At 40.0% G+C, this 576,716-nt stretch overlaps 3 protein-coding genes, 1 long non-coding RNA gene and 1 other non-coding gene across 12 annotated transcripts in view; 3 read left to right on the forward strand and 2 right to left on the reverse strand.

Annotated features, from left to right (window-relative positions):
• Positions 1-50,762: 50,762 nt before the first annotated feature.
• C6H8orf48 (chromosome 6 C8orf48 homolog) lies at positions 50,763-52,223 on the reverse strand. The gene has a single exon (XM_066235209.1). The coding sequence runs from the start codon at positions 52,039-52,041 to the stop codon at positions 51,247-51,249; it is 795 nt and encodes a 264-aa protein (XP_066091306.1). The 5' UTR covers positions 52,042-52,223; the 3' UTR covers positions 50,763-51,246.
• Positions 52,224-93,920: 41,697 nt separating this feature from the next.
• Positions 93,921-462,654, forward strand: DLC1 (DLC1 Rho GTPase activating protein). 4 transcript variants are annotated; one of them, XM_066236537.1, is made up of 18 exons: positions 93,921-94,203; positions 107,665-108,806; positions 178,493-178,642; positions 185,355-185,495; positions 258,456-258,489; positions 433,732-433,803; positions 437,679-437,760; positions 444,225-444,288; positions 447,070-448,502; positions 449,186-449,362; positions 452,037-452,196; positions 452,319-452,517; positions 454,410-454,623; positions 456,175-456,289; positions 456,946-457,164; positions 457,974-458,191; positions 458,935-459,108; positions 460,093-462,654. In XM_066236537.1, the coding sequence occupies exons 2-18, from the start codon at positions 107,787-107,789 to the stop codon at positions 460,211-460,213; spliced, it is 4,593 nt and encodes a 1,530-aa protein (XP_066092634.1). In that variant the 5' UTR covers positions 93,921-94,203; positions 107,665-107,786; the 3' UTR covers positions 460,214-462,654. The 4 variants fall into 4 exon arrangements, with proteins under 4 accessions (XP_066092634.1, XP_066092636.1, XP_066092637.1 ...); XM_066236539.1 differs by lacking the exons at positions 93,921-94,203; positions 107,665-108,806; positions 178,493-178,642; positions 185,355-185,495; positions 258,456-258,489 and adding an exon at positions 285,145-285,491; XM_066236540.1 differs by lacking the exons at positions 93,921-94,203; positions 107,665-108,806; positions 178,493-178,642; positions 185,355-185,495; positions 258,456-258,489 and adding an exon at positions 418,243-418,599.
• LOC136309808 (small nucleolar RNA SNORA5) lies at positions 437,162-437,294 on the forward strand. The gene has a single exon (XR_010726448.1). It is a non-coding gene; the product is annotated as a small nucleolar RNA SNORA5 (small nucleolar RNA).
• Positions 462,655-522,120: 59,466 nt separating the features above from the next.
• TRMT9B (tRNA methyltransferase 9B (putative)) lies at positions 522,121-570,209 on the reverse strand. 5 transcript variants are annotated; one of them, XM_066236543.1, is made up of 6 exons: positions 569,391-569,889; positions 569,065-569,216; positions 544,018-544,212; positions 536,348-536,502; positions 530,786-530,959; positions 522,121-527,685 (listed from the first exon to the last, which is right to left on the reverse strand). In XM_066236543.1, the coding sequence occupies exons 4-6, from the start codon at positions 536,499-536,501 to the stop codon at positions 526,655-526,657; spliced, it is 1,359 nt and encodes a 452-aa protein (XP_066092640.1). In that variant the 5' UTR covers position 536,502; positions 544,018-544,212; positions 569,065-569,216; positions 569,391-569,889; the 3' UTR covers positions 522,121-526,654. The 5 variants fall into 5 exon arrangements, with proteins under 5 accessions (XP_066092640.1, XP_066092641.1, XP_066092639.1 ...); XM_066236544.1 differs by lacking the exons at positions 569,065-569,216; positions 569,391-569,889 and adding an exon at positions 569,928-570,209 and having other exon boundaries at positions 544,018-544,110; XM_066236542.1 differs by having other exon boundaries at positions 544,018-544,110; positions 569,065-569,889.
• The window catches only part of LOC136308809 (uncharacterized), a 30,654-nt gene continuing 23,381 nt past the window's right edge, over positions 569,444-576,716 (forward strand). Inside the window, exons 1-3 of the long non-coding RNA XR_010726178.1 lie at positions 569,444-569,526; positions 571,145-571,255; positions 572,460-572,686. This is a non-coding gene — a long non-coding RNA (uncharacterized lncRNA). The remainder of the gene's footprint in view (positions 569,527-571,144; positions 571,256-572,459; positions 572,687-576,716) is intronic.

Here is a 576,716-nt window from a genome sequence, read left to right on the forward strand (position 1 = left end):
GTTAAAATTTCTCTCCATTTTCCAAAGAAAACATCAGACCCAAACAATTATACAGTAAGTTACTAAGTGTTCAAACAAGTAATTTAATATTATACAAACTCTTTCAAAGAAGAGAAAGGAAATAGGCTTTAACTCAATTTATGATAGAAAAGCTTTAGTGAGTATAAAAAATTTAGAGCATAACTTCATTCAAGAGAATAGATACAAGGATCTTAAAACAGCAACAACATATAAGCACTGTACAAAATAATCATAGAAAATCTTATATTAAATCAATTGAATTTATCACAGGAATATGAGTGGGTAAGCATTAGAAAAATCATAAAAAACTTGCATATAAGAAAAGACTTCAAAAATAAGATGTAAACTAAATCATAAACTGATAGGTGATACTTGTACACATATAAAAGATAAACTATTTATAACTAGTGTAAATAAAATCAACAAATCGATATGGACAAGTAAATAAACAAGGATAAAAATGTAACAAGCATACTGTTAAACTTAAAAAATAATTTTCAGGAGACATTATGCATGATGTTGCTGATATGTCTCAAACACTTGAAAAATAGCACATGTAACAATAAAGCAAATGTAGGAATGATGAACACTAATATCTAGATTCTAGACAGTAGTTACTTGGGGAAAAGTTAAATGGGAAAAGTGGCAGAGTGTTCAGTGGGGATGTGGAAGTCCTGGGTTCGGTTCCCAGTCAGAGCACACAGGAGAGGCAGCCATTTGCTTCTCTCCCCCTCCCCCTTCCCCTTCTTTATCTCTTTCTCTCTGACTCTCTCTCTTCCACTTCTGCAGCCATGGCTCAAATGACTTGAATGCATTGGCCCCAGATGCTAAGGACGGCTCCATGGAGCCTCTGCCTCAGGTGCTGAAAATAGCTCGGCTAGTCTTAATTGTGTCATTAACTAGTTAGATAGCATTGATTAAGTTATTCCCTGCGTCTGGGCCTCAGTTACCAATCAATCAATTGATCAATTTATCAATGGATACATACATACTAGTATACTTTCCAGACTGTTTTATGGTTCATTTTATAACCTGCATCCTTTGAGGAAAAAAAAAGTTATGAAATCATTCTGACATATAAAAAGGCATAAATAATAATATCATCAACAACCACATACTCAACAACAATGTTATAAATACAGTTGAAACCTCCTGTATACCTTCCTCAATACATTTCCCAACTTTCATCACAGTTGTTTCTATTTGAATTTAGCTTTTATCATTCCTAAGTATTTCTTTGTCCTTTACCATATATGTATCCTAAACCAGATCTAGTATACTCTTTAAGATTATTAAATTTTCTATGAATCATAGAGAACTGGTAAATTTCTAGACACCTTGCTGTTTCTCTCTCAACATATCCTAGAATATATATTAAATTAATTCTTGTTGATTTGTTTCTCAATGTTGCTCCTATTACTTTTGGTGGTCATACTGTAATTTGTACATTCATTGTCTTATTGATTGTATTTTATCTTTGGTTATTTGTTACAACTCACAATACTACTATGATCATTGTTGTCAGTCTCCTTAATCTGTGGGATATACCTTTAGAAATGGAACTGTTGACATTTCAAATCTACCAAATAATAACAAACTGCTCTCCAGCATGACTAAAACTGTACTTCTTCATCAGTAGAAAGAAGTCCTGTTGCTGCTCCATATCCTCACTAGCACTTGTTATTGTTGGACTACTTAGATTTTCCCAGTATGAGGTCTGAGAAATGGTATTTCTTTGTGACTTTCATTTGCATTTCCCTGATTTCTAGTGAGGTTGAGCATTTTTTTATGTGTTTTTTGGCCATTCGTGTTTCCTCTTCTGTGAATTGCCTTTTCATATCTCTTTCTATTTTTCTACTTGGCTGTTTTCTTTTTCATTTTGATTTGTAGCTTGAAAATTTTATTTTGAATGCTAATCTTTGTTAATTTTTTGCATTCCATGTAACTTCCCCCTGAACTCCCTCCATCCTTTTACTTTCTGTGTCTCTTGCTATGCAGACATGTTTAGTTCTACCAGTCAAATTTATTAATCATTTTTTAAAAATGTTTGCTATGTTTTGCTTAAGAAATTATTCTCCTGATCCCAAAATTCTACAAATTTTTTTTATCACAAATGATTTAAAAGTTTTCTTTTCTTTTCTTTCTTCTTTTTCTTACTTAGATTGTCAAATTTGTCATCTATGAAGTTTATGTAAGTATGTGAGTCAATTATATTCGGTTGGCTAATTTGTCTATTTTTGTCTCATATGTCTATATAGCCAGAAAAATGCACCCATTAAGTTTTCTTTTCTTAAAATTGTCTTACCTCTTTTGGGCTCTGATTTTCGTATGCATTTTTAGAATCATCCTATCAGATATCAATCAAACCCTCTCAAGATTTTTATTAGAACTGTATTATCTTTGGACATAAAGTTGGTAAAAAAAAATGACACTGTTATATTGATTTTTCTTCTCTATAAGCATGGAATATGTTTTTATTAATTTTAAGTTATTCATAGATATTTTCTAAAATATCTTTTAGTAGAACCGTATTCTTTTTCCCAGGTAGTATCTCTGATCTTATGATTAATTTATATTCCTAGGCATTTTATATATTTTATTGTTAATATAAATCATATATTTTAAAGTTTGTATTTTCAAAATATTTTTTCTGGGGTGCAGTGAATTAAATTATTTTAAAGATTGTATACCTAGCAAATTGAATACACACATAAATACATATCATAATTATATTTTATTTTTGAATTTCTAGTATTTATTTGTGCATCCTTTTTCTTTTTCTTTAAAAAATATCTTCAAAATTTGATTACCTTACTAGTCTTTTTAAAGACTCACTTTTGGCTTTGTGGATCCTCTACATTGTATTTTTCTCTTTATTAAACTTATATTTATTTATTAGTATATTTTTTCTACCATCTTCAAGGCTATTTTGTTCTTATAACTTTTTGGTTTGAATTTTTGTGTTCCTAAATCATGATAGTCTTCATTTCAAATATTTGCATTTATAAAAATGTATTTTGCTAAATATTACAAGACATGTCATGTAATTTTATTATTATTTAAATCATAAATATATTCTATAAATAAACATGTTTACAAAATAATTTTTTACTAGTAAATAGTTTAAGAAAATATGCCTTTCCTTTTTCTAGATATGGTCATTAGATAACCATGTTAATTATGTAATTTAAATTTTCAAAAATTTTTATTGTTAGTTTATTAATTATTGAGAGATATTATAATTTTCCTCATAAAGAATAATTCTTAAAATTTTACTTACAAGTCTGATAAGTTTCTTTTGTCTTTTTTTAATTTTTATTTATTTATTCATTTTAGAGAGGAGAGAGAGTTAGAATGAGAGAGAGAGAGAAAAAGGGGGGAGGAGCAGGAAGCATCAACTCCCATATATGCCTTGACCAGGCAAGCCCAGGGTTTTGAACCGGTGACCTCAGTGTTCCAGGTCAACGCTTTATCCACTGCACCACCACAGGTCAGGCACAAGACTGATAAGTTTTGGTCATAATATTATTATACGATTGCTAGACTCTATAGAGTTGTCACATTCCTTAGTGAGGTTGAACTTTATCATTACGCAATAACCCTTTTAATACTCATTTCTCATTGTTCCATTAAAGACTTCTTCCTTTTTTTTTTTTTTTTTTTTTTTTTTTTTTTGCATTTTTCTGAAGCTAGAAACAGGGAGAGACAGTCAGACAGACTCCCGCATGCGCCCGACCGGGATCGACCCGGCACGCCCACCAGGGGCGACGCTCTGTCCACCAGGGGGCGATGCTCTGCCCATCCTGGGCGTCGCCATGTTGCGACCAGAGCCACTCTAGCGCCTGGGGCAGAGGCCACAGAGCCATCCCCAGCGCCCGGGCCATCTTTGCTCCAATGGAGCCCTGGCTGCGGGAGGGGAAGAGAGAGACAGAGAGGAAGGCGCGGCGGAGGGGTGGAGAAGCAAATGGGCGCTTCTCCTATGTGCCCTGGCCGGAAATCGAACCCGGGTCCTCCGCACGCTAGGCCGATGCTCTACCGCTGAGCCAACCGGCCAGGGCCTAAAGACTTCTTCTTTACCTAGTACAGCCCCTTCACTTTTCATTTGTTAGTATTTGTGTAGGTTATCATTATCCTTCCACCGTCAACCTTTCTTCTTTCTATACTTTTAGATGTTCCCTAAGTTTGTAGATAGAGCTGATGTGTTGAATCTAATAATCTTTTTCATAATTGAAAATTTAAGTTTATTTGTGTTTTTGGAGATTGTTTAAAAATTTTGCATTTATATCTACTGTCTCATGTTTAGCTTAATATTTTCTATGTTCTCCTTTACCTTTCTTGACATATATTTTGTTAATTGGGCTTTTTAGTTTAGTTTTTGTTCTTTTATTCATTTAGAAATCATATGTCCTCTCTCTGCTAACCCATGCCTCCTAATTTAGCCTTTGAAGCTTCACTCCCTGTATTTGTAGCTTATACAGATTTATTTTACTTTTTTATGTGCATATGTGTATAAACTCAGCTATGCATTTGCCTTTGATAATTTTTATTTTATCCACCATATTTAGAGAATTTTTTGTCACTGGGAGTGTTTATCTTCCTTACCAATCCGAAATGTTAACAGAAATTAAAATATCCACCCTTTCCCGTTAACAGCTCCTTCAAACTCATCACTTAAATAATATGGAAGATAGTCTCTAGCTAAAAATAATGGAATTTTTTTTTTTGTATTTTTCTGAAGCTGGAAACGGGGAGAGACAGTCAGACAGACTCCCGCATGCGCCCGACCAGGATCCACCCGGCACACCCACCAGGGGCAACGCCCTGCCCACCAGGGGGCGATGCTCTGCCCCTCCAGGGCGTCACTCTGCCGCGGCCAGAGCCACTCCAAAGCCTGGGGCAGAGGCCAAGGAGCCATCCCCAGCGCCCAGGCCATCTTTGCTCCAATGGAGCCTTGGCTGCGGGAGGGGAAGAGAGAGACAGAGAGGAAGGGGGGGGGGGTGGAGAAGCAAATGGGCACTTCTCTTATGTGCCCTGGCCGGGAATCGAACCGGGGTCCCCCGCATGCCAGGCCAACGCTCTACCGCTGAGCCAACCGGCCAGGACGGGAAATTTTTAATAATTACTAAAGGACAGAAGAAACTCACTTTTTTCTTATTTCTATACTAATATCAATAATCAAAGTTTGTGTAAAGTAGCAGTTTCCTAAACAATGTTCTACTCAATTTCTGCCAATGATATTGTCACAATACCTTCTTATAGACCATGATTCTCAACAGTCAACAATGGAATGTCTGATATTACTTTTAAACGTTTCCCATCTCTTATTTATGCAACATGGAGAGAAAGAAATAGTGATTGTATACATTGCTCTGAAAAATCAGCTTTAGAAACTGTCATTAGATTTCAGAGGACAAATAGATGGTATTTTCTCAACTTTGCCAACACCTACCACATGTCAGCCTCCCACTGCCATTCTAATAGTTCAAAATCAGTGTTTGGAAGATTGGTGATAGGAAAAGACGCTGTGAAATGGCCACCAAAATCTCAGGTAGATGTTGCTTGGAGGAGCGCCATCTAACTCATCCATAAGTTATTTGAACAAAAACAAACACATTCATACTAATCCACTACAATTTGACAGTTGTTTAAAATAACCAGTGGCCTCGCCTCGCTTATATAGTGACACACGTTTTCAAAAGGCAACTTGTATCTTTAGCCTCCAAAACTTGTCATTGCTGGTTCTTTTTATCATAAATATCTCTTCATAATAGATATAATAGTGGAGATGTGTTTTCAGTGAAATATTTTATATTATTTCAGCTTTTAAATTTTTATTATTTTGGAAAAATTTCTTCAATCTAAACATTTAACTATGAGCATGTACGTTTTTGAAGAAAGCTATGTTTAGAATTAGAAGTATTTTTTTAGTTTATTTGGATATTGAAGAAAGTAAGTTTATTTGCATTAATTTGCACTGAGTTATCAATAGAATAAATTATTTTCAATCTGGTGGTAAGTAGAGCCAATTTCACTATTTTAAGTGGTACTTAAAATGCATCTTAAGTCTTCAATCATTTATTATCTTGAGGCATTAAATTAAAATGTGCTAGTTCCATTTTTGTGTGTGAATGCTTAAAAATATAAGGGAAAGCTATGTAAAAAATGAGGTTTAAAATATCTAGTCCAATAATTGTAATTTTACTTTGTAATAGATAAAAATTAATTTCACCTTTAAATAAATGCATGAAAACTTTCCTACCAATCTAATTATATTCTAATTATTCTAGAATTAGAATTTAATGTGAATGAAAAAATTTTTAAATAATGACTTAGTCCATTCAGCTCCTGATGCAAACCTTCCTGTGGAAGTATTTGATGATCTAAAAAGGAATCAGAGAGCTTTCCTCTAGTCCTTGATGAGTAAGGGTACAGCTTACCCCACTATTTCTCAGAATGAAAGTTTACCTCTCTGCCAAGGTCATGGATAGAAGCCCTATTTCCTAACAAATTTAAACTCTGTGTTACAATATTAAGATGCAACATCCATAGCACTTAATTCAATGATACTTTGTAAGGATGAAACTTGTGCCAGTTTCTTAGAAATGCTGCTTTTAATAGCAAATGAGCCTACAGTTTAGTTGGCCTATTAATACGCCAGATTGCTAACCCCATCTAAGTGATTGTTTGCATGTATTAATAAGTGTTTGACAATGAAAAACCATACATTTTCCAGATAGAACATGCACACCTTTAAAAACATGTAAGTTCATAGGTTTTTGTTATGAAATAGATATAATATATCCACAAATTATAAAAATAAGTTACAAATACATATAGAGCATAATATAGTTAGTACCATATGTAAATACATTTATCTTATATTTACATGTTGTGTTTATGTTATTAATAATACAACAAATATTTATACATAACAACTAATACATATTTACATATATAATAATGTTACTATTATTTATTAGGGAGCTGGTATTTGCCAAGAATTATGAAGTGCTTTATAGGCATAATCTCACTTAATGTTCACAACATCCTGAAAGTTGAGTTCTCATTTTATATGAGTAAACTGAGTCTCTAAAAAGATAAATAAATTGCCCAAGGTAACAGGATTAGTTAATGGCAGAACAAAAAATTAAATACTGCTTCCAAAGCTGGTGCATTTTCCACAAAAAAACACGCTATCTAGTTTCCCAAAGTATTTGATAAATCTTTATGGTAAAATTTCATGTTTTTTATTTTGTTTACACAGAATTTAAGTACTTTTTATAAATGTACTATCCCAAATAGCAAGAAAATAAAACATTAGTGTTATTGTTATTTTTGTTCTAGAAACTGGTGGCTCAAGTTTTCTGGGAGATTATATATTAAAGAACTGCAAGAAAAAAAATAATAAACCTGACTCTTAGCAGAAAGAATCCTAAGCAGGGAGTCCCAGGTGGTGCAATGTCAACATTGGCTACGAGCAATCCAATCAAGTTTTGCTTTTTCCCTGATCACATTATCAAAGACAGAGTCCTTTATTTTAGATATGGAAGTGGTCACCACCTGAGCCCCAGGGGATGAACCGTGAGTACTGTTAGCCAATTCTAGGAATTCTTTCCCCTTGAGAAGTGGTTGGACTCAGTCAATTCTCATGGATGGAGCTTCCAGAAAATCTTTGCTTTTCTAATATGGATGTCATTTCTTGACATGTTAAGTTCTGTTAAGGGTGTGCAGATGGACAGAATTCTAAGAAAGATGCTCAGAAAGTGGGGAGAACTCCTTAAATCTGCTTGATAAAATTGTTTAATCTTTCTCAGCTCAGTTTTGAGATAAATAGATAAAACATGGTAATATACAGTTATGCTAAATGTATAGATACCATATACATGTAGGCATATTTAAAGAACTTCAAAATGTATGTTTATATGTTTACTTTTTTTTATTTGTTTAATAATTTAAACAAAAACAATCAGTAAAATTAGTCAAGATTTTTCTGTGCCCATGCTAGAATATTAAGATTAAAAGCAAAATATTACATTCACTCTTCTAGCTTGGGGCTTTCTAAATATAGTATGTCCCTTTAAGGTCTCAATAAATGAAATTTCATGCATATTTTCATGCATAATGCCTCCTTTCTTTGTGCTTACATTTAGGTCAATGCAGATGTCTTTTGTCCTCATCCTCCAATACCCAACCTGGCCCTCTCTACCTTGGGGCAAGGTTGGGGTGCTGACAAGCAGGAAGGGAGGGAAGAGTAACTGGATGATAAGGAACAAAGAACAAAAGGGATACTTACAACATAGGGTATAGGAATTGGGGTAAAGGAATATGCTTTTCATATGAAGATAACTCTTTAAATCCATTTTAAAAAAAATATCATTAATCCTGTGGTTTAGTCCAGAAGGGGCAAAGAAGATAATTAGCATAATAGGCTTTATTTTTTTTTAACCTCTTGACACAGGGACCTTCTAACAAACCTAGCCTCTAGCAGAAAGGGTTCTGATGTTCTTTCTCATGAAGAAGAGGTAAAGACACAATAAAATGCCTACAATTCTGAAACATATTAGAATAAAGATTCTGTGAAATGGGAATTGTCATTTCTAATTTCTCAGCACTCAGAGAAAAGGGTTTGTCAGAGATAAAATGAGGCCTCTGCCGGGTGACGACATCACGGCGGTCTGCTCTGGGACACTGTCTCTGTTATGAAGTACTGCGTCTGTCCTATCCACTGCACAAGGCATCCGAAGTTACAACAACAGCTGCTAGCCAACCATGCAAAACGGTTTTCATTTTCAAGAAAAAAAGGATCACTTTATAAATTCAATTTTCTCTAACATAAAACCCTGTCTACCTACAAAATGGAGTAAGATAATTTAATTAACATCTAACTATACCTTGGTCACTAATGGACCCAGTGTTCTTTAACCAGTGTTAAATTCAGAAAACGCTGCTGCCAGATTAAATCTCCCTAAAGGCGCAGTAAGAAAATATATGTATCTAATCCACTTACATCAGGAGAAATGACCTAGGGCAGTAATGATATTTCCTATTAAGGTAATCTGGAAAGTAGATGGAAACCAGTTAGACAGTAATTTAATATAATAACAACATAGAGCTCAGAAAAGAACAAATTTATTCCTTTACTAAAGAAGAGTTCAATGATATCGTTTATTGGATCTAAGAAAATAATTTTCAAAGCCTGGAATATAGTTATCTTACAAACATCACTTCAAAAGTCATTGAGAAGTACTTTTTCAAACCAATGTAAAGGACAGAACTCTTCTATAGTGACTATAAAAGTTGACAGAAAGCTATCACCTTCACTTTCATTGTCACAGTAAAAAAAAAAAAAAGACTAAATAGGTTAGCAAATTTTACTAAGAATCAAAATGTCTGTACAACGTAATAAGTAAACATTAGATTCCAAGATAGAAAATCTTAAAATAGACGTTTTACATATTTACAATACATATTTATATTTATTTTGTCTTATCAGAAAACATGTGTCATCCTAATAAAATTGATATTTCAAAAACAACTCATGCATCCATTTATAAAAAGGTCTGTGTATGTGTGTGTTGAATGTTCAAAGGTCCTTCTGGATCTCTTCTCTGTGCAGGAGGGTTCTAAGCTGAAGTGCTATTTCTCTGTGTCCCTGTTCTATTTCTACATTTGTGGCTCAACACGAGGAAGAAATGACTAGCAAGCACTGACAGCAACATGGACGGGGAGGACACTTGTCAGAGCACTGGTTAAGTTCTAGTTAAAGAAGTATTATAACATTACTTACAAATACTCAGAGTTGACCCCCAAAGCCTCAGTTACTCCTATGCTGCGACCTCATCGTGAGGCAAGTGTAATGTCCTTTCAAACACTTATATATATATATAAATACATGGCGTCCCCCTGGTGATGGAAGGACACTTGACTTGGAGTGGTGAACACAAAATGCAGTGTACAGATGATGTGTTGCGGAACTGTGCACCCGAAACCTGTATAATTTTGTTAACCAGTGTCACCTCAAAAAATTCAATAAGAAGGAAAGAAAAATAAAACCACCATAAAAGAAAAATTAAAGCAAGGTAGGAAGGGCGTGATGAAGTGTCTATCTCTTGGTAGTTAAGGAAAATTCCACAGTTAAACTAACACTGGAATTGAGACGTGAATGCAGAGAAATCCATCTGGGAAGAGTATTCAGAAAGAGTAATCGGTAGGTGCAAGTCCCTGAGGCAGGAGCGCCACTGAGCCCTCTGAGGGATGGCAGAAAGGCCAACCTGCCTAGGAGCAGGCGGTGAGGAGGGCAGTGGAGCAGAAGGAGTGGTGAGTAAGGCCAGAGAGCTGTGATGACGGGCCAGGCTTTTGTGGGGCATCATAAAGTAATTTATTTTATTCTGAATTTGGGAGAATTTTCAAATTACCTAGTATACAGCCTGATGTAACTGGGGGATCAGGAAAGTGACATGATCTGACTGGTGTTTCAGAAGGATCAGGCAGGCTGCTTCACAGAGGACAGGTTGAAGGCATCAGTAGAGAAAGAGGAAGCTAGCTAGAAAGGTTACCTGATAGTCAGCTATGCTAGGGTAAAGGCGGTCAAAGTGGTGAAAAGTTGTTAGATTCTAGACACAGACAAAAGAAATGGACAGAATTGTCAGAACAAGTTGGGAGAACGGTGCAAAAAAGAAAAATATTTCTGGAAAATGCAACTCGCAGACATAATCAAACAAGGCTATCTTATTTTGTAAAACAATATGAGATGTATGAATTTGTATACAATTTTGTGAAAATATTATGCATAAGAAATCATAATATAAGCAGATATCTAACAGGTAGCACTTTCCTGAGTTGAGTAAGATGGGATCCAAAAATAGCGAGCCTCCTTCCTCCTCATAGAAATTTCAATGAGACCACATGTATCCATCCCACGTGCTGTTTCAGAGGGCCTCCTGTGTCATCAGGTGAGAGATAACACTGCTTGCAGTTAAGCCTGTTTATAATTTTCACCCCAACAGGTAAAAATGAGAAGAAAGAAAAACTTCAAAGAAGTGAAAGATCAATCTTACTTTCATATAATCCTCGTTACAAAATACTCCTCAAACCATAAACTTCAGTGAAATATATCTCATTTCCTTCTACTGATGCATGAATACACCCACAGCAGATTGTACATACAATACGAAGGGTCAACAAATGGAGAATGGTTTCATTGTCCGCAATAGCATTCCCTGATTGAAAACAGTCCCTTGGGAATTCATTACTGAAGACAAGTCCCACCCCTTGAAACTGCAATTGCCCTCACCCCTTTAAGCTGCAATCTCCCTCACTCAGGATTATTCAGGACAGTGGCGGTGAATTCATTCTTTCTACTCAGCTTTAGACCAACGCAGGTGATTAGGTAAAACACTTACTCTTCCTTTTGTATTTAATATCATCTATAACAATATATATGTATTATTATGTGAGAGGTTTGCATGCTAACTTGTTTCTGAAAATAGTCATTTTCTGCATGAAATAAAACTCTATATGTAGATAAAATTACTATGATTAAATGTACATTAAAAACTTGAGATGCTTATGGTTATTTTCTGACATTGAAATTATAGTCAATTAAATTGTGTAATGCTTTCTCATAGAAATATGAATTTTTCACAAAAATTGCTAATTGCAATGCTATGTCATATAATTATTTGGAAAGATGATTCCAGCTAAATAGTTCAAAGTTAAAAATGATTATTCAGTTAAAAGCAGATATTATGTGGGATTTGCATTTTCATTTTTGTTTCCATCTCCATTTTGTTATTAAATAATTTCAGTATAGAAATCACAAGATTTTCATTGTTTTTTGGAATAATTTTTATGTATGTGTATAGTTATTTTTATCAGAAAAGATGTTATAGTGTTCTTTTTATCATAAAATTTTTAATAGCATTTGATCAAAATTTGTTAAATAAATCATCTACCTCCTCTGACAATTAACTAATGTACCAAATAGATCCAAGCAAACTCAAAGAAGAGTATTATCAAGATTATATTGTCTAAAAGCATAGCTTTTTAAGAAATTTAGAGCTGCTTAATCAACAGTGTTATAAATGAAATGATCAGTGGCCTTGAGGTTGAGATTTAATTGAATGAATAGACAGCATGCTTCTCCTTACAACAACCTATAACATTAATGGATAAGCTCATTTTTTTCTTCCCTAAAGTAATTGCACAGTCACATTAATTTAAAATCACTTGCATTTATTCGTTTGTTTTCAAACAAGGCAAAGGTCTTGAACACTTACTGGGGAAATTTAAATTGTCAGTATGAAGTAGAGTGTAGGACTTCTCAGTATAAGTAATTAAAATTTACATTGCACCTTTTTTATGTTATGTTGAATATTTTAACTATTATAGTTTGTAAAAAAAAGGTAATATTACTAAAAACTAATCTTATAAAACCTTAAAATAATTGTATTATTTCTCTGTTGATTCAATGACTTCTGTTTTGATATCATGTAAGAAATTCTGACCAAATATTAAAAAAAATAAGTTCTTCTCATTAATCAAACTGTCTAGATTAGTAAATTGTATACATTAACCACTATTTTAATATTGCCAAGACTCATAAGCCAATGAATGATGTTAGAAACATTACAGAGAAATAAGAGACAGTGAAACTCAACATCCTAATGCCTAAATGAGAAAAACCAAGACCATTTCCATTAGTGTCTCTATGCACAAGAATAAAGTATCACAAATTAAGTATTAGTTGTCATATTTCTTAGTGTTTCTCATTACAATTTGCAGAGTAAGATCATTTTTTTTAAATTCTATTAAGCAAAACTGCTCATTCTTTGAACAATTTAATTTAGACATTATCTTAATTTAATTATCTTAAAAATTAGCATGTTCACTTTCTGTTATATTAATAGCAATGTTAATTTCTGGTATCTTAAAATAAGTCTATCACCTAACAGAAAGACCTATGCCTTAAAATTCAATGACAAAATATAAGTTGTATTCTGGGAAATTTCAAAAGTTCATTTTACTGTACTTTATTTTTGTTGTTTATTCAGTAGCCTGAAAATGCCTTTATTTTATCATAATTTTTAAAAATCTATGAGGAATTTTAAACATATATACAAACTGCAGTGTAATGAACTTCTAGGTACACAGGACCAACCATTAACAACGCATATGGCCATGCCTGTTTCATGCATAGCCCTTTTAATTTGTCTCAGTTTCCATGTTATTTTGAAGTAAATCTTAGAGAGCCTATTATTTCATCTGTAGATATTTCAGTATGCTTCTCTAAAAAATAAGCTTCCTTCCTTAATATACTGTAATGCCATGGACCACAGTTTAAACAATAAATGTCCTTAATATCATCAAATAAACGGTAAATGTGTAACTATCCTGCAGTCTCCTAAAGGTCATTTTTTAACATTTACTATTTAAATCATAATCTACGTAAAGCAACTGTTCAGGTTTTTTTGTTTTGTTTTAACCTATCAATTCTCCTTCTATCTCTCCTTTTTTTGGTTCCTTTCACTGGGTTGAAAAAACAAACAAAAACCTGAATTTGTGTTTTGTAGAATATCCCAGCCTGGCTCTTGCTGACTGTAGCCCCACGGTGTAGTTTAAGATATTTCTCTGCTTTCTGGATTTTTTATGAGTTGGCATCTGGGTCCAGAGGACTGGTCAGGCTCAGGCTCTATTCCTTGCCAGGACCTTCGGACTTGGAGTTGGCCTTTGTTCTTCGTTCAGGAGGCAATTACCTAGTGGCTGTCTACTTTCCCGGCATCAGCAGCCATTGGTGCTCAATGTCATGTATATTTTTTGAAATGTAAAAACAGAGTTGACTTTGAAATATAACGAATACATCAAAAATTTTTGTGAAAGAACCCAAAATGAAATGTGAATATTAATTCTGGGTTACATGGTGAGAAAAATCACCAAGGCAAGTTTTTTTTCTTATATGTGATGCAGTTTCTAGAATGTGAAAAAGATAAAAAGTCTCTGATTTCTTAGAAAATGTACACTCACTTCAGTCCTCCATTCCCCTTTCTCTGTTTTCTTGTGTCTTTGTCCTACGACTCTAGCTCCTGACTGGATACTTAGCCAAGTTAATCCAAGCTGCCAGCTCATATACTACACTTATGTCTAATTATTCTAACAAGTACTTCTTTATGATTATTAACTTCATTATAGCAGTTATGTTTCCAGGAATCAAAAATAGGGCGTAGAACCTAAAAGAATATATTTGCCTCGTTTCTAGCAATCTGAGAAGTATAGCTCACATCCTAAAATGTCAGCATTTCTTTGCAAGTTTTATTATTTATGGGATCAAATTGAAAAAATACTGTAAATAATAATTTCTCAGACAGGAATTTATGTATTGCAGTATCAGATAGCATCTGCTTAGTAGAAGGTGGGAATTTGAGCTCAAGAGTTAGTCAAAAACCCAATTACCATAATGAAAATATGTATGAGGCCAGACCTGGATGGAGCAAGGCTCACTGTTGGTGGATGGCTGAGCATTATATGAGAACTGCTTGATGCTGCCACATCTCTAATAACCTTAAATGGGACGAAGGTATGCTTCAGAGGACTTCATGGACATTTGTAAAACATTGCATGAAAGTAGAGGCCAATTTTTTAAAATGTAGGGGCCCCAAAATAAGTGAATATGTAATTGTTAAGAAGCAATGAACAAGCAAAAAATAAAATACAACTTATATTGGGGAAATATCCATGATGATTTTATAAGTATTACATATAAAATGAGTAAATTCCATTTGGAGCAGTTGTTAAATGATTTTGCACTGCAAATAGGCAAATCAATACAAATAAATGTCCTAATCCATTGAGACTTATAAAGGTATATATACGTGCAATATGAAAATAAAATTAATGAGAAGGAATATCATTTTGGGTGCTGTTTATAGCAATTTCATTAGTTTATACTAAAGTAAATTTACTTTAAATTTTAAAAAAATTATTTCTGACTGGAGTAAAGGTGACTGCCTTTGGATTGTGTTAGTAATAACAGAAAATGAAAAATTTATTTGATGTTAAGCTATTTTATTTAAAGACACTCCAGTTGCAGCTAACTTTCCAGGGTTCAAATCAACTTCATGACTACTATATATTTCTTCTGGTGGAATTCTTGACGACTGGGCCTCATTGAGACATTTTAATTACTTAAGGTCTTAATTTCCCCTAGGAACTCCATAATTCATTTCCTCTTATTTAATATTTTACTAATTAAATTCCATACAACCTTTGTCTTAAGAGAGTTTATAAATTAAATGAAAGGTTATCAGAGAAATAGGTATGTCTCTTTACTGTGCATTTACTTAAATAGAAATCCATAGAGAAATCATTGAAAATGCCATAATTCAGGCCCTTTGTAGTTTGAATTTTTGGCACAACCTTTAAAGGAAAAGAAGCATGTTTTCCACTGCCTTCTAATGACAAGTTTAGAGTTCTTGCGATACTACTTCTAAATCAGGCAAGGCTCATTTAAGAATGGTGGATGCAGTAAGGATGCTAACCCTAAATCAGATTGCCCAGTAGTTCCATACCCCATACAAACTGAAACATACACGGTATGTTTGAGATTTGTTTGTCTTTCTCAGCTCTACTTGTTATTATAAAGACTTTTATAATTCTTCAAAGTTGTCCTGGCTATTCAAGAATCTTTGTATTTCCTAATTGAGAATCAGCTTGTCAATGTCTACCAAACAGTAAGGATTTTTTATTGGGATTAAATGTATTCACAAATTTTGCTAGAACTGGCATTACCATATTGAGTCTTCCAGTCCCTAACTTGGTATGTGTGTTACCACTGTTGAGTTGGTTCTGACTCCTGCCGACCCTCTGAATGAGTGAGGTTCCCATTGTTTTGTCTTCAACGGCTCTGTCCAGCTCCTGTAGACTCAGGCCTAAATCTTCTTTTATGGAGTCAATCCATCTCATATTTGGTGCTTCTCTTTTCCTGCTGCCTTCTATTTTTCTTAGCATTATCATCTTTTTCAAAGAACCTTGCTTTCTTACAATGTGCCTGAAGTAAGACAGCATTAGTTTTGCCTCCAAAACTAATGGAACTTTTAGGTTTAATTTGCTCATCTTTCTGGCTGTCCACAGTGTCTATAGAGCCTCCTCCAACACCATATTTCAAATGAATCAATTTTTTTTTCTGTCGGCCTTCTTCACTCTCCAACTTTCACACTCATGCATAGTATTTGGGAATATGAAGGTATGGACGAACTTAACTTTGGTCTTTAATAACACATCTTAGCTTTTGGTGATCTTTCCCAATTCTTCACTGCTGCCCTTCTGAGTCTCAGCCTTTGCTTGATTTCTTGGCTGCAGTTGTCATTTGAATTGATAACTGAATCAAAGTAAGCAAAATATTTAACCATTTCAATATCTTCATAGTCCATGTTGAAGTTATGTATTTATTCTATAGTCACAATTTTTTGTCTTCTGGTGTTCAAGTAGAGCCCTGCTTTGGGCACTTGGTATATAAGTCCATTTATTTAGGCCTTTGCCAACTCTATCCATAATGTGTTATAATTTTCTGAGTAAATGACTTCTACAATTTCTTTAGTTTATTCTGAGATATTTACTGGTATGTCAGCGTGCTCAGCAAAGGCAGCACCTGAAAGGGCTCTGATTAACAGCGTGCATTAAACACTACTCTTACATATTTTAAAATAACATGAATGGGAAAAACAGTGAAATTTTTGTTGGATTTCACTTTTTTTTTGTTATACCCCTCTGAATTATTTCTTAATCTAATAATACTTAAAAGTTTGAACCAATAATCCAAAAATTCCAGAAAATAAGTGTCTCTACTTGATAAGAAAGTTGAAGGCTACTCTGGTTTATTTAGGCAAAAACAGACCACTACCAATGGCAAAGTAAAATTATTAATCAAGCTCTTGATACCTCTTTTATTGTTTGTGTATAAACTTCTTTAACTCTCAGTAAATTATGCAAGTCTGCATTCCACGCAAATATGGCTAAATATAGTTGTCTCTTGGCTCCCTTAGTCTATATGTGATGTAATTCAAATCCTATATATAGCAATTCACATTAAAATAGATCAGAATGTGTCTACAAATTCCTTGAGGTTTTTTTTACTCAGTCTTTCATTGTAGTTATGAAATGTATTTTGAGTGGGGACCTACAAGAGGGCAAGATGTTGACTTTGAATAAAAATGTATCATTAAATATATATACACTTTATCTATCATAGCATAACTTGTTATAGCCTGGTTAATGCCTACTTATGTTTATACATACTGCAATTACACTGAAGCTTTTAATCTTCAACATACACACACACACACACACACATACACATAATGATACTTATCCTATGTTATATATATAAATAAATGCTGCATATTTTAATTTAATAAAAAAAGAGTAAAATACCTAAATTTATCAATGTGCTCAGAAATATAACCCAATAAATGGGAAGATGTTTCAGGCAAATGTTTTACTAGTTTTAACATGGTATTAAAACTCATTCAAGGGGTCAAAATTAGCTGTCTAAAACAAAAATTGAACGATTAATTATCTTAAGAAATGGGAAAAGCAAGACACTAGCTCTCCTGAGCCTCTAGCCCCCCAGCCCACATAGCCAAACTTCATTGGACTTGCAGCCTCCATAATTATGTGAGCCAAGTACTTATAATAGAACTTGCTCTATTGATAGATACATCTTATTGATTTTATTTTTCTGGTGAACACGAATACAACATGTTGTGGATTTTTTTATTTTTAAATGAATAAGTATTTAAAATATGTCTTAATTTAATTGCTAATATAGTAAATATATATAATCCACATATAAACAAGATCTTCTTGTGGTTCTCAATAGTCTTATAGAGTGTGAAAAGGTCCTAAGACCAAAATGTTTAGAGAACCGCTGGTGAAAACTATATTTGAAATAAAATTGCCTTTATTTTAAATTTTATAGAAAGATAGATGTGAGATAAGTAGGCAGGTGGCCCAGTCCCTTCTTATGTCATTCCTCTAGTTTGAAAATTGTGCAATGCTAAATAAGTATAATAAAAACTTAAAATATGAGCTTGAAATACATCCATCCTTCATCTGAATTTTCTTCCAAATTAAATGTGAATAATATTTTTCATAATGTTAAAATAATATCATTAAATTTGATAGAATTTTTGGTTCCAATGATGCAAGTATAATTACATTACTATATATATGGTCAATGAAAGTCCAAATGGGCATTATAAGGTGAAAAATATAAATTATCCTTGTCCTTGCTGGACTATTTAATAAAAAACAAGATGGAACCATTATTCTAATCTTTCCTTCAAGCACGGGACACTGAAGAAAAGAGTGTATCTATATCATAAGAATTTAAAATTCATTTCTAAAGGTATGCTGCTGGTCAAAGATATGGTGATGGAAGGAAATTTGGTTTTGGCTGGCTGTATACAGATTAAGTATTATAGAATTGTATACTATAAACCTATTTAATTTTTTTAACCAAAGTCACCCCAATAAATTCAATAATAAATGAAAACATGCTTTTGATCTGTACCCCACCCCCACACTGAGTACACAATCATTTAACAAGATACAAAATCATGTGATTCTATAATAATTTAGGTCTCTCACGATTGACATTACTAAGAAATCAGTTGTGACAAGTGTTTGGTAAGAAGCATTTCTTGAGCTTTAACTTCTTAGCACAATTGTAGTTCATGTGAAGTGTTACACGTGATGATTTTTAGTTCCTCGAAGCCAAGGTTTTAGAAGAAACCTGGAGGTCCCTGGGAAAATGTATAAGGGAAATGAGACGTTCCTTTGAAAGTCTCTCATGTAAGAAGCATCTCTGTTCTCCTTTCTGCCTCTTTTCTAAGCTCATATGCTCTCATTCAAAGTACAAGTCCTCCTGAAAATCCAATGCTGCTCCTCTACTAACTCCCTAAGAAGTTAAACCCAGAGGTGACTTTAACAGCGGGAGCACCAGGCACGTGCCCTGGACCTTGACTTCTGGACTTTTGAAGCGCCCTGCAAAACCCCAACTTTACACTTCTTTCTAATGTAACGGGCCCAATATTTTCTTCTGTACCCGGGCCTCAACAACCTTAATCTGCCTCTGGCTAACCCATTATCTTTTCCATGAAAGTATCAAATACATTTAAGAAAAAAAAAACACATTAGAAATCTGGTTATCAAAATGATTAAGATTGGGAAAGTCCTACAGATCCTGAAGCAGAATCAAAACTAAGAGACACTGGAAGTTGAAGGCTATTTTTTCAGGATGTTGTGAGCCACAGCAGTTCAGGGGCTTTGCCAAGAAAGGTTACCCTTCTGTCCCCAAACTGCCTCCAACCTCCTCATCTTACTACATTAAGCAAACAAAGTAATAATGAAATGGAAGGCCACATTGCAGAGGTTCCTAATGCCTTCCCTTCTACCCAGAGAGCTAAGTTTTGTGCTGAAGCTGACATCCAATAACTGACTATAAATATGACAATATTAGAATTAATTTATTCATCACTTAAGTCCCTTCACATGACTTTTATCATTTTCCTATCTAAAGTGAATGTTTTGTTTTAGGTATATCAAAAATTGTTTAATTCAGAGAATTATTAAACTCATCAAATGTACTTCTAGAAGATATAAGCATCTGTATGTATATGTAGGGAATGTATATATAAAATGAAGTCTCTTTTATTTTTAATTTCTCTAGATAATTTTTGCATAATTAATTTAGAAGTGAAAAATTCCAGTGCCATAAAATACAGTGATCTTAGGTTTCCCCACAAGATTTGTTGAAAACATTTTATTTCAGTTGATTTAACATTTGTGAGTCTACAGAAAAAAAAATATTATTCTATTTACAAATCTCAAGGTACTGTGGTAGAATAAGCCACAGGGAATTTTTAGCATTCTATTTACAACACATATTTTCACAATTAGTAATCTTTTTCTATTTGAGAGTATGTTTATGTTTAAATATATTATCTCTTATCATTACCAGCATATCTTTGACCCAGATTTATTTAACTCAACAATAGTCAAAGCTTATTTTTTTCTTAATTTCTTATTTGATGATTGTAAAATATCTTTGAGCCCTGGCCCGCTGGCTCAGCAGTAGAGCGTCAGCCTAGCGTGCGGAGGACCCGGGTTTGATTCCGGCCAGGGCACACAGGAGAAGCGCCCATTTGCTTCTCCACCCCTCCGCTGCGCTTTCCTCTCTGTCTCTCTCTTCCCCTCCCGCAGCCAAGGCTCCATTGGAGCAAACATGGCCCAGGCGCTGGGGATGGCTCTGTGGCCTCTCCCCCAGGCGCTAGAGTGTCTCTGGTCGCAACATGGCGACGCCCAGGATGGGCAGAGCATCGCCCCCTGGTGGGCAGAGCGTCACCCCATGGTGGGCGTGCCGGGTGGATCCCGGTCGGGCGCATGCGGGAGTCTATCTGACTGTCTCTCCCTGTTTCCAGCTTCAGAAAAATGAATATATATATATATATATATATATATATATATATATATATATATCTTTGAAGACTTAAATATAAAATTTTAAATTTGCTATTAGTTTGATTCATGGACAATATGTTCAAAATGCCAAAAGTAGGATATGTTGCTGAATTTCTCTCTATCAAAATTCCAAACGCAAAACTGGCTTTTGAGAAACTGAACGACATGTTAATTCTGTTTACCTAATTCTTACTTTTATTATTTCGAGAAACTATATTCAATGATGTTGGTTTGATACTTAAAACATTTTCATGAAAATGAATACATTTATAGTAGAACAGTCAGAAGAATTGTCACCTGACATCTAGAACACTACTTTCATCCAAAAAGTAACATTCTTCTATTTTTATTAGCAAAAAAAAAATTAAGTAACTAAAAGTGCCTTTGATTTAGGAAAAGGGGAAGGAAGCATCTCTATCATTACTTTTTAGTGATCTTAATGCTTGTGACTATGCAGAACAGTAATGACTACAATTTCACCAATGACCTTTAGTCATTCCATTCAGATTCTCTGGATGTCTGAAGAGAAAAATAGTGTCTGTGATGCAGACAATTCCATTTTTTTCACAACAAATATATGTAAGTCACAATAAGACAAATAAAATATTGAGAGTCACCTTCAAGACTGATTGAAAGGGATGGTCAAATAAATTGTTAATGTAAACATGCTTTGTATGGAATTTTAAAATAAAATAAAATTAACATAAAATGAGGTCCCAAATTGTTTGTAAACTTTCTGCGACAACCTTTATATTACAGGCATCTTCCTTGATAGTGATTAGAGTATTGTTTTGAAAAGACCATAATATGAGAGGTAAAGATACCGAGTATAGAATAAAAGGGAATGTAGAACACAATTCCAGTGAAGGCTGTCTAGACTATGGAGAAGACTTACACAGAAAACGGAAAAACCGATGTGAGGCAGACAGGTGAAATTCCATCAGAAGGCAGGCGAGGAGGTGAAAGTAATGAAGGACAGTCTGCTGCACTGCAAGGAAACAACCAAGAGATTAGATAGTTCCTTAAAAATAAATAAATAGAAACAATTGTCAAAGAATCAGGCCCTGGCCGGTTGGCTCAGTGGTAGAGCGTCGGCCTGGTGTGCGGGAGACCCAGGTTCGATTCCCGGCCAGGGCACATAGGAGAAGCGCCCATTTGCTTCTCCACCCCCACCCCTTCCTTCCTCTCTGTCTCTCTCTTCCCCTCCCGCAGACAAGGCTCCATTGGAGCAAAGATGGCCCCCGGCGCTGGGGATGGCTCCTTGGCCTCTGCCCCAGGCGCTAGAGTGGCTCTGGTCGCGGCAGAGCGACGCCCTGGAGGGGCAGAGCATCGCCCCCTGGTGGGCAGAGCGTCGCCCCTGGTGGGCGTGCCAGGTGGATCCTGGTCAGGCGCATGCAGGAGTCTGTCTGACTGTCTCTCCCTGTTTCCAGCTTCAGAAAAATACAAAAATAAAAAAATAAATAAAAAAGAATCAACAATGACAGAAAGCTCCTCTACAATGAATGCAGAGCTAAGTAGACCTCAGGGAAGGACCTTACAAGGTCGTAGGCAAAATCAATACAAGAGGCCTATTCTTCATTGGATCGTGAGGTTTATTGTTTGTTTAAATCAGCCATTTGGGCCTGACCAGGGGGTGGCGCAGTGGATAGAGCCTTGGACTGGGATGCTGAGGACCCAGGTTCAAGACCCAAAGGTCGCCAGCTTGAGCAAGGCTCATCTGGTTTGAGCAAAGCTTGAACCCAAGGTCGCTGGCTTGAGCAAGGGGTTACTCAGTCTGCTGAAGTCCCACGGTCAAGGCACATAAGAGAAAGCAATCAATGAACAACTAAGGTGTTACAAAGAAAAACTGGTAATTGATGCTTCTCATCTCTCTCCATTCCTGTCTGTCTGTCCCTATCTATCCTTTTCTCTGACTCTCTGTCTCTGTAAAAAAATAAAATACAAAAAAAATCTGTTTAAAAAAAATCAGCCAGTTGTATTTTCCGGCTTCATGTTTATTTTAAGTCAAGTTTCATTATTATCTTGTGGCAAGTGGGTCTTTGCATGAGTATTTTCTGTCAATTTCTTTATCTGTGCTTGGTCACATATTTCAATTTTTCCCTTGATGTACAACTAGGTTACCATTATGAGCACCTCCACAGAGATGAAGTTCTTTGGCCAAGGATGTGCACAACTGATTTCCTAATCAGTTTTTACTGTATTGCTTCTGAGTGTAACTAATAACAATAGGATTTTTAAAATAAGTTTTCAAATTAGGTTAATGCCATAGTAACCCACAATAAGTTGGCAATCCTGTATCTGTCAGGAGGTGCTCACTGATCTCTTTCACATTTGTCCATCTCCTGCACTCCGGCTGATCAGGCAGAACTCTCTAGAACTGGCAGGTTGGTGAACAGTGCACTTAAATCTTCTACCTACAAGGGACGCCTACCACTCCCACACAACATTTCATTGGTCAGTGCAAATCAGAGAGTCACTCAGTTTCAGGGGAGCAAAGAATTACAACTTACCATGTGCCCAGAAGAAGAACTGGAAATATTTGACTGACTAAACTAGCGGCTGCTATAAGTTATCAGCTGAACTGAAGCAATTTAATCCTCTGATGCTTCTAAAGTTGGTGTGCTAACAAAAAAACAAATTAGTTAATTTAAATATAAATAAATAAACTAAAGAGATTCAGGCATTTGGAATTAAAGACATATTCTGTCTCCAAAACACTTCTTCTTGGCCTGCTATTAACAAAATTGATGATGGCTCTTATTAAAAGCACAGCCAACTGGAGCACAGTTTGGGTAAGATTCGATAAGGAACACTACAGTGTAAATTTGGAAGAAATTTAAACAGCTTTGCTATTTCAGACCATAATATATTATTCATCCACTGAAGCTAAATCTCTTAACTAGAAATGAAAGAGAAATAGCACTCAGCTTGGAATATTTAGGAGAATGAAAGGGGGTGAGTATGAGGGTGTGACCCTGTTTCAGAAGCATGACTCAATAAAATTTCTGGAATTAATTATAAACAACACATTCAACTAGAATAGTTGGGAAACTAGCATGACCAAACCTGATTAACAGAGATTAATTATTGCCTGGCCACTAAAAACAAAACAAAAGAAATAAAAAAATACCCTAATGCTCACAGAAAAGAAGCAGGTGGCTCAGGTAGTAGAGTCTTCTGCCAAGAGCACTGCTCCCAATGCCCATCCCAAGGGTAGTACTCAGGATACTGAAGGAGAGAAATACCCTCAGTAGGAAGAACCTTGACAGCAGAATTGGCTAACCAAGATCTACTCCATAGTTTCAACAAATGTCTGCTCAGTTATCAAAATGCATTCCAGACAAATTAACAAGCTAGAGTAATTTATAAAAATATGTACTTATTAAGGTTGAAGAAAATATATTGGTCAATGTTTATTAGACTTTTGATGTACAAGAACCCTTAAAGTAAAAAGTAATGATAATAAAATTTAATTAAAATAAAAAGGCATGAGTTATAGAGTATATTAAACTATCAGTAGGTTTGGCTACAAAAACAGAGGGAACTATTAAAATATAAATTAAACAAAAGACAAAATTGGAGGGAATTCAAACATTATAATAAGGTTCTGTGTCATTGATGTGTGAAAGATTTACAGTTTAATAAAATGTCATAAATATCCCAACAGAAAAAAGAAAAGGTGTGGAGGCAGACTACTTGAATTAAAAGTCACTGTACAGTCAATAAATATAAGACCTCTAGCCCTACCTTAGCTACTTTTTTTGTCATTCTACTGGCTGGGTCTCCCTGCTCTGTTTGGCCTCTTTTGGGTTACCCAGGGGCCTTATCCAGGACTTTTCTTTCATCAGCAGGTGCTTCTGAGTTGACCTCACCCAGTTGACTTTAATCCCTAATCTGTCACTGAATTATATTTAGTCTATACTCTCAAACTTTAGATATTTATATCATACTGAAGGTTTTAAATCATTACAATAATATTCAAAGGCACACTAAACTTTACAAATCAAACAGAACCCTGGGTTCCTCTCCCCATTCCATCAATCCAGTCCTTCCTCAGTCTTTCCCACCTCAATGTACTTCACCACCATCCATTCCAGGTTGTCCAAGAAACAACCATGAGTTCACTTTACAATTTCATACCTTACATACCCATATATTCTATCAGTTATACCTCCAAAATATATCCCAAAACTTTCAGGTCTTTCTAATTGCACTGATAGCAAACAGATCTAAGCCACTATCACCTATGGTTTAGATTCCAGCAAGAATCCCTCTGTGGCTCTCCCTCTTTGCAATAAAACAGTAAGAGTGCTCATTTAAGCCTGAGAAGGCGGTGGCACAATGGATAGAATGTTGGACTGGGATGCGGAGGACCAAGGTTTGAGACCCTGAGGTCATCAGCTTGAACGCGGGCTCATCTGGCTTGAGCAAAAAGCTCACCAGCTTGGACCCAAGGTCACTGGCTCAAGCAAACCCCACATGAGGGGGCTGTTGTTTTTTTTCTCTCATTTCATGTCATATAAATTATTTTTATTTTATTTTTTTAATTCAGTGAGAGGAGGGGAGGCAGAAAGACAGACTCCTGCATGCACCTGAACGCGATCCATCCAGCAAGCTCACTAGGGTGTGATGTTCTGCCCATCTAGGGCACTGCTTCATTGCTAGGCAACCAAGCTCTTCCTTGAGGCAGAGGCCATGGAGCCACTCTCGGTACCTGGAGCCAACTCACTCCAATTGAGCCATGGCTGCAGAAGAGGAAGAGAGAGAAAGAATGGAGAGAGAGGGTGAGGGGGAGAAGCAGATGGTCACTTCTCCTGTGTGCCCTGACTAGGAATTGAACCTGGGACATCACATGCCAGACCCATGCTCTACAACTGAGCCAACCAGCCAAGGCTTCTTTCATTTAAATTTAATTTCATCCATTATGTTCAGCCACACTGACCTCTGAATTCTTTGAAGGCACCTATTTTATTGCTGTCTGGGAGTTACAATGAAGAAAAAATTGGTGATGTTTGTAAATGGCACTGAAAAGTATAAACCTTTTTGATTTTATAATTTCTTTTCTGGGAATATCTGCTTTGAAAGAAAGTGTAAACAGATTTACATATATATGTAAGTGCTAAATGTAGTATTTTATTAGATTGATAGAATGAAAGCAAATTAAATATTCTATAGATGGTGAAGAAGTAAATAAATTTTAGCACTTTTAAATTCTGCAGTTGTGAATGAAACTATTTAAAATTAATGCAATATTAAAGGAAAAAAAAACTAATATAAATAAGTCATTGAGCAGTGCTCCTTGTTGGAAATAGAGAATCAACGTCAGTAATTTAATCAGAAAAATTAAATACTAAAGAATGTTTTGGAGCTCTTGGAGTCTTAGAAGGCTAGAAAGCAAAATTCTAAAGCGAAACAGTCAAACTCATTGCCCAAGTATATCATTTGGGCTGTTCTAGTAAAAATGTCAGGGTCATTTTTCCTTGGTACCCAAGGTGCTCAGAACTGAATACCCACCATTGCTGTGTCCAAAGTACAGTAACTTTGAGAACTATGCTTACCAGAATATTGATTACTGCACATGTGGATGCCTCTTTGTTTCTAAGTACAAATCCCATGCTGGGATACTACTTGTAAGAACTCTACTGTAGCTGCAAAGAGACAGGAAACATGAACTTTATAACTTCTACCTTGGAAAGGCAGGACTTATAATGTGGGAAATTATTAGGCTGTAGAAAATATATATTCAAAGATATTGAGAGCCCACAAATGAAAAATATCCTAACACTGTATATACAGGATTGATATCAATATAGAAAATATATATATATACACATAGAAAAAATGAGAGGGAAAATAAGATAAAATCATATATATATAATACATATATAATATGTATATGTATGCATATATATTTTTAATTTGAAGAACAATTTAGATTTTCTTATCCAAAAAAGTTTTTTCCATACACTTAAAAATAATACATGTTCCTTGTTGAAATTTTGAAGAAAACATAGATGATGTTGAGGGGAATACAAAGGAGGGGGTGATGCATTTGGGGTGACACTGGAATCTATGTAAACACTATAAAATTAAAATCAATAATAAAAATTAAAAAAAACAGGGTTGGAAGATGGCAGCAGAGTAGGAAGACACACAGATGCCCAGCTCTCAACACCAAACTGGAATACAAATCAATTTAGGAAAAATCAGCATGAAAAACTAACACTGAACTGCAAGAACAGCTCTTAAAAACCAAGGAGCAAAGAGAAAGCCACAATAAACCTGGTAAGGAGTGCCTGAATCTCCTCTGCTTACAGGAACGGCGGGGGGGGGGGGGGGTGAGGCTGAGAGCCCAGAGAGGATTTCACAGAGGAAAAAGAGCAGAAACTACTGCTCACAGCCACTTACCTGGCGACCAGGGAGCAAGGTGGGTTGAAAAGACCAGCTTATCTCCCAAGTGGAAAGGACAAGGAGAGGGACAGACTGTGAGGGGCTAAGGTATGCAAGAAATGAAATAAAAAAGCTGACTCATTCATGCTGGAGGCGGCCATAGCTGGGGGAGGGACTGAACATTTCACAAAACAGAGCTGAAGTGCTTCCGGATCAGAGATCTCCGGACATCTATCCAGCTCCAATCAGCGCAACAAGACACAGCTGAAAACAAGAAGTGGGGAGGAGGGGCAGTAACTCAGGTCTCCATGGAGATCTGAGATACACCTCCCCCTACTGAAGCTGAGAAAAAACCCTGCCCCCAGTGAGATTAGTTGGTGGAACAGACCTTCAGCGTCTCAGGTTACACCCACAGCATTCCTGGTTACAGTTTCAAGGAAGCCCCCTGCTGAGATCAGTTAACAAGACTATCACCTGTTAAGAAAACAAACAATTCAAGACTTCAAAGCTGCCCAAATCTGAAAGTGGATTACAAATAATAGCTGATACCAATCCAAGAAGACCTAGAAATAACACAACTGAAAACAGGAGGCAGAAAACACCAAGCCTAGACTCAAGCAACTCTACAAATAAAACACCATTATGAGAAGACAAAGGAGTGCAACCCAAATGAAACCACAAGAGACACCCTTGAGAGATGAGCTGAGTGATATGGAAATAATCAAACTTCCAGATGCGGAGTTCAAAATAATGATTGTAAGGATGCTTAGGGATCTTAGAACAACAATGGAGGGGCAGTTTGAAAACCTAAATAAAGAAATAGCAAGTATAAAAAAGGATATTGAAATATTAAAAAAGAATCAGTCAGAGATGACAAATACAATATCAGAAATGAAGACCACAATGGAAGGAATTAAAAACAGGATGGATACAGCAGAGGATCGAATCAGCGAGTTGGAGGACAACTGGAACGAAGGCATGAAAGCAGAGAAGAAAAGAGAAAAGAGACTCAAAAAGTCAGAGGAAACACTTAGAGAGCTCTGTGACAACATGAAGAGAAATAACATCCACATCATAGGGGTTCCTGAAGAAGAAGAAAAAGAACAAGGGATAGAGACTTTGTTCAATCATATCATAACTGAAAACTTCCCTAAATTAATGCAAGAGAAACTCTTACAAGTCCAAGAAGCACAGAGAACTCCATTAAAGAGAAACCCAAAGAAACCTACACCAAGACACATCATAATTAAAATACCAAAGCTAAGCGATAAAGAGAAAATATTAAAAGCTGCAAGAGAAAAAAAAGTTATCACCTACAAAGGAGCCCCCATAAGGATGACATCAGACTTCTCAACAGAAACACTTGAGGCCAGAAGGGAATGGCAAGAAATATTCAAAGTAATGCAGAACAAGAACCTACAACCAAGACTACTTTATCCAGCAAGGCTATCGTTTAAAATCAAAGGAGAAATAAAAAGCTTCCCAGACAAAAAACAACTCAAGGAATTCATTACAACCAAACCAATGCTGCAAGAAATGTTAAGGGGCCTGTTGTAAACAGATCAAAGTTGGAAAAGAATATAGCAAAAAAAGGAATACACCTTTAAAGAAGAAAATGGCAATAAACAACTACATATCAATAATAACCTTAAATGGAAATGGATTAAATGATCCAATCAAAAGACATAGGGTACCTGCGTGGATAAGAAAATAGGACCCATACATATGCTGTCTACAAGAGACACACCTTAGAACAAAAGACACACATAGATTGAAGGTAAAAGGATGGAAAAAAACATTTCATGCAAACGGAAATGAAAAAAAAGCTGGCGTAGCAATACTTATATCAGACAAATTGGACTTTAAAACAAAGGATATAGTAAGAGATAAAGAAGGCCACAACATAATGATAAAAGGAGTAATCCAACAGGAAGATATAACTATTATAAATATCTATACACCTAATAAAGGAGCACCCAAATATATAAAACAGACTTTGATGGATTTAAAGGGCGAGATCAACAGCAATACTATAATAGTAGGGGATTTCAATACCCCACTAACATCACTAGATAGATCCTCAAGAAAGAAAATTAACAAAGAAACAGCAGACTTATTGGAAACAATAGATCAACTCGATTTAATAGATATCTTCAGATCCTTTCACCCTAAAGCAGCAGAATATACATTCTTTTCAAGCGCTCATGGTACATTCTCTAGGATAGACCACATGTTAGGACACAAAAGTGCTCTCAACAAATTTAAGAAGACTGAAATCATATCAAGCACCTTCTCCGATCACAATGGCATGAAACTAGAAATGAATCACAGCAGAAAAGCTCAAAAATTCTCAAACACATGGAAACTAAATAGCAGGGTGCTAAATAATGAATGGATTAAGAATGAGATCAAAGAAGAAATAAAAAAATTCCTAGAAACAAATGACAATGAGCATACAACAACTCAAAATTTATGGGACACAGCGAAAGCAGTGCTGAGAGGGAAGTTCATAGCACTACAGGCACACTTTCAGAAGCTAGAAAAAGCTCAAATAAACAACTTAACCCTGCATCTAAAAGAATTAGAAAAAGAACAGCAAGTAAAGCCCAAATGTAGTAGAAGAAAGGAAATAATAAAGATCAGAGCAGAAATAAATGACATAGAGGCTAAAGAAACAATACAGAGGATCAATGAAACTAGGAGCTGGTTCTTTGAAAAGGTAAACAAGATTGATGAACCTTTAAGTAGACTCACCAAGAAAAAGAGAGAGAGGACTCAAATAAATAAAATTAGAAATGAGAGAGGAGAAATAACAACTGACACAACAGAAATACAAAATATTGTAAGAAAATACTATGAAGAACTGTATGCCAAAAAACTAGACAACCTAGATGAAATGGAAAAATTCCTTGAAACATACAATCTTCCAAAAATCAATCTGGAAGAATCAGAAAACCTAAACAGACTGATTACACCAAATGAGATCGAAACAGTTATCAAAAAACTCCCAACAAAGAAAAGTCCGGGGCCCGATGGCTTCACAACGGAATTCTACCAAATATTCAAAGAAGAACTAACTCCTATCCTTCTCAAACTATTTCAAAAAATTCAAGAGGAAGGAAGACTCCCAAGCTCCTTTTATGAGGCAAGCATAATTCTGATTCCAAAACCAGGCAAAGACAACACAAAGAAAGAAAATTATAGGCCAATATCTCTGATGAATATAGATGCTAAAATCCTCAACAAAATATTAGCAAACCGGATCCAACAATATATGGAAAAAATCATACACCATGATCAAGTGGGATTTATTCTGGGGAGGCAAGGCTGGTACAATATTCGTAAATCAATCAATGTGATTCATCACATAAACAAAAAGAAGGAGAAAAACCATATGATAATTTCAATAGATGCAGAAAAAGCATTTGATAAAATCCAGCACCCATTCATGATCAAAACTCTCAGCAAAGTGGGAATACAGGGAACATACCTCAACATGATAAAAGCCATCTATGACAAACCCACAGCCAACATCATACTCAATGGGAAAAAATTAAAAGCAATACCCTTAAGATCAGGAACAAGGCAGGGGTGCCCCCTTTCACCACTCTTATTTAACATATTCCTGGAAGTCCTAGCCACAGCAATCAGACAAGAAGAAGAAATAAAAGGCATTCAAGTTGGAAAAGAAGAAGTAAAACTATCATTATTTGCAGATGATATGATATTGTATATAGAAAACCCTAAAGTCTCAGTCAAAAAACTACTGGACCTGATAAATAAATTCAGCAAAGTGGCAGGATATAAAATCAATACTCAGAAATCAGAAGCATTTTTATACACCAACAATGAACAGTCAGAAAGAGAAATTAAGGAAACAATCCCCTTCACAATTACAACCAAAAAAATAAAGTACCTAGGAGTAAACTTAACCAAGGAGACTAAAGACTTGTACTCGGAAAATTACAAAGCATTGATAAAAGAAATCAAGGAAGATACAAACAAGTGGAAGCATATACCGTGCTCATGGTTAGGAAGAATAAACATCATTAAAATGTCTATATTACCCAAAGCAATCTATAAATTCAATGCAATACCAATTAAAATACCAATGTCATACTTCAAAGATATAGAACACATATTCCAAAAATTTATATGGAACCAAAAGAGGACACGAATAGCCTCAGCAATCTTAAAAAAGAAGAATAAAGTGGGAGGTATCACACTTCCTGATATCAAGTTATACTACAAGGCCATTGTACTCAAAACAGCCTGGTACTGGCATAAGAACAGGCATATAGATCAATGGAACAGAACAGAGAACCCAGAAATAACCCACAGTTCTATGGACAACTGATATTTGAAAAGGAGGTAAGGAAATACAATGGAGTAAAGACAGCCTCTTTAACAAATGGTGTTGGGAAAACTGGACAGCTACCTGCAAAAAAATGAAACTAGATCACCAGCTTACACCACTCACAAAAATAAACTCAAAATGGATAAAAGACTTAAATGTAGGCCTTGAAACCATAAGCATTTTAGAAGAAAACATAGGCAGTAAGCTCTCCGACATCTCTCAGAGCAATATATTTGCTGATTTATCTCCACGGGGAAGTGAAATAAAAGACAGGATAAACAAATGGGACTATATCAAACTAAAAAGCTTTTGCACAGCTAAAGACAACAAGAACAGAATAAAAAGACAAACTACACAATGGGAGAACATATTTGACAATACATCTGATAAGGGGTTAATAACCAAAATCTATAAAGAACTTGTAAAACTCAACACCAGGAAGACAAACAACCCAATCAAAAAATGGGCAAAAGAGATGAATAGACACTTCTCCAAAGAGGACATACAGATGGCCAATAGGCATATGAAAAAATGCTCAACATCACTAATCATTAGAGAAATGCAAATTAAAACCCCAATGAGATATCACCTCACACCAGTCAGAATGGCGCTTATCAACAAAACAACACAGAATAAGTGCTGGCGAGGATGTGGAGAAAAGGGAACCCTCCTGCACTGCTGGTGGGAATGCAGACTGGTGCAGCCACTGTGGAAAACAGTATGGAGATTCCTCAAAAATCTGAAAATCGAACTGCCTTTTGACCCAGCTATCCCACTTTTAGGAATATACCCCAAGGACACCATAGAACGGCTCGAAAAGGAGAAATGCACCCGCATGTTTGTGGCAGCATTGTTCACAATAGCGAAGATCTGGAAACAGCCCAAGTGTCCGTCAGAGGACGAGTGGATTAAAAAGCTTTGGTACATATATACTATGGAATACTACTCAGCCATAAGAAATGATGACATCGGATCATTTACAATAACATGGATGGACCTTGACAACATTATACGGAGTGAAATTAGTAAATCAGAAAAAAAAAAAACTAAGATGAATCCATACATAGAAGGGACATAAAAATGAGACTCAGAGACATGAACAAGAATGTGATGGCAACAGGGGTGGGAGGTTGGGGGAGGAGGGAGGGGGTGAAGAAGGAGAGAGAGGTTAGGGGAGGGGAGGGGCACAAAGAAAACCAGATAGAAGGTGACAGAAGACAATTTAACTTTGGGGGAGGGGTATACAGCACAATCAAATGTCAAAATAATCTAGAGATATTTTCTCTCAACATATGTACCCTGATTTATCAATGTCACTGCATTAAATTTAATTTAAAAAAATTGGAAAAAAATTAAAAAAACAGAATATTAATCTTTTTACATACAAATAATAACTCTTAATATATTTAGTATAGCTTCTCAGTTTTTTCAAATCACTGCATTTATACATATATTTTTAAGATTTCGTTTAAAGTGTATTTAATTCTTTTATCTTTATTTTTAATTTACTTTTATTTTATTAATATTTTAAAATATAAATATTTAAATTAAATATTTAATTAACTAATATAAATATTATTTAAATATTTTAAAAATATTCAAATATTTTTAAAATTAGAAAAATAAAAAATAAAAATATTTATACAATATTTGATTTTTTAAAAGATAACTGATCCCAGAGGTATATAAAATGTTCCTTACATCATTCCATAAAGCACTAGGCAGAGGCCCTGGCCAGTTGGCTCGGCAGTAGAACATTCGCCCCATGTGTGGAAGTCCCAGGTTTGATTTTTGGTCAGGGCATACAGGAGAAGCATCCATCTGCTTCTTCTCCTTTTCCCCCTCGCTTTCCTCTCTATCTCTTTCTTCCCCTCCTTCAACCAAGGCTCCATATGAGCAAAGTTGGCCCAGGCACTGAGAATGGCTCCATGGCCTCCGCCTCGGGCACTACAATGGCTTCCTCCACAATGGAGTGGCACCCCAGATGGGCAGCCGGGTGGATTCTGGTCAGGCACATGTGGGAGTCTGACTGCCTCCCCTTTCTAACTTTGAGGAAAAAAAAGACTGGGCAGAAATAAAAACAAACAGAAAAAAATTATAAAATAAAAAATATGAAAATAGTTAATCAACTTGAAAAATATTCTCAATATCAATGAAATGAAATAAGTGCAAATTAAAAATGACTGTTCATAATTCAATAGTTGAACTTCTGAGCAACACAAAATCAAATCGACACAAGTCAGCATTCACCTGAACATTACTTTCAAAGAGCACATGCAATCTATCCAACAAAGCTCCTGTCTCAAAGCTGTTAGAAAGATGTGCTAAAATTTCCCGGAAGAAAATGGAGATCATTGCTCCTGACTGCTGTAAACATAAATGTTTCAGTAGATCTCCCCAAGCAGTCAGAAAATAATTTGGTTTTGGTTTTTCAATTAGCTTGTTCTGTAATTATACGTAATGCAAACATTGCCATTTTGTTGTGACTAAAGAAATATGCATAAACATGTCTGGGCTAAGAATGGTTAAGTTTTATAAACCAACAACAGCCTGTTGTTTAGACAGTTGAAGGATAGCCTAATGAAGAATATGGATCATGTGGTTAAAATACAAAGAAAATCTTGGCAAAGACTAGCTTTGGTATTTGACTTCTCACTGTGCACTAGCAACCCATAATTGTTATCAGATTCTGTTTTATGTTGAGTGGATATGATCCAGAACTGTGAAAAATATCTTCTCTTATAGGAATGTGAGGGCAATCTGACTCCATCTGTCACCCGGTCGACTGCCCTTGGGTATTCTAGCTTGTTAGACAGGTGACCCTCTTCCTTCTCACTTATCTCAGAACTATGTGCTTGGTCGCAAAACAGAAGAACTTTCTTAAATGGAGAGCAGAAGAGTAGCAATGACCTCTCCCAGTCCCCATACTTCTCCTAGTCCAATAAATATAACTGAATCATGAATACTAAGTCTGTATCTTTAGTCTTTGTGAAAACAGCTGCTGAGATAGTTAAGTAGCCATAATTTCTAAATCATCTGATATTGAGCCAAAAGTTCAAGGTAAATGGTACCAAGATTTTTATTTAAATTTTTGTTTAATACGGCGTCTGTCATTTTTATGGAATATACTTTAATTTTATTGCTTGGTCCTTCAATAAAATTGGGGGTTTTAAATATACTATATCCCAGGCTATATTTCTCTGTAGTGTAGTGAATTTATATTTAATGGTCTTATGTTGGATAAACATAGCAATTATAATTTTCTACCACTTCCAAAAGTTTTAGTGTTTGCCTCTGTTTTCTTTCCCTGACTCTCAACTACTGTGGAATAAATATATTCACCTAGATGTCATACACCAAGTTCAAAATAATTATTTCTTTCTCAATTCTGCTAAAATTCTCTTTCCTGGATTCTCTCTCTCAGGTAATCCACCCAGTTGCTTAATGTAAGTGTCATGTTTGAGAACCCTTTTCTCTCCTTTAATCAATTGGTCACCAAGGTTTATTCATTCTATTATCCCGAATCTTTTTCCATTTTTTTTTAATCTATTTTCTCTGTGGAAACCTAATTTCAGACCCTCAAAACTCAGTCTAGACTAGGACAATGCATCCTTGCAAAATGTAATTGTACTTAAAATAACTAGAATTTGAGAGACAAACACCTTTAAAACCTGAGCTCTTAAGCCCTGATGTAAACAGAAGTAGGACCTTTATAATAAAGGATTACAAATTTTAGTCAAGGATTTTGAATTTTAGTCTACACACAATAGAAGTGATGTTACCAAAACAATTTTAAAAGATTAACTTGGAATTATTGCATAAGATATATTGATATAAAAGCATACCGCAGTGAGGACAAGAAAGAGTAAGTTATAATAATTAGAGCATGACGTGATAAGGGTCTAGATATAACCGTTTTCCTGGAGAAAATTAAGGAAAGGGTGAATCAGGAAGTAAAGTACTGAAAAACTTGAGAGATGGGTAGCACTTTATATTAGTTGTCTAATTATTCTATTCAAAGATCGATATATAATAAGACTTCATTTTTACTTCCTAGATTTATAGAACCTACTGATTAAATAGCCAGCATTGTAGATAACAACATTGCCCAATTACAATTATAAATTAAATGTCACAGCAACCATCAAAAGCCAACTATTTGTGATGTTTAAAGGTTTGGTTTTATGTTTGAAAAACATACCAATGCTTTGGATTCTCTAAAGCTCTTCAAACATGTCTCTTCCACATTTATCATTTTGTTCAGCAGAATTTTGTTTGGAAAATGTCTGTGATAGCCAAAAACAAAGTTCCAGATGGAGGAGGTGAAAATAGACATACGTTCCAGCTGTTTTTAATCACTCTTTTCTTGGCTGTGGTTAAAATGAAAACACACCCTTTAAGAGACAGAATCGTCCCTCTTCAAACGTGTGGGGTTCATATAGTGGCCACTTATAGAATTCTGTCTCTTCTATTGAGAGTTGCACCTGTGCATGTACATGTGTGTTGGGTATGTGTGCATGCATCCATGAGTGTGTGTGCATAACCAAGTTTCCCAAGTAGTACTTCTTCTATAGTTCTGAATGGCTTCCTACATGTATTTTCAACTTCCTGCTAGACATCAATTACATAAAGTCTTAAATTTTAAAAATTCACTCAGGTATTATTTTACTGAGGTACCTGACGTAGGTGGATCTTACTTAGTTTGGGCAGATTTATAGCACCTTCAAGTCCTCAAACCTAGGTAAAGAACACTTCTTATAGAATGCCACCTTAACAAATCTCACTTGACCCCCATCTACTGGCATCTCAAATTCAAAATGCCCCAGTGGTGATGGAACTGTTTTATATCTCAAATGCATCAGTATCCATGTCCTGTTGTGATTGTAAAATGGATTTGCAGGATGTTACACTGAAAGAAATTGTGTATTACAGGGACCCCCTGTATTATTTCTTACAAATGCATTCATAAATCTACAACTATTTCAAAATAACAAGCTGAACTTTAAAAAAAAAAACGATTAATTCGATTATTATGCTCTTGGCAAGAGGACAAACTTACTGTTTCTTTCATATCTGCTGGCGACACAGGCCCACACCTGACGGGACATAGGTGTCACCTTCTGGTCTTCCCTACCTCACCATCTACCTTGCCCTCTTCCTCTTTCCGCTGCTGATGCCATGTTTCAGAGCCTGATTATATGTTCCCTTAATTAATGAAACAGCCTACAAATTGATCATCTTGCCTTAAGCTTTGTCATGTTAAAACAGTCATTTGAAATGTACCTGTATGTTACACTTTCTTGTGAAACTTTAAAAATACTACTGTCGGACTTCCACCCACGAAGCAGTGAAATCACTATACACCTATATGAAGGCCTGGACATTTATATATGTTGAAAGCTTCTCAGATCATTCTAATGTACAGCCATGATCGAAAATCATTACCTTGAATATCTGCCTTCAACTAAGAGTCCAGAATGATTTAACTAAAACGCAGTTCTGGGAATTTCATTCTGCTATGGTTTAAATTGAGTTCTCCTGAAAATCTATATGCTGACATCCTAACCTATATGCAGTACTTCAAAAGGTGACTTTGTTTGAAGATAGGGTCTTTTAAACGGTAATCATGTTAAAAAGAGGTCATGTGGGTGGGCCCTGACTCAGTCTGACTGGAGTCCTGAAATGAGAAAATTTGGACACAGACCTGCACACACAGAGAATGCCATGGGAATACAAAGGTAAAGATTCAGGTGAGGCTTCTATAAGCCAAGGAACTTCAAAGACAGCCGGCAAACCACCAGAAACTAAGCAAGAGCCCAGAACACATCCTCTCCCACAGCCCTCAGGAGGCACCAACCCTGCCAACACCTCGGTGTTTTACTTCTAGTCTTCGAACTGTTGTTAAATCCATCTAATTAGTACTTTGTTATGGCAGCCCTAGCAAAATACACACCTTACATGTTACAAAGTAAAACTTAAGCTTATCTTATTCAGGTGGTTATCCTATGGTTTGTCCTCTGCCTATCTCTCTATTTTAATTTCTTCATTCTTTTTACTCCAGATGGTATATCCTAGTGGATAAATTTCCTTTAAAATGCCAAGAACTCCGGCTATATTCAAAATATATTTGTCACTGTAATGACTGCATTGAATTCGACACACTTGTTTATATTTTTGTGTTCTAAAGAGACCCTAAGTCCCTTGAAGACAGTACTATGTCTCATTCTGTACAAAATAATAAGTTCTCAATAATATTTTTTACTGAATTAATGAATAAAAATTCTAATGAAGAGTATTGCATTAGTTTGGGTCTGTTAAAAAAGCAGAGACTGATATGGGATTAGGGGTACAAGAGATTTACCAGGAGAGGAAGCAAGAGAAGATGAGGAGAGCCTTCAGACAGCAAAGCAGTTTAGAAACCTTTGGAAGGAGTAAGAAGGAAGTAGGACCTAGTAGGAAAAGCCTTTGTCTGTGCACACTTCCAACACAGCTTCTGGCAAACCAATGTCAAGTCCTTGAGCCAGAGTGCCCCTTGGGCACCTTCATCTCATCCACAGCTGACTTGAACGTGCCTGCCTCTGCCCCTCTGCTAAACTAAGGTAAAGACACAAGACACGACGTCAGTTCTCTCTTTGGGGGTCCTCGCTCCCATGGGGCATGACTTCTACCTTGTGCGGGACAGATCTTCACTCCATGCTATGCCGACCGGGATCCACCCGGCACGCCCACCAGGGGGCGACGCTCTGCTCACCAGGGGGCGATGCTCTGACCCTCTGGGGCTTCGCTCTGCCGCGACCAGAGCCACTTTAGCGCCTGGGGCAGAGGTCAAGGTGCCATCCCCAGCGCCTGGGACATCTTTGCTCCAATGGAGCCTCGGCTGCGGGAGGGGAAGAGAGAGACAGAGAGGAAGGAGAGGGGGAGGGGTGGAGAAGCAGATGGTCACTTCTCCTGTGTGCCCTGGCCGGGAATTGAACCTGGGACTTCTGCATGCCAGGCCGATGCTCTACCACTGAGCCAGCCGGCCAGGGCCTGCCATGTGTTTTTATTGTCTCAAATTATGGGGGAAAAATCCAAGAAATTAACATAAGGTCCCCATTTCAAGAAGATTCTAGTGGGGCACAAAAAAAAGATGAGAGATAATTTAAAATTTAGACAACAAATAAGTTGATTGAAAACCCATTGAAGAAAATAATCATGGACACCAAGTAGAAAGTAACTGGTGGGAAAGAAATGTTAGTTTATATAGGTTAATCCAGAAGGCTACTGAGTTAATAATATTTGAAGGACTTTGAAAAATGAGAAGTCAGAGAATAGCAATGGAACGTGTCCGGAAAGGGGGTGGCGTGGACAAGTCGGCGGCTTTGAGAAATGAAATTCTCTTACTGCCAGGAGCAGAGCCGGCAATAGAGTGAGAGGAGGGAGGTTGTTGGCAGGTGCCACCTCGGTTTCGTCACCCCATTGTTTTGTCCCCACCCCCTACCCCTACCTAGCCTCCCCACACTTCAGAAGTTCCTGAGCTATCTGGGCACAGGTAATGATAAAAGACATCTGTTTCAAGATGTGAAGGCAGCAATGAGATGTTCCTGTGCTCTTTGCGAAGGAGGCTTAGATTTTACCCCAGGATCTCCCAGAAGCAAACTTGTGCCGGAGCCTCAGAGTCTGTAGGTGAAGGATACGGCACGGCCATCACAAATTTGATCCGTTCACCTTTTCAGTGATGCTTTCCCAAAGAATCAGAACAGCCAGTGGGTCAGCAGCAGGTGAATCGGTGCCCCTGCCTCCTGCTGAGCCCACCCGGTACTCTCTCACCTGGCTCAGCAGCTTACTCCTGCCCAGGGCCAGGGTCCGCAGCAAGACCCACAGACCACCAGCTTTAGGACCGCCGTCTGGCTCAGGCAGCTCGTGAGAAGAACGTGCCTCAGAGGGGCCAGACCACACCTGGCAGGTTGGATCAGATCAGCAGATCACACCAACTCTGCTCCTGGCCCCCCAGATTTTCCTTGATTTCTCAAAGCAACAGAACTCCCCTGCCTCACCCCCTTTTTTGACACATTCAGTTGTTATTCTCTAACTTCTCGTTATTCAAAGCTCATCCCAAATTCATCAACTCAGAGATCTTCTGGACCACCCAACATATATTAATGGGCCCTTCCCAAGCACAGGACCCAGCCCAGCAGATGCAATAGAACATTAGCAACACCAGAAACATGCCACATGTGTGGATCTGCTGTTCTTGTGATACCAGGCCCTCGGACACTTCCATGCCCCACAGAACCCAGAGGCAGAAGTGCAACAAAGACAGCTGCTGTTCAGCCAACTCAGATGAGTTAACAGCTCTCACAGATCCAGAAAGTCACATGATCACTGGCTAGGGTCCCACCCAGCGATCATCCCAATCAGCTCTCACAAGGATAAGCTCATGAGGTGACTCTACTGTGGACCTGTGGTAACAAAGTCAAGGACACCCTCTGCAATTTTTGTAAATTTTACTTTACCATGCACACAACTCAGGCACTGAGAACAGTCTCCCTCCCCAAAGGTACCAAAACTTAACTCGAAGCTACTGACTCTAACCAAAGGATGCAATATTTATTACTTTCTTGTTTTGCTTAAAGAATAATATTTTGCAGCCCTACCTAGGTAGCTCAGTCGGTTAAGAGTGTCCTGAGACAAGAAGGTTGTGGGTTTGACCTCTGGTCAGTGCACACAAGGGAAGCAACCAAAGAATGCACAACTGAGTGGAACAACAAATGAATGCTTCCCTTCCCCCTCCTCTCTCTCTCTCCTTTCCTCTCTCTGTCTATAAATTTAAAAAAATAAATAAAAATTAACCCCTGGCCAGACAGATTGGTTGGTTGGAGCATCGTCCTGAAGCGTGGAGGTGTGGTTCAATTTCTTGGTCAGGGCACATAGAGGAGCAGCTTGATGTTTCTGTCTCTCTCCCTACCTTCCTCTCTCTCTTAATAATAATAATAATAATAATAAATAAATAATTTGCTAAAGAATTAATAAGGTTAGCTGTGTTAACAATACAGCAAAAGAGAATTATTTTATATGGTATTTATAGTGTTGTCTTGTAGAGAGTAGTTTAGAAAGGTTTGTTTTGTTTTGTTCTGTTCTTGTCTCACCGCCTCACCAATTTCCTATAGAAGAAAATCTCTCAAAGGATGTGCATTACCTTGTCATGGCTTTTTAAGAAGCTGCTGCCCTTGAGAGCTCTGTGTTATTACCTCCAAGATTAGAGAAGTACTTTTGTCTTTAAGAGGTGAATCTGTTCTCCAAAGAGTGGGTGGGGTTTTTTCCCCTAACATCTCCTCTCTCTCTTCCTCTTTCTCTGCTCTCTTTCTCTCTCTCTCTCTCTCTCTCTCTCTCTCTCACACACACACACACACACACACACACACACAGTTTTAATTTTATTTTCTTAATGCATTAAAATTTTTTTCCTGGCGTGTTCTCTAAATTGCATGAAATACAGGCTGGGCAAAAGTAGGTTTCCAGTTGTGAGTATGTGAAACACAATGTATCCTTGTATTATTATTATTTACTAGTTATTATATTGTGAATAACTTGTAAACCTACTTTTGCTACATCTTGTACAATAAATCTCCTTTTAGATAGGAAGAAAATAAGAAAACAAAGAGGATAAGGAAGAAGAGAGTGAGCTCAGAAAAAGGGCTAGGTATTTCCCTGACATAATACAAAGACCTATGACCCCAGTTAAATTCCTGAAAATTAGTTGGTAAACTGGGAATTTCTACATCTCTAACATTGTCAAGAATAATCATTGACTCTCTCTAAACCCCAATGTCCAAGTGAGCCCAATATATTTTAGGATTTGGAGGGATCTGGAAGCAACACATTCATCATTTACAAATTTTATTCAAGTATATATGTATTATTATTCACATATTGGCCTATCTTGAATTAGCTCACCCCATAACAGAGGGCTCTAGCATCTGTCCAAATTTTCATACAATAGTACCTCTCATTAGTGTCCCCTCTCCCTGCCCCCAGAAAATCATTCCACTGTAGCAGCTTCAACAACCTTCTCTCATACCTCTTGAAGTCCCTGAACCACCCATGATGATTATAAGTTGCTGGATTTCTGGTTTGGGAAACTGGACTCCTCAGTCCATGCTATGTACCATTAGGGTGGCAGTTGATGACTGCATACAGCGCTCTCCTGGAAGTGAGGTCCCCACAAGTCCTAGCCAGTGAAGCTCCATACCTTTCCGCAGGGCACAAGGCTGCACTCTAAGGACCGCCTTCCTAAGTCAGAAATGTCACCCACGGGATAGAACTAAATCTGGGCCCGCTGCAGTATCCCACCCACTGAAGAGGGTGGCTTTTTCTCTTCTAACCATTTTTGTCAATGACAAGGTGCTAGATGAGGCCACTCCTCTCAGCTTTTGGCTACCTGGGGAGTCCCTTTGGGCTCAAATGAGTGAAAGGCAATAAGAGGGTACACTTTATGAACAGCATCAAAACCACCCCTGATGGAGTCTCTTAGAGAGCTGTTGCTTTTCATTCCTTCATTTAGGCATCTTTATAAAGAAAGGGTTGGCAAAATTAGCTGAATTTTGGGCAGTCATCTTACCCTGGCCAACCACTGGCTCCATCCTTGCATTTGTACAGATTCTTGGCCCATTGCCAGTGGACCTACCCACAGTCCAGCTCTGTCAATGTTAGGAACAATTACTTATCCAAGGTTTATCAAGAGCAAAATGACTACGAGAGTCTCTTATCTCACAAATTCCCAAAATATAGATCAAGATTACATATTAATGCCAAAATACAAGCCTCATTTTAACCACTTTGGAGTTGCAGACATTAAGAATGACTGTTGGGTAAGCAAGTGTTTTTAGGTTTGCTCACTTGTATTGGGGCAGCGCCATGTGTGTATAGACTATGGAAGGTTGTGGGTGCTTGCCCTCAGGGTGGCAGATTGCAAGTTGTGAATTGTCTTCCTGTTTCATAGGGGCCATTGTTTGCTATGGTTGCCAGAGAAAGGGTTTTTCCCCAGCCTGTTTTTCTGGGGAGTACAGAGAGAGAGAGAAAGCTGAGGGGATTGGGAGCCCTGAGATTTCAGCCTGGCCTATTTGGCTGGAGGTTGCTGAGGTTGGTGGGGGTCTGGGATTTCAGGTAAATCCAGAGGAGAAAGGGAAGCAATCTTCCCTGCCTGTTTGCTCATCCACCATTAAGAAACTCTAATAAATGAAATGGTCCAACATTTTTTGGCTCCATAGTTCCTTTACCACAGGGGTTGGGAACCTATGGCTCATGAGCCAGATGTGGCTCTTTTGATGGCTGTATCTGGCTCGCAGACAAATCTTTAATAAAAAAATAATAACATTAAAAATATAAAACATTCTCGTGTATTACAATTTATTCATTTCCTACCACTCATGTTCATGGTTGCGGGTGGCTAGAGCCAATCACAGTTATCCTCCGGGACAACACCAAATTTTTATTGGATAATGCATAACATACACAGGTCATTGTATGGCTCTCACAGAATTACATTTTAAAATATGTGGTGTTCATGACTCTCTCAGCCAAAAAGGTTCCCCACCCCTGCTTTACCATTTGCCCAAATCTAATGGCAACCTGAACCCACATGGCCATGGTGACAACCCCTGGCCATACAATGACCATTTCACTTTTAAAAATACACAAAGTTAGGCTGTTGAATAAGGTGTTCAATGGAATTTTTATCACCTTCACTAGTCAGGCTACAGGCTTCATAGAGTACTATTATGCCCTACTTAGGCAAGTTAAAATATAGTCAAGTGAAACATGGCATAGTTACATCATCAGTCAGATATCAGGGGTAAATTATAACAAAGAGTCTGATTCCATCTTTGATGTTTGACAATCAAAAATTTTGAAGCCTTACCCTTCTGCCCCAGGTTCAGGCTGGTTGATGAGAAAACCTGATACCTCCTTCTTTGGTACTGGCAGGAATTTCAAACTATGTAAGGAGTTCTAGCCCATAGGTAAGGAACCTCATCTCAGTTCCACTCGCATTTACAGTGAAAACCAGGCCAGGCTGCTTTTCTCTCTCAAGTAATTTGCAGATCTGCTTGAGAGCCTGTCTTATGTCCCCAGAAGCCCTCTTTATGTGAGTGATAAATGTTTTCATACCCACTCAGATATACCGTGTGGTCATTATTCTTGATTTTCAAAGTTTGGGTGTGATGACCACAACCTACTTTCTACTCACTTCAATTTGTACATCAACAAACAGTGGGATCATCAAAACTGGGCCTTAGGGTTATTTGAGCCACCCTCATAGAATTTTGCAATTTTCAGTGTAATTTGAGTATACTGCAAATGGGAAATTTTCTGAATTCTCTATTGCAAAAGGTATTAACAACTAAGAATAGATGTTAGCCCATCTTTTCCTTTTCTGTTTCTCAAATTAAAGACTTGTGTATATATTTTTTATTTTTCAATTCCAGAAAAAAAATTGAGGGAGAACCCACACCCAAGTAGAGCCACAACTCCTATTTCTTTGCAACCTGGTTAGCTATGTTACTGCAGAAACAACTAAATTACTATATTAGGCTTCATCATGAATTAAACTAACATGTTTAAAGTTGGTGGTATTCTGAGCTGGGTGTCCCAAACATTCCTAAACAGTTCTGAGGCTGGAATTTGAATGACTCAGACGCTCAGGATAGGGCTTTCTTTCCTCTCAATCTGGTACATCCCTTTTTTCTTTTCAAGGATTTTGTTATCCTCGTGTTTGTTAAAGGCATAGATTTGTTTCTTGGTGCAGAATTTTCTTATTTGTTTTCAATAAAAAATTCTAGATGATAAAACAAATTGAAGAGATGCATATTTATATAATCTATATATTATAATTTTATAAATTAAATATTTGTATAATTCTGTATCAAGTTGCCAGATGCATTCTAGTGTATTGGAGAAATATGTGGTTTCCTAGCTTCTGAACTGATGGGCTTTCCTTTCCTTCTGTACTGGAATCTTTTGGTTGCAACTATAAAAATTTTGGAAAAAGAATATTTATTCTTTTTAAATTTTCAAGCATCAAGAAGGTTCACACCATTTCAAAAATACAAAGAAGTCATAAATTATCTTTAAAATTAACAATGCAGATAAAAATATTTCCATCTAAAAACATGGATTCCAGGGGAATATTTCTCTATTAACTATTTTAAATGATACTGTACTGACTGAGTGCCTATTTTCTGGAAAGATGTCTTATCAAAAAGTTTTTCACTAATTCCTATTAAGAAAAATTGCATATATACTTGAAAAAAAGGGAATCCCGACCACAAAGAGAGAGAAAAATGACAGAAAACAGCTATAACAAGGCAAAACATTGACAGAAAAGAATATCCTGCAGGTTGTTTTCTTCTTTTGGTTCAAAAGACATTAAATCACATTGTTTAGAATGAATTTACATTTCATCCATTAAATTTTTGTTGAGCACCATGGTGTGTGAGGCATTGTGCTAAGCAGTATAAATACATAAGAGAGATATTCTGTCTTTCTGTTGCTCACAATAAAGTAAGAAAGAAAGCATATTAAATTAAATAAGACACAAATTATAACATGAATTTATGTTAGTGCCTGAGGAACATACAAGGCAACACAGCCCTTAAGTCTGATTAGTCAGTATATGAGAGTTATGAGATGAATGCAAAGAAGGTAAGGTTTTAGGCTGGGTTAAAGAGTACAGCAAACCACAGGATCACTCAACTGATGACAACAAAACAAAAACCAACAAACGAAACACCTTTGACAAAACCCAACACCCATTTATGGTGAAAATGTTCAATAAACTAAGAATAGAGGGGGATGTTTTTTATATAAAAAATGTTGTATATGATAAATCACAACTAGCATCATACTCAAACGTGAAAGACTGAAAGGTCTTCCCCTGAGATCAGAAATGAGATAAAAATGCCAGTTCTTAATACTTCTAATCATCATAGTACTGAAAGTTGCAGCCAGAGAAATTAGGTAAAGGGAAAACAAAAGTATACAAATTAGAAGAAAAAAAGTAAAATTATATGTTTGCAGGTGACCTAGTCTGATAGCTAGTAAATCTAATGAAATCAATTAAAAAAAAACTGTTAGAGCAAATAAATAAATACAGCAAAGTTACAGGAAACAAAATTGACAGGCAAAAATCAGTGGTATTTCTATGTACTAAACAACGAACACCTAAAGAGAAATTAGATTGGGGGAAATGCATTTATAATAAAAAACAAAGTGATAAATTAGGAGTAAATTCAACAAAGGAGGCACACAACTTATACAGTAAAAAATATAAAATACTGTTGAAAGAAATTATAGAACACCTAAATGAATGAAAAGATAATCCTTGTGTGTTGATTGAAAGACTTGATATTGTTACGATTACAATATTATGCAAAGTAATACACAGATTCAGTGCAATTGCTATTGAAATTACCATGGCATTTTTACAAAAATAAAAAATTCATGAAAATATTCATATGAAATCTCAAGGGATCCTGAATAGCCAAAACAATCCTGAAAGAAAAAGAATACAGATAACTTTAACACTTACTATTTCAGAACTAACTACAAACATCAGAAACAGTGTGGTGCTGGCATAAGGATAAGGATGTCGATTAGTGAAACAGAAAAAAACCCTCACATTTGTGGTGAACTGAGTTTTGACAAGGGGGCCAAGATCATTCAATGGGGAAAGTACAGTCTCCATAAATGATACTAGAAAAACTGGATGTCTACCTGCAAAAGAATGAAACTTTATCTAATACCATAAGCAAAATATTAATTCATAATGGATTAAAGACCTCAACACAAGATCTAAAACTATGAAACTCATAGAAGGAAGCATAGGGACAAATCTACCTTAATTTGGCAACAGTTCTTAAACATAACAACAAAAGCATAAACAACAAAAAAAAGTAGATAACTTTGACTTCATTAAAATTAACTATGGCCCTGGCCGGTTGGCTCAGTGGTAGAACGTCGGCCTGGTGTACAGAAGTCCCGGGTTTGATTCCCGGCCAGGGCACACAGGAGAAGTGCCTATCTGCTTCTCACCCCTCCCTCTCTCCTTCCTCACTGTCTCTCTATTCCCCTCCCGCAGCCGAGGCTTCACTGGAGCAAAGATGGCCCAGGCGCTGGGGATGGCTCCTCGGCCTCTGCCCCAGGCGCTAGAGTGGCTCTGGTCACAACAGAGTGACACCCCAGAGGGGCAGAGCATCGCCCCCTGGTGGGCAGATCGTCGCCCCCTGATGGGCATGCCGGGTGGATCCCGGTCGGGCACATGCAGGAGTCTGTCTGACTGTCTCTCCCCGTTTCCGGCTTCAGAAAAATACAGAAAAATAAATAAATAAATAAATAAATAAATAAATAAATAAATAAATAAAAATTAACTATGCGCTAAAGCAGGGGTCCCCAAATTTTTTCACAGGAAGCCAGTTCACTGTGCCTCAGACCATTGGAGGGCCGGACTATAAAAAAAACTATGAACAAATCCTTATGCACACTGCACATATCTTATTTTAAAGTAAAAAGACAAAACTGAAATAAATACAATATTTAAAATAAAGAACAAGTAAATATAAATCAACAAACTGACCAGTATTTCAATGGGAACTATGCTCCTCTCACTGACCACCAATGGAAGAGGTGCCCCTTCCAGAAGTGCGGTGGGGGCCGGATAAATGGCCTCAGGGGGCCGCATGCGGCCCGCGGGCCGTAGTTTGGGGACCCCTGCACTAAAGGATCCTATCAAGCCTGATGAGGCAGTGGCGCAATGGATAGAGCATCAAACTGGGACACAGATGACTCAGGTTCGAAACCTCAAGGTCATTGGCTTGAGCACAGGGTCGCCTTCTTAAACATGGAATCATAGACATGACCCTATGTTGGCTGGCTTGAGCCCAAAGGTTGCTGGCTTAAGCAAGGGGTCACTCGCTCTGCTGTAGTTCCCCCATCAAGGCACATATGAGAAAGTGATCAATGAATAACTACGGTGCCCCAACAAAGAATTGATGCTTCTCATCACTCTCCCTGCTCTCCCTTCCTGTCTGTCCCTATCTATCCCTCTCTCTGTCTCTCTCTCTCTGTCTCTCTCTCTGTCAAAAAAAAAAAAAGAACCCTATCAAGAAACTGAAAGCTACTCTCTCTCTCTTTCTCCCTCTCTTTCCCCCTCCTGCAGCCATGGCTCTATCAAGTTGGCCCCAGGGGCTGAGGATAGCTCCATGGCCTCTGCCTCGGGCACTAAGAATAGTTCAGAGCAACGAAGCAATGCCCCAAATGGGCAGAGCATTGCCCCCTAATGGACTTGCTGGGTGGATCCTGGTTGGGCCATGTGTGGGAGTCTGTCTTTCTGCCTCCCCTCCTCTCACTGAATAAAAAATAAAAACAAGAAAGAAACTGAAAAGACAACTCACAGAATGGGAGAAAATATTTGCAACTCCTATATCTGATAAAGGTTTCATATCCAGAATATATTTAAAAAAAAAACAACTCCTACAACTCAATGAAATAGACAGCCCAATTTTAAAAATGGGTAAAGGACTTGAATAAACATTTCTACAAATAAGGTAAACAAATGGCCAATATCATTCATCATCTGGAAAATGTGAATCAAAAGCAAAATGAGATACCACTTCATATGTACTGGAATAGTTATATTTTTTTTCAAAAATGAAAAATTGGCAAGGATCAGGAGAAACTGCAATTCTTCTACATCACTGCAAATGTAAAATGCTTGAGCTGCTATAGAAAGAAGTGTGTGTGTGTGTGTGTGTGTGTGTGTGAGTGTTGTTGTTGAAAGAGAGAGAGAGAGAGAGAGAGGAAGAGACAGGAACATTGAGCCGCTCCTGTATGTGCCCTGACCAGGAAATTGAACTGGCAACCTTCATGCTCTCAGATGATGTTCCAACCAACCGAGCTCTCTGGCCAGGGCTTGATTTATTTTTTTTCTTATAGACAGAGAGAGGAAGGAAGAGGTAAAGGGGAAAGGAAGCATTCATTTGTTGTTCCACTCAATAGTGCATTCATTGGTAGCTTCCCGAAATATTTTTGTGAACTTCTTTTTAAGATTTTATTTACTGATTTTAGAGAGAGGATATGTGGAGAGAAAGGTGGTGGGGGAAGAGCAGGAAGCATCAATTCACAGTTGTTGCTTCTTGAATGTGTGGTGACCCAGCAAGCCTGGGATTTCGAAACGGCAACCTCAGCACTCCAAGCTGACGCTTTCTTCACTGCAGCGCCACAGGTCAGGCCATAAAGAATTATCTTCCGAATTTGTATTTGCATAAAGAAATACTGCAAAATATATTGAGAAACTATTGTAAGTGACTTCTTATAAGCATCATGTACACTAATCAAGTTGTACTAGTTACAGTACAGAAATACTCTGTCCTGGTATAAGTGGCCACTCACCAAATCCATGAATATTCTCTACCTCTGCTCTGATCCCAGGATAACTGACTTCCCCATGATCTAACAAGTGAAGTGTTAACCCTGGCAGAGCCAGGGGTGTGTCAGGCTACCTTAGAATGAAGATGGTAACGGGGTGCAAGGGCAACTTTATATGCTAACCTTTAATATCCTTATGATTTTTAAGCCATGTAAATAGATTGCCAATTTTATTGTAAAATTTCAAACTAAATAAAAAGGAGGGGGTGGGACAGGTGGAGAATGAGGAGGGGGAAGAGACATACAGCAGCTGGAAAAAGCAGTATTTTAGCAAAACAAATGTGTACTTATAAACTATAATGAGCAGGGAATTGCAAGTCATGTAGAAAGGCTGAAAAAAATAAAGGTGGGAGAATAAATGACGAGGTTATATAGGTAAATTTGGGCCAGATAGTAAAGAACCTCTCTGTGGTCTTACCAATTTAAACTATCCCTATGGCACTGAAAATCATTTAATTTTTTTGATCAAGAAAATTAATTAAACAGATTTGTGTATTAGAAAAATAATTCTGACAACTATATGATGAATGCACTGAAGAGAGAAACCAGGAGTGGGAGGGCTGAGAGGTTGAAGGAGATGACAATGAGATGGAAATAAGAAGTCACGCTCAGAAGATACTGAAGGAGAAAGATCTAATGGTCTTGCCAAAACATAGGAGTTTCAGTTTAAAAATAAAAAAAGAGGGACAAAAGATGATTTTATGTTTTCTAGCCTGGTTGACTAAATGAGTGGATTATGACCTTTAATGGAGCAATTATAAATGGGAAATTATTCAGAATTTTGATTATGTGAAATGTGAATATAATGAGATGCCAAAGATAAAGATGACATAATGTGTATTTCAAATAAGAAGTTATTATGCAAATGGTAATGATTTGATTCCCATGTTATTTAGGAATGACTTAATAAGTGGAAATATGCTAAATTTTATAGGAGAAAGTATTTTTATACATAAATGAAGATCTAAAATCAGAGTTGTATTGAAATATGTTAAAGACTATTTTGTGCTGATTTACAAATTTCCTTTTTACAAATGTCTTTCTTTACAAATTTATTTTCAATAGTGATATCTTAAGTGTTGAACTTGTAGAAAAATGATCTCTAGCTAATGTCACCAATTATTGGATTTATATTCTTATAGAAAATAAATATAATTTTTCAGAATGCCAGTTAACATTTCCCCTAATAAATGTATTTTCAAAACAACATGGTATTTTCAGGGGATGATATTGTTTCATCAGAGTGGAAATTTTTATGACCAAAATGTTTTAGATATTTATTCAAATATTCTTCCAATATTTGAATATTTATGACCAAAATGTTTTAGATATTTATTCAAATATTCTTCACTCAATTATACATATACCTTTAGCTTCCCCACTCTTTTCCTCCACAGCTGAACTTCAAGAAGAAGTCCATATTAATATTCTTCATTTCCTCACATTTATGGCTCAACCCATTTGCCTCTTTGGCCTATTTCTATACATGAAGTGGCAGTCGCTCAGGTCAACAGAGCTCAACACGTGACTAAATTATCTGATTGGAACAAACTCTTTGTTGCATTTGCATGCTCAGAAACCCATCCTTCTTGAAATGTTCTCTTTCTTTGCTGACACTACACATTCCTGGTTTTCTTTACCCTTTTATGATGATTTATTTTAAACTTTTGTTGGTTTATTCTCTATCCAGCCATTAATTATTGGATTTCTCAGGACTTGGTCATATTTCCTGTTCACTTCTCACTCAACCCTCTTTCAGAAGAGCTTACCACATCTATGGCTCCAACTCTAACTGTATGCTAATGATCTGTGGCCCTTTCCCTTTATTTCAAATCTCTAGACCAGATCTTTTCTCCAGACTGCAAGCACAGATAACCAAATGTTTCTCACCTCTCAAAGTGCGTGAATGTCTCAAATATACCTCAAACCAATTATGTCCAAATAATTACACTCATCACTTTCATCAAATATGATTCTAATCACACTCATCACTTTCATCAAGCATGATTCTCATCCAATGTTCCTATATATAATGTAATGAAATTTATTCATACAAGTACACAAGTTAAACACTTAGTAACACTTTTAACATTTACCTTTCATTAAATCCCCATATGCATTTCTTCACCAAGATCATTTATTACCTCCAGCACCTCTTATATTTCTGTACTTCGAACTGTACCATCAAAATCCTAGTCCAAACTACCAGCATCTCTGTTTGTTGTAAAAAAAACCTTGTAACTATTCTAACTTCAATGCTTTCTTCTATAATCTAAAAAATTATTGGATCAAAAGGTTTTAGTACTCAAATCTGTGAAGGAAGCACAGTCAAGTTTTAAATTGGTTTCCAAAGTGCCTATAGAAATGACAATTATTCAAATGCACAACAAAAACATCTACCCACATTACACATTATCATTGATAAACAGCATGATCTGTTTGGTCAGAGTCAGTGATTTGAGAAATGGTAAAGCCAAAGGTGAATGACCAGCACTATTTCCAATCTACATCTTCTGCTCCTTATCTGACCTTTCAAACCCAGAGTATCTCTCCTGACTTTGCTCCTTCAGTCTTTTCCAGATTATTCTGGGGTCATCTGAAAGCCTTGGGAGGCCCTGATGTGCTTCTCTAACACGGGTAAGAAAGCCTGTAGTATGAAGACGTTCATCTATTTTCTCTTGGAGTAAACGTGACTCCAGTAAAGTCCTCTTTTGTTTCAAGAAGGCCGACTGAGCCAATTCTGCTCTTTTTCTGGTGCAATCGGGACACCTAGAAGAAACATGTTGCTTAACTCTTGCCGCCTGTCTCAGTGTTGCTGACATGTTTTTTAAACAGATTCTGTTCCAAAGCTCATCAGGGACAGTACAATCTGGGGCAACTGCCTCTGAAGCTTCTGCATCCAATCTACGCTGCAGCTTTTTCTGTCTGCTGCTCGTTTTCTCCTCAGAATTTGCTTTATGACGGATCAGGTTTATTTTAAAGGTGCAGAAAGACTGCAGGGCCTTCAACTGTTCATCAGACGCCCCAGTGGTTTCTGTCTTCAGTTTAATGTCTGGTTGGTACCGTCCACAGTTAGTTTCTTTGCCCTTGAGGTAGTTGATCCATTTCCAACTAAACCTCTTTTCCGAAAGGTCAGAATGTTTATCTTGACAGTCCAAGCGAGCAGTCGGCTTTCCATTCTCAGGTTTGCTCCCCAAGTTCTGGGGCCAGGGCTGAAGTCCTCCAGAGGAGCTGGGTGAACCGGAACTCCGCACCTCATCACGGAAGGGCTCCACCGTCTCATCAGAACGGTCAGCCATGGCCCTGATGTCAGCTTGCTTCACTGAATCCTCCAGCTTCTAGGCAGATGGCCATCACATTGCGTCAGACTCGGCTCCTCACCTGCCTTGGTCAAAACTGGCTCAGGAACCAGTCAGGCCTGAGCCATCAAAGGAATAGTCCCTCCGGGTGCCGCCAGCCCAGCCCGGCTCCGCTTCCGCCTGTCGCCTTTGGCAACGCGGCACGGTCATGCGCACTGGGTCTCCGCGCGGCGCTCCGCCCCTGCCCCGCCCTCCCCGGCGCGGGCTCCGCCTGCATAGTTCGTGCTCGGGTCCCGGTAGGCTGTCTGCGATTGCTCTGCGGTTGCTCTGCTCTTTTTGGTACTATTTTAAGTACAAAATCTAGTAATCCGCGAGAAAGGTTGCGAACAGCTTCTCTGCAGGTGTCAAACAAGAGTACGTGTGTGAGGCCAACAAGGATAGGCAGCTGACTAATCCCAGAAAGAGTGCCCCACCTAAGTGATTCAGATCCAAAACAAATCAAAACCTGAAACCCCGGCGTGCCAGAAAGCGCAAACAGAAATGTAGAACCAGTCTGCCCGTCAAATAGCCAAATCACCTATTTATATAGACCATATCTTAAGATAAAAATCAAAAACACTGAGCCCATCCTAGAAGACTTCTGCATGACAGGGCTCCTCCCATTTTTTCAGCCTCATCGTGCACAACTTTCTGGGTTTCAGCACTCGTAGGAATTACGCTGTTCCCAAGTCATAGTTTCTCGGTCCTTGGTGCAGTAGGGCCTTTCCGATTGGCATAGCGACCCCCTGTTCCCTCTTTATAGGGTTAATTACTGCTGCTCCTTCAAGCCCCTTTCCTTTGTCAAGGACTGCATACCCACTCCAGCTACCAACCACTTGACAACTTTTCTTTCACAGTTTACAACTTAGGATTTGTCATAGTATTTTGATTATTATCAAATCGCGCCACTAGATTAAAAACACCATGAGAGCAGAAACCATTTCAGTGATGCCGGGAACTCAGCAGGTACTTGACACACAGAAGTCAATCTCTGCTGAGTGAATGAGCTGAATTACTGTGGAAGCAGAAATAAGTATTACCTCTCACAGTTTCTGTGGATTTTGTGTTACCAACTGAAGGAACTTCAAGCTATTCTTTTTCCTGACCCTCTCGCCCCCCACTTCAGCTCTTATTTATGGTATATCCTTTCACAACAACTCTTTTAAAAACACAATAGAGTTTTATGAACAACTGTTCTGAAACTTTATAAAATACTATTTATGCAGACTGGCTTTTTCTGGGTCTTAACAAATATCTGCGTATTGGTATTTCAGATTATTATTTCAGAATTTCAAGAGAATGGGCTTCCTTGCTCAGTTCTGCGTGTGTGTGTGTGTGTGTGTGTGTGTTGTTATACAAGTCTAGCCAAATATATTTAATGTTACTTCAAAAATATTCACTTTGGCAAAGACTCAAAAGTTTGTTATGTTCAAAAAACATCTCTCTTATATAAGCCAGATTCATAATAAAGAAAAAAGATTCCAACTTCATTTATTCAAATTAAATTATATATCATCATAAATATTGGTCTTTAAAAACAGGTAGCAAATAATTTGTGGATAGTTCCAGTGATTTCCAGCATCTCAAAAGCTCAAGATTTTCTATTTTAATTTTTATTTTAAAACTTTCCTTACTCCCTAAATATTTACACCTAATTCATAAGACACATTATCTCCAAAAACACTGAGCAAGAGAGCTATGCTCTAAATAAAGTATATTCACATTTTCTAATATGCTAAATATTTTTAAGAATAACTTTTCCTCTGAAGCAGATACATTTTGGGGGAATATCCTGTAATTACCCAATTTCTTTGCAATAACTAGCACGATCCAGTAAACTGTTTAACACTCCAACATGTATTATCTAAGGAAGTAACATAGCTCAACAGTACTACCATTACCAAATACAGTTCACAAAGACAGAGGTCAAAGTTTGGTTTTAAACATGGAGACTCTTACTCTGTATAAATCTTACACTGTCAACTTTCATCACTATCACAGAATATAGTTTAAAGGCAACTCTACTTAAAATCCACACTCCTTTATCTCTTTTCTATATATGAAACAAAAGTAATATTTGCCTCTGATCTTCCTTCTATGTGAGAATTTTCAGAGATGTAAATGTGAAAAGATAATCTCAGACCATTAAATAAGCACTACTAACAAGATATCCATATTCCACAGTGTTAAGATTGTTAAGCAATCTGTGAACAAGTAAAATGCCTTACACTATTTTTTCAAATTAGATGTTTCAAGTGAGAGAAAAAACAAAACAAAACAAGAATGCATAAAGAGAAAAGGAGTGGAGAGTTGCAACTTTCATATCTTATCTAAGATCTTTTTATACTACACCACTATAAACAAATCACTCCAACTTGCTATACTGAAAACAGATTTAATCAATATTTGCAGAAAAAAGAACATAATATGACATTTTAAACATTGTATTTGCATCATTTTTATCTGTAAAAGAAAGATCATGGGATTGACAGACAAGAAATACTTATAGCTTCCCCAGAAAATTCATAACAACATTTTAGCATCTCAATACTTTTGTCTTTTAATTACTTACTCTTTATTTAGCAACTGTCTGTGAACCTTAGTGGAATCTTTTTATGCAAAACTAAAACTAATTATCTAAAAATAAAATTAAAACCAAATTATTCAATCAATACTCAAATAAACAAAGAAAATGCTACATTTTTATTTCTTGTTATAAATGTAATCTTCTTTACAAGATCTCACCCATTTTGATAGCTGTGGAAAACCATTAACTTGATAATTAGTGACATCCCAGACATTCTCTTTTAAGTCAGTCTCATTTTGGCAAACATTAGTCAATGCTAACCCTAACACCTTAAGGAACTATTTCTTCCTTTCTAAGATGGTGCCTACTTAGAGGGAAAACCTTTACTATCTTCGGAGCATTTAGTGTTTGGGGCCCTAACTTTGTGGTTATCCTTTTGCTGGTCTTCACAGCATAGTGCAGGTGGTTCTTGGGCTTGTGCTGTTTTCTACCAAGGCACAATTAGTTAGGGTCCTTCCAGGGTCCTGACAAAGTCCAAGGCTAGTGGAATTTGTCAAAACCTCTCCTGGCTATCTTGACATCCACTTGTCTTGACACCCACTGGTACTTTGCCTCCCTCCTGGAAGTTGGCTCTGTTTCTTTCAAAACCATGCTGGGAAATGGCAGAGGAGAAGGGGAGTCTGCTCTGACAGTCACCGTATGGCCCAGAGCCCTGCCACTCCATCTTCCAGCAGGCTTCCTCGGACAAGCTGTCCCTCCAGAAATTTCAAGCATCTTGACATCTTAGCAGCTGATGGGAAAGTCAGAGTCCTTTATAGACCACGTTGTGGCAGAGACCGTGTGGGATGTGAGTAGGAGGGGATAGGAAGAAACAGACAAGTCAGGTGTCCCTATGGAACCACACTATAGCACTACTTTTATTGTCCTGAAGTCATCATTTCTTTCCTCATAGTTCTTAATGGGGAGCAGGGCAAAACTCTTCTTCCAGCAATTTCTCAACAATCGGACAAACGTGCTTTGTGGCTATAAGGCTTACTTCCAGAGAAAGGGCACCAAAACAAATCAAGAACTCCTGTCTGATTCCATTTTTCATCTCTTTCTTAAAAGGGAGGAGGGCACACTTTCTGCTTCTGCCTGTCAGGGAAGCACTTCTCCCAGGTACTATAGCATCCTCCTCAGCAAGGTGGCATTTGGCCTGTATCCCTTCCTGGAGCCATTTCACTGTGCAGGGTACCAAGATAAAATCTAGTTTATGAATAAAGAAAATTATGTTTACAGAGCCTTCAAAAATATTCTACCCTTTACATAAACTTCACAGCACCGTACTCGGTTCTATAGATCAAGCAGAATGAAATATTAAGAGGCTTCCTTTCTTAAGAGGCTAAGTCAGCGTATCAGAGATCTCACTGTGAGAAAGAAATCATTTTAGTGGAGTAAAGAATCTTAAATCACTCTTGATAAAAAAAAATGATTTCAACTTACAGTGCTGTAGTTGTTCTTTATTTTTCTTAAAATTATTTTATATCTCAAATACCTCAAACTTGGCCCTGGCCGGTTGGCTCAGTGGTGGAGCGTCGGCCTGGCGTGCGGGGGTCCCGAGTTCGATTCCCGGCCAGGGCACACAGGAGAAGCGCCCATCTGCTTCTCCACCCCTCCCCCTCTCCTTCCTCTCTGTCTCTCTCTTCCCCTCCCGCAGCTGAGGCTCCATTGGAGCAAGGATGGCCCGGGCGCTGGGGATGGCTCCTTGGCCTCTGCCCCAGGCGCTAGAGTGGCTCTGGTCGCAACAGAGCGACGCCCCGGAGGGGCAGAGCATCATTGCCCTCTGGTGGGCGTGCCGGGTGGATCCCTGTCGGGAGTCTGTCTGACTGTCTCTCCCCGTTTCCAGCTTCAGAAAAATTAAAAAAAAAAATACCTCAAACTTTTCCATCTTTTTTCCTTCTGTTTTTTAAAATTGATTAATTGCTGTATGAAGACCTTTTACTTTAATGGTTATTATTTTGCAAAGGTAATATATGCTTATTGTAGGAACTTAAGGTAAAGATAAATCACAAATATTAATTTTTAAGTAAAACTTACCTCCTAAAGATAATCACTATACATAATTATCAAACACTTTAATACTTTGCCTTCATTGAATTATGTGGTTATTAACTACTTTCTTCATTAGTGATATAAACATTTTTTTATTCAATTTATAAAAAAATTTTCAACATAATTTTAAAAGCTATATTGCATTATTTGATTTAACTAATAAAATTACTTAAACACAAAGTGTTTCCCTTTTTTGGTTCCTAAAAATTATTGGAATAGCATTTCTCTGATTAAGTCTTTATGCACATAGTTATTTGTTTAGGATAAGTTCTAGAAATTATAATTGGTAAGTCAAAATGCATGTACAGTTTTCAAAGACGAGATCGGGTGCGTTCAGGGTGGTATGGCCGTAGACAGCTTGTACAGTTTTAAGGCTTTTGATATATCTATCCATCTTCCTCACTTTAACCTGCTTCTGCATATTAAAAACATAATATTATTTTATGCATAAGTACTCCCATTTATATCGTTAGTAGGTAAGACCTTCTAAAAAGCAAAACCAATTATGATTATTATATCTAAAAGATAATAATTCCTTAGTGTCATCTAACAATTATTCTGTAGTCGAATTTTTCTGATTTTCTCAAAAAATGCCTTTTAACAGGGTACAGTCTTTGAATCAAGGACCATGCAGTCCATTTGGCTATTATGATGCTCAAAGCTCTTTCACTCCATAACACTCTCAAAGTACAAACAATTTTAAAATTAAAAAAAAAGGAGTAGGCAGAGAAGATTAGCTTTCCTTGTAATCACCATTATATTCCCACCAGAAAATTCATTATGTAAAACTTTTGATTTAGTCTTCTAAGTTTCTTTTTAGAAATGTGAATCTATGTGCATCTGTATCCCCTTTCTTACAAGGAAGTGTTTAGCGCGCTCCACATATTGCTTCACACTCTTTTGCTCTTTTCTTCTTAAATATATATATATATATATATATATATATATATATATATATATATATCTTGGATATTACTTCACATCAGCATATAGACATAGTCCTTATTATAAGAAATCAAAATTTTTCCTTGGATTTGTGAAATCTCCAGGAAAGTTCCTAGGAGTGATATTAGTGAATTGAAAGATAAAAGCATATGTAATTTCTTTACAAATTTCCAAAGTTCCCTCTATAAGGGGTATACATTGGCATTTCTGCTACAAATGTATCAGAGTGCCTATTCCCAAGAGCCTGATCAATAGATTATGGACTCAAATTTATGGATTTTTATGAATCTAATGAAAGAGAAGTGGAATTTCAGTGGAATTTTACAACTATTTTTTTTATTGAGACTGGACACCATTTCATAGGTACAAGGGTCGTTTACTTTTCTTCTTATGTGGACTGTCTAGTCATTTCTTTACCCATATTTTCATAAGATTGTTGTTTTATTTTTCTTAACTCTTAAAAATGCTTAAAAGCACTTTAATATTGAAATTTTATCCATTTGTCCATGACATAAATTGCAAATGATCTTTCCAGTTTGTCTTTTTATTTGCTAATGCTGTTTGCCAGGCAAAAGATAGATTTTTTTATTTCATATAGTAAGTCTATCGATCTTTTTTCTTACTGTTCTTGGTTTCTCAGTCACTTTTAGAAAATTTTTCTTTACTCCTGGGTTATAAATAAACTTTCCATGTTTTTTGTTGGTTTGTGTGTGTGTGTGTGTGTGTGTGTGTGTGTGTGTGTGTGTGACAGAGACAGAGAGACAGGAGGGAAGAATCAGTTCTTTGTTGTGGCTCCTTAGTTGTTCATTGATTGCTTTCTCGTATGTGCCTTGACCTGGAGGCTACAGCAGACCGAGTGACCCCTTGCTCAAGCCAGTGACTTTGGGCTCAAGCTGGTGAGCCTTGCTCAAACCAGATGAGCCCACGCTCAACCTCGGGGTTTCAAACCTGGGTCCTCCACATCCAGTCCAATGCTCTCTCCACTGCGTCCCTGCCTCCTTAGTCTTATCCATGTTTTCTTATAGTATTTGTGATAAGTTTTATTCCCTTGCTTTAAAACGTTGATCTTTGTATGGTTTCTTCTCTGCTATGGTATGAAAATGAGTCTGATTTTGTATCTTTCATTCTGGTTTTCTAGTGATCATAACAATACTTACATACAAAATGTTTTTTGTTACCCTACTATCTTTAGATGTGCCTTATTATTTCCCCCTTCGATTGGGGTGGGGGAAGGGAGAGGAAGAGGGAGTAAGGAAGAGAAAAAGAGAAGCATCAGCTTGTTCCATTCAGTTGTGTACTCATTAATTGCTTCCTATACAAACCTCGACGGGAATTGAACCCCTAAACTCAGTGCAATGGAATGACACTTTATTCACTGGGCCACCTGGCCAAGGCCTAGATGCTGCCTTTATCATAAATTCTTATATGTGCATAGGGTGTTTTTTCCCTGTAATTTCAACTCTAATATCTGCAGTATATTGGTCTGTTTTCTGTTCATGTATCAATCCTATACTGTTTTAATACATTCTATAATATGTTTTAACATCTCATAGGGCCAGACGCCTCTCTTTTATTTTCAGGAATTGTTTGATGTTCTTCTTTTTCCAAATAAATTTTATAACCACCTTGTCTTGCTGAAAGATAAAAGTAAAGAACATAATGGTACATTATTGAAATGCACTAAATATATAAACATTGCGAATTCTTTTAAATTGGGTCTTCAGATCCAGAAATATGTGGTATGTTTTTCCGAGTATTCAAGTATACTTTGGCATCTTTTACATAGGTTTCTTTATTTAGGTTTTGTCTATTTCTTGAGTTTATGAATTTTATTTTGTTTTACTTTATACACTTGTATTTTAGTGCTTGTAAACAAAGTTGTTTATTCTCCTGTATCATTTAACTGAGTATTATTTGTATACTGGAATGCTATAGATTGAAGTATCTTTATTTTATAGTGTCTTACTTTCATAAAGCTTGAATTGCTTAGAGTAACTTTATCTTTGTCTTGGATTTGTAAAACATACATAAAACTTCTCGTTCAGAAGTATTTTCAACTTAGAAAAACAAAAACTCAGAATGATCTGCATGATACAAAAGTGTCCTATAAAAGGCTAGTATTGCAAATCTCTGGTAGGGAGATAAATACATAGATAAAATGTTGAAGAAATATATAAATTAACATATAACAAATTCTCCAATTGTAGATTTTAAATAAATTTTCTATTATGTTCTTTCAATATTGCCAGAGCACTGTTCATTTTATCTGGATTTGTGTTTTAAAAACTTAAGTTTAAATAAAATTAAGTAAATCCTGCAGAAATAGTGCTTTTTATTTTTAAATAATTTCTAATAATGTGACATTTACCTAAATTTTTTCTAAATAATTACAAGCAAATAAACTTAACAGAAGTGTTATAATATAAGCTAGCAACACAGATTGAGCCTAGGCATTCCAAATGTCATAATTTTAATCCACATATTTCTTCAAATTAAAAAAAAATGAGCATAATCTCAGCTATCTTTTTTAAAAGAAATCACCAGAAATGTGGATCATTCTTTATTTCTTGTACAATATGTTAATTTGCTACAGTTACTAGAATAAAGTACCACAAACTGAATGGCCTAAACAAATAAAATAATCATTTTAAATTGATTACCTCTATACAGACAATATCCAAAAACAGTCACATTTTGAGAAAATGGGGTTTAGAACTTCAGCATAAGAATTTGTGAAGGGGTTATAATTGGTTTTCCAAAAAACAGATTAAAGCTTAGACAGTTTGCCTCCAAGATAAACTTAGTATAAAACTGCTCATGATTGGCAGAAGGACAAAACTAATGTTGTTTAACACAGGGACTTAAGAAAAGACAGACTGCTTTATAGGTGTACCTAGAGCTACATTCTTGTAAGGTTGACATTATTTGCATGGTAATTAAGAAGTACCTTTGTTTTAAATAGAGGCTCATAGGGGCCTTGGGAGTGTGATATATTCTCAGATTCTGTCACAAACTTGACTGGCCAACCTGTTAAGTGATTACTTGCATCTACTGTTTTAAGAAGGTATTGTTCTTATTGGAAAATAAGTAAAGTTCTGAATTTACATTTTAAAACATTTCTTTTAAGATATTTTGTTTGGTGTTGCTCAGGACTTTTAATGTTTTTAGGCATTGAGTAATGATTTCCCACTGCTCCATCTGAGTAACTGGTAAAATTCCAAACAAGTGTAGGTCATAAATTATTCAGTTATTTTAGAAATAATACCTCCAGTATATTAAGGGCATCAATGGTAATATTCTTCAACATATAAAATTAACTGTGAATTTGTATTATATGATCTCTTTTGCTATTTTTCTTGAAAATTATATCAAAACAACACGATACCTAAGTTTTTTTTAGCATTGCGCCAATAGATAACTGCTTTATGTACTTTCCCTTCATTGTACTTCAAATTCAGAACCAACATTCTCAGCATCTTTATGCAATTTTATGCAGTTAAGACCCTGAGCCCACAGGCAATGCAATTTAAGACTGACCTTGACATTTAGGAAATTAATATAAATCAGATCCTAAATATAATGTATTTCTCTTCAAAGGCAGAGGAAGCATGAAGTGAATTCAGAAAAGTTGCCATTAATTTGAATTTGTGTTATATAGTTTTGTGTTCTCCTTGAGGGACAGAAGTAGTTCTGGATAATAGGAAAAAAAAAAAAGACTGGAATTCACAGTGGTTTCCTGAAAATTACTACATAGAACTATTTTTTCTTCTATCCAATATCTCTGCAGAAGCATTTTACTGTAATTTTCCTACTTACAAAGTAAGCTTTCACTGTAAAATGAATATTCATATGATTGCATAGGGTTGAATGACATAGAAATTGCACATAATCTCATTTGAGACCAATCTTTCTGTAGAACTATTCTATTGAAGTGTTCAATGTAATCATAAAAATATCACTATGCTCTGAAGAGACATTTAATGTAGTAAATTGAGCTCACAGGCTCAACTTATTTTATCTTCTTATTTTAGATAGGCATTTTCCAAAAACAAACTCTATCACTGAAGAATGTAAGACTGTTTCTTTAGAGCCTTCCATGCTTAACTTGAAAGCTGTCAACCCAGGAGGCTGAAACAGAGCGAGATTATGAAACCTGAGTGAATAGCTCATTCTTTGCTCCCATGCCCTTGCCGCATGCTGCCCCGTGGTACAAGCCTGAGAGGTATGCACTATGATAGCTAATGAAGCACTTCCTTTATGTCGCACTGACCAGAACTCTTATTTGAAGCCTGTATATTATGCCACTGAAATCTCACAATGTCAGTCTTTGTTCTGGCTAGCAGTGGCTGTTTCTTGTCTTTTCTGTGGCTGAATTTCAGGCATCAAACTTGTGCGACCCTTTACTAATAATAAGTGTGGCTGTCATTAAACTAATTTCTGCTGTGTGTGAAGTTGTTTTTGCATGTTTGTTTTCTCTGGTTTTGTTTTTGTCTGTTCCCTTGGTATTACAGCATCCTCAAAGCCAAGATGTTATCATTTTGAACCACTCGGAGATAAAAGCTTGGAGGTGAAAGCCACTGAGCCTCTCCTGCAAGTCCCTCCTTTATGTCAAGTCTAGTGATGACAATTAACATTCTAGAAATTAAAATAAGAATAACATTCATCCCGAATAAAGAGAAAAGTATCAAATAAATTAAAATTAATTGCCTAATCCTATATATAACTGAGAAGTATTAAAAGTGGTCCACTTGTTATTTTTTAACATGTTATCCCCATACTGTGTTATCTGATTAGGAATCTTCCTTCCCTCAATTACTATTATATAGGTATGTCCCAAGGCAAGTTTTGATAAAGTGACCTAAAGAATAATCAAAAGTGATTGCCAACGCTTTCTACAAAACTGTGTTTCAGTTAACTTAAGTATAAACAAGAAGAGTTAAAAGGTTTTTCAGAGCCTATAAATTTCAAAATGAGAATATTATGAACTCTCTTTTTAAACCTGAGTTGCACCAGTTTCTTCATCTTTTTTTCTTAAAATATAAAAAGGAAAACAGCATCTATCACGTGGGTGGTGTTAATTATTAAATGAGATAACGTAGACAAGAGCTTATTACCCAATCCAGGGTAGGTGCTATGGACACCATCATTATTACAATTCTACACTAGATTGAACTGGGAATCTAAAGACTGAGATCCTTCTAATACTGGCTCCTCCATTATGAATTGTCTCTCTCTTTTTCTTTCCTTTATTTATTTATTTTTTTTTACAGAGACAGAGAGTCAGAGAGAGGGATAGATAGGGACAGACAGACAGGAACGGAGAGAGATGAGGAGCATCAAACATCAGTTTTTCGTTGTGACACCTTAGTTGTTCATTGATTGCTCTCTCATATGTGCCTTGACTGTGGGCCTTCAGTAAACCAAGTAACCCCTTGCTCGAGCCAACGACCTTGGGTCCAAGCTGGTGAGCTTTGCTCAAACCAGATCAGCCTGTGCTCAAGCTGGCGACCTCGGGGTCTCGAACCTGGATCCTCCGCATTCCAGTCCGACATTCTACCCACTGCGCCACCGCCTGGTCAGGCAAATTGTCTCATTTTTAATAAGCATTTTACTTTTTTGATTCTTAAGTTTTACATTTGTATCTTACCTACCCAGGATGATTGTCTAAAGCAGTTGTTAACTTAAATATGTAAAAATACTTTGAACAACAAATCACTGCAGACATACAATTACTTCCTCAAGTGAAAGAAAAAAAGTAATTCAAACACATAATTCCATAGGCCCTATTAGCTCCACATTTCTACCACCTTGATATATTTTTTTTCTGATCTTCTGTTCTTCCAATCGTAGCAAGATTTTTAAACTTTTCAGGTCAACATAATATAAATGCCAGAAAAACAAATCTCACAATGCCAGCCTTTGCTCTAGCTAGCAGAGGTCAAGTTCTGTCTTTTCCTTTGTTAAAGCACATGTGTCAAACTTGTTAAACTCATCTAGTACAAATGCATGTCTTTACAAAAAATTTATTTTGTTTTTATCTTTTCTTTATAGTTTTAGATTAATATTTTTTTTTATCAGCCCTGGCTGGTGACTCAATGTATAGCATGTCCTCCTATGAGCCAAGGTCATGGGTCAGGGCACATAAAAGAAGCAACCAATGAGTACACAACTCAGTGGAACAACTAAGTGGAGCAGTGAGTTGATGCCTCTTTCCGTCTTTCTCTCTCCTACCCGGTAACTCTCTTTCTCTCTCAGGTCAATGCAAAAAAATTTTCTTAATGTTTTTTATCAAATTTTTTAACATTTGATTAAAGAAAATACCTTTAATGAATAAGCCATAATCTGAATTAGCGACAGATTTTTATTTCCTCTTAGAACATATGTAATGTCATTATAACAGACTTGTATTATAATCAAAACAATAATAACATGAATACATTTTGTCAGACCTGCAGTTTTTTCAGTTAATTGCTAAATTACTTCTTGCTAGCACCTACATATTAAGATATTTTTAGAGCATTCTTTAAAAAACTATTGAATTCTAACAAATAAATAATTATAAAATATATATCTATCCCACATCCCCATTTTTCATTCAAAACTTGTGTTGTTCAGAATTGTCTTCAAGAGCAAAATTTCAATTTTGGAATAAAAATTCCAAGTGACATTGTCATGCTATTTTGTCAATAGTTTTGGCAATTTGTAGCTGAGTTCCAAATTCTTCTCTTGAGTAGGTAGTATTTTTGCCATTTATTTGGCATGCACACCCTTCCCATCTCCAAGCATAAAAAATATCTCTCACAATCAGCTCTACAATGGCCCGGTGACTCAGAAACATCATGTTCTCAGGCACACAGTGCAAAAAAAGGAATCCAGAAGGAATGCCCAGCTACATACTTCCGCTTATATTGTATTCCATTGCCCATAAAAAACACATATTTTTTAAGTAAGAAATTTGATTTTCTATACTTTTTCTCACTGCTACTAAGTATCATATTTCAAGGTATTAAACCATTGCCAGTCTAGAATTATTATATATTAAAAGTAATCACACAATAACAAGAGATCGGGTAATTGGACTATGGTCAAGAAGTTTGGTTCTGAGGTTGAAAACTCATGAGACAGAGAGCAGAAACCCACAAATGAGTCAAGGCATCTGAGTCCAGGGAGTCAGCCGTAGGCCCTTCCTCTCCCCACCGCATACTTCCAATCAATCACAAAATCCTGTTGACACTTCTCTCAACTGCTATTTCTCCTCAGTCCCTGCTCAAAGCTCCTGGTGTAGGACACCATTATTTTTCACTGGGTCTAATGCACCTGTCTTCAAGTTGGCCTCACAGCCTCTAGATTCCTCCCACATCCTTCACTTCCTTTCTTTCTTCTTTCCAGTTCTATTCCTTTCTAAATAATGAGCCACACACTGCAAGCAGAATGAGGCTCGGCTCAGACTGCGCCCCTCCCTCCCCCGCTTCGTGTGTCTTACTGTCTCATCATTTTATGTACTCTGAAACCATTAGCTGATGTGCACTGGGAAAAACAAAAACAAAACAGTGAAACAGTTGCTAATACAGTTACTAAAGGTTTTGTGTAAAAATACTTGAGGAAGAAGGAGAGAGGAAATCGGTTAAGCAGCTGACAGTTCCCCCGGGAATGCCATAACAGTCAGCATTCCGCAGCGGCGTTTCCCGGCCTCCTGCCCGTTCTCCCAGCTGATCAGTACGCATCCTTCAGGTCTCAGCTCATCCATCACTTCTTCAGACAAGCCTTTCCCTCAGACCCCGAGGACTCATGCTTTCCATTTGTACCCAGAATACGCATGGAGTAATTACCACGCCATAAATAAATTCACAACTGTGTAATTAGTTGTTTACTGTCTGCCACAACTGTAAGCCTTACCAGGGCTGGGAAAAGTCTGTTGTCTCCGCCTTTAGATTCTGTGTCGCAGAATCTCAGCCTTTTGATACATTTTGGAAACCGTAAATGAATTAAATAATTGATTTTATAGCCTGGCGACAGTTTTGGCCCGTTAGTGGCAACGCTGATAGCGTCCTCCTCAGAAGTAGGTACATGCTTTCCTTACTTTTGTTTTGCATGCAATGGTAATTCAAGTTCCTGAAGTAACTGACCACCCAGGCCTTGGTCATTAAAAACCACACTTGCCAGGTGTCCAGCCTATGTTTGCATTTGGGGTTCTGATCCCTGGCACATGGCCTGGCCTGAGCAGCAATAACAATAGGTACAGCTCAGTAACCTGTCCCCCAAACCCCACAAGTGGAAACTACAGGAAGAACACATCTCAAGGGATCTTCAGAAGAAGTAATATACTAGGAAGACACCTGGCCTGGATCCCTATAGTGGTTCTCAAATTCTGCTCCACTTTAAAACCACACCCCATGCCAATTAAATAAGACTCTTTAGGAGTTGGATCCAAACATCGACATTTTCTTTTCTTTCCTTTTCTTTTTTGTTCTTTTAGAGAGAAAGATGGAAGGAGGGATGAAGAGACAGGAAGGAAGAAAGATGAGAAGCATCAATTCTTCATTGTGGCACCTTAGTTGTTCATCGATTGCATTCTCCTATGTACTTTGATGGGGGTGTAATCTAGCCAAGCCAGTGACCTTGGGCTCAAAACAGCGACCATGGGGTCACGTCTATGATCCCATGCTCAAGCTAGCAACCCTGTGCTCAAGCTGGTGAGTCTGCACTCAAGCCAGATGAACCCACCCACAAACTGGTGACCTCAGGGTTTCGAACCTGGGTCCTCCATGTCCTAGGCCAATGCTCTAGCCACTACGCTATCGCCTAATGTTTGGTCAGGCCAAAGATTAACATTTTCTACAACTATCGAGGGATTCCAGTGTGCAGCCAAGTGTGAGATCCCACACCACTGGACCTCGTCAGCAGTGCTTTACCATCAGAAGAATGGGCATCCCCTAGGAGAGTCTCACAAGGGCCAAATCCCAGAACTCCTAAACCACCAGCATTGGGATTTACTTATGAAAACAAATCCCTGGGTGATTCCTGTGCATGCTGAGGTTTTAAAAACATGTCCTAGCTATTTTTCTGTAAAATAACCAGTTACACGACTGCCTTCTGCCACTGCCTTTGTCCTCTATCCTTCTGTTATCTGTCTTCTCCCTCACCTCTGCGCTAGCCACCCTGAACTGCAGTGTCCCGACATGCTACTTGCTTTCTTTCTCAGTATACCGCTTTTTTTAACATTATAAAATATTTTAAACATTCAGAAAGTTTAGAAACTCAAACCATTAATATGAAACAAAATTAACTCTCACCATAATTGAATTCTACAAGTAGTAAAACTATCAATGGCACATTAACATCTAATGCTATCAAAATGTAAATGTTAATATTCTGTTGGTATGGGGAACTATTCCATTAATGAAACGAATCTTGTGTAAGCTCAAGTAACAAGCTTTCAGTTTAATTTCCCATTTCTCATTCTGTGTTTAATTGATGGTGGTCTGCTAGATTCCTTGAAAAAATACAGCTTTTCCATGAAAGTAAATCACTTCCTCCAATGTACCAAACAAAAAGGACTACCGTGAAAGGGGATGTAGGAAAGCAAAGAACAAATCTCTTCTGTGACCAACCCACAGATTGATTCTTAGGCAAATCAATTTTAAGAAACAGATATGGAACTAGAGTCCTTTAAAACTGTGCCCCCTGCTTGACAAGGCACTGGTGCAGTGGATAAAGTGTCAGACTGGGATGCAGAGGACCCAGGTTCAAGACCCCAAGGTTGCCAGCTTGAGCGGGGGTTCATCTGGTTTGAGCAAAGCTCACTAGCTTGGACCCAAGGTCACTGGCTTGAGCAAGGGGTTACTCCATCTGCTGAAGGCCCGCGGTCAAGGCACATATGAGAAAGCAATCAATGAACAACTAAGGTGTTGCAACGCACAATGAAAAACTAATTTTTGATGCTTCTCATCTCTCTCCGTTCCTGTCTGTCTGTCCCTATCTATCTCTCGCTCTGACTCTGTAAAAATAAATAAATAAATAAAAGATAAAAAACTATCTGTGCCTCTATATGGGGGGAGGGAGCAGTTAATAATAATAATAACTACATAGTTGTACAAGAATAAACTCTGTTTTGTGTAGTCACATCTGTAAACCTACTTTTGTTCAGGTTTAGGAAATCTTTACATGCTCCCTGATATATGTGGATATAAATTGAAAATCATTGTTTAGAAAAATGAGTACTTGATTAAAAATCTAAATGCTAAATTCTTCACCTTGGCTCACTATAAGTGACTTTGACTCTGTAAATCATTTAACCCACTGAATCTCAATTCTGTCTTTACAAAGTAAGGGAGTTAGGCTAAAGCTATATTTTTCAAAGTGTTCTTGGAAATGTATATGTATGGTCAAAGAAGTTTGGAAAATGCTATAAACTGTCTTTTTATGGAAAACACAACACACACTGGTAGAGTAAATTCACTGAGAATTCTTGCAGGAAAAAATGCATTTAACTTCATCTAGCACATTGATTTCTATACTCTTTGACCATAAAACTTTTTTTTTTCAATGTTCTAGAATTCACTTCAACACTCTGGACAGGAGAGATGAGTTGTCTGTGAGTCTTTCTGGCTTGACAGCTTCATGAGTAAACATGACACATGTAGCCAGATTCATGTCATAATTGCAGTCACCAAGCTTATTAAATGATTTATCTATTCCGTAGGGCTTAAGCTTACTTTAAGTTAGCTGAAGCTGCTTTACAAATAACTAAAAGAATGTACACAATGATGATTTGCTTAAGGATTCTGATTTCACTTCTATTTCTGCAGAGTACTTCCACAGAAAACCGTATATGCTTCCATGTGTATTTTGTCACCACTGGATAGGAAAGAGGATTATCCTCGTCTTTGATTTTAAAATTAAATTTCCCTTGATCATCTCAAGCAGATCATGCAAAACCTCAGGCTAGGTTGGTGTCTCTCTACTGAAGGTCAGGATAATCACCTGGTTCTCAGACCAGACTCTGGAGACTCAGATCACTTGTCTCTAATCTCAGTACCTACTAGGCACATAGTAGGCACAAAAAATGTTTCCTAAATGAATATAAATATTTTTGTCTACTCACTACAAACCAGAGAGTTATTTTTTAAATCAATGGGATGAATAAAAATATAAGATAACACATTGCTAAACTGACTACTTAAGCTTCCAGCATTTCCATGTAATCTTTGAAAATCTAAATGTATCACATCCTTGAATTGCCTTTATCTTCTTTGGCAGTAGGATTGTCAGAGTTCTTTTGGAGATTAGTTTAATATGACCTTCCATTCCTGAAACCACACAGGCCTATTTCAATCAACCTGTTCTTTTCCAGATGTTTTTTCTACCACATCCTTTAACATGGTTTAAAATGTTAATTCCTTTGCTGTTTAATGTATCATCCTTTCTTAGACTAGTTGTGTCACAAACATGAATTACGTTGTGTGTGTTAGCTACATGGCAATGTTTCCATGTGATTTCACTGGGATACCTTATAGAAATGTGGAAGCACAGAGAATGGAGATGTAATTGTAGGGTTAAAGTGGTTAAATTTGCTTACCTCACCTACTGCTTTACAGAGAGTTTTTGAAACAATTTTCAACTCAGATGGAAGTGCCTTCTAATATAGGTTTTTATATTTTTTAGGATAATGAGCTCCTAAAAAAACAACTTTTTAAAAACTATTGAATTTCTTGTAATACAATGATTTTACCTGCTTTTCAGTGATTTGTCCTATTACTCATAGACCTATCACCTAAGAATGGTTATTGAACATAACTGGCTTTAGAAGGCTTAAAGTAATTTTTACTTAAGATGTTTATTTCTTTCCATTGTTTTTACTGGTAATTTTTGCCATCCTGAGAGTACAAAAATGTCTTTTTTTTATAGGTGGAGACTTGTTTTTTTCATGTTTAGTATAGTTGGTCAATTATAACTAAATTTAATGGAAGAAAAAGTTTTGAAAAATAATATAATTTTATTTTATTTATTTATTTTTAGAGAGATAGAGTCAGAAGGGTGGGAAGAGAAGGAAGCATCAACTCCCCTATGTGCCTTGACCCAGCAAGCCCAGGGTTTCGAACCACTGACCTCAGCATTCCAGGTTGACACTTTATCCACTGTGCCATCACAAGTCAGGCTAATAAAAATTTTTTATATTTTATAAATTTGAGTGGAAAAATATAAAAGAGAGAACTCTTTCATTGAAATTCAGTAATTATAAGTGTTTACTCATTCAATACCTTACAACATTTTTCTGGAACCCAAAAAGTATTTTGTTAAAAAAAAAAAAAGATTTTCTTTTTCAAAAAAATATATGATGTGCTTCTGATGACTCAACTAAAAAATCAGTCAATAATAGCAAACCAAACAAACTAGATTATGTTGTTTATCATATGTTGTCATATGACTATGTTATATTTCTGTGCTGTCAAGAGGTGGTAAGTAATCTCTTAAGTTATGACACCAACTAAAACAAAACATTGTTAAATGCATATGAGAGCTGAACAGGATAAGACACAGCTTCTTAAAACCCCCTTCCAGTTTTTACATCAAAACTGTTTTTTCAGAAGTGATAATACAGTGTGTCTGTTAAGTCATGGTGCACTTTTGACCGGTCACAGGAAAGCAACAAAAGACAATAGAAATGTGAAATCTGCACCAAATAAAAGGAAAACCCTCCCGGTTTCTGTAGGATGATGTGGCAGCATGTGCGCATGCGCAGATGATGACATAACACCGTGTATACAGCGGAGCAGCCCATGGCCATGCCAGTCAAGATGTGGACGGTACAGAGGAAAGTTTAGTGTGTTCTGTGGCTTGCTAAATTCGAATCCATGACCAAAGTGCAAAGTGAATGTCGGCATGTTTATAGCGAAGCGCCACCACATAGGAATAACATTACTAGGTCGGATAAGCAGTTGAAGAAAACCGGCATTTTGGTGGAGAAACCCCGTTCTGGTAAGCCATCAGTCAGTGACGAGTCTGTAGAGGCTATATGGGATAGCTACCTAAGGAGCCCTAAAAAATCTGTGCGTTAGCCCACATTGAACTGCATTGGATAGGTATGAAACTGGGAGAGTTTTCCTTTTATTTGGTGTAGATTTCACGTTTCTATCGTCTTTTGTTGCTTTCCTGTGACCAGTCAAAAGTGCACCATGACTTTATGGACACACTGTATTTATGCATCTTTTAACAATTATTTTATTGTTCTTTAAGCAAATGTTTGACACTATTTGTTAAGTACCTATTATATGCCAGATTATGACAATAAAAAGAATTAACTCAAGTTCATCTGAAATATTTTTTCTTAAAGAAGATATAAACAAAGAACATTAACTTAAAAAAGAAACACCTTGGAAGTCGATGTAAGGCAATTCAATATTTCTATTGGAACTAGAGTAAAAGGATGGGGGAAGAGTGAACTCATTAAACTTAACAATTCTCTACCTTTTCATATGAATAATCCCTTGGGACATTCACAGGCATTAGTGAATGCCTAAAATGTCCCTTCTTTTACTTTTCCAAATATTTATTTTACATATATATACATGCATAGTGTCTAGAGCAGGAGTCCCCAAACTTTTTATACAGGGGGCCAGTTCACTGTCCCTCAGACCATTGGAGGGCCAGACTATAAAAAAAAAAACAACTATGAACAAATCCCTATGCACACTGCACATATCTTAAAGTAAAAAAACAAAACGGGAACAAATACAATATTTAAAATAAAGAGCAAGTAAATTTAAATCAACAAACTGACCAGTATTTCAATGGGAACTATGCTCCTCTCACTGACCACCAATGAAAGAGATGCCCCTTCTGGAAGTGCGGTGGGGTCGGATAAATGGCCTCAGGGGGTCGCATGCGGCCTGCGGGCTGTAGTTTGGGGACCCCTGACCTAGAACATAGTAAAAGTTCAATATGTTTGTTGTGTTTTTGTTATTAGTTCTTCATGTTCAATTTAACAAACCTCTCCTTACCTTTGCTTCAGCCCCCACCGCACTAGACTGGCTAAGTCTATTATATGTTTTCATATTCTTCTGTATTCCTATACGGGCCATTTTTCATACTCACAACTTGACTTATATTTATCTTTCTGTGTATATCTCATTCATTTTTGTAAACCAAGCATCCAGTATTGAACTGAACTAACAAGTAAGTTTCAGAGGGAAAAATAAAAGGTGAGATTTGGGGTCTGGAATAGAGAGGTAGGTATGAAGATGATAAATAACATTAAAAAATATAAAATAAATATTTGGAAAAGTAAGAGAAGGGGCATTTCACATAGGGTTGAGGACTTCAACTTTTATTTCTAAAGTCATAGCAATAGTAATATTTGATTAATAATAACTATTAAAAATCTCCAGAAGGTTATAAAAATCTTTTCAGTTGTTTATAGTAAGTTCTGAATTGAAAATACTATTATTCCTCAATTAAATTGTTTTTGATACAAGGTAATTAATGCCTACATTGTATCATCAGCTTTCTGTCAGATAATGTGAAATTTTCTTCATCATTTAATTGAACTAATCATATGCAATAAAAGTAGTTGATTCATCAAAAGATTTTAAGGAATTTTATGTCATAGATATTTAATGATTATCATTAAGATAAAATAATGTTTTTATGTATAACTTAATTCAAGAAGAAAGAACTTCTCTAGGTTTCTTTACTCTAAGATACATAGAGTGTCCATTTCAGGAAATGTAGGATTGTTTTAACAATTCGCAGCAGTCTAGAAACTCTTGCCAACTTATGACAGAACCCATGATTGATGAATAAAATATGGAAGATGGAAAGAAGCCTAAACCTGGGATATAATATTCCAAAGTGATTAGGGCCAATTACTAAGATGTTGACCCCACTGGAAGCATGACCAATCTTAATGTTGGCTTTCATTATCAAAAGGCAGTATATACTGAGTGGCTCCTACAATAGAAAACCCAGGAGAACAGAGGGCTCTGGTATTTCCTTAGTTTTCATGATCTTCAGTGCAGAAGCAGAATGACATGTTGGTGATTCATGGATGAACCAGCCATATTCTGTAAATGAAGCATCTGGAAGGTGATTTCAAGTTGCACCTTAAACACAGTCTTGTAAAATGCTGCAGCTAAATACGGCTTTTTGAAAAGTTCCTCAGATGATTCCACTGTAAAGAGTGAAACTCAGTCCTTGTTATGGCTTTTAAAAACGTTCCAAATATTTCATCATATTAAAATAGTTTGTTTTTAAAGATGAATATTCATAAACATTTTACATTACAACTGATTTAAAAAAACAAATTCTCAAATTCTCGGTCTATTTTTAATGCTTGGGCATTAAATTGCAGAATAATTTCAGACCACGAAATTCCGCGGGTAAGTAGAATTTATGGTGGTCTGTGATTATTGCTGAAACAAAGATTAATGACCAATATGAGAAAACCATTACATCTGACAAGCTGACTGTAGGCCCTATAAATAGCATATCCTTTACAAGATTTCCAAAACTATTTTTGACTTTATAATAGACAAGATTTCCAAGATACCATAAAAAATTGTTTTCTTAATCCCCTCTCCTATTTTCTTCAACATACTTTGGAAGCCAGTGCACACACTTAATGACTATATGTGTATTGTTTTCCTTGGCTGGTATCCTAATGTGCCTTTTAAAGAATGAATCAACTTTAAGTTACTAAAATGATTAATTTTTAATGTTTCAAAGAGTGTGTGGCATTTTATTCACCCTAAAGTATAGACATGTTGGATTCTAAATTGCTTAATTACTATTCATAATAGAATTATAAGTTTAAAGATTTTTTCTTTAGTTTAAAGATTTTTTTTAACCTCATAGACAAACAAAAGAATCAGGCAAATAGAAAGTCTTTTTTATTTAAATATGATATCATTCATCTTAGCATAAATGGTTCAGCCAGATGTAGAATTTTAAGCTCCAGATTCCAAATCCAATGCCTTGTCATCATTAGTATTATCATGTAGCTAAATGCTCTCTATCTATGGTACAGCTAGAACTGACAGAGTATATTAAACAGATAGAGTCCACAGACACAATTTACAATAGACTGAGGTTTTTAGAGCAGAAAATATGAAGGGTAAACCCACAAGGGTAAACCTTGTCTGAAAACTGTACAATGATCCAACCCTGAGAATGCAGGAAGCCACTCTGGGCCCCTTTTGTCCAGGAAAGAAAGAGGACCACTCGCAGGCAAACGTGGCTTACAGTGAGACCTAAGCTTCTCGCCATAACACTCATGAAGCTGAAGTTTCTCAGATTCTTCCTTTCTTTACAGACATCTCCTTATCATCGTTCAATCTGATTTTAAAAGGATGTTATATGTTTTGTTCATATTATAAATGGGCGCTTAATAAAATATCAGTTCTTCTGAGAACTAATTTATATTGTTTCTAAGTGTTGCAGTTTACATTTAGTCCAATATGCATTCATTCATAGTTAATTTAAAAACGTTATCAAGTACCTACTATATGTCATGCACTGTCCTGGCACTGGGGATACAACAGTTAACAAAACAGAAGCTTAACATCCCAGCCAGTGGACCAGACTGCAGTGCTGCACAGCCCCACAGAGAGAAAGGGGTGCTATTCACTTGAAGTCCATGTCAGTAGCGCCCCCTGAAGTTGACATTATACAGACTGTGTGGTCCTTCCGTGCTGAATGCTCCTGGATATTCCAAATTTTTCATTTAAGCAGTATTACTGAACTAATTGCTGTTGAAGAGTATTGTCCAAGTGAATTTCCTAAAAGAAATAAAGCTTACTATAAAAAAGTGCCAAAATATTTTTAACTATTTTAATGGACAGATTTTGAAAATGGATTGTACATTTCCATGCCTTGTTAAACAGAATATACTGATCAGACTGAACTTAGTCCTAATGACTCCATTTCATCATCTTGAACGTAGGCTATTAGACTGCTCTGAAACTCAGTGATTATTCTCGGGGACAAGAATCCATGTAATCACTGAGCAGTCCCAGCTGCTACACTTTTCAGGTCTTTTGTCTGCGTTTTGTAATCACTTCCTTCATGCTGTCGGCTCTCAGATCCTCCCATCTCTGCACCTATTCCTGCATTTCATTTTCTCATGCTCAAGTACTGTGTTTAATCTATGTAGAGATTAACCACATAATCAAACCTGCTCTAAACAATTAAACTCTATATATCACATATATATATATTTATCTATCTATACAGTATATATATTAATTTGAGTATTATACCATTAGAAAATACATAAAAATCACTAATGATAATTGTTTACTTTGGTTACTTTGAGACCTTAGTTTATCTTCTGAACCGTAAATTGATTGGTTTGAACTTAAGTGACCAACGTGCTATGATTGTTCATATTTGCACACATGTGTTATATTCATGTGTGAAAAAAAGAGAAACAATGACAGAGGAGAGTGAAACTGATTAATTTGTATATGTGTATATACAATTTATGCATTTATTATACATGAGTTTCAAGTGATATAAAATAAATTAAATATTTGTTTTTATAACTCTAAATTTATCTGGTAATGACTGCATTTGCTGTTGGTCTAAATCAATGGTAGTCAACCTGGTCCCTACCGCCCACTAGTGGGCATTCCAGCTTTCATGGTGGGCAGTAGCAGAGCAACCAAAGAATAAATAAAAAGATAGATTTAACTATAGTAAGTTGTTTTATAAAGATTTATTCTGCCAAACTTAGCAAAAATATGACATAAAGTACTTGGTAAGTAATTATTATTATATGCTTTAACTTGCTGTAACTCTGCTTTATAAATTTTCTAAAGTAAAGTTACTTCTCTACTTTATAGATCACCATTACTGTGGAACCAGTGGGTGGTTAGAAAATTTTACTACTAACAGAGGTACAAAAGTGGGCATTAGGTATAAAAAGGTTGACTACCCCTGGTCTAAATTATCTATTTCTGAAGTTAAGAAAATTTACAAAACAATCACAATTCTATAAGGTACTGTTTTAGAAAAGACTCTAAAGTTGTATTTTCTCTAAATCTAAACATTCAAAAATTGCTTTCTTCTTTTGTTCAATTTCTTAATTGCTTATATTGAAAAATAAATGGTCACTAAATACCAATTATATAGAAGGTACAGTAATCACTGGAACAATCAAAACGAGCCTTTTCTTCCCCTTTGATTTATAACTCTATTGCCAAGTAAAGTTTATCCACATGCAAAACTAGTGGATAAATAAACCCATATAATTTATGGTATTAACAGAAAAAAAATTACATAAATTAGAGAATTTATGTAATTATAATAAATACAGAAACATTTGGCAATTATATAATATATTGAATAAAGCTGTCTTTATTATTAGACAATATAATGATGTTGGTAGAAAATTCTATGAAATCCCTTTAAACAGCTATTAGAATTAATAAGTGATTTAATTATTTTTCAAATATCAATATACAAAAACCAACTGTGTTTTTATACATTGGCAACAAACAAAACTATAAACAACAACATGAAAATATAAAATACTTAAATTAAACCAAAACTACAAGATTTGTAAACTAAACTAAAAACTAAAACACTGTTGAATGTTTTAAAAGACCTAAATAAATCTAAAGATAGTCCAAGTTTATTGATTTGGAGATCGATAGTGTTAAGTGTATTTTTCTAAAATTAATCTATAGATTCAACTAAATTCCAAAAGACTTTCTTCTGAATAAATTAATAAAGTACTTCTAAAATTTATATAAAAATTCAAAGGACCTAGAATTATTAAAACAAGTTTTAAAAAGACTTATTATAAAATTACAATAGTAAAGGTAATAGGGTATTGTTGAAAAAATAGACTTATTGACCAATGGAAAAGAATAGGGAACTTAAGAAGAGACCCGTACATACACTGTCAATTCAATGTCAACAAAAATGCAAAATCAATTCAGTATTTCAAGGACTACGTTTTAACAATCTTTTATTACTATATGTATATCTGTATGCAAAACAAATATATATTGTGCCTTACCTTACACTATTATATTTATATAATAATAATTATCTCTAAATAGATTGTAGACCTAAATATAAGAACTAAAGTTGTAAAACTTCTAAAAGGAAACATTGAAAACGATTTTTGTGAATTTAAATAAATATTTATTAGGTAAAATGAAAAAATCCCAAGCCAAATAAGAAAAAAAGTCAAACTTCATCATAATTAAAAACACACTTATCCCATCAAAAAACACTCAAAAGATACTCTCAAGAAAATAAAAGGAAAACCATAGACTGGGAGAAAATATAAATATTTGCAAAACATATATCGATTAAGGACTTATATTTAAAATATACTACAGATCTTACAACTCAATATTAAGAAAATACAAAATCCAAGGATAAAGTAGGCAAAAGATTGAATAACACTTTACCAAAAAATATACAGGGTGGGGAAAAATAGATTTACAGTATTTGTATGGAAAATAATACAATCATTAATAAATAATACAAAAATAAACTCTCATACTCACAACTCTAAACCTTCTTTTGCCAAACCCTGTACATAAGTGTCAAATAAGTACATGTAAAGACTCTCAATATCTTTAGGAACATGAAAATTAATATCACAATTAAATACTACAACATACCCACAAGAATGACTAAAATTATATCTGATTAGCCCTGGCCGGTTGGCTCAGCAGTAGAGCGTCGGCCTAGCGTGCGGAGGACCCGGGTTTGATTCCCGGCCAGGGCACACAGGAGAAGCGCCCATTTGCTTCTCCACCCCTCCGCCACGCTTTCCTCTCTGTCTCTCTCTTCCCCTCCCGCAGCCAAGGCTCCGTTGGAGCAAAGATGGCCCAGGCGCTGGGGATGGCTCTGTGGCCTCTGCCCCAGGCGCTAGAGTGGCTCTGGTCGCAACATGGCGATGCCCAGGATGGGCAGAGCATCACCCCCTGGTGGGCAGAGCGTCACCCCTGGTGGGCGTGCCGGGTGGATCCCGGTCGGGCGCATGCGGGAGTCTATCTGACTGTCTCTCCCTGTTTCCAGCTTCAGAAAAATGAAAAAAAAAATTATATCTGATTATACCAAGTGTTTTCAAGATGCAAAGCAACTGGTCCTTTCATATCAAAGAACAGTTTGGCAGGTGACAGAAAGATCAATATCTACCAGGGCCAGCAACTGGGAGAAAGGAATGAGTGTTAAAGGGAACCTCCTACAGTATAGTTGGTGTGAATTGTTTTATAGTATAGTTTTAGGAGTGGTGGATTTCATGAATTTATCAAAACTCATTGTCACACACTTGAAACTGGTGACTTTTGTTGTGTGTAAATTATAATTCAAAGATGCTAATAATAATAATAATGAGTTAAGTTGTCCATTTGAAAACATAGTAATGTGGAATATCAGTTCTATGTCTCTGAGAGAAGTGTGATAGTTCTAAGCAGTCCGGATCCTGCACTTATTCTATAAAAACCAACAGCACAGATTTTGCTAAATTTCAAAAGGACAGTCTGAACCCCTGTTCTGTTTTTCATCTGTGATCAGTGTCTATCCCGTTTGTAGGTTGTACTTTGAACCATGTTTGTAGATTGCAATTTGAACAAATCCCCAAATGAGTGATTGTTGTGTCCAAATCCTCATTAACTGGCTGATTGGAATATCTTATCTTGTCTTAGCCTCACTACTAAGCTCAGGAATAATTAGAATAGTACTTCAAACCTAACAAGGATTTGGTGATAACAGAAATTGATTGACCTGAATGCATGCTTGCTGATCAATACTTGTAGAGGAAACATGACGCCACTGACACCTGTAGTTTGTCCAGACAGCATTTTGTAAGAGATGGTGTTTATCTGGCCTATCCAGTTCAAGAATTGGAATGCTGAGTGGGACTTTCTGTTTAGTAGCAGACTTCAATCTCCTCACTTTAATCATATCTAGAGAGGTTCATTAAACCTGGGATTTTATTTTTTTTTAAAGTCATTTGCTAAGGAGGATTGAAATTTTACTGTTTAGAATACATAAATAGTGAGTTTAAGCTTAATCCTGTTTTTAACCATAGCAATATTTTACTAAGGTTGTAGTGAACTACTGAACTAAGACCATGGGAATAACTATGGTGAATCTGACAGATCTCTAATTGCTGTGTTCCTGGACTGCCTATTTCTTCACTTACTTCTGACATCTGTGTTTCTCAATATCACATACTTGCATTCCACCACAATTTCTTTTTATCAATTCTGATATATTAGGTATGAGCATATTCTCTGAATCTATGTGTATACCTGAAATTCAAAGTCCTCCACATCTATGTTTATAAAGCTCTATTTATTTCTATTTTACGGTGTACACATTTCTATTGACTTTCTCCTCTAGATTTTTTTAAAAATATGCCTGCATGCCATGGCCAGTGGTAGAGCATTGGCCCAGAGTGTGGATGTCCCAGGTTCGATTCCTGGTCAGAGCACACAGGAGAAACCATCTGCTTTTCCACCCCTCCCTCTCCTCCTTCTCTTTCTCTTTCTGTCTCTCTCTCTTTCCGTCTCTCTCTCTCTCTCTCTCTCTCTCTTTCTCTTTCTCTCTTTTCCCTTCCTGCAGCCATGGCTTGATTGGTTCAAGTGCATCAGCCTGGGCATTGAGAGCCCAGGAACCTTGGTGTCAGGTGCTAAAAATAGCTTGGTTGCAAGCATGGCCCAAGATGGGCAGAGCATTGGCCCCAGATGGGGGTTGCCAGGTGGATCCTAGTCAGGGTGAAGGCAGGAGTCTGTCTCTCTATCTCCCTTCTTCTCACTTGGAAAAGAAGAAAAAAATATATACCTGTGGCTAATTTTATAAAAAATATCATTATTTTCTTCACTGCTGCACTGGAAAAGATTTTAAGTTTATCCTAACTTTGGTCAAGTATATAAAGATGACTTTCTAATTCAGCATGAACCAAATTATTTCTCTATTGTTTCATACTCCCCACTATGTAGACATCATTCACTTTCAATGTTTAAATTATAACCTCCCCCCCACTCTTCAATGCCTCATTTTTAGGAACAAAAACAAAGAATAAAAACTATGAACTTGCTGACCTATCAAGGTTTTGATATTTAATCTAAAAGACATTTCCTGGGCACCCACTCTTCATCAGTCCCTGGCTAGGGGCAGAAGGCTCCCGTCCTCAGGGGAAGACTGGATGGGGGTCATTGAACCTGCTCTCCTTAATGTAGTCTTCAGCCTGCTGATCTCATCTGAGTTTTCACAAAATCCAATGAGCAGATCTGTATAACAAAAGCAGAATTAAATATTACCTATAATCTAATAAATAACAATTATGACAAATGTGATAGCAGAATATAAAATTTTTACAAAGATTAAAGGGTAAAGATTTATGAAAAATAAAATAATGTAAACAACTAAATAGAAAAAAAACAAATATTTAACGACATGTTTTAAGACAAAGAGAAAAATGTAAAAATAGGAAAAATTTAATGAGATGGAATTATCTTTTGTAGGCAAATGAAAAAAGATCTAGTTCATAGCGTTGTTATCCATGTAACTGGGGAGCGGAACAGAGGACCATTTCTTTGACCAGCAGTTTATTCACACATAGTGAGGTGATGATGAGTGAAGAGTTGGAGTCAGCCAGCCTGAGGTTGAAACCTGCCATGACCACTTATTTCCTGATTGAGTCGGCAAGATACACTGTCCCTGGATCCCCACCTGTAAAGCCAGGATAGTCATCTCACCTACTGCAATGGTTCAAGAGCAGTACTGACTGAAGTGAAGACAGCACAGTGTCACACCCACTGATACAGCACACATTGACACAATTGGAGGAAGCTCCACATTTAACCAGCCAAGGAAAGTTCTGAAGCAAAATGGCGACAGAGAACAAGTAGATGCAACTTATCTGAGCATCACATCTCCATTGCCTTCAAGGTCCCTGACAAGGGTCTATCACTGCCCTGGGCACCATCTGTAAAGAGCAGGGTTTCACCACGTCTGCAAACCCTAATCCATGACACACTGCCAAAAGTGCCTCCCCAACATAAATGTGTTCCATTTACAAGATATTTTTATAAATGTTCTGTTCACTAGATTCTTGAGCCACGTTCAGTCTCAACAATTCCCCTTTCTCACCTCAAGGGAGAAGGCAGCCTCGATCATAGGTAATCCTGATAATATCTTCTGCTGCCACTTGTTATTATTATAGTTAATAATACTTCCTTGTGTATTTGAAAGTTGTTAAGCAGGATGACTTTGAAAGTTCTCATCATGAGAAAAAAATATCGTGACTATGTGTGGTCACAGATGTAACCAGACTTACAGTGCTGATCATTTTACAATCTATACAAATATGGAATTATTATTAGTGTACCTTAACTTTTACCTCAGTAAAAAACAAAGACCTATTTTTCCACAGAAGCAAAGAAGATTTGTGGAGGATTAGAGATAATCCTATAAAGACTTAAGCACATAGTGAATGCTCAATATTAATTATTTGATAAATATTATTAAATAAATATTCATTTTATAACTTTATAATAACATCAATTAATTTTATTATTAATTCATTGAGTCTCTTTGTGAGATTAAATCAGATATTGATGTAATATGCCTAGACCAGAACCTGGAGCATACTAAGCTTTCAAGAGTCACCTCTTATTATTATTGCTGTTAGTATTCTTGTCGTTGCTGTTATTAGTTTTACCGTTATCTACTATATATAAGTGCCCTCACTCTGCACTGATCCTTTGCCTACATGTGTCTCAGTCTAATGGCCTGTGTGCAGTTTTTCACTAAAACCTTGGACTCAAGACTTGAGAAGATTGTTTCACACCCTGTTTTTGACAAAGGAACTGGCTGGAATCCTCAGCTTGCATTTCAAACAGCCAGTATTTCATCGTACTTCAGAAGTGACAAAAGAGCAATCTAGGAGGCCCAGTATTGCCATTCATACTGTTTTATAACAATATGTTAGAATGATTAAGTCTAGCAAACATTCAATGTCACAGTTTAGTGTGGAAGGTATAAATAACAGAACCAGGGCACAACTACGGAAGTGATTTTTGATGTGTTAATAGAAATACAGGGTGTTTGTCTTCCTTAATTTCTTTTTTATTGACCCCCAAAAAAGACACCTTTCTACCTTGAGTTCCTGTTAATATATATATATAGCATACTAGTGTGTTTTATTTACTGTTACAATTTTTGACTAAGATTAAGAAATATACTACCTTATTAGTTGCACCACTCTTAGTTTTTATAGATCTTGTCAAAGTGTACTTAGGCTCTTTTATCAGAAAGATGTTAATAATCTTGGAATTTTAACATAAAATTCCCTTATATCTAATAATACCCAAAGATGACGTGTTTTCCAAAAATATGGTAACTCTGAAACTTATTCTTGGATGCACTGACAGTTTTGACTTGTAGATGGCTTAGTATTTTATAGTACAAAGGTTAAAAAGAAGATTGAAGCTCCCTAAGTGCATGATAGCTTAGTATTTTATAGTACAAAGGTTAAAAAGAAGATTGAAACTCCCTTAAGTGCATGATTTATTTTATTACATCATAAGTATTTGCAATATCCCTTCTCCAAATGTCGTCATTGGCTTTTGGCTTTAGGTCATTGTGCAAGGCTGGCCTCTGATTCCGAAACCAAGAGACCACCTGGGACAATGGAAGAAGCTTGTGACCTTGGGTAGTGTTACCTGGTTAGCCTGCCCTGTCACTCACTACCTACCTACCTGCCAGGGCCCAAGCCACTTACTTTCTCCTAGCTTCATTCTGACTGTTTGCAAAATAGAGAGTGGGAGTAATGGCCTTACTCTCACAAAGTCAGCGAGAAGTCCCAGTTAAGTACTGAATAGGAAGAAGCTTCTTCCAGAAGACTTTCATTCCACCTCCATTGGAGCCACTCCTAAAAACACGTCTTTTATCTATTACAGTACTCCAAACTGCATTAAAACAAAGCTTGGAACTCGGTGATTCTGCTCTGTGATGATAATCTACAATCCTTAGAATTCCCATTCCCTTCCGTTTCATTCTGTACCCTCTCATAATGGGATCTCAACTTCATCTGCTTCTCTGCGGAATCAGATCCTCTTGGCTTCCACGTTTTGTATACAGAATACCTTTTATTCTTTGTTAATTATAATGTACAATGTATTTATCTGGACATCATTGATGTATAAGGAGGGAGATGCTATTTATCATTCCTAGCTGTTATTGCCATTGGTGGTAAAATGAATCACCTTTCCCCAAAATTAATTGTATGAACTACCATCAGAGAGCCCGGATCACACATGTTACCTGTGTGCAATGTCTAATATAATCATAGCATCTTGGATGTGTTAGCAGCTCAAAAAATCTTGCTAAAATTGATGTAAATCTATACCTCCATCCAGGAGTAAATGTATGACTGGTTCTATTAGGCTGAGAAGAATTTATATAAAATGTTGGGTGGTCAAACTATATTATTCATATGAGCAGGGTTATACATATCAGTAGACATAATATGTATTTTTTTAAAAAATTTATTGACTTTTTTTAGAGAGAAAGAGAACAAGAGAGAAAAAAGAACATCAGTTTGTTATTCCACCTATCCATACATTCATTGGTTGGTTTCTGTATGTGCCCCAGTCGGGGACTAAACCCACAACCTGGCACATCAGGACAACACTCCAACCAACTAAACTACCTAGCCTGGACTTTTTCATTGATTTTTTGACATATTATAAACATTAATAATGAACATCAAAATACAGCACACTGTTTTATCTTGATATAATGCTTGATATTTGTATCATAATGTAGTTTTTTGACTGGGAGATATTTGTTTTATGAACAGTAATACCCACTAAATTATTTAAATCTAACTACAACCCAGTTTGATAGTTTTCAGGGACAATTGAGTCTTCCAATAACTATGTCCTTGGAGCTTACTTTATGGAGTAAATTATTATTTAGACATAGAGTCTAATTTTTATACATTGAAATTTGACCTTATAAGCATTTATTTTGAGATAGCCTATTCCATTTTTTTATAAACAGTGTATAGTAGGAAACTCAATTTGTGCCTAAGATGCGTTCACCCTGAGTTGTAGGGAGATCCAGCTACTCACGCCAATGCCATTTTTATTTGCTTACCATGAAATCCCTCTCCCCATGCTTTCAGCCCAATGTCACTTTGGCATAGAGGACTTCCTTCCTGATGACCTATCTAAAACAGTGCGTATTTAGCCCCTCTCACTTCTTTTACAGACCAGAAATCCAAGACCCAAAGCAGTATTAGCCTGAAGCCATACAGAGAGTTGTTGACTGAGACATCATAATACCTTAACCCTTCAAGTGTACTGCTTCTGTTACATTTCTAACACATTGTGCTGGCCTCCATTACTAAAATATTACATGTTCACTATGAAGATATTTTAAAACTCCTAAAAATTAGAGAACTTAGAAATATATCAACAAGATTCTTTCACTCAAAGACAATCACTGTTATATTTTGAGACTTATTTTCAGTGGGTTTTCTTTCCTGTGGATAGGTTTTTGTGAACTTTTGTTTTTACTTTGTGGTAAGAACTTTGTAGTATCACTGCATAGTGGAGATGCAAGGTGCATAGTTCTGCTAAGGGCAGTAATGTGTGCATTGAGTGACACTTGCATGATAGTTCTCTCTTCTAGCCTCTCAACTCCATTTTAAATGAGGTTTTGTTTATTAATTTTCACACTGTATTAGTCTTTTCAGACTGCTATAAAAAAAACACAGACTGGTGACTAAAGCCATAGAAATGTATTTCTCATAGTTATGGAGGTTAGGAAGTCCAACATCAAGGCGCTAGATAATTTGGATCCTGATGAGGCTCTTTTTCCTGGTATGCAAATAACTACCTATGTGCCCTGTGTCCTCAGATGGCAGAGAGAAAGCTCTGGTGTCTCGTTCATCTTCTAAGAGCACTAACCCCATTATTCTGTGAATAAAGGGACCCGTCCTCATGACCTCATCTAAACCAGATTACCTTCCAAATACTCCATCTCCAAATACCATCAAATTGAGGGTCAGGCTTCAATATATGAATTTGGAGGGGAGGGCACAATTTAGTCCATAGCAAATGTTAAAATACTTAAGGTATTAGCCAAAACACGTATATACATAACACATAGTCACAGACAACAGGGTGGCAATAGCCAGAGGGAAAGGGGGTGGGGGCAAAGTGGATTTGGGCAAAAAGCGGGGTAATGGCATTGCAAAGAGACTTTTTGGGGGACAGAGGGTGCAAGATGTTGTGGGCAGATGGTGTGGTATTGAGCTGTATACTTAAAACATCTGTATGGTTTTGCAAACTAATGTCATCCCAATTAATGCAATTAATTTTTAAAGTAAACAAAGACGCAAACTGCATTTTGTGACTCCAAAAGTAAGCTCTGTGCTAGTTTTTGGATCTTCTAACTAGATTTTGCCTGAAATTGAAAATCTTGATAGAACACACTCTTCCTTTCTTTATTAAAATATGAGTACTAATATAAGATTGGAACAATATGTCATCTGATTTACTATATTTTGGGTCAAGTGGTCATAAAACTATTCAGACAACCTGCCAGGTTCTGTTAGGTTACACCCAGAGCTTCACAGTTTAAGACAAATGTCAGCTGAAATGTTGACTCATAGGCATGTGGTCTGGCTCAAGGATATGCTACATATTTCTGGAAACACACACAAACACACAACTGAGAAACTCAGAAATGTCTTCAGAAAATGAAAGCAAAAATCAGAGACTGAGTATCTTGTCCTTCCAATTTCCACTATTCCTTAGAGAAGCAACTAGGTATTTCCTCTGTGGTTTGCATTTCAAGGAATTTTGGAAAATCAGCAGTAAGTTTCTTTTTATATTATCTTATAACTTTATTTCTCTTAAGAAACTGATATATTAATCTTATGACACCATCAGGTTGGCAGGTAAGCATAGAAGACTTTTAAAAAAGCACATAAACGTGCTTTTTAAAATGTTTAAATATAAATATGGGGAATAAAGGGTAGCACACTGGTCAACTCCTGATAAGGTCACAAACAGCCCTCATTTTTCAGCTTTATTTTCCATCCCTCAGGGGCCATTATGTTTCACTCCAGTGTCGCAAAAGCCTGAAAAGTGTTCCAGACCAACGGCTCTATCCCTCTATGCGCAGAAGTTCCCCTTGTTCTAAATTACCCATCACTCTCCCCAGTGCACACCACTCAAAATTTCTGTTCCTCCCAGTGTATGGATAAGAAGAAAACAATCTAATTAAACTATGGCTTAAATGTGATTTCCTGATAGCCTTCCATCCCTTTTTACCTAATCTCTTAACAGCAGTGTTAGTAATAGAATTATAAGTAAGACATGGCCTTCATCTCACAATAGGAGAGTCAGACATGCTTCCTCTCAGTATGCAGAACAGTAACATATATTTATAATACAAGAAAAACTAGGATTCTGGTAATGACATACTTATGGATTTCTAGGATTTAGTAATTTCATCTTTTGATGTTTGTTTAAATCAGCACTTGAAAATAATAGATCAATCCTAACAAAACTGCTTCACCCACTTTATTTTAACAAAAGTACTTCTTCTAATTCACTTATTTCATTTGCTTATACCTCTTTCACATTCTTTGGTTTTTATTTTGTCATTGGTTAGCAATAAGAATCATTGATATTATCTTCCCATCTAGAAGAAAAGCAAATAATCATCTTGGCATAGCTCTTCAGACATGAACTCAAATAAATTTTTCTTACATACTAATTATTATTAAATGTGAAATTTCACTCATATGTGTTAGTAATAGAACAATCGTCACTGAAGAGTTCCAGTAGCATCAGAATGGCCTCACCACTGCACAGCCCAAAGAAAACACTCACAGAAACCATCACCCAGGGGACTCCATCTTCACGTTCCGGCAGTCTGTTGCTCAGAAAGGCTTTGCATGTGGAGTTGTTTTTATCCTAAACTTTAAAGTCAGAAGTCTGTGTTTTTGATAGTTCACACTTTCTACCTAAAACCCAAAATATTATTTTAACTCATTAAAAAACTTGCAGCTCAGCAAGGCCCCAAATAAAATAGCTACTGTGTTTCTGTGATTCATTTGTCTACATAGGAACTTGGCAACTATAATCAACAGTCTACTTTGGCCCACAAATATCTAATATAAGTGAAGGAAACTCTGCTATATTTTATTCCACAATAGGATTATTTTAGCAGTGAAATTCAACCTTCTAACATAACGATAGAAGAACTTATTTTGACATATGTTTTACAAACTCAAATTATTTTTTTCTATATTTGAATTTGGGCAAAGTTTTTGCTACATTCTGTCTAATGTATTTTTCCCCAACTTAAAATGAGATACGTAATTTCATGAAAAATTTAATTTTAAATATTTAAAAAATTTTTTTCTTCATGCTAAATCAAAATCTGGTCATTGAAATTCATGCAAGAAAACACAGTGGTGAATTGTTTTATTCAAGAAAAGAATTAAGACTAAGGTTATAAAAGTAATACTATATAAAAGTAGATATATCCAATTGGATACTAAATAGAACATCAAAGTTTTTCAAGAATTTGAGAAAGCATTATATCCTTTCAGTTCTAATTTTGTCATTTATTTCTAATGGTTAACATATCATTTCTATGATAGCTGATAATCTATAAGTAAAATAATGATTTCTATTGAATGCTTAAGCAGGCACACGCATCAAATTAAGCTTAAAAATTCACTGAATTCAATTTTCAAACTTTTGGTTAATACATAGTTAAAACTCATTTCAAATATAAATGATTATCCTACAGGCATGTGGAGTTTAAACTAGATAATGCACAAAAATCCCCAAAGGAAGGTAACCTCTGTTTTAAGAAAGTATTAGGTTGCTTAATGGAAATCTGAAACTAAGGGTTCTCTAAAGACAAGACTCTAGCTTCTACATAATGGATGCTGTTTCATTCCTGCCTGACAGAAGAATTGTGAAAATTTTTCAGTTCTCTGCAACTTGGTCGAATCCTTCAGTTATAAAAATAGTACAAATAAAAAACAATACACTTCTTTTCAAATGCACTTAAAAATGGACCATATGTTTGGCTATAAAGCAAGTCTCAATAAATTTTAAAAATCCAATTATTCACAATATGTTCTCCAGCCATAATGGAATTAAATTAAAAATCAATAGCAAAAAGAAAAAAAAAAGCAACAACATTTCAGCAAACTGGATTCAATAATATAAAAGGATAATACATCACAACAAAGAAAGGTTTATCGAAGGAACTCAAATTTGTCTAACGTTTGAAAATCAATCTATGAAAAGTGCCATCATTAACAACTAAAAAAGAGAAACCCTTTATGTAAATAAAAAAAAACTATTCACAAAAATATTTTTTTTATTTCCAATAGCTTTTCTTGATTTTGAAAAACAATGCTTTCAGCAGACTAGAAATAGAGAAGGGCTGGGTTTCTTAACCTCAACATTGTCAACATTTTGGGTCAGATATTTGTTTGCTGTGGGAAGCTGTCTTGTGCATTGTAGTATGTTTTGCAACCAGGAGCACCATTCTGACCCAGTTGCAATGGCCAAACATATCTACAAGAATCTCTAAATGTCCTTGGAGAACAAAATCATTCTCATTTGAGAACACGGAACAGAGGGAACTTCCTTAACCTGATAAAGGTAATGAACAATAAAACCTCGCGGCTAGGCCTGACCTGTGGTGGCACAGTGGATAAAGCGTCGACCTGGAAATGCTGAGGTCGCCGGTTTGAAACCCTGGGCTTGCCTGGTCAAGGCACATATGGGAGTTGATGCTTCCAGCTCCTCCCCACCTTCTCTCTCTGCCTTCTTTCTCTGTCTCTCTCTCCTCTCTGTCTCTCTCTCATTTCTCTCTTCTCTCTAAAAAAAAAAAAAAAAAAAAAAAAAAACCTTGCAGCTAATGTAATTAATTAATGGTAAAAGACCAAGTGCTGCCCTGGCCAGTTTGCTCAGTGGTAGAGCATCAGCCTGGCGTGCAGGAGTCCCGGGTTCAATTCCCGGCCAGGGTACACAGGAGAAGTGCCCATCTGCTTCTCCACCCTTCCCCTCTCCTTTCTCTCTATCTCTTGCTTCCCTTCTTGCAGCCAAGTCTCCATTGGAGCAAAGTTGGTCCGGGCACTGATGACGGCTCCATGGGCTCCACCTCAGGTGTTAAAATGGCTCAGTTTGAAATGGAGCAACGCCCCAGATGGGCAGAGCATCACCCCCTATTGGGCACACCTGGTGGGTCCCGGTTGGGCACATGTGGGAGTCTGTCTCCCCACTTCTCACTTTATAAAAATATCAAAAAAAAGACCAAGTGTTTTTCTCCCTAGACCCAACACAAAGCAAGAATGTCCACTTTTATCAATGTTATTCAACATTGTAAATGCACAGACTAGCTTGTAGATTAAGGCAATAAATAAATAAATAAATAAAGCAAGCATTTAAGAGAAGCAGAATGGTCTTTATTCACATACAATGAGATCATCTACACAGAATACCTTAAGGATCTTAAAAAAAAACTACTAGAACTAATTAGTGAGTTTTGTGAGTTTGGAGGATACTAATCAATGTAAAATATATATTGTGTTCTATATAATAGCAATAATTAATTAGAAATGGAAATTTTTTAAATATCATTTACAATGGCACTCAAACTCCATTTAGAGGTAACCCTGACAAACAAATGTACAATCTTTGAAGGTAAAAACATTGATAAATTAAAAACCTCAGTAAAAGAAGAGATACATAGTGTTCATGTAACAAAGAACTCATTATTAAGATGTTAATTCTCTCCCAATCGATCTAACTACCACATTTATCAAAATTTCAACAAGATCTTTTTTTCTTTTTGTAAAAATGAATGAGCTGCTTTTAAATTTATATGGAAATTTCGTGGTTCTAGATTTTTCCAACCAACTTTTAAAAAGGAGAATAAAGTTGAAATATGCAAACGACATATGACTACATATCTATCAGAATGGCTAAAATGAAAAAAGAAACTAATCATACTGTGTTTGCATGCATGTGGAACAACAAAAACTCTCAGGAACGTCTGGTGGAAATATAAAATGGAACATTCACTTTAGAAAACAGTTAGGAATTTCCTGAAAGTTAAAAATATGTCTACCAAATGGTCCTGCCATTCACTCCTAGGTATTTATCCAAGGAAATGAAACAATACATGCATACAAAGATTTGTGCATGAATGTTCATAGCGGTTTTATTTGTAATAGTCAAATAACTTTGTCCCAGTGTTATAGTCTCCACTGTCCATCAACAGGTGGATAAAGAAGTTGTGGTATATCCCTACAAGGAACACTATTCAGCAGTAAAAAGGAATGAACGATTGATATATGCGACAATATGAATGGATTTCAGATGATTAAGCTAAGTGAAAGAAGACAGAAAAAAGTACATACGTATGATTTCATGTGAGTAAATGTCTAGAAAATTTAAACTAATTTTCAGTGACAGAAAGAAGACGAGTAGTTGCCTGGAGAGGGAAAAGGACAAAGAACCAAAAAGGAAGGATTACAAGGAGGCACAAGATTTGCAAGTGAGAGATATGTTCACTATTTTGATTGTAGTGATGGTAGCACAGGTACAAGTGTTTGTCAAAACTAATCATATTATACACTTTTAAGTATGTTCAGTTAATGGTTCAATTAAATCTCAATAAAGTATTAAAAATACACATGAGAAATGCCAAAAGCAACTTAAATCTAGAAAAACTAAGAAATGAACTAAAAAATAAAAATAAAGAAATTAGCAAAAGGACTCAGAACTAGAAAACAACAGTAAAAATACACTACCAGAAAATAAGAGAAGCACAAAACCAATACCTTTCTTCACAGATTTGAGGGTTGGAACTGGAGTGTATAGTGTCGGGGAATAAGTTTCTCTGCACCTGGTTGGAACAAGTTTCATCAGAGAAGTACACAGGGTGGGATTATACAATAAGTCACACAGACAAGCACAGTAGCAAAATTTTGTAAGTTCTGTTCCTTGTATATCATCTATTTAATTGATTATTGATAAGTATAAACATTATGTGACTAAGAGAACAAAAGTAATTGTAAATTAAAGAGCAATAAAAACCATAATAGTGGTCAGCTGAAATTTGGCGAGTGACTAACTGAATCATGGGAGCTGATATCTATCCATCTTCTCATGTATCCTACTCGTACCTAAAATCAATCCCTGCTCCTAGACACCAAATTTTCTCTCCTACTCAAAAATTCACTCCAGCGTTTCTCCACTCTTTTATCTACATCTTTCTTCTGCCTTCGGGAAGATACCATACTGCTGAAAAAACAAAACAAATTTTGCAATCAAGCCGTCCTTCCCCACCCTAAGAAAAGTTTCTGCTGGCCCCACGGCGCCCTGCAGTTGGTTTGCCTTGCTTTGCAGTAGAACCTCAAAAGAGTTGACTACTTGCGGCTTTAATTCCTTTCCTCAAATTCTATTTCAGACCATGCTAACCAGGGTTTTGTCCATATGATTCTCTGTCGTTATCACCAGGGATTTCCACATTGTTAAATCCATTGGCCAATCAGATCTTTCCCTTCTTTCTTTCTATGTGCCTGACACTATGCTAAATATTTAGATAATTATCTCAATATTTATCTTTATACTCATATTTGGTAAAGCCTTTATGAGAATATAAGTTCTGAGATCTGTTGGAAGTCAGGCAACTGAAGGATGAGAAATAAATAAAATGATTAAAGATTTGGGAAGTAATCTTTCTAATAATAGAATAAAGCATGAAGTCTTATTTTGTTTAAAGAAGAAAATGTGAAGGAGAAAATTACTTAAAAAGAGTGTCTAGATATCTAAAAAGACATGTATAAATGTATGTGAATAGGATTTTGTTACTTTCTCAGGCCAACACAAACAGAAACACAGCTAAATTAGATGGGAGGGGATCGTATTATTTGCGAGGAAAATCAAGCTCAGAAGAATTATCAGAATACTAACATTTATTGAGCATACACTGTGTACCAGAGGCAGAGATAGAGATAATGATGTATAAGTTATTTTAGGAAAAAACTTACATCAATTCTTCTTCCATTCTGCTGCAATATTTTCCTAAGGGAAACAAATGTAAATTTATAAATATTTGTGCATGTAGGGTTATTCCTGCTTTCCAATCTTTGAATTATGTGGAATTGTCCCTATTTTAAAAGAGGAATCTACAAAAGAGTTTAAGAAGACCTCTTAATTTCACACAGCAATTAAATGGGAACCAAGGAAAGGAAAACGCACAAAATTTAGAGTCAGAAAGTTCCAATGTATACTTGGCCAATTTTAAATGAATACACTCGAAAATCATTGGAAAGATTTGATGGGCATAGTTTCATAAAAATATTTTTAATATAAATATAAATAATTCTTCAAAGAATTTATGAAAGTATGGGCTTTCTTCTTGCCACATGGGTTGAAGGTTAAATAAAAGGCTTTTAAATGCTCATTTTTAATAAGTAATATTTTGATATAAACTATTAAAAATTGCTTCTGACTACATGTTTTTCTTTGATTGCTTCTCATCTTCAAATTCATGCACAAATGCCATTCTTGTGATTTAGCATTTCTTAATTATCTATACTTTATATTAATTTTGAAAAATTTTAGTTTTCCAATAAGAAAAGAAATAGCAGCTATAACATCATTATACTGCTTTGAGTTATCACCTATCCAATATTCCCAGGGAGCACTAAGAAAGGTATCCATTGTGATATCCAGATATCTGTCAGCCTTTATAAAACTTAGAGTCAACTGAGAACAGACATGAATAATGAAAATGACTTATAATTTCAGAGACATACAGTATGGCTCTTAGGGTTAATCGATTAATACTTCTTATACCGCTTTATATATTACACATTTATCATTTTGAAGTTGAAATTGTTCTTGTTCTTCCCGTTATTGGAAATCTCTAGGAATTTGCAAATTGCCCATAGACTCCATCATCAGATTGACCCGCTCACTAATCACTGGAAAAAAAAAATTCTTAAGTCATAAATAGCAAGAGAATCCATTGATTGTAAATAGAAGTGAGATATTACTGAGCAATTTCAACTGAGAAAGATAACTGAACTCAGAGACGCTACTCCCTGTTTCCCTGCTATAAACAAGGCCACTCCACTGGCCTCTCCACAACTTGGATGCACCAAGGCCACATCCCTCTTCTTTCCTTCCACTTAAGAATAATTCTGGGTCATGAGAAAATGAGAGAATCCATATAGCTTTCCTGAAACGACCTGAGCTTCCTCTGCGTTTATATTTGTGTCATCTTCTTATAAGATGAGCTAACATCTATTATTAATTGATGCACTAATTAAAGCCATACTTGCAGTTTCCATTAGCTTATTTCCTAAATTCTCCCAAGTTGGCTGTCTGGTTTTAATCAAAACCAAATGGTAGTCCAAGTTCCCAGCCTGGAGCAGCTAGGAGGAAGTCATTCAGTGGAGGCACAAGAAAGCAGAAAAGATAAACAGATGATAGTTCACAAAATTTGCGTCGGACGAAGGATGCAGACCCTGTGAACTGCTTTCGAGATGTGATTCAGGGACTCCGTCATGCTGGAGGGAAGCAGTTGCAAGTGGTTAATGTCAGCAGGGCTGTAATAGGATCAAGATGGAGTCTGCCTTCTGCCTTTCCAGCACTGGATTTGTGAACTGGAGGATTTTGACTAGAAGTAAAGCTACATGAGCCAGGACGCAAACTGCTTTAATTCTACGAAGGATTCTTGGGACCGGCCGGATCTTAAAGAAACCATTCTGTTTACTGGATTCTTGGGACTTTACTTACAGATCATCTCAGGTATAACCTAGGTTGTAAGGCTGCAGCATTTTAGCTTGTGAGTGGTATCAAAAAGGATTTCAAATTTAGAAGAATTACGGTATGAAAACTCAAGTCCTCTTGCTCCCTTAAGAGATGTTTTGAAAGGAGAGCTGCAAAGGTATTTTGGTTAAGTTGTGTCTATACATTTAATAGAGTGGAAAAGTTGTAGAGGAGGGAGAGAACTGTTTTTCTTTTTCTTTTTTCTCATAAGCAATGTGGGATAGAAAAAGCTCCACGACTTTATGACTCTCCAGCTAATCACCTCAAGAGCTTTGACAAACTCACTTCAGTGCTGTGTAAAATCAGAACTCCTACAACGCCCAGCGGGCTCGCCTCCCCCTCCCCTCCGCTTCGTGCAGTCTTTCTCACATGCACACTCCGCAGAGGCAGGAAATGCTTCCCAGGCAATCTGGGCCTGCTTGTGGAGGCCCCTTTCGCAAAACATCAGTCTGAATTTAGTAGACAGAAGTCACTAGGAACGCCTTGACAGACTCCTGCTCTAGCTAAGGCTCCCTCCAGCTGCGGAGGCTGTTTTTGTTAGAATCACACACTGCGTAAAACTGCTTAGAATAGAGCCATGATCTCAACCATGAAATGTGAACTTATATGTTGGAGAAAGTAACGGGGACGGACTTCTTCCCTAACCTGAGAGTTGAACAATGTCATGCCTTGGAGTTTCAGCTCCTCGCTGTCTAGGTAAGACGCTGTGGACTATCTATCTTTCTACTTGGAGGCAATCTTTGAAGAGGCAGAAAGATGGGGATAAATGTTAGCATCTTGCACAGAGCAGTGAGTTCCTAGGTTTTAGAGCTAAGCCATGAAATCAGAAGTGGGAAATGTTGTGAGTAGAAAACTGTGAGTCAAATTGTTTTAGCAAAATGTCAGTTCTAAAATAGGCTCCACAGAGAATTTATTCTTTTCCTCCATAAACTAAGACTTTGTTTTAATCCCTTTTTATTCTTAATTTATTTATGAATAGAACTACAAGACCAAGTTTCCTATTACATGGCATAATATGAAACAAACACTTATTCTCACACATAAGTGTGAGGTGTCAATGAATTCTTTTTTATCTCTTTTCTCTTGCCAACAGGGAGAGCAGATAGCACTAGAGTGACTTTCTTAATCTCCAAAGAATATTTGTCTCATTTAAAATATGATGATTAAATTCCTCCATATTTTCCCAAACCAATATTAACCACAGCTCAAGCTGCTGAGATACAGCCTAAATATTTTATTAATTAAAGAAAGTAAATGCATAAAATTTAACCACTCTTAAGTAGTATTTAATCTGATTTTCAAAATGTTTAATATCAGCACTGAATTTAATTTTTATTAACTTCCCTGAAGTCACTGGTCAGGTCATATTTTTGTGAATATTTTTGAATAATTGAAGTAAATCTCAATGACAACAACATTCATCATTATAATTTTAAGGCAGCCGGAAATCACTACAATTATATGGTCATGTGTTTATAATTTATATAATCATAAGATTATATTTCCACTGGGCAACAGTCTCTGTAAGGTATCTTAAGTGTTTAAATGTGCCATATATGAGGAAATATATTTAGTAATGACTAAAATGGTATTGACTTTTAATGTATAACATAGTGTTATCTTTATATTTCTGAATATTTAGAAAAAAATAACCTTTTTATAAAAATAATATGCAATGGTATGTAAAGGGATTAAACATGTATTTCTAAACCTGTTAGATGAACACAAAATATATACTAAAGATAAGAGCTATTTGACAGTTGTATCATAAGGAATTAACTGTCTTAATTATAAACTTTTACATATTGCAAGGGGACCATTTGCTGCATTAGGCATTTATTCTTAAATTCTATGCTGGAATAACTTATATTAATAAATCTTAACTGTTCACTAATTTAAGTAATGTTAAGACTAAATATTAAAGATAATCTATTTGTAAGAATGTTAAAATACAAAATACTGACATATAACTTGTTATTTAATAAAATCTCTGAATAGAATTTCAAGGAAGAAACTAATAATATAAGACATCACTCTTTAACACCATTCTGAGGTTGCCACAGGAGCTAAGAAATGACATTGAAAAATGGCCTGTCCCAGGTCAGACCACTAGCTAGTAGAAGAGATGACAGTGGAACCCCTGTATCCCGGTTTATACTTCAAATATCTTTATACTACATCATCCTGCTCTCAGATAATGCTTATGCAGAATAAAATATTCACATGCCCAGTGAAAGTCGACTTTAAGACAGAGAATCAGAGCGCTTCTTTAAAAAAAATAATAAGCTGCCACGAGAATTACAGTGTGGGAAAAATGGTTTTTAAAAAAACTATCAAATTTACTCAAATGCAAGTTTTCTTTAAAAACATTGATTTGCCTTCAACAAATTCTTCAAGGGAGTAACTTGTTTGTCACTATTTTGTTGCATTTCATGATTATGCCAAAAGAATCAATCCATATGTTAATAATCACAGTAATTTTAAACGTATGTTACTTAAGAACATAGGGCTAGAACAGAGCTTGTCTGGTTCATATCCTTGCATTCAAATGGTACCATAATGAACTTACCCAAACAGTAATGTTCAGAGGAGATGTTATTAACCCATCCCCCACTGAAACTGGTTTAATGGATGCAGACTTTCTTCCATTTATCTAACTTAAGTTTCTATTGCTGCAGTCTATTTCCAGTTCTATGGGTTTTTCCTCAGTGGAACTATAAAAAGCCTAAATGGACATATGAAAACATAAGTGTATATTTCTAAACCTAATAAGCCCACTTCCTTTCATTTTCCCTTCTGTAGCTTATTTTTAATCTTTTCATTGATTATATCTACTTCGAACCTTCTGTAAGGCCATTTAGTTTAGAATACAGAATTTGTTACAGTATGTAAATAAACAGCTGACCAGCAGCACAGTGTAAAATGGGAGAGTTGGCTCTTTCATCTGTATCATCCGTCATACATGACAATATATGTGCTATGCACACTGAATGAGACACAGCCCTTTCCAAGGCAAGAGCTTTTCTCATAAAACTAATATATGTCATTGCTAGTTCATGCTATTTCTTTTAAGAGAATGTGTGTAATGATGTTTTTCCCCTATTTTTATGAAACAGATTGGATGTCATTACCACTTAAAAATTACATTACTCAACACCTCCAGTGTTACCACATTCCAAATTATTGAGATGAGGAACAAATGCAGTAAAGAAACAGCCTGTATAACTGACTGCAAATTTCCTAGAGGGCCTAGTAAAAGAGAGTGCATCATTCTAAGGGCCTTATTTAAAAAAAAAAAAAAGTAGAATTTTTAGGTTTGATGTAATCTTACAGAAGATGAGTCTTCTAGGCTTAAAATAAATTTAAATTTGAACATGTAGAATTTACCTTTTGTTTTTATCTTATTTGTTTCTTTCTGGAGAATGAATGAATTGGTTTCAGTAGTTGGTGTTATCTTACAATAAGATGCTCAGATTCTCTCTGAAGAAATTATTACAGTACAGAAAAGTTCCAAACCAGAGAGGGCCTAGATCTGGATCAGAGAATTTTATTATGAAATTAGAAAAATGTCAAGAATTTGAGACATGAAAATTTAAAGAAGATGAGGGGGAAGTGAAAAAAAGAAACAAATCCAGATTTGAAGGAAGTGGCATGAATACTGTGCCTTCTTCCCCCCACTTGAATGGGAAGCCCCTTATGTGCGCAGTTTACACTGAACAGGTGGAGAAGCCCAAGTGCAGATTAAATTTGGTGTAGATATAGAAATACACTGACTTGCCTGGTTCTATTTTGGCATTAAACTGCTAGTCAATTCATAGAGTTTTGAGAAATAGATAGGCTTAGTTTTTAAGGAAGTTAAACAGAATAAAGATGAAATGTGGACCTTGAGACTTAGTTTTAAAAAGATGATTGGTTTTGATTCAGTGGATTATAGAGTAAATAAGTGAACTTGAAAAGATTATACAGGGACTCTGACACAGACAAAACAAGGTGAAAGGTAATGTAAACAAGGTGCATATGAACTTGCACATCAATTAAGATAGATGGGTAAACAAAAAGTATTGTGGCGAGCTGTGCATGGGAAAAGGTTGCTTAGTGTTAGGCTGAATTAACAAAGTGTTTTACCAAATACAATTCAAATAATGCAAAGATAAAATCATTCCTGTTATTGGAAATAAGATAGGAAGAAAGTAGGAAGATCAGAAAGCAAATTTAGAAATTCAGTGTTTCTTTTTATTCCCAGAAACTAGCAAAATTCAGATCATGTCAGGTGCTGTCAATACTTGTTTGTCAATAAATGTCTGTGAATAAACAGGAAGGAAAGAGGAAAGAAAAGAAAGCAAAACTAGGCTTGAAGATTAAGGGTTGTGGAACTTTTTTTTCAAACATCTTGTAATGATAGAATAATAATTTTTAAAGGGGAAAGAAAATAGGAGGTTGTCAAGAGTCATCAGAGCCTGAGGCCAGAGGTTAATGACACTCTCATAAGTTGCCATTACAAGTTCATTAAGAACCAGAAGGAAGCAGAGCATCCAGAAATAGTTTGAAATTAAAAGTTATAGAAGGCCAGTGAGCACAACGCACCAGTGAATTTTCCATGATTTAAATGGAGCAGTTTACTGAAAAGTCCAATGAGCAGAGTCAGAAAACGGCTCTAATTTGCATCTTTGCCACTTGATGCTCTAAGATTTGAAGCAGGCTCCATAACTACATTGAGCTCTGCTCTTTATTGGTAAAGTGGGAAAGGCAGTGAAAATATTTGTATCACTGGGTCACTTTGAGCGTCACATGGGATGTTGTATATGCAAATTATTTTGCATACAGTATAATAAACAAATCTGTTTTAAAAAGCATAAATCAATGAATCAAGAAAGGAAGAATCATGGTGGTTCATGTTTTGGTCAAAATTGTTCATCTGTATTAAAATTACATGGAAATATAGCTCAGACTGAGCCATGGGTTCTGCAGCTAAGGTTTACCATGAACTAAGGGAGTCAACATCATTGTCAGCAGCTGCAGCATGTGACTTAGCATCTAGTGAGCTCTTGCGATATGCCATGAGTTAAGTGTTCTGTGTGTACTCTTAGCTCATTATTGTCATTTTAGCTCAATAGTTACAATTTTCCCCTCAACAATTTTTTATTATTCTCATTATAGAAGTGAGAAAACTGAGGAACATAAACTTAGGTAACGAACCCAAATCACAGGGCAGGGGGAGCATTCTTTAACAGCCATCTTCCTTTCACAGAAAAATGACACTAGTAATTTCTTCCCACTAACATGTGTTTGACATGAGCTAGTGACTTAGTCCCACCAAAATTCCTCCCTGTAAAGGTAGAGTGATGATAGTACCTACTTCGTAGAGTATTGGTGAGTATTATCACTAAAGGAGATAGTGTAAGTAAATACCTGACCCACAACAAATGCTTCATAAGTGGAAGCTTTTTTTTAACTGTTGTTATTATTATCATGATCATCAAAATTTTTAATGCACCTATTACTTGGACATATAGAAGAACACTGGGTAATAAAAACAAGCTTAAATGCACATAAGAATATGATTAAATAAAATGAGAATTATAGATATTAAATGTGGAAAATGAAAGTTGATCTCAGAGGCACTGACCACTGGTAGGATGATACCAACCTAACAGAAGTAGCTAAGTGCCCAATGTTTTTATATTCCTCATTTTAGCAAAAGTTGTACTTATTGAATGAAATCTCAGTATCTTATTATCACCTCGCTATCTGAGCACCTGTGTTGATGTAGTCATATCTCTTACTTATATTTAGTGATTACTGTGTCTACTGATAGAGTGTTCTTAGAAATGATAGCAAAGCTAAAAATAGAGAGTGACCACTTAAAGCAAAGCCACATCTCACCATGCTGATGATAAGCATTATAATCCATGTCTCTTGTTGAATAGAAATATCTTTTTATAATAAGGCAAAACCACATTGCACTCCTACTGATTTGCCATCCAAGAAAAGGCAGCCAAACTCCTGATATCAAATTTAACTCTAAGCTATTTCCTGTTGCATAAAAAATTCCATGTGAAACTAGTTCAGAGTGAAGGCAATACTTTTCTTTGGTTATAAGTGATTCTATATACAGAAATAGTAAGGCAATATATATTAGTTATTAATTGATTAATTTAATTGTAGAAATATCTATGATATGTAGTTCTAAATACTCAAAGAGTTCTGCATAGGACAGAACACTATTTTTGAGAATACTGTGTGCTTAAAAAAAATACAACATGAAAAGCCAAAGAAAAGACAGGTATGTAGAAATTATTGTATATATTATGCAATATTGCCCTCCATGACTGTGTTAATTCTGAGACCTCTTGGAAACCAATTACCCCTCCCCCCAAAAAAAATCTTAGTGCTATCAAACAGTATCATTAAATGTTCCAATATTTCCTCAAATTACATGTGGGTTACTCAAGAGAATGTTAAGAGAATTTGCAAACCTGGCTAAACTGAGCTATAAAGCGGTGGTAAGTCAAACATTGCCAGTATCTGGGCTCCTCCCTATAAGAAAATTAGAAACTACTAGGACGACATTAAATAGAAGGAACCTGGAGGTAAAAATAGAAGGTACCATGGAAATAATACCTTGCAATTTTGTAACACCCTACTCTTTTCTGATGAGCTGTTTTCTAGCGGATTGACGGAGTTAATTTGCCAGTTTGCTCGATTCCTGGAATATCTTTGACTCTGAAAGCTAAGAATGAGAAAGTTTTCCAAGCTCAAAAGAACTGAAATATACATAAAAATAGAAAAATATTAAAAAGAATTTTTTTAATTGGGTACCTACTTACTTCATTTTATTTTTTTAAAGACCAAAAATAATGGAAGCTTGGATGTGTCCCTTGGAAAAAGTGATGGACTACTTATTCCACTGACTTAGCTCATTATAGGTGGTTTACTCTGTAATTTACTAAAATTTTAAATGCTCTTCAGACAGCCTAAAGATATGAAAGCTAGTTCATACATAATATTTTAAGCTTCACTTAAGCAATTTACCAATAAAGAATTTTAACAGGAGTTTGTTTCCTTCTACAGAGAGAGCTAATGAGGCATAATGAGTAAAATCTGAGAGTTGGCAAAGGATGTCGAAGTAGATGGATAATGATTTTGTGAAAGATTAAGACAGAGACTACTACTAAAAAAAGGAAATCTGCATGCAATCAAATGGAGATAAATTCTGACATAATGTTATTAAAGGTCTCTCTCTCTCCCACAGTTTAATTCTAGCCTTACCTAATTTGGATTAGGTACCATGACTATTTTTTTTTTTTTTTCATTTTTCTGAAGCTGGAAACAGGGAGAGACAGTCAGACAGACTCCCGCATGCGCCCGACCGGGATCCACCCGGTACGCCCACCAGGGGCGACGCTCTGCCCACCAGGGGGCGATGCTCTGCCCATCCTGGGCGTCGCCATATTGCGACCAGAGCCACTCTAGCGCCTGGGGCAGAGGCCAAGGAGCCATCCCCAGCGCCCGGGCCATCTTTGCTCCAATGGAGCCTCGGCTGCGGGAGGGGAAGAGAGAGACAGAGAGGAAAGTGCGGCAGAGGGGTGGAGAAGCAAATGGGCGCTTCTCCTGTGTGCCCTGGCCGGGAATTGAACCCGGGTCCTCCGCACGCTAGGCCGACGCTCTACCGCTGAGCCAACAGGCCAGGGCTACCATGACTATTTTAAAGAAAAAGCACTGTGTTTAATAAGGGTTGGCTACTCTGACTAGACTTGTAGAAATGCGTTTTTAACTGTGCTGTTATTATCATGTTTTGCTAATTGTTCATATATTTACACGAAGTAATTGAGAAAATCATCTGGTCCGTGCTTTCTTGCACATGTCACACCAGGTTGACAATGAGGAGCAATCCTCTTCATGTTATATCACGGAGTTAGGGACAGTGCAGAGGTAACCCAGAGGTACAATTTAGGTTGCTAGATGATTTGTTCTTTGGCAGCTCCATCAAGGGAATTAACTTCATTGCAGCCTCCACAAATGCTCACTGTTATAAAGGTTTATGTTGACATTAGTGAGCGCACACTTGAAAAACTGTATTCAGCTGTGATTATGTCTGTTTCTCTCTTGTTGATTCTGTTCTAATGATTAATACAATTCAAAGTGTTTGGGGCGGCTCTTACTATGTGGAAATGTGACTTCTTGAGAATAGGCTAAGCTACGTTAAGATTTCAGATCACTATAGATGTTCCCAATCTTTTCATCTCACCAACTGGACCCTTTTCAGTAGTAGCAAAGCAGGCCAGTGTTCTTTTGAAGAACACTAAATCAAGTGTTCTTTTCTTGATTTAGAAACATTCTTGGAAGACCAAGAATGTATTTCAGAGAGTTGAACCTCCTTTAAATTAAAAGGTTATTCCCCTTATATTCTCGCTTCTTTCCCAGAGCAACTGAGAGCATGCTATGTAATAAATATTACACATCTATATACTTTAAACTAGTAGTAAGAACACATATCCTAAAAATTTAATGTGGAATGGGTAATTAAGAAGAGAGGCCCTAAAGGAAACCAGAAAAAGCTCTAGCTAGCTAAGGAAAAAGTAGAAAAATAAAGAGAAATTGGCAGTACTATTACCTATGTCTTTATTTTCTCTTCTATTAAACATCTAGATTTATGTAAATATGTTTTAAAATTATCCAGGGGTCAATCATATATACCTGTATATGCTTATGGATTTTATATATATGTATTTTATATATATATATATTAAATCTGTGTTCTAAAAGAACAAAAGAAGATATCTACATTCAAAATGATGAATTAAAAAGTTGCCATCTTTTCAAGAACTGTGGGTGAGGTATCCAGGAAAAGTGCTAAAATAACATCATAAAGAATTCCTCTTTTGATATGTACTTACTCATTTAATGTTATTTATATATTATTTTCTATGTCTTAAACTTCTATTCAGGTAATATTTTTAAAAGACTATATTGCTAATAAGAGGATTGCCAAGGCTCCCTGTCCTAAATTTCAGGAGTTGCCAGAAGGGGTGAGGGAAGAAAGGAAGCCATGAAAGAAATCACCTCATGGAAAACTGCACTGACCTTGGTAGCCAAAAATAACTACCCAAACTGGCACCTTTATTTTGTTGAAAGTATGAGCAAGTATGTGTGTAATTGTGAGGTGCTTGTGTGCTGAGTGGAGCAGGAACAAAGGGGATTAGTTTGAACCTATTGATATTATAGAGAAACTACAGGCATACTACTTATACATCAACTCAAAATTACTGCTCTGAAACATTAAACTATAGATTATTATTTAACTTGATTTCTGAGATTCATAGATACTTTTTTTTCCTATCTTAAGCAAATAATACTCTGAATCATAACACTTAAGATTGGTTTTAGCTATTTCTCCTGATATTTACTTCCGTACTTCTAAACACACAATGTGATTCTAATATGTTTTTTTTCCATTGTAGACATTATCAGTCAATCCCCCACCATAGAAAATTAAACATCAGCTCTCTAAAACTATCCTGCTCACCATCGCTAACTGCGCACCCCACAAAACCTTGTGCTCTGGAAATAGTTGTTCCATAATTTTGATTGAGTCAGTGTTTACTATTTGCATTATCTTGGTTACTGAAAAAATTTACAACTAATCCAGGTAGTATATTATGGTTATATTTCCTTTTTCAAAAAACTTTGTTTTTGTTAGGGTTAAATGATTTCCTTAGTTCTCTATATAATCATTACTAATTCTTTGCCTTAAATTGTCTGACTTTACTCAATTTGGTCACATACATTATATAATTTATTATTTCCATGGTTTTTCTTTTTCCTTAGAGACATTTCTTGTAGAAAAAGTTAGAATTTATGTGAAATGATTGTCCACAACCTGTTCCATAAATTTCACTCTGGAAATTCATTCCTGAGCCATTGTGTTGAATTCATGGCTTCCTTCTTGCCATGTTTCTTTTCTACTTTTTTATTCTCCAATTTGGGTGGAATTATTCCTTCAGTAGTCTCCTGAGAAGAGGAAAAAGGATTTCAGGCTTCTCATATAATTTCAAAGTAGAAATAATTTCCTACCATAACTTTGAAGGTATATTTGTCTGTCTTATTTTTAGTGTTGAGAAATCTAGTACCATTAGGATTCCCAGTACCTAATATATAATCTCTTTTTTCTCTCTCTGATAATATTTATTACCATTTGTTTACCTATAAATTCCTAAAATTTCACAAAAATGTTTTTTTGGTATGGTCTATTTTTATTCTTTGTATTATTGCCTACTCCATGAATTCTCTTCAATCTGAAAATTTAGGTCATTAGTTCTGGAAAATTCTCTGATTTTTTTTTCTTTGAAAAATTTCTTTCATCAATTTTCTTTGAAATGTTCCATAGAAATTTGCTACCATTGTGTGGTCAATGAGTTTTCAAGTTGTAAGCAATTTTGTAGAATAGTAAACATCTGAAGCCAGAAAGAAAGAAAGAAAGACTTACCACATATAGTAGAAAATCTATCTCAATTTCCATTTGACCTGCATGCATTGGAGGTGGGAAATTTCTCACAGAAGGCCTCATTCAGGGGTTTCCTCCACAGGAAGCCTTATTTAACATTTGCACCATTCCCAACACTACAGAAAGAAGGAAAGAAGGAAAGAAAGAAGGAAGGAAGAAGGGACGGAGAGAGGGAAGGAAGGAGAGAGGGAGGAAGGGAGGGAAAGAGGGAGAGAGAGAAAGAAGAAAGAGGAAGGGAGGATAGATGATCCCCTTCTTTGTGTTAAATTTTCCATGGTATTTGTGCAAGAACTTATTATTCTTGTTTACATGAATTTCTTCCAAAAAATTGAAAGCTTCTTTAGGAAAGGTTGCATATATTATATATGTAGGACTATATTCCCAATATTTAGCAGAATCTCTGTGTCCCATTGGGTACAGAATAGACACTTGTTGAATGAATGATGATCAGGCAGTGTTACCGTCAGTTCTACAGTACTGCCAACAATAAGTCCTTCATTTGCCTCATGTTCTTCTAGGCTATAGAATCAGCAATAATGATTATCATTAAACTCTTCTTCCTTAGGGACAATTGCCAGGCCAAAATCTAAGGTATGTATTTATTTCAGCAGCAAGTTCAAAGAAGAGCCATGATCACTGATATCAGATATATGTCAGTGATTCTCAATAGAATGTATTCATTTGTAGTTGTTTATTAGTACAATTATAATTAATTTTAAAAAGATATACTGTGTGTCATAAAAATGCTTATCTTATGCAGTGTTAAGTGCTACAAAATTAACCCAAATGATAAATTTGAAATCACTTTGTGTCTGAACATCCTGTGCATTAATATCACAAAAAAATATATTTGGACAATTCACAAATATTTTTGTGGAAATTTACATAATTGGAATACACACAGTCTCTTATAATGTTAATACAGTGGTGTTTGAACACATGCATTTAAGAAGTGAAAAATCCCCATGGAAATTCACTTCATAAAATCAACACCCTGGAATGACCTACACTTTTCCAGACCCTTCATCCAAACACTCAGCAGCTGAGCTCATTCTGAATGAAACTACATAAAAAAAGATTACCAAAAAAATGTAATAGAAATTTACAAAATAAGAAGTCAGTAGTTAGAAGTATAATTTTAAATAAGGCATCCTGGTGAAGCTGGTCATAAGGACTTGGACTTTTTGAAGGATTTTATCATCTTACATATAGGACGGATTGTACCTAATTCAGATGGTTTAGAAAGTCAGGCCCATATGCTGAGAGGTGACTGAAACTAATCCAGTGCTCCTTATTGTTAATATTCTGTTCAGCTTTTAGATCGTGCAGGCAGATTTTAACTATAAATATTACAAACCAGAATTTAAGTGTTAATAAGAAAGCTTGTAGATATATTATTTTAATCTGTCAGACCACAGAATATTATGCAATGAGCACTCAAAATGTAGTGATGATGATCATAACAATAATTAGGACATTGATCTTCAATGTAAAGACACATTATTCACGAGAATAATTGGGAAATAACCTAGAATAGAGACTACGACAGAAGGAGTTAACACTATGTACTATATTAGGACAGAAGGAGCTAGTATATATTTAATTCTTAATCTCTCTTTGTAGCCAGATTGTCTCAGAACTTGTTGAACTGTCGTCTTCCCTTGATGGTATAAAGCACTTACTTACTTCTTAAGGTTGGGTGGAATTAGTTAATTAATATTATGATAAGGTCTTAAAAGCAAAATTTAATATAATCTGTTCCCCAAGGGGTTAATAAAACTCTTTTTCTCCTTAGTAAAAGAAAGGAAACCAGAATTCAGTCTCAATTTAAATGTAAATGTGATTTAGGAATGACACAGTGATACCACTTGGCATTTCTTAAGTTAGCCCTCTCTTTTCTACACTGGATAAAAATAAAGAAAAGAAAGCATCTAAAACAGAACCACCCTATTACAGCCCAAATTTGCCCATGAAAGCAAGAATTTTCTGACCTGCATCTATGTGTTTTTTCCACTTTCTGTAACCTCCCACACTATAATGACTTATGCATGGAATTCAAGGACTTTACATTTTCATTTGAGTGCAGAATGAATGCCAACATGGAAAATGTGAAGGCTGACCATTTTCAAAGATGCTCACAGACCTTTGAGGGAACCAAATAGTAGCCCGAAAGATATTTGGTCAGGCTAGGGAACCAAATTCTAGTACATTCCTTCACTTCACTGGTCTCCACAGGATGGGAATATTTACCTTTCTGGCATGTGCTTAGAACTTAGTCAGAATAGCTTGAAATTTTTGGTGAGGAGTCAGACCTCTTTTCGATAGACTGGAGTGACCCAAAACCAGCACAGCAGTTAATCTTGTTTATGGCTAAAATCCATAAGCCAATCCATGTTCTGTACTGGAAATTCTTATGTGAAGTACAAACTAGAAGTGTCTGCTTTTGGAGATTTTTCTTTTACACTCTATTAGTTTGATTTCATTATGGAATAACATTTTATAAGGCTGAGTTTACACTGGTATAATCTGTGTCTTTTAACTAAGGGTTGCAATATTCAAGGCAAAAAGTATGGATACCAGGAATGCGTTTATATTCTGACCTTATCTTATGCCTGGTTTTCTTGTTTACTTGAATTTTTTATGGCCAAATTCAAACAGAAGTATACAAACTAAGCTCAATAGAAGCCAAATAAATAGATGAAAAGCTCTGAGGAATTATTCCGATTGTTTTAGCATGCTCACATCTCCCTTTTGCTTCCCCTGAATTCCTGCCTGAGTTTAGAGTATATACATACTAAAGATCTGTGGCAGAAAGGGGTGGAGGTAGGATCTCATTCCACGGAGACAGTGGCTATCTAATCCTGGCCTTAGAACCAGGGCCTCGTCTGAATCTGGCTCACTTCCTGGATATATATATAACCGTGGGCACGTTATTTAATTTCTCTAGGCTTCAACAATACTAGCTAGCTAGCTAGTAGTAGCAGTTATAGGATACATATAAATGTATTCATCCTGAGATATTGCAAATGGTATGTGTTACACTTTCTTATCCATGAATTATGTGTTAATATGAGCTAAACTGGATTATTTCATGTTTCTTAGTCACTCCCTGGAGTAACTACATCCTGATAGCTCAGGATCTGTATTAGCTCTTTGGCACACTAATACATTACAAGTGCTGTCTCTATAGCTCAAATTTTGCTTGAGCAGTTCCCTGGTGGCCTTCGTTGAAATTCAAACCAAACAGCAAATAGATTTCTGTAAAAATCTATGTTCACAAAAGTAAATTAGGAAAGCAGGTAAGCTAGAGCAACAAGTTTCTTCTGGTGAATTTTATTAAGTATTGCAATCCAAATATTTTCTTACTGGAGTTTTCAGTGTTCAATAGTTATATCTTTTTATTCATTAATAGATCAGTTAATCCAGCGGTATTTAAAAATATTGTCAATGACTTTCTGGTCAGAAACATTCGATGTAAAATTTTCTTCTAATGTTAAGCTGCTTCTTAAAAAGGTGACACTATTAAAGCTATTAAACAGAAATTTTATAAACTCAATCTTTCTAATACTGATTAAGTGCTCTCTTTTCCAAGATATATTTTTACTTTAGAATCATATACTGAACTATATATATATATTTAAATTTTTTAACAGGTGGTGAAATGATAAAACTCATTCTCTTCAATCGGCAAATTTGAAGTAATCTTTCATCAAGTTCCATCTCCTTTTGTCTCATATGGAATGTATCTCTCTATCTGTTGTTAAACTACAATGACATGTCTGTAGCTATCAGAAAGAGAAGCTGGGAAGAACATGTGACCCAATGGATGGAACAGGCTTTTAGTACTGATGATCATAACACACCATGTCATCATGGACTAGGAGCTGACAGCTTGCAAGCAAGTATGGAAAAAGATGCAACTCTAAATGCGGACCGCAAAGAGAAGTGTGTTTCACTACCGGACTGCTGTCATGGATCAGAGCTGAGCCATTTCCCTGGAAGGCCAATGGGTCACATTTCAAAGGAGGTGGATGAAAATGACAGCCACGAAGGTGAGGAGTTTCTTTCTCTGGAAGCCAGCACAGAAACACTAGTGCATGTTTCTGATGAGGATACCGATTCTGATCTATATCTTAAAGACGATAAACAGATTTTAACTTCCCAAGGGCATAAAACATCAGACCAACATGGCGTCAAAGGAGCAGGCTCCTTACTAAAGACGTTGCCTGTCCCAGAAAGAAACCAAGATGTTTATAAGTCCTGGGGACTGGCTGGTGGAACTGATTTAGCACTAGTAGAACAAAGGGGAGAGAGAAAAGTTATTGATATTATAAGTAAAAGCCTGGAGCTTTGTCATGATATAAGCTTATGTGAAATAAAAGATGCATCCCAAATAAATGTCTGTGATGCATTAAATGTGAAGGATACTGTGCCTGAGAAGCAATTGCTTAATTCTGCTGTAATTGCCCGGCAACGAAGGAAACCTGACTTCCCTAAGGAGGAACATGAAAGAAACACCTGCAGTGTAGTACAAGATGAGTGTTTTGCTATTCCTTGTATAGACAGAGGACTGCCATTATTAAAAGCAGATACTGGAAGCTGCCTTCTGCAGCCTCTTTCCTGCCCCAGTGGAATGTCAGCTGAAAATGGGCTGCGGAAGAGTGGTTTCTCAGAACATCAAAACAAGAGTCTCCCAGAGGTCAACTCAGGAGATGGCACGCAGTGTTTACACGTAAAGGAGCCTCTGGCCACCCAGGAACCCACAGATAATCAAGTCAGACTTCGCAAAAGAAAGGTAAGACACATGCATAGATTATCTCACTTTTGGAATTTTGTAAATATCCTTGTTTCCATCACTTTTTTTCTTTTGGTAATATTAAAGAGATATGTAGATGTTTCTTTTTCCCAGTAATGTAGTTGTGTAACTCAAAATACCTCTCAGGGAAACCATTAAAATTTGTAAAAATTAGCCTGACCAGGCGGTGGCGCAGTGGATAGAGTGTCGGACTGGGATGCGGAGGACCCGGGTTTGAGACCCGAGGTTGCCAACTTGAGCGCAGGCTTATCTGATTAGAGCAAAAAAAAAAAAAAAAAACCTCACCACCTTGGACCCAAGGTCGCTGGCTTGAGCAGGGGGTTACTCAGTCTGCTGTAGCCCCACGGTCAAGGCATATATGAGAAAGCATTCAATGAACAACTAAAGTGTCGCAATGCGCAACGAAAAACTAATGATTGATGCTTCTCATCTCTCCGTTCCTGTCTGTCTGTCCCTGTCTATCCCTCTCACTGACTCTCTCTCTGTCTCTGTAAATAAATAAATAATTAAATTAAAAAAAAATAAAAAAAAATAAAAAATTTGTAAAAATTAAAATGTAATAACCTACCCATTTCTTTAATAATATTTACAATGGTTTATGAACGTTTTATTTTGAGATTGTGTTGAAGACAGAGTTGGTTTCACTTTCTTTAGTTGGGATTAAGGAGTCACCAGAAAGCATAGTGTTCAAAGCCCATCTGAAAAGTAACCTTTAATTTTCAAAAAAAAAAGTCAAGGTATTTTTTAAAATTTAATATCATTTATTTGGGTTTGTTTCTTTGTCCCTTGGGAAAGCATATTTTATTATAGAGAAAGTACTATAAGTTACATTTTAGAAATGACCCATATATATATACATACATATATATATGTGTGTGTGTGTGTGTGTGTGTGTGTGTGTGTGTATATATATATATATATATATATATATATATATATATGTGGGCAACAATACCCCCTTCGCAAAACTAGGCTGATATTATTTGAAATGATCCCTGGCACATTCATTATCAATAGATATATCAACATTTCTTTAACTCTTGACAAAAAAGGGCCAATAACTGAGATTAGTTTTGTATGCCAAGGCCCCCTGACTAATGCTAGATGCTATGCTCCCTTAAGTAGTTTTGAGGTGAGAGAAGCAAGGTTTGGAGTGGAGTTACATAAAGCATGGGTTAGCTAGTGAATACTTGACCAAAGTTTGTCTTGTAGTTAGGATTTTCCCAAAACTCTTCCAACAATGTAGTGCTCTATAATCCTGGTATAAATATGCATACAGTTTCTTCTATAAATCCAATATGGCCATTGGCATTGAAAAAGCAATGCCTATTGGACACTGTAGTGTGACATCCTTGACCCTCTTTTGATATAATATTAATCTGTAATTGTAATTATAACACAAAATTTATGTTCTCAGTTCTGTTCAAGTAAGTGATCTACAACAGGTAAAAATCTCCAACTCTCTTTGTGGTAAAGAAATCTGGTTTCCATAAACTGTGGTTTCACTAACAAACTAGATCAGTGACATGTCATAAGTCAGTTTAAGTGAAGCCAAAGACTTGACAGCAAAGATCAATGTGCCCAAACTATATACCAACGGATCATTCTGCGCTTCTGGCAAACCCTTCCTTATATAAATTGTACTAAAATGCTAATGCTCCATCAAGTTGTTTAGATTGGAATGTTCAGGTCACTTTTTCAGAAATTTTTGTGTATCCTATCAAATCTGTTGGAGGGAATGCAATAATGACATCAGAGAGTATTAACCAACCTATGACATAGCTCCCTTAAAGTAAGTCAAACCCTGCCCAACTGCCGACAGAAACATTAAAAATTCCAGAAACATATGCTCACCACTTGGATATTTCTATCAATACTAAGAATGCTGGAAAGAATTTGCTCTTGGACATGTCGCTATAGCATGGTTGCATTGTGAGAGCTGTAATTATATCTCATCTACAAGTTCTAACTTAAATATTCTATTTTAAGTATTTCATCACTCTAAAGTGTTATGGCATTGTCTGGTGAAATATTTGTTTTGACTCTACATTGTGATGTCTTATAAAACCAGGTTTAATGCAAAATTTTAAATTTGGAATTTACTCTGGAAAAGTATGATTATAGGAGAAGCCTCTAGAATAAAATGATGTAGGAATTTTTGTTCTATCTTATACTGATGAGTTAAAATACCTTTGACTTGGCAATTAGCCATTTTAGGACTTTGTCAAAAGAAATAATAAAATAATTTTATAAAAATTTATGTACTGATATGTTCCTAGGTGAAGTGTATGTTACTGACAAAAAATAAAAAAATAAATTTCCATCAATCAAGAATGTTTAATTATCATTTAGAATACTATGTATATGATATAGTTAATAATAAAATTTTATATATAAACTATGCTACAGTTTGGAATGCTATGCAACCATCAAAAAGACGGAATGAGATCCATGTATACTAACTCATGATGCTCATGTTACAACGTATCTGGAAATGCCAAGCACAGAACAATGTATCTAGCATATCCCAACTTATATAGAGATAGATACAGATATAGATATTAATACTGGTATAAATCTCTCTATGATTAAATAAGAATATGCTGTGTGGACGAAAAGGGACCACATGCTGAACCTGACCAGCTCGGGTGAGCCTTGAATAGTGTCCTCACAGAACCAGAGACCTATAAAGTAAACACACAGAATGGATGGAAATTGAATCTTTTTTTTTAATTGAATTTTAGCAAGAGAAGAAGGGAGAGAGAGAGACAGAAACATTAATCTGTTTCTGTATGTGCCCCTACAAGGATCAAACCAGCAACCTTTGTGCTTCAGGGCGATGTTCTCACCAACCTAGTGATCTAGCCAGGGCAGACTTTCTAACTAAAAGCAGTTCATGGTGGGTAGTCATGTCCTAGGCAGTTATTGTTCTCTAATAGAGGTCAATCCTTACCTGAATCCAGCCTGACTGTTGTCTTTTGCATCTACAATATTGTACCTGATAACATGAGAGTTATCTTCTTTCTGGCCTCCCGGGGCAAGTGTCCCACCAGGGCAGGCACCCACAAATCCCTTCACTGTTACTGTTACCATGTTAATTAACTATGAACTATCTTATTCCTGCCTATGTAAAAAAAGTTTCATGACTTTTTATTCCCCTTGCTTTCTCCCACCTCCCTAATTTATCACCAATCCAATCTATTTCATGTAACCCCTTTATGTCTCTGTATAAAACAAGTGGTAAAACCACCACATTCTGGAACACATTCTCAATCTGTTGAGACTTTGTTTCCTGGCAATTGTTGACAATTTGGCTCAAATAAACTCATTAAAAATTCTTACAGGTTTGGAAGTATTTTTATGTTGACAGCTGAATCCTAGCTAAATAGGCACACAATTGTTAACAGCAGTTACTTTAAGATAATAGAATTAAAAGGGTAGAAACAAGGGATTTTCCCTTTTTACCCAATATAATTTTTATAAAAGACTATAGAATTATGGGAGAAATACATGTACTTAACAAATGTACATAAAGAAAATAATGTTAGATGTATAAATGACTTGAAGCAATTTTTGCTTGACACAAAACAACCCTTCATCTTGTTATCATGATTATTATTACTTTTACAAATGGAAACAAATATTTATAAAGTCTTTCAAAATATTGACGAGTTCAACTACTTGAGTCCTCATCCAGTGCGTCTTGTTTACAACAGATAAGCCTTTGGGAGAGACACATTTTCATGTCAAAGGAAGTAGATGCCAGTATCTGAAAAGAGTTTGATCAATTGTCTGTAGCTTCCAAACTCTTTGTCAGCTATGGTGACAGCTTTCAGATTAGAGTTTGGAAAGGTGAAACAGAATATGAGCTAATAAAATTTTTTAGATAGAGAACTTTAATCAGCCTATTATCTGATGGTCATGTGAGTGAACCAAATCCTTCAATGAATTTATGAGCATGAGTGTTTTTTGTTTGTTTTCTTCTCTTTGGTCAGGATATAATCAAGAGTCTAAGCCTTGCAAAAGCTGAAAACAAAAACAGAGCTTATAAGAGTGATCTTCAGAATGTACTGAAATAGTATTCTAAAGACACTGTACTGTAAATATAAATGATCATTTCTTGAAACCTATAAATCTTGGCAGGCATTTACTGTATTGCATGATATATTTTTTTCTTGTTTTCCAATGATGTTTTTGGCCATCAAGGATAGCTACACGTATATTTACTAGAAGTTCCAATTGGAGAGGACTGTATTTGTAGTATATGTAAATATTAACCTTTTAAGCTAATAATTTTCCTGAATATGATGAAATGTATCATTAAAGTGAAGCCACTAAAATCAAAGGGAAACCAAATAGATTATGAGCAGACATCAGAAATGAGCTAGCCAGAAGGTCGTGTGGCATAGGACCAGCACTTATAGGGCGTGGGTGGGTCTTTGGGGTAAAGCAGCTGGTTAAGAGTAAATTCTGAAACAAATTCCAAAGAAATCTGGAGGAGGGAGACAGTCTAAGAAGTGGTCTTTTAAAACCAAATGAGATGTGAAGATGGAAAATATGTAGGAAAAAACTTGAGGTTAGATTTTTTTTTTAGAGAACTAGTATATTTCTTCTTGATGGTGGTTTACTAATTAAAGAGAGGCCAAAATTCAGTCTTCACTAAAGGCTATTTTTAAAGTTCCCAAATTTTTGAATAACCATAACAGTTGCATAAATGTATGAAGATGTTTTCGTTTGCTCACATTAAAAAATAAACCATATTACAAAGCAAAATAAACTCCGAAAGATAATGCAAAAATAGTCCGAACTTTGAGAAGACATGCAATGGCACATTTGAACTGGGATAAACCCCCAGTCTAACAATAAACTAAATTGTATCATTTATGCTTCAAATTTGACTGCTATCACAGAAAACCAGCATAAAAGTGCCTTAAAGAGCATCTTTCTCATGCACACACATAATTATTGTGTATATTTTCAAAACCCCAGACCTGTGTATCTAACTGCTCTGTCACCTTGAGCTGGATGAGTATAAAAGGGAAGGAAAAACTTGTCTAAGAAATAAAAAACGAAAATATGGTTGAGGCCCCAAGAATGGATGTTGAATGATAGCAAGGACCAGTGGAAGAATTTGAGTTTGTGAATAAGCCTGACAAGAGGTGATACAGAGGGAAGGAAGGGAAAGCAGGATAAGTATACACAGGGTGGGGGAAAGGTTGGTTTACAGTTGTGAATACGTTGAGCACTGAGTTTTCTTGTACTATTATTTATTAATTATTGTATTATTTTCTACATGAGCAACTGTGAATCCGCTTTTGTCCGGTTCTGTATAGCTCTGTAGATAGAGTCATAAGAACAGTTAATTGATTTACACTAAGGTCACACTGATTTTAAAGACACAGTCCTGTTGAGCACATTGTATTGTTTTAAAATTTTGTTTCCTGAGGTCAAGAATTAGAGTTGTCAAGGTAAAGTTGTTACCAGATGGAAAAGTGGTCTGTAGATGTATAATACCGGTTCATTCCAGCCATGTTTTTAGTTGACTGTGTGTCCCAGGTAAAGCTGGTAGCTTTGTGAGTAGCTCATTTTGTGCGCTTAAGTCATTGAAAACCATCAAATTATTTTATGCCATTTAAACTGGCTTTTGCCTTATAAACAACCAGAAAACCAAAACATCTTTGCAGATATTTGGGGCTCTAATATTTTGCTTTATAACAAACATCATTTTCCTAAAACCAACTACAATAAAAATGCAAAAACATTTAATTATATGATAAAGGATAAACCAGATACCGCATCTGACAAAATCTATCAGCAATAGGTATTGAGCATTTTCAATATCCCAGGCCCTGTTCTGTGTTCTTCTGCATACTTGGTATATCACCGTGAGCCAGAGAGCAGTTCCTTACATTATGTACCGTTTGGCCACTAAAATGCCACTAGAGTTCTCTAATAAGGCTTCTGTCTGGCTAACACATACAGCGGGCACTGAAGGAAGGGGGCAGCAGTGAGAAGGAAAGTGAGAAAGGGAAGGGGACACAAGGAGGTGTGGAGAAAGAGAAGAAAGAAAGCAGAAAGAGAGATAAAGGTGGGGTAAGGGTGACAAAGAGAAAGAAGATGAGGCTAAAATAGGAGACGAAGAGAGGCACCAGTCCATGGCAAGGAGAAAGAACAAAGCAAATCTTGACAAAATGTAGACTTATAGCAGGCTGGAATCAGATTGTTTCAACATGATAACATTATGGTTATCACCAACAGAAGTGTAACAAGGAGACCAGGGACATGAATTTGACTCTCAATTACAGAGCAGGGGGGATAAACCATTGTTATTTTCATTTCACATTAGGAACTCGGCTAACTTGGGCTATGTATAGCTCCACCAGGCTGAGGAGGAAGCCCTGATAATCTCATATTTCAAGATCTGAAAATATGTTTGCATAGAAAGTTGGGGAGGACCTTCCCCAATTTCTTCAATCAAATTGTTTGATTCTTTCTTCCTTTTTAGTAGACTTATTTCTATTCTAATGTTTACTATGAATTTCATTGATTTCACCATTGCTAATTGAAACGTAAACTCACTGGGGGCAGTTTTATGTCTATACCAATTCAATTTTTTGTCTACAGCATCTAGCCTAGTGTTTAGGGCCCTGTCCATAAGTGTTTCAATGAGTAAATATTTCTGTCATGGTAAGGGACTTATTATCAGAAGACAAATTCAGGTGTCAAGAGCTCAAGTTATAAAGAAGCAGAAGAAATAAAGTCATACAACTAAAATCAGTGACCAAATATCCCATCCTTTACATTATAATCTCTCTGTTCTTCCTGCTGGTTCCACACAAAAACAGAGCATGAGGGGACAAGAAAAAGAAAAGAATTCTGTAAAATCAGGGTCTCAGAAACAACCTTCAAGTTTAAGATTATTACTACCCTGTCCCACAAAATAACTTAATTGTAACTATGTAGTAATTTGAGTAGGAAATATTATTTAGAACATATTCATTTGTTTCCAGAAAGGAGTGGGCAAGGGTTAGTGAAAAAGAGGAAAATATTAGAACACTTATTTATCTTTATTTTTAATGTTTTCTTTAATTTTGTATACATTTTATAAAATATACAATCTATTGCTACAACAGTATATGTGTTATAGTTTATAAGTAAATAGCATACACATGCTTGCTGAAAAATACAGAATCAAAAATGTTGGGAGGCCTCTGGTTTAGATATTCTCTGGCTTTCCTGGTTAAAGTCACTGAAGAAGTTGGGAGCAGAGGGGAGGGGAGATAACAAAAACAAGTGAGTGTAGGCGATGGAGGGACTTTTGTTTAAGTCTTGGACAACAGTAAATTTCTTTTTAATTTCTATTGTGAAAACCACATAAAGTAGAGATCTTTCTGCCAGGTGCCTTAAAGGAAGAAAAATATACTCTGAATAAAAGCAACTAGATCTGAACTTTTCTTGTTCCAGATATTTTTTTTAAGTAGTTATGAAGTGTGATGGGCCTCTCATCCAACAGTCACTTGGACCAAAACTGCATATTTACATTATTAGTAACAAGATCATTAATAAGTTCACATTTACCCAACATCAGCTTTTATTGGAGCAAGAATTAATACATTTTTATGATGTTATTTTAAATAATTAATAGGTATTTCAGAGCCAATTTCACATTAGAGGCGATGGTAATAGTGAAACATTTCATTTCATCCTCATGGATTTCTGTTACTATAAACCAGGACCAACTTATTAATCTTTTAATACCAACAAAACCACCATAGAGTTTGGCTGCCTCCCTCGAAGAAATGCCAATATCCACAAAAGTTGGGATAGCTAGCATACCCCACATAACAGGACTCTGCCCCTGTTATCTGGACACAAAATCCAATGCTGCCAACAGACTGTTGTTCATTTTCTGGCTCACGTTCTTAGAAATAAAGTATTTCCCTGCTGCCAACAAGATCTCTATTCCACAGATAATTTTCTGTCGAGAAAATTATAGTGCTACTTTAGAGATAACCTCTCAATTTCCAAAGGAAACATAAGCAAATAGGAAAGTACACTTTCATTCTTTTTTCAGTTCTGTCTTTACATTGGCATAGGAATAAAACTAGTGATTAATGAAGCTCTTCAATTTTTGGTTCTATGCTTTAAGCCAGTGAAACTTCAAAAGAATCCATTGCTTTTTATATACATTAAAAGTTAATCTAGGATTTAAAAAGTAATTAAAAGAGCATCATGAGTTGGTCTAGAAAATGAATGGCTTGGTCTGAGCTTGACTTTCTAACCAAGAAATTAAGTCGGGATGAGGAAAAGGAGCACACTATAAACTGAGAGGTGTTATTTAATCTTTGTGAGCATTATGGGTCGCTGATAATTTGAGACGAGTCTCTACAGATTGTTAGGAACATTAAATGAGATGAAAATGTAATGAAATAGCTGCGTAGTACAACCATTAGAATGATCCGTTTTTTAAACTAAAATTTGAAATGAAGATTCCGTAGGTAAATAACTGAAGAATTGCAGACCTACAGCTGAGAAGAGGTCAAATTCTAACAAAATCTATATTCATACCATATATACCCAGCCTTGACTGATTAAAAGTAGGAAAAGTAGAAAAGTGAAAAAAATAACTTTTTGTTTCTTAAAATTATTTAAATATTATTTAAATTGAAGGTCAATTTATGCCACAAAATCTATTTGTAGCCCTGGCCGGTTGGCTCAGCGGTAGAGCGTCGGCCTGGCATGCAGAAGTCCCGGGTTCGATTCCCGGCCAGGGCACACAGGAGAGGCACCCATTTGCTTCTCCATCCCTCCCCCTCTCCTTCCTCTCTGTCTCTCTCTTCCCCTCCCGCAGCAAGGCTCCATTGGAGCAAAGATGGCCCGGGCGCTGGGGATGGCTCTGTGGCCTCTGCCTCAGACACTAGACTGGCTCTGGATGCAACAGAGCAACACCCCAGAGGGGCAGAGCATCGCCCCCTGGTGGGCATGCTGGGTGGATCCCGATCGGGCGCATGCGGGAGTCTGTCTGACTGCCTCCCTGTTTCCAGCTTCGGAAAAATGAAAAAAAAAAAAAGAGAGAGAGAGAGAAAGAAAATCTATTTGTAAATTTCTGATTGAATTAAACTGTTTTCTTAAAAGAAATGTAAAAAGTCAAAATTATAGCAGAAAATCTAAGGATAAAATAAGTTTTTTTAAAAATATTATATATGTACACACACACAAATTAATTTTTAATATTTGCAATAATCAAGCACAATCTAAGATACAATATTAGCCTTCCTGCGGTAAGTCTCTTAACTGAGACTTGCAGTAGAGGAAGTGACAAAGCACCCAGGAATGAAGTGGAAGCAACCTACGCAGGGACATTAGTAGGGTGGCTGATGGTGCTCTGCTCCCACATGTTTCTAAAGGAAGTGCAAAGGGAAACAGGAAGCAGGCTCAGCTTCTGTAGTAAGTATCACCTTGGAGGCTCATGGATTCTTTCTTTCTGACCCCCCATCATAAAGACACAGGGAAGTGAAGTTTCAGTCAACACAGCCAACCAGAGCATAACTTAAGAAACAAAAGCTGGGCTCTTGAGTTCAGAGTGGTTACTTTTCACAGTATGTTTTTTGCCATGGTTTAGGTCAGGGGTCGGGATCCTATGGCTGCATCTGGCTCACAGACAAATCTTTAATAAAAAAAAATAACAACATTAAAAATATAAAACATTCTCATGTATTATAATCCATTCATTTCCTACCACTCACGTTCATGGTTGTGGGTGGCTGAAGCCAATCACAGCTGTCCTTTGGGACAACACCAAATTTTTATTGGACAATGCATAATGTACATGGGTCATTGTATGGCTCTCACAGAATTATATTTTAAAATATGTGGCGTTCATGGCTCTCTCAGCCAAAAAGGTTTCTGACCCCTGGTGTAGGTGGAACTTTAATTTTCAATTCATTCCTCAATAATGTTCTTGGCATTTTGTCTTCATTTTGCTGTAAGGTGCTTGCATGGCCAGTAGTCGCGCCGTCCTGGCCAGTGTCATGCAGGTTCCCACTGAATCTGGACAGATGGTAAAGAAACAGTGGAGCCAAAACGGTGGGCCGTTCCTTTATTAAAGCCTCTCACTGGCCAATGAGCAAACATACAGAGAAAACACTTCCCTCTTCATTCTGAGCTCACAAAGCCCTGACACATTCTCTGGTTCCACAACCAGGAGAATCTTCTCCAGTCTCTCCTAGAATCAAAGACCCCACCACTCTCAGTAGGACTCCCCAACCCACTCAGCTCTGGTTCCCCATAAGCACGCCTTCTCTTTCCCTGCCAATATGGCTTCTTCTTCAGCACTCTGCATTCTCTCTCTCTCTCTCTCTCTCTCTCTCTCTCTCTGCAAATATGGCTTCTTTTTTTTTCCTCTTTCTTCAAAACTTTCTGGCCCAAAAACCTCTCCTCCAGCAAACATCAGCAAAAACAATGATCCCTCCCAAGCAGGAATGCAATTTTCAATTTCACAGACCACATATACCTGGTGCTGCTCAGCTCCCAGTGCAAACTATAAGCGAGCAAACATAAAAATTCTATTTTATTAACTTATTTGACCAACAGTGTTAACACAACGTTTAATGCCTCATCACATGTTGATTTACCCAACAAGCAAGACATTGTTCAGTTGACCAGACTGTTGTAGGCAGCATCTTACAAACCAGTATGGGGTGAGGCACAGAAAATTTGCTTTTCATAGGTTCATTGACCATTCCAGCTGGAAGGGACTTGAAACATCCTTGTGTTTCACTTTAACTGAAATAATGTGTATGTGTTGGCAAGACCAAGGAGCTGTAATTTAGAGTGTTAATAGTGGTATGTTCTGTTATCAATGCAAAGTTGCTGCCCCACAGAGAAGATGCTGAGTTGCATATTATCATAGAAAGGCTATAATTTAAAAGTAATCAGAAAGAATTGACCAACAGCAAATGTAACACAAACCTAATATTAAGGTTTTTTTGAACGATGAAAGGAAATGTTTTATCCTTCTATTTCAGACATTTGTGCATTTTATGTGCAGGGGAAAAAGCAGCTTTGAGAATTTAACTACCATTTCAGGTATATGCTGACAAAAATATAAAATTTTAGAAACTGAAAATAGAATCTAAAATGAAGTTCCCCCCCCACCCCAGCTTCTCCTGGTTTCTAGTTTTTATAATAAAAAGTTGCTTTTTCCTGAGGCATGATTTTCATTTAATTCAATTATTCTGTATCTTTTCTCTGTGATCAACCTAGACTTTTATCATAAATATTATCTCTATCCACTTAGAAGTTACAAAGTGCTTTCTCTCAGATGTCCACAGTGTTTGGGTTGAGGCATGATAATTTTAAACAAGCTGAAAAGTATTTCAAACAAGTCCCATACTGTGAACAGTCATTAAGGAGGCCAGGGAAAAAGGAAGCTAGAGAGTGAATTTCAGTATAATTATCGTGCAAATTTTTCTTTTAAACATATTAATAATCATGTAAATCACTAAATTTTCATACTTACAATTCTATTCAGACTAGAAACAAAGAAAGTATGCTAAGTTGTACAACAACCTATTCTGGGCAATTTAAAATGGAAATAAATTTATTTTCCACATTTTCACATGCAGTCCCTTATGGTAATCCTAAATTTCCCACCAAGACCACTGGGGTCATTTAGTTTCCTGATGGAGAACAAAGGGGCAATAATTGTTATGCTTACAATAAGCCAGTTGATTATGAAACTTAATTATTAACTTTCACATAAATCTTTTCAGTTTTCAAAGGACCCAGTTGACCCAAGAGATGTCAATGGATAAGTCACTGTGTTGATACAGCTGGTGATGTACGGGACCATGTCTGCAGCACCATAGCGTGCCTGCAATACTCCTTTCTAAAGTCGTGGGCTGCCCAGCACTGAGGTGGTGCTGAGGCCTTGCGGGGCAGCACGGAAAACCTTCCTAAAGGCTGGGGTGGGGCTATAAGAGCATGACTTCTGTGGGCTCAAAGAGGGGACATATTTATGCTATTTGTTATCAACCTACATTAAAATCACCCCAAATCTATTGTTTATCCTGGGAGACTAAAACAAAATATCGCAAATAATAAAAATGGCCACAGTGGTTTCCTACACAATATGGGGGCTCAGGGAAGAAAAATAAAAGTCAGTCTCTACTAAGGAGAAAATAGCACAAGTGTGTTAATAGAATCCAGGAACCCCTGTTATTGGAAAGGAATATAAAGCAGCCACAAACTCATGCTTAAAATACCGAAGAGGTGAATAATAACCTTGTCTAGGGATTTATGTTGTTGTGGTTCTACAGCTCAAATCCAGGGGAGTTATACTTGACAGTATTTTCAAGTAATTGTTACCATTTCAACCACTTAACAATAAAACTTGATTCCGGAAGAATTAATAGCAAATTATCAAATATTTCCCCTGAGGTCTCTTTTCAGGCCACCTTCAGAAGCCAGGTAATCTCTCCTCTTCATGTCAGTCATCCTGAACCCCCCTGCTGTGGTCATTGGGCACCCAGGTGAGAAACAGCCTACCCACAGAACTGCTGTTCATTCCCCTGGAGGAGCTGCTTATGGTCAGAGTGACATATTTACCTTCTCCCACTGCTGCTGCCTCAGCTCTTTCTGTGCAGAATTCCCTTATCACTTTGATAACACTCTTCTGCATTCCTAACCTTCTCCTAGTGAAACGTGTTGAAACCAAAAGAACTAAACAGGTACATATAATTAAGACTGAGTCATAAGCAATACCCACAACCCCAATGTCCAGAAGGATTTATCCTGGCCGGATAGCTCAGTTCCTTAGAGCATCGTCCTGATATATCAAGGTGAGGGGTCCATTCCTGCTGAGGGCGCATACAAGAATCAACCAGTGAATGCATAAATAAGTGGAGCAACAAGTCGACTGCTCTCTCTCCCTCTCTGACCCTCTTTCTTTTTCTCTCCCTTTTCTCTCTAAAATCAATCAATAAATAAAACATTTTCTAAATTAAGAAAGTTTTAAAAACCTAAATTTACTTTGAAGCAATGCAAACCAAGATGCATCCATAGCTCTAAAAACTAAAGGGAATCACTCCATGTAAAAGTCAGGTCTCCCAGATTCAAGATGCTTATTAATGACTGCTGTGAGATTTGTACTGTTACATGTCTATATACACCTGGGGCTAGTCATCGTTCTAGAAAGTTCAGGTAAAACTTGAAAAACAATGTAGAAGTGCACCTGTGAACTGAGCAATCATTAGTGTTGTTACAAAAAGAACAATTCTACGTCCTCAATATCTCTCACACCAGTCTCCTTTATCCCCCCACCATCTCTTGCTCTAATTACTGCAGCAGCACCTTAACATTTTTTGTCCTAATACCCACCAATCCATTCTTCATACGATAGTCCAAATCATCTTTACAATGCAAATCTGTCCCTCTCCCTTACACAGCTTTAAAACATTACTATGCTAGACAAGATTTTCAAGGACGGTCACAATCTGGGCCCTGTTTTCCCCTGGAGTGTTATTTTTGTACATCTCTTCAACATATTTTATAGCCACATTAAACTTCTCTGAGTGACTCATCATTCTCTTTCACCCAGAAAGCTCTCCCCAGGCCACCTCTCTGCTCTTGCCATTCTTCAGGTTTCATCGTACATGTCACTTCACCCAAAATGTTTTTTCCTGAACCCCTCAGACTGAACGGGGACCTCCCACCAGATGCTTTCTGTGCACGATCTAACCCCCTGTGTGGACCCTAGCATAGCGCCACACTGTGTTGGAATGATCTATTCACATACCCATGCTGTCGTGGTAGAATAATGCCCCCCCCCAAAAAAAAGTATGTGCATATCCTAAACCCCGGAACCTGTCAACGTGACCTTATTTGGGGAAAAGGATCTTTGCACGTGCAATTAAGAATCTCAAAATACAGTTGTCCTGGATTACTTGGGTGAACCCTAAGTCCAATGCCAAGTGCCCTTACAAAAGACGGAGGTGAGAAAAGACACGGAGGAGAAGGTTGTGTGAAGATGAAGGCAGACACTGGAGGGACGCAGCCACCAGCCAGGTACACCTGAAGTCTCCAGAGCTGAAAAAGGCAAAAAACACATCCTGCCCTAGAGCCTTCTGAGACAGCATGGCCCAGCCATCTCTCTTTAGTCTCTGGCCCCAGGAACTGTAAGAAAAAAAAAATCTTTCATTTTAAGGCACTAAGTTTGTAGTAAGAAATTTGTCACAATAGCTTCAGAAAACTAGTGTGCCACACCTACGCTCCAAACTAAGTTCCTGGAAGGCAGGAACCAGCATAGTCATAATTTATTCACCATTGTCCTCTGAATGCCAGTGTATGCCTGGCAGATGGAGTGCACTGACTGCGTTTCTGTAGAAAGAGTGGTTGAAGACAAGCACAATACTGCAGGCATTCTCTTAGAGCATGTAATCACTCTTCCTACTGTCTTCTTGTTCTAATGAAATCTCTTGATCAGCCCATGCTATATTTTTTCTTTAATTCTACCTGATAACTCTTTGGAAATTGTAATAAAATTAGATGCAAATTATAGCGAACAATATGAAGATATTTCTACATAAAATGTACCTTTTTGTTTGTTTGAACTGATGAAAGTGAAGGGGACCCAGTAGCCCCTTGGAGGGATTGGGTTTAGATGAGAGCTGAGAGTTTATATCTGAAACCAGAGCAAATGTGGAGAAGATGGGGTATGTTCTCTGCTTGTAACTTTGCTAGTAACGTGTTCATGTTTTATAGATGTAATTCTCTTCTATTCCCTTAAAAGTACTAATTATAGTAATAATTTAATGTGAGGTGTGGAGTTTTTTACTGTGTTCTTGGTAGTACCTTTTTTAGAAAGCAGTCTGTTTCCCTTCTATTGATTTTTCTTAAAGATTTTGTGATTTTAGCCTGACCTGTGGTGGCGCAGTGGATAAAGCGTCAACCTAGAAACACTGAGGTTGCCGGTTCAAAACCCTGGGCTTGCCTGGTCAAGGCACATATGGGAGTTGATGCTTCCTGCTCCTCCCCCTTCTCTCTCTCTCTCTCTCTCTCTCTCTCAATCTCTCTATCTATCTATCTCCCCCCTCCTCTCTAAAATGAATAAATAAATAAATTAAAAAAAAAAAAGATTTTGTGATTTTAGTTGACCTTTCCAGGTTACGACTAAGAAAAGCTGGTTCGACTAGGTGACTTGTGTGGGATCTCTTCGTGATTCTTGTAGGAACATATCATGTACGTGTCTCCACTTCTTTTGTGTCCACCCTGTCCATGGGTTCAACCTAGCATGAGGAGGAACTGTAATAAATTCCCCGTTAGCTCTCTGGATCCAGTTTTTTTTTTCTTATTTTTTTTTCTTATTTTGCTCATTCTATACAGTATAATCAGATTTAAACCTTCATAAGAAAACTTCATCATTAGGTTATTTCCCTTCATAAAAGAGCTGACCCAATCTCTTGGGGTTTTCTTTTTTTCCAGATGAAGATCATATTCTCTAGCTTGTATTTTAAAGTCCTCTATGTTTAGTCCTCGTGAAAATGTTAAGCTTACTCTCACTACTCTAATGAGCCCTGCAGAATGCTCTACAAAGCCAAGCTCTCTGGCCACCATGTGCTCTTCGAGTCTCACAGTAGTCACTCTGTACACCTCCTTCCTCATCCTAGCATTACTCATCCAGTGTTGCTGAAGTTCTCAAAGCTGCATGTTCTCTCTCTCCCTGAGAAACGTCCTCACTGACAATAAAAGTCAAATCAGTGAACGTTAATTTTTTCCAATTCAAGGATGAACCTAATAGATGCCATAATTTGGTGGTCCTTTATGTACATTGAGAGCAGAGGCTATGTACTTCCCCTATGTAGTCTCAAGAATCAACATGGTGTAGTGAGAAACAGAACGTTGTCTGATGGATGGATGGATAAATGGATGGATGGATGGATGGATGGACGGACAGATGGATAGATGGATGAGAAAACTCATGGATACATGACTGAGTGAGTCTGTACTCCCCTACCATTGACTACAAAACAGTCTCTATTTGGTAAGATTGACGCAGGAGGAAAGCACAACATCCCTTATCATGTGTCTGAAAGACAGAAAGAGGATTCACACACCGTGATGTCTTCTCATGTCCTTGACTCTGCCGCTTTCATGTTCTTTGATTTCACATACACAAAGGAGAATATCCTACAATGAAATTATAATTATTTTCATAAATATATATTTATGGTTAATTAATTCGATCACTAATTCATTCATTTAACTTTTTTTTAACAATCTAACATGTGGGCATTATGTTAGTTGCCAGATAATCAAAGATGAATAAATTCTGTTATTCTCCTCAAGAAATTCAAAAACCTTGAAGTGAAAGCATTCGTAACTAACATTTCTGGTGTATGCTCCCCTAGCTGAGTGACCATTCATCCTGGTTCATCTGCACACTCAGGTTTATGCCTGTTGTCCCCACATCCTGCCTGCTTAGGTCCCCCTTTCACTCTAACAGTCCCATCTATGTGACAAATTAGATGGTACACTTTGTACTAGCCATACTGAAAAGAATTGTGGTGTGGATGTGTACATAAATATGCCTTGTCCCCTCTTCTAACTTTAAACTTCTTAGAGACATAAGAAAATTCTGTTGAGATTTTTGGATATATTTGCTTATGTTTTTAATTTCTTTAATATTTTGAGAACCTCAATCAAATATCTTTTGATAAATATTGAACTGAATAACTGGCATAATGTTTTAAAAACATTATCAAAAATAAAGCTGATGTTCACAGAAAGTCATGGAAAAAGTAATATTCGCAAAGCAATAAATGATACTAATTAGGCTCCTGAAACAATATTATAATAATTTCTTCCTTTATTCTATTTAAAGTTTAAAAGTATAAATGCTTATGACTTTTTAATGAATATGTTTCCATCACAATTCATGCTTCTAGCTTCTTTTTGCTTTAAGAGACAACCTACTCACTTTTCTTATCCTAGAAATGGCAAATATATAATGAGAACTGTCTATCTTATAGACATTTCTACTCCACCCACTCAGAATGCAATGGAGAACTGGCTATGAAATAATGACCTATTCATGTAGGAACTGCAGAAAATACCAAATTGAAGGAAATGGTGAGAGTTCAGGTTCAATTTCTTTTTAGAGTCTGCATAATTTCATTTACTTCTACTTAGTTTTCCAAGATGGCATCTTAGTCTCTTTCATATCACAAATTCAGTTTTTAATACCACATACCCAGCACTAGTCAGTGTCTGACTTCAGTCTCTAGCATCTTCTTCTGAAAATGCAAGTAGCAGCCTCAGCGTTGGTATTTCCCCTAGTTTACTCCTGAGCTGAAATACCCCACGGAGGCTCCTCATCTCCAGAGGAGATTTTGTGGTTACAGTTGTTCCTTTCTTTTCATTGTGAAACTACTACTGTTTATAATCTTTATTTTCTATGGTTACTATTCATAATAGGGACTTTTATTCACTTTCTCTCTTCAGCTCACTAAGTAAATCCAAAAATCTCCATGGTTTCTGGGCACATGCTAAGAATAACAGGAAATTCATTATTTTAGCCACTATTTTTTAGCCAAAGGCCTGATAGGAAAGATGGTCTTAAGCTGGGTCCTCAAATTTAGAAAACTAAAGTCCTTCTGAACCAAAATTTAAAAATTTAGGTTTCCTCCAGAGTAGAGTTTCAGAAAAACTTTAATTATTAAGATATTATACTGCGTTATAGGTAACACCTTTTTTTAAAGGTTGTTTTAAACAAATTCAGCCCTGATACAACACGTTTAAGTGAAAAAGGAAAACTAGCCACAAATATTTAAAAATTTACTACTTTTTAAAATCAAAATTATAGTTTGGTCTTCTTTGTCCAAAAAAAAAAGAAAAAAATGCCATTATAATTATGTCACTACCAAAATATGTTTTCATTCAATCGTTAACACCTGCACGTTGATTTAGTATAAAATCACAAAAAAATTTACTGACCAAATAAACTAAAACCCAGACAAACTATTTGGGGAAATTAATCTGAGACATTTTATTCTACATAAACCAAATTGACAAATATTACATACAGACCATGGAACAGAGACAAGGAACCTGTTATTGTTTCCTGTATTACAGCGGAGAGGGTAGAGAGCTAGCTTCTGGAAGGGTGTGATTCTCATCCCAGGTCTGCAACACCTCTGATCGGGAGCAGGTCTGTCCCCTCCAAAGGCTTGTCTCCTCATTATTCCAGGGAAGTTGTTGAACTAGGAAACCTTTCTGTCTCTCTCAGTTCCCCACTCCTTTAATTCTCAAATACTTGTTTGTTAGTAAAGTGTGTTTGTGTCTCAGTGTAATGATTGTGGTTGGCTTGTCAGTGTTTACTCTCAAGCATTAGAATTTGTCTCACACACACCAAGTTGTCATTGCAACTGAAAAATTATTACAGTGTCAACAGAAAAAGGACTTTGAAACTTCTCTTCCGAAAATCTGTTTCCTGTTCCATGTGGACAGATTACTCACATATTCCACCTGAGCATTAGGTATATGCTTTTGTGTTCTCAGGCCGCTCTGACACATACCATAGATGGAAGGGTTTAAACAAAAGATATTTGTCTTCTCATGATTCTGGAGATGAGAAATCTCAGATCAAGGTGGCAGAATGGCCAGGTTCAGGTGAAGGCTCTCTTCCTGGCTTACTGATGGCTACCTTCTCATTGTATTCTTAGTCATTATAGAAAAAGGAAGCACTATATTTTCTTTCTTTTATTGTAAGGATGCTAATCCCATCATGGAAGCTCTACGTTTATGATCTCATTATCTAAATCTATTTAACTACCCAAAGGCCACACCTAATACCATCATATTGGTGGTTAAGTCTTCAACATAATTTGGGGGTGACACAAATATTCAATCCACGAAAGTATCTCTCTTGACATACTGGGTCAGTATATCACCCTCCAACCCTGATGTGTAGCATCACACAGTCTGGCTTTTGGTGGTTCTCTAATTTCTTCTTAATTGTTTCTTCAACTATAACATCTTTAAGGCAAAGACAGGTTTTTCTTTTTTCTTGACTCTTACAGTGACTAGTATTTAAGCATTCAGTAGATATTTGATAGACTGACTGACTTCTGTAGCACTTAGCAAAATATTTTACCAAAAAGAGCTTACTCTTTTTCTCTGGGCTATAGACTATATGCATAGTAATCTGCTATAATACATTCACTAAAACTATCAGTATAACACTATTTATTTAATAGTCAATTTTGTGTTTCTAATGAATAGAGAATCTGTAGTGCTAGAAGAAATGTTTAATCACCCAGATTTTAGCAAATGGCATAGTTTTGTCCTGGACACCAGTATTTTCTGCCAAAATGTAGCTCAGGGATGGTTCTCCTCAAAGAAGCATGACCTAGCAAACCATTAAGGGGCTGCAACTATGTCTTGAAGACTTCTAGGGACTCAGGCCAAGTCTAACAGTGTGTAAAGAAGTCCCAAGGATTAACGGTCATTCATGCAAGATATATAATGAATTCCAAAGCAAGAATATGGGTTAATGTCAAAATGTTTAAAGTAGGTTATAGAAAACTAAACATTGAATGAAAACATAAATATTTCTGCAAAATTTCCACCTTCCCAGTCCCTCACTCATTCCCTTCCCCCAAGAAAATGAACAACCACTCCCTTCATTCAGTCAACATGTGTTTGTATCCATGCATGTATGTCTGTCATGAAAACAGTGTTAGTTTCTTCTTGAAGGAGACTCAGATTCCTAAAGTGACGGACACTGCTCCCAGTCTCTCAACCATTCCCTGGGAAAGTTAAAAATAAGTCCCACTGAAAAAATAAGTTGGCACTTGTTATTTGAGAAAATTGCTTTATTCCAGGAACTGCCTCATGTAGCAGAAATTTATTTACCATCTGTGTGGACTTTAAAAATTTTCCATCTTAACTGATACACAACTGAAATAGAAACAGACTTTCCGTGCATAGGTTTTCCACAGGCCTCAATCTTTTAAAGAGTGTTAGCTAAGAAACTTTGGGGGTTTTTGTGGTCCTCGGAGTCAGAGCGCTCCATGACTGCCTCTTAGCCCTGAGATCTGCCTCTGGGGAATGAGGCCCCAGGCTGATGTCACCCAGTGAGGTCAGGAGTGACTTCAGGGTAGGGTAGAAGGGAAGAAGTGGAAAGGGTGGGGGTTTCTGCCAGGGAGCTTTCCACAGGCTTTGCTGAAAGGTGTTCTTCATTTTAAATGGCCATTACAATAGTTCCCTAGCACATTATGCTCAAAGAAAATAAAAATAAAAGCCCCTTAGGCAATACATCACTTTTTTCAGAATTGCTTTTAAGTTATGTATTTTCTTTTTTCAGCTGTATAAAGGATTATTTTTTTTTCAAATGTTGTATTAAATTATTCCACAAGAGGAAGTAACTTTGTTCACTGAGGGGAAAAAATGAGGTTGAATGGGTGGATGGACACAGTGGATTTATTATTAGGCAGTGTTTTATATGAACAACAGAACAATCGGGGGATGTCCAATTGCCACTTTTATACAAAATAAGCTCTCTGGATGTTTTCCGGCAATCCTGAGCTATTATACCATTATTCCGGATGATTAAAATTAAACTTGCTTATGTATCTAATTCTTTTCACAATTTAGGCTTTCCCACAGAAAACTCAAAAGCTGGACCATTTGTATACCTATAAAGACTTTAAGCAAGTAATATCACACACCTCCAGACATGTGATTTTAACAACTCTTAGGTCCAAATCACATCAAATTATGTAGATTATATATCTCAATGGTATCTTCCAATCATTTCTTATTGCAAATTTAACATACAAACAAAAGTTTCAATGAAACTTTCAGAATATGAAAAATTATACAACCAACTTATAATTTAACTTTTCAAATAACTGTAATTTCTACTACCTGAGTGTTCATTTGTACCAATACCAGACCCTGGCTCTTTAGATACATTATCGCACTTAATCAACATAACAACTTACAAATTAGGTACAAATTGCTGGATGAAAAAAACTGAGGACTTGACAAATAAGTAACATACTTCCAGGTCACAGAGCAGTTAAGTGCCAGAGCTGCCATTCAGAACTCAAGAAATCAGGTCTCCAAAGCCCGTTATTCTGGCCACAGTACCAGGCATTAATGCAAAAGCCCAATTCTATGGCATGCATAGAATTTTTTTTAGAAAAGTTGTATGGATCTCAGCTTTCAAGGCTTTATTTAAAATATAAAAGACATCAGAACTTCCAATACTATTATTTTATTTTACAAAAACAGAAAGAGAGGAACTTTTAGTCTTTGACCCACACATTCAACATGGGCCTCTGGAAACCAACAAAGCAGTGCTAGTGTTCAAATAGTAACCACTGCCCCATTCTTTCACACTCCCAGAAAACTGTGCAGCTCTACAAATTTGTAAAAGATAAAAAGTTTAAGAAAACAAATTCTGGAAACTTGACAAAATTTAGTTTGATTCCTAGATCCCACTATGCATCAGATCATGACACTGGGAAAGTTATCTGATCTGAGGGTCTCAATAATCTATCCAGAGCATTGGAATAACAATGAGACAAGTATGGAAAATGATTATCATGAAATCTGTCATTAGGAGGGCAAATGAATGGCAGCAAAGCTGATGATGATGATATGGCTCATGGAAACTGATGGTAGGCAGGGGTAGGCAGTAAGAAAATATGAGAATCAGTGCAGGTGAAACTGAATTTCACCATATTCTTGAAAAATAACAATTGCTTCTGAAGAATAAAATCTCTGATCAACTCCACATTCCACCTCCTTTCAGCATTTGTGTATTGCTGTTTTGCACAATTATTTTGCATGTTTTAATCATTTTTAAGGTAAAAAAGAGTATAGAATTGAAATTTTAAAAAGTAAAATCAAGAGTTTAATCTCTTAAATTGCTGTTGTGTCACATGCAAGTTAGCGTTTCTACACCAAAATTTTTTTTCAACTTCACTGTATCATTAAAACAACTAAAAAGACTTCCCCTTACAGCAGTCTTACCCAAAAGGAACTTCTTTTTTCAGTTCACCTAAACCTAGAAAGGAACAGACTCTCAGATTCCATTGGTTTCACAGGGATAGGGAAGATCACCAATGAAGGTCTCTTTTAAAAACAAGACAAAGACATGAGCTGGGTATAAAAAGAAGACCTGGAAACTTGACAAGAACCCGAGATGTGAGCAGACAGGTAAAACAAGGTTGGCTAAGGACTGATATCAACACTGCAACTGGGAAACTCAATCTTGAGTCAGCTTCAGGGTGGGGAGGGAAGCCTGGATTTCTCAAACTGAGCTAAGACCCTCAAGTAAAATAGTTGTCTCTTTCCTACTGACAGAAGCAACACTGCTTTGACAAAAATTTTCTTTGATCCACAGAGTTCCCACTTGATTAAGATAAAGCAATGAGATCCAATCACAGATTATATCACAGAAAAGACAGCTACTATGACTAAGTAGAAGTCAGAAGAGTGGTGATCAGAATTTTATTTTATTTTTTATTTTTTCTCCATATTCTATATTTGAAATGAATTCACAGCTGCATATAACAATCAACTCTTCTAAGTCTAGCTCTTGTACTTGATCTCTGATTTTTTTTTTATAATTTTATTTTTTTAATGGGGTGACATCAATAAATCAGGATACATATATTCAAAGATTACAAGTCCAGGTTATCTTGTCGTTCAATTATGTTGCATACCCACCACCCAAAGTCAGATTGTCCTCTGTCACCTTCTATCTTGTTTTCTTTGTGCCCCTCCCCAACCCCTATCCCTCTCCCATTCCCCCCTCCCCCCCCGTAACCACCACACTCTTATCAATGTCTCTTAGTTTCACTATTATGTCCCACCTACGTATGGAATAATACAGTTCCTGGTTTTTTCTGATTTACTTATTTCGCTTCGTATCATGTTATCAAGATCCCACCATTTTGCTGTAAATGTTCCGATGTCATCATTTTTTATGGCTGAGTAGTATTCCATAGTGTATATGTGCCACATCTTCTTTATCCAGTCATCTATTGATGGGCTTTTTGGTTGTTTCCATGTCCTGGCCACTGTGAACAATGCTGCAATAAACATGGGGCTGCATGTGTCTTTACCTATCAATGTTTCTGAGTTTTGGGAATATATACCCAGTAGAGGGATTTTAAAAGTCAAAGTTCCTTGTACCTTTCAAGAAAGTGGGGATTGAATTAAGATAGTTTTAGCTTTTAATTTTATAATGTAAATTTTCCATGCTAAAAATAAATTGTAAAATTTTAAGGATAATCACTAAAAGAATCGAAATAATTACAAAAACAGGTGATACAGATTTTTAAAAAGCCTACGCAAATTACATTTGTAGAGGGCACACTATCATGGTATCTCTTCAACTGTATACTGAAGACCCATTCCAGTGTGATTTCAACTAGCATTTCTATTCAGCAGCAGCTTAAAAGTCTAGGAATCAGATTTTTTGCAGATGATATGATTGTCTACCCAGAAAATACCACAAAATAGTCAGACATGTTATTAAAAATAATAAGTGTTTAGCAAACTCACTAAAAAATGTAGAAAATGTAAGTTTAAATTTACCATTTATGGACACAACAAGAACTATAAGTCATAAAGAAGTAAATCTTTATGTGTTGTACCTTTGCATGTTATACCTTATGCAGGAAATTATAAAACTTTATTGAAAGATATTAAGATCTAAATCAGTAAAGAGATATATCATAATCACAAAAAGGATCAATATTTTAAAGATATTGATGCTCAGAAAATTGGTCCACCAACCAATTAAAATCAAAGTACCAACAAGGTTATTCAAGAAACTTGACAAGCTGATTCTAAAATGTGTTTGGAAGAGCACTGAGCAAAGTATAAACAAGAGATTATTTAAGAAGTAGTGCAAGATGGAAGGACTAGCCCTTCCAAACATCAAAAAGTTTTAAATATATTCAATTAATGTAATGTGATATTTATTTTTTAAAATAGACAAATTAACTAATGGAATAAAAGAGAAAGTCCAGAAAGACCACATAGATAGAAATTCAATATAGCATAGAGGTGACTTTGAGAAAAATGGGACTAATACCTGCAAAATTGACTAAAGGAGTAAAATTAAATCCAACCTCTCTCTCTCTCTCTCTTTCTCTCTCTTGCTCCTCCCCATACACACACACAAAATTCCACATGGATTAATAATTTAAATATGAAAAAACAAAATATTTTACATAAAAATATAAACAGATAAGTTTATGACTTTGAAGTAGAATAGTAAATAATTAAGAAACAATAGAGGAAAAGAAACTAATTATTTAAGAAAATATGGGTATATTTAATATGTTAAAATTTAGAAATGTTTATGAAAACACAGAATAATGAAAGTATTTTAGCCTGACTAGTGGTGGCACAGTGGATAGAATGTCAACTTGGGACCTGAGCATAGGCTCATCAGCTTGAGTATTGGTCATTGGCTTAAATGTGGAACTATAGACATGATTCCATGGTTACTGGCTTGAGCCCAAGGTCACTGGCTTGAGCCCAAGGTCATTGCTGGCTTGAGCAAAGGTAAACTGGCTCAGCTGGAACCTCCCAGTCAAGGCATATATGAGAAGCAATTAATGAACTAAACTGACACAACTATGAGTTGATGCTTCTCATCTCTTTCCCTTCCTGTCTGTCTGTCTCTCTCTGCATATCTCTCTCTCTCTCTCTCTCTCTCTCTCTCTCTCACACACACACACACACACACACACACACACAAACATTTTAAAAAGTGCTTTCAATCCATTCATCTGCTGATGGACAGTTGGACTGTTTCCAAATCTTGACTAATTATAAATAATGCTGCAATGAACATAAGGGTGCAAATATTCTTTTGAATTAGTATTTTGGGTTTCTTTGGGTAAATTCCCAGAAATGGAATTGCTGGGTCATAAGGCAGTTCCATTTTTAATTTTTTGAGGTAACTCTATACTGCTTTCCATGCTGGCTGCACCAATCTACATTCCCACCAACAGCACACAAGGGTTCCCTTTTCTCCACACCCTTGCCAACACTTGTTTGTTACTTTATTGATGCTAGCTATTCTGATAAGTGTGAAGTAATAATCTCACTGTGGTTTTAATTTGAGTTTCTCTGATGATTAGTGACATTGAACATCTTTTCATGTCTTTTGGCCATCTGTATGTCCTCTTTGAAGAAGTGTCTATTTAGGTCCTTTGCCCATTTTTTAATTGGATTTTCTGTTTTTTTTTTGTTGTTGAATTGTGCAAGTTCTTTACAAGTTTTGGATATTAATACCTTATCAGATATACCATTGGCAAATATGTGCTCTCATTCAGTGTGTTGTCTTTTCATTTTGATGGTTTCCTATGCTGTGCAAAATCTTTGTATTTTGATGTAGAAAAGAAGGAAATCTTACTTTTTGCACCAGCATGGATGGACCTGGAGTATGCCAAGTTAAATAAGCCTATCAGAGAAAGACAAGTAACATATTATTTCACTCATATTTGGAATCTATTAAACAAAATAAACTAACAAGCAGAATAGAAACAGGCTCTTAGATAGAGAACAGGCTGACAGCTGTGGGGGTTGAGACTGGGTACAGATGGTAGAAGGATTGAGCAAAAAAGCACTAAAAGAAAAAGAAAAGTACTCATGGACAAGGTCAACAGTGTGGTGATTGTTAGGGTGTGGGTTGGGGAAAGGTGAAGGAGAATATGGAGGGATAACTGTTGATGGACAGAAACTTGATTTGGGGAGGTGAACAAACAGTACAGTGTAAAGAAGATGTTTTGTAGACGTGGGCACCTGAAATCTGTATAATTTTGTTAACCAGTGTCACCTCAATAAATTCAATTTTAAAAAGTGCTTTGAAATAGAATAAATATCAATTAAAGTCACAACTATGTACCATTTTACACCCTCTAGAATGGCACTAATTAAAAAGTCTGATGTACCAAGTGTCAGAGTTGATTAGGATTAATAGGAGCTCCTCTACATTCTAGATATCAATATAATGGATAAATAGTTTTAGAAATAAATTTGGCATCATATCTTAAAGTTAACATTCACATACCCTAACAAGAATCCCACTTCTAGATGTTCATCCTTAAAAACAATCTTGAATTTGTCCTCCAAGAAATTTGTATAATACGCATTGCATTAATATTCATAATATAAAAGAAGCAAAAACTAGAAATAATCCAAATATTCATTGATAAGAGAATGGATAAACAGTACATTGTAGTCATACATAACAGCATATTATATAGATATAAAGTGAATTAAACACCTCAACACACCACTAGATGTTTGTAAAATAATGTTGCAGGGAGTAAGAGAGGCAAGTTCAATAATGTTATAAAGCTCAGAGAACTAAATGATATCTTACTTAGGCAACATATATATGAAACTTCAAACCTATATATTTTTTAAAGCAAGGGAATAAAAAACAAAAATTTAGCAAAGTAGAAGGAGGTGAAGAAGAGATAAGAGAGGAGCATATAAATTGATTTAAATCACTGGTAGTAATCCAGCTCTCAAGTGAGATGGGCATTCACAGGGGTCATTGTAATATGCTTCACAATTTATATATCTGGAATATGTTTGATATAGAAACTGATGTATTACCATACAACATAGAAAAATGCTTAAATGTGATAACAAATGTGAATGTGTTTTAACCATAAGATTTAAAGGGATTTTTATTGTTGTGTTTTACAGTATTGTGTTTCAGTTCTATTTTCCATAATTAGGTTGTAAACTGCTCACAGGCCAGGATGACTTTGAATTCCAAGCAACACTTGGTAAAGTGTTAGGCAGATGTAGGCTTACAGTTGTGAGTATACGAAATACTGAGTAGACTTCAAGAATGTGCAAATAATGAAGGTGGGCAATTTGAGTACTTCTGAGATTGTACCTAAGTGCACTGTGCCATTTCATTGTTAATAAAGCTATTGTAATCATCAAAACCTGCATATCTTTTTCCATACAAACAACTGTTAACCTACTTTTGCCACAACATATATAATGCATCAATGCATTTAAGTTGATGGAAAAAATAGTGTGTACTGGTTTTTTTTTGTTTGTATGTATGGCTTTTTCACTTGTGTGAGTTTAGATTATGTCTGACCTAGTGTGTGCACTTGGTTCAAGATCTCTAGCCCTTTAGAATATGACAAAGGTCTGTTTTCCTAAAGTGCTCAGGGATTTAGGAAGCCTTTTCAGCAGAGACCTCCAGCACCAACTCTACAAGTTGCCTCAAGGCCTCAGCCCACATTAACGAGCTTACAATTTTTGTCTTGCATTGAGTCTTAACTAAGGTTAAAACTTCTCACTGCATTCAAATTTTTTTCTCTACCTTTTATTTTAGTTTATTGCTTTTATTTATTTCATCCTTTGGGCTGCAGAGAAGGAAGCAGGTTAGCTTCCTCTTTCTCCTTCTAGCTCTTTTTTCTCGTCCCACAAGTACACTGCTCCCAGATGGCCCTCTTTCCCCAGCAGGCAACTCTCTAGGGAAAGTTGATAATCCTAGTCTTTAAAGACATAGGTCCTGGGAATCCAGCAAAATGTCAGGTTTCTGTTTCCTCATCAGAGAATAATAAGCCAAAAATAATAACTCTAAACAGCTATTAGAACAATGTTGTTTCCTCATAACCAGAAATGATCAGTCGCATTTTGGAGACAATGAGCGCAAGAAGCGCTTTTATCTAATCTTCATGAAATCTTTACCAAATTCACTGGTTTTTAACAGGACTACTCCAAAAGTAAACAAAATTAAAGCTATTTCATAAACAAATCTCTGTAACAAATCACTAGGGGATAAAATAGTGAATATCCATGTAGTTTGAATATATATCAGATTACAGTCTTTTAGTCCTTGAATAAATCTGAAAAAAAAAATGATCTATGCCCTATCAAGTCATATTTTTTAAAACATTTCCTTTGCATTATTACTTTCTGTACCTTATAGCAAAAAGGTAAGACTCATCCTCACAGTTATTTTTCTTTGCAACTAACAGAATCTGAAACTTTGGGTACCCATCAAGGCCCAAATTCCAGTGATCAGGTTCCCACAGCATGGCAAACCTGATACACGTTGTCACACAAAGTTATCAGGCTAGATAACAGCCTTTTGTGAAGTTCCTAAAATGTGGCAATGAGATAAAAGACATCTCCCAAACTCTTGCTTGTTTTTCTAAGACTATATAAAATGCTAGCTTGGATAGTCAAGAATATTTCAATTCAAAATTGCCAGATGTATGTTGTTTGCAGTGACAAGGAAAAAGGCCAGTGACTTCTGATTTATCTTTAATTTTTGACTAATGATACCTATGTATCATAATGACCAACAATAAAACTAGAAGGTTATGGGAATTCCAGAAACAGCTACAGCAACTAATAAAACATGTGTTCAGTCTTCTTCTCTAAAGACAGTTGACAGAGAGTGAGCTTCAACACTTTGTAAAGGTACTTGGATTATAACCCTGCTCATTTCTCTGCTTTCAAAGAGAACTTATACTAAGATGTAAAGAACAGACACATCTACAATAAGAACAAAAATAGCAGAGGTACTTTAATCCTCTTGTTCAAGATGGATGGCCCACTAAGCTGCAGGAGAAAAGTACTCAGGTAGACTCAGGGTTTTTCCATTATTCTGGGCACATCTGGTATATGTTACTATACAGGATGAAAAGACAATGAAGAATGATTCTGGATACATTTGAATAGAATTTGTATTGACTAAGTTGAAAATGTGTTTACTGAATGACAAGGCCTGTCTCCTGCTAGGAAAGGGCTGAAGTGGAACCACAGTAAGTCTCATTCTGCTCCATCCATCTCCACAATGTGGTTTTCCCCTTTGAAGTGCAGATATAAGGCAGGGTAGAGAAAAAGGATCCTAGAACAGGTTTTCTCTCCCATTGCTAAGGTGAGATCAGAAGCAGAGATGAATGTCCCACTGAAATCCTGTATGCTAGACACGTGGTAACATCCACACAGTGTGTCTCAGGCAGCATCCTTACACACCAGGCATATTGATTTATGTATAAATGTAGAAGATATGGTAAGAAGACAGAAAGAGCACTGGCCCCAGAGAGGTGAGCCTTGTCACCTGGACCGCTAACTAGCTCTGGGATTCTGAGTACAGCTGTGAACCTGCTCCTTAACCCATACAAAAAGGGAACTAAATACAACACTTTGCAAGGCAGATGCGCAGGAGCAGGGAGAAATGCCCTCTTTAAAGGGCCATGCAGAGTGTAAAATAAGTCGTATATATCATTTTATATTTGAGAAAGGAACAAAATAACTATTGGCTTTTAAATGTGTTATTATTCAAAACTATGGAAGTGTGACTCTACAAAAATCTGGCCCGATGGACAGTTGCAGAATAGTCATGGTTAGCACCTGAAGGCACCTGGACAAGGAAGGGGTCGGGGAAGGGTGGGAGAAGGCTGAAGACCTCCGTGTTTGTTAAAGAGGTAGAGGGAAAGGACTGTGAGATGCAGTGTGGACCGAGGTGCTGAATTGTCACAGAAAGATGGTGAAATCATCCCGAGACTCATTGCCGTGGAATGCTAACTCACTGGCACAGTGGTTTCCAGCGTGTCACTGCTACATGGAGTTTCACATCCATAAGGCCCTGGTTCTTTTGTTTTTGTTGTTGTGTTGTTTTGTTTTGTTTTTGTTTGTTTTGGGTTTTTTTGTTTTGTTTTGTTTTTGTGGCAGAGACAGAGAGAGTCAGAGAGAGGGACAGATCGGGACAGACAGACAGGAACGGAGAGAGATGAGAAATATTAATTTTCATTGTGGCTCCTTAGTTGTTCATTGATTCCTTTCTCATATGTGCCTTGACCGTAGGGCTACAGCAGACCAAGTGACCCCTTGCTCCAGCCAGTGACCTTGGGCTCAAGCTGGTGAGCTTTGCTCAAACCAGATGAGCCCACCCTCAAGCTGGTGACCTCAGAGTCTTGAACCTGGGTCCTCCACATCCCAGTCCGACACTCTATCCATTGCGCCACCACCTGGTCAGGCATAGGGCCCTGTTCTAACCTCATACTGTGAAACCACCATAATTCTGCTGAAGAAAAAAATCCGTCTTCAGGATCAGTGCTCATGGTAGTAGTGCTTGTCATTTGCATTGTGATTCCTAAATCTGGCTGGCCTTAGGTATACACATATGCATCCCAGACGTTGACTGCTTTATGTGATAATCCTTTTCACCCTTCCAATAGCAGGAATGTGCTATGAGAAAAGAGGAGAAAAGTTCATCCCTGTGTCCCTTAACGTTTATGCACACCATCACCCCCTAAGTCTCCCCCTCTCCCTTCTCATGTCTCCTCTCAGAACCCTGTATTCCCACAGTAGCACTCTCAGACCATTAGAGTGACACTCCTTACCTTGAACTCTAAATGTTTATTTACTTTGTCCCTAGCCTAGTAAATCCTCCAAGGTAGAGACCATTTTTTTCTTTACCTTTGCAACTCCAGCACATAATCAGGTCTATATAATTGTGTTATGATGACTGAATGATTAGATGTGTAGAACATTTACAGTGAGCATGAGGGGAATCGTTATGGAAGCCTTATAATTAGACAGACAACACTGGATGATCTTTCGTCATGGACAAGGAAGGTACTTCGCAAGGAGCTGAGAAGAGAGGAAGCCCAGCCCTTTAAATGCTATGAGGCAATTGGACAGATGGACCTTTCCAGATATACATGAGCACAGGCAGCAGGTTTTTAAAACCTGCAAGGGATAGGGACGATACATATCAGGGGAGAAACCTCCCTGGCTACTGGGATTCAGTGCCTCATGTGCTCAACAATTCTCAGGAGCGCCCAGCAAGTTGCTAGAATGCCCTTGATGTTAAAATCCTGTGGCTAGGAGCAGAATCCTAGCGGACAGTTCCAGAGGGGGTGGTACAAAGTCATTTCACTGTAACTGAGGGCTGGGTGTGGAACTGAAGGCTGGGTGGGTTCAGGAACCAGCGAAGCGGAATCAGGATGGCATTTGGCACATGTACACAAAGCAGCATTGGGTGAGCGCAGGCTGAGTGTTCCCCAGACCATCCTCCTACTCATAAACTTGTGAAAGGAGTTGTGCACAAAAATCTTTTTATAGAGTAGGTTATGTGGCATTTGTAGCCTTCTAATTTTATTATGCTTATTCACAGGAAGCAGTCTCTCCATAACATCTCCCTTCCCTAAAAATCAAAGTGGTCGCTATTTATTCCGGACGGGAAAGGGAAGTGATAACAACACTTCAGAAACGTGGCTGTGCCAGAGAAGTAGTAGGTCCACAGTGTTAGCACACAGCACACTGGTGCCTGTGAACTGAGCGTTCTGAGGACCAGAGGGCTCGTCCTGGTGTACTCCCACCCCCGCCCCACCCCCACCCCTGTCAGGAAAACACTGCAGTTTCAATGGACAAAGAGATAATACTTACTTCTCTAAGAGCCCAGTAATTAGCCTCAAAGGAGTCACTGGTAATTGTACAGCTATGAAGAAAGAGGGGAGAAAAAAAAACATTTAGAACTCATTTATTGACATAATTACTGAAAAATAAAATCAGAAAGAAATCCATGACTTGGAATCTTTTTGAAAAGACCACCTTCTGACATTGGGACAGATCCAGATGAGGTCAACACCCTCAACTTCCTGTCCCAGAGAATGAAGAGAAAAAAACAGGGAATGAGAGAGGGGGAGGGAAGGAAAGCTATCTGAAAAACAGAGAGCTTCACAGAATTTAGAAATTCTCCAGAGATACAACAAGAAAAAAGAGAACTTTCAAGAAGACTTCTCTTTAGAGAAGTTTTAAAAGAAATGCTACATTTCAAAAATCAAGCTATAGTTTGTTAGTTATTTAAAATCATATTCTATTAAGGAAGAATTCTTATTCATTTGCTGGATACAAGAAACAGATTGATCTCCAATAATGGAACAACATTGAAGGGTAACATTTTCAGCTAGTTAGTGAGTTAGCCAGATATTGTTATAAAAAGAATAGTCTGTATTCTTACATGAAGCTTTATCTTTAATATGCTATTTTACATGCTTACCAAGTTAACAATAATAAGCTTTTGGGGGATTTTTATTAAAAGTAATAAGTATACTTTTTTTCTAAGTAAAGGAAAACTATGGGCTTGATGTTTAGTATTCATAATATATGACAGAGGTAGAATAGCGGTAAGAAAAATGTTACCAAATCTGGTTTGAGGGGGAAAAATTGCAATTAGAGATTTAGCTTATATTTCAAAAGGTCATTTGAAGTACTTTCAACTACTGACTTATGAAGTGTCAGCAACATCTGTGATTTCGAAATTGCAGCAGTGACTTAATATCAGATCACTGTTTTCATATATTGTACAGTGTGAGCTCTGTAGCAACAGAGAACAAAGTATCATTTTGGAATTTTCTTAAATGCCAATTTAGCATTTCAAATAACAAGGGAATTCTTTAACAGGCTCACCCCATGTTAGAACATTTTATTGACTATATCTTATCAAGGCTCCAAAAAAAAAATCAAAGCTTCAATTAGTAGAAATAGCAGTGGGCTGGAAGTTAGGAGTTATGTGTTTTAATTCTTGCCAGTTTGACCCTGGGAATGTCATTTTATCTTTCGGGGCCTCATGTCCCTTATCTATAAAGCAAGGGAGTGAGACTAGATGATCATTAAGGTTCCCTCCAACTCAAAAATTATGGAACTTGCCAGAAGTGCTTCGCTGATGTTGCACACTTTGTGGTAATAAATTTATAATGCGCAAATTTTGGCGAGAATTAAAATTCTTCATTCTGGTAATGTTTGATTCTTGAATATCCATATATGACTTAAACTTGGTGTTTAAGCATCATTCTAAAATCATTCTGCTTTCTTTTCCCAAGGGCTCTGCAATAGCCTTTCCCAACATTTAGAGGACTTTTCTAGTGTTGACCAATCACCTAGAGGTTTGTACTGAGTCTCAAAATTCTCACCCAGTCTATTTACTGTGCAAACTCGTGGTCTGGGTTGGTTCTCCTCAAACCCATTCTATACTTTTAATAAGTATTTTCGGAGAATATGATAAATGATTAGAATCGAAATAATTCCTCTTTTCAACTATTCACACATGATACCATAAGACACAGAAAAAAGTCAAGGCTTAATTACTTCTTAGAGGGGGAGGAAGAGTGAGTGTATCGAAATCACATTCTTGGACTCAATTGCCAAACTCCCAAGGGGTCTTTGTGTGAACTCTGTTTTTACTTTCATAATCTCACTTAACCTTATTTGTTCATACATTGATTTCCTCTAGAAAACTGCTTGTTTAATTGTTTTTGATATCCTTAGAATTTCCTATAACATCAAGTTCTTTAATTAAATTAACTACAGTTGCCTTGCTATTTTTCTTTTTTCTCTCATTGACTGACATAGTTACAAAATAATTTCCTACTTCATTGTATATCTTTCCTAACATACATCTTAACTTCTTGATTCATCCCCCTTTGATTTAATACCTGAGAACCTTCCAATCATTATTATAATACAATATGACAGGCATATATTTTATAATAATATCTGTTTGACAAAATATTTTAAGTTATCCAACAAAATATACATAGAGATGATGGCTTTTCAAATAATTTACTCAGTAACCATTCAGCAAGCAGTGTGAATGAGACATCGTGCTGAATTCCGGAAAGGAGTTCACAGTAAGTACTCTGAGAGAGCGAGACATTTAACAAATGCCGAGTGCAACCGAACAGTCATACACAGAAATAGAAATGTACCCCAAAAAAAGAAGACTTTAAGTCTCATTTTTTTTAATGTAATACAGATTGTCTAAGCATAATTAAGGGTGTGTGCTAAAAAAGGACAATATTGTCAATTATGACAACTACAAAATAAAAGAAGCGGTGCAGCCATTCCAGCCCATTGACAACACTGCAGACTTGATGATGCTATCTTGAATTGATTTTCTGCAGCTTGATACATAGCTGGAGGAATGTTGTAAGTACCTAGATCAGTGCCATGATAGATGCTCAGTCAACATTAGTGGAACCTCTCTGACCTGCTGAGATGATCTTGTCTATGTCATATATAATTTATCACCTACAGATCCACCAAACTGTCCCAATATTGAACATTCTATAAATTATTATTATTATTATTATTTATTAAGTGAGAGGTGGGGAGGCAGAGAGACAGACTTCCACATGCGCCCCAACTGGATCCACCCGGCAAGCACCCTATGCGGCCATGCTCTGCCCATCTGGGGCCGCTGCTCTGTTGCTCAGCAACTGAGCCATTTTAGCACCTGAGGCAGAGGCCATGGTGCCATTCTCAGCACCTGGGGCCAACTTGCTCGAATAAGCCATGGCTGTAGGAGGCGGAGAGAGAGAGAGCAAGAGCGAGAGAGAAGAGGGAGGGGTGGAGAAGATGGGTGCTTTTCCTGTGTGCCCTGACCGGAAATCAAACCCAGAACTTCCACACACCGGGATGACATTCTGTTACTGGGCCAACCAACCAGGGCACTATAAATTTTAAAAAATAAAAAACTTTTTATAACCCCTTTCTCCATTATGCACTCAGCAGGCAGTTTTGTTCCAAGTCTAACACTTCTCTTCTCTGTAATATTGCTGAAATTTGATCATTACTCTACACCTTCTCAGGAAGTTAGTGGAAATGATCTTTCAAGAAAACAATGTATATGCGAATGTGTTTTGCATATGGAATATAGTATTTTAAGAAGACAGTAACATTTTTTTTTCTGAATAGATGTTTCAACCAAAAGAATCAAAATCTTTCCCTAACCACTTCTTTACTTTCTCAGATTACATGTTAGTTTGCTTTTAAAAGATTTTTTTTATGCTCACGAAACTATGGCCTTGTATAAGTTTCCCAGGAGACAGGATTCTCAGCATTTTGTTGGACAAACATTTGTTTTTTTGTAACTACATGAACAAGCCAAACTGCACGTAGTCCAAAAAAATAATTCCGCCTTTTCCACCACTCTTTTTAAAATGCCATCTCCAAGGAATACTAGACAGTGACAAGTAAAATGTTTTAATTTTACCATTTAACCATGCGGAAGATTTTACACAATTTGGCACATGTAATAAAATAACTTAACATTCTATGAAAGATCTTGCAGTGTGATCTCAATTTTTTGTTGTTAGCTAAGTAGACAAGGAAAAAAGAGAAGGCAGTCATGTTTTACAACTTTAGAATATATCTATTTGCTTAACAAATGAACAAAAATCAGTATCTTTCATATTGGAACACGTATTTAAGCAGATAAAGAGGTCGTCTTTGTAATTAAATTTAACTGTAAAATAACATTTCCAGAATAGTAACTGAGTACTATTGAGTTTCAAACTATAGGAAGTTGAATGAAAAGAAAGCGGAGCCAGGCTAGTGGCATTTCTATAAATTCTTCTGAGGATAGGCATGAGATTTCCAGGGAGATATGCCTCCTTACACCAACCAGATCAATGAATTGGCTCTGCGCTTTAAGATTAGTAAATATTTCCGTCCGACAAACAGAAACTCTGGGCCATCTTTTTTTTATTAGTAAACTTAGTAAATTAGTACATTTCTCTATTTTCATAATTATAACAAACTAAAACAGGAATCTCTATAAATGACTTACAGCTCTATTAATCTTTTTGATAAAATGAGTCTGTTTTAGTACTTGCTTATAGTAAATATACTTATATTCCATCCCTCTTTAATTTTATCAGTAAAGATATACTTGTAACGTATTTCTTCCTTTGGTTCTGGTGCAAATACTTAAAAGACTCGTTGTGATGTGGGCTGGTTGCTGATCTCCTTCTCAATTCTACTTTAAAATGAGGATGACGTTGCCTGATAGGGTTATTGTGAGGAATGAGTGAGGGAATGACCGTGAACTCATTCAGAAAGGAACAAATGGTTGAAAAGTAAGTACCTTGGGAATTATAGCAATCACATCATTGACTTGGCATAAGGATATCTGGATATTTTGATATCAAGTAGAAAATGTTTTAGTATCTCTTCCAACCATACATAGAATAACATGAGTTGAGTAAGTCTTTTACTCTCGCTGTGTGATGTTTAATCACCAGAACAGATGTAACTGCTGTGGTCATTTTGGGCAGCTAGAGATATAACTATGATTTGGTACAATTTTGAAATTTTAAATTTTAGTTTTTAATATATTTACAAAGAAACATATTGATCAAGAAAATTGTTTTAAATATTAAATTCACAATAACTTTTTTTATTAGATAACTCTTCAAATGTTATTATAGGTATATTGTATCTTTTATATAAGATTTCTAAAGCTCTGTCCAGGTAGTAGTTCAGTTGAAGCATCATCCCTATATGCTAAGGTTGTGTGTGGTTCGATCCCCAGTCAGGTCACATGCAAGAAGCAACCAATAAATGCTTAAATATGTGGAACAACAAATTGATGTTTCTCGCTCTCTCTCTCTCTCTCTCTCCCTTCCTTTCTCTTTCTCTCAAATCAATAAATTTAAAAAAAAATTAAGATTTCTCTTTTTATCTTCTTTTCCAAGTGAGAGGAAGGGAGGTAGAAGACAGACTCATGCATGCCCCCCCCCACACTCAGATCCACCCAGCAACTCTTGTCTGGAGCCGATGCTCTGCACACCTGGGGTCATGCTCGCAACGGAGCTATTTTTTGTGCCTGAGGCAGAGGCTCTATGGAGCCATCCTCAGTGCCCACGGCTGATGCGCTTGAACCGATTGAGCCATGGCTTAGGGAGGGGAAGAAGAGAGAAAGGGAATGGGGGGGGTAGAGAAGCAGATGGTTACTTCTCCTCTGTTCCCTGACCAGGAATCAAACCTAGGACAGCCACATGCCAGGCCAACACTCTACCACTAAGCCAAAAGGCCAGGGCCTTAAGATTTCTAAAGACTCTCTCTTTGAACAAAATTAGATGCTCTGTGCAGCTGAAAACAAGTCAGCCTTATAGCTTAATGTCAAATAAAGTCTAATTAAGAAGTAGCCAATAAATGAATTCAGTGTGAGTTAAACCAGGCAAAAGATAATTATATATCCTTGCTTTCTTTTTTTAAATTTTTATTTTATTATTATCATTATTATTATTATTTTTGTATTTTTCTGAAGCTGGAAACAGGGAGAGACAGTCAGACAGACTCCCGCATGCGCCCGACCGGGATCCACCCGGCACACCCACCAGGGGGCGACGCTCTGCCCCTCCGGGGCGTTGCTCTGCCGCGACCAGAGCCACTCTAACGCCTGGGGCAGAGGCCAAGGAGCCATCCCCAGCACCCGGGCCATCTTTGCTCCAATGGAGCCTTGGCTGCGGGAGGGGAAGAGAGAGACAGAGAGGAAGGAGGTGGAGGGGTGGAGAAGCAAATGGGCGCTTCTCCTGTGTGCCCTAGCCGGGAATCGAACCCGGGTCCCCCGCACACCAGGCCGATGCTCTTCCGCTGAGCCAACCGGCCAGGGCTATCCTTGCTTCCTTAAGGAAAATATTTACTATACATTTTCTTCATTTCACAACTATCTTTTAAAAGACTGAACTAGATCTATAAATCTTTCATTTCTATTGTGATTATAATTTTACTTGAAAAAAATTTGTCATGGGCATTAATTTTTTAAGATTTATTTAAGAAAACTTTACACATCAAACATTATGAAGTTGCATACCAGAAAAAAAATGTTCACAAAAATAGTATACAATTTTAATTAAAAATAAATTTATTTTTCAAATTCTCATTCTAATTTTTTTTAAGTTTCTAAGTTTCATCATCTCTAATTTTTAATGTTTCATTGTAGATTTGCTTTTAACTTTACAAACATGTTTTCTTAAGTTTATAAGAAAAATTATATCAAAAGATCAATAAATTATGATAAGGTTCAGGGACTAAAAACTGATGACCCCAATGACACATGTATCACAGAAACTTCTCCCATAATTCAGAATTGAGGAAACCTATAATCTGGTATTACAAAGTTATAGCTGTCACCAAATTGAAAAGTTTTTCGCAATTTGATAATAGACCCTGTTTTCTTGATCAAGATTTTGATTTTTTTTTCCACACCATATCACAACGTGCTGTTAGCATGCAAAGGGACAACACAGGATTATCCGGTAGTGGATTCCTAAATCTTACCTTATGTTTGCCAATGATGCTTCCATTAGCCAGTAAATAATAAATTTTGCAAATTGTAGTTTTGGGGATAACTAAAATCAATATCAACACAGTCTCCTCTTTGAAAGAAACAATTATCCCTGATTTGACTCTGGAAATATTGTTCCATGAATCCCAAAATTACCCTTCCTTGTCTTTCCTCTTGCCAAAGCAAAGGTTACCTCGATTTCTCATTAAATCAACTTCACTGGAACTAAGCTATGTGCCAATCAATCTCCACATCTCCAAAGACTATTATTTACTTAAATCCAACTGTATACTTAGCTTTCTACATAAAAAGAGTCTTTGTGAAGCCCAGTGATCTCTGATTCTAGGTCATTTCACAATACTGGGATGATTTTTCTTAATTGCCTCATAAGGTTAACCTCTGGAATGGTTGTGGCTTATAAGGTACAAGCTGCTCTTTAAATCAGCATCCTCAGTAATCCATGAAATGCCTGCAAACTGGTCCCAGTAGCCTGAGTTCATCTTGGCCTCAGAACAAATAGCTAGACAGACCCATAGTAGAAAACACTGATACCCTCAAACCCCCTTAGCACCAGAAAATGATTAAAAACAATAGCATTTCCCTTGTTGTCAATATGCTATTGCACAGAACTACATCATCTGCCCCCAAAATGTTCTAAACCAAAAAGGAATGTTTCTAAAATTAAAGGGAAAAATTAAACACCAAACACTATAAAGGAGGGGTGGATGCCATAATGTGAGAGACATTGTAGATACTACTCCTGAAAGACAGTTTAGGAGACACAGGAAAGAAAATATTCTTGGGGATTATTCCTGGGAAATCCCATGAATATTGCTTGAAAATGCGCTTCTATTATAGGGCTTCATGATTCATTCCCACCCTTCTTTCCATGTGAATGTAAGTGGATACCCACAGTGACGTACCAAGACTGAGCCAAGTGGATTGAGTCACCTGGGAAGAGGCCCTGCCCAGCCATAATTACTGATGGTGACCATGTCCACCAGAAGTACTTTCCAAAATGAGTTTTATTTCAAAAATTGTACTTTTCAGAGTCAAAAAAGTACTAATATTTAGTTATTCATGTTGCCAATATCCAGAGCCTAAAGTCTCTCACGCTTCACTATACTAGGTACAAAGTTTGGGAGAATTTACACATGCGACACCCTAATATCATTCAGAGCCTGATAGAGTGTGCATGTATGTTTTCTGAAAATTGTTAAATAAATAAGCAGGATATATTAATGTTTGAGATTAGTCTTCCTAATTCTGCAAAGAATAAGAAATACCAATTTAGTTGGTCTAATTGAAAAAAAACACACACACACATAAAAACTAGAATAAAAGACAAATAAACAACTACAACACCACCCTCCAATCCAGAATGGCGGCAGATATTAGAAAAATCCCACCTTCACCACTTTCTGGTTGGCTGGGTGAATCTGGTCAATAAAGAGAAAATACGTTTAAAGAACGTAGGACAAACCAATTCTCCACAACCACAGTAACTGAAACCAAACCTAATTTATACCAAATAGATATTGCTCAATGTCACAAAAAGAATTAGTCTCATAAATCATATACTTAATAAGAAAACATCAGAATTACAATGAATGCACAGAAAATGGTCAGTAAAAGTCAACATTTGTTTAAATCTCAGTATTGGAGATGAATCAACCTTCAGGATGATCATTTAATTTGATGGAAAAATGAACTGAAAAAAAAGGTGGTATGTCTCGGTCAAAAAAAATCAACAGTTGGAAAAAATGTTGCCAACCTAAGTCCAGACTCATGCCATAAATGTTAGTTAATGCAAAGAAGACTGCAACTGTGATCACTGTAAAAGTTAAGAGGAATGTTTTAAATCACAAAAGACATGAAAACCGAGTCTTAGGGGATTTGTTTTTCTTTTTCTGATATTTGTTTTGTTTTGTTTTTTAAAATTTGCATAGAGCCAAAGTTTTTTTGCCTCCAATGTCTGATGTTTTAAAACTCAATCATGGCTAAATGAACATGTCCAGGCCATGGTTTCCAATAAATTAAATAAAACTTCCAATAAAACTTTTCTTATTGGTAAGGTTTTGTGGAAATCAGGAAATTAAAATAATAAGTGTGTTATTTTTTCATTTCCCAAATTATGAAAATAAAAGAGAAAAAAAACATTTATTTAAATGTCCCAGAGTAATTAGTATATTACTCATGAGATTAAATTCTGCTATAATCTTGCTGAGAGAAAATATATATTTTACATCCCTTGAGGGTTGATGAGCAAGACAGAAATTACATTTATGACAAGGGTAAATATTATTTTCTACCATAATTTTTTAACGTTTCTTTGTTCTCAACTATGGAACATTTGTCCATGTTATTTTTTTTTATTCTTTTCAGAGGGAATTTTACCTTTTTTTTTTCACTGATTACTTTAAAGCTAATTTAGAGTTATCTACTCATTTTTTATTGTTGTTGTTTGTTTTTTATTCTTTGTTTTGGTGTGATTTTTTTGATTTGTTATTAATATACTACTAAGCCTTTTCCCACAGCCCTTCAAGGAGTGAATATGTATATAAGCAATTTTACCAATGGGCTGATCACTCTTTCAGTCAGCAACTATTTGACTCGATAATGACTTAAACTATTTCATAATTTTTTCCTTAGGCTTCTCTATGTCTTCCTTAGAAATGAAGTATACTAAATATGGACACAAGGATTTGAAATATGCCTTTCTTTGTATTTTTCAGAAGCACATAAATATGCTGTATTAACTTTGGCTTTTTGAAAACCTCTTAGATGCTGAGTATGCAGATTCCTCAGGCTTTTAACCTAGAAATAGAGAAATGTCTGGATTGTTTTATTTTGTTTTCTTTTTCTTTCTTTCTTTTTTTTTTTTAACAGCTGTTGAACCTCGGGGTAGAATGATATCACTCAAAGAAGCGGCCTCCTTACAATAATGCAATGTCTAGTTAAGTCTGTAGTCACCATCATGTCATAGATACTAATCCTGTCTCTGTTCATTACTGTGGCTCTTGTGGAATTAACCAGATGTTCTGCTCTTCTGGGTTGTCTGTGTGACAGCTTTAATAATTGTTAGTTTTTTACTTTGTGCCTATGTTTATATCTTTGGGTTTAGAGTGGAAAGTCAAATACTATAGGCTCTGCGACTGTTATTTACAGGTTCTGTGAAGATCTAGATTACGTATTTGTGATTTTGTTTCAGAAATACAGGCTTGTGTCAGTGCCTAAAACTTCTGCTTCCTTATTCAGATCACTCATTTGTATTCCTGTCTCTCTTCCAAAATAATGCTTTTTGTCTTTGGTTAGAAATGCAGTGAAAACAGCAACCTATGGTCAACTATCTTCTGACTGTTGGACAGAAGTAGAAAGACAGAAAGATCATGCAATAAGATCAATCCATGAAGCTGTTAACTTCCTCTTGTCTCCCTACCTTACTCCCTCCTTTTCTCCCTCCCTCTCTTAATTTCTCTCTCTTCTTCCTCTTTTCTGCCGTCTTTCTCTCTTCCACTCTCCATCTCTTCCTTCCTATCCCCACTTTCCTTCTTGCCTGCCTTCTTTCTTTATTCCTTTAAATATGGAGTTTAGAGAATACATGACTTTATACATGAATGTTCTAGCCCTTTCACTTCCATTGTGGAATTTGTGGACTGAGTGATTTCTTTACTTTAGGGAGTGATTTACATTTGAAGATTTTATGATCAACTTTACGAATACGAGTCTTAAATGGAAATTCCCTCCTACTTTGCTTTATGCTGCAGTCGAGACAAAATGTTTCACATTGCATTGGCCTGTGTCAGATACCAGTGCTTTCTTAAGTCAATTAAGTTCCTTATCACTCCACCATCTTGGAGACAGTCTTGACTTCCACATAGTTTAAATACTGTAGTTTCTGCCTCTTCTCTCCCTCTTTTACTGATATTGATTCAGCTGAAACCCTATAAAAGCCGAACGAAAGTAAACATTTTGAAAAGTCACCAATTACATGAATATTATCTGGAAAATTTCAAGCAAATAATTTCCTTCTCTGACTCTTTTTCCATATATTTTTTAAGTCTTGCTTTTGTCTTATGTAGAGTCATAACTTTCTAGTAAATTTTTCCTAAAAATAATATATTTATTTATGTTTTAAGTATCCTTTTCACCACACTTTAAGATTCAGCATATATATGTTCTTCTGAAATGACAGACTGATACATCTATGCATGGGGTAGTCAGAAGGCTTTCCCCCTAGGACAGAAAGCTTCATTTCTCAGGTTTTCATGAAGCTTAGAGAATCTGTCAATTTAAGATCAAATTGATATCAACTCCTGGCTATGATAGAATAGCTCCTAAAAAGCCACCAAAAATAATAGTAATGCTACAAAATAAGGGGAAAAAAAGCCTTCTTGGTATGAAGGCATCAGAGAGCTATTGAAGCAGATAGGAATTAGGGTCTGTAACGTCAAGAAAGAAGGGACTTGCAGAGAGATGACCTCACATATTGTAAGGTGCTTCTCTTAGAACATTCTCTCATTTTCTCGAGCACCTGACATGGGAAAATGGACAGAAAGCCACTGCTAAGAGGCAAGAAGGCAGCAGAGTTGCCAGTGGTCTCATAATTAAAGAGAAATAATATTGGATTGAAAGCTGTCCTAAGTGACCAAAACATGAGCAGATGTGATCCATAGAGAAGGGGGCCCAAGGAAATGGGTCGGATACTCAAGAGGTGTCACACTTAAAGTATTAATAAATTCTGCTTGTTGCTATAAATAAAGTTTTGTCGGAACTCCGTCACATTCATTTGTTTACATATGGTCTATGGCTGTTTTAGCACTATACCAGCAGAGTTGAATAACTGTGGTGGAGACCATACGACATGCAAAGCCTATTGTATTTACTCACTGGCTCTTTATAGAAAAACTTTGCTGGCCAGCTGGTGTTCAAGGGGTGTTGTGTGTATTTTGATAAGTGCAATGAGTCAGGGTAAGTGGATGGAGAGTAGTCATGGAAGGGAGGTGGCTGTTTAGAAAGGTCACATCTCTGTTCAGAGATGACATTTAAGCATAGGGAGACGTGAAAAAGTGAGGAAGCCAGTCTGTGAGAATCTTGGGAAGAATTTTCTTGGTAGAGATGCTCAATTTGGCATGTTGAGAAAACATCTGGAAATCCAGTGGAAAGAGAGAGACATGAGAAACGAACGAATGGTAGCAGATGTGTTCACAATAATAGGTCAGATCACAACCCCTTAGCCACAGTAAATGTGGAATTTGAGTGATAGGAAGCCTTTGCATTGTTTTGAGTTCAGGATGTAACATGAATTCCTTTGTTTTAAAACAATGATCCTGGCCATTTTGTTGAAAACTAACTCCAGAGAGACAACTAAGAATAAAGTAGGGCAATTATGAATTAAAAAAAAACAACAAACAAAAAACCACAAATAACTATAATACTTACTCTACCATTAGACTACAAAGATACTACTGATTAAACACCTGTCACTAGGAAAGGCTATACATAAGAACAGTGGTTTCGGCCCTGGCTCGTTGGCTCAGTGGTAGAGCGTCGGCCTGGCGTGCAGGAGTCCTGGGTTCGATTCCCCGCCAGGGCACACAGGAGAGGTGCCCATCTGCCTCTCCACCCCTCTCCCTCTCCTTCCTCTCTGTCCCTCTCTTCCCCTCCCACAGCCAAGGCTCCATTGGAGCAAAAGTTGGCCTGGGCGCTGGGGATGGCTCTATGGCCTCTGCCTCAGGTGCTAGAATGACTCTGGTGGCAACGGAACGATGCCCTGGATGGGCAGAGCATCGCCCCCTGGTGGGCATGCCGGGTGGATCCTGGTCGGGCACATGCGGGAGTCTGTCTGACTGCCTCCCTGTTTCCAACTTCAGAAAAATACAAAAAAAAAAAAAAAAAAAAAAAAAAAAAAAGAATAGTGGTTTCAAATCTGGTGGCACATTAAAGTTCCCTCAACAGCTTGTAGAAACATCAGCGCTATAGTTTTCAGAGATTCTGATTTAATTTGGTCAGTTGAGTTTGAGTATCAGTGTTTCATTTGTTTGTTAGTTTAAAGCTCTCCAGATATCTCTGACTTGCAACCCAGATTGAGAACCACTGCTTTAGAAAAAAATATTGAAGATGAAAAAAATGTCAGTTTTATATGATAGCTAAGAGACAATCAATATGCAATATAACTTATTAAGGAGCTCGCTCTTCCTAGGAACTTTTAAAGAACCTCAGAATTACGCAATGTCCTGGACAGTTTTAAAATCAGATTGGGGACCAATTTTTCTGAAGCAGACACAGCTCTGCTTAGGAGCCGCATCGGTATCAAATGACCTTTAGAGATCCCGGATTCCAAGCAGCCTCCTGATTCTGTTATTTGAATCAATTTGTACTACATTTATGACCTGACGATGTTTGCTGGCAGGGAATTTCATAGGTTTGGAGTTTAAAACACAGTCATCTGCACCCAGACCATCCTTTAAAAGATAGCCTACACAGTGGTCCCCAAGAACCAGTTAATGCAACATTATTGTTTGCTATACGTAAACATGTGGACCTTCTAAGCCTCAGGCATAGCCATTACATGAGGTCATGTGTGCTAATGTGATTTGTTGAAAGGAATAAACATAGAATTAATCACAAGAAAGGAGACCTGATTACTTAATGTGAAAATGATTCACTTGGTTTAGATCATGTATAAGATGGCATTCTGTGTTTTGACTGCAAGAATATAAAAGACACACTTTACCTTTCAAAAGATGCCCAATTGACTAAAATGTCCACCAGCATGTCCCGGGACGATTAGAAATCATTGTAGACCGAAAGCAAAGTCTGCAGCACTTCTAATGCAAATCAGGCAGCAGCCCTAAAATACACAATTATCCCTTATATCTTTTCCCTTGTTTTTTTGCTTTGCCTTGATTTATGTTTTCATTCAAGGGGAAACTGAGTCTGTTTGCTAGCACCTTCAACTCCAAACTTGTCAACTTGAGAAGTAGTAGGAACTATTTCTCAAGGAGAGGAGCGAAGGAGAGCAAAAAAAAAATGTGCACGCTATCTAAACTTTGAGGACAAAGTAGAAGTTCAGTGGGCCATTCAAGCTATTGGGAAATCTGTGAGTGATGACGAAAGCTATTTAATGTTTTAGGGCTCGTGCCTCAAAAACTCTGTGACTGTAAATTAAAATATATGCTCTCAAAAAATTTGCATTTATATATATATATATATATACATTAGAAATGCAGATTTTTATGAATATTTTATACTAGGAACCCTCAGTCTCCTTTTACACCACAGCTGGATCACATAACCATAGTTTCCCCCCAGGGAAAGTACAAAGATATAAGGAAAGTTTTGTTGTTTTATTTTTCAAGCAAGCCTCAAATCTTTGAGCCTCCAGTAACTAAATACATTCTCACATTTCTGGTACGTATGTGATTTTTTTTAAATAGTCGATGCATTTTGGCAAGGTGTCCAATAACTAAGTCATTATAGAAACCAGCATCTTTTACGTGGCACTAGATCTTACAAAGCAGAGCAATGGAACAGAGCTCTGGGAAAACAGCACTCCCTCCTGCGCTTGTCTGCCTTCTGCATTTTCCTGTTGCTGCGTGTTAAAAAGGTGCTTTATAAAAGTTTTTTAGTAGCTCCTAAAGGAACTTTTAAATTTGTAATGCCCCAATTGTCCAGACAACAGTAGATATATGTATTTTTTTTAAATCTAAGAATCTGTTTTTATGGGAATGTCTGGAAAAGAAAAAATATAATGAAGATTGGAAAAGGGGCAGTCCTTTGGGTGTGCAGACACAGTTTCTCATTTCAAGGATTACTCCTGATAAGTAACTGAACACTGGACAGTAAAACTTGATATACTGTTCTTTTCAAGAAAAGCATAAAACCTGCTAAAAAATATATATAATAAGGCCAAATCAGGAGTAGAATAGCCTCTTTTTCCAAATTATCTCTGTAGAGTACGTTTCCTACTTACATCTGAACAAGATTTTAAAAAAAAGAAAAGAAAAAGGGCAGAATGGGAAGCAGGTACCTGGATTCTGGTCCTGCTTTCCATTAATAGGTTTGGAGAAGGTAACTGTTATCTCTGCACCCTTAAAGCTCCTCATCTATAACTGGGAAAGCTGTACTAACGCTCTGACATTCCTTATCTGGATCTCATTCTTGGTAAGCTTCACATTTCTACCGCTTCCGTAGGGTCTCAGAAATGGATGCGCTCCTTTCTAAGGCTGCTTAACGGAAGTATCACAAACCACAAACCGGAGGTTTAGAACAAATGGATTGTCTCCCATTTCTGGAGGCTAAAAGTTTGAAATCGAGATGCCCCTCTGAAGGCTCTAGGAAGGAATCTCCCCTGGTTTCTCTCAGCTTCTGGTGGTTGGATGCCACCCTTGGTGTTCGTGGTCTTAAAGATGCATCATTCTAGCCACGGCCAGGAAGCTCAGCTGGTTAGCACTGTCCTGACACGCCAGGGTTGCAGGCCGTATCACCGGTCAGGGCACCTACAAGAATCAACCAAAAGTAACTAGAGTTTGTCATCAAATCTGATTTCTTTTCTTTCTCCCTCCAATAAACACAAAATAATTGGGAAAATCATGACTTTTTTTATTTGTTCCCAGAAGGAAGTTTGGGGTTTTTTTAGTTTAGTTTTGTTTTGGGTTGTTGTTTTTTTGCATTAACAGAGCATGACTTGTAAAATTTATAAAACCTGACATCATCCATAACTGAAGATAAGGGCCTGCATATAACTGCATAATCTCATGCAGCCTGTCGGTTTTCTAGTTAAAACAACAATGACTTGCCACTTGAAGAAAAGGAAACTCCAGTCTTGCAACCATAACTGGATTTATCATTTAGCTATTTAACAATTGCAGTAGTCCTCCCTTATCTGCGGTTTCATTTTTCATGGTTGTAGTTACCTGTGGTTAACTGTGGTCTGAAATTATGTAGAATAGTCCAGGAACAAACAGTTCACTAGCTTTAAATTGTGCGACATTCTGAGTCCAGCGGTGAAATCTCATGATGAAATCTCAAGACTTTCTGCTCCTCTTGCTGCAGACGTGACTCATCCTTTGTCCAGGGTCTCCGCGCTGCAGAGGTGCCCACCCCTCAGTCTGGTAATAGGTGGACTATCAGAGTATTGCAGTGCTTGTACCGAAGTCGTCCTTACTTTACTTAATAACGGCCCCACAGCACAAGAGCAGGGATGCTGGCAACTCGGATATACTAGAGGGAAGCTATCAAGGGCTGCCTTTAAGTGAAAAGGTCAGTATGGTATATTAAGATATTTTGACAGAGACAGAAACACAGAGAGAGAGAGAGACTGCATTCACATAACCTTTATCACAGTATATTGTTATAATTGTACTATCTTATTAGATATTACTGCTAATCTCTTACTGTGCCCAATATATAAATTACACTTTATCATAGGTGTGTGTGATAGGGAAAAAAGTATAAATATATAGAGCGTTTACTATTGTGGTTTCTGGCACTCCCTGGGGCCATGGAACATACCCACCACGGGTCATCAAAACAGCACACTTGGTCCTAACCTTTCACACCTGGGACAGGCATTTGTGATTGGTTTACCAAAGAGCTTTCAGTGCCTGCTTTTTCCTGCCCTAAAGCGACCTTAATAGAAGTTTCCGCTGGAAATGTGACACGCCCACCCCCTGGAGAGGCAATCCCAAACACTTCTATTACCACATCCCTCTAGTCTTCCAAGCACCCTCACCCCAGAGCCCTCTCACACACTTTCAGCAGTGAAAATGGCCTCTTTTTTTTACCCTTTTTTTAAAAAAGAAAAAAATAGAGTCACAGGTCAAACAATTTCTTCAACTTCCTGTACTCTCCCTAAAAATGTGCCTGCTTTTTTGTGTGTGTGTGTATTTTTCTGAAGTTGGAAACAGGGAGGCAGTCAGACAGACTCCCGTATGCACCCGACCGGGATCCACCAGGCATGCCTACCAGGGGGCGATGCTCTGCCCATCTGGGGCGTTGCTCTGTTGCAACCAGGGCCATTCTAGCGCCTGAGGCAGCGGCCTTGGAGCCATCCTCAGTGCCCGGGCCAACTTTGCTCCAATGGAGCCTTGGCTGCAAGAGGGGAAGAAAGAGACAGAGAGGAAGGAGAGGGGGAGGGGTGGAGAAGCAGATGGGCACTCTACCACTGAGCCAACCAGCCAGGACTGTGCATGCTTTGTAATGAATTCTTTCTTTCCACCTTAGTGGAATGGGACTCTTCTTCCCGTAGCCAACACCTTCGCCTGTGCTTGGACTGTCTCTTCTACCTCCACAGTAGCTTGGCCCCATTGATTTTTCTCAATTTCTATGCTATATATAAACAGCTTTTCCTTCTAAACTGGCTCTTTATCTTCAACTTACAAATTAGATTTAGTGTCTCCTATCTTCAAGAAAGGGGGGGAAAAGGAGGGGCGAGATAGGTAGGGTGGGGCGAAGGGAGGAAAGGAATCTAGACAACCGCACCGCAGCCATTTTGAAGACGGGTTTTCTTCTCAGCACAGCCTTTTCTAAGGCCGGTTTTATAAATTTGTTTCCATTTTCTTATCTTCTGTTTACACTGCGGCTAATTCTGTCTTACAGCTTCATTACTCTTGCAAATCTCCCCAGCCATCTCATAGTTGCCAAAAATTTGTTTAATTAATCTTTTGCTGGGGTTTTTAACTGAAGCCCTTGACACTCTTCATTACTTAAATCTCTTCCTATAGGTAAAAGAGATTTACCAGCCCTGAATGATGTAAAGCTAACATCAACCTTAAAATTAACTTGAAACATTACCTTCCTTCCTGACCTGTGGTAGCACAGTGGGTGGTTAAAGCGTTGACCTGGAATGCTGAGGTCCCTGGATTGAAACCCTGGGCTTGCGGGGTCAAGGTAGATGAAGCATATATGAGTTGATGCTTCCTGCTTCTCCCTGCACCCTGCGTTTCTCTCTTTCTCCTCTCTCTAATATCAATAAATAAAATCTTTAAACAAACAAATAAAAACATTGTCTTTCTTAGTGAAAAGATCTGAAACACTTCTCCAGTAATCCAAAAGTTAAATCTCCATTTGTTTTTGATAGCTTTCATTTTTAGTTATACATAGCATCTGTAAATACTGCCTGATTCCTGTATGAGCATGTAAGTGGTTCTTAACCTTGATTAACTATTAGAAACACCTGGAAGGTAATTCTAATTCTTTTAAAAATCCGACTACCCAGGCCAGGTTCCTGAACAATTATATCAGACTCTTGGGATTGGGACCTAGGCATCATTATTTTATAGTGCTCTTTACGTAATTCCAATGTGAAGCCAAGGTTCCTATCTCAATCAATAGTTCTCAAATTAGAGAATGCATAGAAGTTAATTGGAAATGTAAGTTCCCCTCTCACCTACAACTAAGATTCTGATCTAATCAATTTGTGTGTGTAAGAATTATAAAACTGTAAGATCAAAATGAAAATTCTAACTTTCCTATTAGGATGAGTGTATATAGGATGTATTATATAATTTAGTGATTGGTGATACATTGCTTTATAATTGTTCACACTCATTTTTCTGGGGTGTGTTTTGATTCCATACTAGATCATAATTTCCATTTTTTTATTATTTCCTATAAGCATTTACTTATAGCCAAAGAAATGCACTAAATACCGTCTATGAAGCTGACTATAGTCAGATTTTGTTTTTAACATACTTGTTCATTTGATTAAAATAATTTGTATAAAAATAGATTTAGTTTGCTCAAATTCAGTAGCCTATTTAAACTGTGTGATGATAAATCTCGTTTAATTTGTTCTGTCCTTTGTATGAAATATCAACCTAAGCCTGTTTTTTTAATTAATAGATCTTTTGTTATTTTTAACAAGAAAATTTGATAGGGAGACAAAATACAAGATCTATTTGATAAATAGACAAATACAAGATCTGTGACAAAATGTTACCTATGAATTTCTAATATATGGTTAAAAAAATAATTATTTCTTTGGGCTCATTTGCTGTAGGAACTAATGGGAGGGGGCATTTTCCTTTATCTGCCCAGATTGTTTTATTTCTGTCTCTTAGGAGATTATCAGTCAGAACTCCCCCTTCCCTTCCTATGTCTGCATCCCAGTCACATTTAGATTTTCAGATAAGCCTATTAGATCAGAATCTCAGTTGTAGGGAGAGGGGACCTTGCATTTCCAATTAACTTTTCAAGTAATTTCAATGCCTTCTCTAATTGCAGAACTATTGATCCAAGTAGTCCGGCAGCCCTACCAGAGTCTAACCTGACCTCTTCCGTATGCTGATTTACTGTGTAATATATTCTTTGAAGAAATGGTTCTATGTCTTTAAGAAATTTGAAAACCACAAATTAGTCCAATATTTATGTTTCAAAACTGAGCTAAATCCTCAGAGAAGTGTTCTTTGCTGCCCACAATCATAAAACTACAAAATAGGAGAGCCTAGAGAAGCAAAAAACAAACAAAAAAAACTTTTTTTAATTTCCATAATAATAATAATAAGAAGAAGAAGAAGAAGAAGAAGAAGATATGTCCCCTGTTCTCAAAGAACCTGAAATGTAACTGTGAGACAGGAACGTTGGAAGTGGAATAAGAAACAAGCGGTATTCATGCAGGTTAATGGTAGTATATGCTTTGGAGTGATTAGGAAAAGTTTTATAAAGAAAGAGAGCTTGTGGTAGGCTTGAATTTGAGTAAGAATTCTAAAGAAAGGACATACACATACGGACAGCCTGTGCCCTTACATAAAGGAGGAACCTATTAGTGGATGAATGGACCGAGGAAGAGCCCATACCAATGAGCCTAGGAGCTCCGGGTGAAGGAAGGGAAGAAAATGAGTATGGACTGATTGCTTAGGATTAGTGTATGAAGGTCCTTTTGAAGAACAGTCGTTTTGAAGAAAATAATTTTCTCTTAACAGTTTCTAATTTCTTAAACTGTCCAATTCTCCTTTCACCCTACTCAGAAAATTTTTACTGAAAGACTACCAAATAAGCAGGCGCAAATAAGCAGGCAGAGCACTCACTCACTTTTCGGAATGGCACACATTGGGGACAACACGGACAGGACTGGGAGCAGGCATGCAGTCCCCCCACTGCCCGTTGTTCAGGTGTGATGCACCGTCATTCAGGTGTGATGCACTGTGACCCAGCGGGAACAGAGACCGGATTCTGAGAAAGGCAGAACTGGGTCCAACCACATGGCGGGGCAGATCCTTAGCTGCCAGCCCCGTTCTATTCCAGCATACCTTGCTCAGAAGCACCAGACTTTTCCCAGGAATGATAATGGGCTGGGGCTCAATGGTCATGACCACTTTGTCCACATTCCACTACCTTGCAAATTAAAGCATTTTCATAAAGCTAACATCAGCAGTATCATCATAGTTTGTTAGAAATTCTGAACCTCAGGCCCCATTCCCGACCTCCTAAATCAGAATCTGCGTTGTAACAAGATCTCCAAGTTGTTCTATGCCTATTGAAGTTTGAGAAGCACTGCTTTATAAAAATTGATTTATTTCAACACTTTTCTATGCCCAGTATCCGGCAAGCTCCTCAGGGGTCATTTTCACTTGGAAGGTCATCCTGTAGGAAATCCGCCTCCGCCTTGAACAACTTATTTCTTACCTCTCAGAGACATAACACGTGGAGAGAGGGCATCCTCCAGTCCCCAGGAGTGTACTTGCCTTCTGACCTCAAGTTACTCCGGTCAGCATTCCTCAAACTAGGGTTCTGTGAGAAACAGGCAAAGAGGTGAAATGGATTCTGCTCAGATATGTGTGAGATACGTCTAGTTAAGTAAAGCTATATAATTTTATTTACTGTGCAAGTCCTCTATGCTTTCCATATGGAAATAGTCATCATAATGCTTCAGTAAGGAATTATGGAAAGTAAATATCATAGCACATAGAGTATCACAAATTTATTATTTATTTTTCTCAAGTCACACCTATTAAGATCTCAAATAAAAAATCCCTACTAGGCCCTGGCCGGTTGGCTCAGCGGTAGAGCATCGGCCTGGAGTGCGGGGGACCCGGGTTCGATTCCCGGCCAGGGCACATAGGAGAAGCGCCCATTTGCTTCTCCACCCCCCCACTCCCCTCTTTCCTCTCTGTCTCTCTCTTCCCCTCCCACAGCCAAGGCTCCATTGGAGCAAAGATGGCCCAGGTGCTAGGGATGGCTCCTTGGCCTCTGCCCCAGGTGCTAGAGTGGCTCTGGTCGCGGCAGAGCGATGCCCCGGAGGGGCAGAGCATCGCCCCCTGGTGGGCAGAGCGTTGCCCCTGGTGGGCATGCCGGGTGGATCCCGGTCGGGCGCATGCGGGAGTCTGTCTGACTGTCTCTCCCCATTTCCAGCTTCAGAAATAAATAAATAAATAAATAAATAAATAAATAAATAAATAAATCTCTACTAAAATCCTCAAATACCAATTTGGAGAATAGAATGTTCAAGGAAGCCAACACGTGTGCTTGAAGCAGATGTATGATTCAAGTAGAGCATACAGCATCTCTTGCCAATGATGTATTTTCTCATCCTGTGATTTCTGTGGACCCAATGGATGCGATTGCATCTGCCATTTCTTTCTCATTCGCCACCTTATCATTTACAGCAGCTCCCGCCCCTGCAGAGACCTAGAAATGGCTAAGAAAGACTAACAAGAAAAAGGAAATGCCTTTCTTCCTAGGTCCTAAATTTTAATCATATTGGCTTGTTCCCAGAAGCCATTTACATATGGGTTTTGTCTCTCTGTAACCAAACTAGGAACTCTGCTACTGATTTTCTGGCCAGATTGTCAAGCCGTCTTTACATCAAGTGATAACCATGTACACAACTGTGAGTGGGGCAAAAGCATAAGAAGACATCATACTTGCAAGCCCACATTTTTAGTTTAGTAAAGAATTAATAGTTTCTTTGCAGCAAGGGCAGTAATTGTAAATGGCTCGAGAGAAAAGCATATTATCTAAAGGTAACAGATTTATTCCAGACCCCAGGAAGCTCACAGTTTTTTTTTTCAAAAAATAAAAATAAGTTCAAGATAACAGGGGCCTATGAAGACAGTGAAAAAAAGTTGTTTCATTCTGGGAGAAAAGGGAATAAGAAAGAATTATAGAGAGAATGACTAACAAATTATGCCCTGGAGAACAAATGAGATATTTCCACATGGAGTAGGAAGAGGTGAATTCTGAGCTGAAGAGTAGCATAGATTCCAAGTGAACAGAGACGGAAACATATCAAGAATAACTTGTTTAATCTTTACACATGTTATGAAAATCCAATTCTATGCAATTAGGAAAACTGGTGTGAAATTATTGGAGTGGTAACGCGTGTTTGAAGAAAGGAAAACTAGCATGCTCCTCAAGAGCCAAGCTTGAGTGGAAACTAGCATGCTCCTCAAGAGCCAAGCTTGTTGTCCTGGTGTGGGAAGCCACAGACTAGAACAGAACAATCCAGTGTCAGAACCGGGCCCTACGGGCCTTGACAGGAGAGGGCAATGCATTGATAGCAAATGAGAGTTTGGGGAAAACAGCTGGATACCTGAGACCATCACGGTAGAGGGGTTGTTGAACTGGGTAGACGAGGAGAGAAGCTGAGAGCTACTCACCACATTTGCACAATCGTGAAAGCATAGTGCAAAGAGTATGGAATCCAAACAAGCAACAAGAAGTCCTAAAATATAGGTTAAATTTTGGGCCACATCTGCATCTGACTAAAGTCAGGGGAATGACTACCTAGAAGTGGCAGGTGCGGGCTAAAACTGGACAAATCTAAGAGAAACCTGTGATACAAGAAACATTTCAGTAAGGCCTCCTAGTAAGTAACTGCAAGGGAAGTGGAGGGAATCACAGGATGAGAGGCAAACGTAGATAATTTTTAAAGAGAAGGGAAAAATATACAGATTTAGGCAATATTAATACAGAAATCCCTGTGAGATACTACGTCCATAGAAAAATGGTGGGATACAAATCTGAGAGAAGAAATGACTCCGTTATAAATTTTCCTGGCCCTTACCAAGAAGTGTTTCCTAGGCCTCAATTATTTAAAGAGATAGATACTCTCACTAGTCTGATCTCTTTTGAGCTTCAAATTTTATGATCCTCAAAACAGGATGGCACAGAGTGAGAGTAAACCAGGCAGGGAAACTGAGATCAAGGTGCATTTGACCAGAGACTGTGTCAAAAGAATTTTATCTGAGGTATAAAAAGAAAACACTTATTATGATATAGAAGCAATAATTCAGATAACTAAAACTATTGGTATGCAATTACCACTGCCATTGATGATAACACTACTAATAAAAATCTTCACATCTGTATAGCAATATATAATTTTTTTAATGCTATTGAGCTTCAGAAAATAAGAGAGAAGTACCTATGGTTTGTTCAATGTCTCCTGCATGGTAGTTTATGTTAAATGCTTATATACAAAATGGATGCAATTTTTTTTATTAAAAACTGACTGTTATTTAACAGTTGCTTGCAAGATTAAGTATGGTTGCAATCATATTGGTTTGTTCAAAAAAGAGGGAGAAATAGTTTTTAGGATTTCTTTTTCAGAGGGGTAGGCTGCTTATATTTAAATTCATAAAACAACAGTGTGACCACGGTCATAGGACATATGTTTGCTACAAATAGTATAATGATTGTGACCCAATACTTCAAAAATTTCAGCCAAATGCAACTGTTTCAGTCACCAGTAGGCTCTGTAATACCCTGTGTCCCCTTGTGTGGATAACCAGCCCCTCTGCCTCCCAGAGTCTTCCTTAAATGAGAGGGTGATTGCGATAGTGAAGAACTTTCTCTCTATACATTAATCTAAAAATGTCAGACCGTTCGTGTTGCTGGTATCATTCCCACCGCTGTTTGTTTGTTTTCTGAGTTTTCCCCTTTGGCTGAAATGAAAACACTCAGTGCTGTGAACTCGGGGAGCAAGACGTGCCATTCTCTTGACCCACCACACGGCTCCGTCAACATTGATTTGAAACAAACCCTCCAGGGCTGTCTGTGTTCCTGGCAGTGTTTCAATACTAACATGTGGTTAATTTTTTAGAGGATTTTTCTTTCCCTTCCTGTGCTCGAGAGGAGCCGGGGAGTTGTGGGAACAGCAGCTTGATTTGCGCATCTGTGGTGCTCACATGTTTCCCTTGGAGATAATGACCCCTTCTTCCTACGGCTTGTTCTTTTCTGCATGTTGTGTTCTAGAAACGAAAGAGAAGCATACCCTAAATTCTTAGAGGGCTTTTAAAACAATATTCTTAGAGACGGGGCATGTAGAACTCTTACCACTCACGCCTTCACAAAATTTAGCAGTTGATGCCTATTATCATATATATGGCCATTCATATTCAGTATACATTGGTGCATTGTGTTAGTAAATGCAGAGGGTGTTTGTTACAAATATTTGCTCAAAACAAGTCAATTCAATTAAGTAACTAATTTCTGACCACGAGCTGAAAAAAAAAATACCTTAAGGCAAATAATAGGGATTTATTTTTAACCACTACTGTTACTGTTTTCTAGGTAGGACTATGAGTTATTTTGTCCTGTTTAATTTCCAAAGTTCATGAGAACTGTCTGATGGAAGTATTGCTGTTTCTATTTTCAATAACATAAGGAAATGTCTCTTTAAAATCCCATGAATGGAATAAAGACCTTTCTTAGGGTTATTTTACTTACTTCCTGTAATCTAAGTCGTAGTAAAATTTATACTTGACCTATATTTTGCCAAATAAATAACAGAATCTTAAAGATAAGGAGAGCATAATTTCTATTTTTCCCCTTGGTTGGACTTTCTAAGTCTCTAATGGATCAATGCTTTGAATCCACGATTTAGAATAAAACCACCCAGTCCTTCCTTTAACATGCTCTCAGTAGAAGAGCATGACCTTCAATTTTTTTTTATCAGTAATGGTGATAGGTTCTACTAAAAGATCTATGTATTTGACCTTTTAGTTATTAGCACACATCTGTTGTTGAATAAAATCTTAATAGAATCTGATTAAATTGAGTAATGGCACAAACCAAAGCAGGAATTATGTGGAAATGCCATTTCTGATTAATAGTCACAGAATGTTTGTATGACCAGCAGTCACCGCCGTCGTGGCCACACAGGCGGTTCAGGTTTTCATTGGATTTGGACAGACGGTAAAGAAACAGTGGAGCCAAAAATGGTAGGCCATTCCTTTATTAAAGTCTTGCACCAGCCGACGAGCAAACACACAGGGCTCCCAAAGCCTCTGGTTTCTTCTAGAATCAAAGGTCTCACCAGTCTTAATGGAGCTCACAAAGCCACTCAGCTCTGGTTCCCTATCTGCACACCTTCTCTTTCCCTGCCAACATGGCTTCTTTCTCCTTCTTGTTCTTTTCAAAATTTTCTGGCATGAAAACCTCTCCTCCAGCAAACATTAGCAAAACAATGGCCATTCCCAAGCAGGAAGGTAATTTGCAATTTCACAGACCATATATACTTGGCGCTGCCCAGCCCCCAATGCAAACTATAAGCGAGCAAACATAAAATCATATTTTAAAAACTCATTTGACCAACAATTTTTCAGAAGTGCTTGGCAAACTGATTGTGTGTGTGTGTGTGTATCGTCATGAATGCTTTATCTAATACGAGGACTCAACTGTTAGCCACAAGGAACAGTAAGGTGAAATTTTATCCACCTAGCATAGGACCTTCCTCACCAGCTTGTAAAACAACTCTACTTCCATATAGCATGTAAATGGCAAATTTAGGTTCATCTTGAAACAAATATTGTGTCACCAGAGACCCCGTACAGAGGTGACCCTGTCAAGGAATAGGGATTGCAGACATAGCAAAAAGGGTACATTTTCATTTCCCACTTTTAATATATTTTTTTCAAAGATATAATTGTTTTCCTCATAAAAAATAGCATAATGAAGATCTGGAAAACGGGAGTTGGTGAGTGGAAAGAAAAATGGAAAGATAACATGCATGGAAGCTTAAGGGACAAAGCAAACCTATGTAGTTCAACTCAATCCGACAGCTCCTTCCATGTGCCCCATTCATGCCTCTCGTGCTTTGCACAGCACGTCAGCCAGACTAGTCCTCACACCACTCCTCCACACGGTCAGAATGCCAATCTACTTTAACCTGGTTTATGTTCTATTCTATTCCCAGCACACCTTACACTTCCATGCTTCCCAGTCTCCTTGGGCTTATTGAGCTCAGTTTGCCTTCTCTGTGAATCTGAACCCATTTCACCAAAGTAGATGACCTTCTTTTTTGTTGTTATTGTTTTGTTGTGTTTGAGTTTATTTGTTTGTTTGCTTTAATATGATTTTGTTCTAGCACTAAACTCAGACTCATTCCATTCAGTCATGAGTCTCAGACTCATGCTGTTTGCATGTCACTCTACTAAAAGTTAAACAAAATTATTGAAAGAATAGAGGATTTGTTTGATCTCTTGTACACAACACAGTGTTATGCATATAATACTAGTTACTCAATAAATATGGATGGGGAAGAAAAGTTTATATAGCTCCCTCTCTAAAACCAGTACTAAAGAAAAAGAAATCGACCAAATTTGCTATTGAGCCAAAAGTAACTTAAACATTCAAAAAGACAAAATGTATAGTTCTTAAAACACCCACCTGTTATCTAATATATGCAGTAGTCGTGTGTAGTTTTCTAGTTTTAACCTTCTCTCCAGCTACCCTCTCCTGCAATCAAAACCTAGGACACCAATTGTTTCTTCACATTACTAATCTTAGTTTAAAAAGAAAAGAAAAGAAAACTACACAAGACCAAAAGTCCTTTTCAAGGCTAAGTTACTACTTTGTGGTTTGTGGGTTTTTTTTTTTCAAATTTTACCATGAAAATAGCATTTTATCATTAAATACTAGTACTATTTTATCCACCTTGTTCTTTTGAGAAGAGTGACATTTTATTTTCTTAAACCCCACCTGTTGAAAACACAGAAAATAACTTTTAAATATTGTATATATTCTTTATACACACTTCAAACCATAATACCTTAAACAACCTGAACCCCATTTTGAAATGCCATTTACTATTGTTCTTAAGCTCTCTAATTCATAAGCCTTACCAGTCACATTCTCATTATAGGAAATAAGGTAAGTCAACTTCACAGGAGATTCATATATTATTGAACTTGACCATTTGAATTAATAACCATTAAATTTTTGCATCCCTTTTATGATTACATAGTTTGATGGAGGACAAATAAGATATATAGAAGGAAAATTTTTCCTTCAGTGTGCTAGATTCCCAAGGCAGAAATTTGGGTTAAGAGTTATTACCATATTGGGAAAGAAGAAGGCATTGTTTGGTTTCCTTATGCACAAGAGAAAGGCAAACAAACAGGTCTTAATGATCTCAGGGAATTAGAGGATGAGTAACCTCAATATTTTGGAAGCAAAAGGCTATTTTTCAAATGTCCCTTTCCCTTACAAATATTATACCACACAAACCTTTTAAAGATTTGAGTAAGTCTTGTAAGGACACAAACAATGAACCACTCTCCTGCCAACACATTTTCTAATCAGTACAAAGTTCTCCACAATTAAAAAGAAAAACTTCCCAGAATAGCTCTTTCTGCTTTCTTTCTCTAGAAACTTTGACTTTTGGAGATTAGCAATGTTATCTTGATGCTTATCAAAGATTGGGTCTTAGTAGATCACTAAGTGTTAATCAAGAAATACTTTTGAGCTTTTCTATGCTCTTTCTCTCTGCCAGGTTCTGCATTTGTTATGGAGAACCATGGGAAAACCTGTCTCTTCTCATGTGAGCTTTGAAAATTGACTGAGGAGACTGTGCATGAAATGCATAGTAATATAAGGGAGTTACTACTAACTAGTTATTCTTTTTTCAAATTAGTAAACATAAAAAAAATCAGTGAAAGAAGTTTACATTCCTGATCAGGTGATGGCTCAGTGGATAGACCATTGGCCTGGGATGCTGCAGACTGAAGTTTGAAATCCCAAGGTCACCGGCTTGAGCACAGGCTCACCAGCTTGAGCATGGGATGAGAGATATAACCCCATGGTCACTTGCTTGAGCCCAAAGGTCACTGGCTCAAAGCCCAGGTTGCTGGCTTGAGCCCAAGGTCGCTGGCTTGAGCAAGGGATCAATGGCTTGAGCAAGGGGGCACTGGCTTGGCTAGAGCCATGCCACTACCTGCCGGTTAAGGCACATATGAGAAAGCAATCAATGGATAACTAAGGAGCCACAATGGTGAACTGATGCTTTTCATCTCTCTCCCTTCCTGTCTGTTTGTCCCTGACTGTCTGTGTCTCTCTCAAAAAAAAAAATGAAAGCAAAAAAAAAATATTTATGCTGAAAGTAAATGTTATACATGCTGGAATTTGTCAATGTTATTTTTTTCCCATATTTTTAGAACCCCCATGGATGGGTATCCTGCTAGATGTTTTTTGTGTTTTTCTATATATGAACATAAGAATACAAAGATGCAGAATTTTGCTCTGTGTGTGTGTGTGCATTTTTGCATGCTTATTTTATACCTAAAGAGTTCCACAATGTAGGGTATTGGTTTTAACCTTTTTTGTTTTCTCCAAATAACAAGCCCTTCTGGAGCACTTTTCCTATGAATAGCAGGAACCCAAGTACTGTTGTATAGGTTGTGCCCCGCATGAGAAAACCAACCTGAAGTCCTGAGTAGAAAACGATGAGCAGCCTGTGTTTTATTCATCAAGCATGAACCCTGGCATGCGGCTGCAGCCCCTCAAGACGCACCCTTTTCTAGCTTGCATTGGAAAGCTGAAGAGGTTACCCTTGGCTCTGTCAGGGCATGTAAATCTACCTCATATTTGCAAGTACTGTGTAGTGACCCAAAGAATAATAGTCATTGTCAACCCTGATTTCAAGATATTGATTTTCCTTTTGTGATAATCTAGTAAATGAAAAATTCTCATACTCACTATTTAATTTGCATTGTTTTGATTACCAATGGTTTTTAGGGTTTTTAAATCATTAGTAATTCTTCTTATGTGAACAGCCTTGTTGTATGCTTTGATTATTTCAGTTAGGTTGTCTTTTTATAATTTCTTAATTCTTTGTTGTATATACTCTAAATATTTCCTCTCAGTGTGTTAATTGCTTTTTAACTTTTATCAGCCATTTATAGATTTTTATACAGTGTCATACAGAGAATACTGGGATTGTTTTGTTTTCAAGATTTTATTATTATGATTCTAGCAAAGTTGGCCCAGGGTGCTGAGGATGGCTCCACGGCCTTGCCTTAGGCGCTAAAATAGCTCAATTGCCCAGGAATGGAGCAGCGGCCCAGATGGACAGAGCATCACCTAATGGGAAGCTTGGTGGCTCAGGGCTCATGCAAGAATCTGTCTCTGCCTCCCTGCCCCTCACTTAAGAAAAAAATAAAAATAAGTAAAAAGATTTTACTCCTCTCTTCTTGCAGAAGAATTTTAAAATCAATTTATCATACTGAAACATTTGTGGATGAAATATGCTAAGAATAGTCTAAAATACTATTTTTTAAAAGATAAAGGAATAAATATAAAAACAAAATTGGCAAAACAGCAAAAATTTCAAGTTTATAGTTAAAGTAAGAGATAGATGGATTTCTTATTGTGAATTACTCTGGATGAGACTCTAATCCCTATTGTCTTAATTTTTGTCAGAAATCATGAAGTACCTTTTTATGTAATCTAGTTCAATGTTCCGTAACTCTCTCTATGCTTTGAATACATCTGTGGAACTTTTTAAGCAACACTAGCTTGGCTCCACCCTATACTTACTGAATCAGAATGTGATGAGTGGAGCCTAAGCATGTGGAAGTTTCAAAGCTATATAAGCTATATACACTTACAATCAGCCACTGTTGAAAACTATTGCTATCACATGAGGTCCAGAGGTTCTCAAAGTGTGGCTCCAGCAGCAGCAGCAGCATGACCTGAGAACTTGTTAAAAATGCAAATTCTTCTGCATTAAAGGCCTACTAAATCATTGGCTGTCTGTGTTATAACAAGTTCTTCAGAAGATTCTGGTTTATTTTTGAGAAACCAAAAGAAGTTCTATTTTTTTAGCAGAACATTTTCTAAAACATAATATGGTTTATGAGAGATTACATCAAGTAGTATAAGAATTTTTTTTTCCTTTTTTTTTCTGAAGCTGGAAACGGGGAGAGACAGTCAGACAGACTCTCGCATGCGCCTGACCGGGATCCACCCGGCACGCCCACCAGGGGCGACGCTCTGCCCACCAGGGGGCGATGCTCTGTCCCTCCCGGGCGTCGCTCTGCCGCGACCAGAGCCACTCTAGCGCCTGGAGCAGAGGCCAAGGAGCCATCCCCAGCGCCCGGGCCATCCTTTGCTCCAATGGAGCCTTGGCTGCGGGAGGGGAAGAGAGAGACAGAGAGGAAGGAGGAGTGGGTGGAGAAGCAAATGGGCGCTTCTCCTATGTGCCCTGGCCGGGAATCGAACCCGGGTCCCCCGCACGCCAGGCTGATGCTCTACCACTGAGCTAACCGGCCAGGGCCAGAATTTTTTTTTATTTAGATCATTTTTAGTTTAAAACACATCAGAAAAATATAAGGTTATCTGTACAGCATTCATATATTAAAATACATCTTTGACTGTAAAAAAGTGAGTCCATTAAAATAAACAGATTCAGAAATGTATAGTGGTGGTCTTCAGGATAGCAGACACTCGAGGAACACGGGGCAGGATCAACTAGAGTGATAAGAAGTGGAACAGATAAGTAAACAAAAGCCAAGTCAACATAAGACTTACTCCTAAATTAAGTCATTTTGTTTTAAGTGAGAAAAGGGGAGATAGTAAGACAGAATCCCACATGCGCCTGACCGGGATCCACCCAGCAATGCCCATTAGGGTCAATGCTTGCCACTGAGCTATTTTTAGCACCTGAGACAGAGGCTTTACAAGCCATCCTCAATACCCGAGGGAGATGGGCTCGAATCAATCAAGCCATGGCTGTGGGAGGGGAATAGGGAGGAGGAAGAGGAGGGAGGAGAAGCAGATGGCGGCTTTTCCTGTGTGCCCTACCTGGGAATCATACACGGGACTTCCACACACGAGGTCAATGCTCTACCACTGAGCCAACCAGCCAGGGCCTAATTAAGTCATTTTCATAGAAAGAAAAGAATAAATTTTACTTGTGTCTTTGTCATCCACATCTAAGGAAATCTTCATAATATTCCTGAATACATTTTATGGAATTTTAATGTTAAATAAATGTTTTTCTTATTTTTCAAACCAGAAAAAGCCCCGTCTCCCTTAATACTGAACTGAAGCAAAGAACTACTGAGAATTGCAAAACACACACAAACCACACACACTCTCTCTCTCTCTCTTCCTCTCTCTCTCTCTCTCTCTCTCTCTCTCTCCAGGCATTTGCAGATATCATGTTGGCATTATAAAACAGAACAAATCATTTGGCCAGAAAATCTGACTTTGTGTCTATAAATGTATTAAGTAACCCTGAATGTCGATCTCCACCTTTAGCACTTGAAGTGAAGACTGGTTTCAGAATGCACATCAAATGATTTAGGTATAAATTATATCCCAGTCTCCAAAGTGGACCTTTGAAGCCAGAGCAGGAAGTCACTCTCAGGTTTCTCTGAGATGAGAGGAATTGCTGCCCACACAGTTCTCTCCCTGGTTTACACCTGCCACTTCTGAGCACGCCTTAGGACCAGCTGCATAAATGTCCTTTGAAATTATTCAAGACACTGTAGAGGCAATTTACAAAAGTTTCAGTTTAGAAATGCTCCATTTGAAGTCTAGCTGAAGCTTAAAAATCAAGCAGAGACCTATTTTCTTCCCATGCCTTATAAATTGAAGGAGTTAAGTAGGGACTGGACATAAACACTTAATATAAGGCCACCATTTATATTGCGGTTAAAAGATTCCTTGTAGCAACTTTAAATGAGGATATTATTTATCACTATTCACCTAATAGTAAAATAGTTTTGGTACATGTTATTAATTGAAGCTAATATACAAAAATTTTGTGGTTAAACAGACTATATCTGACAAGAAATAGTTGCTGGTTTGTTTTATTGCTTTTCATTCTCCATAAGTTTCAGCTTGAAATGCACCAGAATCAAAATTAAGGCTGACTTGATTTAACTTGCTTAGATATTCTGACCTAGGATGATTATATTATCTTTATCTTCTGACTGTCCGTTCGGATGAAACTCTTTACTGCTTCTGAAGAAAATAAAATTAAATAAATTTCTGGTTCTTTAGGCAGGATATTATTTTAAGAAAGGAGAGTCTAGAATGAGGAATTTATTGTCAAATAAAATGTATAACACTAATATAAGATTTCATACTAGTCCAGCTGGCTACAGATCAAATAATTCCGAGGAAGTTGAGCCAAGTCTTTTGCTAAAAGGTCCCTTTATTTTACGGGTGAGCAAGGAGCAGTACCAATCCAGAAGAGCCAGTGAGATGCATATGGAATCAAAGACAGCGTAGAAGCCAGAACCTTGGATTATGATTCAGGAAGTCTTAGTTCTATTCCTAGCCTCGCCTTTAATTTATTATGGCTGTCTATGTGATGCCGCAACCCATTGACAAGCAGAACATTCAGGCAACACTGTATTTGCTGAGCCAAATATCCACTCTTTGGAAGCATCTCGGTATTTTACTGAATTTTTTTGTCTTCCTTCCAAATGCTTCTGATTAGGAAAACAGAGTCTGTGCGCCTCTAGGGGAGGCGTCCCTTTCGCTGGTCTTTGTGCTTGCCCAGCGCTTAAAAATGTCCAGTAATTTGTGCCTCTCACTGTTCCCTGTGTATGCTGTGCTCTATGTTGTTCAATAAAGAGCGTCTGAAGGAAGACCAGGGGGGAAATCACCTTCCCCAGATATAAGGAGAGAAGTGTAGCACAGGTTCCTATTCAGAGGATTCTAATTGAGAGTCTACCTCGACAGAATGTCCCCCTAAAACCTCTGTTTATCTGTCCCCCGGATACCACTGCTCAAGGATGAAATAGCTACAGAGAGAAATCTTTCAAATTTCCTAATGAACACCATGTGATTTGGCTACATTAGGTTTTTGACAACAAATCAAATTGAATGAAGTTTCTCTCCTAATTTGCCTAAGTAGCCTCTGACTTGTGTCTGAAAGAGATACAATGGGAATTTTTTTCCACAGCATCTATATATATTATCCATACCTTGACAACAGCTGGTTACAGTCTCACGACTACAGGAAGTTTCTGTTCTTAGGAGTACATAGGCATATGTTGGGGAAAAGTGACATATATCACACTGTTGACTCAAAGTCAGCTCACAAGCAACTGAATACTGTTTTGTTTTGTTTTGTTTTCATTTAAAAAGCAGATTGTGGATATCCCAATAACAGCAGCCTGTTCATGTGCTAAACAGGCACTGAATTCTTAGGATGCATTAAAGAGGGTTTATGGAACATAGGGAGGTACTTGCCTCTTCTGGCTTGATCAGAGAACACATAAGGTAATATATTTAATTCTGGGCACCAACCATTACTTGAGCCATTGACAAAATTATATCACATCCAGTGAAGAGTTAACAAAACTGATGAGGACTTGGAAACATATCATATGCAAAATAATTAAAGGAACTGGAGATAATTCACCTAGAAAAGGAAAAATGGGCATAACATAGTTTTTCACATGTTAAAAAAGCTCTCTAGGCCCTGGCCAGTTGGCTCAGTGGTAGAGCGTCGGCCTAGCGTGCGGAGGACCCGGGTTCGATTCCCGGCCAGGGCACACAGGAGAAGCGCCCATTTGCTTCTCCACCCCTCCGCCGCGCTTTCCTCTCTGTCTCTCTCTTCCCCTCCCGCAGCCAAGGCTCCATTGGAGCAAAGATGGCCCGGGCGCTGGGGATGGCTCTGTGACCTCTGACTCAGGTGCTAGAGTGGCTCTGGTCACAATATGGCGACGCCCAGGATGGGCAGAGCATCGCCCCCTGGTGGGCAGAGAGCCTCGCCCCATGGTGGGCGTGCCGGGTGGATCCCGGTCGGGCGCATGCGGGAGTCTGTCTGACTATCTCTCCCTGTTTCCAGCTTCAGAAAAATGAAAAAAAAAAAAAAAAAAAGCTCTCTAGCTGTAGGGGGATGAACTGGGGAGTTAAAGAAAAGCAGAATTTGACTTTATAACATTTCTAAAAATTAAGCTGTACAAATATGAAACAGGTTGCTTTCTAGAGAAGGAAATATGCATCATAGTAGATGGTCAGTAAACATATGTTGGATAACTGTTAAATAAAGGTATGAAGAACTGGACTAGATGTTTCAAAGGTATTTTGTTTTGCAATTACTTGTGGTCATTGGTGATCTTCAGAAACATAGTTTTTGAAAAGAATGGAAACCAGGTTGCAGGAGTTGAAGAGAGAATACATAATGCTTGAATGTCTATTAAATTAAAAATGATATTCACAGAGGTAAAACAAAAAGGAGTGCTGGAGAAAGACCAGGACAGGGACTGGAGACCACTGGGCTCGCGTCTAGTCAACCTGTCAATGGAAGAGTGATCCGAACCCCATGAAGCCTCTGTCTTCACCTGCAACAACAGGTCACTGGAACCAATAACTGCTGTCCTGGACTTCTAGATTTCTAAAGTCTTAAGTATTGAATAAAGTATCCAATCACAAAAAGAGTAACTTAAAGAAATGTGTTTTGACTTATGTAAGTAAAAATACATATATAAAGATAAGTTAATTATAATGAATTTTAAGAAATTCTACAAACAAATAATGGATAACAAGGAAGGCAGATAAAGACACTACAAGAAAAAAAATCTTACATAAAAACACTAAATTGAAGTCAACAATTTTCCCTGGCTTATTGGCTCAGCAATAGAGCATCAGCCCTGCGTGTGGAAGTCCCAGGTTCGATTCCCAGTCAGGGCACACAGGAGAAGCGCCCATCTGCTTCTCCATCCTTCTCCCTCTCTTTTCTCTTTATCTCTCTCTTCCCCTCCTGCAGCCAAGGCTCCATTGAAGCAAAGTTGGCCTGGGCACTGAGGAGAGCTCCACGGCCTCTGCCTCAGGTGCCAGAATGGCTCTGGCCACAACAGAGCAATGCCCCAAATGGGCAAAGCATCACCCCCTGGTGAGCATGCCCAGTGGATCCTGGTCGAGCACATGTGGGAGTCTGACTGCCTTCCTGTTTATAACTTTGGAAAAATACAAAAAAAAATCTACAGTTTATACATTTATACTGAACTTTACCTGGACAACAAGAACAGCTGTTAAGGGATGTAAATGCATTAAATAAATAAAATGCATTAATTCAAAAATGTTGTGTGTATCTCTTCCAACTCTGCATTTAATAATGTCTAGTACTAACTAGCTTAAAATGGGTCATGGGAGTTTTTTTTTTAATTATTTATTTATTTATTTATTCATTTTTAGAGAAGAGAGGGAGAGGCAGAGAGAGAAGAAACAGAGAGAGAGAAGGGGGGGAGGAGCTGGAAGCATCAACTCCCATATGTGCCCTGACCAGGCAAGCCCAGGGTTTCGAACCGGCGGACTCAGCATTTCCAGGTCAATGCTCCATCCACTGCGCCACCACAGGCCAGGCGGTCATGGGAGTATTTACACCACAGAAAGCTGCACATGGATCAGAACTTGATTTTTGTTTGGAGATCCAGTTGCTAAACATTTACCAACATATCAACACTAACCTACTTCAAACTTCTACCAAATAGGTTCCTGAAACAATAACTTCTTTGCATTTTGATCTCAAAATGTGCACGGCCTTGTTATAAAAAGCATCTGTTATTTCTGTATTATCCCATAATGTGAGTCCAGTTCAGACTTTTACATAAAAACGGCCTATGGTTAGAACTGGATGAATAATCTTAGGGTAAATTGAACTATTTAGCATCTATTAGTTATGTGGCAGGGCTGGACATAAAATGTGATAAAGTTCCAAAACATTAGTATGTACCGAGAACTCTAAAAGTTTAAAAAATATAGTAGATCATTCATTGGCTTACAACCTGCCAGTGCCCATTGTACAGTCACTTTCACAGTATCACATAGTCTGGCTGCTGGTCGTACTCAGCCTCAGCTTGTCTTAGCACTCACTCTCTGGTCTGTCACTCTTCCCTCTCAGCTTCCCTAACCTGTTTTCTGACCTTCATACTCACCAAGCCCATTCCCATCTTAGCACCTTTGTATCATCACTCTTTACTCTGAATGAACCACTATTTTGTGAGTTATTCTCTCTCTCTCTCTCTCTCTCTCTCTCTCTCTCTATTCATTTACATCTCCACCTCTTTCTTTCCTCCACATCATTCTTCTCTCACTTTTTGGAGAAAGTTTTCCTGGGCCACCTTATACAACGTGGGACATTCCCTCCGTAGTTGCTGTATATTTCATTACCCTTCTTATTTTCTTCATGCATTTGTCTTATTTATAAATATGTTAACTTCCGCTGTCCATCTTCTCATGGTTGGCTGTAATATTCAGGAAAGCAAAGACTTTGTATTTCTTTTTCACCGGTGAATATTGTATCCTTTTAAGAGCAGCTGGCCTGAAACAACAGTGACTGCAGGAAAGAAGAAAGGAGAAAGAGAGGAGGGACTAGAATGTAGCATCTTGACTTTGATTTAAGAGGGTTAAGTTACTGAAATACTGAGAAGTTTATTCACAAGCAGCTTCACTTTTTTTTTTTTTTTGGTTGTTGTTGTTCGTTTGTTTTTGTGAGAAAGACAGAGACAGACAGGAAGGCAGAGAGATGAGAAGCACCAGCTGGTAGTTGTGGCACTTCGGTTGTTCATTGATAGCTTTCCCATATGTGCCTTGACCCAGAGGAGCTCCATCTGAGCAAGTGACCCCTTGCTCAAGCCAGCAATCTTGGGCTCAAGCCAGTGATGGGGTCATGTCTATGATCTCATGCTCAAGCTTGCCACCTCGCGCTCAAGCTGGGGAGCCTCCACGCCAGCCAGCGACCTTGGGGTTTTGAACCTGGGTCCTCAGCATCCCAGGTCAACTCTCTATCCACTGCACCACCGCCTGGTCAACCATGGCTTCACTTCTTAAGAAGTTAGTTCCTCTTCATGGACTATGGTGACAGCATGAAAAGAAAGTTCCACTCTGTAAGTTAACTTTAGCCAAAATCTGCAAATACACATCTCTATTTGTAAGCATAAGGTATTTACTGGTGTTTAGGTGTAGAGGTAAGAAAGATCAGAACTTTGCAAATTATTAATACTTGGGCTTTAAAAACAAAGACAGGAATATTTATCCAAAGCATCTGACTTGTAGTCAATTCCATTTCATGAAGTTTTATAGATGTCTGTGTAACATGTGGTACTAGTCTGTGCACTTGGCACTTTAGTCTGAATGTAATAAATGGTGAGCAAGGAGACGCATCATGAAGAAAAGGGAAAAATAATAGGTTGTTTCTGTAAAGAAATATTGTAGACCAAGGCTGCTTGGTTTTATTCCTTTTGGCAGATTATTTGAAATAATTTGATGTTCAGCCCATGGATGAGAAAGTGTTTGTAAGGCATAATCTCAGCATCCAGTTAATTCAAAGACAAATTGTTTCTGAGACTATCACTGCAGGAAATACTGCTTTCTCCAATGTTAAATTAGGAGCTAGAAATATATCAAAATATATTTTCTAAAACTTTGGGGGCTATTATTTCACTGGAACCTATTGATTTTATTATTATTGTTGTTGAAAATGTATTGCATATGCAGTGTATAGCTTGACTCTATGTCTATTTGGTAGAAAAATGCAGTGTTTGTGCTTGAAGACGTTATAACTGGGAAATGAGAGACAATCATACAAAAATATATGTGGATATAGAAATGCAAAGAACAGTCCTGGCTGGTTTGCTCAATGGTAGAGCATCAGCCCAGTGTGTATTTGTCCTGGGTTCTATTCCCGGTCAGGGCACACAGGAGAAGCAGCCATCTGCTTCTCTACCTCTCCCTCTTTCACTTCCCTCTCTCTCTCTCTCTCTTTCTCTTGCTCTCTCTCTCCTCCTCATCCTCCTATAGCTATGGCTCGATTGGAGTGAATTGGCCCCAGGAGCTGAGGATGGCTCCATGGCCTTCGTCTCAGATGCTAAAAAATGGCTCCAGTTGTAACAAACAAGGACCCCAGACATATTCCAAAAATATTCTTTTATATGTATCTTTAAATGTCTAACCACAAGTAATTTATTAATATGTGATAACAGATTTGTACCATGACCAGAGTAATATATAATGTTTCCCAAGAATAATTAATTGGAAAGTTGTAAACATGCACCAGTGCTCATTAATGTTATACTTCCTTTCCATTATGCTTTGCTCTAGAAGATCTGTATTTAATATTCATGTAAAATACTTACTTGGCATTCGGTTACTATCTTCTCAATGAAGAGCCCATTGATGACAGAACAGAACTTTCCTTTCCCTTTCAGTAGAAGACTGACCATTATTCAGTATCCTTTTTGTCACATTGAAGAACAGGGCCCTTCTTATTCTTTCCAAGAAATGGCCTTTCAGATGAGTAACAACATGTTCTGTTCCTCAGGAAATAAAGGAAGATCGAGATAGGGTGCGGCTAGACTCCATGGTGCTGCTAATTATGAAACTGGACCAACTCGACCAGGACATTGAGAACGCTCTCAGCACCAGCTCTTCTCCATCCAGCACCCCGACCAACCTGCGGCGGCACGTTCCTGTGAGCCTTCCACTTCCCACGTCTTTCCCCATGAGCATGTTACCTCTTGGCTTCATATCGTCTGTCCCTCTTGCAAATGAAACATCTGTGATGGCAGCATCTACCCATATGTGACCCTGAGAGTGTTCCATAAAACTCACTCAAAACACATTTATGTTTCATGCAGAGTTTGTAAGAGAAGTGTGTGATTCAAAAGAAAATGGTTAATAGTATCAGACAGAAAGAGGGTCACACTGGGAAATTATGCTTCCTTGTGATCCAACTCTCCTCATTATTGTGTTTTCCGTAATTATCAGTATTCAGTGATATGCTATAAACACCATTAGCGATGCTATGTCTATCTTGTTTAGTATTTGATTTCCAGTGCCTGTAAATTCACATTGCATGTGGAAGATAATTAATAAATATTTGCTGGCTGACTGGCTGGCTGGCTGGATGGACCCATCCAGGATATTACAAGAAAGAATTTAGATTAATTTGAAAACACTCTAAAATTAATTCAATAAAATACAATGACTAAGAAAGAAGTGAGGCCCTGGCCGGTTGGCTCAGTGGTAGAGCATCGGCCTGGTGAGAGGGAGTCCCAGGTTCAATTCCCAGCCAGGGCACACAGGAGAAGTGCCCATCTGCTTCTCCACCCCTTCCCCTCTCCTACCTCTCTGTCTCTCTCTTCCCCTCCCGCAGCTGAGGCTCCATTGGAGCAAAGTTGGCCCGGGCACTGGGGATGGCTCTATGGCCTCTGCCTCAGGCGCTAGAATGGCTTTGATCACAACAGAGCAACACCCCAGATGGGCAGAGCATTGCCCCTTAGTGGGCATGGCAGGTGGATCCCGGTCGGGCGCACATGGGAGTCTGTCGGACTGCCTCCCCATTTCCAACTTCAGAAAAAAAAAAGTGAGAATGTTATTCTTCTGTGTATTAATTTTATATAAGACAGACACTCCTCAGAGATTCTGACACTCAAATTTGAAAGACATGGATTCCAGACTGATTATACACTTTACATATTTAATATTTGCTCCATGACAAATGGCTCAGTTTTTGCAGATCTAGCAAATGTGGTGATAGAATGTACTTATAATTAAACCATCCATTCCTATTCAATCAATCTGTTATTCATTATACAATAATGAACACAATAAGTCAAGAAATTATGTACTTTCCTAAGATCAAAGGAGCATATATTTCTATATATAAATTTGAGTACCGCCTGACCTATGGTGGCGCAGTGGATAAGGCGTCAACCTGGAAACGCTGAGGTTGCTGGTTCAAAACCCTGGGCTTGCCTGGTCAAGGCACATATGGGAGTTGATGCTTCCTGCTCCTCCCCTCTTCTCTCTCTCTCTCTCTCTCTCTCTCTCTCTCTTCCCTCTCTGTAATGAATAAATAAAATCTTTAAAAAATTTTTTGAGTACCTATTAAAATAGAACTATTCTCCATCAAGCCTTCTAATTATATAGTTCTACCATTGATTCTGTAGTTATTAAACACTCATTCTGACTATAGGACAGAATATTTCCAAGTAAATAAACAAATTAAAATAATGACTAAGTTTGGAATATACTAGGTATTATACTAAGTTATTTGCATATATTAACACATTTATTCCTCCCAACATTTTTCAAGCGAGTAGAAAGTATAGAGGAGTTAGTAATTACATGTGTCAGAGAAGGGATACAAGCCCAGCCAGTATGAATCCAGAGCCATGGCATGTACCCACTACACCATACTGTTTTCTCTAGCTGACCACAATGGAAATTTAATAGCTTGAACAAAAAAACAATAATTAAAAGTGAATAGAAAACCTAGAAAGCCTATAGAGATGACATTTTTTGTTGTTGTTTGTAACCTTGTGGATACTTTTTTCTTGTCCTCCCAGATTTCTCTCAAATATTTTTTTACAGTCAAGTCTTCCCTGAATCTCCTCTGTCTTCCCAGACAGAATCAGTGACCCCTTCCCTGGTGCCGCCACCGTGCTCGCACATATTTTCAGTAGGACAGGCATCCGAATGGTGGAAATGCAATCAAAGTAATCTGAAACCAACATGTTTACATATGAAGGGTGTACAGACATGTTATACTCATTTTCATCAACACTTTTAAAGCTAGAAATTATCATATTTTTCAAGAGGAAGAATTCCTTGTACTTCTTTGCTATTAATGCAAGCATAGAACACATTTTTTCTGTTAAAGTGGTCTGATATGAATTGTTTCTCTCCCTGTCTCTTTGCTCTCTCCCCTCTTCTCTCTACATTGAACTTTCCTCAATCCCTGAGTATTGAGGAGAAAAACCACAGCCCAGACTTCCGCTATATGCAACTCCATACTGTTGTGTTCATGTCAGAGAATAAGATACCCCTCCCTAGTAGGCATGCTTTGTTGAACAGTAAAGACAGAAACGGGCGAATGGGGGTGCTGATTTTGGAATTTGCCCATATCCACATCTTCTGTCTCCATTTAAGGTATAAACTGGATTCTATGTTACACGTACTATCTCATGGAATATCACTACCATTGCTGAATAGTGGTTCATTCTATCAATAAAAATCTACTTCCAAGTTTTCAGTTCAACAGATAATTACAATAGGCAGACTAACACAGTAGAAACTTTATGAACGTTGGAGACTGCAGGCCTAGGCCCAAGTGGCAAGTCTACAACTGAATATGTGAGAACACAAGAAAATTATTTAATTTCTCACTTTCACGTTTGCATGAAAGAGGAGATATTGTTTCCCACCTAATGGCTTGTTGGGAGGAGTACGTGGAAGAACGTATGTGAGATGTATTACCCAGACCTGGCAGAGAGAACAGCCTGATGTTTGTTCATTCCCTTTCCTGGTACCATGTGCTCCCTCACACCAGACGCTGGGCTGATGAATAAAACCTAGCTTGCAGCTCTCCACCCTTCCTTCTTATTTTTATAGGGTATTTTTTTAGGTCATCCCTTGCTCTTTATTTCTGTTCCTTGGTATTTAAAGCTAATTTTAAAACTCTCTTATCATCGAAATATTTTCCACAGGCGCTTTCCATTACTTTTGATAATTGGGCCATGGGATAAAGGGATTACAACAATGGTTATGATCTTGATTGTCCACCAAAAAGCGCTGTCCCAGATTCAGAGAGACTCCCTCTGCCTGACCCTCCCACTGCACTGTGAATTTACAGTTTATCAGGGAGGACAAGACATGCAGTGACACAGTGACCTCATCTGAGATTACTTATGAGAAAAAGCTGGAGTGAGTTCTACCTATAATAAAAATATTTAAAGAATAATATAAGCTGGAGTTTTTAAGAATGTCCTTAAGGTGAAAAATATATATACATTAAAATAAGGGTAGAGGAAAAGATTTAGAGGAGACTGTCTTGATAGAGCCTAACAAATTGGCATCAAGTAGATTTGAGGTTTAATTCCTGCTCTGCCACAGAAGGCGAGCTGGTTGAGTTACTGACTTCAGCCCTAGTGTCATCATCTATCAAGTGAGAGTAACACATTACCTTCTCCACAGAGGAGGTGAAAATTGAAGCAGAGAATAGCCGTATTGTCTTTAAAAGGTAAAAGCACTCAATGGTACTAGTCTGGAGTATTCATTACCTTACCTAAGAATTATTGTACTGCTGAAAAGATATAAGGTTATTCTGTTATTTACCTAATCAAACCAAAACCAGGAGGATAGAATCGATGCAAAAGGTTTCTGATATACATAAAGGTCAAATGGTAAATGGTAAATGGCTTACAAATTACCTGCTACTTATAACTATGCATTTGATGTTTAGAAATTACCTATTGTTGGTGACTACTCATTTGATGTTGGTTCAATTTGAAATTTTAATGAATCATATTTCTTTTATGGTAAAATGTTTCTGTCTTTTCCATGCCCCCTCAAAAACATAGATGGCCACTGACCTGAAATTTCTCATAGGATGAGAAATTAAGTTAAAGTTATGTGCTTTATACACAAACACACAAACACACACACACATGCACTTAAAGCACGTGTATTCCACCCACCTGTGGTGGCACAGTGGGTAAAGCCTCAGCTTGGAATGCTGTGGTCACCAGTTCGAATCCCTGGGTTTGCCCGGTCAAGTCACAACACATACGGAAAGCAATTACTATGCGTAGATGCTTCCCACTTCTCTCCACTCTTTCTCACTCTCCCTTTCTTTCTCTCTCTTTCTCTCCTCTCTCCAAAAATCAATAAATAAGAAATCTAAATATATATATAATGTAATATGTATTCCTTTTTATATTCATTATCAATGTATATTTCTTTTATACACTGTTTTTATTTTTATATTCCACTTTTTTTTCCTTTTGACAGCTTTATTGAGATATAATTGACATAAAATATTGTGCACATTTAAGTTGTACTACTTGATGATTTGATACACTTATGTATTGCAAAATTATTACTGCAACAAGGTTAGTTAACACAGCTATTTTCTCATATAATTACAATTTTCTGTGTATGTGTGTATGTGTGTGTGTTTTCCAGTAGAGGGAGACAATCAAGGATTAGTAAAAGAGGTAAGGCCCTGGCTGGTTGGCTCAGTGGTAGAGCATCGACTCAGCTTGTAGAAGTCCCGGGTTTGATTCCCGACCAGGGCACACAGGAGAAGTGCCCATCTGCTTCTCCACCCTTCCCCCTCTCCTTCCTCTCTGTCTCTCTCTTCCTCTCCTGCAACCAAAGCTCCATTGGAGCAAAGTTGGCCCGAGCACTGAGGATGGCTCCATGGCCTCCACCTCAGGCACTAGAATGGCTCTGACCACAACAGAGCAACATCCCAAATGGACAGAGTATTGCGCCCTGGTGGACATGCTGGGTGGGTCCCAGTCGGGCACATGCAGGAGACTGACAGCCTCCCCACTTCTAACTTTGGGGGGAAAAAAAGGAAAAAGAGATAAATGAAGGTTAATAGATAACAGATAAGTAGATAGGTATGTAGAAATGATTAATAGATAGATAGATAGATAGATAGATAGATGATAAATATAATTGATAGGTGGTAGATAAACAATGAAATAGGATTGTAAGATAGAGAATGATGTGCTGTAAAGATTTAAGAAAGGAAAGGACTTTAACTTGAAATGTCAAAGGATGCTTCTCTGAGGCAGTGGTATTCAAACTGAGATCTGAGTGATGAGAAAGAGCCAGCAAAGGGAAATACTGAGGTAGAAGACAGAAAGAACATATTCCCTGCCGTATAAACCTGCTCATACACTAGAGAGACTAAGAAACAGTGAGTACGGCTGGTGCATACTAAGAAACAAGTGAATGATAGAGCATAAAGCCAGAGGACAGGGTTGCAAGGTAGATAATATTTGGCCATGTGGGCCATGGTGAAGTTGAGATGTAGATAGAGTAGACATAACGATCTTTAATTCATAATGTTCTCAGGTCAACATTGTGAGTGATAAGGGCTTTCACTTCCTCCCTCTGCTTTCTCCTAACCTCCATCTTTCCTCTATGTTCCTAGGTCACTGTATAACACATACAGAGCATTTGATAAATAATATACATAGCCTTTCGAGAGATTAAGTAGTAATTGTATTCACTCAGCATGTGTCTTATCCACATAGTAGGTACTAGTTATTAATAATATTTATATTAATGGCTAATAGTTAATGAAAATTGTGTTAATCACATACGTATTGCATGTATCTTGCTCAATCCTTATGAAACTGTATGGGTTTATGCTATTATTATACTTATTTTCAAATGAGGATTTATCTTCAAATGAGGAAATTAAATTGCACATGACAAAGCATAATTTCTGCCCTCAAATATCTTATAGTTCATTAGATAGACACTTGAACTAAACAATTCTAGTCCATTGCGGCAGGTGTCACAGTAGAAGTCTGATGGGAACATAGAAGAGAGTTAGGTGAGGAGAAATGAGAACTGTCTTTTCATTTGACATTACAGTGACCCTGCTGCATGAGGGGTTTTAAGTGAGTTACTCAAGGTCACACAGTAAGGGGTATCTACTGGCTTCTACCTCCTGACTCACTGCAATGCCCTAGTTAGCCCTAGTGAATTATTGTGACCCCTTCCAATAATTCACAATCAACTGTTAAATTACCAAAGTTGTATATTTCTTCCTTCTCCAATATTTGCCTTTTAAAAGTAGACCCTTTAAAGAGTACAATTACTATTAGAAAAAAATATATGATTACAGGTGACACATCATTGTCAGTTGCCAACAACTCTTTAGTGTCTCAGTGTACGTTGGGATAAAAAAGAGGTGGGAAGCCCTGGTTGGTTGGCTCAGTGGTAGAGCATCGGCCTGGCGTGCAGAAGTCCCGGGTTTGATTCCCGACCAGGGCACACAGGAGAAGCGCCCATCTGCTTCTCCACCCCTCCCCCTCTCCTTCCTCTCTGTCTCTCTCTTCCCCTCCAGCAGCGAGGCTCCATCGGAGCAAAGATGGCCCAGGCGCTGGGGATAGCTCCTTGGCCTCTGCCCAAGGCACTGGAGTGGCTCTGGTCGCAACAGAGCGACGCCCCGGAGGGGCAGAGCATCAACCCCTGGTGGGCGTGCCGGGTGAATCCTGGTCGGGCGCATGCGGGAGTCTGTCTGACTGTCTCTCCCCATTTCCAACTTCAGAAAAATACAAAAAAAAAGAGAAGAGGTGGAAAGTGTTGGTAGCAGGGAGAAAGGCAGAGAAAGTAAATATGTGTGCCCTTCATATCAATGCAATTTTTTTTTATAGGACCTGGAGTCAGGATCTGAGAGTGGAGCAGAAACCATTTCAGTAAATCAGGCACCAACACATTTGTCTTCTAACACCGAGTCTACTGACCTACCATCTTCCACCCCGGGGGCCAATTCTGGAACCAAACCCAAGTCTACGGTAAGTTGTAAATGATAACAGTCAGTTTCAGCATGAAGTGTTGATAATCATCAGGTAAGAGTTGATATTTCATCCACTCAACGTAGAAGAAATACTCTTGGAATCTTAGCTGCAGTGACTTGATAGTATTTAATTAAGTACAACCCAATGTATGCTGTTTGTTTTAAAAATGATAACACAAGTGCTTCACTGGTACTTTATGTTTCCAAAATTATGCAAAATACGGCACTAAATTTTGCAGCTGGATACTCAGAACTTTAAAAAACTGAGAATGTAAAATCTGAAGATGGCTTCCCTGCATTATTATCTTTACCATACTGCTTATCATTTGGAAATTTGTCTCTCTAAGTCTAGATAGTTAGATATAAAATCATACACATCATAAATTTTGTATGGGTATTAAACGATATAGTGCATATAAAGTACTCAGTGAAATGCTTGGCACAGGATAAATAGTGAATAAATGTAAGCTACTATTATTATTATAATGATGCCTCATTGACTTTACAACGTTACCAAAACAACTGAACAGGAGAATTACCACATATATTATAGTATGGTGAATTGTAAAAGACATTTTCCTTTAAGTAAAAAGTTGAACTGCAGCAGGAAAGCAGTATTTGACTCTAAGAGGTAACATTTACAGAGGAAGTAATTACTACTTCAAATATCTCAAGTTCCAGCGGCTCCAAAATAACCTCTCCTAGTTTAGTGAAAATCATAGTGTCGCATTATTTTTCTTAAACTGCCCATGTTAGCTTAACACAGAGAAATAAGTTTGGATTCCTTGCTTGCCTGCCTTTAAAATAAAAGACAAGTCTGAAATACAGCTCAAAAAGAGAAGAATACTGTACTCTGAATTTGTTGTAATTCGTTCACGTGCAAGAATATCTAGAGCATTTTTGACAAAGTAAAAATGCCATACGTTATGCGAGATGATAAAGACTCACAATTCAATATAAGTCTCTGTCTTTAAACAGCTCACTGTCTAGCAAAGGGAAGTAGGCATGTAAACAATGAAATGCAATGACATGCCATATTGAAAATAAAAGAAAGCAGTGACACACTACACAATGCTAGTTTGGAGTACACTGAAAAAATAGGGTCAAAAAATCAGGTGTGCCAACAGGCTGACTTCATTGAAATGGTGCTCTTCTTTCTCATGATGGGTAAAGAAGGTTGAAATGAAAAATTATGATATGAAGCTCGGAGATCTCGCTTTCCTACTTTTTACTAAGGCAAAAGATAAAAGCCACTCAACAGTTTTAATTTGAAGTTTTGAGAAACATTAGAGCCTTATTTTCTAAATGCTGAGAGTAAGTGTGGGACTGACATATAAAAAGGAAATTATAAGAAAGGTAAATTGCCTTTTTGAAGGTGTTTTTGCTAAAGAGCAGTTCTCATCACTCTTTTATGTTCATCTTTTACTTTAAAATCACTACCATGGGTACCCACTCTTTCCCCATTGAAACATACATATTTTAATATGTGGTCACCTTGTAACTTGTTATAAATTATGCATCTCTGTGTGCAGTTTCTTAGTCTTTCTTCAATACTCCATGTTAATAAATGTGATCAATATATACCTAATTTTTTGTGGTAACCATCTTCAGTAGATTTTTAGAATTTAAAAAAAAAACCATAAAGCCATCCATCTTCCCAGGACTTTAATTCTAAAGTAGTCTATGATGGGTTCTTATTCAAATCTTTCATGTTTTGCCATATCAGTTGACTAAACTAGTCACCACACAGGCAAAATTTAAAAATACGTAAAATCAGTTATTGAAGAGAAACATATTTATTCATGCACCACAAATCAAATATTTACTAAAAAGTTGTCAACTTTGAATGAAATCAGATGTGAACCCGTAGTCGATTGTTCAGGTGTGCGTTCTTACCTGGGCACAAAATTACAGTTTCATAATGATGTCACAACTCATTAGAGAAGGAGCAGTGAGAGTCGTTATGTAACTGGGTTTGTTCTCTGAAAACAGTACTCCACTTCAAGACAACCAAAAACTGCTTACCACATCTGGACCAATCCCACAGGTAGGGCTAGACAACTAGACACACAGCTCCATCCAGCTACTGAACTACATATATAATTTTGTAAAATTCTCTAGCCAGCCATGAGAAGTACCTGGGGGTTGGGGGGGGGGGCAAACACTTCACCGTTAAATGCAATTGACTTTTAGAAAAAATTTTAAAGAAAAAATGGTCAAACAATGAAAGTAGCTTAAAATAACAGACTTCCGTTTTGGGAAAAGAAGGGTTGTTTTAATTTGTGTGTGCATTTTATTTTTTGTTATTGGTGTTGTTAATCTTTTGAGCACTCCTTTTCCACTAGTTTGAAAATAATTTTGGAGGCATTGATCAATTTTATGTTTTTAGTTGTTCCAGGGTTAGAATATCAGAACAGAAGTTTTTGCCTATTTCAGGAGAGATTAAAGACTTCCCCCTCAGTGTTGAGATTACAGATTAATGATGTGTAATGGCTTTCTGGCTACTTCGAGAAAAGAGGGGAAGCCCCAGTAACTTACGGTGCTGTTCTTTTCACCACGAATTAAAATTTCAATTTTAGTAATAAGTAGAAACATTGGATTCTGAGAACATCTACTTCTAGCATCCACCTAAAATGAACTAACATTCTGCTCCAGAATGTCACATTTTTATAGAATGCTTACTTTCGTTTAAGAATTATTTAATGCTATATTTGATTTGCTGCTGTGAAGTCTATTTATAACGGTGACTAACTGCCAGAAATATTTGGTTTTCGTTTTGTGTGTAAGGTCTTCGGGCTTCTAAGGGCCTGTTTTTCAATAAGAGTTCTTCTTTTATAGTTATTATTATGCTAAGTAATCTTCAGATTTTTCATAAATATTATACACACATGCACAGGGGTGTGCAAAAGCAGGTTGATAATAATAAACAATACCACAATAAACAAATAATACAAGAATAAACTCTGTATTTTGAGTACTCACCACTGGGAGTCTACTTTTGCTCATCCCTCTGGGTATGTATTTGGAATATCATGCAGAAAATTGAGCCTTAAAGTAGCTTTATGGGATGTATTTCCCACAAGAAGTTAAAAGGTAGGATACCCACTACCAAAAAACACATTAGATAAAAAGAGATCTAGCCTGACCTGTGGTGGCGCAGTGGGGATAAAGCATCGACCTGGAACACTGAGGTCGCCTGTTCGAAACTTTGGGGCTTGCCTGGTCAAGGCACATATGGGAATTGATACTTCCTGCTCCTCCCCCTTCTCTCTCTCTCTCTCTCTCTCTCTGTCTCTCTCTCACTTCTCTCTCTCTAAAAAAATCAATAAATAAAATATTAAAAAAAAGAGAGATCTAGTGCTTCATGTCAAAAGGTTCATCAAGTTTTCTCCTAAATTCTTTGTTTTGTTCCCCTGAGGCAGTCTCATACGCCCTTCCTACTAGACCTATCTGCAAACACCCCGTGAGTAGCCCTATCACTTTATACAAAGGACTTTGATTCACTGCAGAGCAAGCACTACAGTGCCATCTCTCTGGCCATGGGACTTGGTCACTTGCCTTGTTCCTATATTAATTACTATAGGGTTGTTACATGAGAGATTTAAAAGCTGGTGCTAAAACCTCAGAGGTTTTATTGTTCTTGTTGTTGTTTTTCCTAAAAACACTGATAAGTACAGGTGTTCCCAAAATCACTATTAATCATGCATTTATGAAGAAAGAGACCTAGTCCTATACAAGGAAAACAGCATATTTTAATTTGTAGGATAAGTGACTGGATGAACAGGGAGAGGCTAGCATTCTGCTGTGTCGAATAACTGAGAGCATCATTAGGAGCCATACGCGTTTTTAATTTAGTCTAAATTCCCTTCCCCACCCCCAGAAACTCCTTTAGTTTCCTTGTGATAGAGAATGCTAGTAACAGGAATGAGATCCTCAGTCATTCGGGCGTGTTGGCACTAGAGCTCGACAGCATAGTTTTGAGTATATCTTAAGCTATCTAAAGCAGTGTTGTTATATATTGGCATTCATGTCAGAATGTATTGAATACTGGAATTACAATATAATTGAAGATATCAAAAAGAGCAGAAGGTATTAACCTTCATTATTATAATTGCTACCAGGTAAAAAAGACAGATACAGCTTAATTCAGCTCTAGGTGGCAATGGTAGCTCGATTTCCACTCTTAATCTTTTCACCACTACCGCCGAAATAGCGATGGGATAGTTGAAGGAGGAAACACCAGATCACGGAGGAGCAGGAACCAAGGACAGGCGGCATGGCACACAGCCAGAGACCGCCAGCGCCTTTAAAGAGTGTTTCAGAATAAATCTTCCAAAGGGCTGCTAAAGGGTGACCAAAATAAAGCCTCAAGAGTATGTCGTGACTGCAAGTTTATGGTCATTTCTGATAACTTTGAAAAAGAAGAGACCCAGCGCCACTGTCAGCCTGACGCTGCTGTCTACAGACACTCACAGGCCAGCAGCCTAGCTTCAGAACCAGCAGAAATTGGTTTGAGATATTATTGTATTAGAAACGAAGTATCAGTCACTAACCTTTGACTTCTCAGAGTACACAAGAACAGTTTCAATGAAGAGTAAAGAACAGTGGCTGATTCATCAGAGCATGGCATAGCTTACATTTGTGTGTGTGTGTGTGTGTGTGTGTGTGTGTGTGTGTGTGTGTGTGTGTGTGAGAGAGAGAGAGACAGAGAGACAGAGACACAGAGAGAGACAGAGAGACACAGAGAGAGAAACAGAGAGAAAGAGAGAGGGACAGATAGGGACAAATAAACAGGAAGAGAGAGAGATGAGAAGCATCAGTTCTTCGTTGCAGCTCCTTAGTTGTTCATTGATAGCTTTCTCATATGTGTCTTGATGAGGGCTGCAGCAGAACAAATGACCCCTTGCTCGGACCAGCAAACTTGGGCATATCTGTGTGTGATTAGATTAAATGTGCATATATATATATATATCTTATTATATTAAAAGATAGATATATAGATATAGATATGGATAGATACAGGCTTTTGAAAAAATAACATCAAGAAACATCCATTTCTTGATGTTATTTTCTAAAACCCTATGTGGAATAATTCTTTTTTTTTTTTTATAAATTTTTATTAATGTTGATGGGACGACATTAATAATTCAGGTTACATTACATATATTCAAAGAAAACATGTCTAGGTTATCTTGTCATTAAATTATGTTGCATACCCCTTGCCCAGAGTCAGATTGTCCTCCGTCACCCTCTATCTAGTTTTCTCTGTGCCCCTCCCCCTCCCCCTAAATCTCTCCCTCCCTCCCTCCTCGTCCTCCCTCCCCCCACCCCTGGTAACCACCACATCCTTGTCCATGTCTCTTAGTCTCGTTTTTATGTTCCACCAATGTATGGAATCATGTAGTTCTTGTTTTTTTCTGGTTTACTTATTTCACTCCGTATAATGTTATCAAGATCCCACCATTTTGCTATAAATGATCTAATGTCATCATTTCTTATGGCTGAGTAGTATTCCATAGTGTATATGTGCCACATCTTCTTTATCCAATCTTCTATTGAAGGGCTTTTTGGTTGTTTCCATGTCTTGGCCACTGTGAACAGTGCTGCTATGAACATGGGGCTACATGTGTCTTTACGTATCAATGATTCTGAGGTTTTGGGGGTATATACCCAGTAGAGGGATTGCTGGGTCATAAGGTAGTTCTATTGGCAGTTTTTTGAGGAACCACCATACTTTCCTCCATAGTGGTTGTACTACTTTACATTCCCACCAACAGTGGATGAGGGTTCCTTTTTCTCCACAGCCTCTCCAACATTTGTTATTACCCGTCTTGTTGATAATAGCTAATCTAACAGGGGTGAGGTGGTATCTCATTGTAGTTTTGATTTGCATTTCTCTAATAACTAATGAAGCTGAGCATCTTTTCATATATCTGTTGGCCATTTGTATTTCTTCCTGGGAGAAGTGTCTGTTCATGTCCTCTTCCCATTTTTTTATTGGATTGTTTGTTTGTTTGTTGTTGAGTTTTATGAGTTCTTTGTAAATTTTGGATATTAGGCCCTTATCTGAGCTGTCGTTTGAAAATATCAGTTCCCATTTAGTTGGCTGTCTGTTTATTTTGATATCAGTTTCTCTTGCTGAGCAAAAACTTTTAATTCTGATGTAGTCCCATTCATTTATCTTTGCCTTCACTTCTCTTGCCATTGGAGTCAAGTTCATAAAATGTTCTTTAAAACCCAGATCCATGAGTTTAGTACCTATGTCTTCTTCTATGTACTTTATTGTTTCAGATCTTATAGTTAGGTCTTTGATCCATTTTGAATTAATTTTAGTACACGGGGACAGGCTGTAGTCGAGTTTCATTCTTTTGCATGTGGCTTTCTAGTTTTCCCAACACCATTTGTTGAAGAGGCTTTCTTTTCTCCATTTTATGTTGTTGGCCCCTTTATCAAAGATTATTTGACCATATATATGTGGTGTTATTTCTGGGCTTTCTATTCTGTTCCATTGGTCTGAGGGTCTATTTTTCTGCCAATACCATGCAGTTTTGATTATTGTGGCCCTATAATATAGTTTAAAGTCAGGTATTGTAATGCCCCCAGCTTCATTCTTTTTCCTTAGGATTGTTTTGCTATTCGGGGTTTTTTATAGTTCCATATAAATCTGATGATTTTTTGTTCCATTTCTTTAAAAAATGTCATAGAAATTTTGATGGGAATTGCATTAAATTTATATATTACTTTGGGTAATATGGCCATTTTAAATAATTCTTAACTATATAAATTTTTAGTAAAACTAAATCAGTAAATATGAAGGTTTTTTTTCTCATTTATTTTTTATTTTTCAAATGCATTTGACATTCAGTGCTCTATTACTTTCATGTGTACAGAGTGGTACACATTTATATAAGTTGCAAAGTGACCCTCCTTAATAAGTCAAGTACCCACCTAGCAACACAAATAGTTATTACAATACTTATTACATTCCCTACGCTATTTTTACCTCCCCATGAATGCTCTCTAACCACCAATCTGTACTTCGTAATCGCTTCACCTTCTCATTCAGACCCCCAACTCCCCTCTCATCCAGGAACCATCGGTTTATTCTCTGTCTCTATGCATTTATTTCTGGTTTTGTTTGTTTCTTTTGTTTTTTAGATTTCACATATAAGTAAAATCATATGGTATTTATCTTTTTCTGTCTGACTTATTTCAAAACCCTCTGGGTCCATCCATGTTGTCACAAATGGTAGGATTTCAATCTTTTTTATGACCAAGTAATATTTTATTGTATATACATACCACATCTTTTTTGTCCGGTTGTCTATTGATAGACACTTTGCATATGAAGTTCTTATATAGTCATATAATTATTACCCATTTTTACTATAATTTTTATTACTATTTTAATTATAATTATTAAATTATATATTATATATTGTATAGGTAATATATAATGTATATCTTATGTATTTAAAATTATTACATTATAAATAATTTATAATTAAAATTATTATTATAAAATTTACTAATACATTTCTAATTTTTGTATAAGACTATTACTCAGGATAAGCACAAATGCTGGTTTATTCATTGCTACCAGGTGTAGATTGGGATGGTGTCTGTATCTGAGGTTTAGAAAGATCTGAGAAAGGGTTTCAAAAGGGAAAAACCTAGAAGGTGGAAGAACAGAGGTCACTGGGCAATTTTTCAAACAAAAATTAACTTGTCATATCTGTAAAAAGAGGAGTTCCATGTAAAGCTTCTTAGATATAATAAGTATAAATCCTGTAACGTATTCCTTTAATAGAGAGTTGTTTGCTAAAGATATCAGGGACAATCTGATTAGAAATATGACATTAATCCATGATGACAAACAAAATTAGAAAAAAAATCTTGACCTGGAATTCATGGGTAGATTAAAGAGGGTGCCTGAACTCCCTGAAATTGTATTTTAAAATACATATTCGTATCAACATTTACACATGGAGAGGCTTTCAATCAATAGCTTTATTAGACTCTCAAAAGATTGGGCAGCACCCCATAAAGAAATGCTTATTCAAGTTTTGATGATTCAATCATTTATCCATATGAGAGATCTGATAAACATAAGAACATTTTTATTACAAATAATGTACTTCAGGCACCTTGACAGGAATTGCTTTATTTGCCTTTATTTCCTAGTAGAGAATTCCACAGTATCGCCTTTGCAATGAATTAGGCTATGCTCCATGGTTAAACTAAAGTCAGTGTGCTTGCTATATATTGAATGGTATATTCAATTGAATATAATGAATGGTATATTTACTTCACTAAAATTGAAAAAAGGGATGTACATGCTGGAGTTCATCTTACATCATGTTTAAAGTATCATTTAAAAGCCAATTCATAAGCAAAATTTTAGTAATATGTTTTATTTTGTTTTACCAGGATATTATATATAATATTTTTACTTAAATAGTTATCAGATGAATTCTTTTAACAAAGCTGTTAACTTCACTAATGCTGTCCACTATTTAAAACAAAATAGAAAGATAAAGCATTGTCTTTTGTACAAACAAGAACTGCAAATACTTCTTTCTTTATATTATCTTTGAAGAAATGCAAGATAATATATAAAATCCACACACAGAATTTTTAAAGAATGTTTAGTAGTTTCTTATGAAGCATCAAAACATTAAATTAGTACAGTTTACAATAAATGCAAACAAAAATGTAATGATCTTAGAAAAATGCCTTTGATTGCCGTGCTTTTAAACATGACCATTCAACTTTGATATAGCTAAGCAGTAATATTAAACTATGTGGATTTTTAAAAGAAATATTTGTCTTGCCTGACCAGGTGGTGGTGCAGTGGATAGAGCATTGGACTGGGATGCAGAGGACCTAGGTTCAAAACCACGAGGTCTCTGGCTTGAGTGCAGGCTCAACCAGTTTGAGCGCAGGGTTGCTGGCTTGAGCATGGGATCATAAACATGACCCCATGGTGGCTGGCTTGAGTCCAGAGGTCACTGGCTTGAAGTCCAAGGTCACTGGCTTGAGCCCAATGTTGCTGGCTTACGCAAGGGTTCACTGGCTCAGCTGGAAACCCCTGGTCAAGACACATATGAGAAAGCAATCAATGAACAACTAAGGAGCCGCAACGAAGAATTGATGCTTCCCATCTCTCTCTTCCTGTCTGTCTGTTCCTATCCGTCCCTCTCTCTGTCTCTCTCTGTCTCTGTCACAAAAAAGAAAAAAGAAATATTTGTCTTTTATCATTAAGGTCCTCCTTGTTTATGAGAAAGAATAATAAGGCTAATAATAATAACTTATTACTATTTTTTAAGAAAAACATAGTTCCTAGAGAGCTGGAAAGAAATATTGCCAAAAAAATCATTCTGAGATTATCCTAATGAGATATTTCTCATAAGTCTATAGGGTAATTCTAAAGCCAATAGGGTTTCATTTACATATTCTGGATTTGAAATAATAAATAAATATGTAACTCATTAATCTTGGACTTTGAAAAATAGAAACATTTCCCATAGCCATTTGCTTCTATATTTAAAATAAGTTGAAAATTGTTATTTCTTCTGTTTGAAGATACTGCATCTGTTTTCAATCCATTTATGCATGAATTTGTAACAGTATTGTTAGAGATAGGTTTTTTAATCTCTCTAATGACCTCTGTAAAAAACCCTTTACACTTTAAATATAGGAGTATTTTTTGCAATAAAAGTATAATTTGTACCCAGATAAACCGATCCTTAATGCTAAACTATGAACACATGGTATTTAAATAATTATTTTGGACTTGGCAAATTATTTTCCTATCTTGTCTGTGTTTAGTTTAAAATAATCTTGTTAATTAGATGTCTGGAACAAAATTTCTGAAACAAACAAACAAAAAAAGGATGGCAAAAATCAAACACATGAATGATAGAGTTAAATTGATTTTGTTAAGACAAGAAACAATTTTTTAAAAGTAATTTCTGCAACCTAGAATTTGGTCATGTGAATAGTATTTTTGTATGGTAGTATCATCATGACAGTGAGAAAAAATTTAATTTTTCCATGTATTGATGTTACTTCTCTAATTCAGCTCATATTTTTACCCAAGAGAATAACAACCTTCAGTTATTTCTGGGCAATGTACAACGGTAAGCCAAAAGCATGCCACATCGTAGCAACCAAGGATATAATTCATAGCACTGAGCAGTAATAATAACTGGTAAGCCATTTTCACAGAGTCCTCACTTTCTATGTTTCAAACCTAGTTGTCCCAAAATTTTAATTATGTATTCAATATGTTTCTAATATTTCTACTTCTCTACTTTGATTATTTGATTCTTTGATAATTAATTCTTCCCCTGGTATTTGATGGCCTCTATACTCACTTCTTAAAGACAGTTGAAGTCAGCCTGACCAGGCAGTGGCACAGTGGATAGAACGTTGGACTGGGATGCCGAGGACCCAGGTTCGAGACCCCAAGGTCGCCAGCTTGAGCTCAGGCTCATCTGGCTTGAGCAACATAAAAAATGCTCACCAGCTTAGACCCAAGGTTGCTGGCTCAAGCAAGGGGTTACTCGGTCTGCTGAAGGCCCACGGTCAAGGCACATATGAGAAAGCAATCAATGAACAACTAAGGTGTTGCAACGAAAAACTGATGATTGATGCTTCTCATCTCTCTCCGTTCCTGTCTGTCTGTCCCTATCTATTCCTCTCTCTGACTCTCTCTCTCTGTCCCTGTAAAAAAAAAAAAAAAAAAAAAAAAAGACAGTTGAATTCAGTTGAAATGTTTAACCAGAAATTACATGTGAATATTCAACAGAAGTTATATAAAGTTTGCAGAAAAGGCTCTTTTGACCATAGTTTTAAGCTGTCATCCATATATCTGATTTATAGAAAAAATAAAACATCAACCAAGTACTTGAGTATTCTGAATATCATGTATCTCAGATACTTGGAGTCATGTAACAAGAGTATGAAGTCAGGGAATTTATTTCTCTTTATCTTTATGGTAAGACAGAATCACACTTGAAAAATACCGATATTCTTGACCGTTCTGGGTGTGTAATGACCATTTTATGTGCTAGTTTTTTAAATCAATAATTTGTATTCTTTAAATTATTGTTGCCACTGTCACTTTTTAGTGATTCTCTCTTTTTTCTATTTTAGTGATTCTCTTTTTTTTCCACGTTAACAGCTTCTTGCAATCCAGATTATTTCTAGATTAGTAAACTCCTTCAAAGAAAAACCAACTAATATGTATGAAAATGCCTCCAGATTTCCCCTCTTTACCATAGATTGTTTTATCCATTTTATTTTCTCATTGTTCTATGGATTCATTCTGAAGGCCCTATCCTTATATAAATACCATGGTAGCTTGCCAAATGGGCATTTACGAAATTGGTCATAATGTAAAATGCAGAGGCTCAAACAGACAGACAACACCTGAATAAATCAGTGTTATTGAGACTACGCACTCTGGGGTAGCTCCCCACCTCACAACTGCCTTCCTCCACCTGCACCAGCCAGACGTATTTACTCTTCTCTCTTTTATATATTGCTTTTCTGAATAAGATCTTCTTTAATTAACCCATAGCATACATTTTGTTGAATTCCTAGACTAAAAAAAAAAAAAATGACATAAGAAAATGTTTTAGATTATTTGATGAGTCCAGGCAGCTTCTGATACATGTCTACTTCATATTGAAGATCACCCTGGTAAAGCTGCCCCCAGAACTGCCCACTTCTAGGGAAACATACTTACTCCTACAGCTATATCCTCACAGATCCTGAACTCTAGGGGCCGTAAGTAACAAAACAGGGTGAGAGAAAGCACAGCTGACCAGAACAACTCAATTGAGACCAGGTTCGGGATTCTGGTGGCTTAGACCAGTAAACTCTATACATCAGACACAGAGTAAACAATGTTAGTCATTAACTGGTTTGAAGTACATTATTAAAGTGGGTTATCTGCAATTTCATTTGCTGTATACCTTGGAAGGGACATCACAAGGACATGAGATATATGCCCTCCTATGCATCTTTGCAATTCAGTCAAAGTTGTTAGTAAGTTAGGCACATAAGGGAAGTTCTATTACTTTTCCTGGCTAATTAAGGACTTTCAAATTGTTGGCAACAAAGAAAAACACATAATCCGATGTCTGAATTTTAAATAGATTTTAGATAAGAGCATGGAGGTTTTAAAAGTTTATAAACATAAAACATAAAAGTTTATAAACATAAAATAGAAAAATATGTTTATTTCTATATAATATTTATATTCTTCATGGAAGACTATCTTTATATTTTTAAATTGTGTTTCTATGCAATGCATGTTACAGTGCACAAGAACAATTTCTCTATTATATACAGATATTATGGAGAAAAATTCTAACACATTTAATGTCTTTTTAAATCCTAAGTTTTACTACCATATATATTATTTTTAAATGTTATTTTTTACTCCAAGAGAAAATTAATACACCACTGATTCAAAATTCTATAGCCTTTAGGAAGTTGTTGGATATTTCAAAGCATTTTTTAAATAAAAACAATATTACAGGAGGGTCTTATTATTACTAAGTTATTTGGCGAGGGGGAGGAGAAATAAGGACATCTTACACCTTGAAAATAATAATATCCAGAAATAGATTGACACTAATTAAAATACTGTCATCAAAACTTTGAAGAATAAAAAGCATGGTTGATTGCATTATCTTGCTTTTTGTTTTCCTGTTTGCTTTCTTGTAGTGTTTGTTTTTTTCCTTTCAGAATGCTGCCATCTTCTGGTCAAATTGTTTATCACTCCACACACAAAACAGATCCACAATTTGAAGCAATTTAGGTTTATATAAATTCACCTTCTTGTGTTAGCTATGAATCTGTAAAACAGAGCCTTCCTCCCTCCCTTCCATCCACCCATCCATCTTATTTATTAACATTTCTCTCTATTATTACTAAATCATACTTTCTATTCTAACTGTATTGCCTTTTCCGTATTCAAAAGTTCAAGGTCATGGATGGGGGACAGGGAGGGGTGAAGGAGGCTTGGTGCCTTTAGCAGCTCCTCCGCATCTTTGCCTGATTTCACTAGCAGCACCACACTGTTCTTTTTATCATTATTAAGAAAACAGCTGAATGATCACTTGCATTGTTGAATAGTGTTTACCAGATACTGCAAAAAGGCTCTCTATATTTTCTGTAAGAGAAAAAATGAGCCACTGCCCAGACTTTAAGCTTAAGAAGAGAGTCCTCAGAGTCAAAGGACTCTCTTCCCCTGGAAGGCACAACTAAAACTACATGGGAACACTTTCTTTGGGATGCTTTGTCTTAGAGCAGTAATCAGTACATGATTTCACCTTTTTCACTATTCATACTGACTCTGATAAGTACTGTAGATAGCCGTATTTCCTGCTATCTATACACATATAGAGAATATGTTTATTTTCCTGAGTATTTTAAACCCCAGTTTAACACAGTACTCCGAAGAGTTTATGTTCTTCTTAGAATGATTACCAAGCTTTGAATGATTTTTTAAATTCTTATCACATGCCAAAAAAATTGCTGTGGAAATTTCCAATTTAGATCTGAGATTTAAAGAATTTAGGATTGAGTCAGATTTTTCTTTGGTCTTCTAGCATCTGGAGGTTAAGCTGTAACCTAGACTTGGAGAGCTCATAGTAGAGGATCTAAATCTGTAACAAACTGCATGGCCAATAAATGACATAACTTTTCTATTTTATTGACATCTATTTCTAAAATCACAAATTAAAAGAAGATATAATTCTTTCACTTATAGAATTTCCATACATACCTCAGCAGGAAATATTGTATAATAGGTACATATATAATTTGTCTTTCAGTAGTGCTTTCTCTGGTCTATAAAATTCTTTTGAAAATTGATTTGATTTACATTAAATTTTGCAAAGCAATCCAAATCTGGAAAATATAGTTAAAATTTCCATGAATCTGAGAAATACAAATTCATAAAATTATTCTTAACACTATATAAAACAGGGTACACATTAGATATAAATTCACACTTACACATTTTATCTTTTCTCTTTTTTAGTATATAATAAGCTAGTTCTTAAGTATTTTCATTTTAATTAAATAATTTAACCTGCCCCTTTAAAAGGGTATTCATGAAGATTCAGTGATTTATGAAATAAAACTCTGAGCAGAGTGTTTGAAACATAGTAGACCTTCTGCCAATGATGGCCATTATTACACTTCAATTGATACAGCAGATATGCTCTTAAAAAGGAGTACATAAAATTGTTTTTCATGAATCAATATTTTATAGAGCATATTTGCATTTTGCATTTTGCTTAAGTTCTATAGCAAATTGTTCTTTGAGCTGAATCAAAGCCTGGTGTTTTCTACACCAGGGTGTATGAAGGAGAGACACGTGTTATTGAGAAAGGGGCCAAGACAATCGGATTAGCTAAGAAGATCAACAGCCCATAAAGGGCATCCTTGTCTTACATGTCCTCGCATAAGATAAGGAGCGATTTACAGAGTCAAGTTCCCAGGAAAACTGGAATACCCCACCATGGGGGAAAGTGAAAGATATGAAGGACCCTTTTTATCGCCAGGGAAACCCCACAGCACACTTTTGTGTTCAAAATGACACTAATGAATGTGGTCATTATCAGGGAAGACAAGGATTATGGAAAAGATTAATAATTCAGTCGCTCCTCTTTGCATCCATCTTAATGATTGTCATTCTGGTTTCAGCTACAGTCATGCCTGCTGCTTCCTCTGGTTCTGCTTCTTTGTTGCTGTTTTCTGAGCCAACCCATGGTGGCTGCCAGGTCATGGTGTGGATGGCATCTCAACCATCTTGCCTCATTGCCTCATTAGAGATCTAATAAAAAATGTATATTATAAATTATATATATATGGCAAATTTGTTTATCTGGCTTCTTCATAACTTAATGAATTGGCTTCTTTCTATGTGAGCAAAAATTGTGTGTTGAACAGTAAGTTAAGTTAATATAACTATCTCTTTTAAAATGAAGTCTTTTGTCCCTCTATTAAATTTCCTGTTTCAATCAATAGCATGTTCCTTAGTACTCCAGATGAGAAAATGCTTTCACATTTGGTCAAAATGTGACAGAAAGTTCATGAACTGTGTTTGTTTTATTACTGTAATAATTCAAATGCCAGCAAGTAAGCATCAGAGTGTCATCGATGATGAATACAAACACTTCAAGGAGGGATTTCTACACTGTGTTGGCCCCTCTGAAGAAATGACGTTTTTTTCCATGTCACTGTAGAAGAATTTGGACGTGTTGATAGAATGCTTATGAACTGACTACCAATCCTTGAACAATACTGCTGTTTGTGTACTAAGTGGTTGGAAACAGGCTACCCGTGGAAACACTGATTTATAATGATTGCAGTTCTCTCCATAAATATTTAATCTTTATTATCAACTATTAAGGAAAGCATGATTTTGAATATTTTATGTGGTATTTTCTGGAGCTTTTGAAATGATCTTTGATAAAGGTCTATTCTTTTTAATCCCATTATTTTCAGACATTTAGTATCCTACTTCCTATGATCAAAACCACACATGCACACACATATTTTATAAAAGAAGTAACAAGGGAAATGAAAATGGTAAAGAAGGTGTACCCATTCCCCAATAGCAAAATCTTAAAATGCAGGTCAAATGAGTCATCATCTAGTTTACATTAATGCATTAGTTACCTCCTTCCACCACTTCCTAGAGAATTTATGCTCAAGAGGCTTTGGCTCTTGAGAATAAATCAATATAACAGCACATCAGTTTCTATTTGATCCTTTTGTGATGTACTTGCTCAGTAGTAAAAGTGATTTTTAAAATCCAAATATTACCTTCTGATTATTTACATTTCATCCACTTATTCAGTAATTATTTATTGAGTGCCTGCTGTGCATCAGCATTATGCTAGAGACTAGAGATACAATACACTTTCTCAAGGAAGCTTTAGTTAAACAGGGACACACACTAATAAACAACTAATTGTTACTCAGAGAAAGCTGGGGTGAGGCACCTGAACTGGTCCTGGGGGCATCAGGGAAAGGTGGCATACAGAAGGAACCATACAGAAGGAGCTCCAAAATAATGCTTTATTATTTAAGGACAGATGAATCTCCCCTGGAGTGAGTTCAGAGAGACAAGGGAAGACCTTTCTGGGGAGAACAGTCATTGAGAGCAAAGGCATGGAGGGCAGAAAGCTTACAGCTCAGGTCCAGACCACCAGACGGTTCCATCTGGCACGAACCAAGATGGACGTGAACTGAGCTAGCAGAAAAGCAGAGGAGGAGGCGTGGAGGAATCCAAGATATATGAAGGACATATAATCTATATAGTAAAGTAACAGATTGTGTAAAAGGGGTGAAGAGGAGGGAGGAAGCAAGACCTCACAATGAGTGAGCAATTAGAAATGCTAACACCCAGACAAGGAATGCCTTTGGCATCCACTTTCCATTCTTCTGAAAACTATCCCCAAATTTTACTTGATGATCCCTCCTCAGCACTCATTATGTATGGTATGGCAAAGCTATCTCCAAGAATACAGAAAGTGACCCAGGTCAGAGCCACCACAAATACTGTAATTTCCCTGGCCAATGTCATGTATGAGGTGTCTGAATGTGCGTCTGTGTTACCAGTGGACGAGTGAGGGAGGCTGGGATCCAACCTGTCCTGAGCTAGTCCAATTAGGGTTTAAATGTCAGGAAATGGTGGGACTTTCTAGAAAAGATGTTCTCTTCTTTGCATTTGGATTTAGTTTCAAGAATATGAGGCTAGGGCTACTTGTGTCATCTTGCTTCCCCAGAAAGAGAAACTAAGAGTGTAGCCAAGATAGAAAAACAGAGCTTGGCCCTGGCCAGTTGGCTCAGCGGTAGAGCGTCAGCCTGGCGTGTGGGGGACCCGGGTTCGATTTCCGGCCAGGGCACATAGGAGAAGCGCCCATTTGCTTCTCCACCCCCCTCCCCTCCTTCCTCTCTGTCTCTCTCTTCCCCTCCCGCAGCCAAGGCTCCATTGGAGCAAAGATGGCCCGGGCGCTGGGGATGGCTCCTTGGCCTCTGCCCCAGGCGCTAGAGTGGCTCTGGTCGCGGCAGAGCGACACCCCGGAGGGGCAGAGCATCACCCCCTGGTGGGCAGAGCGTTGCCCCTGGTGGGTGTGCCGGGTGGATCCCGGTCGGGCGCATACGGGAGTCTGTCTGACTGTCTCTCCCCGTTTCCAGCTTCAGAAAAATACAAAAAGTAATAAAAAAAGAAAAAAATAATAATTAAAAAAAAAAAAGAAAAGCAGAGCTGAGTAAGGGAGCAAGAACATGCAAGTTTTGGTGACATTGTTGAGACTCTGCTTTCACACAGCTGAAACCAGCCTAACCAATGGACTTTTCAATTATGCACATCAATATGTTTACGCCATTTGTAGGAGAAAGAGTCCTAATGAATACAGACTCAAGGGCAATGCGTACAATGTTTTAAACTATACATGTCTAGAGCCCCAAGGAGCAATCTCCCACACAGTGTTATCTGCAGATAGGTGACTTTAAACATGAGAAAACACCAAAAAGAATAACATGGGCAACACCATTTAGTCAACAAAGGCTTATTGAGTAGTTATTTTGAGAAACACAACATTAATAACAAAGTGGCAATGTTGATTATTATAAGTCCCAGCCCTTTTAGAGTTGAGAATATATTGGAATAAAAATAACATAAAAAGTAAAGTATATTAGCATACTTAGTAATTATTTGTTCTAAAGAGATACAGGAAGAAGGCTGGGTGTTGGCTTTAGACAGTGATCAGGGTGGTCTCACTGAGAAGCTAACATTAATATTTTTAATTTTGTTTTTCTTTTTTCTTTTCTTTTTTTTTTTTACAGAGACAGAGAGAGAAAGTCAGAGAGAGGGATAGACAGGGACGTCTAGACAAACAGGAATGGAGAGATGAGAAGCATCAATCATTAGTTTTTTGTTGTGCATTGCAACACCTTAGTTGTTCATTGATTGCGTTCTCATATGTGCCTTGACCATGGGCCTTCAGCAGACCGAGTGACCCCTTGCTCAAGCCAGCAACCTTGGGTTCAAGCTGGTGAGCTTTTGCTCAAACCAGATGAGCCCGCGCTCAAGCTGGCGACCTCAGGGTCTCAAACCTGGGTCCTTAGCATCCCAGTCCAATGCTCTATCCACTGTGCCACTGCCTGGTCAGGCTAATTTTATTTTTCAATCAAACTTCACATTTAATATTATTTTATATTAAGGTCAAGTGTACAGTATAGTGGCTAGACAATTATATATTTCACAAAGTGATCCCCCCAATAATTAAAGTACCCACTTGGCACCATAGTTATTACAATATTGTTGACTATATTCCATGCTAAACTTCACATCCCCATGACTATTCGGGAAGTACTAATTTCTACTTCTTAATCCCTTCACCTTTTTCGCCCATCCCTTCGACTCCCCCCCCCCACAGCCATCAGTCTGTTCTCTGTATCTATAAGTCTGTTTCTGTTTTATTTTGTGCTTTAGATTCCACATATAGGTGAAATCATGTGGTATTTGCCTTTCTCTGTCTGACTTATTTCATTAGCACGATACCCTCGGGGTTCAGCTATGTTGGCTGAGTGTCCAATCTTGAATACAGATCAGAAGAAAGTGCGAAGGCAAACCATTTAGCTCTCTGCTAAAGAGCACAGCAGGTGGGGAACAGGAAGTACAGAAGGCTCGGTGTAGGAGTGCCCAGAGCATGTTTGGTGACACAGCAAGGGGTCAGTAAGCCAGGGCTGAACTAACAAGAGAGAGAGAGATGGAGGAAGACCAGGGCGTCAAAAGCCTCAGGGGCCAGAGTGAAGACTTTGACTTTCATCCTGAATGAGATGCGAACCCTGGGAAGGGTTCTGAATAACAAGGCTACAAGATCTGACTTAGGCTTTAAATGAATTGCTGTGGCTGAAGTGTTGAGAATAACCGGCCAGGAGCCCAAGGAGCAACCAGGGAGGACGGTTAAGAAGCAAGTGTATCAGTCCAGGCAAGAGAGGATAGTGGCTGGGCCACGGCGGTAGCGGTGGGGATGGTAAAAAAAAAAGGGTTTATATTCTAGGTACATTTTAAAGGAAGAAGAAACAGAAAGTCTGATGGATTGAATGTCATCTATAAGAGAAATAAACAAGTCAAGGATGAATTCAGGGTTTCTGTGTCAGCTACTGGAAGAATGAGAGGAAGCCTCAGAGAAAACTGAACGGGATGCCCAGAAAGTGATGAGAGAGCACTGTCCCAGAATGCCACAGAACCTAGTTTTGAGAAGAAGGGCGTGGTTAACACTTTTCAGTGCTGCAGAAAAGCCAGGGCAATAAAATAAGGACTAAAAATGCCCATTTGATTTAACAACAGAAAAAAAAAAGGGCCTTTGATGATTTTGGTGAGAAAAACTGTTACTTCTTAAATTTTTTTTGCCAAAATCAAAAATACTAAACTTATTAGATTGGAAGGAGGTAAATCAGTAGATTTAATAGAAAGAAAAAAATGTTTTTGAAATTCAACCGAATTCAATAAATCTAACCTCTGTATACAGCACAACGGAAAAGCGAGAAAGGATTGGTGAAGTTGGCAAAGACACAGGACGTGTTCCCTAGGCACTGAGGGACTGTAGGATGCACATGTGAGCATAAGCGTAGATAATGCATCCACAGCATTGCCCTGGGTGCCCCATTCTCTGAGCATCATCAAGAAAGTTTGAGAAGACAGAGCCGTGCTAACATCAGTACCACTCATCTTTACTCAGGAAAAACTTCTATTGTTTTCTAGAAATGTGAACTATTAACATCCAACATTCACCTTACTATCTGTGCCGTCTGTTTAGCCTAAACCTGTAAGTATCCATGTTCACACCAGACTGCTTAGGTGTATCTCCCAGGACTGACATGTGCCAGCTCAACACAAATACTAATTAATGGCTTAAATGGAAAACTGACATTTTATAAGCATTCTTTTTCGCACAGAGCAGGAAACTGCCTTGCATTTTCAATCGGGTAATATCCCACTATATCAACCTCAGAGCTTGCAGCAAATAAGAACTTGACCTTATTGTTGTGTTGCCCTCAATCAGCCAGTGATGCCCTTACCGTGAAGGAGAAGGTGCCAAGTCTCTGAGGAAAGAGGAAAAAAAAAATAGGAAGGTGAAGAAGAGAAGAGAAAGACACCACGTGAACTTGGAGTGGGTGTAATGGAAAATAGACTGCGGGAGGAGATAGAATTCCTGCCACTGAAGGGCCTTTATCACAGGGAGACATTAATCTTTCAGCATTAAAGTGGGAATCAAAGCCTTATCTATTTGAAAATTCCCTATCATTTCTTTCAGCAAAACAGCTCTAATTTTTCTTTTCCACTCTGAGTTATATGTTCCTGGAATATATTCAGCTGTTTGGAACACAGTGGTCACTTGAAGCCAAGGGCAGAGATCGGTTCTTGACTAACCTATTAGCTCTACACAGAGAAAACAATCCTAAAGCCATAAACACTATTCAGTCCCACATAATTATTCATTATAATCGGGGCTAGAAGAGAATGTATACTCATTTCTGAAAAACTGCTCTTGAATTTGACAAACTTCTCAAGGCTCTTGACTTAATAACATCCTATCATCCTCATGTGCAAATTTAACTTCAGGAATCTCTTGGAACTCTCTCCTAGCTCAGGTCTTGGCATCGGTGACAGCAGGTAGGTCAGGTCCTCAGGGAGCCCAGCAAAGGGGGAGGAAAGACATGAAAGGGAGGAATCAGTCACAGAGCGTGCCATTTCTACAGACTGTGTTACGTAAAGATTACAGAGAACCTGATGGTAGGATTTCAAAGGATACAAGAGTCAGTGTACTAGACTGTAAAGAAAACAAATTCTTCTCAAAAACAAGCACCACTTTGTTTTGACGTGGTTTGGTTTTGCTGTAATAAATAATGTTGTACAAAGAAACGAGGTTGTACAAAGAGAGCTCTTTGGTAGGTAGAGGCTGCTTTTTGCTTTCCTTCCTCCCATCAGTCCTCCGATGAGGACTGAGATGTGTGTGCTAGCATTTAGGCAGCTCTCGAGAAAAGGATGTTGAATGCATGATGGGGTCTTTAAAGATCGCATAGGACCACAGCTGGCAATTCTGTGTGACACGTTTCCCAGCCGGTGAAGCTCTGGACTGACTAAGGAACATTCCACGTCCACAACAAACATTGCAGGTTACCTTGCTCCTGTGATCCTGATCAGATCTAACCTTGCAAGCACCGACAGGAGACAGAACCGCAGGTGGTATGGGGCGGGGGGGGGGGGGGGGGTGGATACACGGGAGGCAGGACGCGTGGCGAGGTCAACAGTTGAACCCCAAACAGAGTGAGGGGTTGTACAGAGAGAACGAGAGGACAAGGCAGAAACGCAGACTCCAGAGGAAAAGACACTGAATTTCATCCTGCCTCTCTTCTGCTCTTCAGCATTACAAAATACAGTAACATAGCCTCAGGGGCGCCATGGAGAGGAAAGGGAAAAGAGGCGAAGTTCACGGCCGGCCGGGAGGGGAGAGCGGGCAGGCAGGAACGGGGCTGGAGAGAAAGTGTTCCCGTGCACACAAGGAAGGAAGGGAGGAAGTGAGGCAATGCAGCAAAGAATGCAAGATAGCCCCGCGATTCCGCAGGGACCGGGCTGTGTGAAGGGGCCGCATGCACGGAGAGGGACTGCTGGGAAAGCAGGGGAGCAAACCACAGCCAGATGACCTTTGATCAGAGGGGAAACGGAGACAGTGGTCTGGAAGGAACAAGGCCAGGGCTGGGCCCGCGTCCAAGGATGGGCGTGCAGCCTTGATTGCATCTTGAGAGAGCACTCGAAAGGACAGAAGCGAAGATAAGACCTAGTCAGGGGAAGTTCAAGGACTGAAATGTACATCCTTTCTAGCTGAGCAGATTTCTTTTTTTTTTTTTTTTTAATTTCTTCCCTCATGTTCAAACTCGGGAGGAAGAGAACGGAGACAGAAACCGAGGTCTCTCGATGCTATCCCTAACTCTTTAGTTAATTAGTTGTGGAACTTGATCTCTCTGGATCTCAGTTGATTCATCCCCAGAATGAGCAGATTAGAAACTCGTGTTTTCAACAGTAGGACATCCTCACTCACACCCCTCCCACCAGCCCACAAAGAACCTTGCATAGACTGCAGGCTCCAGGGATCAAGACCATGACTCTCTTGATCACAAGCACATGACCACATTTGGAATAGTCGCAGGCACATCATAGGAGATGCTCAATGGATGTGTGTTGAAGGAATCAGAACATACCACAATCCATGAAACAGGTCAAAGCAGGGCTGTCCTGGCTGAAGCCATCTGTCACCCACTATGTCAACTGCCCCCCATCCCGGGGAACTCCAGGGCTGCAGGAAACCCAGTTTGAACATCATTGGGCTAGGCTTCTCTGCAAGTCATAGTTCTATGGTCTCTGTGCAGCCCACGTTTGAGTAAGCTGTGTAGAAATTAACCCTGTCTGGCCCAAACTCACCTGACTGAAGGATCGCTTTTCCCACTTCACCCTCCACTTCAAAGTCTTGGTCTTTCAACCCTCTTGCAAGTACATTTTTCCCTCCCTTTGCAGAAGATGAAAGCATTTTTCCAGACAGGCCTGCTGTGAGTGACTTCATGGAAAGGAATATCTTGCATCCCTTATGTGCCTCTCACATGGGGAACTCCTTGTATTTATTTATTTTTAAGAATAAGGCTAGGAGGTTGACGTTTCCATTAGCAGTTGAAGGATATATATTTTTAAAAAATAAAAACTCTACTCCTCGGTGAGACATGCCTCACATTCCGGTCGCCGCTGAAGGCAGTTATGTGCTACTAAGTATGTGGTGGAAGTGACACATGTCTGGAAACCCAGAAACAACGCCGTCTCGAAACTGCTTGCCTGGCGGTGTACAATGAAGGTGTTGTAAGTGGTTAATTGAGGAAGGCAGACTCCGAGATTCTCAGAAGCAAACTCTGGGGCACCTTAGGCATCTGGCATTTGTCACTGTGATATACTCAAAGGTGTCTTATATTTGAGGGTTGTTCACACCTGTAGCAGGATGAAGGTAGAGACTCAACTGACCTTCCAGAGGAACCCAGAAATATCATAGTTATTTTGGCCAGTGAGTCTACCTACAAGAAGGAAAACATAAACATACTACTAAAGGAGATGGACCAGCTCCACATACTTCACCTTAGGTATTAGCAAACCGTGTGGGCGCTTGATTCATTGCATTCTGTCTAGCTGAGCACACTTCTCTCTATTCCAAAGCACAGAGGTAGTAAATTTAACTCAAAGTATTTTTATCTCAATTTATGTCAGTAAAGATATTCCCATTAGGTATTCTGTTGACCGACTTGAAGGTTGGTAATAGGATAGAGGTTGTGAAATGGAAATTAAAAAGTGGAATTAGATTACTAAGGATTATACTAATGGAATGCAGATTGTATTAAATGTAAATTAATTATTAGAACAGGAAGACATTTGTCCCAGTTGAAGAAAGTGTTGAAAGTCTTTGGGCACAGATTCACCACGCACTTTCAAATATACCGAAAGTATAATCCTTGGAAAAATATGAGGTTTGTTAAATATAAGGAAAAAACTCAGCAATTACCTTTTTTTTTTTTTTTTTACAGAGACAGAGTCAGAGAGAGGGATAGACAGACAGGAATGAAGAGAGATGAGAAGCATCAATCATTAGTTTTTTGTTGAGCGTTGCAACACCTTAATTGTTCATTGATTGCTTCCTTGTGCATGCCTTGACCGCGGGCTTTCAGCAGACTGAGTAAACCCTTGCTCGAGCCAGAGACCTTAGGCTCAAGCTGGAGAGCTTTTGCTCAAACCAGAAGAGCTCTCGCTCAAGCTGGCAACCTTGGGGTCTCGAACCTGGGTCTTCCGCATCCCAGTCCAACCCTCTATCCACTGCGCCACTGCCTGGTCAGGCAGCAATTACCTTTTAACAAACTCAAAAAATTTGTTGGATAATAATTAGTTTGCATTGTTTAGATGGTTTACAGGTAAATGAATTAGAGATATAAGACAATATTTCTTAAACTATATGATTTTATTTAATAAGGGGAAAGATGTTTAGTTTTGATTGATTCTTAAAAGGTAGGGGGAAAATTTCTAGTATATGACAAATTTAAAAATCATCTATCTTGTTCCAAAAAGGGAATCCATTTTACCTTATAGATTCATGTGCCAAATGTAGGGCCACCAAACCAAAGGGGCGCTAGTAGTGGCATTACCCAGAAATCTGGAAACTTAAAAATAATGTTTGAGTCCTGGCCAGTTAGCTCAGTGGTAGAGCATCAGCCCAGCATGTGGATGTCCCAGGTTCAGTTTCCTGTCAGGACACACAGGAAAAATAACCATCTGCTTCTCCACCCCTTCCACTCCCCCTTCTCTCTCTCTCTCTCTCTCTCTCTCTCTCTCTCTCTCTCTCTCTCTTCTCCTCCTGCAGCCAGGGCTCAATTGGTTCACACACATCGGCCCTAGGCACTGAGGGTGGCTCTGTGAAGCCTCTGCCTCAAGTGCTAAAAATAGCTCAGTTGAGAGCATGGCCCCAAATGGGCAAAGCATCAGCCCAGATAGGGTTTGACAGGATCCCAGTCGGGGCACATAAGGAAGTGTGTCTCCTTATCTCGGCTCCTCTCACTTGGAAAAGAAAAAATATTTAAAAATTATAAAATAAAAGTAAAAATAATGCTTGACTGGGAGTGGGGAGGAAACTGGGAGAGCAACCTGAAAGGTAGTTGATAGGTTGACACTCCATGCAGAATTCAGCATTCTCTCAGTATCTGGACCAGAATTCACCTTATTAGTTGTTCTCTGGCTTCCTTGTGCTCTTGTCTTCTCTCTAAAGCTGGAGTCCAGTCCTGTATTATCCAAAATCCGGAAAGAGAGATCCTAGGAAAAAGAGGAAGAGATAAAAGCATAAATGTGAGCAAAGTCACCTCTACACATGCATGTACACACACACACATACACACACACACACACACACACACACACACACACACACCCTCTCCATCCTAACACTCGAGTTGTAACAAAGAAACCACTGTGGAAATCTTTTTTCAAATTTCAGAGAACTTCTCAGAGTACAGAAGGAGTTAAGGCTCTGTACCTTTGTACCTGGTTTCCTTTAGCCAAGTAAAACAAATGCCACACAGTAGACAGTTTTGTTCTTGATCTTTCAAGTTACCGTTTTGGTGCCAAACATAAAGAGATCCAAATGAAATCAATTTTGCAATCACCAAACACAGGAATATTTGTGCACACTTGACGAGGTTGGATTTGCTTGCTCCCACGGTGCCATTGGAAAACAATGTTGTAGATTTCTTTTACATGGGAGAAGAGTGTTCTTGCTTTTTGCTTTTCGTTTTACGGGCAAACACGTAAGGATTTTACGCGTGAGCTTAGGTTCTAACTGCAGTAAACAATCTACGGTAATTTATTTGCCTCTCGCCTGCACGTTGTGTCACAGATAAAAACAGTGACTGAGAATAAGGACCAATTTCTGGTTCTGTCACCAGCATTAGCACCTTGGTTTTTCTCTGAGCTTCAATGCTGTTAATTCATAAACTAAGGATCATTGTAAGTAGTTCTCATGATTACCTGCAAATTTTGCAGAAGGAGTAAATGTAAATACCTAACATTTATTAATTAAGTTCCCAGATGTGCTGCCCTGGGGCCTCAGTGCAGAACCAAACAGAAAGTAAAGACTATGCCTGCAGGGAACAAATACCCCGATCGAAGACAGGTAACAAACTCCAGAGAAATTCCAAATGAAATATAGGTTAGTTCCATGGGCTCTCATCTATATATCCGTGTTTTTATATCTTGACAGAATTAAGATTTTGCAATTATTTGTGTGATTATAGGATTAACATTTCTATCCCCCCCCCCCAAAGGGTAGGCTCAGTGATGGTAGAGACCAACTATTGTATGCTCATACCATGCACAGCGTAGGCAAATACACATAATTACAGAATAAAGGAATGAATGCATTGTGATAAAGGAACAAACAGGAGGTTATAATTGAGAAAATGATGAAATGAGGCAATAAGTCTTTTCATGGGATAGTCTAGAAAAGTCCATCTATCATGCTGGAACACTTAGATGATGAGAAGAAACCAGTTGTGTGGATAAAAAGAGCTGAGAGAGGAGAATTCTAGACAGGAAATAGTCAGGGCAAAGGCCCTGAGACAGGAAAGAGCCTGGAATGTTTAAGGAATGGGAAGGGGCCAGCGTGGCTGATGCAGGGCGAGCGGCTAGACCACACAGGGCCTGCCGGCTCTGCTAAGTTCAAGTTCTATTCTAATTACACTGCAAGTTCCATTTCCCTCTTCCACCCGCCCCCCTTTTTATATAGCTTTGTTTTAGTATTAAGATTAATACACATTTAAAAAAGAGGCAACAGTACTGGATAGCAGGTGATTAATTGTGGATTATGAGAAAGAGATATGCATGTTCCGAAGTGGAAGGGATGTGGGCTAATGCATCTAGGAAAGGCTAACCTACACCGGAGTTTACCTCTAATTTCAGGCTCGCCCTTGAAATGATTACCTTGTCGGGCACTTGGCTCCCCAGGTCACAGAGTGCCCAGAACTCTGACGGCCTCGGGGCAAGTGCTCTAATTCACACTTTGTTGCCTACACTTTGGCGGATGTTAAGAAAATTTTCTCTCTCCGTGCCAGATTTTGCAATGCCCTGAAACATGGCTTTTTCTCCCATTTCACTGGTCGACTTCCAGCAAGTCCTTTAAGCTTCACTGCTCAGCTTCCAGGCCTCTCGTGTCATGGAGTTCACCTTCCCTGCAGATGTCTTCGGCTTTCACGCCGACTCCGTAGAACAATTATGTGCTCATTCGTTTCAGCCCTGGAAGCAAATTCAACTGAAACCACTGCTCAACAGTTTCCTCCTCTGGGGCAGGAAACTGGACAATTCTGCTGATCTTTCAGAAGGGGAGAGCTTGGCTTCTATTGAGTGGCTTGACTCTGGCTCTGAACTTTGGATTTATTCCTTTGGTTTTTAGGATATTCTCTGTTCTTCCTTCTTCTTCCTGCCTTGACATTTGGAGAGCTACCTTAGTGTGGCCTAGCATTCCAATCATTACCTGGCCCAATGTACAGGACCTAAAACCACAGCTTTCTTTTAGAACAGGGGTCCCCAAACTTTTTACACAGGGGGCCAGTTCCCTGTCCCTCAGACTGTTGGAGGGCTAGACTATCAAAAAAAACAACTATGAACAAATCCCTATGCACACTGCACATATCTTATTTTAAAGTAAAAAAACAAAACGGGAACAAATACAATATTTAAAATAAAGAACAAATAAGTTTAAATCAACAAACTGACTAGTATTTCAATGGGAACTATGCTCCTCTCACTGACCACCAATGAAAGAGATGCCCCTTCCGGAAGTGCGGCGGGGGCCGGATAAATGGCCTCAGGGGGCCACATGCGGCCCGCAGGCCATAGTTTGGGGACCCCTGTTTTAGAAGATTATGATAACTGGGATTGATGAGGACTTGGGTGGCAGTACCTATTGTTGGTCCTCTGAGTTCTGCCCTGAGCGAGAAGCGAGGGTCTACTCCCTCTTATCTTACCAGGAAGAACATTTGATTTTGGTGGAGAAGGTGTGCCCAAGAGTTCCTATATACTTTTTGTCTGGGACTTTCTTTGAAATATGCAAAATAATAATATGTAACAAAGACTTTTTATAGATATGCTACTTCTTTTAAAATGATGCTTGAAATATGTATTAAATTGCATTGAAAAAAATTGCATTCTAACATAAAATAAAAAAGAAAAGGCGTGCAATATTGTATATTGCAGAAAAATGCCAACCACGTAAAATCACGAGCATATAAAAAAGGAAACGAACCAAAATGTTGACAGTATTTATATCTGGACAGTGAGATTATTGACTTTTTAATTATTATTTTCTTCCTAGTTTTCTACATTTAATAATTTTTAAGACATACATTATTTGCACAATTAGAAAAAGTTACAATATTAATAGAAGAAAAGCAATCACCCAGAAAACAGTGTTGTCCTCCTGATTACATGTGATCGTCAACCTGGGCTCATTAGAATTAATTAAGGAAAAACAAGTACAGGAAGTGGGAGAAAACTTTCGGAGCTGACAGATTTGTTCATGGCCTTGATTGTGGTCATGGTTTCATGGGTGTATACTTCTCTTCAGACTCATTGAGTTGTATACACTAAATACTTGCAGCTTTTTGTATGCCAATCATCCTCAATAAAGTGAGAAGTTTTTTAAAGAAGCAAAAAAAAAAAAATCTTATCTCCTGACATCATGGCATTGTTTATATTTTTATATCTTTTTTTTTGTGATAAACAGTTCAGTATATTTTGAGAATTCCTTAAAAAAATTTGGAAAACGCCTTAAATGTTTGAAAGCACTATTGGATATCACAAAACCAGTTTTAGAATTTCTGTTCCAGACAGATTTCAACATCACTGTATTTGCTGAAATTTCCTCTCTGATGCTTTATTTAGAATGAGTTGTGTTTTGCTGAACCTGCTGAAAATAAACTTTACCTCTTTTGACAACCAAGATCCCCACCAACCTCCAGCAGAGCTGCAGGTGCACGACCAGCAGAACGGACCCTTTTTCACTTGTGATCTCAGTCCCAGCTCTTTGAGGCAGAACTCATTTGCCCAGATTTGTATAGCATTACCTGAGCGTAACATTACCCAATAAAGCCAAATTGATGGGTTAAGGATACAAAATAAGCCATTTCAATGCCAGGAATTCCGGATCAGCTTATGAGGAAGGATTTGTGAGACAGCAGAGAGGACAGAGAACAAACACTGTGTGAAAAGATCATTTGTAACTGTTTTCTCTTGCACAATAAAATAGGCATTACCTTACAAATAATTTTGCAAAGGAAAGAAGAGTATCATCCACAAACTTGCAAGGTAATAGAGTCTAAATTTGAATAATTTTCTCAGTGAGTATATAAAAAAGGAGAGAGAGAAAGGAAACAATATTGAAAAGAATGGCTATCTTGGATGCTTCAATTCAGATTAGAGAGAAATCTTTTCTACTCACCACCTCTTTTTTTATTTCCTTTCTATGTTAGCATTCTAATTTGGGTCTTTCCTTAGCTGAAGTTTTATGTTGTACTTTTAAGAGTATTGCAACCTTGTGTTTTGTGATTGGGTTATTTGGGAAATAGTTATAAGGATTAAGTGAAAAATATTTTTCCATGTTTCCTTTTTAAAGGAAAATAACTCCGTTATGTTTTTTTTACCTACTGTGGACCAGAAGAAAATGTAAAACACAAACTAATATAGAATTAATCATCCATGGAGCTAAGCACACATAAGAAAAAATACTACCAGAGAAATTGAGCATTTTGGGCTTAAATGCAAATCAAAGGCCATCCCCATTCTATTTTTTTTTTTTAATTTTTTTGTGTTGACATGGTTTTAGGTGTTCCACCCAATATACATCCTGTACACCCCACATCATGTCCCCCATGCCCCAGTAAGTCTCTTTTCACCCCCATTTCTCCTCTTTTATCTCTCCACCCCCGATCTCCACTGCCCCTTTCCCTCTGGTTATTGCTACCCTGTTGTCTGTATCTATGTGTTATGGATATACATGTTTTTGACTAATCCCTTCACCTTCTTTGATCCCATCCTTTCTTCCCCCTTCCCATCTGTTCCAGTGATCCTGCCTCTGTTTTATTGTGTTCATTAGATTCCACGTATCAGTGAGATCATATGGTATTTGTCTTTCTCCACCTGGCTTATTTCACTTAGCGTAATAACCTCCAGATCCACCCATGCTGTTGCAAAAGGCAAATTTCCTTCTTTTTTATGGTCACACAGTATTCCATTGTGTTAATGTACCACAGCTACATTATCCATTCATCCAATGATAGACACGTGGCTGTTTCCAGATCTTTGCTATGGCAAGCAACACTACAATGAACATGGAGGTACAGATCTCCTTTTGAATGAGTGTTTTGGGATTCTTAGGCTATATTCCTAGAAGTGGAGTAGCTGGGTCAAAAGGCAGTTTTATTTTTAATTTTTTGAGGAAATGCCCTACAGTTTTCCACAGTGGCTGCACAACTCTGCATTCTCACCAGCAGTGCAAGAGGGTTCCCTTTTCTCCACAAAAGCTATCCCCATTCTTTTACCAAAACAACACGTACTCTTTGCTGTCTCACTAATCTGATCAGAGCTTTAATGAAGTTCCTCATTATTTTTATTAGTATTTCATTATTTATACATTTATTTTAATATTTATATTAAAATTTATATTATCACTATTAAAATTTATATGAATATTTATGTAAACAAACATTTAATATTGATATTAATGTCAATATAATCATTAAATTTATATCAATATTTATTATTCAGTTATTTATTATTTATAAATAAAACTATATGTTTATATATATGTAGTATATTTTATATGTGCATTTTGCACATGTTAAAAAGAGATTTGTTCTGATATCATTGGTTTCAATTAAATAGTAAATTAAAATCTTCTGACTTACAAAAACTTAAGGTAGCTAGCAGAATGTTTGTCATAAACCAAATATTATAATAAGATTAGTCTTCAAAAATTTATCTGGGTTTTTTTTAAGTTTTTTTCTTGTTTAAAATAATATCTAACTTATAAAAATATTATACAGGTATTTATATAAAATATGTACCCTAAATGGAATTTATATTTTTTATCAGGTGGCCTTCTTATTTCTCCCAAGCATTTTCATATCTTCAAGAAAGTGCAAATTTTCCAATATATTATTAATTTAGTATATTTATACAGCTTTGGAAAAAATGAATATTTCTTTGTCCACTTAAATTTTCATAAGAGTTCAAAACATCTGTTGCAAAGATATCTTCATTGTTGTAATTCTCAACAAAGCTGAAGATGAAAAGACTTGTGATTTGAATCACAAAAGGAATATCAACCTGTCTTTTTGTAACTTTATTCAAAATTTCACAATTCTTGCTAAACCATAAGAGAAGGGCCAAAAGCAATAAAACAGCAGAAACCCAGTAAGAATGTGCCAGAGTTCACTGAACAATTACCCCAGACTTAACTTCATTGACCTTCAATCTGTTTGGAGTATCAGAGGTTTCTCTATAAAGCATCTGACAACCTGACCATAGACAGCCCTCACATAGTTCTTCCACAAATCAGGGTCATAACAGTAAAAGTCAAACTTGACTTTGGTGGTAAATAGCTTGGTTAAATGTGCCCCATAAGAAACATAATGGTTTTCTCCAGCATGGTGTATTTGAAACATGTCAGGGTCAGACAATGAGTTAGAATGAAATCTCTGACTCAGAAAAAGGCTCTTCTGAGGCTACTCTGACTTACATTAATGAAGTGTTTTGCCCCAGAAGACTTTCTAGAACTCTAAAACTAGCATCTTAAGAGTGAAGTGTGGTCTCTGAGTGGAAAGATCACTGATCAGGAAGTCAGGAGACCCAAATTTCCATTACTTATGTACCATATATCAGCCACATGACTTCAGAAATGAAGTTTGGAAATCATTTATGAAAGTCCCACACTATGCAGTAGGACTGGGCAATATAAATAGAGTCCAGGTGCTGACTTCAAGAGGCTCATAATTTAATGGAGACTGTAATGTTGATGTAATTCAACAAGTGATAGTCAAGCATTTGGAAAAATTCTAAATAGAGAGAAATGAATAATCGATTTTGTTTGGGGTATACAGACAAAAACATCTGGAGAGATTTCAGTTTAGGCATTGAAAGGTAATTAACAAGTGATCTTGTATGGTGACAATATACAGTGAAGGGGAAGGAAGGGGATTTTAGACAAAATGTAAATTGAGGCAAATAGTGAAAGTCTTTGAATAACTTGCTAGAGAATTTGGTCAACTTGGGCTCTGTGAGACTAAATTTTTTCATCTTTAAAGAAGAGAATTGGACTGGAAGATTACTGATTTCATGATCAGGCCTCAAAGTCTAAAATAGATGACATTAGAAGTTCAGGAGAGAATGCCTTATTTAAAATCTGGCCAGATCATGTCAATTCCTATAAAGAAAATGCCAAGTCAGCAACTATTACTTCAAATGCCAGAAAAATAACCTCCTTTGCATTATCATAACAATTCTTAACAGCAAATATCTATATATATTTTAATTATTGAATCAATAATACTTTGTGTTATCCCTGCCAGAAGAATACTTAGTGGGCCTTCGAGTTGAATTATTTAAAATTCTATGCTAAAATGATAATGTTACGGATTGACTTGAGTCCCATCAAAATTCATATACTGAAGTCTTAACTCTTACAAGTAACTGCATTTAGCAAAAGGAAGTAATTAGGGTTAAATGAACTCGTAAGGGTGAGCCCTGATCCCATAGGATTAGTGTATCTATAAGAAGAGACACCAGATAGCTTGTTCTCATTCTCTCCTCATGTATGCAAATGAAAAAGGATGCAGCAAGAACACAACCACCTACAAACCAGAAAGAGTCCTGATGAGAAATCAGATCTGATGACCTTTGATTTTAGATTTCCAGCCTCCAGCATAGTAAGAAATAAATTTATGTTGTTTAAGCCACCCAAGCTGACTAACACAGATAACAAATAAACAATTGTTGTGGGATAGATGTTTTTTTGGTTTGGGTTCAGATATCAAAATCTCTTTTAAAAATGTGGTTTTAATATTTAAAACATTTGAATTATTAGTTCTTTATGGTAATTTTTGAGCTCTGGAAAATATATTTTAAGTGATTGTGCAACAATGTGATGATTGTGAAGCAACCCTCCCAGTGATATTTTTCAAGTAAGATATAAATGACATAAGACTTTATATTTATTTCACATACACAACATGATGATTTGATATTTAAATATATCAGTGATATCTTACTTTATTTGAACTAATACTCTTCATTATTTTAAAATTTCCCCTTTTCTAAACATCTGAACTGCATCTGTGAGCTAAATATTAGTGGCATTCAAAAAATTTTATTGGGCTGATGAATTTAACACATAAGCGAATTTCAAACCAAGCAAGTTCATTTTAACTTTTTTTCATTCTAAGACAGTTCTATTTATATGCATATCTATACTAAAAACTCTTGTGATTATTTTGGCATTCATTCACTCACATGACTCTTTTCAGCAACTATTAGATACCAGTGTTGGACCCTAGAAATAGACAAAGGTGAGAATGACCGACCTGCTCCCTCCTCACAGCCAAATCCTTAAGGCAATGGGACTAGCAGTGACAGGCACTGTCAGGAGTCAGCACGGTTCATAATTTTGCAGGTCTCAAGTTGGGAACAAGTGGGAACGGCGGAGGATTGGAAAATAAACACAGAAAGAAAAAGGATAGAATCAGGAGGCCTCCTGTAAGCTGATGACCTACAAGAGGGGCCTGCACTCCCAAAAGCTTTATTTTTATAGTGTACAGCAAAGTTATTTTGTAAAAAAAAAAAAAAAAAAGGGGCTTAGGTACAAAGTCACATTTCCGAGGCAAACCAAGAATTCTCCCTAGAGCCCCAAAAACCCTCCACCGTGCATAACATTTTAACTTCACAAAACAAAGGGTAAAAAGAAAGCTGCCACCAGTCTCTTCGAAGGGCATGGGGGATGGGACTGTAGAAACAATCAGCATCATAGCTAACGTGGAGGTGTGGGGAAGAGCATAGCCTTTAGCAATTTAAGCCTTAAACTGCAAGGATTTTTGTCAGTTTATAGTCTCCCACAGCCTCTAACAACCTATCAAGCAAGTGAGGTGGGGGGATGGACAGCAAGGACCTTGTAAGCTTACTGCCAGTCCCGCACACCTCTGTCCCCCCAAAATCTAAACTGCCTCTTGCAGCCTGTTTCCCACAAGACACAAATACAGTGGTTCTCAAAGTGTGCACCAGGGCACACTGGTGTGCCCTAGAAGATTTCCAGGTGTGCCTTATGGTATTCCAGAGAAATATGTGTCTATTGGGGACCAAAAAAAACCCAGGGTTTTTGGAGTTTAGATTTTTGGGGGACAGAGGTGTGGGGAATTGGCTGTAAGCTGACAGTCTGCCCAACCCCCCACCTCACTTGCCTGATTAGGTTGCAAAAGGCTGTTCAGCTGTGGTGCTGGATTGTTTACACTACCCCCCATGTTCCCCAGAAAGACTGGAGACAAGTTTCTTCTATCCTTTGTTTGGTGTAAAGTTAAGATGATATGTATGATGGGGGTTTTCTGCACTCAACACAATTAAGAGTAAAAAGAGAGGAATTCTTCAATGTATTAACAAGGAAATGAGAGTTTGCTTTTCAAATATATGTCCAAACATTGAAGAAATCACTGGGACACATCAGGCTCATGTTTCTCATAAACACAAGAATGAAAAAACGCATTCGCGCCAGGACCTGCCGAATTTACTAAATCTTACTAAAAATGTATAGATATATAGATATATAGATATAAAGATAAGTTTTTTGTCTATTTTTAACCCCTCTTTTTTACAAATTCTAAAAAGCATAACTCAAAAAATGTAACATAAAAATGTTTTTTAATGTCAAAATAAATTTAATTTTGTCATATTTATTTTGTTTAATTACCATAAAAGCATGTTATATGTTTTTCTTTAATATTTCACTTAATTATTATAACATATTTCTCAGAAATTTGTATATAGTGTACCTACAATTATTTGTAGGATTTTAAATGCACCCAGACTTCAAAAAATTTGAGAACCACTGCACTAGAATGTTAGGGGCTATAATAGAAGTACAGGTTGCTGCAGTGGAAGCATGTAGCGGAAGCATCTAATTAGTTAGAGAGGCCAGGAATGGCTTCCTAGGTTGGCATATATTAGATACTAGTAGCTATATCACAAAAAGGGATGTTAGTTAAATAAAATCAGCCAGGCAAAGAGGTAAGGAACTAGTTTTCCATCAGAGTGAACATCATATTTGAAAGTCTGAGGTGAAAACATGGTCAATTCCAGAAATAAAAAGAAGTTCAATATGGCTGGAAGGCAGGATCCCAAGGGGCTTCACTGAGGAGGAGCCTGTGTCTGTAGACATATCCATTAGCTGTTTCACTGTCCACCATCCTTGCGTAAACAGAGAACTGGGCCACCGAGTTACACAGTATTGACCTTTAGACTCACAAGGAAAGAAGGCTTTAGAGAAGTTATCTTTTGCTATTTTAAATAAACAAGCAATAAAAGGTAGTAAAACCTTATACAGATATTATATATGAGTTCAAACATATTTTATGGCTCAGAAAAAAAATGCCACATATGTTGTTGAGAAAAAAAAATTTTTGGATAATCAAACCCCTAACCAAAATGTCCATCTCTACTCCCTCTGCCTGGGAGTTCCTCTCCAAGAGCTGGACAGAGAAGGCCATGTGTTGGCTTAACTCCCATAACATGTCTAGGGTGCAGCCTTAGAGAGTAGGGCCACGTCTACCCCCATTCAGGGCAAAGTGATCTTCATTAACAAGAACAACTAGGAATTTACAGAGAGTAATATCATCTGGGACATAAAATTTGTATAATATCTTTTAAAAAACAAAAAGGGCTTTTCTTTTTCATTGAGTTTATTGGAGTGACATTAGTTAATAAATATTATACAGTTTTCAAGAATACAATTCTATAATATGTCATCTGTAGATTGTACTGTGTGTTTACCACCCAAAGTCAAGTCTCCTTCCATCACCATTGATCTCCCCTTTATCTTCTTCTACCTCCCCCAAATCCATGTATGCCCTGTTAATCACCATGCTGTTGTCTGTCTAGAGATATTTTGTTTTGTTTTGAGGGGGTGGCTTAATCCCTTAACTTTTTTCAGCCCGTCCCCCAACCACCCTCCCCTCTGATAGATGTCAGTCTGTTCTCTGTATCTGTATGTTTCTATTTTGCTTATTGTTTTGTTCATTAGATTCTACATATGAGTGAAATCATATAGCACTTTTTTTTCTCGGACTGGTTTATTTCACTTAGCATAATGCTCTCCAGGTCCATCCATGCTGTCACAGAAGGTAAGATTTTTCTTTTTTATGACCGAGTAGTATTCCACTGTGTAAATGTACCACAGCTTTTTTATCCACTCATCTACTGATGGACACTTGAGTTGCTTCCAAATCTTGGTTATTGGAAATAATGCTGCAGTGAATATAAGGGTGCATATATTCTTTCGAATTAGTGTTTTGGGTTTCTTCAGATAAATTCCCAGAAGTAGAATCCCTGGGTTTTAGAGTAGTGCCATTATTAATTTTTTGAGGAATCTCCATACTGTTTTCCACAGTGGCTGCACCAGTCTGCATTCCCACCAGTAGTGCAGGAAGGTCTCCTGTTCTCCACACCCTTGCCAGCACTCACTGTGTGTTGATTTATTGATGATAGCTATTCTGATAGTTGTGAGGTGATAACTCATTGTGGTTTTAATTTGCATTTCTTTAATGATTAGTGATGTTGAGTATCTTTTTATATGTCTATTGACCATTTGTTTGTCTTCTTTGGAGAAATGTCTGCTCAGGTCTTTTGCCCATTTTTAAATCGAATTGTTTGGGTGTTGGGGGGGGGCGTTGGTATTGAGTTGTATAAGTTTATAAATTTTGGATATTAGGCACTTATCAGATGTATCAGCAAGTATGTTCTCCCATTCAGAGAATTATCTTTCATTTTGTTGATGGTTTCCTTTGCTGTGCAAAAATTTTTTAGTTTGATATAGTCCCATTTATTTACTTTTTCTTTAGTTTCCTTTGCCTGAGGAGATGTATCAGAAAAATATTGCCACAAAAAATATCCAATATTTTGCTGCCTATGCCTTCTTCCAGGATTTTTTTTTTACTGATTTTAATTTATTGTGTTTACATAGATTCTAGTGTTGCTCTTCCAGGATTTTTATGGTTTTGAGTCTTACATTTAAGTCTTTAATCTATTTTCAGTTCATGCTTTTGTATGCAGTTATTTTTACATGATAAGAGTAAATTTGCTTAAGAAGCTTACTGAACAAAAGGATTTCCTTTTACTTCCTTTCCCAGCTGATAATTTTCTAAGTATGTGTGCATGAATATGAACCTATGCATCCGTGGCTACTGTGTGTTGCACAAGCACACACACACACTCACGCTATTCAGCAGCCAGCATGGATAACAGAAACTTGCCCTTTAACTGAAAGGTGTTTTTAATGAATTGCCTTACCCAGCTACCCCAAGAAGCTAAATTTTTAAAAGAAATCAATGTTTAATAAGAGAGAACCCTTAATTCGAGTGAAGACTCATGAATATTTTCTCATAGAGCTTCTTGTTAATAGTCTCTTCAAAGACTACATAAATATCTTCTGAATTTAGTCTTTATTAAAATAATTATTTTCATATTATTGTCCAATTTTGACAAAATAAAAGTTAAAATTCAAAATGCAAAATATCTAAATTAACTTACCCATCCCTACATATCTCTCTAAGTGAATCATGTTTTGATTGAAGAATAAAGCATGTACTTCCAGATGTTTTTATTTAATAAAAAAAATTCACCTTATCTCTAGTTCTGGTTAATGTGTTTATGTCTCAAAATTACCTCTACTATTACATATTAGTCACTTAACTTTGAAAAATAACAGGACCAATATGCTTATCCACAAATGAATGAACATTCTATTTTTCAAAGAAGGATAAAATAATTCATCTAATATTACAAAACAATGGCTAATGTTTAGCCAGTGGTAAATATTGATTTGACCTTGTTCTTATCTGCTTGGTATCCTACACCACACAAAACAAAGGCTTAGTAGAAATGTTAAAAATTAAAAACCTTTAAATAAAAGTTTTTAAAAATTGAACCATTATATCTATTCCTTACTGAGAACTTGTATGATCTTCAAATCTTTGAGAACTTACATATCCTTTCATCTCAAGCACTTAAGTCTACAGATGAGGAAACTGAAGCCAGTGAGAGAGGATGATCTGTCCGACCAAGTGCTTCCATGTGTAACTTGGTTGGAAGTAAACAGTGTAGCAGGATTTGGAGGCAGACAGTCTGGCTCCAGGACCTACCTTCAACCACAGGCCTCCATTGCCTCTTCCTAGTTGTATTCAGTATTTGGCAATTTTTTTTCCATCATAAAGCTGCCTCTACAATCTACATAGTTTACTTTTATCTTTTTATAAGCATATGGAGTCATTCAGCACATACGAGAAACATGTCCAATGTGTAAAATACAACAAAATTAATTACTAATAAAGATTTATTGATTTCTTAATGATCTGCAAAGCATTCTATAGATGTTTTTGAGAGCATGAGAACTGGCTGTAATGATACCACAGTTTTTATTTTACTCTTTAAACCTTTCAGCATTTTAACATTTTTTGACAAGGCAATGACTGGCATATATAAAACATTTTTTTTAATGAATGGATATATGTTATTATATGCATGAAAAAGAATTTAATTTAACATAAGGAATGTCAAATCAAATCGCTGCAATATAAACTACAGGAGCTGGTTTCTTTTGGAATTTCTTTTGAGAAATGTGTTAGGACATAGTCGTCCAGATAATTATCACTGTAAGTTAGAAGTGAGCAAACTTCTTTAATAAAAGATCAGAAGTAAATATTTTAAGCTTTCTGGAATATTCAGTCTCTGTCACAACTATTCAATTATTTTATTGTATTGCGAAAGGAGCTTGGGCAAAACATAAACCAATGTACCAGGATGTGTTTCCAAAAAACTATATTCATGGATACTAAAATTTCAATTTTACATAATATGTTTTACATAATAGAATAATTTTATAATATATTGTGCTACAATATATTCTTCCTCTTTTATTGTTTTTCAAGCATCAGAAAGGCTGTATAAAAACTAGACAGTATGGCCTGACTAGGCGGTGGCACAGTGGATAGAGCATCAGACTGGGATGCAGAGGACCCAGGTTCAAAACTCAGAGGTCGTTGGTTTGATCAAGGAGTCACTTGGGCTGCTGTAGCCCTCCAGTCAAGTCACATATGAGAAAGTAATCAATGAACAAGTAAGGTGCCGCAACAAAGAATTGCTGTTTCTCATCTCTTTCCTTTCCTGTCTATCCCTATCTGTCCTTCTCTCTGTCTCTCTTTGTCTCTGTCACACATACACACACAAAAACAAAAACTAGACAGCGTGGGTTTTGCCCCAAGGTATAAGTATGCAACCCCTTTCTTTGATTGGTAGGGAAACTTAACATGATTAAGACAGGTTGTCCCTGGTAAAGTACTTGGGTTTGGGACTGAACCCCAACTTTACTTCTCTGTTTGTGACATGTTTCCTAAGTTCTTTGTCCATCTGTTCTTCATCTATAAAGTGGGTGTAATAATAATACCTTTCTCATAAGTTAATTTTGGGTAAAAACAAATTAATAATATAAAATGCTTATACTGTGCATGGTATATAATAAATTCTACACATGTGTTTACTAAATAAATAGCTTCATTATTTAAAAACACTTGCGACTCCTTTAGAAAAACTTTCAAAACAAATTTACAAATCATGGAAGATAACATTACATTATAGCCAACTACCTTCTTTATAAACAGTGTCTCTAAATTTATTTCTTTCAAAACTTCTACTCAAATTCAAATATCTGAATCAAAAAAAATCTACTTTAAAAATTATATTTTGTGAAATCTGTTACTAGGTTGAAAAGATTTATCTACTGTTTTAAAATAAAATAATCTCACAAGGAAAATTTTTTCACAGGACAGTAACAAAAGGATGTTTATTAAGTTTGAAAACAATTACTATATAAAGACAGCCTTCTTCATAAGCTATGAGTACAGCCTTGTGCCACATAACGGTTCCATCAACAATTGACCACATAAATGAAGGTGGTCCCATAAAATTATAATGAAGCTGAAAAATTCCCATTGCCTAGTAACTTCATTGCCCTGGTAACTGCATAGTGCAACATATTGCTCACATATTGGTAGTAATGCTGGCATAAACAAACCTATGTGCTGCTGGTCATATAAAAGTATAGCACATATAATTACATCTAGTACATAAGACCTATTTGATAATACGACTCTGTTACTGGTTTATGTATTTACTATGCTGTACTTTTTACCAGTAAAGTGTACACTTTTCTACTAGTAAAAAATTTTTTTGCTATAAAACAGTACGTCATGGCTTGACCAGGTGGTGGTACAGTGGATAGAGTGTTAGACTGGGACATGGAGGACCCAGGTTAGAAACCCTGAGGTTACAGGCTTGAGCGTGGTCTCATCAGCTTGAGCGCAGGGTTGCTGGCTTTAGCATGGGGTTGTAGACATGACACCACAGTGGCTGGCTCGAGCCCAAAGGTCACAGGCTTGAAGCCCAGGGTCGTTTTCTTGAGGCCAAGGTTGCTGGCTTGAGCAAGGGATCACTCATTCTGCTGTAGCCCCCAGTCAAGACACATATGAAAAAGCAGTCAATGAACATCTAAGGAGGTGCAACAAAGAATTGATGCTTCTCATCTCTCTCCCTTCCTGTCTGTCTGTCCCTATCTGTCCCTCTCTCTGACTCTCTCTCTCTGTCTCTGTCAAAAAAATAAATAGCCCTGGCCGGTTGGCTCAACGGTAGAGCGTCGGCCTGGCGTGCGGGGGACCCGGGTTCGATTCCCGGCCAGGGCACATAAGGAGAAGCGCCCATTTGCTTCTCCACCCCCACCCCCCACCTTCCTCTCTGTCTCTCTCTTCCCCTCCCGCAGCCAAGGCTCCATTGGAGCAAAGATGGCCCGGGCGCTGGGGATGGCTCCTTGGCCTCTGCCCCAGGCGCTAGAGTGGCTCTGGTCGCGGCAGAGCGACCCCCCAGAGGGGCAAAGCACCACCCCCTGGTGGGCAGAGCACCCCCCCTGGTGGGCGTGCCGGGTGGATCCCGGTCGGGCGCATGCGGGAGTCTGTCTGACTGTCTCTCCCCGTTTCCAGCTTCAGAAAAATACAAAAAATAAATAAATAAATAAATAAATAAATAAATAAATAAATAATGTCATGTTAAGCTGACAGTAGCCTCATACATTTCATACCTCTTATGTGTCTCTTGATTGCACCATTTTTTCTTGTGCTTGATTTAATCTCCTGCTGTTTTGTACAGTAACAGGCTACACAGACTCTAGCCTAAAAGCAATGGGCCATACCATATGGCCTAGCTGTGTAGTAGGCTGTACCATCTAGCTTTTTGTAGGTACTCTCTATTGCCATTTCACAAGGATGAAATTACCTAACTAGACATTTCTCAGAACATATTTCAATTGTTAAGTGACTGTAATAGAATCATTAAAATCTTCAAACTTTCAAGGTTACTATTCTAACATGACTAATTCTCATTTAGATATAACCTGGTGTTTTTCTTTGTAATTACACTTTACATTTTCATATAAGGAGCTTAAAATCTTGGAGAGGAGATATCAGCTATATACATGGAAAAAAGTTCAACTAAGTGCAATAAATGATAGAGAACATACAAACTAATAAAGCAATGGGTGTTATGGAGGAAGGATAAATAAATTCCAATAGAAGCAATTTTAACATCTATCATTAGGATACATTTGGAGGTCGGTTTTTGGAAAGGGAATACAATTCTTAAGAAAAGTGATATACGTAGTGTGTAGTACTTTTGGCTTCTCAACACCTTCTGGTAACTGACCCGGTCTCCGGCCGCAGAGGGGAGTGAATGAGCAGACATGGATCATCATAATATCTTTAGAATTTTTAATACTAGTTAAACAAAACTTCTTGTTCTAGTTGTTGGTCACAAACTAAAATATTTAAATTCCCAATATGCTTATAGCTCTGTTGCCTCCCTCAAGGAGAAGCTGGTCTCAGAGATTAAAGTCAGAAAACAAAAGAAGAACAAAGAAGAGAGATAGAGTCCTGATCCAGTTAGACCCAATCTTCCTGAGGCCACGTCCAGCTTCAAACACAGGATATCCAAAATGCAATCTATCCTCTCGTTTCTCCCATATCTCTTGTTACTGGATACCTGCTCCTTTGCTATTATCAGCTTCAGATTGGCTGATTTAATCACTTACAGAGAACCCTGGGAGTTCAGATTTCCTGTACCTTACTCACCTCACCTGCCCAGTCTACATCAAATCCAGATGATTTTGCCTCTGTTTCCTTTTGTAATATTTACTTTTTCATTTGTATAATAAAAATTAACAAATGCCTGCTTGGGAAAAGGGAAGCAAGAGTACCAATCACAGGGGCTATAATACAAAAAAAGAGTGTGACTGGGGGTTCACACTGGCAAGACCACCCAGCCTGTCCATTACCCCCCTCCTGGACACATCCCCGGCCTGCACAACAGGGAGGTCAATGATCTCACTACATTAGAAGAACTACGTGCACTTTGCCATCAAGTTCTTGTAACTGTGGCTCATGTTACAAAGAACAAGAAAAAACAGTTAAACTTTAGGTACATGATGGTTTAAAGAGATTTCGTGAGCAGACTTGGCAATCCAGCCACCATGTCAATCCTTTTGTCTAGGAGAAAATGATTTCAGAGTTCCGTTAAGCAGACTGGAAAGTGGACATTGAAACTATGACTTGTTTACAAATTCAAACTAACCTACATTTCATTCCTACTGATAACTGAAAAACCTTATGGTTGAGAAAAATTGGAATAGTTAAATAATTTGAAGTTGAGTAAACTTCTAATTAGTTGAATGAATGTCTAATTATTTAGATTAAATATATGCCCGCAGATTATTTTTCCCTTTCACATGATGTGCGGACTATTTCCATTTACGAAGTGAAACACACTTCATTGGTTATTTTCTTTCCCTACTTACTGAGCGAAAAGGAAAAAATATATATATTCAAGTGATTTTATCCACACTTGCTTTCCTAAAAGATCAATTTGGTTTAAATTATTGTGATGATTCTTTTTACTGTGATGGCTGTGGAGGAATAGGTGGCTGACCTCATGCATTATCTCATCAGGAACTATTTCTACCATTGTTTTGAAAGAACTGTTTTGCTGGTATTGATTTGTGGCAGACATCAAAAACCACTTGTCACTCTGCATTCTTTCTGTCTTCCAGAACTCCCCTCTGGATGGAATGTGTTATAAAAGGGAACCATAACTAATTCATCTTCCACTTCCCTAAATTTAAAATGCAGAATTTAGGTATAGTAAGTACTCAATATGTATTGAATGAAAAAATAAATGAGTAAATGAATGAGGGCCTTATAGGATAATAACAGGTTCAGAAAATAACAAAGCAAAAGAAATTCCAAGATTCTGAGATACCTGAGATACCCTCACCACTTTCCCAAAGAAAATGGTACTAGCCATACATCTACATGGTTTGTGCTATCATTCTGGAAAATTAAACAACTAAGTATTTCAAATTTGGGTCCCTAAGTAAGTAAACACGATATAAACTATTCACTTATATTCACCTATTTTACATATATTTTCAAACCAATGTCTAGAAAAGGTGTCTGAGAAAAATCAGCTCAGTGTATCTACAAATGGAATCAATGGCATTCATTCAGTCTCCAATCAGCACTATCAATGTCTAACTTTCACCAGTAAGCAATCCAGTACAGGAAAAGAGTACAGGTCTTGTAATTATATATGACTTACATTCATGTTTCTTTATTTACTAATAGCTCAAATTTGGCTGGTCATTCTGACCCTCTTTTTTTTACCCACTAAAGGGAAATTGTTATCATTATTATTATCGTCATCATCATTGTTGTCATCATCATCAGACTTATAGACATGTTAAAAATCAAATAAAATTATGCATCTAAATTACCTAGCATAGTATAAATATTTTGCACACAATATACAATAAATTCTTCCTTATCTTGAAATTTTTATTTGAGGTTATTTTAGCTATAAATGTACAGAGATATGAAGTTTTTATTTTTTTAATCTATTCTATGATTGTAATTGATTGAGGATACCACATTGAACAATCCAAATGGTTTTGAAAAACAACAGTCCTGTATCGATGTTTCTGTCTCAGTGATGAAACAGAGAAGAGAGAAAGAGAAATACAGTGAGACAGAGACACAGAGAGACACCGTCTCCCCCCTCTAGAATATAAGTCCAATGAGAAAAGGGAGAACTTTATTAAGCCCATACTAGCCATTCAATCAATATTTGTTAAATAAATAGAAAAAGAAGGGAGAAATAAATGTGAACTCTTGAGTCACAAATGAAACACATTATAAACTATTTAATTGTTATAGACTTTCTATACCAGTACTTCTTAATCTGCAAAAAGTCACATTCCCTTTGCGTTTTTACAAAAGCTAAGGATTGTTTTCTTAAGAAATAAATACACACATGCACAAATTTATTTGGCAGACAATTTTACAAGTTCAAAAACTAGTGACCCCAGGTTAAGAAACCCTGTTTGATGTTGTTTCAGACTGACTTTTGTAGAAGTGAACATTTAAACTTAAATCAGAAATAATTTCTAATTTTAAAATTATTTATCTAGAGATGAGAGCCATTCACTCTCCTTATTTCAAAACAGTGAAATATTGACAGTTAATTTCTACCCTGTCTCATGCCAGAAACCAAGTGTGATTTATAAATATCAAGGCAAATATTAACAAAATTTGTAAAACACTAAACTGTTATCTGTTACTTGATGGGATGACTTCTAACAATGGACCCTGTAAAAAGAGAAAATGGTACTGAAACTAGAGAATTGAAAGGCTAATACTCTATTTTATGAGCACTTACTTGCCTGGCACTCACTAACTGCCTCACATGCATCGTCTAGTTCTTGTCAATACTCTAGAGAAGCTGGCACCAGAAGCCAGAAAAGTAACGCATTGTGCCTTATTCTGTCTGCCAATTACCATGTCATTTGAGCATGCTCATCCCGTTGCATAACCATTTAACTTTGAAAGTTGTTTTAACACGCATCTCATTGTCTTTTAACCTCACAGAGGCTCTCTGATTAAAGTAGTTTAATCTGTAAAATTCCTATCTGACAAGCAAGAGAAGGGTTAGTTGTTTATTTATTTATTTATTTTTAGTGAGACAGACTCCCACATGCACCCAGCCAGGATTCACCTGGCAACGCAGTCTCAGGCCAATGCTCCAATCAAACGAGCAATATCCCCAATGCTGGAGACCATGCTCAAACCAATCCAGCCACTGGCTGCTGCTGAAAGAGAAGAGGGAGAGAAGGGGAAGGAGGGGGAAAGAAGCAGATGGCCGATTCTCATGTGTGTCCTGACCAGGAATGGAACCTGGGACATCTATACCCCGGGCTGAAGCTCTATCCACTGAGCCATCGGCCAGGGCTGGGTTCAGTTAATTGAATATCAATTGTTGCCCAAATAATTACTGAGCTCCTGCTTTTATTGAAATTTATCTCTCTGATTTGAAATATATGTGTCGTTGTATATGAAGTGCTCTGGTTAAAAAAATCCAAATCAGTAAATGTGTTTGGTTGAATTTCTGGATTAACCTACAAATGTCATGTTGGAGCGAGAGGGGCATAATGTGGAAAACAAAGTATACAAAATAAAATTATAGATGTTCATAATAATTGCTGATGCTGCGGAATTCTTTGATTTCCATAAACAAACAATACAAATTATCTACTGTTACTCCACTGTTTCCAGATTGAGTAGACCAATGCTTCCGATGTGCTAGTGAGACTAGTAGCTATCTTCTGTGGCCCGCGATAAAGCCATGGCATGTCAGGAGATGAACCCTTCAAGAACATCTGGTTCATCCTCCTTGCACAGCTAAGCTGTGTGAACATGTGAAACAGATTTCACAAGTCAGAACTTTTCCCGGTAAGGAATCAGGGTTTATTCACTTTTGTGTCTTCACAAAAAGGTGGCATTGGTAAAGAACAAATACTCACTAAATGTTGATTTTCTCGGTTGGAATCCAAACTTGGTATTCGTTCATTCTATAGTATGTAATATAATTGGATACTTGAAGGACAATTTCTCTATTTTACCATAGTAATTATCACGTTTTTCTTTCCTAACAAAACTCATGAGCTGGCTCCCAAACACCAGTCTTTAACTTCAGAATTTGAGCTGAGGTGGTAGCCACAACCTCAACAACAATTATTTCCAGTGAAACTAAAGCAGTAATTTTTTTAAACCATAATATTATTGCCCTAATTGATTTTTAATCATTTCAAACATTAACTATTTCACTTCATCTTCCAACAAAGCTCTGATTGGGTAAGGGTATCATCCTTGTTCTCCTGAGGTGGATTCTGAGGGCCAATCAGGTGACTTGTCTAAAGTCAAAAGCAAGATGGGAAAAACTATAACAGTTGTTTTTTTTGAACTGTGGCAACCCATCTGCAAGGCAACGTTATGGCAATCTTGAAGATAACTTTCAATTTAACTAAGATAGTAAGTTCTTCTAGCTATACTGTTAGTCTGGTAACATTGAAGGATATTATGCAACATATATTTAGGCATCAGTAATATCAGTTGTATGAAGGAATAAGTGAAGGTAGCCTAATTGGTCAGAATTGAATATACAGTTAAAATTATGGGAAATTTCTTTCTATGCAGTTTATGTCAATAGCAGTAGAAAGAATGGGACTTATTGACACTAAGGAAATCTTGTTTAATTCAATAATTTAGTAATACAATAGTGAGTTTTCTTTTGTTGCTAGAATCTACTTCTGTTAAACATCAGTACATTACTCTTTCTAGTCTTATTTTACCAAAATTTATGGAAAAGGTGCTTTGTAGATATATTATGTATATACAGATTGTAACATGTGCTTTATCTTGGAAGTTCAGTTTTCTTCATTTTGTCTGACCTTCCTAAATTCTCTGATAAACACACAAAAAAATTCAATGATGTGGCAAGACTCCAGAATCTTCCCCTTTATTGTTTTTTATCTGTCTATAATCCGTGATGCTAACATGATTATTAAATCAAATCAAAGCATTAAAAATAATTACAAAATACAAATTTCCTAGAATATGTTATTACCCAGCACCATGACCTTTGAAAATATTGGACCAGTTATTTTACATAACTGTGAGTGAATTCATTCTTAATTACAGATGAGGTAATTTATTATTCTGAAATGAAGCAGAAAAAGAATAATTTAATTTAAAAATGATTCTAATTGAATCAGAAGTATCTTTACTTGAACTCAAAAACCATATTGCCAATATCTATCTAATGTGTATTATGGAAATAATACCCACCTCCCATACTCTTTCATATAGACCTTCTTCTATGTATTACATAATCAAAAATTTTATATAGCAGAAATCCAAGATGTTAAATATTCTTATAATATCCTGGAATTCAGTTCTACAGTAAAGACATTATCAAGCAAGTATTTGAATCAGTCATTCTATTTCTATTCTTTCCTCTAAGAAGGAAGTTATACTTTCCCTTGCCTTTTGGCCAGAAACAATTGATTTTGTTTTTACTTTGTATTTTTCATTTTATCTGCTTTGGCTGATCACCTGTTTCTACTTAGTGATTTTAAATGAAAACTTAGTGATACTTAAATTATAGCAGGGAATACAGACCAATTTGACACCACTTTTGATTTTGTTTTCTGGAGGCAACATTAATGTCATATAATAAGTATATCAGTTTTTATTTAGAGGCATACTACATAGTATTTTCAAATATTTATTAATCATTCCAACCACCCTTCAAGTACTATTGTTCTTCTTATCTTATAAAGAAGATGAGGTAGAAGCCAAGAGCATGTAGCTAGTGACAGAGCTCATATTAATAGCCAGTCTTCTGATAATTCCAGTTCTTTTTGACCACACAGCAGATCCCCACGACAGAACACAGAGCTTAGCTGTGTGGGCCAACAGAACCACTCACTCTTACCTGATTTATTGCTATAAGGTCTCGTAGCTGTAAACTGCAAAACACAAGCTAATCTCATGCATTGAGAAAAACAGACTTCTCTTTTTGAGGGTAAAAACTTTTCCTGGAATTGTTACTTTTTCTAGACTGGAACATTAAAATAATTTAGCAAATCTCATAAAATATATTGATATGTCGTAGTTTCTATCATTGTAATTCTACCTCCAGTCCCAATATTAAATCATATTTTCTCCGTCTTAGGACTAGGTGTTCATTAGAAAAATAAACTTTATTAAAGACTCTGCTTCCCTGGATTCTAACAAATAATGGACTATGCTTCATACATTTAAATGAATGGTCTCTAGCTCCTACTGGAAGTAAAGTTGAATACAAACATTGGATTTGAGAAGAAAAATAACTCAGCTGTATTATCAAAAGAAAGATAAGTCTTTGGAAATATGCACTGTTTCCAATTTAAAAAAAATTCTGAATATCATTTATTTCTCCCAGTTGAAGTCAAATATAAATTTTTTTATAATTTTCAGGACAACTGTTTATTAAAACCTATTATCTTGTCAAAAAATGAACTTGTTTTGAAATCAATAAAGTCATAATTATATATATATTAGCATAGATTCAATAAATATTAATTAATTTTGCCACTTACCTATGGCAGATTCTATAGTATAAATAAATAAAGTGGTATTATAGCTCTACAAAACAATAGATCTAGATTTGGTCTGAACATTTTGTTCATTACTAGTGTTTCCTAAAAGGCAGAATTTATGATGTATCTTGTCCTACAGTTCTTGAGGCCCATTCTTATGCAGAACAGGGTTTCCATCAGCTTGACCAAGGGATGACTTTGCTATGAGGAAAACTAGGATGTTCATTTCAAATATGCCTTGAGAAACTTCAGTCCAGTTTAGATAGCCTTTCCTTAATTATCTTCACCCTGACAATTCTTCATTGCGGCTCCTTAGTTCTTAATTGATTGCTTTCTCACATGTGCCTTGACCGGGGCGGGGTGGGGGGAGGCTACAGCAGAACGAGTGATCCCTTGCTCAAGCCAACGACCTTGGGCTCAAGCCGGCAATCATGGGGGTCATATCTATGATCACCAAGCTCAAGCCAGCCACCCTGCGTTCAAGCTGGCAACCTTGTGGTTTCGAACCTGGGTCCTCTGTGTCCCAGACCAACATTCTACCCACTGCATGAATGCCTGGTCAGGCTGAACTGTATTGAACTTTAGACAGATTCTATATCCATTTGCCTAATTTCCTTTGATCACACTAGCTACTATCTGTCATTCTGAACTCACTTTTAGTTTGAGCTCCTGTGCATTTTGTTTCATATGTTCTAAATAAGACAATGTTTTAAATGGCAGAGAAAAGATATGAGGAGACTCCTGCACAGATCAGTGATTCATATCCCATTGTGGCTTTACATTCCCCCTTTGAGCAATTTGAGCCTTAGAAAATTTTAAGTCTTCCTTTTATAATATGGTTAAGGAAAGGGTATTTTTAAAGAATTTTTCATTTATTAATAATAAGGCAGACCTCAAAAAATTTAATATGAAATAGTAATAAATGACATATGAAAAATAGTGTAACCTTTTTTAAAAAAATAGAATTTAGTTAGTTTTTCTAATTAAGTAACTTCTTTAGAATCATGGTGCTGTGGAAATTCCATAGAAGAGGTTTAATCCATTTCTCTGCCTTCAAGGAGAATAAATGGACATCTCATTTTTGTAAATTTCTGTACAAGTCGTTCTAATCACAGAACCACTCATGTGTATCCATTTCAGTAGCGATTCAATATAATTCAGAAGACATCTCATATAAATATACTGTTCTAAATATACCACCTTCGTTCTCTGAAATACCAATTAACCTGGGTTAACTGATGGTTTAATCAAATAACCCATAATTTACTTCTCAGAGAGAAGACAAACCCAAGATCAGCCAACGGTGTATATTAACTGTTTCAGGCAGTTTCCAGGGTACACTGTGTGTACTCCACTTGTGCTCTGACCCTCATGTGTACTTCTTGGAACTAGAGGGCGGGGTGTAAAGCTCAGATGATTGGAAGCAGAAAGCACTGGAAGAACCAAAGTCTTCTAAGAAAGTTTGAATTGTGGTCATTATGCTATGTTTGCTATGGCAGGAAACTATCCTAATTCACTTTGCAGTGATTTTCAACATTGGTTGAAATTAACATTTAACTTTTCCTTTCTTAAATTTAAAGCTGCATTAAGGAGAAAACACAATTGATATACCAGGTCCAAAATATTCAAGCTTTTACTATGTATGATTTAGAGGTCATTAAAATGCTGAAGCAAATTCATCCTTTAAAACAATTTTTGTTGTTTTATGGAGGTTACTGTTGACATGACATGGTTTGAGCCTTCATCTTCAGAAGTTACACACACTGTCTGTCTGTGGTCACATTCTCTAATGTGCCATATCAAGAAACAGACCAGCAAAAAGGCGTAAGGCGTGGACAGGGTGATGGTAAAGCCTCTTAACACAAAATAGCAGTCCTGAGCTGATGCCGATACCGGTATTTTAGGGTTTTGTGTTTTTTGGGTTTTTTGGTATATAAAAATATTTGTGCTTCTGAAATCTTAGAAATTTCCAAAAATAGGTAGTATTTTTAAACAGAAAGTGGAACTTCCCACGATTTAGGGTTTTACACAAGGTTTTTTTCTTTTCTTTTTTTTTTTTTTTTTTTTTTTCTTTTTTTGTTTGGGGGTTTGTTTCTTAATGTTTCGCCTGCATCATTTCTAAATTATAACCCAGGCATCCTAACCGGGAAGACATTCACCAGTGAACAGAACGCAGCTAAGGAGACAATCAAGAGTACTACTGGTTTCTCTCCCTTTCCTGACCCTCCACAACAAGAGCTATTTTAACAAAACAGCACGGATCCTTACAACAAGGCCTCAGTTTGGACATTCTTTATTCTCGGCCTCCTTGGGAGTGTTACCTTTTATGAGCCAGACTATGAACATACTCTTAGGCTCAGAATTTGTTCTTTATATACCTAGCCCAAGGCTACGTCGCCCCACATTCTTGAGCAAATGGGACGTGCAAACTGGATGTGCCCCCTACAAGAAGACCACTATTTTCCACATACATAGCCAAAAATGTCTTTTTTTATTGAGTTTATTATAGCAACATTAGTTAATAAAATTATATTGGTTTCAGGTGTACAATTCTCTAATACATCATCTACATATCGTATTATGTGTTCACCACTCCCAGCAAAATAATGTCTTTTTAGCAGTACCTATTGCTCACAAGGCCTCAGTTTGATAATGAGAGAGGGACTTATTTTTCTATTTTTGTATTTTGTATCTGCATTTAGGATCAACTCAGAAGTAAGTGCTACTTGGGTAATCTTCTCTTGTCTACAAATACTTTTTTTTTCTTTTTTTTCTTTTTTTTTGTATTTTTCTGAAGCTGGAAACGGGGAGGCATTCAGACTCCCACATGCGCCCGACCGGGATCCACCCGGCACGCCCACCAGGGGGCGATGCTCTGCCCATCCGGGGCGTCGCTCTGTCGCGACCAGAGCCACTCTAGCGCCTGGGGCAGAGGCCAAGGAGCCATCCCCAGTGCCCCGGCCATCTTTTGCTCCAATGGAGCCTCGGCTGCGGGAGGGGAAGAGAGAGACAGAGAGGAAGGAGAGGGAGAGGGGGAGGGGTGGAGAAGCCGATGGGCGCCTCTCCTATGTGCCCCGGCCGGGAATCGAACCCAGGACTCCTGCACGCCAGGCCGATGCTCTTACCACTGAGCCAACCAGCCAGGGCCTACAAATACTTTAAGTTAAGAGTGAAGAACACCTGTACTAGCCAGGACCTAGGGTGTGGGTGTCGGCGCATTGTCTTTACTGGGCACTCTGTAGGACACCATGTTAGCGTGGGGCCAGGCATCACACTAATAAGGAGGAAACTCCTTCAGAAAAACCAAGGTAGTCAGTGTGCTACGTAAAAAATAAAAATTAAAAATGAAATGAAAATTTGGGGTTTATTTACAAAGCATCAATCCCATACTATTACAGCATAAGCAGTGTGAGTACCTGTTTCTAGAAAGCTGGTATAATAGAAGCCAGAGAGCCACTGAAACCTCGGTGACCATAGGACCCTGGCTCCGAGCAAGTCATAAATGAGTGATGAGCTTTCTCCTACGGGCTCATGTGTCCCAGAGCTTATTTAAGCCATTCGGGCCATATCCTGCACTTTATCTTTTTTCCTCTTCATATCTATTATTTATACTCATTTTAACCTAATTTCAGGAGTGTGGCTGGTTCTCAACAAGGAAATCCAACCTGTAAGGCTGACTTGATTCTATGCTATTGATGACAATCTACCTGTAAGGAAAGTCATTTAAATAGTTATTTTTAGCCATGGTGCCACAGAGAGTCTGGAGAAAAGTTAAACAAGTAAACAAAATAAAAAGGCCAATGGTGAGAAAAGAGAGATGCATGTAATCCTAACCCCTCACTAGACAGCCACCTCATACCTTGCCCCATGTGCTGTCACACATGCGGGACCTGGCACCTCGAAACATGAGGCAGAAACATCACGCCACACAGAAAGGAGGGTCCCCAGTTAGCAAAGCAGTCATGGGGAAAGGGAGCTGCTGACTGGTTTGAATACTCTGGCCTCAAAACTATTACCAATAATTGATATTTTCTCGGAGCTCACAGAATGTGCAACATTCTACTGAAGGAGCATGGTGTGGAAAGGCCACACAGACCCAACATCTGTTTAATAAGGTACACCTTTGTCTCCACTCAAATGTTTGCAAGAATTTAGTTAAACATCTAATAATCATTTTAAAGGAAGTGTGAACATAATTTGCTGAAGCTCCACCTCAGTACAATATTGCTAGTTGTTTTTTGTAGTATCAGAGGTGTATCTGATGCAAAAATAAATCTTAATTGTAAGCATTGGATAATAAAACAATGTTTCTTTCTCTTCTATTACAAAGCCTGAGCAGTGAATGCAGAGCTCATATACCTGTGTACGTATCAGTCAATATCATTATCTATAGCATGAAAGATATCCTGCTGGCATTGGAGGAACAAAAAGAAAGTGGATATATTCTTATCCTTAGGAATCTTAGAGGTTAATTGGAGAAATAAGACATAATATTTAAATATATAATAATAATAATATGTAAAAACATTTAAATAATAAGCTATATTAGATATATGCTACATTAGTAGTGGTAACATTTCCTAACCATAGTGCAGAGGAACAATCAGGACAAGATAAAAAACCAGACAACCCTCAAATTCAGTAGAATGTCTGTCTTGTAAACCAGTGGTCCCCAACCTTTTTTGGGCCACGCACTGGTTTAATGTCAGAAAATATTTTCACAGACCGGCCTTTAGGGTGGGACGGATAAATGTATCACGTGACCGAGACAAGCGTCAAGAGTGAGTCTTAGACGGATGTAACAGAGGCAATCTGGTCACTTTTTAAAAATAAAACATTGTTCAGACTTAAATAAAAATAAAATGGAAACAATGTAAGTTACTTATTCTTTCTCTGCGGACCGGTACTGGTCCGCAGCCCGGGAGTTGGGGACCACTGTTGCAAACCTTTTGAACTTCAGTTTTGATGGGAAGAACCTAGATATGAATAGAACTAGCCTACCTAGGTTCATGTGATGACAGCCTAAACCAGTCTGGGGATGACTAAGTTTTCATTTCTCTCATAGGTCGGAACCAAGGACAGGAATGGCTTTTTAGAACACTGCTCCCACCTTGAGAAGCCCTTCTAGCCAACTCATCAATCTGTACCAATATTACCATTATTTTTTGACATTCAATATTATTTTATATTAGCACAGTGGTTGGACATTTATATAATTTACAAAGTGATCCCCTTTGTAACTCTAGGACCCTCCTGGCACCCTACATAGTCATTACAACATTACTAATTCTATTGCCCATGCCGTACTTTACATCCCTGTGAAGAAGGGGAACGGACTAAGAAGTACGGATGATCATTTCTTATGTATGTTTTGACATGAAAATTTTGGGGAGCTCCATGAGACCAGCAGAGTCGCCACACAATGAAGTAGTGCTTGTTTTGAGGAAAGTCTGGGGAGAGAGGTGGAGGGGAAGGCGCTTGCTTGTTTGTCTCCCAATTCAGACCTTCCGGAGCCATTCCAGGGCAGGGAACCCGTTCATCACCTTTCTCCCCGGGGCTGTGTTGTCTCTCATGCGGTGCTTGTTTAACACTGAGTCGGATGAATCAATGTCTGGATCAATGATTCAGTGGATCAGTGTCTGCTTCCTCCCCTCCCACTCACTCCTCATCTCACTCCCATCCAGCTTCACATCCCCAGCAGGTTTCCACATCTACCCTGGGGGGCTACACTTCCTCAATGTTTATGTTGTTAGATCAAATAATGCATTTTTATTCTGGAACTTACTTGATGTCAGCATCACTTCCATCTCCAGACTGCCTCTCATTTCAACACAGCCTCTCTTTTCAGCTTCTGGGATAGCACACATTTCTGGGTTCTCTTTCCTCCCTGGTCCTGATCGGATCACTCTGCCGGCTCCTTCTCTACTTGGCCCTTAAATTCAACATCTCGTCCCACATCCTCTCTCCCATGACCAGGCTTCATCTCTCCAGCTCTACGTCCACCAAATTTGTACATACTTCAGCCCCGACCTCTCTTCTGACCTCCAAGCTCCTATAACTAACAATCTAAAAGACCTAGAGCTGTCTCTACTTGAGCTTGTGCGATGCCAAGTTCAGCTCCGCAACCACCCAGTCCACTCCCCACGCAGTCTCGCCCTTCGGAGGACAGGAGCTGAGCATCTGTTTTGGAAGCTGCCCCTCCCACACTCCCACCATCAGGCCAATCAAGGCTGATGATTCTCCATCTGAAGTGCAAGTCAGGTCTGAGCACTCCTCCCCATCTTCCTCACTAGCGCTGCAGCCTAGGCAGCAGTCATTCTTATTCCCGGAACTGTTATCTCTGACTTGTTAACACTGTCTCTGGTCCCCTCCTTCCTGATATGCTCTACTCAGAATGAACAGGGTGATTTCTGAAAACTGCAAATCAGATCACATCCTCCATCTACAGAAAAAACCGTGGAAAGATTCTCAGTGCTTAACATAAACCACAAGGTGTTGTGTACTCTACTTACCACTGAATTCGATAGCATCATCTCATGTTATCCTTTTCATCACTCACTGGACTCCAGCCACAGATTCTGCTTTCAGAGTTGAAATCAAACCAGTGTGTTCACCTGGCACAGCAATTCCCAATGTATTGACCCCAGAGCAGCAACGATGGCATCGCCTGAGAACTTAAAGAAAATATAAACTCTCTAGCTCTATGCTAGATCTGCTGATATACTGAATCTAAAACCTCTGGAAATAGAGTCCAACGGTGATTCTGATGCACACTCCAGTTTGAGAACCACTGATCTAGCTAATCTGAGAAAGGAATTACTGGAAGTCCCAGTTTTACTGGTTTTTTATTACTTAGACATAACTGATTAGTCAGGCTCTTTATGTGGATTTAGTAAAAGAAAGATATTGGAGGCTAGTGTTGCTTGTCCATTTAAGAAGTTGGCTCTGGCCCTGGCCCATTGGCTTAGTGGATACAGTGTTGGCCCAGCTATAGATGTCCCAGGTTCAATCCCCGGTCAGGGTACACAGGAGAAGTAACCATCTGCTTCTCTCCCCCTCCCTCTCTCCCTGTTCTCCCTCTTCCCCTCTTGCAGCCAGTGAGTCAGTTGGTTCCAGCATCAGCCTCAGGCACTGATGACAGCTTGGTTGGTCCAAATACATAAGTCTTGGGTGCTAAAAATAACTCAGTACTTGGGCATCAGCCCCAGATGGGGTTGCCGGGTAGATCCTGGTCAGGGTACATGTGGGAGTATGGTTCACTATCTCCCTTCTTCTAAGTTAAAAAGAAAGAAATAAAGAAGTTGGCTGCTGTTGGGGTAAGAATAGAAGCAGGTAGATTTTGAGTTACGAGTAGCAAGATATATGCATAATTATGTGTAGTTTTTTTGTAAGCCTTTGAATGTTTTACTACACCACATCTCAACTTAAGTAGAGGTCAGCTGATACAGAACTATGGTTTAAGTGCAAGCAAGCCTTCCTTTGTAAGAAGCTGGGCCTTCTTCCTACCCAACAAACATCCCCTCTCAGTTTCTTGAATCATTAGTGAAACTTGTGTGTATATGTCTTTTTTGAGTCTTAAATCTCAAGTTCACTGAAACTAGAAATTATACTTCATTGCCTTGCAATATCATGTTTTCAGTATATATTGAATGTGTGGTTGATAGAGCCATTTTTTTACTATATTTTGGGATAAACATAAACCACTGCATGTTTTAAAATGTGCTGCAAGAAGACAATGTTTTTTTCCCCCAAATAGTATTTAGTCCCTACCTACAGCTGTGAGAGTGCTGAAAGCTTTTTTTTTTTAGGAATTCTTAAATCTCTGTAACATCTTCCAAAGAGTTCCAGCAGCTGTTTGTTCTCACAGGAAAGACCATTATTTACTAGGAATTGCTCAGCCTGACTTGCTTATGCCTCTACCTCTATCAGGGCTCAGAAAGCACGCGCTTCTCAACCCCCTTTGATGTAGCAGAGCGATGTTTGTGGACTCCTGATGGTCTTCTGTGCATGCGCAAAGCCATTGTCCCAGAGCACGTTCAAGTGCTGAGGAGTGTCGTGGAAGCATTGTGCAATACTGGATGACTATTGGGAGCAAGAAAAAAATGTGTTCTATGTATCACATTATCCCTTCTTGCCAGACGAGATATAATTCAACAGTTTTCTCGAGGGACTGGTTCTGGTCCGAAAGCCAAAAGCTCATTAGCCTTGCTCCGACTTCCTTGCAGGGCTCTAAACAAGCTATAAAACAAAAAGTCAAGACTGGTCAACTTCTGAGATTTCTCTCTTCTTGTAGGTGCTTTCCAGTTGTTTTATAAAATAATTGCTGCAAGTTATAGGATCGTAAAAACAAATTCTGGTATGATCCTCGCTTCCAGTGAGCGCTTTCGATGTGTCTGTTTTCTACATAGTTCACTTTTAAGCCTGTGTAACTTCAAGAAACACAAAACATTTTTTAGCATTTAGTGCTTAAGCAAATCAGTCACTTGGAATATCTTATGGTAAAAAATCTTTATACAGCATCACCAAAGTACTGTCAAAAAACTACTTGATACCCTAATAGTTGCCTTCTATATAGCATATGTGTGTAGCATGTAAAATACACAAACGAATGTCTTTGAGATTTATGGGGGGGAAACACCTTTGTAAGTGCATTTTGGTTGATTTAAATTGCAAATTTTCAAGTTTAGAAAAGACTTCACGATAGCTTGGTGTGTGATATGATTCTAATCTGAAATATATATTCTGTTTTTTCTTTAATATGTAAAGTACATGGTTTGAATTTGGTTTGGAAGGTAAAGGTTTACTCAGATTTACACAGAAAAGAAAACTGTATTCTATTGTTAGAGTTAAAGCTTATTTTAAAGTCACTTTTGGGGAATTACCCTAAAGATATGTGTACAGCATGTTCCCCAGTAATATAAGCTACTAAAAATCTTGTTTGCTTTCTTTGGTACTTCTAGAGAGTGTCCTTATTAGCATATTCAAGAGAGAAAAAACAACAAATATTTTTAAAACATGGTTAGATCTCTCTCTAATGAAAGACAAAAAAAAAAATCCAGTCTGATTTGTCCAACTTCGTACCCACTGTCCTCCAAGACAGACTTGTCCTTTCTCTGCTCAGTGACCCTCTCATTAAGCCACAAAACTAGATACACTGAGATATATAAGTTGTCTCACATAATTCATAAGCCAGCTTGCTGGACTGATTTACACTAATAGCACATTAGGGAATCTTTCTGTATTTTCAAAGTCTCTAAACTATGTTTATAACCAGAAATATGTTTATTTTCAAAAGAAATAATACCACCAACTAGTGAAAGGCTTGTTTTATGCCTCCTAGGATTACTGTGAGCATTAAATAAGAGACTGCATATAAATATTCAGTAACAATGAAGTTTTCGTTTTGCTGCATTACCTTACATCTGTTTGTATGTCAATGTGGTGGGAAGACCATATGCCCTGTATGCTCACATCATATTTTGTTGAAAAGTCTAAGTTCCTTAAGGGTAGAAATAAATTTTTATTGTGTTGTATGTAACTCCTATTTTGACATAAAATGGACAGGGTTGTTCAATGACCATCGATCCAATCAGGATGCTTAACTGCAAAGAATGATGAAAGAAAATAATGAGGAACAGAGGCCAGCTTCCACTAGGTCTACCGCACACAGACACACCAAATAAAGTCATTGAATTGTAGCAGGGGACATTTGTATTCTTTATAGTAGGAGTAAATCAATTATCTTTAAATAAAACCATCTTTTAAAGGAGCTCTAAGAAACCTAGTTTCTTAGAAAATGAGATGAATTTTAATTTAGGTATAGTTTTGCAAATGTATACAAAAGATAGTGTTTAGTTCTTCATTTAAATATATAAGTAAATGTATTAGTTGTTTGTTGCTGCATAACAAATTACCCCCAAAATTTAACAACTTAAAATAACAATGAATACTTATAAATTTTGGTTAAAAATTCAGGAGCAACTTAGTTAGGTGATTCTAGTTTAGCATCTCCTGTGAAGTTGCTGTCAAGATTCCTAAAAGCAAAACTAAGACCGGAGGATCCGTTTCCAATATGGCTTATTCACGCTGCTATTGTCACAAGAACTTTACAAGGTGACTTGAGTGTCCTCACGACTGGGAGTTAGTTTATACCAGTGCATGCTGTGCAAGAAGGAAGCTGTGTTGCCTCCGGCACACCGTATGAGAAGTCACACACCCATCACTTCTGCTATATTCTATTAGGGAGGGGAATGAGGCTATCTTTTTAAGGGAGGAGTGTAAAAGAATTTGTGGACATATATTAAAGCCATTACACTAAGCTCTATGGGTAATGCCTCTCTATGCCGTAAAGAAATATTACTTCCTAGAACTCATATGGTTTCAGTTTGGCTAAGTTTTGTCTGACAGACATTTCCAAGAGAAACTTGGACATTTCAGCACAAATGAAGAATTATTTAAAATTTGGAACCTTAAAGATAAGCTAAACTTTATAACTAAGAAAACTGTGATCTAAAGTGTTTAACTTTTTTAAAGGTTATAAGACTAAATCTGAGGTTTCTAGAAACCAAGTTTAAATCTTATGGGGTTTAATCATGTTAGAATGTCAGAGCCATATGAAATCCAAGGCAAAAATCTAAATTCAAGTTAACAGTTTGTGTCCAACAAAGTAAGTTTTGTAAGGGTTACAAGTAGCTAAATATACTAAAGTACTTGCAATTTAAGTTGAACAAAGACCTTCCAAACATAACAATTGTTTGTTTATTTATTAATTGAGTTGTGGTGGTCTTTCAAAGACAAAATGATTACAGATATTCAACAGCAGTGGCTACCAGTTAAAATAGCTGGTAGATAATTTCTTCAATATTTTGACTAACTAATTAAGCACATAATAAAAGCAATTTTGATGTTCTATTTGAAATTTTGCTCATCATAAAAGAAATTTACTATTTTTCAAAACCCAATTGTAAATAATTATACATTAGACTAAAAACATTTTTCAGGTCTACTTCAATAAATCTTTAATTTTTAGTACTTAATGTTCCCAGTGTGAAGAATATTTTGAAAAGTACTATTTGTAAATTAAATTTTGACCCAAATACTAAAGAAAAGAGTTGGGAGAATTAAAAATAGGTTTACCAGAAAATGTAGCATGTTTACTGAATTCTTATAAAAAAAATACTTACAAATAGGTCACTTCTTCATCTGGGCCATGTGGGTTTATAGTGAATCATTATCAGTTTTAAAAGTGTTTCTTTTTCTATTAAAAAAAAGATTATAGATAGATGGGTAGATAGATAGATGATAGATAAAAGATAGATACTTCAGAAAATCCTCCAGTTTTGCTGAGAACTGGATGAATTATACTCTTGACTTAGGGCTCATATAATGTAACTTCCTATTTACAAAAGGGGGGGAGCATATGAAAAATATGAATTTGTTCATATGAAAAATATGTTCATATGAAAAATAACACAATAATTAATAAATTACAATACAAGAATAAACTTTTTCACATACTCACAACTGGAAACCTACTTTTGCCCCACCCTATATTGTAATCCTGAAAAAGAAAAAATACTACATTGTCTTCGTATTTTTATTTTGAATCATGCTACCAGTTTTTTTTTCTGTTGTTTACAGAAAATAGATCTTTGGATGAAATTGCACCCAATGGATAAGTTAGAGTTAGCCCAAGAAGATCTTACGTTCTCTCTTGACCAGAGCCTATCTCTCTTTTTTTCTCAACATTTTTTCTATTCTTAAAGGTCTTGATTCAAACTTTTTTTCTTCTGCACTCTCTCTCCTTGTTTGGGCCCTCCTAGTCTTTCATTTACACCCTGCCCCTTGTGTTTTACCCCAACACTCTATACACAGCCCCCACAGAGGGGAGTATTAGTTCTTTAGTGACACTGGACAGGTGCTGAACATGGTCATTTCATTCCTTTCTTTTCTCCTAGAACTCTAAATTATCACCTTCTCTCCCCATCTCTTATATTCTACTCAGCCTTTAATACACATTTTTTGAAAAAATATTTTTAAGGCATTTAGTTGATGATAAAGTCAAAATTTTATCTAACTTCTAAAGATATGTCAATTTCAGCTAACCATGCTACACCTATATACTTTACCTTTGTGACTAATGTGCAAAAATATTTAACAAGTTTTATATAGAAAATTGGTATTAAAGCAATTCAATCCAAACACTAATGGTTTCATATTTGCTAGTTAATTATCTTTCCATCTATGTTTAAAAACAAAAATGTGACTAATTGCAAATATTATTACTTAATTTTTCCTTACATTCAATGATTACAATCTTTTCACCATTAGCCTCGGTTCAGAATGTGTGAGTGCTACAAGTTTTATTTCACAGAGGGCTCAGAATGCACTTATTCATTATAAAATGCAATTTTTTGGGACTATAATACCTTAAAGATACAACAGTGGTTTCTAAGACTTTTTCATTCATTACAGTGTATGTCCTACATAACCTCCAAACAGATAGAGGGAGTAGGAAGAGAAACTGAATTTCCATGCTCATTCATAGAAGAAAGAAAGGATAGAGGTGTAGCAATCAGGGCCCCAAAGGCAAACCTGCAAAAGCATCATGCAAGGAAGGAATATTTACAAAGGGACTATTTACAGAAGAGTAGGGTAAGAGAAACATAGGGATGGTGCAGTGCACAGGGGGACTTAGTCACAGCTGAACTATGATCAGTCCAAGGCCCCAAAGAAGAAGAATCTGTTAACAGAACCTAGAAAGGAAGAATCTGCCAAGTCAGCAGGCTTGAGAACAGCAATGACCTTGGAGGAAAGGATATAACCAGTTCAAGGCTACATTCCCAGTTAGCATCTAAGGGAATAAACACTCCTTCCTCCTTTAAATAAACACACCTTCCCCCAATTTCTAGTGTTGAAGAGGCTTTCCCCCACACTGTTTAGTAATTCTCCAGATACTAGTTTTGTGTCCCGTAACTCAACCCAATTCTGATACTGTCCACCTGACAGTAATGTCAGGTCCCATATGGTAAGGGGTCAGTCCTACAAGACTGCCCTCCACTCCCATTTCAGATGCCAATTGGAAGTCTAGGTGTCACTTGTGCTTCTGACTGGCCAGCTATAAACTAGAGATTTCAATGACTCCCTTCTTTGGGTTTAATTAATTTGTTCACTGTACTTAGAGAAACAGTTGACCTACTAGATCACTGATTTATTATAAAAGGGTATAACTCAGGAACAGCTAGAGGGAAGAGATGCATTGGACAAGTTCTGGGGAAAGGAAATGAATCTTCCATGCCTCCTCCAAGAAGCCAATCTCACCAAGTTTCCATAGGTTCACCATCAAGAAGCTCCCACATCCCTTCCTTCTCGGTTTTAATGGAGGCTGCATTGCGTCGGCGTGATAGATTAAATTATCGGCCCCTGGAGGTGAGGGCGAGGAGTGGAGTGGGACCGAAGGTTCCAACCCTCTAAGCACATGGTTGACTCCATGGGCAACCAGCCCCCATCCTTAGGAACTTTCCAAAAGTCACATCACTAACATAACAAAAGACACCTTTATCACTGTCGCCACTTTGGAAATTCCAAGTGTTCTAGGAGCTTTGTGCCAGGAAGGAGACCAAATATATTTTTCTTATTAGAAATCACAATGTCACACCCTTCCGTCCCCTACTGGGACTGCCCACAGGCTCAAGCCACCTGGAAGCCAGGGCCCTGGGATGCTGCAAATGGAGGGCATGCAAAGTGTTTCCATGGAAATCCTCAGCCAAACTGGGACACTATGGTGAGTTAAAGGGGTTGCTAATATTGTGATTACTGCAAAAAAAAACCCAAAAAACAAAAAAAAAAATCCCAAAAGTGCTCTCCAGCAATTGCATCGCCATGGTAGATTTTTGCAGCGTATGGTAAATGATGAAACTCCTGTGACAGAAGCGCCCCTTGCACTCCACACACTCTGCGGCAGAACGGCTTCTCCTGTTTCCCCCGGTGTTTCACATATGCATGTTTCACAGAATCCTGACCCACATTCCCCTTCCCCCGCCAGGCTCTGTGTAGCCTGCTGGCTGCAGCTAACACCAGAGCCAAACTGGCTGCCACACCAAGTGACCAGTAGGGCCGCTGTGCCAGACACTTTCATCACCACCAGAAATCAGGGGTCAGCTGTCCCTAGCCACCTGTGTCTGAGTGCCCTTTGTTAAACCGGGGAGCAACCAGCCTGCTGGTTCTTAAAGGGGACATGTTTTTTAGATGACACCTGGAAAGGGCTGGGGAAAAGTCTATCAGTAGTCCTCTTTTCCCTAAAACCATATAGAGCGAGAACTGTTCTCTGTGCATGGATCCTACACACTACTAGACAGGACTGGAGGGGCCAGAAAGGTGGCCCACCCTGACTTACATGAATACAACTATTATCATTTTATGTCATCAAAACGTGAACATTCCAAAACTAAGCATACTCTTACCATGGAGTCTAGCAATTGTACTCTTTGGTATTTACCCAAAGCAGTTGAAAACTTATGTCTACACAAAAACCTGCACACAGATGTTTTCAGAAACTTTGTTCATAATTAATTGTCTAAACCTGGCAGCAACCAAGACATCTCTCAGTAGGCGAATAGGTAAATAAACTGGTACGTTCAGACAATAGAACACTATTTAGTGCTAAGAATAAATGAGCTACCAAGCCATGAAAACACATGGAGGAACCTTAAATGCATATTATAAGTGGAAAAAAATCTGTAAAGGCCACATACTGTTTGATTCCAACTAACGACAAAACTATGGGGACAGTGCAAAGATCCTCCGGGTAAGGGGAAGGAGGGATGAGTAGTCCGAGCCCAGAGGATGTGTAGAATAGTAAAACAATTATGTATGATACTGTAATTGCGATTGTACGGTATGTCATTATATATTTTCCCAAATCCAAAGACTATACAACATCCAGAGTGAACTCTGTTGTATACTAGGGACTTTGTGTGATAAGGATGTGTCCATGGAAGTGTATCAGTTGTAACAAATACAGCACTCTGGGGGCAGAGGGAGCTGTTAGTAAAGGGCAGAGACTGTGTCTGTGTGGGGCAAGGTATATAGGGGGAAGCTCTGCAGCTTCCGCTCAATTTTGTTGTGAACATATAACTGCTCTAAAAAATAAAGTCCACTTAAAATAAAGGAAAAGGAACATTCTGAGACAAATTCTATACTGACCAGGAGGCCCAGATAAATCAGAATTATCCCAGGCAAATCAGTGCATATGGTCTTCCTTCCCATCCGGGTCAGACTGCCAGTACAGAGGACAAAGTAGAAAGGAAATCTGGAGGGGCCAATGGAAACTAACCAGCAAAGAGTTCCTTCCTAGGAGGGTGAAAGAATTTATACGTTGTGCTCCAAGACATTGTGATTTAGAGAGACAGCTCTTGGAATATTTACCATGTTTTCAAGAGCAGGTAATTGAAAGGTTCAAGTTCATCTCTAAATAAACCCATCATTCTTCCTCATAAGGTAGATGTTTTTTTACATTTTAAGGATTTATTCAGGAATATACACCAGAAAAGGTAACACACATCTGATATGAATCTAAGCTTATATTTGAATATAATTGGTAGTGATTAACCTGGTCAAGTGAGTATGAATGAAATGCTTTATTACTCAGCTTTTTAAAAGACTAAGTGAAAATACAGGAGACAAAAACATTCATAAGGCAAGTTATTTTGTTTATAAGCTAGGCATTATATCATATGTAATCTGTGTTAACCATTAGCAAATACTTTGCCTCTATACTTTTATCTAAGTCTGCTAACAAATAATACATTATATAATAGTCCATAGAGTTGGATAAAAATATTAATGTAGTAATAAATAATAAAAATAATAATATTTTTAAAATAATAAAAAATATAAAGTAAATATAATAATTTCTAAATTATGTATGAAATTCCTTTTAGTTCAGAAACATTATATCTCATTAGATGTTCTGGCTAAATGTGAGTAGTGTCCCCAGTTATCCTCTACTGTTCAGAGGTCACTCAAAGGTTCTATAAATGCAAAAGATAAATTTTCTACATCTTTTGGTATAAGATTTATTTCTCTACATGCCCTCAGGCCCTGACACTCCAAGATGCACAGAGCTGGGAGAACAGAACTTCTTGTAAGGACCCAAGATGAATAGTGTTTCTTGTCTATACCAAAGGGGCAAAGAACAAACCCATCTATTAACAGTTGATGAGAGGCTTGGAATTAAAGGTGGGGTCTGAGCATGGTAGCTCCAAAATGGGCTTTAGAAGACTTAATGGCAATAGCTGAACCCCAAAAAAGAAGAAAAACTCTTTTCAAAATAACAGAAAATAATTACAAACAGTTCAGAATAAATAAAGGAGAAATGAACATGAGGCAACAAGTCTCTAGTGAAACTTATGAATGTGTTCAGACACTTTAGCAATGATTCTTTTCCCAGAATTAAGGTTGAACATAACTCAGGTACTATGTTTTAAAATATATAACTTACATATTCACAGAAAAAAAGAGCAACTTACAACAAAAGACACAAATAAAGGAGGACTAATAAAATTTCAAAACTAAAGATATGTAAAGGGTAAAATGATTATACCAAATGTAAGTTATTATGGTTACTCCAATTAAATAAATCATTAGCACTGAACTTTCATTACAACAAATTTGGGGAGATATGATTTGTTAAATTCTGAAAGAAATTTATAACATGAAAATGTATCTGAAGTATTCTGTCATGAATATTATCTTCAACAATGGATTAATTGAAGATATAGAGCATTATAATTAAGAATTTTAATAATTGCTGAGAAGAAGTCAATTATGGGTTTTTCTATTTATCTAGCTTGCCAAAAAGTGTTGTTGTTTTTTAAATTTAGAATAATATTAAGTTTTTCTCTTAAACCATATATCCAAATAAAAATATCCTTAACCAGAGTTTTGGCAGGAGTTAGCCTTAAATTCAATATTTAGCTATCTGAAGTGAACGTGGAATAAAATATTCTCTAGTTTGTTGAAGAAAGAATCATCAACTTTAAATACAGTAAATTCCAATATTTGGGGGGAAATTTTTTTTTAAACATCAGAAGCCCAAATTACATTTTTATCCAGTAGAAGACCATCACAGATTTGTCACAGATAGCTATAAATGAGCCTAAGATCATCACCAAAACACCCCTTAAGAATCAACTTGGTCTTTGTTTAAATACACAACTATTTTGAATTGAGACCCCAAATTTCTACACCATAGAATATAGGTGAAACTATTACTTTGATCTGCAAACTTATAAAGACTATTGTTGCAGTCAACAATCATGGGGGGGGGGGGAATTCTCACTATGGCTGACAAGTTATACCAAATAAGACATATCAAGTTCCTTTTGGAAATAAGAAGGATACGCAACATGAACTGCATTTCTTAGGTAATTATGTGTGTATTTATTTTACTCTGGTTGTATGTGTGTGTACCTTAAAAAAGTCTTCATACCAGCACGTCATTTCTTCTTCTGGTAACTGATTTCCATTATCTCCCATTGTACGATTGAGAGACCAAGTTAAACCACAATCATGAATACTGAGGGGAATAAATCTTGGTGGCTCTTGACTTCACCAGTCTTATGAATAATGATATAATAGTGCTCTAAGACCCAGATTCTAGGCTAATCTCCTTTTGGCCAACTAAGGCTCTGTACCACTGGACAAGCCACTTAATCTCTCTGGATCTCAAAATCCTGATAAGCAAAATGACAGAGCTAGAATTAGATAAGTGTTTCCCAAAGCATGGTGTATATCAACTGATATAGAGATAAACGTTTAAAATGTTGTAGCTATTTTAATGTGTATTATGAATAATATGACCAAAAATTCAAGCACATAAATTTATACATTTTATTTTTATTATCTAAAACAAGTCATGTAAAAAAAAGAAAATGTATTTTTTAATTTTTTTATTTTCTCAATGATGTTTTATTTCTATTTTTTCAATTACATCTTATAATTAATATTTTGTATTAGTCTCAGATGTATAGCACAGTGGTTAGATAATCATATACTCTACAAAGTGTTCCTCCTAATATTTCCAGTACCCACCTAGCACCATCCCTAATTACTACAATTTTACTGATATTTCATATCCTTTACATCCTCCGACTGTCCTGTAACTACCAATCTGTACTTCTCAATCTCTTCACCTTTTCACCCAGTTTCCTCACTCCCCTCCAAAATGTATTTAAATTTAGTATTAAAAATATTATTACTAAATGGTTTATGTTTATATGATTCATGTTTATAGTAAAAATTGTAAAGGTGGTATTCGAAGTGCTATACTTTGGGAAACATGATTAAATGATTCTAAATTCTCTTCACCAAGAGGAGTCTGTATTTTCGATGAAAGAACTATGATCCTCAAAGCTAGAGAAGTACTTTGAAAACCAAAAGAAATGATATCAGATTGTCAATCAGACACAGCTTTTCAATGAACTACTTGTTCAAATGAAAGCAAACAGAAATCATTGACTGGCTAATAATATTGCAGACTGGAGTGACTTCAAAAGAGTCTTTAAATAAATACATGAAAATAAACCCATTTTCCAATGCACCCTTTTTTTATGTTGTCTTTCATGTCTTCCCTCAAAAATGTGAATCCCCAAACTCTTGCTGTTGTCCCTGTACCCACAATGGGCTCTTATGCCCTCATCTGAGACAAAGGCTGTGCTATCACTGAGGGAACTTTTCCCGAAATTTCTAAGAATTTAATTACCCTTTTCTAGACTTCTCAATAAGATCTTTTTGTGGGAACAAACATGAATATTTTTAAGGGAAAGAAACACATTACTCTGCCACTGATATTTACAAATTTTCAAAGGACAAAAGGAGAAGCTCTCTATAAATCAAAACAGAATATGCTTTAAAGCACGTTGTTTTTTAGTGCAGAACCAAAATGAATTCCTTCTCAGAAGCTTTCAGTCTATCATAGCTGCCCAGTGTTTGAAAGGGTTGGCTTTAAAGGGGTTTCGGAATGGTAGAATTCTGTGGTCCTGATTCCAAGAAATTATAAGAAAAAACTTTATATAAGTGAGGAACATGGCATGTTAATAAAAATAACATGTTAAAGAGGAAAACCACACTCAATTTTTACCTAAAGTCATCAAGAAGAAATTGAACCAATTGGAATGTTTCCATTGTCATATTTAAAGAGCTTCAGATATGACATCTGTTACTTATGTTATTGTTTACGGTAGCAGCTTCTATGTAGTTAGTGTAAATTCTTAAAAGGTGTTCAGCTGAAGTCCTCCTGGAAATGCAGAGAGCCATCCTAGCACAGACCAAAAGAATCTACATATGTCCACAACATTTTCACAAGGCATGGCAAAATCAGCATTTCCCCAACCATTTCTTACGTCCAAAAGCACAAACAGACTCACACACAGTTTAAGCTCCCTCACACAACTTTTAAAGACCTCATTAAGAGAAAGCAAATGGTTTCCTCCCCTCTTACTAAAGAACTTTCTCTTTAATGGCTTATTAAAAATTCAGTTGTAAAACACCTTAACAGATTAACTTAAATGAAAATCTTTAGATGTGAAGAACTATTGGAGGGTCAGATAGCCATATGAAAGGTTGTCTTTCTATCATGAAGAAGAACAACAAAAGACTATGAATTATTTTTTTCTCTCATTTGGAAGTTATTAGTAGACTTCCCTTTGTTCCATTGAGAAATGAGAGAAGAAAATATGAAGTTACAGCGAACCCATATGGCCAGCAGGAAAATCCTATTTAATTGCTTTATTGCCAGAAATGTTAAATCACTTCCTGAGGATACAGTTCAAATGAAACATATGGCAGCTATTAACAAAAGCCTCTAATGAATTCAAAAATATGCTTTTTATGAGAGCTTTCTCATAAGCAGCAGTCATGCATGTTATTTGAACTGTACCTACAAATATGCATTTGGTATTTTAATTCCACAAATGTTTGATGAACACTTACTCTCCACCAGACTATACAACCAGCTTGCATGGAATGCTTCTTTCTAAGCAACAGACATAACACTAAGGAGCCTCAGGACATGGACCTCCAACCTAGCCATATCTTTTCTCAGAAGACAAAGGTGAAAAAAAACAAAAAAAAAAACCTCTTGATCAACACCTTCTTCCTAAAGGTTCAGGAACTGAGAAAACATTTCATTTCCACCTGGGGAGTCCTAATTATCTACTATATTTCTGCTCCTTTCATGTCACACCAGTGATGGTCATTGTCATTTAGCATCAACTGAGTGGAACTGTTCTTGATCTTTTCATATATCGTCTTCAATTGGATATGAATTCCACACAAAAAAAGAAAACTTTCCTAAAGGTTGTTAGACATAGAATAATGTAAGGCATGTAATAAAAATCAACAAATAGCTTTAATTAATCAAAAGCCAAGTGTCAGTATTTTTTTATATAAATTTAATGTCTTTCATCCCTGGGAAATCTCATAAATTTAATCAATTATTTATAAACCATATTCTAAAGAGACAATTCTCCTTCAAATTCCAAGATAAAATAGCTGAGGGACATCCGGCTCTTATTATGATTTGATTTTACTTTAAAAGAGAAGTTACCAGCTTCTGGGTATATTAAACTTTGACATTCTTTGCTCCACCTCATCATGTGGCCATTGCAGTTATTTAGTAAAGTCAGCCTCGGTAGCTTAAAGAATCGTGTGGAACGTGCTGAGATTTAAAGTAATTGACATTGGCTCGGTGAAGTATTGGCACTGCCTATAAGGAGGCTAAAATACGTTTGCTTCATAGTGCAACTCATTAGCATTTTTATTAAATATTTACTTATATGTGTTCAGCTGCATGCTTTGTAATCAAATAGAATAAAATATGGAAGGCCTGTACCGGTCAACTGGTAATTCAGAGCAAGACATTCAGTTTGCCTTAAAAGCTTTAGCTATAAGAGAGAGCTTACTTAGATTTTCTTTCTTTTTTTTTTTTCTTTTTTTTTTTTTGCATTTTTCTGAAGCTGGAAACGGGGAGAGACAGACTCTCGCATGCGCCCGACTGGGATCCACCTGGCACGCCCACCAGGGGGCGACGCTCTGACCACCAAGGAGCGATGCTCTGCCCATCCGGGGCGTCGCTCTGTTGCGACCAGAGCCACTCTAGCACCTGAGGCAGAGGCCACAGAGCCATCCCCAGCGCCCGGGCCATCTTTGCTCCACTGGAGCCTTGGCTGTGGGAGGAGAAGAGAGAGACAGAGAGGAAGGAGAGGGGGAGGGGTGAAGAAGCAGATGGGCGCTTCTCCTGTGTGCCCTGGCCTGGGAATCGAACCTGGGACCCCTGCACGCCAGGCCGACACTCTACCGCTGAGCCAACCGGCCAGGGCTTAGATTTTTCTAAATGTCTAGTACCGTTAAACCTGCACAGAGATTCTGTGAGCTAAGTCTACATCTTATCATGAGATTGCTTCAATTCTTTATTTCTTTATTATTTTGATATTAGTGTTAGTGACCTCAGTGCCAGCATGCCAGTGTCTGTGTCCTATCTTCCATTATGGCCTGTGACCTCACAGAAATTGCTTTACTTTACAGAACTTCATGGGACTGTTCTAAGGATTGAGTGAGATTATGCAGATAAAAGCTTAAAATTGTGCCCTGTGCACACTAATAGCTTAGTGTTAGTTATTCGTATGCTGAAGACCTTTCTCATCAAACATTCTTTACCTATCACCAACCTTTACAATCTTATCAATGAAAGGTTTTTTATTTTTATTGTTTGTTTATTTGCTTTTCATAAATGAAAAAAGTCCATTTAAAAGCTGCAACCTCCAGTCAGCTGGACAATCCAAGAGTTAGGCTTAAAATATAACACAGTATGGATTTAATTCCATTTTTAAATCCTTTCCCAAAAGATATATAAGAACTAAACAAATATCACCAAAACTGTAGAATAACTTTCTAGGGAAAAGAGAAAATAGCTTTCCTGGAATATAGAATCAGAATTTTTCCAGAAGGAAAGAAAAAATCAGATTACCCTGCTATAAATGAAAGCATGGCCAGGAAGAGGCTGAAAGCCCACTCCATCCTTCTGCTGCTGTCTGGGTGTGGCCCTCCGCTGCCTTTTAGCACCTGACAGTCTCCTCATGACTGGGCGTGACCCTCCACTGCTGCTCGTCATAGGACAGCCTCTTCATGGTTGCGTCTTTGTCAGGATGCAGAGTAGATGTCACCACCCTGAGAACAAGACGTGAACAACTAAGCACAGATTGAGGTTAAGTCAGAATATCCTTTTAGTATAACTCAGTCTTGCCAAAACAAAACCACCGCTCGATTTTTTATCTAGAGAAAGAATTTTCTCTTACTTGAAAATTTACATCGACCTCCAAATTTTGTAAATGCAAAAGGTGAGGATCTCTGCAGTAATAAATATCTCACAAAGATATAGGTGTCTTCATATCTGATATTACTGGTAGTGCAGGTTAACGCTATCTCTGCAGGCTGATCTATAACAGGTGCAATGAGCCTTCCTGTGGCCATCTTATGTGATCAGTCGCTGTGGGGTAGGAGGCCCAGTGAATTAGATAGAGTAGAAAAGGTTTCCAGTACAAGTTATTGTCCTCATGCTACCTTTATTTTATACATGAATAGTGGATGTAAATGGGAACCAGAAGTTCAACTTCCTAAAAATGTTTTAGAGTCTCCACAAAGACATTTATACTCTGAAGTCTTTTGTAAGCATCTCATTCTAAACTCTATTTTTAAAATAATGATAGTGATAAACAATAGTTGCTTGGAATTGAACATTTAAATTTCTCATGTCAGAGAGGTTTAGACCCTTTGGCCCAGCGCCCATAGTAACAAACAGTAAGAACAGTGACTTTCCCTGAGGACCTCGTGTGCTCTCTGGAAGCTCCTAGTTGTCCTCTGGGCAGCTCTGTGAAGTAGGAGTGACTTCCTTGTCTCCTAAAGGAAGATTCTGAGTCATGAAGGGACAGGGCAGAGATTTGAAATACCAGAGCCCCAACACACAATTGATATTTTCTGCCTTCCAAAATGGGACAGAACAAATGAACTCCAAAAATCCTACCCAAATTCAAAGAGTATTTTTGTCTCATTTATTACCAATATCTTTCAAGGGTAATATGGATCTGTCTTCAGAGGATAAAACAAACACAATGATTTAGAATTCTCATAGCTGGATCTAATAACTTTATTGATAGTTCCACAACTCTCTTTTTTTTTCCTCTTCAGCTTTATTGAAGTATAACTGACAAATAAAATTGTAATATATTTAAAGTGTACCTATGGTGATTTGATAGATATTGTGAAATAAGTCTTTACATAAGAACTAATTAACACAGCCATTACCTCAGATAACTCCCCTTTTGGGGTGAGAACATTTAAGTTTCACCCTCTTAGCAGATATTAATTATATATTACAATGTTATGAACTGCAGCCACCATGTTTCACATTCCCTCCTCCAATCTTATTCATCGTACAGCTGGGAGTTTGTACCCAGTTACCAGCCTCTCCCTAGTTCTGCCACCCACTCTGCCCCTACCCGCCCCCTGTCACTGGTAACCCCTTCTTTACTCTCTAATTTACTTAACATATTGCCCTCAAGGTTCGCGTTACTGTAAATTGCACTATTTGGGGTTTTTTTTATGCCTAAATAATGTTCCATTTTATATATATATATATATTACACCCATATCTTGGCTGGTGTGAATAAATAATGCTGTAATAAACATGGGAGTGCAGATATCCCTTTGATTTCCTTTTTCATTTCCTTTGAATATATATATTTCAGAAATGAGATTTCTGATTTTTAAAATTTAATTATTAAAATTAAAAAAATTTTAAGATTTTATTCATTTTAGAGAGAGAGAGAGATGAGGGGAGGAGCAGGAAGCACCAACTCCAATATGTGCCTTGACCAGGTATGCCCAGGGCTTTGAATTGACAACCTTAGACTTCCAGATCAATGCTTTATCCACTGTGCCACCACAGGTCAAAAAATTTTTTTTTTAATTTTATTATTAAATTTAAAATTTTTTAACTTTTTTGATGAATTCCACACTGTTTCCCATAGTGGCAGCACCAACTTTCATTCCCACCAACAGTGCCCATGGGTTCCGTTTCCCTTTCTCCACATCATCACCAACAGATGTCATTTCTTGTCTTCTTGATAACCTTCCTAACAGGTGTGAGGTGATCTCTCACTGTGATTTCAATTTGCATTTCCCTGATGATTAATGACGCTGAGAATCTTTTCATGTACCCTCTGGCCATTTAAATGTCTTCTTTGGGAAAATGTCTATTCAGAACCTTTGACTTCTTGTTTTTCTATTGCCAAGTTCGATTTAATTTTCCTCCATTTATAGTACTCCATTTTATTCCTAATAATGTTATTTGATGTATCTTTCTAATAATACCACAATTTTGTGACTTTTGTTTTCTTTTCCAGGCTATTCCAGGTATTTCAGAGAAGGAAAAGGCTGGTGAGTAGATATATGGTTGTGTTTTCCTTCCTATCGCTTTTAGAATAAATTTCATCTTCATGTAGACAGTTCATTAAATATCCAAATATATAAATCACATCACTCTCTTGACAAATATAGTCGAGTTGCTGAAAAATAAATTGTGTTGCTCAAAATGTAAGAAAACAAATGTGTTTCTTAAATATAGCTCTTCATCATGTTAGAATGTGTGCTTCTTGTAGCCTTCCTACAAGTTGTAATGACAACCACAACTTTTACTTGGGGGAAAGAATGAAATGTTGTTCAGTATACTGGAGAATGGTCTTTGGAAATAGGTTGTTAATATTTATCAAGATTTAATTTTTAATTAAAAGTAACATGTTTAATAAAAAATGTACTTACTTAAAGCTGATGCTATACCATCAAAAATATAATTGTACAGCAATATGAATAATTATTGGGAAAAATTATACTATTTTTCCATGTCTGCGCCTTCATTATAACTATTTAACAATATTATGAAAAAATGGTAAGGACAATGAGAAACACAGAATACCAAAAATTAAGAGTTGAACTGATGGGATTATATGCTTTTAAGAAATCTGTTGGTCTCCCTCAATATTGTTTTATGTTTTCTGTGTAATAACAATAGTTTTTTAAAGTACAGATTAAAAGTTTACTCCCAAACTTGAAGCCCATCACTTAGTTCTTAGACATTTATGATTTTTAAGAGCTGTATTACTGGTTTATTGTATCTAAAAGAAGATGTCACGATTTCAATTGATTGTATAGTGAAGCACTGGCGTTTGTCTGATATGGTTTTCATACAAGGATGTTCCCTTTCTAGTTCAGTGATCTTATTTTTGTTGCTAGTTTTCACACAAATGTTTTTATGGTCTATCCTGCCATGGCTAAAGGTTTCTCTCGATGTTAGGCTGTTCCTGATGTCTTTACTGTAATATGTTGAAAGTAACCACTCAGAATAGAAGGAAAATATTGAACTGGCATCACGTATTGGTTAGTTCAAGAGGAAAATGTTCTATTTAACAATGCAGTGGTATTATATGGTTGTGACATTCTCTATAATTCCCAAGATAAACTACAATTCAAACCAAGTATATTAGGGGGTAAATTTGTCATCTTGTTCCAGAATACCAGCATAGTCTTTCATACCCCAAGGAGGAAATTAGGATGTAAATTCTTGGCTGGTAAGGAAAGGGAAAAGGGATGGAAATGCCATTACTTGAGAGGCTGGGGAGCCAACGAGTTCTCTTCGTTCAGGGAAGTTAAATGATTTCAGATTGATAGGGAGAAGCGCTTCATTTTATCAAGCTTCTCAGATATTTTAAAAGTATTTTTTATTACAACAAGAAACAAATTAAAGAGGGTATAAATATAATGCAATAACCACTTTTTATCATAAGCCTGAAAGTTTTCCTCCCCAAGAACAATAACCACAAAAAAGTTCATTGTCATTCTTTACTTAATATCTCTTTAGGTCATTTCTATACTGCTAGGGCACACAGAGGAAGTGTTAATAAGTGTCATTTACAGAGGTTCCACGAGATAATCTGTGAAGCATAGACTCTCTGATTGACATCTGTGACCTACCTAGGTCTTAGGTACCTGGATGCTCTACTTGAGATGCTTAACCCAGGATGGAATGATTTGAGCAGAACCTGGCTTCTATATATTAAAACATTAGAATGATTTGAATTTACTCCAGAATGAATTTTAATTTAGATTTCTTGAGAATGTGCTGATTTGTTTAGGAGGAAATACAATTTTGTTTGATTATATAAATACAAGAAAATTATATATATATATATTTCTAAAAATCAGTGAATTTGTGTCAAAATAAAGGCTTATGTTTGAATATTTAATTAATAATGGTAACAGATTTAACAATTTAAAAGAGAATATGAGACTTATTTCAAAAGTTTTAAAGGACCATAGCAGTCTAAGCAATCTAATTCTTGTATTCTTATACTTTATTATGCCCTATTTAAAATATTTAAAACATTTGGGTATTTTATATGCAAATGTAAATCTTTTTATTCCTGTCTTTATGAATCTCTATTTTTAAGCTCTGTTATACAGAGGAACCGCAATCGAGACAAAAGAACCACTCAAGCTGGGGGTTAATTGAGCTCTTAAATATGGTTAAGCATCATACCTGTCACTAAGGCCTGTCACTTTTTTCTGTCTTGCTAAACGGATGTAGCCTATTGTCCCTTATTAAGAAATCTTATTTTTAATATGTGAGTGCCCATTCCAGCCAACTGGAACCCACTTCACTAAGCTTTGTGAAGCTCTAAACAGTATAATCGGGTTACACTCCATTAATAATTCTTGAATTGCAGTTGTATGATTGTCTCTGTGTGTCCTTTAAGTGGACATCTTCTTTTTCTTTAATTTTAATTATTTTTATTTATTCATTTTAAAGAGAGGATAGAAAAAGAGAGAAGGGGTAGGGGAGGAGCAGGAAGCATCAAATTCCATATGTGCCTTGACCAGGCAAGCCAGGGGTTTCAAACTGGTGGCCTCAGCGTTCCAGGTTGATGCTTTATCCACTGCGCCACCACAGGTCAGCCTAAGTCGACATCTTCTATTCTGATCCATGTTGCTATGTAAACTAAGTTTAGTGAAATCTATTTTGCTGCTTGTCTCCCACCTTGTGATTGCAAAGAAACTCCAGGGGGAAACAATTATGAAACAACTTTTCACTGGTTTATTCATTCCACTAACACTTATTGAACAGCAACACATAGTAGGCATCATATTAGGTTCCATCCAGAAAGCAATTATAACAAAGCAACATCCTTACCCTGAAGGACCTCAAACTATAATTGAGAATATTCTGTTAGGCTAAGAGCCTCCCTTACTTCTTCTCAACAGGAATTCCTCAACCCAACTTATTCAGAAAGCTTCCTGGGACAATAATCAAATAAAAAAATATTGTTTTCAGGAAACTGTAACAGAATGGGCATTCTCAGGATCTGAAATAGAATACAATTTATTTGTTTTTTAAAAAATCGTAACTAACCACACAAGTATCAATATATTCAACACATAATATTTCAAATAACTTCTGTTACTCCACTAGAGTCTGTATGCCCCTAAAGACTGGTCCCAATGTCATTGCTATATTCTTCAGCACATCTGCTTTCTATCTGTGTGGCCTTGAGCAAGTTACTTAAGCTTCTCATTTTCTCATTTCTTGAGTATAAATAAAGAAGCTGTCATGCTTTTGTTGTAAGGCAACAATGCTTGGCACAAAGCAGTTCCTACAAAATAGTAGCTTTTTTTTTTTAATAATTGTTTGTGCTTATAATCACTATGTGTACAAGCCAAATAGAAGCTAGCTGTATTACTACTGTCCATGATGCTCCAAGAGTCCTTAAACATTTGCTCAGGGCACTAATTAACAACTAAACAGCTGTTCATGTGAAAGAAAGAGATTACTTTCTCCATAAATTTCTGAGTGAATTAATCCGGATGGAAGTTATCACAGTATAGACAAAACTGATCATATTTACCCTCTCAATAGAAATTTCTGTCTGTTATAGACTGAAATTCTCTCTTGTAAACAGATCATCTTTGATTTCCACAAAGAGTAGTCCCTTTAAAAGGTGTAACTTGTGTGCTATTTTCCCGTGACTTCCTATATCCCGAGTCCCTAAGGGAGCTGGACTCCCTCACCTGCTGCACACAACCCTACCTTCTCATCATCTCCCGTCTACTCTCCCTGCCACTGCTTCAGTTCAGCCCTCCACTGCCCGCTGGACTTTCACCACACTGTCCAGACAGCTTCCCAGCCCGCACCTAGCTTTACATCAGTCCACTCTCTACACTGCCACCAGAGCCATCTTTGAAAATCACAACCTGAGAATATAAATTCCTGCTTCAACAGGTTCTTTGTCTTCCTACAGGGTAAGGTCACGCTTTCTTGCTTGACATTTGTAATCCGGCTACAGTATCATTTATTGTACTGGATATGTCTTTGCCCCTCAGATCCACACCCAACCCTACTTCTCCCCGCTCTGAGCCCTGGAGGCTGATGCCGGCAAAATCGAAGAGCTGCTCTCCTTTCTGTCTTCCCATTGTATATACTAATGAGGAGTCCGAGCGGGAGACAGAGGGTAGGGGACCAGTGGGGCCTCCTGAGGAGTCACTCCTGCCTTCTCCTAGAGGACCCTTTCCACACAAGTTTCTAGGATCTGACAACCGTTCTCTCTTTTTGCCCTTGTGGTCTCCATGCACCCTTTACAAGTAGTTCTGAGACTAAACTTCCTCAATTTATCCAAGGTGGCATCTGTTTTCTGCTAGGGCTTGCTTGTATACCTACTGATGTTTTCTTTTTATTTCTTTGTGTCTATGTATTCGCTTCTTCGTTATATATACTTCAGCCATCACCTCCAGCCACAGAACCCCTCTTAATTCCATTTTACTACTTCTGCCTAGATCCTGCAACTGCCTTTTTTAAAAAAATAAATAAATGATAGGTAGATGTAGAGGGAGAGATGGTTTTTCAGGAAAAAGCATAAAGATGTGCACCATGTTTCTCTTCATCATAAAGGAATTCAGTTTCGTATCATTCAGTCACGTAGGGAAGAGCAATAGCTACCTTATGATTTAGAATGTGTTCTTCATTGCACAGAAGCATGTAACTTAGAAAATTAACATTGCGTTTTGGTCACTAAAATGTGATTCTGGCATATTTGAAACGTAATAAAATGGAGTATTATGAAATCTCTCATTCTAAAATTAAATCACATGGAAAACAGACTGTGCTATCATTAGCCAAATATGGTAAATATTCATTTTTGTCCTGTCTGTCTTGAAAATTCTACTTGTTTTATTAGCCCTAACACTACTTCCTCCTTAGTTAATTATTTCCCAGACAGTTTAGTCATTGATTATACTGTGTTTCTAGAAAACTCTATATGTTTTTCTATTTTAGTCCTATTAACGGGCTTCACTGAGCATCTTTTTCTCTGAGCCATGAGCTTTTCTAGGTCAAGATTATTGTCTTTACATGTCTTGTAATTAAAACAATTACTAGCTTATAGTAGGTGTTCTGAAAAGATACGGTAATGAACAAATTGTAATCGCAACGATGGTTTGGCTTTGATCTTAAATGATTTAGGTTCAATAGAGTTCTATAACCTCAACCCACCCCCTTCTTCCTCCATTTGTCCTGCTGCTTTCACAACCGCCAAATATCTCAACCAGATAATTAATTAATGGTGTTCTTTGGAGTTGTATCCATACAAATATGTAAAAGGCAGCATTGAGAAAGAAGACTTTAAACTCTGCCTTTGGTTGCATTTCTTAGTCATTTTTCTTAGAATGTTTGTTCTCCTGCGTTGAGGTTATTTGGTTGGCCAGAAAATGTTAAAAATTCTGATAGTGAATGATTACAGCCTGAAAAACTTGTGAAAGATAGCTTTCAGAAGTATACAGCAATTCGCAGTCTCTCTAAACTTTGTGTTGTGGCTTGGTAAGGCAGAACATAAAAATCAAGCCCTTCTTTGTGACAAACATGTAAGGGGAAAAACCAGGGATTTCATAATTTCATTACGGAAGCCTTGTAAACATACTAAATAACAAAGTCCAGATGTGGTGCCCTTTGTTATTAATTTTTTTGGTTGCCTTTGATCATTGAGAAGGGAAATTCAGATGACAAAAAAGAAACCTAAATTGCAAAGATATTCTCCCTTTTTCAATCAGATTATCATTGCTTCAATTCCGAGGATTACCCATGCAATCTACTGCACTCAAAGCCATGTTCCAATACTTGCAGACCCAAAAGGATTTGATTTTTTAAAAAACTGCTCTATTTCTGACGTATCCTTTGATAGAATCTTCCCTGCATTATGCTTCCATTTTAGTATGAATCAACTCAGTTTAATACCATCTCATGCACTGACTGTAAGTAAGCACCTGAAAAACAGAATTTGGTTTCATTCGACTCTGTACTCCCAATGCCTGGCATTATTGTAGTTGCTTGATGTTTGGGAAAATAACGAATAAATAAGATCTTTTAAAATTCAGAAAATGCTTTGCACTACACTCATAATATTCCCACAGCTCACGTAGAATTTTATCACTCTATGCTAAGTAAAGCACTTTCTGTAACAGCACAGACCCCAGCTGTTTTATAGGGTTCGGCAGGATCTGAAAATTGTCTTTATCGAGGCTGGCTGGCCTTTGGCCAACATTCCAAGTTCTTTATTCCCTTTCACTCTCAGAAAATGAATTTCATTATTTTTATACTAATGGCTTATAAATACTCACTTGCTGCACTTTTCTTAGTATATGGTCTCTGCTTGCCTGCTTTTTTATAAGGAAGGAATTTAGGGTATGCCTGCACACAACCTCTCGTTTTTTTTCTGAAACCTAATGTAAACTAATGCATGAAAAGTTGTCTGTGGTTGACTGGGCTGTTGAGAGGAAACATATTAGCTTTCAGGTATCAAGGAATTCATGAAAAATATAAGTAAGCTATTCTTCAACGGCAAAAATCTTGAATTCATAGGGTATTTTTCAATATGGATAACTTTCTAAATATTTTTCTTACCATTCTTATTGGTATCTTTTGTTTATTACCAAATACGTAAATCAAGTCTACTGTATCACCAAAACCAATTAAACATATTTCCTTTTCTTCTCAATCATATGACGAGCAACACAGGTACATGATAATTTCTCTTTTAACAAGTTCCAATTCAAACGTTGCCTCTTACACGGGGAGTGATCCTTCCAGGTCTCTATCACTAATGGTGGCTGTACCTTCCTGTGGCATTTAGTGATTCCCACAATGTATTTCTGTTTATGAACTATCTTCCTCATCAGGCTGTGATGTGAAAAAGGCCTTTTCATAAATTGTCTTTTCTCCAGGAAGATCAATAAAAAAGGTCAATGTCAATTAAAATACTGACATATTTTATGCTCCTTAAAGGCATAAAGCTTTCATTTCCTCTTTCTCACCCACACCCAGTGTAGAATCTTGCACAGAGCAGATGCTCAAGAAATGGTTTGGAATCAACCCATTTCTTTGACACACCAGACAGCTCATGCAGGCTCCTCGTGAATCTCCAGTTTTACTCTGACCATAACTTTTCCCAGGATTTGACAGATTGCAGGTTTCTTCCTCCAAACAGTCAGATGCACATTTCGTTCCCTCTATCTTTTGAAAGAATGACTGCTAGCAGTATGAAGAGGTGACTATGAACTACCCGTACAGGCTAATGAGGCAGTTTTGCATTTCAGTATTTTAACTGATATTGACCTTTTTTATTGATAAAAAAATTAATTTGTCATTTCAATCTTCTTGGAGAAAACACAATTAATGAAAAGGACTTTTTGATCAGTTGCATTTACAAATCAATAGAAGAACTTTTGTTTAGTTTGAAAATTATGTCTGATCATTTCTTAGATGCCTTCAAATATTTATTTACCTTAATAAAGTTCCCAGTGTGGTCTACAGTTCAGTTACTTTTATTAATAATGAATAGAAACACATATATTCAACTGACAAGATAATAGTACATTGATTTAATTTCTTTGGGGAGGTACATATAACAAAGTATTACTTAGATCTGTCTGAGTAAGACATGCCCTAATCACACCCTTTATTGGTTTAAAGGATTTTCATTTGTTTCTCCATAAGCAAGAGCCTGAGATCCATATCTTTTCCAGATTGATCCTTCAACATTTTTATTACAGAATTAAGGTATGATTTTAAGCTATAGTTTATCAAAATGGAAAATCCAAAGCAGTCATCATCAGCCGTAACAAATGAACCAATGCCCAAGAAAAGGCCGGTCTTGTACAGGCTGAACAGAAAGCCAGTCTGATTATTGCAGAAGAGCTGATCTTGGATTTAAGAAGCTATGTTGTCCTGACTACCGTATCCAGGTAGGAAGGTCTCACAGAGTTCCACAGTGATGTTTAAACAAAATCAAAAAGCCCTCACTTACCAACCACATTGGTGTTTTGTTTTTTGTTTTTGTTTTTAAATTTTTCCAACCATTGCACTTTCCCAGAAAACATACTCCAATGACTCCAAACTGTTAATATGATAAACTTCTCATATAAATGTTCAATCAATTCTTTCTCCTGGATTTCAGAAAATAGATAAATGGAGGGTGACAGTACAGTTCATCACTTCTTGAATTTACCTACCTTTTTAAGTCTATGCTCTTCTTGGATAATATTTAGCCAAATATTTTCCCTGCTGTGATTTCTTGAAAGGCAGACATTTTCTCTGCACCCATGTAATGCAACCTCTTAGGAAGTTTTTGACTTAATGTTTGTCTGATGAATGTTCGAACAGATTCGAACTGTAAGCATTTCCTCTGTGCCTGCACTTTTCTAAGCACTTTGTAGATATGAATTCATTTAATCTTCTAACAACTCTATAAAGTAGGTGGTACTCTTTTCTACATTATAGAGATGAGGAACCTGAGACTCAGGATGGTTTCCTGAAATACCCAAAGACATATTGTGGCCAAGGCAGGATTCAACACAAGCAACTCAGTCTAGAATGCATGCTCTTAACCAACTATGTTGCATGTAGTGGTTAAATGCCAAGACTCCTCAGGCTGATCAATAAATGTTTCCATAATCTGATTTTAGCCTTCTTTTCCAACCTTATTTCCCAGCCACCCCTAGCATATACTTTCCTCTCTAGTCATGGGTGCAAACCTCACTTTTCTCTTGAATTTGCTTCTGCATAATTTAAACTGAATTTGCTCTTTCAGTTTCCTTTGCAGAAATTGATTTCCTCAACCCCCAAGGTCTCCTTTGAGTCTCACCTTCACTGTGAAGTCTTCTGATTTCTTGCTTATATGAATTTCATGCTTTTGGAGATGATACATCTACAGCAGAGGTCAGGAACATTTTTGGCTGAGAGAGCCATGAACGCCACATATTTTAAAATGTAATTCCATGAGAGCCATACAACGACCCGTGTACGTTACACATTATCCAATAAAAATTTGGTGTTGTCCCAGAGGAGAGCTGTGATTGGCTCCAGCCACCCGCAACCATGAACATGAGCGGTAGGAAATGAATGGATTGTAATACATGAGAATGTTTTATATTTTTAACGTTATTATTTTTTTAATTAAAGATTTGTCTGTGAGCCAGATGCAGCTATCAAAAGAGCCACATCTGGCTCGCGAGCCATAGGTTCTTGACCCCTGATCTACAGCATATATAGTCTGCACTGGTCATTTTCATACTTGATAACATGTAGATTGTCATCATCCATTGAATGTTTTATTTGTCTTGACTTTTAAGCATCTTTTTAAAAAGTCACTTAGCACAATGCTGTGAACTTAAAAATGTTTAACTAACACTTTATTTTTTAAAGAAATTTTAATTTACAGAAAAACTAAGTGGAAAGTACCACTCAAACTATATGACAGTTGCTTAAAGGCAAAATCACGGCCATAGTAGAAAGATTAGGGGTTACCAGGAGTTGGGGAAAGGGAGTCATGACTCAGTGGAGCACAGAAGATTTTAGGGAAGGGAAACTGTTCCATGTGATATTATAACAGTACAGCATGTAGCCTTTTCAGATTCTCTTTTCACTTAGCAATATGGATTTAAAGTTCCTCCGTGATAGCTCATTTTCTTTTAGCACTGAAAAATACTCAATTGTATGAAAATACCTTAATTAAAGGAACTTATTTAATATATTTTTAATGTACAAACTTTTTAAAAACATTAATCATAATATATACTGCAATGAACTTTTATCTTTTCTTTCTTAGCCATTGATTTTCATGACTTCATTTCTCTCCTTTTGAATTTCTTCAAGCTCCCAAAAGAAAAATACTACTACCAAATACATGATCAATAGCTATTATTTATTGCGTACCTACCATGTAGTCTCATAGAAGAGAGCTAGATGCTTCCTCTATATTAACTGTAGTACACACTAAGCTACTCAGAACATGAATCACTTTTGCTCCAAAACTGATGCATCATGGACCTCTTCATGCCTAGTGCCACCATTTCTCCCAACTCCAAGTGTTCTAATAAAAATAGGATCGAAAATTTTAAGCTGTCATAATTCATATAATTTATGGGTCTACATATTTATATCTTTATGTCTTTGTTCCTGAAACTTACTGTCCCCAAAGTATTCTTCTGCTATTTTTTTCTCCAAATCACACTGTTTATTCAAGGATTCGCTTAAATGCCATTTTTTACATGAAGCCTTCTGAAATTGCTCAGCTTTTCCTTTGAATCAGACAGATCATCGCTCATCTTATCTTCTTCCCTGAAAAAAGCAGTCTTTGAGCCCTGTGACACCCTATCCTAACTTATGGCCAAAGCCAACTGGACTGACTTGACTCAAGGCTAGAAAATACATTGGCTGGCAAGTGGTCTTGGTCTTATCTATCTATCTATCATCTATCTATCATCTATCTATTTCTAGCTCTCTTATATAAATTATCAGCCAGATGATGTGTTGTAGAACTGTGTGCTTGAAACCTATATAATTTTGTTAACCAGTGTCACCCCAATAAATTCAATAAGAAGGAAAAATGTAAATAAATAAATAATGAGCCAGAAGGACTCTCTCAATCAGCAACAAGAATATCAGCTGAAAGTTCACATCAACTGTAAGAAGTCACAGTAGAAACCATTTTGCAAAAAGGAGCAAGAAAATGGAGCAGTTGAGTCAACACAGATATTAAATAACAATAATTAATACTGTAAAACCAAGAGGGAAGCACATAAACAAACAAACAGGGTTGAGACAGTAAATGTATTTTTATTTTTTTTTTATTTTTTATTTTTTTTAAATTTTATTTATTCATTTTAGAGAGGAGAGAGAGAGACAGAGAGGGAGAGAGAGAGAGACAGAGAGAGAAGGTGGGGAGGAGCTGGAAGCATCAACTCCCATATGTGCCTTGGCCAGGCAAGCCCAGGGTTTTGAACCGGCGACCTCAGCATTTCCAGGTCGACGCTTTATCCACTGCGCCACCACAGGTCAGGCAGTAAATGTATTTTTAAAATTAACTATCTTTAAGAGAAAAATATTGGAATTCTACTAGACTTACCTGTATTCTATAACTTAATGGTTTTTAATTAAAAATAAAGTCACATGTATGAGATATGGGGGCATTTTCATGAGGTTTTTCCTCTAAGATGTCTAATGGCTGCATTCCAGCTGCAATGATGGAAACAGGATGTTTCACCCATGAATTTCAAAGACCAATCAGGTGACCCAAAGTGGACGTAAGCATTTTGTATTTTCTGACTTAAGAACAGCAGAAAGCTGTATTATTTTAGTTATTGTGTCATGAAACATTCATTATTATGTATATTTCTGAACATCAAATTTGGGGACTTCTAAAAAAAAATACAAGTCATCTAGGTCTAACTTGTGACCCTGACTCTGAGATGGCACTCATCATTCTCAACTAATCAGGAGCCATTTCCCAGATGGCCCATGACAGCAGAACATAAACAGAGCAGTGACCCTTCGTCCTCACGTACTGGGGGCATCCTGGGCTTTCTGTGATGTGGACATGGGGACTGTGAAAAAGACACATGAGAAATGTCTTTCCAAATGGAGATATTCCAGCACATACACAAATATCTTCAGGCGTTCCCAAAGCACTCCCATCTAGAACGTAAGCCAGCTTTTAAAAAACAACGGCAAATTACAGATATGAAGACATTTTCCTAAAGGAAAAAATATATAACTTTTCAGCAAAGTAGGTTTAGTTAGATTACAGATAAAAGTTAGAAGGAAGTCATAGTTGCCTTTTATTTTTTCCTGGTAGAACCTAAGTGAGCCAAGCTAGCAGCGCTGATGCATAGAAAGAATTCCACATCTGGAAAATCTTTGCTCCATCTGTGGTAGGTTTTCAGCCTCTTGCTCTTTCTCTACCATTTCCCATGACTTCAGCTTACCTCCCTTTTGTTTTCTTTGGTGAAATTGTTTAACCCTTAGGGGTTTTGTGGTTTTATTTTGTTTTGTTTTGTTTTTACAAGAAAGAAGAGTAAGGGAATACTTCACAATGCTAGCCTTACTTATATTTCTATACATGTCTACATAAGTAATATAAACAATAAAAATATAAATATGTGATCAAGTCTATGGAATTATATAGTTTAAATACTTTAGGTAAATATAATGCTTTTATTTTTATTATAATGGTTTAACCTTAGTCTTAATTTTCTAATATGAGAGGTTTATTTAGTCTCAAATAATGGAAGTTAATATTACATAACACATAGAAATAGTTACATATTTATATGAGTACACATTGATATCATTTGTAATATAACTAAGAATAATATTTACTACTGAATCTTTTTCTCACTGAATCCCTTTCTAAGCCTTAAATATGTATGTGGCATGGCTTTTGATATTTGCATTTTCTTTTCTTATCTGTCCTTTCATTTCTCTTGGGAATCTCAGCAAACCCAAGATATGTGTACACAATCCCCAGCCCTACCCATTCAGCCAGGCTCCTCACCTCATTCTCAACTGCCTATGAGACTCCTCGCGGGAATGCTCACACTCTCCACACCCTCACTTTCTACCTCGGTAGCTTTGCTGATGACTGTTGCCTCTTTGAAGCTTTCCAGGCCCTCCACTAGTCTAAATTCAGCCCTTTTCCCCAGAACACTCAATACAGTATTTAAAGTTCTCATGAGTTTTTTATCCTTTCATGCACTTTATTATGATATTTAAGGCTTGTTTTCCCTATTATTTAATAAAATCTATGTCTGGTTTAGCTCTGAATGTCTTGCACATAAGGACATGCAATAATTTTTTAATTGAAAGAAAATGACATTTTAATTGAAAATAAAGTCATATCCTTTTAATGCAATGTTTGTTAAAATGTGCCTCATAATTTTCTAGAATATTTGTTTAAAAATTCAGATTCCTGAATGCTTGTAGGCCTCCTGAATCAAAATCCTTAAGGCTAAGTATCTTAAATATAATATGCTGTCCATGGAGTTATCCGCACTAAAAGTTGAAGATCACTGGTTAATGTCAATCAGAGTTTCCCATTTATTCTTCCTCCACATGCATAAAATTTCAATATGTACTTCAAAGTCTGTACTGCATAACAAGATTCTAGGGTTTCAGAAAAATTATCATGACACTGAATGGCTAACAAAAGGTCGTATTTTATGACAAACATAATCAGAAATATTTTTGAATATCTATTTTTACCAAATAATGTGCTGGGCTTACAAAACTATCTACCCTTAGAGAGCTATAGGATGAGAGAGAAGATACATTCATAGTAAAAGTTTATTGAAGAAGCAAAGTAATCACATATTTGTCATTAGCCAGCCCAATCATATCTAATCAACTAAAGATGACAACATTTTAAAGCAGTGAAAATAATTTCATATACAGACTTGATAGGGAGAGAAAAAAAAGGTAGAGATTAGACAACGAGAACTTGAATGTCCCACCACTTGACACTCAGTAAGTAGATGTTTATTTGGACCAGGTCCTTGTTTTATATATAAAGTTCTCTACAGTTCTACCTTCTCATCTCCCAGGGTTAACTAGGGTGACTTAAGACAGTAAAATGGCAGAAGGGCAGAATGCCTTAGGACAGTGGTAGTCAACCTGGTCGCTACCACCCACTAGTGGGCATTCCAGCTTTCATGGTGGGTGGTAGTGGAGCAACCAAAGTATAAATAAAAAGATAGGCCCTGGCCGGTTGGCTCAGCGGTAGAGCATCGGCCTGGCGTGCGGGGGACCCGGGTTCAATTCCCAGCCAGGGCACATAGGAGAGGCGCCCATTTGCTTCTCCACCCCCCCTCCTTCCTCTCTGTCTCTCTCTTCCCCTCCCGCAGCCAAGGCTCCATTGGAGCAAAGATGGCCCGGGCGCTGGGGATGGCTCCTTGGCCTCTGCCCCAGGTGCTGGAGTGGCTCTGGTTGTGGCAGAGCGACGCCCCGGAGGGGCAGAGCATCGCCCCCTGGTGGGCAGAGCATCGCCCCTGGTGGGCGTGCTGGGTGGATCCCGGTCGGGCGCATGCGGGAGTCTATCTGACTGTCTCTCCCCGTTTCCAGCTTCAGAAAAATACAAAAAATACAAAAAATTTAAAAATAAAAATAAATAAATAAAAAGATAGATTTAACTATATTAAGTTGTTTTATAAAGATTTATTCTGCCAAACTTAACGAAAATCCAACATAAAGTACTTGGTAAGTAATTATTATTATATGCTTTAACTTGCTATAACTCTGCTTTATAAATTTTATAAAGTAAAGTTACTTCCCTACTTTATAAATCACCATTACTGTGGAACCGGTGGGTGGTTAGAAAGTTTTACTACTGACAGTGGGCAGTAGGTATAAAAAGGTTGACTACCCCTGCCTTAAGGAAAAAGGCATTCCTAATTTGCAATTTTGTAATCCTAAAAACAGCCTAAGTGACAGTAAAAAATTACAACCATATATTTCTGCAAACAGGTCTAAATGTTATCATTCTTTAGTAAGGCTACAATCTTTATCTCGTTCTCAGGGGAATGTATTATTCTTGCTCTAGGTTAATCTGAGTCCAGCCAAATGTCAGCCCATCCAATTCTCTTCTTCAACCTCTTTCTCTCCCACTTCCTCTCCCCTCTACTCGACAGTTGAGGGTCAGTGATAAAGGGGAAAGGAACTGGGAACAAATAATGTTGATATGTGCTCCTTTTTCTGCATCTTCTGATTAGCTGTCTCAGGATATCCTTGTTCTATCTAGACCTTGAGAATGCTTCCAGCATGCTGAGCAACATAAGTGATAAAAGCTAAGTTGTAAGGTGCTGGAGATTCTAGAAATTTAGTTGAGAGTGGTCACCTAAATGGAGCAGTACAGTGAAGATCTGCAGGAAAAGAAAGCCTTAAAAAACTGAAAATGAAGATCTGAGATGTTTCTAGGCAAGGAAAACGATGTTGGCAAAGTCAGGACAGTGGGAATGCACAAGGCGTGGTGATGCAATTGTGTAGCGGGCCAGCTGGAGCGCGGGGTTTGTGTTTGGAAGGAGAGAAGACTGGGAAAATGGGATGGGTCCAGACTCCAACAGGCCTTGGAGAATGATTATAATTTTTGCTATGAATAATAAATCTTATTAAATTAATCAGTGGTTATTATCCCAGCTGCAAAGATCTAGACATCATTTTTTTTAAAAACTTTTTATTTAGTGGCCCTGGCCAGTTGGCTCAGTGGTAGAGTGTCGGCCTGGCGTACAGGAGTCCTGGGTTCGATTCCTGGCCAGGGCACACAGGAGAAGCGCCCATCTGCTTCTCCACTCCTCCCCCTCTCCTTCTTCTCTGTCTCTCTCTTCTCCTCCTGCGGCCAAGGCTCCATTGGAGCAAAGTTGGCCCGGGCGCTGAGGATGGCTCTATGGCCTCTGCCTCAGGTGCTAGAATGGCTCTGGTTACAACAGAGCGATGCCCCAGATGGGCAGAGCATCGCCCCCTGGTGGGCATGCCGGGTGGATCCCGGTCGGGCGCATGCGGGAGTCTGCCTGACTGCCTCCCCGTTTCCAACTTCAGAAAAATACAAAAAAAAAAAAAAGAAAGAAAGAAAAATTTTAAACTTTTTATTTAGTAGTAAAGGAAACCATCACAGGGTTTTTTTTTTCTATTTCTAACTTTCAGTATTAACAATATTATGTTGAACCCCCACACAAATAATAAATAGCAAGACATATACAAATACCTACAATTGTTTAATTCAGAGGTTAATTTAAAAATTCACAAAACTGTTTTATCTTTCCATCTAAACACAAGGAACTTAAACTATTAACCACTGAAATACTAGAGCAATCGTCCTCTCTAGATATTTTATACACCTACTTAGAGCAGATGGTTTCCTAAACTCCTTATGGTGACTGATTTTTTTTTCTCTCTCTCCTTGACACATACCATTTAAAAGCATGATGAAACCAGATTATTAGAAAAACAAAATGGGGGGAAAAACAGAAACCATTCAAAAATGAAAGCCAAAGTGTTTTATCATTAGATTCAACAGACATAAAATTACCCCATTAAACTATGTTTTATAACAATATTCTAAATGATTCCTTTTCATTTCTGTGCTCATCTCTGACCATCCACGTAGACCTCAACCAGTCAATGGCCACACGTTGAACTGTCTCAAAGATCAAGGAGCCCAAGCCAATAATGACTGTGAGGAAACTGGAGGTGACCCTCAAGCTTCCAAACTTAGGTACACAGTGCTGGCAGCGGCTTTCTTTGATTGCCGCCACATTTCTTACATCGATTACTAAGGATTTTCCCGCATTTAAAAAAGATAGAATTTGCCTGACCTGTGGTGGCGCAGTGGATAAAAGCGTCAACCTGGAAATGCTGAGGTTGCCGGTTCGAAACCCTGGGCTTGCCTGGTCAAGGCACATATGGGAGTTGATGCCTCCAGCTCCTCCCCCCTCTCTCTCTGTCCTCTCTCTCCTCTCTAAAATGAATAAATCTTAAAAAAAAAAAAAAAAAAAAAAAAAAAGATAGAATTTGCCAAAAAGAAGCACTTGCTGAAAATCTTCCCTGTTCCTCGCCATCTGCTTTGTGTCCTCAGGCAGGAGTATGCCTGACCTTTACTGCAGATGTCCTCTTTCAGGGGAAACTTGCAAACTGTCACTTCCCATACAAGTTTGATTTGTGCAAACGAATCCTGATGTTCTATCTCCCGTAATTTATTTTTTTTCTGAAACCTTTTATTTTTAACTTTATTCTCCTGACTTGTCTTTCTTTATCTTTTTATATGCTAGTCAGGAGAGTAAGTGTTTCACTTTTGTCTTATTCTTTTTGTTTGTTTGTTTGTTTGTTTGTTTGTTTAAAATATTTGGAAAGAGATTTTGGCTTACTTTTTATCAGAAAGAGACTGTGAAAATTGTGTGTAATTTTGATGCTAATGTTAGAAAAATTTCTATTTGCTTAAATAAGCATTTTTTAAGGTTCCATTAGGGGCCCTGAAAACAAATATGTATCCTCCCAACTAGCATGTCTTAATATAATAATGCAATCAAATAATAACCTATCTTTATTAAGTTAAAACATTGTTATTGTTTTAGTAACATGCCAATATTAGTAATATTACCTGAATTGATACTAATAATCATTCTATAGAGAATGAGTCTTTCATAATACCAATCACATAAATTTTATTATTGATAATTTCTGAAGCACCTTCTTATCAAATTCTCTTGTATTGTATAATTTGACCCAGTTACCCAGCACTGGGCAGGTCATTTCAGCATGTACTTATGCTAAACTAGGGATCCTTCTCTGAGCAATTTCATCTTCCTTCTCTGTGAGGACATATGTTTAATTGTCAGAGATTCAGAGTTCTGATGATTTGCTTTTCTCAGAGAATTTTCAGTAATTTAAAAATTTGAACACTGAGCTTCTATTTCCCAACTTTATCCTTCCATATATTCTGTGAAATGTTTATTCATATAATCCATTTATTTATTTTTCCATTGGGTTGTTAATGTTTGTGTAAGGTACAGAGAAAGGTTGAGGTTCTTTTTTTTTTCATATGGTTATCCAGCATCATTGGTTGAAAAAGATCATCCTACCCCCTTGACTTAGTTTGGCATCTTTATCCAATTCAACTGAACATGTACTTATTTCTGAAATCTTTATCCTGTCCTATCAGTCTATATGTATAGCCTTAAGTTAGCATTACCTTATCTTAATTACTGTGCATATATAGTAAGTATTGAAATCAGGTAGTATAAATCCTCCAACATTGTTTTTCTTTTTCATGTCATTTTGGTTAATTTAGATTCCTTGTATTTCCATATAAATTTTAAAATCAGTGTGTTTCCAAAATAAACCTACTTGAATTTCAACTGGTTTTATGTTGAATTTATAGATTAATATGGAAAGAATTGACCTTCTAATTATACTAAATATTTATTTAGGATTTTGTTTCTCTTGGCAATGTCTTATGGCACTCAATATACAAGTCTTATACACATATTGTTAATTCTATCTCTGAGCATTTCATATTTTTAATCGTGTTGTAAATGGTACTTCTTTATTTTAATTACTAAAAGTTCATTGCAGTATACAGAAACACAATTGATTTTTATATATTGACTTTGAATCTTGTGACCATGTTAAACTCACCTTTTATTTCCAGTTAGTCTCACTAGAGATTAATCAATTTTATCAACCTTTTCCTATAACTAGTTCCATGATTTCTGCTCTTATCTTTATTACTCTTTTTTTATACCAGCAGGTCCAGAATAGTCATTATTCTAGGACAAATTTAGCCCCCCTACTGAGGCATGATTTTTTCCGGGGATTCCCCCCAATACCCCATACTGCATGAAGTCTCTTCACGCTCGCTGGTGGGAACAGAAACTTATCCCAGCCTTGTGTGAGCTCCAGGAAGCCATCTGCCTATTGACTTTACAAACTTCTTTCCCCAGCTTGGGAGAGTTACTTCTCACATGATGCAGACCAGTATTCAGTCAAAGGCTTGGGAAGACCCCTCAGCAGATCTGCAGAGCTCACTCTCTGCTGCTCCCTCTCCTTTGGTACTTACTGTGCAATTTCTAGCTGCCCTAGTCTCCATAAACTCTGGTCTCTGTCAAGACTCTGGTCACCTCAAGACTGCCAGGTTTGGTTTGGTTCTCCTTTCTCTACTCTGTGGCCTAGAAACTACCCTGAAGCAGTGAGATTTTTTATTAATCATTTTTGCAGACATCACAGTTTTGCATTACCTATTATGTAATTTCTAAACAACATTGTTTTTAATAGTTTTGGTTAATAGTGTCCCACCAGACCTGTGGTGGCTCAGTGGGTAGAGTGTTGACCTGGAGTGCTGAGGTTGCTGGTTCCAGTCCTCAGATTTGCCTAGTCAGGGTACATGTGGGAAGCAACTACAAATTGATGCTTCTGCTCCTTTTCCCTTTTTCTCTCTCCTTTTCTCTCCTCTCTCTAAAATGAATAAATAAAATATTTTTTAAAAAATAACATGCCAATGTGTGTATCAGTAGGATCCTTTCATGGACAAAAGCTAAGTCAACCTGTAGATTAGCTTTTTATAAAAACATTTAAGCTATTTGGTACCAGTAATCTTTTGGATATCACCACAATATATGACATTTATAAAAAATATTGTTGAAAGGGTGTAATCAGTAAGTTATATTAACTTAGAAAAATATTTGGGTTCCTGTTTGGTCTGACTTGTAAATTATCCCTGAACGTGTATGCATGAGTGTGCTACTCAACCACTATCCAAAATTGCTTTTTACTTTATTATTAGTGTAGCATATTATTTGAAATTATTGATAATTGTTACAATCCAAAGGATGATCACACCTGGCATACTTTATGGAGATCTGTAACAGTAAGTTTACAAGAAGGTAAAATCACATACTTGAATTTTTTGTTTCTCCGAAGAAAATCTTATAACTCAGAATCAGCAAGAGGTTGGTTTTGGGGGGCCCCAATAGCAATATAATGATATATAAAATAACTATTATGAATTGAAATAAACACAGTTTTTTCCCCCAAAGTTAGAAGCAGGGAGGCAGTCAGACTCCCGCATGCAGCGGACCAGGATCCACCCACATGCCCACCAGGGAGCCATGCTCTGCCCACCAGGGGGCGATGCTTTGCCCATCTGGAGCATTGCTCCGCTGCAATCAGAGCCTTTCTGGTGCCTGCGGCAGAGGCCATTAGGCCGTCCTCAGTGCCCGGGTTAACTTGCTCCAGTGGAGCCTTGGCTGCAGGAGGGGAAGAGAGAGAGAGGAAGGAGAGGGGGAAGGGTGGAGAAGCAGATGGGCACTTCTCCTACGTGCCCTGACCTGGAACGAACCCAGGCAGTCTACACGCTCTACCGCTGAGCCAACCGGCCAGGGCTTAAATAAACACAATTTAAAAGCAATTCAAGTAGTCATTAAATAATCTAAATCTGAGCAGAGAAACTACATAATTCTATGTCATAATGCTAGACTCTTTTAATAACTTGCTGAAATTTTACACTATAAAGACTAAAAGATATGAAAGCAAAAAGATAAAAGGAAGACAGAAAGATAAAAATTATTTGTCCTAAGTTATAACTATATCTAAAATTTATTTTACCATTCGAGATACTATTCTTTGTTAAGGCAATGTAAACCATATATGTATTATTTCTTTAGCATTGGTACAGGTGAGGTATCCTTGTTGATTTTTCTGTAGAGTTTGAAAATATTTTAACCTTCTAAAATCATGACATTGAAGAAAATTTGGCTTCATTACACAGAAAAAATTCTGGGAACATCACTACTTCCCTCTCCTTTCTCTGGTATCTTTCATTTCCTGTCTCTCTGCCAAACATTCCAGTATAAAACACTAGAGCCAACTAAGAAAATGGAAAAGAAATCATTGAGAGAAATAAATCAAAACAAACAAATGAACAATTCCAAAAAACATATCAAAAGCAACTTAAAGAAGAAAGTATAAAAACAACCAGTTGTATTTACTAACAGTTAAGATTCTGTTGAGGTATTTTTTTGGAAGCAGAATGACACCATCTACCCAGCAGAGTTATTGACCCTTTTTGTTCCGCTCCAGGAAGAAAGGCGAAGCCTCACCTGTGTGATTCTGATATCCTCCACTCCTCTCCTCCACTCTGGACCAGAATCAGCCATCCGTTCAATTCCCTTTAGTAATTGAGAAAATGTTTTTCCAAGCTCACAAGCTGTCAAGGGACAGAGTTGAAACTGAGTATCTGTTTGGGCTGCTGAAAGAGTATCATAGCCTGGGTGTCTAATAAACAGCGGAAATTTATTTCTCACATTCTGGGAACTGGGAAACCCAAGGTCAAGGCACCAGCAGCTGATTCAGTATCTTGTGAGCTCACCTTTCCATGTGCATTGCTAGCCATCTTCTTCCTGTGCCCTCATGTGCCAGAAAGATCGAGGCAGCTCTCTGGGGCCTCTTTTATAAAGGTATTAATCCCATTCATAAGAGTTCCACCCTTGTTACCTAAGCACCTCCCAAAGGCCTCACCTCCTAATACCATCTCATTGAGGATTAGGTTTTAACATATGAATTTTGGGAGAACACAAATATTCAGCCTGTAGCAGTTTGCTTTCTCACAGGTGACTTGTCAGTCTAGGGGGAGAATTTTGTTTCAGAAAGCATAGATAGTAATGAGATTCAGCTGTCAAAAAGGAAATAAGGTATTTTTGCCTCAGTCAAGAAAAAAACAGAAGCCCGCCCTTCTCTCTTGCCTAATGTTTACTTCTTATTCTATTACACCCTCTCCTCTAATGCATTTATTCAAAAGTATTTCTCCACATTGATTTTATTCTTAAAGATAGTGTGATTTTAGTATTTATCAGTAGATGTAGAAAAGTCTCTGAACTTCTTTGATGGTTAACTCTTGTCAGTAAAACTTCTTGCACATAAAACCCTAATATATACATTCTTTATTTGTAACATATCCATAAATTGCTGTACTTGTGTACTTTGTACATTAGACAAAAATATAAATATTTGAAGAACTATTAATATAAACATACATATAGACATAGGTTTCAAGGTTTTTATTTCTGCCTTCTAAGGGAACTCTTGGCTGCTCCCAGATCAGAGATCAGAAAAGTGAAGAAAATCATCATTGTGTGGTTTATAGGTCTATCATTGATCAGTAGATACCTAACTGATAGTATAAACAACCTTGACCTAAGTTCTTTGGTTAAGAATATTTAACAGAGTTTATCATAAAGGAGATTTTCAGCCAAAATTCAATGTAATGCTTGGGGTTTCAAATGTAGAAACAAACTAAGAAGTAAAATTTCTGCTTGTACCAGAAAATTTTGTTAAAGATGATCATATTAAATAAACATTTCAAAATCAAAACAGTCAGCCTGACCATTGGTGACACAGTGGACAGAACATCGAGCTGGGACTCTGAGGTCGCAGGTTCAAAACCTCAAGGTCACTGGCTTGAGCGCAGGTTCATCTAGCTTGAGCACAAGCTCGCCAGTTTGAGCATGGGATTATCAAAATGATCCTATAGTCACTGGCTTGAGCTTATTATGGTCGCTGGCTTAAAACCCAAGGTCACTGGCTTGAACAAGGGCGTCACTGGCTTAGCTTGCGTCCCCAGTCAAGGCACATATGAGAAGCAATCAGTGAACAACTAAAGTGATGCAACTATAAGTTAATGCTTCTCACCTCTCTCTCCCTTCCTGTCTGTCTGTGTGTGTGTGTGTGTTTCTATCTCTCGTCTGTTAAAAAAAAAAAAAAAAGAACAAAATTAAAATGGTCATTTGCAGCATGTAACCTTCAGGCTAGTGTTATTAACTGGAGTACACAGTACATGCACACATTCCTCGGTGTTACAGATGCTTCGTACTATGAATTCTCTTTGTCATGGGCTTTTGGGCCTATAAAACACAGAATTCTATTTTTGTGGATTTATAGCCCTGTGGGCAGACTTATTATGCCAGAGTATGCACTGTCATTCACTAAGCCTGAGGTCTTACTGCAGAAACTGGACTGCTTATAGGGCCTAACCAAATGGAGTTTTAATAATTTCCTTTTTGTGCCAAAGACCCAGATCCAAGCATGGCAATGACTCAATAATCTTTCCATTTCTCATCATTGTTCACATTATTTTGATAGAAACCATCAGCATTTTAGTCAGTCCTAAATGTTCTAAGCGAGTTGCATCAGCACATGAGTGACCCTCAGAGCACTCTTACACTACCCAGGCTTGGAAAAGGAGGGATCCCGAACATCGGATCAAAGCGAATGGGGCCTAGAAACACTCGAACACTAAAACTTTTGTTTTTCAGTAAGAAGACAAAATTTATGTTAGATAAAACCAGATAAAATTTGTAATACATTGCCAGATGTTTTCCTTAGATAGAAAATAGTAAGGACGTCCTGGAGCCAGAATCTCTAGCGGACTGTACAAGAATCTCTGCTCTCCAGGGAGCGGAAAGAGTTCGCAAAGCACTCCCAGGTCAGAGAGCAGCCCCACCAATGGCCGACACTGGCTCTTTATCACACACACAAATAAGGAAGTGAGAAGCTGTCAAAGCTCTGTGTGGCTGTTCTCCTTCTGTCTTCTAATTCCCAGTGGGATCTGGAAAGAAACCAGCAATCTTCTCATATTCTCATTTCCCCATCTGCCGACCTGAGACAGCACTCATTATCACACACTGCCCTCACCTCTCACAGTTGGAAAAGACTTGGATTATTTGATATTTGTGGAGATACAACTTGAGGAATTGTTCTATAAACAGTGAATTCTAAAAAGCATTTTTTCCTGTGTGGAATATTTCTAATGGCCAATAAAGATAGAAAGCAAGCAAAAAAAGGAGGAAAAAATTTAATTGGCTATGTATTAAAATAGCTTTTATACCATCCCCATGATATGTAGCTAAAATTCATCCATAAGGAGTTGAAATATCCTCACAATGAGGATATTTAAATTTAATGAGTTTTCCAAAATGAGGGCCAAGTTGCCAGCCCTGTGTTGAACGCCGATAAAATCAATAATGAAAGTCCTCTTTGCATGATAGCGTTTAGTTGTGATTCTCTCCAGTAGTTTGCCAATAAAAGTTACATTTACAGCGGTATAGTTCCTTTTAAAAAAAATGATAAAACTGCATGACCAGGCGGTGGCGCAGTAGATAAAGTGTCAGAGGGGGAAGCTGAAGATCCAGATGCAAAACCCCAACGTCGCCAGCTCGAGTGCGGGCTGATCTGGCTTCAGCACAGGCTCACCAGCTAGAGCGCGGGGTCACTGGCTTGAGCGTGAGGTCGCTAGCTTGAGCAAGGGGTCACTGACTCTGCTATAGACCCCCCCCCCAGTAAAGGCACATATGAGAAAGTAAATGATGAACAACTAAGGTGCTGAAATGAAGAATTAATGCTTCTTATCTCTCTTCCTTCCTGTCTGTCCCTCTTTCTGTCTCTCTCTCTCTCTGTCTCTGTCACAAAAAATAAAATAAAATAAAATAAAATAAAATAAAATAAAATAAAATAAAATAAAAACCTCTTACATAAGTTAGGTCTATGGCTCAATCTACAAATGAAACCTAATTTAGAATAAGTAGGTTTTTCCAAAACTTGATGAAATGAGTTTCAAAAGACTAGGAGTATTGTCCTGGAAAAGTGTTGCAAAAGAGAAAGAGGGTCATTTGGAACCCTTTGGAGACCAGATGTGGGTGACCTATCGTCGAAATGTATGTGTTGACTGTGCCTTAGTTCTCTTTGCTCATTGACCTTTGATTACCAGAGCTTGGGTCAAACCCCTCTGAGACTCAGGCTTCTTCCACATCCTGGGTCTGGTTGATGATCTTGTTTGGTTAAGATTAAGAAGCTTTGGCCCATAACTTAGTATCAACTGATCCTAGATAACACTAATGGGTCATTATCACCAACATCATTAATTTATGGCCAAAGAAGTTGATCAGAAGCTTCATGAGCTTAAGATGCAGACAGCTCTGGGTATGAATCCTGAATCTGCCATTTACTATGTGACCTTTCTCAAGTCTCTTCTCTCTAAACTTCAGCTTCCTGATCTCTTAAAAAAAGATATAGCACCTATGTAGTTTATGAATATACACGGGTCTATAAACAGTGCTAGTAGATAGAGTTTATGGTATATTGTAGATACTCGATAAATGTTATTTTCCCTTTATTGTTCTCCCTCCTTTTTCATGTTTAGATAGAGCAAAACCTCTTGCCATTATAATCAGTCATTATTCCTAACTCCAACAATCAGTTGTTGATATTTATGCTAGGAATGGTTATATGTCCCTGACATTGTCATAGATCTAGATTGGAAAGTTAGGTAAGGTTAGTGACTAGGAAGAGTTAGGAATCCAGGCTATGTTGTTGTTGTTGTTTTTATTTTTCCTCCCATGTGTGCCCATTGATACTATGTAAATGCTTATATCATGAAACTTACTATGTTATTCTGAAATTATTTGTGGTCAATGTGATTTCTCCTCCTTGAAGATAGAGTTGGTGTCTTCATCCTCCGCTTCCCCATCACTAACACAGTCTTTGATTCAGTACTTGTGCTGTGGGTACTTCATGCTATTACTCTGCAAAAGGGGTCCACACGGACCTGTTCTGTCCCACCTGACATGGAAATAAGTCAACCTGCTCCCAGGTGCTCAGATATCTTTAAAGGAGAGAGAAGCACAGACAGATACACACCAGAGGGACAGAGAGACAGAGAGACAGAGAGAGAACTTTGTTTAAAATGGTATGAAGTGATTTTTTTTAATGAAAAATTTTCCCTTGAAATGGACTCCCACAAGTACAGTGGTCTATATACCTCAGCAGTTAGTACTCCTTGCTTTTTGATCTATGCCCAGCCCAACAATAAGGCAAAGGGGTAAATATCTACCGAGAAACAGTCTCAGAGATACTCATAAGCTTTAACAATGTGGAAACAGTACAACTTCTGACTCGTGGGTTACTAATAAGCCGTGGTACTAGTATTACTTACAACTTGTGAGCACCTTCTCATTACTTTAAATATCAGTTTTTGTATAATTAAGTTGTCGGAGGTGATGGAAAAGAAGGAGCATGCTGTAGAAATTTGGAAACTCCACAGATCAATTTGGGTTGGATATAGTTTCGTGTATAAAAATAATTATGATAATAATTAGAACTGGCTTGGTACCTGGCAAATGACAAAGTGCTTTTTTGCTTAATTTCATAAAGGTTATGTAACTTACATACTTCACGCCAAACCTTGAAAGTTATAAGATGGGATTTAAGGGACAGCAAGGAAGGAGAGGATTATAAACATAGTAAAAGGTAAAAAACCAGCCGAATTCATTGGCAGAGAAATAGATTTATTTGGCATTTTAGAAACTTAACATATTGTGCAAAAGAAGCAGTTGGCCCGTATTTTGATTCAGTGTTGGCACCTTTTTTATTGTTTTGGAAGAGTTTTTGATGTGCAATTATAATGATGACGTTTGCTCACTTGGAACGGAAAGGTGCACAAAACTAAGAGACAGCTGGACCTTATTTAGAGGCCAAACCAAGAATTATTTGATGAAACCACTGAATGTAAGTAGAAGCATAGTCAGAAGGCAAATAAGTATGAGGAGCTGATGAATAGTTCATTTACAACTCAGGTATCCATTTCCTAGAGAGAATCCAACCTGGTCTGTTAGGATGCTCATGACTGCCAGAGCTTCGTTCCCACAACCACAACTAACGGCTGAACTTTCTGTCTCACAAACATCCTTCTCTAAAACCATGAGTTAAAAAAACACAAATGAGTTCATCAAATACGAATGTGAATGAGAATTCACCTTGAAAACTGAAGGGCACCCTACCTGCCACCTCTCCTCAACCCCCCCCCCCCCTATTTTTTTTTTGCTTCCGAAGGCCCTGCCTTTCCTTCCAATGCAAGGGAGGGAACGTGGATGGCCAGGTCAAGAGAGATGTTACTTAACAGACCAACAGCCAAGCAGGGACCAAGTGAAGTTATTGGGTTACACAGGAAGTTAGAAGCATCTAGATAGCCACGAAGGCAGCTCCAGAGCTGCGCGAGGGTGTCGCCCGCTCAATTGTAAGCCTTTCCAGATGTGGCAGCGCGCGAGCTTGCGTTTGGCGGCTGTCCAGGAGGCCGCCTGCAGTCGGCGCACTCCGGGCCGCAGTGCGCGCCGCAATGCCGGGCTCCTGAAGGCGCGGTGCGCGCTGGCGGCTCGTCCGCGTCCGCGTCCGCGTCCGCGTCCCCGTCCCCGTCCCCGTCTCCGGGCCCGGCCTGGCGCGCACGCAGCCCGGCCGCCCGGCGGAGCCGCAGCCCGCAGCCGGGGTAGGACGCCGGCTGCCAGAGGTGCCCAGCAGCATGGTCGTGGTGCCAGAGCTGCGCTGAAGTCCTTTGCCGGGATGGGGGACTCTGAGGCCCACGTGATGGCGCGGCCCCTGAGAGCTCCTCTCCGGAGGTCCTTCAGTGATCACATCCGAGACTCCACGGCCAGAGCCTTGGATGTTATTTGGAAAAACACCAGAGACAGAAGGCTGGCAGGTGAGGGGCGAAGGGGAGGGGGAGGGGAGGGGTAGGAGGTATTAAAAGGAAAGCACTTAAATAGAGGCACAGTTATGAACTCGGATAATCTAGGACTTCATCAGCTGGGTGAAGTTCATCACTGTCACGGCATGGTTTTCACTCTCCCTCTGATATTTAACACCTCTGGAGTGTTTTGGTCTTGTGTTTTTTTTCTTCTGATGCCTCTCTGTGATTTTTTCTAGATAAGATTTTATGAGAGGTGTCCTTTTTTAACCTGGAATAGCAAAGCAAGGTGCTTGTCAGTACCAGGAAACCAGTGGGTGAGCAGAGCAGGCAGGGGCGCGGAGACCGGGGCTGGTGCCGCTCCGCTGGGGCTGGTCTGTCTGGGGCGACTGGCGTGTGTGCGGAGAGGGGCCCGGAGGCGACGTGTCAGGGAGTGACTTGCGGTGCCCAGTGATAGCTGCTGCTGTTTCCTCCGGCAGCCTGGGGCTGAGCTGAGGTCCAAGAGGGTGTCAGGTATGCCAGAGGCAGGCGTTTGAATATAATAAAACACAACTACAGTGGCGCAATTCAAATGTTCTAGGGCTCATGTGACAGCGGCCAAATGGCAGACTCTGTTTCAAGAGGTGCACGAAGGAAACAGGAACCTCTAGCTGATTCTGGTTTTAAGAATAGGCATAAATTGATACAGAATAGCATCTCAAATAAACACACAAAGAACTCCAGATCCCCTAAAGGTCTCCCAATAGTGTTGAATGGCTCGTTCCTGTTCGCTAAATTTGTATACTGATGTCATCTACATGGATGAGTCAAAGATTGTTTTCTTAAACCCTTTGGTTAATCCAGTTGTTTTATGTATGCTGGATGAAGTTCTGCAATATTAAAAATATTAGAAGTCGTCTTCAAGTGTTAATCCAGGCTTCTGTGCTATTTGTTTTTGATAAAAGGTCATTTGACTTTCACACAATTGTCCTGACATAACTTGAAAAGGGGAAATCAAAGGTTTATGTTTGTGATAAAGCATATTATGAAGATAACATACTCCTTACGTACCACAGTAGGCTGTAAATTTTTCCTAAATGCTCATAAAAATCTTTCTGTTAAACTAAATAGTGTTGCCCAGGACTGTGAGAAAATAAACAATGTTGTATAACCATAGGTAAGGGGGATAGGACAAAATATTTTAAATTTAACCATTGTAGGAAGGCTTTATAGTAAAATGGGATACCTTAAAGAACTCTTTAACTTTTTAATAAGGTGGATTTTTTAAGGTATATTATCTAGTGACAGTTTGTCATTGGCTAGAGGAAGTTTAAGAAATAAGACACGGGAGCATAAAATCCACAACTTTGACCCTTAAAAAATTAAGGTGCTTGTTTTATTGTTGTTTTATTTGACAAATTCATTGTCACAAATGGAAAGATTCCACAAATAATGTCTTGTAAAGGTATACAAAAGTATCTTACTGTGGTTTGGTGTTTTAATTTGAGAGTAAGACTAATTCAGACATTCCTGCATCCCAGACTTCCCCTTAAATTTTCATATATGAAGAGCTCTTGACAGCTGTTGATGTCTTAGAATAAGGATGTGATCCCTGGAAAGTTGCTGTCTCTGTCTTGTCATTTGTCTGGTATATATTAATGGTCTATATATGGAGTCTAAAATATAGCATCAAATGATAAACACTTAAGAGATAGTTACTTTTTATGTGTGATGAAAAATTAAACATTTCCAGAGTTCTAATAACAAGTAGGACTTTTGTTGCTGCAGGCCCACCTAAGAAATTCCACATTGCTTAGGTTTCCTAAGATGAGTATGACTTCTTGGGTACCTCACACAGTAGAGAATCCAAGTGTCATACTGGAGGAGAAAGGGCTTTGGCTATCACAACTGACTCTAATTACTGGGGCCCTTTCTGTGTTCTCCCTGCTGCCTGACACGTGGCTCATAGCTCAATCAGTGTTTGTCAAATGGACACCGATTTGGGCCACATCCAAACCTCAAGAGCACTTACTTCTATCCTTTCCCTGGAACTTCTCCCCTGTACCCACCCCTCCCACGCACCAAAGGGTAAATAACCGCTGTTAATTATCCACAAAAAGTCACTTCTCTAAACACCAGATACCATCTTGCTTATATATGGTACCACTTTGCCCTCTCTTGCAGAATGAAAGACAAAAAAAGTCCAAACCTCCCACTTTACTTTAAATCGTGAAAATAGTCAGGTGACAGGTAAAAAGTGTTTTGAAGCCTCAACAAGAACAAACTTCTATAAATAGCACCTGAAACATTGTTTCTATGATGATCATTACCTTAAGGAATTATGGCTTTCATCTAGTTTCTCAAAAACTAATCTGAGATTCCAGTTTTTTTCATAGGTTTAATCTGACCAAATTGTTTGGCCATGGCAGAGTTATAATTTAACTTTCTTTTTTAGGTATTTTCTCTTTCTCTTTTTCTCTTTCTCTCTCTCTCCATAACTTAAGAGGTCTTAGTTCTGCTCCAAATGATGTCATGTACAATCATCCTTTACTTCTCCTTACTTTAAACTTCCTGATTAAAAAAAAATAGAAATTTTGTCTGTAATGTTTAAAGATCCACAGCCTTATATAAACAAAATGAAAACTGCTGCTAGGAAAAGGCCTTCAAGTTGTGAGGAGTGACAGACTGTTGTCACTGCACACTCCTTTATGTGCAGTTGCTTTTCTCTGCCAACCACACAGCCCTCAGGAGTTTCTCTTCTGTCCTTTCTACAACTATTATTCCGACCACACAGGTATCCTGTCTTTTCTTTTTTCTTTCTTTTTTTTTTTTTTTTTTTTGTATTTTTCTGAAGCTGGAAATGGGGAGAGACAGTCAGACAGACTCCCGCATGCGCCCCACCGGGATCCACCCGGCACGCCCACCAGGGGCGACGCTCTGCCCACCAGGGGGTGATGCTCTGCCCCTCCGGGGCTTCGCTCTGCCGAGACCAGAGCCACTCTAGCGCCTGGGGCAGAGGCCAAGGAGCCATCCCCAGCGCCCGGGCCATCTTTGCTCCAATGGAGCCTTGGCTGTGGGAGGGGAAGAGAGAGACAGAGAGGAAGGAGGGAGGGGGTGGAGAAGCAAATGTGCGCTTCCTGTGATGCCTCTATGTGCCCTGGCCGGGAATCGAACCTGGGTCCCCCGCACACCAGGCCGACGCTCTACCGCTGAGCCAACTGGCCAGGGCTCCTGTCTTCTTTTCTAAGAGCACAAGACGGCATGGAGTTTGCAGGGAATTGGGACTTGGTCATTAACAGTGGGAGACAGATGACATAAACAGCCCTTCTCTGTCTTACACTTCCTCTGTGCCCTCCCCACTCCTCTGCCGCCCCCTCCCTTTGAGTAAACGCAAGGGCATCTTGGCGTCAGGGTGCATCCATTCCTGAAAACCTCTTGCCCCCTAATCCTTTCATGCAGGGTTATGGAGGGTTTCTTAGCCTTCTCTGTGCCCACTGACCTCTTTAACATTCGGCTGGAGCCTGTGGATCACTTCTCAGAATGATATTTTTAACATATAAATAAAATACATAAAATGATCAAGGAAACCAATCATAATAAAATATAGTTATCAGGATATTCAAAACACAAAGGATTGATATAGTACTATAATATGAATGGTTATATAACAGACTTGTGTTTAAAATATAAGGAAGTAAATATAAATTATTTTTTGAAGGCCCCAGCATGCAAATTGTTATTGCTTAGCTAGAGTAAGCATTAAAATTCACAACAGTCTTTGACTCATCTCCTTGTCACCAATCATTATATATAGGGACCATACCTAGGTCCCTAATCTGCAGACCCTCAACTTTCTTGTTTGGTAGTTGGATGAGGCCAGTAATTTCACATGAATATCTGTGGACAGAATGCAGTCCTGTGCGACGAGGGGCAGGTTTGATAACCAACATAACTGTGTAACATGGATGTGTGGGATATTTTGTAAATGCATGGAGAAGTCTGGTTTGTGTTAGTGACAGAGTCACAGGGACAGCTAATGCCAAGGCGTGGGTAGGGAACAGCTTGTCAACATGCATCATTGCAAGTGTCAGTTAGAGCCTGATGAAACTAGAAATGAAAATTTTCCTCATCCAAGTTCTTAGACACCCTGAATTCTAGCCATAGACCCTAGATTAAGAATCCCCAGTTAATACTTCCAGTGACTTCAAATATTTTCTACTCAAAAATCCTCAGAGACTGAGATACTGGGCTGTCATACATGAGATTGCTAGAACTCTTTGATGTATATTTGACAAAGCTCCACCAATGACTTTGGACTCATGAACTGGCAAGACTGAGGAAAAAGAAAAGAAACTAAAAGGCTAGAAAGAGAGAGAGAGGCTGAGAGCAAGGCAGAACCCAGACGCCACATGTGTGGTAGCTGTCATCGCTTTGGAAAGTGGGATGAGTAAACAATCCAAAAAAAAAAACCCAAATAAATCTTAGTCCGTATTTAACATCTAATTAGGTAAACACAACTTTTACAGTGTAAAAACACACTTGATTTTAAAAATCAATTCTTTCTGTTAGGGAAACATGACATATAAGGGGGAAAATCTAAATATCTCCACCTGTTATGAAGCATGGGGCACTACTTCTATAGCTAAACATGTAAGAGAAGGAAAAACAACCTGAATGGCTGCTAAAGAAAGGCAGTAAAATATAGACAACTCTCAATCCAGATGAGAATCGATGGACATAAAATAAATTCTTCAAGTATGTATAGCAGGTTGGATCCCCCCTGGGGTATTTTGTTCAGCATCTTCTGTTTTATGGGAAATAAATTTTTCCTTTTCAGCTGACCAGATCTCCAGTTCACTAGCAGAAGGCATGCTTGACATGCCTTGTGATCCATTGGCTCTCAAGTCCACGGGGCACCAGGAATTCTGGCCCACTTCCCACGACAGGCAACCACAAACACTGACTCTTCTGAACTGTGTTCTGCTCATTGGTTCACAGTGCAAAGCAAGTAAGGGCATATGTAATGCCTTTTAATCAAGAGTGATGTATGTCTCAAAATATGCAGGCTCCTCCAGTAAACAAAGACTTCCCTAGACATATGCAACACTATATAACATTTTAAAGGGTCTGAGAGACAACCGCTAATGACGCTTCACCAGACGCTCTCATTTCTGGAGGGCAGACGTGAGCATGTATCTATTGAGTTAGATGCCACTATTTCCAATAAAAAAATAAAAGGAGCATGTTGATATGAAGGCCAACTTTGATGAGAGAAGGCATAATACAGTTTCTGAGAGAGCTGGCTGTGATATCAGACTGCCTGGGTTGAACCCTGACTCTTGCACAGGGCACCTGGACAAGTCAGTCTATTCCTCAGCAGCGTACAGAGGATGGGAATATACTGCTCACAAAAATCAGAGGATATTTCAAAATGAATATGAAGCGATAAAAAAAAAAAGCATTTGGTTTTTTTTTTATTAAACAAGAACATCAGAAAAGCCAATGACAAGTCAAAGAAAGTTGTTCAATTATGCAAATGAGATGCAAACCCAACTTTTGTTCCATTGGTGAAAATACACTGGACAAAAGGCTGAAAGTACTGGCGTGCCTGCACGGTCCCCGATCCCATTTTTGGGAGCAGTGTAGCACTCTGTCATAAAATTGTTTTCAGGATTAAACGATTGACTGTGCAGAGTGCTCAGGAGAGTCACTGGCGTACAGTAGCGTTCTGTCAGTTTGGGATTTATGACCCCTCTTCCCTTTTCCTGATGCCCCGCGTCTCTGGAAGCTGCACCCTGTTAGCATGACACCACTGGAATTTTTCTAAGCCTTTTTGGACAAAACTAGTTCAAACAGTCAGAAAAAAAAAATAGAAAAGAAAAAGTTAACATTGTAATGGTAAATGGAATTTATTTCTGTACCTCCGGAGAAGAGCAAAGAAGCTTCTCATGGAGGTGATTTTTATGCAGACCTTGAACTCCAAAATAACTGTCCTTGCACATTAATGAAGGACTCCGTCCTTGCACATGACTTTGCCAAGCTAGATCTACAATATCTGAAAGTCTTCCCAAGCGAGTTGGAACCTGCTTTGAGAATTGCTGTATAGACGGAGCCAGACATGGAAGCAAGCAGCAGCAGCAGCAGCAAGCTGGGGCTCCGAGCTCATGGCCCAGTCTGGTATGGGAAGAAGTATGCTAGATGTCAAGATAGCTGTGGAAAAGGGTGTTCTGCACGGCTCCCTTTCTGGAGTGTGACTTCTGTAACTTTCTTCATTTAAAATAGCATGTATGAGCAGTCTGCATATTTTGCCAAAGGTTATTATACACAAATAATGAGATGTGTCCAAAGTCAAAGGCGTGGTAGGGTATATTAATTAGTCACAGGTGTGCCAAAGAATCTGAAACTGTATTATAAAGCCAAAACTGGGTTTGAAAGAACATTCCTGGAAGTTCTCTATTCCAGAGGAATGATGAAAGCATAGATTGAAGTTCAACTTGTCTTTGTTTTCCAGTTTCTGATTCTAGTCACTTTCAATAATAATCCGTCTGTCTTTTCAATTGAGGTATAATTGACATATAACATTATATTAATTGCAGGTATACAGCATAATGATTTGATATTTGTATATATTGTAAAATGATCACCATGATATGTATGCCACCATACATAGTTACAAAATTATTTTTCTTGGGATGAGAACTTTTCAGATTTTTCTCTTTAACAACCTTCAAATAAGTAATGCAGTGTTATTAACCACGCTGTACTTTGTATCCCCGTGACTTTTATTTTATAACTGGAAGTTTGTAGCTCCCTTCACCCATTTGGCCCGCCCTCGCCTCCAACTCTGGCACCCACCAATCTGCTCTCTGTATCTCTGAGCTTGGTTTTGTTTGCTTTGGTTTGGTTTTTTAGATTCCATATATAAGAGAGATCGTTTGATATTTGTCTTTCTCTAACTTCATTTCACTTAGCATAATGTCCTCAAGGTCCATTCATGTTGCTGCAAATGGAAATATTTCATTCTTTATTTGTGGCTGAATAATACTCCATTGTATATATGTTCCATATTTTCTCTATCTATTCACTTGTCTGTGGACATTTAGGTTGTTTCCATATCTTGGTTATTGTCAGTAATGCTGCAGGGAAAATGGGTTGCTGTATATAGCTTTTTAATTCATGGTTTTGTTTTCTTTGGATAAACACCCAGAAGTGATATTGCTGGATCATCTGATAGTTCTCGTTTTAAATTTTTGAGTAACCTCCATACTGTTTTCCATAGTGGCTGCACCAGTTCACATTCCCACCAACGGCGTACAAAGGTTCCCTTTTCTCCATATCCTCACTGACACTTGTTATTTCTTGTCTTTTTGACAATAGTTATTCTAACAGCTGCGAGGTGATATCTCCTTGCGGTTTTAATTTGCATTTTCCTAATAAGTAATGAGGCTGAGCGTCTTTCCTGTACCAGTGGGCCACCTCTGTGTCTTCTACAATCTGTCATTCTTGAAGAAAGAGAATGTGCTCTCGAGAGGTCCTGTGCTGGCGTTGTTTGAGTGTGTGATGATGAGCTTGCGGTGGTCCTTCTGTGCTCCTCCTCCGCTGCTTGTGAACAATCACTGATATTTTTGAAGCATTTGCTTGGAATGACTGGTAAAGACTTAACCAAGATTACCCGAAGAACAAAGTGACCTGTCCCATTTAATAATCAAATACATGGCTGTAGTCAATGTCATACTACTGTTGCTCTGCTCAGGCACAGCCAACTAAGCATGTAATGTAAAGAAAAACAAATATTTGTAACATGAAATAAATCTGGCACCTAGCGGTAGGTGGCTATTGCCATCTGGATGCATTCTTTATGACAAATAATATAGTAACAATAATTAAGTTGTCCTTTGAATGTCTCTGCTAAGTGCCAGAACTGATGCTGAGAACGCTAAAGACATTTTCCATTTAATCATCAAAATAATCCTAAGAGCTATATTCTACTATTTTTATTCCTTTTAAAGTTAGGGTATTGTTGGGTTTTTTTGTTTGTTTGTTGTTTTTTGGTAATACCTTAAACATCTATTAGTGAGTGTCCATGGACAAAATTCAGAAACATCCAAATCTGTCAATCGCTTTCCATACTTGTAATAATTTCCATACTAATACTTTCTATCCTAGACTAAATAGCAATCATAGGAACCCAGATGTACATGAGAGGTTTCAAGATGAATAATATTTATAAAATGGTGTTTTGGATTGAAAGTTTTCACAGTAACATCGGTGTGTTCAGTCAGGTAAGTTATTGGACATTTTTCAACATTTGAAGAAATTCTTACACTAGTAACCGGACTGACTTACCTGGTTGCTCCTTCCACTGAATAAAAACAAAAACAAAATACTGCACTGTGATTTTCCCAGGAAATAGTAAGGTTTGCAACTTTTTGAGACAATCTTTGACCCACACATGGCATTCAGTATAACACAAATGTATTTCAGGGCTTGAGAGTGACAGACAGGAATTGTTGAGCGAGAAGAAGTCCATTTTCATGATCTGCCAAGATATTGACCTTGACTCATTCTATGACAGTAAAAATATCTTAATGTTAAATTCAGTGTCATGACAGAGGGTTGTGGATTTTGCTCCTTTATAGTGGTAACTTCCAATCAGTGGATTATTTAATTCAAGAAATGAAACACTCTTTAATAAAAACAAATTAATGACTTCTAGGCAATGAAAATTACTGAGACATAGCAAACAACAACAACAACAACAACAAAAACATGGCATGTTATTGTTTGGTGAAATCTTGCGTGGTGATCTCTGAACATCCTGACAGTGCATATCACTTTCTCTCTCCCTTTCTCTGTTTCTTTAGAGGATGTATTATTAGCATGAGCACATTTATCAGTCACACATATGCATGCGCACGCATGCCTTGGAAAGCCATGACTTCCAGGACCCTTGCTTCATAAAAAAACTGAGGACTACTGATTTACAGGATGCTGATATAAAGTCATAGAGTAACATCTGGTTGTTGACAACTTGGGGTGAAGGTGGGGATACAGCACATTTAATGATGTTTAGACATTGTTTTAGCATGTAGGTTTTTTGTGACACATTAGCTTTTTGCAGACAACTCGAAAATCCTGACTCAGCTATTTAGTGTGGTTCAGTTTATCATGATCCATCATCTCTAATCTGGTTTTGAATAGCAGGATGTTGTAGGTCCAGGTTGAAGTGTGACCTCGGAATGTTTTCCATTCATGCTTGATTACTATATCCTAGAGGTCTAGACAGTGTTATTGGTTTCTCACCAACATAAACATCTGGCAAGAAAAAAAAAGAACTAAACTAGATGAGTAAGAACATTCCTAATCTACCTTTATAACATGCTACATTTAAAATAAAAAAAATTAAATGAACCCTCTCAGGTATTGTTTTTCACCTCTGATAAGACAGTCTTTGGACTGTAGTTTTTCACTGATGAAAACAAGTATGAACATGAAATTTCAGGCTGCAATAGAAACATCTTTCTTTTGTGCTGTTATAAGAAACTAGAATTCATTTAGTGAATTCCAGCCAAATGAAATTAGCACATGCATGTTGACTCATGTAGAGCTCATGGATGGACAAATGAGATGACAAGCCAACACGCACACAGAGAAGGGAAGGGACAGGACAAACCCACAGCAATGTGGGGATAAGTATAATCAGGCCTTGTCAAGTTTCTTTTCTCACAGGTTGATTTTCATATCTAAGAGTTATTAATTATATTAGAACTACACAGAGAGAGCTTATTTAAGAACCATAATCCAACAGCATAGAGCACTTTTCCACTGAGTCACAAGGAGAAATTAGACCCTTTCCTTTATTCTGGGGCTACAGATTATATCCAACCAAACACCAATAAAAAACATGCCCCCGGCCACGAACGCCAGGTTAGCAAATGTACAGGGATGACAGGACGACCCAAAGCGTGTGTGTGCCTTGCTCCTGCCTTTTGCATGCAGATGGCATGAATAGCAATACTGTGTAGAGGGGATAACGCTGGACATTTTATACTTAAAGATTGTAAAATTATGAACTGTGCCTTTAGTAACTAATTCCAATTTATGTAAACCAATTCGTACATAAAATTAAGCTTCTTTATTTTTATTTATTTCATTGCTAGGGTGAAAAGGAAAGATATAGGTTTCCATCAGTCCTTCAGTGATCATTTGTATAAATTGATGATTTAGAATCGTGTTTCCAGCCAAAGCTCTTCTTGGACACGACATACTTGTTCTACACCTGAAGATAGACGTGGAGGGTGAGCTCCAGAAAAGTTATTTCAGAGCGGTGACTGCAAATCTATTCTAAATGCCCTTTGCACCATTTAAGACCGTAATAACAGTCTGTGAGCTGCCACTATGTGTCTATCCTAAGGATTAGCCCAGGGGGTCTCCAAACTAGGACCAGCAGGCAGCATGCAGCCCCCTGAGGCCATTTATCTGGCCCCACCACACTTCCGGAAGGGGCACCTCTTTCATTGGTGGTCAGTGAGAGGAGCATAGTTCCCATTGAAATACTGGTCAGTTTGTTGATTTAAATTTACTTGTTTTTTATTTTAAATATTTTATTTGTTCCTGTTGTTTTTTTACTTTAAAATAAGATATGTGCAGTATGCATAGGGATTTGTTCATAGTTTTTTTTATAGTCCGGCCCTCCAACCGTCTGAGGGACAGTGAACTGGCTCCCTGTGTAAAAAGTTTGGGGACCCCTGGATTAGCTGGTATATCAGAGCCGATCGTTAATAGGCTGGGAAAAGAAACAAATAAACATTTAAATTTAAAAAAGAAAGAAAGAAAGAACGTGCATGAACAAGGTTGAGGGCGAACCGTGCCTGACATGCTGTCCTCTGGGAAACAAGGACAAGGGTGTCCAAACCGCGCAGCCTCTTCTCAGCCACGCCACACACATTCCAAGCTCCCATTCTTCTGAGGCCACTTTGTAGAAAATGTTTTCATTTCTGTGACCCTGAGCATCACTCCCACTTTGCTGCATAAAGTGTTCCCCGAGTGAACCTTCGTGGCTTTTCATCGTCATTAATCCCCAGCACCGATCCACACATAGCCTGTCTCTCAAACTTCTTTTTTGACTGTTCCTTTTCTTTACCCGTTTTTGTACTTAAAGTTAGAAACTTGAGTTTCATAAGCTCAAAACACGTAATTTGTCCTGTGTGTGCACGCTTTCTTTTTCTTGTTCCGTGTGGGGTTTTTTTTTTCCTTATTTGGACCTACAATATTTTATTTGATTCATAAAACACCATTCTTGAGCTATGCAGTTGTCTTCACATAAAAATGTATGTTTTTGAATCACAATAACTTAGGGAATGTCTCTGTTTGTAAATGGAGTCTGGGAAAATGACATTTGACAACTTTTATTAAGGTAGAAAAAAAGCTGACCCATACCTCCTACCAACTGAGTTCTAAGGGTCAAAAGCCAAGTGCTTTTAATAACTTGTTAAGAGTAGGTCATCCTTGTTCACTTTGAAGACTGAAGCATGTACTAATTGCTTTTGTAAAATGAGGGTGATGTTGCTATAGCTAATGGTCCATGCAGTCGGACCCTGGGACATTTGATCCCAGTGTCTCGTGTGGCTTAAGTTGATGTTTTCGTAACATACTCATTGGTTTTGATTCGACACAGTTCAGTAACATTTAAAATTGCTGTCTTTGTTTTCCAACATTCTTTCTCTAAAAATATCTTCAGCCATGTTATCAATTAATTAACAGCAAGATTATCTTTATTAATATAAATATTTTAAACATACAACAAACCCATGTATCAATCACTAACTTAAGTACTAAAGCATTAAAATGACTGTTTTAAAATGTAAACTTATGGTGTGACCCTGCTGGGTCCCATTCCCTCCCTTCTCCTCCCCCCACTGCCTTGAAATTCTTCAGTCCTGAACTTGGTGTTTAAACCATTCCCAGTTTTGTACTCTTCTTACTTATTTAAGCTAAAACAATATTAATTACCATTTTGCACATTTAAAGGCTTTAATGGGTACCGTACTGCTATTAGACTTTTGCAATTCACTTTGCTCAGAATTATATTTTTGAGATTTATTCCTGTTAAAACATAAAGATCATTTATTCTTCCTGCTATTATATAAATATGCCATAATATATTATTCACTCTCTTATTGAGAGGCATATAGGTTATTTCTAATTATGTACTATTACTAGAAGCACTTCTGTTACAAATGCTATTAACTGTACCTCCATGTTCACATGTAGCAGTTTCTTTATGGTAGATTAATTAGTCTAAATATGGAGTTTCACAGTCAAAGGAATGTACATCTCATATGGCCGAATTGTTCAAAATGCATTACACACACACCCATTATAGAAAAGATTTTCAAATTCTATAAAAGTCATAGAATATGTACTTTAAAAAACACAGAAATGTAAATGGCATAGATATTAAAATCAAATTTATATATAGACAGAATCACATATATATACACATGTGTATATATACTTATTTAAACATACATATATAAATTGGATAGTATATCTCATATACAAATATATCATAAAGAATTTTTAAATTAGTAATAGAATTAACCAAAAACAAGATGAGTAAAGTTTAGAATGAAGGTTATAAATAACCAATAACACATATTTCTCTCAGTTTAGCGTGGTTTTCTGTATAGGTCAAGCTAAAATACACTTGTCTACTTAAAGGTGATAATAAGCAAGAAGTTGATTTATGCCTAATTTCGGCTTGTATTCGGGTCCAGATGCAGCTGAGGTGGGTGGTGAAAATAGAAAATGGAGGGAAAGTGCCTTAGAATGAGAGGAAGCAAAAAGAATGTGGTCCAGAGATAACACCCTCACAATAACCTATATTAAGAAATGCTTATTAGTTCACTCTGTTCATTAGATTCCACATCTGAGTGAAATCGTATGGCACTTGTGTTTCTCTGACTGGCTGACATCACCTAGCATGATGCTCTCCAGGTCTATCCATGCTGTCGCAAAAGGGTGAGGGAGGTGGAGAAGGGTTGAGGGGGGATAAATGGTAATAACGAAGTCTTAGATTGGCTGTTTGAATACACAATACAGGGATATGTTGCACAATTGGGCACCTGAAACCTGTATAATTATGTTATCCAGTGTTACCTCAGTAAAGTCAATTAAAAAAATGCTTACAAGAATATCTTAAAGAACACTTCTTGGCCCTGGCCGGTTGGCTCAGCAATAGAGCGTCGGCTTGGCGTGCGGGGGACCCGGGTTCGATTCCTGGCCAGGGCACACAGGAGAAGCGCCCATTTGCTTCTCCACCCCCCCTCTTCCTCTCTGTCTCTCTCTTCCCCTCCCGCAGCCAAGGCTCCATTGGAGCAAAGATGGCCCGGGCGCTAAGGATGGCTCCTTGGCCTCTGCCCCAGGCGCTAGAGTGGCTCTGGTCGTGGCAGAGCGACGCCCCGGAGGGGCAGAGCATCGCCCCCTGGTGGGCAGAGCGTCGCCCCTGGTGGGCGTGCCGGGTGGATCCCGGTTGGGCGCATGCGGGAGTCTGTCTGACTGTCTCTCCTCGCTTCCAGCTTCAGAAAAATACAAAAAAAAAAAAAGAACACTTCTTTGCCACCAAAAAATACAAAAAAAAAAAAAATTCAAATAATTGTTATAAAGACCAAAAGTTCTCTAGAATCAAGTGTGAAAGCCTAGCATAGGGACCAAGTCTTTGTATGTCATTGAAAAGCAACTGTTTTCTTAAACTGTGAGTAATTATCTTCAAATGTAGGAAATATTAGTTTGAAGAAATAAGCATAAATTGCATTTATTATTTTACTTTGTTATAGGCGTAAGTAGCTATATTTTATGTTTCAACAGCTCTTGTAAGCAAAGTGTCATGTTTTAGAATGATATACATGTTAAAAAAACAGCATCCTTACTAAACCCTTTCTCAGAGAGATTCTTAGCTAATGATGGTTATTCAGTTTTGAAGTTTAGACTGAGGGTGGCCTCTGGGCTTGTATTCGTTCATCTCCTTAGCAATCTTTCTTCTTATCATATTGATCAGCTGGAAGCCACGCACTGCTTTGTGTTGTGAAGATCTCAGATGTCATTTTAAAAATGGGGGCATAATCAGCTCCTCATAATTGCCTGGAAATATTGGTGAATTTACAGTTTCCTTCGTTAAATGTTCTCTTTTCGTAATAAGTTGACCACAAATTATTTTCTTAGACGGTAAAGTCTCGAAGGACACAAGCCATACTTTGTAAGACCTAGTGAGTTGCTTCATAATTGCTGGGTTATCACTTGTCCCCTGACTCCAGTGCTGTTCATCATTTCACATGGACTCCATGCCCTTAGAGCAATTCTTTAAATGCTTTAAATGTTTTTTTCTTCAGAATGCGAATAAACCCTTATCTCTTTTCTTTGAAGTCTCCTAATTTCAGTTAGAACTTCTAATAACCATTCTTTTAAAAAAAATTTTTCCATTAATTTGAGAGAGAGAAAGAGAGAGAGAGAGGTATCAACTCATTGTTCCACTTAATTGATCCATTTAGTTGCATACTCATTGATGGTTTCTCCTATGTGCCCTGACCAGGGATCAAACGTACAACCTCAGTACGCTGGGATGACACTTTATCCTCTGAGCCACCCAGCCAGGGCCCATTGTTACCATTCTTTTTTAAAAAAATTTTTTATTATTCTGAATTGAGAAGCAGGGAGGCACACAGACAGATTCCCACATGCACCCGATTGGGACCCACCCGGCAAGCCCACTCAATGCTCTGCCCATCTGGGCAGCTGCTCCATTGCAATCGGAGCCATTCTAGCACCTGAAGGAGGCCATGGAGCCATCTCAGTGCCTGGCCAACTTTTGCTTCATTGGAGCCTTGGCTGTAGGAAGGGAAGAAAGAGATTAAGAGAAAGGAGAGGGGCAGGGGTGGAGAAGCAGAATGGGTACTTCTCCTGTGTCCCCTGACTGGGAATCAAACCCAGAACTTGCACACGCCGGGCCAACGCTCTACCACTGAGCCAACCGGCCAGGGCCCTATTGTTACCATTCTTAATTTACTTATTTAATCAGAATTACCAACAAAATTATTATACTTAGCACACCTGACATGATTGACATTTAGAACTATTATTCTCTCGTGCAACAACATAGCACCCATACCTCAAAAGAAGGTTTTAGAAGAAATTGTAGCAAGGGTTTAGCCTTTTCTTTTAGGATTCAGAAGGAATATGAGACTGAGGTTTTCCTCAACTTCCTCATCTCAGTTTAGCTGGACAGCTAACATTCAGTGCTTGCCTCAGCTCAGAGCTCTGCCTTCATTAGCCACAGCTTCTGTAGCTCTATGCGGTAGATTCTCTTGTCCTTGTTTTACAAACAAAAGGGGTCCAGAGAGGTTAAATATACTGCTCACAAAAATTACGGGATATTTCAAACTGAATATAAAGCAATAAAAAAAAACACTTTAATTTTTTTTTTATTAAACAAGAAGATCAGAAAAGCAAATAACAAGTCAAAGAAAGTTGTTTGATTATGCAAATGAGATGCAAAACCAACTTTTATTTCACTGGTGAAAATGCACTAGACAAAAGGCTGGGAGTACTGGAGTGTCTGCACGTTCCCTGATCCCCTAATTTTTGTGAGCAGTGTAACTTTCCAGAAACCACTTAACATGTCCAAAACTGAGCTCCTTCCCTTTCCCACAAAACTTGTCTTTTCTGTCTCAGTTCATGGCAGCCATCTTCGACACCTCCCTTCTCTCATCCTCCACATTCCTCCCATCAGCCAGTTATATGAGCTCTGCCTGCAGACTTCACCTGTAAGCCGACCACCTGTCACCACCCTCACTGCTACCACCCTGGGCCAAGCCACCGACATCTCGAACCCGGATTCTCACGACTGCCCTCCCTACTTCCGTCCTTGCTCCCCTTCTGAAACACATTCTAAACTTAGTAACCAGAGTAATACGTATTTTTAAATATAAATCATGTCCTGTCAGCCCTCCATTCAAAACCCTTTAATATCTTTCCCTTACACTTAGAACAAAATCTCTTCTGTGGCCAAGAAGGTCTTAGCTGACCTGGGGCCTGCCTGCCTCTCCTACTTCACCTTCTCATATTCTTCCCCAGGTCACTCCATGCCGGGAACTCTGCCTCTGCTGTTCCTGGGAAACTGCTGATCCTTCTCCCGAAAAACTTTTCCCTGAGAGTCAGTGGCTCTCTCCTTCACTTCATCCAGGTCTCTGCTAAAATGTCACCTTTACTGGGGGGTCATTCTGGTCACTATATTAAAATCACATTTTTTAAAAGTCACATTCCCCCCTTAACCAAATGCAGCTTATTTATCCTAGAATGTTACATGTGTTTGTTTATTGTCTCTGTCTCCCTCCAGTATCTGAAGTCATCTTTGAGGCTAAAACCAAAGTGCACACACACATATTCATAAATGCAGACATGCATAGAAGAATACTATATATTATACTATATGAATATGTTTTGTATAGGACCAACTAAAAGAAAAATAGATATCAGAGAACTGAGGCAGAATGTTTACCTCACATTCTTTCCAAATCAAACATTCAGAAGCTATTGAATTAGTCCTCACTCTTTGGTACATCACATACATTGTTTTTTCATACATTATCTCCAGATTGAATTCTTCTATTCTGATAATTTCAAAAGCTCAAACTACCATATATATGTATGGTATCATAGTTACCTTTGTATGCATTGAGCATCAGTTGAGTCTCTCTGTTTATCTGTCCCATCTATCATCCACCTATATCCTCACCTTGAAACTCTTAATTCCGTAACTCCAGTTGTCTACTGGGCACGTAAAGTTAATGCTGGAGGTTTTGCAACATCAGATTAAAATCAACAGTTCGAAGGTTAACCTCTCCTTGTGCTTGGCTCTTCCCTCTAGCCTCACATCCACCTATAGCACAGGCATCACTATCCTCTTGGAGATTAAGCCAAAGTCTTCTCAACTGTCCCTAGGGATCTAGCACCTGCCACTTCAATCCATCATGCATGCCACTGCCAACTTCATTTTGTCACCATTTTTTGCTCAGAAACCTTCAATGTCATGTAATTTCCAGACACATAGAATCCAAGTACCTCTGCCCGCTTGTGAAGATCGGTATCTAGCTACACTCTCTTTAGTCATACTGCCTTCTCCCTTTCCACTAAAGCGGTGTGCTTGTTTCTCCTCTGGTTTGTTCCTGCTCTTCAACAACTGTAGCGCAATCCCTTCATCCAAATAATTTCCCTTAATCCAAAAGCAATTTTCTTGCTTTCATAACGTTTAGAACAATGTCAGTCTTTACTGATGTCCATTTTCTGTGAAGCTTTGTAGCGATCTTAAAATGCTTGCAATTAATTATATGCTTCTTTTTATTTCATCTCTTCGTTGCTGTTACTTATGATAGTCCTTTCCACCCAATTAGGTAGAAATCTACCTGAACAGAAAAAACATCACTTGTCTATAGTGCTGGTATGCACTCACATAGCATATCAGTACTTTCTCTCCAGGCAGCATATAAACATACACACACAAACAGACACACACACACCAGTTCAAATAAGTCAACATTCCCATTGCTTACTCAGAATAATCAAGTTACGTGCTAATTCAAGTAGGGCAGGTGGGAAAGAGATAAAGAAAATAGGATGTGTTTTGAGAAGCTGTGAAATTTTCAAACACTGTAGTATCCATATTTCTTAAATAATAACAATAAAACACTGATTCCCCACGCCCCACAGTCAGAGGCAGATTTATAATGAAGTCAATGAAACTTCAGGGTCCCTCACTTGCCCACACCCCACCAAAGTCCTAGGTGAACCCTAGCCCTATGTTCACATTTCTGTAAAATTGTAAAAATTTATAAAATTAAGATATTCTAACTGCATTTGATTCAGATCATTATGGTTCATTATGATTCAAAGTACTAAAGTGCCTGTGGGCATTAAGTACTGTTTTTTGTTTGTTTGTTTAGCAAAGTGTTTTATTCAGCACTATCTGTTTGTCAGAAAGAATAGTTACCACCTTTACCTGCACCCCTACATCTCCTCATTTCAGAGGCAGAAGTTAAACTATTTGGCTAGAGCACCTCCTAATAGTACTTAGAATTCAGGTCATGATAAGGTTTTGGTGGTTCTTTCGCCCAACTCTCTTGAAGCCTCGACTTAACCCTGACTCAGGTAGAGCTGTGTGCTCCTCCACAGTTCAGAACAATGGAAAGGAATCCTGTCAGACTTGATCAACCTCCCATTCTTGGGTTATTGGAGGGACATAAAATTACATAAAAATTGGATGGTATTGGAGTGGCCACAACCTTTTGTAATCGTAATTTTTCATGCCAAGTACTACTGGAGTGATTGAATCAGCGTTGTGCAATTAAAAGTTTTAATCTTTTATTTTCGCATTATATCTGTAGTTACAACATGAAATTAAGTGTCCCAAAGGCTAGCTCTAGACTCTCTCCTGCCTTTATGAGAAATGACAGGACCCTGGAAAAATAGGAAATGAAATAGAAGAGATGGACATTAGTTTTTATTGAAGATCTGATATATTCCCAAAGTTTACATAAGCCATCATCTCTTTTGAGTGCCGCAACAACTTTTTAAGGCAGGCATTATTTTCTCACTGACAAATGAGGAAACTCAACCTGAAAATGTTAAATAACTTGTCAAAAGTAAAAAAAAAAAAATAGTTTAAGAGCCCTGGCTGGTTGGCTCAGTGGTAGAGTGTTGGCCCGACGTGTGGATGTCCCGAGTTCAATTTCTGGTCAGGGCACACAGGAGAAATGACCATCTGCTTCTCCACCCCTCCCTCTCCCCCTTTTCTCATTCATATTCTCTCTCTCTCTCTCTCTCTCTCTCTCTCTCTCTCTCTCTCTCTCTTTTCACCTCCCACAGCCATGGCTCAATTCGTTAGAGTGCTTTAGCCCCAGCCACTGAGGATGGCTCCATGGAGCCTCCACCTCAGTCACTAAGAAATAGCTCAGTTGCAAGCATGGCCCCAGATGCTCAGAGTATCAGCCCCAGACAAGTTGCCAGGTGGATCCTGGCCAGGGTGCATGAAGAGTCTGTCTTTCTATCTCCCCTCCTCTGACATGGAAAATAAGAAGAAGAAAAAAACTAGTAAGACTTTTTGAATTTGGATGTGAATTCAATTCTCCTGAATCAAAATCTGTGATGTTCCTATAATGCTATAGGACTGAAGCAAAAATCAGGAAGTAGATTATAAATGAATGGGGACAGATATAGGTAACCACTTTTAGAAACTAATGAAAATCTCTTCCTGTCTTCATGCTTGGCCATAGCATATTTTTGTAAACACAAAGTAAGAATGTTATTTCTTTCTTGTACTACTCTGTATTCCCTTGACCTATTACTTCAAGAAACTCAGAGTCAAGTTTTCTTTGTGAAGTCAAGGATTTATACTTCGTCCCTAAAGAAAAATGTGAAGGAGGAGGAGTTGAAAGATCTGAAGAGTTTGGAGGCTATTTATCTTCAGGTGCTGGAATGTTGTGTTTCCATCACCCTTGCACTTGTGATTCGCTGGGCGATTCAAGTTGAGATAGTAGCCACTCTAAAATAGTATAAGTGAACTGAAACTAGCTGTCTTTAAGTAATTACTTAATTGTGGCTTCCTGGCATTGAACAGCCTTGGAGAAATCTGTTGTTAGTACTTGTGTGTATTTTATTTCAAGTTGACTCTTGATTATTTCCCTCTTGTATTTCCTTAGACAAGTTTTGTAGCTAGGAAACAGCTCTGCCATTGCTTTGGCAGAATGCTACAGAGCTTGCGACTCACTGAACACGTTATAAGAGAGAGGTTGCTGTTAAGTTCCCATGCATTCAAGGAAGGACAGCTGGTTAGGATTAGGAGAGCATTCTGCCTTCAGCATATAGCTTTCCCACAACTTCTTTCCTCTTTTTTTTTCTTCTGCAGCTGATATAAACAAAGTCAGCATTTGTTTGATATAATCAGGATATTTCACTAAATAATTTTTAATGCTGAACACAGCAAACATTTCATTATTATGAAATCTGCATTTTAATCAGAGCATATATTCATTCACATGATGTTTAAAACATATGGAGTAGATTAAATTACATAAGATCATCCCCACTATAGCTTTTGTGTTACTCACTGGCATGATGGGCATGTCAGACATTTATGCCTTTTATTTTTTAAGGTAAGCATATGTGGTCCTGGGGACTGCATGACAAGATTCGATAGATAATTCTCCTCAGAGAACTTGGTTTTGAGACACAAGGCATGACCACCATGGATAACCATTCTGTGAGACCCCAATTACAGTGCTATATAGTTTAGGGTGGAAGTTGGTCCCTGATCCTATCTTCCAATACAAACAAGACAGCACAGACCAAAATAAGAGTCAGAACTGCAAAATATATTTAAAGAATGTTTTTCATTTTCACCCTAAACAATATGTTACTATGAGTCACTACTTATCCCAAGTCACCCCTGACCATCTCTGAAGAGCCTGCCTTTGCCTCTTGTCAAGTTAAACTATTTTTTTAAAAATCGGTGACCAGAAAATCCATTGCTCTTGTAATATTAAGGTTAAATAAGACCTTGTTTGAGTTCTTAGGAACTTTGAGAGCTTGAATTACGTACTAATAAATGCATGTGATCACTTATAAACCTCCTTTAGGACTATTTGGTTTTTTTTTTTTTTCATTCATTCAACTAAAACCATGAGTGAAGAGGTGTGATTTGTACTCTCTACTCTGGGACTAAGCCGGCTCTGTGAGAGAAGCAAGTCAACAACCTATATACAATCTTTGTGTTCCTCATCTGTGGAGATAAGTTTCAACTATGTTGTCTCTAAATGTCCTTCATACACAAATATGCTACGTGCCTTAGTATTTGTTCACTGCTATGCTGTGTTGTAGCAAAAAGGTATAGACACAGGCTCTACTCTTAAGACATGCACATTAAGCAACAAAAAGATATTCTTCCATTTAACAAATACGAATTGAGTACTTCCTAGAGGTCAGGTCCTTGGCCACATGCTGCAAGGATGAGCGGCTGGCACCAGTGCTCAGTGCTGCGGGTCCTACAAAGCAGCTGAGAAGTGATTATGGGCTAATAAAGTATGGGTTAAAAATTTCAAGCAGAAGTAAGCAAGATGCAAGGAGAGGAGGGAATATTGTGAATCCTGGTGAAGGGTTGCAAAGACGGTGGAAACGAGGGGCGGGCCAGTTCAAGAAACAAGGAGACAAGTCGCTTGGCCTAGTGGAAGGCTGTGGTTTTAACCCCTGAGACTGTCCATTTCCTTCTTCCTCTTTTATTTCTTCATATATTCAAAAAATTTGCTAAGAACGTCACTAGTCACTGTGTGTTGAGCTACAAAGATGGACTCAATTCTGCCTTTATTATAATTAATAATGTCACTCAGCTTTTATATAGCAGTACTGCTAAAAGCTTTTCATAAAGTTATCACTAATTCTGACAAAATAGATTTTTATAGTAGACACAATTGACAGTGATCTTTTAATCTCACCTTAGCAACCAGCTCTTAACCAGCACTATTCTGCTTTCTTAGTCTTTGTTAAATGAACTCCAAATATTTTGTTAAATGCTAAATGATTTTTTTTTTCATTTTTCCGAAGCTGGAAATGGGGAGGCAGTCAGACAGACTACCGCATGCGCCCGACCAGGATCCACCCGGCATGCCCACCAGGGGGCAATGCTTTGCCTCTCTGGGGCGTCGCTCTGTTGCATCCAGAGCCATTCTAGCACCTGAGGCAGAGGCCACAGAGCCATCCCCAGCACCCGGGCCATCTTTGCTCCAATGGAGCCTCACTGCGGGAGGGGAAGAGATAGACAGAGAGGAAGGAGAGGAGGAGGGGTGGAGAAGTAGATGGGCGCTTCTGTGTGCCCTGGCTGGGAATCGAACCTGGGACTCCTGCACGCCAGGCCGACGCTCTACTGCTGAGCCAACCAGCCAGGGCCGCTAAGTGCTTTTTTAATCATATCACAGCTCTATCATTTGAAATCACAAAAAGGTATATATATGATATTCAAAACTTCCATCTATGAATAAATCATAAATCTATATCCCTTTTCCTACTCCCAGATATCCTTTTTATTAATTGTAGTTTGGTCTTTCTTTAGTCAATGATACTTGACAATTGGGAGTTCAGGTGGATTAGGATATAACTAATGAAATTTTGTTCTGTTTTATTTTAATCATCTTCCCAAAGATAAGCCCATGTAGCATAGCCTTATTAACTCTTTGACTGTGAGAGCTGTACAAGATTTCAATTACACATTAATTCAAAGTAGTGATCAAAGGTGGAAAGAAATTTAAAATATAGTTCATAGTTTTATTCAACTGCTTAGAAAATATGGAAGGGTATACATAAAACATAACAACATAGAAGCTTCTGTTCTATTACTGCAAAGTTTGGGGAATAGAAATCAAATACAGAAGTCCAGATAGGGCCCTGGCCGGTTGGCTCAATGGTAGAGCGTCGGACTGGCATGCAGAAGTCCCAGGTTCAATTCCCAGCCAGGGCACACAGGAGAAGTGCCCATCTGCTTCTCCACCCCTCCCCCTCTCCTTCCTCTCTGTCTCTCTCTTCCCCTCCTGCAGCCGAGGCTCCATTGGAGCAAAGATGGCCCGGGCACTGGGGATGGCTCCTTGGCCTCTGCCCCAGGCGCTAGAGTGGCTCTGGTTGCAACAGAGTGACCTCCCGGAGGGGCAGAGCATCACCCCCTGGTGGGCAGAGCGTCGCCCCCTGGTGGGCGTGCCGGGTGGATTCCGGTCGGGCACATGCGGGAGTCTGACTGTCTCTCCCCGTTTCCAGCTTCAGAAAAATATAAAAAATAAAATAAAATAAAATAAAATAAAAAGAAGTTCAGATGCACATGCCTGCAGGACTCCCCTTGAATGAGTAAGGGTGTCCTGACTTCCATCCTCACATCTATTAAAGCTCAGGACCAGTTACTTCTCATTTTTCCATTCACAGTTTTTCTTCTTGCTATTCTCTGCAAGTCCTTTTATCTATTTATCTATCTGTCTGTCTGTTTGTTTATTTATTTGTTTATTTATTTGGAGAATGGGATTTCCAAGGAGGTGACCACAACATCCCAAGGCAATGACTACACCTAAAAAGTTGGTGTATTTGTATAAACACAAAGCTGCTCTCCTAAATATTTAGTAGACTACTTTATATTCTTAAGCTGTTTTCAAGGATTTTTTTTTTTTTTTACAGAGACAAAGAGAGTCAGAGAGAGAGGGACAGACAGGAACAGAGAGAGATGAGAAGCATGAATCATCAGTTTTTTCTTGCGACACCTTAGTTGTTCATTGATTTTATGTGCTTTGACCGTGGGCCTTCAGCAGACCGAGTAACCCCTTGCTCAAGCCAGTGACCTTAGGTCCAAGCTGGTGAGCTTTGCTCAAACCAGATGAGCCCGCGCTCAAGCTGGCAACCTCGGGGTCTCGAAACTGGGTCCTCCGCATTCCAGTCCTACTCTCTATTCACTGCGCCACCGCCTGGTCAGGCTGTTTTCAAGGATTTTGGGGGGGGGGGGGGGGAAGAAAGGATTTTTCAAATTTAAGAACACATTCACCCAAACTTAGATGGTTACTATGTTCACATCTGGGCTCTGTCCTGACGTCAGGGTGACAATGATGAAGTCCAGATGTTATAACTGAGCGATGTTTTTGTTACTCCTAAGCATTTGCTGCCTTTGTTGTTGTAGTCTCTTTTACTCAGACTCCAACTTCATAATGCATGATGGTATTAGAGCAGAGGGGAGAATGCAGCCAGTGTACAGCACGGAGCCAGAGTAACGGGATGCCTCCTCTTTCTCCGTCCATTTCAGGCCATCGCAGCAAGTGCAGCCCGTGGGATGGCAGGCCCAGGGCCTCCTCAGATAACGATATTTGCATTCAGTTGCAATTTTTCGTGAAAACAGGTTATGTCATTCATTAAGTCTTTTTAGGTTTAATATCGTGTAGTAAGGAAGCTGGAAAAGGAATAAAATCAGTAATAAATATTCCAAAACTCGTGCAGTTGTGTTTTTAATCTGACTGTAGTTTTGTATATGTATATATAAATATCACACAGACACAAACATATTTGTTGTTTTAGAAGAGGAGAAAGAAGCTCACTCAGGTTACAACGAGCATCCAAGGAAAGGCAGCGAAAAAGGCACTATTACTCCGACATCCATGCAGGAAGTCAGGGAAGTCCCCAACAACAATTTCTTCCCTCAAAACCCATTTGAGATCAATATCCATTAATTTTTCTAAAGTATATGTGTGGTTATTCACATTTTTAACTGATTTCACCTCTTACGTTAATGAATTCTATATGCATTTCACATACTTTGTTAACTTGATGTTAATAGTTCCACTTTAACTTGAAATTATTCTTACAACTTCCTAGGAGTCATGCCACCTTCTGTTCTATTACTGCAAGGTTAGGGGAATAGATCCATCGATTGTATGATAGCTTCCCATTTCCCTCAGTCCTTTTGATGACTTTGCGTGAACTTTGTATAGCATTATTGTAATGTATTTTAAGCTGTGCATGGTAATTTAACGGTGAGCACATGTGGTTTATGCATAGTAGGATTACCATTCTGGTTTCAGCTCTTGATCAAACTTACTGTTTTCTCTAAATACGTCCTGATCCTCAATAGAAATGTAGCTATAGGTCTCTAGAGGCTCTTCACACTCTTATTCTTGTGCTATTATTGATTCATCAGAGACCCTAACAAGATGGTTATAATAGGACAGTTTTCTAAAGCATTGCATAAAATGTTTGTTCACTTTCCTACATGATGACTCTTCAAGTAAATATTTAAAAGCAAGCAAGAAAGATATCTTCATACCTCCAGTATATATTTCCTTAATTATTTCAGCATGTTCTTACCAGGAAGGGTTTCAAGATCTTGAACAGTCTTTTCTAGATGCTTTCTAGTTTGTTAATAGCCCTGTTAGTAAAAAAAAAAAAAAAAAAAAAAAAAAATCAAGCTACTCAGCATCTGCTCTGAACAAGGAAGGATATGGTAGCGTTTTCTCTTTCCTTATACTAGGCCATGTGATCAAGTTAATGTAATGGACAATTGCAGCATATTTATTGTTTGCCTTTTCATCACCTACACCATATTGATGGTTCATTTGAATCTTATGACCACTTATAAGCAAGGGATGTTTTTCACAGGAACCAGAATCCTCAGGCCTTTTCTCTTATGCAATGAAGATTCGTTGGGTTGTGTTTTAAGACTAAATATAAGGTTGGCATATATCCCAGTTAAATCTTAACATCTTTATTTTACACACATCTTCCTTACCTATCATTCCAACCTACTGAGATAATTCTGAATCTCTGTCTCTTCATCTGTGAGTTCTTTATTTCAGCTTTGTGACACCCGTGGACTTTATAAGCATGGCACTTGGAACTTTTAATCAAGGACTTTTTATTTAATGTGATCAACATGTTACTAGGACAAGATCAATAACAAAATAGAAATCTTGCTCCAGGTCCATATTCATTGAATTAAATCCTCTTAAAAGTCAGTTGCTCAGCCAAAATATCACTATCCAATTGTTCCGGCACCCATTCGACCCAAAAGAACATCACTAAAACTTTATAAAATGCTTTGCTGATAGCAGAAGGCATGCCATCTCCCTGATTTACTAGTCTGATAACTTTATAAAATGAAATTGTGAATTACTAAGAATAGCTTATTTCATCTATTCTTGCATATTTCAAAAATTTTAACCCACCTTTATTATATCTAATAATTATCATGTGTCATTATTTGGATAGTGGTCTACACATTTAAGAAATAAAAGACTTTAGCCCTGGCTGGTTGGCTCAGTGGTAGAGCGTTGGCCTGGCGTGCAGGAGTCCCGGGTTCGATTCCCGGCCAGGGCACACAGGAGAAGCGCCCATCTGCTTCTCCACCCCTCCCCCTCTCCTTCCTCTCTGTCTCTCTCTTTCCCTCCCGCAGCCAAAGGCTCCATTGGAGCAAAGTTGGCCTGGGCGCTGAGGATGGTTCTGTGGTCTTTGCCTCAGGTGCTAGAATGGCTCTGGTTGCGACAGAGTGACGCCCCAGATGGGCAGAGCATCGCCTCCTGGTGGGCATGCTGGGTGGATCCCAGTCGGGCTCATGCAGGAGTCTGTTTGACTGCCTCCCCATTTCCAGCTTCAGAAAAAAAATACAAAAAAAAAAAAAAAAGAAAGAAAAGACTTCATCATAAATCACCCTCATGAAATCTTTTCAAACAGATTGAGGAAACATTTGTGATTATCTTCATTTTATTTATTTTTATGTATTTTTATGACAACATAAAAGGAATCTGATAATATTCATTTTAAAGATGAAGAAACAAGCTCTGAGAGGTGGCTGAAATCCAGATCTTTTTATTTTAAGCTCCACTTTCTTTCCCTGACACCACAGTTGACAGGATTCAATTGCATTCTATTTACATGGTTAAGTGCTCAATGAATATTCTTTAACAGATGAATGAGTTTGTGCAGGACCAAAATTTATGTACTATATTATTCAGAACATCCACAAGAACTAAACCTAATAGTAAATAAAGTAGATGATTTCTTTAGAGACTGCTTATATGACATTTACAATATTTAGAATTCTGTTTCTCAACCAAATTGGTTGAATTGGCCTGTCAATTGGTGCCAATTCAGAAAACGAAATTTCCAGTGACCTGCATAAAAATGAGAAAATAAGGGCAGATGTTATGGCATGAATCATGCCTCCTTCTTCCCAAATTCATATGTTGAAGCCTTAACATCCACTGTGACCATATTTGGAGAAATGATCTATATAAAGAGGTAATCAAAGTTAAGTAAAGTCTTAAGATTGGGATGCTAACCCAATAAGATTGGTGCCCTTATAAGAAAAGCCTGAGACCCCAGAAGAGTACTTGCGTGGAGGGAAAGGCAGGTAAGGAGACAGCCATAAGGGGGCTGTCTGCAATCCCGAGAGAGAGAGAGAGAGAGAGAGAGAGAGAGAGAGAGAGAGAGCCCTGCCAGACACCAGTCCTGCCAGCACCTTGATCTTAGACTTCCGGCCTCCAGACTGTGAGGAAATAAACTTGTGTTGTTTAAGCCACCACTAATGGTATTCTGAATGGCAGACTAACACAGCATGCACTTATAGTATTAAATGTATACAGTTTAAAGCCCTGTCCTTTATTCTGCCTTTCTTACTTTTTGATTTTTCTTAAAATATCCTTATATTCATGAAATCATGGTAATAATGGAAGTTAATTTGGGGTGAAGTGGATTATGCATTTACTTAAAATGATAGAAATTAGCAATCCAGTCTTGTGCCCCTATATGTTGGAGTTTTACTAGTCTACAGCCTCCGTAAGTGTAGAAGTCATTGGTGGAGAATGTGTGAGTGAATAAATGATGATCTGCTGGCCAGCTGACTTTCACCAAGATAGAACTCTGTGAACTACAAAGAACTGTCTGAGACCTTTGCAGAAACTAGTGAAGCAGATGGGAACAATATTGTTCTGGCAGGGAGCAGCAATATGGTGGGTCAGAAGGGATCAAATTATATAAATATTAAAGTAATAAAAAGAAGTCACATGAATGGAGCAGTCATTTGGTAGAACTTGACATGAGAACATACATTTAACACTATTGATTCTTTCCCGTATGCCAAATACTGTACCAGGCAATGACGGTACAGTGAACATGGCACGCTCCATGCATGGAAGGGTCTCACTGGTTAGTACTGAAGTAGAATGAAGGGAGTGTTGTGGTAGAAGTGGGCACAATGTCCCAAAACATTTCAAGAGAGAGGCCCTGACCCATCCTGGAGGGTCCTGGCGGGCAAGGTATTTCAGAGAGAATGGATGGCATGTAAAAAGGCAAGAAATGACCAAGCATGTAAACCAAGTGGTGACATCAGTGGAGACTTGTCATTTGGAGACATTTGCTGGAAAAGGAAAAGGAATGGTGAAAGGAGGTAGTTTGGGATGGGAGAATAGGCTCAGGGAATGTTTTGGTCAGTTGTTTTTTGTTGTTTTGGTTTAAATCAGGGTGAGAAAAACTTTAAGCTAAGGGGGATGTTGTTACTTAAAGAAGAAAGGGAGGGGGAAGAAGATAGAGAAGAGGGAAGGGAAGGAAAGGGAAGGGGGAAAGGGGAAAGGGGAAAGGGGAAAGGGGAAAGGAAAGGAAAGGAAAGGAAAGGAAAGGAAAGGAAAGGAAAGGAAAGGAAAGAAGGAGGGAGGGAGGGAGGGGGGGAGGGAGGAAAATAGAAGTTGAAATTCTGAGAAAGGTAAAAGAATTATGGAAATGATAATTTAGCAGACGGAGTGAAAGGCACGAGTGAGGAGGACTCTTGGCTGGGAAGAGGGTACGCCTACCCTGAGATGGGCAGAAACGGGGTAGCGTTTGTTGTGGCAATAAAGAACTTGACAAGAGTGTCTGCGGAGCTGAGACAGATCAGAGCTGATGATCTCCACTTTCGTAACGCAGTTCAGACAATGCAGTCTGCTAAAGATGGCTCAGAACTTGAGATGTGTGGGAAAGCTTTACAGCAGTGGTTTTTAAGCAGTGTGTCACAGAATTTTTAAGACATGTAATACTCGGCACTGACCTCTTTTCTCTTAGACTGTTTAATTAAAAAATGACAACAGCCAACACAACAATAGCTGTCTGGTGTGAATGAATCAAATTTATACCTTTTTAAAACAATTAGTTTTGCAAAAAATGTAAGATATTTTTGGTATGCTGCAGAATTGTAGTAGTTAATGTGTGCCATGAGATGGAAAAGGTTGAAAATCGCTGGTTGAGAGGAATCACTGAAGGATGGAGAGAGAGAAGGCCAGCAGCTTGAATTGGTAACGGCTTCTGTCTCCAGAGCTGTGGGCTTTTTCTCTAATGGTAATTCACCATTGCAGGAACGAGAAAGAAAGGGGGACTTGCACCTTTGATTCTGTGCAGAGGTTCTTCTGGTTAAAGGCAAAGAGAACTCTATGGAGTCTAGGGAGGACGCGTGCCAGGAATGAGTGAGTGGCTCAGCCATTGCCCAGCTATGGAGAAGGGAGGATGGGCGGCTGAAATCAGAATGAGGTATCAGAGTTGAAGACTTGTGAATGAAGCACCCTAGGGAATAAAATGAACCAGACGGTGGCCCCGTGATGCTCTTGGAATTCCAAGGTTACAACATATACGGTTCGTTCACAGGGACTTTGCCCCCTCTAGTGAGGCTGTCGAAGTTGGGGTGAAAGGCAAGTGTGTGAACCAAGGGCTAGAGTCTTCACAGAAGAAGGAGGAGCAATAGGAGGTTAGGTTTGTATAGATGGATGGCCTCAAATTCAAAAGAGATGGGAGTAAGGACTGGGAAACAGCAGCTCAGAGAATGTCTCTTCCTGCAACTTCTGTAGTGGGTATGGAAGCAGAGGAGAGGTGGGCTGGGGGCCAGCCTGGTCTCTGTTGGCACCAGGAGGTGCAGAGACCTCTGCAAACACGGGGGGTCGCAGAGAGTGTGTGAGCAACTCAGTGAGTGTCCCGGTGGTACAGGAGAAAGGGCTGGGAGGAGAGTGAACAGACAAGAGGAAGGTAGTTCCGGCAACACAATGTAAGAGGTGCTTCAATTACTGACTGAGCCCCTGCTCAGTATAGCCGGTGACCAGCGCAACCCAGGTCCCTGCTTTCCTGACGCTTCGGCCTCAAATGGACTGCCTTTTGCTTCATAACTAAAGAGGATAGTGAGCAGAGACCTGGTCTTGAGTGACTGCAGGACTACAGCTAAACATTTACATGGTATCTACTAGCTCTGCCATAAACAATATTCCACTAAAATGAGTTACAAACCAGAAAATGTTTTTAGCTTTGAGCAGTTCCAGGTAGTACTGTGGAGCTAGTTACAATATTAATAAAATATTGCATAGTTTGGTTTGGAAAATATTGTAGCACCATTGTTAGCCTTGGGTTTATGATAGTCTGCCTTGAAGATAAAGCACCTCTATTTTTTGCCCTTATTTGAACATCCTTCTAACATTGTCTTCAGAGTGAGGCATTTTCTCAGCATTGGGGCAATCAGATATGGTGCTTATGAGAAGCACCATCGTGTGGCAATTAAGAACATGGATCATGGAGACAGACTTACAGGATTTAAATCTCATCTGCCACTTGCAGTGAGAGTAACTATGGACAGGTTGCTTAACCTCTCTGTGCCTTACTGTCCTCATCTATAAAATGGGTACGATAATAACACATCTAGTATATAAGGTTGTTGTGGGGATTAAATGAGTGACTATAAGCAATGCACTTAGGAAGCTACCTGCCACATTCTAAGTGCTATATTACTATAACTGCATGGTCACTCTTTGAAGGGTATCGTTATCATTTATAGTCGATCCTGCTGAACGAAACATAGGCAGTACTAGCTTTGCAATTGTAATCCTGACCTGTTCATAACTGAGCCAGATTGCACAAGCTGACAGCAATGTCTGGCAATGCTCTGAAGTTTTGCCGGCTAATGGAACAACTGAAACGGACTTTTCTTTGGCACCCAACCAAACGATGAATCCTTCCTATCATTTCAGCAATCTTTTTGCCTCTTGTCTTTCTATTTTCAGGGGTCACGCATAAAATACATACAGAAAGCAGCCTACCTCCTTCTGGGCGAGAGGTGAGACTCGTTGCGATGTGGCTAAGGACACAGGATATCTGGATGGTATGCTTGTTAACGGAGGAGTCTGTGTCTGCCTGCGTTTAAGAGAGACACTCTGTCTGGGTTTTGTACGTTCGAGTTTTGCAATCCAGGGTCACTTCTAGGTGGGGCACTGTTCTGACAACAGAACAGGTATGAACAGTATTTATGATCTGAGTGATGGGATGCATTGGCCCTATGTACGGCTTTATTTACTCAACAAATATTATAAATATGTCTCAGGCACTGTGCTGAACCTTGGACATGCTATCTCCAGATATTTAAGTAGGGACTCAGAGAAATGTGATAAAGAAATGAATGAGGCAGTGGCATGCGAGGGAGCGGTGGAGGATGGAATGTGGTCGTGTAAAAGGTCATTCGATGCACTATCCTTCTCCAGTATCTTTGTTGCGAGCTCTGTCGGAGACTCGATGGATGTGACTGGCGGCTCTCTGTGTGCTCTGCGGTCAACAAACTCTCTGAGCGCTCTCTGTTTTCAGCTGCTTTCTGAGCATCTAGTTCTTCTATCTCAGGTGAGACACGCACACAGAATTCTGCCATCTGACTGAATCTACCCAATTAAAGGAAGAACACAGGATATGTTGAAACATTAGTAACCTCTCTCGGCACAAAAGGTCTCACTATGACTATCTTAGTTCCTAATTTTCTCTTGGTCACATCTTTCCTTTCTAAGTAATTACCTATAATCCTATAGAGAAAGAAAGTCTACAATGTTTAAAAGACATGCTCTCAGAGTTTTGGGAACAAAGTTGTTTTTTCCTTCAAATGAAAATTATTCTCTAAATGAAAACATACCTTTAACCTCAATTCCTTCCTTTAATTTGCCATCTTTGTAAATGGTTTCTAAAAATCTCAGTTCTAAGCAAAAGTGTTACAGACCATTTGAGCCACAGCCCAACTGCCTTTCCTACTAATTGTGCTTTCTCAGGACCACCGTCCATGGTTCAAGTTTTAAACTGGTCCACTGCCAATCTAAAATGTTACTTAAAGCATTTTAATATGTTTTACATCGTCTGAATAACTTCTGATGCCGGGGCTGGGCAGTATCCTAACTTTGATTTGCCTCAAGAAAAAGAAAAAAGTCCCTGAGACTGATTTGGGTACAAGTAGCTTATTTAGGATGTGATATCCACAGCACAATGACAGAATGAAGACGAGAGATCAGTACGTGAGCAGAGACAACAAAGAGTTCACGAGCAGGTCACCGCTGTGGATGTGTGTTGTGGTTACTGTTGCTGCAAAACCACCCCAAAGCTCAGTGATGTTAAACAAGCATTGGTGATGCTCACAGAGTGTGCGGGTCAGGAGGCCTCCGCTCCACAAGGTCCGGAGCCTCAGCTGGAAAGTTTCAAAGGCTGGGGGGGGGGGGGGGGGGGGGGGGGCTCTACAGCTGGGAGTGGGAGTTACCCAGAGGCTTCTTCATTCATGTCTGCTGGTCGATGCTAGCCTGTCAGCTCACACCTCGGCTAACGCTCAACGGAGCAGCTATACATGGTCTCTTCCTCTGGCCTGGGCTTTCTCCCTGTGTGCCAACCACAAGCTCAAGGCAGTAGTCAGACGTCTTACTGGAGCTCCCAAAACGAATGTCCCAGGGAACAAGGAGAAGCAGCATCAGCTCTGCTGACCGAACATTAGAAGTCACACAGCTACATTCTATTAGTCACAGCTAAGTGATACTCTTGCCCTAATTCAAGGCAAGAGAAACACAGAGCTCAGTTCCCAATGGAAATTATGTCAAAAGAATCTTCCCTCATTTTTATCAAAGTAAACAAAAAGAAATTGTCACAGTGCAGACCAACATCTTCCTTCTTGACTGGAATTATCAAAGGTGTGGGAGGGATTATGAATTAACATAATCACAAGATAATATACAGTTGATAAGAAACAAGTATGCACAAGTATATAATAGGATCACAGAGGAGAGGCACATACCTTGGTCATAAGGTTCAGAGAAGGTGGATTAGAGTCAATCAGGTGAAGAAAGGTAGGGAGGAGATTTCAAGTAGAAGAAATAAAAGTATCCTTGGTATGTGCAGTTTGGTAAAGTGGACCAGAGTGTAGATGAAAGTGGAAACGGAAAGTCATGCAAACTCTTAAATGTTATATTAACAGTCAGGGACCTTATTTTTAGGCAATGGAGAGTCTTTAAGAGCCATTGTAAGCATACAGAGGAAAGATTGTGAGAGCCTGCGTGAAGGAAGTATAGCTGGGCTAAAAGGTAGGAAACGGATTTGGAAATATTTAAAAAGTAAAATAATTAATACCTGAGGATTCATTGGGAATGGGGAGCGTTGGGAGAAGAGAAGTCTAGATCTATCACCAGGCTCCTGCCCTGGGTGCTGGGAAGAATGGTGGTTCTACTAAGGTGAAGAATTTGGGAACAAAAGCAATTTAGGGAGGAAATGGTGAGTATGAGTGTCTGGGGCCATCCAGGTGTATATAGCGAGTTCATTTCAGAATTTAAACATGAGAGAGAAAGTAGGGCAGGAGATAACAATTTGGGAGTCATAAGCAAATAGGAAGAGAATGAGAAAGTCCAAGAAAAAAACATGGTAAGACAAAAATAGCTCTTATGCAGATGTTTCTTTTTTTTCTTTTTCTTTTTCTTTTTTTTTTTTGTATTTTTCTGAAGTTGGAAACGGGGAGGCAGTCAGACTCCCGCATGCACCCGACCGGGAACCACCCGGCATGCCCACCAGGGGGCGATGCTCTGCCCATCTGGGCCGTTGCTCTGTTGCAACCAGAGCCATTCTAGCACCTGAGGCAGAGGCCAAGGAGCCATCCTCAGAGCCCGGGCCAACTTTGCTCCAATGGAGCCTTGGCTGCAGGAGGGGAAGAGAGAGACAAAGAGGAAGGAGAGGGGGATGGTTGGAGAAGCAGATGGGCACTTCTCTTGTGTGCCCTGGCCCGGAACTGAACCCGGGACTCCTGCACGCCAGGCCAACGCTCTACCACTGAGCCAACCGGCCAGGGCATATGCAGATGTTTCAAATAACTTGAAGTACTGTATTTCCCCATGTATAAGACCCACTTTTAAAAAAAAATTTGGGATCTAAAAACTGGGTGCATCTTATACAGTGGTTGTAGTTTTTTTACTTGCATTTCCTGCTTTTCCGCGCTTGTTTTTGCACTCGTTGAAGACAGTGATTCATCATCAGATACAGATGAGGACAAGCTAATGGATGGGAGTTTTAATAGTGATGAGTTGTATGAATTTTATGATGAATAAAACTTGAGTTCAATAACTTTATATGATAATTTTTTTTCAAATTTCGGGCCCCATAATTAAGGTACATCTTATACATGGGAGCGTCTTACACATGGGGAAATACAGTAGTTTATACCTGATCACCATAATTTCTTTGATGATAAAGAAGACAATATTATCTGTTGAGAGAAGGTGGAGCCCAAACACTGAGAACAATTTTTAAAACAGTGAACAAAGAGAAACAACATTCTGAAATGGATTATAGCTCAGGGGAGGGAAAAGTTCGCTCAGTACTATGCAAGTCTTTGCCATTGTTCCTGATGTTAGCATGCCTTCTTTAATTGTACTCTGAGATTCGAACCTTGAGTTCCACTCACTAAACAGGCAAAAGCGTTACTACACAGATATTAGGGTCATACTCTATCATCTTCAACACCCTCAGAGTTGATTTCAATTTCTTCTGATTCACACACATATGGAATCATCACCAAGCAAGAAAATCTTTAGCCATCTTCAAATTTAAGCCTTCACAAATAGAAACACCCACAATGAAATGGAAGGGGATTCTTCTTCTTTTCCCTTGGTGTTTAGTATTTGTTATTGCAAAACGTTTTAACAATCTGTACGTGTGTGTCAGTAAGGGTTTCCAACTGATGATAGATACCGGGCTTCATCTGTAAACCTTCATTACTATACTGGAATCTGAACCGCAAGGAATGCAGAGTATTGCTGCCTTAGGAAAGGTGTCTTTCCAAGAGGAATTGGCAGAGGAACAGAATGTGTTTAAAGACCAAGAAGACAAGATGAACCAGCCTTTCTTTCATATGAGCACATGCTCGCCTTACGCAACAGATATTAACAGCATAATTGCTGCCATATTGGGGCGCATCGTTGTTGTTGTTGTTTTTTTTTAATGTGTAAAAGGACTCCTCCTAGTTGAAAGGGTTGAAAACCACTGGTTTAGATAATCTTAATCCATGGGTAATCCCCCGTTTCCCCACAATGACTTCAATTGCCTTCCCCACGGAAAGCTCTCATCAGAGTTCCTAAGGGTGAACCAAATGGACAGATCTGAGCTTTACCCCTCTTAATGAAGCATGGTAAATGACCAAAAGGCAGGCTGCTAAAAGAGAAATGAAAGGAACCCAGGGTCTGGATATTCTAAACTGGCTAATTGGCCCTTGAGAGATAGTGAGTGGTGTGCTAATGCCTCTTCCTTCCTAACAACACAGCAGGGACTTCATGGAAGAATAGCTCACCAACTGGAGGGTCCTGGCAGAAGGGGGGGTCCTCGGCCTGTCTCCTTTGTCCCTATTGAGGAAGCCGAAAGCGTCTCTTTCCAGTGTTACCTTGTCACTTAGAGGAGGGGGTTGAGGAGGGGCAACACTTTTCTTCTGTTTTCTCTGCGGCCTTCCTTCATAAAGACTCTTACCAAAATGTTACATTTTGGGACATCTTCCTTTCATGGTCTGCAGTTGAACCAGACCTAGAATGTAAAATCATACAGAAGGGCGTAAAGAGTTTGAAAACCAGAGACGGAAGAAAAAGAAACCCATATCAGGCTGAGAATTCTCACAGAGGAAAACTCAACTCGCATGCCTGTGATACTGCCTGCCCCTTGTTCACACTGAAGGTGTTTACAGGAAATGTTTGCATATTAATTCCTCCCTCAGTGGCCTTTTAACTCTTAATTGAAGGCCCTTCTCCACTTCTTTGGATAACTTGTAAGCGTTGGCTTTTATTTCAGGAGAGAAGTTCAAAGAGTGTGCACAGGGAGAGTTCAGATGGACAGTTTGCCCTCCCAGAGCCCCCTTCTGGGCGCAGAATTTCTCGCTGAGTCTGTGCAAGGATGACTGAGATGTAGAAAAGCTCTCCTGCTTCTCTCCTCCTCTCCTCAGCTGCCTCCTTCTCTCTCCTCATAGATTTATTTCCCTTTTCTCTCAACCCTGCCTTTGACTTTTCTTGCCCTTTCTTAATTTGATTACGAGAGCCAGAACCATCCAAAAGTATTCATAATGTAATGCTTTGCATGCTGAGCCACGCCCCCTGCTGACAGCGCGACAGTTGAGAAAGCGCCTGCTCTGTGCCTGTAACACTTGTCCCTGGGAAAGGTTGAGACTTGACACATTCACGGGTTTCCCCCATTTGAAGATATCTTCCGATTAAATCCCACTCAACATTTCGAATCTGAATAGAAATTGGTCATTAATCCTCTGAGTAGTACAGACTTTCATGTATGTCCCCGTGTCTTCTGCCCATCCAGAGTACGATCGTACATGTATAAGGCAACATTTAAAAAAAGCAAATATATGTTCTTCTTGTTTCCATAAATTGGTTATCAAACAAACGTGATTTTAAGTAAAACTAACTGGAACTAATTTCATTTTTTGAAAAAAAAAAAAAAACTCCCAGGAATCAGCGAGCATGAAAAAAATCTTACTACTCAAAGGGTTAATAACTTGGTTATTCCAAGTTGCTAAAAACAAATACTGACAAACGATTATTGCATCTTTTTCCTACACCAAAATTAAACACATCTTAAGGAAGACTAGATGAATGAGTCCATGTGACCATCATGTGACTCACGTGAAGGTCGTTTTTATGCTTCTGTGAATCAGAAGCCCTTTCTGCACCCTTGAGCCCAGTTAAGCCCCTTCCTTCTAATGAGGCTCCTGCGCTTCAGAGAACGCTATGATGGGAAAAGCAAGTCCAGCCCGGTGAGCCGGGAGAGAGACGTGCCGAATCCCCAGGCTGCTGCTTAAAGTGACACTTCCATGGTAGGCTGAAGTTTGTTCCTTTGGAAGTTTACATAAAGAGCTAAGGAAAAAAAAATTCTCTTATCTTGTCCCCACGTGTCCACTGTCCATCGGGAGATTATTTCTGCCCAGAGAGCCCTGGTGCACTTGGCGGGCTGTCCAGCCGGCAGGCAGGGGGCTGAGGAGTCACTCCTGCTTGTCACTGGCACCCGAGCAAGCCTTACAGAAATGCCCTTGTCTTGGCTCCCCTCCCAAGCTCCACTCTCTCTCGGACTGACCGCAAGCCACTTTGTAAATCGTTCTTTGGTTGGAGAATGTTTCTCTCTGGGTTACGGTTCCGCAGCGGTCAGTATTTTCACACTCTTCTCTGGAACGCATCCCGTTTCTAACCCTTGCGCTGGACGGTTTTCCCCTTTGAAGTCAGAGAGCATGGCGCGGGCCTGAGATTACATATCAGGATCCTTTCCCTCTCGAGGGCTGTGCCTACGTGTGAGTGTGCGTGTGTGTGTGCGTGTGAGAGTGCGTGTGCGTGTGTGTGTGTGTGTGTGTATGTGTGTGTGAGAGCTGGCTGATTGTCTCACTGGGCGCCGAGTGTGATGTGATGTTGGCTAGGACCCGGGATTCAGTCCCCGAACATTTCACACTGAGGACGCCCCCTCTGCGCTACAGAGCCCACTCATCTCCCTCGGAGGGACCCTTGGGCCATTCTGTGCTGTGATCAGCTGGAGAGAATGGACTGACAGGCCCTGCCTGCCTCCCCTATATACACCCTCCACACCCCGCTTCAGTTACCTTGGGCTTTTCACGCTTCCACCCACCTCTAGCGATTCCTGTATTTGTGCTTTTGTTTATGCAGCATCTCAGTCCTGGAATATGCAAGTATCCACCCCAGAAACTTCTCCAGTCTTTTCACACTATACAATTGGACATTAATGCTTAATCTAGGAAGCCTCCTCAGCCATTTGCGCGTAACAACCACCCCTGTAGTTTCTTCACAGTAGCACTAGATATGACATTGTGCTGGTGGTTCTTTGAAGAAGAGTGATAAGAAACCTGTTATCCTCGTTGAAGACACTCAAAATGCTCCCGCCTGATCTCCTTTTTTATACAAAACGGGAAAGAGGAAAAAACAAGTGGTTGTGTATTCAGAACCCGCTTTCCAAACCACACCACCTTGCTTAGCTTTGTTGGGCCTTCCCAACTAGACTGTGTTCGGACGGCAGGGACCTGTCTTCACTTTGCTGGCATACCTCCGCACCCCTCAACAGTGTGCAGTGCACACAGTAGGATCAGCAGATGCCTGCTCAGCGTCTGATTGTTACGGACACGCCCCTCCTGGAACTACACCTCAAACAGCATGTATATCACTGGAGAGGAATGACTTTTATAGTATTCCAGGAAACCGGGCCAGCTGCAGTTGCCAACTGCTGTAACCTGGGCTACAGTTAGGCAGGATCTGCCCTGCTCCGGGGCTCCCAGCCAGGAGCATGCCTGGAGCTGGAGTCAGCCTGTTCTCAGGGCTCCATTTCCAGGAGGGGAGCTGTTCCACCTGAGAGAGGGAGGCCTTTATCTAATTGGTTAAACAGTATTGATGCCTCACCTAGCCACATACTTATGGGACATCGTCTTCTGAGGGGGCACCTTTTGCTAATTTATCCAGTGGTTTTGTGTGGGTTAGCCAAGGTTCAGGTATAACAGAGAGTGAGGAAAAATGATCAAAATTAGTTTAGAGAGCCAGTAGATTTTAGTTTTACATTATCACAAAGTTTATTGTGAAGCCAGTAGCCGTGGCCACCATCACAGCTGCCTGGTCCATGCAGATTCACATTGGATTTGGACAGTCAGTAATGGAACAACAGAGCCAAGAACTGGTGGGCCATCATCTTTTTTTTTTTTTAATTTATTTATTTTTTTTCTGAAGCTGGAAACAGGGAGAGACAGTCAGACAGACTCCCGCATGCGCCCAACTGGGATCCACCCGGCACGCCCACCAGGGGGCGATGCTCTGCCCCTCCGGGGCGTCACTCTGCCACGACCAGAGCCACTCTAGCACCTGGGGCAGAGGCCAAGGAGCCATCCCCAGCACCCGGGCCATCTTTGCTCCAATGGAGCCTTGGCTGCGGGAGGGGAAGAGAGAGACAGAGAGGAAGGAGGGGGGGGGATGGAGAAGCAAATGGGCGCTTCTCCTATGTGCCCTGGCCGGGAATTGAACTCGGGTCCCCCGCACGCCAGGCCGACGCTCTACCGCTGAGCCAACCGGCCAGGGCCGGGCCATCATCTTTAATCCTAGCTTGCACCCAGCGGGCAAGTAAAAACACACTCTGGGCTCCAAAACCCACTCATTCAGTGCTCACAAAGCTACTGACTTATCCGAGTTTCCTAGAATCAAAGGTTTCTAGCTCACCAGACTTATTCACCTCTGTTCCCCATCTCCTTCTCTCTGCACAAACTCTGCACAAACTGGCTTCTCACTCAGCACTCCACCATCTTGGCTGCTTCTGGTCTCCTCCATGTGGCCTTTCTCTGCTCTCCTCTCTGCTCTCTCCTCTAATGCTAATCTCAGGAACCAAGAGAGAGCAAGTTCCCAGTCTGCCCCCACTTTATAGTGCAGAAATCAAAACCTTTCATCCAATATACAAAATAGGGAAGTCTCTGATACAAAGTCCACCCTACATCAAAAAGGGTGGGAAAGGCTTAGTCCTAAAACCAAGCCCCAGGCTACAAGGATCCTGGCTGCCCACAGCCTGCCCCCAACACACATTAATATCACCGGGGTGGGTGACGGCTTCCATGTGGGCAGCGCCATCTTTAATAAAGTGAGCATAATATATTTTTATTGCCCAACAATCCACCCCTGTGCTCACTTTACTACCCACAATCTACACCACCTGCATTCCTGTGCAAGGAAATTAGGCACATTACACAAATTACAACACCATGACAAATTATACAATTTCAACGATTACAAGGGTACATTTCACCAATATCTGAGCACTTTGCCAAAAGCGCAAAATGTCCTTGGCCTTCTTTCTAGCCATGAGAAAAGCTTCCCGGGGCAGGGGAGTGCTTCCAGCAAAGCCACTCCCCACCCCCATCAGGGTATTTCACATTGTCCAAAATCCATAAGTCCATCCAACAAAGGAGCCAGTGCCCACTCCAGTCATAGTCCAAGAAATCAGTCCACGAACATGGGGCCTCAGCCTCCCCCCTCATCCCTGCCATCCTGTCAGGTCTTACACTGTCCCAAAGAGGAGCACGTGGCAATGGCCATCAGCATTTCCATCTCTGCTTCGGAGAGCATGATGGCATCCACCCCTATGTCCCAAAATTGCAGACCTACCAGAGGTATAATAGATACTCCTTGCTGCTGGCCTCTCACCTTCTGGAGACTGCAGATCGCAACTCCAGCCCGATTCTCCTCATCCTCTGAAGAACTAAAAACACCAGCTCCCGCTGCAGGGCTTGAGCCCCGGCTGCTGCCTCCTTCTGCTCCGCAGACCTTGCAGCTCCTGCCCCGGCCTCTTGCCGCTGCTGGCTCTCCAAAAGTCCAGGGCAAGCTGCAACTCACGAACCTGTGATTCCTACTCTAGTGGCTGCTCCATTTTCAGGTGAATCTCGCACACCTGGTCGGGCTCCTCCTCCAGCGCTTTCTCCAGCTCCAGGGTCAGCATCTCTTTCTCCCACGTTTGCTCCAGCTCCTTCCACTGCTCCGTTTGCAGGTCCCGGGCAGCCTCTTCCACAGAGCTCTCGGTTTCCTCACGCATGGCTGTAAAAGTCAGCCAGCCTATGGCCCCCAAAAGGACAACCATGGGGAACCATAACAGCAGCCAGTCCTCTACTCCACCACTCAAAGGTGGCTCCATACTCATCTGTATCAAATCCTGCCACAGACTATGCCAAATGTAAGGCCAGTTCCCGTGGCCACCATCACAGCCACCTGGCCCATGCAAGTTCGCATTGGATTCGGACAGATGGTAATGAAACAACGGAGCCAAGAACTGGTGGGCCACCATCTTTTTCTTTTTCTTTTCTTTTTTTTTTTTTTTTTTTGACCATCATCTTTAAACCTAGCTTGCACCCAGCGGGCAAGTAAAAACACACACTGGGCTCCAAAACCCACTCATTCAGTGCTCACAAAGCTACTGACTTATCCGAGTTTCCTAGAATCAAAGGTTTCTAGCTCACCAAACTTATTCACCTCTGTTCCCCATCTCCTTCCTTCTCCCTGCACAAACTGCACAAACTGGCTTCTCACTCAGCACTCCACCATCTTGGCTGCTTCTGGTCTCCTCCATGTGGCCTTTCTCTGCTCTCCTCTCTGCTCTCTCCTCTAATGCTAATCTCAGGAACCAAGAGAGAGCAAGTTCCCAGTCTGCCCCCACTTTATAGTGCAGAAATCAAAACCTTTCATCCAATATACAAAATAGGGAAGTCTCTGATACAAAGTCCACCCTACATCAAAAAGGGTGGGAAAGGCTTAGTCCTAAAACCAAGCCCCAGGCTACAAGGATCCTGGCTGCCCACAGCCTGTCCCCAACACACATTAATATCACCTGGGCAGTGGGCTTCCATGTGGGCAGCATCATCTTTAACAAAGTGAGCATAATATATTTTATCTGCCCAACATCTATATACATAGATCTAGATTTACATTTTCTTTAAAAAGATGAAGTACATCTCTCTACAGTATAAATCCATATGTTAACATACCCCTATTTATACACATACACAAGCACACAAGGTACTTAATTGGGGATAAAAATGAGGACAAATGCAAACCTAAATGTCTATGGTCATAGAGCTACCCAATATTTATTAATGTACCCCAGAGGTTATTAGAATCATGCTTTTACCTCTTCGTTCATTTATTCTTGCAACACGTGCATTAGGTTTGTACTATTTTAAAATAAACAATTATAACTCAGAAAAAGATGTGCAACTCTGTACACTCTACCCTAAGGTTACCACAATTATTGCTCCAGTGTGGTCAGAAAGACAAAAAGAAGAAAACAGTGTGATCAATAGAAAGACTTATCTTCTCCTTGAACAATATTTGTGCACACACCCTTGGATTGTTGCACATGGTCTTGTTCCTTGTGCTGTCTGGTCCTTAGAAGAGCAAGCAAAAGACAGAAAGGACTAAAGGACTTCTGTATGAGAATAATTTTTATAAAATTATAGAAGATTAGAATTGGGCCCCGCCCTTGCCGGTTAACTCTGTGAAGAGTGTCGGACGTGCATCACAGTTGCCGTTTCGATCACCGGTCAGGGCACACACAGGAACAGCTCATTGTTCCTGACTCTCTCTCTCTCTCTCTCTCCCCACCCCCTCTATTCCCCTTCCTCCTCTCTCTCACTAAAATCAATAAATCTGGTGTGAATGAGTTAACATTAGACATAATTGTTGTCAGATCTTCTAGAATTGGAAGGGACCTTGAAGCTATGTAAGCCATCAGTCTCTTCATTTCACAGAGAGAAATTGGAAGCTGAAAATGTTCAGTGTTGTATTTCACATTTGATTAGAAAGGTCAAATTACTTTTAGGAGCAAACACATCCTCTCTTTCCTACTGAAACCTAGAAACCAGGAACGTCTATGAATAGCTTTCTTTTTACCAGCATCTAACCCAGGCATCCCCAAACTACGGCCCACAGGCCGCATGCTGCCCCCTGAGGCCATTTATCCAGCCCCCACCACACTTCCGGAAGGGGCACCTCTTTTATTGGTGGTCAGTGAGAGGAGCACTGTATGTGGCGGCCCTCCAACGGTCTGAGGGACAGTGAACTGGCCCCCTGTGTAAAAAGTTTGGGGACCCCCCCCCCGTTCATCTAGCAAAGTAGTAAATCCTTTCAGAGAGAGATGATCTTGTAATGATGATCTCATGTTACATTCAGTAAACTCAATGTAATCATTGCCCTCCGTGATATTTATTTGAAATATACTGAATTATTATTTTGGATTTGTCTCCAAAGCAAATGCTGTAAGATTTACCTGTGTCAGGGTTGTTAGAGAAATGTCAGAGTTTAATAATTTTTTTTTTTTTTTGCATTTTTCCAAAGTTAGAAGCAGGGAGGCAGTCAGACAGACTCCTCCTGCATGTGCCCAGCCAGGATCCACCCGACATACCTACCAGGGGGTGATGCTCTGCCCATCTGGGCCGTTGCTCTGTTGTGGCTGGAGCCATTCTGGCGCCTGAGGTGGAGGCCATGGAGCCATCCTCAGCACCCGGGCCAACTTTGCTCCAATGGAACCTTGGCTGCAGGAGGGGAAGAGAAAGATAGAGAGGGAGGAGAAGGGGAAGGGTGAAGAAGCAGATGGACGCTTCTTTTGTGTTCTCTGGCCAAGAATCGAACCCAGGACTTCTACACGCTAGACTGACGCTCTACCGCTGAGCCAACTGGCCAGGGCCAATAATATTTTTTAAAGATCCTAAGAATCTATGATATAATATGCTCAGATGAATTATTATTTTCTTTTTGTTAATTGCAGACAATTTGGTAGGTAATTTCCTATGGTAATCGCTAAAGCAACTGTATGACAAGGTTGATAGCTTAATTGGTGGGATAGGGATTTTAAATTTTTATTGTTTTTAATATCAGCTAACAAGGAAGAGAAGAATCTTTTAATCTCATCTGCCATTAGTTAAGGTACAATAATGTCATTAACTGATGTCAGACAATCAACTTGAATTAAGATTATTAAAAAGAAACTAAAATATATAATCTTTTCAACTTGCAGAAAATCAAGAATCTCTTACCATTAATGTTAAAAAGATTATAATCAAAGAAAGACTTGCATACCTTGACCTTGCAATCATTTATTTTGCCAAAATATAATAGATTCTGCCGTTAGCATTCTCTTCACCCTTAAGTTAATTAACACCTTTTATTTTACATGGTTTTAGATGTTTTATGTTCACAGGATGTATTTAGATTAACCATAAATAAGTTATTCAAATTTTCAAAAATAAGTTTCATTTCAACTTCAGAAAATGGGAAATATCTTAATTACAGCTTTTTAAAATTTTTGCTTTGCCTTTACTGCTTCTTCCTGCTTCCTGTTATTAGAGTTTCGTGCAATAATCTCAAAGGTTCTGGTTTTCAGTCTTTTTGAAAACTGTCAGGTATTTATAGTCCCTTTCCCTCAGTTTTGCTTTAAGGGATGCTTTTAAAGATGTTAGAAATTAAAGGTCGCCAAGGTTGATTATGTCAATGGCAATTTGTCCAAATTAAATTATTATTTTGGCTTGCTGGGTGGTGATGAGCCATCTGGCTCCATTTTTTAGGAATATCCTTCAAGAGAGTGATTTCTAAGAGATTTAATTATCTTTCATAAAAAAATCAACTCTAGGTAGCCTGTGGATTAATTATTGTTAAGTTTTAGTTTAAGGAGCAGTTTATCATTCAATATCTCATGTATTTATATTTAGGTTGCTCAAAAAATTGACACAAATTAGCTCCAGAATAGCTATTTTTTACAAACAGATTTAGACTACTATACTGGAGAAATCTGTCATCCTGCAAAAATGAAAAATGACAAAAATTAGAGTTATTATATATATATACACACACACAAAAATTTTCCTTTGGCCTTCAGACTTGAGAATGCAGTGCAATCTCTCCACATTTTCCTTATATATCTTTATATATCTCAAATGAAAAAAGTACTACTTTAGACCCAGCTTTTACCTGTCATCTCACTTTGTAAATTTAAATAAGAGCCCTGTTTTTCCTTGGTCCATTAAATGGTACTTTATAGTCAAAAAGACATTAGATGCTTTATTTTCATCTGTAAAATTGGAATAAAAATTAGACTATACCTATTCCCTTTCGTGCCCGCCTTTCCCGTTTTCATGTCTACGAGGGTATACTTACAGAGCTGCAAGCAAATGGAAACCCATTTTCATTATTAAATGACTAGATATGACCTAGTGTCAATAAAAAGAACCAGAAGATAACAGCTATAATACATAAGTTGACAGTTAATAAAATGTTATTTTCCACCTTTATTCAACTTAGTTATATGCTCCAAACAAGTTGATCTTTCTTTAGGGAAACATCTGGCTGACATCACGCAGCAAATGTTAAAAATACACAAACCACTCCATTTTTTAAAATGACTCCTTTATGGCAGTAAACTTGATAAATCTTACCTTTTAAAATTAATGGACCAGAGCATTTGGTACTTTGAGCGCAACATGTACCGTAATTACATATTATCCTATCTACACAGTGCAAATGACTCAGGGTGCTTCCGGGTCAGCAGTCCTGAATAGCAGGACCAGGCGGATGCTGTACACACAGCCCAGGGATGTGGAGGAGCAGAACAACCCACTTGCTCTGCCTTTGCGGTGGCCGATCCCGGATAGTCTTGCCTCAGTGTCTCATGAGCTCCTGACCTCTACCCAAAACTTTACATTTCATCCTCTGCCTTATGAGTTCAGACCAGTTTTCAGAAGTTCCAAAATGTATAAAGCCATCTAACTGTAGGGCAAATGAATAAGTAAGAATTGAGTTCATATTTTCTCAGTAGTTAATAAATGAATAGCTTGGGCAGAATATTTAACTTTTTTGAATCTCAGTTTTGTTCAAATTTGGTCACCTCAAAATTAAGCACAGTATTGTCTGACTTACAGGATGGCTGTGACATATAAGTGGGACAACATAGGGAATGTTGTCAACATACTGACTGCAATGGTTCTTTTCCTTCTCTTTCCTTTTCTTAAAAGCGGTAGGAACATAAGACCCAATAGACAAGGCCGGGCAAGGCTACAAGCCGCAGTCTTGACCATCCGTACCATTACTAAGTGTTTCAAAATATTTCCTGGTTTGTCTTCTTTTAAAATTACATTATTTACCAATTAGTCATTTTGGGTTTTGTTTTCAAAGACACATCTCTCTCTTTTTTTGCCAGGATCTCATGCCAAAACAACTCAACAAAATTCAACTTTTCAGCATTTGTGTGCCTTTTATGATTTATTGTGGCTTCACATTTTAATTCTTACACTTTCCAGTGTACATTTGACAAGTATAATTTACATGCACTATTGTTTTATTTTAAGTGGAACTTAAGACACATGTTCAGAAAAGGAACATGCAGAGCTATTGGTACCACTTAACTGCCTACACAACTTTGCTCTAAGATGGTGATACTACTAAGAAACAGCTCACTTCGTTTTTAATGTTGTCTTCAGTTTTCCATATATACAGAACTGTTCTTCATAGGATGAGTGTATTGTCTTAAATAAATAGGCAAAATATAAGCACTAATTAAGGCTGATTTGGGGATGCTAATTAGAATTAGACTAGGATATTTATGCAAACAGGAACTAAGTTACTAAGTTTCAAAGAAACTTGTCCTAAATTACCCAGCTACTTACTATATGTTTTATTGGAACCTGCATTTGGCTTCCACTAATGGATCAGGGACCAGTGTCTCTAGTTTGGGGTTGATTACATATCCTTGTCAGTTTTTTTTTCTCATACAAATAAGTTGTATGAAAAATAACTACAGCATGATCCACGGTTGTAAATTGACTTGAATATACGCCATTATTTTTAAAACAAGAAAGAAAGACAAAAGCAAAAGCAAACATGTACTTGTTACAGCTTGTGAGTGGTTGAGACTGCCGAGCTCTCCGTGTTACTATGTTAGCCTGAGAGATGATAAACCAATAGAATTCATCTCCCTGCAACCAGACCCCCCCCCCCATTCAAGACTCTTACTCTAAGGACTGATGGCATATGAAGGTTGTATTTATTTAATACCAAGCAGCTGGATGAAAATGAACAACTGAGGCGCATCCAAGCATCAAAACATTGCATTAACAAAATACCCAGATGACAGGTTAAATTATTCCTCTTTCATTCATGTGCTTAAATATTTTTATTGAAACTGAAGCAGTGTGATAGAAGATGAGGAACATATTGATTGGGAGATAATAGGACCTTTATTTGGAGTTTCTGTAGAGTACATTCTTATTCTAAGCAAATGCCCTTTTATAAATAGACCCCATGATTTGAATAAGTATTTTTAAAATAGTATCCAGGCTTTAAAATAGCTTTTTTTTTTTTTGAGGGAAAAAAAAAAGAAAAAAAGAAAACATACTAAAAGTGAGTTGAAATTTCTCTCAGGTAAAAACAAGTGTCTGAAATGAGGTTAACAATGACCCATTGGTCTGGAAACAGCTGTAAACCAGAGTTATAAAATGTCTATTTAACAACAGGCAAAAGTGTGACTAAATACTATATTTTTAATACTTCATTTTGCTTCGTATGCCACGGTTTCTTCCAAAAATAGAATTGCTTTTTCAGATAAAGCAAGCAAACAGAACCAACAAATGGAAAAAAAAAATTTATTTCCTACATATGAAAATAAAAAAGTTCCACTTATCACAAGAGACAACATAAGAAGATAAATATTTATTTCCTTGAGCTCTACCTAATACAATATGACGTTTTTGCAATTGCCAAGGCAACATTAATGTCACCTGAAATGAATGTGGGTGATAGGGTCAGCCTCGCAGCCACAGCCCTCTTCACACCCTGAGAGTTCAGTCGAATCATCAGGTTGGAATGGCAAAAGAATCAAGAATGACTCTATACTTAGTTTTTGTGTGTGACTGATGTGGAGGGAGAGAAACCCAAACTGCTCCCACACATCATCCGCACCTCAACTTCAGTGCTCACTGGTCCAGCATTGCCTATAGCCCCGCTCCCTGCACGCTTGCCTCTCTCCTCTCGGGGTATGGATTTGCCACTGTCTCCACCCTGTGTCTGCTGCCGGGACCAACGGCCAAGTGCAATGGGGCCACCTCTTTCTTTAGGAGAACAGCTGCCACCACCTTGACGAAAGAATTAAGGTTCTAAGAAGGGCCATTGTGACAGTCTTGGAGTGAACAAAAGTAACACAGGAGGTTAAACTGGATGTACCAGATGTGCAGGGATCCTTGGATTATTTGTATTTTCTGGAGACCCCAACAGCTGGCTACAACAACCTATAAAAAAAATCCACAAAGATTCCCTCTGTAAAGAAAATGCAACCAAACATATCTACATAGGAAAACTTTGGTCTAAAGTTTATACTTCTCTAGAAAGCTTTCCCAAGGTGAAGATAAAATACTGCCATTTGCAAGTAATTAGAGGACTAGACATTTTAAACTATTTAAGCTCAGAGATGTGCTCAGTAATGTATGCTGTGTAACCTTGGACCAGTCAAATCTCAGTCTCCCCATCTGTTAAATAAGGGGTTTGGAGAAGATAAGCCTGCCCCGTCTTCTGCTCTAACAGTATCTAGCAAACTTTGTGTATGAGATTATGAAGAACCATAGACTAGTAAAAGTGAAAGGAATGTCCAACTCTTCGCTTATCTGTTTTCTATAAATAACACATACTTCTTGTAAATTGAGAAGTAATAATTGATCTGTATCCATTATTAACTTAAAATATATCGAAATAGAAACTCTAGAAATCACCTCATTAAACAAAGGAGATCACAGAAGAGTTAGCATCAGAAGGTTAAGTCATTTGCCTAAAATACACAGTGGTGGGTGGTGCATCTAGGATTCTGACCAAATTCCTTTGACTCCAAGGCTAGTAGTGCTCTTTAGTGACACATGTGCATTTGTGACAAAGTGACCCATCATTCCCTTCTCTATATCACAGGCAGTGTGGCAAATGCCTAAAACCCTTTGGTGTGGTGTTTCTTCACACAGTAAACCTAAAAATGCTGTCTCTCCATGAATTGAGGCCACGTTTACATAATTTCGTTTGGGCACCTGTCTCCCCTCCACTCCCCAAGTGTCCAAATCTGAAAAAGAACTGACATTAGCTTTCCTATGAGCATTGCAGCCTATTCTGCCTTTATTAATTACCAGTATCAGGAGACAGGGGCAAAGATTTTTGAAGTTAAAAAAATAATAATAAACCAAAATAAAGCAAACTGTGGCATGATTCTTAGGACTTCCAAGGTGTTCTTGACTCTTGGCTGCCACCTTGTTTCACACCAGCAGAGACTGCATATAGTATTTTGGAAGGTATCCTATAATCACTATTTACTGGCTGAGATGGCAAGAAATGGTTTATGGGCTAGTATTAGTCAAACATCAAAGTCCTTTCCTAGAAAGCAGTGCCGTTTCCCGCCTGTTCCCTGTGCATGAAATCAGTGAACCTAATAAAGCAGAGAAGGCTCATTAGGAAGAGCAACAAAGTTCCCAGTGTCCTTTATGAGCAGGCAGCCACCACAGAGGAGATCAAAGCCCCCATCACTGGTGTCTGTACATCTGTTTTCTTTTTATCCAACATGTTATTTGGTCAGTTGTTTGAGGACATCAAAGCTTTTGGCCATTAGGTTCTTTGATCCACTTGGGACCAAATTCATTTTGCTAATCCATCTGATCTAAGATGTAAATGTTCCCAATAACTGCAGGTCACCAATTGGAGAGAAACAAACACGTTCAGAATTTATCATTGGACTTTTAGGAGCCAGGTTCTCTTTGTTAATGTGGATATGGAGAGCTTCTAAGCTTTTTGTGAAGTGATTCACTAAGGAAATCTTCATGCTTACTGGGCCATGTGTTTGTTTTACATGGAGAAATGTCTTTATGTACGTCTTCTGCCCCTTTTTAAATTCGATTATTTTTTATAACAAGTTACGAGTCCTTCATATATTTTAGATACAAATTCATTATCAAATACATAACTTGCATATATTCCCCTCTTTTAAATTTTATCTCTTGAGTAATTATGTATTTCTTATTTATATGAAGAAGAAATTCCTTTAAAAGAAATAGTGAGTCACAATAGAAGAAGCAAAACATAGTTCAAAACCCTCTCTGCTAAATTATCTAACTAAATAAGAAAAAAGAAGCCCTAATAATAATACTTGACCAAGAACTTAATAAGTAAAGTTACTGTGGACACTTCAGTTTTGTTGCAACAATAATATTGATTCATGTTTGTATATAAATTTAAAGTTTACAGAGTACCTACCCTGTATACATAATCTCTTGCAATCTTCCTAACAGCTCTGTGAAATATTAGTTATCCCAATTACTAATGAAAAAGAAATGGAAGAAAGAGGAACAAGGTGGAGACATTTAGTGATGTACTTCACCACACTTATGACTAAGTTCAGCCTAACCACATAAATGCCAAAATAGTCAGACCAAAGTCCTTTCAATGAAATACAAAAGCCATCAAACTCATTGTGTAAAAAAATGTCTTTTTTATAATTTATATATTTGTATGTGATGCCTAAAGGTGAAGTTAAAAGCAAAACAATTGCCTATGGCATAACAAATTATCCATAGTTAAAATTACATGATACAAAATATTCAAAAAACTTCACTTAACTTTTATCATGTCTTACAACACAAAGATGGATCCCCCTAAGAGTGTGCATTGATGTTGGGAAACTCAGTACGACCACAGAGCCTGTATCTTCAGGGGTTTTTTTTCAAACAGTGATGTATATACTCAAGGGAATAGTACACGCTGCTCTGATAGTACTTACTCTGAGATATTGGGCAAATTGCAAACTTCTCCCAGCCCCAACTTCATTATCTAAGAAATTCACTAAGCTTGCCTGACCAGGTGGTGGCACAGTGGATAGAGCGTCGGACTGGCATGCAGAGGACCTAGGTTCGAAACCCCAAAGTTGCTGGCTTAAGCATGGGCTCACCAGCTTGAGCACTGGGTTGCTGGCTTGAGCATGGGATCATAGACATGACCCCTTGGTCACTGGCTTGAGCCCAAAAGTCATTGACTTCAATCCCAAGGTCACTGGCTTGAGCCCAAGGTCTTTGGCTTCAATCCCAAGGTCACTGGCTTGAGCCCAAGGTTTCTGGCTTGAGCAAGGGATCACTCGCTCTGCTGTAGCCCCTGGCCAAGGCACTAATGAGAAAGCAATCAGTGAACAACTAAGGAGCTGCAACAAAGAGTTGATGCTTTTCATCTCTCTCCCTTCCTCTCTGTCTGTCCCTATTTGTCCCTATCTCTGCTTCTGTCACAATAAAAGAAAAAAAGAAAGAAAGAAAGAAATTCACTAAGATTTCTATTTCTAGTTTTTCAGGCCTACCGGTTTCGGCCACATGATCTTTGAAATGATATGGATTTAGGCTTAAATAAAAGGGGAGATGGGCATAAGAAAAGATTGACATCATGTTATCTAAATAGGGGAGAGGTAGTGATAATGACATGGTGGTCTAGGTCTTGTTGACTAATTGCCATGTGAGACTACAAGTAGTAGAACTAGGATTAATATTATTTCTGAAGTAAACAGAAAATTCAGATGAAGCTCAGTTATTATTCTCAACCCCATTCCCCATTACTCTTTGCATAGAGCATAATGAACTATTTCTCATCTGTGCCCAGTTTTGTTTTTTGTTAGAGTTGTTCATGGAGACTATCACCTCCCCATATTTGTTCATGGATACCTAAGACTTCGATTTGAGCCACTTGAGGAAGGCTCAGAACCAATGAAGTCAATATTCAGGAAGATCTACTATAGTAGAAGAGAATCTTCCCTCATATCAAAGCCCAAGTATTTTCCAAGGTTACCAAAACAACGAAGAGTCTGGAAAAAAAGTTATATTCATGATAAAAGCAGAGTAGCCTTTGCCTCTATATAGAGAAAAGTGTTTTCTGAAACACAACAGGTCCCATGGCTTTACAAGAGAGAATATTATATATACAGACCATCCTGGAAAGTCTAGGATCTGCAATTGCCATGTATTGTGACTTCCAAGAGATGCCATTGGCATCTCCCCCAAAGAATAGACTAATGGCCTGACAGAAGTTCACAGTTCCAGAATTTAAGCCTGACCCTGCAGTCTGACCATGTGGGTCAACTGTGGGAAAGGACCACTGCTCTCTAAGTTCATTTTAGCCAGTCTATTAGCATTTATTAGTATTCAATGAAATAACAGGGCAGATCACTCTAAATTATAAAGTGCTGTCTAAGTGTTTATGCTAGTCACTGTCATGTAAGCAGCATGGATTTCTCTTGTCTCTACCAGAATATGAAAGAATATGTGACTGTACCTCTAATACCCTGGAGAAAGCTCAACTATAAACCAAAAATAATATTAACCAAGAGGGCCACTTGATTAATCAAGTTTCAAAACAAATAATTTTCCAACTGTGGAAAAAAAAAGAAAATCTTTACTATTTTTGCCAAAAAATGTACTCTTATGCATAGACACCACCCCCTCTATGAGCTATACATTCAATTTAGAGTTCTTAGCTTCCTTCTAACCAGAGATGAGCTCAGAAATTCCTTTTTCAGGGGGAAAAGAGTGAATGAGATGTTTGCCCTCTCGAGCTGTAGGTACCATCCTGGTTGTTCACATTCCTTCCTGTGCTCTTGACTTGCTGTGTTTGGGAAATCTTCAAATGCGAATGTGATGATTACATTGGTTGGAATGCCCGAAGAACAAAGCCTTTGAGAGCACCCCGAGCTCCTTCAGCAATCCAGGGCAGCTTGCTCGCAGTCAAGAGCCACTTGGAAAAGAAATATGATTTTCTAAAAGGCAGAACTCCCGCCTCTACATAAGACTATCAGCTTTCTATCTTAAATCACACAGAGGTATAGAAGAAACAGACATTTCCGCCCTGTGCAACGGACTTCAGTTGGTTGAGTTCGAGCAGATGGGCTCTCCAGGTGTTCTTCAAATTGGCTTTTCATTTCCTGATATAGATAGGAAAACTTGCTGAAAACCTAGCAAAAGAAAGAAGGATGGGGTTTCTACTCCAAGAACCCATCTTCCACAATCACTTAGAAAATTCCTCAGGAAATTTCCAACTTTCAGTGTTTTGGTTTTGTCCTTGATGGTTAACTTAATGTATAATACTACTATGGGATGGATGACTTGGCCTTTGGCCCTGGGAGGAGTAGCTACAATAGAGATAGTGGGAAGAGAGAAAGTCTGTAAGCACTTGCCTCCTGTAAATACTGCCGTATCTCGCTGAGCATGCCGTCCTGTGATAATATTGGGCAGTGAGGAAATATTGTTTTGGAGGAAGTAGCTCCTTGAGGAAGGAAGTGGGCAGTGCAGGAAAAACAAATCAGAACCTTTCCCAGAATAGAATTCTCCTTTGACAACCACTTAAAACACCCACCCCGTGTCCAAGTCCTGTTGGACATGAACACACATGTCAAAACCTGCTTAAGCCTGCCACACCCATAAACAATCACAAGTATTCTTCTGAAATGAATGTCACTGGTGTCTGTAGCTCTCAGATACTACTTAGGCTCTCAAGCCCTTAATAAACAGATGAGTCTACACCATTTGTTCTCACTTTGCAAAGAATTTTGCATTCCTCTTACCAACAGCCAAGAAGCAAAAAAATAATGAGATTTAGTGGTCATTTATTTCCTGGATAAACTCTTCTGACCAACAGCACTGAAATCTGTTCATTAGCTATGAGATCCTCTAGAAAACAAGTTCCACACATATGTCTCAAAAACCAGTAGATATTCACTATTTTTATAGACTATTCACTATGTTTCTAAAAGCTTTATGATTGCATTATAGAGCAAACAATTTATTTTATTCCCCCAAAGAATATCAGCAGCCTTAGAAGAGTAAATGAGTAATCCTTATGTTCACCGGATCTAAGCAACTTCTTTCTTTCTTTCTTTCATTTGTTTTTTAATTATTGCTAATATATTATTGTCATAGTAATTGTTTAGCAACATTTACTTCCCACAGTTGGAAGCGAGGCAGTCCAATATCAAGGTGTCAGCAGCTTCGGTGTCTGCTGGAGACCTGCTTCTCCTCCTTTCTCTCCGAGCTGTCGTCAGAATCGCTCTTCCCACCCATGTCCTTTTGTCTGAGCTTTTTCTGCCATGCATCTCAGAACTTTTCCAGACTCTACTGGAACCCAGTTCTGGTCACTTCATTACCCTGCTCACAAACTTTCAGAAGTCTCTCCACTGCTTTGAATCACAGTTCAAACAATTGTACATGGCACTGAATGCCTCCATACCCTTCCTTGGCCACTCCTTTTCTAGGCTTTTCCACATTTCTTGTACCCCTATTCCATTGCCCCTGGCATGCACGTATAGCATAAGCAGGCATCATTTTTTCCTACAGTGTGTCCGTGGTGGTAGGGCAAGGGGACTGATGAATTGCTTGCTTGTTCGTAAAGACTTCTGCTTCAAAATGGTGTATTAACTGAAACAAGCCATATGGACACATCTGTTTTCAAGGCGGCAGTGAAGGACACCCTTGACGTAGGACCAGTAAAAGGAAAACTGGACTACTGGACTCCTGGTGAGCAGCCCTGAGGACCACCATGTGCTCAAACCATCAGATATTAGATGGAAACAGTTTATGTGGAATACTAAGTAACTTCTTCTAATCAAAAGATCCCAAATGTTTTTATCAAAATAAAAAAAAAGCAGTTTTTGTGTGTCCGATATTTTATGTGTCCCTAGAGCTTATAGTCATTCTGAAAATTATATAAGCTGATCATGGCAATTCAGGGAAAAATAAGTGCAAAAAGAAACAGCTTCTTAAACATACTCTTGGTACATATTCTTTTTTATTAGAGTAGGTTTCAGACATTCTTCACATTTTTAGGAAATCTTTTTATTTGTTTCTGTTTTACTGTGTAATTTAAAACTCTCCACCGTTTATTGAAATGTATTAACCACTGAAAAATTAAAAGCAATGTAAGGTAGGAATAGTTGAAGCCAGTTTTAAAGACTTTAAGGCTAAAATAAATTTTTCAAATTACGATGCTCTACTTTCATATATATATATTCCTTACAGACCAATAAAATGGGAGTACTCGTTGTTTATTAGAAATTGACATTCCAATGGTGTTAGCCAACCAAATAATTCTTTTTAAAGTTTCCTGTGCAAAAATGTGTACAAAGAAATGTTTCTATACCAATTAATGTTGATCGTTTCGTTTGGAACATTAGGTTAAAATTAGTTTTTAAGTCACTTTCTACCATATTTAACATTAATTTTCTTCTAAATTTTTAATTCTTGCTGCATCACAGAAAAATATCAATGCAATGATCAAAATAGACCTAACACAAAAAGCAAGGCTTCACCGAGGTAAACAGATTATTGCATTACTTTAAATAAGCATGTACTGTTTTATAAAGAATGCACAGCTGTCTATGTGCAGAGATGCTGCACAAGGTATTTGTCATTGGTTGATAGACTGGGGGACAAGGCCAGCTCTAGTCTGATGGGCCAGGAGAACAAATTTTTTTGAGTTCCTACTAAGTGCACCACTCTGTAATGAGAAGTTTATATGTAGTCTTTCACATTATACTGTAACAAACCTAGCATTATTCTTTGCATTTTGCAGATGAAGAAGTTGAGGCACAGATATTTAAGACTACAGAAGGGCACATAGCTCGTAGCTGACAGAACTAGAATTCCAGCTAGGTTCTTTTGATTCCTGGATCTAAATTCCTCTCATCATAACAGAGAAAGGAGATTCACAGAATGTTCTTTTTTTTTTTTTTTTCTGATTTATTGATTTTAGATAGACAGGAAGTAAGAGAGACAGAAACATTGATCTATTCTGTTTGTGTCCTGACTGGGATTAAACCCACAACCTTTAGGGGACAATGCTCTAACCAGCCAGACTATCCGGCCAGGGCCCAGAATGTTCTAGTACCTAAAACACAGAACGGTGAAGAAGGACAGTGCCCAGGAAAAGAAGCAGCAGATGCTAGAGGGAAAGGTATGAGAAGCCAGACTTCCAGAATCACCGGGTGATGCTCAGATCTCAGAACCTGTTTTAAAATATTAGCAGGTAGAATTTGGGAACTTCTGATGAAGGAGCAATCAAGTGGCTAGGACTAATGGGAACATGAAAAAATTATGTCTTGCCTTGTAAAAGATGTGTCTAACGTATGTACACCATCATCCATATACTCAACAAAATAACGTGGACTGTCATTTTCCTCTCTCAGAACACTCAGCATGGTAGTTCAGGATGCAGTATGGGATAATCTACACTAACCACCTTTTTAGATGTCCCTCTTCTCCCATAATCTGAAGGAATTGAAGATGTGGGGCTTCCTCTATCCCTTGTCTTATTTATGATGGAAAGCGTGGGTGAAGAAGAGGCTTAGTAAAAATAGAATTTTTTGAAGATGATCCTAAAATTCTTGATGTAATCTCCCCGTGCTATATTGTGTCGCACAGTACCACAAATGCTAGTTTCCAAATAAATATGTTAATTTTTAATAATAATACCTTTTCAGAGATCAGAATTTCAGTCTTCTTTGTTGTCTCTTAGAACAGCTAAGTTTAACTTCTGCTTGGCAATGTTTTCCCTGATATCAAGGAATGGAAGACCTTTGGAACTAATTTTTCCCAGTGAGTAGAATGGGTCCCTGAATGAGGATTCTGGTTGCCAGCCAAATGTTGAGGTCCCTGCCCAATCTAGATGTCTCTATTTGGGTGTGCTGCCAACAGCAATCATCCAGGTCAGTGGTGTCTTAACTTCCCCCCACAGAGAGACTGAGGTGGTGACACAATAGCTTTTTGTTTCATTTGTAGGTGAAAACTTGTGAAAGGTGATGACCTTAGGTTAGGACAGAGAAAACCCAATGAGTTTAAAGTGGCTGGGAGTGGAAGACTCAAAACATAGTGCCTCCACCTTATTGTACACGGGAGGACCTTGCAGTGCTCCTTGGCCCAAGTCTACGCCATGTAGTTTAAAATGCGATCACCTAACACCTTCTTATGTGGGGTTGCCTTTCATCACTCGGCCCCCAGCCTGTCTTGCTGACAGTCTGGGCGGTGACTGCAGGGCTGCAGGGCCAGGCATACTGTGGAGGCTATTGATCTCCATGTGAACAGCTCACAATCCCTATTTCAAACCCTGGATATTTCAGGTCGCACTTCACTGCACTAATAAATCAAAGACAAATTTAGCTCCTAATGCAATGCTGTATAAATTTGCTCTGGATACAGGAAAAATAAATATGCTGTGTGTGTCCCCACCTCTCTCCTCCACAGGAACATAGCATTTGTAAAACAAATGTTATAAAAATTGATGAACTGTGAGTGATCCCAAGGAATACGTGCGTGCCTTTTTTCTCAAGGGTGATAAGACAGTAACATCTGATTACACAATCAAAAGAATACACAATCCTACTTTATGTGTTCACTTATTGATAGCAATACTTAACAATGGGGAGTATTTGGTCTCTGATGAAATATATTTAGTGCTTTAAAGCAGTTCTTGCTTAAATCAAAATTGTAGAATATGAAGAGACTTTCCTTAGCATTTGTACATCAACCCTATTTGTCCCCCACGCTATTCTGCTCAAACTTCCATCTTTACCTGGGTCACCCTTATCCTTCCTTGCTGGAAATTCAAATTTTACACCTTATTTGTGCTCAGAAGCCCAGCTTATTAAAAAAAAAACCCTCATTGACACCCCCATCCCCAAACCATTATCAACCATTTAATTTTATTTTTTTGTGGTAAAATACAACAAAATGTAAATTCACCATTTTAAACATTTTAAAATGTACAATTCAAGACCATTTTAGTATCTTCCCAGTGTTGGGAAATCATCATTATTATCTAGTTCCAACATTTTAATCACCCCAGTAGGAAACCCTATACCTATTAAGCAGCACTTCTCATTTCCCCAGTTCCCCAGCACCCAGAAACCACTCATCTTTCTGTCTCAATGGATTTGCTTATTCTGAATATTTCATGTAAATGGGATTATATAAATATGAGGCCTTTTATTCATGGCATCTTCTATGTTGTAGCATGTATCAGTATTTCATTCCTTGTTAGGGCTGAGTAATAATATTCCACTGACTGCTTATACTACATTTTATGTATCCATCTATCCATTGAACATTTGGATTATTTTACTTTTCAGCTATTGTGAAAATACATTTATTATGAAATGTATTTAACTATTTAGCTGTTGTTCAGCTGCTGTGAACATTCTTATACAAGTTTATGTCTGAACACCTATTTCAATTCCAGGAGTAGAATGGCTACGTCATATGATGATTGTATTTTTGACCTAGTAAGGAACTACCAAGCTGTTTTCAGTAGAGGCAGCACCATTTTACATTTCTACCAGCAATGGATAGGGCCCTGATTCCTTCACCTCTTAGCCAACATCTGTTAGTTTCCATTTTTTAAATTATAGCTATCCCAGTGGGTGTGAAGCGGTATCTCATTGTGGTTTTGAGTTGCATCTCCCTGATGGCTACTGACATGGACTACCTTTCCATGCACTTGTTGTTATTTGCTTATCTTCTTGGGAAACACGTCGATAGATTTGCAAATATTTTCTTTCATTCTGTGGATTGTCTTTTTACTCTCAATAATGCTCAGAATTTTAATTTTGATTAAGTCCAATTTACCTAGCTTTTTTTTCCCCTTTCCTTTCTTTCTTTTATTTTTCTTTTATATAAGCAAAGTTTATTTAGAAAGTCACAGAGGTAAAAGAAGTGAGCTGTGGAAGAAGTGAGCCACCTGGGCTGCGTGGGCTCAAGAATAAAAGTTACAGAGATGAAAAAAAGGCCCCTTGGAGCTTAGGGGGAAAAAGCAAGGACAGGAATGCCTAGGGGAAGAAAACGGAGACAGGCTCAAGCATGCTGCAGAAAGAGCTCCCATTGGGAAAGAAAGGGGGTAGGGAAAGGCATGGGTGTGCTAGAGAGAAAATAAGGTGGAGAGTGTGCACATACTATGCTGAGTCTAGGGGAGGATCTCAACAGAATATTCGTCAGCTTTCCAAGTATGTTTTTTTCAGGGTTATGGTCTCCACTGATTGGTTAGTTCTGGGAAAGGGGGGAGGGGTGTTATTAGTCACTGCAGCTGGTCCGAATGCTTTGCCCTGCCTGGGCTTGCTGCATTTCTTAATTTTTTGAGAGAGAGACAAAGACAGAAAAAAAAATTCATTTGTTGTTTTATCTATTTATGAGTTCATTGGTCACTTTGTGTATATTTCCTGACCAGGGATCCAACCTGCAACCTTGGTGTTTCTGGACAACACTCTTATCAACTGAACTAACCAGCCAGAGCCCTGGTCTTGCTGCTTTTTTGGGCCTGGAGCTGAAACACAACTGAGACCTAGATGTTATCTGTAGGATTTAATGCTTAAGGGAGTGGTTGTTCAAGGGCTTCTTTGTGGATTGTTAAAGGCTATTCTTCATGCCCTTTGGTCCTTCTCTAAGGGGGTCTACCACAGGGCTGGTGACATGCCCCAGGAGGAAAGGTCAGGAGAGGGTACAAACCACATGGAGAGTGATATGCCAGTGGAAGAAGGGTCATTCTGGGGGCGAGGTCTCACTCTACACTTGTCCATTGCTCGGCATACGGGACTTTCCGCCCTGGTCACCTTCCCTACCTGGCTCATCATTCCTACTCTGCTCATGTCTGTCTGTCTGTCTGTCTACTACATTCTCCCATCAGGATTCTTGGCTCTAAATTTTTGGAAGGAAAGCAGCATAAGGTCTATTCTGTAGCTGTTTCCTGTTGAAGGAGGGTGAAATTCTCCTTCAAAGCCAAGTGATCCTTGCTCTCTGTCATAGGGACTGTGAGGCCTGGGCATGGAAGGAAGTTGTGATGGTGTCCAGAGTTGCTGAGGGGTGGTATTCCTGCTGCACCAGAAGGCTTGTTAGCTGCCTCTTCTTTTGTTGGCATCATATTTAAGACTCCATTGCCAAACCCAAGATCATGGACATTTACACCTATGTCTTCTAAGATTTTTATAGTTTTTGCTCTTCAATATAGGTCTGTGAACCATTTTAGTTCATTGTTTGCATAAAGCCTGAGGTAAGGGTCCCACTTTATTCTTTTGCATGTGGATACCCAGTGGTCCAAGCATCATTTGTTAAAGAGACCATTCTTTCCCTCATTCAATTTTGAAAGCTTCTAGTTAAAAACATTTTACTTAGGCCCTGGCCGGTTGGCTCAGTGGTAGAGTGTCGGCCTGGCGTGCAGGAGTCCCGGGTTCGATTCCTGGCCAGGGCACACAGGAGAAGCGCCCATCTGCTCTGCCACCTCTCCCCCTCTCCTTCCTCTCTGTCTCTCTCTTCCCCTCCCGCAGCCAAGGCTCCATTGGAGCAAAGATGGCCCGGGCGCTGAGGATAGCTCTGTGGCCTCTGCCTCAGGCACTAGAATGGCTCTGGATGCAACAGAGCGAAGCCCCAGAGGGGCAGAGCATCGCCCCCTGGTGGACATGCCGGGTGGATCCCGGTCGGGCGCATGCGGGAGTCTGTCTGACTGCCTCCCCGTTTCCAGCTTCGGAAAAATGAAAAAAAAATAAAAATAAAACATTTTACTTAATAATTATATATTGCTATTTTTTTAAGTTGTCCCTACATGCATGTCTTCTCTCTACAAGTAGACAGGACCTATTCAAGGAAGGAGACTTATATTTTGTATGTTTCTTGTGTTTTAGGTAAGGACTAAAATGGTTCCCAGGGTGTGAAAAAAAGAAGCAAAGCAAACTCAAGCTTTTAATCCAAAAGAAATCAGTATAATTTACTTAAAAGATGATTTGTAAGGTTTTTAAATATAAAATTAATAACAAAGTCTCTGTCCTCAAGATGTTCACAGCCTAATAGGAGAAGCTAGCGTAACTGGGGGCCACGAGACACACATGGTTGGTAAGCACTTGAAATGGGGACAATTCTAATTGAGACTTGTTGTAAGAGTAAAATGCATGCTGATTTTAAAGGCTGAATATATTTTTTTTAAAAAAAAGAAAGAAAAGAAAGCAAAACATCTCATTAGTAATTTATTATATTAAATACATTTTGAAATGGTGCTATTTTGGTGTTTTGGATTAAATATATTATAAAATTAATTTCACTTCTTCCCTTTTACTCTTTTGGTAGATTGCATTATATTTCCAGTGAAAAATACTGGCATATACAAAGAGAAAATCCAGCGAGTACCTCACAGCTATACAGCTAGTAAGTGATAGAGGATACATTTAGACCCATGTCTCAAAATTCTATAATCTAGGCTCTTATTTACTATGCTATATAACTCAAATTCAACCAAGATTGTATAGATATGGTTAGTGGCTTCAACTTGAAACTAGAAGGTGGGACGAGGGACCATACACATACTGAGTGCAGAACATCTTCAGGGAATACGAACAAAATACAAACATTCTGTCTACATATCATATCTCTTGGGAAGATACACCTGACCCAAATCCTGGAGAGCAACTACATGCTGAGCCAGTGGTTCTCAACCCAGTGGATATTTGATAATGGGAACATTTTTGGTTGTCACAACTGAGGACCCTGCTAGCATCTAATAGCTAGAGGCCAAGGAGGCCGATAAATATCCTACAGCGATGCCCATGACGGCCTCTCCAAAGCAAAGAATTATTTGGCACAACGTGTGAACAGTTTTGAGGTTGAGAACCCCAGGGTGGGCTAAACCTTTGCTAAGGGAAATATTTTAGAGAAAGAAGAGGCATCTGTGTACTGAGTTCTCAGGAGGACTACAGGGAGCAGGGGCCCTCGGGCAGGTCCGGCTGGGTACAGGGGTACAGGGGTACAGGGAGAGGGCAAAGTAAGCAAAAGAATATTGCTGGTTGGGAGGAGGGAGGCCAGTGGTGGAAAATGGGGTTGACTCGAGCCAACTGGAGCAAAGAGTATGTCGTGAAAAGGAGAAGCAGCGACTAGAGAAATGGTTGTGAGTTCAGAAGAACTGGGCTCCAACCCGGGTTCGTCCACTTGGCAGCTGGGCAGCGGTGAACAAATCACTGGACCTTTCTGAACCCCCATGCAACCTTCTGTCAAGGGAGTTTATTGTAACCGAAGAAGATCCTCTGGCTACAAACAATTAACAGCTGAATATACAAAGTGTTGTTAACTTTGTCATTCTGGTTGGTACCACGTGCTGTTGGTTCTAAAGTGCGCGGGCCTTGAAAGACTGGCAAGGAGAGGAGGCCGGGCCGATGGGCCCTCCTGGGGCAGGGATGCCATTAGAGGAGAGGGAGGCTGCAGGGGGTCCTCCCTGACACAGTGCAGGGAGGGAACAGTGAAGAGAACCGTCCAGGACACGGCCTGCACGGACAGGAGGGGCCAGAGCAGAGGCAGCTAGAGGAACGCCTTCCCCCACACACACACACGTGTTCCACAGGTAGCTGCCACCCCTGTGGAGCCACATCAGTGACCTGGTGGCAGAGCTGCTGCGGGGCCCGCTGGGGGCTGAGTCGTGGCCTTTAGTACAAGTGAAGAGAAAAAGAAGCAGATTACTCCACGAGCTTGTGCTCTTGGCTATGTGTGAGATAGAATACACATGAAAACTACACGTGGTTTCTAAGACTATTTAATATCCTGTAATCAACATAGAATTCTGAGGAAGTCTGGAGTCTGCCTCTTCCTTGAGTTTTGTCCTACCTTCAACAGCGCTGCAATGGTAATATTTTTAAGCATATATATATATATATATATATATGAATATACTTTTATAACTTTGTGGTTTAGTTTCATTAAACATTTAATACTTAAGTCCAAATTCTCCCAACTTCACCCCAGGCAGAAATTTTCCCATACTAATTGTTCTTTGATTAAAATAACTTATTAGACACCTGAAACACAGGCTAGCAATGTCACCATGTCATTGGAACGTAGGGAACGTAGGTTCCACTTGAATGTGATCTTTCAAAAGGCAGGGAGGTGGGCTGTTTCGTTCGTTGCTCTGACCCTTGTGTTTCTCACAGTGCCCGGTGCACGGTAGCACTCGATACGTTATTTGTCACATGAACGGGTAAACGAATGAATGTAGCAGAAGGGTATGTTGTCTGCGCGCTCGGTTTGGGCGGCTGTGTGACTGATCGAGTGCCTTGCTAACTGTGGCGCTGGGTGTGACCGTATCTGAATCCAAACGGGAGCGAAGGCCGTTATCAAGCCTGTCCCCCTGACACCCATCTATTGTCACTCATTCACTGTCACAAGCACTCCCATCAAGCCTTTTCTCCTCTCTTTTTTTACCACTTCTGGAACCCAGCCGTGGACATCAGTAAAGTTGGAAATGGATGTAGATAAGAGCACAAAGGGATCACATCTTCCCCCCTCGGAAGTGGCAATTGGTTTGTCTCCCTACACCTCTTCCCAGAGTGGCCTTTTCCAGTTCCTAGAAAAGAAAACATTGCCTGGTAGGCCGTGCGCCTGGCAGGGGCCGGCTGTTGCACTGCAGTCATCTCCGCTGTTACAGAAAGAAGGGCTCTTCAGGAGGGCTTGACAGTACTCCAGCTCCTCTGGCAGATAAGAGAAGCCCGGGACAGCAGCAATGACAGGCCGGATTTCACAGTGGAGGGCTGCAAGGGCCCTGCGAAGGAGCACACGGGAGAGCTTCTCTAAACCCTGCCTCTGCGTTCTGCACCCGCCACACTGAATCGATCTTTTTTTTTTTTTTTTTTTTTTTTATTTCTCTGAAGCTAGAAACGGGGAGAGACAATCAGACAGACTCCCGCATGCGCCCGACCGGGATCCACCCGGCACGCCCACCAGGGGCGACGCTCTGCCCCTCAGGGGGGGTCGCTCTGCCGCGACCAGAGCCACTCTAGCGCCTGGGGCAGAGGCCAAGGAACCATCCCCAGCGCCCGGGCCATCTTTGCTCCAATGGAGCCTTGGCTGCGGGAGGAGAAGAGAGAGACAGAGAAGAAGGAGGGGGTGGGGGTGGAGAAGCAAATGGGCGCTTCTCCTATGTGCCCTGGCCGGGAATCGAACCCTGGTCCCCCACACGCCAGGCAGACGCTCTACCACTGAGCCAACCGGCCAGGGCTGAATCGATCATTTAAAGAGGGCCTCCATAGCTAGAATAGCCTCACTTCCATATTTTTCATCCGCTTTGGCCATTTTGCCTATTTCCTGGCTATTACTGTTTCTGTACTTACCAACTAGCACGTTGCTCATTCTGATACTTGAAATCTTGACTCAGTGGGGAAGGAAGCCCAAGGATATTTTATTCAGGATATACCTTCTTATAAAGAAAGTCCAATAAAAATGTATTCTCTCTGAAAGGCATTAAAGTACCAAACTTTTATTAGACGTTAGAGATACTTTCTTTTGTACTGTTGGAACCTTCCTCCAGGCAGAGTGATGCCCCTAAAGAGTGCCGCTGCATTACTGAGGAGGGATCCGGAGGGCACAGGACTCTGTCTGCGGGTTTCTCTTCCCTGGAAATGAAGCCCCTCGAGCTTTGAATCTGATTCATAGGAGAAGCCACCTTAATTTTTTAGGTTTTAAAAAAAAATACCGTGTCCTTTTAAAATAATGTAACCTTGGGTTTAAAACCAATAATTTTCCAGTATCTTTGCAAAATGTACCAGTAACATACTAGGTTTCTGAAAATCTAAGGAGTGCTGATAAATTCAGAGAAGTTCTCTTTCTATCTTTTTTGGCTTTTTTTTTATTGAGGTATATTGACATATAACATTGCATTAGTTTCAGATGTACAACATAAGATTCAATATTTGTATAAATTGTGAAATGATCACCATAAGAAGTCTAAGGTCCGTCACCACACACAATTTTCTTGTGATAAGAACTTTTAAGGTCTACTCTCTTGGCAACTTTTAAATATGCGATAAAGTAATATTAACTATAAATATCGCTATGCTGTTCATTATATCCCAGGTCCTAAATATTTAGTAACTGGAAATTTGTACTCTAACCCCCTCACCGCTGGTCACCCCTACCCTCTGGCAACCACCAGTTTGTTCTCTGTCTCTATAAGCTTGGGTTTTTGTTGTTAAGTTTCACATCTAAGTGAGATCATATGATATTTGTCCTTCTCTGACTTATTTCACTTAGCATAATTGCTCACGAGGTCCGCCAATGTTGTCACAGATGGCAAGATTTTGTTCTTTTTAAATCTTTACATTGAAATATAAAAGTATATGCAGTTAGGATTCCATATTTCAAGGATACAAAGTATGCCATAGATTCGAACAGTGTCCTTGAAGGTGTGGCGGGCACAACTGTGAGCGTGTATGCAGTACATGCAGGTGAAACATGTATGTGCATGTGTGCACTTTGCTTGACTGAGCTACATGTAGCCAAGAACAGTTACTGAACAAAACTCTGACTCTGTTTTCCCAGTGTTTATGAGTTCAGTGTGTGTGTGTGTATGTGTGTGTGTGTGTGTGTGTGTGACAGAGATAGAAAAAGACAGAGAGAGGGACAGATAGGGACAGACAGACCAGAACGGAGAGAGATGAGAAGCATCAGTTCTTTGTTGCAGCACCTTAGTTTCTCATTGATTGCTTTCTCATGTGTGCCTTGACCCGGGGGTTACAGCACACTGAGTGACCTCTTGCTCAAGCCAGCGACCTTGGGTCCAAGCTGGTGAGCCTTGCTCGAACCAGATGAGCCCACGCTCAAGCTGGAGACTTCAAGGTTTCGAACCTGGGTCCTCCGCGTCCCAATCCGACACTGTGTCCACTGTACCACCGCCTGGTCAGGCTACTGGGACCTTTTTAATATTGATTATTATGCAGAATTTTTATTAAAAGTCTTTCACCTTGTCTCTGAGTGAGACTAAAGAGAAGAGCAATACATTAATAAAATTAATGTAAATAAATATATGTTGTTTGTCATTGCGATGTGAAAAATAAATTATAATGGTTAAATTTCCACTATATTAAACAAACGCGAAAATTCAAAAAGGAAGCCTAAGCCATCTTTTAAATCTCGACCATCGCGTATAGAAAGCTATACAAATAAAAATTAAAATGGTGCCCTTGAACAGAGCAAACTCAGAGTAGGTCAAATAAAAATGAGCAAAGTCCACAACGAGAAACAAACACTTGGTCAAATGGAAAACATTTCTGGATGTCTGCCTTTCAGACCTGCCTGCCTCCCAAGCTGTTGTATGGTGATATTGAAAATACTTCACATATCATAGAGATAACACGAGGATGAAAGGCATGTTTGAAGTTCTTGAAACTATTCCGAGAAAGCTACTTGAGAAAACACAAGCGCTGTCAATAATGCCGTGTAGGCCAGCATTTAAAACAGATGATCATTTTTCATCCTCTTCATCTTTCTGTCCTATATTTGACATTAAAATATCCTATCATAATTAACATTTTCTAGATCAGTCCTCTTTTGTGAAATGAATGCCGGAAGCAATACCACAACCAAATCCTTGGGAACTGAATGAAACAAGCAGAAAATAATGGTCTCAGGAAGTGAACAAACCGGATCATTCATTCATTCGCGTGAAGCATTCTGCTAGGCACGAGAGACCTAGCAATCAACAATACAGACAGAATCCCTGCTCTCACGGGCTTCTAGTTCAGCAGAAGAAACAGTTACTGAGTGGTCCGGAGAAAAGCAGAGTGCTCCTGAACTCTGTATGAGCGGAGGGGCCTCACTTAGGCTAGGGCAGGGTCAGGGATACGGACAGGAGTAGAGAGGCTCTGGAAGCCTGCGAGACCAGCATGGTTGGCCGTATTATATTACCAAAATTAAAAGAATGCCGATGGGTTTTGTTGTTTAGTGGAGTCTTTTAAATGTTAACTTAAATTCTCCACGGAGTATTTACACGTGTCCACCGCAGTTCTCTGGAACTGGCGTCACTGGTTCTTTCTTATCTCTCAGGCACGGTACCAGCTGTTCATCGCAATGACTTCTCAATGGTGTGTTGAAGACCTGGTTATGATTGATTTAACTTCACTGCCGACCGGTTTTTCAAAGATGTATTACATGCATCTACTAAACTGTAAAAACTTACTAAACAGACGGTTCCCACCATCACTACCAAAACAGTGTTTTCAAAGGACCTGAATTTTTCTAGAATTTACAGGCTATAGGAAAAATAGAAAAAGCCATCAGTGACCTTTAGCATTCTTTTAGTTTTCATGTATTTTAACATTCTTTATATTCATTAACATCAACTAAAATAATCTGTGGCCTGTAATTAATACAGACAATATAAATGATACTTTTACAGCTTAAATTGAATATAATGAATATTGGGCAAACCGTTTTTCTCTCTAGATAGAATGTTTTTATGATTTTTCTCCCATCATAATCTCCCCTAGGTTTCAAAGAAATACTTGTAAAACTATTTTGCTTTAGACATGCTAGAAAGAGTGTGTGGGTGTGTGGTGTGTGGGTGTGGCGGGGGTCCTATATTCAAATCTCCATTGCCTTTTTAACTTTATACCTCAGTTCCTAAATCTCTACTCCAAAGTCATGACTCATGACTGATCTGAAACTCTGGCCATTGCAAAAGGAAACTGAAGTTTGAAGAACATCAGATAAGAGCAATTTAAAGTTAGAAGGTGATTATTGCACGTCTGGGCAATTGTTAATCCCAAAACCCTAACACCAAAGACAGTAAAACAATTGTATTAGCCTTTAAAACTGAAATTGTAAATCTGAAAATTTTTGGTAAAATGTAATACTCTTTCATTGGAATAAAAGGGATTGCTAAGTACTAAAAATCGTGATTAACTTCACAACATGCTTTTGAAACGTGACCAAAATAGAGACAAGGAGCCTGATAAGAGACATCTGTAACTGTCTCTACATTCAGTCCTCTTCTAAAAACTCACAGGTGACGAAATATGAATAAGTTTCATAAAATTCATTTTAATGCCCATAGTTTGAGGTTCAATGTCTTGAATTCTGTATGCAAATGTATACATAACCTCATAGAAATCTAACTTTGTTTTAAACATTTCAGTGTTTTAGAAAAACAACTAAAAAAAGTCTCTAAAGATATCATAGAAATGAGGCCTTGCTTACTGAGAAGTCTTTCTCAGCGACCTGTGATTTTTAATTTATGTGGGTATAAACGAGGGAAATTTTGAATAAAAATACTGTGGTGACTTTTTTGAAGTACCAGTTATTTTGGAAACAAAAAGCACATGAACTGAGAATTCAGCTTCTCAGAAGTCATGACATACAGCGGTCTTCACACATTTTTCACTGAATACACACTATTTATGTGTCTCTAATGAAGGGTTTCTCAGACTTTCCACTGTGGACACTCGGGCCAGATCCTTCTTTGTCATGGGGCTTTCCTGTGCATTGCAGGGATGGTTAACACTATCCCTGGCCTCAACCAACTGGATGTCAGCAGTGTTTTCCCAGTTATGACAGCCAAAAACATCTCTAGACATGGGGGGGGGGCAAATTGCCCCAATTGAAAACCACTACCATCATTTACAAGCAATACTGTACTAATAATATGTTACGTAAAGCAAACACGAAAAAGGTCAATTTTAATATTGAGTTTATTTTACTTATTAGTAAAACCTCCCAAATTATGCTTGCTCTAAAATGTTATCACTAATAATTTTAGGGAAATAAAAGTGACAGAATTATATTTCAAATTGCTTTTTAAATTTTGTTTTAACAAGATATTGCACCCTAATTCAAACTTCTTTATTTTCATAGTTGATTTCAAAGGCCATCAGGGTAGAAAAAGATATGAAACTCCAAACGGACAAAATGCAACTTTTTTACTAGATCATGATACAAAATGTTCCATCTACTCCAACAGTTATCCAAAGGATTTTGCTAAAATTTTAATAATAAATACCTCTGCTTTGATGCCTTGAAAACAAATTGCATTTTTGTATTTTTGATATGTATGTTTGAAATCACTACAACTTTTTATTTAGAAAAAAATTATAGCTGGTTAGAAAACTATATTCAGATTTTTTTTAATGTTGCTTATAGGAGTTTTAATAGGTGTTGCATACACATTTTCAGTAATAAATTCACATGACAATGCACACACACATTTCCAAAATACTTTCAGAATGCTTTGTACATAGCATAAGCTCTTTGTTTTATAAAGCAGTCACTTCCTCACTCTTTGTTTAAATGTCATCTTTATCTGGGAAAAAATAAATTACTATAGTCCTCTTTAAAATGTATGCTCAGGCCCTGACCGGTGGCTCAATGAATAGTGTTGGCCCAGCGTATGGACATCCTGGGTTTGATTACCAGTCAAGGCACACAAGGAAAGCGGCCATCTGTTTCTCTCCCCTTTTTCCTCCCCCCTTCTCTCCCTCTTCCCCTCTCGCAGCCAGTGGCTTGATTGGTTTGAGCATCAGCTCTCGGTGCTGAAGATAGCTCAGTTCATTCGAGCATCAGCCCCAGATGGGGGTTGCCTGGTGGATCCTGGTTGGGGAGGATGTGGTATTCTGTCTTACTATATCCCCTCCTCTCACCTAAAAAAAAAAGTATGCTCAGTTAACATAATATTGACAGCGACATATCATCACAGAAATGTTAGCAAATTTGAAATACTTGCTTTTTGTTAGATAATATTAGTAACTCATCTTCAGGTTCAAGTTTTTTGCTATGAGATAACCAGTGAATCTCTATATGGTATATGGTTTTTGTAGTCACTCCTTACCTCATTTTAAATATTGTAAAAATTTACTACATTTTACTAGTTTTTAAATCAAAATTTTAGAATATCAGTGTCATCCTACAGCATTTTGTACCCTTTGGCTTTAACTACTTTGTTAAATAGCTCATCTATTAATTTTGAAATGTCTCTGTAAACTAAGCCTAAAATTCTTTCAGTGGTTAACTTAATAGTTTTTCTGAAAAATATTATTTTTATTTAAAAAGTCATTTATTATTGAGAATATCACCTCATCGGTTTTTCTTTCCTTTAATGGCTCATAATAAAAGTAAGAAGGTAATTGTTCATACTCTATCATTGAAACAAAATTTAGCAAATACTACAAGCTAAAGCCTATTGGAAACATCTGTACTTTCATTTAACTATAGATGCCAAATCCCTTACACTACATAGTTTATTATAAAACTTATTTCTTCGACTTCAAAACAATGTTTCTTGTGCATTTTCTATCTTGTGCATTCTCTAATTTTCTATTAGTGCTTACTATCAAAGGACTGTATTCTAGCTTGACATTGTTTTCAAGGATTCTTTTATCATGGCAATAAGAACAGTGTTTTCTCAATGTATGTGTCTTTGGGTCATTGACTATTAGTAAAATCTTTTAAGTGGCCTTCTAAACATTTACCATTAAACATTAAATTGAGTATTACATAATATAAATATTTTATGAAATAGAAGAAATCAAGAGACTATGTTGATTTTGTCCTGTCCTTATACCTTAAAGCATAATTTTCCCAGTTGATCAAAATTCACTTGAAAAATAGTGAATGTCTATCAATATTTTGGTAGTCCTTTTATAATTTCATAGCAGAGGGAGGTGAAGGCAGACGTTTTGCCAAATCTGATTCAAATGTCAACACATCAAGAGTTTATATTAAGAATAGAAGAAATATCAACTTTTTCTTGCTCTTCACTTTGTATTGACATATTACCGTTATTTTCAGTCAATTTTCTTTCAAATGAGATAATATACCTTTCAGATCTCTTAAGCTTATTTATGTTCATCCATAGGTCAATCGAAATATGTTATGTAGATGTTGAAAGCAGATGAATAATTGTGACTCTGCCAACCCGTGCAAACCATGAAATTCATAATCTTTTCCCAGTAGACTTTGTAACACATGACGTGTGGAATGAAGTTAGTTAGCCATGTCAGTCTACATATTGAATATTAACAAAGTCTGACTTTATTGTCCTTTAATAAAAAATATATATATATAAATAAAAGTTAATCGTATTTTTCCATGGACTCCAAAGGCTCATCTTGTATAATTGCTGGAGTGCCAACCCTTACTTTTAGGGCTCCTGGCTTGGAGAAAGTACTAGCTCCTCTTAGAGGTTCAGATGATGTATATAAGACTGCATTGCAGGCTGAAATGAACTATTTTCCAAAAGAAAATTAAAACTTGCAGTGCATTTTTTTTTTTTTTAGTGTGACCACCCAATAATGCCATCTGGTCTATAAGAGTTTCATTTTAACATGTGATCACAAAATGCTGCATTGCAAGACTGGCCAGATGCAGGCAGTATGATCAAGAAGGTGCTAAGAACCAAGCCAATTAGTGTCATAATTATAGTTATGGTGCAAAATACAAGACAGGTGCTTATAACCACTAACCGATTGAAAAGCATTCTCATTGCTTAGTCATATGCAAAGGCAACGAAAGAATTTGACCACAAGCAGTTTCATAAATTTTTATAAACAGTTCCCTGGCTGAGCTAATAAATGAATGCAATGGTTCAGAATTTCCAGCCATAGTGTGGCAAGTAATTGGTGAATTCTGCAAAATATCTAGTGACCATTTAAAAAGATGTTATGTTTTCAGATCATTAAAGTGAGGCATTTCATTTGCAGTGATTTATGTCATTTGTAAAGTATCCTACTCATAATGAAATGAAATAGCCGTGGACTTAGCTTAATAAAATATTTTATTGCTTTTAAGAACCTGTGAGTATATACAGTGTGGGACAAAAGTAAGTTTACAGTTGTGAGTATGCAAAACACAATTTATTCTTGTATTATTATTTATTAAATATTGTATGATCATTACCAGGGGGAAAAGGGGATAGGGGAAGCAGAAGAAGGTAAAGGGGAGGTAAATGGTGGCGGAAGGAAACTTGACTTTGGATGATGAGCACACAGTACAATATATAGATGATGTATTATAAAATTGCACACCTGAAACCTATATAATTTTATTAACCAATGTTACTCCAATAAATTCAATAAAAATAAATAAGTAATTGTATTATTTTCTATACAAACTATAAGCCTACTTTTACCCTACCCTGTATGTGACCATATATTAATATATGCATATATGTATGTATGTATAAGAATTGAAAGTACCCTGGAACTGTCTACATCTGCTATAATTTATTTCTAAGTGGAAAGTTTGTTTGTTTGTTTGTTTTTTAATCTGGAATTTGAGCTTTACCTTTATCAATACTTATCAACAGAATACTAAAAGCCTTCTTTAAAGTCTAAGGGAAATAGTGTATTTAACCTTAACCTTTGCCAAGGGTTCCTATTACCTGACCTTCAAATAACTGAAAGTAGGTGAACTTTGTAGAGCTTTGAGCTTTTACTCCTGTCAGAGATAAGCACTGCCACAGGTTCTCTGTTTTCCGGCCTTCCAGCGGACACAGACCCAATATTTTTGCACACCCAGCAGACTTTTTTTAGTCCCTGTGTCCATTTGCCTTAAATCCATGGAGTGCACTGAACCAAATGAAGACTTCAGAAGTAGCTCGGGTTTGACAGCAATATTTTCCTTAACAGGTATCTTTTCCCCCTGAGCATTTTTACCCTCTCCAAGTCTGAAGACTGTCTTCAAAGACGCTCCCATGATGAGCATGCTATAGTGATTCTGTTGACCCAAAACACATCAAAGACCCAAGATGTTACTAATGCTTATGAGTATATACAAGGCTTGTAATGGTGTCTCCCTTCAGGGTAATAGCAGAGGTAGGGAAATGAGTCAGCACAAACCATTAACAAGTCTGCCAGTGATGGGAGAAGATTTAAAATTAACACAGCTACTGAGCTATTTTCTTATCATATTATTTCCCATCTGTTTTGTTTTGTTTCCCAAAAGGTTTATTTCGTATAAGGCATGAGTCCTATCACAAAGCTATTTTAAAAGGAATTTCCTCTCCTGCCCATAACTCTGGGGAACACTTGCCTTAAAAAGTAGAAGACTGTTGTTTACAACTAAGTGCAGAAGGAGGGGAAAGATATTCTTAGAGTAAAAATGTCAAGAAAAGAGGATGGGACGTGAGTGTACCCCAACCGCCACATTTGCTCAACTCCTTCCTTTTTATAGAACATTCAGTCTTGGCCCTGGCCAGTTGGCCCAGCAGTAGCACATCAGCTCAGTGTGTGGAAGTCCTGGATTCCATATCCAGTCAGGGCATACAGGAGAAGCGACTATCTGCCCCCCCCCATCTCTCTCTCTCTTCCACTCCTACTCCTGCAGACACGGCTCTAATGATTAGAGCAAAGTTGGTTCCAGGTGCTGAGGATGGCTCCATAGCTTCACCTCAGGCACTAAAATAGCTCAGTTGCTGAGCAACAGAACAGTGGCCCAGAAGGGCAGATCATCGCCTGGTATGGGCTTGCCCCGTGGATCCTGGTCCTGGTCGGGACACGTAAGGTAATCTGTCTCTGCCTCACCACCTCTCACTAAATAAGTGAATAAATAAATATTAAAATTAAAAAAAAAAATTTCAGTCTTCATTTCACTTTTGGGAATTGTCTAAAGATAGAAATACTCATCCCAACAAAATTTCACAAATAAGAGAAGGAATCTGGACCCTATTATCACCTTTCATTTCCCTTCCCTGCTTACAATTTTCTAGTTAAATTCCATATCCACTGTCTTGGCTGAGGAGAACCTAGGTATTGTTTGGGGAAAAAATTATCCAAATAAAAATATAAAAAGAAGTAAGCATGGGAATTATTGGTTTATAATCCTAAATTCCCTCTCACATTTTACAATCTAAAATGGAAAACATAGAAACTAGTAATGGAACAGTATGTAAGTTAACACAACCTAAGTACTACGACCTAGGTTTAGGGAAGGGAAAGAGAGGTAAAGTGTGTTCAGAAGAGGCATAGGAGTGGATCTCACTTTCTTACTATTTATTTTTCATGAAAGACTCTAAAACTAAAATCTCAAGCTTTCCTTGAACAAAAGAAGAAATGTAATGTGTTATAAGGAGGAAGCTTCAATTTTGATAAAAATAAAGTCGTGGTGCTAGAAGTGAGATGAATATTGAATGAATAAGTGAGTGAATGGATGAATGAATGAGTGAATGAATGAATGAATTCATAAATAAGGAGGGGAAAAATGAAGAAGCGCATAGAGTAGGAAGGGGGACTGGCGGGTTAGGCTATACTGAGGTTAGAAAAAGTTGGTTTACAGTGTGAGTATGCAAAACACAGAGTGAATAAAGCTATTGTAATAATCATAATCTGAATGTCTTTTTCCATACAAGCAATTGTTAAGTCTGCTTTTGCCCACCCCATATGTAGGAATAAAGTAAATATGGTAATTAAGAAAGTTCGGCAAATAAAGACCAAGGACAGTTGTCCTAGTGTCCAGGAATAAATATTTTAAATACAGCATTTGAGATGTCTTTTAAGGAAACTATCAGTATCATAAAAGTATATACAAGAATGTCTAGAATATATTTCAGGGGTTTCAGAGACCAAAAATCTCAGTGACATAAATTGTTTTTTCTTAATTACTAAACCACAGTAGTATTCAAATAATTATAATAGTGACAGATTTTATTGTACTATATTAGAAATTAGAAGTGCTTCTCTTTGCACATATTCTCAGCAATATTTTAGGGACCTCATAAATGTTTAATATTGTTTTCCTAAATTTACTTTCTAAATAAAGGAAGTTTTTGATTGATTACTATCAGAAGGCATAAAAATGTTTATAAAGCATTTGTTCTTATTCATTATTTTATTTTATTTTTTATTTGGGTTTTGTACTCAGGTGGTCTTTTACAATGTAAACTGTAGTGAGTAGTTTGGTTTCATGTGAAAAGTCCTGACCATAAGAGCTTGACATATTTTACCAATTTTTTCATCTCAAAGTTGTTCCAAAAGAGAATAGCTGCTTTGAACATTCTGAAATTCATTCTAAATGATTCCTACAACCTTGAATGCAATCCCAAACAAATCAAAAACAAATTGTTGGCTTGATTTTTTTTTTTTACTTTTTTTTTCCCCTCAAGTGTCAGTTTGCTTTTATTATTTGAATGTAAGAGGGGGGAGAAATCCAAAAATAAAAACCCTACTTGTTCCATAATAACTATGCACATGAAACTCAATGTGTTCAGTCATCTGGATCAACTCCCTCTCTCTTTTGTGCTGTGTAATTAGAGTTGAGGCTATAAATGGAGAAACAAAGCCAAACCTTGGTTCCATATATGCATTATATTAAAATTGAAACCCATTCTTGAAGACAGTATTTATATGTTCCACTGAGGAGAGAAAACATGAGTATTTAAATCTACTTTCATTAAGAAGATGGGCTCCGAAGCCACACCACCTGGATATCAATCCCAGTTCTTCACTCTCTAGCTAGGTGACTTTGAGCACCACTCAGCTTCTCCATGTCCTTACCTGTAAAATAAAGGTAATAGGAGTACCCACAGGATTGTTAGGAGGATCGAATGAGTTAATACATCTAAATCTCTTAGATTATTGTTTGGTATGTTATAAACAATAAATACAGGCTCTTAGAGTCATTGTTGTTTTCCCTAAAAATTTAATTGCCATAATTATAATAAACAAAAATAATGGTGATACTTGTAATATTTAGTGAAATTGAGCATGATAGCATGCTATGAAAAGTAGTGCAGAGGAGTGAAGAGGGAATGAGTTAGAGACAGAAGACCTAGTTTCAATCTCAGGCTCTGGAACCTACCAGCTCTGGGGTTTCACTCATTTCCCTAACCATTATGTTATTGTGCAGAAATACATAGAAACAATACCCTTCCCTCACCGTCTGTGTGGAAGACAAATGTAAAAATAATTTAAATATAAAATAAGAATAATTTAATATAAAACAAGAACTGTTTAATAAAAGTGGGTACCACACACAGTGAGAACGCAGACAAGGCAGTAGTGAGAAGTCTGGTCCCGAGGAGAGGGCAGGAAAGCTCCCCAAAGGAACTGAGGTTTCAGTGGTGTTCTCGGAAATGCTAGCCCGTGCATTTGGTGGCATCAAAAAAAAGGCATGTTTGAAGAACAGTGACTAGAGATGAGTGTATCTGGGAAATTTCATTATAAGCTGCAAATCGCTATTAGTTGTAAATGTTAGTTGAACTTCATGATCTAAAAGTCATGCCAAGGAATTGTAACTTTATCTGAGTTGTTGCTATGTTGGGAGAGCTAACATCTAAAACCAGTGTCACATCAGTACCGATTCAAGGCAAATGGCAGAGCAGTGGAAGTGAGAATTACTGGTGTTAACTTGGAGGGTGAACAATTTTTGCTCAGTCCCGTAGTCCATGCTGTTTTTAAAATAAACTATTACTTTCAGATCATATCCCAGTTATGAGTTTGGAAGACTAACCTTAGCTTCAAAGCTTCTTCAACATTTTCTTTTATCTTTTTCTTCAATGTTACTCTAGTCGCAGTCTTCTCTCCCTGTCCAGAGGTAACCAGTCTCATGAATTGCTATTTCTTCTTTCTGTCCACCTGTGTATCAATGTAGAACGCCTAGTGTCGGTTGTTATGTGTTTTAATTTACATAAATGTTACATTTTTCAGAGCTGAATTTATTAAAGAACTTTTCTCTTTCTTACATTATTTCTTCCATTTGGCTTACATTATCTTTTACTTTTTTAAAAATTTTAATTTACTGTGTTTACATAGATTCTAGTGTCCCCTCAAATGCATCCCCCCCCCGTGTTCCCTACATCTCCCTATCCCCCCTCCCCCCAACGGCCTACCCTTTCCCTCCAGGATTAGCTTTTCTGCTCTCTATGATGCTGTGTTATGTGTATATAATTTCACCAATCTCTTTCCCTTCTCTGATCCCTTCCTCTCATCCCCTTCCTCTCTGTCCACTTTCCCTCTGGACCCATTGATCCCGCCTCTGTCTCTATTCTACTCCTCAGTTCATATTGTTCATTGGATTCCTCAGATGGGTGAGGTCATATGATATTTTTCTTTCTCTGCCTGGCTTATTTCACTTACATATAGTTTCCAGGTCCACCCATGTTGTCGCAAAAGGTAAGATTTCCTTCTTTTTCATGGTCCCATAGTATTCCATTGTATATATGTACCACTGCTTTTTAATTCACTCGTCCACTGATGGGCACTTGGGCTGTTTCCATATCTTGGCTATTGTAAACAATGCTACCATAAACATGGGGGGGTGCATTTCTCCTTTTATCTTTTACTTTTTAAATGTGTTTTGTGTGTGTGTGTGTGTGTTTTGTATTTTTCTGAAGTTGGAAATGGGGAGGCAGTCAGACAGACTCCCGCATGTGCCCGACTGGGATCCACCTGGCATGCCCACCAGGGGGCGATGCTCTGCCCATCTGGGCTGTTGCTCTGTTGCAACCAGAGCCATTCTAGCGCCTGAGGCAGAGGCCATGGAGCCCTCCCTAGTGCCTGGGCCAACCTTGCTCCACTGGAGCCTCAGCTGCGGGAGGGGAATAGAAAGACAGAAAGGAAGGAGAGAGGGAGGGGTGGAGAAGCAGATGGGCGCTTCTCCTGTGTGCCCTGGCTGGGAATTGAACCCGGGAGTCCTGCACGCCCGGCCGATGCTCTACCACTGAGCCAACCGGCCAGGGCTATCTTTTACTTTTTAGACAGTGATAGTAATAAAAGGCAATTCAAATATCCTTAACTGGCAAAATGAAAGCCTGCAACGTATGTCTCCTCAGTGATCCCCTTGCTTATCTGGGTTTTGTTTGTTTGTTTGTTTGTTTTTTGTATTTTTCTGAAGCTGGAAACAGGGAGAGACAGACAGACTCCCGCATGCGCCTGACTGGGATCCACCCGGCACGCCCACCAGGGGCAACGCTCTGCCCACCAGGGGGCGATGCTCTGCCCCTCCGGGGGGTCGCTCTGTTGTGACCAGAGCCACTCTAACGCCTGGGGCAGAGGCCAAGGAGCCATCCCCAGCGCCCGGGTCATCTTTGCTCCAATGGAGCCTCGCTGCGGGAGGGGAAGAGAGAGACAGAGAGGAGGAGGGGTAGAGAAGCAGATGGGCGCTTCTCCTGTGTGCCCTGGCCGGGAATCAAACCTGGGACTTCTGCATGCCAAGCCGACGCTCTACCACTTAGCCAAACGGCCAGGGCCTGCTTATCTGTTTTTAATGATGCTTGACCTCCTAGAGAAAGGGAATAATGATGTAGTAAAATCACAGTGTTTCTGCCACATCGTCATTAGGCACCCACTTGGACCCCTTCAGGGAAGGGTATGATATTTCGTACAGTAGTATCATCTCTAAGGAGCTGTCTTAGAAAATAATTCCCTGCTTTGGTCTGAAATCTGTGTCCAGGTGGCCCTCTACTTGGAGTTCACACAAGCAAAAACACGTTTAATTCTTCACAGATGTCTTTTGGTCACACAGAGAAATTACTAGGTTTTTCTGAATCTTCTTTCCTGCAAATTAAGTATCTTCATTTCCATCAAGTATTCTTCAGGGAACATGGATCTAAGAACAACAAGCTGCATTCACAGCCTTTTCAGCTTGATCATTCGCCATTGACAAGAGCTACTTATTTATATATGAAGGCCCAAAAATGCTATTGTAGCTGCTGCTACTTGTAAGAACATGTTTGATGAGATGACTTGTCTGTGTTTGATCTTGCGAAAGAAAGTATTGCCATCTACAATTACTGACAAAATATATTCGTCAGCCTTGATGGGTATCCTGACCTAGGGTGTCCATGAAACTCCAGAACTACGTAGCACATTGGCGCTGTGTGGGATTAGAACCCAAAGACTTCCAGCTTCCAGCGATTTTGTCCCACGTGATACAATATTACAATATTAGCTTTGGCTAAATAAATAAGAAAACTATATCAAAAGGCAGAACCACATTCAGTATTTTTCTTAGTTGTATACATAGCTTTTTTTTTTAAAGAGAGGTTTATTTTTCTAAGTTTACTTTCTTATTCATAACAAAACAGGATTAATTCAAAATCACAAAGCTCCTTCAAGTGGACTATGAAAGGGATAAAATGAGGTGTTTTTTGTAATTCCATAGACAGAGCCAGCACTGCCGGCCCCTGCCCGTGACCGCCCTCCAGACAGGGTGGGTTGACTCAGACTCAGAATAGCATTTGCAAACATTTTTGGAACGTATCCAGTTCCAGGGTACACAGCTCACCAGAACCTACTTTTACTCCAGGACTGTCTGATGCCATCAGGAAAAACATTCTCTACAAAAATGCAAGGTTTTATTTTCATGTAACGTTCCAAGGAGATCAGTAACGAGGTGCCGTGCGGGAGAGGTGATTCATGGCTACCCTCTGCGCTCCCGAGGAAGACTCCAAGGCTCGTGTTGAATCACTCAGCACAGCAACTGACACAAGGGCTTTGGACGATGTGCTGATTGCAAACACAGTCCTCTGACTTGCCTGAGGATGGGGAAGGATGTCCCCCACCCACACACAGGGACCTTGGCTCTCTGGAAAAATATGGCATTTGGTTGGAATTTTGAACTCAGATATGTTTTCTTAGTAGGAAACTAAGTGCGCGTTTCTGTGTGGGTAGATAATGCAGATTTTTTTTTCTTTTTGTATTTTTCTGAAGCTGAAAACGGGGAGAGACAGTCAGACAGACTCCCACATGCACCCGACCGGGATCCACCCAGCACGCCCACCAGGGGCAACGCTCTGCCCACCAGGGGGCGATGCTCTGCCCCTCCGGGGCGTCGCTCTGTTGCGACCAGAGCCACTCTAGCACCTGGGGCAGAGGCCAAGGAGCCATCCTCAGCGCCCGGGCCATCTTTGCTCCAATGGAGCCTTGGCTGCGGGAGGGGAAGAGAGAGACAGAGAGGAAGGAGAGGGGGAGGGGTGGAGAAGCAGATGGGCGCTTCTCCTGTGTGCCCTGGCCGGAATCGAACCCGGGACTTCTGCACGCCAGGCCGACGCTCTACCACTGAGCCAACCAGCCAGGGCCAATGCAGATTTTTGTGAGTTGAGTTTGCTCTTACCTTGAAATGACATGTTGGTCACTCTGTCATCCACTCTCTAGTGAATGACCATATTCCGTCAAGTACACATTTAAGCCTGCACAAGAAATGCTGATAAGAAGCATAGTTCATGAAACTCCATATCCAGCACGCTTATGGCCCTTTCGGGGGACGCAGCTATTCCCTTTATAAAAGACCAAAATAAAGGCTCATTTCCTTCGATGACTTATTTAAAATGAATTGTTGGTTGAAATCCAATGAGTGCTGGCAGATGTCCACCTCCCAGGGAAGCACCATGGTAATTACAACTTGTTGGCATTCTTTTCAGTAAATTCAGAAGGGATACCAAGAATTAAGCACTCAAAGAGGTTGAATCATCATCTCACCCTTGAATGTACTCACTTCCTTCAGTTCTGGCCAAAGCTTTTTGGAAGATATTCTCGTGAACTTCCGTTGCTGGTGTAAGCAGTAGGAAAACAGAAGGCAACACCAGAGCAGGGCTGCTACAGCAGAAACAGAGAGAAACCCTCTGGCCCACTGGTTAGGAGCCGTGGGATGGAGTAGGGAACTTCAGCCATAATTGTCATGCTGTTTCTTTCTCTTTCATCCAGATATAGCACTAAACTATCAGTGGATAATGTGGATTCGGTTATCTGTTAACTTTGAAAATAGCATTTAAAAAAGAACCCCAAAACCTTTTTATTTCTTTACCATCCACATAGCCCTAGATGGACTTCTGTCTCCTTATTCAAAAGAGATCATTTCTAACATTCCAATTTGATGTAAGGTATTGTCCCGGATGGTCTTCAGAGAACTCACCTAGTGAGGGAGAGAAGCTGACCCGCTGAAAAGTGAAATTCACACTATGTGACAATAATGTAAGCAGTCACAAGGAAACTCGTATCCAGTAACCGAATGAATGCTGATCAGTGAGTGTTACTGTGCTCCAAGCTGGAGGCATCTTTCCACTGGAAGACTGGCAGGCGGAGAGAAGGCTTCCGGTTGGGTTGGAGCGGAACGGTGAGGAGGGTGTTGTTGAGCAAAGGTAGGAAGCAGGAAAGAACGAAGCCCATAAGGAGAGGAAGTTTTATCAGAAAGCTAACTGCATTAGTTTGCTCGGGCTGCCATAACAAAATTCTACAGACTAAGTGGCTTGGACAACAGAAATTTATTTTCTTTTGGTTCTGGAGGCTGCAGTCCGAGATCGAAGTGCTCACAGGGTTGATTTCTTCTGAGGTCTCTCTCTTTGGCTTATAGCCGCCTCCTCACAGCTTTGTCCTCACATGATCTTACCTCTGTGTACCTGTGTCCCCGGTGTCTTTTCCTTTTTTTTCTTAGAACAGCAGTCACACTGGATGAGGGCCCTACCTAAGGACCCCATTTTAGCTCAATCAACTCTTTAAAGACCTAATTCCAAATACAGTTACATTCTGAGCTACTAGAGGTTGAGACTTCAACCTATGAATTAGATGAGTCACAATTCAGCCCATAGCACTAATGCAACTTACACTTCAGAGACCTTGACTCAGATGGGCCCTGTGAGTGCCCGGGGCTGCAGTGTTCATGGAGGAGAAGCAGGTTGGGCCAGAGAACACTCCTATGTAAGTGTACCTAGTAAATTGCCAAGAGACATACCAAGAGAAAAAGACCTCAATCTTCAAACCCCCAGCAATTCCCGTGATGTCTTCTTTTATTCTAAATCCTTATTCACGTTCATACCTAACTTTGCATTAGTAGTGTTGTTCTCTTTTTCTTAAAGAGGACATCCTCCAAAATTAATCACATTCAGTTTCTCAAAACATGGATCCACCCTTTGAAGTATAAAACACACAGCAGATTTCAGACTTACCAGGAGATAAAGAATGTGAGATTGCTCATTAAAAATCGTTCTATTGAATACCTGTTGAAATGATGATATATTGGACATATTGGGTTAAATAAACTATAGTCTTAAAATGAACTTTGTCTTTTAATTTTTTTTTTCATTATGGCTACTAGAAAACTAAAAATCCTAAAGGTGATACATCTTATTTCTACTGGACAATCACCGCTTCAGAGGCTCCAAATACACATACCCCGTGCCAGCTGCTTCTCTCCTGCCCGGAGGAAGCTGGGACTATAGGAAGCAAAGGCCAAGAGTCTCATCTCCTTTGATCTCTGGGCCGATTGCCTTCTTGATTTGAATTGGAATTCATTTTTAGTTCATTATAGCTACCTTTAGTGGTTAAGGCCCACATAATATCACTAGAGGTTTTTTTTGAATTAAATAGGTTTTTTTTCTCCCTTAGCTGGATTTTTAATCATGCTGGTGCTAAGAGAAGAATATTTAGACTCTAGAACAGATGATTTTTACAAACAAGCAAAAGGAATCTTTGTATAACCTTAAGAGAAAGAGGCGATCATTGCCTCTGTTGCTGAATGTCTCTTACACAAAAGCTTTCCACAGGGAGAGATGAAATGCTTACTATTATCTTATCATAGGGAAATAGTTATGCTATTGAAGTGACTTTCACTTTAAATCAAATGTACATTATTTTTTTAAGTAATTGTTTGAGAGGAGTCTCGGTCCAGAGGAATAGTTTCTCTTTTTAATATTTTATGATATATATTTCATAAAAATATATTAAAAAAATAAAATAGACACTCTTGTACTTCCTCTCCCCCTTAAGAAATTGTTTCCAGTACCTTAAAAAGTCCCACCTCCCAGAGGAACTATTAGTCTAAATTGCATGCTTATTATGACTCTCCTTTGTTAGAATTTTCTACTAAAAGAGCAACTTTAAATGCTTGTTTAGCCATTAAAACTGCCTCTGTTGCAAAATCTGCTTAAAATAATTATTCTGGATTCTATATAGCAACCTAAACTTCCAAAACAACTATTTTATTTTCATTAAGGAGAAAGAGAAGGAAGGAAAGAAGGCAAGATAAGAAAATATTATTGCCAGACTAGTGGTGGCACAGTGGATGGAGCATCACCCTGGGATGTTGAGGTCCCAGGTTTGAAACTGCGAGGTCGCCGGCTTGAGTATGAACTCACTGACATGAACTTATGGTTGCTGGTTTGAGCCATAAGGTTGCTGGTTTGAAACTCAAGGTCACTGGATTGAAACCCAAGGTCACTAGCTTGAGCCCGAGGTCACTGGCTTGAGCAAGGAATCACTGGCTAAGCTGGAACCCCCTCCCCCCCCATCAAGGCACATATGAGAAGCAATCAATGAACAACTAAAGTGATGCAACTATGAGTGTTGATGCTTCTCATCTCTCTCCCTTCTTGTCTCTCTCTAATATTATATATATATATTTAACTCGTATGGTTGTATAAGAAAGTGTCACCATACAGAGAAACACAACTAACTATTAGGCTGGAGCTGAGTGTGGAGGGCCCAAGGAAACACCAGTGAGTCGCCACTGGAAATTGCATCAAAAAGTCTGGCATATAATAAACATCCCACAACTATTAGTGGCTCTCCTGAAAGGGTAACAAGGCTGAATGCCTGAAGTATTCCCAGATGATGATTAATTTTCTGACTCCTAGTCTCTTAATAGTACAGGTCCAGATTCTCTCTAGCTTCAATTTGTTTCCCAAATTGTGTCTACATTTTTATGTAATGTAAAATTTAATATCTGTGTATTTTTTGGCTAACTCACTTTCTCTGTCTCTCCTCTATATCATCTACACAGTTTTCTATCATCCTCTTGTCCATCTTGAAATGCAATACTCAAAGAATCCTAGAGTGTGTTTTTTCTTCAACAGTTCACTTCAACAAATATTAATGACCTCCTACTCTTTGCCAGATAATATTAAACTCTGAAGACAGAAAGATGAATAGGACATGATCCTTACCCCAAAGGACCTTATATTCTAGTGAGATAAACAGAGAGGTTAAAGAAACCTTTTCATTCAGTAAATATTTATATTTATAGAGCACCTATTACATGCCAAATAGTCTTAGGCTCTGGGGACACATTAATGATAAAAACAGACAAAATTTCTGCTGTCATAGAGCTTACATTTTACTGGTGAGAGACAAACAAATAAGAAAAATAGTAATTAAACTATATATATATTGTGCATATATTATTCTATTGGAAGGCAGTAAGTGTTATGGGGAGAAGAGTAAAGCAGAGGAGAGTGACAGTATAGAGGTGGTGAGGGGAAGGGGAATGTGAGTGACTTTTGAAATAATGTTGTCAGAGAAAGAACCTTGGAAAAGGTGACATTTAAATGAAGACATGAAGAGTATGGCAGCAGCCATGTGGCTCTCTGGGGGCGGAGCTTTCTAAGCAGAGATAACAGTGAGCACCAAGACCTTGAAATAAGAACAAGTTTCAGGTCTCTTTTATCCCCGAGGCCCATATGATAAAGATAGTGGAAGGAAAGGCTGAGAGGTGACAAAAAGGAGCACCTCATAGGACACTGGGAGGACCTTGGTTTTTAGACTAAGACAGAAAGCCAGTGGAGGGTTATCAGTAGAGTGATGTTAGTTGACTTAAGATTTAATAGGATCGCTCTGCCCGCTACACTGATAACAGAGTCAAGAAGGACAAGAGGGGAAGCCAGGGAAGTAGGAAGCTCTTGGAGTAGTCCTGGCAAGAGATAATACTACTGGCTCAGACGAGGTGATGGCAGTGGAGTTGGTGAGAAGGGTTCAGCTGTGGAAATAGCTGAAGTTTGAACCAACCAGATATATAATGGATAGGATAGAGGGCATGTAAGAAAGGAAGGAGGCAAGGACGAGTCGAACATTTGAAAATTACAGTTGTTGGGCATCAAGGTGAGTAAGACGAAGGGAGGAGCAGTTTCTGAGATGGAAATCAAAGGTAACTTCTATTTGAATTTTGAAAGCCAAGTAAAACTTTTTCAGTCGAGTTATGTTGAAAGACAGTTTAAAAAGCAGGCTTACCTTATTGTACATTTGGAAAATATCAAAACATTTATTTAGTTTTTATCTTTGATAGTCATTAAAGAAGAATTTTCAAATTTAGCGTACCTTGCTACTGTACACTTAAGTGAAGTGTATGAAGTTAAGCAAAGTATATATTTTCCTTTAGATGTGACAGTTTAAACCAGTGGTTCTCAAACTTTTTGAAGTCGGGGCACATTTAAAATCCTACAAATAATTGTAGGCGCACTATATACAAATTTCTGAGAAATATTGTTTAATAATTAAGTCAAATATTAAAGAAAAAATATATAAAGTCCAAGCGTGCTTTTATGGTAAACAAAATAAATATGACAAAATTAAATTTATTGACATTAAAAACATTTTATGTTACATTTTTTGAGTTACGCTTTTTAGAATTCATAAAAAAGAGGGATTAAAAAATAAAAAAATGACAAAAAGGTTATCATTTTATATATATAGATACATTCTTACTAAGATTTAGTAAATTCAGCAGGTCCTGGAGCTAATGTGTTCAGTTTTTTCATTCTTGTGTTAATGAGAAACATGAGCCTGATGTGTCCTAGCAATTTCTTCAATGTTTGGGCATATATTTGAAAAGCAAACTCTCATTTACTCGTCAATACATTGAAGAATTCCTCTCTTTTTACTCTTAATTGTATTGAGTGCAGAAAACCCCCACCATACATATCATCTTAACTTTACACCAAACAAAGGATATTAGAAACTTGCCTCTAGTCTTTCCGGGGAACATGGTGGGTAGTGTAAACAATCCAGCACCACAGCTTAACAGCCTTTTGCAACCTAATCAGGCAAGTGAGGTAGGGGGCTGGGCAGACTGTCAGCTTACAGCCAATTCCTCACACCTCTGTCCCCTAAAAATCTAAACTCCAAAAACCCTGTTTGTTTATTGGTCCCCAACAGGCACGTATTTCTCTGGAATACCATAGGGCGCACCTGGAAATCTTCTAGAGCGCACCAGTGCACCCTGGCGCTCACTTTGCAAACCACTTGTGTTTAAACCCTTGTATCTAAAAAATAATTTATCATTGATGAATTCCATGGGGAGCAATTCTGCAGAAGAGAAAGGGGACACATAAAAGTTACTGGTCTCGAAGACTATCAAAGTCTTCTTTTGAGTCTTTCTGTCCATAGAAAGTAAGTGGACATCCTTTTCAACAGGTAAATTTTTAGGAATAAAGCAAGACGGATGGGTGGATGGGTGGATAAATGAATGGATGGGTGAATGAAGGAGTAAACATGATTTTCTACTAAAAAATTTTTCAGGCCTATTCCTTATCTTTAATTCATAATTCTTCTCTTATCTGTGTAAAGCTTTTTAAAACTGGAGAGTCCTGCTGTATGAAAGTCTGATCTTTCATGCAGAATTAGAAACTAAAAAAAACCCCACACAGTTGAGAAGCATTTACTGAAAGGAAGAAAAGGACTTTGTGTTGGGAGCCCTGTCTCTGCAAATTTGTCAGTCTCCTGCCTCCCCTGCTCCAGTGGATTCTGACGTTCATAAATAAATCATAAGGTCCTGACATGATTGTGTCAGTAAAATGCACTGCCGGCTTGTGCCTAAAGCAAATGTCATTTTAGCAGGGGCCCTTTATCTAAATTATTTAGTGGCTCAGGACGTGGGTCTGAGCATTTCTTCTGTGGAGCATCAGGAACACAACAGCACAAGCAAAGCAAGCTCTTCTTCAGGGTTTTGCTCTGGCATGGAACCAGGAGTACCTTATTTGTTTATATGATAAAGATTTTTTTCTGAAGTTTTACTAAGAATCGTATAAAAAAATACAGTGCAACATATCTGAAGGTCACATTTAGGTTTGATTTTTAGCAATGCCAGGCTGTAAAAGGCTACAGAGCTGGAGTGCTGAACATACTCTGACATATATTTCATATCAAGTATGTATGTATAAGCCAGTGTGCTCTGTGACAAGCAAAAGGGGGCTATCCGTCTAGTGAACGAGGTAAATCCATAAACAACTAGGTAACACTTCATAAGTAATGGAGTAAATGTCATAGCAGAGGTACACGCAAAGCACCATGGAAGTGCAGAGCTACCGACAATGAGTTTGACTACTACACCCAATAGGGCAGTTTCAGGATAGAGATATCCAATAGTAGGAACCCTGAGACATGCATTAAGGAAGGAAAAGAATATCTTCAAACACAATCTGCATTTGCTGAGTACCTGGATTACTAATAATCTATATGACTTCACCAGAAACTCAAGATTTACATTTAAGGCTGCCACTGATACCCAGTAATCCACAGCAAAGCCACTGTCACAAAGCCAGAGGATGTGCACGTTTTAAGGGAACTCAAAGCAAACAGCACAGCAGGCGTGCATGCTAAGCAACTTTACCTTTTTAAAAAATAATACATTCAGAAAAGTGCATATATAAATGTACATGTGAGTAAAGTTTAGGAACTTGAACACACCTATTTAACTAGAACCCATAACAAGAAACAGAACGTCACCAGCTTTGCCAAAGAACCCCATGCCTCCTTCCAATCACTACCATGATCCAACCTCAAAGTTCCTGATTTCCTTTTTTTTTATTCAGTGATAGAAGGGGAGGCAGAGACAGACTCCCACATACACCCCAACCGGGATCCACCCAGCAAGCCCACTAAAGGGTAATGCTCTGCCCATCTGGGGTATTGCCCAGTTGCACAGCAACTGAGTTCTTCTTAGCACCTGAGGCAGAGGCCATGGAGCCATCCTCAGTGCCCGGGGCCAACGTGCTCCAATTGAACCTTGCTGCAGGAGGTGGAAAGAGAAAGAGAGAAACAAGAAGGAGAGGAGTGGAGAAGAAGATGGGTGCTTCTCCTGTGTGCCCTGACTGGGAATCGAACCCAGGACATCCACATGTGGGATTGACACTCTACCACAGAGCCAACCAACCAGGGCCAAGATTCCTGATTTCTGACAGTAGAGATTCTTTCTGCTTTCACATTAATAATGTCACACAGTATGCACTATTTGTGTCTGGCTTTCCGTATTCAGAATTATGCTCATGAGAGTCATCCATTATATTGCAGTGCATAGTTGTGGAGTGTTCGTTCTCGTTGCTCTATAGCATTCTGTTGTATTGATACACATAGTCCAATTTATTTTTCCATCCCACTATTGATGTGCATCTAGATGGTTTCCCATTTGGCACTATTACAGATAATGCTGCTATGACCATGTCAATGCTTGTGCTTTGGTGAACAACTGGATACATTTCTAGTTTGTATATATTTAGTAGAATTGCTGTATCACAGTTGATAGATACCATCAAATAGTTTTCCAAACTGTGTGCATTTACACTCTTACCAGCAGTATAAGAGCCATTTCATTACACTGATATTTCCCATCTCTTTCATTTTAGCCATTTTGGTGGATGTGGATTGTCTGTCTTTTTCATACAATTCTTAGACATTCATTTATATATTCTGGATACAAAATCATTCTTTGTCTATATGGTGAAAAATCTTCTCCCACTCTCCTGATGGTGATGAACTTTTGATGAACAGAAGTTCTTAATTTTAGTATAATTCAGTTATCATTTTTCTTTTATCATTAGTGGTTTTTTAGGTTATGTATGAAGAAGCTTTTGCTTACTTTGAGGTCAGAAAGAAGTCAACATTTTCTCTCTAAGTTGTATTGTGCATTTTCACATTGAGAGCTGCAATTCGTGGAATTTTTTGTTTAACCTGATATATAAGTTTAAGGTAGAGATAAGTTATTTTTCTTATATGGATACCCAAGTGGCTTAGAACCAATTTATTCAAATAGGCAACTATTTTAATTCAGTTGAGATGTATTATATCCACTTAAATAAGAACTAAATATGTCCTATCATCTTCAATATTTTCTAACATCTTATGTTAAATGTCAGGGCCATTTGTGTGTGGGTGTGTGTGGGGGTGTGACTAACTCAAATTTCCAGTAAATAGAGGGAGGAAATGAGAGAAGGAATAAGTTAATGCTACTACTATAAATCTATTCTGCAGATATTAAATTGGAGTCATTTCACTTTGATTCTGCATTTTTCATTCTGTCCAGAAATAGCGCTGATTTTTGCATGATTCCCAGTCCAAGAACCAAAATTTTTCTTGGTTATACTAATAATTTGAATGGTATCTGAAATATGAAATCGCAAAATGGATAGGAATGTTGGCAATTTTTTCCTAGACTATCACAATTTCATTGGCAACCCTTGCTGTCACTCTGCATTACTCCCTTCAAAGTCCATTTGAAAGAGTGATTGCTTAGTAAAGAACATATCAGTAAGCCTGGAAACCTTGGGTGTGTTACCGCATCTCTTTTGAAGGAATGTGAGGGAAGAATCATTGGAGATTATTGCATTTATAAATTTCTATAAACAATACACTCAGTTTGCTGAGACTTGCCATATTTCAGTAACTTAAATATACTTTTTAGTTCTTTATAGTTCCCATAATTTTAACAATGAATTTTTTTTATTTTTCAAATTAAATAGGTGACTTGAATGGCATGTCATCCAATGTCCAACTTTTCTTATTTAAAAAAAAATGTGCATTTTCAGAGAATGACAGAAAAGGTGGGAAATTTATTACAAAGTTTCATGTAAGCCAAGTAAGCAACAAAATTTGTCCCTAAAATGGAATTTAGCTTCAAATACCTCATAGTTAGTAGATTCATTGTTATATGTATATATATCAATATATATATATATTTTTTTAAGTGAGAGACAGTGAGGCTGACTGACAGACTCCCACATGCACCCTGACAGGGATCCACCTGGCAAACCCCCTATGGGGCAATGCTCTGCCCATCTGGGGCCACAGTTTTGTTGCTTGGCAACAGAGCTATTTTTTTCATGCCTGAGACAAGGCCATGGAACCATCCTCAGGGCCTGGGGCCATCTTGCTCAAACCTTTCAAGCCATGGCTGTAGTGGGGAAGAGAGAGAGAGAGAGAGAGAGAGAGAGCCAGAGAGAGAAAGGGGAAAGGTAGAGAAGCAGGTAGGTGCTTCTCCTTTGTGCCCTGACTGGGAATCAAACCCTAGACTTCCACATGCTGGACTGTCGTTCTACCTCTGAGCCAGCCAGCCATGGCAATGGCTAAAATATTAATCACAAAAATATTTTGTTCCACTATGACATGTAAGTATTAGAAAAGTAAAAAATGTTAAATTATGGAAAAGTTAGGAAATTTAAACACTTAGTAGCTATAATGATAAACTATTAGTAATTTTTTAGGTATGATTTACCAGTAAGTGTTTTAAAACTTAAATTTAACTTTTAGAGATACAGTCTGAGACATGTATGGATGAAATAATGTGATGTCTGAAGTTTGCTTCACAACAAATCATTCAAGTTTGGAAGGAGTCAGTGAGATATGGACAAAACAGTATTGAAAATGAATTGATCATTGTTGAAGTTAAGTAATTAGGAATCAATTATATTATTTTTCTATAGTTTTGTATGTTTGAAATTTTCCACAATTAATATATTCAAAAATATTTTATTTCAGATACTCATTAAAATGCTGAAACAGTAACTCTTCCCTGGGGGAGAATTGTTTCCTCACCCTCCCCAACATCTGAGGCTGCCCACACTCCTTAGCTTCAGGCCCCTCCTCCATCTTCAAAACCACCAATAGCTATCCAGTTCTCCTCATATTACACCACTCCAACTTCCTTGTCTATCTCCCTTTTCCATTTGTAAGAATTCTTGTGATTACATTGAGTCCACCCTGATGATCCAGGGTGATCTCCCTATTTGGAGGTCAGCTGATTAGCAAACAATTCTATCTACTCATCTAATTCTTGATTGCCATGAAACGTAACACATTTATAAGTCCCTGGTATTAAGACATGGACATAGAGGGTGGGTTATTAGGGTGTTACTCTGTCTATCATAACTATCTTTTTTATAAGGAAAAAAGTTATTTATAGGCAATGATTATTCCTCTTTTATCAATTTTAAATTTCTTGTTTCATTTTTCTCTCCTAGAGAAAATGAAGAACAATGAAAAATATATTAAAAATTTGCTTCAGAAGCCATAAAACAAATCTAGATCCTGACCTGATTATAATATTTTTATTTTAATGAAATAAAATAGGAAAGCAGAAAAACAAGGCAGGAAGCTAGAAATATAATTTAACAAAATAAGATTCTATAAAATTGGATTTTTTAAGATTCAGGTCTAAAAAGCATATAAATATATTTTTTATTTATAATAAAAAGCAATTGTATGACTCCATGCCTCTCACATGTTGTGAAAAACAAAGCTATGGAAATGGAGAAAACAAGTCATGGATGAGGACAGAGGAGGGAAGGTGTGACTTTAAAGGAATAGCATCCGAGTTCCCTTGTGGTGACAGAACAATTCTGTATCATGACTGTGGTGACGGTATGCCAGTCTATACAAACATGTGATGAAGGATCATAGACTTACCACAAAGATGTAAAAATAAAAAGGAAGGCGTGCAAAATTTTTGAAATCTGACTAAAGTCTGCAGTCTAGTTCATTGAAGGATGCCATATAGTTTCCTGGTTTTAATAATGTTCATTGGAAAAAGTTGAATGATGGGTATAACTATTTTAGCAACTTCTTGCGAGTCTCTTATTATTTCAAAAATATGTTGAATTTTTTAAAATGTGTGTTTAAAACACAAGAGGGGCATGGGAGTGTGAGCAGACGGTTCAAAGCTGAAGATGAGCACTTAAACATCTGTCTGCCATTTTTAGGGTAGGAAAAGTGGACTCTATGGTTTCACATTGGGAAAAGACACAGACCAATTAAATTAATACAAGTTTCCAAAAATGCACTCTAATTTTCAAGCTTTTCCAAATCTCTAGTCTCATATGTCCTTTAAATTCAATAAACTAGTTTAAGTCTTAATCCAGCAGCTAGAAAAGTAGACACAACAAAGAAAGACAGAGAAATGTTATCTGGTTTCTTTAGAAGCACCCAAAATGAAGTAATCAGATCGGTTTGATAAAGTCGGCTACACGGAGAGGTTTCATTCCCGTCCAGGTGAGCTCTGAGAAGCAGAGTGTGTCCATTAAGATGCTTTCCCTTCACCAGTTTGCAAGAAGCCAAACCTATGACAGAGAACCACAAAAACAGGGCTCAAATGTTTGTTCACGTCAAGACATCCAAGACAATTCCAGGCAGCTTCTTTCAAAATTACGTTGATTTTTAAAATGTGTGTATACTCAGAGTTCAAGATATTTCAAAACAATCATTATGTCTGTGCTGGGAAGAAATGCTGTATCAATCTCCATTAAACATACAGAGAAAAGAAAACGTGTTATATAGACTAGTGACATCTTTGTTACTGAGGGCCGTCTGAAATCAGAGAAGCAGCAATATCAATTTGAGAAAGTTGGAGAAGCAACATAAAATAATCCAGGGTTTGTTCAATTAAAGGTTGCAGTCTCAAAATAAATAAATAAATAAATAAATAAAGGTTGCAGTCTCTGGAAGATTCTAGAAGCTGGTTGCTGCGTGTTTTTTTTATACAGGTTTTAGGTCAGTTAAGGTAATGAGGAAAAAAAGCATCTGTATTCTGATATTTGAACAACCACACAAATCCACACTAGAAGTTTGCCCAAAATAGTACATACTCCTAATGAACTGAAGTGCGACAGTTCTGTCATTGTTGTATCACTTGCTAATTGTGCAAACAGCCGAGTCTAAATTGCATCATCTGTAAAAGAGCATTCCAGTAATGGCTAACACTTACTGAAGGTTTGCTGTGTTCCACGCCCAGATCTAAATTCTTTGTGTACAGCCTCATTTCATCCTACTATAAAAACAACCCTTAACTGAAATGCTACTACTTTATCTCACAGGAAATTATTAAATTTGAGGAATGAATGAAGTTACCTAGTGCTATGTGTCTGGAACATTCAAAGTATTAAACAACTTTTGATTTTCTTCCTTTGGTTTCCTTTACTGAAATGTTTTCCCAGGAGTGATTTCGGTTTGAGGATCCACTGGCCACACCCTGCCAGTGGTCTCTATTAGTGAGGTTGAAAGTGTATTACTGAAATATTTGCGTAAGCACCTTACAAGGCTAGGAACCTAAGTCTTAATATAAATAATTACCTCTTTAACTTCCCAGACTCTATAAATTAGTTCTAAAAATAGCAACCCCAAATGATGTCTATAAAAAAAATACATTTTTCTCAAAAGAATGGCGCCATACAGATGAAGCATAATTATTGTTCTTGTTGAGTTGATGTTATTATGATTAATTTTTTATGGAGGTGATCCCGTGTAGACTTACTGATCTCCTTAGACTTCATTCTGAGCCTGCAGGCTCGTCCTGAGCTCTGCCCTGCCATGGATGTAGGCCAGATCCCAAGGACAGGCCTTCTTGAAGCTACAGTAACAGGACTCATTTGGAATTCACTTTGAACGCAAACTTCTTCTTCCTTCCTTCCTTCTCCAATGAGTCCTCACCTGAGGCACCACCTAAACTAGAAACACTGACTTTGCCCAAGACATCCAAGGTCCAAGTAATCTTTAATAGCCTCCTTTGCAAGGCCTTGATTAGGTGTTTCATGTTAGACCTTACATAGAAACACACTTTCTCCTGGATGTCAGCTACCACTTTAAAAGAATTGGAACGCCTGTAGAAATTCAGGGAACTCTTGTCAACCTCCACTGACTTCACATTTATTAAAAACTTTTAAAAATTTACATGAACTGGCCATAAGAATAAACTTAGGCCAGTTGAGCCTAAAATGGCATAAATCGTGCCATTCTTGAAGGCTGTGCTCAGTCCTTCATCAAAACCTTTGACACCTTACTGGGAGGAGATGATCACCCAGTAGCAGCAGCTTATTTCTTTCTTGTGCCTGTCTCCAATTAGAACTTGAGAGGACAGATGTTTTCTTATTTCTCCTATGCCGTGGAGAGATTTCTAAATCTTTCATAAGCTTAGTGATTTACTTTCCCCCACTGCCTCAAATAACCAGTAAAAGAAAGTGAAATTAACATACTCAATAAGCGTGAAAGGGGTGTCTTTCTTAAATCCCAGATTTTCGGAATGATAGGAGCCCTCAGCCACATGGTCTCCTATGGATCTTAATCCTTCTGAATAGTATGTGAATGGTTGGATTCTTAGGCTAACACCCCAGGTAAAAAGCCATGATTGAGACCTCCTCTTTCATTTTTCTCACCAGACACACTAAGTGACTCTATTCTTTTAGCACTAGATGTCTGCAGTATAGCATTAGCTCATGCTTTCTGTACTGTATAGAAACATATTTTCATAGTGGTTTTCTGGAATCAATAATGCATGCCCACTTATTACTAACTCAATTCATAAGATTTCTATTAATGTCTAATTACTGTGAAAAACTGTTTAATGAATTTCCTTCTCTGTGACCATGACTGCATTTTAAATGAAGCATTCTACTGTGCTTGCCTCACCATACAAGAACTGTCGGCCCTTCAAATATTAAGAAACATAGAAATTCATCCATCATAACTTTAGCGCCAATTTTAGTATACATCAATAGCCTTTTTTAGCATAACGTGTCCTAATAACAATGTATGAAAATTAAAAAATTTATGCTAAATAAGTTTGACTTCAACTTTATTTCATAAATCACAGAATTTAGAGCTTAAGGGAATTAAATCATGAAATGTTCTTCCATGTTCTTTTTTTTTTTTTTAAGGTGAGAGGAGGGGAGATAGATAGACTCCTGCATGCGCCCCTACCGGGATCAACCCAGCAACCCCATCTGGGCCCGATGCTCGAATCAACCGAGCTATCATCAGTGCCCTGGGCCATGCTCAAACCATCGAGTCATTGGCTCTGGGAGGGGAAGAGGGAGAGAAGGGAGAGAAAGAGGGGGAGAGAAGCAGATGGTTGCTTTTTCCCTTGTGCCCTGACCAGGAATCGCACCTGGGACATCCATACACTGGACCAACGCTCTATCCACTGAGCCACCAGCTTCTTCCATATTCTTAATCCTTTGGAAAATTTGATAAAAAGTCAATTTCACCAATAGGGTTTTTTAAAATCCTGACTTAGATCACCTCTTTAATTTTTTAGAGAAGTCAACTGAGGTTCCACAGGTTAAGACTTGGCCAAAGTCACAGAGCGAGTTCCAGGACTCAAGCATGGACTGAAACCCTTACACCTGACCCCTGGTGGGGTTTCCTAGTAAAAAGAACTGTTCTTTACTGAGTTTCTGCTAAAAGCCAGACAATAGTCTAAGATACTTTACACGTATTAGCTCTAAATTTAAAAACAATAAAACCCTATATGATACGGATTATCTCCTCGTTTTACAGATTCAAGGGATATATTTCAACAACAGAGTCAAGATTTGAATCCCTCTATATTCCAAACATCAAAGCAAAAAAAAAAAAATACATTTCACTTCTTTCTAGTACTTAGATGATATTAAAATGTAAACATTCTGAAAATAATGTCTCATTCGACATAGTTGATTTATCTGTGAGAAACAAATAAATCAAAACTTAAAGATGAGTGGTGTTGAGTGGGCCCTAACCTTGATCTGTCTAGCAGTAAAGCCCCCAAATTTCCAAGTCTTACACATGCCATTTCCTGCTGCCCCATGACAGGGTGAAGATAAAAACACATGCCTATGTGCTGTATCTGGACTAATAATAAACTTCACAGAATATGCTACATCCCATTTCCTATACCCGTGACCTTTCCTACAATGCAGAGAGGAGTATGTGCTTCCCCTAACATTATGATAATAAATTAGACTCTTCTATCTAACAGTCATAACCACAGGGTCACCATAAAAAAAGAAGAGAAATAGAAAAGCAGAGCTTTAACCATTGAGGGTATTTCCTGACTGCTGAGGGGGTTGGGAACCTCCTTAGAAACGCAGAGAGATTAATAAGGAGAAGGTCGCTGACAAGACTCTGACCGAAATAATGCCCATCAATAATTGGTTTGGTGTGGACTTCACTTTGAATGTTAAAAGCAAATGTAAAACAGCCAGTTGTTTATCTCTTCTTCTTCCAAGAGGAAGATCAAAAGGAGGCTTATCTGGACTGGAGACAGTTTATTTCTATCTCAGGACAAAAGACAAAAGATACTATGTCTTTTCCTTTCCTTTGAGGTTCCTGTGTCTGTTCCTTTCCACTCCCTTTCCTGATTGGCAATAATATCCTGACCATCAATCTATGTATTTTAAGCATAAAAATCAATTTCTGAGACTTGTCTCATTTATTTGCGTGACAGGAACAGTGGAAATAGCATCAAGTTGCTATTGGGGGCAAGAGATTTAAAATATACCCTGTTAGATTTTTCTTTCTGATACCTGATGTTTCAATGAACTGAAGTGTATCCAGATAAGACCTAGGTACAACACACTTAGAGGTCTAGGAAGAAGAATTTCATCTAAGAAATAATACTGGTTCATCCAACCATGAAAATTTTGGAAAGCCCTCTAATACTCAAACTAGTAAATTTGTTGCAGAGAAGCAATTCGAATCTGAAGAGTATTTGTATTGCTTTTTTCATCCAAAAGAAGCCTTACTGACACGTTCTTTTGCCTTAGAAGTGGCTTTGTAAAAAAAATAAGGAAATAAGAGATAGAGAATGTGTACAGTGTGGCATCATTATAGGAGATATTGTCATTGGGACATAAAAGAGACCCAATCTGAGACAAATTTTAGCCTGATCTTCATTTTCAATAGCTTATTTTCCTTAGAACACGGGGGGGGGGGGGGGGGGGGGGGGAATATGGATTTTTTATTTTTTTATTTTTTAGAAAACAAAATAACAGTTTACGTGGACAAAGTTAAGTGGTACTCAGTATATATTGTCAGTCATAGGAAACCAGATTGTTTGAGTGATCTAAAAATAAGTTTAGTTTTTTGCTTTTATTTTAAACCATGGTTTTATAAAATGATCACTGTAAGATTGAACTCCCACTTAGAAATTTTATGGCTGAAATAATCCATGCAGGTGATGCCATTTGTAAGACCGGATCAAACAAATACTATTTTGTGGGGCTCCCCCTGGAGTTAAGTCACTGACCCAAGGGCAGTTGTTACGGGAAATTTTTTTTTTTTTTTGTAGCTGCTAGGGTGACTTATCCCATAGCAAGGCTCCCTAGCACGAGCTGGACTCTGATTTCAGGCATCATCAATCAGGCAACAAATAACGGTAGATAAATTACCTGACTTTCCCCACTGAGAAGCCATTCAGTTTTAATCCATGATCCTAAGGGAAATGAGAGTAAGAACCTCAGGTAAATCCGAGGAGGGGTATGGTCCAGGTCACACACATAATGTATGTAATTCTGTGTAATCAGAGTCGCTTACTAAAGAGCCCCCAAATCCCTAACATAAAGATTGAATTCCCTTGCAACCTTTCAGGAAAAGTCGTGACCAATTAGACTTCAGAAGTAGGAAATGTTAAGACAAAGGGAGGCTTACCCAGGTTTACGTCAGTTAGCTTTTGTACCTTTTGCCCCCTTACTTGCTTTGTAACCACTTTCTGAATTATCTTCTTGTTGACTGTTTACCCTAAAACATACACAGATTCCTTCCACTGGGAAAGGCCTTTTGTTCATTTCCTCCAGTTGTGTGTTTCAGCTCACTTGGAGCCTTATTATTGTTCTTTCAGAATTCCATCCATTTTTCAGGGTTTTGTTTCCTTTGAAAGGCGATGAACTAGACAAAATTTCCTAACTCTTTCTTCATTTTCATCAGGGAAGTGGGTTCATGGCCCAGGAAGCCTGCCTGCTTTCCTACCAGCTCCGACTAATATGGAATTCTTTCAAGGGCCACAGGAGAGCAAATTCCCAGTAGCCTCTGGCCTCACCTGTCAGCCACACCTGGTTCCCAACCTCTGCCACTTCCTCTCCCGTAGCTGGACCTGGCACGACATGAGGGGGGTCTTTGAAGGATTTTAAATACCCAAGTACACAATCAGAGGTGTGTTTAAGAAAAATTAGTCAGCAAGCTTTGGAATCTGGTTTATTTAATCAGTTTAAATAAGACAGATTAAAAAGCAGAGAAATCGGATACAAGAAGGCCAGTTAATGGTCCAGAGTTCCAGTGACAAATAATGGTGGCTTGAAGGAGCGTCGCAGCAAGAACAGTGAAAGGTGCACTAAAGAGACAGTATGTCTTGGGCTAAACAACTTATTCTCTATAAGGAAAGAAAATAACGTGAGATGCCAGGGTGACTTGGATGGTATCATGCCATTAAGGAAAGAGTGAGAGAAAAGATGGTGAGTTTAGTTGGGAATATGTTATTTAGCCAAACACTTTAAGATGCAGAGACACAACCCCTTCCCACCTAGTAAGCCCCCTTCCCATCTCTAAGGAAACTGGCCCTGACTCAATGGCATGATTAGTGATATAGTATCACAAAGCGCACCACTAGGGGGCACAATACCAGCAGACCTGGATTAAATGCTTTTCCTGAGTTTGCCATCTGGGTTACCGAGATGAGCCAATGCAAACATGTGTGCTTAAGCCAATGGACCCAAAGAAGCCATTCACCCTATTTCTAGTCAGGACCACAAGAATCACTGCCACTGATGTGTGGCCAGCCCATTTCACCAGAGTAGGGGGATACAGAAAGGTATGAAGGCTAATGTTTAACTGGATGTCCACTGCTTTGGCTATATGCTTCAGGAAGATGTAGTCAAAGTAGCAGCTGTATAAGTTTCAGGGATCCTGGCCAAATCTTACTCTCCAAAAGAGCCATGGCAAACAGAACTCCTAGCCACGTGTCTACCTTTACAACCAGCAGTGCAGTGGTAGAGGTGCCAACAGAGCATTCAAGCAGAGACCACTAGCTGGCTGTTGACACAAAGTGCTCAGGACTGGTCATTTGTGACACGAACAGAATATCTCTGGAAATAGAGAAATACTGTTTCTCATTGTATGTGGCTTTCTACCTGCTACCCTTCTAGGACATCTGTCCAACCTACAAATCTTTTGCTTACTTTATTAACCCTTTCTGAATTAGGTCACTTATCTTTCTTTCATCTATTTTTTTAAATTAACACTGAGAATCCCTTAAAACCACAATATAGAGTTGCTAGATCTAGCAAATAAAAATACAGAATACCTAGTACAATCTGGATTTCAGATAAACAATGAAGTAGGGGTGTGTGTGTGTGTGTGTGTGTGTGTGTTTTAGTATAAGTATGTCCCAAATATCACATAGGACATACTTATACTAAAAAATTACTTGCTATTTGTTTGAATTTCAAATGTCCCTGGCCATCCCACATTTTATCTGGCAACCCAAGTGCAAACTGAGAGTCAATCACAGGACCAGATCTGTTTCCATTCTGCAGCTTGCCTGTTTTGACAGCGCTCCCCCTCACGGATCTCCAGGGCTATCCTTCGCATGTGCATTTGGGACCAAAGACAGCAACACCCTCCACTAATGGAAGATACAGAAGCACAAGATTTAATTTCATAACCATCAAGGCTCTTTTTCCACTAGGATAGTTTTTCAGGCTATTCCACTGACTTACCCAAGCCGACAAACAACTTTTGTACTGGTCAAAACAATCAACCATTTCTGTGTAGAACATTTGAGAAAGTTCCAAAGGAGAAGTCTCTGGATTAAAGTAACTAGAAAAAGAGTCCTTTCCTGATGTGTAAGAATGAATGTCTGCTCTGATTATGCCTCGCTAGCTCCAGAGGGGAGAAGTTTCCAAATCAAATCACACCCTACACCCCATACCAGTGGTCATCAATTAATATTCTTATATAAATAAGATCTGGTTAAAGTCACTGGAAGTCTTAAAAGGGAACATCAGGAGTTGAGATGTCACAGAAAGACCAGGTCATGTTGCCCATCAACCGGCCCCATTGCTTTGATTAGATGAATGAATATTATCGCACCACATTGGACCGTGAGTGGCATCTTGATCTTGCTAGCTCCTTCTTCCCAGACTACTTACTAGTTTTAGCCACCTTGTTCTAGAAGCAGTAAGCACTTGTTCTCCTGCTTCCCACCTTTTCATCCACCATAACGTCCTTTGACCTGTGACCTCTTCCAACCACTCCACACACACAAGAGACAGAGCCACCCCGCTTGGGGTTCAATTCATCTGTCTGAATCGATCTTCCAGAAGAGACTGGAGGGCCACTCTTCCTCCACCTTCGTGTCTGTCAACTCAAATAAGGAGCTTGCCATCCATTCTCAAAATCATTTCCTGGTTCTGAGTACATTCTGGGAGGTCTTGTAGGCACTAAGTGGGTTATGTTTCTTTCTCCCAATTTTAATCAGCTAATCATGCAATTCACCAATCAAACAACTGCACGCTAATTGGATGCAGGTAAAATATGCTATAAAGGTATGAATTAATATTTGTATTATATTGCAATTTTAATGTATGTTTTAAAAGGGTGATAATATTGTAAGAGGATGGATTCTAGCTGTCTACTAGCCCAGTAACATATATTTAAGGTTGAGGTTAAAATCATGGGCTACCTGGCTGTCCTTCAGCTGTTTGTGTATGTGTTTGGAAGTCTGCCTGTAATAACAAGATCTGGTTATTACTTAGGGAAGCTCAAAGTCTTATTTATTTAGAGAGGCTACATGGTGTCAACCTCATAGGCAAGTGCAGACAATGGCTTTCAGAGAGATTGTCTGCCAATTTGATAAGAATTCCCAGTTGTTTCAAACTATAGCTTACCACCATGTAGTTGCCATGGCAATAATTGCTTTTACTTTGATATTCTTCAATCTCCAAAATTGTTGTAGCTCCTCTGTCAGGCCATACATTTGTTTATCTTTCCCTGGACCCCTCCTGATGTTTCTATTAAGTAGTCAAGTTTTCCAAGAACAGTAACTGCAGCGTTTGGTTTTATCACAAGTCACCTTATCAAGGCAGGCCCTCTTGAGCAGCCTTAAAACATAAATTCTTTATGAGGGGGAAAATCTTTTGTAAATCCCCACAGAATTGTATCTGTACTTTTATTCCCTGTTGAGTGAAATAGGGTACAAAAAAAAAAAAAAAGAACTGCTATAAATTTAGTACACTTTAAAATGAATGTGTATATCATTCATCACAAAAACATCCACCTATATCTTAACAGCAGTGTACATATCTGAGTGAAATAGTTTGTCCTTTCAATCTACAAATACTGTAAATATTGATTTATGGACCTTTTACAAGAAGTGCAGGCTCCTAACATGGGCTCCTATCCCACAGGTTAAGAAGCACTTTATTGTTTGACATGTTCTTTATCTCCGAAGGGACACCAGCCAGGGCGTGTCCTCTCTAAGGGACGTGATGCATTTCCATAAGTCACGGAGGCACACACACCAGCCAGTCTTGCTCCAGAAGGTGCGGGGGTGGGGAGTGGGGGTTAAGTTTGGATCAGAATGAGGGGCAGGAATTTTTCTTCGGAAAGCACCCACAGACCGTGCTAAAAGATCCCCATCACACTCTCAACCCATTGAAAACTGGTCTCAGAATCTTGAGGTTGATGGTTGTGGCCGCTATTATGCTCGACTTGTTGACACGTGTGTTTATCTGGGTTTCAGTTCTGCTTCGTGGACCCTTAGGTGGTCCTCTTGGTGAGGAGGGAAACTAGTTTGGATTGAGTTAGACAGAGAATAATCTTGTATAGGCCCATCTTCCCCACTGCCAACCCCACAAATCTACCTTGATTGCCATCTCCTCCCCCACAAAGTATTCCCCCAAATCATTAAAGGACATGGACCGTTATTACCTGCTCCTCTGCTTTCCCTGATAAAAGTCATTACTTTTAACAGAGAGTTAACATGCAATAAGCTTTCTGTGGTTTCAAAGCCAAATCGTTCTGGAGGTTTAATTGATGTCCAGTCAGGGGGGCGGGGGGGGGGGGGGAAGGGCGGCCCTCCCCGTCACTCGCCCTCCCATGTGAGGTGAAATGGGGAGGGCAGCACCCCCGAGAACCACGTGCAGATGGTGAGAAACATGTCAAGGTTCGAAATCAAGCTGGGACAGGAACTAGAATACTTACTCTCTGAGTCAAGCAGCATTCAGTCCGTTCTTCAGAGTTACTCTTTATGATTCAAAGGTGTATGGCTGGAAGCTGGCGCTGCCATCCTGTGGTAGCCCCTCCCCCTTCCCTGTTAGGTTTGCTCCCCCCCCCCCAGCCCCTCCTCTCTCTCCCCGTGCCATTTACCCTCCAGACTCATACACCAACTGGAAGAACATTCCAAGGACCGTGCATCAGCTCACCCGGCAAGGGCTCCAGGGTGGAGACAAACCTTGCCGCGGAGGACGCCTGGAGAGACGGTGGACATGTGTGGGACCTGCTCCGCAGGACCGGTGCCAGCTCACCCAGGAACGTTACGAGGCGATGGGGAGCGGGGGCGTGGGGAGGGGAAAGCCCCTGTCTGGGTTTATAATTGAGGTGATACACGTATGAGTTGCACAATAAATAAACAGAAGAGAAGATGTTGAATGAGATGGTGCCTTAAGCAAGGGAGAGGGTTCTCGGGCTTCGTGTCGGGGCACAGAGCAAGGAGAGCCCACTCAGTTGCTGCTCCACCCGTGCAAAGACCTCAGAGCAGGAATGTTCAGCTGTCTCCCAAGGTCTTGATGAACGGCAGGGCCTTAGAGTCATTCTGAGTGACCCAGTCCTGGGCCTCTGGGGTGACTGACACCACTGCCTAACAAGGGACACGGCATGATGTGTCTGGTTCTGCTTCCCCCACTTAGAAACTGTGAACCTGAAGGTTGGGGAGTGTACGCAGGAGAATTTTCTGCTTCGATCTCTTCCAGTTTCTTGGGCTCCTGCCATAGTGCTGGTATTTGACTTAGAGGCCTAAGAGGGAAATCAGTCCCATGTGAGCAGATAACAAAACACTCTCCACCTTGGAATCATGAAGTGGAATTTGAATCTGAAGCCAAAAATCCTATCTTTGCCTGCTTCGCTAATTACATAAATTTCCCTGCTAGATTCTGCAGCTGTTTATAGGAACACAGCTCTGGTTCCCAGAAGTGGCACCTCTCAGCACAGGGGCTCAGGGGACCCAGGCCCGGTCTGGAGCTCTGACTCTGGAGTGCTGGCTGGTCCCGTCTCTGTGGACGACGCTGGGTGACCCTGGGTTCAGCTCACTCCTTCATACAGTGGTGGGCTGAACAACTGCCCAGTGATGCACAGATGTCAGAGGGGGGGGGGGGGGGGAGAGAGAGAAGGGGCATTTGTGTGTTGCTAGACGCAGATTAAGGTCGGTTGAAGCTCCAGGCTCAAAATAAAATGTTGGGCCTCTTAAAAAGAAAAAGAGAGACAGGAAAAATAAAAATACATGTTAGCCATATTTTTAAATAAATAAAAAAATATTATGTACTATTGATGTTAAAATTGCACATATGAAACAAAACTTGGTGTCATTAGAAAAAAGTGTAAAGCTGGGGTTTGTGGTTCCCTTTGGAAGTCGGGGCCCAGGGCACCCGCCGTTTTATCAGCCTCTAGACGTTGCTGTGAACAGTAGCTAGCAATAAGGATCCAGTGCAGAAACCTTCCAGGCAGAGTTTTGGAACAGAGGCAAGGATACAGCTGAAAATAAGTATATGTGGCTCCCTTTATAATGTTCCATCCCTTGGGAAGGGTCCCAAACTTCACAGATACTCCCCTCCAAATACGGTTTGACTCGGGAAAGAACAACCAGATATTATGGGATGTATTTCCCAGCCCCTCAGCATCCTAACCTGGCAACTTTCACCTTTGCTTTCAAGGAGAATAAAGAAGTTAGGAGCCTATGTTGTACACCTGGAACTAATATAATATTGTAAGTCAACTGTAATTGAAAAAAAGATTTTAATTTAAAAAAGCGGAGTATGGCCAGTAGTCGCGGCCACCACGGCCAGGCACACACAGGTTCCCATTATATTCGGTCAGACGGTAATGAGACTGTGGATCCAAGAACTAGTGGCCATGCCTTTACTCTAGCCTCACACCCGGCTGGCAAGCAAATACACACAGGGCACCAAAACTCACACATTCTCCAGTTCCACGACCAGGAGAATCTTCTCTGGTTTTCCTAGAATCAAAGGCCCCACCAGCTCAGTGACCTCTGGTTACCCATCTACATACACGCCTTCTCCCTTCTCCTCGCTGCACAAACTGGCTTCTCCGTCAGCACCCGGCCATCTTGGCTGCCTTCTCTGCAAAAACATGGCCTCCCTCTTCCTCCTGCTGCTTCTCTTCTTAAAACTTTTTGGTGCGGCCCTGGCCAGTTGGCTCAGTGGTGGAGCGTTGGCCTGGCGTGCAGAAGTCCCGGGTTCAATTCCCGGCCAAGGCACACAGGAGAAGCACCCATCTGCTTCTCCACCCCTCCCCCTCTCCTTCCTCTCTGTCTCTCTCTTCCCCTCCTGAGGCCGAGGCTCCACTGGAGCAAAGATGTCCCAGGCGCTGGGGATGGCTCCTCAGCCTCTGCCCCAGGCGCTGGAGTGGCTCTGGTCACAACAGAGCAACGCCCCGGAGGGGCAGAGCATCGCCCCCTGGTGGGCGGAGCGTCGCCCCCTGGTGGGCGAACCGGGTGGATCCCAGTCGGGCGCATGCGGGAGTCTGTCTGACTGTCTCTCCCCGTTTCCAGCTTCAGAAAAATACAGAAAAAAAAAAGGAAAAAAAAACTTTTTGGTGCAAAAACCCCTCCTCACGCCATATTAGCATAACAATGGCCCTTCCCAAGCAGGAAGGTAATTAGCAGTTTCACCTGGCAGCACCATTTTTAACAAAGTGAGCATAAAAATCACATTTTACAAACTTATTTGCCCAATGAGCAGTTAGAGGAAAGGTACAATTAAATAACCACAGTTTCCCCCCAAATACTGAAATGATTTTAGCACAGCTGCTTTCAAATTAAAATGAAACCTGGTTACTCCATGAAGAGCAGTTTTGCCGTAAAATCTTGTTTTCTTTTTTTTTATTACATTCCTTTTCATAGAAAGATGAATGCGTGTGACTAACTGTGGCTCCCATAAATAAGCACTATACTTAACAAAAGCGAGGCTCTCAATTAACCTTTCTTGATGATGAGGCGATTGGCCTGGGAACTTAGAGACCTACAACGGTTAAAAATACGAAGGACTCTTTATGTGACACACAGATGAACCAATAAAAATGTGACCTCTTGGCATCTATTAAAAAAGATATCTTGGGTTTCTTTCAGTAAAATATTTGAAGGCTTTAAAATTTTAAACAAAGTGCAGCTGGTTTATACACGCAAGTTCCAAACCCTGAAATCTTCCCATGGCATCTAGTTTCAAGGAATTCCACTACTGTAAACTAGTGAGTAAACTAAACTGCTAAGAGATGTTTTCTCTTTTACAATTTTATTTTTGTTATCAATTATTCCATGTGATAAATAAAAACTGGGAGGAGAAATGTAAACTGATCTGGTGGGAAAGGAAAAAGACTATAATTGTGAGCCAAATGTAATAAAAATTATACAAGCTAAATTTCCACTCAGAGTGTGAAAAATCTACCAGAGAATCTCCAAGGATTTACACTTAGGTGGAGTTTAAATACTGAACAGTCACCATGTTACTTACACGTATAACTTCTAGAAGTCAGAACAACATTTTGGAAGAATTCCTCCTTTAAATCACTGCCCCGCCCCCCGGAAATGTATTTATTATCTTTGTGAGGGGACAGCGTGCCTGACCCTTCCTTGTCAGACTGCATAGATTAAGCTCAGTTAGCCTATGATTTGGTAGCCAATAACCAACGCTTTGTTACTTTTCAAATGCTAAAGTACCTTTAATTACTTCCCCCTCCCCCTTTCTTTCTGCTCTACTTATTCCCATTGTTCCCTCTGGAGCCGACTATTAGCGGGGCTCTCTCTTGCAAAAACACATGCTCTTCTCCTAATGCCTTCTCTTCTCTTCCGCACTACTCCAGGTTCAATTTCGCTTTCCGCTCCTGCACTTTCTCTAGCCCCGCCTCCTCAAGTTGCATGTAAATTTTCTTTTCTTTACCACCCAAAAGTCTTAATGTCTCTGAATTCTTAACGTCGCAGTGTTACAAACATACTCATCATCTCTACCTAAAAGGGTGAGTGATAGTTGCATTGAGTAACTGGATTTGATCTGTAAATTATGGTGCAGAGAAGTAGCCAGCCCACTTCTGACTTAGGTAATTGAGTTTGCAAAGTCAGTGTGACATGCATGACACTTTCTAAAGAGCTCTGGGTAAATCAGTCTGAAGGTTCTGCGTGAACACCATTCACACAATTGTTTACACTTCCTGTCTAGGAATCAGATTCCGATCACTGCAGTTAATGCTGGTGTTTCAGTCAAACTTCACACCTGAAAAAAAAAATTATTTCCTCACAAAAGCAATAGAAGATGGCTATTCTTTCTATCCCTAAGGTATTTTCTGAAAATATACCTTGACTGCAGCGAGGTATTCACAATCGAAGGGGTGGAGGCATCAGGGTGCTCGTGAGTAGATCTTGGAATGGTTATTACATCGTACTAGGGACACTGTCAGCAAGCCTTTTGCCTAAAACCCCTGACTTGAGAATTGCAAGCAGTCTCTTTAGCCAGATCAGATAGTGGAACATTTGGATATTTCATAGCTTTTCATTCTAGAGTTTATAAATGTAGGAACCCACCCTTTCCTTCTCCTGACCAACAACTATGATTAAAACCTGGAAGGAAGTGATGGGAAGTATGTGAACACATAGCCCACCAATGACTCAAGAGTCAAAATTTCCAAGAGAAAATATTTGATGGGTTCGTCCAGGCTTTGGTGGGAAGGAAACGCCTTCCTCTGGCTCTCCCAGGGCAGAACAACGTAAGGCAGACTTAGAGCTAATACGTAAAAAGCATCTGGTGCATCCAGTACAAGCTAACCTTGTAACCTTGTAGTCATCTGGCACAGTAGGAAGAAGTTCAGAGAAAAAAACAACAAACTATGTTCCCAATTTCTTTCGTGCTGCTGTAACTTGAGTCCTTTGGGAAGGTCTTTTGGCTGTGATATCGATGTTAGGAAGTTGCTCCAGGACTCAGCTTGGGGTAAGGGTCGGAGCGATTGGTTAATAGTAAGTAAGCTTAGTAATATATTAATTGGGGGATGGGGAGTTCCACTTAAAAAAAAAAACAGTACTGCAGGCCCTAGCCGGTTAGCTCAGTGGCAGAGTGTCGGCCTGGCGTGCGGGAGTCCAGGGTTCGATTCCTGGCCAGGACACACAGGAGAAGCACCCATCTGCTTCTCCACCCCTCCCCCTCTCCTTCCTCTCTGTCTCTCTCTTCCCCTCCCACAGCCAAGGCTCCATTGGAGCAGTTTGCCCAGGCGCTGAGGATGGCTCTGTGGCCTCTGCCTCAGGCACTGGAATGGCTCTGATTGCGGCAGAGCGACACCCCGGATGGGTAGAGCATCGCCCCCTGGTGGGCATGCCGGGTGGATCCTGGTGGGGCACATGCGGGAGTCTGTCTGACTGCCTCCCTGTTTCCAGCTTCAGAAAAATACAAAAAACAAACAAACAAACAAACAAAAAAGAAGCCAGTACTGCACTTTAGAGATTTTTAATCTCTACTACTGTAACCACCTCTTGGCAAGTTGCTGGTTTGATTCTCCTTATTAAGTAAGCAAACAGCATGAAAATAAATTGCCACATTTTCTCCAATAGTGTAAGTCAGCAAAGGCAGGGCACCAGACAAACTAAATCTGGGGAGCACATCACCTTTAATAACACATCTAAAACAACAGGAGTTAGAATAAACAAACAAGACTGGTCTCTATTTTTATCTATTTTTACATGTTTCAATTTTAGAAAACAAAACTAGGTGACGGTTTTCAGTCTGTTTTATAGGCTTCTGGCTACAGTGAGTACATTCAGGTCAGGTGACTACTGGCCGCTGGCTTCCGGTTTTTTAATTCCTTATTTGAACTGTTAAATGATAGCTTTATTGCATTTTTATCAATAAGTATGATTTACCAGGAGACCTCAAATTTGAGGGTAATGCTAAATTAGCAAGAGTTTTTTAGCCTGATCAGGCGGTGGCGCAGTGGATAGAGCATCGGACTGGGATGCCGAGGACCCAGGTTCAAGACCCCGAGGTTGTCAGCTTGAGCGTGGGCTCATCTGGTTTGAGCAAAAGCTCACCAGCTTGGACCCAAGGTAGCTGGCTCAAGCAAGGGGTCACTCAGTCTGCTGAAGGCCCACGGTCAAGGCACATATGAGAAAGCAATCAATGAACAACTAAGGTGTTGCAATGTGCAACGAAAAACTAATGATTGATGCTTCTCATTTCTCTCCGTTCCTGTCTGTCTGTCCCTGTCTATCCCTCTCTCTGACTCTCTCTGTCTCTGTAAAAAAAAAAAAAAGATTTTTTTAAACAAGTCATGATGAAGGTCTTCAAATTATTAACTATTATAGTAAACAATGTAATTTAAAATATATGGGGACTAAAAATGTTGATATCAACCATTTAGCCTCTTTTTCTTTTCATTTATTTTTCGGAGGTGGTGTTGCCATGTTCTTACCGGACAAAACCATAGCACCTACGTGCACCAGGATAGTCACTGAAGCAGGGTTGTGGCAGTAAAAACTGAATACGTTTTAGATGTCCATCAACAGAGGACTGGTTTAGTAATTGAATATAGCTATATAACAATTCTATGCAAACTTTAAAAGAAATCGGGTATATCTGACACGAAGACTTGTACATTATATATTTTTCTTTCTTTCTTTTTTTTTTTTTTTTGTATTTTTCTGAAGCTGGAAACAGGGAGAGACAGTCAGACAGACTCCCGCATGCGCCCGACAGGGATCCACCCAGCACGCCCACCAGGGGCAACGCTCTGCCCACCAGGAGGTGATGCTCTGCCCCTCCGGGGCGTCGCTCTTTTGCGACCAGAGCCACTCTAGCGCCTGGGGCAGAGGCCAAGGAGCCATCCCCAGCGCCCGGGCCATCTTTGCTCCAATGGAGCCTCAGCTGCGAGAGGGGGGCGGGGTGGAGAAGCAAATGGGCGCTTCTCCTATGTGCCCTGGCCAGGAATCGAACCCAGGTCCCCCGCACGCCAGGGCGACGCTCTACTGCTGAGCCAACCGGCCAGGGCCTATCTTTCTTTCTTTCTTTCTTTCTTTCTTTCTTTCTTTCTTTCTTTCTTTCTTTCTTTCTTTCTTTCTTCCTTCCTTCCTTCCTTCCTTCCTTCCTTCCTTCCTTCCTTCCTTCCTTCCTTTCTTTCTTTCCCTCTCTCTCTCTCTCTCTTTCCTTCCTTCCTTCCTTCCTTCCTTCCTTCCTTCCTTCCTTCCTTCCTTCCTTCCTTCCTTCCTTCCTTCTTTCTTCTTTCTTTCTTTCTCTCTTTCTTTCTTTCTTTCTTTTTTTTTTTTTGTGCTAAGTGAAAGTCAATGAGGCAGAGACAGACTCTTGCATGCACCTCAACTGGAATCCACCTGGCAAGCCCACTAGTGGGTGGTACTCTCCCCATCTGGGGCCATTTCTCCATTGCTTGGCAACTGAGCTATTTTATAACTGAGGCCAGGCCTTGGTGCTGTCCTCAAAGCTTGTGGCCAACTTTCTTTCTTTTTTTTGGGGGGGGGGGACAGAGACAGAGAGAGAGGGACAGATAGGGACAGACAGGCAGGAGGGAGAGAGATGAGAAACATCAATTCTTTGTTGTGGCTCCTTAGTTGTTCATTGATTGCTTTCTCATATGTGCCTTGACCAGGGGACTACAACAGACCAAGTGATCGGATCCCTTGCTTGAGCCAGCAACCTTGAGCTCAAGCTGGTGAGCCTTGTTCAAACCAGATGAGCCTGTACTCAAGCTGGTGCCCTCGGGGTCTTGAACCTGAGTCCTCCACATACCAGTCCGACACGCTATCCACTACATCACTGCCTTGTCAGGCTTGGGGCCAACTTTCTTGAATGAGCCATGGCTGTTGGAGGAGCAGAGTAAGAAGGGAGAGTGGGGAATGGTGGAGAAACAGATGGGCGCTTCTCCTGTGTGCTCTAACTGGGAATTGAACCCGGGACATCTACACGCAGGGCCAACTCTCTACCACTGAGCCAACCGTTCAGGACCTATTATTTCTTTAAAAAGGAATTTGTGAACATAAAAGAATGTGTTTATGCACATACATACATATAGAGAGAGAATATTTATGACATGCCAGTAATTGAAAAAAAAAATGAGTTCAATAATCATGCTACCTACCACAATAGATAAGGAGTTTCACTTTTGAGTTCATTCAGTTCTATAATGTTTGATTTTTTAAAATGTGAGCATGTATTATATGTATAAGTTTTTTTATAATTTGCAAAAAAAAAAAAGTGATTGATATAATAGGGCTCCCTTCTCTACAGATCAAAATATTAATAGGGTTTATTTTATGATAGAGGTAGAGTGAAGTTTTTTCCTTCCTTGAATATCTATTTTTTTCTATTTTATATTTTTAAAGCAGAGTACAGAACATTCCTGGAGAGGGAAAATGTTCAGAGTCAACATGCTGGAAAGGAATAAGCCTAAAAGTGTACAGAGGTCAAAATACAATAGTTCCCCAAGCTTTTTCACATCATAAGCTGAAAGTGAATGTCTCTCACCAGCTAATTCCCAAATGGCAGTAGCTTTTAGGATAATTGGTGAAGTCCTAGGTGGCTGTTTATGACCATTTCTTAAACATAATGAAAATATAATATTCATTTCATATTCAACTTCCACTCAGTCAGATTTTTAAAAACTGATACTTGACTGGAAATAATTCAGTTTATCTCTTAATAATCATCTCAATATTTCATGGACATGAAAACCATTACTTCATTTCCTGAGAATAATCTGTAATTTCACTAAACAAAGATGTTTTAATTAAAGCTTATTTGAGGTACCATTGAAACTAATCAAATATATTGAGTCATGCCTTTTGGAGTCATATTTAAAAATTCAGAAGTACTGTGTCCTCTCCAAAGTCTTGCAAATGAACCCAAATGTACCTTTCAAGAAAAGCACACAAGCTTGTCAACCATTGTGGGTAGTGACCGATGAGTACTCTCTTCTCTGTCATTTCAGAATACTTCTTATGGACCAGGGTATGTAAACTTGAGAAAATATGACATTTTTGGAGATGATGAACTTCCCCAAAGATCAGCCTTTCCCCTTAAAGTATGCCATAGATTCTAGCTCAGTTTTTCACTCTAAGCAACTCAGACACTCTATTTAGTAACCGAGAGGGAAAGTTCTTACTGTCCAATTCATAAGAAACTATATATAAAGAGTGAACAATATATAATACCACATAGAAATAGACACGAGAGAGCTATACTTTTCTGGGGTACAGTAAAGCCCCCAGAGATCTATTCCTTCAGGAACAGGTCTGAGTGCTCCTGACACTTGTCATGCCATCCACATGTGCGCACACACACAAATATGTTTTCTTTCTCTTCTGAAATAAATAATTTTAACAGACAATAAATGAAAATAATATAACACTTAAGTGTGTTTTTTCCCAACTTCTGTCACTCACCCAGATTTTCTTTAGGTAGTTTCTGGGTTTTTTTTTTTACACTTTCTAATCTTTGATACATTTGAAAAATAGTTTGGTGTAACTGTAAAGGGTGGGCTTGGGGCGGACGCGTTTCCGGGGGCTGGCCGCCCAGATGTCTCAGCGTCAGGTGTGCGCAGTCATCCATCTTTGCCTCCCCGGACGTGCAGTGCCACGTCTCATAAAAGCTAAATTCTTCCATTTGAGCCCATTTCTAGACTCCCCATTCTGCTCCTTTGACTTGAAACTATAGGTTATGCTTAAGCTCTGAAGCCTGAATCCTTGGGTTTGAGTCTCAGTTCCACTCTTGACTGGCTGTGTGAGGCTGAGGCAAGTTCCTCTCATTCTGCCCAAATTTCTCATTATAAAATGGTAGTGTAAATGATCACAAGATTATTGTGGGGATGAAACTGTTTAAGAGATGAAAACACTCAGGAAAGTACATGACAGAGATGTCACTCAGTAATATTAGTGATGGTTATTCTTAAAATGCTGTTGTTGTTTTATTATTTATTTATTTTTTAACAGAGAGAGAGAGACAGAGAGAGAGTCAGAGATGGATAGACAGACAGGATCAGAGAGATGAGAAGCATCAATCATCAGTTTTTCATTGCAACACCTTAGTTCATTGATTGCTTTCTCATATGTGCCTTGACCATGGGGCCTTCAGCAGACCGAGTAACCCCTTGCTCAAGCCAGCGACCTTGGGTCCAAGCTGGTGAGCTTTTTTTGCTCAAACCAGATAAGCCCGCGCTCAAGCTGGCGACCTTGGGGTCTCGAACCTGGGTCCTCTGCATCCCAGTCTGATGCTCTATCCACTGCGCCACCACCTGGTCAGGCAAAAATGCTGTTGTTTTTACTGCTATTTCATTACATGGAGAGATCAAGGGAGAACTGACATGTGCAAATACTGTCTTCCCAAATAAGTATCATGCGTTTTCTTAATGTACCGGTGTCTCTTTTGTGTCCGCTTTCTTCAGATGTTTGCCCACAGACCTATTTCCATGTTGTACACGGATTCGCATTGCCCTCTCCACAATTCCTCTTCCGCAGATGCTCCGTCAGCCTCCGGTTCTGCTTCCCTTCCCTGGCCTTCCTAGTTACTCTCCCAACTGCCTGCTGCACTTTCAGGGATCTCTGGTCCAAGATACTTAACTGGAGACCTTGCCTATCCTAACGAAGTGCAGTGAGTTGTGGTATTTCTTTAAAACAACTGAGATCGGATATTACATATAGAGGCTCACGCATTTCTAGGGCTGCTACTTTCCCCAGTGAAAAAGTTCCCTGGTCGAATATTTTTTCTGGATGTGAAGTCTCAGTTAAGACAGCATCTCGTGAAATCAGACCCTTCAATAAGATTTTATGCTTGAACCCTTTATCTGAGTTTTTGTTTCATGCACATTAAACTGTTGCTGAAAAGCACGGGTCCTTTAAAGTTCAGCAGGGAAGTGTTTATAAAGATCTAAGACTGAACTCAAGACACAGCCATAGCCAGAGGCCTGGCTTCCTGAGAAGGAAGGAGTCCCCTGCTAATCTGTCATGCTTCTGTCTAACAGGATATTAAAGCCATCCAGGCTCCTTTCTTCCCCAGCCTGCCCTGTGTCTCACAATCCCAGGTCTGTGCCAGCGAGCCGCATGACCGGGGGGCCACGCCACGGCTCCTGCAGAGCTCCTTGTAAAGTGCACTGTAGTCAGTATGGGCGATGAAGAAAACAAGAGAGACAATGCAACCCTTATTATTAGGTACCATACCCCTAATCACTACCTAATGAAATGAGAAGAAATGCAGCTTTAAAGGAATAATTGAGCCTGCTGGGCAAGCCATTGCAGTTCTCATTGTCTGACGGTGATCATTGGTTATAACTCTTTGAGAATATTAAAGGTGAGATGAATTTCAAGACACTCATTAAACTTTTTTAATTTAAAAAATGGTTACTAAAAATAGGTGTACATAATAATAATAATAATAAAAGTCAGAGCTGCCACAATATAACCTATAGTCTTGTCATTTCTATACTTCTCTTAAGCTGCCTAATATGGTTGAGGGGATATATTTTCACATTCACATATCCATACATCTACACATCCCAGACCACAAAAGACATTCAAGTGGCATTGGTTTTATGGGCAACACTACACCCTTCAGAGACAAATGGCTGATTTAATGCTGGCCCAGAGCCGACAGATCTTGAGAAATGCCTATTATGTCCTTTGGAAGAGTTCTATAAACAAGCGTTGTGGTTACCAGCAGAATGACGTCTCAGTTTCAGACTTGGAGAGTAATTCACTTAAGCAAGTCTCCCCAAACCAAGTGCAAGCAAGAGGGCCCATAACCCCGGTGACGGTTAAGGGAGCCTCTCCTCACACAACCACCTGCTTTATTCAGGCCCCAGTCAGCCGAGACGTCAGGTTGTTTAAATCTCATGCCTTCCTATGTCCAGATGTTCTTCCAACGGGTGGTAAGGCTGGCCAAGTATACAGGATCTCTTTGCCTTTCTGAAGAGGGAAGAAAAAGTAATCGACTATAAGAGATCATTTGAGAAACATTAACGCTGTCCATGCTTGTCTGGGACGAGTGTATGTACAGGCAGGCCTGTGTAGAGCCAGGAACAAGGACCCAGATCAGAGTGAGCTGAGTGCGGTGGGGAGGAGAGGACGAAAGGGAAAGTATTAAGATTCGATGACCTGACAGCGCGCAGGGCATTGCCTCAGTAAAGGGCTCGCGAGCAACAGAAGTGAGGTTGAATAGTTTGTCTCTAGGCAAGAAAGAGACTCTTCCGGAGGAAGTTCTGGGTGTAAGAAATGAGACTATTCTTAACGCTCAGCATATAATGGGGCGGCTTGGTCGCACTGTTTTGGAATTTCAGGGAAATTAAAGTAAAAGGATCAGGTTCACATACGAGCAAGAAGCGAGGAAAATGAGCTGGGTTCTCGGGTGGGGTCAGAACTAGGAGGGGCACAGAGAGAGGCTTTGCAAGTCTGCTTGAGTTAAGCTTTGGCAGGACCCTGGGAACGAGACTGTGTCTTCTGTATTTTGTTTCTGCTGAGGAGTTTTCAATCAGAATCATAGAAACACTCACCCCATTACTGACCAACTGGGTACTTGCTGTCCAGGGGAGGCCTGGAAGAGTGAGATGGGAAAATATCAAGTATAAAAACTTAAAGTTGGATCTTTAGGGGAAAACCCTCTTCAGCCCTCAGATGCTTTCTGTGAAGACATATCAGAGTGTATTGCAGGCACATTCATGTATGCGTGCACGCACACACACACACACACACACACACACAGACACGGGATTCAGTTGTTGAGAAAAGTTTCTCTCCATAGGCCCTGCTTCACATTTAGTGGCCTACGAACCCTAATTGGACGTGCTGTACCCCCAACACCGCACTATTCTCAGTGACAGAGGGACCCAGCCAGCATGGGTCAGACCTTAGCCTCAGGCAGTCGACCTGCTCCATCACACCTATAATGTTCAGGTGGGGGCCCCTGCCTCTCCATCACTGAGGGATACCTGGATTACGCACCGTCCGCATAAGTGCAAGATCTGAAAATCAGCGTAGAAGAACTTTCTCTTCTGGTTTTAAGATCTGCGGTTGGTGCTGGGATAAAAGCTACCAGGATAGAACAGTTTGGGTCACACCGCTGCAAAGTACAGAGAAGCCCTAAGTTTATTTTGAAAAGAGGGAAAACAAATCTACGCATGCTAATTTAGGAAAGCTGGCTGGTCCCACGTTTGCCACTCCGCAGTTCTGCCCCGGAGGTTTATTCAGGCCAGAATTTTTGGTTCACTCTCCCATTCCCCCAGGAGACTGAGACTATTGATTAGAAGCTCAGCTCTGAGGAAGAGTCCAAATGTTACAGTGGGTATGCTCAGTTTCTGTTAGAGTTATATGAGGGGGGAAAATATTTTTTGACTACAGTATAGCTCCTGGACACAGATATGCAAACCCATTCTATCAGGCAAATGAAGAAAAATACATACTGTACATGGTGCGCTGATTGAGTCATCGTCAGCACTCTTTGGAGGATACTGATAGGAGCTTTTATCTTCACCTTGCCTAAAATTAGACTGATATCCCGAAGACATCTAAAATTTATACCACATTAAGCAGTGTTTCTTCATTCTTTCTAAATTCAAGGCAGATTTCAAGTGTCATTTAAGAGCAGGGCTGTCCCAAGACCAAGTCAAGTGAAAAACCAAACAGCAATGTCCTGTGACTTCTAGATTCAGTTTCTTGGTTTGCTCTTTCCCCCTAGCTCTCTGTGTTGGGGGATAGTATAAACCTTTCTGTAACCCTATGTTGAACTTTATTCTTCCAACTTTAAACATTCTAAACATTCTAGTGTGAACAATAGAAATATGACGCAATCAAAAAACCCCACAAAACTTGAGTAAACATGAACAGCCCATATCTTAGATGTCATGTGACAGGAATAAACTTTAGCATTGGAAAGTTGATGTTCCTTTATGGAGTTAAATCACCATTACTATAATTATTAATATTATTCACTTTTGATAATGCAAAGAAAGATAAAAGAAGGAAATAAAGCAGGTATAAGGAGTTGTTTTGAATAACGTAAGTTTAGATATTAAAAAGTTAATTACTATTGGCCCTGGCCAGTTGGCTCAGTGGTAGAGCATCGGCCCAGTATGTGGAAGTCCTGGGTTTGATTCCCAGCCAGGGCACACAGGAGAAGCGTCCATCTACTTCTCCACCCTTACCCCTCTCCTTCCTCTCCCACAGAGCCAAGGCTTATTGGAGCAAAGTTGGCCTGGGCGCTGAGGATGGCTCTGTGGCCTCTGCCTCAGGTACCAGAATGGCTCTGGTTACAATGGAGCAACGCCCCAGAGGGGCTGAGCATCGCCTCCTAGTGGGATTTCCAGGTGGATCCCCGTCAGGCATGTACAGGAGTCTGTCTCTCTGCCTCCCCGCTTCTCACTTCAGAAAAAAAAAAAAAGTTAACGGTTATTATTTTCAGTACCACTAATTCACAAGTTCTGTAACTTTTCAATAGTTACACTACAGCCTTGGCTGGATTTCCCAGTAGATAGAGTGACGTTCTGGTGCGCTGAGGTCACAGGTTTGATTCCCAGTCAGGGTACATAGGAAAAGCAATCAATGAGTGAACAACTAAATGGAACAACTAAGTAGAATGAGTTGATGCTTCTCTTTTCTCTCTCCTTTCCTCTGTCTTTCTCTGTCTTTCTTCCTTTTTCTCTCTTACTCTCAAATTAATAGAAAAACTTTAAATAATAATGATAACATTACAATAGAGAACTACTAATACAATAACTAAAAGAGAAAGAGCCCTTTTAAATAGCAGTAAATAGCAGTGTGATGCAATTATAACTACAAATTTTATAGTATATTTAAGAGTCTGAACAGATGGAACACACACCCCCCAAAAATAGGTTAAGATTTCAGTTACTATTAGTAAATTTATAAATATTTATCAAGTTCTTTATAAACATAATTAATGTACCTTAATCCTTACAACTACCCATCCATAACATGGAGTATCCCTATCCTCATGTTATGGATGACAAAAGCAAGATTTGAAGATAAAGTGACTTTTCCAAGGTAATATAACAAATAAATTGTAATTTTAGGATTCAAATTTGGATCTGACTTTCAAGTTGATTTTCTTATCAATATAACAAACTTTCTCCACTGTTACTTCTTTTATAAATCTTAAGGATATAATGTTTACTACCGACAAGAAAATATATGTGAATATAAATTCTAAAACATAAGAATTCAACAGCTGTTAATCCAAAATCCAACTGAGTAGCTAGAATATTCCCTTCCTTGTAACAGCTACCCATGCTCACTTCCCCAGACATCTGGTCTCCCTGACTTGCCTCCAAGGTGAATGTAGAGTTTACAATTATCTTCACACTTAATGATTTCTTTACTCTAGAAGCACTCTATTTTTAGTGTTGATATTTCACTGATCATTGTTTTAAAGATTTATCCATGCTGTTGCACTTAGCTATAAGTCACTTACTTTCACTGCTATATAATATTCCACTATGTAAATATGTCATTTTAATAGATCTATCCTCCAGTGGATGGATATTTGGATTATTTCCTATTTTTCTAATATGCTGTTACTGTAAACATGTTTATGTTGTCTAGATGCACATACCCATGGGTTTCTGTACAGTGTATACTTCAGAGCAGAATTTCTGGATCACAGCATAGTCAATGTTTATTTTTAAAATGAATGTAAAATTATTTGCTTAAAAGTTTATACCAATATATATTTCAGTCCACACCCTTGGCAACACTTGGCATCACCAGGCTTTTTTTTTTTTATTGTAAATCTAACATAGTTAAAATGGTAGCTAATTATGGTCTTGGGTTGCATTATTGATAACAAATTAGTTTAAGCATTTGTCATATGTTTACTCTTCCTGTGTTTTTTATGCCTGCTCATTATCTTCTATCCAATTTTATTCATTTCTGTTCTTTTGTTTATTAATTCCTTTGTTTTGCTTTCTTTCAGTTTACTCTTTTGTTCTTTTTCTAAGCTGGGTGCTTAATTCACTTCTATTTAGCCTTTCTTCTTTGCTAATATAAATAATTAAGCTTATATATTTCATCAAATACTGGTTTCCAGTATATCTCACAAATTTAAGTATGCAGCACTTTTACTATCACTAAGTATTTTAAGTTTTTTAGTATGACTTCTTGAATCATGACATATATAGTACTTTTTTAAATTATAAGTTAAAATATTTAAAATTTATATTGTTATTGATTTCTAATCTAACAGCATTTTGGTTGGAGAATATAGCTTTTCTAGTTATCTGTTTCTCCATCACAAACCATCCAAAGTCAGTGGCATAAAGCAATAACAATTATTTTACTTATGGATCTGGGAGTTGACCGGATGCAGCTAGACAGTTTTTCTTCTTCTTCTTTTTTTTTTTTACAGTGACAGAGAGAGAGTCAGAGAGAGGGATAGATAGGCACAGACAGACAGGAACAGATAGATGAGAAGTATCAATCATCAGTTTTTTGTTACGACACCTTAGTTGTTCATTGATTATTTTCTCATCTGTGCCTTGACCATGGGCCTTCAGCAGACTGAGTAACCCCTTGCTCGAGCCAGCAACCTTGGGTACAAGCTGGTGAGCTTTGCTCAAACCAGATGAGCCCGCGCTCAAGCTGGCGACCTCGGGGTCTTGAACCTGGGTCCTCCGCATCCCAGTCTGACGCTCTATCCACAGGGCCACTGCCCGGTCAGGTGCTAGACAGTTCTTTCTAAAAAATCTTTTGGGCAATTGCAGTCAGATGCTGGCTGGGGTTAGTCTCTCAAAGAGCTCTCCGTTCACATGTCTGGTGCCTAGGCCAGGAAAACTCAGACAGTGGGAGCTCTTCTGGTCTCTCTATCTCTCTCTCTTTTACATTTGGTGTCTTCATAACTGGGCTTCAAGGTAGCCAAACTTCTTCAGGGAAGACTCCAGAGTAAGTGACTGTCCCAAGATAAAGTCGCTGAAGCTACATGACATTTTCTAACCCACATCAGAAGTAAAGCACAGTCACTTGTGCCAAATCTAATCATTGAAGGGCACAGGGATATAAAAGGCAAACACACATACACACACACACACAGAGAGAGAGAGAAACATTTGGAAAGTGAAGGAAAGAAGATGAGAAAGAAAAAGATCAGAAGAATACAATAAAATACCTTGTTCTATTATTGAATGTTATGGAAAATAAATTATATTTAAGAGCACTGTAAATGTAGACTACTATTACGTACCAGACAGACTACAGAATGACTCAGCTGGAGAAGGCTGTATGTAGCACAAGAAAACAAGACAGCCAGCCACACACTGTCAACTTTTTATTAGTTTGGTAGTTGATTTAAAAGTGCCTTTTGTCACTGAGAGGAAAAGCGTGGTTCCAAAGTGTTCTCTCAGTATGACTTCGGGATGGCGATTGAGTATTTGTTTCGTAAATACTCACAATAGATTTCTTGGAAGGGAAGATAAATTTAGAGGAGAGATAAGAGTATGAAAGGTGGAAAATGACATTTAGTGAAAAGTGTGAAGGAAATCTCACAGTGATTTTAAAAAAGCCATTTAAAAATTTGGTGGGAGCATTAAAATCAAACTATGATCGGCAAATCAGAGCAGCAACACAGAAAAAAGAGAAAAGGAGGAGTTTATTTTTAGAAAGGTCATTTTTGTGAAGAGCCTCAAAATGCTACCAAACCAAACTGCAGGTCTGAATTCCGTGACAAGCACAGGGACCGTAACACACACTATGTGAGGCCTCTGTGAGGGCTGAAGAGGAAAAAGGAAGAGAGAAGCTGGCCTCTCGAGGGGACAGTTACCGTAGCAGGTGCGATCCAGGGGTCTGCCGTCGCCTACTAGGTGGACAGCAGCTTTCTGTTCTGAATGGCTGCGAGGCATAGTGCCCACCAATGCATGCTTTCTCTTTACCACCACTTTTTTTTTTCTTTAGCATTTTTGAATGCTGGATATGTTTAGAGCCCTATTCAAAGACGTGAATGTGAATATTAATTCGGCGTGACACTGTGTATGAGGACAAACTAAAACCTAAAGCTAGCTGAAGGGACCTGCAAGAACTTCTGGTTCAATGCCTTTGTTTTACATTTGAGGGAAGGTGAGACCTGAAATAATGCCTCATGCCACATGGTTAGACTTTAAAGCCTTTGTCATGATCATCATTGCAGAGAGACCCAGATTCAAATGTTTTTTTTGTTTTGTTTTGTTTTTGGTCAATTACAGTTGACATTCAATATTATTTTATATTAGCTTCAGGTGTGCAGCCTAGTCGTTGAACATTTATTTAATTTATGAAGTGATTCTCCCACTGAGTCTAAGAGCCACCTGGTTACCACACACAGTTATTACGATATTATTGACTACATTCCTTATGTCATACTTTAGATCAGGGGTCCCCAAACTTTTTACACAGGGGGTCAGTTCACTGTCCCTTAGACCATTGGAGGGCCAGACTATAAAAAAAAACTATGAACAAATCCCTATGCACACTGCACATATCTTATTTTAAAGTAAAAAAACAAAACGGGAACAAATATAACATTTAAAATAAAGAACAAGTAAATTTAAATCAACAAACTGACCAGTATTTCAATGGGAACTATGCTCCTCTCACTGACCACCAATGAAAGAGGTGCCCCTTCCAGAAGTGCGGCGGGGGCCGGATAAATGGCCTCAGGGGGCCGCATGTGGCCCGCGGGCCATAGTTTGAGAACCCCTGCTTTAGATCCTCGTGGCTAGTTTGTTACTGACAAGTTGTACTTCTTAAGCCCTTCACCTTTTTTAACCAGTCTCTCAACTCCCCTCCCATCTGTCAGCCATTAGTTCTTTATATACATGAGTCTGTTTTCTTTATTTTTGTTTGTTTGCACTTTTTTTTCAGATTCCACATGCAAGTGAAAGCATATCACATTTGTCTTTCTCTTATTTATTTCACTTAGCATAATTCCTTCTAGGTCTATTCATGTTGTCAAAAATGGTAGGATTTTATTCTTTTTATGGATGAGTAATATTCCATTGTATATATACTCTTTTATTCACTCATCTATTGATGGGCACTTATATTATTTTCATCTTGGCTATTATAAATAATGCTTCAGTGAACATAGGAGTACATATATCTTTTTGAATTAGTGTTTTAGATTTCTTCAGATAAATAAATACCCAGAAGTAAAATTGCTGGGTCATAAGGTAGCTTTATTTTTAATTTTTTTGAGGAACTTGCAAACTGTTTTCTATAGTGACTACTTCAATTTGCAATCTTACCAATAGTGTGCAAGGGATTGCATTTTTCTCCACATCCTCCCCAATACTTGTTTGTTGATTTATTAATGATAGCCATTCTGACAGGTGTGAAGTAGTATCTCATTATGGTTTTAATTTGCATTTCTCTGATGATTAGTGACATTGAGCACCTTTTCATGTCTATTGGTCACCTGTATGTCCTCTTTTGAGAAATGTCGATTCAGTTACTCTGCCTGTTTTTTTAGTTACCTTGTTTGGTGTTCAGTTGTATGAGTTCTTTATAAATTTTGGTTATTAACACCTTATCAGATATATCATTGGTAAATGTCTTCTCCTAATTGGTAGGTTGTCTATCCGTTGTGTTGGTTTCCTTTTTTGTACAAAATCTTTTTAGTTTGATATAGTCTCATTTGTTTATTTCTTCTTTTGTTTCCCTTGCCAAGGAGATATATCAGAAAAAAATATTACTAAATGCAATGTCAGAGAGTTAACTGCTTATGTTTTGTTTGTTTTTTTAAGTGAGAGAGGGAGAGAGAAGGGGAGAGAGGTGAGAAGCATCAACTTGTAGTTGCAGCACTTTAGTTGTTCATTGATTGCTTCTCATACATGCCTTGACCGTGGGGTGGGGGATTTCAGTTGAACCAGTGACCCCTTGCTCAAGCCAGTGACCTTGGGCTTCAAGCCAGCAACCATGGGGTCATGTCTGTGATTCCACACTCAAGCTAGTGACTTTGCAGTCAAGCCGATGAGCCTTCGTTCAAGGTAGATGAGCCCACGCTCAAACTTGAGACCTTGAGGTTTCGAACCTGGAACCTTGGAGTCCCAGCTCAATGTTTTATCCACTGTACCACCACCAGTCAGGCCTGCCTCTGTTTTCTTCTAGGAGTTTTAGGTCAGCTTCAAATTCTTGCTTCCTTAGTTATTAGTGTGAAATCAAGCATGCTGTGTAAGCTCTCTGAGTTGAATTCTTTTCTGTAGTAATAATATTTACTTGCAAATTATATTGTAACTTCAATTTAAAATCTTTAGTTAAATGATCCACCATCCTTGTTTCACCATGTAAATCATAAACATTTTCATTTATAAATAACAAAATGTATACTTATAATATATAAATATTATTTATGTAATATATAAAATATTGTGTATATAATTTAAAAAATAAACCAAGGAGCAAGAGAAATTTTACATAAGCATCTCAAGGTCACTGATAGTGTCTGTGACCAAGTCACAAATATGATTTATATCAGATCTCTTTCTGCTACACATGAATAGACTTAAGGACCCCTACAGATTTATTTTTCTAATTCAGACCCAGAGAACTCAGTTATGAAATTCAGTGGGCTTAGTTTTTTTACTTTTTGCCATTTACATGTCTTGTCAGCCCATCAAAAAGATGATAATCAGTACAAAAATAGTTGTTCAGCAACAGATTATTTGCACAGAGAGACATAATCTAGTCTGTTCTCTCCTGATAAATCTTCAAACATCAGTCTTTCACAATTTATGACTCTTATTACCTGGTCTACTTTTTTTTTTTCTGTATTTTTCCAAAGTGAGAAGCGTGGAAGAAGAAGACAGACTCCCGCATGCGTCCAATCGGGATCCACCAGGCATGCCCACCAGGGGGCAATGCTTGGCCTCTCTGGGATGTTGCTCCACTGCAATCAGAGCCAATCTAGCGCCTGAGGCTGAGGTCATGGAGCCATCCTCAGCGCTCAAGCCAACTTTGCTCCAGTGGAGCCTTGGCTACAGGAGAGGAAGAGAGAAACAGAGAGGAAGGAGAGGGGGAGGGGTGGAGAAGCAGATGGGTGCTTCTCCTGTGTGCCCTGGCCAGGAATTGAACCTGGGACTTCCACACGCCAGGCCAACGCTCTACTGCTGAGCCAACCGGCCAGGACCTACCAGGTCTACTTTTTAAAATGTATAGTTTGTTGCCTTGCAGTTCCCCCAAATATAGTTTAAATCAACTAAATTCACATGAGGTAACGGACTGAGTCAGTTAGGCATGGAAAGCCAAGCTTGACATTCCTTTGCAGCTCCACCCTCCTGTTGACTATTAAAGTATCTTAGTGATCTAGAGATGTGTAGGAGTTTCCAGAAACAACACCATAATGACCCATGTACTGTCGTTAGCAGCTAAGAAAAAAAGCCTGTTTGTTATTTTTCAAGCAATTGTCCAAACCCATGCTGTAGTATTTTTATTTAAGGAACCAATCTGCTATGAGAAAACAGCAACAAATTACAACTCAAATGAACATAAAATATCTCTTTAAGTAAAAACAATTTTATGAATGATTTCGCTCAGATTTTCAAAGCTATGGTAGAGAATTTTCTTTGCGTAGGTGCTTTAGAATGTTAGAACGGATTTAAATGTCAGAGTTTAGAAAGAACCACATTAAAAGCTCTTTTAAACAGGATAGTAGAAAACAGTAGTTTTATGTCCGCCAGATAAAAAGCTAAAAATAACTACTTTGGCTTTGCACTTAGTTCCAAAAAAACCCTTAGGTGGTCCAGGATTTATTTATTAATAGATATGTAAACACACATATACATTGCATTTATGAAAAATTTGAAAGTTTCTCAAAAACTGTATGTCTCTAGGTCTCCAACACACACCCTGACCCTGTTAGCCTTTTTGCAACTGGCCTATACGGAGGCTTTTTCTGTGCAAGATATCTATTTGTGATGGTAAGGGAGATAGAACAATCAAATAAGACAGCTAACATATTTTCTTGAATAAATAATGAAGCCTATTATTAAAAATAAAGTGAAAATCTCACTTGTTAAATGGCTGTGTTTTAAAAGTTGATTTTGTGTCTTAGTATTTCTGCCTTCACAACATGTAAGGACAACTTCTTAAGTTAACTCCTAGTTAATAATTGTAAAAGACAATTAAATAAGACCTTTGAGTTTTGATTGAGTCTTGTTGATTTTTTTTTTCGCTATCATAAATAAACAAGCTTAAAAGGCAGATGAAAAACTTGTAAAGACATTTTCATAATAAATGACAAATGGTTAATATCCCTAATGTATAAATAATACTTAAAAATTAGTAAGAAAAGACAAAATGTTTCACCAAAGAAGAAAAATATGATTAAAGAAGCAACCTTAAAAAATACAACTGGTGGCCTGACCTGTGGTGGCACAGTACATAAAGTGTCGACCTGGAACACTGAGGTCGCTGGTTCAAAACCCTGCACTTGTCTGGTCAAGGCACATATAGGACTTGATGCTTCCTGCTCCTGCCCCCTTTCTCTCTTTCTCTCTCTCATTCTCTTATATCTCTCTAAAATGAATAAATTAAAAAAAAACACAAAACAACTTGTTTATAAATATGAATATATTTAACCATCATTACAAAAGGACCAGACCTGAAAGGAAAAATATTGTATGAGATTCTACTTATATAAGGCACTTAGAATACCCACATTCCTAGAGACAGGAAGTAGAACAGTGGTTACAAGTGGCTGGTGGTGGAGAAAATGGGGAATCGTTGTTAAATAGACACCTCTATCTTTAGAGGTGTACAGTTGTACAATAACGTGAATGTACTTAATGTCACTGAATGGTATGCTTAGCGATGGTTAAAATCATAAGTTTTATTATGTATATTTTACTACAATAAAAAAATTTAGTCAGTTTAGTATTCAAACAAATGTAGACTCAAAAACTAATGAGATATTTTTATTATATTAGTAATAGAAATGAAAATTATAATGTTGGCAATTCTTGATTGATTCTAGAGACAGAGAGAAGAAAGAGAGGGAGAGAGAGAGAAGCATTTATTTGTTGTTCCACTTACCTGTGCGTTCATTGATTGCTGCCCATATGTTCCCTCACTGGGCATGGAACAGATCAAACCCACATCCTGTTGTTTTGGAATGACTCTTAACCAACCAGGGCCAGTCTGTCAATTCTTAACATGACGATGAATGGGTAAAAACACTGGAAGAATGTCAACTAGGTGCAGATTTCCTGGATGAGAGTCTAAAAATACATACCAAATGTCCTAAGTCCCTTTGACTTCTTAATTCAAAAGAAATGAATATGACTATGGAAATTATCATTCTTGCTCTTTTAAAATTTACTATGCAAAAATATTCAATAAAGAAAACAGTGGTTCATCCATAGATGGAATATAAAACAACTATAAAATGTCACATTCTTCAGATATATTAAGGGAAATGAAATATTACAAAACAATATGCACTATGATCTTAATTTTGTACAATAAAGTATCTATACTTAAATACCCGACTAGAAGGATAGACATGAAAATAAATCTGCAGTTGTTGCTGGTAGTGAAATTATGAGGTTTCCTTTTTTTCTCTATACTTTTTTGTATAGTTTCTTAACTTTTTAACAGTGAATGTTTTATAATGATAAAATTTTAAAAATTAGAAAGCAAAATATTAAATATTATTAGTACTTATAAAATAATGTCATTCTCAACTTTCAATAAGTGATTTCCTACATGTTCAAAAAATAACTATTAAATCGAGGATAGCCTGACCAGGCAGTGGCACAGTGGGTAGAGTGTAGAACTGGGATGCAGAGGACCCAGATTCGAAACCCCAAGGTCGCCGGCTTGCGTGGGGGGAGGGGCGCTCACCAGCTTGAGCACGGGTGGCTGGCTTGAGAGTGGTTTCATAGACATGACCCCATGTCGCTGGCTTGAGCCCAAAGTCGCTGGCTTGAGCAAGGGGTCACTCGCTCTGCTGTAGCCCCCTGGTCAAGGCACTTAAGAGAAAGCAGTCACTGAACAACTAAGAAGACTAAAGAGCCGCAATGAAGAATTGATGCTTCTCATCTCTCTTTCCTCTTGCCTGTCTGTCCCTATCTGTCCCTCTCTCTATCTCTGTCACAAAAAAAACCCAATAACAACAAAAAATCAAGGATAATGTCAGAATAAACAAAGAATCAAAGCATGCCATTAAAATTGGCTAATTCGATGGGAAAGTAGCCAGGTTCTTTCATGGAGTCAGAAATTATCGCAATTTTTACTTTTCATTTGGCTTGATTTTCGTGTTGTCAGAGGCCACAGGAAAGAATCCCAGCCGTCACTGGTGAAGGTCAGAGAGGAGGTGGGGGTGTCGGGAGCACTGCCTAGGAGCCCTCACTGCAGGGGTCACATCGCTGCCATGTGGAGCAGAGGCCTTGGGCTAATCAACTGCCTGCATTGTACTTGAAATAGCCTTGAAAAGGAGATTCTGCAGTAAATATTGTAATTGCCTCAGGAAAGCATGCCTATTGGCTTATCAAACCAGAATTGAAAATTCAGTGTGTTCAAACCCTCCACTGAACGATTACAGAACTGGATCTGCTCCAACTCTCCCCCTATAGCTTTCTCCTCCACGCCTGTTCTTCATGTTCAAGAGTCATTTACTGAGGTTATCTTTTGATTGAGCTGCAACTGACATATAACATTATATTAGTTTCAGATGTAAAACATAATAATTCAATATATGTATATATTGGAAAATGATCACTGTATTAAGTCTAGTTAATAACTCTAGGATTGGCTCCCGTGGCAACGTTCAAATATACAATACGGTATTATTAACTACAGTCACCACGCTGCACCCTACATCCCAGGACTTATTTATTCATGTTCAATTTCTTTTCAACAGCACACTGCCTTTTCTAAGTGTTAAAAAATACTTGTTGGCCCTGGCTGGTTGGCTCAGCGGTAGAGCGTCGGCCTGGCGTGCGGGGGACCCGGGCTCGATTCCCGGCCAGGGCACATAGGAGAGGCGCCCATTTGCTTCTCCACCCTCACCCCCCTCCTTCCTCTCTGTCTCTCTCTTCCCCTCCTGCAGCCAAGGCTCCATTGGAGCAAAGATGGCCCGGGCGCTGGGGATGGCTCCTTGGCCTCTGCCCCAGGCGCTGGAGTGGCTCTGGTCTCGGCAGAGCGACGTCCCCGGAGGGGCAGAGCATCGCCCCTGGTGGGCAGAGCGTCGCCCCCTGGTGGGCGTGCCGGGTGGATCCCGGTCGGGCGCATGCGGGAGTCTGTCTGACTGTCTCTCCCTGTTTCCAGCTTCAGAAAAGAAAAAAAGAAAAAAAAAAATACTTGTTACCTGATAAAAGTTCTATGCCAGGCTGGTTCATATTTGGAGCTTAAGTGATTATCTAAAATGTAGATTTATATCACATTTCTGTAGGAACAAGGGACTCCACCTTCTTTGCTAAAAATATCATTGGTAGACTAAGTAAACCTTGCCCATATTTTAAATTTAAGTTGTTCAAAATATGTTAGCAGAAAAGGTCTGACTGTAAAAGAGAGCCACTTTTGATAAAAGTTAAAAAGGGTAAATTTATTTTGCTGCCTAAGCTCTCTCTTTCCTCATCCTATACCCTCAGAATTTGGGTTTTCAATGTTTCTGGAAAGACTAGAGACCAGAAATGACGGTGGGAAAAGAACCCAGGCTTGAGTCACTGATGCTTAAACATCGATGACTGTTTTAATGACAATTATTAAATTTGAGTTTAAATATTTCTCTTAAAGTAATACCGTTTAAAACTTATTTTCAAAACTTTCTATTATTTATCCTATTTCCTTTGAACATTACAAATAAAATTATTTTATGCACTAATTTCGTAATGCTGCATTGAACATAAATTATATGACGACACTTTCCAAGCGCAGGAATCTTTTAGTTCCTGAGGGAAAGAAATAAATTTCCAGAGAAATTGCTTGGCTCATATCACTAGAGCAGAGGTTTAAATTAGTTGCCCCAGGGATAAATGAAACCCAAAGTTGAAATTACTTGGAATGGGTTTAATTTTTTAAAATTTATTGCCAGCATCTAAAAATTGGGAGATTTGATATAAAAAAATAGAAATCTAGGGGCTCTTCAAAAAAATTATAAAGCCCAAGCATTGGGGTTGGCACGCTAAGATTAGCCAACAACGAGGCGGACCTGACTGGTGGACGCTGTCCTTGCTTCTCGCCTGCCTGCTGTGTCTTGCTTTCCTAACCAGTATTATTTGCCTGAATACCTAATGACACTTTTTTGCTTTTTTTTTTTTTACACAGTATACTGGGAAAAATGTAAGAGGGTATTCTCAGCCTTCTGTCATGCAATTTAGGAGTTAAATATGTGGTTTTTCTTTCTTTTTTATTGATTTTGAGAGAGAGAGAGAGAGAGAGAGAAAGGAGGAGAGAGAATGAGAAGCATCAACTTGTACTTGCTTCATTTTAATTATTCATTGATTGCTTTTCATACATGCCTTGATGGGAAGGGAGGGTGGCTCAAGCCAAGCAGTGACCCTGGGCTCCAAGCCAGTGACCTCTGGATCATGTCGATGATCCTGCGTTCAAGTTGGCAAGCCTGCGTTCAAATCTCAAACTGGCAACCTTGGGGTTTTGAACTTGCGACCTTAGCGTTCTGGGTCAACACTATCCACTCCCCCACCACTGGCCAGGAGTGAGTTTCCTTGCCTTGGTGATATGACAGTTGAACGTGAAAACATGCAGGTAGACAGGGTATGGATATCCTTGTAAATAGCTTCCATAAGGCTGATGGCAAACAGAGAAGAACACGGAAACAAGCAAACAGCACAGGACAGTGTGTCTAACCTTTTTTCTTTTTTTTTCTAATTTGCCATTAAGAACAAATAAGTAACAAGAGTAGCCTGACCAGGCGGTGGCGCAATGGATAGAGCGTCGGACTGGGATGCCTAGGACCCAGGTTCGAGACCCCAAGGTCTCCAGCTTGAGCATGGGCTCATCTGATTTGAACAAAGCTCACCAGCTTGGACCCAGGGTCACTGACTGGAGCAAGAGGTTACTCAGTCTCCTGAAGGCCTGCAGTCAAGGCACATATGAGAGAGCAATCAATGAACAACTAAGGTGTCGCAGTGCACAACAAAAAACTAATGATTGATGCTTCTCATCTCTCTCTGTTCCTGTCTGTCTGTCCCTGTCTATCCCTCTCTCTGACTCTATCTCTGTCTCTGTAAAAAAAAAAAAAAAAAAAAAGTAGCAATAAAACCTCATGCAATTTGTGATGGTTTTTAATTCCCATTTCTGAAGGGGTTTCGGAGGACCATAAACTGCTGGTGGGGAAATGGGCTACATTAATCACTGCTTCTTGGTCCAGGGTTTCAATACCCAAATCTCACTACAGATCAGCTAACAGTCTAATGTCATCTGCCTGTGACAAATGAAACCTCAGGTGATGAGTTGAAGGTTAAATGAAGAGGAAGGACTCTGAACTGTCTTGGGGACCCTCTTTCACCTGGTAAAACACCACTGTTTACTGACACTTAATGACTGTCCACCCCTTCCTTCTCCGGGTTTGTAAAGGTTCCCGGATTCAGAAAGGTTAAATTCAAGGTCTTGTTTTGTTTTAATCTTCTCCTAGATAATATTTTAAGTAGAAATTGCATGTTTCTGTTTATGTGTCCACTTAGTAATATATAATAATAATGGCTAATATGATTAAGTGCCTGCTATGTGCTAAACACTTGCATGCATTATCTTATTCAATCCCCATTAAAAACTCCATGAAATATGCAGCATTTTAACCTCCTTTTTAAAAGATTAACTGACGTGTGTGAGGCTAAATAATATGTTTATCACACAGCTAGTAGGTGGCCTGCTCCAAAAGTCCTTTCAACCTCTATTTTACATAGAATGGAGCATGTCCACTTCTAACACAGGTAAGAATTACAACTATGAAAACTGAGGTTTGGCCCAGGACATAGACTGTGTCAATAAATCAAAGAATGGTAGAAGATGCTGAGGTTCAGGGAAGGCCAAATGCCAACCAATGTATCACCAGGAAAAAATGTCTTTGGATAAGTAGTCATATTAAAGGATGAACAATTCAAATAATACAAATCTCCAGAGAGATGTAATGAAATTAGAGAAGATCTAGACAAGGCGACATCAATAATCAGAGGAAAAGGAATGAGGCTTGAACAAGAAGAGACAAAAATATTAGCATTGTTCTGGAAAGATGACTGCTTAGTTGGGGTAGATCTATTGGGATTGTACAGACTCACAGAAGCCTAATTAAACTAAAATACAAGGTCTCCCAGCTAATAGTAAACATTAAGAACTTATTCTGAGACTTGATATGCTTTAGAGGAGATGCTTAGAATAGCTATACTTTTAAGGTTTGGGTTTTTAATAAATAAGGGAAATTAGTATGCTTCAGTATATTCTTAATTTCCAAGTTTGAAATATACACCATAGCTTGAGTGATCCTTTCAAAATGAGAATTTAATCATGGGATACTTTCTTCCATTTAATTGGCTTCTCACTGTTCATCCCTGTTGAGGATGATAAAAAGAAAATCCTTAACACAGTCAAGCAGTGAATCGAAAGTTCTTGCCCTTATCCAAAATCTCCTGGAATCACACTCCCCCTTGCTGGCAGTTGTGGGCGTTCTGACAGCATCCAGACTTCAATGGCAGTTCTTTTTTCCTGTTGTCTTGGGCCAGGTCAGGTACTCACAGCACTTCTTTTTCCTTTTTTTTTTTTTTTTTTTTTTAATTTTTCTGAAGTTAGAAGCAGGGAGGCAAACAGATTCCCGCATGTGCCTGACCAGGATCTACCCCGCATGCCCACTAGGGGGCGATGCTCTGTCCATCTGGACCGAGCATTGTGGCCGAGCAATAGCTCCGCTGTGGCCGGAGCCATTCTAGTGCCTGAGGCAGAGGCCAAGGAGTCATCCTCAGTGCCAGAGCCAACTTTGCTCCAGTGGAGCCTTGGCTGCAAGAGGGGAAGAGAGAGATAGAAAGGAGAAGGGGAGGGGTGAAGCAGATGAGAGCTTCTCCTGTGTGCCCTGACCAGGAATAGAACCCAGGACTTCTACACACTGGGCCGACGCTCTACTGCTGAGCCAACCGGCCAGGGCCCCACAGTGCTTCTTTTTCAGTTAGACTGTAAATTCTGAGTAGGCAGAGGTGGGCTGGCCCTTGCTTACCTTTGTGTCCTCAGCAGTTGTGCTATTGAACTCAAGGGTTTGCCACTTAGGATGTCCCATTCAAGAACTGGAGTTTCATTTACTTGAAGCAAGTAAAGGAATCAGGATTCACATCCAGAGCTCGGTCTCTGGAAAGGAAAGCTTAGCTATTGCTTATATCAGGGGTCCCCAAACTACGGGCCCGCGGGCCGCATGTGGCCCCCTGAGGCCATTTATCCGGCCCCGTCGCACTTCTGGAAGGGGCACCTCTTTCATTGGTGGTCAGCGAGAGGAGCATAGTTCCCATTGAAATACTGGTCAGTTTGTTGATTTAAATTTACTTGTTCTTTATTTTAAATATTGTATTTGTTCCTGTCTTGTTCTTTTTTTACTTTAAAATAAGGTATGTGCAGTGTTCATAGGGATTTGGTCATAGTTTTTTTTCTTTTTTTATAGTCCGGCCCTTCAACAGTCTGAGGGACAGTGAACTGGCCCCCTGTGTAAAAAGTTTGGGGACCCCTAGCTTATATACACACTATTTGGTTAATTACACATTAACTTCTTTCTAGTTGGCTACACTTATCTGGTTAGGTTCCTGTCAGGGTCATCCTGTTTACAGCTGTGTCTGCAAAATGCTGTGCTACATTTTTACATTTATCAAGAATAGCACTTAAAGGCCCTGGGCCATTAGCTCAGTTGGTTAGAGCATCATCCTGATATGCCAAGGTTTCCTGGGTCAGGGCACATATTGGTTAGAGCATCATCCTGATATGCTATGGTTGCCAGTTCAATGCTGGGTCAGGGCACATATAAGAAAAAACCAATGATAAGTGGAACAACCAATCGATGTTTCTCTCTCTCCCTAGCTCTCTAAAATCAATAAAAATGTTAAAAGAAAAGAACCACCCAAACCTGAGACCCTTGTCCTATCTTACACTGTAGGTAGATAATAGCCCTGAAAATATTTGTTGAATAGCGAAGCACCATGCCTTCCTGAAATGTCACTCTTTCGAGTCTAATTCCAGTTTGGGTAAATTAGGGAATCAGTGGTGGAGGTAGCATTTTTATTTCATTTTTGAGAAAAAGGTGAAAAAAGAATTCTGTGTATGTAAACTAAGACATGACATTGAAATCAGTACCTTTCAAGCTGAAAGGCTAAATTCTCTCATTTGCATTTAACCCAATCTAATCAACAGACTCTGTCCCCAGCTCCCTTATCCTCTGCCCTGTTTTATAGAGTGCCATCTAAGACACAATATGTACTGTTCACAAAAATAAGGGGTTATTTTATGGCTTCATATTCATTTTGAAATATCCCTTAATTTTTATGAACAGTATATATTTCACCTGCTTATTGTGCAGCTTCCCCACCAGAAAGTAAACTCCAGGAAGGGTGGGATGACTGTCATTTTTTTGCTCGTTGCTATATATCTCAAGCCTAGGACAGTGTTGGGCACATACATAGTATTAATATATGTTCTCCAACAATGGGTTTAGGTTACTAGTAGTTTTCTTTGCCCAGAGGTAATAGGCAGAAAGTTTCAATTAGCCCCACAGTAAATTTTCATGGAACTCTGGTTTGGATTTTTAAAAATTTTACAGAGATTGTATCCACTTGTGAGCTTTAAAAAAAAAAAATAGGCTTCCTAGTATTTCAGGGGCTCTCAAAATAGTGCATCAGAATCACCTGAGCACTTGTAAAAACACAGATCATGACTATCAAAGATTCTAACTGCAGACTAGGGTCGGTCCTACCAGTTCCATGAGCTGCATTAGGTTGTATAGCCCAAGAGCCAGGATTTGAGAAACAGTGGCTATGCACACAGTAAACTCAACGCGGGAGGAGTAAAAACTCATCCCTCTCTACAGCAATGGTAATAACTCGCATTACGCCTATGGGCTTTAGCAATGGTGTCTGTCCAAGGGCAGGTACTTTCCCCATTTTACAAATCAGAAGAGGCTGACCTATCCCTACTTCCTCGCCTTCCTTCTGTTCACTCGTATTTATACAGTTACAACCAGAATGAAAGGGAGAATTGCAGAGATTTAAGGGGGGGGAAAGTGTGCAAAGCTACCAAGAGAAACAGAAAAAGTGCGCGGTGTCCAGCGGAGACCTCCTGGACAAGTAGACGCCTCGTGGGTACAGCCTTTGCCTTTGCCCCAGACTCCAGTAGTTGGAGACCTTTAGGCGTTTCCTGCTGAAGTGCACGCGGCCAGAGGAAACATTCCAGCTCCCGCAGAGGAGGGCGGGGGAGGAGGGGTAGAGCCGGAGGACCGCCTGAGGCTGGGGCTGGCGAGCCCTGCCGCGGGGAAGCAGCAGGGGCGGGGCAGGTAGGAGGGGCGCGGAGAGTGGGTGGAGCCTGAGGGCTGCTGGTGGCCGAGGCGGATTACCCCGGGGGTGGGGAAGAGGCCCCGCGGCCGCCTGGTCCCTCCCCTCGGGGTGGGTTCTGCGGGAGGGCGCAGCGGGGAGGGCGCGCCAGTGGCAGTCAGTGCGCTCTAGCTGCCTGCGAGAGGGCGCTTTTTATCCTGCTATGGCCGATCTTCGCAGCTGGGGTCACGGATCCCAAGCTTCTCGTCCTGCTCCCTGAACTCTCTACCCTTTCAAACTTTTTCTGAAAAAACTCACGTTCTTTCTGGGGCCGTGGCGAGTGGCACCGAAAGGCGAGCAAGGATGCGCTAAAGATCCCTGGGGCGCGCGTCTTGAGTGCCGCCGTGGGTCGCGGCGCGGGACCTAGGTACCTGGGACTGCCTCGATTTCCCCACTGTGCGCCTGGCGCCCCCGCCGCACTTGATGTGCAGAAAGAAGACGGACACCATGATTCTAACACGTAAGCTAGACTTGTGCCTTGCCGTTAGGCCAGCTGCGGGAGCCAGCTGCGGAAGGGACCCGCCGCGGAGGAAATGTCACCCCACCTTGTCAAGTCGCTGCCTGGCGTTCTGTACTTTTGAAACGCTTTCCGAGGAGGCTTGGGACCGAGTCGCCCGAGTTTCTTGGAGTGGAGGAGGTGGAGTGTGGGGAAAATAAGGGTCTTGGGGGTGGTCTTAATCTCGGGTAATGACCCCCGGCTGCTCATTGCTTGGGACTCACGGGATGGCGCGTCCGGTGGGCTCCGGGAAGGGCTGGGGGCTGCGGGACGACCGCGACTAATGATGTGAAGCTCCGGTTCACTTTCGCTGAGGCTCAGGACGTAGTGCCGGGCTGTGGGTGCAAGGCAGGGCGAGGGGAGCTGGGCCGGGCGACTTCCATCCCGCTGGAAATCCCTGGCGATGACGGCCTCTGGCTCCGAGGGCCGTGGCGTGACTGCCTTTCTAATATCTTTCCTTCGGGGACCTTTCAAGGCTCTACTTGCTGTCCCTTCACCTTTCGAGTCCAAAATTAGCGATGACTCCCTAGGAGTTTATCATTTAGGAACGTTTAGGTCGTAGTGGCATTGGGAAATTTTTTTTTAACTGAAAGTAAATTAATCAAAAAAATGGTTTTTATTTCAAACCGTTTTGTTGAAATATTTTCAATTTTGGACAGTAACTCAAAGGTATGTTTGGTGGCTTCCGCCGCCGGGGAGTGTTGAAGCTCTTTGGCAAGCCCCGTGGTTGGCTTGCACGCGAGGGGTGCCTGCTGGAAGGGTGCAGTGTACCTTCACGTGCTGGGGCGCTGAATCGGTTTGCTAAAGTGTCCTATGGAGATGCCCACGCCCTTGGCTCCCGAGGGGGCGCCTGCGCCGAGCGAGGCCCGGGGCCAGCCATAGGAAGGAAGCGCGCCTCCCGACCCGACTTTTTTCGGAGAGAGGAGACGGCCTCTTGGAACTCTGCCACACTCTGTGACCTTGTCCCTACCTCCAACGTCACGGGCCGAGCCTTTGATCCTACCGAAGGAGTTGCACCCTTGGCTGCAGCAGACCGGCCCTACGACGTGTAATTCACCGCGCGCGTCTTTCCAGCGCACAGCTGGTTACAAGGAGATTTAGAGCGGACCCCCGGGAAGGCTGGCGGGTGTCTTGGGAGTCCTAGGTCTGCAGCCTGACAGCTGAGTGAAACTGGGAAGTGACAGGGGGTAATAACTGTTATTTACCAGACGGAGAGGTTGTGAGTATCAAATGAGCCAATATGAGTGCTTAGCACAGTGTCTGATACTGATGCACAAATACCCAGTTTATGCTGGTTATTGTAGAAGGAAACCCCTGTCTATAGTTTGTCTGCTCTGTGGAGAAGAAAACCTTGCCCCACGCTAGCTGTGAGTGAGTCTTTATACAATATTCAACATCGTTAGCAAATGGATACGTTCTCCGTATTCAGAGGGTGGGTTCAGCCGCTGTTGGGGTGGAGGAATGCGCAGCTATCCACTACAGAAAAACCCATGAGGGCGGTATCTATGACGCATTTGGGTAGAAAAAAGTCGCAGCTCTGGAGACAGAAGAATACTGAGTCTCAAATTACATCCCCCCCTCCTCAAACTCTGCTTAAAGGATGAGGAAAAATAATAGCCCAGCAGAACTCTGAATGTAAATCTATCAGCAGCTCCAAGAGGTTGGCTAATTCAGCATCCATCTGGTCCTCCACAGAGATAATTTGCAGACCATAAGTGTGGAATTAGTGGAGGCACCCAGTGCCATCTTGGCTTGCAGACTGCAGCAGATGGTCAGAGGGGTACTCTGTAAGCCAACAGCCCCCCTAATTGAAGAACTAAAATCCTAGAGAATGAGTGTCAAATAGTTAGCAGATGTACGTTCAGAAGTTATTTCAAGACATTTTCTGAAAAAAATGTTGGCGAGTGCTCGTATTAACTTTTATTGTAGCATGCCAGATTTACAACGTGGCCCAAGCCTGGGTACATATTTTTATCATTAGCACTACTGTTCAGAGTTTAAAATGAAGCGCAACAGACTGACTTTCTCTCCCAGCTGCTTTTAAAAGTTTGCTTTTGACAAAAACAGATTTTATTTTAATTCAAGCTGAGTGTAACCTTACACCAAATTGGCTAGAAGCTGAAGAACGGGGCTGACTTGGTTTCCCAACTCTGCAGAATCAGAATTAAGTAGCTCCCAGCTTAAACCATCCCTAGGGTGGGTGGGAAAAATAGTTTTGGTGACTTCCATGTGTCTTAACTTCCCAACGGTAGATCTTATGAGAAACCACTTTGTAATGAGTGAGAAGGTTGAACAGACAAGTAGTTAACGATGGCTGATTGAAGGCAGAGTTTAAGTTTTAATTCACTGGACCAGTCCAAGGATTTTTCTATATTTGTGGAGTGAAGGTCAGAGGCCAGTTGCACTTTTAACCTTAAAGCCTTGACTTATTATTTTGTTATTCTATACTGCATTTCAAAGAGCACAGACCAAGTAAACTTTTAAGATGTTCTTACATTAAAAAGGGATATTTGGCCCTAGTCAGGTAGCTCAGTTCCGTAGACTGTGGTCCTGATAGGCCAGGGTTGCCAGTTCAGTTCCTAGTCAGGGCACAGAACAGACAAGAGCCAACCAGTGAATGCATAAGTAAGTGCAACAACAAATTGATGTTTCTTTTTCCCTTCCTCTCTCTCTAAAATCAATTTTAAAAAGAAAGAAAAGGGATGTTTGGTTTCCTTTGGAAAAGATACCGCACTAACAGAAAAACATGTTATGATTAAGCAAGTTATTTCTGTGAAGTGAGTGAAAAAAATGTATATTGTACTCAAACTATTATTTGTAGAATTAGCGAGGGGGCATAGAGGGGCTGTGGCAGGCCCCAGTGAGAGGCTGCCAGTCCCGGGTTTGGTGGGATTCCAAGAGGTGGTTTCAAATACAAAAATAAGTACTTGGGTTTCCCTTGGTGTCCCCGTGGAGATTTTAAGCCATGATGCAATGTTCAGATGAGAGTGGTATTTTTATGACTTAGGCTAGTAAATATGCAACTTGAAAATATCCAGGGAAGGGTGAATTGGCCCAGAAGACTGAGGCATGCAAAGTACAGTGGTGAAGTGAATCCTACTTTTTTGAAAAGAGCCTTGTGCTGGACAGGATGGTCCAGTATTATAAACATGAGTTTCTCATGCTTAACTCTCCTTCCTAGCAACAGGAAGACGGAAATGAGGCCATGCAGAGAAGGGGGAAAAAGACCCTGACCGGCTCCAGACAATACTTGACCCACCCAGCATTCACCCTGTATAGCCAGAAGACTCACAAAAGTAAAAATAACCTCAGATGTTTCCCCTTCCTCCCTGGCTGTTGCCAAAACACTCAAGACTGAATTCTTGGTGCTTTAGACCAGCGATTTTCAACTCTGGTGTGCCACAAGAATTTTTAAAACATGCAATACCTATTTAGTCAGGGACACTGACCTCTCTTTTCCCTTAGATTGTCAAATAAGAAAAATGACCTCAGCTAATGCAACAATAGCCATCGGTGTGAATGAATCAGAATTATACCTATTTTTTTTGTCAGATCAGCAAAAAATAAATTTTTTGGTGTGCCGCAGAATTTTAGTAATTAGTTTCTGTGTGCCGTGAGATGAAAAATCGCTAAATATTGAAATTGGCTGCTATAGAACATTATAGCAAAACCTGGCCCCATGGTGTAGGGGGCATCAAGGCACACATCAAGACAAGCCTGAAAGAAAATTTTCATTTTTAATGTTTGCATAACCCAGTGGTTAAAATTCTATGAGTTGAGATCCAGTGGGCTCTGTGGCCATTGCATATGGAGGAATTTAGAGACATGAGGGTGATTCCTCTTTTAAAAAAGATGGTGCTACAGAGTTGAACTGTTTTCTAGGACTGGTTTGCTGGGATGAGTAGTCAGTGGGGTATTCTTTCAACCTTAAATTAGTCAGAAATCTAATTAATGTAAAAGAGGTAGGATTCCCAGCTGAGAAGGGCTCTTCCTGTCTGTCTGCACTTTTCCCTGAGGGACCCTGTGTTATTTTTAAGGATTAAATGATAAGGAGTAGGGAGTCCTCCTGCTGGGGGTTCTTTAATTAGGTCTACTCTGTCTTCACCTTTTTTTCACTAGCTGCCCCTCCTGGCCACTGAGATTGATGGACAGGAGGAAAGCCTTGCACGCTTAGCCGACATATGTTTATAGTCTCACAAGAAACAGCCTTTTCTATTCTGTGTATTCCTTTCAGTTTTATAGAAAAATTGCAGACTTGTGACAAGATAGCATTAGTAGAAGTAGTATTTATCACGTTTATGAATTCATGGCCACATTTCTCTTTTACCACAACACCACAGGTAAAATGACTTCCATTTTACAGGTGAGGGATCTGAGGCTTGAGGGGTTAAACACCTTGTCCGAGATCATCTGTGTACATGGCAGAGCGAGGATTTCAGCCGGCTCTGTGAGGCTGTCGAGTCTGATTTGGGGAAATGTACTGGTCAGGAGGTACTTTTATTTAGGAAACAGTATGTGTCACTTGATATCAGATAGAGCCTTGCAGTAACTTTGCAGTTTCGTAATGGACTTGAGCTCCTAGGTAGGGAGCTACAATGTTAGGGTTCAGGATTGGAAAAGTAGTAGTTTTTGCTGCTCTTCTCTGGGGGCCTAGTGAATGGAGACCTCAGACTCTCGTAGACACGGAGTCTGGGATACCACATTCTAGCCTGGATTGACTGGACTGAATATTGCTTTCGTCAGGGAAAATATTTCAAAATAATATGTCTCTAAGGGAAAATTTTCTCATGGATGTCACTGAACACATTCGAATGGTATCTTGAAAATGCCCGCCTGCTAGGAACTGACGATGTGGGGCACCCAAAGGTAACATGTTAGAACTCACGAAAGTCACACCCAGACATGGAGGAATCCGTTTCTCTTGACCATTCATCCTTGTTTTTTATTCTGCTACTAGCGGGAGTTTCACTGTGGAAAGTGTGCTCCTTTTCCATTCACACGTGCCTCTACGTGGTGGCCCCTTCAGGTCTGCCCCGCCCCTGCCCCCGGGAGAAAAACCAGAGGCTGACCAGAGGCCGAGGTCAGTGAAGGGGTCGGTCCTCAGGTGCCCTTGACGCCTCCCATCCACATTTTGTTCTCGTCCCTGCCCCACCTCGGAGTGTCCTGCGGAGAGGACAGGAGGCTGCTTCCTGACTTGTCAGAAAGGCGCCTTCCTCCTTGCAGGAGTCTCTAGAGGATGTCTGAGGGACAAAAGTTTTCCACACCCTGAGGTTGTGGCATTTCTCAGGCTGCGGCACTTAGGAAACGGTAGCGGAAGGGACCGGGGAGGTGAGAAGAAGGCCTGTGGCCCATGCACTGGGTGCACTACAGCCGCCCTGTGCCTTTTGTCACATTCAGGTGTTAGAATAGATAAAAGATGCTGAAATTCTGAAACTGTCACCTCCCGAGTCTGGAGAAACCATAAACCCATAAGGGACGATCTCCACACATACTTTTTTTTTTTTTTTTTAACTGCACAGCATGAAAAAGAGACCTTGCCTATTCCTTGTGTGTTTGTAAAAGTCATTTCATGGGAAATTCCAGAACTTTGCAGAGCAGCCTGGAAAAACATTGCCTCTTCCCCACTGAGATGTGGGGAAGTTCAGTGACTAGTCCAAGGTCACATGTGAATTGAATGGAACTTCAGACCCCTTCCTGCCTGGATGTGTAAACAAAGTGGGTATAGAACCAAACTGAGGCTCTAACCGTGTAGAAAAGAAGTATCAGCTGTAGCACCGGAAAGGTCCCTAAGCTAGAGAGAGGTGGCTGAATCATATTTCACTGGGAGATGGGTATGTGTTGGGGGGACTGGGCGTTAAAGCAATTTTAATGAAAATAATTCTTTAGCTCACTTTAAAAGACCCTAACACCTTTTAAAATACTTTTTGGCACAAAACAGAGTCAAATTGAATAGTGTCACCTGGTTGAGGTTAGACACAGGAATGCCTAGAGATGGCTTACATTGACCAGTATCTGCCAGATGTTTATTTTCCCTGGCCTTTGATAAGGCTACTTGATTTTTTTTTGACTCTTTGATTTTTTTCCTCTTTGTCAGAATTAACTAAAATATGGATCAACAGTGTCTTTAGAATTCCTCACTATTCCTTTTATTCCTAATTTAAGATTTTTTTTTTTTGTAGCACTACATTTTGCACAGTATTTTATATTTCCTGTGCTAGATAGCACCAGAGAATTTAGGACGAAAACCAAAGATTGCGGATAGGATGGTGGGGACCTAGGTAGAGTGAGCTTTGTTAACGAAAATATTGCTGTGTGCCTGCCGAGCCTTAATGAGGGAGATGGGAGCGGTTACTTTAGGTTAGTAACCAGGTATTTTGCCCTAAATAAGAAATTTAAAAGGAAGTAGATTATATCATCCTAGTGTGTATGTTTTACTTCACAAAAAAAATAAAAGAAAGAGGCTCAGAAAAATAAGGGCCCTTCAAAGTATGTTATTTAGATTGTTTTCTTTCTTGAAATTGTCTTCGTAAGCTATACAGTCATCATCTTTAAAGGGCTTAGTATTTTCAGAGCTATGTCAAATCATTTTTCTTAGCAATGCATGGTTTTTGATATAGAATATTCAAAGTGTGTGTGTATGTAAGCCAAAGGTATTATTATTATTATTATTATTATTATTAATTATTCCGCCCAGACTGAAATGATTCCATTTCCTTAATAGTTTATTTTCATTTCAGCTGGACTTCTTTGTGCTGGGCAGCAAGTGCCCATTTTAATTCATTGGGAGGTATTTTCTGTTCCTTGAAGTAATTGGATCAGCTCAAGTCTGGAGCGCCTGTTAAGCCATGCCATACATGGCTTGAATTAATACTGGGCTGTTTACCTTTGCAAGGGCAGAGCACATATTTGTTTTGATGCAAGCTACTTGCCTTTCTTGGGTTTGTGTGTTAAAAGCGGTATTTTGCAAATGCTTGAACTAAACAAACCCCAAAGGGGATTTCAATTGATTTAATTTTGCCTTGCTTGGAGTGGCATGTCATGTGCCTAGTCCCAGGTATAAGCTTGCAGGGCGGTCCTCTCAAGGTTTCCTTCTTTCAAGATGAAACTATTTATTTAGTTGTCATCACATCATTGGGGAAAAATGGGTCCTTTCCCCCCTTTATATTATTTCTAGTAATGTTCTTCACTAGAAAGCAACAAGCCTCCAAACCTCTAGCAGGAGGGCGAAAAAAAAAACTTACAAAAAAAACTCCCCCAAACTTCCAGTTCTTACTTTTACTAAAATAACGGTCCACAGTTTCGAGGTGAAGGTGATCTTTGTGGGCGCATTGACGTGTACAGTAGGTGCTCTGACCCGTGGATGAGAGCGGGGTAGCTCTGGAACCGGAAGCAGATCACCTCTCTTCCCAGCCGGCATCCTCATTTGTAGCGAACAGGTGCAAAGCTCCAGGATGTGTTCCAGCACCCAGTTCACTGATCTGGTAGCAGGCAGGATGCTGCCGTCACCGCAACACAAACGTAAAAGAGCAATCAGCAAAGCAAGCCTTTTCTAAGGGATTGAAGTTTTTTCCTTCCTTGAAAGATTAATTTTAGTTTAAGGGCTATAGACACATAAGCAAAAACATTTAGGGTTTTGAGTTCTCTATAATATACGAACATAGGCTTCATGGGACAAATCAAGAAATCTATTAAAAAACAAATACTTTACAAGTGAATATACAAAATTGGGACTTAGAACATCACTATGATACGATTTTTTGAGGGAACAAGAATGTCTCAAAAATTGATAATAAATTGGGGAAATAGGCAGTAAAAATGGAACCTATTCTTTTTTTTTTAATTTTTTTATTTTTCTGAAGTTGGAAATGGTGAGGCAGTCAGACAGACTCCTGCATGCGCCCGACCGGGATCCACCCGGCAGCCCACCAGGGGGCGATGCTCTGCCCATCTGGGGCATAGCTCTGTTGCAACCAGAGCCATTCTAGCGCCTGAGGCAGAGGCCATGGAGCCATCCTCAGCGCCCGGGCCATCCTTGCTCCAATGGAGCCTTGGCTGTGGGAGGGGAAGAGAGAGACAGAGAGGAAGGAGAGGGGGAGGGGTGGAGATGCAGATGGGCGCTTCTCCTGTGTGCCCTGGCCGGGAATCGAACCTGGGACTTCCGCACGCCAGGCCGACGCTCTACCACTGAGCCAACCGGCCAGGGCGGAACCTAGTCTTCAGGTTGTCATTGAGCAGGGACCTGGACATAAAGGAACTCTGAGAGACTTTAACAGATGGCCCATAGCCATCCCAGGTTTTACACATGAGGGAAAAGTTCCAGAGGGATGATTTTCTTAAAGCTACTTAATTGAACAATGGATTCTTTCCTGGACCAATCTTCCTGACCTGTTTGTTACGGGTAATATTTTGCCCCCTGTCTGTGATGGATTATTAGAAAGAGTAGATGCAGCCCTGGCCGGTTGGCTCAGCGGTAGAGCGTCGGCCTAGCGTGCGGAGGACCCGGGTTCGATTCCCGGCCAGGGCACACAGGAGAAGCGCCCATTTGCTTCTCCACCCCTCCGCTGCGCTTTCCCTCTCTGTCTCTCTCTTCCCCTCCCGCAGCCAAGGCTCCATTGGAGCAAAGATGGCCCGGGCGCTGGGGATGGCTCTGTGGCCTCTGCCCCAGGCGCTAGAGTGGCTCTGGTCGCAACATGGCGACGCCTAGGATGGGCAGAGCAACGCCCCCTGGTGGGCAGAGCGTCGCCCCTGGTGGGCGTGCCGGTTGGATCCCGGTCGGGCGCATGCGGGAGTCTGTCTGACTGTCTCCCTGTTTCCAGCTTCAGAAAAATGAAAAAAAAAAAAAAAGAAAGAGTAGATGCAAAGCTATTTTACATGCAAGGAAATCTAGCCAGTTGCTCATCGGGTTTCCAGGCAAAGGAGATGCTTGGATCTGTTCTGTAGGGTAACCTACTTCCACTGCTGCCTCCTGTTCCTTTGTTCTGTGTCAGAGCAAATCCAGCTCTGACCATTCCTTCTCGAACACCAGGGCTTCCCAGCTCTCCACCTAGCTTGTCCTGTCTCTTCACTGCGAATCTCGGTCTCCCGCCATCCAGTCTTCCATCGATCCTAACCCTCCTTAAATAAAGGTGGAGCGCAAACCCCCTCTCCCTCCCACCTCTGCATGCACACAGGTCTTTCCTGTGTCACACCACATTCTCCTCTGTGCTATACAGAAGTGCTTATTTTCCTTCCTTCCTTTTTTACAAAAGCTCTGCATGAAAATAATGTATTTTAAATTGGTTGCTTTGGTAGAGAACATTTCAAAATAAAACAGAAAGACATAAGGCTGCATCACTTTTGTGTTACTTGGCAAAACTTGTTTCAGTTTTACATGTGCTTCTCTATGCGCACGTGTTTTTCTACACGAATGTGTGCCTGTATTTATACCCATTGTCTGCATACATTACATGTCTCAGCTCACAATGTAAGATATATTTCTTATTGTGGATCCTGGTCAGAAAAATGAAGACCACTTCACTAGAACAAAAGTCGTATTGTGTATTTGTCTTACTGAGCAACTCGGCGCCCCACACTGTTGTAGGTGTGTGGAATATATATCAGAATAAAATAGACAAAGAAACTTGGCCTTTTGGAGCTTACAGAGGAAAAACTCAGAAAGTAAACATAATACAGGTTTTGGAAGAAGACTAAGTAAGGCAGGAAAGGGGACTGGGTGGGTGAAGTGTCAGTCTGGCTGGATCACGTAGCCCGAGTGAAATGTGTGACAGTAAGGAGCCTGGGCGTATGGGCCATTGTTAGGACTCTGGCTTTCGCTTTATGAAGTGGGGACTCATTGGTGCGGCCTTGAGACCTAACAAACACGTGGATCTTAGAATAGCCCTTAGGAAACCAGTTCATCTTCAGTAGAGGATCATCAGATACCGTGTACTCAACTGTGAATGACCTTTCCATTGAGCTTCCTGCTTTGGGGCGGGAACCTGAGGCTGATTGTTCCTGAGCAAGCTGGCAGCATGCTTAGTAGATGTTCACCCGATAAATACTGAGTGAAGGGGAACGGGAAGGAAGACTGGCTTCACTGACACGCAGGACGGTACTAGAACATCCCCAGCAGTGGATTTGAGTCAACTACCGTTAGGCCGGATGGCCGTAGAAACTGAATCAGTATCAACTGGTCTTTCAGAAACTTCCTAATGGGTTTCTTTCTGAATATGCACAGCAGAGGATTCAAATTTTTTTAGACACCCAGGGTAGGAATGCTGCAAGTTGCCAGTCAGAAATCTTTGTTGTGATTAGGTAACATTAGAGTTTAATGAATGTTAACATAGAAATACTTCTCTCTGACTTGGCTCAACTAGAAGTCATTTTACAGAGGTAGCTCTTGATAACCAGTCTTTGGCAGTTGTGTGTTTCGCATTCATTTTCATTCATTGCAAAAAGGAAAGCATTCACGTCATAGCTCTCAGTCTGAATTAGTCCTCCAATTCCTTACGCTTTTGTTTAAGAAATAAATTTAGGCAGCATTTGCCCTGAGTCCCGGTTTTGGTAGCGTGTTGTTACAGAAGGCAGGGAGCCCGAGAATGCCCGCGGTGAAGACAAGAAGCAGAAGGTGGGTGGAATCACTTCCTGCTCCCGCCCAGTTACTGTTGCCCAGTCTGCTAGGAACAGTGAGTTCAACAGAATGATGACGGGGTTGGGGAATTTCTGTCTCACAGTTGAGGGAGAAGGGGACAAGAGGGTCATCCCATCATGCCAGGAAATGTACAAATATGGCCTAATGGTTCCCAGTCATACACAAAATAGTCTCCTGGACCTCATTCATCTAATACAACGAGCCACTAAAGCTGTTTCCAATCAAAACTTCCTGTTTCCTTCTTAACACCTTTGTCTGCTGTTTGCTTAGAGAAAACTCAGGTATAAAAGTGGCCTTGTATTCTCATTGGGCTTTTAGTTTCTCATGGCATTTTTGCCAAGTAGAGACTGTTTTTTAAAAATCCTCCTCCTCACCACCACTCAGATGCACTGAGTGCTATACTGAAGGAAAAGTCGTACATTCCTGCACTGCCGGGTAGAGGTCTCCAGAAGCCAGGGGTGGGGGTGGGGAATTCATGTCACTGAAGTCATGAAACGTGTTGCGTGGTTTTCCTTAATATTGTTAATATTTTGAATGTTGTTTATTGTTTTATATGTTATATGTTCTTTAAGGATAGAAGCTATCCTCTTTATTTCTGTGAGTCCTAGGTCTCTATGCCATTATGGTATTTGAACGTGTAGAAAGCTCAATTTTCAGGAGAAATGGTTATTTTTCTGCTGATTTCATCTGTATGTTTTGGGATTGGTAATCCGTGTTTTAGAATCAATACGAGCAGTAAATGAATTAATATGCATTAAGTACTTAGATGGGGTCTCGCACATAATGAGCACTCTCGATGAAAGTTAGCTACTGATAAAACGGTGGGGAGGCATCTGGGAAGACCGCCTGGAGAAGGCAGCATTTGGGCTAGGCCTTGAAGGATGAGTGAAATTTGACCCTGACAGGATGGGTAAGTCTTTCAGGCCAGAGCAGTCACAGAGATGTGTGGGAGGATGAGCCTTCAAGTTTACTTTGGCTGGGATATTATAGAGGGAGTGTAGGGAGCTGAAAAATTAGGTTGGATGCCACATGATGAGCCGTGAAAGCCACGCAGAGGTGTTTAGACTTGATTTTTCTAAGCAGGAGAGTTCCAGTAAAGTTTGTGAGGGGAAGACAAGATTAAAACTGTCACTTGGGATGGACGGATTCTCTGAGAGGAGAGAATTAGAGTTTTAGTTAAAAGACAGAAGAGTAATGGCCTAGATGGGGGTCGGGGGGTGAAACTAGAATGGATATTTCTCATTAAATAAAATGAGAATTTTATTTTAATAATATCAGTACTTGGATTGTTATCATTTTCTCTTGGGAGTAATTGCAAAGGGCTGGGAGTGAAGTCAATAATTATTCCATTTAATTTAAAAAAATCAGTGACAATTTTTTACTATTTCTGATTCTGATTTCTACAGAAACAGCAAGATAAGTTCTCATTTGTTATGCAACCTAAATTTTCATGACTGGACATTTTTCCGTGTAAAATAGATATAGGCTTGTCTTATTTCCCGTGGTTTCATATCTAAAAGATAGATAGATGCTCATCTATTTTAGGGTAAGGAAACGGAAGTGTAAAATTACTGGATCTCTGCAGTTCTTGAAAGTACAGATTTTTAGCCATTGTAAGCCTTTAATTCAATTTTCTGCTGAAGAAGCTAATCTTCACCTGTTTACATCACTTTTTTCTAACCAAGTGGCCCTAAGAAGAGTGATGATTTGGACAGTTTTTTTGGGTCACTTTTTAGGCATTTCATTTTCTTAATGGTGGAAAATGAGTAAGAGTATGAGAAAGCAATAGACATTTTGGAGTTCCCCAAATCACATTGGTCCTTAAGTGAGTGATATTTGTGATACTTGGTAATTTGTAAAGCATTCTGTAAATAAATGTCAAGATTTTTTAGAAAAAAATATTACCTTATCTCTTTCTTGCCTCTCATCATAAAGCCATTTTAATAAGAAAATTAAGAATATGCTGTAAACCAGTGGTAGTCAACCTGGTCCCTACCACCCACTAGTGGGCGTTCCAGCTTTTATCGTGAGCGGTAGCAGAGCAACCAAAGTATAAATAAAAAGATAGATTTAACTATAGTAAGTTGTTTTATAAAGATTTATTCTGTGAAACTTAGTGAAAATCTGACATAAAGTACTTGGTAAGTAGTTATTATTATATGCTTTAACTTGCTGTAACTCTGCTTTATCAATTTTATAAAGTAAAGTTACTTCCCTACTTTATAAATCACTATTACTGTGGAACCGGTGTGCGGTTAGAAAATTTTACTACTAACAGAGATACAAAAGTGGGCAGTAGGTATAAAAAGGTTGACTACCCCTGCTCTAAATAGTTGGCAATATTGGCTGGTGAACAGTGTCTAATTAAGTTTTTTGTGTGTGTACTGTGACCTGGTGTCATGTCTGAAAATAGTGGTTACTCACCACTTGTTAAGTAGATTATTAAAGAAATCTATTGTCAATATCTAACAATCTGTTCAACAGAAATAACCTCTTACTAGTCAGAAAATTGAGTAATTTGAAATACTTTTAAAAAACAAACAACACTCTTTTCCATATATATTTTTGAGTAGAGGCCATGGCAATAGAGAAAAAGTGGTTTCCTCATTCTTTAAAATAAAATGTTGAGCTGTTACATGTTTTTCCAGCAATAGTTTTCTAGAATATATTTATGGTTTTATTTTAAACTTTCTTAGCCCTGGCCGGTTGGCTCAGTGGTAGAGCATCGGCCTGGCGTGCAGAAGTCCCGGGTTCGATTCCCGGCCAGGGCACACAGGAGAAGAGCCCATCTGCTTCTCCACCCCTCCCCCTCTCCTTCCTCTCTGTCTCTCTCTTCCCCTCCCGCAGCCAAGGCTCCATTGGAGCAAAGATTGCCCGGGCGCTGGGGATGGCTCTGTGGCCTCTGCCCCAGGCGCTAGAGTGGCTCTGGTCACAACATAGCGATGCCCCGGATGGGCAGAGCATCGCCCCCTGGTGGGCAGAGTGTTGCCCCTGGTGGGCGTGCCGGGTGGATCCCGGTCGGGCGCATGCGGGAGTCTGTCTGACCGTCTCTCCCCGTTTCCAGCTTCAGAAAAAAAATACAAAAAAAAAAAAAAAAACTTTCTTAATTTCTTTCTGAGACAAGGAATGGATATGAATACAGGAAAAAAATGTTAAGCAGAGACAGTTCACATTAGACAATTCTGTTCTTTTCTTGAAGGCAAACATTGAGTTTCTGACACGTTCATGTCACTTTATCCATCATCCCTAATTCAGTCCAGAATCTGGTGTTTAATGCTGCTGCTTTCATCAGACACTGAAAAGACTCCGAGACATGAATGTGGCCAGGCCGTTTCTTCCCATTCTGCTGCCATGATTGTTTGTGGTTTGGGTATTAACTAACTCACCTGAAGATAGCAGGTTGCTTTTCTCTTGGGCTTGCTCAATAAGTACATTCTTACCTGCTTTCCTGGATTTGAATGTTGATAATTACCTTTCTTTAAAGGCCAAGGAACTCTTGAAAGAATAGGTAAAAAGTGCTTTGAAACCGTAAAGTTCCTAAACAAATGTAAGATGTGTACTTCCTCTAAGATGGGCTCTCACAGGGCTCAGAGGAGAGAAGCTAAATGAAAGTTTGAATCAGGAGTAAATTAAGTGATGTGGAGAGATTTGTAATTGAGTGAATAGTCTTAGATACCTAAGTCGTCAATTGGCCTGAGGGAGGTGGAAAGAAGAATTGAAAGAACATTCTTTGCGCCAACAGAGGATACTCATGAATGTGCCCTGACCTCCTCTGTGAATCAGATTGTACGGAATTGTGACTCTGTGCTTGAGTGAGTTTGAACGTAATGTATCAGTTGCTCTTGGCCTTTCTGGTTATCAATCTTATCTACAAGATGTTAATCACAGGGAAGTAGAAGTGCTATTAGGCATTTCAGCTTCCCAGGATTGCGGGGCTTTATTGACTTAAGGCCCCAAGTCCTTTGACAGCCTGGGCCTCCCTCCTGCAGGTTGCATCTAAAGACACATGGCCACCTTGCCTGGGGCTGCCATGCTCATGCCATATGGGACCTGGAGGTCTGTCCCTTGGATGGGGTGTCAGATGTACTTGGTGGCCTTCTGTTGATGTGAAAAGTAAACCAAGTTAGACCATCGAGACTGAAAATTCATCCTTTGTTCCTTCTTAACACTCTCATTATGCCCTGTTCTCAACCAGAACATAGAAGCAGCTCTGGGAAATTTAATGCTGAGACCCCGTTTTTGTGTTTTTGTTTGTTTGTTTTTTAAAGAAAGATGGATAATTTTATCTGATAAGATGCACAAAATTTTAAACTATTTGAATTAAGGGGATTTTTTTTTTTTTTTGGCTTATTCGTTACCAGTAGACATTCATGTTTTGCTTGTATAACAAAATGAGAGTTTCTTCAGGAAGAAGAAGTGTGCAGAGATAAACGAGACTAACATTTTTGTCTTCTGTTCTATTGCAGAAATTGAAGCCAAAGAGGCATGTGATTGGCTCCGGGCAGCAGGCTTCCCCCAGTACGCACAGCTTTATGAAGGTGAGCTTAGGAGCACCAGGTCCTTTTTAAATGAGTAAAATCATATCCTTGGTTCATAATTATTACTCATGTATGATTTGTTTTCAGACCTTTTATTTATTGAAAAAACCAACAACAACAATGTAGCAAACACGTAAGACCGCTCAAAACAAAAGCCTGGGTCTTGATGAGAACACACCCGTGTGCTCCACCATTTGGTCCCTCTGCCACTTTTGTACCCAAAGTCACCATCACGGAGAAACCTCTGATTGTCATTTTCTTTTATGTAGTTTTATTGCATTTTTATAATTTTTTTTTATAAATTTATTTTCCTGGCCCTGGCCGGTTGGCTCAGCGGTAGAGCGTCGGCCTAGCGTGCGGAGGACCCGGGTTCGATTCCGGCCAGGGCACACAGGAGAAGCGCCCATTTGCTTCTCCACCCCTCCGCCGCGCTTTCCTCTCTGTCTCTCTCCTCCCCTCCCGCAGCCGAGGCTCCATTGGAGCAAAGATGGCCCGGGCGCTGGGGATGGCTCTGTGGCCTCTGCCTCAGGCGCTAGAGTGGCTCTGGTCGCAACATGGCGATGCCCAGGATGGGCAGAGCATCGCCCCCTGGTGGGCAGAGCGTCGCCCCTGGTGGGCGTGCCGGGTGGATCCCGGTCGGGCGCATGCGGGAGTCTGTCTGACTGTCTCTCCCTGTTTCCAGCTTCAGAAAAATGAAAAAACAAACAAACAAACAAACAAACAAAAAAAAAATCTCAAAGGCAGTTCAAACCTCAAAGAAGAACTTTAAGAGATTGTCAAAATCTCAAAAAGCAAACATAATTTTGGTTGGTTTACGCTTAAAAATACATCTTTTTCTGTGAGACAGTTGGCCACCATGTGACAAAATCTCTAGAAGATCCAGCTGAAATTATGTCACTTAGATTTTCTTCATGAGGCATGTTCCACTCTTCTCACAATAAATAATGATTTTAAATCGTGTCTTTATTTCCGCTCTACTTCTAGGATAATATAACTAGCAGACTACTTCCGGTACCAGTGGCAGTGGGCTCTCAATGGGAGCTAGGGGACACTACCAGCCTTCTTTAATACATGAGCAAAGTTCCATGAGCCCAGGCTGAGAATGGTTATAGTGAGTAAGCTTGGAAGTGGCAGACATGACCAGCAGGTTGCCTTGAAGAGGGAGGGACATGGAGTTGGGTGGGAGTGTGCTTCCCGCTGGCAAATTGGGCAGAGACCATAGAGCTAAATTAATTACCTAAGTTAGAGTACCTGGTCATCTTGTAACCCAGACTGAATATATGATTTTCCCATGAAGGTGGAGCAAGAATTATTTTATTGTTAGACTATGTAATCTAAAAAATATCTCCAATTACTTTTTTCTTTAAAGATACTTGGTTAACCTGCATGTTGATTATGATGGAATTGCTTATCTTTCCTTTAGAGAGAATGTTTGACCTATTAACATGGAGAGAGTAGCTCTGTCCTTCAACAGTACTTTGGGGGAGAGGGGCCAGCATTCTATTGGATTTTCAATTCACAGCTCTCCTGGAGGTGGGGAAGATAATTGCATTTGCAGTGGTGGTAACAGGGCTGTCCTTTGTTCCTTTTGTTCTCCTATTTAGAAGTTAAATTTCCTTCAATTATGTTCATTTTTGGTGTTGACTTGCTGCCAAGCAGCGCTTTCTTGTGATGTGTGTGTTTGCTAAGACGCAGTTCCAGTCTCTGTCTTACTGTTTTCCCAAACCTAAAATGCAGATTGTATTTTCACAGGTTACATTTCGGGCTCCCTTCCTAGTCACAGGTCTTTCTGAAGCAGAAGCCTCCTTTTGAGGTGTATTGTTCTGGGCTGAATCTCTCCCCTTCTTCCTGCCACTATGAGTTGGGTGCGTGGTACGCTCGCTCCACACACCAACCCACACATTCCTTGTCTTCCTGTTCAGCTTTATTTTGGTCCTTGGCAATTTTTACTTCCTGCCTTTAAACCCAAGCTGGAAGTTTAAATCCTGACCTGAAGAACTCTGAGAACTTCTTCTGTACATCAATAAATCATCGTCTTTTAAAAGCCAGTCCTTTCAAGAAAGAGTTTAGTCAAATAAGAGAAAATTATTGATTCAATTATTGCACTCCTCTCTTGCTTTTAGTCCCTACTGACCCTAGAATTTTTCTTTTAATAAACACAAAATTTTAAAGTTAATTTGGATTAAGAAATTAATCCTAAAATACAGCCCTGGGTAAACTAAGCTAGGGATTGCTGAAATAACATAGTTGCTCTCTCATATACACTTCACAGGCATGGGAGCTTTTTAAATTTATGGATCTGATGTTATACTGCGGAAGTATTCGAAATATATTCTTTAATGTCAGCTCTGTTATTTAATACTGAAGAGTTTTTGGTGTCTGTCAAAATGAAAGGCAGTGGAACAACGTTTAGGCAGCTTTGCTGTCTGCCTGCGTGTGTTGACTGAGTTTATGTTCACTGTAAGCACCCTCTCTCATTTCCGCTCTATTGGTGCCATTACTCATTCACCCAAGAGACTTGGTTTGTAAGTTATGTAAGTGAATAATGAGATAGAATCCTACAATACTAAATTTCATAGGTTTTTCCTAAATCTCTGGGGTAGAGCTACCTCATTGGTTTTTCTAGGTTAACTCCAGCCTTCAGAAGAAAAAGAATAGACTATCACACTCATGTTAGTTTTCAAAAAAAAAAAAAAAAACTAGTTTAAAAAAAAAGTTAAAAAAAAAAGAAAGAAAAGATATCTTTAAGCATTATCTCTAGAAAATAAATTAGTCATGAAGCATTCTGTAATATAATTGATGGGAAGACCCATTGTTACCTCTAACAGCTGAACCTCTGAAGAAGAGTAACATGCTTTTGTCTCCTGTTCATTCCAAAGCCGTTCTAAATGTCTGGTGGTACTTCTGGTCTTCTCCCTACTTGGATTTTTCTTTGTCTTTTTAGGAGGGGGGGATTTTTCAACAAAAGATAAAAAATGAATTCTCCCATTGAGTTGACTGTTTCTCCTTTTCTGCTTTTCAGTTCTGTTAGAACTCCTCAGTGTTCTAAGACTTATTGGGCTCTTCTACAGATTAAGGGATTTAGAATTCCGTTGGCCTTCTGTTTTAGAGGGAGCTATGTAAACTCCTAAAAATCCAGCTGGAAGGGCTAATGTGTGTGTTTAAAAACAGCATATCCTGAATTCTCTTTGGCTTTTGATGCCCTGCACACGGTTAGATTCGGTTTGCCACCACTGGCCATTGTTCTCTACGTCTTTCCTTGGCCCTGTTTTCCGTGCCTTTTTTTTCCTGGTCATGTGTGAGCAAAGACACACATGGGGAAAAAAAATAAACAGCCACTTTAAAAGGGAGCATCCTTCGCAGCGTGTGGAGTTCAGTGCCTGCCCCGCCCATGGCAGGCTCTGGCCCAGAAGGCTGCCACAGAAACACTGTGACTCATGGGCCTGATCCCCTCTGCTGGGCCTCAGGGATAAATTTGGTTACAGACACCAGGAAAAGAAAAAAAAAAAATTAAAAAAAAATGGAGCATCCTTCTGGTATTCATTCTAGCTTAACTTATAACTTACATCCTCGGTCTATTGCCTGCTGATGTGTTTAAAGTTGGGAAGAGTGTCTTGAACCACTTATCTTTGACCAGAAGAGATACCTTAGCCTCCAAACCACTTCACATCCTTGAGGACACTGATACAGAGTTGTCTTAAGCTGCTTCATTCTCCCATATGGACAGGGAACGAGGTGTCTGCATACAGTAGGTATTCTGAAATACTTCACAGTGTTTCCTCCCCAACCCCTTGCTACACTGGGCTCCTTTGGCAGGAACCTAGGGTGCTCAACAAATGTATTTGTTTTTTATTTTTCTATTTATTTCTTTTCAGATCTCCTGTTCCCTATTGATATTTCCTTGGTCAAGAGAGAACATGATTTCTTGGACAGAGATGCCATTGAGGCTTTATGCAGGTAAATGGAAATGTTTTAAACATTTTTACTTTTTTTTTTTTTAAGAACACTATGCTTATCACCAAGATGGTTTTTGTTTACTTTTGTTCTAACTAATTATGTCAGATCTTTGATATGCAAGTGGGTATGTTGATTTACTTCACTATGAAGCATAGGCCTTTTAATTAAAACAAGTAAAATTCTATTATTTAGTATTGCCAGTAAAGTAGCACTGCCCTAGGAGGTACTTAAATAGTACTACTGTTCCATATTCGATACTCAGATAGCTGATTTCAGATGGTCCAGAAACTTGGAACTGGATTTTTAAAAAGGCAGTGGAATTGGGTACACAGCCCCAACCAGGAACCCTAATAGAGTCAAGGCTGCTGTTTTCTACATGGAAATAACACATTCAGAGGAATAAATTGGGGGTAGGGGATTATGGCACACTAGAGTCAGGAGGACCATTGCTTGAATTCCAAGCAAGCTTTTCTGAACCTCTTCTGCTTTTCCAGGTACAAAATGTAACAGTAGAATTAAATAAGGCTGGAAAGAACTCAACCCAACCTTACAATGAACAGGCAGTAAATGAGCACTGATGTGAAATGTGCATAAAAATGTCATATACTCTTGTGCGTTGTGCCGGTGGGTCTTCAGGCCAAAACATCAAAATGAAAGTAATAAAACATGCCTCAGGCAGCAATGGGGCACTGACGGTCCTTCCAAATGTCATGACATTTAGTTCATTTTAAGTAATCTTCCCTTGTGATTTTTCTCAAAACCTAGAATCCATAAAAGCTGTATTCTAGGGTGGGGGTGGGGGGATTATATGTAGACAGAATTTACATGCTGATTCGACTGTAAAATTGAAATTGAAATAAATTTTCTTTTAATTTCAGTATTTGCACTTGGAAAAAAACATTAGTAAGATAGAATAACATCCAGTATTTATTTCCACTTTGTTGGCAAAGAAAGCAATGCTATCTCTGTTGAAAGTACTGTTTTTAGCCTTTCTTATGGATTGCAATGTTTTTTGAAGCAGCTAACTTAAGCAGTGGTTTTGAGAATAATAGATGATTAGAATGGTAGATGAAATAGACCAGGGTTCATGGTTTAAGATAGAAAAAACTGCCCAAGCATCACAGAGACACTGTCGCTTTAGGGACTCCAGCTCCCGGGTCCAGGCTGCAGCGTGTCATGCCAGAGCTATGTCCCCTGGAATGAGAAGCTCGTGCTGTCGACGGGGGGCGGGGGAAGCAGGCAGCATCTGGAATATAAACCACCGCACACATTTTTTAAATGTTTTCACGCTTAGCTGTGCGGCAGCATTCATTTATTTTCAACTCATCCTCGGTGATAACACATGGAAATGAGGCCGCTCCTACGACGCAGCCAAGCACGTATCTACCCACGCGTCACACCTCCCGTTTCATAGGCTCTCAGCCACTGAGAGAGCGCGCCCGCTGGACAGCCGGCAACAGCTTGGGAATTCCTGGGTCAAAAAATACCACTGCAACATCGTAGCCCAAAGGGTCTTGAATGCTTTTTCTTTTTCTTTTTCTTTTTTTTTAATATTTGAATATCAATTTGAAATGTAGCTGCCCTGTTCCGAGGGGAAGGGCGTCCTCTGTGATTGCCACCAGCGCTCCTCACCATTCGAGGGGCTGCCTTCCTTTACAGGGAAACCTAGGCCCTGGCTATTCTCGAAAAGCCTCAAAGCAGCTAGCTAGCCCTTGGTCCGCGTTTGGACTCTGCCGGGTATTGTGACTGGGCTTTGGTTCCCGCTTAAGCGTAGGACAGTATCTCCCCGGTGACCTGTGAGCAGGGAAAGTCACGATGGCTGTCCCGGGGCTTCAACGCGGACGCCCAGATCTGAACAAGTGGGGAAAGGCTGGAGGTTGGATTTTCTTTTTTAAAAAACAAAACCTTCTGAATTCACAGTAAGGGTCATCAGCTTTTTCGTAATGGGAACCCCGAGGGCTCTTGTCCACATGTGCACGTAAATAGACTTTCTGGAAAACGTCTCTCCTTCTGGGAGGCCTAAACAAATATTCCAGGAAAAAAGGTGGGAGCCATCTGCAGGTTCCAGTTCAACCCTCTTCCTTTGAAAGGTGCTCCAGGTTCTGAGCTGTCAGCAGAGCAGTGGGAGATACTTGTTTTACTGACCATGTTGCCTTCGTCTCGTTTGCGGCTAGCCTCTTCCTGTACTTCTCAGCCCGTGGAATTCAGAGGCCAGCAAACCAGGAATCCGTACTGTAGCTTGAAATTCCCCTTGTGGAGATATTTTGAGTAGTTGGTGTTAAATACAGATGTTGATATCATTACAGAAACTCAGTTGAAGTTCTGTATCAATAAAATATTAACTATTTAATATTTTTACTTAAAACATTTTTAAGTTTACTTTAATAAAGTAATTCTTACATGATTTTTCTTTCCTGCCACCATCACCTCAACACACACACACACACACACACACACAGATGTTACAAGTGTTTCCACGTACACACTAATGTTCTCTTTAAAGATTTACTATATATAAAACATTTGTACAACTTACAACCTTTGCAGATCTTATAACTCCTTTGGTCAAAAATCTGGTAAGAACTGATCTCTTAACAGAGTCTTCAATATGAAGTTTAGTAACAACCAAAAGTTATAATTATGGAACTACTCAGTGTTTTGGATGTGGAGTGTTATCTGACATCTTTATACTCACGCTGGAAAGGGATTTATGTATTCATTTCCTTGGAGAGATTGGCATCTGTCCCAATCTTGCTAGCTCTACTGTCTAACTCAGCCCCCAGGATAAAGCCAAGATTATGGGAGTCACATTCCATATTAACACTGGAGGGGTGACTCGCTTGTCTTGGAGCATATGAGACAGTAATGCAAGCTGTGACCTACTGTTAGAATACCTTTTGTGAAATATTCTCTGTCTATAACTTCGGAAAAATATTCCATATGGCTCTTTCCTTTGGAGTTACAACTGACGACTCCTCCAGATACTCCAAACAGTTACATAAATAAGGTGATAATCAGACATTGATAACTAGCTATTCGTACTGTTATCTTCAGTCTGCACTTTGTTCCAAACCAGCCCCTGAAACGCCTAAGCTGTCGACAGCATAGTATAGTATAGTAGATTTTAACCTTGTTAATATTTCTGTTCTATGAAGAGGGAAGCAAATAATTTTTTTTTAAGTAATTGCATGCATTCCAAAAAGTTATCTTTAAAATTTGGAACAACTTTTATTTATCAGATCCTGGGAAATTGTTTCTTTTTCTTTTTTCTCTCTTTTCTTGTACTTTTCTCTGTTTTCCTTTGGAGGAAGAGGCCCATATGCCCCCTGTTACATTTTTATCAGAGCGCTTCAAGCAGCCTGCAGCAAAGCTCTTGAACCTTTGATGGCCCACCCCTGAGCGCCCTCCCCCTTCAGAGCAGGGTACAAGTTGCCCAGCAGATAAGACTGACAAATTCCTGCGGGGCTGAGCCCTGTGAGGGCCTAGGGGTCAGAACTGCCGGCTCTGGACAGATGGCATAATACAAGGAATTGTACTTAGGATGTTAGCTGCTCTCGTACATTATCACGATTAACCTTTATTTTAATAAGGACTGAAGAGGCTACCGTTGTTGAGTGCCACAGCCACCGTGTGTTAATCATGTGGCCTTGGATAAGACTCATGACCTCTCTGAGCCCCCGTTCTCTCATCTATACAATGAAGTTCAGTAGTAGTAATACCTGTACCTTAGGGTTGTTGTGAGGACCAAGGTGGAATAATACATACGATGTATAGGCATAGTGCCTGACCCAGAGCGAGCCTCCGACTGGTCTAGCTGGAACTATTATCTAGGCAACGTCCCACCAGTAGGCATTCTTTGGAGGTCCGAGGAAACAGATGAATCCCACATAAACCCCAGGGAATAACTTCCAGGCGTCAAACTTGAAAGGCCAAGAGGTCCCCAGTTCAGACCTGGAGCCTCCTTGAAAAAAAAAGGAAGTGCCATTAGTTCGGCACTACCAACAGAAAAAGATAACATTGACCTTTAAAAAACTAGCCTCCTGGGTCCTTTTTGTTTGACTGAAATCTAGAGTTTGTGAAGTAAGCCCCTCTCATACCCCCATAGGCCTCTATGCCTAGTAAACTTGGTTATAAACACCACTCAACCATTAAAGCCCAAATGAAGTCAAGTGGGTATTTGGTTACAGGTGTGATTAATGAAACCCAGATCTAAGACTAACTGTAACCATTCCGGAGTCTTTAAATCTTGAGTACGAAAACACTGTGGGTGTAAGTCCTTGAAGTAATGATGCCCCTTAAAGAGGGACTGATAGCCACTCATTTGAAGGTCTGTGGACTTTTTCTTAGTTGCCCATCCCGCCAACACAGTTTTCCTGAACCCGGGTGCTCTCTAGAGGCTATCCCAGATCTCCTGTAACCTGTGAAATCAAAGGCAGTCTTTTCAGCAAGCAAAAATGCCTCCTATCCTCCAGCATGACAGAATTGTCAGACAAGCTGCAAGAGCAGGATTAGAAACCCGAAGACTTGACGAGGTCCCGTGGTCAGTTTGAATTGGTGTGAATTAAACGCTCATCCTTTGAAAACAGAAGAATTGCAATAGTAGGGATAACCGGAAGACTGGTGGTGTGAACACAGATAGCGTTCAAGGCTCATTTGAGGAAGATGAAGAAATGATCATCTGGATAGAATTGGGGCTTGATGGACTGTCCTTCACACTTTTGTGTATCATTTATTCCTGCATATGTAAAGGGTTTCTTTCTGCAGCTGTTGAATGAGTTACCAGTGAAGGGTTTTTGTTTTTTTTTTCCTTTAAGTATTTCATTTTCAATGAAAAGAAGTTATTTCCCTAAGTTTAAATTAACACTGCATTTGGCTGGAGTAAAAAAAATAAATAAAAAGTACAAAGTTACAATATGAACTACTGTTTCAAGTGCTCATTTTTTTGTTTTGTTTTTTTGTTTTTTGTTTTTTTTTCAAAGTGAGAAACAGGGCAGCAGACAGACTCCTGCATGTGCCCGACCAGGATCCACCCAGTATACCCATCAGGGGGCAGTGCTCTGCCCTTCTGGGGTGTTGCTCCACTGCAACCAGAGCCACGGAGCCATCCTCAGTGCCCGGGCCAACTTTGCTTCAGTGGAGCCTTGGCTGTGGGAGGAGAAGAGAGAGACAGAGAGGAAGGAGAGGGGGAGGGTGGAGAAGCAGATGGGTGCCTCTCCTGTGTGCCCTGGCCGGGAATCGAACCCGGGACTTCCACACGCCGGGCCGACGCTGTATCGCTGAGCCATTCGGCCAGGGCCCCAAGTGCTCATTTTTTAACTCTGTAAGATTTTGATCCTCGAAGCTTCCATAGACAATATTTTTCATAATCCTTTGCACTATTGCTGTAACTATACCAAACACAATTTTATGCTGAAATAGGAAGTTGTAAAAAGATAAGGGCATAAAAGAGGGCTCAAATTTCATTTCTGTAGAAGAACTCACCAGATTTTTTGCAAAGAACTCACTACATTTTAAAAACAAGCTAAGATTATTAGTTGTTGGAAACAAATAAAATTGTTTTATGCTTGTATGCGAATTTTGACTTGCGATAGAACGTGTGTGTTTGACCAGCATCCCTGCTGGCGCCTCGTGGCCGCCTCTCTTTCTCTGAAAGGGGACGTCGCTGGCATTTACTTCTTGGCACTGCCTGGAGCTGCCTTGTGGCTCACACGGGAGGTCACTGCGACTTGTTTGTTCATGAAGACTCAGAGGCACTGACAGCACCATACAGTGTGCCATTTTACTATGAATGATAGTAAAGTGAAATTTAAATGAAAAAAAAACACCAAGAAATATAGAGGTATTTTTGAGCTACTCACTTTTTTTTTTCTTTTTTTTATTTATTTTTTTTCATTTTTCTGAAGCTGGAAACAGGGAGAGACAGTCAGACAGACTCCCGCATGCGCCCGACTGGGATCCACCCGGCACGCCCACCAGGGGGCGACGCTCTGCCCACCAGGGGGCGATGCTCTGCCCATTCTGGGCGTCGCCATGTTGCGACCCTCCTGGGTGTCGCCATATTGCGACCAGAGCCACTCTAGTGCCTGGGGCAGAGGCCCCAGAGCCATCCCCAGCGCCCGGGCCATCTTTTTGCTCCAATGGAGCCTTGGCTGCGGGAGGGGAAGAGAGAGACAGAGAGGAAAGCGCGGCGGAGGGGTGGAGAAGCAAATGGGCGCTTCTCCTATGTGCCCTGGCCGGGAATCGAACCCGGATCCTCCGCACGCTAGGCCGACGCTCTACCGCTGAGCCAACCGGCCAGGGCTGAGCTACTCACTTTTTAAAGACATTCCTAATCCTCTTCTGAACTATAGCTCTTAATGGATACAAGGAAACTCATTCACATGTCAACTCTTTGGGGGAAAAAATATTTATCCACCCCGTCAGTGGTGTCCCATTGTTGCTAATGTTGTTTCTCTGTTCTCTAGGCGTCTAAATACTTTAAACAAATGTGCGGTGATGAAACTGGAAATTAGTCCTCATCGGAAGAGAGTGAGTATGTAAAGTGTATGACAGGACGGGAGAAAAGGGGGAGACCAGAAACTCGATTATGTGTTTAATAATAGGTTTTTGTTTTCAAATTCTCCTATTTACTTGTTCTACAAAACATCGACATTCTTTTTCTTTTTGTATTTTTCTGAAGTGAGAAGCAGGGAGACAGAGAGACAGACTCCTACATGTGCCCAACCAGGATCCACCCAGCATGCCCACTAGGGGGCGATGCTCTGCCCATCTGGGGCGTTGCACCATTGCAACCGCAGCCATTCTGGCACCTGAGGAGGAGGTCATGGAGCCATCCTCAGTGCCCAGGCCAACTTTGCTTCAGTGGAGCTGTGGTTGTGGGAGGAGAAGAGAGTCAGAGAGAAAGGAGCGGGGAAGGGTGGAGAAGCAGATGGGTGCTTCTTCTGTGTGCCCTGGCCAGGAATTGAACCCAGGACTTCCACATGCCAGGCCGATGCCCTACCGCTGAGCAAACCAACCAGGGCCTAAAACATTGACATAATGCTATAAATCAGTCACATTTACCAAAGACTGTGTAGCCTTACGTAGTTGAGACCAGTAGCTACAGCCAGCCAGTAAATTGTTTTTTTCCTACTGTATTGTTTGAGTTGTAATTGACCTATAATACTATAGTTTCAGGCGCACAGTATAGTGATTGGAGCAATATACATACTGCTCACAAAAATTAGGGGATATTTTATCACTTCATATTCATTTTGAAATACCCCCTAATGTTTGTGAGCAGTGTATATACTGCAAAAAGATCCCCACAATTAAAGTCTAGTTAACATTTATTACCACATGTAGTTGCGGTGTTTTTTTTTCTTGCGATGAGAACTTTTAAGATCTCTCTTAGCAACTTCCTAATATGCAGTACAGTATTACTAACTATAGTCACCATGCAGCACATTACATCCCCAGGACTTAATTTTGTACCGTTTTACCCTCTTCACCCATTTCGCCCAACCCCTCCCCCCACCATCACCTCTGGCCACCACCAGACTCTTCTCTGTTCTATGAGTTTTCCTATTGTGTTTAATCTAAACAAATCATCTATCTTGCCTCCTTAACTCAGTGCCTACTCTGTCTTAAAGGGACAGTGCTTAAGGCATTGTGGTAGAGCTTGCCTTGCTCCTTACAGAAATTACAGCTGGTTCCCAGGTATAAACAGTAAGTGTGTTGCAGGGCTGCAGAGACTCGAGTGAAGGCTGGATTGTGGGCTAGTGAAGAATGATAGGAGTTTTGGAAGGAGGAAAGGAATTGGGAGAGAAAGTAGAGCAGGAAATCCCACACGTTCTAGTCAAACGATGACACATAACTGAATCGGATGGTATTTTTTTTCTAGGCATGAAGTGTGAGGGCCTTGTATGAGATCTTAGGAGGAGAGGTGGGCGTAGTAACTGGGAGTGAGTGTCACAAATTAGAGTAAACAGGAATAAGTTTGGTCAAAGAACATACTTCTGACTGTTCAGAGCACAGGTGTTAATTACCCTGGAGTCCCTGATTTCTAACAAATTGTCTTCTTGGGGGAGTTAAACCTTTTAAACGAATGAACTGGAAGCTCAATAGTCACTGAGCTGTGGAGAGGAGGCTACAAGTCAGCGACTAATGCTTTTTGACTCACTGTCCTGTGAAACGTGGGCCATACGGTACTTCCCACACCAGTGCATCATACTGAATCGTGCATGCTTTTCAACATTTCGCCTGAAAAACTCAGCTGCTGGAGCTTGTGGGACAGCATAACCCCAAATGCTGCCCATAAATCAAGCAAAATCAGCAAAGATGTTACTTAGTGTTTGTGAACAGTACGTGTTGTCAGGACTGGGTATTTGCGAAACCTTGTTAAATTGCCTGGAGCAGGCCTGAGGCTGAAACCTCACAGGACACTTGTGGCATTAGCTCTAGACCCCGTGTCTGGTGGGGGGAGGGAGTGGAAAAGAACAGGTAGGAGAGTGAAAAGCGTTAGACTGAAGAGATGTGATGGCTTACCTTTGCTTGTGTCTTTTATTCTGTTAGGAGAGCCTATGAACTTTTAGGGTGACTTAAGACTTCAGTTCCCATTCTTCTTAGTGTTTGAAAACTACCTTTTTCATTGCAGACGGGAATATAAACACACACTCTCAACAGACAGCAAAATTGGAGGCAGAGCAGAGGGAGTCCTACCCGCTGCTGACTCCAGTTCAAAATATTTTGCATGCCTGGAATTTTCACAGATCTCAGAGGTTCCCACTGTGAGCCATTACAGAACAGCCTATAGATCTCAGAGCTTCCATAAAATAACTCTTATTGCGCTTGAAACACTTGGTCAGGCTTTTTCCTGTGACATTCTCTACATACATTGTTGTTATTTTTTTTAAATAATAAAGATTATACGGGGGCTCAACTCTGGTGGTGTACTCTAAGCCAGTGGTCCCCAACCCCATTTGGTAATGGTCCGCAGAGAAAGAATAAATAACTTAAATTATTTCCGTTTTATTTATATTTAAGTCTGAACGATGTCTTATTTTTAAAAAATGACCAGATTCCCTCTGTTACATCCATCTAAGACTCACTCTTGACGCTTGTCTCAGTCACGTGATACATTTATCCGTCCCACCCTAAAGGCCGGTCCGTGAAAATATTTTCTGACATTAAACCAGTCTGTGGCCCAAAAAAAGGTTGGAGACCACTGCTCTAAGCAGTCTCCTCGTCCCCGGGACCTCAGCACGGGTCCTGCTCCTCACTCACTGCTTGCCTGACCCAGGGATGAATGGCGTTATTCTGTCTTTTCAGAGTGAGGATTCAGATGAGGATGAGCCTTGTGCAATAAGTGGCAAGTGGACTTTCCAGAGGGACAGCAAGAGGTGGTCCCGGCTTGAAGAGTTTGATGTCTTTTCTCCAAAGCAGGACCCAGCCCCTGGGTCCCCAGAGGATCCCCACGTGAAGAACGCCCCAAGCCCGAGCCATGAAAGCATGCTGATGGACCTCGGCGAGCGCCAGGAGGTGGCTTCCGTCCGCAGCCTCAGCAGCACCGGCAGCCTCCCCGCCCACGTGCCCCACAGCGGGGACGCAGCGACACCCCGGACGAACTCCATCATCAGCGTCTGTTCCTCCTCCGGCAACTTCGTAGGCAACGATGACTCCTTCTGCAGCCTGCCCTCTCCCAAGGAACTGTCCAGCTTCAGCTTCAGCATGAAAGGCCACGAGAAGAACGCCAAGTCCAAGACGCGCGGCCTGCTCAAGCGCATGGAGAGCCTGAGGCTGAAAGGCTCCCACCCCGGCAAGCACAAGGCGCCCTCCAAGCTGGGGCTGATCATCAGCGGGCCCGTCCTGCAGGAGGGGCTGGACGAGGAGAAGCTGAAGCAGCTCAACTGCGTGGAGATCTCCGCCCTCAACGGCAACCACATCAACGTCCCCATGGTACGAAAGAGGAGCGTGTCCAACTCCACGCAGACCAGCAGCAGCAGCAGCCAGTCCGAGGCCAGCAGCGCCGTCAGCACGCCCAGCCCCGTCACCAGGACCCGGAGCCTCGGCGTCTGCAGCAAGCGCGTGGGCATGTACTTAGAGGGCTTTGACCCCTTCAGCCAGTCCACGTTCAACAGCATCGCCGAGCAGAACTTCAGGAACCGCGAGGGCTGCCCGGAGGACACGGTGTTCTACATCCCCGAGGACCACAAGCCTGGCACTTTCCCCAAGGCCCTCTCCAATGGCCACTTCTCTCCCTCGGGGAATAGCAGCTCCGTGAACTGGAGGACCGGCAGCTTCCACGGCCCCAGCCACCTCAGCCTGAGGAGGGAACACAGCAGCGACAGCCCCAAGGAGCTGAAGAGACGGAACTCCTCCAGCTCCATGAGCAGCCGCCTGAGTATCTACGACAACGTGCCCGGCTCCGTCCTCTACTCCAGCTCGGGTGACCTGGCCGACCTGGGAAACGAGGACATCTTCCCCGAGCTGGACGACATCCTGTACCACGTGAACGGGATGCAGAGGATAGTCAACCAGTGGTCGGAGAAGTTCTCGGATGAGGGAGACTCGGACTCGGCCCTGGACTCGGTCTCGCCGTGCCCGTCCTCTCCCAAGCAGATACACCTGGACGTGGACACCGACCGAGCCACGCCCAGCGACCTGGACAGCACGGGCAACTCGCTGAACGAGCCCGAGGAGCCCTCCGACATCCCGGAGCGGAGAGATTCCGGGGTGGGGGCCTCCCTGACGAGGTCCAACCGGTAAGAGCTTGGTTCCCTCTCCCCAACGCGGGAGCAGTGGCGGAGGGAACACTGGCTGGCGCCCGGGGCACAACACTTGATTGGCGCCCCCTCCCCCCCCCAGAAACACATATAGTAATATAATATATAGAATTTACTCTTAATAAGAATATAATACAAATAATAATAGAATGTAGTACCTACCTTAAAATATCTATAATATATTACGAATCGTCACTACCTAACTATGCTTCTACTGAGCTTTTCTTGTTTGTCTTGGAGACCATTTGGCGTCCCTCTGCGAGTAGCACGAGGCGTGATAGACCCCCTCCTCTTCCCCCTCGCTACGCCACTGGGAGGGAGGGAGGGTCAGAACGAGACTGCGCTAGTTGTGGAGGGGGAGTCGGACTGGGTATAAGTCTGGCATTGTACAAGAATGGTTGTTGTTTAATGGGTCTGGACTTTCAGTTGGGGAGGAGGAAGTAAGCTCTGTGGATAGATGGTGGTGATGTCTAACAACATGAAGGTACAGAACAGCCCTGAACAGGAGTTCAGATGGTCAATTTTATGTGTTGTGTCAGAGTTGAGTCCTCTCCGTCCCTGAGACGAGATGCCAGGGAGCATCCCCCTGCTGGTCTTGCATCTGCCTGTGAACAAGCCCGTGGACCCCCCCCCCCCCTGACTCCCTTGCATTTCTCTCGTAGGCACCGGCTGCGGTGGCACAGTTTCCAGAGCTCCCATCGGCCGAGCCTGAGCTCCGTGTCGCTGCAGATCAACTGCCAGTCTGTGGCCCAGATGAACCTGCTGCAGAAGTACTCCCTCCTGAAGCTAACTGCCCTCCTGGAGAAATACACACCTTCTAATAAGCATGGCTTCAGCTGGTAAGCATTGAAACTGCTCCGTGAACTATAATTGAGAATGTTTCCGGTCAGCTCTTGAGGCTGTCCCAATAGCGAGTATGTGACAGTTCTACCCTTTTAATATCTTTGGCCTGCCATCCTCATGTAGTCTAGTCACTCTCTGCCTAGTTGAGGCCACATTTGATACTGCTGAAGCCAGTATAGCTTGAGGGATACCCGCAGGGTGGGTTGGCTGAGTTTGCAGCTGTCTGAGTGACAGATTGCCAGTTGACAGGGTGAGAATGCGTCCCTGTTCCATCGGAGTGTGCAGGCGCCTCCTCCCAGAGGTAGGAGTAGGAGTAGCCCGCCGGAGGTGACTGTGTATATACAGTGTCAGACTGTAGTTTGGAAAAAAGAAAGGAAGAATGTTGTTTTCAACCTTTTTATACTTGGAGACTGATGAACATAGGAGAATTATTTTGGGAACTGCCAAGGCAGAAATCACCTTGAGCATAAGCAAATTCACCTATAAGGTCATTAAGCTCTATAATCTTCATAAAGCATCGGGGTGGTTAACTCTTTCAAGAACCGGCACAAAGTTTCTGGCAGACCGGTCTGTGAACTGGCGGTTGAACAACACTGGTATAGATCATAAGATGTTATGAGACCGACTTTAAAATGCTTAGTGTGTAAAGTACTTGGCTTTATGATTTCTGAAGGTATTTTTGGTGTGATTGTTTACAGCGTCACTCAGAAATTGACCTGTGTTGAAGACTTTAGGTTATGATTTTTCCAGCAAAGACTCTTACATGGTGATTGGTGCATCTCAGGAAATTCACTACTCTAAGATATTATATAGTAAAATGTACAATGAAGAGAAAAATTGTCAGATGAACTGTCCATAATTACAGAAAATAGGGCCCTTGGTGTGTATAACTGTTGGGCTGGGTGGGTAATGGATATGACCTAATATGTACGAATCTTAATTTTTTTACTCTCAGTGCAAAACAGAGAAATGTATCTAGCTTGACATCCCCGCGCATTCTGCAATGCCACCTGGGTATCCTTAAACCTTTTTACGCATCTGAGTGTTTATTATCCAACTGCACAACCACTGTTTTGCTAAAAACGGAGAGGCAGCCCTTTCCACTGGCAGTATTCTCTAGCAAGCCAGTGCGGCCTGAGAATCCGCAGGGCAGGGCAGCGTAACTGGCCTCCCCCTCTCCTCGGGACGCATAGTGAGTTTGACTTCAGCATCAAAGCACCCCCTGTTCAAAGGCTGTTATTATGTGAGCCTTGCTAAATGCAGAAGTTGTTTGTTCTGAATGACAGAAATAAGTATTGACCGGTTTATCCCCACATGCTTCAGATTCTCAGTGGAGATCGTAATGTGTTCTTTGCACATTCCGCTGCTGGGCTCTGCTTCCCCGACAAAGCAAGTATTATGCACACTTATAGCTGCCATACCGTATACTTCACTGTATGGAAATACAAATTCAGCCCCGCGTTTTAGTTTTACCTTTCCTAGAGCCATAAACAGTATGGTGCCAGGGCTGTTGGGAAGCACTCAGAAGCCAGGGCGTCTGTCTCCTGCCCTGCTCTCCTCCGTGCAGAGGGTCATGTTTCCCTGTGGGCTATTTAAAACTGCATATTTTACATTCTGATTTCTGAGCTGTCCACCCCCTTCCCACCAAACCCTCAAGAATCTGAAAGTCCATAATACTTCTTGAGTTCTGGTCAGTTTTTCCAGTGAGTCAAAACCAAATGTGTAAAAGCCTCGCTTTGTGGGATCCACGGAGTAGGGAGAAATTCTACACAAAATTCTTTTCCTGTTAGTCCTGGCCCTTTCTTGTCTCATTCACAGAGGTCGTTTGTAGAGCTTGACAGCATTAAATGCATGACATGGGTTTCCTGCTGTTGCCTGGACTGCTGGGCTGGACCTGGTTCCAGGACCCCAGGGGCGGGGGTGGGGGCGGGGCTCACAAAGCCCTCCTTGTTCTTCTCCATCTTCCTTGAGACACCTGAAGATGGTCTGTTCCCTGGGCTCGTCAGAATTCAGCTGACTTCCGATCACTAGCTTGGCCCCCGCTGTTGAGCTCTGGAGTTGGTTGTTCCTGTGTTTGACCCACATCATGTATTTGGTGTTTTGTCATCCAGCCTTACCTGATCCTTTTTATCCTAAACACTCTGGTTCTTATGAAGACCCCAGAAGTGATTCTTGTCCGTTTTTCACAACAAAGGGGAACTTGTTTTACAAACTTTATCACGAAGTACCTGATCAAGGTCTTGCACATTGTTTTCTGCTTCCGGTCCTTCCTGTGCCGCCATCTTGTAAGGAAGCCCATCAGTTCCCATAAGAATGGAGACCCGGTTCTGAGGGTTAACAGTGGAAGGAGCATCCCCAGTGAGGAAGCAGGACTGGCCTCACAGCCCCAACTTAGCTCCACGGCGGCACTCTCCGATGGAACAGTCTGGGAGGGCGGAAATGTCTTAAATTTGCACCGGCCGGAATGGTGGCAACTGGCCACAGATGGCTAGTGAGCGCTTGAAATGTGGCTGGTAGAACTGAGAAACTGATTTTCTAATTTTATATTAAAGCTTAAATCGCCACCTTAATAACACAGATCTAGGGACCCCCGGGGCTTACCCTGTGGCGAGGGACAAGAGTAGACAGACCAGTAAACGTCTCCTCTCCCCACCGATGTTCTGTGCGCAGGGCTGTGCCCAAGTTCATGAAAAGGATCAAGGTTCCAGACTACAAGGACCGGAACGTGTTCGGGGTCCCTCTGACAGTCAACGTGCAGCGCACGGGGCAGCCCCTGCCCCAGAGCATCCAGCAGGCCATGCGCTACCTCCGCAACCACTGCCTGGACCAGGTGAGGGCCCTGCCTGCGGGCCGTCCCCCTCGAGCCTGGGAGCTCGGCGCGTGCTGCTCTCTCTAGTTCTGTAGTGAAGACGTTGCTTTCATCTTGACACTTCCGTGTTTTCCTTCCAACAGGTTGGGCTCTTCAGAAAATCGGGAGTGAAGTCCCGGATTCAGGCTCTGCGCCAGATGAATGAAAGCGCCTCAGACTGCGTCAGTTATGAGGGGCAGTCTGCTTACGACGTGGCCGACATGCTGAAGCAGTATTTTCGAGATCTTCCTGAGCCACTGATGACGAACAAACTCTCGGAAACCTTCCTGCAGATCTACCAGTGTGAGTGTTCTCTGATCTCATTCCTCTGGGAGGTGGGATAAATTGGGACCGACGGACCCCTCTGGCTTCCTTTGGTGTCATTCTTTTGGACCCACCTGATGGCCTCTTGGAAACAGATGGCATCAGTTTCTCCTGCCTCCCTGTTTGTGGAACAGGTTTCTGTATGCCTGGGAAGTAAGGCAAACATACCGTATTTCCCCATATATAAGACGCTCCCATGTTGAAGACGCACCTTAATTTGGGGGCCCGAAATTTGAAAAAAAAAAAATGTTACACGGTTATTAAACTCAAGTTTTATTCATCATAAAATTCATACAACTCTTCATCCACGCGAAAAAGCGGGAAATGCAAGTAAAAAAAAAATCTACAACCACTATACCACTATATAAAATGCACCCTGTTTTCAGACCCCAAATTTTTTGAAAAAGGGTGCATCTTATACATGGGGAAATATGGTAAATGTTCCTTGTCATCATTGTCTAATTACTGAAGCAATTCTGCATTTCTACATTCTGATCCCAGACTCCTTCTTTCATTGGCATCTAGAATAGGGTTCTCTAAGAAGCTTAAAGGGGCCAGTACCAAGGTGTGTGTGTGTGTGTGTTTCTCTCTCCCTCTCTCTCTCTCTCTCTTTCTCCCTCCCTCCACCTTGTCCGAGGCAGTTTCCATTGCTTCACATCTCTCTAGCAGGACCTGTTGTGTTTAAAATTTCACAGGTGTCTGTGTGTTTTATCTTGATGTAAAATGAATAAATAATCTTCTTTCTGTTATTCACCTCAGCTTCTGCCAGAAATACTTGGGGAAAACAATACCCATGCCCTTCTCACTTTTAAGTAAAGCTGAAGCAATCAGTTATCTAAATTAATGATCAAGATCGGGATCCCGGCTTTCACAGCCGCGTGTTTTTCTTGGCTCAGCGCGGCCTGACAGCGCGGAGACGGGAAGCGGCTCCTCTTAGTGCGCAAATTGTCTTGAGCTGGCGGGCCGGACTTTATTTTATGAGAAATGGAGCTGGTCTGGATTATTTCATTATTTGTTTCATCCTTTCAGATTTTATGAAAACACAGGTCACATTTTCCCCACCAAGGTATTTGTTGTGTATTGTAACCATGGAGCTGTTTAATCACTTTGTCCTATGTTGCTGCATTTGAGTGACTTGATTTTTCCACCATAGGCTTTTTTAAAAGAAGAACTGGCCTGGAAGCGGAGACGTGAGGGTTGGGGTCAGCATCTTCTCCACGTGGATTACTTTATGGGTCTAATTCTCAAGCATGTATTTTTATAATGGCCTCCCAGTAGGCTTCCTCAAACTTAAAGAAATCACGACTCCAATATGTCTTTTAAATTGGCTGAATATTGGAGCGGCTTCCTGTTCCCGTCTCAGGAGAGAGCAGATCAGTTAAAATTATGAAAGTTCCCCAGAGATACTGAACATATTGTAGGAAAGACTAAGAAATCTCAATTCTTACCCTCTTATACACATCTTGGATAAGAGTCTTCATTGAAACGAAACAAAAGTATCCATGTATAATATTTTCGGTAATTGAGAAGGGCAAAGTAGGGATTTCTTAAAAAGTCCTTAGAAAAGAAAAAGTGTTCTGTACACTAAACAAACAGGCTCATATGGAGTTGAACTCGGAGGTGGATTTAGGAGTCTGTTGGCATTGTGGGTGTTTAAAATATTTTAACTCCTCTACAGGCAGGAAATACTTGAGGGTAGCGAGGCTGGTGTAGCCCTAATTTCTTCCATATTAACCTCGAGTACACTTTCTGCAAGTGCTTGTTCAGGACCGGGCTGAGGTCTTTGATGCTGAGATGTTTGCTTTGGGACATTTCCTTGCAATGTACATGGAAAATCACTGAGCTGACGGGAAAATGCTGGTGTTGTGCAGATGTGCCCAAGGACCAGCGCCTCCAGGCCATCAAGGCCGCCATTATGCTCCTGCCCGACGAGAACCGGGAGGTTCTACAGACGCTCCTTTATTTCCTGAGTGATGTCACAGCAGCTGTGAAAGAAAACCAGATGACTCCGACCAACCTGGCCGTGTGCTTGGCGCCGTCCCTCTTCCACCTCAACACCCTGAAGAGAGAGAACTCTTCCCCGAGGTACTGGGTCCGGGGGGGATGCGCACGCACCATCCATCAGACAGAGAGAGAACGCCTCCCTTTCCTTTCCATCCAGGGCTGTCCCCATGTTCTCAGGGGGCCATACCTACGTCAAGCAAGAAGGAGTTGGACCTTCTTCCTTCATTGTTCATGTACCTCTCCTGCCTTCCTCCCTCCTCTTTTCTTAGCCGTGGGCTGTGACTTCCTGAACAGCCTCATTACAGGGGAGAGACACTAGGATTCGTGCCTCGCCGTGGGAGGTGGTCACCCCGATGCTCCCCAGTCCCTTCTGTCACATTGTCATCGTGCTCCCTGCCAGCAGAGAGCCACATAGATTTACTGACCTAAACAGCTGGATGGGAGGTGAGAGGCCTGTCGCCTGAGCCTCTGCGTGGCCGGGGGGCCAAGCACCTGTCCTTTGTCGGCCCCTGAAAGGAAGTACCAAGTCTCAAAGAGCCAAGGCTCAGGTTGAACCTCCAAGTCAGGACCTGGTCTAAGACAGTGGTTTACAGAGTTTCCTGTTAGATGTCTGCCAGGTGGGCTGGCTGTAGGAGCCAGAGAATCTGGAAAATAACAAAGGCTGAGAGGTGCTCAGCACTAACTCTGTCCCAGTCCCAGCGCTGCCCCCTTGACGTGCGTCAAGTTCTCATTTAATCCTTCTGACAACCGTAGGAGGGTGACGATGACGTTGGTGTCTGTTTCACAGAAGAGGAAGTCAGTTAACTAAGTAGTTGAGCCATGTCTGAATGGAAGAAATGGCAGAGCCGGTTGAAGCTTCTGACTTACGTGAATATTTCCCGGACAGGCTTCACAGGGGAATGTGTGAGCCGAGCGTCACTAACTGGACGTGCCCTGCGGGCCGGGTCTGTCCAGCTGGTCCCGCTCCCTCAGCTCTGGAGGAACGTGACAAACGTTTCTTAGCTCGGAGCTTGGGCCCTAGCTGTGCTAGTTGAAGCAGCGTTGCTTTCGAAAGCCACACGGTGCCTGGCTATCTTTTTAACCAGTTCTGACTGTTGACTAGGCGTTCCAGCCTGAATGGGATAGAAAACAGAAATGAGCAGAAGAGAGAGGTCAGATAAGATTAAGGCGAAGCCTTTAGGAAACAATGGGTTTTCTCCTCTCTGGCAGACCCCGTTGGGGGAGGGGTCCTGTGTACTTAAATGGGGAAGAATGGTGACACTGTTGACTGGAGTGGGCAGGGCCTCCCACCCACACCCCTCCTAGCTGCTGTCTTCCTTCCCACCACACATGCATAGACCTTACAAGCTGCCCTATTTCAATAAGAACCTATTGAATGCGATGGCTTTAAATAGCCTAGATTTCATTGAAAATAGTCTCTTTCATTTGTGTGTGTGTGTGTGTGTGTTGTTGTTGTTAATAAAACTGAAAAATTCTAGTGACCACAGTAAAGCTCTCTTGAACCCTTTAATGACAGACAGGCTCCATCCAGGGCAATGGTTTATTTCTCTCCTTTGGGTTTTCTTGTCTAACACATTGATTTTAAAGTAACGTAAATATTTGAATCTTTCTCCTCCTATTTCTTCTGCCTAGAGTAATGCAAAGAAAACAAAGTTTGGGGAAACCAGACCAGAAAGATTTGAATGAAAATCTTGCTGCCACTCAGGGGCTGGCCCACATGATTGCTGAGTGCAAGAAGCTTTTCCAGGTACGGTAGTGTTTGTGGAGGACGTGAAGAGGGAGGAAATTTTATGTGCAGCAGTTGTTCATATTTTACCGCCAGTTCTTTTCCCCAGCTGGAGATTATACACATAACCCGAGAAGGTCTTATTATATGTAATATTATATATATTATAACATATAAGCTCATTAGAGTTTATATGTGTAATAAAATTGCCTACCCTCATACGCCTTTGTAAAAGCAACAAGTGGCCTGACCTGTGGTGGCGCAGTGGATAAAGCGTTGACCTGGAAATGCTGAGGTCGCCGGTTCGAAACCTTGGGCTTGCCTGGTCAAGGCACATATGGGAGTTGATGCTTCCAGCTCCTCCCCCCCTTCTCTCTCTCTGTCTCTCCTCTCTTTCTCTCTCTCTCTCTCTCTCTCTCTCTGTCTCTCCCTCTCCTCTCTAAAATGAATTTAAAAAAAGCAACAAGTGATCTGAAATAAATGCTGTATCTGAGAAGCGTGTCTCTACCATATAAGCCCTCATTTTAGTCACTTATACTGCCACTGTGACATTTCAAAGACCCCCTTGCACGACAATAAGTTCTTGAGATACCTCTTTATGAAGATTGTCTGGGTCCTTGTGAGACCGTGTGGGGTGGGCGGGGTCATCCTCCACCTGATCTCTCATGTCCTCCCAGGTTCCTGAGGAGATGAGCCGATGTCGCAACTCCTACACTGAACAAGAACTGAAACCCCTCACTCTAGAAGCGTTAGGGCGCCTTTGTAACAACGAGTCAGCTGACTACCAGCACTTCCTCCAGGACTGCATGGACAGCCTGTTTAAAGAGGTCAAAGAGAAGTTTAAAGGTTGGGTCAGCTACTCTACATCTGAGCAGGCGGAGCTGTCCTATAAGAAGGTAAGCCGTCTCCTTGTGGCCGGCCAGTTGAGTTCCAGGGGTCAGGACTTGGGTTCATCAGAGACAGGACCCTCTTACCAACACAGCTCTGCATGGGGATCTGGTCCCATTCCCTTTCTTGCAAAGCTGGGAAGTCAGGTCATTCTGATTTCCCAGGTCAGAGTGGAAGCCTGCCCGGTGAGAAGTGCTCATCGAACACTTGACAGAGGAATCAAAATGGCCAGTGCAGTCCTGCTTCCAGAGAATCACAGAGTGCCCTAGAATGTTTACTTGTGCTGTTGGGCTTTAAGGCCTTCTATGACCTACCTAGTTTTTTTCATAGTTTGGTCTGGATCCCCTTGCACACTCCACTCTGTTCTTGGCCCTTTCGTGAGTAGGGAGAGCTTGGGGGAGAAATGAACTGGTTGGGTCTGAAAGCTCTGAGCTCGGACACATGTACATTGGCTTAGCAGGGTGGCCCAGTGCAGATCTGTGTTGATACTGCCTCTCCCACCATGGAAAAAACTAAACCACAAGAGCAGTCTGGATGGCCATGCAGGCTTTGGGGTGCAAACAGAGGATCCTAGTGGGTCGCATTGACCCTAACATGCGTCCCAGAAAAACAGATGGAATGACTTGACCTGAAGTGACACCAGCGATTCTGTTCACTTTCTGACCTCCCCTCAAATGTATTCGGGATGGCAACTCATGAAAGCCATAGATAGTGATTAGCCTCTAAATGTATGACCCTATACCCAGCCAGCAGTTAGCCTTCAATGTCTAGGTGTGTGTGAAAGGTCTTAGCACTGAAAAATACATTCTCTCTTCAGGTGAGTGAAGGTCCCCCTCTGAGGCTCTGGAGGTCAACCATCGAAGTCCCCGCTATGCCCGAGGTAATTTTAAAGCGCCTGCTTAAAGAGCAGCACCTCTGGGATGTGGACCTGTTGGATTCCAAAGTGATTGAAATCCTGGACAGTCAGACCGAAATTTACCAGTATGTTCAAAACAGTATGGCGCCCCATCCTGCTCGGGACTACGTTGTTTTGAGGTGAGGGCTTGAAAATTGATTATTTTGGCAAAGACGTGCCTGTATGTCACTGAATATTATAAGATGGTGAAATGACTTAGAATAGAACGCCTCCGTAAAGTGTTGAACCCTTGCAGTAGAAAAATGTATCTACTTCTACTCCGATCATGTGTTCATCCCTGAAATGATTTGAACTCTTAGAATTGAGCTCAGAAAGAGAGGCACATTCAATCAGACCAACTTACTGTTGCTGATTCTTGCCCCTTTTAGGACAGATGTTCTTGTTAGAATAGCTAATGGATACATTAGCCAGGAAATGACATTCGGGTTCCAAGTGAGCTACGGTTACAGCTGATTTACATCTAATTCATAATTCTCTGGAAACATCATTGAACGAGGAATTCCAAAAATCTTTGAGGACTTGTCACATCATTAGTCCAGAATTTTTCCAACAGAGCAACACTCATTGGCTGCCCCTGCTCTAGCACAGGTGTGAAATGTAAAAGGGGTTTTCGGTCCCACTTCACATTGGTTCTCTTTGAGAGAACTGACTGTGTGAGCGTATGTACCCGCTGCAGACGTGGCTCTGCACAGAGCTGCCGCTCAGGAGTCCTTGCACAAGGGTTCAGGGCATGCTGTCGGCACAGGGCTGGATCACACTGCATGCACCTCTCCTGTCCTCCCGCTGTCTTTAAGAGTGAGACTCCATTTTCACCTTGGCTTCCAGGAAATTTTACTTTTTCCCTCTGGTTTTGTCTCTGCAGGACATGGAGGACTAATTTACCCAAAGGGGCTTGTGCCCTTTTACTCACATCCGTGGATCATGACAGGGCACCTGTCGTGGGGGTGAGGGCCAATGTGCTCCTGTCCAGGTATCTGATTGAACCCTGTGGGTCAGGGAAATCCAAACTCACCTACATGTGCAGAGCTGACTTAAGGTACATTCTGATTCTGATTTTTTTGACATAGTTGGGGGTCATGAAGAAGACTGAGACTTTTTGTCCGATGAAGAATGGCATAAGTGGATACATGTTGTATCTTGGTTACTCTGTGAAGAGTGGTGCTTATTAAGTAGCACCTTTGTGTTTCTCCGCCTTTGGATACCACTTCCTAGTTCTGATCCTTTAAAACTGTGGCAGTAAAGTAATGCAGATACAGTGGTTCTGCCATGAATTTACAGCCACCGGAAATGAGAGTTTGAATGAGCAATCAGATGATTCTCATTTTATAGTCAAAATGTCTGCATAATATGATGTACCCTTTTAGTAATCAGTCAGGCCTGTATTCTTTGCTATAGATTAATGTGTGTTAGTATCAGAAATTAGTAAAACACAGCATTACAGAAAAAAAAGACCCTCTGAAAACTCTTTCCATAGTAGCTGTCATGTTAAATAAATTCTCATTTGAAATCTTCACATCTCAATACTTCTCCAGATATCTGTGTGTTCTGTTTTTGTTATATAAACCAGTGGTTTTTCAACCTTTTTACACTTGGGGACTGGTAAAAAGAGGATTATTTCGGGGAACGCTAATGCAGAAATCACCTTGAGCATAAGTGAATGTGGCCAAGATCATTGGGTCAGTAATCTTTATACAGCATCAGGATGGTTAACTCTTTCACGCACCGACCTGAAATTCCTGGCAGACCGGTCCACAGATCAGCAGTTGAAAAACACTGATACATACCAAAGCTTTCCCTGAACAGTTTTACTCAATATCTGTACTCAGTGTGTAGTTTCTGGAGAAACTTACCGTTCCAAGTGTGTAACGGAGGTGCCAGGAGATCACCTTGGAGTAATAAGAGTCATCTTTACTTACACATTTTGCTGACCGATAAACAGAAGTATATTTGAATCAACCTCTAGCTTGTTTTAGGGCTTCTCCAACTTGAATAATTGATGTCCTTTTCCTCTCTGTTCTAGGGGCCACATGCCAGAATGGTACACGAAATCTTTCGGCCACTTGTGTGCAGCTGAAGTTGTAAAGATCCGAGACTCTTTCTGTAATCAGAACACTGAAACCAAAGACGCCAAGTCCAGGTGATTCCTGAGGCCGAGCAACTGTGTCCACCGTCCGGACGTGTGTTTCCAGAACCTTCGCCAGTCCTTGGAAGAGCGGGTTCTGGGTCTAATCCTGAAAAAGAACTACAAGTTGGAGTATAGGAATTGACTGTAGCGATTTGATACATTTTTAAAGCTGCTTCCTGTTTCTTTAAGGTCTGTGTTACAGATCTTGACTGGAATATATAAGACTTTGCAAAGGAAAAAAAAAAGTATTCTTATGCAAATTGCTTCTGAGAAGCAAAACTCTATAGATACATTACAGAAGATAATGAAGATACTTCATTCTCTTGTGATATTGGTGTATGTGTACCTATGTCATTTTATTTGCAGCGTGTTGAGGGACTGGTGTATCCACTGGAATAGTTGGTACTCTGACATGTTTTCTCACTGAGATGAGCAAAGGAAGGTTTGCACAGAGAAGTGTGTGTATGTTTGCTTGTTGCGGGTTGAATGGCATAGATGTATAAGTTGGGGTGCAGTGTCTGGCACACTGAGATGCACCCAGGAGGGATACTGAGGCATCAGGTTCAGTCTAACCTGGAATATCTGACTACCCAGGGATCCATCCAGAAAGGGAACTTATTTACTGTGGGGGATTGGACAGCTTATCCTTGTCCATCTTTTTTTTTTTTTTTCTGAGTTATTAAACAATCCTCTATCAACCGCTTCTTTACCTGAGAAGTAATTGTAGTAAATTTACTCTTCGAACAGTTTATCTCTAGACTTGATTGCAAATAGCAATGTTGTTTGTAACCGGGATAGATTAGTCAAGGGATGACTACTCCCTCTTACTACTAGTTCCAAGGCATAGTATTGCTTTGGTTTTTCTAAACAAATTGAGATGTAAAAATCAAACCACTCTATCATGTACTCGTGAGTGAAGCATAGAACGTTTTTACTTGTCCAAATTTGTTGCATTTCCATGTTTATACCAGAAACTCTTTAAGACACACTATGTATGGAAACATACATAGGAAACTATGTATGTCTCAAGGAAATCCTTGTAGATTTAACTCAACCACAGAAGTTGTTGGTATTAACAGCATTGCTGAAAGCTGAACAGGTTTTATTAATTGGAGTTTCCCTTAACATCAAATAAGTTGTCTAGTTTTATGGCTTTTTTTATTTTGGGGGCTTTGTTTTTTCTACACTTTCTTTTTCTTTTCCTTTGTAATGATGCCCTTGGAATATATTTTCGTGATAATGGCAAATAGCATGGTAAAACACAAAAGCCAAATACCAGCAGAGTTTTTTGGAAGGGTGGTCTTTTTGCAGGTTTTGCTGTAATGGTAAAGTTTGACTCAAGAGACAGTATTAGTGAATTTATTTAGTATGGATCAGAGTGAATAATGTATGAATGAGATCTGTAAGAAGGATTTTTATTTTGTTATAATAATTTAGTTACCATTGTCAGTGTTATTTCAAAGGTTCTTTGAAGAATTGGTGGGGACAGATTAGAGTGTTAAATTTCGAGTATTTTGGATATCAGTGTTCCTCATGAAGATATACTTGTATATTCAATTTTAATGGCTTTCAGATTTGTAAGATTGTATGTTGTATATACCATTCTATTAAGACACATGTACCATGTCCACTGTGCTTTCAAACATAGATTAATAAGCATGATAAAGATTATTATTTAAAATATACTTGTATTTATACCTCAGATATTCTTTTGGGTTTTGTACCTCAAGGCTTTTATTTTTCCTAATGTAAATACACTTTACATGAATACAGTCTAAGTGAAAAGTAAATAAAAGAAGAGGTTTATAATGTGCTCAGTGTCTGTACAGAATATAATCGATAAGTGCACTATTAAATGTTTAAGGGAAAAGTCTGGCCTGCTCACCTCTGCATTGCATCACACTTCCCACCCTGAAAACCACGGACTGCAAGGCATATCAATCTAGCGTCAAAGGGAAAGCATAGATAGAGTTACTGAAGGAAAAAAAATCAACTGCAAATCATTCCAAGGCCAAACTGCAGCTGAGCCACTAGCGATCCAACAGGAAACCCCGGTGAAGGCTCAGGAAGTCCAGAGATGCTCTCTGAAGGTCCTTAGGGGAAATGATGCTGAAGAAGTTATAAGAACAAAGCAACCGTTACAAAAAGATGCTCATAAAGTACAGCCAAGGCCACCAGATTCATTCCACAAAAGGTGTCCCACCGTATGGCCCTCCCGTTGAGAGGATTTCTCCGTATTTGACAAGAGGGGATTTTGAAGGATGTGAACATCTGCACAAACTCTGCGTACATCACTTAGTGTGGTCCTGCCGCAACCTACTAATCGTGACTAATGGCTTAGATTGTAAGCTCTTCGAGGGCAGGACTCGTCTCCTGCACATCTTCATCCCCCCTACAGCAGCTTTCAGTGATTTGTACTTGTAGGCACCTAATAAATTTACTATTTGCTAAGTGGGATTGATTGGATTAGCCTCTGTTATTTGAAAAAGAAGAAAAGCAAGGAGGATACCTCCTGTGTTAAGCCCTCACTGTGGCTCATCACATTTTGCGATTGAAGAGACTGGTATCTCCGAGTTTAAACTAGCCAGAATGCATAGATACGGTACATAGATGCTGTGGATACTGACTGTAAATTTCAGGGGTTTTTTTTTTTTTGTGATAGAATCTTAACCAGTCTCGTATTTCTCATATACAATGGGTTACTGATCTTAGAAGAGGTTTTATTTTGGGCCCTGACCAGGTGGCTCAGTGGATAGTGTCATCCTGACACACTGGATCATATGTTCAATCTCTGGTCAGGTCACATACGAGAAGCCACCGAGTATACAGCTAAATGGCACAACTGAGTGGAACAATGAATTAGTGCTTCTCCTGGTCTCTCCCCCTTTCTCCTCTTTCCACTCCGTGTCAGATCAATGGGAAAATTTTTTTAGCCTGACCAGGCGGTGGTGCGGTGGATAGAGCTTCAGACTGGGATGCAGAGGACCCAGGTTCAAGACCCCGAGGTCTCCAGCTTGAGCACAGGCTCATCTGGTTTGAGCAAGGCTCACCAGCTTGGACCCAAGGTCGCTGGCTCGAGCAAGGGGTTACTCGGTCTGCTGAAAACCCACAGTCAAGGCACATATGAGAAAGCAATCAATGAACAACTAAGGTGTCTCAAGGAAAAACTGATGATGGATGCTTCTCATCTCTCTTCGTTCCTGTCTTTCTGTCTCCATCTATCCCTCTCTCTGACTCTGTCTCTGTAAAAGGAAAAAAAAAAATTTTTTTTAAATGTTTGATTTTTGACGAATATTCACTTTGGGTATAGAGAAGGGGAAAACCCCACTTCATTATGATTTTTAAAAAGACACACTCAGACTGGAAGCTTTTAATTTGCCTCTGTCTCCAGACCTGGTTTCTGCAGGGCTGTATGAAACCAAAACGTCTTAGGCCTGAGATACCTAGTGCTTCAGTTGTTGGAACGGTTCTAAAGTCCTGAGTCACTAACAGGCTTCCTGAGGTTACCGGGGTGGGGTGGACGGGGTGCTCACAGGCACCCAGCTAGATTGACATGGCTTAGTGGCACCACCAATTTACTTATTCAAAGCATTCTGTCGGCCCCTGTTTACCTGATACTGCTCAGTGCCAAAGATACAACTGTGAACAAGACTGATGCCACCTTGCCATCCTTGAAGATAAATATGCCCTCGTGGGTACTAAAATAGAAATAATAATGCCAAGTAATGAACATGAATGAGGACAGGGTTCTATGCGCTGGGAAGGGGTAGCTAATATCCTAACTAAACTCAAGGTAGTTGTTAAAGAACCTGCCTACCAATATGTAGGGAGAATGACTTGGAAAGTTCCAACAAAATGAAATGGATCTATAAGGAATTTTCACTCAAGATTGATGGAGATAAGTGAGATTTTTAAAAAGGAAAGTAAAATTTAGGAAGATAATCCAAATTGGTGCTTTCCAACATCACTAGTTAGAGTGTGTGCCTGTGTGCTCGTGCACGCAACGGACAAGACAGGTGATAGAGGTTGGGGGGGGTTATAGCTGCATTCATGGTCTTTGTATCGCTTCTGTTCATTTTTACACACGGGTAGTTAAGCCTCTCAAGTACCCTGCAAAGCATAGGGAGTCTCCTCATTCTGAGGTGACGATACGGCTTAGAGAGCGAGGCCCCCGAAACTGGACGAAGATTCTGAGATTCCAGCCCAGGTCCGCTGCCTCAAACCGTCTTCTGTTTGCCACTCTTTTCTTAACTGGGAGGCAAATTTCTCACATTTAGAACCAAGCCACGTGGCCTTAGCATCAGAGTCAAGAATTCCGGGAGAGCCTGACTTGTGTTATCACAGTGGATAGAGCACCAGACCAGGGATGCTGAGGCCCCAGGCTCAAAACCCCAAGGTCTCTGACTCGAGTGCAGGGTTGCTGCTGGCTTGAGTGTAATATCGCTGGCTTGAGCAAGGTGTCGCTGGCTCTCGTTGAACTCCACCCCTCCCATCAAGGCACGTATGAGGAGCAATCAATGAACAACTAAAGTGACACAAATACAAATTGATGCTTCTCATCTCTCTCCCTTCCTGCCTCTCCCTCTCTTTGACTTTGAGGTGCAAACATCATTGCGTGAACCGACAGAAACCTGGATGCTATCTCTCAGGACTGGAGTTACACAGTAGGCAGTGCAGTCGGTTTGTTGACGCCAGCACCTCCACAAACACATGAGGCACCAGAGAGTGTGCCCTGACGGTGGCTCTTCCTTCTGCAACACAGAGCCTGACTTTGGCTTTGATAGCAGAGGTATCCACTCCAGGCTGGCCGCCATTGCAGCCACAGGACCAAATCCACCTCTACCCATCCAGTCTCCTTTGTTTCGGAGACCTTGATTTTGATCTCCCTTTGGGCTACTTGGTTTTTTTTTTCTTTTCCCTGTGCTTTAAATTCCTGCTCTTCTGTTTTAAAATTTACCAATAAAGAGTGAGCTCAGAACCCTAGGTCCCCCATGACTACTTGGTCTCTCACGCCTACTCCAAAAGAAGCTGGAGCCCAGGCTCCCCCACCTGCCCCATCTCACTGTGTCCCCTGGGTACCTTGTGTGCCCCAGGACCTGTAAGTAATAAACATCCTTTTCTGCGAAGTCTCCTGATGGTTCTTGCTGAAGAACACCTTGAAATGGTAAGAAGAACCCCAAGGGTTGGTGGGTGGTCCCATTGGTTTAGAACGGGGGAGAAGTCTTTGGGAAGCTCACAGCCCAGCTGAGTGCACCAGGCATTCTAGCCCACAGCATCGCTATAGTCTGTGACTGGTGCAGTGCATTGTGCTAAGACCTCATGACAGCTATGACACCACTAGGTGGTAGATATTTTTCAGCTCCACCCAATCTTAACCAAAACTGCAGCTGATCACTGGCTGAAATGTTGTTGAATACAAAGGCTGGCCCCCACATGAAGTTGAATTTACTGCTGGGGCTGAGTGGTTTAAAGGGAGAATGGACCTCGCCATTTTGTCCACTCGCCCTGCACCCTCTGCTGAGCTCTGCATCAGTGAAGGAGCAAGAGAAGGTCTGGGGCGGAGGGGAGCCCCGAGCCTGGCCCTGCCTGGCCCTGTGCACAGGTACACACCCGCTTCTCCTCTTTCCTCCCCGTCTTTCTCCCTCCCTCTCTGCTTTCCTTCTCCCGCGCATTACTTCTTAATGGACCTCTCTGGGTCTCTTTCTACCTCTGCTCTCCCTCTCTCTTCTTCCCGGACTCCCGTCTTTCCCTCCTCCTGAAGTCTCCTCTCCCTCCAGCGGCGCCTCCCTGCACAGCCATCCCCCTGCCCCTCCAGTGTGGGCACACGCACACACGCATGTGCACACACACTCACATGTGCACACAGTCTTTTACACTATTTTTATTGTACCTTTTTATGTTTAGATAAATTGAGACACACAAATACTTCCCATTGTGTTTCGATGCCTACAGTATTCAGTAAAGTAACACGCTGTACAGGCTTGTAGCAAGGAGCAATGGCATCCCGTTCAGCGGTGTGTAGCAGGCTGGCCCACGGGGTCTCAGTGCACTCTCTCTCTACTGTCCGTATGAGGTGCATGGCTGTCCGTACAGACTCGGTAACTTGCAACCCAGCACCAGAACCCCATCCTGTGATTTCTGCTATACCTCATTATGCCTTTCCAGCCACACAAGAAAATCATGAAGTGTGACTGACATATCCGTGAAGGTGCTTTGTAACAGCAAAGGCTGTTGAAAGGAAAAGGAACGTTCATGAAAGCCAAGTGGAATTTAGCCCGAGCACTTTTCCTCGCCTGCCCGTGGAAGCCAACGTTAATGATTATAAAGCAGAAATCTTCAACAATGAGATAATGGCATGCATGTCATCTTGGGGTTCCATCAGGATGAAATTTGCCTAAGGAATTTAAATTCCATTTGCCTAAGGAATGCAAATTGCAAAAGACCTCAAAGAGCCTGTGGCCCAGGAGGCTCAGGTGGGTCTGTTCAGTTGCAATGAATTTGGGTCCATTCTCCTGGGGAAGATCAGTCCTTTGCAGGCAGGGAGTTTGCTAAATTACGTTGGCAGCTGCAGCCCGCAGTAATTACCCTGGCTGTGTACACACGGTTCCCACCAGCGGAGCCAGTGTGCCTGTCTGGGCCCAAGGCGGTGGTGTTAACTCCTACAGCATAAGCACCTTGGCAGAGATTTTTTTTTTTTCATCTCATTGGACTTGAAAAAAAAAATATGTTAAGGCTAGAAATGTTGCTCCTTACAGAGGATTTTCATTTCTTTCCTTGTCTTCCTTATTAAGATACAAAGTATTGTGGAGAGCAAAAGCCTTACTTTCCTTATGACTCTGAGACTGGCTCTCATCAACCGTGATGAGTGACTTGTTTCGTAAAAACAGTCTGGTTCCCAAGGAAATTGTGTCAAAAAGCTTTGTAGGTTACAGGTACTTTTAAAATACAAATGTGTTTGGCTCCAGGCTGAGTGGACTTGTTGAGCTACCATTTATTAAACATTATAATGTGCCAGGTACTGGGATGTGTGTTTTACGTACAGTTAATATCACTTTTAAATTTCATAGCAGTCCTTTGAAGGAGACCTTATTAGCTTCATTTTATAAGGAAAAAGTTTAAAGAGGTAGGAGGCTTAAAGAAGTAAAGTAGCTATATATTATTTGGAAAGGCACGCCAGCAACATGAGGGCAGCAGTGTACAAGAGAACGTTCTGGCCTGACCAGGGGGTGGTGCAGCAGACAGAGCGCTGGACTGGGATGCGGAGGACCCAGGTTTGAAACCCCAAGGTCGCCGGCTTGAGCACGGGCTCATCTGGTTTGAGCAAGGCTCACCAGCTTGAACCCAAGGTCGCCGGCTTGAGCACGGGCTCATCTGGTTTGAGCAAGGCTCACCAGCTTGAACCCAAGGTCGCCGGCTTGAGCACGGGCTCATCTGGTTTGAGCAAGGCTCACCAGCTTGGACCCAAGGTTGCCGGCTTGAGCACGGGCTCATCTGGTTTGAGCAAGGCTCACCAGCTTGGACCCAAGGTCGCTGGCTTGAGCAAGGGGTCACTTGGTCCGCTGTAACCCCCCGGTCAAGGCACATATAAGAAAACAATCAATGAACAACTAAGGTGTCAAAACAAAGAATTGATGCTTCTCATCTCTCTCCCTTCTTGTCTGTCTCTGTCTGTCTGTCTCTCTGTCTCTATCACAAAGAGAGAGATAAAGAGAGAGAGAGAGAGAGAGAGAGAGAGAAAGAGAACACTCTGCCGGGATGGAAACAGTCCATCTCCATGCCAGGAGGGTAGCCACCAGCCAATGTGGCTGTTGAGCACTTGAAATATGGCCGATGTGACTGAGGAGCCGAATGCCTCATTTTGTCCCATTTCTATCAGTTTAAATTTAAATAGCTACATGTAGCTAGCAGCTACTTGTATTCAAACAAACTTTATTTCAAAGATCAAAGAAAATTTCCAAGCAATTCAAAATTCTATCTCTCTGTTCCACCTATGATCTCTTTTTTAAAAGAAGGAAAAGGAAAGATGGTAAATATTTGGAAAAATCTAACTGGCCACATTTCAGGTCTGATAACTCACTCCACCGTTCACCATCCACCAGGCACGCTACTGAAACGGGACCTCCCCCAGCCTGTGGCCAGCTCCTGCGTCTCTAAAGCTTGAGTTACACCAGCTCTTTTCTTTGCTGTTAGAGTATTTATTTGTATGGCTCCAAACCAGAGATAAAGCTGTCGCTGATACGAAAGAATGCTTCCTAATTCAGAGTATGCTCCTGAGCTCACTGCAAGCAAAGGGAGCTTCACAGTTGTTGCTATTCCAACAACCACAACTGTCCCTTTGTGGTCTGTGCCTGTCCCCTCAATTTCCTTGTTCTGATGTGCAGGCTTCCTTTCATGTTGGTGAGACTGGCCACTCAGCAGCAGCCGTCAGAGCCCTTCGGTGATAGTTTTTGAAATTGAAGCATAATTGGCATGAATATTATATTTCAAGTGTACAACCCAGTGATTCGACACCTGATGACATTATGAAATGCTACCCATAATAAATCTAGTTATCTGTCACTATGCAACATTTGTCCACTGTTCATGCTTATTTTGCTCTACACTGTACATGACATCCCCACGACTTACTTATTTCTTATCTGGGAGTTTGTGCCTCTTTAACTCCTCCCCCTATTTTGCATTCTTCATCGGGGTTTGATAAGTGAGATGTCCAAACCTGCAACAGTGGTAACGACTTTAAGACAAAGATATACCTTCAATGGTGGATTCTAGCACTTTTTTTTTTTTACCTCCAAAGGACTCTTCATTTGATTTCTTAACATGTTCCAATCTTTTCCAAAGCTGTTAAAGAGTCATCATATTAAAAAGTATACTTTGAATTAATGTACTTATTATTTTCATTAGAGATGCATACTTTTTATAACTCCTAATCAAGGCTAGAAGCGTCTTAGACGTGTGAAATAACTTTTATTGGCACATGACTTGAACGTGTTCACAGTGAAAAGCAACTTGCGAGGGTTTTTTAAAGCTGAAGCCTGTCCGAGGCCCTCAGCACCTCCCAGGGGAGCTCAGGGAGGTCTAGTCAGTGGCTCAGAAATGTTTCTCACCTGCTCAGGCACTTAGCACAGGAGATAATTAATCAGGGCAACAGAGGATATACTGTCATGTGCTAGAGAAACTAGTTTTCCTGACTTCCAGGATCAGCTGATAGGATGTATGTTTCTAATAACGAAGATAAACAGAGCCCTACTTTGTTGCAGTATTTCAAAATGTAAAAATATGAATAGATTGCTGAAAATCGTCCCAAGAAAGCAGGAAATTAAAAGTTCACACAGTCTGTAAAGATGATTAAAGCAAGAACAGCTTTGAAACCCCTGGGGATCATGCAGAATGTTGCAGAGTCTCAAAGAGCCTGAGAGTGTTTGCCCCTTGAACCGGAATCCTGAAAATGGAATATGATGTACTACCGTATTACAGAACAAAAGAAGCTAGATTTCCAGAAGGCAAAGCAGCCGGGCTGTGAAGGCAGAATGAGGGTGGATAAGGGCAGATAAATGGAGGGTCCTGCTTCTGTTGCCCTCTCTCAGCAAGCAGAGCTACCTACTCACAGGGAGAACAGCAGAGGACGTGGTGAGAACTTGGGGTGAGAGTAACGGCCACTCAGTATGTTAGACAGGGACAGCAGGCAGCCATGGGGTGGTGGTCAGACAGAGCAAAGTTTTCCGAAATTCAGGGGCACGTATGCACAGGTTTGAAGACAGAGGAAGGGGTTGCAGAGTGCATCTGAGTCCCTCCTTCATGGGGAAAGAATGGGCTTTACAAAAGGGTGACCTTTCCCAACACAGAAGGATAGGTCACTAGAGTACTTGCCGCCGTCGAGTCAGGACTGTTGAACTGGACAGCCCTCTGGACAATGTGAGCACCAGATTTTCCAGAAGTGGAGGCAGAGTTAGGTTGCAATCGCCTGGAGATTTTCAACAACAGCAGCAAATGAGGTCGAACTCGCATTTGGCAGGCGAGAATTCTACCACTGAACCACCAATGCCCAGATCGAACTTGCATTTGGATGAGAACTCGCACCCTGGAGGGCCTGGAAGATTTCCTCCTTGGTAGAATAGCAGATGAACACTTCTGTGCCAGCCATTTCCCTGGGTTATCTCGGTCAGGTGCCCTGCTGTGAGTTTCATTCACACCTTTGACTCTTCTGGGCCAGGGACCCTTGTCTGATAGCCACTGATGTCACCTCCTTTCCTCACTTCTCCCTAACGCTGTGAGTATCCCCTGGGTTGCAAGTAAGCCTGCATGATTCTATTTCTTCCATGCATTAATTTACTTAATCTTCAGCACAATCCTATGTTAAGGTTAGAGGTAGTATTATCCCATTTGACAGATGAGAAAAACAAAGTGCTTCTAAGTTAAGTTGCCCAAGACTCCTGTCCCGTAAATCACATGACGCATTTGGAACAGAACCTGGGACTGGTGAGCACTGAGGCTCTGTTCACTCTTGTGATTTTTATTCTTATACGAGAGGACATATTATGTAGCAGCTGGGAGCACAGAGTGTGACCAGATTCTCTTATACTAGCCCTGTGATCTCAGGGAAATTGTTACTTAATCCCAGTTTTCATATCAGATAAAATAGAGAAAATAATAGTAAAGAAATGAGAACAATATTTGATACATAATAAGCATTATGTATTATTACTGCTGAACGTCTGCTTCTTATTGTTTCCTAACTTAAACTGGTGTTTAAAATAAACTATATGTACTCATAAGATTAATCTTAATTAAGATTAAAATCACACAATCTTGGGTGGCCAGAGCCCACAAGCAAGTCAGTAAAAACCTGGAAGCTTTATTTCCTTATGGAGTTTCTAGAATCCAGCTTTGGCCCTAGATTGTTACTTGGTTAATCATTCAACCAATCTGTTGAGTACCTACTAAGTTCCAGCAGAGGAAACACACAGTGACCCCTCTTGATTTGGGGTGCTTGTAGTAGTCTTTTCAAGGAGACAGAGAAATAATTGTAATAAAATGTGCTGGCATGGAGACTCCACCCAGAGGCCCGCGGAAGGAGATGACATCTGAGCTCAGTGTTGAGAGACGGCAGAGGGGAGCGGGTGGAAATGCATTCCAAGGGAGGCCCCGTGGGCAGCCTGGAGGATTCCACACGGCCGGAGGAGCGCGCTCTGTCCGGGAAGGTGTGGCGGAACAGGGCACCTGAGAGATGGAGAAGAGCCTTTCATTCCATACTAAGGAATGGGAAGGCCACGCTACAGGCAGTGGGAAGCTTCAGAAAGCTTTTAGGGAGGGAGCAGTAGAATTAGATCTGACTTTTTAAAAGAAAAGTATGCAGTTGGAGTCTGTAGGTAGTCTCACAGAGGGAGAGCAGCACTGCGTCCCTTGCAGGAATACCGGCAAGAGATCGGCTGGCAACAGAACCAAGAGAATGCCGTGGGGAGGAGAGGGGAGGAGAGGGGAGGAGCCTCTGCAACAGTGAATTGGGAGCTAGCATCAATAGAGCTGGGTGACAGTCCTGTTGGAATGAGAGAAGTTGGAGATGAGGACTACACTCCATGGCCTGGATGGAGGGGGCCGCTGCGTCTAAGATAAGCAGTGCGGGAGCAGAAAGATTTGAGATGAGGCTGGCAAAGTACAGGGAGTTACACTCACTAAGGTGCATTGAGGCGTCTGCGGGGCATCCAAGTGGCCCTATCTCATAGGTAATGGAAATACAGGACCCGAGTTGCCAAGAAGAGGCTGGGCAGCCTGACCTGTGGTGGCGCAGTGGATAAAGCGTCAACCTGGAAATGCTGAGGTTGCCGGTTCGAAACCCTGGGCTTGCCTGGTCAAGGCACATTATGGAGTTCATGCTTCCTGCTCCTCCCCCCCTTCTCTCTCTGTCTCTCTCCCCCCCCTCTCTCCTTTCTAAAATTAATAAATAAAAACAAAAAATTAAAAAAAAAAAAAAAAAAGAGGCTGGGCAAAGGAACGCAGCGGAAAGTTAAACGGTAGCTGAAATCTTGGGGGAGAACAGAGCTGCCCCGCCCATGCTGTCCCGACCGGAAGTGGTAGCCCTGTGCCTGGAGGTCGCCTTATAAAAGAGCACAGGGCCCTGGAATTGGGAGAAGGGTTCCTCAATAATTACCATGAAGCTAAGGGTTCTTTCTTAACTTGATGGCTTAGGTGCCTGAATTCCCTAGCTTATTGGAGACGGCAAATTTAGTTCCGTAAGGCGCTGGAGGCTTCATGGAGGAGCGGAATGGGAAAGGGGCGGGGGAGGCTGGGGTTAACCAAAAAACTTAAGTACACGCATCAAGGATGCGCATCGATCAAAAAGTTGGAATTCTCCTTGGACAATCTGATAGGTAGACACAGACCCTAGTTCACAGTTAGTATGCACCAGAGCGAAGAACTGGTTGCTACTTCATTATCTAAGAAAACAAGAAAAAGAAAAACAAGAAAAGGCTAATGCAAATCCTGTCTTAGCACTGTCTGTCCTAATTAAAGACTGCCAATTGTATAAGGAGTTATATTCTCCCCAGTGTAGTGTCATTTGCTATCCTGTGATAATCAGAAGCATCAACTAGCTATTTCATGTGTGTTTTGGATAGATTATAATAAAAGATAATAATTATTAGATTTGCTTAATCAATGCACTTTAATTGACAGACATCAGTTTTCAAAACGTGGCGTCTTTGAGGGTTAAAAGATAGTAAACAAAACAAGTTACAACGGTATCCCGGTCAGTGAAGGGTTTGGGACCCACAGTCAGTGCTCTGCCCCTCCCTGCTGTCCTTATTCGTGAGTTGGGAGCCACCCAACAGTGCCACAGGCATCCCCTGAAGTGACCAAAGTGTCCTGCTTGCTCACATTTCCAAACACTTCTGTAAAAACAGAGGAGTGGAAACTTTTAAAACCTGTCTAGGTAACTCGAATTCATCCTTCGAGAGACTTGAAAAGCCCCGGGACGGGCGAGGTGTCCTTCCTCTGGGTCCCATGTGGCCACGTTATCTTGTCATTGTCTGGGCTTGTGATTTGTTCTTCTTTGGTTTTGGTCTGGCTCTGCTGCAAACGCTACCTTACCCCCCCCCCCCCCAACCCGTTCCTGACGCCTGATACAGTGCCTGGCACATGGCTAGAGCTCCACAGATGTGTGGAGCAGGACACAGACAACCTGCTTTACAACAAGATTTGATTTGAAGACAGAGGATGAAAAACATGTCTTTCCTACCGTGAAAGCTCCAGCCCCAGCTCCTGGCTCAGGAAATGGTGGGGAGGAGGGCCATCTCGTGATCCAGGTCGTGACCTCTTCCCCTAGACCAAGCCTGCAGCATCCTAGCAAATGTTTCCAAACACCTGCAATAAGCGAGGCTCTGGAGTGACACCGTGAACCCCAGATGTGGTGTTTGCTGGCTAGGAGACTACACCTGGGTGGGGAAACAGAAATCTCACAATCCACGAGAGTGTATCTTAAGGGCCCTAAAACGCCCTTCAGCGAGAGATGCAGGAATTGGACAGGAAACTGGAAATTGGGTATCTTTCTTCTTCTTATGTGGATTCTGAGACCGTCATCTAAATAAGCATTTATTCTCTGAGTTAGGGATACTGGAGGCGGGGGGAAATTGTCAGTAGGACAAGGATGGACTAAAGCATTCACATTGGACACTGGCTCTTCCCTTTTTTCTTTCTGAGCAAGGGCCAGAGTAAGATTCAACTCCAAAAGCACCCGAAGCACGTTTCTGCCCCTCTCTGACTCAGGTCTCAGTCGTCCTAGGCTCTACCAGAGCTGCACACAATCACTTTCCACGTCTCTGCCTCACATTTCTCTGACAGCTTTCTTGGGGTCTCTGTTTACGTTCGTCCTGGTGGGTGTGATGGTATCTTAGCTGACTTCTCCAGTCATTAAAGGGATTTGTCAAGTACAGAGGTCTCCTCCCCACTGGGCAGAATCCTAGACACCCCCGTGAATGAGGCTGGGGAATCCCAGTCTAACTCTGCATCTCTGAGCCAAGATGAAGCCCGTTTCATGGTATCAGTCACCCAAACGCCCGTCCTTTAAAATATAAGCAAAGAAGTATTAAGATATTGATTTTACTCAGCACAAACAGCTCACAAATACAAAATATAGGCTTTTTTTTGCATGGCCTATAGTGGCACAGTGGATAAAGCGTTGACCTGGAACTCTGAGGTCACCGGTTCAAAACCCTGGGCTTGCCTGGTCAAGGCCATATGGGAGTTGATGCTTCCTGCTCCTCCCTCCCTTCTCTCTCTCTCTCTTTGTCTCTCTTCTCTAAAATGAATAAATAAAAATAATCAAAAATATAGGCTTTTTAAAAAACTGTGTTGGGGAAGGCTTTGAGTCTTTGAGCCCCAGACATTAGTTTGCAAGGGACAGGAAACGCACAAGATGTGATTTAATCATCACTTTGTTTTCCAGTTTACAGTTCTCTCCCCACATAAAGGGCCTCTCCTCACACCCCTTTATCTTTATCTAAAGTCTCACCTTTTGGAGAAGGACTGAGAATCCAGGAAGAGAGTTCATTTGGTTGCAATAATCAGGGGAGAAAAAAAAATATTAAAAGATGTAAATGATGTTGAAGGGACAAGGTTTTAAGTTCAGACTCACACCTCCCAGTGCCTTTTAAGTGCTTCCAAACGAAAACCGCCAGCTCCATGAAAGGGGCTTCATCTTGGCTCAGAGACACAGAGTTAGACTGGGATTCTCCAGCCTCATCCACGGGGGTGTCTGGGATTCTGCCAGTGGGGAGGAGGCCTCTGTACTCGACAAACCCCTTTAACAAACCCCGGGGCACATCAGGGCTTATGGTCGACTCATCTGATTTTTTTTTTTTTTTTAGCATTCTCTTGAGCACCTGGTTTGTCTCAGGTATTTGGGAGTGTGGGAGTGTGGGAGGGCGTGGGGAAGGAGTGGATTTCAGTGTGGAGAACCCCAGTTCAATGACTCACTGTCTGATACTTCTCAAGAGAAGTCCAGTTCCAAAGATCAAATGCTAAGGTGGATGGTGAGTTCTTCCTGAGGCTAGGATGAATGCTGACCCCCTGCAAGGAACGGTTCAAACCCACGCTGCAAGGTTGAGAATGACATCAGTGTATGTCCAGGATGAGCTGACGGTTCTGCAGTGTGTGTGTGTGTGTGTGTGTGTGTGTGTGTGTGTGTCGGTGGAAGGTGAGGAAGATCCTGCTACAGTCACCTACACGCAGACTGTTACTTAATATTCTGCACATGGCTATGGTGTTGATATCACTAAGTACTGATAGCGGACATAATAAGATACAATTAAAGAAAAAATTAGGTGGGATTGGCAGAGGCGAATTAAGGTTGACTGAGGCCCTCAGCACAAAAGAAAATATTGGGCCTCTTAAAAAAAGAGACAGAAAAAATAAAAATACATGTTACCCATATTTTTAAATAAAAAAAAATATTATGTACTATTAATGTTAAAATTCCACATATAAAACCAAACGTGGTGTCATTAGAAAAAAAGTGTAAAGTTGGGGTTTTGCGGGACCCTTCAGAAGTCGGGGCCCAGGGCGCGTGCCTGGTGCGCCTGCAGTTAAACCCACCTCTGCATTGGACTTCTATAACTTCAATTCTTAATCTGTCTAGGCCTCTGTCTCCATGTCAAGAAATAGGAAGAAAATAAATGTCACCTAGATGAAGGGTCAGCATAAACATAAAGGGACTCCTGGTAGACTAGTCTTCCTGGGGGCTTAGGAGAAACACAATTATTCTGTTCATACAAATGTAAGCATTGCTAGAATCTTGTCATGAGGTGATGGACTGAAAATCTTCAAGTGAAATGACCTCTAGCACTCCCGGGTGAAGAAAGCTGTGACTGTTCATGGCTCCTGTGTACCTCGAACTATTTCCTGAAAAAAAAAGTTCTGGACTTGCCTGCTGGTCCTTCACTTTTCATGGCAGTCTAATATTTCTAATGCATATGGATTGTCCCTCAAACACAACATATAGTCTCTCTAAGCGCGTAAACTAATGTCTTTCAAACTCTTAGCCCAAGGCTGGGTGAGAAAGAGTTCCCTGTGATGGGCTATTTCAAAATTATTTAGACCACCACTTTTGGTATTTTAGCTTCTTTCTCTGGGTACAGCCAGACATCAGAAAAGCAAATACTTAGACATTTAATATTTAGGATCAAAAGAAAATGCAGAGTTGCATTTTCACCAGGGAAGCCCCAAGAGCCAGGGTAGAAAGCAGTGAAGAGTTTCATTCGGAGCTGCTTGGGCTGTGGTGCCGGGGCTCCTCCTGCGCCCGGGTCCCTTCTGGCTCCTGCCCACTCTCAGAGACCTCACATCAGAAAAGCCCTTTATTCCTCAGGGCTTCAGAAAGTACTTTCTCTCCCAGGAGTTTGGTTTCAGAATGGATTCTATCTCCCCTGCCTTAGATTTTTCAGATAGGAACCTCAGCCCTTAATTTGCCACTCAATGCAACAATTCTACGGCCCCTATGGCCGACCTGCTTGTTCTGCATTCCAGTCACGCACCACATAACATTTCCTCAACCACTGCCCACATATTCCCTGGGGGTCCCAGGGATTATCACGGAGCTAGGGCACCTGCCCGCCTCCTGGCTGTCCTAAGGCAATCGGTAGTCACGTTCCTGTTAAAGAGATGCCTGGGTATTCACCTGGGTCCCGGGAGTTCCCGCACACTTATCTCCTTTCTAAAGCAATGTGACAACTGGAGAGACCCTTGCAGTTCTTGTTACCATTGCAAGATGCCCTTCAGCAATAATCACTGGGAAACTTTGAAGAACAAAGTAGTTTATTGCTCACAGGCTCTGGAGTACACAGGCACGCCAGGGGGCACACGGAGAGGTCGGTGTTGTGGGGAGGGAGCCCGGGGCCCAGCTCTTATTGGAGTAGACTTGGGGGCTTAGGGTTTCCTGAGCTCACTCTGTTGGTGAATTTAAAACAGAAGAGCAAGATTTTCTTTTTTAAGTTAGAGGAAAGAGATAGAGAGACTGACTCCCACATGGGCCCTTACCAGGATCCACCCTTCAAGCCCATCTGGGGCCAATGCGAAGAGCAAGAATTTAAAGTACAGGCAAGAGAAAAACAACAAGTAGCCTAAAAAATTCAGGTATCAAAATCAAATTCTCCAAAACAAAGGAGGGTGGAGGTGGCCCAGCTCTTTATCTGATCCTGTGGGTGCGGTATGTTCATTCCAGGTGGCCTTCCGGGAGTGGATACCTCTGCTATCGAAGCCAAAGTCAGGGTCTTGCATCACAAAAGGAAAAACCACCATCAGGGCTCACGCTCCAGCTCCTAACACGTTTGTGGTGGTGCCGGCCTAAACAAACCCACTGCCCTGCCAGACATAGAGCAGTACAATTATAGTGCTAGACCGCAGCATCTACATCTGTGGAGGGCTCTCAACGATGTGCACATGAGGAAATCGACTGAAGAGGAAGTTCTGACAGTCCCCCCATTTTAAGTGGCGCACAGCTGCACTTCTCAGACCTCTACCTTGCGCTCTCCCTCCTCCTGACTTAAGCACATGCTTTGGTTGTGAGCTCTCTCAAACCCTTTCTGGAAATCAGAACGTCCTAACAAGCAAACAAAATCTTTAAAAGATTCTGTTTCAGAGACTGATTATCGAAGTTAGAAGTTGGCTAGGCCCCGTGTTCCTGGTTTGCTCTCTTTCCCACTTCCCTTCACAACTGCAGGTCTCAATCCACTGATGTTGGTCTGTTGGGCAGATAAAATATATTATGCTCACTTTGTTAAAGATGGCACTGCCCACGTGGAGGCTGTCAACCAGGTGATATTAATGTGTGTTGGGGGCAGGCTGTGGGCAGGCAGAATCCTTGTAGCCTGGGGCTTGGTTTTGGGATTAAGCCTTTCCCACCCTTTTTGATGTGGGGTGGTACAATCTCATCATGTCTCTGATAAGTGACTTTGCATTAGAGACTTCCCTATTTTGTATATTGGATTAAAGGTTTGGATTTCTACACTATAAAATGGGGGCAGAATGGAAGCTTGCTCTCTTGGTTCCTGAGATTAACATTAGAGGAGAGAGCAGAGAGGAGAGCAGAGAGAGGCCACGTGGAGTAGGCCAGGAGAAGCAGCCAAGATGGCGGAATGTTGAGTGATAACCCAGTTTGTGCAGAGTTTGTGCAGGGAGAAGGAAGGAGATGGGGAACTGTTGGGCAGATAAAATGTATTATGCTCACTTTGTTAAAGATGGCGCTGCTCACGTGGAGGCCATTGCCCAGGTGATATTAATGTGTGTCTCTGTGGGCTGTGGGCAGGCAGAATCCTTGTAGCCTGGGGCTTGGTTTTGGGATTAAGCCTTTCCCACCCTTTTTGATGTGAGGTGGTACAATCCCATCATGCCCCAGATAAGTGACTTTGTATTAGAGACTTCCCTATTTTGTATATTGGATTAAAGGTTTGGATTTCTACACTATAAAATAGGGGCAGAGCTGGAGCTTGCTCTTGGTTCCTGAGATTGAGATTAGCACGAGAAAGCAGAGAGCACAGCAGAGAGCAGAGAAAGGCCACGTGGAGGAGGCCAGGAGAAGCAGCCAAGATGGCAGAGTGTTGAGTGAGAAGCCAGTTAGTGCAGAGTTTGTGCAGGGAGAAGGAAGAAGATGGGGAACAGAGGTGAATAAGTCTGGTGAGCTAGAAACCTTTGATTCTAGGAAACTAGGATAAGTCAGTAGCTTTGTGAGCACTGAATGAGTGGGTTTTGGAGCCCAGTGTGTGTTTTTACTTGCCCGCCGGGTGCAAGCTAGGATTAAAGATGATGGCCCACTAGTTTTTGGCTCCTTTGTTTCTTTACCGACTGTTCGAATCCAATGCGAACCTGCATGGGCCAGGCTGCTGTGATGGTGGCCCTGGCTACTGGCTTTACATTTGTCATAGTCTGTGGCAGGATTCGATACAGATCGGTATGGAGTCACCACCACCTTTGAGCGGTGGAGTAGAGGACTGGCTGCTATTATGTTCCCCATGGCTGTCCTTTTGGGGATCGTAGGCTGGCTGACTTTTACAGCCATGCGTGAGGAAACTGAGAGCTCTGTAGAAGAGGCTGCCCGGGACCTGCAAACCGAGCAGTGGAAGGAGCTGGAGCAAACGTGGGAGAAAAAGATGTTGACCCTGGAGCTGGAGGAGGAGCCCAACCAGGTTTGCGAGATTCGCCTGGAAATGGAGCAGCTACTGGAGGATGAATCACAGGTTTGTGAGTTGCAGATTTCCCTGGATGCTGTGGAGAGCCAGCAGTGGCAGGAGGCCGGGGCCGGGGCCGGGCTGGGCCGGGGCTGAGGCCTGGGCTGAGGCCGGGCCCAGGGCTGCAAGCCCGGCAGTGGGAGCTGCTGTTTTCAGTTCCTCTTTGGAGGATGAGGAGAATCGGGCTGGAGTTGCAATCCGCAGTCTCCATAAGATGAGAGCCCAGCTGGAAGGAGCACCTACTACGGCTCTGGCAGGTCTGCGATTTTGGGACATAGGGCTGAACGCCATCATGCTTTCTGGAGCAGAGATGGAAATGCTGACTGCCATTGCCACATGCTCCTCTTCGGGACAGTGTAAGACCTGCCAAGATGGCAGGGATGAGAGGGGTGGCTGAGGTCTCATGTGCATGGACTGATTTCCTGGACTACGACTGGAGTGGGCATTGGCTCCTTTGTTGGATGGACTTACGGATTTTAGACAATGTGAAATACCCTGATGGGGGTGTGGGGGGGGGGTGGCTTTGCTAGAAGCACTCCCCTGCCCCGGGAAGCTTTTCCCGTGGCTAGAAAGAAGGCCAAGGACATTTTGCGCTTTGGGCTAAGTGCTCAGAGACTGGTGAAGTGTACCTTTGTGATTGTTGAAACTGTATGATTTGTGCTGTTGTAATTTGTGTAATGTGCCTAATTTCCTTGCACAGGGATGCCAGTGATATAGATTGTGGGTAGTAAAGTGAGCATAGGGGTGGATTGTTGGGCAGATAAAATATACTATGCTCACTTTGTTAAAGATGGCACTGCCCACGTGGAGGCAAAGATGGCACTGCCCACGTGGAGGCCGTCACCCAGGTGATATTAATGTGTGTTGGGGGTGGGCTGTGGGCAGGCAGAATCCTTGTAGCCTGGGGCTTGGTTTTGGAATTAAGCCTTTCCCACCCTTTTTGATGTGGGGTGGTACAATCCCATCATGCCCCAGATAAGTGACTTTGTATTAGAGACTTCCCTATTTTGTATATTGGATTAAAGGTTTGGATTTCTACACTATAAAATGGGGGCAGAACGGAAGCTTGCTCTCTTGGTTCCTGAGATTATCATTAAAGGAGAGAGCAGAGAGGAGACCAAAAAGAGGCCACGTGGAGGAGGCCAGGAGAAGCAGCCAAGATGGCGGAGTGTTGAGTGATAACCCAGTTTGTGCAGAGTTTGTGCAAGGAGAAGGAAGGAGATGGGGAACAGAGGTGAATAAGTCTGGTGTGCTAGAAACCTTTGATTCTAGGAAACTTGGATAAGTCAGTAGCTTTGTGAGCACTGAATGTGAGTGGGTTTTGGAGCCCAGTGTGTGTTTTTACTTGCCCACCAGGTACAAGCTAGGAGTAATGATGATGGCCCACCAGTTTTTGGCTCCTTTGTTTCTTTACCGACTGTCCGAATCCAATGTGGACTAGCATGGGCCAGGCTGCTGTGGTGGTGGCCGTGGCTACTGGCTTTACACGGTCAAATAAGTTTGTAAATGTGTGTTAAGCCAGTATCCGTGGCCACCAATACAACTGCCTGACCCATGCAGGTTCACATTAGATTCGGACAGATGGTAAAGAAACAATGGAGCCAAAAGCTGATGGGCCATCATCTTTAATCCTAGCTTGCACCCGGCGGGCAAGTAAAAACACACACTGGGCTCCAAAACCCACTCACATTCAGTGCTCACAAAGCTACTGACTTATCCGAGTTTCCTAGAATCAAAGGTTTCTAGCTCACCAGCCTTATTCACCTATGTTCCCCATCTCCTTCCTTCTCCCTGCACAAATTCTGCACAAACTGGCTTTTCCTTTAGCACTGTGCCATCTTGGCTGCTTCTCCTCTCCTCCATGTGGCCTTTCTCTGCTCTCCTCTCTAATGCTAATCTCAGGAACTGAGAGTAAGCTCTCGGTCTGCCCCATTTGATAGTGTAGAAATCAAAACCTTTAATCCAATATACAAAATAGGGAAGTCTCTGATACAAAGTCCACCCCACATCAAAAAGGATGGAAAAGGCTTAGTCCTAAAACCAAGCCCCAGGCTACAAAGATCCTTCCTGCCCACAGCCTGCCCACAACACACAATAGTACAATCATGCCCATCCCAAGCAATCACCTGGGTTATGGGCTTCCATGTGGGCAGTACCATCTTTAATAAAGTGAGCATAATATATTTTATCTGCCCAACGATATGATATATATATATATATATTTGCTTGCTTATAGTTTGGATTGAGTGTGGGAGACAGGCTATAAACCGGCAAAGTCATTATAGTCTAAGGCTTATGTAAAGCCAGTATCTGCAGCCACCCTCACAGCTACCTGGCCCATGCAGGTTCACATTTGATTCGAACAGATGGTAATGAAACAATGGAGCCAAGAACTGGTGGGCCATCATCTTTATCCTAGTTTGCACCAGGCAGGCAAGAAATACACACAGTGGGAAAATACTACCCTTTCCATTCAGGGCTCCCAAAACCAATGACTTATCCGAGTTTCCTAGAATCAAAGATTTCTACCTCATCAGACTTATTCACCTCTGTTCCCCATCTCCTTTTCTCTGCACAAACTGGCTTCTCCCTCAGCACTCTTGCATCTTGACTGCTTCTCCTTTCCTCCATGTGGCCTTTCTCTGCTCTCCTCTCTAATGCTAATCTCAGGAACCCAGAGAGCAAGCTCCCGGTCTGCCCCCATTTTATAGTGTAGAAATCAAAACCTTTAATCCAATATACAGACAAGGAAGTCTCCGATACAAAGCACTTATCTGAGGCATAATAGGATTTCTCATGAGAGTGCACCACCCCACATCATGCAACTAGTCAAGGGTGTGGGGAAAAACTTAGTCTTAAAACTAAGCCTTAGGCTATAACGACCTGGCCTGCTTATAGCCTGTCCCCACACCCAATACAAACTATAAGCGAGCAAACATATATAAGGTCTACTGGAAAGTTCTGTCCGTTTCTCTCACAAGTTTTGACACGTAAGCACATGTTTGTTTGGCGCGTGTGCCTCTCTATTTTTATCATTTAATGTATAAATACTGATGTGGCAAATTAACTAAAACAAAGTTGATTCACGTTAGTCTTATGTGTGAAGCGATAGTGTACCCATGGCTACTGATAAAGTTCATTTACCCTACTGTAATTTTTACGAATTTCAACAAGAAAGAAATGCTACAGAAGCATGTCTGTCACATCCACCATATTCCCCGGACTTAGCACCCTCCAACTATCATTTGTTTTTGTCCTTACAAAATTTTTTGAAGGGCAAAAAATTCAAAAATGAAGAAGATATCAAACAAGCACTGGTTCAATTTTTCACATCAAAAGATAAAACATTTTTCAAAAATGGGATATACAAATTGCCCTCACACTGGCAAGAAATCATTAATAATAATGGCAATTATATTATTTAATAAAGTTTATTAACAGTAAGAAAAATTTATATTTTGTTTTATTCCAAAAATGGACAGAACTTTCCGGTAGACCTTATATATATTTACAAACTTATTTGACCAACAGCTTAGTTTTAAGACTAAGCTTTTCCTGCCCTTTTAATACTAAGATCTTTTCAAAACTAAGCTTTTCCCCACACCATTGACTATTGCATGATATGGGGTGGTGCACTCTCATGAGGAATCCCATTTATGCCTCAGATAAGTGACTTTGTATCAGAGACTTCCTTATTTGTATATTGGCTTAAAGGTTTTGATTTCTACACTATAAAATGAGACAGACCACTGGCTTTCTCTCACTTGGTTCCTGAAATTAGCATTGGAGAGGAGAAGCAGCCAAGATGGCAGAGTGCTGAAGGAGAAGCCAGTTTGTGCAGAGAGAGGGAGATGGGGAACAGAGGTGAATAAAGCTGGTGAGGTAGAAACCTTTGAATCTAGGAAACTCGGGTGAGTCAGTGGCTTTGGGTGCCCTGAATGGAAAGGGAAGTGTTTTCCCACTGTGTGTATTTCTTGCCTGCCGGGTGTGAGCTAGGATTAAAGGTAATGGTCCACCAGTTCTTGGTTCTGTTGTTTCATTACCATTTGTTCGAATCAAATGTGAACCTGCACGGACCAGGCGGCCGTGGCTACTGGCTTTACAACTGACCAAGTGAGGGTGTTAATTAAACTAGTAACTGAACAGGTCAGCGCCCAGTGCAGACCCAAGCAAGTCAGAAAGCACTGGATAAATGTTGAATGAAAACTGGAAGATCAGTGTCGGGAAGAAATTGAAGCTTTATCCTGCAGTTGGGAAATTCTCTCTACATTCAGATTTGAGCTCCCAGCTTCCTGCCCCATAATTGATTAGTTTGCTGTTTTTATGAGCTTTCTGGTCTGCACACTGTTAAGGACAAGTCTGTCCCTTGTGCCTGTTTCACTGTCCTTGAGGGAAGGTTAAGAAAACAGCAGGGACTGGCCAACATTTTTTTTCAAAGGGCCACACAGTAAATGTTTTAGATTTTGCAACCTATGTGGTCTCTGTTGCAAGTAGAATCGGTCTTCACTATTCTTGAATTCAATATTTACAAATTTGTCTAATCATTAATATTTATTTACTACCCCCAAATCAATACTTGTGGTGTCTTTGTAGTCATTCACGGACGTGTGCAGGACAGCAAAAAATGTGCGTCTCCTGACGCCGATGTACCCAGCTGTGAGGCTGAACAGGCGACACTCTTCTGCCTTCTCCTCTCAGCTCTAAGCTGTACATAAGTCCTTTTAGTGACCTATTTAGTATCATTTGTGTGTGTTTGTTTCTGAATGATTCTGATGTTTAAAATGATACCCAAGTGCTGTCTAACGTTCTTATATGCGAGAAGGCTGTGATGTGCCTGAAAAGGAAAAAAAAATGTGTTAGTTTTGTCCAAACATGAGTTACAGTGCAGTTGACCTGAGTTCAATGTTAGCAAATACACACTATATATTTAAGTAAAATTTCTTTCAACATAGGAAACACATAAAATAAGATTAAGTATTGATCTGTTGACAAAAATGTTGTGACCAGAGGTTTGCAGAAACCTAACCTTGTACTTCCCCTTAGGATGCAATGGTTTAGATTTGCTGATTCAGCATTCCTGGTGACTATAAAACAGAATTACGGTGAATAATGATAACCGATTGTTTTCAACTGTGTACTTGTAATGTGAAAGAACCCATACAATATGTAAGCAATGAACATGACTATGTTCCAATGAAACTTTGTTTTTATAGATATAGAAACTTAAGTTCTATAAATTTTTGTTATAAAGTATTCTTTGAAAAAAGACCCCTCACCCAGGCCACCATTTAAAAATATAAACACCAGTATTCACTTGTTGGCCTTACAAGGACTAGATCTGGCCCATGGGCCGCAGTTGGCCAACTTTTACTGTGGAGTCTTGTTTTCAATGAATACAAGTGTTTCCTTTGAGGCCAGATCACTATAGGTTAGAGAGACCTATAACCCCATTCTTCTAGAAGTCTCTGCCACCCCAGGGCCTCCATCACTCTGATGGGGACTGAGAACATTTGTGACACCTGAGTCTTTGGAAAAGAAAGACATTATAGAAGCCAGTTCAGAGAGCTGCATCTAAAAGCCAGTTGTCTCACTTCCTGGCTGTTTTACACATGGCCACTTTGAGACAGAGATTCATGGCGGTTTCCCAGACTGCAGTACAGGTTAAACCAGGGGTCCCCAAACTACGGCCTGCGGGCCGCATGCAGCCCCCTGAGGCCATTTATCCGGCCCCCGCCGCACTTCCAGAAGAGGCACCTCTTTCATTGGTGGTCAGTGAGAGGAACATAGTTCCCGTTGAAATACTGGTCAGATTGTTGATTTAAATTTACTTATTCTTTATTTTCAATATTGTATTTGTTCCCATTTTGTTTTTTTACTTTAAAATAAGACGTGCAGTGTGCTTAGGGATTTGTTCATAGTTTTTTTTATAGTCCGGCCCTCCAACGGTCTGAGGGACAGTGAACTGGCCCCCTGTGTAAAAAGTATGGGGACCCCTGGGTTAAACTGTGCAGGAAGAAGGGGCGCCGCAGCCCGGATGCCTATCCTACCCTCACCACTCCCACCCCACACCAGTGGGCAGCTGGACCTCTGCGCTTGGGAGTCTCCGGACAGCATCTAAACTCCACAAAGCAAGCAAGCAGATGTCTACAAATCTCAACCCTTCTAAACCCTCCTTCTCACTTTCAGGGCTCAGAGGCCATGTAAAACAACCAATAACGAACTGTAGCTTTATTTCTATCGCCTGGCAAATATACTATTTGGAGCACAAGGGAGGTGCCCCCAGATCCCCCACCCTTGTTTCAGCTTCTGTCAGATAATTTTTAGGCATGGACAGAAACCTGCTGGTGAGCAACCTCTCAAATGTCACTGCTTACAAAAGAAGGAAGAAAATGGAAAACTCTGTTTATTTTCCTGACCTAAAAGATAACATCGCTTTGCTCCTTCCGTTGTTTAAGGTCAAACCCTGAGCATCCCTTGAAAGTGGCGCCAGAAGAAGGAATTTCTTATATAGATTTATGTTTTTCTTTCAAAATGGATTACTTTCAGTAATGAAGATTCTCATTATAAGAAACTATGTTAATGTCCTCATCTGTAAAATTGAAATAATGATTGTGATCTTAGCTTGAAATTTAAAGTGATTGATTGGCAAACGATATAGGACTGTTATGGCTATTACATATAAATGGACGTTGATTTTAAAATGTCACTTTAGTGAATTTTGCAAGGCAAGCAATGGGTGACAAAATTAAGCCAGCACTTTTATCCCAAGGAACTCTTGGCGCTTTACAGACACTGTCTCATTAATTTTCTCATAACAGAAAAGCAACATTTGTGGGACCACAGCCTCAGCCCCAGAAGCAAGAAAGACGCTCAGCACCCCACCAGATCCCTCGCCTAAGAATGAGGAAGCCCGCCAAGGCTCTGGCAGCGGCGGGACCCAGCACGTCTTGGCTCAAAAAACCAGCCTGAGCTCTGGTCCGGATGTGCGTCCGTCGGCATCCCGCTTGTCTCTGATTCTACCGCGTGGAGGGCGGAGGAGGCGGGGGGGGGGGGGGGGGGGGGGGGGGGGTTGGGGACCGGCAGGCAGGACCCGCCCTGATCCGGTCCCAGGGGTGGCGGAGCGCGGAGCCAGAGGGCAGGACACGCCCTGGGCTGCGAGGGGTGTGGCGAGCGCGCAGTCACGTAGCCCCTGGCGGACCGCGGGGGCTCCCGAAGGTCAGCGCTCTAAGATACAGGTGTGACACCGGAAAGGACCGATTCCCTTTCCTTACCTTAGCAGCTTCTTTTTAGAAATAAACAGAAAATGAGAATACGGCACATTTGTACACGTTATAGTTTTCGCAAAGACGGCTCTTGGAATGGGAGGTAGTAAGGGCCCCGAAGAGCTTGAGTTTCTCGTGTTTCGCAGATAAGGAACTGGGTTTGGGCAAAATGGGAGGAGCCTAGCTGCTGCCCCGCCCCTCCGCCCCGCCCCCGCCCCTGCCTTTCATCTCCCTTATCCCTCCAACCGTTCACCCTTGCTTCGCACTGTCCTGCAGGTCCACTGGTTTTACCTGATGGTTTAGGACTTCTAACAATGTACGAAAAACACCAGGATGGGGGGGGGGGCTGTCTCTGCCACCAAGTGAGGGTGTGTCTTTCGGGAGTCCCTTCATCTCTTTGGAAGCAGGGACTGAACAGGAGCTAACCACAGGCGTGCCAGAAGCTAGTGCAACACCCCTGTGCTTGCTGGGGTTGGAGTTTTTCTTTTTCCTTCCTTCCTTCCTTCCTTCCTTCCTTCCTTCCTTCCTTCCTTCCTTCCTTCCTTCCTTCCTTCCTTCCTTCCTTCCTTCCTTTTCCTTTCTCTCTCTCCCTTCCTTCCTTCCTTCCTTCCTTCCTTCCTTCCTTCCTTCCTTCCTTCCTTCCTTCCTTCCTTCCTTCCTTCCCTTCTTCCTTTCCTTTCTTTCTCTCTTTCTCTTTCTCTCCTTCTTTCTTTCTTTCTTCTTTTCTTTCTTTCAGCCTTCTTTCCTTTCTCTCTCTCTCTCTCTTTTCATTATATCTGGTAGATTGCTTGTCTTTATTTTATTTAGTTCTTTTTCTGGAGATTTCTTCTGTTTTTCCATTTAGGATCTGTTTGTGTTTTTTTTTTGTCTCCGCATGTTGGCTGTCCCTCTCGGTTGGTCTCTGTTAGACAGAGCAGCTCTGTTCTGTCTCCCAGTCTTGGTAGGGTGGCTTTATGTAGTTGGTGTTCTGCAGGACACAGTGGCATTCTCCCTGATCAGCTGAGCTGGGTGCTCCAGGAATGTCCTTTGTGCAGGCTATACGAGACCTTCTGTTGTCGTTAATTCTTGATTACTGTTGGCCCATCTGCTCATGGGGTCTCCTCTCACGCTGGCTGACTGAGGGTTGAACCTGACCACACTGTGCCAGTTGCTTTGTGGTTGCTGACCACACAAAGCGGAATTTGCCTCAGCAGGGTCTTGTGCCTACTGAGATCCCCCTTTGGATATGCTGTTTGTGAAGCTAATTGTATTCTACTGTGATATTGTCTGAAGCTCGCCACTGGTTGTATTGGGTGTGGGACCTCTTGGGAGAGACTCCAGTGCAGGTCAATGTCAGATGCTATATGTGACTAGCCCTGGACAACTTGTTTGGAGCTACAAAGTGACCTTCAGTATGTGTCTGCCTCTGCTGGGATGTATGTGCCTGGGGAAAAGCCAAGCTCTGCATCACAGTTGGCTTTCACTAGCACCAAGGCCAGGGGCAGGTCAGCAAAAGGCCCAAGGCACCCCAAGATCTGCCTCTGCCTGCTCCTGCCTGCCTCTGCCTGGCGGATGCCTGTTAGGCTCAGTCACTGAAAGAGCCTCTGATGTTACAGGAGTTGCGTAAGGCAGGTTCTCAGTGAATCACCAGGTAGGGGAGAGAGGTGTTCAGCAGACTGATACAGATTCAAACTCAGTGCCAGTGTTAAATGTGAGGCTACTCAGCAAAAGTCCCAGGGTACAGCAGGGCTAGTTGCCACCCACTGGGTGCCTGCAGACCTTTGTGATGGAGTCGGTTTCAGGAAGTTGTCAGGGAGAGGCCAGCAGAGTTCATCAGGCCAAAATAGACCAGGGCCCTGCATCCGCCTGGTGTGCAAGGGAAAAATGGAGCCACACAACTCAGTGTGTCCTGGATTCTGCTTATAACTTCTGGAAAGCCTGAGCTTGGCAGGGTGGGATGCTGGGATTTGGGAGGGTGGAGCTAGTGGGTCTCCTGTGTGTGAGGAGTGGCCCGAGTCAGGCTTATGTGAAGGTGGAGAGAATGACTCCGGCTCCAGAGCCACACCACTCAGCTGGCCTCTGACCAGCTGGACCTTTACACCTTGGGCCCAAGCAACTGACTCCTAGTGTGTGAAATCCACAGCGCAGGGTAACAGGAGCAGGAAGGACGGGACGAGTGCATTCTCCCAGCCTGATGCCATGTGGAGGGGCTTGCTCAACCCAAGAATGATGGCATTTGTGGGTGGTGTGGGAGAGGGACGCATGCACAGGGATCCTGGAAGCTGTCCCTTCAGCTCTCTCCCAGGAACCACACGACCCACTCTCTCCTCACATGATTCTAGTCCATCCCAAATCACCCTCTTCCCACCCGTGTCTGAGGTTTTGTGCATTGGGTTTTTAAGAGTTTCACAGCCAAGTGTTACATGGTCATGAGAGCAGATGAGTGTAAATTCCACCTACTCTACTGCCATCTTGGATCTCCTCTCACTTGATATTATTAAATGAAATAAAACAAAGTAATAAAATATTTTTATTTACTCTTATTTATAATTATGGCAAAATATCAATATAATGACCTAAACTTGACCACCTGACCCATCTTCACTGTATGGTTCAGGAGTGTTCCATACGTTTAATTGCTGTGCAGCCCCTCTCCAGAACGCTTTTCATCTTGAAAAACTAAAACTCTATACTATTCATTAACTTTCGTACCTCCCTCCATTTCCTTCTCCCCTCAGTTCCTGGGTATAATCATTCTCTTTCTTTCTCTATCAATTTGGCTACTCTCGATACCTTGTATAAGTGGAATCAACAGTATTTGTTTTTTGGTGACTGTCAGTTTCACATCACATAATGTCCTTGTTTCATCCATGTTGTAACATGTGTAAAAATTTCATTACCTTTTAAGGCTGAATAATATGCCAATGTATTTATATATCACATTTAGTTACCCATTTATCCATTGGGTGAATACTTGGGTTTCTTCTACCTTTTGGCTATTGTGAATAATGCTACTATGAACATGGATGTAAACAGATGTCTTTTGGAGACCCTATTTTCAATTCCTTTGGATATAAACCCAGAAGTAGAATTGTTGGGTCGTGTAGTAGTTTTATTTTTAATTTTCTGAGGAACTGCCACACCGTTTTCCACAAAAGCTCCACAATTTTACATTCCCACTAATAGAGTATAAGGATTCTATTTTCTCTACATCCTCCTCAACATGTACTATTTTCTGTTGGCATATATATATATATATATATATATATATATATAGTCTACCAGAAAGTTCTGTCTGTTTTTGGAATAAAACAAAATACAAATATTTATTACCATCAATAAACTTTATTAAATAATATATTTCCACACCAATCCTATCTTCCAAATATGGTCCAAAATGGTTTGCTGAGCTGAATTAAGCCTTTCTGCAATCTCCGATGTTGTCAGAAAAGGATCTTGCTCCAACATGGTCTTAACAACATCGTCATCGATCAAAGATGGTCGCCCAGAACGTGGCTTCTCAGAAAGGTCAAAATCACCTGTTTCGAATTTTTCGAACTATCTTCTACATGTCCTATCAGAAACACTTTCAATAAATTTCTACATGCTTATGTAGCATTTCTTCCTTGTTGAAATTCGTATACAATACAGAGGTGTAAATGAATTTATCAGTAGCCATGAGTACACTATTGCTTCACACATAAGACTAACGTGAATCAACTTTGTTTTAGTTAATTTGCTACATCAGTATGTATACATTAAGTGATAAAAATAGAGAGGCACACATGCGCCAAATAAACATGTGCTTACATGTCAAAACTTGTTGTGATAGAAACGGACAGAACTTTCCGGTAGACCATATATATATATATATATATATATATATATATATATATATATATATATATGTATATGAGGTAGTATCTCATGTGGTTTTGATTTGCATTTCTCTAATGATTAGTAATGTTGAGCATCTTTTCAAGTGCTTATTGGCTACTTATATATCTTCTTTGGAAAAATGTCTATTCAAATTCTTTGCCCGTTTTTAAATCAGATTTTTTTTGTTGTTTTTCAGTTGTAGGAGTTCGTTAAACACTGTGAATATTAAACTTTTTATCAGATATATGATCTGCAAATATCTTACTCCATTCTGAGGTTGCCTTTTTATTCTGTTGATTGTATAAAATCTTGTAAATAAAAATATTTATACATACATACATGAACTCAGAAAAAAAAAACAGGAAAATCAGAGGTCTGGGTTAAAGATTTATGAACAATTTAAGCTTTCTTCTTTATGTTATATTTATTGTTTAACATTTCTGGCATAAGTATAATACTTGCTCAGAAAACTTTAAAATAGTTAACATTTCTATTCTACTGATCAGAGGTCTATCCTCTGAAGGTCTAATCAAGAATGTGTGAAACCAAGAGAGTACTGAGTTTGTCAGCATCCTCCCACTGGAGTACCCAGTCAGGGAGGGCCAGGTTGTTTTATTTTTCTGAGTGTCATTTTTTTTTTCTTTTGAAAGGCAAGACTTTTCCAGATTTGGCATTTTTTATTCCTAAAGCGTGCACATACCATGTGTAGAATTGATTGTCCTTAGGAAATCCTTCCCAATATCCTCTCCATTCTCCAAAGTTACTTATTCCTTTTCCTACCAGAGCAGTCATCTCATGATATGGTATCTGGTTCCCTTTGAGATCGGAATGTCTTCAAAATCAAGGGCTTACTCACCTTTGCAACACCCACAAGCACAGTGCTTGGCATGTGTGTTGAATAACATTGCGAAATTAAAAAGGCACATTTCTGTTGCTCAACTTATCAGGAGTTTTTTGCTTCTGTGACCCGCACCATCAGGTTCTTCTTCCTAAGTTCCTGGTTACTCCTTTTCAATCTCCTGTACAAGGTCCTCTTCATTCTCTACATGTACTCTGTTATCAGAGTTCTTGAGTGTTCAGTCCCTTTTCATTCTCTCTCTCTTCTTATGACCTTGTTTATTTCCAAAGCTTTAATTCCTACTGACATACTAGTTATTTCAAACTAACCCGTACGCCTCTTTAGAGCTCCAGACTGTGTATCCAACTGCTTTGTCTGTTATGTAGAAACATACAGTCCTCTAGATCCACTCTAGTCTTGTCAACCCTCTGCCCTGATATTTTGATATTTTTGTACTACATCAACAGACTCTCTGATTTCCAGCTGGGTTAGGCCAATCGAAGTGTCCAGCAGAAGTCTGAAAAGCAGGAGGGGAGAGAAGCTGATAAATGTATTTCCCCAGTTCTCCTTCTTTGTGGTTTACCTCATGTTGGCTATAACTCTCTACTGAAGGCCATGCTTCTTACAGAAAGCCTTCTCAGTCTCACTGTTATTCTGTCTCTCAATCAGTTACTGCCCCTTGTACTAGCTCTTTCAGTCCTAGGCATGGTAATGCCTCCTCATTGTCACCAGCTTCAGGGTGCTATAGCATCTCTCTTTGCTTTCCCTAAATTCTGCTCATACCTTTGTAAATACATAGATAACCCTTTTATTAAGCTGTCCTCAACTACCCTCATTTCCTGCCAGGACCCTAACTCTTATGTATCTACCTTATGTCTCCCCTTACAATTACATAGGCATCACAAACTTGACATATCCAAAGCATAACTTTGGATTTTCCTGCATACCTCTCTTCCCCATTTTCTGCTATCTCTGTGAATGTGAGCACCACCAGGCCAGGCGCACAAGGCAGATGTTTGGAAATCATACAGGAGTTCTCCATCTCCTTACCCACACCATCTTTCATCTTAATCTGTTATTAAGTGTATACATTCAGCTTCACACAGTTAGCTCTTTCTTATTCTTTAGAGCTTAGCTTAATTGTTAACTTCTAAAAGCTCTGTGCAATCAGGTAAGGGCCTCCATTCTACTCATTCTACTATTCTTTCTATATGTAGTTGTTTGTTTGCTTCCTAGGAAACAATATCACTTCCTAATACACTTAGGAAGTGATCACCTGTTTACTTGAGAAGTATGTCCTTTTGGTAGAAAAAGATAGTGAATATAACTCTTAATGCCATGCAACTTGGAGTCCAAAGTTGAATTTGGGTTTAATCCCACATGATAGATTTAATCTTTGAAGCATGTATATAAGTTACAGTACTCTTCAAAAAAGTCTCATGGAAAACAAGTCATTAGCTTCATTCATCGATTCTATATTGGTAGAAATAATTTACATGATGTAAGATTTCATAAGACTCTAATTCTATTTTCTACAAGTTCAGTGATTTATTCTTGGCTACACATTTGTTTCATATAGACTCCACATATGAAAACAATTTTTAAAAGATATAATGTAAATGCCTACAATGCCAATTTTTTTTATTTAATTATTTGGCTCAACCAATGAACTAAAAGTTCAGGAAACAAACAAAAATTTAAATTAAAGAAAATACTTCTAGAAACAAATTGACTTCTTTCTGTCAAGAGTCATCCTCTACATGGAGTCAAACAGAAAAAGATCTGTGTGTTACTAGAACTTAACTAAAATACTTGCATATTTACCTTTTTTCTCTCTAGAAAATCACCTGAAAAAAACATTTATTCTGTTTGATGTATTGGGTCAGAGCTGAGGAATCACCATGGTGTTTAAGATCTCCTATATGTTGATTTTCTCAGCTTGACATCATGGGATTGAACAAAGCAAAGGGAATCAGTATGTTCTTTCTGTGTAAGAGTTCAGGGAAATATATAGAGATGGGAAAAGATACAGAGAGGATTACTAATCTCTTCCATGAACATTTGAACATTATGGGCAAGGCACCAGTCTACGGTCTTGGTATTCAAGGTATATAAGGCAAGGTTTCTTCTCTCCAAATTATCATCATGATGTGAAACTACCTTCAAAAAATATAAAGCACTATATAAATGCTTATGTCCTATGAATATTTTTCATTCCATATACAGTGAAGGGACTCTAACAGCCATATGCAAAAAAAATAAGTATAATGGATTGGATTGTGTTCTTTCAAATTCACATGTTGAAGTCTTAATCCCAGTACCTCAGACTATGATTGTGTTTGGAAGTAGCATCTTTACAGAGGTAATCAAGTTAAAATTCTATCATTAGAGTCAGCCTCTAATCCAATATAACTAGTCATTAAAAGAGGAGGAAATATTAAGACAGACCATGTGAGCATGAAGACTATTCCCTATAAGCTAAGGAGAGAGAACTGGAACAGATCCTTCCCTACCTCCCTCAAAAGGGACCAACCCTATCAATAACTTGATTTCTGACTTCTAGAATCCAGAACTGTGAGACAATAAATGTCTGTTGTTCAAGCCATCAAACATGTGGTAGTTTGTGACAAACTACCGAGCAAACTAGTACAACAAACTAGGGTGGGGAAAAAAACCCTAAATGACAAGTTGAGGCACCAAATTGAGGGCAAGGTATGAGTGTGGTTTGACTTTCATTCCTCCTTAGCGACTCTCTTCTCATTATTTTCCAAAGATACTGGACATTATTTTCTTCTGGGACCAGTTAAGCAAGAACAACAAAGCACCAGGAGTGAAGGACAGAACCAGAGTCTGTTTTCCTGGAAGACTCTCAGTTGGCTCCCAGCAACTTCAGAGGCACTTTCTTCGTTTCTGGGTTCTTAGTTCCTAAGCAGCCTGTCCTCTGTTAGAGCAGGAGCTCTTCTCCTGGGGAGATCTGGTGACTCTGAAGTTCTGCTTCTCCATGTGATTAGGCCAGAGAACGTTAAAACATCAGGAAGACCGTTCACTGACATGCAGAATTTTATGTAGTATTTATCATATTGCTATGATACTGGTAGCCCTAGGAGTGAAGATGGTATCTGACTTAAAACTCATTGACTCATCTGAGGAAACCAGAGGCTGCAAGTTCTCTCTGTTCTCAACTCTTAATTTTTTTTTGCCCTTAAACTACCAGAATTACAGAGATGAAGACTGATCCTTACATTGTTCAGCTAAAGAAACAGAAGCTTAGGATACCTTGACTCTAGCTTCCTGGCCCCTTAACCAGACTATGAACCTGAGCAGTTGTTCTGTTTATAGCCATGTAATTCATGACATTGTTGGAGAAGAAGTGCTTTTTCCTCACTCATTCACACATTCAGGTTTTGGAATGACAATTTTCAAGTGCCATGAGCTAAAACCAAAATTAAATATTACATCCAAGTGCCTTTGACCTTATTATTCTTTTCATTGTTCCGTACTGTCTCTTTTCTGGAGGTAGCATCCTCACCAAATTTAGGCGGTTTATTGATGAGGCCACCCACCTGTTGTCCTCCCAGGGTCAGTGCCAAGTGTGTGTCATGTCCACTTGATCCCTCCCCCACTCTCAAACCCTCTATTCTGGGAGTTCAGCTGAGGAAAGCTTCCTGCTCCTTAGCAGCAACTGCTCAGCACACTAGCTTTAGCAAGCACCGTAGGGGCCCCCGGGGCATTCTCAGGGGCGCTATCTGAATGCTTCATGCTTCAGATGCGCGGAGCCAAAGAAAAATAACCGAAATGTGACATCTCAGCTTTTTTCTACCTAACGTTATCAATGCTTACTGCCTTCCCTGGAGGCCTTAGGTAGAAGATTACAAAACAGGACAAATTTTCATCTAAAAATAAATGAGCTGATATTATATCATAGAAATTACACTTTGGTTAGGATATTAGCTCTTTCTTTTCTCTCTGTGAGCTTTGTTATGTTGAAAAAAATTTAAATTAAATGGAAAATTCAAACAAAAGTATGTAAACAATTTAGATCTGAGCCACAAATGTGTCTTTTGTTTTATTCACTTAGTATTGATTTTAAGCAGCAGCATGTTTTGGTCAGATCTTTCTGACTCAATCTCCTCCTTCTCCCACGGCTACCGCTAGCCACTGGGTCAGCCAGGGCTGATGGAGTTTTTAGCAGGCTTCTCACAGGATAAAAGGAGACACTCAAAGGGAGGGATTGAGCAGATTCAATGGGACAAGAAAGAAAGCTCCCATTTCAGAATGCCAGGAGGTGAATCAAAAGTTTGCAGACATCAAGGAGCTGGAGGGGAGGACTGAAGCTGAGTAAACAGTCGTTATGCAACAAAAGGACCGTTGGCCACCACAGACCGCATATATGATGGGAGGTCTCATAAAATTATAAGGGAGCCGAAAAGTTCCTATTGCCTAGTGGCTGCATAGCCAGGGTCACATCCTAAGGCAGCGTAATACTGTTTTGTGCTGGTGTCAGTCTATGGATCATAATGCTGTCTGTTAGTTAAAAACACCTGGGGCACTCATGTGGGCAGGGAAGCTTCTCAAGGATGTCTTCCCTTTCTAAGCCAATGTGACAACTGGAGGGAGGGACCCTTGTAGTTCTTACAACAATTGCAAGATGCCCTTCAGCAAGAACCATCAGGTGAGTTGGAAGAAAACGTCTCTATTACTTACAGGCCCTGGAGCACACAAAGCACCCCAGGGAGCACAGAGCAGGTAGGGGTGGGGATAAAGAGCCTGGGGTCTTGCTTTTATTGGGGTCATGCTTTGGAGACTAGGGTTGGAGGAGGGCTTATTCTTTGCTGGTGAATTTAAAACAGAAGGGAAGAGAATTTAAAGCACAAGGAAGATGTAAAAAACAAGTAGCCCAAATGGTCAGTTATCAAAATCAAGATCTCCAAACCCTAGAGCCTGGGTGGGGGAGGTGGCCTGGGTCTTTATCTGGTCCCTAGGCTGCGATGTGTTCATTCCTTCTTTAACCAGATGCCTCTGCAGTCAAAGCCAAAGTCAAGTGCTTACATTAGAAAAAGAAAAGCCAACTGTCAGGGTTCCCTGCCTGTTTGTGATGCTGCTAGTATAAACACACCTAGGGCACTGCCTGTTGTATAGCAGTATAATTACAGTGCAGGCTCTAGCACCCAGGTTTGTGTAGCCTCTCAGTGATGTCCACACCAGGAAATCATCTAAGAGACATTTCTTAGAAAGTAACCTGTCATTAAGCAGCACATGATTGTACCACTGATTTTATTTTATTTTTTTTTCTATTTTTTAAAAAATTTATTTATTCATTTTAGAGAAGAGAGAGAGAGAGAAGGGGGGAGGAGCAGGAAGCAACAACTCCCATATGTGCCTTGACCAGGCAGGCCCAGGGTTTTGAACTGGCAACCTCAGCATTTCCAGGTCGACGCTTCATCCACTGCACCACCACAGGTCAGGCCTGTACCACTGATTTTAAATGGCTGTATAATATTCCATTCTTTGTCTGCCATTTCCCACTCTTTAATTTAATTTTCTACTTTATAAAGGACACGCTGGAGAGCATTTTTACATATCATAACTTTGGGTCCACACTAGATTATTTGTGAATTGTTTGTTTCATGTCCTTTATTCACTTCTTTCCTGTGGGTCCTAGTGTTTTCTCTCACTGATTTATTTAATAAAAATGTCAACTCTTTAAGATAAAATAAAAAAAGAATTGTTGGAATCCATGGGAGTCTGAAAAGACCAGAGTAACAGGCTTTTATTGAAAGGAAGAAAGGAACCCTGCCAGGCACTTCTCCGAGGAGAAGGGCACCAGTTACAGACTATAAGGCGAATTTTATAGGGCTTTGGAGAGCCTGAGGGGGTACTGAGTCAAAAGTTCTGGTATGTTCCCTTTTATGGTTTTACGATTTCAGCTTTCTGGAATGCTCCTTCTTGGGGCAGGTTGTTCAGTTTCCTGGAACTCTTCTGCCTCAGGGGCGATTATCCAGTAAGTAAGGGTGAGGTCAGGCAGCTGGGTGGGATAACAAAAAGGCAGTTGGAATTTCATATATCTAATAAGAATCTGGGACAGAGGGATAAAGTGACCAGCTAGCTGCACCCCGTTCTTCCTAGCTTTACTTCACAGTAAGCAAATTCACTATAAAGGTCCATAGCCACCTGTAAAGCCAGTAGCCACGGCCACCATCACAGCTGCCTGGCCCATGCAGGTTCGCATTTGACTCGGACAGTCGGTAATGAAACAATGGAGCCAAGAACTGGTGGGCCATCATCTTTATCCTAACTTGCACCCACAGGCAAGAAATACACACAGTGGGAAAGCACTTCCCTCTCCATTCAGGGCTCCCAAAGCCACTGACTTATCCGAGTTTCCTAGAATCAAAGTTTTCTACCTCACCAGCCTTATTCACCTCTGTTCCCCATCTCCTTCTCTCTGCACAAACTCTGCACAAATTGGCTTCTCCTTCAGCACTCCGCCATCTTGGCTGCTTCTCCTTTCCTCCACGTGGCCTTTCTCTGCTCTCCTTTCTCTGCTCTCTCCTCTAATGCTAGTCTCAGGAACCGAGAGAGAGCAAGCTCCCGGTCCACTCCATTTTATAGTGTAGAAATAAAAACCTTTAATCCAATATACAAACAAGGAAGTTTCTGATACAAGGTCACTTATCTGAGGCATAATGGGATTCCTCATGAGACTGTACCACCCCACATCATGCAATCAGTCAAGGGTGTGGGGAAAAGCTTAATCTTAAAACTAAGCCTTAGGCTGTAACTACCTGGCCTGCTTACAGCCTGTCCCCCACACCCAATGCAAACTATAAATGAGCAAACATATATATCATATTTACAAACTTATTTGACCAACACCACCCCCATCTGCACTTTCATTTTTTGCGATTTCACTTATCCTTGGTAAACCATGGTCTGAAAATATTGCATAGAGAATTTCAGAAATGAAAAGTTTATATATTTTAAATCGTGCGCTGTTCCAAGTAGTGTGATGAAACCTCAAGTCATCCTACTTCGTCTGCCCGGGACATGACTCACCCCTTTGTCCAGGGTCTCCTTGCTGTAGACACTCCCTGCCCGTTAGTCACTTGGTAGCCATCCCCGTTATCAGATGGACTGTCACAGTGTCACAATGCATGCATTCAAGTCACCTTTGTTTTACTTCATAAACTTCCCAAAACACAAGAGCAGTGATGCCAGCGACTCGGGTACGCCGCAGAGAAGCTGCAAAGGGCTGCCTTTCAGTTAAAAGGCGAGTGCAGCCCAGTAAGACAATGTTGGGAGAGAGAGAGAGGCCACATCCATGTAACTTTTATTACAGTATATTGTTATCATTCTTCTGTGTTGTTAGTTATTGTTGTTAATCTCTTACTGTGCCTAATTTATAAATTAAACTTTATCACTGGGGGTCTTGGAACATACCCCTGTGGCTAAGGGGAGGACTACTGAAAAGGGCTTTTGAAACAATGGACAAAGGAAAACTAGACGACTCTTCTTTAGCTTTCTAAAACTTCTCTATGATTTTGTGCTAACTTCCACCACCCATGGCTACTCCCCACACCTGAACTAATCCAGTCAATAGGCAGGCAAGGCTAATGATTCATGCCCTACTTAGAGTGCATGCTGGTGGTACTGAATTAGGTTAGGCAGCTGTGCAAACCTCCCAGCTCCCTTGGGACTCTGACTTGCCTTTTCCTTATTAAGATGTGTTGTTCCCCTGCAATATTCCCCAAGGCCCCGAGTAAAGGCTTACTATGACTCATGCGATTTTTAAATGTGAAAAAATGTCCCCATGATAGAAATGCAAGACCAACCTGTTAGCATTTATTTAGGGGTCTATTTTTCAGAAGACAAAATGCAGCCAAGACATGTGTCAAAGTTCAAAAAGGATGGTGAAGACGTGGTAGTCAAGACAAAAGGAACCATAAGACAAATCCTTTTGTGTATCTAATTTTTTCCCCTTTTTTAATCTAATTCTTAAGATGCATGAGATGAGATCCTGGAGAATGGAATATCAATTTGGCTTTTGTCTTGGCCAGACAGCCCCGCTGGTTGGAGCATCATCTGGAAGCGCAGCAGTTGCTGGTTAACAAATTTGGAGCCAACCTAAAGGGAACCATGTAATAAGTTACATGATTAGGAAAGGGTGGTTACAGAATGATCATTGCTCTGAGAGAGAAAAAAAAATTGTTATTCTTGGAATAGAGATGAGAGAAAATTCTCCCCTCCCACGACTTTTATCACCACCCCACCCTACTGCCTCTGGGAACATCACAAAAAGGATATCTCGTAGAGTGAACCATATTGTCCAACCTCGTTCCAGTGAGAGTCCACGGTCTGCAAGGGCTGGGGCTGGGGCTGTAAGGGTCTACCACAAACAATAGTCCCTGCCCTCTAGAAGTTTATAACTTAAGAACAAGGGGAATACTTTATGATTTAAAGGGTAGGGTATTGAGTGCATGGCCTTGGACAGGCATTTCTAGAAAAGGGAGATTTTTCTTATTTTAAGTTGAATATTCACAAGCTGTATAAAGTACCGTGTTCTGCAGAGAGACCAGCCACTCCAGTGTGTCACTTCTGAAAAATATGAATGGCTAAAAGAGAAACGGCCCAGGAAAGAGAGAAGAAATATATATCCCTTTGTTGGGGTAATAATAACTCATACTTATGGGAAAAGCGTGAAACCCATGAAACGAAATCGTAGCTCTTTAGTGAAGTGTGTAAGAAGGAGCAGTAACTCAAAGGACATGGATCCTGAGGCCGGAGGAGAAGTGAAAGGCTGAGCCCAAGGGCAGGACTCACCTCTCCCAGGACCAGGGAAGGCTGGCCTGGGAAATGCCACCCTCCATGGCAGAGGGCACATTTCTTCAGCACAAACAGCAACAGCGTCTTGCTAAGGCCAAGGTGAGGGGAAAACAAGACAAGAATTAATCTAGAGACACTTTCTCAGTGAATGGCATGGGATTTTTCTCTGTGGCAAAGTGCCTTTCCCAGTAGGTCCTACCAGCCACTCTTTCCAGCCATGTGGGATTTCTTTGTTTTTTGTTAGTTTTGACCAAGATGCCTGGATTAGGTGAATACTGGTATTGATGAAAAATGTTTGTGTTCTAGAAGTGGCTCTATAATACTCTGAAGCAGAAGCAACAGCTTCTAGATGTCAGTATAAGTCAGTTATTGCAACAAGGGTAATGAAAACATCTTAGTTCCCTCCTTGGCCCCTTCTTTCATCAGCTTCTGGGCAGAACAAGTAACAGTGAGTACCATTAGCACTCCCATGTTGGCCCTTGTAGGGCAAGGTGGCTTCTTATCTGTAAAGCCAGTAGCCACGGCCACCATCATAGCCACCTGGCCCATGCAGGTTCGCATTTGATTTGGACAGACGGTAATGAAACAACGGAGGCAAGAACTGGTGGGCCATAATTTTTATCCTAGCTTGCACCCACAGGCAAGAAATACACACAGTGGGAAAACACTTCCCTTTCCATTCAGGGCTCCCAAAGTCACTGACTTATCTGAGTTTCCTAGAATCAAAGATTTGTACCTCACCAGCCTTATTCACCTCTGTTCCTCATTGTAAGGCCAGTGGCCATGGCCAGGGCCGCCATCAGAGCAGCCTAGCCCATGCAGGTTTGCATTGGATTCGGACAGTCGGTAAAGATACAACGGAGCCAAAAACTGGTGGACAATGGTCTTTAATCCTATTTTGCACCCAGTGGGCAAGTAAAAACACACACTGGGCTCCAAAACCCACTCAAATTCAGTGTTCACAAAGCTACTGACTTATCCTAGTTTCCTAGAATCAAAGGTTTCTAGCTCACCAGACTTATTCACCTCTGTTCCCCATCTCCTTCCTTCTCCCTGTACAAACTCTACACCAACTCTCTTCTCACTCAGCACTCCGCCATCTTGGCTGCTTCTCCTGGCCTACTCCACATGGCCTCCTTCTGCTCTCTGCTCTGCTCTCTCCTCTAATGATAATCTCAGGAACCAAGAGAGCAAGCTCCCGTTCTGCCCCTACTTTATAGTGTAGAAATTCAAACCTTTAATCCAATATACAAAATAGGAAAGTCTCTAATACAAAGTCACTTCTCTGAGGCATGATTGGATTGTACCACAACACATCAAGACGGGTGGGAAAGACTTAATCCCAAAACCAAGCCCCAGGCTACAAGGATTCTGCCTGCCTTTAGCCCACCCCCAACACACATTAGTATCACCTGGGCAATGGCCTCCACGTGGGCAGCGCCACTTTAACAAAATGAGCATAATATATTTTATCTGCCCAACACTCATCTTCTTGTCTCTGCACAAACTGGCTTCTTCTTCACCATTCTGCCATCTTGGCTGCTTCTCCTCTCCTCCATGTGGCCTTTCTCTGCTCTCCTCTCTAATGCTAATCTCAGGAACTGAGAGAGACCAAGCTCCTGGTCTACCCCATTTTATAGTGTAGAAATCAAAATCTTTAGTTCAATATACAAACAAGGAAGTCTCTGATACAAAGTCACTTAGAGTGGGAAAGGCTTAGTCTTAAAACTAAGCCTTAGAGTATAATAGTCCTACCTGATTACAGCCTGTCCCCCACACCCAAAGCAAACTATAAGGGAGCAAACCTATATATCATATTTACAAACTTATCTGACCAACATTATCCCAGCCCCAGATGCTCTCCTTGATTGATTTTTCTTTTCTTTTCTTTTTTTTCTTTCCTTTTTTAGCTAGACAGAGCACTGAAGGAGGAGAGAGAAGGAGAGAGAGAGAGAGAGAGAGAGAGAAGTATTTATCTGTTGTTCCACTTAGCTGTGCATTCATTGGTTGCTTCCCATAGGTATCCTGACTAGGGATCAAACCCTCAACCTTGGTGTTTTGGGATGATGCTCCAACTGATGGAGCTAGCCAGACAATGCCCCAGATACTCTTTTAAGTCATTTCCCCAGTGCCTGGTTAATCCCTGGGAAGACTGGTGAGGTACCGTGCTCCCAGAAAGGGGAAGGTAGCCCCCCTTTTAAATCCACAGACCCATGCCTTCTTCCCCCTTCTCTTCGCAGCTCGCTAGGGGGCTCCAAACCTACCCCAGCCAGATTCTCACCGGGAACTCCCCCACTCCAGTGGCTACCATGGATCCCACGAATTACACGGGGTGCACAAACCTGACACCTCTCAATTTGGGAACATTTCACTACCGGCTCACCTCATCACTCAGTCACATCAGTTGACTGTTTATCATTATCCCAGGACTTAACTTTCTTTGAAATTATATTGTATATTAAGTTACTTACAAGTTTATGGCCTGTTCTCCCCTCCCCCCCCCCACAAAAAAAGAAAAGGGCGACAAGAGCAAGGACTCTGCTTGTTTTGTTGACTACTGTGTTTTCAGTGCTTAGAACAGTGGCATCTAATAGTTCTGTAATAATTTTTTTGTGGTTGAAAATAGAGGATATAGCTGATTGTAAATGAGAGAACGTGGGGAAATAAGACTCTATTGAGTGCTGCACTAGGGGAACTGAGAGCAGCCAGAGGTCGCTGGGTGGGCCGGGGTGGGGGCTGGAGAACTGGAGAAAGAAGCGTCAGGGTGTGGAAAGGGTCTGGGACACTGGTTCTCAGAGTGTGGTCCATGGAGCATCGGGGGCAGGTGGCTCTCTCTGAGACCCTTTCAGGGAGTCTGTAATACCAACATTTTTCATGGTAATAGTAGATGTTGACTTTTTTACTGTGCTCACATTTCCACGGATGGTACAAAAGTAGTAGTAGAGGGTAAAACAGCTGCCTCCTTAGCACGGACCAGACAGTGACCCCAAGTTGTCACCAAGCACAGTAAATTGAATTCCAGTTTTATTTAAGAATGTCCTTAATAAGGGGTCGTTGGCTCGCTTCAACAGGAAGTCACCGGTCCGATGCCCAGTCAGGGCACATTGGAGAAGCAATCAATGAACAATTAAGTAAAGCAATGAGTTACTGCCTCTCTCTCTCCCTCTGTTTCTCTCCCTTCCTGTTTCTCTCTCCATTCTCCTTGCTCTTTCAAAATAAATGTCCTTGATAGGGCAGTGAAAAGTATTAATTTTATTAAATCTCAACCTTTAAGTACATGTCCATTTAATATTCTGTGTGACAGCCTGGCCAGGCGGTGGCGCAGTGGATAGAGCATTGGACTGGGATGCAGAGGACCCAGGTTCAAGACCCCGAGGTCGCCAGCTTGAGTGCGGGCTCATCTGGTTTGAGCAAAAGCCCACCAGCTTGAACCCAAGGTCGCTGGCTCCAGCAAGGGGTTACTCAATCTGCTGAAGGCCTGCGGTCAGGGCACATATGAGAAAGCAATCAATGAACAACTAAGGTGATACAACGCGCAATGAAGAACTGATGATTGATCTTTCTCATCTCTCTCCCTTCCTGTCTATCTGTCCCTGTCTGTCCCTCTCTCTGACTCACTCTCTGTCTTTGTAAAAAATAAATAAATAAAAATTTAAAAAAAATTCTGTGTGACGAAATGGGAAATGTGCAGAAAGCATTTCTGTCGAATAGTGATCTATGTTTGTTGGTCTTCTGAGGAAAAACGTTCAGCAGGTGAGTTGTGGGTCACATCTACCTTAATATATATATTTTTTTGAAATAACATTTTTACTTTAAAGAACAAAAGAGAAAGTATACCTATTTAGACTTGGATACCTGAGAAGTGTTTTCTCAAAAACAAATAAAGTGAGCCCACCACCTCCACTAAAATAACTGATAGTGCCAATGATAGAAGTTTAATTTTCAAGAGGAAATTAGAATTATGGAAATTTGTGTCCTTCACAGTGAGCTTGACAATTTCCTTACAGAGACTTTTCTGTTCAAATTGGTGATGATATGTTGATAGTGTGTTTTTTGATATTGTATAATAACATATATCAAAATTTGGGAGATCTTTATAACTCAGTGATCCAATATTTTCTAAATGTTACCAAATCATGCATGTGTAAAAAAAAATTAATTCAGAGTGCAAAATAAATCAATGGAATTTATTTAAGAGTTTAAAAAGTTCGTTGATAAATTTGCAGATTCCACATTGAAATTAACTTTTAAGAAACTAGTATTTATTGAGTTTAGGTGTGTAGTCTCAAAGAATATGTGCAAATAAAAAAACTATTAAAATATTGGCCCTGGCAGGTTGGCTCAATGGTAGAGTATCGGCTTGGTGTGCAGGAGTCCTGGGTTCAATTCCCAACCAGGGCACACAGGAGAAGCACCCAACTTCTTCTCCACCCCTCCCCTTCTCCTTCCTCTCTGTCTCTCTCTTCCCCTCCCACAGCCAAGGCTCCATTGGAGCAAAGTTTGCCCGGGCACTGAGGATGGCTCTGTGGCCTCTGCCTCAGGCACTAGAATGGCTCTGGTTGCAACAGAGTGACGCCCCAGATGGGCAGAGCATCGCCCCCTGGTGGGCATGCCGGGTGGATCCCGGTTGGGCACATGTGGGAGTCTGTCTGACTGCCTCCCCATTTCCAACTTCAGAAAAAAAAATACCAAAAAACCCCCCCAAAACTATTAAATTATTCTTTGTACACAGAGGCTGTATAAACTGTAATTACAAAGTAATATAACAGAGGCCCTGGCCAGTTGGCTCAGCAGTAGAATGTCAGCCCAGTGTGTGGAAGTCCCAGGTTTGATTCCTGGCCAGGGCACACAGGAAAAGCACCCATCTGCTTCTCCACCCTTCCCCCTCTCCTTCCTCTCTGTCTCTCTCTTTCCCTCCCCCAGCCAAGGCTACATGGGAGCGAAGTTGCACGGGGCGCTGAGAATGGTTCCATGGCTTCTGCCTCAGGGGTTCCATGGCTTCTGCCTCAGGCGCTAGAACGGCTCCAGTTGCAGAGGAGCGGCACCCCAGATGGGCTGAGCGTCGCCCCCTGGTGGGCATGCCGGGTGGATCCTGGTCCCGTGCGCATGCGAGAGTCTGTCGCCCCCCACTTCTCACTTCGGAAAACTAAAAAAAAAAAAAAAAAAAAAAATACAACAGATCAAATGTGGAAGCAGAGAAAATATGAGACTCAAACTGTTGTCTGTTAAGCCAGACAATAAAAATATTTGTAAAATGTAAATGATACCAATCTTCTCACTAAACTTTTGTGTTGTAGAAAATAATTATTTGTCATAATTGATGTTGATGACATGTAATGCATTATTATTGTGACTTTAAAATAACTAGATATGTATTAAAAAAATTTCCAGTATTCATTTCTAATATGGTAAATATTGGTTACCCACATTTTAAAAAAAGGCTGTTTAGAATCCTTAATGTTTAAGAGGGTAAGTGGGTTTTAAGATCGAAATATTTGAAGAACCTCTGTTTAAATTAGGCTTCAGAGAACCCAGCAGTGGTTCTAAGAAAAATGAAGCATTTTTTTCTCACTGTTCTCTTTACTTAAGGCCAGGTCGACATCGACGGCATGAATTAGAAAATTAAACCAAGGAAAGGAGGTTAATATTTAAGGATGCTTCCTTGTGCTGTAAGATATCTACCCTCACATTTTCTCCAGGGAGAGGTCACAGTTATTCGGTCCCAGCTTGACAGAAGAAAGACGCTCAGAAGAGTTAGGTACCTTGCCCAAGATCCCACAGCTAGGAAGGGGGTGAGGGGCAGAACCAGAGGTCAGACCAGCGCTTCCCATCAGACCAGCATACATCTGATCATTATTAGAAATGTTTACGTTCAAATACTTTCATCTAAAATATGAACGATGGAGGCTGAATCATGCTTGGATGCACTGCTTTATCGCAGCGCCCGCCTCGCATGCCGCAACGCCACTTTCCTGGGCTGCTCAAGACCAGACAACCGCGTCACAGACTAGTTAGCAAATTTCCTGCAGGACTCTATAAACCAGCTGGGCCTCTCTTTAAACTTCTTGGAATAATTCTTCTTCCTAAGGAAAAGGATTTTTTTTTTCCTCTTTGTTTTTGTTCTGGGTTTTTGTGTGTGTGTGTGTGTGTTTTTTCTGTGTGTGTGTGTGTGTGTGTGTGAGCATGGAACTGATTACTAAATAGGGTCAAACAGCTTGAGTTGGGCTTCCTGTGCATGCGAACAGGGCTGACTTCCAGCCTCTCGTTTGATATGTTATCTGTGGCGGCTGTGCCCGCCCTTGCAGTTTCAGATGGCTTCCTTCAATTTCCTGTATTGTGAGAACGGGGGAGATGGGGCCCACGTGCACATGCAGACAGAGGCAGGATGTTTCTGCGTGGACTTCCCTGGATTCTGTGAAGGGTCTGCAGTTGGACATTAAGAAGCGACCACATGTTTCCAGGAAAAGAGTACAGGTTAGCATCAGCGGAGCTGGTCCACCACTTGTCTGCCACGATTATCTGTGCAGTGTTTCGCAGATGATTTAGCCCCAGGCCCGATTCCACTCCCTTACCTGGCTCCTTCCAGCTCTGAAACGCTGTAGCTCCCAGTTCCCCTCGAAGCTTCCTGTAAGGCTAGTATCCGCGGCCACCATCACAGCCGCCTGGCCTATGCAGGTTCACATTAAATTCGGACCGATGGTAATGAAACAAAGGAGCCAAGAACTGGTGCCCATCATCTTTAATCCTAGCTTGCACTTGGCGGGCAAGAAATACACACAGTGGGCTCCAAAACCCACTCATTCACTGCTCACAAAGCTACTGACTTATCCCAGTTTCCTAGAATCAAAGGTTTCTAGCTCACTAGCCTTATTCACCTCTCTTCCCCATCTCCTTCTCTTTGCACAAACTGGCTTTTCCCTCAGCACTCCGCCATCTTGGCTGCTTCTCCTGGCCTCCTCCATGTGGCCTTTCTCTGGTCTCTTATAGCATGGGCTCCTCCTAAAAGTAATCACTCTTTTAATGCTAATCTCAGGAACCGAGAGAGAGCAAGCTCCTGGTCTGCCCCCATTTTATAGTGTAGAAATCAAAACCTTTAATCCAATATACAAATAAGGAAGTCTTTGATACAAAGTCACTTATCTGAGGCATAATGGGATTCCTCATGAGAGTGCACCACCTACATCAAAAAAGGGTGGGAAAGGCTTAGTCTTAAAACTAAGCCTTAGGCTACAAGAATCCTGCCTGCTTACAGCCTGTCCTCTTACATCCAATGCAAACTATAAGCGAGCAAACATATATATCATTATCTACAAACTTATTTGACCAACTTTGTTAAAGATGGCACTGCCCACATGGAAGCCCGTCACCCAGGTGATGATATTAGTTTCCCTTCTTGCTTGAGATGGGCGTGATTATATTAATGTGTGTTGGGGGCAGGCTGTGGGCAGGCAGGATCCTTGTAGCCTGGGGCTTGGTTTTAGGATTAAGCCTTCCCCATCCTTTTGATGTGGGGTGGTGCAATCCCATCATGCCCTAGATAAGTGACTTTGTATCGGAGACTTCCTTGTTTGTATATTGGACTAAAAGTTTTGATTTCTACACTATAAAGTGTGGTGGAACAGGAGTTTGCTTGCTCTTCATTCCTGAGATTAGCATTAGAGAAGAGAGCAGTGAAAGGCCACATGGAGGAGGCCAGGAGAAGCAGCCAAGATGGTGGAGTGTTGAAGGAAAAGCCAGTTTGTGCAAAGAAAAGGAGATGGGGAAGAGAGGTGAATAAGGCTAGTGAGCTAGAAACCTTTGATTCTAGGAAACTGGGATAAGTCAGTAGCTTTGTGAGCAGTGAATGAGTGGATTTTGGAGCCCAGTGTGTGTTTTGACTTGGCTACCAGGTGCAAGCTAGGATTAAAGGTAATGGCCCACCAGTTCTTGGCTCCATTGTTTCATTACCATCTGTCCAAATCTAATGCGCACCTGCATGGGCCAGGCAGCTGTGATGGTGGCCACGGCTACTGGCTTTACACCAACACCTCTCTTTCCAACTCCCCACACTTCATTGTTCTGAAACATTTGTTTTTCTTCTTCCTGGTTTTACTTTCTGCATGTTCTTTGTTCTCTTCCATTTTCCTTTATTCTTAAGTCATAGCCTCTTATGTTGAAGTCCATCTAGAAATGGTTGTCCTCCACCAGTTCTCATTATTCAGTTCCCGTCTTCTCTAGAATAATATCAGAAATGATCCACTTTTCTGAGCCGGAGGACCCAGAGTGGGTTTGCTTCCTGTTCTAGGAAGGGGTTGTCAGGAGCGTGGAGGTTGGCTTCCATCAAACACTTAATCCAGCCCAGAGATGCTGGGCGGGCAGCCACTTCTCCAGCTCTGCTCTATTTTTATTTAATTCAGTTCGATTTCAGTCTGCAGGATAATGGCAAGTTTAATTCATCTGCTTTCGTGTCCGAGTTTGAACATTTAAAATGGGACCAGGACGTTAAACTTGTCTGTTTTTCCAAAGGCTTGGTGGGCCCCACACTCTGCCTGCTTCCCCAGATCCTCCACGAGTGGACTTATCGCCACCTAGTGGTAGCATGGGCTGATTTATTTTATTTTATTTTATTTTGCTGCCTGATGTCTAAAAAGCCTGCTGATTGTGAAATACGGGCAAACAGGGATTTAAAAAGAATACTGGGAATATTTGCAGCAGATCACTTAGTATATTAAAAGTTCAACTTTGTTACTAACCATGCAAATGTGTGTAAGTTATCGAATCCCTGGGACCATGCAAAGCGAAGATTTATGGGTCTGTTCCCTTAGATGTGAGTTACATTCAGTTTTTAACTTTCCAGTGAGATTTTGGAGGATCCAAATGTTGGATGTTAGTAATTTATGCTCTTGTGGAAAATGCTGGCAGTTGTTCAATTTTTCTTAGTCTCGGTTTCTTTTTAACTCATTTGTAAAAGATAATTACCAAAAACCCTTCCAGCCTTTTAAAAAATTTCCACCAACCACATACACTCCAGTTCTCTGACTAACACCAGTGATTGTGCATACTTCGAACTCATGATTTTTTCCCCATCCTCCGAGAGTTCAACGTTAACAGGAGGTGTGGAAATAATAGCAACAGTTTTTCACCTATTAGGTATTGCTACATCTCTGGTATTGTTTTAGGAATTTATACACATTTGTTTTATTTAATCTTTAAAAAACTCTGGCTGGCAAAAGTCTGCAGCATAAATATTATTGTGCACATTCTATAGGTAAGGACTATAAGGCTACCACACCCTGCTCTCCGTGTTTACAAACTAGTAAAGGAGATACAAGAGAAACAAGTGAGAAGTTTGCTAGTGTCATTGTAATTCATCATTCACCACTGATGGTGTAGAGTGCAGTTCAACTGGCGTGTTCCAGCAACACCAAGTATTCAAACTGCATGAGAAGAGATAGTTCTCTTATCTTCCACATACTCAGAAAGCTGCTGTCATAGGGTCATTACTAGAGAAGAAGTATTTTTTTTAAAAAATAGCTTTTCCAAGGATTCAGGAGTAAACATTTATTAAGCTCTCACATGGTACCTGATACTCTTTACAGGCACGTCCCTGAAGGTGACCATTATGTCTCAGCTGCTGATATGAGGAGGGCAGGTGGTGGAGGTCATCAGAATGACTGCAGGAACACGTCTGGGGTGCTCATGGCATGGCACAGTGACAGCATTCTACCTGATATGTGGTTTGTTTGTTTGTTTGTTTATTTTTTGTATTTTTCTGAAGTTGGAAACGGGGGAGGCAGTCAAACAGACTCCCGCATACACCCGACCGGGATCCACCAGGCATGTCCACCAGGGGGCGATGCTCTGCCCATCTGGGGCGTCGCTCTGTTGCAACCAGAGCCATTCTAGCGCCTGGGGCAGAGGCTATGGAGCCATCCTCAACGCCCGGGCCATCCTTGCTCCAATGGAGCCTTGGCTGCAGGAGGGGAAGAGAGAGACAGAGAGGAAGGAGAGGGGGAGAGGTGGAGAAGCAGATGGGCACTTCTCCTGTGTGCCCTGGCCGGGAATCAAACCCGGGACTCCTGCACGCCAGGCCGATGCTCTACCACTGAGCCAACCGGCCAGGGCCTGATATGTGTATTTTTTGATTGGTATGTTTGGGTCTTCTTTTTAAAAGCTTGGCAGCCTTTGCCAAAATGTGCTTTGTAGGGTGTTAATACACTTTACATGGAAAACAAGCTTCCAGGTTGAATAACATGGGGACCACTGGACTGAATAAAGTTAAATGGGATTTTCAGCCTTAGCCTAGAATTTCTTGAGACATTTTGTATATCGATGCATATTTTTTACTTAGTTTAAGCATTAAATGTATTTAATATGTAAAGAAAATACCCAAGAACTCGGGCTGAGGCAGAACGTGTAACATTTCTCCTGTGCTAGAAGCCCTGTCACCTAACCCTTGTTGATGTTTATCGTGTGTGAATTTCCAAGGATATCCTAGTGGCATCAGCTCAAGGAGGTGGGACAGCACATAAACTCTGAGGGATGTTAAAAAATGCTCTCTAGCTGACACCTGGCAATCCTGGTCTACCGGTCTACCCTCCCACTGAGCAACCATGAGGCCAGAGGCTTCTGTCCCAGAGATGAGTTTAATTCCAGGCTGCACACCCCTCCCAGCACCTTGTCCTTCAGTTACCCACCTAGTTCTTGTAGGCATTGGGGTTCATTACCAGTGTTTTTTTTTGTTGTTGTTGTTGTTTTGCCAGAGAGACAGAGAGGGACAGACAGGCAGGAAGGGAGAGAGATGAGAAGCATCAATTCTTTGTTGCGGCTCCTTAGTTGTTCATTGACTGCTTTGTCATATGTTCCTTGACTGGAGGACTACAGCAGACAGAGTGACTGTATGGCCAGTAGCCACAGCCACCATCACAGCTGCCTGGCCCATGCAGACTTGCATTTGATTTGGACAGATGGTAATGAAAACAATGGAGCCAAGAACTGGTGGGCCATTAGCTTTAATCCTAGCTTGCACCCGGCGGGCAAGAAATACACACAGTGGAAAAACACTTTCCTTTCCATTCAGGGCTCCCAAAGCCACTGACTCATCTGAGTATTCCTAGAATCAAAGGTTTCTACCTCATCAGCCTTATTCACCTCTGTTCCCCATCTCCTTCTCTCTGCACAAACTGGCTTCTTCTTCAGCACTCCGCCATCTTGGCTGCTGCCCCATTTTATAGTGTAGAAATTAAAGCCTTTAAGCCATTATACAAATAAGAAAGTCTCTGATACAAAGCCACTTATCTGAAGCATAATGGGATTCCTCATGAGAGTGCACCACCCCACATCATGCAACAGTCAAGGATATGGGGGAAAGCTTAGTGTTGAGAAGATCTTAGTATTAAAAGGGTGGGAAAGGCTTGGTATTAAAACTAAGCCTTAGGCTATAAGGACGCTGCCTGCTTACAGCCTGTCTCCCCACACCCAATGCAAACTATAAGTGAGCAAACATATACATCATATTTGCAAACTTATTTGACCAACAGTGATCCCTTGCTCAAGCCAGCGACCTTGGGCTCAAGCTGGTGAACCTTGCTCAAACCGGATGAACCCGCGCTCAAGCCAGCAACCTTGGGGTTTTGAACCTGGGTCCTCCGCTACCCAGTCTGATGCTCTATCCACTGCGCCACTGCCTGGTCAGGCCATTACCAGTGGTTTTAATTAATGATCAACCCCACATTGACTAGTTGGATTTTCCTATATTATAGAGATTAGTCATGAATTAGTTTATTTTAGGGCATGCATTATATATGAATTTCTAGGCTGCTAAACACTTTTTGGGAAATCCTAGCTCTTGACATATGGAATCTTACCATTTTAGACATAGCACCCTCCTTATGTCCTGGGCACTTTACCTATACTAATTTATTCACCTTCCCAGCAACCCTAAAACAGTAAGTGCATGTAACATCTATGATTTGCAGAAAAGGAATCGAGCCGTCTGGATTTGAAATGGGCCCCTCTGCCCTGTTCAGTTCAGCCCCTCCAAGGAGACAGACACGGAAGACAGGATGAGCAGGACTCCAGGAGGCTGGAGCACAGGGCGGGTTCTTCCCTGACCGACGGGAAACTTCTTTTCTTTGGCCCTTGTCTCTTCTCAGCCACTTCCTGGCCCTTCCTTCCCTTCACTCTCTTCTCTCTCTCCTTGCCTCCAGCTCAGATTTTCAGTCATTCAGTTCGGATGCTCTGTGTGGTGTGTGTGTGCTGTGTGTGTGTGTGTGTGTGTTGTTGGGGTTATATAGAACCCTACAGAAGGAAACTTATTTGACCAACAGTGATCCCTTGCTGAAACCCTGCAGTGTGAAAAGAGGCCTCTTCTTGGTTTGGCCTGAGGGTGGAGTAGCAAGACAATAAGACTTTTCTTCCTGTCGATGTTTATTGCTCCTTTGTTACACTAGGCCCTTGGTTGGCAAACCCTGGCTGGCCAGCCACATGCGGCCCTTTGGCCCCTTGAGTGATTAGCAAAGGCCAATTTAGGAGTACCCTAATTAAGTTAATAACAATGCACCTACCTATATAGTTTAAGTTTAAAAAATTTGGCTCTCAAAAGAAATTTCAATCATACTGTTGATAATTGGCTCTGTTGACTAATGAGTTTCCCGACCACTGCCCTAGGCTACAAAGATGTCTCTTCCTTTATTTAGAATGCTTTCCAAAGCTCTTTCTTATTATCCTTACTTTGTTTTAGGCAAGACCTCCAGAAGTGGGTGCAGGGTGTGTGTGTGTGTGTGTGTGTGTGTGTGTGTGTGTGTGTGAACCCAGGAAGCGAGAAGTGACATGGAAGTGGGAAATAATTACAATATTCTACGATGAGTGTGTTGCCCGCTGACTATCTAATAGGCCACCAGGAAAAGTTGTTGATTCAACAAAGTTCAGTTTATTAGATCTGCTGCAATAAGGGAGAACACCACCTTCATAGTGTCTCAGAAAAAGAAATTAGGGCAGGGTACCCATGTGGTTTCAGGTCCTGGGCTGAATCACCCTGGCTGGTGATTTTTAAGGTGAATATTGCAAGGCGGGATGAGGATTGGGTGGCGGGCATTCTGCCTCCATAGCTTCCTCTGGATTGGTGGGCGCCCTGAAGCAAGGGTCTCGAGGCCACGTCCATGCACAAGCTGCGAGTCCAGTTGGTTCACGGTCTCTTGGTCTAGGAACATGTGTTTCCTGAAGCAAGCAGCTAGTTCATGTTTGTTCGGTACTAATGCTCTTTAACACAGGCACCGGGAACCGCGTTGGTTTCAGTTCTAGGGTATAATAAAGTGAGCACAAAGGGAGGAGGAATTCTTTGTCCCGAGGACAGGGTCAGGTTTGAAGGGGGATGTTGGGAAGGGCTTTACAGAAGAGGAGGTGTCTGAGCGGGGTATCCAAGTGTGAACGTGAAGATGTGAGCCGGAAGGAATCTTCAGTGTTTCTCCAACTTGAATGTTTGCACACATCAGCTGGGGAGGCTGCTAAGATGCAGATTCCCATTCTGTGGTTCTGGGCTCCCAGTGAGGGGGATGCTGCTGGTCCATGGACCACACTTGGCGTAGGTAGGTCCTAGACCGAAAGAAGTGTACAGGCATGAAATGACTAGGTGTACTGAGGGAACACCAGGAGGATATTTGTGCAGGGAGTGGTAAGAGGATGCGGCCAGAGGGCCTGGCTAAGGAGGCCTTGTAAAGTCAGTGGAGGACGCGGGGCTCCGTAAAGCCAGTGGAGGACGCGGGGCTCCGTAAGCCAGCGCACATTCGAGCTGACTCAGAGGAGCAGGACCTGACTTAGTGGCTCTGAGTAGATCCGCTCACTGGTAGGGACTCAATGCTCCAGAGGCCCTTTTCATCTGCAACCTGGCTGAGCACCATGTCTGTAAGCACAGGAAAGCCCTGGGAAGGTTTGCGATGCAGACTTGTAGTTTAGGTGACAGACAGCCACATGGAGCAACAGTGGATGGAACAGAGGAGACCCAAGCTCAACTGAGTGGGGAGCTTTGGGTGTTTCCCTCAGCCGTTGCATTAATGTGGATTGGCAAGCTGGGCCCAGAGGAATGAGGTTCCTTGGCCTGGTGAGGAGAAAGCCAGGTTCTGGACATGTACTACTCTAGCCTTGAGATGTTTGCCGGGGATGGACGGTCCGTAGCACACTTGCGTCCTTGGGCTTCGGGAAGTAGCACAGGACCACCAGCATCTGCTGGGAATCAGAGGAACCGGAGTGGGCACAGTGAGGGGATGAGGAAGAGGACAATGAAAATCAGTGGAGACACATCCCACGTTGGCCTAACCTTAGCCTTGACCTGGTCCTGACTTAGTCTAACACCACCAGGCTATTCCTAATTGGATATATTATTGGAAAAAAAGTGAAAAATTCAGAATTTGAAGTGTTGATGCTATAAAGGCCCACTTCCTATATTTCTTTCCATTTTAAGTTTGTTTTTTTCTAACCAATACAGAACTAATATTTTCTTTTTATAACTGAAAAAGAAAAGGACAAGATTCACAGCTTCAGCACTCCAGTTATTCTGGTTCTGTCTGTCCTTTAAACATAGTATCTGTGACAGACGTTTGACCAGGATATTACATTTGCTGCTGTGCTAGCCTCATGCCCCCCCCCCCCTCCACAGCTGTTTCCTTTCTTGATGCTTTGAAACTCAAATGCAGGTTATATCTTATTCCATTCACCCAGGACTGTTATCATTAACCTGATTTTATAGGTGACGAAATTGTACAAATGAAAAATTGGTGCTCAGGACAGGTCAAGCAGTTTGGTTAAGCCGGTCAGTCTTAACAGCAGCAAGAGAAGGAACCCAGGCGCGGGGGGCCAGCGCTCAGAGAGAGGTGGTCAGACAAGACTTCCTGTGGTGACCACATCGTGAGGAATGTACATGTAGAACCGTCATGTTGTACACCGCGTAATGCAGGAGGCCCGGACCCAGGAAACCCATCTGCTGCTGTTGCGGATCCTGCAGAAATCACTTATGCCAAAACCAAGGAAGCCATTTGTTCTCTCTCCTCCTGGTCCAGGCTTGCCATGCCAGCTCTAGTTTTTCAGTGGTGCCCTGAGGACTTTTTCCCTGGGCTGACGGCCAGAGGACGTCACCCTCAGCATTGAGAAAGAGGTCTCGGCCCTGGCCGGTTGGCTCAGTGGTAGAGCGTTGGCCTGGTGTGCAGGAGTCCCGGGTTCGATTCCCGGCCAGGGCACACAGGAGAAGTGCCCATCTGCTTCTCCACCCCTCCCCCTCTCCTTTTTCTCTGTCTCTCTCTTCCCCCTCCCGCAGCCAAGGCTCCATTGGAGCAAAGTTGGCCCAGGCGCTGAGGATGGCTCTGTGGCCTCTGCCTCAGGCACTGGAATGGCTCTGGTTGCAACAGAACAACGCCCCAGATGGGCAGAGCATCGCCCCCTGGTGGGCATGCCGGGTGGATCCCAGTCGGGCGTATGCGGGAGTCTGTCTGACTGCCTCTCGTTTCCAACTTCAGAAAAATAAAAAATAAAAATTAAATTTAAAAAATTAAAAAAAAAAAAAAGAGAAAGAGGTCTCTTTAAAACCTAAAACCCAAGACAGCCAATTCTTTTTTTTTTTTTCTTCATTTTTCTGAAGCTGGAAACAGGGAGAGACAGTCAGACAGACTCCCGCATGCGCCTGACCGGGATCCACCCGGCACGCCCACCAGGGGGCGCCGCTCTGCCCATCCTGGGCGTCGCCATGTTGCGACCAGAGCCACTCTAGCGCCTGAGGCAGAGGCCACAGAGCCATCCCCAGCGCCCGAGCCATCTTTGCTCCAATGGAGCCTTGGCTGCGGGAGGGGAAGAGAGAGACAGAGAGGAAAGCGCGGCGGAGGGGTGGAGAAGCAGTTGGGTGCTTCTCCTATGTGCCCTGGCCGGGAATCGAACCCGGGTCCTCCGCACGCTAGGCCGACGCTCTACCGCTGAGCCAACCGGCCAGGGCAAGACAGCCAATTCTTGATTTTCCAACTCTAAAACTCTGGTCTAGGTGAAAGGCAAAGTGTATTTGTTTCTCAGCCCCCACCAGACTCCTCAGGCTGGGAGAGGGCAAAGCAGGAGAGTTGGGTCAGGTGTGGGTAATTCAAGGCTGCGGAGACCAGACTGGCTTGTGCCCAGCCCAGCCCAGCCACAGCTGAACATGTAATTCTCCATGTGGGTGAACACGGGACATCACCAGACCCAAGAACTCATTGAAACCCATCAAATATTTATTGAGTGGTTGTCTTATGCTAAGAAGAGTTCTTGGTGTGGGAGTTAGAGTGGTGGACAAACAAACAAAAACCTGACAAAACAAAACAAAAAAAATCTGGTTTTTTGGAGCCCTACATCTTAGGGGTGGATGAAAGTATACTGCTCACAAAAATTAGGGGATATTCCAAAAATGAATATGAAGCTATAAAATATCCCCTAATGTTTGTGAGCAGTAGAGATAACACACACAAGTATTCTGTGATATTTCAGGATGATAAGGGCTGTGGAGAACAATGGAGCACGGAGGGGCACAGGGTCTGCGTGTGTGATTGTGGGTGAGAGTGTGGTGTGTCATTTTAAATGGGCTGACCCATTTGAGAGCGTATAATCTGAGCCGAGGCTGAAAGGAAGCGAAGGGGACATTGATTCTGCTTCAGGGAAAAGCATTCTCAATAGAGGGGCAGAAAGGGCAAAGTCCCTGAGTCCTGAAATGTCTGAGGAATCGCAAGAAGGCAGTGAGGTTGGAGCTGAAGGAAGGAGGGAAGGCGAGGAAGAGATGAGATGGGAAGGTAGCGTCCTGTAAGGCCACTGTAGGTCCTGGAAGGCCACCGTCAATTTTCCTCTCCTGACTCTCAAGTGAGCACAGACGTGCTACCGACCGCCTTGAGACCATTCAGCCTCGGTTGGACTCTCTCCCTGTGGACAGCCCCTGTCTCTGGCCCTGGGAGCATATACACCATGGGATCGGATGTGAAATTTTAGGGGTTGGGTAGGGAGCTGGACAGCCTGGCTGGGCGGTGGGATGTGCTTAGCGAGGAGCACCCTGGTGACCTCCCGCTGAGTCGGTCCGACCCCGCTCAGTTTAGTTTCCGTCCCCTAACTGTAATCTTTGACAAACTGCACATGTAATATTTTGAAGTCGTTCAAACCCTCCACATTGATAGCCTTAAGTATTCCAACCTAACATTAGCAGCTACACACCACAAATTCAGCCTTTTGGGGCCTCTGAACATACTTAATATTCCCAAAAGATATGCGTTCATTTGCCCTCCACAGATTATATCTGTAACTCCTTTCAATTAAGTGTAACTCTTTTGTTAGCACTAAACTCCTCTAACTCTGAAATGATATGTCTTAGAAGATGTAACAACTTGCTTAGATAGCTTCTTGTTGCCTCTGCACAACCATATTTGTCTGAACTGCTACCAGGTACCAACTTCTAAGTTTCCAGTTGGTACAGCTTTCCGCACCAGTGGCTTCTGTAAAGACGTTTAACCGGAGCTGGGCCAACGCTCAGCAGCGGCTCTTATCCTCCAGAAGAGGGCGCTCTGGTTCCGCTTCCCGGCGCAGGCCTCCCTGGCACAGTTCCTCCGCGGGGGCGGCTGTGTTTGTTACAGGCTCACAGCCTCCCCGGGGAGCCAGGTGGAAATGTGGGGGCAATTTTTTTTCCCATTTCTTTTCCCTGGTTCTAATCACATTCTAGTTCACTCTGCCTTAGCTGGGCATGTATCTTACTTTCATTTCTAAACCTCCTGTCCCCGCTCCTCCCCGTCCCCTCTCCCTGCTGTAGACGCCTTCACACCCCAGGGCCCCGCCCCACCCACACCTTCGCTGCTGGGAAAGCTCCAACTCCCCCCCCCCCCTTTTAAACTAGAGAGAATGGGGGGGGGGGATCGTGGGTGATACAGGAAGGTTTGACTTGCTAATATTGCGAATAGCAGTACCCCAAATTTAAAGGGCTGTAAGATGGTGAAGTGGAAAAATCAACGTGGAGCAGTAGAATTGGGGTGATTTCCATTAAAGAGGGGACCTGAGCTGGGAGCTGCAGTGTGACAAGGATCTGGATGGGTGAAAAGGGCCACAACGTCCCCGAGGGACACCAGCAGTGTGGTGTGGTGAGGAACACAGGTCTGGCTCTGGGCGTGGGCAAGTCCCTCCTTCTTGGAGGCAGCCACAGCGGCGGTCTCTGGAAGCTCGAGCGCCTGGCGTTGTCCCACCTGCGGGGTCTGCTCACGGGTGCACCTGCGTGGGGGCACTTCCATGGGGAGTGACGTGGACAGTAAAGAGCAGTAATAAAGGTGACCGTGTCTGACCCCAATCATCAAAACCGTAAAGCAGATACTAGCTTTTAAGCTCGATTTGTGCAGATATTTCAAAAATGGAAGATGAGTACAAAGATGTAAGATTTAAAGTCATTAACTAGTGATTTTTTTTTCTTCTGGTTTTTTTTTTCCCTCCCTGAAGTTAGAAACGGGGAGGACAGACTCCTGCATGCACCTGACGGGGATCCACCGGCATGTCCTCCAGGGGGTGATGCTCTGCTTACCCGGGGCATTGCTCCATTGCAGCCGGAGCCATTCTAGTGCCTGGGGCAGAGGCCATGGAGCCATCCTCAGCACCCAGGCCAACTTTGCTCCAATGGAGCCTTAGCTGCTGAAGAAGAAGAGAGAGACAGAGAGAAAGGAGGGGGGGAGGGGTGGAGAAGCAGATGGGCGCTTCTCCTGTGTGCCCTGGCCGGGAACCGAACCCATGACTTCCACACACCAGCCAATGTTCTACCACGGCAGCCACCAGCCAGGGCATAGAGATGTTTTTAAATGGAGAGATTCCTGCCAACCAGGACACAGCACACTATGGAGGTTTCACTAATTCTTTCCAAAACCCTGGTGCAGAGTCTATTTCATTTGTTATCAGTACTGTCCGGTTTTGTCTCCCAAGCAGCCACAGTGAGGGGCAAACTGGTGTGGGGGGAGATGCTGGAGCTTCCTCCATCCCAGGGAGTGGGTGGGAGGTGGTCAGGGTTGCACCATGCCAGGGCACCGGCTGTTGCTAGGAGGCAGCCCCGCTGAGCTGGGCATCCTTAGAGCCACAGCGGAGCCCACACAATCCTGTGCCTTGCTTCACACCGGGCTCTGATAACGAGCTGGCAACCTGCAGGTGGAAAAGGTCAGCAAAGGAAACTGTTACACTTGCATCCAATAACAAAAAAATGACATTCTCTCAATATTAGAACCCTATTTTCACCTATTTTCACACACACACACACACACACACACACACACTTTCAGATAGTCCAACACATCTTTATTCATCTTAAAAGATTTTTTTTTAAGTCAATAATATTCCTTTACTAACCCATTAAAGACAACCTATTATTCGATGGTTAGTCTGGTTTCCTGTAGACAAAAATAACAATTCAATATGAATTTGCCTGGTTCTGCGGGAGGATGAGGAGAGGGGGCTGAGTCCACAGTGGACGTGAAGATGAAAGGCCAAACTGCTCGTCTGGTGACCTCTCTGAAACTTACACGTAACTTAAATAAGCTAACACATTTCATAAGCATCCAAATGACATCATTTAAATAATACTTATCACAAAAAGATCCTAACATCATTGGTTGATGCAAATAAAATATCTTCAAATTGTCACAGTCGTAAAAATATTTTACATCAATTTGTGCTTTCAAAACTATCGCAAGCTTCTTCTGAGGAAGACCTAAAGGAACTGTACATGGTAGGAAAATAAGTTTTTGTACGTTAGATACAAACATACATCAACACCAGAAGAGGGACAACAATGTTTAACAATTATCTTTATATATATTTCCCTTAAACAACAGCAAAAAATCTTCTCAATGAAATATATATATATATTAATGGTAATTGTTAATTTAATGTTTTGACAAGTGCATTAGAGGGTTGCTTTTTCTTGGTCAGTGATGACAGCCAAGACTAGACCTCTAGGGATATATATATTTATAGCACAATATTTAAGAGAACATCTAAAGAAAATGGGACAGCTTTCAAATACATATTCAAAATGTCTCAGAAATTCCACTGGGTTCCATATTAGTGAGATTTAAGTAGTGTGAGGGTTCCATGGAAATAAACAGTAGAAAAGCAGTCTTTTACTAATGCACTACATACATAAATAAAAAAATCTAATGAAAGCAGTATAATTAGCTCACTAGAGAAATGCCTGTCATTCAAGCAAATACCCTCCTAAGCAACCATAAATATTAACATAACTTCTTCAGGGAATTCACCAGTCAACACTGGCTGCAGACGAACTGCTGTGATCCAATGGCTTTTCTCTATGGAGGTAACATCCAGAGAAAAATAAATGTTCCATGTAGAGAAATTATATTGTTTCATGTGGATTCATTAAAAATTAATTAGGTTAGGGGAAACTTGATTCTTCCCAGCTCCAGTTGAGGAAATAACAAAATATATATGTAATTGTCAAGTGAAGGATCCCATTTGTCAACTGACCCTCACTAATGGTCCATCAGATTGGTCCTAGAAACTATATTCTCATCTGATCCACCCAGATAAAGCGATTACCCATGCAGATCAATGGGGAAGACCCACATCTAGAGGGGGACAGAATGTGTGTTACAACGGAAATGATTCATATCCCTACTGATGTGTCACACACTCTGGGACCCGTGGGAACCAAAGCTAGGACAATGCACAGTTCGCATTTTCTCTTCGATTAGCTTCCTTAGGTTTCTGTGTTTGCGTTCTCCCTGCCATGCCACTGCTCTCCATATGCATTATCAGTTTAATTCTCGGTTGGTGGGAGGTCCTTTTAAAATACTCGCACTCCAGTTTTGTAGATAATTGAGGTGGCAGATACGGAGCCTATAAAATCAAACCAGTAATCGAACTGTTGAGTCAGGGAAGAGGAGTTGAGTATTCTAGTTTGGGGTCGTTTGGGGTGTAGTGTAGGATCTGCCTAGACTTCTGTAATTCCTTTCCACTGCCATGGCTTTTCTATCTGCTGGATGGGTGTATGACAACACTTAGCTCACTTGACCTTTGAATTGACGGAATGAAGCCTGTTTCCTGCCTTTTTCTTTGGAAGAAGATTGCAATTATGAAACCCAAATTTACATCTAGGGGATGTGATAATTACGTGTCATTATGTAATTTCTAACAAATGCACTGTTTAAAATGGCAAACTGCAGGGCCCCTGGCCAGTTAGTTCAGTTGGTTAGAGCGTCATCCTGACATACCAAGGTTGTGGGTTTGATCCCTGGTCAGGACACATACAAGAAGCAACCAATGGATGCATAAATGGGTGGAACAATAAATTGATGTTTCTCTCTTTTACTTCCTATTTTTCTCTAAAAATCAATAAAAAATGTTTTAAAAAAACCCTTCATTTGGTTTTGATCATAGTTCATCTGTCCTTTTCCAGACTAGAAATAATCCCAAGGACGAGAGAGTTGGGGTGGTAGGGCAAGGATGGTCTCACTTTATAAATTAATTAAGTGAACAATTAATAATAATAATAAACCCTGGCAGATTGCAAAGCAGGAAAAAAATATATCTATATCTATCTATCTATCTATCTATCTATCTATCTATCTATCTGGATATATATATATAAATACACACACACACACACACACACACACACACACATATATATATATATATATAATTAAGTGAGAGGCAGGAAAGTAGAGACAGATTTCTGCATGTACTCCAACCAAGATTCACTCAGCAAGCCCCTAACCAGGCAACGCTTTGCCCATCTAGGCCACTGCTCCATTGCTCAGCAATTGAGCTATTTTAGTGCCTGAGGTAAGGCCATGGAGCCATCTTCAGTACCAACAGTCAACTTTACTTCAATCATTCAAGCCATGGCTGTAGGAGGGGAAGAGAGAGAGAAAGAGAGTGGAGGGAGAGGGGAGGTGGTGGAGAAGCAGATGGTCGATTCTCTTGCATGCCCTGACCGGGAATCAAACCTGGGACTTCTACATGCCGGGTTGATGCTCCACCACTGAGCCAACTGGCCAGGGCCTGCAGAAAATAATTTAGAGTCAATTTACGAATGCTTTCCTAAAGAGTGTGTATTTTGTTCTATCACAGTATTTTCTGCAATGTGTTCCACAGAACTTTGTGCTAGAGATGTTAATATGTATCAGGTTAAGTCCAAGTTTACTTTAGGTAGGCGTTGTGATTTCCTAAGAGGATATTTTGTGTAATGCTTTTCTCAAAATGAACAATTTAACTTGGTAGCAGGAATACAATGAATATGAAAATGGTTCCGGCTTGACACCTTTAGTTAATGCTAACATTCTGTGTACACCAACACATCTGATATTCACTGTCTTAGAGCCTATGTATCTGGGAACTCATGGGGTTCAGTACACAAGTGGAATTAATGATATATGTAACTAGCCCTCAAATTTCTCACCTCCTATAAAATGGGAAAACAGTAATACCATTTTCAAAGAACTGAAGAGTTGGAAAAAAGTGACCGCACAACATTTTGTGACCAAGACTATTTTCAGTTGAAATCAAACAGAAACAGACTTGCAAATATATATATAAAAGATGGGAAAAAATATGTAAGGGACAGCTATCCAACTATTGTCTAACTGTATGATCTTTCCTTATCCTTGCTAAAGCTCATTTGCAGAGGGGATCACCACATCTTGAAAAGTTCGTATAATCTGTCTAGTACTGTGACTGGGTGCATATGGTGTTGTAGTTATGAGCACTGGCTGGGACTCACACTGCCTGGGTTGGAATCCCCGCCCTGCCCCTTACTAGATGTGTGATACTTGGTAGGGGTGTGACCGTGATGTTGGGCAATTTAATTTTGTTCTGCTTCCATTTTCCTCATCTGTAAAATGGGAACAATAAGGATGCTTATCTCAACAGGGCTGTGGTGAGGATTACAGATAATAAAAGTTAGCAGATTAAGAAAAGTTAGCAGATTAAGAAAAGTTAGCTGCTCCCTGACCAGGCGGTGGCGCAGTGGATAGAGCATTGGACTGGGATGCAGAGGACCCAGGTTCGAGACTCTGAGGTCGCCAGCTTGAGCGTGGGCTCATCTGGTGTGAGCAAAGCTCACCAGCTTGGATCCAAGGTCGCTGGCTCGAGCAAGGGGTTACTCGGTCTGCTGAAGGCCCACGGTCAAGGCACGTATGAGAAAGCAATCAATGAACAATTAAGATGTTGCAATGAAATACTAATGATTGATGCTTCTCATCTCTCTCCGTCCCTGTCTGTCTGTCCCAATCTATCCCGCTCTCTGACTCTCGCTCTGTCTCTGGAAAAAAAAAAAAAGTTAGCTGCTGTTATCAATATATTTCAGATTTTCTACATAGTAGGAGAGAAAAGCTCTAGTCTGCTTTAATTTGTTCTTCCTAGACTGTGGCTGCTTGGCCAGTGGTTGCACCCCCTTCTTTCCCTCCTGAAGTGGGTCCTCACAGCTCACAGCTCACAGCTCACTTCTAAGCTCCCCACCAAGTTCAACCACTACTGGGTTAGACCTTCTGCCCTTCATTTATTTTTATTAAAAAATCCACCAGAGCTTATGCTGTTAGTTGCCACTGATAAGCAGGTACCTTGATGTTTCAGGCTGGTTGATATTTGGATTACTTTCTCTCGGGATTACCTCCAATTTTTTCCCATTCCATCGATGTTCCATTAAAATGCAGAGGAATTCCTGACCTTTAGAACTTGGAAGGACACGGAAAGGTGAAGTAGAGGCAAGAATTATACACCATCCTGCCCATGGATGTGTGATAAGAGAGGAGGACCAGGATGACACTCGGAGTTCCCTGTTAGACGGCTTGTTAGTTACTACGACACGCTGGTGCCATTTCATCACTACGGTGACAATTTTTACAATAAGTGAGGCCTCTTGCTTGGTTCCCACCATCATGTTCTTTATTCCGAAGGAAGGCAGCGTGGGTCCATGTTAATGTGCTTGCTTCAGATCCTTTAACTGTTTATGTGGAATTCCTCCAATAAGCCAGGGAGGCAGCAATAAACCAGCAAAGATTTTTAAAAACATTCCAATAATCTCCCAAACACTCCTTCTACTTTAGACTGTGGGACTGCGGTGAGGCCAGCGAGAGAAAGACGAGGAACAGGAAAGACGCTGGCCCGGTGTTCATCATGGGGTCTAAGCTTTCAAATGACCTCAGAGAGAGCCACAGAACCTATCATCGAGTGAGGTCATGCAGACTGAACACTGTCACACGGCTTGTGGTCCTTTAAACTCACTCACGCCTGACCTTTACTTTTGAGGACAATTTTAAAGATGAGCAAGATTTTTCAGTGATCAAAATATTTATTTACCTTAGGCTCATCAATGGCTATGTATATACACTGGAGATACACGATATATATCGATGTACATCCAAAAGTGAAAGTTAGCTTCACGAGTGTACCAAAGAGACAGGATCAACCGTGGAACTAAATAGTTGCATACAAAATAAAGTCTGGACGCACAGAATTCCTCTGCTCAGAAGACAAAGGGCAAAGGACTGCTATTATTTTCAATTTACAGCCCTGTCAAAATATGTGAAAATACGTCTCTCTCAAGAGCCATTCTAGAGAATCATTTAATGCCAAGCCATGTGTGTGTGTGCATGTGCGTGCGTGTATGTGTGTGTATGAGAGAGAGAGGCTGCTCAGACAGGTCTGCCCGGAGTTTTTTGGAGCAGTCTAATAAACTGAGCTCTCTGTACGTGGTAGGCTGCCACCAGAAAGACTGCCCACAGGTTTCTAGCAGCAGAGCTGGGATTAGAGATACATCTGACAACAGGCTTCAAAGAGGAAAAACCTACTTGTAATAAAAAGGCCCTCAAGCCTTCACTGTGAGAACTTCTCTGACTCTGAGATTCTTTTCTGTCCACCAATAAAACCACTTACCCTCATGGCTTCATGTCCTAATTTTAGAAATGGAAGGCACTAAATTAATTTTAAATTTATATCCCACTTTGGTTTTCATTGGCCCTCTGATGCGAATTGTTCACTGAACCATACAAATCACGCCTCATTTCCGCCAGACAACCTCAGGTGATGATGCAATCTTATTTTAAAGTCAAGAGATCATTTTCAGCTAAGCATTAAAAATAATTCTTTACATTTCTTTGAAAGCAGCATTGTTTTTTAAGTTACAGCACAATCAGCGAAGAAAAAAGAAACCCAAACCAAATGGTATCTTTTACTATTTCAGTAAATGTGAGTGGAAAAACAAACCAACCAATCAAGAATTGGATTTTCATCCAGGATTACAATGGTCCATAAAGCAAAATGGCTTTTGTCAAATGTCAATTCTCTCCTCATTAAGGAATTATCTGAGGCCATATTCCTGGGTCAACTCATTTCTGCTTCTCTTAGCTCTCTAGTCTCATCTTAATTGTATCTATGTTTCAGGTTCCATGTCATGGATTTCAACAGACCCATGGTTCAACCTAAACAGATGCAGTGACCACACAATGCCCAGTCTGTTGTCTGTAAAGTGCAGAAATTCAACCTTTAATTAGTGAGCCCTGATTCTGCCTAAATCTCTAATAGAACTGACAAAATGTGTTCACTTTCAAAAGGATATATGCCCGGATATTATTTTTAAAAGTTCCTCAGCTGTTCTTCCACCAAGGCCAAATATCTTACCCCTTAACAGTCTGTTTACATTGAGAACCAAAGCAGAGAATCAGCCGATTCCCATAAGAAAATCATCACTCTAGATGAAAGCTCATTAGTCAATCTCAGTCTTAGCAGAACGGGTTATTCCTGCCTCTAACAAGGTCAGAGAAATTCCAACTTCAGATACTCACATAGTCCACTCTCTCTATGTTAACAGTGCCTTCAGAAACTTGGGAGTGACGCTGATAACCTTGTTACACGTATCTTGAAGCAAGTTTGCTTATCATTTGGAAAAGTCCTGTGACACTTCTTGCCTCTCCCCACTGTTTTTCACTTTTCTGAAGACCTGAAGCAGAGGCAAGGCCTTGGCAACCAAATAATTTACCACAAGTTTCAATTTCTCTCTGTGCAATGGAACAGGCTTACCTGTCACCTGGCACACAGATCTAATCTGTGAAACAGATTATAACTTTATAAAAATTATAAAAATGCCATTTTTAGAAGGCTTACTTAAAAAACAGAACCTTTTTAAAATCAGTTTATAATACTGAAAAACAATATATGTGTTGTCTCATAATTTCATCTTTCAGGGGAAAACTCCCAGAGCGTATTAAAGTTCACTCTATATGGCGTCTTCAGATCTGTTACAGCAACACTGAACCACAGATACCCTTTGTCAGATGCTTCAGATGCCAGGCTCTGTGTTTGCCCAAGGATTAAAAAGATGGTCAATTCATAGTCTCTACAGACCAAAGCATAAATGAGTTTAAAAAAAAAAAAATGGACGCAAATTCAGGTCACCACCCCAAACCCAGTGAAGAGAAGGTGCTTCAGCTACAGAACGGCTGTCCGCAGGAACCCAATCAATCCCAGTTCTCCCCTTTCTCCGCAACGATGCACCAGTTGCCGTGGTCATTCCCCGAGCTCAGAATGTGGAGCTCGGACACGTGTTCCTTCAGCAGGTCACAGAGCTCCCCTTCTCGAAACACGTGGTAATAGCGCATGAAGGCTCCGGACTCCACACCGTCCGGCTGTTGTCCTTCGACAGAAACCGCGTCATCCGGGATGGAACCCATGGAATCGACTGCAGAAGTCCTTTTCAGTGTTCCACTAGCAGAAGGGCTCCCCTCTTCCAAGCCACCTGCGGCCACGCCCTTCTCATTCGTGTTGGTGCTACCCAGAGAATGCCCGTCGCTGTTCCTCCCCGCGTCACCTCGGTGGTCTCCATTTAGATGTTCCGTCGCAGCTGGTGCGCTCAGCCACTCCAAACCTTTTTGAGACGTTTCCACAAAGACATCCTCGTCCAACTGCTGCTCTCTCGTTGAAAACGGCTCTTGGTGATCTATGTCTAAACTCGAGTGTCTGGAAGGCTGGAATGATACGGTGTCCGTGGTCCAACCTTCTGTATTTTTCAGGGCTGTCACCCTTTCAGTTGGCTTCCTCAGAGCAGACTCGTCCAAAGATCTGGAACAAAACCAGGAACGAAAAGATTTCCCTAACGTGTTATAGAATCCGTTCGCTTCCCTGCAATCCTTAGAAATATCCGCACAACAGGTTCTAGCCGTAACCGGTTCGTAGTCCATGCTGCGGGACCGTTTTGAGTCACATCGCTCCTTAAAACAAACAGAACAGCTCCATACAGAGCAAGGCCGGTGAGGGTGGCTTCCTTCTGGGGGTCCGGACGGCGTCTGTCTCCCCGGCTGGCTGGATTCGGAGAGGAGCCGGGAGCAGAGGGCCCTGTTCCACGGAACCAGCACGTCTTGCTTCTCAAAGCGCCGGTTCTTCTGTTCCATGGCCCAAACGTAAATCATCAGCCGGCCTCCAGGAACTAAGAGTCGGGCCATTTCTTTTACTGCTCGGATTCTTCTTTGTTTTGTAGAAAAATGATGTATAACTGAAAAAAGAAGAAATTAGTCTCACTGTGTATGCACCTACACAAACCTACACACGTATGTACTAGTATTTTCCAGAGAACAGTGAAGCAGTTTTCACACGTAGTAAAATATCCTTATTTCCCATAGGGAAGGGCATATGGTAGAAATAGCCCATGCCTGCCTCTCAGAGAGACATCATTTTGAGCTCTGATTGCTGTAACTAGTAGACAAGTGATCTGGGGAAATTCTTTAACTTTTATGGATTTTAAGTCTCTTCATCTGTCATATGACACCTAGAATGAATAATGTGTAAAATCTCTTCATGTTCCAAAAATCCTACGGATTGTGTTACCTAGAAGGTGACCAATATGAATTAGTAAAATTTACAAGGAAGCACTAAGTTAGCTAAATGTTCCTAGCAGGCTTCTGTGAAGTAATTCATTATCTTAATGAATGATCGGTTCATCTAAAGTACTGATCAGTGTTAATAAAATTGATAAAGCAAACAGAAGTGGAGAAAAATGCTGGAGTGCTTTTCTGTTTTGATAATGCAAAGATAAACCAGCCAAATGAGTGTTTCTTTTTTTTTTTTTTTTTTTTTTGTATTTTTCTGAAGCTGGAAACGGGGAGGCAGACTCCCGCATGTGCCCGACCAGGATCCACCTGGCATGCCCACCAGGGGGCGATGCTCTGCCCATCTGGGGCGTCACTCTGTCACAACCAGAGTCATTCTAGCACCTGAGGCAGAGGCCATGGAGCCATCCTCAGCGCCCGGGCCAACTTTTGCTCCAATGGAGCCTTGGCTGCGGGAGGGGAAGAGAGAGACAGAGAGGAAGGAGAGTGGGAGGGGTGGAGAAGCAGATGGGCGCTTCTCCTGTGTGCCCTAGCCAGGAATCGAACCCAGGACTCCTGCATGCCAGGCCGACGCTCTACCACTGAGACAACCAGCCAGGGCCTTTGTTGTTGTTGTTGTATTTTTCTGAAGTTAGAAGCGGGGAGGCAGTCAGACTCCCACATGCGCCCGACTGGGATCCACCTGGTATGCCCACCAAGGGGCAATGCTCAGCCCATCTGGGGCATTGCTCTGTTGCGGCCAGAGCCATTCTAGCACCTGAGGTGGAGGCCATGGAGCTGTCCTCAGCCCCCAGGCCAACTTTGCTCCAATGGAGCCTTGGCTGCATAAAGAGGAGAGATAGAGAAGAAGGAGAAGGGGAAGGGTGGAGAAGCAGATGGGCACTTTTCCTGTGTGTCCTGGCTGGGAATCGAACCCGGGACTTTCACACGCCCAGCCGACGCTCTACCGCTGAGCCAACAGGCCAGGGCCGATTGATTCTCATTTTTAATAATGTAATGTAAAATGGTTATGTGTATTTTTTAAAGGGTCAACAACTTATAGGTCATTATTTTTACTTTCAATCCCTGTAAACTTAAAGTAGAAGTCAAGCAGGATTGACTTTATCTAACCTTAACTGTTATTAGGCAACTTTTAAACAAAAATATATAGGAAGTGTGCATCTGTTAGCTCCTAGCGGAGTTTAATCACAGTACTGGCTATTGAAATTTCTTGTAGTTCTACATGGGAAAGCTAACTGGAAAATGACCACACCACATTTAACTTATAGTTACAGTTCATAAAACATATGCTGCGCTTCCACTTAAGGGGCCATTTTTAATCAGAAGATGACAGCCAGTACGTTCCATTTCCTTTGGGACGAGGCATGAGACTTAAACTGGAAATGGGACGGACTTGACCAAACACTCACAGAGCATCTCCCCGCAGTAGGAGAGCTGCTCAATACCCCATGCCCACAACAGAGGCTCAGCAGCCTCGCCTGGGCGGAAGGGGCCGTGCAGACCTTAACTCTAATGTGAATTAAAGGGGAGCAAACATCCTCTTCTCTGACCTCTCTCTGATGTCTAGGTCTTGAGGTAGAATGACTAAACCAAAAACTTCTCTCCACTAAAGAGTTTAAGCATTGTCTAGTGTTGCTTGATTCCACAAGAATCCCTCCTGTTAATGCTGACAGCCGAAATGGACTGTCTTTGCAGTTTCAACAGCAAAGAAGTAGGACTGTCACAGAGCAAGTTTCCATGGCAACCATCTCCAGCTGGTCCTAACGAGTGCCAAGGTTATGGCATCCCGGCCTCACTACACAAAGATGCAGTCCCCGTCTCATGTTGAATAAATTCATTTCTCATCTACTTCAGCAGAGAGCAAAGGGTTTTATGCTGTGTTTTTATCTGGTGAGTCAGTTTTGCATAAGTTCACCTTGCTTTCAAAAAGCTTGTTATCTTCAAGTAGATTAATTTTTAAAGTGTATTGGAGCAAGTACTTTGCTTTGCAAAAGAATTTGCCATAAGATTCCCTTATATTCCAAGTCTCTCAAGCATATTTAAATATGACTAATATATTAGGTTTCAAGAATTCATGTACTGAGTAAAATGAGCCTGACCTGTGTACATTTCATACATGGATATTTGCTTTTTTAATTTTTTTAATTTTTGGCATGTGTATTTTATGGGCACACTTGCTGGCAGGGTATGAGAAACATCCTCTCTGGATTTATGAACAGCCTCTGGCAGCCAGAGAGCAGAGAGGCATTATAAAAACCATGCAACCTGGGACCAGGTGGGACTATCTTCCCCAGTGACTTGCACACCAGCAAGTGGCACATTGGATGATGCAGCCTTTCAGGTGGCATTAGTCGTACAATATTCTGCTAATAAAGACCATACTTATGTAGCCTAAAGAGGGTAACATGACTTCCGAAGACCTACTTCACGTTGGAAGATCTGGCTATGTTGCATTATAACGAAGTGCTATTTTTAACGAGTAAAATTCCTCTGATACCTTCTTACTCATACGTAAAAAAAATTGGAATGAGTCATCAAAAAGAATGCCATAACAGTTTGACAGTTTAACCAGTTAAAACAATTATATATACCGCCATAAGTACATTTGAGATTAGTCAAATGATTCAATCAGTTGAAATATATTAAATGAGATACAATGAATTACAGAGACCTTTCCATAAAGAATGGATGTTGGGAATAAGAATGGCCCCAGCTACGTAACATCATCCTCTGGTGAAGAGTGAACGTGTGAGCAGGCTGCCTTACCTCCTATAGAGATGATGGCGTCAAAGACCTGACCCCTAAAGGGGAGATTAAGGTTGTCACACACCATGACTTCACATCCTCTCCTCCGGGCAATCTCTACCAAAGGCCCACAGTAGTCACAGCCCAGGGTATGGACCTGGCTGTTCACTTTAAGATACTTTCCAGTCCCACAACCTATAAAAGAAAAACTGTGTTACATGTTATCCTTGATGGGGAGAGGAACACTGTCAGTTAGCCTGTGTCATCACAAGGACAGAAATAACTTCTTATTACCTAACCAAGACAGAATACAACATGGTGCGGAGGTATACACAGAAGCAGGATAAGAGTCTTCACACAGCTCTGACATACTTTCGTATAAAATAGAAGAGGGAAAGGGAATGGGAAAAATAAATAGTATTTATTAAATATTTAATGAGGTAAATGTCCCTGGGGTGTAGCATGCTAGCACAAATGTTAGCTGGCCCATGGCAAGGAATAACAGGTCCCTAGTATCCCAGGGACATTGTCCAGTCTCTTTGCAAAGATATTTTGCCATACATATTTCATTATGTACAGATCTATACATTATGGCACTGATCCTTGCATTCTCTCTCTACACAGTCTTACTGCTTACTGCTCACAGAAAACAAACTACTGCCAACAACTTTTCAATGGATATCAATAAAAATGCTTTTCAAAAATTTTAAATTTGAATTTGAATGAAAAAGGATTTCAGTGTCTTTTCATCTAACCTATTGTTAGTGCTAGGTTTTAAATGATCTCACATGACTTAGTATGTGAGAAACTCTACGAAAGAACTATATTCTTCTTAAATAGACCATTTTTGACATTCACTCTCCAGTTATGAAGACCCAAGCAATTCAACATGTGCACAGCCTGATGATTTAGGTCAATCAGATCCCACTGATATTACAACAAAAAAGTCATATGAATGAAGAAGCATCCTGAAACAAGGCCTTCCACAGTCTAGTGCCTGGCATATTCTAGCACAGACATGTCATCTAACTCCTTGCTAGAAGTATTTAAAAGGTATCAACAGAGCTGATATTTATATCTTCTGAAATTACCTATAGGTTTTTAAGTCTGATATTTTTCTAAAATATCTATCACTATTCAAAGATGATTAGTTGGCTGCTTCTGAAATACATCACACTTTTTTTTTTTTACAGAGACAGAGAGAGAGTCAGAGAGAGGGATAGACAGGGACAGACAGAAATGGAGAGAGATGAGAAGCATCAATCATCAGTTTTTCGTTGTGGCACTTCATTGATTGCTTTCTCATATGTGCCTTGACCGTGGACCTTCAGCAGACCGAGTAACCCCTTGCTCAAGCCAGCGACCTTGAGTCCAAGCTGGTGAGCTTTTTGCTCAAACCAGATGAGCCCGTGCTCAAGCTGGCGACCTTAGGGTCTTGAACCTGGGTCCTCCGCATCCCAGTCCAACACTCTATCCACTGCGTCACCGCCTGATCAGACACGTCACACTTTTTAAAAATGCCTCCTTAGGTGCTGTTTGAAGTTATACGAGATACTGAAAGCATAATTAAGGTTTCACTGAGGCCAGCTGAGTGGGGAGTTGGGAATACAAAGTAGTATTTCCAGCGTTATTATTTCCATGTCAATGACTGAGGTCTTGCAAAATTTGAGATCTCATGGCCACTGTTCTTAAGAATGCTTCTGAGAAAAAGTGTCCAATATTCAAGAGCAATCATGAAGAAAGTATAATCCACAGAGTGTTTTAAAATTAAAATCCTAAATACTAGAAAGATGATGTTTATATTTTAAGAAAAATAATCTTGTAATGCCATTGCTTTTTTATTGGCTCAGGGGCTATATTTGGAGAAATGAAAGGGGGAATTACTTCAAAAATACGAAGCAAGTGTTCAGAGAATCTGCTGATGATGAGGAAACTGACATCTTTTTCTATCTCAGCATCTCCTAAAAATCTCCTAGCGCCCCTGGCGCTCTTGATTGATCCCAAATTCTTTTCTAATGATCTTCATTTTTTTTTTTTTTTTTCATTTTTCTGAAGCTGGAAACAGGGAGAGACAGTCAGACAGACTCCCGCATGCGCCCGACCGGGATCCACCCGGCACGCCCACCATGGGGCGACGCTCTGCCCACCAGGGGGCGATAATCTGCCCACCCTGGGCGTCGCCATGTTGCGACCAGAGCCACTTTAGCGCCTGAGGCAGAGGCCACAGAGCCATCCCCAGCGCCCGGGCCATCTTTGCTCCAATGGAGCCTTGGCTGCGGGAGGGGAAGAGAGAGACAGAGAGGAAAGCGCGGCGGAGGGGTGGAGAAGCAAATGGGCACTTCTCCTGTGTGCCCTGGCGGGGAATCGAACCCGGGTCCTCCGCACGCTAGGCCGACGCTCTACCGCTGAGCCAACCGCCCAGGGCATGATCTTCATTTTTAAGGATAGTAGTGGAAACTCCAAATATGATGTGGTTGTCCATTTTCTAAGTGCACACACTGGGATGCTAGAGAGAGGAAGAGATTATCCCGACGAGGAAATCAAGAACACAGCCAAGCCCAGGCACCCCACTGTCGTAAATGTGCAAGAAATAAATCAGATTTTTTGATACTGCAACAAAACACTGGAACACAATAATCAGATCCTTTGCAAAAATCCCATTAAATGCGAACCTTCCAGAGCACTGCAGAGAAAGAACAGGAAGTGTCTGCCTGCTGACATCTCCCTCTGTTTTGTATTCTGCCCCACACGCATTCTTTGCATTCCTGTATCTTTTGCTGGCCATCGGACTATTTAAAATTCAGCATCGTGCTGAAGTGTTTGTTGTCTAGGGTGGCTAAGTGCAGGAAGGCTGAGATGGGCCTAATGGACAACATATTACAAAGTTAATACACTTAATACACATAATACAAAGTTAAATACACTTTGTTCAGGCATCAGTGGTAGTTGTTGCCTGGGAGTCCAATGTTAACAAATCAGCATGATCTTGTAAATAAGGTGCACCTAACCAAGGCACGCATGGAACAAGGTTAGGTATTGACTAAGTGACAGAAATGTGACCAGAGCCTCACAGGAACCTAAGCTTGTATTTCCCCTAAGGGCTATAACTCAGGATTCACTCACTTAGTGTCCGTGGCAACTTTCTATTACAGAAACACTGTGAATAATGACAATCCACTGTATTTTCTTTTAGGATTTCTGACTTTTTTTTTTTTTTAGTATCATATGTAGAAAGGACTTTTGAAGGACTTTTGCCTCTGAGTATGTTTTATTGTTTTCTTTTAATTTTTTAAAATTTTCTTTTATTCTTTATTATTTTCAAGTAATCTAGCTATCATCTAAGTCCTTTAATGGTTTCATCTTCTCATACTTCCACTGGTGCTTCATTTGCAATTTCTTTTATATCAATACATATGCATATATATTTTTTTTTAATTTTATTTATTTATTTATTTTTAACAGAGACAGAGAGTGAGTCAGAGAGAGGGATAGACAGGGACAGACAGACAGGAACGGAGAGAGATGAGAAGCATCAATCATTAGTTTTTCATTGCGTGCTGCAACACCTTAGTTGTTCATAGATTGCTTTTTCATATGTGCCTTGACCGTGGGCTACAGCAGACTGAGTAACCCCTTGCTGGAGCCAGCGACCTTGGGTCCAAGCTGGTGGGCTTTTGCTCAAACCAGATGAGCCCGCTCAAGCTGGCGACCTCGGGGTCTCGAACCTGGGTCTTCCGCATCCCAGTCCAACGCTCTATCCACTGCGCCACCGCCTGGTCAGGCCTATAAATATATATATATTTTTACAGAGACAAAGAGTCAGAGAGAGGGATAGATAGGGATAGACAGACAGAAAGGGAGAGAGATGAGAAGCATCAATTATCAGTTTTTCATTGCAACACCTTAGTTGTTCATTGATTGCTTTCTCATATGTGCCTTGACCATGGGCCTTCGGCAGACTGAGTGACCCCTTGCTCGAGCCAGCGACCTTGGGTCCAAGCTGGTGAGCTTTGCTGAAATCACATGAGCCCGCGCTCAAGCTGGCGACCTCGGGGTCTTGAACCTGGGTCCTCCGTATCCCAGTCCGACGCTCTATCCACTGCACCACCGCCTGGTCAGGCTTCATTTGCAATTTCTGATGTAAGATATGAGAGAGGTATACACACATACTGGTGTCCTAAAGCCACGTGTTGAATAGCTCCTTTACCTACCAACGGATTTTAAGATCTCAGTACTTTGCTTATATTAGGGGTGGTAAGAGTTCCAAAGTCACAGTATCTTCTGACACTAGATTTATTTAAAAGAAACCTGACATGATAGAGATATCTTCAAAGACTCTCTATTTCTAGGTGACATGCACCCCTTCCCCCAATTCTACATCGCTCCAGCCGTCTTGAACAGCCCAAAGCCCTGGGCACATATCTGTGTCACCTACCAGCATTTCAAGTGAATGTCAAATTAGATAGCGTTTGTAACTACAGACTGATGGCTCTTATGGGCGTAATCTTCACGCGCTTGCTTGAAAGCAGCTTTAGGTGGGCAGGTCTCAGGTGGAAATCCCAGCACGTTTTAGGGCCTTAGCCTTAGATCTATTGGGCTTGTGGTTTACCACTCAATTCAGAAACATCCTAATCCAAAATCTTCCAGGCAAATCAGTGATTATAAAGATTACAAAGTGATTACAAATGATCTATTTAAAGATAGGTTCTAATAATGAAACACCTATAGAATAGTGAAGGGGGAAAAATCCATGAGATTAATAAGAGGTTCCAGGAAATCTACAATCTCTGGATCTTCGGTAGAAGGCATGAGAGCTACTCTGGGTAAGCCACCAGATCTCTGTACTGTACTTACAAATGCGGTATCTCGACATTTAAAAGTCAATTTCACAGGCAGTCCTGTCAGCCCTGATCGATTCAATCAATGTCAGATCGATTTTGCTGGAAGCGGCACGCAAAGGCTCTGAAAAGATAGCCACTGTCTCCACGTAGATTTGAGGGTGTTTTCTACTTTCTGGCTTGATCGTACGCATGTCTGTTATTCAGGGAACGGGCTGCGTATGGCACGCCAAGGGCACAATTCCAGACTTCCAGTTCAAACAAAAACGAAGACTGAGCCCTGGCCGGTTGGCTCAGTGCTAGAGCGTCGGCCTGGCGTGCAGAAGTCCCGGGTTCGATTCCCAGCCAGAGCACACAGGAGAAGCGCCCATCTGCTTCTCCACCCCTCCCCCTCTCCTTCCTCTCTGTCTCTCTCTTCCCCTCCTGCAGCCAAGGCTCCACTGGAGCAAAAGATGGCTTGGGCGCTGGGATGGCTCCTTGGCCTCTGCCCCAGGCGCTAGAGTGGCTCTGGTCGCGGCAGAGCGACGCCCCGGAGGGGCAGAGCATCGCCCCCTGGTGGGCATGCCGGGTGGATCCCGGTCGGGCGCATGCGGGAGTCTGTCTGACGGTCTCTCCCCGTTTCCAGCTTAAGAAAAAAAAAAAAATCAAAAAACAAAAAAAAAAACAAAACAAAACCGAAGACTGAATCCTAACAGGAAAGACACGATGGGATCTGTTTCACACCCCGGGGACGGCCCTGGGTTACCTATGTCGGCGACGAGGCTGCCGGGCTTCTGCTCCTGGAGGAACTGGCGGACGCGGGGCCAGGCTTTGCTCCGCAGGTCGTGGAGGTAAGGGGCGGTGCTCTCGTACACGTCGTGCACGTGCTGCTTCTCCAGCTGGACGGCCTCATGGTCCATCCTGGGGAGACAGACCAGCCCGAGAAAGGCGAGTCAGAGACGGTGAAGGTAGGTGCAGAGCTCCTAGAACCGGGAACCGACAACTGCCAAAGGTGGCGCTGATCTTAGACTTCACTAGGGGCTGCCAGGAGAACGCCTTCACTGTCAGCTCACCACAGTCGTCAAAAGACTGGAAACTGCATCATTTTACCTGCCAATCTGCAGAAGGTAATGGCGTGGGGATGAGCTAGTCACTGTCCTTGCCTGTACCAGATCAGTTCCTCATTTTGGAAGCCTATACCAGCGACTGACTTGGATAAAAATCGTTCTGATGCTAAATGCATTTTAAGAATTCCTAACACGCAGCTCACCACTCCAGTCAGGTCACAAAGCCCTCTTGATTCCACCTTTTCAATGTGTCTGGATTCCAGCCATCCCTCTACATCCCTACTGATTCTATTTTAGGAAAGGCACTTATTTCTTGCCTGAATTACTTCAACAGCCTGTAAACAGCTGTTTCTTTGTTTTGTTTTGGGCCTTTCAATCCCTTCAATTCTGCCACAACTATTTTTATAAAACATAAATCTAACTGTGTTGCTTCCTATCTTAGGCTTCTTCAAAGGCATTCCATTGCTTGTCTGACCCAGCTCAGGTGCCTTAGAAGGGCACACAAGTCTCTTTCTGATCTGGCCTCACCTTGCCCTTGAAGCCATTGCTCACCAGCCTTTCCCAGCGTCCGATGAGCCTGCAGGACTCACTGACCCACCATTTCTTGGGTGCCCCACGCTCTCCCTGCTCCGGGGGCCTGCAAGGACGCCGTGTTTATCCTGGTCAACTGCCGTTCACGCTCGGCACAGGCACTGATCTTCCAGGCAGGACCAGGGCAACCAGAAAGGAGTGAGAGAAGTCCAAGAGCAGGACTTTGAGGCCTCTGCTCTTTGGGGCTTAATCTTCTCATTACTCTCTTGTGGCACGTGACTGAGGGGTAGCCCAGGGAAGCAGCCAGGGGCTTGGGTTGTGGCTCTTGACCAATCCGTCTGAAAGTAAGCTCAATCATATAAAGCACGGGGCCCTACTGGGGCAGGCCACCAGTTCAGTCCTGCCCCTGCTGCTCCTGCGGCATCCCATGCAGACCTCTTGGGACGATGGAAATTTCCTGTTTCTCATCCTCTCACCCACCCATTTTAGCACGCAATCCATTGATGATTCTTACCTAAAACAATCATTACTACGATTATCACTGCAACAGTACAGTACAGTAAGATATTTTGAAAGAGACTACATTCATATAACTCATTACAATAGACTTATAACTCTTCTATTTTATTATTTTTGTTATTAATCTCTTACTGTGCCTAATGTATAAATTAAACTTTCCGTATGTATATGTAAACTTCCTATATGTATAGGAAAAACATAGTGATATAGGGTTCTGTATTATTGATGGTTCCAGGTATCCACTGAGGGGTATAGGGGAACAGCTGTATTCTAATTTCATCTTTCCTTCCATCGCAAGAAAGAGCCTTTCAGGATCTACTCTTAAAACAAATTACAAGTAGGTTATCCCTAATTACCATGGGCCTGCCCACGGTCCCAGCAAAAAATCTGGCACTCCTAACAGAGTACAAATCTCATTTGTGAGGTCTGACAAAACTTCCACCCAAACTGAAACAGCTTACACTGCACCCTCAACTAGAATTTACAGGGTAAACATATGGTTGGTTATAACTGCCTACACACAAGAAAAAGCCAAACATGGAGTGCTTTTCTTTTAAATTAAAATCTCAGTAGACTTAAAAGAAAAAAACAACTCAGCAGACTTAAGTCTTCTTAAATGTTCTCCCTTTAAGAAATCAATCAGGCAATACAATTTCAAGAACCCTGGAACAAACAAATTTTACTTTATTGCACTTGGAAATGTTAAGTGGCAATAAAAAAAAATTCAATTCCTTTCAATTTGGCTCTAACTAGAAGGTCACAATTTGTAGTATCTGAACAAAGACCATGGAAGAACTTTCGCTAAATCTTCTCCCAAATTGCTTGGCCTTTACCATAAACAAGTAACTTCAAAGAGCTATGTTAAAGTGTGGGAACAATATAAATGCTTTTTATTTTTATTATGTTTCACAGTTAAGATTATACATTGCAGAATAAATAGCTGACTATGAAATTGATTTGTAGCTAGGATTACCCGGAATGACTTTTGACACTTTGTAGATCTAAATTTCCTGCCATATTTTCCATGTGGATCATATATATATACATGTATGCAGATTACTCGTGAATTCAGTTATGTAATTAAGCTAGTAACACTCCTACAAAAATAAAAGTGCAGGGTTCAAGGGGAAGCTAGGGACATAGGGTTTGGTACAGCCAGGCTTCATAATCTGTGTGCAGTTCAATTCTGGGCCCTTGTAGCTAATGCCTTGGCTGGTTAATCAGGAGAAAAGGGAAAATAATTTGAAAGCTAAGGAGAAGTCATATAAAGTAATGCACTAAAATCCTGAGACCCAATTTTGAGTTTATTTTCAGTGCAATAGAAAGAGGTTTTAAGTTGGTAGGTGAGTTGGGGGCAACACGATTGGACTTACAATTTTAAAAGACCACTCTAGGTATATGTAACTCTAAGTAGAATAGAGTACCCATTGTCTGTATTTTTCCAACCAAGTTCACCTTTCCCCTTCTGATCATGTATATCTTGGCAGCCCTGGATGGGCATGTGACCCAGCCCTGGCCAGTCATGGAGGGTATCCCATATTCCTGAACACAATCATTGGTTCAATGGAGGGCAGGTGATATAAGGTGAGCCAATCAGAGAGCTTCCTTGAGAGATGTAAGTGGGGAGCTGAAGACATCTTGGCCTCGCCTCTGGCATCAGAGAGTGGGAAGGGTGTCAAGAGCAGGCTACCAGTGGCATCTTTGGTCCACATGGAAAATACTCATTTTTAGGTTGAAGAAACGAAGTCAGGCAAAGCAAACCAGGATGAGAGACAAACGGAGGGGGAAAGACCACAGTGGCACAGTGTCCTGCTTCCGGTCCCTGAGGCTGGTCTCTGCAGTCCTGTAGGCCACTCCTCACCCTTCCCAACTCAGAGAGTCAAGAAATTCCCCTTTTTACCTAAGATTGTTGGGTTTCTGACCTGACTACCACAGGAGTCCTCTCTAATCAGTATTTCTCTTTCTTTGTATTTTTCCAAGGTTAGAAGTGGGGAGGCAGACAGACAGACTACCGCATGCACCCAACCAGGATCCACCCGGCATGCCCACTAGGGGGCGATGCTCTGCCCTTCTGGGGCATTGCTCAGCTGCAATCGGAGCCATTCCAGTGCCTGAGGCAGAGGCCATAGTGCCATCCTCAGTGCTTGGACCAACTTTGCTCCAATGGAGCCTTGGCTGCTGGAGAGAAAGAGAAAAACAGAGAAGAAGGAGAGGGGAAAGGATGGAGAAGCAGATGGGTGCTTTTCCTGTGTGCTACTGCAGACCGAGTGACCCCTTGCTTGAGCCAGCGACCTTGGGCTCAAGCTGGTGAGTCTTGCTCAAATCAGATGAGCCTGTGCTCAAGCCGGCGACCTCGGAGTCTTGAACCTGGGTCCTCCACATCCCAATCAGATGCTCTATCCACTGCACCTCTGCCTGGTCAGGCTTATTTTTTTTCTTTATAAATATTAATATTTCCTCTTCTCAGTAGATATATTATTTAAAAATTGAGAAAAAACTTAATACAGTTCTGTATCCCACGTTTTTAAACTTTAATGTTGTAAACCAAGAAACAACTTGGCTGTGGCCTCCTCTAATCTTCACAAACACATGTAATCGCCTTGATTTTTAAATTCTACAAGACTTGAAATGTCTCATATTCTACAAAATATTATAGTGGCATAAGTACTTCTGCCAGATTCTGAACTTCTGGAGAAGAGATATTTCTCATACTTCTTTGTTTATCTATAAACAAAGCACTAGGCTGATATAGGATAGGTCTAACCACGGTTTTAATGAGTAAATGAAAAATGAAACTCCAGCCAACTGAACAATATTTATTTGATTTTTAACAGTTTTGTTTAGGGATAATTGACATATAACAAACTGCACATATTTAAAGTGTACAACTTGATAAGTTTTCTTAAGTGTATGCACCTGGGAAACCATGAATACAAGATAGTGGACAGAGTCGTCACCTACTGTCCCTCACCCCTCTGTACGTCATTCTTCCCACCCTTCCATCTTTCTTAGTGCCTTGTTTCCGGGAAAGAAACAGGGATAGACGGTTGCACATTGAGAACTATATCCAACAGCCACAATTTCAAATGTAACTTTGATATCTGATGTGAGTACAATACAATACAAAAATTTTTTAATGATCATTGTAAAGCCATGCACACACCACATGCATGTATAAATAGTATAAATAGTACAAAATATTCAGAAGAGCCAAAAGGACTTCGAGAGAAAAGATTTTCCCAGTGCCTCATCCAGGAGATGCACTTGACCCCTAGGGATCTAGGAAACTCTGAGAAGGCTTAGTTTTGTCTCCTGTAGTGGCTCCTTGTCCGCAGAGGGGAGATACCATAACTGTGTGTCCTCGGGACAGTTATAGTAATCATTCCTCCTGGCAGTTTGCACAGAGACAGGGGTAGTGGGTGCTACTATCATAGTCCCGTCAGCATAGGGACTTTGCTTTTGTTTGTGATGGGAACTTCTGTGACATCCTATCCTGTGTTTCTGCACCATGATGTTCTCTATTGTGGGACCTCCATTTTTTGGTTCAATGCAAAACACATTTAAAAAAAAATATTGGTCTCCAAATACCTATCAACTACTTTTGTGAATTAAAATCTCTGGTTATCAGGTAATACAAAAGGAGAAGAGAGAAAACAACTGTGTAAACTTGGAGTAGGTTAAGAGTTCTTAAACAGGTCACAAAGGCACTAACCTTAAAAGAAAAAATAAAAATATTAGACTATATTAAAATTATGGCACCCTTAGAGAATGAAATTCAACCTAAGAAGACTTATGACAGATAGATGGAGGGACCCTCATTGGAGGTCTCTGGCAGTAGAACATACTGCAAAGGCAATGTCATGTTGGAAGCAACAGCCTCAGAGAAGGGCCGTGGCCGGTTGGCTCAGCAGTAGAGGGTTGGTCCGGTGTGTGGAAGACCTGGGTTTGATTCCCAGCCAGGATACACAGGAGAAGGCACTTCTCCACCCTTTCCCCTCTCCTTTCTTTCTATCTCTCTCTTCCCCTCCTGCAGCCAAAGCTCCATTGGAGCAAAGTTGGCCCGGGCTCTGAGGATGGCTCCATGGCCTCTGCCTCAGGCGCTAGAATGGCTCCGGTTGCAGCAGAGCAACGTCCCAAATGGGAGCATCGCCCCCTGGTGGGCATGCGGGTGGATCCTGGTTGGGCGCATGTGGGAGTCAGTCTGTGTCCCCACCCTCTCGCTTCTCACTTCGGAAAAATACAAAAATAATAGCCTCAGAGAAGATTAGAATTGTGTGACATACTGCCAACTTTGTCGCCTCTCCATCTTTCTTTTTGTACTACCACAACCTGGCATCTGAGCTGTTATTACAGCTTTCTAGTTGGGTCTCTCTGCTCCCCTTGCCGCCTTCCCACCCCTCATCTACCACCTCTAATATATCCACAATGCTGGGGGTTTGTAACACTCCTTTGCCATTAATATTCACCTGCTGCTGACACTATAAACGTGGACAGTAAAAGGTGACTGCAGAGACCACACAGTGCATGTGTTACTCTTGGCTTGATGGCTGTAACTTATAATTTCCTCTCCATGAACCCAAGAAAAGCAGTGCGGAATCTTTCATGCCAATGCTGGATAATTTTCCTACAATGTCTACTTGATAATAACACTTCTTTGTTGAAAACCCTTCAGGGAGGCCTCTACTCTCTATGGGATAAATTGCACCCCTCAATCGGGCACTCAAAATCCTCCATGACCTGGGCCCAGCCTACCTTTCTAGTCTTATATCCTACAGCTCCCATGACTCAGATACTCAGCTCTACCCAAAGGGCCCTACTCACTTTCCCTGAGTGGGCCACGTGGAGAGCACCACCTCGAGGTGTCTGCTGAATCCAGCAGCCTGTTCTCTCTCACCTGAAGTGCTCTGCTATCACCGACCCCCTCCAAACCCTTACCTGGCCCTCCAAGCGTAGCACAGCCTCCTCTTCCATGAAGACTTCATGGATAGCTAGAGGTAAAAAATAATCTCTCCTCGTATTTCTGTATACTGCATATTTATTATGTTGGTCACTCTTAGGGCATTTCTCCTGATACCATCTTAACCTCTCAACTCTGGGTATGGACCCAACCGGATTAGAAGCTCCCAGAGGATGGGCACTGAGCACAAAGCAGTCACTCCATTTGAACTGTAGAACCAATGAATCAACGAGCTGTGTCCTCAGCATCCTCTGTAAGACAACAGTGCTTTACTCCAGGGAGCCTGGTCCTCGAGTCTTAGGTTATAAGTCAGAAATACCCCTGGGGCCGAGAGCCACTGGCAGGAAGGCAGGGCCACGGCCAGATTTCTAGTGTGTTCTGGACTGCCGGACCCCTTGCCCTAGAGGGTCCCGTTTTAGACACACACTCTAGGAATGCAAGAGCCACATTTCAATAGCTAAAAGCAAATATACATATTTTAAATTGTTCTCCTATCCTAAATGCCACAGAAGATGCCATATTAAAAGTTGAGAGCCTAAAACTCTGCTTTAAATTTAAAGACGTACTTATAATTCTAGAATAAAAATACAAGTTAGGACAGTTCAAAGAATTTACTCATACTTAATCATAAAATACATACGTGGGTTTCTTTTAGCTTTTAATACATGATTCTTCAAACAACATCTACACATTACTTTCAACTACAAATTATACTGTAAACTTTTGTATAATAAAAGCTACTATTTAATGATGCTTTTGAAGTCCTAGAAAAGCATTTGGAACTCTAAAAAAATCCTAAATACTGTTTATTCTTGTAATATTAACTTACTCTATATAACTATTTTCAAATTCTGTTTTCTACCTAGTGCAAAAAAATAAATTCCAACTTACTTTATAAATTATTTTATTTTATTTACAGAGACAGTCAAAGAGATGGATAGGTAGGGACAGACAGGCAGGAATGGTGAGAGATGAAAAACATCAATCATTAGTTTTTCGTTGCGACACCTTAGTTGTTCATTGATTGCTTTCTCATATGTGCCTTGACCATGGAGCTACAGCAGACCGAGTAACCCCTTGCTGGAGCCAGCGACCTTGGACTCAAGCTGATGAGCTTTGCTCAAACCAGATGAGCCCGTGCTCAAGCTGGCGACCTTGGGGTCTCGAACCTGGGTCCTCTGCATTCCAGTCTGACGCTCTATCCACTGCGCCACTGCCTGGCCAGGCCCAACTTACTTTATATCACTGTCATAAACATAAAATTATAGGAATTGGGACTAATTAGGTTTACTGAAATGAACAGACACAGTACCAAAAACCCTCGTCTTAGTTCAACTGCAGTCACAGCTGAGAGCAACTAACCTGAGTCATCTTGTGATTACAGGTAAATCACTTCTGGCCTTTGTGAATCACGGCAGTCTCCACCCTCCGAGCGTGACAGTTGCTGCTCACGACCTTGTCAGTGTGTAAGGGACATGAAAAGTATTAGGGTCAAATCACAGAGAGAGGGCCTTCCCAGACGGCCCCGCTGCGGGAGTCTTTGCAGGGAATGTCGGCCTGTTAGGAAAACAAACAAAGAGCAAACGTCATTTTACAAAAGAAGAATACTGAAGCAGCTACAGCCCAGGCTGAGCTCTGGATGTATCCACATACCACCCAGAGCGAACGAGGTTAGAGAGAACGGTGAACACGTGGAGGCTGCCAGAACTGTGAAAGCAAGTTTCCGAATTAATTCCTCAGCTTTCTGTCCAATATACAGACAGTACTTTTCCCCTGAATCAAACTGAATGGTTACATTTTGTTCCTGGAAAAATGACAAGCAGGGAGAGTCAACTCGGAATACAGTGGCTTAATTAAATGTCCCTACCTACTTAAGACACTAAGTTGTGCTAACTCATCCCAGCACTGCTCAGCGTTTGCTCATGTCAGCAGCTGCTGCCGTGCCGCTCTGACGAGTTCTCCTATTCCTGCTCACATTTATTTTTTTCATGTTTCATAATAGAGCGGGTCTGTCATGAAACCCATCAAAATGCTTAGTTACTAAATAAAAAGAAAAGAAGGACCTTGTATGTCAGAAAGCACTCTGTAACGTAGAGGCGTGGGGGTACAAAAGAAGGTCTGGAGAGAGGCGTGCTGTGCAGGACAGCCATCCTGTGAGACCTCGGCCAGACCCCTCCTCTGCAAGTGAGGCGAAGGGACCTCACCCTGACCCGTGTCCAACCGTTTCTCTAGGCTTCAATTCTTTGTGCGCCTCACTCTCACAAACTGTTCCTCCTCCTACGTACAGTGATGCTTGGGACGGCGGGTGGAGCGCGTCGGCTTTCCCTCGCTTCCCCCTGCTTCCCACCCCACTCCAATCTGGGTCCCTATTTAGGGACCAATGATCCGGCCCAGGGCCAGGTAGCTCAGTTGGTGAGAGTCTCAGGCCAATATACTAAGGTTGCGGGTTCGATCCCTGGTCAGGGAACATATAAAAATCAACCAATGAATACATGAATAAGTGGAACAACAAATTGATGTTTCTCTCTCTCCTTTCCTTTCTCTCTAAAAATCAATAACTAAATGAAATTTAAAAAATCAATGATCTGGGTATACTTTCAAATGCTCTCCCGTCTTCAGAATACACATACACACTTAAACCCCAGTCATCTCTCAATCATGTGCAGGTACACGATCTGCACCACTGAGGGCCACAAACGTTGGCTTTTTATAAGGTGACCAATCGTCCTCCTTTAGGGAGGACAGTCCTTCTTTTGTAAGTTCCGTTCTCCCTCGAAAAGTGTCCTCCTACAGGTCCTCCTTTTTGATATTGGAGACTAATCTGTAAATGTCCGTATTAGATTGATGCAGAGTCCATCTATTGCGTGTGATGTGAGGTATTTGTATTTGACATGACGATTCGTCAAGGATCAGTACAGTGCGGCGAGACGCGATTATGAGACAGTGTGCTCTGCACGGGAGACCGTGAGAGAGCGCGTGATACACTGACGCGCAGATGGCTTTGTGTACTTCTTACTGAGACACAGCACGGAGCATACGACATTGTAGACTCACAATTATTTCTTTCTCAGTGAATCATAGACAGGTAAGCACAATTCACGTTTCATTAATTCATTATCTATTTAATAATCTCCAAATACATATAATTTTATTTACAAGTATTTTCCAGAAATTTGAGTTTTAAAGTGGAAATCTAACCTCAAACCATATCTATTAATAACATTTTGATTAAATAGTTGCATAAAACATATTTTTTAAATTAGAAAATGATAAATACACCCAAATATCACTCCAAATTAGTGGTTTTGTTTGATATTTAGTTTTACTAAATGAGTATAATTTTATTTACAAGTATTTCCAGAAATTTGAGTTTTAAAGTGAAAATCTAACCTCAAACTATATCTATTAATAACGTGTTTTGATTAAATAGTTGCAGTAAACAGACTTCTTTAAATTAGAAAATGATAAATACACCCAAATATCACTCCAAATTAGTGGTTTTTTTAATATTTAGTTTTACTAAATGAGTACTTTTTTCTTACAATTATTATTAAAAATTAATAGGCATGTAAGCATAATTACAATATAAAATATTACAAATGTTTTCATTATGCATTTATCATATGATAGTGCATTATTGTTACAATGAATAAAATGTTTCTTTTATTTACGATATTGTTTCCTTCAATTTATTTCTGTCCTCCTTTTCATTGTAAAAAAGTTGGTCACCTTACTTTTTAGGAAGAATATTTAAGAAGGGGCTTGAACGCACTGTTAGTCACAAGATCTTATCTTTCCTCACACACTTTCAGAGCTTGCTGTAATCAGAAAGTGTTTACTGAGCTCGTCCCGAAAATGAAGACTCCATTTGCAATCACTCTTCCACGGCCTGACCTAGGCGGACCACTGACACCAGCCAACCTGGCAGGCGGTGTGCTGCTCCTTCAGGCATCGGTGCCTGAGTGACTTAGCTGCCCCGAGAGGCTGACGTCCAAGCTGAAGCTCAGAAGACAGAAGGGGCAGGTCAAGTGAAGGTGGCGTGCGGGAATCTAAGCATAAGAAACAGCCTTGCAAAAAGGAAGGCACGAGACTGATTCTAATCTCTTTGATGAACTTTGAGTAGATTAACAACAATAATAGCAAGACACAATATATAAACATATTAATTGTTTACTACTGGCAAGACCGTTATAGGCATTTGACATATATTAAATCATCGAGTCTACCAAATTATTCTATGAAGTAAGAACTACTGTGTCTCTTATTTTACAGATAAGAAATAAGGCAGAGAGAACATGACTGACTTCCCAAAGTTACAGAGCTAGTAAGTGATGGAGGCAGGAACTAAACCCAAAAAGTTAGAGTCCAGAGTTCCCATTCTTTTTTATTTATTTATTCATTTTTTAGAGAGGAGAGAGAGAGAGAGAGAGAGAAAGAGAGAGAGAGAGAAGGGGAGGAGGAGGAGCAGGAAGCATCAACTCCCATATGTGCCTTGACCAGAGAAGGGCAGGGTTTTGAACCAGCAACCTTAGTGTTCCAGGTCAACAATTTATCCACTGCGCCACCACAGGTCAGGCCAGAGTCCCCATTCTTAACTATACAACTGGAAGGGAGGGAAGGAGGAAGAGAAGACCGTGCTGCTATAAGAGTCTGGAAGAGTAGGTGGAAGCAGGCCACACGGGGCCTAGTTTAGCATTTTAAGAAGTTTGGATTTTATCCTGAACATAATGGAGAACCACTGAATTATTTCAACAAGAAAAAGGACAAAATTTTATTTGGATTTTAAAAATCTTCTCTCCCGATAGGGTGAGACTGGTATGGTCTGGCTAGGTTCACAATGAAGACAGAGAAAGAACCTGCTTAAATGCTTTAGACAAGACACGATATTACGCATGTTAGGGTAAATACAAGAGATATTAAGGAGAAAGGGTCGCATTAATAGGAATGGAAGACTGATGATGAGTTAAGGCAAAAAGCACAATGAGGAGAATACAGTGACAATAATAAAGCTGTTACAATAAGATGTACCCCCATCCTAAAACAAAGTAGTAGACAGAATAAAAGGCAAACAAAAAGAAACTTTGAGAATGACCATATGTAAACTCTGATAAACCTTTCCTTTGGAAGGCATGTGAATATACCAAATAAAGTTACTTAAGATTTATACATCTGCAGGAAATAGGACATAAGAAGAGCTAGATGTTGGTAACTTAGTACTCTGAAATGCCACTGTAATAAGTAAACATATTTTATATAACGGCATGGCTGTTTATACATATGCCTTATGTCCCATAATTGATTAAAGTCCTTTCCAGAGAGAGAAAATATATTTTATGATCACAGAGTCTTTGCTTGGTATTTCAATTTACATAGTGCTCGGTAAATGTTTACTGTATGAATAGGCAAAGAAAGGAACAGAAGAATTAATAAGACAGCCCTTTAAATGGTACTACCATTCACCATCAGAAGGGACACACCCGAGGGAAGGTTCAGGTTCGCAAATGTTGTTTCTATGGTATCAGAAGGACAACAAAATAAGATGAACATGAAGCCTCGGAGAACAAGCTGGACTAGAGATTGTTTAAAAATAATTATTATCCTAGGACTAGGCAGTCAGGGCCATGGGAGTAGATTAAGTAGAAAGATTGCAGAGTTAGAAAAGCAATGAGGTTAGATCGTCAAGGCTACCAATATTTAACCTCCATACAATAGCATTAAAGGAGAGGTTAGCCACATGCTGCTATTAGAGGTCTACTATAATTAAATTTAATTCACTAAATATGGACTGAGCACCTACTGGGCAGCAGCTGCTTTGGTAGCTGTGAGAGGAGCAAAAGGTAGGCAGTCCAGACTCTGAAGAAGCTATGGGCTGATACAAGAGCAATGCAGAAGAACAATGACGAGAGTGACAAGAGCAGGTTGCCAGCATATTTTTATTGATGGAAAAGTGGAGACAGCATGCAATACTAGCTATTACAATTTGGAGCGATACTTTGACTATTATTCCCTCTAAATAATAAGGCAAGTGAAACAGGGCGCCGTTCTAATGAATATTCCCTATTTTACACAGAACTCCTTAATGATGCACCAGAGAGACTATAGGAGAAATGACAGGCAAGGAACACCTGGCTTTTCTGATTGATATCCTATGCGTAGGACATACTCAAGGCTTCAAAATATGTGGCACTGGGACATATGACCTTATCTGAATTCCCATATCAGGGGCCAACTGGTTACCCCGGAGTAAATACATGTTGAAAGAAAGTGGGGGAAAAAATGAGGTGATTTTAACCTAGGTCCTAGAGGAAAGGGATCATGTATTTTCCTAATACTTTGGGTTTTTTTTTTTTGAAAATTTCAAGGACTACATGCCTAAATTGAATTCATTGGGGAGTAAGATATTATTTCCAAAATCTAAATAAAGGAAAGGAAGGTGATACCATCGTGGTGGGGACTGTGTGTGCAGGTGGTGACTGGGGTCAAGTACAGAAGATCAAAGACCAGAACTCCCAGGACAAGACTGATGAGGAGAGCTGTTATCACAGGTGGCCCTGTGCATCGTAACTTGATAACAAGCCACTGTGATTTTGTATGACTAGAGAAGGCCAGGAAAGAACAAGAGGTAAAATACATAAGATGCAAGAGAAATGAAAATATAACACTGAGCATCCTGCAAGCATTTGCTGTTGGTGTCAATTTGAGCAAACCAGCTCTCAGTCTGTGTTAAAATAAAAGTCATGGGATCCCCAGCAGAGCAGCTGGGAGAAGACTGCTCTCTTATTATGAAAGGCAACACCACAGGGGAAGCATCACTGTCCTCTTTCCTTTTAAGAGAGGAAGTTCTGGCAAGTCAGGTGACAAGGAATGCCACAGTCATTTTACTGTGAAGTGATTGTTCAAGAAAGAGCTTTGATAGAAAGACCATTGTAGTCAACTACAAAACTGTCAATTATGTGATGATTTTTAAGAATGGAATTATAGGGAGAAATGTGAGCATGAATTATGCATTAGTGCAGTGCAGGGATTATCAACCGGTGTGCCGTGGAACACTGGTGTGCCGCAAAAGATTTTAAAACATCCAATTCCTGGTTAATTTATTTAGTCAGGGACACTGACCTCTTTTCCCTTCGATGTAAAATAAAAAAAAGGCCAACAGCCAACACAACAATAGCTGTCTGGTGTCAATGTTCTGTCTTGAATTATAAATATATAGGTCATATAAATAGTTGTATCTTATTGGTCACATTGAATAGTAAGGCTGTGTCTGGTTAATTCTTGATACCAGAAATCCTTATGTACAAATATAGGCACCTAATTTTTTTTTTAAAAAGTCACTTTGGAGCAAAAAGGGTAGGTAATAATTATTATTATTTTGTAAATCAATCAAAATTATACCTATTTTTTTCACATCAGCAAAAAATATTTTTTTGGTGTGTCACAACATTTATTTTATTTCAGTTTGTTATTTTATTTTAATTTTATGTTATCTTATTTTATTTTATTATTTTATTTATTTTTATTCAGTGAAGGGAGGGGAGGCAGAAATAGACTCCTGCCTGCGTCCTGACCAGGATCCACCTGGCAAGCCCACTAGGGGGTGATGTTCTGCCCATCTGGGGCATTGCTCCATTGCTCAGCAACTGAGCTCTTCTTAGCACCTGGGGCAGAAGCCATGAAACCATCCTCAGCACCTGAGGCCAGCTTGCTCCAATAGAGCCGTGGCTGCAGGAGGGTAAGAGAGAGAGAGAGAAGGGGTAAAGGGAGGGGTGGAGAAGCAGATGGGTGCTTCCCCCAGGTGCCCTGACCAGGAATTAAACCCGGGACATCCACACACTGGGCCAACACTCTACCACTGAGCCAACCAGCCATGGCTGTGTCACAGCATTTTAGTAATTAGTTGATATGTGCTATGAGGTGAAAAAGGTTGAAAATCGTTGATGTAGTTCATAAGGCATTTATAATGCAACTGACCCCAAAGAGGTGTTCATGGGGTTACTTTAAAAACATGATTGTGTATTTGAGGTTTGTGAGGAGTTTATGCAAAACAAAGTACAGTAAAGTGTGGACTGTCCGGTATGTCATCCTGTAGAGCCCACCCGTGTTTCCCCCTCTTCTGTGTCTCATTCCCCCACTGCCTCACCCTGAGTTCAGACCCCACCCAGAGCCCAGGAGTTCCCACTCTTGTGGATTTCACAAACCCAAAGCATCTCAAAGGACAACCAGGAGGACCAGCTGATTCTTTACTTGAAGGCTAGACTGTCACACACACACACACACACACACACACACACACACACACACCACACATACACACAATTTGCCCCCACAAAAGTTGGAAGGCCATAATTTCAAACTTTAAAGAATTCCTTTAAAATGGAATAAAATTTAGCTTCATAAAAAACTGACTCAACCATTTTTAATTTTCTCATTACACTACAGGTTGATGAAAACACTGTCATAAACCAACACTAGAATGAATAACCGAGTTTGGGGTAAATGTTATGTTATGTATAATTTAACACAATTTTAAAAAACAACAGACTGCAGCGTCTTCTGAAGGCCTGCTGGGTATACTAGCAAATTTCAGAGCGGAGAGTAATCGCCACCTAACTTCTTGGAGGCTGTGCCTGTTGTTAAGTTAGGGTCCCTCCATTCCTTTCTCGCACTGCTTTGTGTTAGGGGCCTGAGGGCTCTGAAAACATTTCCTCTCTGTCCAGGGGCTCTGCAGACAGGGCCCATCCGAGGGAGCCTGGAAGGCCAGAGGAGAGGCAGGGACCAGCCCCTTTCTGGCTTCCTGTTCCTGCCGGTTACCCGGCAACAGCCCTTCACCAAGGCAGCAGCGTTAGTTTCCGGCAGCACTTAGTTAGTTCCCAAGTGTTTTCCACTCTCCCAGAACCAGGCCTTTCACACACCTCTGAGACATCTGCACTGGCCAAGCAACCCCCCAGCCAAGAAATCTGCGTCCCGACTCCTCGGGGCCCCTTTTATGAGCTCCCCAGCAATTCGCACTAGCCAGCCAGTGTCCCCTTCTCAGATGTCTGGGTCCCAGCTCAGGGGACCCCTCCTTCAAGCATCTAGGTTCTGATAACCCGTCCTCCTCTCTGTGTTCCTCCCACACAGCCTGGCAGTTTCAGCTAACTTTGTTGTCCCTTTGCATTTTCAGTCCTCTAATACCTGTTTAGCCAACTCCTTATACATTTCTTCTGTCAACATAACTAGGCCGGTTTCCATTTCCCTGACTGCACGCTGACTAGTACTGCCCTATATTTGCAACACTGTGCAAAAATGAAAACAAGAAAGAACTGCATTGCAACATCGTGCTCTAGTTGTTTATTGTCTATGTCCCCTAACGAGTTTGTAAACACCATGAAATCAGGTGTTTGGGGTTCACTGATGCATGCACCCCCTACTTTGAACATAGCTTGGCACATAGCAGGTGCCCAACCGTCTTCATTAGAGAAATAAATAGGAAATACTTAAAAAAATAACAAAACAGTTTTGGTCATGAAAATATGCTTGTAATATATAAAAGTTATAACCACGTGCAAATGTAGCCAGAAAGAAAATAAGTAGCTGGACTTTCTAAGACTGTTTATGAAGTTCTTAACAATATCAATCTTCTGCTTTTCTTCCCTTATTTTCTTGTTTAATAACTTTTGTCAGAGGAGGTTTCTCTATATTTTTCTTGTGCATTTGGCCATGTTATCCATGAGAGAGATACATAATGAATCAGTGATATTATTTTTTACAAGAAGGAATATATATTTGGTCTTTGTTCAAAACTTCTGGGTCATCAGAAGGGTCAGCTCTGGATAATCCAGCGTGCTGACATCTACACTGACCACTCTTCGGCCCTCGTGGCTCTGAGTCATGATCTGGATGCTGGAAAAGAATTGCTGCACCTGTGACCTCCTGCTAAGTCCTTGGGTGCACTGGCCCTCCGTCCGCCTGTTTTTGTTTTTTGAAAGCAAGAGAAAGAGAGAAAGACACAGGGAAGATGAGAAGCATCAACTCGTAGTTGCGTCACTTTAGTTGTTCATTGACTGCTTCTCATATGTGCCTTGACCAGGGGGCTCAAGATGAGCCAATGACCCCTGTTCAAGCCAGTGATCTTAGAATCAAACCAGCAACTCTGGGCTTCAAGCCAGTAACCTTTTGGCTCAAGTCGGCGACCCTGGGATCATGTTGATGATCCTGCACTCGAGCCAGCGACCTTGGGGTTTCAAACCTGGGCTCTCAGCATCCCCAGTCTACGCTCTATCCACTGCCCTACCACCAGTCAGGCCCGCTTTTGCTTTATAACCAGAGCTTCCCAACACCATCGCCTTGTTGTGTGTTCACTTCAGTGCTACTTCTATTTCATTTACTCTGAGCTTCTGATAGCTCAGATATTGTAGTTCCCTCCATTGTCTGTAGCAACCCACACCAGCTTAATACCTATGACAGCCGATTCGGGGGGAGGGTTTGAATGCTTCCCTCATACACAGAGATTTCAATCATAAGTGCCACAACAATGAAAGCTGCACAGAAGTAGAAAACACATCGGTTGAAAGAATAGTCTAATTTACAGCCAGCTTGCATGCACTTTATCAGAATGTGCTTGACATTTTAAGCTTTCTTGTGGCAGTAAATTGTACTTCTCCTAACAGCAGGAGTTATTAAGTCTGTGCCCAGAATAAACCAGACTGTTTTGGAAAGTTTAATTTTTTTCAGTTTTCATACTCCATTTTATGACTGTGTTTGTCTTCTCCAAGATAAGCTTATAAAAGATATATAGTCTATTTTTTTCTAATTTAAAACTATAAATATAAGTTTTTAAACCTGCATAGGGTTTTATCATAATCTAGTGGGGAAAAAAAAAAACCTTCCAAAATTCAAAAATAAGACAATACAATTAACCTGAAGCTCCGATGCCAGATGAAAATATTCCTTGGTGATGGCTCGTTAAGATTAAGATTGTTAAGAATACAATACTTAATGGAATCTAGGGTGCCATCTTCATGAGATGAATGCTTATGTCGCTCTCAAAATTCTTATGTTGTAACTCTGTGTGACTGCATTTAGAGGTAGGGCATATAAGGAGGTAATAAAAGTTAAATGAGGTCATATGGGTGGGGCCCTGATCCAATAGGATTAATGTCCTTTAAGAAGGACAACAGAGAGCTCTCTCCATGTGCAATCTGAGGGAAGCTCGTGTGAGGACACAGCAGGAAGGTGGCCATCTGCAAGCCAGGAAGAGGGCTCTTGCCAGAAATGAGGTCGGCTGGCACCCTGATCTGGGAATTACAGCCTCTAGAATTGCAAGAAAATAAATTTCCAGTGTTTCAGACACCCAACCTGAAGTCTTTTGTTATGGCACCCATGCTAAGACACTATCTATCTTATAATGCACACAGTTATTTTACCAAGAAAGTCAAAGATATGAATCAACTATAATATGTACCTCAATTCCAATGTTGAAATGTTAAATGAATATGTCTCTGAAAAATAGTTTTTAAATAACAAATAATTAATATGACAATAATGACGAGCTTTTCTTGTTTTTTGTGTGTGCATGTGTGAGAGAGACAGACGAACAGGGACAGACAGACAGGAAGAGAAAGAGATGAGAAGCATCAACTCCTAGTTCTGGCACCTTAGTTCATTGATGCTTTCTCATATGTGCCTTGACTGGGGGCCTCCAGCAGAGCAGTGATCCCCTTTTCAAGCCAGCAACCTTGGGCTCAAGCCAGCAACCTTGGGCTCAAGCCAGCAATCTTTTGGCTCAAGCCAGCGACAATGGGGTCATGTCTATGATCCTATGCTCAAGCAGGCGACCCCATGCTCCAGCTGGTGAAGCCACACTCAAGCTGGCAATCTCAAGGTTTTGAACGTGGGTCATCAGCGTCCCAGGCCAATGTTCTAGCCACTGCACCATCACCTGGTCAGGCATGACAGGTTGTATTTTAATGTAGATTTTACTTTAGTATGGCTGAATTGTCTGCTTCATTCATCTCTGTTTGATGGCCTCCTAGACTGTGAGAAAATGCACAGCTTTGTGCGTGAGAAAAGTCAAAAAGGGGCAAGTGGATATAAAACCAAAGCTTAACCTTTTATTGCTTACATTGTGAACTTAATTCCATTTCCCCAGAAGCCTGAGCTATTGACAAATATATTGACAAATAATTCCTTAATAGCTACTGCTGTTTCTACTTTACTAAGAAAATGTAAATTTCTTCAGTTTCCCTCCTTCTACCCTAAATGCTTATAGATCCCTTTTGTTTCAGAATTATCAGAGTCCCTCAAGGGCCAGCATCTCTCTTCTGCTGATGTCTTTCCTGGGGCATTAGTCTGTCTTCTCTCTTCCCATCCTTAGTCTCTGTCCCCACGGCCTCTGCTCCACAGTCAGCAGAGATGGAGCTCCCTCTCCTTAAATAGAAACAGAAAACCACACACAAACGCAAGCCCTTCCCAGACGCCGCTTCTGCCCTCCAGCTTTAGACTCCTCTTTTTTCTTTCTTTTTTTAAGAGGGGTCCGTCAGCCTTGCCTACTTCCTCCACCTCATTCTCCTCTATATAAAGTGTCACTCCACTCTATGTCACTAGTCTCTTTGGTTTTTCTGCCACTTGCTGCTGCTGCTTCTTCCTTTTCTTCTATTTTAGGTGAGAGGGGGTAGATAGTGAGGCTGACTCCTGCATGTGCCCTGACTGGGATCCACCAGCAACCCCATCTGGGCTGATGTTCAAGTACCAAGGTATTTTTAGCACCTGAGGCTAATGTGTTCAGACCAAATGAGCTATCCTCAGTGCCTGGGGCCAACACTCGAACCAATTAAGCCACTGGCTGCGGGAGGGAAAGAGGGAGAGAAGGGGAGAGGGAGAGGGAGAGAAGCAGATGGTCGCTTCTGCTGTGTGCCCTGACCAGGAATTGAACCTGGGATGTCCATACACCAGACCAATGCTCTATCAACTGAGTCAAAAGCTAGGGCCCACTTGCTTCTATTGTTAGGTTTTTATAGCTACAACACCCTTGAGAAAAAAACTAGGATTGAATTCCACAGGATGGTCATTTTGCTGGCACCTCTGGGCCTATTAGCACATGGACCAGAATCTACTCTTTCTGAAGCTACTAGTCAACAAGCAAGAAGCCTCAAGCAGCTACTGTGCCTCTTGAGTGAAAGACAAATGATTTGAGGAAGGCAGTGAAGAGGCTGCAGGGTCTAAGGGCCGACAGGAAATAGCATCACACTGAGGCGGTGGGACCAAGGAAAATAGCAGCTATGTGTAGAATGATACTTAAGCTCTACGCCACATTGGTGAAAGCCAATGCCATTGGTTCCATTTAGAAATACTTAACCCCTTGGTTAGTATGAACATTCATGTACATCCTTGTGCCTCCTGACCATCCAGAGTAACTGGAACTAATTTCATTTTCTGAAACAAAACCCTCACTCCCGGGGGTCAGCAAGCATGAAAAAACTCAGTACTCAAAGCGTTCAGAGCCAATCCATTAAGGGGGAAAAATACCCCTATATTGTTAGTTTCTTAAGGACTAAGGACTAGAATGCATGTATACTAATTCTATCAATAGAAGCCCAAGGTCCACCATGTCACAACAGAATTAAAATAAACAGATCCTGAAAAGCAGGAGTTAGTCACTCACAGCTTTATCTAATTGTTGCACAAAGTAGTAAAAAAAAAACAAAAAAAAACCTGTGTAAATACTTCAGCGATTGGTAGTTACCTGTAATAAAAATGTCTATGTCAAAATATAATATAATTTTTTCCTCCATTTTAAAAATTATTCAGTCTTCCATTTTTTATTTGAATGAATGAACCATAATACACAGCACACTGGAAAGAAATCAAAACACCAAACCACGTGGTTAGGAGTTTATACTGACAGTTCAGTCAGCAGGAGCCGGGGGGGTTAAACTGACCTGTTTTTAGCTGCACAAGTGGTAACATTTCTCATAGCTTCTGCCTTTTAGAGATTCGCCATCATTCTAAAGGGGTAGCCTATACACAGAACCATCAGTTTCATGCCAGAATATGTCATCTTAATGAGAATAAAAAGTTTCCATATGCACGTACTGCCAACACATTTCCAAAGGCCCAACTTTTAACAACTAGAAAAGACAAATTATCAGACAGAAGATCACACATTATTTTGGCTAAGAATATATCTTTTAAAATACCTGGCTCAACACTTTGCTTGCAGCTGCTACGTGTACTGCATACATAGGAGTGCTCACGTGTGTGTCTACATAGCTTTGTGAGGCGATAGTGTATGGCACAGCCCACTTCTCCATGGTCTGGTAGGGACTGCAGCATTTATTGCTGGCAAACCTGGAAGATCTAGGTCTGCATTTCCGCCAACTAGAGGCACAGCGTCCAGAGCTCCCTGCGCGGAGAACGCAGCCACCGTCCGCAGTTGGGGGAATGAACGGTAGAAGGCTGGAGGGGGCCTGGCAGCTCCAGGACGGGCGTTTTCTCTGGTTTCCAGTGGGTCTGTCAACGGATTCTGTGGGCCCACGCCCTTCATCATCATGGCGCTGGGGAGCAAGGAGGTAGTCTGCTCAGAAGTCTGACTGAGTGCATCTTGCCCACCTGCTAAGAGCTTGGGGAAATTTCTGTACGTAAGGGCAGGGTAGCGGGTTAGACGTTCAGTGGGACCAGAATACAGTATTCCTCTAATTTATTAGTTTCCCTGACTTGGCAACTTGTTCCCTACCACCTGACATGCCATCATCCAATCCCTGTAGGTTAATATTTTCCACATCTTCTACTTTAGCACCAGGTGGAGTGTCTATTAATTTAAAAAAATATATATTTTAAACAATTTTAAATTAACATCTTGCATTAGTGTGGAACATTGGTGACAACTGATGAACTAATATCGATACATTATTAATAACAAATGCCCATAGTTTACATTAGAAGTCACTCTTTGTACTGTGCAGTTCCACGGGTTTTGCAAATGCATGATGTCATGTATCCGCAACTCCGGTATCACAGAAGTTTCACTGCCCTAAAAATCCCCTGTGCTCTACTTTCTCATCCCGCATCCTGCCAGAAATACCCATCAACTACTGATCTTTTCACTGTCGCTACAGTTTTCCCTTTTACAGAATGTCATGTAGTTGGAATCATACAGTATTTAACCTTTTCAGGCCGGTTTCCTTCACTTAGGAATAGTCATTAAGGTGCCTCTATGTCTTTTTGTGGTTTAATTAACGTTTCCATCACTAAGTAATTGTATGGAAATGCCATGGTTCGTCTAGTCGTTCACCTACAGAACAACTTGGTTCTTTCCGAGGTTTTGTATTATGAACAAAGCTGCTAGAATATCGATGTGCAGGTTTCTATTTGGACCTGCCTGTTAAATGCTCAGTGCTCTGACACAGGTGCCGTCTGCTGAGGACACTGTTCAATCTGGGCAGCCAGAATATGTTCACTTTGGGTCCTTTTTTTTTTTCTCTCTCTCTCTCAAAGCTCCTTAATTCCTATTTGGCTCTCAGCTATCATTTCTGATTGGCCGATGACTTCTGGAGATGTGTTTTCGGAAGCTTGGTTACTAATGACCAAAAGTTTATCTAAAGTTCCTTCAAGGTTTCTGTTGTAGATCAATGAGTTTCCTCTGTTGACTCCACAGAGGGCTGACATCTGCCTCAGACTTAGAGAGAGCAAGGTCCTTCCAAGACATGTGACAGTTCCTATTTGTTTCAGGCATGGCAACATTACTTTCCAGGACCGAAAATCCCCAGGGGAAATACAAATTTCAGACAAAGAGTTATATATTGATGCTTCTACTTTCATGAGGGGACTATCTCAATTGAGCTCCGATGCATTAATGTTCTTGACATTGACAGTAGGGTATCTTCTTCCACAGGCAAAGCACGAATCTCTCCCTTTGCATCGGGAAGGTCTGCATTCCGCTGTAGCCTGGTTCCTTTCAGCTCATCTTCCAAATCAGCAGGTGGCTGTGGGTTCTGTGGTCTGTTTCCAGGAAGTGCATGGTCCCCTGTGTTACAGATATGTCCTTAGTCACATGCTGTTGAACTCCTAGCTCTTGGCGTTGTTTCAGCCATCTGCCTGTCTCCGATCTGACATTCCGGAGGCCAGCCCCTTTCTCTTAGAAACTCCTGTGGTCAACGCGTCAGGATGCTTGTGAGAGAAAAACTAAAACTAACTTCCTTTTCCCCATGTAGGGATGAAATTTGAGACTCTGGCTGTGAAATTTGAAACTCTGGGTGTGTGTTGTTTTTTCAGCAAGCAGTTTCTTTTCCATTTTTTTTATGGAGAGACAGAGGGACAGATAGGGACAGACGGATAGGAAGGGAGAGAGATGAGAAACATCATTCTTCATGGCGGCACCTTAGTTGTTCATTGATTGCTTTCTCATATGTGCCTTGAGCAGGGGACGCCAGCCAAGCTGGAGACCCCTTGCTTAAGCCAGCAACCTGGGGCTTCAAGCCAGTGACCTTTGGGCTCAAGCCAGAAACCTGGAGCTTCAAGCTAGTGACCTCTGGGCTCAAGCCAGAAACCTAGAGCTTCAAGCTAGTGACCTCTGGGCTCAAGCAAGCGACCATGGGGTCATGTCTACGATCCCACACTCAAGCCAGCGACCCCTGGTGAGCCTGCACTCAAGCCGGCAACCTCGGGGTTTCGCACCTAGGTCCTCTGCGTCCCATGCCAATGTTCTATCCACTGCGCCACCACCTGGTCAGGCAGCAGGCAGTTTCTTTAGAGTATCCACAACAGCTGATTTTTCTGAAAAATTCGGCAGAGGTATAGCTGGACCCCTGGCTGTCACAGTACTGTGCTGAGCAAGTAGGACCAGCAAGATCCTGTAGAGGACAAAGAATGTTTTCTTTCCTTCCATTTTTAATTTCTGCATTTATAGATCAGAACGGAAAACAAGGGGTCACAGAGACATTTGCACACCCATGTTCAGCACTATCCACAATTGCCGAATGAAAGCAACTCGTGTCCATGTACAAACGAATGAATAAACAAAATATGGTATATACATATAGTAAAATAACACTCGGCCATAAAGAGAAAAGGAAACTCTGTCACAGGTTACAACATGGATGAACCTTGAGGATATCATACTAAGAGAAATAGTCGGTCTCAAAAGGACAGTGTATAATGCCACTAAAGTAAGGAAGCCAGACTAGTCAAATTCAGACAGTAGGTAGAACGGTGGCTGCCAGAAGCCGGCAGGAGAGTTGAATGGGGAATTGTTATTTAATAAGAACAGCTTCAGTTTAGTAAGATGATAAAAGTTCTGGAGATGAATGACAATGATGGTGGTACAGCAACGTGAATGTACTTAATGCCACTGTACTGTACACTTAAACATGGTTAAAACTGTAAGTTCTATGTTATGTATATTTTTTACCACAATTTAGAAAATTCAATACTGCAGTTAATGCAATAATGCTATATAACCAGCACCTTAATCTTGAGTGACAGAACATAGTCCTGAATTGCTGGGCAATCCTTATTGGCACTTTTTCCCTAGGGCAATCAATAATAGTGCCCCTTCCACTCGCACAAGTGTCACAGATCAAACAATAGGTCGCATGGTCATCCTAGATGTATTACATAATTGCATAAATCATCGCGTTGCCAAGTGTATTTGAAAATGTCTTAATATTCAGAATTTGCCTGCGTTTTCTTAAATTACTCTGATTATGAACTCGGTGCCCTGTAGAATGTTATGGGCTCTGTTTCTCTGTTGTTATTTGTTTGTCTTGAATTTGGTTTACTTATTATTATTTTTTTCAATGTACTTGCTTGAAGTTGTGAAGGTCAGAAACGTGGCACACACGGCTGGGGTTCTGCTTGGGTACACCAAGGCTGACGCCAAGATCACCGCCCAGGCTGAGGGGTCCCTCAGGAGCTCTGAGGGAAGACTGCTTCCAAGCCTATTCTTGGAATTGAATTAAATTTATTGTGCTCATAGGAATGAAGTCCCTGAATAGGACTAAAGTCTCCCTTTCTTGCTGGCACCCTTAACGTTTTTAAAGATTGCTGATTACTTTCTATACATGGAGTAAAGTACCAAAAGCAGTCCTTTTTTTTTTTTTTTAAACACTAAACCCATCTAACTTTCGATAACCCTCTCTGAGCTGCCTTTCTGTTGTTGTTCAATATATCAGCAGATAGTCTTTGATATCAGAAATATGTTATGTTTCAATTAACTCCATTTTTACCTCACCATGACAGAACACACCACATTCTTCTCTGAAAAAGCCACTGTCTGCACACTCGTGATGACAGTGCCACGGCACCATACCCACTGCGGCTCTCCCTCCGACCAGCCTCTCCAAGGCAAAGCCGTACATCCTGCACCAATCCCAGGACAAAAGAGGTCCCACTTCTTGAGTCAGTGGTAAACAAATCATTCATGGATGTCCAAATACTAGTTTTGCTTGGTTCTCCTCAAATTTTGCCTTAAAAAATGATACAAGTGGCCCTGGCCGGTTGGCTCAGCGGTAGAGCATTGGCCTGGCGTGCGGGGGACCTGGGTTCGATTCCTGGCCAGGGCACATAGGAGAAGCGCCCATTTGCTTCTCCACCCCCCACCCCCTCCTTCTTCTCTGTCTCTCTCTTCCCCTCCCACAGCCAAGGCTCCATTGGAGCAAAGATGGCCCGGGCGCTGGGGATGGCTCTGTGGCCTCTGCCCCAGGCGCTAGAGTGGCTCTGGTCGCGGCAGAGCAACGCCCCGGAGGGGCAAAGCATTGCCCCCTGGTGGGCAGAGTGTTGCCCCTGGTGGGCGTGCCGGGTGGATCCCGGTCGGGCGCATGCGGGAGTCTGTCTGACTGTCTCTCCCCGTTTCCAGCTTCAGAAAAATACAAAAAAAAAAATGATACAAGAAACCCTGTGCTCTCTCTCCCCACTTTAATCTGGCACACCAATGATCTAACCAGAGAAAGATTTCAGATTTGGGTATCTTTCTAGTCCACAATACACTTGGCAAATCAAAGAATCATTTTGATATGTGATCCATAAAAGGAGTTGTGTCCTTTAACTCAATCTTCAAGTACTCTCCAAATGCTAAAGACAAGAATTCATCACCCTTATCATCCACAGGGAGAAAAAACCAGCCTTTTCTCTTGAATGTTGGCTTGAATATCAATGAAAGAGAAAAATTGGTGGAGGGATATGTTGAAACTAGAGAGAGTTTATTAATATGTTATTATAACATAGAAAGATTAACACTACTAATTTTCCCTTACGATTAATCAAATAAAAATATAATGTTAGATTCAAACAGTACCCTCCTGAGAATACACTATAAATGGGGTTTAAGAATAACAGTCTGGTAGGAACTTGAGATAGAAAACAGTACATTTGTCTTGAAGCTGCATTTATAGAGCAAGCACACTGCTTTTATTTTGTTGTGTTTATTTCGGTCGCTTGGCATGGAGTGGCTAAACTCTTGGGTGTCACTACTGGATCCAAAAGAACAAACTCATTTTATTGTGGTTTATCCCAGGCAACATTTGCAATTCTTCATTTAAGTGCTTTCATCATCTACCAGAAAAGATATCTGAATGGAGTCTTGCCTTTTGAAATGTAAAAATCAATTTAAATATATGTAACAGAATGACAAATTCACTAAGTGACTTCATTTGTTCTGGCTACTCTTCCTGCATTTTCTAGCTCCAAGTACTAGAATGAAATATAAATGACTTCATTTAACAATCAAGATTAATTCCTAGATGTGCTCATGTAATTTCTGAGTGCAAATAAATGATAATTGATTACTTAGCAATAGTAGAGATCCAGTCATATCTACTTTAATAGTTTGCAAAAAAGGACTGTGAGAAGTACCAGCATATGAAATAAGGGATTGGCGAATTCAAGTATATGACTTGTTTTTTGTTTTGTTTTACAGAGACTGAGAGAGTCAGAGAGAGGGATAGATAAGGACAGACAGACAGGAACGGAGAGAGATGAGAAGCATCAATCATCAGTTTTTCGTTGCGAAACCTTTGTTCATTGATTGCTTTCTCATATGTGCCTTGACCGTGGGCCTTCAGCAGACCGAGTAACCCCTTGCTCAAGCCAGCGACCTTGGGTTCAAGCTGGTGAGCCTTGCTCAAACCAGATGAGCCTGCGCTCAAGCTGGCGATCTCGGGGTCTCGAACCTGGGTCCTCCACATCCCAGTCTGACGCTCTATTCACTGCGCCACTGCTTGGTCAGGCAAGTATATGACTTTTTAATCTCCAATTAACAGGTCACTTCTAACTTGATTATAATCCTTTAAAAAAGCACCATTGAGGTTACAGAGCAAAAAACATTGAGTAGAAACACAGATAATTCATCTAATGGAAGAACCAGGCTGCCAGGGGTCATTACTTCTCCAGATACTGCAGTTCATTAAATGGGTAAGATATCTGAGACTTGGCAAAGGGCCCTTGTAAAAATCATTTTTCTGACATTTTACTTTGATAGCCCAACCAAAACAAAGGAATATTATTTTACATTCAAATAGAACCACATGAAGAGGCAGGCAGTTGGTAATTTGTAGTTATTTATTTGCATGATGTTTTCCAGCAATTTCAACTGCGATGACTATAATATCCATCTGTTTGATATGGAAATTGGTTAGCAACTGGATCCTTTTTTTGGATTATTACAATGTCATCTACCTGCTCTGAATAAAATATTCTAGCTAAATCTCTTAAGTGTTAGACATAATGGTGTCACTGAACATTCATTCCAGTCTCTTTCAACTGTATATTCCTCCATCTCTGAGGTGAGAGAGCTATAATCCACATTTCCCAGACTCCCTTGCAGCTAGGGTTCTGGGCACAGATTAGGTTCTGCTAGTGAAAAGAGCTGGATGTGAAGTGAGGTGGAAAGTATCTAAGGAAGAGGTTTGTTGGCTTGTTTTTGTTATTGGTAACACTGCTCAGTCACTGGCTTCCAGGGTGGAGCGACACTTTGCAGCAGCTTCTCTGATCCCTGGAATCCAGCTCAGACACTGCTCTTGATGTCAGCAGCTCTGGTGGTGGCTCTGATTCCTGGCCTCCAGAAGGTGGCGATGATGGCAGCCATCCTGGGGGCCAGTTCAGCAGTCCTCTCTGGGTGTCACCCTTTGAGCTCAGCCTGGATCCTCTCCTTTCCTTTAAGTTGCAACCGTCCCTTTCAACCTTCTTGTGAGCGCCTGATTCCCATATTAAACCCCTTTCTGCATAAAGTAGCTAAAACAGTTTCTGTTATCAGCAACTGACCGACACAAGGGAAAAAAGGGAGATAAGAGAATATGCATGAGACAGCAGGCAATGCCTGGGGAGACCCACAAAAGGAAAAAGGATTGTGACTGCCCGTCGCACACCTTACACCTTAAGGAACAGAAAAAAGGGCACAGGCAGTGGTCGGATTCAGCCAGTTTGCATCGGTGCAACAGAACCGAAACCTAATTTTTGATGAGTTTGGCAAACCAGTTGTTAAAATGACACTTGTAATCAGGGTTCTCTCTAAGGTGGGTGCCTGGGCAGCCGCCCAATGTGGGAGTCACAAATTTACATTCCTTACTCTTTTTTAACATTCATCTGCACAACAGCATATTCTAAGCGCCCGGAGTAGTGTTCATTCCGCCCATAAGTAAAAGAAAATTGCAAGTGAGGACGCCAATCATGAAGCAATATGGAAATATCTTTGTGTGTGTGTGTGTGTGTGTGTGTGTATTTTCTGAAGTTGGAAACAGGGAGGCAGTCAGACAGACTCCGCATGCGCCCGACCAGGATCCACCCAGCATGCCCACCAGGGGGCGATGCTCTGCCCCTCTGGGGCGTTGCTCTATTGCATCCAGAGCCATTCTAGCACCTGAGGCAGAGGCCACAGAGCCATCCTCAGCACCTGGGCCAACTTTGCTCCAATGGAGCCTTGGCTGCGGGAGGGGAAGAGACAGACAGAGAGGAAGGAGAGGGGGAGGGGTGGAGAAGCAGATGGGCGCTTCTCCTGTGTGCCCTGGCCGGGAATCAAACCTGGGACTCCTGCACACCAGGCCAACGCTCTACCACTGAGCCAACCGGCCAGGGAGGAAATATCTTAAATAACAGTTTTATTGTTTTTTTTGGTCAGGTATTATTTAGTATTTTTTCATTAATATTTTAAAACTCATTCTTATAATGTAATCTAGTTCTGTGTACCTCTCTTATTGTCCTTATTTAAGTATTTATTACATGCATGAAATAATAAACTACCTTTCAGTATATCATTTTTTCATACTTAAAATGGTCACTAGGGCAGAGAGCTGGTTGTTAAATTATTTGAATCCCACCACTGGTCACAGGTCATTATCCAGAACTACCCAAATCAGGGCCACCACACTTTAAGGCCTGCAGTTAAGGCAGTTAAGGCCAAAGCATAATTATTTATATAAAGGCTGAGAAATGATCATCAGGCCCTCTGGAGAGAAAGAAAAAAATACAAAAACACTGAAGAAAAAAATAACAAAGAGGGGGGAGGAAAGAAAAAGAAGGGGAGTGAGAAGAGAACAGGGAATAACAAAGTGAATAAAATCACGCATATGGTGAACAGGTTCGGACAACTCTCCACATGCTCTTGCCTGGCTGTTCAGGGCTTCTCAACTGTAGGCACACGAAGTGAATCAGTCCCTACAGCTCTTGAATAAACACAGAGAGTCAAATGTGGGGGATAAATGAACTAATTTTGTATCTATCCAGCTATGCTATAGAGATAGCCCATATGTATATATTTTCAAAGTCAGACAACTAGTAATGCAAAGAGCTGACAGTCAATTATGATAAATACTGGTTTAGGTTCTGGTCAGCTGAAAAAAGATTGTAACTATCCTTTTCATAATTCAGTAGGGTAGTCTGAACAAAAGCCTAAGATAAGGTGTTTACGCAGAGGAACGAAGGTTCTACTGAGACTAACTCTTAACATAAAAAAAAGAAAATGTGTGTCACGGCCTATGCTTTCTCTTCCTGCTTCACTGATTCTGTCTCCTTCACAATTTATTTATTTATTTATTTTTATATTTTATTTATTCATTTTTAGAGAGGAGAGAGAGAGAGACAGAGAGAAAGAAGGGGGGAGGAGCGGGAAGCATCAACTCCCATATGTGCCTTGACCAGGTAAGCCCAGGGTTTCGAACCGGCGACCTCAGCATTTCCAGGTCGACGCTTTATCCACTGCGCCACCACAGGTCAGGCCAATTCTGTCTCCTTCAAAGATACTGTTCTCTCTCTCTCTCTCTCTCTCTCTCTCTCTCTCTGTCACACACACACACACACACACACACACACACACACACACACACACACACACAGTCCCTGCAGGTTCAGCCCAATGGGCCTTCAATGCTCTTCCTTCCCCAAGGACCTGCCTCCACAACCCCAACATCTCTTCCTTCAGCAAGCACTCCTGACCTCCTTCCTTCCACAGGTCAAAGTCCCATTTCTGCCCTTGACATCCTCCTGCATAGTACTTGGCACAGGTATATTTATAGGTTGCCCTATGCATATTACCAGCAGACCTGCGTTCCACGAGGGCTCAGGTCTGTTTGTCTTGCTAGCGCATCCTGAGGCTCAGCACGGTGACTTGGGAGCACAGGGAACACCAAAGGATGGCAGACCCGAGTGAACCTTATTTCTGCTTCCTCCCTCAAGTCCAGACACCCTGTTTCTAAATAATGACAAACGCTCTCTACCTGTTCTAACTACCCATGCGAAAGCGAGGGATTCTCACCATTTAATTAAGGCCATCCATCTCATGGCATTAATAGAAACTAGTCAATTAAATGTTTAAATTTGATTTTAGAATTTCAGTGAGTCATCTCCTCCCTCCCCTGGTATCTTCATTATCTCCAAAACTGCTACAGGAAACTTGCAACTGAGGTAAGCAAAAGCCTGTCTAAGGTGGAGGAGATGCAAGTTGACAGCGTGAGCCTAACTCCCAGAGGACACTAACTACTAAGAGTCTACAGCAGGAGTCCCCAAGATTTTTACACAGGGGGCCAGTTCACTGTCCCTCGGACCATTGGAGGGCCGGACTATAAAAAAAAAAACTATGAACAAATCCTTATGCACCCTGCACATATCTTATTTTAAAGTAAAAAACAAAACGAGAACGAATATATACAATATTTAAAATAAAGAACAAGCAAATTTAAATCAACAAAATGACCAGTATTTCAATGGGAACTATGCTCCTCTCACTGACCACCAGTGAAAGAGGTGCCCCTTCCGGAAGTGCGGCGGGGGCCACATGTGGCCCGCAGGCTGTAGTTTGGGGACCCCTGGTCTAGAGCAACTATGCTGTGTCCTATAAGAGCACAATAAGTACACCAGTACAGGGGAATGACTCATTTACCGTCAAGTACGCAGCAACCCCTCGGCAGCTACCAGAAATGATACTGAAGTCCATAGCTTTCTCCTTCTTACCAGGCGGCCCCCAATGTGCCGACAGACAGCGTATTCAGCATTTTACATGAACTCTTACATTTGCTCATCACAAACCAGCCACTTTGGAAGTATCATCATCCCCATTTCACAGATGAGGAAATGGCTCAGAGCTGTTGTTCACTCCAGGTGACAGAATGCAACCTAAATTCCTTTTCTTTAGTGGTTTTAAATTTCTCCACGAGGGAAGTAATTACCCAAAGCAAATGAGGTTCACTTCTTTCGGAGATCTCCTAGCCAGAGATCTAGGCTATGTACTCTTAGGACGTCAAAAGAAGAGAACCACGAAAGTTGAAGGACACTCAGCTGGTCATTCAGCACCTCTATGTGGTCAGCCCTATGAGGGACCGAACTATGCTAGACTCAGGTGATATTTAGTTCCTTCAGTCTGTCCTGACATAAATCCCCAGTGTCACAATACTTTCACGCCTCTCTGCTCAGAGCATTCCTCATTTATCTGAGGGAACACACAAGACTGCACAGACAAGTTCTGACAGCCTCATCTCAGGAATGCATTAAACCAAGGGCTCAATTACACGGCAGCGTCACTCAGTTCCTATTTAAAATACAAATCAGAACATCAACATGCAATAAACACAAAGACTTAGTTGCATTTTTTCCCCCTCAACATTAAGATGCTGTGTATTGCCAAGCTTATCCAGCCTTTGTGCCTTCTTCAAAGCAGTGATAGGGTCCTCAACATAATGTGTTTCAGATTTTGTAAACTAGCTCTTTAGAGGTTCATATGAATTCTATATGAGTGAAAGGCATGTAAGTATTCACATATCCACTTATCAGGAATATTCTAAGATTTAACACCTCCTTTATAGTCCTTAATCACCATAAGATTTAGCTTTAGAAGTATACATAAACAGAGATTTAACAGAGAAATATACATAAACAGAGATTTAAGGTTGACTGGAGCAGTCCCCCGAGCCTTCATTACAAGGCAGGATTAGCATGCACACTGTATTTTCCATTGCACGTCCCTCCAATAAGTAAAATTTTATTATAACCTTTGAACTACTTTGATGCTTTAGCTATATTAAGACACACACACACGCAGGGACAAATTATTTCCAAAGAACATTATTGTAGTAATTGAATCTTTCTAGAAATAGGATTTCTTTTGAATCAAGAGAAGAGTTTACAGAGAGCGCCCTTCTCAAATCTGGCCAAATGTATTCATAAAGCAGCAGTTCTCTGGAGCAGCTCCTTGGTGAGGAGACACTTTCTGCACTAGCCAAGGTCTCCTTTAGAAGTCACGTGCAATCCTCCAGTCTGAACTACTCTAACGCCTCCTTCACCCTCACCCACGGGAGAGTGCAGCACACTGCATTTTCAGCCAGGCATCAAGGGCAGAAAAACTTAACAGTTCTCCCTTCCCTAAACTTCAAAACAAATTAACCATTTATTAGCCAGTAATATCCTTCAAGGATTCCCTAGGCTCATAAGTCATACCACAAGTAGTACTTTTAGCGGCTGAAACAAGGGCTTAAATGCCAATCGTTATCTGTAACATGGCCAGTAACCTTAACGTCAAAATGATATAGATATATTCTGACTTTCTGCCTACAAGAAATATCCCATAACATTTAAATGCATGCATACCAACCAATACATAAAGCTTTGCACGTAGATGTTTCATAGTCTCACTCTTTCTACACAGAGCATTGTATGTGTATAACATTTATCACAAGGAACCAGGTAGTACCAAAAAATACACATATAGCAAACATCATACAAATCTTACCATCTCATTTTGATATACCTTCTTAAACTGCATTTTCACCATCCGCTTTGACTATTTTAGTAAGTTCTTTCAGATCAACTAAAAAATATTCTGACAAACTTTCTGACTTCAAGTTATCTTCGTTTATTGCCTGCTGCTGCTATTTAAGAATCGATTCCTAAAAAATGATACCTTCTAAAGATAAAGATAAGCATGCACTGCATGAAAACACAGATCATTTTCACCTTTAAGGCACTACGCACGTCCCCTGAAGCTCGGAGTTCTGATTTATCCAGAGCGTACATCTGAAGCACATTCCGCAGTCCCTATCTGCAGGGCAGGCTCGCCGGTTTTGATCACGTCTAAGTTTTCAAGGTAAACAGGTCACCCTCGGCGACTGGAATGACAAAAGAAGCACAAGAATTCACCCAGGCGGTCAGACTCCAGCCGCGGGCGCGCGCGCGCGGAGCGACCTGTCGCGCCCCCTCCTCCCGGTCCCCGGCGGGAGGGCGGGCGCAGAGCGGCTGAGCTAGGCTGGCCAGAAGGCTTCTCGCCGCTCCCCTCGGTAGACCATTGTTAGAGCCTCGGTCGCCGAGCTTTCTGCACGGTATGGGGGCGGGAAGCTCCACCTAACCGAAGAGTTGCAATGCTTTTCCCGTAGCCGGAGAGAAAAAGCTGTTTTGCATCAGAGCCGGAGGCTGTACCAGGTGTAACTTCCACCCCCTGACCTATTTTAGAGTGAGAGAATGAAAGCGATAAGAAAAAAATAGACGGAGGGCGCGCGGGGTGGCTGGGCGCCGTGGGGCGGCTGCCCGAGGGGGAGCGCGCGTGCGCCGGGCGCGGGTCCGGGCTTTGGAGGAGAAGTTACAGCCAGGCCCCGGTGGGAGGCCTCCCGGCGGCGGATCTGCGGGCTCGGCGGGCCCCTCCGCAAGCTTCTCGTCCGCCCGCCGCGGCCCGATCCCGACTGCGCCCCGCCCTTCTCCAGGCGCGCCCTGGGGCTGGGGGCCTGCGGGCGGCCGCCGCGAGAGCAGCGAGGCGACCGCCCGCAGTCCCGGGAGCGCGGCTCCCCACCCCCATCGCCGTCCCTGCCTCCCCGCCCCACTCTCACCTCTCCGGGGACGGCGCTAGAGCTTGGGACTCCAGGGACCGAGGCCCGCGGACAGCCTCGGAAGGGTGGCGGGCGTAGAGCGAAGCCCGAGGGGTGTCGCCTGCCTGCTTAGTCAGTTGGAACGCCCCGCCCAAACGTGCCGGGAAAGTGAGGCTCTGCCGCGGGATGGGGGTGACCTTCTTGCCTCCTCCCGGCGCTCTTCTCGTCTCTACCCTCCCCGCGTGGCGGGTCTTACGTGGGAGAGGACGCCAAGGCGAGTACACCTGGCCCGCCCGGAGCACAGCAACGCAGTACCTGGGGTGACAACAACGTGACGCTTTAGCGCGAGTTTTCGCATATGATCCTTGCAACCACGTACTTCAAGGGATATGTCCCCATTGGGTATATTGGATAACTGAACATCAAAGGGGTTAAGGCCAAGGTGCCACTGCTTAGACTCTTCAGGGCTTTGCTCTAAAACAGGATACTTAATCTGCTAAGAGTTTTGCAAAACTAGCCCCATCAAAGTAGGGCTGGAACTTAGAAGATTCTACCTAAAATTAGAGCTGGAACTTAGAAGATTCTACCTAAAATTAGATGCTCACACATATACCGCACAGACTACATACAGTACTTCTGGAACAGTGGGGTGGACTATATGCCAGGTCCTTAGCACGATCTTCTTCCACCTCTCTTATCAAACGGCTCAGTGATCATCAGAGGCCAGTGTACTTTAAAAGATGCTAGTGCCTAATACTGAAAAATTAGCACGTTGAGTGACTGCTCTGCTGCTCTTTGAAACGTGACAGGTTGATGCTCTTGAGTTGACTGACTCCGTGAGGGTTGGGCACTTCATGGTGAGTTGTTTTACCAGGCGTGGGTTTTTGTTTTGTTTTGTTTTGTGTTTTTGTTTTTTTTTTTGCGAGGAGCCAAGTATATGTGTCTCACACAAACTGGTGACCTAAGAGGAGTGGAGATCAGCATATATAATTTGTGATTCCGGAACGGTTTTCTAGTGCCACAGTACATTGATGGAAGGAAGGGAACTTTTGGTTGGGTATCTTTATCGCCATGGCCAGGATAATCGAATTGACATTTTCTTTTTCTATAAATGCCTTCTTTTTGCATTTAAAAAGAAAAGAAAAAAAAAAAAAAAAGAGAGCCTCACTCACTTTATATGTTCTGGAGCTGAATGCCAGCCCACAAAAGTGCTGCCGCTCATTTTTTCTTCCATTCAGTGCAGTTACAACAACCACATGTCCTTGGATGCAGGATACATATTGGATACTGTGATGTTCCTTGAGCTCTTCTAACAGTGCCATACCTGGATACCTATAGGATAGTGCCTGGTAGGTACATAGGAAGTACTTGCTGGTGAATGAGATCTCAACAAAATGTGATAATTACAAAAAGAGTTTGGTTTCAATTCTACAGGAAATCATGGGAGAAATCAGTTATAGGCGAGGTGGTCAGGGAAAGCATCTTGGAGGTGGTGACAGGTGTTAGATTTTAATATGGAGAACTGGCTGAAGAATGGAGGTGAGAAACTATGTTTGAAATGCTTTTAAGATATACAGAGGTAGAGGTCCCTAACCTTTTGTAGGTAATAGGCCTGTGTGAGAATCCGATATAAGCTTTGGAACTCTCCTGTATAAAAAAACAAGTGTAAAAATATGTGCATAGATTTTCTGAGATTTCACAGGCGAGGTAAGCAGATCTGTGGAATCCCTAGAGATCTGTGGGCCTGAGTTGCCATTTTCTTATTTGGAGGCAAGAAAAAATAAAGAGATTGTTTTCTCTGATGCCTTCGTAAGAGGCATTTCCATGGCCACTAACAGAATCTGGGTAATGACTGAGGGAATAGAAAGAAAATGCTAGAATGAAAATCCATACACTTGGAAGCGTAGCATTTCCTCTTTGAAGCTGGACCTTTTAACATTTTTGTTCTCTTTGTACCTGAGAATTTCACATTCATCTCTCAACAAAAGCGGGGAAGATATAGATAAAATATGACCACCAAACATTGGCAGTTGCTGAGGCTAATATCTACATGGGCGTCAGTGTATCATTATCTCCTTACTTGTGATGTTTGACAATTTTCATGAAAAAATTTTAAATGATTTTTATTCTCAGGTAGACATAACTAATCCTATGACATTTCTTAACTTGTTAGAATGGACATTTTGTTTAAAAAAAAAGAAAAAAGGAAACAAAACAATAACAAGTATCCTAATGATGCCACACATAACATTATTAATAATTAGTGCATTCTCTATTGAAGCAGTAGATTTTCTCTTATAGTTAATTATGAAGTGTGTTAGCAATGGTTTCAACAGTGTTCTGTTTCTTTCTAAATTACACCGAACTTCATTTTATATTACTTAGTTAAGTCAGTTCCTTAATTATATATATTATATACTATATAATATTGTATTGTTATATATAATTATTACATAATTATAATAAATATAATATATTATATTACATTGTTACATATGATCGTTGTTGTGTTGTTTAATCAGCTCAGTTTGTTTATTAATTTTCTGTGTCTAGCACACAGCTCTTGGGGCGCAGATTGAAGGCCATGGTTCTCTGAGTACTTCTCCTGCTCCCTTCTGAGAAAGGCAAAGACTGATCCCTTACGCATAGGCTGCGGTACTTATCCATCTTGTGACTAAGTCAAGGAAGGATTTGTGACCACCGGAAGGAGCTGTCCTGTGGCCTACAAGGCAGAGGCCAGAAGAACTCCAGATAGGCATGCCCTGTATTGGATAGAGATGGTAAGTACCAATCAGATTTTTTCCCCAAGTGTCTTACAGGCAAGGGCTGGATTTGAACCCAAGCAGTGAGTGCTGCGAAGCCTGTGTTCTTAACCACTCTGTTCACAGCCTTGGGAGAAGCAAAGAGCGAATTAAGTGAGCCAGGTGCATGACTGGGTCACACCATAGAGGCAATGGATTCCTTGACGACTTAGGGGCTCACGTTCCCATGTGACCTGGGGCTGCTGTGCTTCCTTGTTGATCTTCCAGCACTTTCTGAATTGCTTATGGCTATGGAAACTAGTGCTTGCTCTTCCTTACTTCCTCCTGTGGTTTCATAACAAAACAATATCAGTGTAGATAAGCTGTTTCTCTTCTTTCTAACCCGAATGAGCATAGCTGCATGGTCATACACTGATTGCTTATAACACCGCCATGATGTAGAGCTACACCCATCCTGTCTATGCTTTTAGTGGTCTTCTTTCTTCTTAATAAAGCACAGGGGATGCCTTCTTAGAGATGTTATCTGAAAAAAAATTTCTACAAATCAAATCACATTTTCCAATTGGTGTTTTTTAGTAAAATAAATATTTTTCCACAAAAATAACATTTTCCTCTGAACTATATGAAAATGATATCCAGATTTTAGCAGTTATTATTTTTCACTGTTTGTTTACTGTAAATATGGAAAAAAGTAGAATAAATATATACTAAAAATGATTTCAAGTCCCTCTGCTGGAGGTCCATTACCAGCTCTCCATTGTATATTAAATACCACAAATCCCATAGAATGAGGTACAGCATCCTCACAGCCCGGCCCCAACCTACTTCTCTGGGCTCAAGGACAATCATAAGACTTCTTCAGCTCATGGAGCCCTAAACATTCAACCTCTAGTTTCTTTTTCTCTTCCTTATTAATTTTAATGGGGTGACATTGATAAATCAGGGTATATATGGTCAGAGAAAACATCTCCAGTTATTTTGACATTTGATTACGTTGCATACCCATCACCCAAAGTCCAATTGTCTTCCGTCACCTTCTATCTGGTTTTCTTTGTGCCCCTCCCCTTCAGCCCCCCCACTTAATCACCACCCTCTTGTCTGTGTCTCTGAGTCTCATTTTTATGTCCCACATATGTATGGAATCATATAGTTCTTAGTTTTTTCTGATTGATTTATTTTGCTCAGTATAATGTTATCGAGGTCCATCTATGTTGTTGTAAATGATCCGATGTCATCATTTCTTATGGCTGAGTAGTATTCCATAGTATATATGTACCAAAGCTTTTCAATCCACTCATCCACTGACAGACACTTGGGCTGTTTCCAGATCTTTGCTATTGTGAACAATGCTGCCATAAACATGGGGGTGCATTTCTCCTTTTGGAACAGTACTATGGTGTTCTTGGGGTATATTCCTAAAAGTGGGATAGCTGGGTCAAAAGGCAGTTTGATTTTTAATTTTTTGAGGAATCTCCAGACTGTTTTCATAGGGCTGCACCAGTCTGCATTCCCGCCTGCAGTGCAGGAGGGTTCCCTTTTCTCCACATCCTCGCCAGGACTTACTCTGTGTTATTTTGTTGATGAGCACCATTCTGACCAGTGTGAGGTGATATCTCATTGTGGTTTTAATTTGCATTTCTCTAGTGATTAGTGATGCTGAGCATTTTTTCATATGCCTATTGGCCATCTGTATGTCCTCTTTGGAGATGTGTCTAACCATTTCTTTTGCCCATTTTTTGATTGGATTGTTTGTCTTCCTGGTATTGAGTTTTATAAGTTCTTTATAAATTTTGGTTATTAACCCCTTATCAGACATATTGTCGAATATATTCTCCCATTGTGTAGTTTGTCTTTTTATTCTGTTCTTATTGTCTTTAGCTGTGCAGAAGCTTTTTAGTTTGATATAGTCTCATTTGTTTATCCTGTCTTTTATTTCACTTGCCCATGGAGATAAAGCAGCAAATATAAATATAAATATATTGCGATAGATGTTGGAGAGCTTACTACCTATGTTTTCTTCTAAGATGCTTATGGTTTTACGGCTTACATTTAAGTCTTTTATCCATTTTGAGTTTATTTTTGTGAATGGTGTAAGTTGGTGGTCTAATTTCATTTTTTTTGCAGGTAGATGTTCAATTTTCCCAACACCATTTGTTAAAGAGGCTGTCTTTACTCCATTGTATGCTCTTACCTCCTTTCTCAAATATCAGTTGTCCATAAGGTGTAGGTTTATTTCTGGGTATAAAGGGCCTTGTAGTATAGCTTGATATCAGGAAGTGTGATACCTCCCACTTTATTCTTCCTTTTCAAGATTGCTGAGGCTATTCATGTTCTTTTTTGGTTCCATATAAATTTTTGGAATATTATTTTTATATCTTTGAAGTATGTCATTGGTATTTTAATTGGTATTGCATTGAATTTATAAATTGCTTTGGGTAATATAGTCATTTTAATGATGTTTATTCTTCCTAACCATGAGCACGGTATATATGCTTCCACTTGTTTGTATCTTCTCTGATTTCTTTTATCAATGTTTTATAATTTTCCAAGTACAAATCTTTAACCTCCTTGGTTAAATTTACTCCTAGGTACTTTATTTTTTTGGTTGCAATAGTGAAGGGGATTGTTTCCTTAATTTCTCTTTCTGACAGTTCATTGTTGGTATATAAAAATGCCTCTGATTTCTGAGTATTAATTTTATATCCTGACACCTTGCTGAATTAATTTATCAGGTCCAGTAGTTTCTTGATTGAGACTTTAGGGTTTTCTATATACAATATCATATCATCTGCAAATAATGACAGTTTTACTTCTTTTCCAATTTGGATGCCTTTTATTTCTTCTTCTTGTCTGATTGCTGTGGCTAGGACTTCCAGAACTATGTTGAATAAGAGTAGTGAAAGGGGGCACCCCTACCTTGTTCCTGATCTTAAGGGAATTGCTTTTAATTTTCATCCATTGTGTATGATGTTGGCTGTGGGTTTGTCAGAGATGGCCTTTATCATGTTGAGGTATGTTCCCTGTATTCCCACTTTGTTGAGAGTTTTGATCATGAATGGGTGCTGGATTTTATCAAATGCTTTTTCTGCATCTATTGAAATTATCATGTGGTTTTTCTCCTTCCTTTTGTTTATGTGATGAATCGCATTGATTGACTTGCGAATATTGTACCAGCCTCCCCAGAATAAATCCCATTTGATCATGGTGTATGATTTTTTCCATATATTGCTGGATCCGGTTTGCTAATATTTTGTTGAGGATTTTAGCATCTAAATTCATCAGGGATATTTGCCTATAATTTTCTTTCTTTGTGTTGTCTTTGCCTGGGTTTAAGAATCAGAATTATGCTCGCCTCATAAAAGGAACCTGGAAGTCTTCCTTCCTCTTGAATTTTTTGAAATAGCTTGAGAAGGATAGGAGTTAATTCTTCTTTGAATATTTGGTAGAATTCACTTGTGAAACCATCAAGTCCAGGACTTTTCTTTGTTGGGAGTTTTTTAATAATTGTTTTGATCTCATTTGGTGTAATTGGTTTGTTTAGGTTTTCTGATTCTTCCAGATTGATTTTTGGAAGATTATATGTTTCTAGGAATTTGTCCATTTCATCTAGGTTGTCTAATTTTTTGGCATACAGTTCTTCATAGTATTTTCTTACAATATTTTGTATTTCTGTTGTGTCAGTTGTTATTTCTCCACTCTCATTTCTAATTTTATTTATTTGAGTTCTTTCTCTTTTTTTCTTGGTGAGTCTGGTTAAAGGTTCATCGATCTTGTTTACCTTTCCAAAGAACCAGCTCCTGGTTTCATTGATCCTCTGTATTGTTTCTTTAGGCTCTATGTCATTTATTTCTGCTCTGATCTTTATTATTTCCTTCCTTCTACTATCTCTGGGCTTTACTTCCTGTTCTTTTTCTAGTTCTTATAGAAGCAGGATCAAGGTGTTTATCTGAGCTTTTTCTAGCTTCTTAAGATATGCCTGTAATGCTATGAACTTCCCTCTCAGCACTGCTTTTGCTGTTTCCCATAAATTTTGAGTTGATGTATATTC

This window comes from Saccopteryx bilineata, chromosome 6 (assembly GCF_036850765.1).
Source record: "Saccopteryx bilineata isolate mSacBil1 chromosome 6, mSacBil1_pri_phased_curated, whole genome shotgun sequence".
NCBI lineage: Eukaryota > Metazoa > Chordata > Mammalia > Chiroptera > Emballonuridae > Saccopteryx > Saccopteryx bilineata.

Excerpts from the sequence above, each read along its gene's own strand:
- C6H8orf48 (XM_066235209.1), bottom strand. The coding sequence starts at position 52,041 with ATGGCTGACCGTTCTGATGAGACGGTGGAGCCCTTCCGTGATGAGGTG.
- DLC1 (XM_066236537.1), top strand. The coding sequence starts at position 107,787 with ATGTCTGTAGCTATCAGAAAGAGAAGCTGGGAAGAACATGTGACCCAA. Across the intron at positions 437,761-444,224 it reads GCCATTGAGGCTTTATGCAG|GCGTCTAAATACTTTAAACA; the intron begins GTAAATGGAAAT and ends TCTGTTCTCTAG. Across the intron at positions 457,165-457,973 it reads CGGAGCTGTCCTATAAGAAG|GTGAGTGAAGGTCCCCCTCT; the intron begins GTAAGCCGTCTC and ends TTCTCTCTTCAG.
- TRMT9B (XM_066236544.1), bottom strand. The coding sequence starts at position 536,501 with ATGGACCATGAGGCCGTCCAGCTGGAGAAGCAGCACGTGCACGACGTG. Across the intron at positions 530,960-536,347 it reads CAGCCTCGTCGCCGACATAG|GTTGTGGGACTGGAAAGTAT; the intron begins GTAACCCAGGGC and ends TTTCTTTTATAG. Across the intron at positions 527,686-530,785 it reads CGCCATCATCTCTATAGGAG|TTATACATCATTTTTCTACA; the intron begins GTAAGGCAGCCT and ends TTCTTTTTTCAG.